Genomic DNA, 440,000 nt, shown 5'->3' with positions numbered 1-440,000 from the left:
AATCGAATAGCCTCAGTCAGACCAGCCTGAAAGGGGGCAGAGCAGGAATATGTTGGGGGGCCATGGTAATTTCATAGTATACACTCGCTGACAGAGAAAACTGCCCTGACTTTGAAGTAATTCAATGAAATCTTTCCCCTAGATAGACACGGCGCTTCCAAAGTAGACGTACAGCCACAGACATGCAAGAGAGGGCCTCCTCTCTGTGCCAGGAAAGGAGATAGCTGTCGTCCTTCCACCTACAAAGGAGAACGGAGAACCCCTGACAAGGCTTTTAAAGCAATGTCTGTAAGACGGGAGTTGTGGCAGCTCCTTGTTCGTGAATAAAATCCATCTAACTTATTCCTCGGTTCTACTTATGAAGGAGCTAGAAAGGGCTTGAGACCTTCCAGGTTACTAAGGTTCATTCTTGCCTCAGGCAGAGCGAGGGAAGGGAGAAGAATTTGCACTGGCAGCAGCTGGAATTATGAGTGAATTCCTCCAGCTATTTTCTGCCATTGGTTGGCCAAGGGGGGAAGTAGTAGATCATGAGGAAATCGACGAGCTTGAAATGTGAGTAGCTCCTACTCATTAGCTGAAGTACATATTTGAGAAAAAGAATAAGATGGGGATTGGTAGTGATTGCATCCATGATGAACTGAAATAGGTGTAAAGTAGACCAATTCCCTTTAGAGCTTGCTCCTCCAGGTAGATGGAAGTTACCCAGACTCACCTGAGGCCAGAACTCTGGATTCTTGATTTTAAGTGTTCCACTTCCTACTAAAAAGTGAATTCTATAAAAACTAAAAAAAATAAATAAATAAAAACTGAATTCTAATTTGTATCTACTTATCTTTTTACTGCCAAGTCAGAGCTTTAAGTCCATGGAAAATTAGAGCAATGAATATTAATCACAGTTAACAGCAAAATCAAATATTCTGATTATTCTACTTCTTCAAGAGGATAACTCTATAATATTCTAGATTTCATAAGATAAACCTCCACATTAACATTTCCCAAGCACATTTGCAAAGAATCAAAAGCTGTGAGAGCTTTGGGGTAGGAGTGGAATTTTTTTTTTTGATTGCTCCCTCATCACTTCCACGCCCTCATAGCTGAATTAATTTGGGATTAGGTCAAGGATATGTTAATAAAATGTTAACCCTTGGTGATCACTTTTCAAATTACAAACTTCTATTAGAGTCAGCAGAATGTTTGGCTAGACTGAAAATAGACCCTGTTCCCTGGGGGGGGGATTTAAATAGTTAGGCCTTAAAGAGAGTAAAAAAGTTTTACTCTCTTTAAGGTTTAAGAGTTTTAAGAAGTTTAAGAGTTGGAGAGAATTGAGATGAGAGTCATCTTTGGGGGAAAGAACCCATGACTTTACCACTCGAAAGGAATAGGGAATTTTCTCTCTTCTCTCATGGTGTCATCTCTCTCCTGTCACTGAAACTATTTGATCAGAGGGAGATACCACATGCAGTCACTGGAGGGTCTCACAAGAGAATTTCAAGCCCAGTTGAGGAAGATGTGAGTACAGAAAGAGAGTTACTTAAGGGCCAGAAATAGTTTCACTGAGCATGCTCCCTGATAGGAAAGGCAACTAAGAGAGCTCAATCTGGCAATAGAGAATTGTGTCTTATAAGGACTAAAGTAGGAGGAAAAGGACCTTAGGGCCCTGTAGTACTGGAACTAGGAGTTACTTTGGCCACACACATTCATTTCCATGTGTGCTTCTCTTCCACTATGCCCCACATTTGTACCCATTTTTCCTATAGATGATGTGTGTATGGGACAAGAGTATAGCTTTGCCTTTCCACCTAAGCAAGATTATAATTTTTATCATTTGTATTCAGAGATGTCTAGAAGAGAATGTAGAGATCATCTGGTTCAGTCCTCTGATTTTATAGACAAAGAAACTGAGCCCCCCAACTCTGAATTTAAGCAAGCAACAGTCTATGGTCACATAAGTAGCAAGTAGCAAAGCTGAAACTTAAACCTAGACTGATTCCAAATCCAGCAATCTTTCCAGAATAACAAACTATGAAATTTAAGCCTAGTGGCACCTGTGATGATATCATTTAAAACACACACACACACACACAGAAAGTTTTTTCACCAGCTAAAAGATCAAATATAAATAGAACCCTCTTGTAAAGACTAAGGTACCTAGGTAGCACAGAGAATCAAAAATTCATTTTCCTGAATTCATATCTGGCTTCAGATGTTTACCCTGGGCAAGTCATTCCTTAACCTTGTTTGCCTTATTTTCCTCATTCATAAAATGATCTGGACAAAGAAATGGCAAGTCATTCCAGTATCTTTGCTAAGAAAACTCCAAATGGGGTCACAAAGAATCAGACATGACTGAAAAAGATTGAACGACAAAGATTACACAAATAAAACTATGATTGTTTTAATGTACTGAAAGCAATCCTGAAGAACATATAGATCAGCAGTTCTCAACCGCTCAATTTGTAGCAATGAGAATACATAATGCATATCAGGTATTTACATTCCAAATCATAACTGTAGCAAAATTACAGTTTTGAAGTAGCCACCAAAATAATTTTTTGGTTTGGGGTCACTGCAACATGAGGAACTGTATTGAGGGGTCACAGCGTTAGAAAGGTTGAGAACCATTGATATAGATCATAAAAACACTCCTTAGTAGAACAGAACTCAGAACCAGTAGTTCATGCAATTCCTGAGAGGACTATCATAGCTTCCATTAGAACAAGATGGGGAAGAAGGAACAGGACAAAGAAGGACTTGAACTGAACAAAGAGAAGAGGACTCTGGACACCTAAGAAAAGCCAGGGATTAAATTTAAGAAAGTGAAATTTGGAAAAAAACTGAGAGACCTTGAGGAAAAGTTGAAATAGAATAATTCAAACTGAGAAAAGCTCAATCTAAAGAAGAAAAAAGATTGAGGAGAAGGGTCTATAGATAAGGACTTGAAGAAAAGGGAAAAATGAGAAGTTAGGATGTGTAACAAAAGGTATATAGAACAAACTGATAATTAAAACAAATTGGTAAAATAGATTGGTAAGTAAAACCAACTGATAAAGACAAGCATGAGGTCAGTAAAAAGAAGGGAAAGGAAGTCACGTAGGACTGTCAAATTATTAAGAAAGGATTCCTAAGGTGGCCAGGAGGGGAGCTGTGAAAGACCACAAAGTCTGCAACCAAGTTCAGACTCTCATTTGGAATGAAGAGTAGTTAAAATGTAGGAGTGATATGTTGTACTAAAATGTAGGATATGATGCAAGAAAATGGAGGAGTGAGAAATCCTTGTTTTTCTGCCACAGTCAAGTGACTTGGAACTATATTCAAAAACTGGTCTTTCTCTGAGAAGAGAAAGGTAAGAGCACGCCAGGATTTCATCTCCACACTACAAATTATCTGAGATAATATAGTGCTCTAAAAACAAAACAATAATAACAAATCCCAACAACCTAGAAGTGTAGAAGTGGGGGGAGTAAGAGTAAGAGGATCTGAAATGGTAAAGGGAAGACTGACCTTTTGGGGAGGTTGGAGGAACATCACACAATGGAAAAAGGACAAATGGACTACTATACATTGAAGCTAAAAAGGGGTTGGTTCTTCTGAAAAGGAAGTATTTGCTTATCCTCCAAGTAATGATAAAGTGGACCTACAGGTACTTTGGAATAAGAGATCATCCAATAGAAGTCAGAGGAAGATGAGGACCATACTGATGGTTGGAAAATCCCTGCTCAAAAGTACAGAGGGGATGACAAAGTCAATCAGATAATAACAATAGAGAAGACTGTTATCTTCCCAGGGCATTTTTCCAAGACATAATAGAGAACTTCCCAAGACTTGTCAAAACAGATGACTATTACCCACCTCTGGTGATTGACATGAACACAGATGACACTGCCCAAAGGAACCTAGAAAGCATTGCCAAAGATTATGAACTCCTGGATAAGAAGTTGAAGGTAATGGTGTTTTCATCACTGCTTCTCATCAAAAGCAAAGAATTCAAAAGGGAAAAAAAGTTGATTTGTGAAGAAAACAGCTGGGAGAGAGAGAGGGAGGGAGGGAGGGATGAAGGTAAAGAGGAAGGGAAAGGGAGAGAGTGAGAGTGAGGGAGAGGGAGAAACACATGAACATAGAATTTGTAATTCTGGATCCTACCTTAAAATATAAGAATGACAGTTTTCTGGCCAGGGATAGTATATGACTATCAAAAGTTGCTAAGAAAATATATTCCCTGGGCAGCTATGGTGACTCAGTAGAAAGAGAGCCAGGCCTGGAGAGATGAAGTCCTGCCTTCAAATTTGTCCTGACACTTCCTAGCTGTGTGTCTGTAGGTAAATCACTTAACCCCAGTTGCCTACCTCTTATGACTTTTCTGCCTTAGAACCAATACATAGTAATGATTCTAAGAAGGAAGACAAAGCATTAAAAAACAACAACAAAAAAAAAAAACCCAAAGCAACCAACAACTGATACTAAGACATAAGGTAAGGGTGTTTGTTTGCTTTTTTAAATAAACAAAGAGAGATGTGAGGATAAATACAAGCATGCTACAGTACTTTAAGAGGAGTTTGAGAATTTAGGCTGACCAAACCAAAGAGATGAGATTTTTGTGGCTGCTATTCTTGTTTTTAAGTTACTTTGAGTAAAAGAGGAAGATGTAAAATGGGATAGGAGTGCTATTTGGGATAGATGAGATGATGATAATTTATGATAAAGAGAAGTTCTAACTTCTGTGTTCTAATTTTGATTCTGGCTTCTCTGCCAAGAATGGCCTTTAAAGTAGAAAGGACAGAACAAAAATGCCTAATAAGAAATTGAAACTCAACTTATCGAAAGATAAACCATAGGTCATAATATACATTGAACATTACAGCTTTTCTCTAGGAACCATCTTAAGGCATAAATATTCAAATATATAATTAAAAATAAGTAAAATTGAATTATTATAGTTACACTTTTAAATAGCAAAGAATAGGCAACAAAATAGACGCCAATCCAATGAGGAATGGCTAAAAAGTTGTGGTTCATGAATGTAATGGAATATTACTATGCTAAAAGAAATGATAAATATGATGAATACCAAGAAGCATGGAAAGACATATGAACTGATACAAAATAAAGTAAGCAGAACCAGGAAAACAATGTAAGTAGAAAGAACAGAGGAAAAGTCCAAGGTGAAATGTTTCACTGTCTACTGAACTATCTTCTGATGAGGTTTAATGTCCACTTTCTGGGAGAGTACAACAATGAATATAAATCATTTCTTGAATCTTGTTTCCAGCCTTTCTGTCAGTGCATGCTTGTGAGCTTTTTTCAGGTTGAACATTTTTCTTGTGCATAGGAAATAAATGCCTGTCTCATAATTGATTCATATTGTACACTGAGAACCTTTCTACTTCTCGCTTTTTGGAGAGACTGTAGACCTATTTTGAAATTTAAGCTATAAACAAATGGCCCCTGGGATCACTGGTAGAGAGTATATTGAATAGAAGAATATGAAAAAAGTCACCTATCGGCTCCTATGAGGTTCCCCTCAGAACTGAGCCTATTCCAGAGCACATTATGAGCTCTTTAGAGGTGAAGGAGAGGGAAGCTCCTCTGTACATCAGTTTCCTTCATCCGAGCAATGACTCTTTTGTTAGACTACTCTTGTTTGCTCATGCCAGGTGTATTTTAGTATGAGAGTAAGGAAAGACAAAAAGGTCAGTTTGTATGTACTGTGGAGAGCAAGAAGGGAAATAATGAAGAATAAGTCTGGAAAGATGGGTTGGCATGAGGCTGTGAAGGTCCTTATATGTCAAATAGGGAAGTTTATATTTGAGCCTAGAGACAAAAAGGAAATACTGTAATTCATTAAGTGGGGGACTGACACAGTAAGAACTGCACTTTAGGAAAGTCATTTGGTCAACTATGTAGAAAATAGATTAGATTTAGGATGAAAGTTAAAACAAGGAGAGCCATTAGGAGATTGTTGCCTTAGTCTGAGGGAGAAGTGATAGGATAGTGACTGAGTGAGTGGAATGAAAGGGATAGGATGCAATAAGGAAGAAAGGAAGGGCATAAGCATTTATATAGCACATACTACAAACTAGGAACAGGGCTAAGTGCTCAACCAATATTATCGCACTGATCCTCACAACAACCCTGTAAGGTAGGTGCTTTGTACCTATTTTACAGATGAGGAAACTGAGGTGAACAGAGGTCAAGTGACTCATCTAGAGTTACATAGTTAGTAAATTTATGGGGTCATATTTGAACTTGGGTCTTCCCAACTCTAGGCATAGCTCTCTATCCATTACACCCTCTAAGCCAGCAGTTCTCAACCTCTCAATTTGTAGCAATGAGAATACATAATGCATATCAGGTATTTACATTCCAAATCATAACTGTAGCAAAATTACAGTTTTGAAGTAGCCACCAAAATAATTTTTTGGTTTGGGGTCACTGCAACATGAGGAACTGTATTGCAGGGTCACGGCATTAGAAAGGTTGAGAACCACTGCAGTCTAAGCCTATGTGGGTAAATCTATGACACAAATGCTGGAAAGGGCTGCTCCCCCTCTCCACGCATGCCCAACAACATTTCTCACATCACCTGTGCCTCTGACCAGCAGGCTAATAGGAGCACTCCCTCCCTCCCCTGTCTGGGGTAAGGTAGAGGGGAGCTGGGGTGGCACATGCAGCATGAGGGTTACAGTTTGGGCACTTGGTCTCTAAAAGGTTCACCATCACTGCTCTAAGCTATGTCATAGTGGTTATGGGGATAGAAATAACAGAATTTGGCAACTCCTTGGATATGGGAGGTGAGAATAAGGAGTCCAGGATGACAATTTTGGATATTTGCAATTTTGGATAAATGGCAACATGGTGGTATTCCCACAGAAAGAGGAAAGTTCATAATAGGGGTGAGAAATAGTATAATTCTATCTGTCGCGTAACCTTCCTTGCCTGCTAATCAAATGAAACAATTAAAATGCAAAATGGGGGAAGGAGAGAGCTCCTATTTACTGGCAATAGACCCAGGAGCCCAGAGACATCCATCCTTGACCCCACACAAAATGCACCTGTTATAGCCCTGAAGCAATAAGGGTGAGTAAATATGCTGGGGTGGGTGGGTGTAGTATTTTTCTAATAGCTGTTCCACTCCTATGATCAAGATGAGTTGTTATGACTGCCCTAAGGGGTGGATATTTGGTGGAAAGGGGGATGGTTAGTATAAGAGTGTGGAATGAGGACGGGAAGTAACTATGGTGAAGGGCAGATGTGGTTATATTGGAAAGAAGAACCATGATTGGCTATTTAGGAAAATGGGATGAGACCCATTTTCCCACTTATTAATTGGTTAATAACACACTTCTGGAGGCTATGCCAGCATCCTCAGTTTGAAAACCATGGAGTTAGATGTTAGTATAATTATATGGATTTGTATTTGGTTAAATAGCTACACTCAAGGAACAAACATTAGTGTTGGAAAGAGTTCTCCAGTAGAATGCCCTCAGATCTGAGCTGTTCCAATGTTTATCTATGTTTTGGATAAATACTTAAATGGCATCCTTATAAAATTTGAAAATGACATAAAACTGGGAGAGCTAGCTAACACCACTGACAATAGAATCAGTATCCCAAAAGACCTTGAAAAATTAGAACAGTGGACTGATTCTCATGAGATGGAATGCAATAGGAATAAATGTAAAGTATTACACTTGTATTGAAAAAAAATCAGCTTTACAAGTGTAAGATAAAATAGGCATGGTTAGATAAAAGTTGGTTTGAAAAAATTGTCTATTTTTTTAGTGGGTTGTAAGCTTAATATAAATCAACAGTGTAACATTGTAGCTAAAAAGTTAATATGATGTTGGGCTTCATTAAGAGGCATGTTTTTCCAGGAATAAGGAGATGATATTGGACCTAGATGGTAGATATCCTTTTTGGACATATGTTTGGAATACTTTGTTCAGTCTTAATCATTACATTCTAGAAAGGGCATTGATAAACTAGAGAACATACAACCAGGACGGTGAAGGGCTCTGAATTCATGCCATATGGAGATTGTTTGAAAGAACTTTGGATATTTGCCTAGAGAGAGTAGACTAGGGGAAGGAAACAGTGAATCTTCACAAGTAATTTGAAGGGATGTCATATGGAACAAGAATGAGACTTGCTCTATTTATTTCCAGAAGGCTGAACTAGAAAGGGAATTGCAAAGAGGCAAATGTAATCTTGATGTACAGAATATTTTCCTAACAGAGCTATCTCAAAGTAGAATGGTTTCCCTTGGGAAGTGTTGGGTTCCCACCCACTGGTTATCTTCAAGCCAAGGCTGTTGGCTACTCATCAGATATGTGTATGGGGATTCTTTCTTAGCTATAGATTGGATGAGATAGCCCCTTAAGTTCCTTCCAACTCTAAAATTCTATGCTATGCAAGGTAACTTGAGGATCTGGTCCTACATTAAATAAAAATGCAGTTGATTCATGAACTTATGCAATCCAGGTCTCATAATAATGTAGGGTTGATGTTCAAAAGCCCTGACTTTATTTCATTAAAAACAATACACCTAATCTTGAGATGGGGAAAGAGAAAAAAAAAAGAGTGGATAGTGTTTCAAAGCACATTGTGAGCTTCAATGAATAAAAATAAAAATAAAAATGCATATTTCAAACAGACTGGTTTAATACTTACCAAATATGATTCCCGGAGGATCTTATTTCTTTCCCAATGTTACTTGCTACTGCAACCTTATTTCACAGTGTTTATCTTCATTTGATTCATACTAAGTATTACCAGATTTATAAAAAGTGTCTAACTACTTTGAAATTTCTAAACCATTTTGCCAGAAAATTTTCTGATAGAGTTGAACATAAAAATAATAACAAAAGCTTCCATAATCACATCCTTGAATCTAAATAAGAAATTATCAATCATGGAAAATACCACCTAAAAATTAAAGCTAGAATAGAATATCTATCCTTAGTCCTCTTAAGGAGCTGAGGTCTGGAAATACATGGGTTCCAGTCTTGTATAGTAATAATAAAAGATTTATATAAGTTCTTAGTGTGTGTCAAGCACTTTGTAATTATTATCTCATTGACTCTCACAACTTTGGGAGGTAGGTGTTATTATCTTCATTTTATAGATGAGTAAACCAAGTTATTTGTTTATACATACATCATACATACATACAATAAGTAATTTGTTTAAGGTCATTTAAGTTATGTGATACAGGATTTAAATTTAGTGCCTATTGACTCCAGACTCCTTTCAACTGTGCCATGTAGCTGCCAAAATGTCCCTGAAATTTACTAGGTGTATGATCTTGGACAAAACACAATTTCTCTAAGCCTCAGCTTCATTATCTGCAAAATGGGAATAATAATGTTTTTGGTATCTTTTCCTAAAGATTGTTGCCATAAGTATCAAGTGAGATAAAGTATTTTGTAAACCTTAAAGCTGTATGAGAATCAGCAAGTGCTGATTAATGTTCTTCTGTAACTGAAGTTAATTTTAAAACTAATTCTAGTAATAACCAGAGAGATAAGATGTCTTCAATTATTCAATGTATTCAATTATGTTTTCAATTATAAGATGTTTTCAATTTATTTTGTTGCATGTCATTTTGATTGTGTTACTTTTTACAAAAGAAAGAGGATGATCAAAATTAGTGATCTTAGTCAGAAATCATAGATCATAGATTTAGAAATGGAAGAAATTTTATAATCATCTAGTTCCAATCTCCTTCAAGTTACAGATGAATAAATTAAGATCTGAGAAAGGTTAAGTTACTCACCTAAGGCCTCAGAAATATCTAAATGACTGAGTCTAGATTCAAACCCAGCTCCTCTAACACTAAATCTAGCCCTCTTTATTTCACTTTTATTTCACTAACTACTTAATAGAGTGATTGGGAATGTTAGTTAAGTCACTTTCCACATCAGGAATTTCTCAGTTTAAATAAAGAAGAAGAATTTGCACTTCAATAACTTAGTATCATTATCTGTTGTATTTGAACCCAAGTTTTTCTTGCTTTTTGTTCAGTCCAACTCTTAAGTGTCCCGTGGGCAATTTGTAATCCTCTGCTATTTCCTGAAATCTATCCAAGCTCATGTCACTTCTATGTCACTATCTATCCATCTCCTCCCCTGCCATCCCCTTCTCCTTTTGCCTTCAATCTTTCTCAACATCAGGGTCTTTCCCGATAAGAACTATCTTCTCAGTAGCCAAAGTATTTATGCTTCATCTTCAGTGTTTGACCTTCCAGTGAATCTTTTTAATTGCTTGTTTAGTTTTATCTTAATTTTGCAGATAGAAACTAAGGCTCAGACTGATAGTAACTTACTTAGGGTCATACAATTAATAAGTTCCTTCAAATCTATTACCAATAATGGTCTACTTTCCTCCTGGAACATATAGCACTGCTATGTGACTTTATAATGAGTTTATAAATATTATTAATATTGTATTACATATATCTGTGTCAGCAGCTTATCACTACTAGCGTTTACGTTTCTTTAGTGAAGAGATTTTGTCTTAATTAAAATTTGCATCTTTATACAATGACATATACAGAATAAGTATTTTAATAAATGCTGCTGCTTAATGTTTCTAATATTTTAATTGAAAAACTAACAACATAAATAATTTAAGTTAAAAATGACTGCTGGAATGGAAAAGTTTTAGAACACTCAGATTCATCATATAGCTTTTGTGAATTAAAATTAGTATTCTAAAATTCAATTTAATGAACATTGAAAACATGTATTAATAATGTAAAAACAAGGATTGCTAAGCACTGCTATATTTCTTAAAAACAGATGGTCTTTGGGGTTCAATTAATCAATAAGGATTTGCTAAGCTATGTATTTGTGTGTCTGTGAGAGAGTGTAGGATGTGTTATTCTCAGATCTCTATATCTAGGACTAACCTCTTTTCTGAGGTCTGAATGTATAGGAATGCATGCACACTCACACACACAAACCCCAGGAAACACACATCTCTGATCAATATGTTATCAGGGTTTGGTAACTCATGTGGTCTTAGGCAAACAAGAACTCTGAGATATAAAGAATCTACATGATGGGAACTTTTTTATGACCCTAGATAACCATGAAGCTGCATCAGAGAATCTTGGGCCATCAGGTCCCAGGATCCTAGACTTACCCTATGTTAAGGATGGGATTTGGGGTAGGGGAGGAGATTGATTCAGGGAAGTTGGGTCATCAAGAAGCTGGGGCTGAAGCAAGTTGCATCAGGAAAAATGCTGAGCTCATCACATACCACCTCTTCAGAAAGGGTCCTAAAGTTCTTTTAGAGAACCTTCCTCCATTTAAATGCTTACAAAGCTTATAGTAGATAGTCTTCCTTATGAAAACAATATTTTTTATTCAAAGATATTTTATTTTTCCCATTTTCATGTAATAACAATTTTTAACACAGGTTTTCTGAAATTATAAGGTCCAAATTGTCTCCCTCCCTCCCTTCTCTCCCCACTCTCAGAAATGGTAAGTAATTGATCATTACAAGGGCAATATTGAGAGAGAGAGAGAGAGAGGGAGGGAGGGAAAGAGAGAGAGAGAGAGGGAGAGGGAAGGAAAGAGAGAGAGGGAGAGAGAGAGAGAGAGAGGGAGGGAAAGAGAGAGAGAGAAGGAGAGAGAGAGAGAGAGAGAGAGAAAGGGAGGGAGGGAGGGGGAGAGAGAGAGAGAGAGAGAGAGAGAGAGAGAGAGAGAGAGAGAGAGAGAGAGAGAGAGAGAGAGAGAGAGAGAGAGAGAGAGAGAGAGAGAAGAGAGAAGAAAATAAAAATGAACAAGCAAAACAAATAAATGTAAGGACAATAAAAGAAATCCTGGACCTTTTCTCTCCCTTTGAAAGAACTGATTATTGTCAGACTGATAATGTGGTAGGTGGTGTAATTCACAGTGAGTCTCTTAGGGTCAATTTCTGAACCCTTATCTCTTATTTGGGCTACCATTTGATCTAGGGCCTCAACCACTGTGGCATAATGTAGTCTGGCAAACATGATATCATCCATATCATGGAATTCCCCAGTGCTCTCTAGAAGGGAGGGCTCTTTCAGATGTCTCCCCATCATAAGGTAGCAGTGTAAAGGAGAGTTCAGGTAGCCTTGAGGAAGAATGGTGGAAGTATATTGGATGTCACTGAAAAGCAAACTAGTCCTGATTAGTGTTAGTGGCAGGAATAGAGAAAAAAAGCACTGACAAGGTTGACGGTTTCATGCCATTCCACCTGAGCCTGGGTTACCTGGTCCAAAACACTGATGAGATCAGGAACAGTTTTAGAGATATACGATGATAACTTTGTTTAGCTTCCTGTAGTCCATTATAAGGTTCTAGGTAGCCCTTACTACTCTAACTGATACATAGTATTGATTCTAAGGCAGAAGGTAAGGGTTTTAAAAAAACAAATAAATAAGCTGCTAGGTGACATCTGCCTTCCTCACAAGCAACACAAGATTGTTGTAAGGGAACATGGTCAAAGTATTCCAGCTTATTTCATCTTCACTAGAGAAGAAATATCTTAACTACATGGGATGGTTCCAGTAACTTAATTAAGATTTTCCATGTGACCTTACCCATAGTAAATGCATGCCTAAAAGTCACTGAAAGATCCCCCATAAATACTGAGCACACAATAATCCTTCTCTCCATGTATCACCTTCTGAGGCTTTTCCTAAATGATCCAGAATGTCTAGGGTTTTAGAGGATACCTCAGGCTTGGGTAGGATTGAAGGGCCCTTAGTGCCCCAGAGAGTAATTTCCCCTGCATAGTTTTAGGTTGGTTGTCTCTCGAACCGAGGATGACGATTGTCTTTGTGCGTTTTTGTGCACAAAGACACCTGTGCATGAAGATTTAAGTGGAAAAGTCGATGCACAGAGACAGTTCCACTCTCTCGGCGTTGGAAGCCTGGGTCCAGTGGCACGAAGTCGTTACACCTGGAGACTTCCTCAGCTGCAGGATGGCCGTGTTGTCTTTTGTGCTCCAACACTCCCTAAGCACTCCACAGTGCCTTGCTGCATCGCCATCTCAGCTGTTGAACCTTCTTGTTGGTTTCTTCCACCTGTTCTGCCGAAGCAGTCTTCACATGCTGGGTGAGCAAAGCCCTGGTTCACCAGGGGTCCACAACCCGATGACTACCCTCACGAGGTTTAGCCAGCCTGTTGAAGCCGTTGCCCAGGGTGTGGCCACTGCCGCATGCTAGCAGCTACTGGGAGCCACAAGTGAGAGCTGGGTGTCAGGTGAGGGTCAGAGGCTGGAGAGCTGCCCTAGGAGGGCACGACAAGCCCTATAGGCATTAAAGGGCTGGCCATCAATTACTTTCTTTATCAACCTCTAATTTGCAGTAGCCACACCCAAAGCATCCTGAGGATAATGAATCCTCTCTGCCCACCTAGTGGGATGGCTTTAGGACTACTCCCTCAACTCCTAGGGTGTCTTTTTGCACTGACAGAAATATTAGCCCTACATCTGTCCAGACATCTCATTCAAATTGATCAGCCCACAACTGTATGGTTGTATAGAGAGGGAAAACCACAGCTATAATCTGAAGCCATTTAGGTAGAGTTCCACACAGAATGTGGGATGTAATTGCCTGACATTGGCTGGGCATAGAGGCAATGCCTAAACCCAATCTATCAAATCTATTTCCTTTAGGAACATTATCCTTTCCCTTGCAGGTCTCTGTCTATGAGCTGTCTGCCAGGGGAATTCATCTTTACTAGGCTAGGTATGAGTAACTCCTCTCTTCAGGCACCAAAAAAAGACAAAGAACATATTCTTTCCAGAAGCTCAAATAAATTTAGTTGACCAGAAAAGAAGGTACTCAAAGAATTCCCTGAATTTATAGACAGTCTAAAGGAAAGAGCCACTCCAGGTAGGTTCCATTAGACCACACCCTTAGAAGTCATGGCTCTAGGGACTCCTTTGGCTCCTATTTGAACATCTCCAGCAACCAAGCTGTCCCCTACTGGAGAGGGTCCTACACAGCTTAGGGGGCCCTCAAGGACTAGGAAGTCAATATCCTCCTGCAGAGTTAGTGATTTGAAATGTAAAAAATAGACTTGAACTCTGGACTTCAATCCCCACAAGCCCTTGCTCCACTTCCCCAAAATGCTTTGTAATCTCACGGAATTTTGAAGTGGGCCGAGATCGAGAAGGGATTTAAGCTGATTGCAAAGGCTTTTGTGGTCTCTTTTGGACTTCCGTTTTGGGGCAGATGTGGCTCTTTCCATAATGTAGGTGAGGTCTTGTCTAGGCCTCTCTGGCCTGGGAACGTTTTCCTTATCCTGTATTTTTTTTAATCCTTAATCTTCAATAAACCTCTAAAAATATAATACTCCTTGCAGAGAGAAACTAATTTCTACCTGCCTCAGTCTCCCCTAAATGTTAATCTTTACAATAAGTCAGAGCCATTCTTACCCTGGAAAGGAGTTCCCCAACCTTTGTCTAGTCTGCTCTCCTCTAGTCTCATAGGTCCTATCTTAGCAAAAAATTGAACCTCTGGATCAGAGATCAGAAACCTTTGGGTTGGTTCTTGGCAGGAGTCCTTCACTAGCCCTTGAGAGAGATCAAGAGTAGAGATTTCTTCATTTGTGCAGTTACTAGTTCTTTAAACTGTTTCTTGACTTTGATTGCATGGTCCCTGAAAGCTGAGAGCTGCTCTGTCTTTAGCTAATGAATGGACTGGCCTAGTTCAATTTACTCCATCTAACTGTACCAACAATCCAGCTCATGTGGAGCAGTCATCAACATCCAGAGAATCCTGTCTGTGGCATTTTCTTTATGCTTTCAGCACCAAATGAACTAATACCCCTGCCCACAGAGAGGACTTTTCCATACACAATTAGAAGGGCTCTGTCAACAGAGGGCCAGGCAATGGCCTGCCATCTGATGGTGTGATCCTCCTCCACATTTGCAGGCTCTTCAATGTAGTCCTAATCTGCTAAAAAGTACATCAAATGTTGGAATCACTCCATTAATGGATGCATACTTGTAATTCAGATCAATATTAGGACAAAAGGAAGCATGGACAAGGAAGTCATTAGACAGTTAACAAAAGAATTACTTTGCTCTAACACAGCAAGAAAATGCAGCAATGATAGGGAGTTTTATACCTTTGAAGGATGAGGAAGCTGCATTAGTGAAGGGATGGGGGAGAATCAGGACCCAGAATCAGCTTTGTCTTTCTGGGATCTATCTCATATTGGCTGTAGGAGAAATGGGGAGTGGGGGAAGCTTCATTAGGGAAACTGGGATCACAGGAATTTGCTTCAGGAAAATGATTATCTCATCAACTGTATGGACCTGAGTGTGTATGTATGTGTGTGTGTGTGTGTATGTGAATGTATGCCCATAATATGTTTAAAACCCTCTGCTACTTGGCAAGCACTGTATTTATGCTGGAGATACAAGACCAAATACATACACACACATATACACATATATTTACATATAGTTCTTGCCCTTGAGGAACTTACATTCCATGGGGATGGGAGTAGAGTAGGAAAGCAAGAAGAATGAAGCAATGAATGAACTTGTGTCTCTGGGCACACTCTTCTAACCCTCATTGCCCTGGCAATGAATATTTCCATAGCATAGTTAACACTGAGGACTGAGTGCTTTTCCCTAGTACTGTTGCTTATGAACTTCCATCTGATGTGTTTTCTCCAATATCAATAGCCAGTTAATATCTCCCCAATATCATCAATTAGCTTTTACAAAAGGATATTTATTTACTAAGTATATGGTACAGCCTAAACTTGGGAGTGCATTTTTGGCCATTCCTCCAGTTCCAAACTTAAAGTGTTTGTTAAAGAACATTCCTCCCATTGTTTACTTCTAGGTATGGTCTACTAGATGGACAACTTGCTCCCTAGTTTGAAAGCCATGGTGGTTTGGAGGCCAGGTTGATTAATTCATTCAAAGGTCAAATAGATTGTTCTTCACAGTTGGGTTTTCACTGAGAATAGCTACTGCAGCTGCTAGCAGACTGTAACCAACTCTAGTTCCTGGACTACCGATGATTCTTCTAACCTTTTAAATCTTACAAGGTCATAACTTTGCCCATTCTGTTTCTGATACTCATTCACTTAATGGAAAAGGAAAAAATAAATATGGCCAAGACAGAAGAAACAGTAACATTGTGGACAAGTGGGGGGAGAGGGCCTGAAGCTGCAACCCCGACTAAAAGCCCACTGCAACTCATCTCTCAATGGCCATTTGGGAAGACAATGAAAACTGATCTGTTCCCAAGCTTTCTTCTACATACCTATTTCTAGCTCAGGAGGCAATTAAAAGCCTTTTTAAAAAACCAAACCATGCTTAAGAGGACAGGAAAAAGAAGATTACTGGGACCACCTTGAAGCCGATCAGTTACTCAACTAGCATTTATTAAGCATCTACTATACAAGGGCAGCTAGGTAGCTCAGTGGTTAGAGGCAAAGCTGGAAATGGGAAGTCCTGGGTTCAAATTTCATCTTAGGCGTTTCCTAATTGTGTGATCCTGGGCAAGTCATTTAACCCCTGTTGCCTAGCTGTTACCATTATTCTGCCTTGGTATTGTGAACCTTAAAAATTCTCAGACCCTACTTCATAAGGTTAGGATTGTAAACCTTAAAAAAATTCCCAGACCCTACTTCATAAGGTTGGGTTAAGAGCATTCTCCATTGAGACCATTCCCCATTTGGGCAGTGAAGGTACTTGATCAGGAATGTGAGAACTCTACTTCACCATACTTAAGCATGCCCTAGGGGAAGATAAAGTTGTAAACTCTTTGCTGAACAATGAAAAGTACTTAAACCCATACTTATAGTAAGACAAAAAGTTCTTAAGCTATGCCTATTTTAGGACTAATACAAAAGGGTGCTAAGTACCTATAAAGGTCAGGCAACTTGTGAACTTACAAGGAGCAAAGATGTGAAAACTTACTCAGAGATTCTAGTCTACTCAGGTGTGAATTACTCAAAAGATTAGTCTTCTCAGGTGTGAACTAAGAATGGTCTGTCCTTTGAAATACGTCTACTGTGATTGGTAGATGTAAGAACTTAGGGGAGGTGACATAGGAGAAAATTCCCTTTAAAAGGAGACGAAAAGCTCTCTCTTGACACAGTCAGCTGGGAAAGGCTGAATTGAAGGAGGCAGCTGGCCAAGGCTGCCTTGAAGGGACTCTCTCGGGGACATTCTGAGACATTCAGATTCAGAATTGAGCTGGTGGAGTCAGCTGAGATGAAGCTGGCCTGGTGTCACCATAATCCTTGCTTAAACAGATCTTGTGGTGAGTGATTAAGGACTGACTGATCTTTCTTTTAGGGCTTAGTCCTGGGTTGGCCAGGGCTGCCCTGGGCCGGCCTATCCTTTTCTCATTATTTACTTTTTCTCTCTCTCTCTTTCTTTAATTCCTCATTGTATTATTAATTAAATTCTCTATAAAACCCAGTTGACTTGGGAAGACTGACTGATCCCTCTCTTCCTAGGCTGGCTCATGCCGGCCTAGGCTGGTATAGCCCTTTTCTCATTATTTCTTTTTTCTCTCTTTAATTCCTCATTTGTATTAATTAAAATCTCTATAAAACCCAGCTGACTTGGGTATATTCTAATAACTGGGAATTTTTCCCTGGCGACCACCTTATATATTGATTTAAAAAACAAGGCACTGTAGTGAAAACATATTTTCTGTGGTCACAATTTACTCATCCACTCTTTTGATCTATTACAATTTAAGTCTTCCACTATTTTAATCACTACAGTTTATTACAACCAACTATTTTAATTATTACAGTATGATACTCAGTATCCATTCTAGGAGAAAGTAAGGTTTTGGGTTTTTTTTTTCAAAAAGCATCTACTATGCACTAACTGCTAAGGATATAAAGAAGGATGAAGGACAGTATCACCCTCTAGGAGCTCACAATCTAATGAGAGAGTTAACATATTAACAACTTTACAACTCTATACAAACAAGATACAGAAAAGACATTGGAGATAATCTCAGAAGGAAGGTCCTAAGATTAAAGAGGACTAGAAAAGACTTTTCAAAGATGGCAGGACTTTACCTGAGACCTGAAGGAAGCCAGTCAGGAATGAGAGTTCCAGGTGTGGATGGCAGTCAGTTAAAATAACCTCACTAGGGAGATAGAATGTCTTGTGTGATGGAGGAACAAGGAGGCCACTATCACTTGATCAAAGAATATGTGGGGGGAGCAAGGAGGAAGTTAAAGGAAGACTGGAAAGGTAGGAAGGGGCTTTTGACAAATGGCTTTACTATATGAAAGTATGTCTAACTTTTGCAATTATTGTTTTAAAAAATTAATTGTACTAATGGCTTCAAGCACTGTTATTTGAAAATTGGAGTCACTTTTTTAAAATGAAAAGCTCTTGCTCTTAATAATGAATTTAAAAAACTTTTTTATTGTAGAGATATTGTTTTTACTAATTACATGTAAAAAAGATTTCTATATTTGATCATAGAGATAACAGGGAACCACTGGAATTTATGGAATAGGGAAGTGATATGATCAACCCTGTGCTTTAGGGAGGTCAATTTTACAATTGAGTGGAGAATGGATTGGAGTGAGGAGAGACTTAAAGGAGACTTAGCTAACAGGCTATTTCAACTGTCTGGGCATGAAGTGATAAGTCCCTCCGCCAGTGTTGGATAAGTGTCACAGAAGAGAAAGGGGCTTAAATAAGAAATGCTATGAAAACAACATTGAAAGAACATGGCAACAAATTGGATATGGAAGGAAGGAAGAGCAACAAATTGAGAATGATATCTTGAGTAGAGGACATGAATCTGGGAGATTGGGAGAATGGTAGTCTCCTCAGTAGTAAATAGGAAAGTTGGGAAGAAGAGAGAACTTTGAGGGAAAGGTAATGAGTTTAATTTTGGATGTGTTGTGTTAAGGGCATCCATGACACATTTAACTAGGTACTGGAAATGTGAGTATAGAGGTCAGAAGAAAGATTAGGACTGAATCAGTAGATGTGCAAATCATCTGCTTAGAGATGGAAACTGAATCCATTGGAGCTGATTTGATCTCCCTGTGAGTGAAATAGTATAGAGAAGAGGGTCCAGGATCTAGCCTATGGAGAATTCTACTTTTGGTAGGTGTGACATGCATGAAGACCCAATAAATGAGAGAGAGGAGTGGTTAGCTATGTAGAAGAACCAGAAGAGAGCAGTGTCACAAAAATCTAGAAAGAAAATAGTATTAAGAAGAGTGCTTGACAGTATTAAAGTCTGCAGAGGGATCAAGAAGAATGAGGTTTGAGAAAAGGCTATTAAATCTGGCAATTAAGAAGAGATTCGCTTCTGACTCTGGAGAGGGGGATTTCAGTTGAATGAACTAAAATTATAGCTCACTTGAATGATGAAGTCAGAAACCAGATTACCAAGAGTTAAAAAGAGAGTGAGAGGCACTTATTAGACAGCTTTCCTGAGGAGTTTAGCTACAAAAGGAATAAGAGATAAAGGATAATAGCTGGTGGAAATGGATTGATCAAGTCAGAATGGGAGAGATACATGATCATTGTCATGAGCAGTGAGGAAAAAGGTTTTTTTATCATTCTTTTACTCTCTCCTCATCTTTGCCCCTAACTTCCCTGGCTTTCTTCATTTCCCATCCTGTTTGTACATATTTATTTGCATGTTGTCTCATCATTAAGATTGTAAGATTCTCAAGGGCAAGGACTGCCTTTGGCTTTTCTTTGTACCCCTCAATGCTTGACACAGTAGTTGGTACCTAATGGGCCCTTTAAAATGTTTATTGATTGATTTCCAAAAGCAAGCTCAGTAAGCTTCCATGAAAAGTGACAATAACAAGTATGCTCTAAAGACCAGGTCTTCATTGTACAATCCTCCCATTATATGAGTAAATAGAAAATAAATACAAAGTAAACACAATATCATTTCAGTGCAGTTGGGAGGAATAAGTAAGGGGAAGTACCGGCAACCTTTCTTGCTCCCTACACCTCATCTCCTCCAGCTACTGTAGAATTCCTCATCCGAGAAATAAACTTATTGTTCAAGTCTTGGAATTGGTTTAGTATTGTGTGTAGGGGATGATTCTGGATGTCTAATGTTTCCAATATACTATATTGTTTTAAATCCACCTAGACCTTTGTGATGACTCTATCACCAACACTAGGCTAATCTCAAGAGAAATAATATTGACTAGAGAATTAAAAAAACAAACAAACAAAACTAAAACACTATAATCTCCACCAGCCAGGTTCTCTGTCCCAATTTTCTGTGGCTGTAGAAAAGGCTTCTGTACATATTTTATTCTTGATATTTTTTTTTCCCAAGTGAAGCAAATCATCTCTACTAGGAGGCATAGAACATCTTCTTTCTGTCATTTCAGTGTATGAAATCTAGCAAACTATTATTAAAAATCTAGGGTATGCTTGTCACATTATCCAACAAACAATACAAATAATGTGTCTACTATGGATAAAAAGTTATCAGAGGATCTGAATAAGCCATGATGGGCAGACAAAGATGTGTTGTGATCTGCAACACTCCAAGAAATATCTAAAATAGCAAGACATTGTACTAGACAAGAGGGATGCAAGAGAGAGAGAGACTGTCCCTGTCCTTAACTCATTTATTGGTAAATGCAACATATGAGTGGATACATGTGCTATACTGTGAGATCACTAACATATGGGGATAGGTGTTGGTTAGAAAAAAAATTCTCCTAAAATGTGGCACCTAAGCTGAGTTTTGAAGTTTTGCATTCTAAGGCAGCTAGGAGACGGAGAGGATAGAACACTGGAACTGAAGTCAGGAAGATATGAGTTCAAATCCAGATTCAGATACTCACTAGCTGTGTAACTCTGGACAAATCATTTAACCTCTGCCTTAATTTTCTGGAGAAGAAAATGGCAGAATCACTCTCCTAGCTTTGCCAAGAAAACCTCATTCCAGGTGACAAAGATTTGGACAGGTCCGAACAACAAGGATTCAGAGGTGAAGGTGAGGTTGGAATACATACTAGGCAAAGGAGATAATTTAAGTAAAGGTTTGGAATTGAGAGATGGAATATCAAGTCTGAAAACACCTATCAGGCTACTTTGGGTGGAATGTAAAATGCACAAAGCTGGTAATGTGACATCTGGAAAGGTAAACTGGAGATAGACTGTGAAAGCTTTTAAAGGTAAAACTGAGGAGTTTCTATTTCATTTTAGAGGTGAGAGAGACATTGAGGATGAAGAGTGACCTCTTTAGAACTGAGCTTTAGGGGTGGAGTCAAGATGGCGGCTTAGCAAGCAGCAAAAATTCAAACCTCGTGGAAGACCCTTCCTTACCGATACAGACTGAATGCTCCTAGGGCACCGAAATTCAAGCTGAACAATAGGACAGAAGCGGGGAACTCTCCTTCTAGACTCAAATCAAAAGTTACGCTCCCCAAAAGCCGGAATCCGAGAATACTCAGGGCTAAGGGGAAGGCAGAGAGAAGGTCCCAGGACCCCTCCCCCACAACCCAGAGGGCTGAGCCCCCTGCAGCAGCGGGAACCTCTGAGCAGGCAAAGGTGCTGATTTGCAGGGTCTACCTTGTGATCAGCGGGGCGCCGGGCTCAGAGCATCCAGCTTGGACAGCGGGGAGGAAGCCAGAGAGAGACGGGGCAGTGGCTGGGTCCCTCGATCTGGCTCCAGTCTCACTGTTGCCTTGGGGCACATCCAGACCAATCCAGTTGAACCTAATTCCATCAGAACTCCTCAGAGTTTAGGGAGGCGGGCAAAGGCACTTTCAGACAGTGGAGAAGCAGCTGGAGAGAATTGGAGAGAGCCTGGGCGGCCCAGCCTTCCAGGAGTCTTCAGAGCCTCAGAGCTTCATACCACATACAGCCTGACCCAGTTGAACTCAATCCAATCAAAAGCCCCTAGAGGACAGGGAAGCTAACATTCCTCCCCTAGAGACTGTACCAAGAGATCTGACAAAGCTCCAAGAGGGGAGACCGACAGCCCCAAAACCAAAACAAAATGAGAGGAGCAAGAGCACAGCCAAATATGGGGAGCAAAGAAGGGATAAACTCGAGCAAACAACAGAAAAAGAAGAAAGAAATTACAATAGACAGCTTCTGCACAGGTAATGAGTAAAGAGTGAATGAAACAGAGGGGGAGGGATCAGCAAAGGAAAAATCAGAAATCCCAGCGAATTGGATACAGGCTTTGGAAGAACTCAAAATGCAATTCAAAACACAATTAAGAGAGGCTGAAGATAATTGGGAAAATAACTTAAAAACTAAGATAAGTCATCTGGAAACAGAAAATAGTGTCTTGAAAGCCAAAATCAAGCAGCTGAAAAATGAGGCAAAGGAGATGAAAGATGAGGCAAAGCAGATGAAAGATGAGGTGAAGAAGATGAAAGATGACCTCCAAAGAAAATCTGACCAAAAGGAAAAGGACGACCAAACAACCAAGGATGAAATCCAGTCTTTAAGAACCAGAATACAATTAACTAGAATCGTGTGACCTCACAAGGCAGCAGGACACTATAAAACAAAACCAAAAGAATGAAAAAATTGAGGAAAATATGAAGCATCTCATTCACAAAACAGAGGATTTAGAAAATCGTTCAAGGAGAGACAATTTAAGAATTATTGGCCTACCAGAAGACCATGACAAAAGAAAAAGCCTGGACATTATATTACAGGAATTTATTAAAGAAAACTGCCCCGAAATCCTTGAACAAGAGGGAAAAGTGGAGATTGATAGAATCCACAGATCACCTCCTGTACTTAATCCCCAACTGACAACACCCAGGAATGTTATAGCCAAATTCAAGAACTATCAGACCAAAGAAAAGATATTACAAGCTGCCAAGAAGAAGTCATTCAGATACCAAGGAACCACAGTGAGGATAACTCAGGATCTGGCTGCATCCACACTGAAAAAAAGAAAGGCATGGAATACAATATTCCGGAAAGCAAGGGAACTAGCTCTACAACCAAGAATCAAATACCCAGCAAAATTGACTATATTCTTTCAGGGGAAAGTATGGTCATTCAACAAAATAGAAGAATTTCAAGAATTCGTAAAGAAAAGATCAGACCTGAACAGAAAATTTGATGTACAAGCACAGAACTCAAGAGAATCATCAAAAGGTAATTAAAAAAGAGGGGAAAAAAGAAAAAAAAATTTTAAGAGACTCAATAAGTTAAAATGATATGTATCCCTATAAGAAAAGAGGTCATTGGTAACTCTTAAAAACTGTTGTTATTACCTGGGCAGCAAAAAGAAGTATACTTACAGGGAATAGCAACAAACTGTATAGGATGAAAGGACAAGACATAAATAGGTATATAGATATATGCATGCAAAAATACATACGCATGAGTATGCATATATATATATATACATATATAACTAGAGCTTAAAATAGGTTAATATTAAAAGAAATGGGAAAAGAAACAAATGGGGGTAAACTTATATGTCATAATAAAGCTCATGGTGGGAGGGGGGAGAGCATCAATACACTGGAAGGGTAAAGAGGTCGGAGACAGGAAATACTCAACTTTTACGTGCTTTGAAAGTGACTCAAAGAGGGAAAAACAATCCAATCCATTGGGGGCAGAGAATAGATTTGCACCCTATAGGGGAATAGAAGGGTAACAAATGGTCTGGTGGGGAGGGAAGCAATACAAGAGAGGGAGGGAGCGGTGGGGGGGGGTTAACTTTAGAAAGACTACAGGGAAAATAAGGGGGGACAAATAGGGGGGGTTGAAAGGGAAGTAAAATAAGGGTGGGAACAAGGGGGACTGTTCAAAAGCAAACATTGGTGTAGAAGGAAATAGTGAAAGAAGAAAAGGCAGGAAAAGAAGCAGAAATCAAAATGCTTGGAAATACACAGCTAGTAATAATAACTCTGAATGTGAATGGAATAAACTCACCCATAAAACATGTCAGACCTTTGGGAAAGGAAAGATTTTAAAACCAAGCAAGACTTAGAAAGAGTCACAAAATGTAAAATAAATTATTTTGACTACATCAAATTAAAAAGTTTTTGTACAAACAAAACCAATGTAACTAAAATCAGAAGGGTAGCAACAAATGGGGAAACAATCTTCATAAAAACCTCTGACAAAGGTTTAATTACTCAAATTTTCAAAGAGGTAAATCAATTGTACAAAAAATCAAGCCATTTTCCAATTGATAAATGGGCAAGAGACATGAACAGGCAGTTCTCAGCCAAAGAAATCAAAACTATTAATAAGCTCATGAAAAAGTGTTCTAAATCTCTTATAATCAGAGAGATGCAAATCAAAACAACTCTGAGGTATCACCTCACACCTAGCAGATTGTCTAACATAACAGCTATGGAAAGTAATGAATGCTGGAGGGGATATGGCAAAGTTGGGACATTAATGCCTTGCTGGTGGAGTTGTGAATTGATCCAACCATTCTGGAGGGCAATTTGGAACTATGCCCAAAGGGCGATAAAAGACTGTCTGCCCTTTGATCCAGCCATAGCACTGCTGGGCTTATACCCCCCAAAGAGATAATAAGGAAAAAGACTTGTACAAGAATATTCATAGCTGCACTCTTTGTGGTGGCCAAAAATTGGAAAATGAGGGGATGCCCATCAATTGGGGAATGGCTGAACAAATTGTGGTATATGTTGGTGATGGAATACTACTGTGCTAAAAGGAATAATAAAGTGGAGGAATTCCATGGAGACTTGAACACCCTCCAGGAAGTGGTGCAGAGCGAGAGGAGCAGAACCAGGAAAACATTGTACACAGAGACTGATACATTGTGGTACAATCGAAGGTGATGGACTTCTCCATTAGTGGTAATGCAATGTCCCTGAACAATCTGCAGGGATCTAAAAAACACTATCCACAAGCAGAAGATAAACTGTGGTAGTAAAAACACCTATGAAAAGCAACTGCTTGACTACATGGGTGGAGGGGTTATGACTGAAGAGAGACTCTGAATGAACACTCTAATGCAAATACCAACAACATAGAAATGGGTTTGAATCAAGAACACATGTGATACCCAGGGGAATGGCTTGTGGGCTATGGGAGAGGTGGTGGGAGGGTGGGGAGGGAAGAAAAGAAAATGATCTTTGTTTCCAATGAATAACGTTTGGAAATGACCAAATAAAAATAAAAAAAAAAGAACTGAGCTTTAGAAAAGACTTTAGAAAGTGCAATAGATGGATTACAGAGGAGTACCTGAGATAAGGAAACCAATTAGGAAATTGGTGCAATAATCTTAAAGAGAATGGATGAGGGCCTGAACTACAGTGGTGATTTTGACTGGAGAAATCAGTTATATACACTTATAGGGTACTCTAAGATGGGTACTGCAAGTATTATTATTCCCCATTTACAAAGGAAAGGCATCAAGGAATAGTAGATGGAGTTGGCCTCAGATACTGGAAAGCAAGGGTTTGAGGGTTGCTTCTGACACTTTGGGTGGCAATCACTTACCCTTCCAATTTTCTTGGGGCAGTTATATGGTGCAGGAGATAAAGAGTTCTGGGTCTGGAGTCAGGAAGGCCAAGATCAAAACCAGTCTATGATTTGTTTTTTGTTTTAAAAACTTATTTTCTGAAAAGAAAGGGTTTAGGCAATGGGGGTTAAGTGACTTGCCCTGAATCATACAGCTAGGACAGGACATATGAGGCCACATTTGAATCCAGGTTCTCTTATCTATAACAGGCTGGCTCAGTATTCCTCGAGTCACTAACTTTGATATGCATTATCTGAGATTCTGGGCAATTTGAATTTGTTTATCCATAAAATGAGGATAAAACCAGTATCTTCTTCCCAGGGTTGTAGTGAGGAACAAATGAGATAATTAAGTGCTTAGCATAGTGCCAAGCACATGGTAAGCATTTTATGAATATTAGCTATTAGTATTAAGAATATCAGAAGAGATTGCAAGAGAAAATTTCATCATTCCCTGGTTCAATCTTTATCTTTAATTCACAGATACTGAAACTCAGATTCAGAAAGGGGCCCATGAAGAGCAAATGTGACGCTGGAAAACACTTCCCAAAACCTTATTAGCGTTCAATAAACGTGAAGAGCTCTTACTCGGCAATTTTAACGCTTTTTCTGGAAAGCCCCCACTCCTCCACAACAATTTTCTTCGCAGAATCTAAAATTAATGGAAAAAACGAGGCTGCTTTATTAGTTGGTAGGGAAATCGGAAGGTTGCTTCATATCTTAAAAAAAGAGTATTTCATGGGCAAGTGAGCACATTTAGAAGGAAGTGGGGCGCTGCTTCAAGGACAAATAAAAAGCGTTGGGCGCAGCTTCCCATATCAGTTTAAAAGAAGCGAGCACCGGGAGCCTTACGGACACTAAGTGCGCGGCCCCGCCCAGCCTCGCCCCACGCTATGGGGGCGCCGGCTTCCCTCCGCGTGGATGCACCATCCCGAGGTCTCGCGGCGGGGTGCCAACACCACGGGCTTTCCAGGGGAATTCTTCTTAGGGACATGAGGAGGAAGGTGGGAAACCTCCTCGTGGGGGAACCCGGCGGTCGGTCCCGAGCCTGTGGGTGGGAGGCCTTGTCACTGCCAACCTCGCCTTCGCTACCGCAGGCACGCGCGCTCACCCGCCCCAGCGTTCCCGCGCCCGGCCCCCTGCCCCGCCCCTAGCTTGGCTCCTGGGAAGGGAGGGAGGAGAAGGGGAGGAGCGAGGATGCCGGGGCCCGGAGAGGCGAGCACCGGGTTGGGAGTGGAGGGAGGAGGAAAGGAAGCGGAGGGCGGGGGAGAGGGGAAGGGGGCTCTCGCGCGATTGGGCGAGGTTTCCGGTGTTGTGACTGAAGCCCGTCAATATGGCGGCGAGTGTCCGCGGCCGCTCACTGAAGCACCTCAGGATACGAGGTAACCCTCCTCTAGCCCTCTCCCCACTCTGCTCCACGTGCTCCACCCTCTCGGGGTCGTCTCTTCTCCTCCCATTCCCCGGGGCTGTAGGGCGGGCTTGGGGACGGGGCCCAGGGCTCCGGCTGTGGCCGAATCGGTCGCCGGCCTGCCAGTCCTAACTGGGTCTGTCTGTGTTTCGCGCAGGGCGGAATGACAGCGGCGAGGAGAATGTCCCGCTGGATCTCACCCGAGGTAACTAACGGCGTCGGAGGCCGGACGCGGGCGGGGGCGCGTGGTCCAAGGGCTGGAGCCCTGCCCGGGGGTAGGGGCGGGGGCTGGGTTCAACCGGCCGGCAGGCGGCCTGCAGGGGCTCGGGCCCTGGAACTGTCCTGCGGGACCCATCCCCCTTCTCTTGGTCTGCTCTCCCCTAGCCGCTCTTGCCCCGGCTCTTACCCTTACCCCTATTAGTCCTTTTTCCCTTCCCAACCAGGCTCCACACAGGCCCAGGTGGCCGAGAGTGAGCGGGGGACACGAAGTCCAGTTTGTTTGGTTAATGAGGACTTAGGGGGGAAAGGATGTATTTTGTCCGGGTGCCTTGTGCACTTCTATGTGTGTGTGTGTGTATATGTGTGTTATTTAGGGTGCAAGAGGATGTCTGGGGAAGAGCGACCACATCCTGCCCTCCACCTCCCCAGCCCTTCTTGCAGAATGCGTGATTTGTTTCTATTATTCACCACTTCGGATCGATATATTTTTCTGTGGCGAGTCTAAGAACCGGCTGGTTATTGCGAGGTGTCTGGTACAGCTGGATCCCCCTCCCACACACACACCCCCCTCCTCCCCCTTTCCCGGTCCGCCGGGAGAGTGTAGTTGGCGGAGACCGCCCCCTCACCCTGCTGCAGGTTCATTGTTTACCATCGGCTGCAGCTATGAAGGTTTGTTTACACCGTCTGAACTGGTAAAAAACCTCAGCTGTATTTTTAAAAGACCTACCCTTGCCCAACATTCCTTCCATCCGTGGCCATGTTGGAATGTGTTCACCACATTCTGCTTTAAGATTTATTAATTGTAGAAACGATTTTGGAAGGGGTGGGGTGCAGTAATAGTGATTTGGTCTGCTGGTTCAGGCAAGGACCAGTTTCACTTAGACTTATACTGTAATGATCATCGAGGCCCAGAAAAAACTTTGAAGCTTAAACCTATAGAACTATATAAAGGATACAACTTTAATCTGTTTTGCTGGTTTGCTATTTAGAAGTCTAAAATAGATTCTATACTATAGTTTATTGTCTGATGCCCATTGAGGCTATTTTTGACTTTAAAGGGCAGTAAGCATAAGTCTTTAATATTTTTATATTCCTTTCAGATCTTGACAGCTGTTAATGACAGGAAGGCTGAGCTGTCATGTACCTATCTAGCTACAATAGAACTATCTTTCAGTTAATGGTTTATTTTTTGAGTCTAAGGATTTGGATTCAAAAGAATTATGTTTTAAGTAGAAGCATTTTTCAAGTAAAACGATTTAGTATTTTAAGTGTTTGAAGTGAATTAGTTCACTACCTAAATGGAAAAAATTACACTTTTTATAAAATTTTGGGCATCAAAATAGATATAAAACTTTTTTGGCTTTTGAACATAATGAAAATATACAAGACCTTGAGTTGCAATAAATGGGAGATATAATGAAATTTAAAAAGTGTTATTTTAAAACTTGAAATGCTAGTCCTTTTGTAGTTTATTAGTAATTTAATTTATCTCTGAGCAGATTTTTTTAGAGATAAAATTAGGTAAACTTCAAATGGAATTTGTACCTTAAAATCGGTTTAGTAGTTAGTTAATATGTAAAGTTGATTATAGTGGGTTAACTGAGATATTGTGTACATGGTTGATGACTGAATCTTTGGTGTATGGCTAGTTTACAATGACCTGCAAATTGAATGTTCTAGTTTGAATTCAGTTTGACTTGATTTACCAAGATTTGTCTTTGTATGTATTAGACCTGGGTTTTTAAGCATCATATATGTTTTTTTCCTGGCAAGCATTTGTTGAATGCCTCTTGTCATGTCAACCTAATAAGCATTTAAGTACTTAATATGTGCCTGGACATGCTAAGAGCTTGAAATATAAATATAATAAGCTTATATTCCTCAAGAAGCTTACATTGTAATGGAGGGAAGACTGTATAAAAGGAAGCTGAAAAGTGGGGAGGGGAGGTAGATGGGGGAGGTTTGTAGGAAGAAGGAAGGGAAATTTGAAGATGTGATAAGGGTCCAAGTAAATAGTGAAGAAGTAAGCATCCTGGGGTATACAAGTATTTATGAAGAGTATTGTTTTATTTTGGGGATAAGACAAAATAAGTAGAAGATGTCCATCTCCTAAAGGACTTTAGTTAGAATAAAATGTACACATAAGAATACATGGAAAATAATTTTTAAAATGTAATTGAACATACTCTATTACAAAGGAGCTTGGCTTAAACAGTTTGATAAGATTTATTGGCACTTTTGGGGTGAAAATATTTTTAAAATTGTAAGTCAAAGAATCATTGGGGTAGAACTGTGATAGATTGGGTAAAGAAGATTTGTGGACCCAATGTTAAGAAAGTAAGTTAGGAATGATATTTTTGTAGTGACCTCAATCTTTCCTTTCTGAGTCAAAAGAATAGTACAACGGTCTAGTTAGCTGCATCAACTGAATATGAAATGGATTGCATTGTGTGAAAGCATCAAGTTGGGGCTCCAACATTTTAAATGTTATTGCAATTTCGCTGTAATTTCATTTATTTGTGTATATTTTACCTGAAGTAATTTGCCTCCATGAAATGGAGATTAATGTGATTTTATTACATATATATTTTAGTAATTTTTAGTAAAAATTTTAGTAATATAATTTAGTAATTTTAGTTATATAAAACTATAATTGTGTAAACTGCATTTAAGAAAGAGAAAGGGAAGGACTTGGATTATTATGTGCCTAATACTAAGAAATTATGTTACTGAGATTGAATTTCTTTTTTAACCAGCTAGATATAACTGACAGGTGTAGTGTTCTTTACAGTTTCTAAAGTGATGTACATACTTTACATTATTTGAATCCTGCAAGAGTGGTGCTATTTTTACTATTCCCATTTTATAGATGAGGAAACTGAGATTTAGAGAGGATAAGTGACTTGACTAAGGTCACAAAGGTAGGAAGTATCTAAATTGGGATTTGAACTCAGATATTTTTTATTTTGAGTTCAGCACAATTTCCACTAGGTGGTGGTGGTTTTTAGTCATTTTCAGTTGGGTGTCCAACTCTTCACAGTCCTATTTGGGGTTTTCTTGGCAAAGATAGTGGAGTAGTTTGCCATTTACTTCTCCAGCTCATTTACAGATGAGGAACTGGGGCAAACTGGGTTAAATGGCTTGCCCAAGATCACAAAACTAGTAATTTTTCTGAGGTTATTTTTGAATTCAGGAAAATGAATCTTGATTCAGACTTGGGATTCTATCCATTGTAACACCTAGCTGCTCTTTCACAAAGTACACTGCTTCACTTGTCGTCTAAAATATATTACTCCATAAATATAATGAGTGGACAAGTAACTCATGTATACTAAAGGTACATGTGAAAAAGAACAAATGGTACTTGGAGGAAAATGTGATATTTTGTTTACAGTTCATTAAATTATTGCCTTGATCATTTAAGAGGGCAGGAAACATGTCTTTTACTTTGTCTATCATCCTACTTTTACCAGTATCTGGTATAATGCTTCTCAACATATTGGGTAAATACCTTAGAGGCATGTTGGCGAACCTATACAATGTGTGCCAGAGTGAGCTGCTCCCTTCCCCCTCTTCATGTGGGAATGAGCTTATTTCTCACATCACCTGCCCCTCTGCCCAGCAGCTCAACGGGAGCACTTCCTCCCTCCTCTGTCTTGAGTAAGGGGGCAGTTTACATGAGGTGTGAGGGTTGCTGTTTGGACACTCATTCTCTCAAAGGTTCACCATCACTGCCTTGGAACATTGACTAAGTGTCTGTTGATTGATTCAATAGAGGTGAGTTGAAATTGTAATAGACATCATTATAATTATTGTAATAGAAAATATTTCTGTTATCTGAGAGCCAGTTTGCATAGTGGATAAAGCTGGCTATGTTCAAATCCTGACGCATATTAGCTGTTGGATGCATGAAAGTTCACTTAGTCTCTCAGTGCCTTAAGCCACTTTCCAAGATGGTAGGAGCCTTTTCTTTGGGAGTTCTCTATTCTATTGAAATCATGCTGTAGCTTCTATCCTTTCCCTATCCTTAAATCTTTTTCCTTTTTTTAACCTTTACTTTCTGTTTTTGTAACAACTTTAGGATGAAAGGATTAGGACTGGGCAAGTGATGTTAAAGTGACTTGCCCAGGGTCACACAACTAGTATGTATCTGAATCCAGATTGGAATCTAGGTCGTCCTGATTCCAGAGCTGGGGCTTTATCCACTGTGGCACCTAACTGCCCCCAAATGTTAAATCTTGCCATTCTACTTAATTATTTAATTGTTGACTTCCCAGGCTCTTACTATGAATGGCATTAAATTTATTTAATTATAGCTTTGTTCATGCATTCAAACCCAGGTAACCTAACTACCATTTCTATTTCAGGTATCTTTTCAGAGGACAAATTTTAGGTCAGGGGTTCATGAACTATTTAAAGAAAAAGATTGATGGGGTCCATAAAATAAAAAAAAATTTTGATAACTATTTCAATATTAGCATCTTTTGTAATCCTAAATTTTTCATGCATTTAAAAGATTTATTATAAGATGAAAGATTTCACTGATTGCCAAAAGGGATCCAAAAAATGTACCTCTGCTTTAATGTTGGTTTGAGTGTCTAGTCTGACATATGATGGAAGGTGAATAGAATGGGAAGACTAAACTATTCAGTTCCTTTTGATTCAAATGTTACTGTATAACAGTATTACTTTGTTTGCAATGAATGCCTGGAATCTCTAATTGTTAAATACAAACTAGATTCCAAAACAAAATATATTTTTTTGAATCACATATTCTTTATTTTTTTTTTAACCCTTACCATCTGTCTTGGAGTCAATACTCTATTGGTTCCAAGGCAGAAGAACAGTAAGGGCTAGGCAATGGGGGTTAAGTGACTTGCCCAGGGACACACGGCAAGGAAGTGTCTGAGGCCAAATTTGACCCCAGGACCTCCCTGTCTCTTGGTCTGGCTTTCTATCCACTGAGCCACCTGCTTTCTTCCTCACATATTCTTTTATTATCCAGCCAGCTCCTTTTCTTGCTGTAGGAATAACTTGAGTTGACTATTTGCTTGATAAACATTTAGAAAGGGCCTAAATCTTAATAGTAGAGGCCTAAACTGTAAAAAGAATACATTTTATAACTTCTCTGACAAGTGAAACTTTTCAGTGATAGGGAACTAACTCTGTGTTCTCTAGAGATAACCCATTTTACTTTCAGATAGCTCAGATTTTTAGGAAGTTTTTCCTTTTATCTATCTAATTGGTCTGCCTTAGCAACTTTGACCTGTTGCACTTGCAAGGTTCTACTTTGTGGGACAAAATAAAACAACTAATTTTCCTTCCATGTGGTAAACTTTCACGTTAGACAGTTATCATTGTTCACCCACATCTCTACTAGACTCAGTCTTCCTATCTTTTTAAACTTGTATGTCATAAATTCAAGCCTTATGATTTAGTTGTTTCTACTGGGGCAGGGTGTTATTTTCAGTCTCCTTTCAACATGTGACAGAGTAGATGCTGAAATGTAGGAGAAATGCGTTTTCAATTGGCAGTCTCAAGTTAGAATGCTGTCCCTACTACTTCCTGCTTGTGAGACCTTGATGAAGTCATTTTTGCCCTCTGGGCCTTGGCTTCCTCTTCTGTAAAATAAGAGAGTCAAAGCAGATCATTTCTTTGATCCCTTTCATCTCTAAATCTTATGATCTTATGACAACTGTTTGCTTTTCCTGTTTTCTTTTAGTTGTATGTGTGGCTTCATTATTTAACTTGTATGTTAGTTCCTCTGTGAAATGACTATATTTAGCACACCCCCATAATGTGTAAGAATAGGAAACTAGAATAAGAGAAGAATAATAAGATGTAGGGAGGCCATCCAAGAAGTTATTGAAACAAGCAAAATAGGAACTGATGGAATGGCTGAAGGTGGTGGCTATGGAAATGAATAAGTGAACAAGTATTGAAACTAAGAGGCAATGCAGATGGAGAACTGGTGAGATTGGACATGGAAAGATGGCAGTGGCTTATGGGAAGTAATGTAGAGAAAGCAAAAAAGCAAAGATAGTTACAAATTTGGAAGCCTGAGGCAAACATGAAATTATGGTGACACCACCTATGAAGAAAAAAATTGAGGTTATATTTTTGAGAGGAAAAATAGTAGGATCATTGATGCAGAACTAGAAGGGTCTCTAAAGTTGCTATAGAGGTTATTTAGTCCAACACACACTCATTTCCATTTTGCCAGTGAGGCTTGGAGAGTAGGTGAACTGCTTGGGGTTTCAGAGGTGTAGTAAATAGCTGAGTTGGGTTTTTAGTTTAGATACTTCTTTACAAATCCAGTACCTTTTCCAGTATACTATACTGCCTCTGATAATAGATTCAGATTTTGTGGATTTTTGTATATAGCTGAAAGCTAGGTTTAAATTTTGCCTTTGGCACTTACTAGCTATTTGACCATGGACAGATCACTTAATTTCAGTGATCTTCAGTTTCTTTGACTGAAAAATGGGGCTATTTCCCTGGTTTTTTTAGATGATATATGTGTATGTTTGTATGTATGTGTATGTACACATGCACATATATATGAATGAAATGCTTTGTCAACTTTTAGGAACTATAGAAAATTCTTTTTCTTGCTCAGTCATTTGATTTGAATTTATTTAAATAATTCCCATAATAGGGAAAACTTGGAGTATAACATGAATTTTGTGTTTGCCTATGTGAGATTTTGTTTGAAAAAATAAGAGAAAGAAAACTGCACTGCTTCACAATTATTTACAATTTTCAACCCTGCCATCCACCATCCACCAATATACAAAAGGTCTTTTTCAAGGTAAAGTACCACATTTATCGTATATCTTTGGGTGCAATAGGAGCTGTGGGCTGATGAGGTAATTTTTAATCCCCTCCCCCACCTAACACCATATTTGAGTTGTACCCCTTCGGTCATTCAGATTTGCTAGCTCCTGCCCTGTGGGAGTATACTGAGCAGTAGTAGGAGACCACAACTATTTAGTATTGGATTTATGAATTTCTTAACCATTTAACATGTATAACATGTTATTTTTATTAGATACCTATGGTTTTTTTCCCCAGTGTGTTATTGATGAAGTTTTTGAGTGTTTTTTTTTCCTTTTTTTTTTTTGAGTGTTCTAACGCCATTTTCCTCATAAGTTTTGTGGTTTTTTTATTGCTTGATTTTGCAAAATTGTGATTTTGGGGGATAAACGTGTTGCATTATAGAAAAACCAACTGTATGTAAATATCAACTATTATAATGTTAAATTTTAGGTGAATGAACATCCATGTTGCAATTAGTGCTCAGCCAGCTGGAGATAGAAAGCACTCAACCATTTTGGACAAATCAGTGTAGTGGTGTGCTTTGAAGAAGTGAATGAAGGAAAATCATGGTTAACATTGGAGTACACTGTTAAAGACAAGAAGAAGAAAACTTAATCAAAAGAGAAGGAAAAAGTAGTCAAGAATAGGAAGAACAGAACAATATAGTGTCACAGAAGATGGAGAACATTTAAAGGAGGAAGTAAGAGACAGGTGTGTAAGGGAAAGGATGCTGGACTTAGTAGGCAGGTGAGATTTAGCTCCATTCCCAATTTTTTGAAAAGTAGTGATTTGACCCTCAACAAATTAATTTACTTCAATGGACTTTATCTTGTTTATTTGTCAAATGAATATGCTATACTATGATCACCAAACTCTCAGCTTTATCACTTTTGTGATTATACTACTTTTTAAGGAACCATAGGCAAGTTAAGAAAAAGTTTTCATAATTCTGTTAAATTCTTTTAAACTAGTCTTTATAATTAATTTTGTGTGTGGTCGCATAAACGACAGTACTTTTAAGTTATAGTTAATTCATGCACAGCAAATTGATGAAGATGAAAAAAATGACAATGCTCATTGTTTGGTGGGGTTGTAGAATCATAGGCACACTAATACATTGTTGGTTGAGCTGTAAAATGGTATGACTATTTTGGAAAGTATGCTGTAATTATGTAAATAAAGTGACAAAAATGTCTATACTCTTTGAACGAGAGACTCCATTACTTGGCATATACTCCAAGGAAGCCTTCAATAAGAAAGTTCTTATACAAATGTAATGTGATACTACTGTGCTGTAAGAAATTATAATGTTTGGTGAATAGAGAAACATGGAAAGAGGTATATGAACTAATGCAGAATGAAGTAAACAGAACCAAGAAAAAAATATACAACTACAACAATGTATATATACACCAGAAAATAAAAAGTGAATGTAACAAAATATAAAGAGTAGGTATGATTTGAGTAAAGAGATATGAGGACACTCCACCCATCCTTTTGTGGAAGTGGGACATCAAATGTACATTTCACTTGTTTTTGGACTTTTTCAATGTATTACTCTGTTAAGCTGATTTTTTTCCCCTTTTAAAAAAAATATTTATTTGGAATAACTCTGGGAGGGGGAGAAAAAAAATTGAGAATAACTGATGATGTAAGAAACAAAGCATCAATAAAAACTTTCAAAAATAAAACTAAAGAGAATATTGTCAAATGTGTTTTTTCCCCTGTATTTAAAAATGGAAAAATATATTTAATATTTTGCTTTTTACTTCCCATCTTTTATTACTTTTGTTCCAGTGATTTAGAATGTCCTTATCTTTACAAGCTACTCCTTCAAGATCACTTCTGATAACTACCAAATGTTAGTACTTAATAAATGTCATGTTCTAGTTACTCTGTTTCAACTGTGTCAACCTAATTTTTCCAACTAGAAGGCTACAAACTAGAGTTTTGAAGTAAGAAAATTTGGTAGAGTCTTGGTTCTGCTACTTGCCTGTTAGCTGGAGCACTTTACTTCTTTGGCTCTCAGATTTCATCAACTCTACAATGGGAGGTAGAGAGAGACTAGAATACACTTACTCTCCAAGATCCTTTTCACACTCTAATTCTATGATCCTACATGTTATATTTTTTATGAAACTATCATGATATCTAATTCAGTACTCAGTTCCTAACAGGCACTCAAATATTTGCTGATTATTTTTAACCACCTAACTACTAATAGAAATTCTCCAACATCATGGTGAAGTGAGTAATGGCAATAGAATGATGGTATCACTTCTTCATAAGTCTAAGATTTTAGTACCTTTCATTTGGAGAATTATAAACTCTTGATATTCTGAAGTCTTCACTAAGTTGTTAACTATAAATTTGACTCATGAAATGTTTGGAGTTTAGGCCCAGACTTATTTTTTTATTTTTATTTTTAAAATCCTTATCTTCTCCCTTGGAACAAATATTGTATTCTTAAAGTAGAAGAGTGATAAGTCTAGTCTATGGGGGTTAAGTGACTTGCCCATGACTACACAGCTAGAAGAGTCTGAGGTCAGATTTTAACCTAGAACCTCCTGTCTCTAGGCCTGGCTCTCAATCCACTGAACCATCCAGCTGCCTCTCCTTATTTTTTAAAATACATGTTGTTCAGAATACCAAGTAGCATATCAAAATCATAATACATTTAGGTAGTAATTTTTCAATATGAAGCAACTCTAACTTGGTGGTATCTGTTATAAAAAAGGAATTGAAAACCCACCAAGCTTCACAGCCTCACTTGACTTCCAGTATTCTCAGTATTGCTTTTAGCACAGACTTCCTGTATATGCTCAACACAGTAATTGGCACAATAAGACCTTAATAAATGCTTGATATCTTTTGGATTTTTCACTTTCATATTGTCTGAGTTACTTCCCTGTTATGGTTGGGTAGAAGCTGATTCAGGTCAAGTCAACAAGCATTTTTATTTTTAAAACAGGATTGTTTTGATTTACATTTATCCATATTAGTGATTTTGGAGCATTCTTCTCAATTTCTTTGACAGTTGTTTGTTCATATCCTTTAATTACTTAACTATTGGAGTATTTTAGCCTTAATCAGAATAAACAAATAGAACCAGGGCATATAGATAGCTCAGTGGACACAGAGCCAAGCCTGAAGATGGGAGGTCCTGCTTTCTAATGTGGCCTCAGACACTTTCTATCTGGGTGACCCTGGGCAAGTCATTTAACTCTTACTGCCTAGCCTTTACTGCTCTTCTTCCTTAGAACCAACATAGTATTGATTCTAAGACAGTAAGGATTTAAAAAAATAAAAATAAACTTTAAAAATTCTACAGATAATTGTAATTGAGGGAAAAATACAATAAAATGTTACTGGGAAACTCTTCAAATAATTATAATAGCTATCATTCATACAGCACTTTTAAGATTTGTAAAGCACTTTAAAAGTATTATTTAAATTTATTTTTACAACAACCCTAGCAGGTAACATGCTGTTCTTATTCCCTTTGCAAATGGGCATTTGGTCTGTACCTGAGCTTCCATTAATGTAAAGAATTTATAATGAGCTTATCCTGATACTAATGCAAATCTGCAAGTTTTCTACAACTGATTACCTTAAAGCAGGAATACCCCAACTTTTTACACAGGCGGCCAGTTCACTGTCCCTCAGACTGTTGGAGGGTTGGACTATTAAAAAAAAACAAACTAACTATGAACAAATCTATGTACTGCTGTCTGGGATAGCAGAGGCTGCAGTACTGGCTGTGATGGGCCTGTCACACCTTGCACAGGCCCATCACCGCCACCACAACCATTGTGCAGCCACATAATCCTTTGCACTGTGACTCATTCTCATTCAGTTACTCTCAGAACAAGGCGCCATGCAAAGGATTATGTCACCGGAAGTAGTACTCCAGGTGAGTGATGGTAGTGCTCCTCTCACTGCCCACCAATGAAAGAGGTGCCCCTTCCAGAAGTCCGGTGGGGGCCAGATAAATGGCCTCAGGGAGCCTCATGTGGCCAGTGGGCTGTAGTTGGGGGACCCCTGCCTTAAAGATCTGGGATCTCTAGGAAGGGCAGCTAGGTAGCACAGTGGATAGAGAGCTGGGTCTGGAGTCCCAAGGACCTAAGGTAAAATTTGGCCTCAGACGCTTCCTAGCTATGTGCCTCTGGACAAATCATTTAACTCCAATTGCCTAGCCCTTGCCACACTTCTGCTTGGAAATAATATTTAGTATCCATTCTAAGACAGAAGATAAGAGTTTAAAAAAAGAACCTATTTTCTTTTAATGCAAAAATTTGTGATTAAATAATCAGTATTTGAATGTAACAATGAGACTGAATTGGTCTTGAATACATAACTTTGTGAATTAACCATACCAACCTGGGGTCCTTTGGTTTGTAGAATTAGGAAGGTGGTATAGTTATTGTACTGTAGGATGTTAGAGAAGGAGAGTATATGAGTGAAAGAGTAACTGAGTATCTGACCACTTTCTTAAACCAGAAAAAATAGTTTGGGGGTTTTCCTTTTTGAAAATTATATTTGCATTCATTTTCATTGATATGAATAATTGAGAGTTAACTGCTTTTTGACCATTGTAATTGCTTTTACCATTTCCTGTAATTTGGGGAATAAGGACTCTTGACATGAAGGCACCAAATCTCTACTTGTCTAAATTCTGATAATTCATCTTCTCTCTTTTCAATGACTGCACTGTTACTTGGCAGAAATGGTGGCAGTGGAAGTGTTAGTGCAATAGATTTGGCTAAGAGTTTTTTGGCTTACCATTTCATAGTAATCCTGTAGGGTGCAGGTACTTTAATTTTTTTGTTAACTAATATAGTGCCACGGACATAATAAATACAACATGGCATTTATATATTTCTTATTAGTCATAGGGTCATAGAATTTAGATCTGGAAGAGACGTTAGGTATCATCTTGTGAGTGAAGCTGGCAGAGTAGAAGGAAACAATGAAGTTGAGTTCTCATTTACAACTTTATCAAATAGGTCTATAAACTGCATCAGACCAAATCCTGATAAAATCACAGTGAATCTTTTGTCTGGGCCAGGTTGGCATAGATTGAGAGGTCTGCAGATACTAGGGACAATGTCAGGGCAAGAGTACTTGGCATATGAACTCTGGGACCTAGGAAGAGACTGCACACCAGCAAAAAAGGAGGACCTAGACTCATACTGGGTCCCTCCTTAAACCCATGCCAGGGTCCTGCAATGGGGACACATGTCAATTGGCAGCTTCGTCAACCACTACCTAGTCCCCAGTTGACTATGATATACCTTGAACTGAGAGACATGGAAATTCAGAAAGGCTGTACCAGTGGTGTGATTTAGACCCCAGGCACAAAGCAGGGTCTCGTTCCCAGCATCTAGCCCAATCTTCAAAGGAATAACCAACACAAGAAAGTCACACTAAATGGGAATCTAGAATTTTGTTACTTTGAATCAACAAACATTTTCAGCTGACTAATAGGGGTAAAGTCCAGCAGCAACCTTTTCTTAATATAGATCCAAACACAGGTCAGTAAATTACAGAGGTCACATTTAAGTCAGGATAATGATCAGATTTTGCCCTGGATCAGACCCCTTTGAGAGCGCTGAAAGCTTACAGATTCTATTTCTGAGAGCCTCAATATTCCCAAGAAAACAACAATAGGACAAGCCCAGACCTTTTCTCCAGAAGTGTGGCAGAGTCCAGTCCAAATAGTAAGTGTAGGGTCAGGAAGTAGGCTGGAAGAATGAGCAAACCAAAAAAGAATCCCACCATAATGAGTTATTATGGTGGCAAGAATGCTCAAGACACAAATGCTGAAGAAGAGAATGACTCCAAAACTAACCTCAAGCAGTGCTTTACACACAGTTTGGGCATAGACTAAACTAGAATTAAAGGAAAGATGAAGCAAGAATTAAGAGCTTTACAAATCTTTTTTAAATGGAATGAGTGTACTTTGAAAAAAATTGGAAAAAAATGAGAACTATCGAAGAAAGAATTGGAAAAGGAATTAACAGCTTGATACAAGATACAAAACTTTGTTCACACAACCTCCCTGAAAATTAAAATGGAACAAATAGAAGCCAATGACTTCATAAGATGATTAGAATTAATAAAGTAAAAAAAAAACGGAAAATAAAAGAAAACGTGAAGTATTTCATAGCAAAAACAACCAACCTGGAAAATAGACTAATGAGAAAAAATTTAAGAATCATTGAACATAGTAATCCAAAGAACTTGGACATCATAGTTCAAGGACTCTTAAGAGAAAATTAGAACCAGAAGGCAAAGTGGAAATAGAAATCATTAGTCACCTTCTGAAAGAAACCACAAAATGGAAACTCCCAGGAACATCATTGCCAAGATCCAGAGCTTCTGAGCCAAAGAAAAAATACTGCAAGCAGTCAGAAAGTATTCAGGTCCTGAGATGCAATATAGTCAGGATCACTCATGATTTATTTTCTTTCTAGTAACAATTCTATTACAGAAGGTCAAGAGCTAAGTAATCAGGATCATATGCCCCTTGCCCAGAGTCATATAGCTAGGAAGTGCCTGAGTCTAGATTTGAACTCCTGGCTCCAGGCCAAGTGTTCTATTCTGTGTACTAGCTGGCCACCCATTTGTTATGTCTGTCTTGATATTAGGAAAAGAATGAAAAGGGAGAAGAGAAATAAAGGGTGGAAGGTTGGGCAGGGAAAGAAAAGTTAGGGGAAATTATCTCAATCAGACTGCAAGTAGGTGGTGAAGGAAGGGTCTTCACTTAACTGGTTAAAAGAAGGAGGAATACACAGAGTTGGGTGTACAAAAACTCATTTTACTCTACAGGTAAATTCAAGGGAAAAGGCAGGAGAGGCAAGGAGAAAAACTAGGAGGAGGGTAGGTTGAGTGATAGATTAGTCCAATCCTAAGCACAAAACCTCGTAAAGATGTGCAAAAATATTTTTATTCTTTGTGCTGGCAAAGTATGGGAATCTGAGGTAGTACTATAAGGGGCAGAAATGTCATGGGTTGGACTAGATTATTTAAGAGTATGGTTGCCATGAATTTAATCAATTCCAAGTGATTTTTTAGCAATTTATTTATAGAAGGAAAAAGAATGAAAGTAAGAAAATCCGTGGGAGGAAAGGGTGAGTTTTCTAACCTAACACAATAAGTATTTTGCTCCAACTCCTGGCTCAATCCCGGCAGGGCTAATTAGTCCTCATCCTGAGGGGCCTCAGCCTTGAAGCCCCAGGGGATAAATAAAGTGAGGGCTTCACTCAATGTAGCCTCTCTCCACTGGGGAGGCCTCTCCTGAGGCTAATCCCTTCAGAAAATTCCAGAAAGGAGTCAGTCTTTTTCACTCATTCATGTGGTAGGGAGAGATTTAAGAATAGTCTCACCAAGTCCAAGGTCTCAGGTCCAGTAAGCAGATTCTTCACCAGCCTCCAGCTCGAACTCAGAACTCCGAAGAACTCCCTCAAAGGAAGTTGTAATTCCTTTTAAAAACACTTCTTTGTGTCAGTTCATATGCCTTTCTCAACTTTTATGTGGACAAATTACAGTCTATATAAGAGCGAATGAGATGATTGGTAGTACTTGATAACCTAAGTTTTTTTTTTTTCATTTGCAGTTTCATCTTCCCCTCTCCCCCTAACCCAATTTAGTATCCTTCCTGTTAGGTCTCTTCTATTGTTTCTTGATTGTCACTCTTCAAAGTTCTCAATTTTTTTTGTCAGGCATGGTCCTTTGATTCTCTTTCTCCGATCTTGATGCCTTCAGTATAGTGCCATTTTTATTTCCTTACCCAAGACCATTACTCATATGGTATGTCAGCAAATGATCTGTAGAGAGTATGCAGATGAACTAATTTTACTGTCATAAACACATATGCTTTTACATTCACTGATGAAAAGTAATTTTGTTAAAAGAATCATGATAGATTTTTTTCCATTTTTTATATCATGTACTCTTAGTTTTCTCTTTAGATGGCTTTTGGGATCATCTGGCTTAAAAAGTTTTTTTGCAAGCTCATTCTTCCCTGCTCTGCTTTTCACTGTTTTATAAAGTAGTATTGTTCAGAGTCTTGCACCAACTTCTGTAAGGTTTTACGTGCTAAAGAGTTGATAAGCTAAATTAGTGCATCCTTTGGCTGTCCTCTCTTGGCAAGGATAACAAGCATTCGATAGCTCAGTTTCTCAGCTTTGTTGGGTGTTCTACGTTGTGGTGATTGCTTTACATTGATTAAACATTAGTAGAAAATGATTATAGTGTTTGTTTTCTCCTGTATCCATTTTCCATGTTTTGTCATCCGTGATTCTTTTCAAAGTTACTAACAGTTTCTGCCAAATCTAATGTCCTTTTCTCAAAATTCATCCTTGACTTCTTTGCCTTTGACACTGTCAGTCAACCTTTTCTCCTTGCTCTACCTATATGACCTGGCTCTCAATTCACTACACATACTTGTGAATTAAAGGAAAGATGAAGCAAGAATTAAAAAGATACTGAACTACCCAGCTGCCCCCTCTATCATCTTTAGACAGGTAAAATCCTCTCTTTTTCAAAGCCTGGTAACCTGGCCTCCTTCCACTCCCACCTTTCTAATCTTCTTATACATTATATTCCATACTCCATGATCCAGTGACACTGACTCTTTGTTCTTCAAACAAGGTAACTACATTTCCCGGCTTTTATTTTCACTGACTTTTTTCTCTGTGTCTGGAATTCTTTCCCTACTCTGCTTCCTGATTTCCTTCAAACCTCAGCTAGAATTTCTTTTTCTATAGGAAGCCTTTCCCATTCCTCTTAATTCCATTACCTTCTCTTCTGATTGTCTTCAATTTATTATATATCTTGTTTGTACATAGTTGTTAGCATCTTGTCTTTTGAGATTGGGGACTATCTTACTTTTCTTTGTATACTTGGTGTTTAACAATGTTTGGCAATAGTGGGTGCTTAATACATGTTTATTGACTTAATAAATGTTTGATAGGCCAGTGGTCTTAATTGTGACAAGTCTCATTCATGTAATTTGGTGATGATTTTGGTCTGAACTGTTAAAAGTTAATAGTCCAATTTTACATAGACATCTAAATTCAGAAATGATTTTCATATCAGTAACCAATCATTTCCTCTCTGATTACATAGTTCAATGGAAGACTATATTTTCTTTCCCTCTCTCTTTTTTCTCATTCAATGATGGCATGTAGGAGGTATAAATTTTCTTTATAGCTTTTGGATTCTTTTTTGACCCTGAGACTTTTCTGACAGTTTTTGCCATCTATCCCTGTGCCAACTTTGCATTGAAACTATCTAATGTTAATGCATAACATCAATTTAATTTGGAGTATCTTAATCAAGTTGTTAGTAGGAAAGAAATAAATATTTATTAAGTACTTTACAAATATCTCATTTGTTCATCTAAACAATCTTGGATGGTAGGTACTATTATTAATCCCATTTTACAGTTGAGGAAAATGAGGCAGCTATATGACCCTGGTCACAGGAGTAGTAAGTACTTGAGTTTGGATTTGAATTTATGTCTTCCTGATCCCAGGCCCATTGCTCAATTCTCTGTGACACTTAGATACTTAAAGTAGAATTTCTTTATCTTGTAACCAAATGATAGAATAGACAGTATCTATAAAGATTAATGGAAGAACCAAATTAGAATGGAGTTGGATATCTGTTTTAAAGGAATTGTAGCAATTAATATAGAATTTTTGGAAAAAAGGAAATTATTAAAAGCTTTAGGTTAAAGTCTTAAGAAGTAGGAATTGTATAATTATTTTAATAATTATTGCTCCTTATTACAGTTTTTCTTAAAAAATGTTGAACTTAGTGAATCTTTTAAAAGACTTTGGCATACATTTAGCCTACTCTATTACAACCTATTATTTTCAACTTACTATTTTTAGATCTTAGATGCCTCAAAAAAAATTTTTTTAAACATAAGTATGTTTTAAACAAGTATTCTCTTAATTGTTGAATTGTCTAGGCTACTTGAGTCAATGTCTTTTGGTATCCATGTTGTTTCCTTCAGTGATGCTTTATTGTTGTCCCTCAGGCCTATCTCCTAATCAAGATGAACATAAGCAAGATTGATTTTCCTATGCACCATTAGTCAGAAATTGTTGCACCTGTCTCAACAATATCGGGACAACAAATATTTGTTCTAAGAGTTGTGGTAGATAATGCACATTACAGAAGAAAATGGCAGGCCTATGTTGGCAAAATTATGGCATGACTTGCCAGAGCAGGCTGTTCCCTTCCCCCTCTCCATGCATTTGAGGAGATTTCTCCCTTGACCCAACCCTCTGCCCAGCAACTCAATGGGAGTGCTTCCTCCCTCCCCGGTCTGGGGTAAGGTGGGGGTGGAGGAGATCACATGCCCTGTGAGAGTTCCACTGTCATTGATATAGACTCTGGCTCTAGGCACTTATAATTTAATTTGGGAGACAAGACACCTACCCATGGAATATTTACAGAATTAACAAATGTTTTACTCTGTGGTCTTCAGTATTTGGTGGAATGAGTTGTTCTGAATAATGCTTTTTGCCAGGAAGATGTTGAAATTTTATCCTTACAAGAACCAAACTTTTTAAAAAATCTTAAGAATTAAGGATAGAAATCTTTCAAGGAGGGAGACTTGTGTAGTAGAGAATTGGTAGAATTTATTCTAGTCTCAACTTTATACAGTCTACCTTTATGGCTGAGCAAGTCATTCTACCTCTTTAAGACCTCATATTCTTACTATAAAAGGAATGGGTCCTTTCCAACTTGATATCTATATAGTATCTACTTTTATTATATGACTTTCCTTTTAAAAAAACAAAATATGCAATATGTAATTTGGGTTTTTCTTGATAACTCAATCATAATTATAAACATGTTTATTGTCTTTCATTGTAATGATGACATCCTCTACTCTTTCTTGTTTGTTAATTTTTTCAATAGTGTCCAACTCTGTTTAAGACCACATGCATGGCCAGGCCCTTCTATCCTCTGCTGTCTGTCCAAGCTGATGTTTATTGCTTCCATGACACTTATCTATCCATCTCAGTTTTTGCTGTCTCCTCTTTTTGTCTTCAGTCTTTCCAGCATTAGGGTCTTTTCCAGTGAGTCCTGGCTTTTCATTATGTCACCAAAGTATTTAAGCTTTAGTATTTGTCCTTCCATTGAATAGTCTGAATTAATTTCTTTTAAGTATTGACTTGATTGCCTTGATGTCCAAAGGACTCTCAGTAGTCAAATGTCTTCTCCAGAAACAGTTTGAAAGCCTTGATTCTATGGTGCTCACCCTCCTTATAGTTCAACCCTTGCAGATATATATTACTACTGGAAAAACCATACCTTTGACTATACCAGACCATTATCAGCAAGGGGACATTTTATGCTTTTTAGTATGCAACCCAGATTTGTCATAGTTTTTCTTTCTAAGGAGCAAGTGTCTTTTAAGTTCATGGCTATAGCTTCTGTCTACAGTGATTTTTTTTGAGTTCCAAAACATAAAATTTGATACTGCTTTAATTTCTTCTTCCTCTCTGTTTTCTAGGAAATGATGAGACTAGTTTCTGTTGATCTTAGTTTTTATAATGTTACATTTCAAGCCAACTTTTACATCTCTTTTCATTCTCATTAAAAGGTTTAGTTATGGGGGCAGCTAGGAGGCTCAGTGGATTGAGAGCCAGGCTCAGAGACAGGAGGTCCTAGGTTCAAATCTGGTATTAGACATTTCCTAGCTGTGTGATCCTGGGCAAGTCACTTGACCCTCATTGCCTAGCCCTTACCAATCTTCTGCCTTAGAATCAATACACAGTATTGATTCTAAGGCAGAAGGTAAGGTTTTTTTTAAAAGGCTTAGTTCTTATTCACTTTTCGTCAGTTTGATTTGTATATCTGAGGTGGTTATCATTTCTCCAAACAACCTTAATTCTAGTTTTTGATTGTGCTTTATCAGTGTTTTATACCTTATGGTAAAGAGTCTTAGATTCATGATCTTTATATATATATATATTTTTTTGACATAATTTCTCCTTTTTATCAGTGTCTGCTTGTCTCCTTACTTTTCATTTGCGTTTTCTAATCTATTATCAACTTGAAAACCTGTTAGCCAAGTTTACTAAAGATGTATTTAGAATAGGAGTAAAATAGATTTTCATAGTATAGTCCCTTTAGGTTCTTACTCAAAAAGTGGAGGAATTTTGGTACATGCAATTTACAGCAGCTCTTTTTACTTCCTAGCATTTTTTGGATCCATGTATTTGGATATTTTCTGGATAGGGAGGTTGCTAAATTGAATTGAGTATTGGTGATGTGTAACCATCAAGACAATTGAGTAACCACAATTGGATTGTGAGCTCCTCTATTGGATTGTGGTTTCCCTAAGGACAGTGACTGTCTTTTGCCTCTTTTTTGTATCTTCAGTGCTTAGCACAACACCTGACACTTTGTAGCTGCTTAGTAAATGTTTATTGATTTTAATATAAGATATGCTTCTTAAGATAGTCTGGCAATCTCAAACCTTGAAGGTCTAGTAGATGAATATTAATTGGGTTATATTCCAGCCCACATAGAACTTTGGGTTGTTACTTACAGCTGTAGCTGTCTGTTATCATTATACAATAATCTATTTCTTTTCTCTGCCTTTGCACACGTTATCTATAATGCACTCACTTCCTCATCTCTACCTCAGAAAATGTCTTCCTTCAGAGTTCAACTCAAGTGCTACACTCTTCAGGAAGCTTAGGCTGGAATCTCCAGCTGCTCTTGTTTTCGACTTATTAGTTATTTTCTAAATATCTCATTTATTTTCCATGTTGTTTTCCTTCAATAGAATGAAATCTTGAGGACAGAGATTAGTTATTTTCTAAATATCTCATTTATTTTCCATGTTGTTTTCCTTCAATAGAATGAAATCTTGAGGACAGAGACCATTTTATCTTTTGTTCTCAGTGCTTGTCACAAAGTAGTGCCTTAATAAATGCTTGCTGAATTGAATTTTGAAGAAAATGAGCTTTCTCATTTGTAAAATAAGAGGTTTTTATTTTAACTAATTGATCTTGAAGATCTATTTTTTGAAAAAACAACTAGACACATAAGTCATTGAAAAAAATATCCTAATAGTGGTTTAACAACATCAAATTTTTTCTTTTTATTATATAGTTAATGTCAAATACTAACATTTCAATACACAAAGAACATAAAAAGTGTATATATGAAACTATGAACTTCTTTTACATACTTTTTTAATTAATAGAATTTGTTTACAACTCTCAGCCCCTTTATTCCTTCCCTGCATCATAGAAGGCATTATCCAGAAAACACACACATACACATACACACCCGCTATGTCTTTTCATGTTTCCATTTTTCAATTCATTTTTTATAGGTGACATTCACGAGTTATTCTTCGAGTATTAAGTCTGTTACTGTATGTAATTATTCTCTTGGCTCTACACATTTCACTATCATCTTATATAATTCTTTCAAGTTTTCATAAAAGTTTTTATAAAATTAAGCTTGCTTATTGTTATGGTACAGTAATATTCCATCACAATCACATACCACAATTTGTTCAGCTATTCCCCAACTGATGGGCATTTCCTTAATTTCCAGTTCTTTGTCACCACAAAAAGAGCTGCTATAAATAATTTGGAACATATAGGTTCTTTTCCTTTTTCCTTAATGTTCTTGGGAAACACACAGCAGCATTTGGTATTACTTGTTCTAAAGATATATACACAGTTTTATAACTTTCTGGGTATAATTTCAAAGTGCTTTTCAAAATGCATCATTTCACAATTCCATCAACAGAGTATTAGTGTTCCTGTTTTTCCACATCCCCTCCAGCATTTGTCATTTTGCCTGGATGTTATTTTAGCTAATCTGTTGGTGGGCGGGATGATCTCTCAGAATTGTTTTGATTTGCATTTTTCTGATCAGTAGTGATTTAGAGCCTTTTTTCCACATACCTATGTATAGTTTTGATATCTTCATCTAAAAATTGTTCATATCTTTTGCCTATTTATCAGTTGGGGGATGACTCTTTTAAATTTGACAAGTTTTCTATATATTGTAGATATGACATCTGAATTCTAGAGATCACCTAGAAAATGTTTTCCTAATTTTCTGCTTTCTTCCTAATCTTTGCAACATTGTTTTATACATACAATTAAAAAATATTTATTACATTTAACAGGGTAGAACAAAACTGCCCATATCACATCTTTTGAAATTCCATTTGTTCTCTTCTCTGTGTTTTTTAATATTGGTCTTTTTTCTTTCTTTTCTTTCCTCTTTGCACCATCACTACTTACCAACTCCTTTTCTCCCTCTTCCAAATAGAAACTCTCCTTTAGAGAGGAGTAGATAATTGTAGTTGAACAAAATAAATCAACACATTGGCTGTTTGGAAATGAATGTCTCATTCTTCTTCTAGTTGTTATGGTGGTTTTAGGAAAGGGGAAAGGGTTTATATACAAGGGAAAAATCACATTTAGATAACTTGAGTTTTATTAACCGAGAAGGGGTAGATCTTGGGAAAGGAATAAGGGAAAGGATAGCCTCTGACTTTTTACTCACTGTATTTGATTATCTAAGCTTACACTGTCTAATTATCTTAACTAAGGACTATTAAGAATAAATCCCACAGTAAACCCAGAATCTCACACACAGAGTCAGTGGTTGGGCAGATATCAGGAATTCAAGTTGTGGTGTCCTCAGATGGTCCAGCAAGGTAGAGGTCTTTCCCCCAGTCAATCTGTCCACCAGGAAGACTGGTGATTTTCCTTTCACCCTCAGCCAGTTGATCCTCAAAGGCCAGTTGCTTGATAGGTGGTTTGTTCAGGGAGTCTCAGCTACACATCTTCCTTCTTCACTTTCAGCTCCAGACTAAGTCAGTTGGAAAACTGCCCCTTTGGAACTCTGACCCAACCAGCTCATATAAGATTCTAAGTCTCAAGACCTGCCAATCATTCTTGCAGCTTCTACCTTCCCTTGCTACATCACTTCTCTACTTAAGCTTATGCTTCATCATCAGTTTTCTGAAGTCATGATTAGTCATTGCATTGAAAAACCTTACAAAATTGCTATTGCTTACATCATTATATTAAATTCTCCTAGTTCTTCTCATGTCACTATTAAAAACTTGGTACAGGTATTTTCAAGTTTCTCTGAAACTATCATTTTTCATGGAATTCTGGTACACCTATATACACACATGTATATATATGTTATATATGTATACATATATAATTCATTTGGACATGTCCCAATGGAAAGGCATTTAATTTGTGTCTAGTTCTTTATTACAATAAAAGGCAACATGTCAGTACTTTGGAGTTTTTTCCTTCTCTCTTTTTTTTTTCTCTTTGTGTTATGCATTATTAGTGGCTTTGCCAGATGCCTATTGGTGACTTTTTGGATATGATTCTAAATTGTTATCCAGAATAGTTGGATCAAGTCACAACTCACTAACAGTGCATTAGTGTGGCAATGCTCTTATAGTCACTTCAACAGTTGCATTTTCAACTTTGATATGTTTGTTAATGTGATGGGTTCAAGGTGGAACTTCAAAGTTATTTTAATTTTAAATTTTCAGTGATTTTTGGATTATTTTTTCCCATATGATTGTTGGCAACTTTTGATTCTTATTGAGAATCATGTGTTAATATTCTTTAACCATTTATTTATGGGGGAATTGCTCTTATTTACATCAATTCTCTGTATATCTTGGATATCAGCTCTTTATCAGATAAATTTGCTGCAAAGATTTCCCCTCACTTGACCATTTTTTTCCTAAGTCAAATTACATTGATTGTGAAAAAGCTTTTCAGTTTTATGTAATTAAACTTATTTGTTTTTTCTTCTGTGATACTGTGGTCCTTGTTTTGTTAAAAATCCTCCCTCATCTGGGGAAACTAGGTAGCTCAGTGAATTGGGAGCCAGGAAGGCCTGGATTCTACTCAGGTCTTGGACACTTTCTGGCTGTGTGATCCTGACCAAGTTAGTTAACCCCCATTTACTAGCCCATACCACTCTTCTGCCTTGGAATCAATGCACAGTATTGATTCTAAGATTGATGGAAGATAAGAGTTTAAAGAAAAACTAAAAGAAAAAAATATTCTCCCTTACCTAACACCTATCATATTGGTTATTATGACAGAAAAGGAAAATGAAAAATGTTGGAGGGTGCAGGAAAATTGGGACACTAATGCACTATTGGAGGAGTTGTGATCTGATTGAACCATTCTGGAGAGCAATTTGAAACTATGCCCATAGGGTTCTAAAACTCTGTCCACCCAACAATACCACTACTAGGTCTGTATCCTAAAGGAATTTAATAAAAAAGAAAAAGAATACATTTGTACAAAAATATTTATTATAGCTCTTTTTGTGATAGCATTGAATTAGAAATTAAGGGATTTCATTTAATTGGGGAATGGCTGAACAATTGTGGTATATGGTAATGGAATACTATTGTCATTAGAAATGACAAAGGATGAATTCAGAAAAACCTTGGACTTACATAAACTGATGCATAGAAATGAACAGAACCAGAAGAACAAACACTGTACACAGTAACAGCATTATTTTTTTGGTGAACAATCATGAATGACCTATTCTCAGCATTATAGTGATCAAAATAACCCCAGAGACTCATGTTGAAAAATGCCACTTACCTCCAGAGAAAGAACTGATGGAGTTTGAATGCAGACCAAAATATACTATATTTTAAAGAAAAAACATTTTCTTTTTTTCTTAATATTTCTTCCACAAAGTAATTCATATGCAAAAATGTTTTATATGATTACACACATAAAATCTATGAGATTGCAAATTATCTTAAGGAGAGGGATTGGAAGGAAGATGGGAAAGAGGGAGAGGATTTGGAACTCAAAAGTCTAAAAAACAATGCTAAAAACTTTTTACATGTAGATGGGGAAAATATTATTAAGAATAATTTTTAAAAAGTTTATTGAAAAAAATTCTCCCTCATCTCAAGTTGGGGAAAGTATCTCCCTGTCTTGTAAGGGGAAATTTTAGGGTTGTGACTTAATCTAAATTTAATTGGTCGCCAGGGAAGGAGTCGCAAATAAAATACCCAAGTCAGTTTGGAAATTTTATGGTGGTTTAATTAATATAGAGGGAAGAAATTAATGAAAAGAGAGAAGGAAAGGGTATAGGATTTCTCCCACCTGGTCTGTGCCAGGGGGAGTTCAAAGACCTCTGCCACGAGGTATTTTCAGAAGATTAGAGGCTTTCCTAAGAGGATAGGGTTTTGGAAGGTAAAGGAGAAAAGAATCAGCCTAAACTCCGAGAGAGCTCAGAGAAGACGATTCACCTGAACTAAGTTACTAAGCTTCCCCAGTAGTGTATCAAGGACTCTCACCCCCAAACCAATAGTCAATAGTTACTGCCACACCAAAATGCCAATATGCTCAGCACACTGCCGCCAGAGCTACCTCTCCGTGAAAAGAACCCGGAGAGAGGGAGTGACGCCAAATATATAGACCATTTTTACATCATTTTCCTGTGTCTCACATGTACCAATGGTGGCTTAAGCTTGACTTAGGACAGCCCAGGGGTCTGTCAGTTGTTTCTGATTTGTCATTTGCTAGCACATGTCTGTCATAGTCCATCCTTCTCAATACTTAATCCTTAAGTAGGGATGTAGACATTCCTGTTTTGTTAGACTAAGCAGGATGGAGTAAATCTAAAATTCACATTCTCTAATTCATTTATGATATGACATGTAATATCTCCATATATTTGAAGCTTAGTATGAATGATTTGAGATGTTAGGGTAAATCTACTTTGTCATATTTCTTTGGCAGTATGATGCAAGAGAAAGAACATTGAGATGAGCATTAGGAAACTTGGGTTTAAGTTTTCCCTTTTTCCTTTGCGCATATGAAAGGACTATATCAGATGGTCTTTGTGTATGCCACACATTATGATTTTATAGGTTAGGAATTGATACTGAGAGGTTGTGACTTACTTAAAAGTTACCCATTAAGTAGCAGCATCCAGGTATTCCATTTCATTGCATGTACTATTTTCACTCTACTAGGTTGCTTCATTACTTCTTTCCTATTTTAAATAATAACATTACAGATGAATTAATTTATAATTTTTTATAATTCTTAAGTTATAATTATTTTGTATCTGTGTAGTAGTAATTAATAGCCAGAAAGGACCTTAGAAGCTTTTTAATCCCCACTCTCTTTTTAGGGATGAGGAAATTGAGGCTCAGAGTGTTAAATTTCTTGCCAGAGATCACTTCTAGTAATGATTGGAGCATATTCAATTGATGTTTGAATAAATAAATATAGCCAATGTAATGATTGATTTAGTTTTGTTTTTATATGCTTTTTTTGTTTTATTGTATGTAGGATTATTGGAAGCAATATTTTCTAGTCCTTGGTTATTATAGTATTTAGCATTCCTTACTCTTTTTTTTTAGAGCTTTTCTTCCTGAATAATCAGTAAGTATTTATTAAGTCCTTAATTTTTACCAGGTACTTGGCAGATACAAATCACAGACTATCTACTTTCAATGAGCTTACATTCTAATGGAGATCACAAATACATATCCAATGTCTTTACAAAGCATGGGTACTAAATTAATAAATGCTAAATGGTTAAAATAAGATAGTTTGGGTTAGGGAAGTGGAAAATTCTTTGTATAGAAGATGGTGCTTGAACTGCATCTAAAAGGAAGAAAAATAATTTTTTTTAAACATTATTTTATTTGGACATTTTCAAACATTATTCATTGGAAACAAAGATCATTTTCTTTTCCTCCCCCCGCACCCCCACTCTCCCATAGCCGACGGATGATTCCACTGGGTATCACATGTGTTCTTGATTCGAATCCATTTCTGTGTTGTTGGTATTTGCATTAGAATGTTCATTTAGAGTCTCTCCTCAGTCATATCCCCTCCACCCATGTAGTCAAGCAGTTGCTTTTCCTCAGTGTTTTTACTCCCACAGTTTATCCTCTGCTTGTGGATAGTGTTTTTTTAGATCCCTGCAGATTGTTCAGGGACATTGCATTAACCTTAATGGAGAAGTCCATTACCTTCGATTGTACCACAGTGTATCAGTCTCTGTGTATAATGATTTCCTGGTTCTGCTCCTTTCTCTCTGCATCACTTCCTGGAGGTTGTTCCAGACTCCATGGAATTCCTCCACATTCCTTTTAGCACAATAATATTCCAACACCAACAGATACCACAATTTGTTCAGCCATTCCCCAATTGAAGGGCATCCCCATATTTTCCAATTTTTGGCCACGACAAAGAGTGCAGCTATGAATATTCTTGTACAAGTCTTTTTGCTTATTATCTCTTTGGGGTACAAACCCAGCAGTGCTATGGCTGGATCAAAGGGCAGACATTATTTTATCGCCCTTTGGGCATAGTTCCAGATTGCCCTCCAGAATGGTTGGATCAATTCACAACTCCACCAGCAATGAATTAAGTATCCCTACTTTTCCGCATCCCCTCCAGCATTCATTACTTTCCATAGCTGTCATGTTAGCCAATCTGTTAGGTGTGAGGTGATACCTCAGAGTTGTTTTGATTTGTATCTCTCTGATTATAAGAGATGTAGAGCACTTTTTCATGTGCTTATTAATAGTTTTGATTTCTTTGGCTGAGAACTGCCTATCCATGTCCCTTGCCCATTTATCAATTGGAGAATGGCTTGATTTTTTGTACAATTGATTTAGCCCTTTGTAAATTTGAGTAATTAAACCTTTGTCAGAGGATTTTATGAAGATTGCTTCCCAATTTGTTGCTTTCCTTCTGAATTTAGTTACATTGGTTTTGTTTGTACAAAAGCTTTTTAAATTGATGTAATCGAAATTATTTATTTTACATTTTGTGACTCTTTCTATGTCTTGCTTGGTTTTAAAGTCTTTTCCTTCCCAAAGGTCTGACAAGTATACTATTCTGTGTTCGCCTAATTTTCTTATAGTTTCCTTCTTTATGTTCAAGTCATTCACCCATTTTGAATTTATCTTGGTGTAGGGTGTGAGGTGTTGATCTAAGCCTAATCTTTCCCACACTGTCCTCCAATTTTCCCAGCAGTTTTTATGAAATAGTGGATTTTTGTCCCCAAAGCTGGGTTCTCTGGGTTTGTCGTATACTGTCCTGCTGAGGTCACTTACCCCGAGTCTATTCCACTGATCTTCCTTTCTGTCTCTTAGCCAGTACCAAATTGTTTTGATGACCGCTGCTTTATAATATAGTCTGAGATCTGGGACTGCAAGGCCCCCTTCCTTTGTATTTTTTTCATTATTTCCCTGGATATCCTTGATCCTTTGTTCTTCCAAATGAACTTTGTTATGTTTTTTTCTAAATCAGTAAGAAAAAAATTTTTTGGAAGTTCAATGGGTATGGCACTAAATAGATAAATGAGTTTGGGTAGGGTGGTCATTTTTATTATATTGGCTCGTCCTACCCATGAGCAGTTAATATTTTTCCAATTGTTCAGGTCTAGTTTTAGTTGTGTGGAGAGTGTTTTGTAGTTGTGTTCATATAGTTCTTGTGTTTGTCTCGGGAGATAGATTCCTAGGCATTTTATTTTGTCTAAGGTGATTCTGAATGGGATTTCTCTTTCTAGTTTTTGCTGCTGAGCTGTGTTGGAAATATATAGAAAAGCTGATGACTTATATGGATTTATTTTGTATCCTGCAACTTTGCTAAAGTTGTTGATTATTTTAATTAGCTTTTTGGTTGAATCTCTAGGATTCTTTAAATCCTCCTTGCCTCCTTGCCTATTTTAATGCCTTCAATTACTTTTTCTTCTCTAATTGCTACTGCTAGTGTTTCTAGTACAATGTCAAATAATAGAGGTGATAATGGGCATCCTTGTTTCACTCCTGATCTTATTGAGAATGGATTTAGTTTATCTCCATTGCAGATGATATTAGTTGATGGTTTTAGATATATACTGTTTATTATTTTTAGGCACGACCCTTCTATTCCTATGCTTTCTAGTGTTTTTAGTAGGAATGGCTGTTGGATTTTGTCAAAGGCTTTTTCTTGTTGGTTTGCTTGTTGATGTGGTCAATTATGTGAATGGTTTTCCTAATATTGAACCAGCCCTGCATCCCTGGTATAAATCCTACTCGATCATGATGGATGACTCTTCTGATCATTTGCTGGAGTCTTTTTGCTAGTATCCTATTTAAGATTTTTGCATCTATATTCATTAGGGAGATTGGTCTATAATTTTCTTTCTCTGTTTTTGGCCTGTCTGGCTTTGGAATCAGTACCATGTTTGTGTCATAAAAGGAGTTTGGTAGAACTCCCTCTTTGCTTATTATGTCAAATAGTTTGTATAGTATTGGGGTTAGCTGTTCTTTGAATGTTTGATAGAATTCACTGGTGAATCCATCAGGCCCTGGGGATTTTTTCTTAGGAAGTTCTTTGATGGCCTGTTGGATTTCTTTTTCTGATATGGGATTATTTAAGAAATCTATTTCTTCTTCTGTTAGTCTAGGCAATTTATATTTTTGTAAATATTCATCCATATCGCCTAGGTTGGTATATTTATTGCCACATAGTTGGGCAAAGTAGTTTTTAATGATTGCCTTAATTTCCTCTTCATTGGAGGTGAGGTCCCCCTTTTCATCCTTGATGCTGTTAATTTGCCTTTCTTCTTTCCTTTTTTTTTAATTAGATTGACCTGTACTTTGCCTATTTTGTCTGTTTTTTCAAAGTACCAGGTTTTAGTCTTGTTTATTAGTTTAATAGTTCTATCACTTTCGATTTTATTAATTTCGCCTTTAATTTTTAGGATCTGTAGTTTTGTTTTCTTCTGGGGGTTTTTAATTTGATTGCTTTTGAGTTTTTTTATTTGCATTTCTAATTCATTGATCTCTGCTCTCCCTAATTTGTTAATATATGCACTCATGGATATGAATTTTCCTCTAAGTACTGCTTTGGCTGCATCCCAAAGGTTTGAAAGGATGTCTCACCATTGTCATTTTCCTCAATAAAATTATTAATTGTTTCTATGATTTCTTCTCTAACTAACTGATTTTGGAGTATCATATTATTTAATTTCCAATTAATTTTTGATTTGGCTCTCCATGTATCCTTACTGATCAATATTTTTATTGCTTTATGATCTGAACAGGTTGCATTTATTATTTCTGCTTTTCTGCATTTGAGTGCCATGTTTCTGTGAGCTAGTGTATGATCTATTTTTGTGAATGTGCCATGTGGTGCTGAGAAGAAGGTGTATTCCTTTTTGTTGCTATTTATTTATTTTTCTCCATATGTCTATTAACTCTAATTTTTTAAAGATTTCATTCACCTCTTTTACCTCTTTCTTATTTATTTTTTGGTTTGATTTATCCAAATTTGATAGTGGTTGGTTCAAGTCTCCCACTAATATGGTTTTACTATCTATTTCCTCCTTCAATTCTCCTAGTTTTCTCCATTAGAAATTTGGATGCAGTGCCATTTGGTGCATACATGTTGATTAGTAATATTTTCTCATTGCCTATACTCCCTTTTAACAGAATATATTTACCTTCCCTATCCCTTTTGATCAGGTCTATTTTTGCTTTGGCTTTGTCAGATAGCATGATTGCAACTCCTGCCTTCCTTCTATCAGTTGAGGCCCCAAAGGTCTTACTCCATCCTTTAATTCTAACCTTGTGAGTATCAACCCGCCTCATATGTGTTTCTTGAAGACAGCATATAGTAGGGTTTTGGGTTCTAATCCAATATGCTATTTGTCTACGTTTTATGGGTGAGTTCATCCCATTCACGTTCAAAGTTATGATTGTCACTTGTGGATTCCCTTGTATTTTGATATCTTCCCCTAGTTCTGACCTTTCTTCTTTAGCTATATCCTTTTGAACCAGTGATTTACTTTAGGTCAGTCCCCCTAGTCCCCTCCCTTGATATGCTTCCCTTTCTAGCCCCTCCATTTTTATGCTCCCTTCCCCTCCCCCCTCTCCTTCCCTCCCTTTTTATACTCCTTTCCCCCTCCCCCTCCTTAACTTTCCTTTCTTTTTTACCCTGTTGGATAAGATAGAATTCAGGATCCTACTGGATCTAGATGTTCTTCCCTCTCAGAGTTGATTTCACTGAGAGTAAGGTTTAGGTAATACCACTTCACACTCTCTTCCTCTCCTTCTCATATGAGAGTTCTTCCCCTCCCCTTCCCATGTGTGTCTTTGTATGGGAAAGTTTATTCTATTTAGTCCCCCCCTCCCCCCGTTTCTTAGTGTTATCGACGGTTCCCCCCCTCCTTTTTTCTTACTTTGCCCCTTCTTTCACCAAATCTTCTTAATGCCCCAATCTTTCCCTATGCATGATTCTTCTAACTACTCTTATGATGCATACAATTTTTGAGAGTTACACAATGCATTTTCCCCACATATTAAGATATATAATTTGATGTAAATGTAGTCCTTATAGAAGAGAGTTTGACTTAAAGAACAAGATAAGATTTATCTCCTTTTCCCTTTCATATTTACCTTTTCATGTTTCTTTTGCTTGCTGTGATTGGATATCAAATTTTCCACTAAGTTCTGGTCTTTCCTTAGCAAATGCTTGGAAATCTTCTATTTTGTTGAATGCCCATACTTTCCCCTGGAAGTGTATAGTCAGTTTTGCTGGGTAGTTGATTCTTGATTTGAGATCCAGCTCTCTTGCTTTTCTAAATATTGTGTTCCATGCTTTGCGGTCTCTTAGTGTGTTAGCCACTAAATCATGTGTGATCCTTATGGGAGCCCCCCCTATATCTGAAGCTCCTCTTCTTGGCTTCTTGTAGGATTTTCTCCTTTTCTTGGAAGCTCTTGAATTTGGCAATTACATTCCTGGGGGTTGTCTTTTGGGTATTTAGTATAGAGGGTGTTCTTATGAACCCTTTCTATTTCTATTTTGCCCCCGTGCTCCAGAACATGTGGGCAATTTTCTTTTATAATCTCCTGTAGTATAGCATCAAGGTTTTTGTTTATCTCTGGTTTTTCGGGCAGACCAATAATTCTCACATTGTCTCTTCTTCCTCTGTTTTCCTGGTCTGTGACCTTTTCAGTGAGATGTTTTATGTTTTCTTCTAATTCATTAATTTTTTGGCTTTGCTTTATTAATTTATGCTGTTTTGCAAGCTCACTGTCTTCCAGTTACTTAATTTTGGTCGTTAGGGACTGGTTTTGCTTTTCAGCATTTGTCTGCCCTTCTATTAGATGCTTCCAGCTCTTTCTCCAATTGTGAAGTCTTGTCTATCAGACTGCTGATCTCTTTCTCCCATTTTTCTTTCCAGAAGGTTTCTATGTTTTGGATAAGCTCCAATTTGAGTTCTTCCAGAGCTTGTGGATAGTTTCCATTTTGGGAGGCATGTTTTGATTTTTTTTGGATTTTATCCTCTTTCTCTTCTTTTCCTTGGGTACCCCTGCCATAAAAGTTTATAATAGTCAATTTTTCAAATAGTTTTTCCCTTTCTTCTTGGAGGCTTGATTTTGGGCTGTGTGAGCCATTCCTTTGGTGATTTTATTCCCCTTTCCTTTTTGGTCTGGGGTCTGGGTGATATGGGTGGGTTTTCTGTGAATTTAGGTTGCCTCAGACTAGTTCTTCCCAGCCTCTGAGGTTTCTTAGAGCGCCGGTCCCTGTGCTCTGTGCGGCCACCCTCTGTCCTCAGCGTGGCTGCCCTTGTGATCAGCGCAACCGCCCCAGTGTTCAGTGCGGCTGCCCTTGTGCTCAGTGCAGGATTCTCCCGTGAAACCGCCCTGAGAGGTCCTTTCCTAGCAGTCTTTAGATACCAAGGACCCTGGTGTGCCCCCCCCCCTTCCCCCCCAAGACAGAGACGTTCCTCACTCACTTGCTGTCCCAGTGAGCGCTCTGATACCTTACTCTGGTTTGGTGGGGGAGGTGGGGGGAAGGGCGGCTCAGTTCATATTTTTTTGCAAGCTTTTCCTCCTTCTTATAGTGTGGAAATGTTCAAACCCTAGGTACCTTCGTTTCTGTGGGGTAGTGGAGAGTCCCTCTGTTCTTCCAAAGATGATTTTTATGCTCTTTTGAGGTGTAGTCTATTTTGTTCTTTGCCGGGGAGAGGAAGCGATTTGCATCTAGATTGCAGCCATGTTTACCTGGAAGTGCATTCCTTACTCTTAACTGGTGTTTTTACCTTTCCTAGATATTGCTGACTACTCATGTTTGTTACTTTTGAATTTGTGTCTTCATTTAATTAAAAATAATTTGCACATACTTACACTTTTTATTTACATAGTGCTTTATATTTTTCAAAACAATTGCACATATATTTTATTAATTTATCCTCAATGATATTCTGAAGGATGTGGAAGGTTCTCTTAACCCAGCACAAAATTGACACCTGCCGACAACTGAATGCTTTTCATCTCATTACAACTGACAGTTGGTGTTAAGAAATTAAGTTAGATTCCTCTCACATATTAGTTAATTGATATTTTCCTTATAACTTGTTGCTTAATAGTTTCAAGTATTCACTGTAAATCTTGACAAGATATCTTTAAAATCTTTACTATGTAATTCTCTTGGTTCTTTAATGCACCAAATATTAAGGGAGGTGGGTGGGAAAGAGTTTACTTCCTGAGTAGTAAATTTATAATTGTATGTATAAATCTAAATTTATTTTTTAAAGAGGAATACCATCTTTTGTAAATTAGGATTACTTAAGTGGTTAAAAAGAGACTAATGAGTTCATTTAAGTAGGATGGTAGTGACTTGATTTGTTATCTTTTTTTTTTTCTAAAGGTAAAGATGCTATTGTCTTCCCTCATAAGGAATATGATCTGAATTCTAGGAAATTTCCAATTAAAACTGACAGAATTAACAAGTTCTTGTTGTAGTAAATTTTGCCTGTTGATACTCTAGAAATTATTACTTGTTTCTGGGCATACTTTTTATTTTTTAACACTTTGTTATCACTCTCCTCTAACTCTCTGTGTTAAAAAGGTGTGTGTGTGTGTGTGTGTGTGTGTGTGAATAATGTTATTTTGTTTTGATTGTACAAACAAAAAAGTAGTCATAACTGATACCATTCAAATAAAGGCGTAAGGTTTGGAATTCCCATGTTATGATGGTTAGAGAAGTCCTAAAGTGAACGATGGTTATGTGGGCCAAATATTCCAAAAGAGAACCTTCAGAGACCAGTATTTGTGCTGTTTCTTCATGTTTGTGGATTCTTAGAGCCAGTGTAACTTTGTAACAGGAATGTGGCTAAGGCTGACAGAAAGATCCTAACAAACTATTCTATAGCTTAATATGACTTTTTTTAAATTTGCTCCAAATTTGTGTTTCTGTTTAAAGTTGCTAAAGCCCTAGAATGCAGCTGATAAAGCAGACAGCAGTACTTCCTTCAGCTTTGGTTTTTGTAAGGGAGATTACTTTCCAAGTTATTTGTTTGAATACCTGCATCCTTTCTGCAGAATTTCTTTTCCTGTATTAAATTTTTTTTTTCATAAACTCATACCTTCTGTTTTATAATCAATACTGTGGTTCTAAAGCAGAAGAATGGTAAGGGCTAGGCAATGGGGGTCAAGTGACTTTCCCAGGGTCACATAGCTAGGCAGTATTTGAGGTTATATTTGAACCCAGGACCTCCTGTCTCTAGGCCTGGATCTCAATCCACTGAGCCACTCAGCTGCCTCCTCATGTATTAAATCTTAGTTACAGCTTCACTGGATCTAGATTATAGTCTTGGCACACCAGTCCATTAAATAGACTTCTCCTCCCTCCAGTTACACAGCAATCATAGACAAAATAAGGAACACCTGGTACGGTGGTTGACCTCATAGGAGGGAGAGAGCATACAAAAAAAAATACATTTGAGTGTAATCACTTCTTTGAGGGAAAGACTACTTCATTTGTGTCTTTATCCTCAGGATACATGACCCTTAAATATAGTAGGTACCTAATGTTCATTGAATGGAAATTTTGACACTTCCTCCCCAGTTAGTTCACTGTCTCTACAAAAAGTTTGCAATTAAATACCCAGCTCCTATTAGATAGGTAGTATGTATATTCATAATGTCTATTCTCCTTCTAAGATTCATCCTTTTAAAAATTTTTTTTAATTTAGAATATTTTTCCATGATTAATGTTTCTCCTTCCCCCCTCCCAAAGCTGACAAGCAGTTCCACTGGGTTATACAGGTATCATTGTTCAAAGCCTATTTTCATGTTATTCATATTTTCAATAGAGTGATCTCTTACCTTAAAACCCTAATCATATCCCTATGTTTTTCTTCTACATTTCTGTTTCCACTGTTCTTTCTCTGGATGTGGATAGCATTCCTTCTCACACGTTCCTCTGGATTGTCCTGGGTCATTGCATTGATGCTAGTAGAAAAGTCCATTATGTTCGATTGTGCCATAATGTATCCATCTGTGTACAATGTTTTCCTAGTTCTCCTTTCACTGTATATCAATTCCTGGAGGTCTTTCCAGTTCACATGGAATTCCTCTAGTTCATTATTCCTTTGAGCATAATAATATTCTATCATCATCAGATAACACAATTTGTACAGCCATTCCCCAATTGGAGGGCATCCCCTCATTTTCCAATTTTTTTGCCACCACAAAAAGTGAGGCTATAAATATTTTTGTACAAGTCTTTTTTAAGGCTCGTCCTTTTCACTGAACCTGGGAAAAGGTAGATACGATCTACATGTACATGGGGGAATTTCAAGATTGTGGGCATATAGTATTTGTTCAGTTGTCTGACTCTTCATTACCCCATTTGGGTTTTTTTTTTTGGCAAAGAAAACTGGAATGGTTTGCCATTTCCTTCTCCAGCTCATTTTACAGGATGAGGAACCAAGGTAAACAAGGTGAGGTTCCTTGCTCAGGGTCACACAGCATTTGTCTGAGGTCAGAATTGAACTCAGGAAGATGAGTCTTCCTAACTCCAGGCCTTGCACTTTTATCCGTGAGCACCTAGCTAGCCCACATAGAGTATAGTTGTCTCCATATCTACTACTCAATAGTGTTGGTCTTTGATCTTTTCTATTATTTGCTCATTATCTAAAGCCACATATCTTGATGTTCCCTTCTCTGGTACTCTTTGCACCCTCTTCCTACAGTTTGAATTTTTTACCTTCTCCTTAAAGACTACTTTATAGTAATTGATGCTTTGTTTACTTCTGCCTCCATTAAACCTCTTATTATTTTTTTTTTGGAGGCACATTATCTTTTAAAATATCAAGGAAATAACTCATAGGTTATTGGAACTCTTCCAGAAGGGATAAACTACTCAACTCCTCTATCTCACTTTATTGAGACCTCTTTAACATTTCTATTTGCTGGACACTTTGCTAAGAAAGTGGTTTACAAATTGTCTCATTGGTTATGATATCTTGTCTTCACTTGGATGTAGAGGCTTAAATTTAAGTCTTAACCACCAGGAGCTTCTCACCCTTTTACCTTTGCAATGAGGAGGATGTTAGTAAGCCCTTTTGAATTGCCTGACTCAAGATTTTAGCTGTTAGAGTGATGTTAAGACTCATTAATTACCTGTGTTTGGAAGTTCAGGGTACAAACAATAAGATCAGCTTGAGGGAAAGGGTCACTTCACAGTTTCCATCAGTACTTCTCTTTAAAAGTAACAGTTCCCGGATAATGAGATTTATTTATATAAAGTTCTTGGCCAGAGGACTCCATGAGACTTGCACTACCCTTTCAGGACATAATTGCATTTCAAAACTTGAGTTTTATAGGCAAATAAGGAAAGTATTCAACAAATGGTCTGGGTGCTCTTTACATTGGTAGGGTGAACTATGGCAGTGAAGCATCTACTAAGAAAGATATCAGTTGCTTTACAAACTTATGAGACTCATTTTTTTCCCTCTTATATCACTAAGAATGTGTTATTGCTAATTCAAAAGTGAAAATGAAGTTATTAATAAAATCATAGAGTTGCTTGAAGTCATGAAAATTAGATACATAAAAAAGTTCAGGATTAACAGTATATTTTGTTTGTACATAGTTGTTTGCCAGTTTTCTCCCCCATTAAATCGTGAGCTCCTTGAGTCCCCACATTGTTTTTGCCTTTCTTTGTATCTGTTCCTTAGCACAATGCCAGACGCATAACAGGCACTTAATAAATGTTGACTTGATAGCTGTCTTTAAGTATTTGAAGGTCTGTCACAAGAAAGTGGTATTAGACTTAATTCCAAGTCTCTTAGACTTCAGAGGGTAGAACTAAGAATAACTTGCAGGAAAAAACAGAAGACAAATTTAGGTTTACTGTCAGGAAAAAAACTTCCTAACAATTATATCTATCCTTAAGTAGAATGAACTGTCTCAAGTAATTGTGGGTTTCCCCTTATTTGGTGGTCTTTCAAGCAGAGGTTTGATAACCACTTGTCATGTGCACTGTAATGGGGATTCCTTTTTTGGGGGCATAAGTTGTTTTGGCCTTTGAAGTCTCTTTCAACTCCCCATATTCTGTGATTCTGTTAAAAATATAAAATCACATATAAAACCTTCTAATGGAGGATGGTGGAAGATTATGATCAGCATTGCTTTATAAAATAAGAAGAAATGTTGGAGGGAATGAGATTATGGGAAGATTGATGTGAGACCCTATTAAACTACATTATCCTGAGTAAAAATGAAATTGAAAGGAGGATATATGTAGAAAAGATCTGTCAAGATTTCTATAATTATTTCCTCTCTCACTGATAATGGAACTATCACTTCTATACTCTTAACTTCATATTCCCTGATATAATAGTGCATATGGAAATAGAAATGGCACTAAAGAAAAAAAATTGGGAAAAACAGACTGAACCAGACCAGAGGAGGGCCTGTGAATAATTTTTTGTGCATTAATATTAGAGGGATAAACTCTCACAATATCCTGAAGATCAACCATTATTGCTGTTTTTTGGGGAAGGTGACAAAACTGCTTTCTTATTTCTGTGAAATCTTTATAGCAATAACCTATAGTATGTTATTATTAGTCTTATTATGCTAAAATACCATATAGCTGATGATATCCATAAAAGTTAAAAATTAATTGGCAAAATCAGAGAACACAGGTTCCCACTGTATTTTTTGTTTGACTATTAAAAGTTAACCCAGTGGAGCAAAATGTAGCCTCAAAGCTACATCTCTTGTACATATGGCTAAGCTCATATGAAATGTCTTGAGAGATAGAGTTAGCTTTATTCCAACAGTCTTCTGCTTGCTAATAATCAATTGCTGCATAAAACAGTAAGATGTATGTATGTTTGCCAAAAATGTTTTCCATTATCATGGAAGATATTTACAGCAGAGTCCAAATTGAAGAGGGATGCCCTATGTGTAGGGATGTCCTGTAGATACTGTTTTCCAAATCACAGTCATTCAAAATTAAGTGAAACTTAACTGCTCACACAGAGAAAACCAAATAAATGAAGAATATTGTCATCCAGACTCCAGTAGCAGTTGGATGTTCATCACATAAAGTGGACCATTAGAGTGTATATTTTGGATAGACCTTGCAGATGGACATTGAATTAATTTGGAGGAACAGGCTAGATAGATAGTATTTTTGAAATTTAGTAAAGCTTTCAATTACTCCCATGATCCTCCTTAAAATTAAATCCCGTTTTTAACACTAGTACTTTTGTAGTGATGCTATATGACTGCAAATCATGGAATATCAGTATCTAAGGAATAAAAATCTTGGGTTATTGGTTGGATAACAGGAACACGCAAGGCAGAATGGAGTGATACATAGTGGATATAGATAGACCAAAGCTTATTGCAAACAAATTGTGTGCAAAAAGAGTATAAGACATATCAATAAAAAGATGTTTAATGGGAAAAAGGAGGCAGTCCCGTCTTTTCTTTCTTTTTATTTGTTCTGACCACACATAGAAAGCACTAATTTTTACCATTTTTAAAAAACATAATCTTCAAGGTCTACTTCTTTCTGTCACTTTACATACCCAAGTTGTAATAGTTTTTTTAATCACCTGCTACTGTTTGTTAGGTTCCCCTCTCCCCACCCCCTTGTCTATTTTATACAAAATGGAGGAAGATGCTGAGTATTTCCTCATAAACACTAGGAAGCAGAGGAGGAAAAATAAAGTTTAAAGAAAGCTTGGCAAACTAATTAAATAAAATCATACTGGACGAAGTTAAGAATGAAAATGGAAGGACAGTTAAAAAAATGAAAAGCTCTCTAAAGAGCTTAATAAAGTCTTTGTATTATCACTTTCTGTGAACCCATCAGTTAGATTAACAGTATAATCTTGGATGTGCTTCTCCAAGAAGTAGAAATGACTTTAAAGAAAATAAAGATGGGGAAAGCAGCTTGCTTAATTCAAGAATACACAAAAGTCAATATTTAAGGTGACAACATTTTGAGGGAATTGAGGAATTGGGTCTCAGATGCTCCAAAAGAGAAGAGTATACCAAATGTTCTGAAAAATATTGGACCTTGTTACCAAAAATATAATAATGATGACTGAAGGTTTTTCTAAATAACTATGAACTTAAAGGTAGCCTGTTCCATTTCTTCAAAGTTTTTATGAAAGTAATACATATATTAAGGGATGGTATGAGATTAGATGAAAGTATGAGAAAGAAACAGGTAGGTAGCCCTTTGTAAATGACATTTTTTAACAGGCCACATCTTGACAGTCACACAACAAACAGATGTAGAAGATACAAGTCTTTGCCGTGCTTATTTATAGAAAAGTATGTTATTTGATAGAACAAAATGCTTCCTTATTAGGACTTTTTCTGCCAAGTGAGGCTTCTTCCAAACATAAACTAAAATTAAACAAGATTCTTTGAAAGATATAACAGAGATGTTTGTTTACCTTTCTGATCATGAATATCAAACTAGGCATATACCAAAGAGATATGTATACCTAAGGTTTCAATCATGGAATATTTGTACAATCAAATCCAAATGGAAGTGGGATTTGCTCTCAGTGATGAGGTCCTCTGTCTTCTTTGTGGATGACATATTGATTTAATTGAACTCAGAATATTTTAGTTGAGAATGAATTTTTCTTATATGCCTTCTTTATTTAAGACCAGATGTTTCATAAACGCATGGAGAAGCACTCAGAAAATTTTGGTCTACATATCTTCACAAGAAAATTAATTAGGAAGTGTCAATGTCTAGATTTGAACCCACGTCCTCCCCTCTCTCCACTATGCCACCTAAGCTCCCCTTTTGCAGTTCATTTTTTAAAATTGTGTTCAAACTGCTTTATTATAATGATTTTAAAGCATTGGCAAGTTCCCAATAACGAACCCTATAATCTTTTCTGAGCCGTATGATTTTATGTCTCTGGCCAGACCTATCATTTCATTGGCAAACTATACTCTTAAAAAGGAAAGTAGGAAGTAGATGAACAGGTACTTATTACTTAGTGTTGGTGAATTCCTGGGCACTGAAAGGTTAAGTAATTTGCTCTGGAGATTGAGGGGATTGGGTGGTCGTATAGACAGTAGATGTCAGAAACAGGACAGGAACCTAAATCTTCCTGATTCTAAAGTCTTATGAACGTATGTAGAATAGATAATTTAAACTTTTTTGTCAGTATGCATAATACTCCTGATTTCCCTCATTTATTATTTTTTAATAGATCTTTCCATATTTCTGCATATAACTTGTATTTGTCATTCTTTTTGGTTAATGGTGTGTATATTCTATTACATTGATAAATCACCTTTCTGGCTCTTTTCAGACTATTGAGCACTTATGTTGGTTCAAAGTTTCTTTCTGTAATTTCTGTTTCTAATAGTAGAATTATTGGGATAAAGTTCTCTAGTTGTTCATTTCTAGATTTCTTTCTAAAAGATTGTATGCATTTTATTTGCCAGCAATAGAATATACATTTATTTGGCTTGAGCCCTGTCAATATTGGATTTTGTTGTTTTTACTTAATATTTATCAGTATACTGAATAAGTGATATCTAATAGTTTTAGATTACATTAAAATACATCTTAAAAGTTATCAGTTGTACATTTTATTGTTTCCTTATTTATATTTTTTCTCCCTTATGAGTTGACTGTTAGATTTAATCATTTCCTTCTATATCCTGAACTCATCAGGCTATCATTAAATTCATTACTGATTCTTTTCTTCAATCTTAACTCTTAATTTTTGAAAGTAACCATAAGGTTTTGTAGAGCTGTGGCACATGAGAACTCTAGTTCAGCTTATTTTAGAAATGAGGAAACTGAGATCCAGAGGGAATTAATGATTTCCCTGAATTTAAACAGCTAATTATGGCATAAACTGAATAGAAATTGAGGTCTCCTGCCTCCCAGATTGGTGTTCTTCCATTGTATTAAATATTTTCCCAGATTAGTTTTTCTATGACCTATAGGGAACTGTCCCTTTCTTCTTGTTCAAGTCCATCCACAAATGTAACAACAACAACATAAAAATCTTAGTCTTCTGGGTGATAATCTGGACTGTCTCTTAAAAGTTGGCTTCAGTTTTCTCATGTAAAATTAGAACAATAATAGTTCTTATGTCCCAGGATTATTTTGTGAGGCTTGAGTGAGGTAACATGCAAAGTGCTTAGCATTCCTTAAAGTCCTATGTATGTGATAGCTATTATTATTTTTCTTAATTTTATTTTTTCAGTTCCAAAGCATTTCTGCAGTAGCCACCCCCCCCCCCCTTTCCCCAAAGCAAGAAAAGTAAAGAAATTTTAAAAAATGCTTCATTCTACATTCCAAGACTCATCAATCCTCTGGAGGTAGATAGCATTTTACATCATGTTGGAGCCTTTGAAGTTGTCATCTTGATAACAGTAACAATCTATCTTATTATTGTTGATAAGAATATCTTGAACTTTGAAATTTCTCTTTTTACAACTTTCTAACTTTCCATGTGTCCAATTCTCAACAAACTTGCTCTCTACCTTCATTAAATCTTCTTACCCCGTAATCCCTTTCCGTTTGTCTCTTTCAACTCTGGCTTCATGAGGGTTCATGCCCCATTCTTTGCCCTTTCACACTACTATAGTGAGTCAGTAATCATTGTACTAAAATTTTTTTCTCCTTGATTTCCCTTTGTTCTCAGACTATTATTCTGACCCTGATTTGTCTACTCCCCTCCATACTGTTTCACTATTCCCTTTGAAACTACTGAGTCACTAAAGAAAGTAACAAAATCAAGCTTTTTTTAATCCAATCATTTACCCATAATTTAATGATGCCTTACATAGGTTGGACCTTTGTTGTTGACAACCCATCAACTTTTTATGCTTGAGAATTTCAGAAATCTCTCCAGATGAATCTTACTCTCTCCACCTCCCAAATATTCCAAGCTATAATAGATGACTTACCATCATACTTACTGAGTGGATGGGAAGCCTTCTTCATAGGATCAAATATTTAGAAACACATCTGAGACTACCTAGGTGAATTCCATAATTTTATAGATTTGGAAACAGACTTAGGGGAGGTAAAATGACTTATCCAAGGTCACACAAGTAGTTGACTCCATAGGTAGAATTTGAACCTAGACCTGGCTCTGCTTCCAGACTTAGTGCTGTTTCTATTGTCTCCCTAATCTGATTGAGAGCATTTCCCTTAGCACCATGCCACCAATTTCCCCTTTTCTAATCATAGTAAAATAAGTTATTGTCACTAACCATTACCCATGTCTTTAAACTCATTTCCCTATCTCTTCCCCTCAGTATCTATACACGTAGCTTTATCTCTTTTGGTTTCTACCTGCCTACAAACATTATCAGGCCTTTGTAATCATATAAAACTTTTGCTTGAATCTTTTCCTTTTATTACTTTTTTCCCCCTTTATTTTTACTCCTTTGTTGGATCATTATGATGTTCTGATGAAGCCTAACTCTGAATGTTCCTTAGATTCAGTGCTGGGTCCTTTTTCTTTAAAACAAAGGTTTAAAATTTGAAAACCATGTGTACCACTTCCTGATCTTTGAAAACCGAGTTCCTTTTCTGTTACTTCCTACTGTAGGTGTGAATCTTTAACATAGGGAATTTCAAAGTGTGGTTCAGGACTTTTGGGGGCCCTGAGATCCTTTTAGTGGGTCCCAATGTTAAAACTTTTCATAATTATACTAAAACTTTTAATTTCTAATGCAATAGCTATAACATATAAATAAGGACTCAGTATTTTTTAGTATTATAAAGGGATGATGAGAACAAAATGTTTGAGAACTTCAGCTTTAACACATAATTTGACTTATCTATAGACATTACTACTTGTCATTCATTGGTCATAGTTTTTCTTGTTGTACTCTCATACCTTTTATATCCTAGGTGGTTGCCTTCTTTGTCTATTCCTCTCCATTTCAACTTAGAATAAATTAATAATGGATTTTGACTCATATATTAGGCTTCTCATATTGTTTGAAAAAATATCCCATTACCTCTACTGCTTTCCATTAAGTAAGATCAAAGGATTAGATTCAGGAGGGGCTATAGAAACCGTTAGTCCCACTTCTTCATTTTACAGATGAGGATACTGAGACATAAGGAAGTTGAGTGACTTGCTCAGGGTCATATAGCTGATAGGTCAGATTTCAAAATAAGGTATTACTGATTTCTAGTCCTATCCACTATTCCTTTGCTGAAGAGTATCTTAAAATATTATTAGATTTATTCCAGTTTGCTAAAGTTGGGGGAAAGTCATTAGTAATACTGGGCTTAAATTTACATACAAATGTAAAGTTGGAATTGTTTTACATTTATAAGGATGAATGTAATACAAATCATTCAGATTGGAATTAGGAAGTGTTGAAAGCAAGAAATGTATGCCATTAAGTTAAAAACCACCTATGGAATTGTAGAAACATCTTTAATAAGAGGTTGTGAGAAGCTCTCAGAATTTTGGTATATCTGGGTATCAGAAAACAACACTTCTGAAATAAACACATCTTACTTGTTTGCTCTAGTCACAGTAGGATGATGCTAAATGCTATGAAGTGATGTACAAAGAAGTAGAAGATCCTCCTTTTCTCTTTTAGGAACTTAATGTATCTATAATTGGGGAGATGAAGTACCAAATGAATGTTGCATTCATTAAATACTTGTACAATTTAGTATAAAGGAGAAATCATTCTTGGTTGGGAAAACTTCATGAAGGAGGTAGACTTTGAAGGATTTGGTTAGGTAAAAGCAGGAAAGAGCATTTTGGACAAAAGAACTGTTGTCATATAATAACATAATATGGCACCTTAACATTTGTAAATGTTTTACAAATATGTCATGTTATCCTCAATAGCTCTACCAGGTATTTACTATTATTATCCCCATTTTATAGATGAGGGAACTGAGCTTTCCTTAGTTTAAGAGCTTAAATGATTTGTCCAGGGTCACCCATCAAGAAAGTATCTGATGCTGGATTTGAATTCTGGTCCTCTTGATTCCAGATACTGGGCTCTATCCACTGTATCATCCAGTTGTCTGTGATTAAATATGTAAAAGAATATAGGTTATAGATATCTTGTTGTATTGGAGGGTTTGGGTCATGGAATAGTGGTAGATAAAGTTGGAATGTTAGATTTGGACATACTTTTGAAATCCCTTGAATGACAAGTTGAATTTAGACTTTTATTTTTTTTTTTCTTGTGTATTTTTTTGAACTTTTGTCAGTGAACAAGCATTTGTTTACACCATATTCATTCCCTTTCCCAGTTAAAAAAAAAAGTAACAAATGCACAGTCAAGAAAAACAATAGGCATAAGAACAACAATTGAGGTAGAGTCAGTATGACTTGGTGTCAGATTTGGGGCAAACAAAATCAGTGCAACTTGAATAAGAAAAAACAATTAGGTGATTAAAAAGGTCTTTGCATTATGTATTTCTGATAGAAGTTTGATATTTTATAGAGAATTGACACATTTATGTACTTTCCCCTCAGTAACTCCTCTTTTTTGAGCTAAAATGTATTATCTTTGTCTTCTATTAAGCTAGACATTAAAGAGATTTATGTAAAACAGTATCATTTTTCTCACTATATTTTTCTTTTTTTTGAAAATATAATTTTTGATGAAATTATGTTAACTTAGATTTATTTTAAGTGAGGAGTGATCTGAAAACTGTTGGGTTCTGAGCTATGTGATGGCCTTTCACATGACTGCCTGGTGGGACTTTGGGAAAAAAGGGATCCTTATCACCTCCTTCATGAAAGATAAAGGACTGAGCATTCTTCTACTCCCCCCATTACTCCCCTTTTGCCCCCCAAAAGCTAAGAAGGCTGGGCCAGGCCCATTTTGGAGGACTGAGTAGAACTGTGCAGAGGGCACAGGGAATGCATTCCCTGCCATATCCCACAGATTCACTCACCTCAGAAACTGTTGGAAAAAGTATAAAATTCAACGCCCTTCTCCCTCCTAAAAAAAGCCCCGCGTATGATTATATAAAATGAATGTACTTCATGGCATTTATTGAGGGTTTATGTTAAATTTCATTCATTGATCTTTTGTTACTTCCATAAGAATTGGAAAAATCCCTTTAGAATAGAATAGAGTGTACTATGTAATGTTTTCTAACTTTTAGGTTTGGGGCCATCCTATTTTTATTATTTGTGGGGCTGTGGGAGATAATTAATGCATAGAAAACTAGTCTCATAATCCAGAAGATCTAATTCAGGTTTTACTTTTGACAGACTGGCTATCAGTTTAATCTCTTAGTGACTCCTGACAAATTCCTCAGAATATAAATCAGAGAGCAGTTGTAGATATTCATTACTAAAGGAAAATTTTTCACTATACCCATAGGTGAGAAAGAGGGAGGGAGGGACACGTATTTATGGAGTTAAAGTAACAAAGATTGCCTATACCTTTGCTATGGTTATACATTTTAAGTTTGCCTTTAGGGTGGGGTATCAAATGCCTGCAACTAAGCATGACTTTAGTTAGTGTTTACATCAATGTTTGAGTCTCTTTGAACCGATGATTTAAAACAAATTGTAGTCATAGATCTTTTTATTTTTTCTTTAAAATTTTTTTACAGTGGTTTTTGTTGTTTACATCAGTAATTTCCAATACACCCATACCTTAAAAAAAAAATTTTTTTTTTTTAAAACCCTTACCTTCTGTCGGCAGAAGAGTGGTAAGGGTAGGCAATGGGAGTCAAGTGACTTGCCCAGGGTCACACAGCTGGGAAGTGTCTGAGGCCAGATTTGAACCCAGGACCTCCCATCTCCAGACCTGACTCTCAATCCACTGAGCCACCTAGCTTCCCCCCCCCCCCCCCCCCTTTTTAAACAACTGGGCAGTCATGAAATCTCAGGTATACAGTTAGGGGTTGATAGTGCATTCAATATTCATTTTAGGTAATGTATTTGACATATAGTACCTGTAGCCCCAAATCTTTCTGCTGGAAAGGGTGTAATATTTTCCTAGCATTTCACACAACTGTTTGGAGTTGGAGGTTACCCTAAAGATCATTTAGTAAAACCATTTCAATTCCCTCCTCATCTTACATACCTATCTCTTCCCTTCATCTGTCTTACATAATGAGGTGGCCCCATTACCAAAGGAAGCTCCACTACAGATAAGGAAACCAAAGGCTCCCATATAGATTAAATAAGTGACTAGTACAAGATTAATAACTAGGTATTGACAGAGCTAGGACTGGAACCCAGTTCTTCTTGCTCAATGTTCTTTCCACATTATGTTACTGCCTCTCTATGAGGTCTCAACTGATCATTAGATTTTGAGCAACAACAGATTTTTGGAAAATAGCCATGAACACGGAAAAGAAAAAAAGTCTTTGAGGAAAAGTGGTGGTGACAGAGCTCCACTGCAAAAGATGATATAACAGTGAGCTTCTTTTGCAGTTAAAAGAATTACTTTTAAGTTGCAGATGAATAAGAATTTAGAATTCTTAAAAGGACTATAGGCACAAACTCTTTTTTTAAAAATTCATGTGCATGTACATATCATTGTACCTGAAGACATCATTTTATTGCAGTTGGAACAAAAAAATTTAATGCTCCTAATAATGACCTTAAGAAATAATCAGATACCTTTGTCATATCCAGTGTTTAAGAGTACATAAAAAGGTGTATTATATTGGTAGTCAGCACATCATACTCCTCATGAACTCTATTTGGGGTTTCCTTTGCATAGATACTGAAGTGGTTTGCCATTTCCTTTGTTAGCTCATTTTACATATGAGGGAACTGAGGCCAGCAGGACTTAGTGACTTGCCCAGGGTTATGTAGCTGATAAGTATCTGAGGCCAGATTTGAATTCAGGAAGATGACTTTTTTACTCTAGGCCCCCCACTATATCCACTTTGTCACTTAGCTACCTGTGTACTGGTAAAATAGATAATGTTAAATTTACTTGTGTTTGGACTTTGAATATTTATATATGTGGTTGCCAGGGATTTAATTTCTAAATCCCAAAATGAATTACTAAAGTAAATGGAATTTATGGTAGTTTATTTATAATAGAGGGAAGATATTAAGGAATGAGAGAAAGAGAGAGAGAAGATAGATAGATAGATAGAGAGAGAGAGAGAGAGACAGAGAGACAGAGAGAGACAGAGAGAGACAGAGAGAGAGAGAGAGAGAGGCTTCACACCTCCAGAAATGCGGGGTCACTAAGTCAGCCTTTCACTCACCAGCAATGACCAATGACTGTCTAAATGAAAAGAAGTCTGGGTGTCTCTTCTTGTTGCTCCTCAAGGGTCTGTCTTCCAGTCAGTCCTCTGAGTCAGAGCCCCCTCCAACTCAAAACTCTAATATCTCTCTTCTTCTGGCCTCTCATCCTCTTTTTAAAGGATCTTTTTCTCTTGTGTCACCTCCTCTAAGTTTCACATCTGCCAATCACAGCAGAGACTTTTCTCCAGGACTGGCCCACTCTGAGTTCTCACTTTCTTTGGTTAGATTATATCTTCCTAGGTTACTTAAAACCTTTTTTTTGGTAAATTCACCTTTTGTAGTTACTTAACACCTTTTTGTGGTTAAAATGGGTAGATGTACTTAAGATACTGAGTTATCACCTTTTTGTAGATTAAAATCTAAAAATAGATTGTGGATTACAATTCTAGCTTCACTATAAAGGAAGAGCTAAATACCTTCATTGTTACAGTCAGGAGATTACAATTTTATTTTTAACAATAAAGGAAGAGCTAAGTATCTTCATTGTTACAATCAGGAGATAGCTAAATCCAATATTCACAATAATCAGTAAGCATTTATTAAGTATCTTCTATGTGTCAGGTACTCTACTAGCCTCTGGGGATACAAAAAGAGGTAAAAGAATCTGTCCTAAAAGAGCTTAAATTCCATGTGAAATTTCCATTAAAAATTTAAAGTTAAAATTCTTGCCTAAAAAAACCTTAGAAACTGAATTGTCCTCTTGTTTCTCTTGGCACTAGGTTTATTTGCCCTTCCCTTCTATCATTCTTTATTGTGAAATATCTAACATTTTAATGATGTGATGTAAATGGAGTGTTATTTTAAATTAATTTTGGTATTTCAGGTGAGTAGTTTTCCTGTTTAAAGGAAAAATAATTTTTTAGCATCATTCTTGAAATGCTTCCTTATCTTGTCATGTTTACATTTTTAATATAGAAAATAAATCAACTATTTTTTAAATAAAAGATAAAACTAATTTTAAACTTTCAAAAAAAGATGTAGTATATTGTAGAGTACTTGAATTTTTTAACCTATCATAAGGATACATTTTAAAAAATGTTTAGATTGAAATGCCACAGGTTCAGTTATCTATCTAATAATACATTTTAAAAATAACCTGTTTTCTTGCCACAAAATTAGGACTTTCAATACTGTCATGATTATGAAAACTATGTTCAGTATTACAAATAGCTAATTGATAACACCTTGTCCTTTGAGGCCTCTAATTGGCTATTTTCCCTTTGTTTCCCTGAAGTATACTGATTTAAGTATTAGTTGTTTTTCAAGAATGTAAAAATTAGGCCCAGAGATGGGAAGTCCTGGGTTCAATTCTGGCCTCAAACACTTCCTAGCTGTGTGACCCTGGGCAAGTCATTTTTGCCTAGCCCTTACCACTCTTCTGTCTTACAACCAATACCCAGTATTGATTCTAAGATGGAAAGTAAGGGTTTTTAAATAAAAATAAAAAAAGAATGTAAAAAATATTTCAAAAATAGTATCTAATCTTTGTAGCATTTTTGTTGTAAAACTTTATTCTCTATTGATACCTCTACTATAGTTGAGTAACAATTCAATTTGGTCTTCTATAATTTCTAATATACATTCTTGACCTCGCTGCTTTTTTGCCTACAAATATGTCCATGCCTTTTCCTATTTTCAAAAAACACTCATTTGGTATGTTTATCCCTATCATCAAACTCTTTATCTTTTTCTTCTGCTTTTGTGGCAAAATCCCATGATAAGGTCTCCAATTCATCCCTTCACATGTCCAGGATCATTGCATTACTGCTAGTAGAGAAGTACCTTATGTTCTATTGTGCCACAGTGTATCAGTCTCTGTGTATAATGTTCTCCTGGTTCTGCTCCTTTCACTCTGCATCAATTCCTGGAGGTCGTTCTAGTTCACATGGAATTCCTCCAGTTCATCATTCCTTTGAGCATAATGGTATTCCATCACCATCAGGTACCACAATTTGTTCAGCCATTCCTCAATTGAAGAACCCCCTCATTTTCCAATTTTTTGCCACCACAAAGAGTGCGACTATAAATATTTTTGAACAAGTGTTTATCTCTTTGGGGTATAAACCCAGCAGTGGTATGACTGGATCCTCATCAATCAATTTAACATGTTCTCTTGTTAAATTTATTTTAGTTGGACTGAAATATTTAATAGGTGGTTGCTAGGGATTTAATTTCTAAATCCCAAAATGAACTACTAATGTAAATGGAATTTATGATAGTTTATTTATTTTTTTATTTTTTTAATTTTATAGTATTTTATTTGATCATTTCCATGCATTATTCATTAAAGACAAAGATCATTTTCTTTTCCTCCCCCCCACCCCCGTAGCTGACGCGTGATTTCACTGGGTATCACATGTGTTCTTGATTCGAACCCATTTCCATGTTGTTAATATTTGCATTAGAGTTTCGTTTAGAGTCTCTCCTCTTTCATGTCCCCTCAACCGCTATAGTCAGTCAGTTGCTTTTCCTCGGTGTTTCTACTCCCACAGTTTGTCCTCTGCTTATGGATAGTGTTTTTTCTCCTAGATCCCTGCAGATTGTTCAGGGACATTACACCACCACTAATGGAGAAGTCCATTACGTTCGATTATACCACAGTGTATTAGTCTCTGTGTACAATGTTCTCCTGGTTCTGCTCCTTTCGCTCTGCATCACTTCCTGGACGTTGTTCCAGTCTCCATGGAATTCTTCCACTTTATTATTCCTTTTAGCAAAATAGTATTCCATCACCAACATATACCACAATTTGTTCAGCCATTCCCCAATTGATGGGCATCCCCTCGTTTTCCAATTTTTGGCCACCACAAAGAGCGCAGCTATGAATATTTTTGTACAAGTCTTTTTGTCCATTATCTCTTTGGGGATGATAGTTTATTTTTACAATAGAGGGAAGATATTAAGGAAGAGATAAAAGGGGAGAGTGAGCTCTGGCTTCCTCAGAGCCAGGTAGAAATTGTAAGCCCCAGCTAGGGGAAAGGAGTCTCAAGACAATGGGCCTTTCTGGGAGGTTTACACTTCCAGAAAGGACAAGGAAACTAAGTCAGCCTTTCACTCATCATGGTGACCGACTAAAAGGAAAGCAGTCTGAGGTTTCCTGCACGAGCTCCTCCAGGGGTTCAGTTCCACAGCCAAGTGTCTTCACTCCAAGTCCTCTGAATGTCTGTCTTCCAGTCTCTCCTCCGAGTGACTCTTTTTCATTCTTGATTGATTTCTTCCAGTCCATCTCTGAGTGACTGAATCTTGATCCATCCTTGTGTGCCTCTGTTTCCTCTATTTAAAGACCTTTTTCTCTTGTGTCACCTCCCCTAAATTTTTATGTCTACCAATCACAGCAGACACTCCTCTCCAGGACTGCCTACTCAATGTTTGAAATGGGTGTTCACACAGTTTATATTTATTTAATACCTTTTGTGGTTAGTTAACACCATTTTTGTAGTTAAAATGGGTAGATCTACTTTAAATACTGAGTTAATACTTTGGAGATTAAAATCTAAAAATAGACAGGGGATTACGATTTCACAATAAAGGAAGAGCTAAGTACCTTCATTGTTACAATCAGGGGATAGCCAAATCCAATCTTCACATCTCCAAAGTTACTAGTGATTTCTTAATTGCTAATCTTCATTGCCTTTTCTCAATACTCATCCTTCTTGACCTTTTAGCAGCTTTTGGTACTGTCAATCACCTTCTTGTTCATTGATACTTATTTATCTCTAGGTTTTTAAGAAAATGCACTCTCCTAGTTCTAGAAATTCCTATTGCTGTTATCTTTTACTGTGGGTGTCCCTGAAGACTTGGACTTTAGGCCTTGGACTTTAGGTTCTTCTTGATATGTCGATTTTTGTTTGTTTTGTTTTTTTAAGTGATCTAATATAAACTCTCATGGATTGGATTATCATCTCTACACAGATGATTATCAGATAGAGATACAACTAACCCTAATCTTCACTATCCTACCTTCAACTGTCAACTCAAAATGGGGAGTCCTATTGACATCTTAAGCTCAACATGTCTAAAATAGAACTTAACATCTTCCCCTGCCTTACCCTGATGAAACTTGTTTCTTCCTAAATTCCTTGTTACTGTTGAGAGTACCACCATTGTACCAGTAATCTATACTCAAAACTTAGGTGTCACCCTTAATTCCTCACTATCTCGCATACCCCATCCCCATTGTCTCTCCATATCCAGTCTGTGCCAGGCATTTTGCTAAATACTGGTAGAGAAAGAATTAAAGTCCAAAGAGAGTTCATACTGTCAAGGAGCTCATGATCTAATGAGAGAGACAGCATGCAAATAACTATATATAAACAAGCTATATACGAAAGAAGTTGTAAATAATCAACATTTTCTTTCAGTAGCAAGGAGACCATTAGGTCTGCATTGAAGAATAAATGTGAGGATGGGATGTTATTGTAAGGTATAAGAAAATCTGAAGGGGGGCAGTTATGAATGGCTTTGAATGTTAAACAGAATTTGTGTATTTTATTTCTTGACATAATTAGGAGCTATTAGATTTTTTTTTTTAAGTTAGGAGGTGACAATGGCTAGACCGGAGTTTTTGGAAGATCATTTTGGCAGTTGAGTGGTGGACAGGAGCAGAAAAAGGCTTGTGGCAGGGAAACCAAGCAAGAGGCTATCATAATAGTCCAAGGTAGTGACTGCATCAGAGAAGAGAAGTAGGTATATGAGAGATATTAGGAACATAAAATCCATAGTCCTTGGCAAAAAAGAAAAAATATGTTTGCATATGAAGGATGAGAGAAGGCAGTGACAACTAGATTTTAAGCCCAGGTGACTAGGAGATGTTTGTGTTCTCAGTAGTAATGAGGAAGTTCAGAAAAGGAGTGTTTTTGTGAAAGACATGATCAGTTTTGTGCACTTTAAATTTAAGATCTTTAGAAGACATCCACTTTTGAGATGTCTAATAGGCAACTGGAAATGTGAGTCTGGAGGTTCAAAGAGAGGTTTGGAATAGATGAGTAGGTTTGAGGATCATCAGAATAGAATTGATAATTGAAGCCAAAGGAGCTTGATGAGATCACCAATTGAAATAATGTAGAGCAATGATGGTGAACCTATGACACAGGTGCCAATGTGCAATATGCAGCGTGTTGTCTGTGGACACACAGCCACTACCACTTCCATTCCCCTTCCCGCCTCCCCCAATTTGTTACTAGAAACTAGGACTCAGGTGGAGCTGCTCCCTTCCCCCTCTTCACTGTGACTATTGACATTTTTTTCACATCTCTACCCTCTGCCCAGCATCTTAATGGGGAACGTTCTTCTTCCCTTTGTGGGGTAAAGAATAGGGCCGGATGCACCCAGCACTCAGTGCAGGGGAGGGGCACAGCATGAGGTCTGGGGGCGGATGGGTAGGAGGGACCTGGCACTCTGTCTCTTAAAGGTTAACCATCACTGGTATAGAGGGATAAGAGGATCTAGAACAGAGCTGAATCTGGCTGATGAAGATCCAGCAAAGGAGGCTAAGAAGAAGCTTGTCCTTTCAAGAAGCTTGTCCTTTCTTTTTTCCCTCTCTCCCTTCCTCCCTTCCTCCCTTCCTCTTTCTCTTTCCTTTCCCTTCCTCATGTTCTGATAGAGAGCTCCCCCAGCATCTCAGTAATGTTAATCATCAACCCAAGTAGTTGGGGTCCCCTATTATTCATTTCCACAGCATATCCAGAATCTCTATCCTAGGATCATAGTTGGATACAAGACTCCAAGAAAGCCCTTGGCCATGAAACTTGCCCAGAAGAAGAGGGGTTGAGTTTTCATACATTTAAAACACACTGGTACCAGAACTGCCCGGTCTCCAAGACATAGCCCATCCTGCTAAGGAACTTCTAGACCTCCCTCTGTCTGTTTGCCCTCACCCCTGACCCTGACCCCATTTGTTTTTTGGAGGGGAGACTTTTAAAGATAGTGTAGTTTGGTCCCAAGGTGGTTTATATATACCATCCTTTCTCTATTCTTTGTAACATACATGCACCTACAGTATGAACCCAACACATGTTTATAGTTCATTCTGTCTGTATACTAAGCTTTACCATAGTTTCCAGGATAAGAGGAAAAGGAGAACCAGGAGAGAATAATCTTCTGAAAACCTAGAAGGAAGCTTAAGGGGAAAAGAATATTTGATTGTGACTGCAGATGATTGAAAAAAGATGATGATTGAAAAAAAATAATATTAAAATTGGCAATTTAAAGATCATTAATGATTTTGGCAAGAGCAATTTTGATTGACTTGATAAACTCAAAAGCTAGGTAATAGAGGATGAAGACAGTGAGAGGAGTAGAAGTGGAAGCACTTAACAGTTGATGGCATTCTCAAGGTGTTTAGTCTTTTTTAAGTCAAGTGAGCTATGGGACAGTAGTATTGGGGATTGATTAGTGATACAGAGAAAGGCAAAAAGGAATGCACACTATAGTTAGGGGGAGACATATATGTAACTATGTGTAAGCATATAAGTACAGGATAAAATAAGAGCAGAAGGAAGACATTAACATTAAACTAGTATTGATATAATCAGTTTGAGTTTTATGTTATTCACTTATTTGTATATCTAAGAAATCTATCAAAAGCAAGTAGCAAAAGTTTGATTTAAAATTTGTTTGCCCTAGTGTAATGATGGCGAACTTTTTAGAGACCAAGTGCCAAAACTGCAACCCTCATACTGCATGTGAGCCCCCTGCCTTATCCCAGATAGGGGAGGGAGGAACCACTCCCATTGGGCTTCTGGGCAGAGGGGCTGGTCATGTGAGAAATGTCCTCAGGCTCACTTGGAGAGGGGGAGGGTAGCAGCCCCTTAAGGCACAAGTGCCATAGATTCACCAACATGACCCTAGTGCTGGGGTCCCCAAACTTTTTTTTTTAATAATATTTTATTTGATCATTTCCAAGCATTATTCATTAAAGACAAAGATCATTTTCTTCCCCCCCACCCCCCATAGCCGACGTGTGATTCCACTAGGTATCACATGTGTTCTTGATTTGAACCCATTGCCATGTTGTTAGTATTTGCATTAGAGTGTTCGTATAGAGTCTCTCCTCTGTCATGTCCCCTCAACCGCTGTAGTCAGGCAGTTGTTTTTCCTCGGTGTTTCTACTCCCACAGTTTGTCCTCTGCTTATGGATAGTGTTTTCCCCCTAGATCCCTGCAGATTGTTCAGGGACATTACACCGCCACTAATGGAGAAGTCCATTCTGTTCGATTATACCACAGTGTATTAGTCTCTGTGTACAATGTTCTCCTGGTTCTGTTTCTCTCTCTCTGCATCACTTCCTGGAGGTCGTTCCAGTCTCCATGGAATTCCTCCACTTTATTATTCCTTTTAGCACAATAGCCATTCCCCAATTGATGGACATCCCCTCATCCAATTTTTGGCCACCACAGAGAGCTCAGCTATGAATATTCTTGTACAAGTCTTTCCCCCCATTATCTCTTTGGGTTACAAACCCAGCAGTGCTATGGCTGGATCAAAGGGTAGACTTTCTTTTATCGCCCTTTGGGCATAGTTCCAAATTGCCTTCCAGAATGGTTGGATCAATTCACAACTCCACCAGCAATGAATTAATGCCCCTACTTTGCCATATTCTCTCCAGCATTCACTGCTTTCCTCTGCCAATCTGCTAGGTATGAGGTGATACCTCAGAGTTGTTTTGATTTGCATCTCTCTGTTTATAAGAGATTTAGAACACTTCTTCATGTGCTTATTAATAGTTTTGATTTCTTTATCTGAAAACTGCCTATCCATGTCCCTTGCCCATTTATCAATTGGAGAATGGCTTGATTTTTTGTGCAATTGATTTAGTTCTTTATAAATTTGAGTAATTAAACCTTTGTCAGAGGTTTCTATGAAGATTTTTCCCAACTTGTTGTTTCCCTTCTGATTTTAGTTACGTTGGTTTTGTTTGTACAAAAGCTTTTTAAAATGATGTAGTCGAAATTATTTATTTTACATTTTGTGATTCTTTCTATGTCTTGCTTGGTTTTAAAGTCTTTCCCCTCCCAAAGGTCTGACATATATACTATTCTGTGTTTACCCGATTTACTTATGGTTTCCTTCTTTATGTTTAAGTCTTTCACCCATTTTGAATTTATCTTGTAGGTTGTGAGGTGTTGATCAATTCCTAATCTCTCCCACACTGTCTTCCAATTTTCCCAGCAGTTTTTATCGAATAGTGGATTTTTGTCCCCAAAGCTGGGATCTCTGGGTTTATTGTATACTGTCTTGCTGAGGTTGCTTGCCCCCAGTCTATTCCACTGATCCTCCTTTCTGTCTCCTAGCCAGTACCAAATTGTTTTGATGACTGCTGTTTTGTAATATAGTTTGAGGTCTGGGACTGCAAGGCCCCCATCATTTGTGATTTTTTTCATTATTTCCCTGGGTATCCTTGATCCTTTGTTATTCCAAATGAACTTTGTTATGGTTTTTTCTAAATCAGTAAAGAAATTTTTTGGAAGTTCAATGGGTATGGCACTAAATAGATAAATAAGTTTGGGTAGGAGGGTCATTTTTACTATATTGGCTCGTCCTACCCATGAGCAGTTAACGTTTTTCCAATTGCTCAAGTCTAGTTTTAGTTGTGTGGAGAGTGTTTTGTAGTTGTGTTCATATAGTTCTTGTGTTTGTCTTGGGAGATCGATACCTAGGTATTTTATTTTGTCTAAGGTGATTTTTTAAAAAAAATAATTTTCATTTGATCATTTCCAAGCATTATTCATTAGAAACAAAGATCATTTTCTCCCCCCCCCCCCCCCCAGCTGACGCGTGATTCCATTGGGTTTCACATGTGTTCTTGATTCAAACCCATTTCCATGTTGTTGGTATTTGCACTAGATTATTCATTTAGAGTCTCTCCTCAGTCATTTCCCCTCAGCCCCTGTAGTCAAGCAGTTGCTTTTCCTCGGTGTTTTTACTCCCACAGTTTATCCTCTGCTTGTGGATAGTGTTTTTTAGATCCCTGCAAGTTGTTTTAGGACATTGCATTGACCCTAATGGAGAAGTCTATTACCTTCGATTGTACCACAGTGTATCAGTCTCTGTGTACAATGTTCTACTAGTTCTGCTCCTTTCACTCAGCATCACTTCCTGGAGGTCGTCCCAGTCTCCGTGGAATTCCTCCACTTTATTATTCCTTTTAGCACAATAATATTCCATCACCAACAGATACCACAATTTGTTCAGCCATTCCCCAATTGAAGGGCATCCCCTCATTTTCCAATTTTTGGCCATGACAAAGAGTGCAGCTATGAATATTCTTGTACAAGTCTTTTTGCTTATTATCTCTTTGGGGTACAAACCCAGCAGTGCTATGGCTGGATCAAAGGGCAGACATTATTTTATCGCCCTTTGGGCATAGTTCCAGATTGCCCTCCAGAATGGTTGGATCAATTCACAACTCCACCAGCAATGAATTAAGTGTCCCTACTTTTCCGCATCCCCTCCAGCATTCATTACTTTCCATAGCTGTCATGTTAGCCAATCTGTTAGGTGTGAGGTGATACCTCAGAGTTGTTTTGATTTGTATCTCTCTGATTATAAGAGATGTAGAGCACTTTTTCATGTGCTTATTAATAGTTTTGATTTCTTTGGCTGAGAACTGCCTGTTCATGTCCCTTGCCCATTTATCAATTGGAGAATGGTTTGAATTTTGTACAATTGATTTAGTTCTTTGTAAATTTGAGTAATTAAACTTTTGTCAGAGGTTTTTATGAAGATTGCTTCCCAATTTGTTGCTTTCCTTCTGAATTTAGTTACATTGGTTTTGTTTGTACAAAAGCTTTTTAAATTGATGTAATCGAAGTTATTTATTTTACATTTTGTGACTCTTTCTATATCTTGCTTGGTTTTAAAGTCTTTTCCTTCCCAAAGGTCTGACAAATATACTATTCTGTGTTTGCCTAATTTTCTTATAGTTTCCTTCTTTATGTTCAAGTCATTCACCCATTTTGAATTTATCTTGGTGTAGGGTGTGAGGTGTTGATCAATTCCTAATCTCTCCCACATTGTCTTCCAATTTTCCCAGCAGTTTTTATCGAATAGTGGATTTTTGTCCCCAAAGCTGGGGTCTTTGGGTTTATCGTATACTGTGTTGCTGAGGTTTCTTGCCCCCAGTCTATTCCACTGATCCTCCTTTCTGTCTTTTAGCCAGTACCAAATTGTTTTGATGACTGCTGCTTTGTAATATAGTTTGAGAACTGGCACTACAAGGCCCCCTTCCTTTGTATTTTTTTTCATTATTTCCCTGGGTATCCTTGATCCTTTGTTATTCCAAATGAACTTTGTTATGGTTTTTTCTAAATCAGTAAAGAAATTTTTTGGAAGTTCCATGGGTATGGCACTAAATAGATAGATAAGTTTGGGTAGGAGGGTCATTTTTACTATATTGGCTCGTCCTACCCATGAGCAGTTAATGTTTTTCCAATTGCTCAAGTCTAGTTTTAGTTGTGTGGAGAGTATTTTGTAGTTGTGTTCATATAGTTCTTGTGTTTGTCTTGGGAGATAGATTCCTAGGTATTTTATTTTGTCTAAGGTGATTTTGAGTTTTTGCTGCTGAGCTGTGTTGGAGATGTATAGAAATGCTGATGACTTATACGGGTTTATTTTGTATCCTGCAACTTTGCTAAAGTTGTTGATTATTTCAATTAGCTTTTTGGTTGAATCTCTAGGATTCTTGAAGTAGATCATCATGTCATCTGCAAAGAGCGATAACTTGGTCTCCTCCTTGCCTATTTTGATGCCTTCAATTTCTTTTTCTCTAATTGCTACTGCTAGTGTTTCTAGTACAATGTCAAATAGTAGAGGTGATAATGGGCATCCTTGTTTCACTCCTGATCTTATTGGGAATGCATCTAGTTTATCCCCATTGCAGATGATATTAGCTGATGCTTTTAGATATATACTGTTTATTATTTTTAGGAACGATCCTTCTATTCCAATGCTTTCTAGTGTTTTTAATAGGAATGGATGTTGTATTTTATCAAAGGCTTTTTCTGTGTCTATTGAGATAATCATGTGGTTCTTGTTGATGTGGTCAATTATGTGAATGGTTTTCCTAATATTGAACCAGCCCTGAATCCCTGGTATAAATCCTACTTGATCATGGTGGATGACCCTTCTGATCACTTGCTGGAGTCTTTTTGCTAGTATCCTATTTAAGATTTTTGCATCTATATTCATTAGGGAGATTGGTCTATAATTTTCTTTCTCTGTTTTTGGCCTGTCTGGCTTTGGAATCAGTACCATGTTTGTGTCATAAAAGGAGTTTGGTAGAACTCCCTCTTTGCTTATTATGTCAAATAGTTTGTATAGTATTGGGATTAACTGTTCTCTGAATGTTTGATAGAATTCACTTGTGAATCAGTCGGGCCCTGGGGATTTTTTCTCTGGGAGTTCTTTGATGGCCTGTTGGATTTCATTTTCTAATATGGGATTATTTAAGAATTCTATTTCTTCTTCTGTTAGTCTAGGCAGTTTGTATTTTTGTATATATTCATCCATATCACCTAAATTGGTGTATTTATTGCCATATAATTGGGCAAAGTAATTTTTAATGGTTGCCTTAATTTCCTCTTCATCGGAGGTGATGTCCCCCTTTTCATCTTTTTTTTTTAGCTTTTAACAATTTAATTTTAATATAAATATGGTCTAAGAAAGAAATGAGGAGGGAAGGAAATAGAAAAATATTTCCTAGCCTATCACCCTAATCTTTTTTTTAAAATATATTTTATTTGATCATTTCCAAGCATTAGTCGTTAAAGACATAGATCATTTTCTTTTCCTCCCCCTCACCTCCCCTCCCCCCACCATAGCCGACGCGTAAATCCACTGGGCATTAGATGTTTTCTTGATTTGAACCCATTGCTTTGTTGATAATATTTGCATTAGAGTGTTCATTTAGAGTCTCTCCTCTGTCATGTCCCCTCAACCGCTGTATTCAGGCAGTTGCTTTTCCTCGGTGTTTCCACTCCCATAGTTTATCCTTTGCTTATGAATAGTGTTTTTTTCTCCTGGATCCCTGCAAATTGTTCAGGGCAGGGACATTACACCGCCATTAATGGAGACGTCCATTACGTTCGATTATACCACAGTGTATTAGTCTCTGTGTACAATGTTCTCCTGGTTCTGCTCCTCTCGCTCTGCATCACTTCCTGGAGGTCGTTCCATTCTCCATGGAACTCCTCCACTTTATTATTCCTTTTAGCACAATAGTATTCCATCACCAACATATACCACAATTTGCTCAGCCATTCCCCAATTGATGGGCTTCCCCTCGTTTTCCAGTTTTTGGCCACCACACCCCTTTTCATCTTTGATGCTGTTAATTTGCTTTTCTTCTTTACTTTTTTTAATTAGATTGACCAGTAATTTGTTTATTTTGTTTGTTTTTTCAAAGTACCAGTTTCTTGTCTTATTTATCAAATCAATGGTTCTATCACTTTCGATTTTATTAATTTCTCCCTTAATTTTCAGGATTTCTAGTGTGGTTTTCTTCTGGGGGTTTTTAATTTGATTGCTTTTGAATTTTTTTATTTGCATTTCCAATTGATTGATCTCTGCTCTCCCTAGTTTGTTAATATATGCACTCAGGGATATGAATTTACCTCTGATTACTGTTTTGGCTGCATCCCAAAGGTTTGAAAGGATATCTCGCCGTTGTCATTTTCCTCGATGAAATTATTGTTTCTATGATTTCTTCTCTAACTAAACTATTTTGGAATATCATATTTGTAAATCTTGAAATTTCTCAGACTTGTGAATGTTAAAAATTTCCACATTGGGGAATTCTCCATTGGAACAATTCCTTACTGGGACCAGTCCCCATCTAAAATGTGAGAACTCTACTTGGATCAGAAATGAGAGGACCTCTACTCCACCTGTACTTAAGACTGCTTTAGGGGAGAAAACTCCTTGCTAAACAATGAGGGTACTTGGGCCCATACTTATAGTGAGGCAAATAGTTCTTTAAGCCATGCCTTTTTAGAAGTAATACAACGGGGTGCTAAGTACCTATTAAAGTCCAGGCAACTTGTAAACTTGCCAGGAGGAAAGAGGTGAAAACTTATTCAGAAGTTTTTTCTGGTTCAAACTTACTAAAGGGATTAGTCGACCCAGCAGTGTTTTTTCTGGTACAAACTTACTAAAGGGATTAATCGACTCAGCAGTGTTTTTAGAATGGGTTGTCCTTTGGAAAACGTCTACTGTGATTGGTAGATGTAAGGACTTAGGGGAGGTGACATAGGAGAAAAACCCCCTATATGAGAAAAAGCAGAAGCTCCTATAAAAATCCTTTTGAGGAAGATCTCTTATGAGGAATCCTTTTGGAGGATCTCTTGAGAAAGGCTCTGGGGAAGGGAAGCTCTTGGAGGACAATCTCTAAGGAGGTCTCGCTGGAGCTCCTCTGAGGGGACTCTCTCCCTCTGGAGGCTCTTGAGAGAGGCCCTTTGAAACAGTCTCTGGCTGGAAGGCTCTTAGAGGAGGACTCTGGCTGGACCTCTCTCTGAGGAGACTCTGTCACTAGAATACTTGCTTAGACAGACCTCTTGGTGAGTGATAAAGGACTGACTGACTGATATCTCTCTTAAGACTCAGGTCTAGGCCATGTTGGCTTAAGGCCCTTCAGACTTATTTCCTTTTTCTCTCTTTTCTTTAATTCCTCAATTGTATTATTAATTAAATTCTCTATAAAACCCAGTTGACTTGGGTATATTCATAATTGGGAATATTTCCCTGGCGACCACCTTATATTTGATTTAAAACCAAGACACTGTAGTGAAACATATTTTCTGCCGTCACAAATTTACTCATCCACTCTTATATCCATCTTCCACTATTTTACTCACTACAGTTTATACCCTTAACTGTTTTAACTGCCACAGTTTATGGCAGACAACTATTTCAAATATAACAGTTTATGGCTTCAACTATTTTAAATGTTACATATTGTTTAATTTCCAATTAGTTTTTGATTTGGTTTTCTACGTCCCAAACTTTTTACACAGGGTGCCAGTTCACCTTTCCTCAGACCGTTGGAGGGCCGGACTATAAAAACAAGTATAAACAAATATGTATACCGCTATCTGGGATAGTGGAGGCTGTAGCGCTGACTGTAATGGGCCTGTCACACCTTGCACAGGCCCATCACCGCTACCACTATACTGGGCAGCAGTATACACAGTGTGGAATCCCCTACCCCAGATCTCCGCTCACCAAACTGACATCTTCCATTGTGAGGCCACATAATCCTTTGCGCAGTGCCTGGTTCTCATTCAGTTACTCTCAGAACAAGGCGTCATGCAAAGGATTATGTCACTGGAAGTAGTACTGTATGTGAGTGACGCCACCACATACAGGGCTCCTCTCACTGATCACCAATGAAAGAAGTGCCCCTTCTGGAAGTGCGGTGGGGACTGCATGTGGCCTAGTGCCTTGAAGTTTTATAAAGCTTGCATTTGAGCCTTAAACTACCATATTAGATAGGCACTACAGAAACAATTAGCTCTTCTTTATGTTAAGAAAATCTGCTAATCATTTGCTCTTATTAAGCTGTTCTGTTTCTTTTAAGGCCTTTAATACCACTGGTAAATATGATTACATTTTCCATCTATATTGCATTTCAGTCAATCAGTGTGTGTGCCAGGCACATGTGCTGAGCTCTAGATATACAAAGACAAGTTAGTACATCAACGCCTGCCTTTTAAGGAGCTTATATTGGTTAGAGCGACTCTTCAAATGCGCATTGCGCCTCGCCATCGAAAACACGCCCAGGCAGCTCGCACATTTTACAACGTGAGTCGTCTTAGAGATCCATCTTATTTGCAAACATTCCAGTCCTGCCTGGAGGACAAGCTGTCTGCCAAGGGACCACTCACTGGAAGCTGAACCGAGAAATGGAACCAGTTCAGAGACGCAGTGAAGGAAACATCAAAGGCAGTCCTAGGCCCCAAATAACTCAACCACCAGGACTGGTTCGACGAGAACAACACTGCTATTGAAGACCTATTGAGCAAAAAGAACAAAGCCTTTATGAAGTGGCAAAATAACCCAAACTCTGTTCCTAAAAAGGACAGATTCAAGTCTCTCCAAGCCATGGCGCAGTGTGAGATCAGGAAGATGCAAGACCGATGGTGGGAAAAAAAGGCAGAAGAAATCCAGCGTTTTGCTGATACGAAAAACTACAAACAATTTTTCAGTGCGCTCAAGACTGTCTATGGGCCATTAAAACCCACCACCACTCCCTTGCTATCCTCTGATGGTGACACTCTCATAAAAGATAAAAAAAGGCATCAGCAACAGGTGGAAAGAAGACTTCAGTCAGCTTCTCAACCGACCCTCTTCAGTTGACTAAAGCGCCCTTGACCAGATCCCCCAAAACCGCACCATTGAACAACTTGACGTCCCTCCTTCAATAGAGGAAGTTCAAAAAGCCATTCAACAAATGAGTGTAGTCAAGGCACCCGGTAAAGACGGGATCCCAACCGAGGTGTACAAGGGCTTAAATGGAAAGGCACTCCAGGCATTCCACATAGTGCTGACCAGCATATGGGAAGAGGAAGACATGCCCCCAGAATTCAGAGATGCCTCCATTGTAGCCCTATATAAGAACAAAGGCTCACAAGCAGCCTGTGATAACTACAGAGGCATCTCACTACTCTCCATTGCTGGAAAGATCCTTGCCTGTGTTATACTCAACAGACTCCTGTCATCTGTTTCAGAGCAGAACCTGCCTGAATCACAATGTGGCTTCTGACCAGATCGCAGCACCATTGACATGGTTTTCTCGGTGAGGCAAATGCAGGAAAAATGCCTTGAGCAGAACCTGAGTCTCTACATTGTCTTCATAGACCTGACAAAGGTGTTCGACACAGTGAACAGGGACGCATTGTGGGTGGTCCTGAGCAGGCTCGGTTGCTTAGCAAAATTCGTCAAACTGATCCAGCTCTTTCATGAAGATATGGACAGGGGAAGTCCTATCTGGTGGAGAGACTTCAGATCGCTTCAACATCTCCAATGGCGTGAAACAAGGTTGTGTCCTTGCTCCGGTGCTATTTAACCTATTTTTCACCCAAGTATTACGACGTGCTGTGATGGATCTAAATCTGGGCATCTACGTCAAATACCGACTGGATGGCTCACTATTTGACCTTCGCCGCCTGACTGCAAAAACAAAGACAACAGAGAGACTCATCCTGGAAGCTCTCTTTGCAGATGACTGTGCTCTCATGGCCCACAAAGAAAATCATCTTCAAACCATTGTCGACAGGTTCTCCACCGTAACAAAACTGTTTGATCTGACTATCAGCCTCAGCAAAACAGAGGTGCTGTTCCAACCTGCACCAGGGAGGCCAACGAACCAGCCGTGCATTCCAATCGAAGGCACGCAGCTTTCTAACGTCAACACTTTCAAGGACCTGGGCAGCACCATCGCCAACGACGGGTCCCTAGACCACGAGATTAATGCCAGGATCCAAAAGGCCAGCCAGGCACTTGGGCGGCTGCGCTTCAAAGTCCTCCAACCCAGCGGTGTAAGCACTGCGACGAAGCTCAAAGTGTATAATGCAGTGGTCCTCAGCTCGCTCCTGTACGGTTGCGAGACATGGACACTGTACCAGAAGCACATGAAACAGCTGGAGCAATTCCACCAACGCTCCCTCCGGTCAATCATGAGGACCCGATGGCAGGACCGAATCACCAACCAGGAAGTCCTTGACAGAGCCAACTCCACCAGCATCGAAGTCCTGGTCCTCAAAACCCAGCTACGATGGTCTGGACACGTCATCCGCATGGACCCCCAGCGAATACCAAGACAGGTATTCTATGGTGAACTGTCAGCTGGACTCAGGAAACAAGGCCGACCAAAGAGAAGATTCAAGGATCAGCTAAAGTCCAACTTGCAGTGGGCTGGCATGACACCAAAGCAACTAGAACTCGCTGCCTCTGACAGAAGCTGCTGGCGAACCCACATTCACTATGCTGCCACCACCTTTGAAGATGAGCGACATCGACGTCTTGCTGCTGTGCGTGAACGCCGACACCACGCCACAACCGCACCTCCCATAACAACTGGCGCCTCATGCCCCATGTTCCACACACTGTGCGCCTCAGCCTTTGGACTCCAAAGCCACATGAGGGTACATCAATAGATGATAATGCACAAAGACAATAGTCATTCTTGGTCACAGAGAGACTACCACTATACTATTCTAATATGCACTTATAAAAATACATTAAATAGGCATACAGACATGTGAGATGTTCAGGGAGGAATGACACTTCTGGTGTAAGGGCTTGCTGAGCCCTTTTCTCACTTGGGATTCCAAGAAGTTATAACATGCACAGTGGTTACACCCTGGTAAAACTGTTTAGGCAAACAGGCAGGTAACAAACTTCAAAAACATGGGTGAATTAGGGGATGTCTACCCCAAGCATGTGAAAACTTCCCCCAGCAGAATGGGTAGATGAGAACAATTTATTTCAATAGACATGAAAATAACTGAAGCAGGTGCTGTGGAGTTCTTAGAGCTTGGTCAAACATGGAAGATACCAAGGCATTCATGACCATCACCAGTCATCCTGACTTGTCTTGCTACTGGCCTTTGATGACTCTGGAAGAGAGAAAGGCTAATAACTTTGAGCAACTCTGCCTCACTTAAATCCAATTCTTTCACATCAGGGTATAATTCGGTGATGTCACTGGTCCTCTTCAAAATGAAAGACCAACAACAATATAGGCACACATCTGATAAATACAAGTTTTATGAGGTGATGCTCTTATCAGATGGAGAGAAATCAGCAAAGGCCTTGTGAAGAGGGTTTCATTTGAAGTGAGTCTTGAAATTAAGAATTCTCAAGAGGCAAAAATGAGGAGGGTTATGTATTCTGGTGACCTGGCTAGCCATTTTGCAAAGATAGTGAGAGAAGTTTGAACATGATGTGTATGGAACAAGTACACTAGTATGACTGGATTGTAGAATTTTGGCAGAGGATTAAGAATCCTGGAAGAGTAATAGAAAGGAACCATTTGATTTAAGAGATTTTCAGAAACAGATTTGTATTGTTATCTCGTGTTTTTATGTTACCTATACTTCCCCTCGAATGTCTCCTGCCAGAGAGCCATCTGTTATTAACAATTATTTTTTTAAAAAGAAATAAGAAAAAACATTTAGCAAAACCAATTAATGCACCAAAAATAAAAACTAATTTGACATGCAATATTCCACACCTATGACTCTACAAAGGAACAAAAGTCGTATCAAAATTCACATTTTTTTTAAACACTTACTTTCTGTGTATTGGTTCCCAGGAAGAAGATCAGTAAGAGTTAGGCAATGGGAATTAGGTGACTTGCCCAAGGTCACAAAGCTAGGGAAGTGTTTGAGTCCGGATTTGAACTCCACCTTTAGGCTTGGCTCTCAAACCATAGAGCTACTTAGTGACTTCCCCCATCCACTTATCTTCGCAGCATAACTGTTTTTAGTTATTTTGTATTCATTCTTTCAATCTATATTGTCACCAATATCACATATATCGTTTTCCTCTGATTATTTTATATCAGTTCTTTTAAGTCTTTCCATCCTTTTCTGTTTTGTCATATTTATTCTTTCAGAAAACATGGTAATACTTCATTATATTCACATGCTACCATTTATTTAGCTATTTCCCAGTTGATGGGCATTCACTGTTTCCATTATTTTTGGCACAACAAATTTGCTATATACAATAAAATGCTATAAATATTTTGATATATATGGAGTCTTTTTTATCTTTGCCAACAGTCTCCTTGAGGTATATGGCTAGACTAGTTATTTTCTCAGCGTAACTTCAAATAGCTTTCCAGAATGGTTATAGCAATCATTGCTCTACCAACAATGCCTTAGCTTGTGAACATGTTTTTCCAAAATTCATTCCACATTGACCACTCTAGTCTTTTGGTCAGTTGGATATGAAGTGGAATTTCAAGGTAATTTTGATATACATTTTTCATAGTAATTTGGAGTAATTTCATTTAGTTGTTAATGGTTTGTAGTTTTTTTTTCCTTGAACTGTTTGTTCTTTGACCATTATCTGTTGGAGAATTTGAAAAGATTAAATGCCAGCTTTGAGTTTATATTTAATTCTAGAGGTATTAGTGAGCCACTGGAGCTTATTTACTATGTAGAGGGAGGAGGTACAGATAAACATTCAGACCTGTCCTTTAGAAAAATTACTTGAGTGGCTGTACTTGAAGATGAATTGAGGAGCAGAGAACAAATAGGAGGATATTGCAGGTGAGGAGTAAAGAAGGCCAGAATTTGAGAATTTATTCTTTAGTAACCTCAAAGCGGGACTGACTGCCTCAGGGTGTTTAGATAGAGCCACAGTTGGGGGGACTTGGGTTTAAATTTGTCTTCAGACAAATTTGCCTGTGTGACCCCAGGCAAGTCATAACTTCTATTGCCTAGGCCTTACCACTCTTCTGCGTTAGAATTTTAAGACAGAAGGCAAGGGTTTAAAAAACAAACAGAACTGGACAGTTTCCAGCATACTTTGTGTAGTCTGATCTAGCTGCTTTTCCCATCTCATTTACCATTCCATTTTACTTTTGAAATTCAGATTCAGGGGGCAGCTGGGTGGCTCAGTGGATTGAGAATCAGGCTCAGAGATGGGAAATCCTGGGTTCAAATTTGGCTTCAGACACTTCCTAGCTTCTGCCTTCGAACCAATACACAGTATTGATTCTAAGATAGAAGGTAAGGGTTTACACACACACACACACACACACACACACACACACACACAAATGCAAATTCAAACTATATTTGATTTTACTCATTTCCAAAATTAAGGCTTAAGATCCTTGTTAAACTTAAATGATTCTGTTTCATAATAGGAATGTAAATAGAACCTCATTCATGAATTTGTTGGTCTTCTCTGCTTCTGTGTTAGATCAGTGTTTTATCCTATCTTGGCCATGATACTTATGTTCAAGTACTTCTACAACATTAGAGTGAATGCAGAGTACAATGCAATGAGCTAAGGGGAAATGTAAAGATAAATAAGACAGATCAATGGCAAGGGTTCCCCATACCTACAAACAGAGGCAGATTAGCTAGAGTGTAACAGGTAGGCAGGAAGATTTGGATTCAAATACCACTGCCAACACTTAGTAGTGCTATGCTTATCTCCAAGGTCAGTTTCCTTGTTAAAATTAATCTTGGAGACTTATTTTTAATTATAATTATTTTTTGTTAAAAGAGAGACAGAAAATTATTACCAGATCTTTCTAACAACCAAAATCTCCCAGCTGTACTGTGCTTCATTAGTTCCCAGATTCCCAACTGGCCCTGTTCCATTTACAAGCAGGACAAGGGGGTCCAGCAAGCCAAATGGTCAGGCCAGTTAAATTAAGTTCAGAAAGGTCAGCCAAAGAGAGAGTTTGCATTCAGGAAGGGACTCTAGCCAAAAAGAGATCTTGCTCCCCATTCAGCCTGTCACTTATAATATGGCCAGTGACTTTACTCTTCTTTGCTTTTTAATGGAGGCAGTCTGGGTCATGAGTCCTGACCTCTAGGAACATAATCCTGCTAGGCAGTGGCTTTTTCCAGCCCATTCAGGAAGTCAGGGCTTCAGTTGGCTTTGTGGTCTTTCCCCTCACATGACTTGGCAGTCTTTCTTAATGTGTATGCAACAGATAAGGGGTTATATTTTTTGTTAATTTAACACATCCTCTTTGCTAAATATAATCAATAACATTAGTAAAACCTTCCTTGCATGGTTGTTACGAGTCTTAACTAGGATATGTGATGTGTGTGTAAGTAAAGGACTTTGCAAACCTTAGAGTATATAAATATTTACTATCATCATCATTTGTCCAGAGAATTCTATGTGATAAAAATTTCTATATAAATAATACAAAAAACTCTTAAATAGCTAGTAGTATCAATATACACCAGAACTAACAGCCTAAATCTTCCAAAGCACAGCTGTTCTATTCTTTTGCAGGGTTCCTTTCAAAGACTAACAACTTTTTCCATTTGTAGTAATAGACTCTTAATTGGGAAACTGTAGAAACTTAATGGTTATGCAAGTGTAATTGTAAAATATAATAGATTAAGACAAGGAAATTGTAGTACAACTAGTGATTGTAAGCTCTGTAAGTAGTAGTTTCTAATAGTTATTTCATGATCTTCTAAAAATGTACATTGGCGTCAGTGCTGTATTTCTAATATTGTTTGACTACAGGAAAATCCTGTTAAGTTAAGTGCCATTATAAAGGAATGGTCTGTGATAAAAACTATTTTCTATGACTTGATGGATGCCCCACAATAAGAACAATTTGTGAATTTGTGCCCAATTCTTTACATAAACTAATCTCTTGTATAAAAGTTCTTTTTTGAGTCCATATCCACTATTAATATTGGCTTAAATGGGATTAATTGTACAGAAGAAATACATTATTTGAACTAGCAGTACATTTTAATTTTTTGTTTCTGTCAAATAGCATTAGTTTTCAACTTACCTAATCCCTTTCCATCACATTTATCATGCCTACCATAAAATTTGAGCTCCCAAACTACCACATCAAAGCAATTTACAAAAAGATTCAAGGATTTGGAGGAAAGGTTAGATAAAAGGCCATGAAATTGAGATTCTACTGTTTCTGCAGTTATAGTCGAGAATGGTAATGTGATTCCTTACCTTGTAGTAGGATGTATGTAAAAAGTTGTTTCCTATTCAGTTAATATTCAGAATGTACATAGATAATGATATATATATATATATATAATGATATTGGAACTGATTTTCTCATGTATTTTTCCACCCCTCTGCTCTTTTTTCTCCAAATTTTGTCATCTAAGAAAACGAAGAGAGAAAATAAAAGTGTCTTCTCTAACAACAGAATTTTCTTTTTTAGTTTTTCATTTATTCCTTTTTGATATTTGAAAGTGAGATTATTTCTTAAATCTGCCAGAAATACTAAGTCATTTTATGGGCAGCTTAGGTGGTACAGTGTATAGCGTTATTGGGCATTGTTATTACAAGGAGTTTTATTTAGTTTTATTTAGTTTATTAGTTTATTTAGTTTATTATTGGGGTTAGTTTATTCAGTTTATTTAGTTTATTTTATTAATGATAATATGTAATAAAGTTTATTAATGCAGTTTATTTAGTTTATTAATGAAGTTTTAGAAATAAACATCTCCTTTATTTAGTTTATTATTTAGAAATATCATGTCTCCTTTAAGAAACCAGAGGAGATAAGCTCTTGCCCCCTTCACTTTAAGAGGCCTAGGATAAAGGAGAGATTCAGTTGGAGTTTTGGGTCCAGTCTCTCTGACTTCCTTGGAAGCAGATTTCTGGGTCAGTCCCTCAGAGAAAGATCTATTAGTGACTTTTTAGACTGATTACTTTGAGAATTTGAGATAAACAATAATACTAAGCTTAGGAAGAGTGTGCTTTACTGAGAGCTTTTCTCCACAGAACCAGAGTGGGAGCTAGAGAATTGTTTGTGTCAACTGAGATGGGCAGTTAGTTGGATTTGAGTTGAGGGAGAGGAAGCAGTCAGAGGTCTTCTCTGACCTTGGAGAGAGAGAAGCTGCATCAGTTTCTCTGTATTTTATATAATACTTTATATATTTTTATTTTAGGTAATTTTATATAATATTTTTATATTTTTTATAATTTTATTTTATAGATTTTATATAATACTTTAGGAGTTCATAGCATAGTTTTAGTTAGATAGAACTATTATTATAGATAGCTTAGAGAATTTTAAGGAATCTACTCTATAGACTAGAAGACCCTGCAGATAAAGCAGTTAGTTTTGGGGGTTTTTATTTAGAAATATTAGAATAAGGTTTAAGAAATTCCTGCTCTATTCCTAACTCCTAGTTTCCTACTTCCTATATTCCTCTCCTTACCTCTACTAGAGATAAATAAGAGTTGTATTAAGTTGATTCCGGCTTTCCATCCACTGCCTGCAAATAGTTTAACCCCTGACAGCTTTAGTTTATTATAACAGCTGGGCATTACCAATTGGCCATCAATATTCGATACCAACGTTAGACCAGTTATATTTATAACAGCTTGGGTTTCAACTACCAGCTATTATTTTACTATAACAGCATGGACTCCAGAAAAACTGAGTTTAAATTCAGCAGCTGTGTTACCTTGGACCAGTCATGTTACCTCTCTGCTTCAGTTTCCTCACCTTTAAAATGGGATAATAACAGCCTACCTTATAAGGTTGTTGTCAGGATTCAATGAGGTAATATTTATAAAATGCTTAGTACAGTGCCTTCTATATAAGTATTTATATAGTTTACTACTATATAAATGTTTATTTCCTTCCCCATTCCTCAAGGCATCTTAATTATTAAACCCACAAGCAACCTAAACTATATACACATTTTATAGATTCCAAGGACATACAGTTTAACCCTTTGATTTTATAGATGAGGAAATTAAGGCTAATTGATTTGCCCAGAGTTAACTCTGGTAGTGGAATGTTAGAGATGGGATTAGAATCCATATTCTTTTAACTCCAGAGCCAAGTCTTTGCTATGTGCCATGATGCTCCTTAATCTTATACTGCTTTTTTCTGTATACCATATATAGAATTCTGTAGTTATGGTTGCTATTGGTAAACTTAAAGCAGACATTCCATTTTTAAATAAAATTTTTTAGTATTTCTGACCAGAAGAATTTGTTCAAAGCTACATATTTAACATTCAGAGTTCTTACTGTATAGAGATTTTTTTGGTCATAGGTGTCACATGGTTCAGAGTGGTTTGATATAATGTCTATATTTTACAGACTATAGAATAATTAATATTAAAAATTGTAAAATACATTGAAATTTTTATAAATTTAAGATGCTGGTACCTATAAGAAGTGCATAAACATTATAACATTTGGCAATATGAACAGATAAAAAATTGTTTTTAAATTTAAATTCTATGTGTAAGTGCTTACTGTGTAATTGTTCATACTCTTATATTAATAGATTTTGCTTTTTGTCACCTATGGCAATCTGAATAGTTCCACATAAACCAACAATTTTGAGACTTTCCCACACAATTAAGCTTCCACGAAAAAAATGCCACAGTCTCTGTGAAGAAAAAAAGTTGAAGCAAAAGACAAGCACACATTTCAACCTTTTTACTTTGCAATATGTCAGTCATGTACTGACTTGTATAAATCAGCCATTATGAGAACTATTAACAATTGGTACAATTTTTTATAGGTCAAAAAAATTTGCAGCATAATCTTTCTTCAGTGACTTACATACTGCCTCCAGTTATATCCTCCCCATCTCAGTTTTCTGAGCCCTTACCTATCATTGTTCAAACCACATTCTTCATTCTGCACTCCCACTCCCACTGCCCAATCCCTCATTCCCATTTCCCTCAGCTCAGCTTCCCAACTCGCCCACTCTAAAGCTACCCATCTCTCTGGAATGCCTTGCCATAATTTCCTTTCCCACTCCTTCCATCCTCTTACCAAGACTGGGTTCCCTCCAGCACTGACCACACCACACCTTCATTCATTTCCTCCTGGCAAGTGATTCAGTAGTTGAGATATGTTAGTCTACTCCTTGCTTCCCATTGCTACTTTCAAGTTCCCTCTTTATCACTGTCACTTAGTAACTTCTTTTTCTCCTTTGAGATTTACTCAGTCTCTATCATCTAGTCAAATTCCTGGTAGCTTTCCTTCTCAGTTCTATCTTTGTATTTGGAGACTCCTTTATATATATTGAGACTACTTACCTTTCAGCAAATAAATACATTACTAATTTCCCAAAACCTATTCATACAGCCCAGATAAAGCAACAAAGATTGTCCTACCTTTGAGCTTGCCACCACACATAAATACACAAGTTCTTTGTGTGAATATATTCTGAAATTCCTTTATCTAGTCACAGTATATTGTCATTCCACCTCTGCCTGCAATCTCAAGCACCATTTTTCTGACCTCTGGAACTCCTCAGTTCTCTCCTAATGCTAATGCATGTGTATGTGTGTATATACATACACATGTATATATACACAAAGAGAGAGAGAAAGAACTTTTGCAAAATGTACCTCTTGATCCTCACCCCCAATCTCATCTTGCTGCTTATCCTCATTTTACAGATAAGGTAGGAAACAGGGGCAAACCAAAGTTAAGTGACTTGCCTAGGATCCCACAGCTGTTAAATATCTGAAGCACAATTTGAACTCAATTCTTCATTATTCCAAGTTCAGCACTATCCATTGTGCCATGTAGCTGTCTCAATAATAATTGCTTATAACAGGTCACACCTGTAAAATAAACGATCTTTGGAAAAAAATCTTGAACATTAAAAGAAATAAGTATATAAAATTTTATTATATTAGAAGTTATGTCTATATATTAATTTTTTTGTTCATTTTCGTATAGTTCTTTAAATTTAGTTAAGGTTCTGTTAATTTTTATCACCATTGCCTTCTTTGTCACTTGTTTCCTCAATCTTCCTACAACATGTAGGAAGTATGTACCATTGTTTCCTTCCTGCTTCTCTATTGTTTGTAGTTTCAGCAGTTCCAAGCTGCTGTTTTAAAATTCAAGATATTTCAACTACTGATAGATTTTTGCCACCAAATGCTCTCTTATATCTTTATAATCTAAAAAACACATGTAACCTCTGGACTTGTCTCACAATGAATAACTAATGCTGGCTGTCAAGATGAGCAGTTAATCCTTTTAGAAAAACTACTGAAGTATATGCTTCCATTCTTCCTGTTTCCTGAGGTTTATTGTTAAATCACAGCTTTGCTGTCAGTTGAACTAAGATTTTGATTATAGGCTTGGCTGTAATATGTCTCATTTTGTACCAGCCAAATATTTTTTTTGGGGAGACATTGTGGGTGGATGAAATTGAATCAGTAAATAGGAAGGAGTAAATGCAGCATAGTTCATTTGAGGAAGAAAAATCGCCAAGTACAAAGTGAAAAACTGATATTAAATCACCTGCAAGTTAAACATAAATAAAATAGTTTTTTAGGTTGTGTTTTTGTTTTAAGTAATGCATGATACTTTGTTATTAATAGAAGAGTTTGTAGAAACATGATGTAATCACTATACTTAGGATCAGTATGAACTCTATCAGATTACACATCTTAAAATTTTGATGCTACACAACAGATGAATTATGGAACAATTAGTTATGTTTTAAAGGAAGTATGCCATGAATCCATTTGTAAATTCAAAAGTAACTGCCTCTAATGCCTTTAAAGTATGATTAACTTATAGCTTTTTAGTAATTTAACTGATGTAAACATCAGCAATATCAGACTTGAGTTTCTACATTTTGAGCAGAAATCCAAAGGGCTCAAAAGTTTACAGAAGAGAGAAAACGCATAAATACCTTAGATCCGCATTCTTTGATATACCCAAAGAAGTACCTTCTATGTATACCCAAATAAAGTGTTTTCTTTTGCCTCAACTTTTCATACATCAGTGGTATTATTTTTACTTGTAATTTCTAGCTCCTAGCACATAATAGTAGCTTCTTAACTGTTTATTTAATAAATAGCACTGTGCTCCAATGATTCAAGTGGTCAGAAGATATGAACAAACAGTTTCTAAAAGAATTGCAAACTATTAACAACAATATGGCTCTAAATCAATTATAAAAGACAGATATGACAAAAGAGAAACAAACAGTCCTGCAGAAAGACATGCAGGTAATAAAATGATGGATTGAGGAGTTGGTCTAGCTATTCAGGAAAACAATTTGGAATTATAAATCACCCACAAAGTCAGTGAAAGAAAGGTTAAAGTATTGGTGACAGCAGTTTTTGTGATCACCAAAACTGAATAAAAAGAAGGAACCCATGTACTGAGGAATGGTTAGACGAATTGTGGTATATGAATACAGTGAATACAAGCATTAAGCACCTAAGCTATTCTAGACATTGGGGATATAAACACAAAAAAATGAAATAGTCTTTATTCTCATGGTCCTTACATTTCAACTGGGGAGACAAAAATATGGATATTTTAATATATTGTAGCATAACATTATAATAATAAATATAATATAAAAATTTAATGAAAGTATATTAAAATAGATAAAATGCAAATAATTAAAAGGTCGTTCATTATAAACAGGGAAAGTAGGATTGTAGTAGTTGGATACTTTGAGATAGAGAAGAATTATATGAGGTAGAGGTAGAGGTGAGAAGGTAGTGCATTTCAGTGTAAAAGGCACAGAGGCTAGAAATGGAAGACTGTGAGAGAGAGAGACCAGTTTGACTGAATTGCAGTGTTGGGGTGCGCTTAATGTATGATGGGCTAGAAAGGTTATTTTAGGGTCAAATTGTGAAGAATTTTAAAAGCTCAGTAGGGGAGTTTCATCCTAGAGACAAAATTGCCATTTGAGTTGATAAGGGAAGGGGTAGCTTAGTCACTGCTGTACTTAAGGAAAATCATTTAGACACTTTGTAGAGCTGAGGTACTGGCCATATGTCCCAGTCCCGCCCAAACTAGATTAAAATGATTGGGAAATATTTCACTGAATACATAAAAATTAAAAAAAAATAGTGACTTGAAGGTATACTTTAGTGGTTCCCTTTTCCATTTGAGTTTGATACCACTGATATAGTGTGGAAAATAAGGGGAGACTTAAAAAATTTTTTGATGGTCATATAAAACACACTTCCATATTGGTCATTGTTGTAAGAGCACACTCATACATAACTAAAACCCCAAAATAAAACCAAAAATACACTGATGTGAAAGACAACTCCAATAGTTCTTTCTCTGGAGATGGATAGCATTCCTTGTCATAAGTCTTTCAGGATTGTCCCAGATTATTGCAGTGCTGAGTGTAGCCAAGAGGGGAGACTTAAGGCAGGGAAATTAATTATTAAACTACTGCAATAATCTAGGATCTCTCCAAAAAAAAAATGAAGAATTTAGAGTAATATAGGAAGACTATGAATTGGCATAGAGTGTGAACAAAATTAGAAAAATAATGTGTACAGTGTTAATAATAGGGTAAACAAAAAGCATAATAAGATGAATCTGAATGCTATGTAATTATAATGATCAGTCTTGGCTCTGAAGAAGAGATAAATGTTCGTCTGTCCTTTGGAGTGGTAGAGTAGGTAATAGGGAGATACACAGTCAGATTTGGTTAGTCTATCAATTGGGTCTGATGAATTTTTTTTTTTTTTAAATAAAGGGCTCACAGTATTGCAGTGGGTGGTACAATCTGGAAAACATCAATACAACTTCTAAAAACATAGATTGTCCTGTGGGTAGCTAGATGACTCAGTAAATTGAGAATCTGGCCTGGAGTCTGGAGGTCCTGGGTTCAAATTTGGCCTCAGACACCTCTTAGCTGTGTGACTTTGGGCAAGTTATTTATTAACCTAGCTCTTATCACCCTTCTGCTTTGGAATCAATACACTGTATTGATTCTAAGAATGGTAGGTAAGGGTTTGATTGTAAAGGTAATAGTTTTTTAAAAACACAAACATAGATTATCCTGAATGATTGAAAAACAGGTCTCAGAATAAATGTAAAAAAAAAAAGCAGGCTCTCAGTTGAATATATGCTGACTTAATGACAATAGAGAAATCTGAGGGAATGTAAATAAGAGAATTAAAATTAACAAAGTCAAATTTTGTACATGGTAGTAAGCAGCTACTACGTTGCTCTCTTTCTCTTTCCCTGCACCCCCACCCCCCAGAAGAGGTAAAATAGTGAATAAAATAGTCTTTAGGGACATCAGCAGGAATTTCCAGTTAAAATAAATGTTGATGTGATCATAGACAACTTTGATATTATAGGCTATAATTTAAAATTAGCAGATAACTTGAAGTTATTTATTTACCAATCCTTCAAATGTGCTTTTATTGTGCCCATTTTAGAGATTGGTAAACAAGACTTATAAAAGTTGAGTGACTATACTCAGAGACTTCACTATTATCTGTGTCAAGATGTGAATCTGATGCTCATAATTCTAAGGTCAATACACTCTCCATTGTGCTTCTTTTGGCTCTTTTCTGTCTTCTCTCCTCCCCTCCCATCTTAGAATCAATACTGTATTGATTCTAAGGCAGAAAAGGGTGGCAACGAGAATATCTAGGATCAAACATTTCAGAAATGTCTGTGGTCAGATTTGAAGGCTTCATTCTCTGTCCACTGAGCCACCTAGCTTCCCCTCCCCTCTCCCATCTCTTTATTTTTTATAGATGAGGAAATAACTAGCCCAAGGTCAGTAATATGTAACACATTCGGGGATTTGAAACTGTGCAAATACAAATTGAAACCAAATATAACATTCTTTCTAACTAAAACACGAAAGTATAGGGAGCAATTTGGAATCCTAAATTGGGGAAATATTAATAATAAAAATAGAATTCAGAAGATCAAAAATGTCCCTTAGACTTTTATTCTTGTGGGAAATCTGGAGTGGGATTCAATTCACTTTTTAAGTACCTACTTTGTACTAGGCACTATACTTCCTGCTTTCTAGCAACCTAAAATCTAATGGGAATGATAACACCACAAGGGAAAAATGGAAAGCAAGTAGAGGGTGTGTGTGTGTGTGTGTGTGTGTGTGTGTGTGTGTGTGTGTGTGTGTGTGAGAGAGAGAGAGAGAGAGAGAGAGAGAGAGAGAGAGAGAGAGAGAGAGAGAGGTTGTGGGGGGAGGAGACAGAAATCAAAGTAGAAAGCAGGTGGGGTGTTTGTGTGCATATGTGGCACTAGGGGTTACTTATCCTGAGGCATCTTATTCCTTAGATTTCAGACCAAGCAGAACTATAGATGGAAATGTGTAGTACACGCAAAAGTGGTCATTTTCTCCCTAATAGATGTTCTGTTCACTGTTCATTTTACCAGTTTGTCAACATGGCATTTTAAGTGTTTGATTTAAAGGATATTGTTTCTGTAAAACTGTTTTGGAAATTTTAGATCTGCCTCTAAACAGTTATCCTGGAGTTTTTTAGGTGAGGTAGAAACTTACCTAGCTAGGTTAATATCCAGGTAGCTTGGTTGGTTGGTGCATTGGATAGAAGCTGGACCTGGAGTTAAGAAAGATCTGAGTTCAAATTTGGCCTATGTGACCCTGGGCAAGACACTTTAATATCTTGCTTGCTTCAGTTTCCTCACTGTAAAATGATTATAATAATGTCAGCAGCTACCCCACAGGGTTATTGTGAGGATCAAATGATATTTGTAATATTTGTTAAAGTACTTAATATAGTGCCTGGCACATGATAGGTGCTATATAAATTCATATTATAGCTCATCCTTTCTTCCCCCTTTAGTTCCTTCGAGTTCCAACAGTCTTCAAAGTAACCATTTAAATTTTTTACTTGTAGTTTATTATTTAGTGAATGTAGGATCTTATTAATGTGTTGAACTACTACATTGGCATATTGTAACTCAATTGGTAGTCCTTGTGCAGTTTTTGTCCACATCTTTACATGGGGAGATCTAACCAGTGTGTTGGAGACCTTTACTTGTCTTTACATTTTATGGGTCCTAGTTTAGACTCAAACTGTCATTCTTTTCTGTTCTTTACTAGCTCAATTATACCTTCTCTATTACTGTTGACAGTGTCAACATGATTCCAGTAACCTAGGCTTATAACATTTAATTCCAGATTCCTCCTCACTTTCTCTCATATCCCTACCTCACAGTATCCAGTTGCTAAATTCTGTTGATTTTACTTGCATTTCTTGTATATGCCCTGTTCTCTTAAACTACATTGCTACCACCCTGCTATAAGCCCTCATCATCTCTCTTCTAGATTATTACTGTAGCCTGCAAATTGATCACCCTGTAAATAAGTACAGAATAACCAAACTTACCAAGAAATTATGTGGTTTCTTAAATACCTTTTGGCATATGATAGATTCTTTTTCTGCCTCTAAGGAGAACCTGTTCAGTGTAATGGCAACTGCCTTTCATCTTTGGATTTCATTTACATACAGTCAAAATTAAGGGTGTAATAGAAGCAGAACTTGTGATTTCATTTGTTTAGAGACCTCCTAGATGAGTATTTTCTACCAGTTCAAGTCTGAATTAGGGAATGGAGTGGTTGAATGACATGCTCAAGGGTCACAGTTAGTATTTTGGCAGAGAAGTCCTTTAAAGCCAAATCTTCTCTTTCTAGTCACATTGCCTCTCATAATTTTGACTGTATTATGATAGAAATATCATAATAGCATAATTATGGTTATAGGGCACTTCCCCATTTAAATCCTATAACTCTTCTTCATATGTTAAGATGTGTATTATGTAGTTTCCCCTCCACCCCTACCCTTTTCTTAGACCTTGAAAAATAATGTTTCTAAATTGGTTTATTATGTAGATTCTCTGTTTTGTGACTAGGAAAATTATTTTTAATTTTCTCTTCTTTTGTGTAGAGCCTTATGATAACTTGAGGGAGATTCTCCAAAATGTGGCGAAATTGCAAGGAGTATCAAATATGAGAAAGCTGGGTCATCTGAACAACTTTACTAAGGTAAGACACTTGGGATTTTCTCCAGTCTGATTTGTTGGTGGTACGAATTGTAAGGGCAGGTTACAAAGGGAAAGATGGAACATTGAAAGAAGAGATGATTGACAGCAAAGACTGTTGGGTAGCAGAGGATGCTGAGAAAGAAGAATGGACTTAGGGGAGCTCCAAGAAGAATTCAGGACTTTTTGAGTGGGGATCTTCAAGTGTCAGGAAGCATTTTCCTTGCTCGAGATCTTGTCAAGAGCCAATCGAGGATTTACCTTGTGACTAACCCTAGGACTACAAAGTATTTCAGCAACATTGTACTTCTGAGAACATCTAACCAGTGTGTCAAGTCTCTTCAGACTTGAGAAGGTCTTGGACTCTTAGCCCCAGAGCCTAACTTCCTCCCCTTAACCTTTTGCACCTGCTCTGATTATTCCTTGGCCCTAATAGTATTATATTAGGAGTGAAAAATAGTGGGAAGGGGAGGAGAAACTCTGGTTTTGCTTGACAGCTGCCAGAGCCATGAACCTCTGGGATTAGGAATTAGAGACTCTGATTTCCACAACCCAACTCCCCATCTTTCCTTATATTTCTTGTCTATTAAATAATATAAATCGAAGTCAGATATATTTCAAGTGGCTTATTCAAAGAGCTAAGGGAAAGCATATCGTTATGGCTATAGATCATCCATAACTGAGTGCAGAACAAGTCTCCTCCTCTGCTGAATTAGAGGACTCAGGGGAGGCTTATCTTTTGACCATCTCATGCAAGGGAATTTGGGGATCCCCCTTAAATCACCTGATAGGGGAGACTTTTCTTCATCTTCCCATCACCCTTTCATAGCAGGGGAACCCTAATTACCTGAGTTGCATCCTTTGGCAGTGCTACCCAAGAGGAGTGAGTGAGAGATTAGGAGCCACTCCATTCTACCATTTAGCACCTCACTTTCTCCACAACAAGCTCCTCTAGACCATCATTTACCATCCTCAAAGTAACACCAGTGTCTGTTCTTAATTAATCCTTACAGTTTTGGCTGAGCCAGCTAAGATTTCAACCTAATGAATCTTGAGGCAACTGCTAGACTGTAGAGGAGTGGGGAAGTAATCAAATTGACTACGGTGGTCCTAACTGGTCAAGAAGTCAGAGAAGCTCACTCTAAAGGGGGAGGGTTTGCTCTTAAAGTGGTAGACTGGTTAGAGGCTTTTTTTCCTTCAGACAACATAATGGATATAAAGTTACTGTTACACAGAGTCATATTAAATAATCCTTTCAACATTAAACATTTTTTAACCTTTTTTTGTATAAGAATTTATTGATGTAGTTGCTTAATCAACTTAGTGTCATTTTAAAAAGAGTATAAGTACTGATCTTGGAATTTGGTCATCTCAGAAGGTTGGGTAGTAAAGTAGTGCTTTGACCAAAGTTAGTTTCATTTAACAATGTTAATTTCCTTAAAACTACAGGCTCTTAATTCGATTAGATTCTGACAGCGAAATAGTTTATTAGTTACATGTACCTATTGCTCTATAGCCCTTAGTCTTTTGACTCAAGTCCTGCAATTCAGGATAATTTTTACTTTACACTAGGAGAGTCTAAAGCCAGGTGCAAGAAGATTTAGTGCAACATGTGGGAAAAGTGAAAACATTTAGCTAGAGCTTGAAGAGTTCAAAATCTATATGTTCCTGTTTCCCCTACCTCCACTTCCTTTCTTCTATCCCAACTATATAATTAAGAGGAATGAAGGATTTTGAAATTGTAGAAGTCAGAGTAAAAATGATTATTTTTTTTAGCTTGAGATTTTTTTTTCTTGGTTTTTTTTTTTTGCTTTGTTATTTTAAGAAAGAACCAGGTGAAACAATTGGCTCGATGCATCTTCCTTGGGAATAGGGCTGCCACTGTTTATGCCTTGCTTCTTATAAATGAACTATTTAAAGTACTTAAGTATCTCTGATATTTAGCAATACATTTGAGAAACATTTAAATTAGCTATTAGCTAGTTTGGTCTTTGGGTTGATTAGCTATAATATTATTGGAAGGCTCTCTGACACAAATGTTTATTTAATGTATATTCAGTGATTAAGTCAGCTCATGTTTAACAATCATTTGAGCACACAAAAAGCTTTGGATTCAATGCATATTAAAAAAAGGATGGCTTATCTTAAGACATACATTTGGACAGATTTGAAAGGTATTTAAAGAGATTTAAAGTGATTTTACAATGCCAATATATCTTTGAGAGGAATATTTGCTATGACTTCTCCCCTAAATTGTTTTTTTAAATAATCAGTTGTAATGGAGGGGGAGATAATGAAGCATAAGATCTGATCCCTTGATTTTTTTTAAAGCATCTACATTCAGCTTTTCTTTGTATTAAAATTTTGATACTTTGTACCAGAAACATTTTAAATAATTCTAATACATAATTATTACCAAGCTTGGTCACCAAAGCTACTATAGATGGTTAATGTTTTGTGAATGTGTTTAGTTTGGAATGTATGCTTCCAAATTCAATAGTTTCCTATTAAGTTTGCAAATTTAAGGTGGGGGGAAAATCATGTCAATTATCTATGTATGGCACATGGTGCTCTAGAGATGCATAGACTTTTTTTAGTTTATTTCTAGATTTTGACGATTTTTTTAAGCACTATAAAAGATTGAAATCTTCCTTATTATCAATCATGCAGTATTAAAATAGTTTTAAAACCTAGCATTTTTATTCATGTGAAGGGGGTAAGAGATTGGAGAAGCATAGTACTTCAGTTATTGTAGACAGCTCCTTAGCCTGATTTTCATCTTTAGTTTATGAGATAACAGAATGACATTAAGCTGTAGTTTATATGGTGTGAATAACTGTAGTTACTATAGCGTAAATAATGATAAAAATATATGAACAGAAAATTTTAACTTGGTCCAATGCAAGGAAAATTGATCATATTTACCACCCTGTGGTTCTGAATTATTGAAGATTAAAATCCACCTGAATATATTTGATGTTATTTGTGATTTATTATGTTCTTAGTCTTTGAAAACTAGTCATATAATTTCTAGTTAGCCAGGATCTTTCACATTCTATAAAGGTTTTAAAAAAGGTGGGGGGCAGTTTATTTACTTATTCATTACTATTAACTGATGTAACTGCATTATGGTTCCCCAGATATAATTTCACCCTTTTTTGGGTGGGGAGTGTTGCTTGATCTCTACATCTTACCTATAAAGATAGAGAATAATTGTAAAGGTTTGTTATGATGAAAATGTGATTTCAAGAGGTCTTCTCTGATGTAGGGTAACATGTCTTGTCATAACTATCAGTTCAGCTGAATTTTTATGTCAAGAAAAACTCCCATCACCCCCTACCAAGTTAGCATTGTTTGAATTTTTATTTATTTATTTGTTCAGATAGCACAAGCAGTATTGTATTTTATAACATTATATTTGATTCTTCATTATCATGAAGGGACCAGGACTTTTCTACTCTGAACCCAGTACTCCCCAAATAATAGGTCTTCAAATCCGTGTTAGTAAGTTTGTAAATCTCTATAGCTTTGTTAATGACAATTAATGATTCAACCATTTTCTGTTTTCTATAGGTTGTTGTAGTCATGCCCTTTATTGAATTATCTATTATTAATGCTATTCATGAACTCATGGAGAAATAATTGAGTTGACCAGATTATGGTGTATAATGCCTTATTGAATGTATTTAATGTCAATTGAAAGAATGAATTTTTCATTCTTAAATCGTTACATTAAGATACTAGAAATAGTTCAAGAAATTTCTGTGCTCACATAAGATAATCATTATTAAAATGTAAGTTCTTTGAAGGCAGAGACTTTTGTGTCTTTTCTTTATCAGTGTCTTATATGTAGTAGGTGTGTAACATTTTTATTTAATAGAACTCTAAAAGTCAGTTAAAATTTTAAAACTTAGATTTTCCCCACCAGAATGTTGTTACAGTTATGGGAACATTAGGGTTCCTTTGTAAAGTCAATATTTCCCCAAAATTTTATAAAGGAAAAATGACAGTTAAAATATATTGCTTCTCTAAACTATTAAGATGGAACTCATTCAAAAGCTAAAAGTTTTAAAGTATTTAAACTAAATAACATTTACCATGTTTTATTTATTTATCCTGAATATAGAGAGATAACACTTATTTTTATTTTGTATGTTTTGGTGGTGGTGGTGGTAGTGGTGGGAAGTGGTGGTATGTAGTGTGTAATGTAATGTGTGTAGTGTAGTGTATTCAGACAGAGGTGAAAGACCAACAGAATTATAGTCAGAAGACCTGGGTTCAAATAGCTCTGCTACAAATAGTTGTATGTATCTTACAAAGTGACTTAATTTCCCTGAGCCTCAACTTAATCATCTTTGAAATGGAGATGTTTATGCTATGTATCCTACTGGGTTGTTTAGAGGAAAATATAGTGTAAAAATTAAAATAATACATAAATGTGACCTACTCTTTAATGGATTTTTTTTTCTTGGCAGCTTCTTTGTAATATTGGCCACAGTGAAGAAAAGCTAGGTTTTAATTATGAACATATTATAATATGGTAAGTTTGAAGTCTTTCTAGAATTATAAATAGGCATTTAAAATTATGCATTTTAAAAAGTACTGGTAATATAATAATTAATTAGAAATAGTTGTAAAAATTAATCTTATTTTGTATATTATGATGTATAAAAATATAGTAATATTTTGTGGTTATATATAAAAGCCAGTATCTAATATTTATAACATACTTGGGCTTTTGAGATTAGATATTTTTAATTTATTTTAAGAAATTTGAAGGCTCTTACTTATTCTTACTTGAAATATGATTATTATACTTGGCATGGCTAGCTGAAGTAGGTTTAAGGTTATACAACTTCAGTATGAAAATTTCTTTTCTAGATGATTAGAAATAAAAGTTAATTCAGAATATCACTAAATTATCAGTGCTTTCTCACTTAGATCTGAGGATTTAAAGGTATTAATCTTTTCAATATTTCTATGATATATTAAATATTCTGAATATAGATTAAAATGTTAATTTTTGTGTATGTGTATATTTTCATCAGTTTGCGATTAGCTTTATTGAATGAAGCAAAAGAAGTACGAGCAGCAGGATTACGAGCCCTTCGGTATCTCATCCGAGACTCAAGTATTCTACAGAAGGTGCTAAAGTTGAAAGTGGATTATTTAATAGCTAGGTAATTTTTCTAGATTTGCTTTTTTAAATTTATACTCTCTTTAATAATAGAAATTGTACATAAAGAAACTTTTTAAAATGTAGCATATATTTTTAGAGGAAATTATATCTTGGTTCTAAGAGTTCATGTATTGCTCATTTTAAATGATAGAAAGCTATACATGTATGCTCATGCATTTGAAATATACTTGTAGCCTATCATGTAAGAATGTTAATATGTGTAGTTTTATAATATTTAAATTTTTTAGTCTTCACATGAATTAAAATCATTTTCTTTCAAATAAAAAGCTTTAAAACGTGTAAAAATGGTTTAGGTGAAATTGGGATTAGCAGACAGTTTTTTAAAGTAAGATTTTCCAAATTATATTAAGATAAATATAACAAATTAAAACTACCATTTGCCTCATATAGGACTTGGCATTTGTAATGACCAGAATTTATGCACTCCTTTCTATTAACTTAGTTCACACTAATATTCCAAAGTAAACGGCTTCAGAGATAGGAACATTTTTTGTTGTTGTTGTTGTTCTATAGAATATCTGAGAGGTGGTATTCAGTTGACTGAAAGTTGAGCCAGGATAGAGAAGTTTTTAACACATAGCCGATTTCATTGGACAGTAATTTCAGTTTACATGCCTATGATTCGTTGGTTCTATGAATTATAGACAATAATGCTTGTCTTTAATTCTTTAGAAGAAAATAGAGATTGCAATATAAGTATCATGTATTTCAATAGAAGTATTTTTCACTAGAGATAAATATGAGCTCAAACATTTTCAAAATATTCCTTAGATTTCTAAAGCTCTTTAATGAAAAATATCTTTTTCTTTTTTAGTAAATACCATATTGACATTGTATTTGATAATGATCAGTTATCTTATTGTAGAACTATCTTGTATATAAAAAGAAAATGTTATAGCACAGGAATTTTACTTATTAATTATTATCTTGCATTAGGTGCATTGACATACAACAGAGCAACGAGGTAGAGAGGACGCAAGCACTTCGATTAGTCAGAAAGGTATGCTAACTTTTGTTGCATTTTTAGTTCCTGACACTTCATTGAAACAGTTTTCTCTGGTACTAGAATTTGATGGAGTTTCCTCACTAATACCTTCGTACATTGATGGGATTACAGTGCTCTTACCTCCCCCCCCCCCCCCCCTTCCCTACCCTCTCTTCGAATTCTGACCAAATCATTATATATTTATGATAGCATAAAAATTGTATTTGCTGCTTTGGAAAAGTGAATAAGAAGCAGTAGGAAACTATTGAAAATTTTGGAACTAAATAAAATATAATCAGATTTGTGCCTAAGGAAGATTATGTTTGCAGCTCTGTTTAGAATGCATTGAAGAGAGGAGAGTCTGAAAGCAGAGAGGTCGGTTATAAGGCTGTAACAGGAGATGAATTTGTGGTTGTTAAGATAGAAGGAAAAATCAAGGATGATACTAAGGTTACAGCCATGGATAAAGTGTCCTTGACACTAAGAGAAAGTTTTGGAAGGAAGGGATAGATGAATTTAGGCGGGGAAAGATATGATTTCCATTTTGAACATGTTGAGTTTGGGATACCTTTGTTTACACAAGCAAGAGCAGATAATGTAGATGGTGGCGGTGAGCCAAGGTTGAGAATTTTTGATCAAGAAGACTAATTAGATGGGGAGCAAAGATCTTAGGGTAAAGGGCACTTGCATTTGAATTAATCTATAGTAGGTTCAGGATTATAGAGAGCAGAGAGACAATACTGAGAGTGAGATATCTAGAGAACAGGCGATCCTGTCCAAAAGCAATTGATTGATATGGGCTAGAATTGAAAAGAGATACAAGGGCCTAGAGCTATCTATATTGGCACATATGAGATCATTAAAGGAGAGAATATGTAGAGAAAAGTGAAAGAGTTCATGTGAGAGTTTTGAAGGAGCAGCAAAAAGAACTGCATTTTCAGACAGGTAGCATAAGAGTATTGTTCTAAAAGCCTGGGGAAGAGAGAGTATCTAAGAGTAAGAGAAAGTCAACATGTCAAATCACCTGAAGAAGTGTTACTGGATTTAGCATTTAGGAGGTCTTACCTTGTAGAGAAGAGTTTCAACAGAGTAGCATGATATGGTTGGAAGTCTGAGGACCTCGAGGCAGTAAAAGTGGAATTGAGTCACTTGAACAAGGGGATTAGAACATAGGGTTTAACGTTGGTAAGGAGTAAGGTCACTGTATCATGTGAAATTAGTGTAGGAAAGAATAGCAGAAGGTATATGAGTGAAAGGAGAGGAAGAAGAGGGAGTTCATGGCAAACAGGGGAAAAAAACCCTGTAAAATATGAGACAAAAGACTCTCAACTTAGAAAAGGTATGTGTGTTGTGGGCTGGGGGAGGGGTGGGGTAATAAGAACTTTAAGAAGGGATAAAAAGATTTGGAAAAGCCACTGTGGAGAGTGGGTTACTAAGTTAATAAGGGAGTTATAGTAGGATTACCTGGCAGTAGTGAGGGCTCAGTTGATAACATAAATTTCTAGTGTACCATGTCATATTTTTCTCCATGTTCATTCAGAAGCATGTGTAGAGGTTAGAAATGTTGGTAATGATCCAAAGCTGAGACTTGTTTGGCTGCAATTGACAATATGTTAAGGGGGCTAAGGATTTAAGAGAGGTCAATGTGGAAGAATTGTTTCACCAAGAAATCAAGATGGGGGAAGAGGAGATAGTTGACTTATGCTGGAGAGGTGGCATGAGAAAGATAATTAAGAGGTTATGGGTTTAGAGGTCACAGTGTGGATGAAGAGTAGTGTTATTATGTAAGGGAAGGCAGAGGGAGAGGTGAAAAGACACTATGTTATGGTCCACAAGGGAATTTCAGAATTCCTAACCCTGGAAATAGTGTATTTGTGGGTGATAGCAAGAGGGAGGATATAACTGTCATGATGAGTAGGTTAAGGAACTGAGTGGGATTAAGGTATTTGAGAGAGAGAGACAGTATGTTGAAGACCTCTGGTATGAGAATAGGAGTCATGAAGGAGAGAATAATTTTAAGTAAGTTATCAAACTCATTGAGGAAAGGGAATTACATTGGGGTCTGTGAATAACATTCAGGATTTTGATTGGGAGGTAGATAACATGAATAGCATGAACCTCAAAGGAAGAGAAGTGGTGAAAGAGAAAACTAGATTTAAAAATTTGGGAAAAAAGTTTGGGAACAAATTGAAGGGTCAGCTAAAGTTTTTTGTAAGGATCATAGGCATGTTAATAACAATCAGGCAAGGAATCAGCAGTGAGTTGGTCAGATAGACCTTCCCTTGTGCCAGGTACTGTGCTAAATGGAGATTAAAAATAAGAAAAAAGAAAAGACAGCCCTTGCCCTCAAGGAGCTTACAATCTAATGGAGAAACGCAAAATGAAAAGAAAGCTGAACAATAGATGGGGGGGGAAGGAATCAGAAAAGGTCCCCACTATGGGGGCATGGTGAAAAATTCTCAAGATAGTTTTGAGCTGTGGAATATGGAACAGCCATGATTGTTAAGAAGAGTTGTTCATGAATGGTGGGCCCAGTTGAGATTATATGACATAAATTTGTAGTGGATCTAGGCAGAAACAGTGTGACTTTCTCCAGCTTCCTTTAATTTGTGAAAAGATGCAAAGGCTGAACATGATGGGAGTATTTAAAGGTTGGAACTTGTTAGGGCAAGATTAGCAATGGGGGTTAAGGAGACAGGGTCAAGGGTAAAGGGGACTCTTAGAAAATGTTATAGTTGAACTGGTTGGCCAAGGTATGAAGCTAGAGAAAGGAGGAGAGTATAGCAAGTTTAGGGATGAAGACCTGGAAAAGAACTGTGAGAGTAGAAGGATTGGAATTACTGGCAAAGATAAAGAGGAAGATTAGGGGTCTAAGATAGAGGGAAACATAGAATGATACCCAGAAATACTGAGCATAATTCTACAGGGGAAAATTGGACATTCAGCAAAATAGAGGACTTTCAAATGTCGTTGGATGAAAAGACCAGAGCTGAATGAAAAATTTGACATCTAAATACAAGACTCATGAAAGTATAAAAAGGTAAACAGGAAAGAGAAATCAAAAGACATTCAATAAAGTAACTGTTCACATCCCTACATGGGAAGATGATTCTTATTACTCCCAAGAACTTTTTCATTATTCAGGCATTTAGAAGGAATATACATGGACAGAGAGAATAAGGGTGTGAGTTGAAAATGATGGTATGTTATTTAAAAAAAAAATAGAATTAAGTGGTGAGAACGAGGAATCCATTGGAAGAGGGGGGAAGGGAGAAATAGAATAGGGTCAATTGTCTTATATAAAAGAGGTATCAAAGAACTTTTATAGTGGGGGGGGAAGATGGAGGAGGGGAGCAAGGGAAACTTACTTTCATCAGAATTGCCTCAATTAGATTGAGGGAAGAACATACATAATCAGTTGAAAGAAAGCTCTCTTATCCTATAGGAAGGTAGGAGGGGAAAGGGGAGAAGATAAGATTGGGGGAGGCTTATATAAAAAAGGCAAATTGGGAGATGTGGTAGTCAAGTGAAACATTTTTGAGGATGGAAAGAATGAATGAAAGAGAAAAGGATAAATGAGGGTCAGGATATTTTATGGAGAATAATGCATAGTAATCATAATAGGAAAAATGTATAAGTGTTTCTAATATATAGACTTCATTTTTCAAATACATAGAGAAATGAGTCAGATGTATATAAGAATACAAGTCATTCCCCAATTGATAAATGACCAAAGGATGTGAACAGGCAGCTCTCAAATTAAGTAATTAGAAAGGTTAAGTGAAAAAATACTCTAAATCCCTCTTAGAGAAATGCAAATTAAAACACCTCCGAGGTGCTACCCCACAACTATCAGATTGGCTATTATGACAGAAAAGGAAAATGACAAAACTTAGAGGGGTTGGAGGGAAATCGAGACACTAATGCACTGTTGGAAGAGGTGTGAATTGATTCAGCCATTCTGGAGAGCAATTTGGATCTGTGCCCAGAGTTATAAAATAGTACAATTGCCCTTTGACCCAGTGATACCATTACTAGATTTGTATCCCAAAGAGATAAAAAACAAAAATGAAAAGAACCTATTTTTACAAAATATTTAAAGTAGCTCTTTTTGTTGTGACAAAGAATTGGAAAATGAGGGGGATACTCACAAATTTGCGAATGACTGAGTAAGCAATATTATTGTAATGGAATACTCTTGTGCTATAAGAAATAATATGCTGTATTGTAAGATGAACAACTGGGAATAAGTTAGCTATTCTCAGTAATGCAATGGTTCTAAAACAATACCCAAAGGTCTTGTGTTAAAAAAAAAATACCATCTCCTTCTATAGAAAGAAGTGATAGAGTCTGAATGCAGACCAAAGCAAACTTTTTTCACTTTATTAATTTTTTTTTTTTGAGTTTCCTACCACAAAAAGTTTCCTGTAGTGGGAAAAGATCATGTAATAAAGTAGTATAAGAATTCATGAACACAGAAAAGGAATACTTGTAGGTAATGACAAGATCAAGGGTGTGACTCTCTCTATATAGTTGAATTGCAGTGGAGGGAAAGGTCATGGGAAATGTGTAAGTTGGGAAAATGGGAGGACAGGGTATGACATCCCCTAGCAAGAATGGGGAGGCGGGAGCAGCTGGGTGTCTCAGTTGTTTGAGAGCCAGGCTCAGAGATGGGAGGCCCTGGGTTCAAATATGACTTCAGATACTTCCTAGCTGTGTGATCATGGGAAAATCACTTAACCCCCGTTGCCTAGCCCTTTCTGCTCTTTTGCCTTAGAACCAATATTGGTTCTAAGGCATGAGGTAAGGGTTAAAAAAAAAAAAAGAGTGGAGGACAGCCAGACTAAAATCCAGACCTTAAAATTCATTTAGAAAGGAAGGAGAGTATCCTGAAGTTCTATAAATAACATCTCAATCTTTTTTTTTTTAATTTTATTTAATTGATTAATTTAGAGTATTTTTCCAGGATTACAAAAATCATGTTCTTTTCCTCCCCTCCCCCTAGCCCCCTCCCATAGCTGACACACAATTCTACTGGGTTTTACATTTGTCATTGATCAAGACCTATTTCCATATTATAACTCCAATCATATCCCCAGTGACCCATGTGATCAAGCAGTTGTTTTTCTTTTGTGTTTCTACTCCCACAGATCTTCCTCTGAATGTAGATAGTGTTCTGTCTCACAAGTCCTTCAGAATTGTCCTGGATCATTCATTGCTATTCATAGAGAAGTCCATTATGTTTGATTGTACCACAGTGTATCAGTCTCTGTGTACAACATTCTCCTGGTTCTGCTCCTTTCACTCTGCATCAATTCCTGGAGGTTGTTCCAGTTCACATGGAATCCCTCCAGTTCATTATTCCTTTGAGCACAATAGTATTCTATCACCATCAGATACAAGTTGTTCAGCCATTCTCCAATTAGTGGACACCTCCTCCAACTTAATGTAATGCTAGGCCAGGAAATTCCTGTTGATACAAAGAAACAGGATTTGAAATGAAGAATTTAAACAGTTTCTGTAAGGAAAAAATTTTGTTCAGTTTTACATTGTTAAAACATTTACTGGTTTATTGTTTTTTGTCCTTTTAAAAGTCCATGTTTGAGACAGACCAGCACAGAAGTATATTCTTAACATGCATCTTTGAAGTATTGTACTATGAATGGAAGATGTTATTATTTAAATCTTAAAATATATTAATAATGAAGGAATCAGCTCCATTTCTGACTTTTTTCTCTCTCCTCCATTGTTACAGATGATCACTGTGAATGCTTCCCTGTTCCCCAGCTCTGTTGCCAACTCATTGATAGCTGTTGGAAATGATGGCCTTCAGGAAAGAGATCGAATGGTTCGGGCATGTATTGCCATTATCTGTGAACTAGGTAAGAATGATCTATCAAAAAAAAGTAATGCTTTTATAAATGTTTTATATTTCTTAGTCACTTAAAAAAGCATTAGTCATGTCATTGTAATAAAAGAGTACACACACACACACACACACACACACACACACACAATAGAGTAGTCATTCTTCACCAAATCAAATACTCTTCCTGAAATGTATCTAAATTCTGTATGTAGTTTCAATATTAAATACATTCTGTTTACTTGTAGTCTGATGCTAGAAACCTCATTGGCCCCTAAGTTAAAAGAATAAACTTATAATGCTTAATATACCTGTAAATTGGTAAAATAGAAAACAGAAAATAATGATTCTTACAAAAGTAAGATTGAAAGAAATGGGAAAAATTGCTAGTGCTTTGCATTGCTTTATGAAGAGTGATCATAAAGTAATGAGGATGGTTTATGATATTACTAGTGGAAGCAAAAAAGGAATTATCATTGAAAGTACTTAGTTTGATCTTGAAGTAGTACTTGAAAACTCCATTGGTTTTGAGCTACCAAGTGGTGGTCAACATAAAAATGAGTGACAATTATTTAGAACAAAGAGTTGATGTAAAATTTCTGTGTGAAATTAAAACTAAGCCATTTGATATTTTTAAAAAAAAGCTAACTGGAGGGGGCAGCTGTGTAGCTCAGTGGATTGAGAGCCAGGTCTAGAGAAGGGAATTCCTAGGTTCAAATCTGGCCTCAGACACTTCCCAGCTGTGTGACCCTAGGCAAGTCACTTACCCCCATTGCCTAGCCCTTACCACTCTTCTGCCTTGGAACCAATACACAGCATTGATTCCAAGACGGAAGATAAGGGTTTAAAAAAAAAAGCTAACTGGAATAAATAAGAAAATGATCAAGAGTTCTCCACTCATCCAAACTGTTCAAAGTCGATAGTTAAGATATTGCTAATAATGCCTATTTTGGTCCTCGATTAATTCATAGAACTAATGGGAGGGAGGAGGAAAGCCCAAGAAAAGGCTCATTCATACCAAGGATTAAACTGTGAAAATGATAGCTAAAGAGTTAAATTTCAGTAGAAAAACAGATCCATACATCAGGAAACAAGGAAATTTTCTGTGATAATTGTTCCATTCAGTTTGGAAGATAGCAGACTGCAAGATTTGACAAACTTTTATCTTTTAAGGAAAGCTGAACAAAACTCATTTTAGTAATTCCTGATCAAATATCTTTCTAGTATGACTCAGAAAATCTACTGTGGAAATTGCCATTTTTTTCTGTGATCCAAGACTATCAACATACTATAGATAACAAGTGAAGGCTTTAGTTTTTTACACTTACTTATTCCCATAAGTATAGCCTTTCCATATGGTGTCCTATGCTGCTAAATCATAGAATCATATATATTATATGAAAATACTTATTCTACTCACTTTCAAGAGTAGATGAACATGCGTTCTTAGGCTCATATATGAAAATATTTGCCCTATTATTTGTATTTCAGTAACAAGTGATCTCCTATAAAACCTTAGCTGCATTTTTTGGGGGGGGTATCTTTTTTTTTTTTAAGCAAATCACTTGTTACTCTTAATATTTCAAGAAAGAAGGGGTTGATAATATGCATGACCTTTTCTAATCAATATAAGGAAAGTTTGATGCTCAACCCATAGAAACAGTTTTCAGAAATAAAATTCAAAATATTCCTTTGCAAAATAGCAAAACTTCCTTTGCTTAAGAAATTGATCATTTCTTAAGAGGCAGTATGGTCTCGGACAAAAGACCAAGGTACCTAGATTTTAGGTTGGGTTACTTTATTAAACTATCTTGTATTATCTTGGGCAAGTTATAACCTCTCAGACCAAATTTCTTCATCCTTTAAAATGGCAAATTATACTGTCCTACCTTCAGTATAGAGTTCTTGTATGGATAAAATGAGGTAAAGCATGTGAAATTGCTTTGAAAGCTACAATGTAAAATACAAATGCTAAATGATATTATTTAGTATTTACTTATATGATATCCCTTCTGGTGAATGCCTTAGGAAGCTATGAAGTATAATAGAAAGAACACTGGTTCAGGAGCTAAGTTCAAACCTTCTTGGGTCTCAATTTCCCCAACTATAAAAAGAGGGTATTGGGCAGACTCAGTGGTCTCTCCAAGCCCTTAGATCCGTTGTCCTATGATCCTTTGTCAGTTGAATCTTTTATAATATTCCTTTAGGTCCAGTTTAATGCTCTTCTTGTACATCAGTTTTTTTTTCCTTTATCTGTTAAAAAATCATATTGATAACTAAGGATTGCTGAAGCTTGCTCACTTAAGATAAGTTTTTAGAACTAGAGGCAAGTAAACTTTCTCCTTTTTGAGAGCTCTTTCCTGACCTATATATATCCTAATACAAGAAGACGAAAGAGCTAATACAATGTAGGCTAGCACAAACATAACAACATATTGGAAAGTTCTTGGGACAGGTGTTATAAAGCATTGTTTATATAGAATGTATTCCAGAAAATTATTCATTAAAAGTTTCATTTAGAGATGCTGAAAGTTTTCAGAAATTCTTTGTAATATACAAGGAGTAACTATATATATGACTTAAAGTGAGTTTTCTGTGGGGGAAAAATGTGCCCTGTATTTCCACCCCCAACATACTCAGCTTAACCTTATTTACTAGACTTGGTTCCAAGTGACTCTTGGCTGTTTTCAAAAATCAAATCCACCTTAAAAGGATGAAATTTTGTCACCAATGAAAATATATAAAAGAATGTGACAAAGGCTCTGAAGACATTTCCAAAAGAGGAGTTAAAAATGCTTTGAGCAGTGGCCTCCAGCATTGGGATAAATGTGTAGCCTTCCAAGGTAATTACTTTGAAGGGGACAAAACTCTTTGATTTATGAGATCTATGGTATGTTAAATTAATAGCATTACTTTATAGTCATACCGCATATATAATGATTTATTAAACCTTAGATCATGTATAGAAAGAAAATACTTGTTATTTTTATCTAAAAGTATTGGCTCTATCATATGAATATAAATTTTAATATTGATGAGAATCAAATTTTAATTTTAAAAGTTTCACATATCTTTAAATTTGAGTGTCATCTTTAGAAGGTCTTTTGTTTTTAAATTAGCCATTTTGCCACACACTCAGTATAATTATAATTCTTTTTGTTAATTTTCATATTTAGAAAGGTTTTTCCTAGGGCAATTTTTTCTTTTACTTAAAGGTTTTATTTCTTTGTCTTCAGCACTTCAGAATCCAGAGGTGGTGGCTCTTCGAGGTGGATTAAGTACCATCTTAAAAAATGTGATTGATTGCCAATTAAGCCGAATAAATGAGGCCCTTATTACTACAGTTTTGCACCTCCTAAATCATCCAAAGACCCGACAGTATGTGCGAGCCGATGTAGAATTAGAGGTAGACATTTTTTCTTTTTTCAGTTTTATATATTTAAGTTCTTAATTTAAAAATTCTCATAGCACAATATAAATTATATGTAAGTTAACAATATTTTTTATTGTACAGTTAAACTTTATTTATTTGCTCTTCACTTATTAAGAATTTATGATCATTTAACTTGTGTTGTTCTGAAGATTGCCATCGCTCTATTTTTGAAGGACTAACTAATCTCATTCATACATTCAGTAGGGCAAACTAAGAAGATATTCAGCTAAATCAATATATTTTTTAATCTGTAATTCATGTTTTACATTATTACCTTTAACAGTGAGGTTAATTATGTTGAGAACTGACTCAGGGTTCAGGTCCCATCTGGGGTGCCAATTATAACCTGCCGGCCTGCGGCTGTTATAAAAAAAAATTTTCCTTTGTGGGTTGGGGCTCAAGAAGGAGCAAGGAGTCTGAGAAGATGGGTGAAGAATGAAGGAACACAGACAAGTCCTATATTTGATAGGGCAGGCGTGAATCCCTATGACATTTTCCTTGGAAGAAGAATTAAAGGAAAATGTGAGAACTTTGCAGACACATGGAAGTAAGGATTCTGAGATAGGAAACACGTGGCCAAGAGAGGCCTTAGGAAAGATAAAGAGAAAGACAGTAGTGAGAACTTCTAGGTTGCAGGAACAAGAAGAGGAGGAATCACGCCTTCACCCCAGGCTTTATTGAGGATTGCCAGGATCAATGAATACGTAACAAAACATAGTTGATTCTCATTGGTAGCATAGATAATGACAAGATCAGAGTAGGTGGGGATACACCTGACATGCTCTCTTCAGAGGAATGAGGTTTGACAAGGTATAAGGGCAAAGCTTTTGTGGCTTAGGCCCAGGAATTCTCTTGCCCTTAGTACTGCCTATACATTGATCATTAACTGCTCTGATCAAGTATTTAATATATCAACCATACTTCCATGTCTGGTATGCTACACTCAGAATCCTAAGGAGAGATAAGTTCAGGGGTCTAAAATTAAAGCAAAGGTGAGAAAAAATAAGCTTATGATAGTAATTTGTGTATATACACATTTTTGTCATTTACTATATCCTAAATTCTTTTCTTTAAATTGGAGGTACAATTAAAGAGTGATTTATGGAGGGTGATAAAATAGCAATGTCAGTAATTTTTCTAATAACCATTGATGATCCCTGTCTCCAAGATTTATGTATGAGAATATTCTTGATTTAACCTGATACTCTGTTATTGAATGTCTTTGAGTATTTTGATCTTTGAGTTTATGAAATTGAAATTAACCTATATTATGAATTAATAAGATCATAAGATCATGGATTTAGATCTGGAAAGAACATTGTTGGTCATATTATTTACCCTCTTTATTTTGCAAATAGAGAAACAGAGACCTTGCCCAGTATCTCCCTGTGTAGGAAGTAGCAGAGCCAATATTTTGAGCCCAAGCCCACCTACTCCAACCCATTACTTGACCCACTGAATTATAGCATTCTCAAGAGTAAATTTCATTGTTTGAGGGAATCCTATGGGTATAAAGTAAAATCTGTGTTTTATGGGTGAATATTTTTCCTAATCTTATTTGGAAAAAGTGTTGATTTTGAAATTGGAGAGGTAATAAGCTCTTTAATTGCACACAGTCAGGTCACAAGTTACTATTGCCAAGTTCACTGAGTTTGACCTCTGTGGACATATGTGCCTATACCCTGGGGGTGGGGGGTAGGGGTTTGGGGGTGGAGTCTTTAATGAGATCCATTGAATCTGAAGTAGACAAGAATTGTAATTGTGAGAGAAGTAGTAAATTCATTGCCCCTCAGAGTGGGAGGGTTGTGGGGGGGAGGTGGGGGGGGTGGAAATAAAAATCAGTTGATAGGAGTTCCTATTTCCTATCCTTGCTAAAGTCAGAATTATTTACTCCAATACATAGATGACACCTAGCATTTAAAAAACTCAACTCTTTCCTTATATTATCAGTGTGCTAAGTAGAAAGAGTACTGTTATCTAAATGAGAGAGAACCTAGGTTCAAAACCTGGCTCTGCTATTTTTATTCATCTATATGACCTGGGTTGAGTCACTTTATTGGACCTCAGTTTTCCTGTCTGCAAAATAAAGTCATTGGACTAGATGACCCTGAATGTCTCTTCTAGCTCTAAATCAATAGACTTATAATCCTAATAAATCAGTTACTGGCACATTCAACCTTTTATCCAAAAAATTTATCTCTTTTTCTTTCTGTAGAAGCTATATTTTCAATCCTTAGAGGCAAAAGCTCAATTGACATTTATATTCATTTTTTTTAGGGTTTTCTTTGTTCAGCCTATTTTGAATTTTTCTCTCTTTATGTTTTTGCTTGATTAAAAAAATCCTTTTTTAAAAAACATTAAAAAATCCTTTTTTAAAAAACATTAAAAAAAAGAAATGTTTTCTCACAGAATTACTCTTTGTTTAGCAGTGGTGTTTTTACTTAATTCTCTAGCTTTAGTATTTAAACATTATTGGAACGAAATTTGAAGTGAAAATAAATTCTGTTTATTGTAAAGAGAATGTAGTAATAACAAGGAATATTCTTTATTTTTAGAGAATCTTAGCACCGTATACAGATTTTCACTACAGGCATAATCCAGACACAGCAGAAGGACAGCTTAAGTAAGTGCTAGATGTTTCCTAATAGTTGAAGATTTATAGTATGTTACATTTTTGTTTTAATTTTCAAAGTTCATAGTCTCAACATTCATCTGGATTCTTCTGAAAAAGGAGAGATAAGAAAGAGTCTATGTGCATAATTTTGCTTGATTGAAAAACAATTTTTAAATAAAAATCTTAACATGAACTTTTTATTAAGATTTAATTCAAATAAGCTTTAGGAATTATATGTTTTAAGTTTCTATAAGTTTCAGTTTTTTATTGATGAATGTGCAGAGTAGGATGGGGATGACCTTAAAATATTTGATTTTTTATTACTCATCCTAAAAATTAAAGGATTGGTGGTAAATGAAAAAGAAATGCCAGGGTTGGAAAAGCAAATAGAGATTGCTCTAAGAGAATAAATGCTTAAGTTAAGAGCAAATTTGAAAAACTGCAAGTACTAACTTAAAGAATTTATGTGAAGAAATTAGTGCCAATTGAAGTTGACTTTCAGAAAATGATAGAAAGGGATTAGTGATCTCTTTCTGTATAAATTCAAACTGAACATAGATAGCATATATAGCTATCTAGGTTTGTAGTTAGAGATGCATTATGAGATAGTAAGTCATCAACCCTCATCTAGGATTCTGTAGCTTCCTAATATACAGTCTCTCCCTACTTGTTCCACCCTGATGCTAGAATGCTTTTTCATCTCACTTGAAGGTTCACTCCAAGGCTCAATTAAGTGGTACTTGTTAAAAAAGAAATCACCTTATTTTACCAATTGTCTGTGAATTCCTATCCTTGTCATTGTTTATTTTGTATATATTATGCATTTATTTGTGAACATGTTGCCTATTCCAAGTCAGGAAAACTTGAGTTGTAAGTACTTTCCTTAATCAGCAGGCACTTATCACTCACCTGTCATGTGCATTGAAATACAAAGACAAAATTAAATAGCCCTTGCCTTCAGGAGCTTACATTCTGTCAAGGGAGACAACATGCACGTATATCGGGATGTACAAAAACAATACAAAGCATATGTGAAGTCACCTTGTAGAAAAGGGGCAAGGGACCAACAAAGGCCTTATGCAGAAAGTGACAGTCACCCAGTGACTTGTGTGACCGTGGTAAGTCTCGTAACCTTTCAGTGTCCTGGGCAACTCTTCAAAGATGAGAGCTGTTGAGCAGGTGCATGAAACAGACATACAAAAGTGAAATTGTTGCCACCATCAGGGCATTTGCATATTACTAGGGAGATACAATACAGCCACAAATTAAATGCAGAATATATACAAAATAAGCACTGACGGGGGTGGAGATGCATTGACAACGAGGGAAATAAATTTTTTGGAGCAAGTAGCACTTGAGTTGATCCTTGAATGGAGTCATTGGGTTCAAATGGGAGAAGGGAGGTGAAAGCATTCTAGAATAAGGATGGAATGGGGAAAATCTGTATATTGAAAGACTTATTACTAAGAAGCTACTGAATTTTAGATGAGGGGTAAGGGAAGTTGAGGAACAAGGATGGTTGTGTGGGGAAAGAAAAACTACATGCAAGAGATGTTGAGAAAGTAGTATCAACACAACTTGCCAGTGGATTAGATAAAAAGGAGTGAAATTGGAAAATTTTGAGGATATCCCCTAAGTAAAGAACCTGGGTGACCAGAAGAATTGTAGTACCCTCAATAGGAATAGGGAAATGAAGAGGAAGGGATGAGTTTGTATTTGTTGAGTTAGAGATGCCTATGAGACAAGCAGGCAGTTGGTGTTGTGTAAATGAGGCTCAGGAAAGAGATGTGAAAGTTTGACTTGTAGATTTTGGCATCAGATGATAGTTTGTATATTGATATCTGATTCATAATGGAAGCTAATAAGATCATTTATAGAAAAAGAAGAGAGGAGACCCCTAAAGTCCTGAGTACTATACATATAGGAAGTACAACATGGAAAATGAACCTGCAAAGGAGACCAATTAAATCACATCTGGATCACCACCAAAATATATTCTTTGTCTATTATTCCAAAGACTTAAACTTTATCATTTTCATTAATTTGATGCCTTAATATTCTGTTTCTTAATAGAGAAGACCGAGAAGCACGGTTTCTAGCTAGTAAAATGGGAATAGTAGCAACATTCCGATCCTGGGCAGGTAAGTTCCTTTATTTTTCTTCATACAGTTGACATGAAGGTTCCTTATCATATTTCCAAATCTTCTTCTTGCATATAACTTCCCTCGAAAATTGCTAGTTGTACTCATGAAGTTATTCTTTACTAGTAAGTTTCCCTTCTTTTAAAGAGAGGTGCTAAGCTTAATTTTCTTAATTCAAGTTTCAGATAGCATTAATACTAAGTAGTCTTGGGCTGTCAAAAGGAGACAAGTGACATTTAGTCTAAAAGAGAAGTGATTGTATAGTGGGAAATATTTTTGTATCAGATTTTCTGATGGGGGTTGGCATCAAGATAATATAAATAATTAATACACACAAAAACACATATAACAAATTCCATAGAGATAAATGATCAAAGGATATGAACAAAAAACAGTTTTTAAAAGAAGAAATGCAAAGAATTCACAACTACACTGTTTTACATTCATAATAATGAGAGAAATGGATATCAAAACCATCTTGAAATTTTACCATAAATACTACAAATTTTAGAAAATGACAGTAATCAATGTTAGAAGAGTTGTGAAAAGATAGGCACACTAATGCATTATTGGAAGAGCTATGAAATGATATAGCCATTTTGGAAAGCAATTTGGAATTTTTGCAAGTAAACTGACTAACATTAAAATATCCATACTCTTTGAAACAGAGACTCCATATCTTTCCTTATACCATTAGGAAGCCATTGAAAAGGAAAAAGTCCCCATATATGCCAAAAAATTTATAGCAGCACTTTTTATGATAGCTAAGAATTGGAAACAAAATAGATGCCTATCAATTAGGGAATGACTAAGTAGATTATAGTAATAAACAATGTAATACAATTTTACTGTGCTGTACAAAATGATATGTGATGAATACAGAATCATGGGAAGATCTACTTGAATAGATGTACAGTGAAGTAAACAGAAGTGGAAAGAACTATGACATGCCAATAAATAAAGAGTAAATGTAAGAAAATCACAAAGATCAAGTGAAACTTCAATGAAGAGAGAGAGAGAGTACACGTGGAACCTATCCACTTGGGGAGGTGGGAGGTAGGAAGTCCACAGGTATTATATATTGTGAGTTTTCAGACTTAATCAATGAATCAGTTGGTTGTGCTGACTTTTTCCTTCTCTAAAAAATATTATTTGTCATGGGATGTCTGGCTTTCTGGGAGGATTAAGGGGAGGAATATATGGGAAAAGTGGTAAAAGAAACAGACAATATCAATAAAAGATTTAATTTTAAAACTTTTAAAAAATGTAATTGGGAAATGCTAGCAAAATAAATAAAAATACACTTAAAAAGAAAAAAAAGAGTCTCACTTTTGTTCCCTTGGATTTTTTCCTTAAAAAATAATTTAGCAATAGTTCCAGTGATTTCTGTTTAACATGTTTATTTGAGTTTGAAAATAGAATAAGCAAATTAAAATAATTTAGCTTTATTCAATAGAGACTATATAATCATTGAAAAATGTTGGTCATGATTAGAAGGTATATTGTTTATATAATTTACATTAGAATAATGTGTAAAATTTTAAATTCTTAACTATAGCCAAATTGTTCCAGATGATACTTGTTCATTGATGTATTTGTAGTGAGTTTTAATTTTTCTGCCTTTTTTTTTTAAGGCATAATTAGTTTATGTAAGCCTGGCAACTCTGGGATCCAGTCTCTAATTGGGGTACTTTGTATTCCAAATATGGAAATACGGGTAGGTAAAATATTTTTAGTGGTTATTTATTTCTTGACTTTTCAGACACATCTCTTTTCTTGGCAAAGATCTATAGATAATATCATAGTATCATTGATTTTTAATTGGTAAGGAATGTTTAAAGGTTATCAAATATAATTGCCTCTTCTGAATGAGAAAACAGGAGTCCAAAAAAGACTTGCTAAAAGTTGACCTGGTAGTAAGAGACAGTTAGTATACAAGCTCTGGTCTTATGATTCTAAATCTAATATACTATGCCATGTTACTGCCACTATATATTGTTACTATTGTACACTATATATTAAAACATTTGTTGTTTAGTCATTTTTCAGTTGTGTCCAACTCTTCATGACCCTTTTGGAGGTTTTCTTAGAAAAGATACTGGAATGGTTTGCTATTTCCTCTTCTAGCTCATTTTACATATGAGGAAATTGAGGCAAACAGCATTAGTGACTTCTTTAGGGTCACATAGCTAGTAAGTGAGTTCAGATTTGAGCTTGAATCTTTCTGACTCTAGGTCCAATAGCTCTCTACTATTGCATCTAATTTTCTTTATTTTTCTCTTAGGGAATAACATGCTGTGTTATTTTTTGCTATGCAAAACAGCATGTCAATCTGAACTGTTATTATTCCTAATTTTAAAAAAATTATAGGTTAGTAAAAATAGACTTATTTACAACTCACAATTTTAAACTGGAGAGGCATTTAGGAACACTCAAATTGATGTTTTTGCCTCTGATTCATTCTAACTCTGTAAGACAAAGAACAGTCATCTAATGTGTTAGAACCCACAGATAGCTCTCTCAAACAGTAAGTCTGCATTGATGAAAAGAGTTTTCACAATGGGAGATCTTTATATCAATGAAGGGATAGGTTTAGACTTAAAGTGCCCTTTCCCCTCTCAAATTTTTTATTTACAGATATTTTCTCTTATTCTTTGGTCAAGGCAAGAAAGGAAGGCAAAGCATGTTGGGTTGAAGATTGAAGAAGTTGGAAATATTAGCTAGGTATGGAATAATAAAAAGAACAAAAAGACTTAAAGAGCAGAGGATATGCATATAGAAAGGAAGAGGGAAGAAGCAGGATTGCATAATAATAAGTTGCACACCATCTGCTTCACAAAATTTTTGTGATAAAATGAAAAACTTTATAAATATGACCTGTTTTTAAATGTGACTTCATATTTATAGCGGGGTCTGCTTGAAGTTCTTTATGATATATTTCGTCTGCCTCTACCTGTTGTGACTGAAGAGTTCATTGAAGCACTGCTCAGTGTAGGTGGGTATTGAAAACAAGATGTAGTCATTGATTGATTGACTCATACAGGATCTTTTTTCCTGCCAGAATTGTTATTGTGTCATTATAGTTTAAAATTTCTTTAAAAAAAACAAGATTAATCTTTTTTGCAAAAAACTTGCTATTATAGCTCATTCTGCAATTTTGATTACTCCAAATCTCAGATAAGCAAATTAAATTCTTTAAAAAAATTTACTTAAATATATCTAGAAATCAGAAATTGTATGTTTTTCAAAATTTATATAACAATATAAAGATTATAATTGCTTTATAATGGACTTATAATTAACATTAAGTTATAGAAATCAATTTATACAAAGCAGGGTTAGGGAAAATGTGACTTAGAGGAAAAATTCATATTAAAAGAAAAGACTAAGGAAGTAATTTAAAATTATATCCAAAAAAACTGTTAAATTGTGCATGTCCTTTGACCCACTGATATTGGACAGGTTCTACATTCTAAAGAGATCAGAGAAAGGAGAATGAGACATATATTTATAAGATATTTATAACAGCTCTTTTTGTGATAGCACCAAATTGGAAATAGGGCATGCCCATCAATTGTATAATGGCTAAAAACTTAAGCTATATGAATATGATGGAATACTGTTGTGCTGAATTGATGGAGGGTATGATTTCAGGAAAACATAGAAAAATTTATATGAACCAATGCAAAGTAAAGTCTACAGAACTAAGAGAATTTAAATAACAATATTATAAAAATAATCAATTTTGAAAGACTGATACTAATTGGTTCAATGACCAATCACAATTCCAAAGGATTCGAGAAGACACACACCATCTATCTCTAGACATAGAGCTGCAAAGACTAGATTAGACAGACTTGGTGATGACTTAAACATTTTCTTTTTTTCTTTCTGTTTTATTTGGACAGGATGGGATGGGATGTGACTAAAGAGGAGCATGATTATACATATTTGTAATATGTTTGGTTTTTTAGTTTTAATCTTTATTTTAGTCAATTTAGTACATTATTCCTTGGTTATAAGAATCATATTCTTTTCCTCCCCCCCCCCCCCCCCCCACCCTTCCCACTGGGTATTACATGTGTCCTTGATCAGAACCTATTTTCATGTTGTTGGTGTTTGCATTAGGATGTTCATTTAGAGTCTACATCCTCAACCAAATCCCCTCAACCCATGTATTCAAGCAGTTGTTTTTCTTCTGTGTTTCTAATTCCACAGTTTTTCTTCTGAATGTGGATAGTGATTTTTCTCATAGATCCCTGCAGGCTGTTCAGGATCACTGCATTGCCACTAATGGAGAAGTCCATTACGTTCAATTGTTCCACAGTGTGTCAGTCTCTGTGTACAATGTTTTCCTGGTTCTGCTCCTTTCGCTCTGCATCACTTGCTGGAATTCCTTGACTTTATTATTCTTTTGAGCACAATAGTATTCCATCACCAACATATACCACAATTTGTTTAGCCATTCCTCAATTGAAGGACATCCCCTCATTTTCCAATTTTTTGCCACCACAAAGCACAGCTATGATTATTCTTGTACAAGTCTTTTTCCTTATGATCTCTTTGGGGTACAAACCCAGCAGTGGTATGGCTGGATCAAAGGGCAGACAGTCTTTTATTGCCCTTTGGGCATAGTTCCAAATTGCCCTCCAGAATGGTTGGATCAATTCACAACACCACCAGCAATGCATTAATGTCTCAGTTTTGCCACATCTCGTCCAGCATTCATTACTTTCCATAGCTGTCATGTTAACCAATCTGCTAGGTGTGAGGTGATACCTCAGAGATGTTTTGAACTGCATCTTTCTGATTATAAGAGATTTAGAACACTTTTTCATGTGCTTATTGATAGTTTTGATTTCTTTAACTGAAAATTACCTATTCATGTCCCTTGCCCATTTATCAGTTGGAGAATGGATTGATTTTTTTATACAATTGATTTAGCTCTTTATGAATTTGAGTAATTAGACCTTTGTCAGAGGTTTTTGTTATGAAGATTGTTTCCCATTTTGTTGCTTCCCTTCTAATTGTTTGGTTTCTTTTTGGCCTTTTCATTAATGGATTGAGGAGAAAGTTTAGAATTGAAAATAAAATAAAAATTTTTTAAAAAGATGAATTTATACACAAAAAAGATCTTAGGGACCTTAGTTGACTGCAATCTCAATATTGGGAAATGGTACAATTTAGCTATTAGTAAAGTTAATTTAGTCTTGTATACACTGTACTAGTATTACTAGACAGCACACAACTGGAATTTTGTTTTCCATTTCTGAATGCTGCCACATTTACTAGAGAATCTGGCTTTTGCCAAATTTTTTCCCAGCTTTCTTGATTCTCTCTCCAGAGAGGAAAACTTGAAACGGTAGCATGAGGATAAAGTTGTGTCATATATTTGAAGGAACTGTGGCTATTTAGCTTATAGAGAACTTAGAATGGAATTATTTTTCAGTGAACATTTATTAAGTGCTTCCAATATATCTGGTTTTGTGCTAAGCTTTGAAGATCCAGAGAGATATAAAAGATAGCTCTGCTCTCTCCTTAAGCTTACAATCTAATGGAAAAGGCAACATGCAAAAAACCAGGTACAGATAAGCTGTGTGTGTGTGTGAGAGAGAGAGAGGAGGTGGGGTGGGGTGAGGGTGGGGGTGGGGAGATGAACAGAGGAATAGCACTAGTATTAGGGGGATCAAGAAACTTTGAATAAGGTGAGATTTAGTGTGTATCCGAAAGGAAGCTGGGGAACCAGGGAGGAAAAGGGGAGTCAGTTAAGCATTACAAAATTTTTTTAAATAGGAAAAGATATTTGGCTTGTTTTATATAACTCCAGAGGGCAAAATATGGTTTGTTAGACATAAATTACATAAATTACAGAGAGGTAGATTTAAGCTTAATATAAAGAAGAACTTCCTAACCATTAAGACCATCCCCAAAAGCTACAGCCTGCTTTATAAGGCATTTATGGTATTCAGGTAGATAAGGAGAAACTGATGAATTTTGTTTTCAAGATTAGGAGTTGAACTTGGTAAGGTAACTTCCAGTGATAAAATCTATGATTCAAGGTCTAACTACTTAATTCACAAACTGTATTATTTAACCCTGAATAATTAATGTTTATCTAAATCCAAATGTCCATTGTAAATACTGTTTTAAGTATTTAACAAATGTCCTTTTTAAATAATGATATATTTTTTTTTAGGTTTTTTTTTCTTTGAGTATATTTTATCTAATGATCTTTCAGAGTTTTTCTGGTAAAACAGTGTTACCCAAAATAAGGATATGATTTTTAAAGAAAGCTCTGATAGGCATGTTTTTAATTTTAATGGTTGCATTTTTGTTGTTTTTAGATCCAAGTAGATTCCAGGATTGTTGGAGACTTTCAGATGGCTTTGTAGCTGCCGAAGCTAAAACTATTCTTCCCCATCGAGCCAGATCCAGGTAGAATTTAGTGATAGGAGATGATTATATTTTTATGAAAATGACTATTTTTTCCTAAAACTTGTAACATAATGAAATATCATTAATTTTTTTGTATTAATATGTTTCTAGACCAGACCTCATGGATAATTATTTGGCACTGGTACTTTCTGCTTTTATTACTAATGGACTTTTAGAGGTAAGTCAAATTATTGTTAATAACATTTAAGATTTTATTTCATCCATGTATAATTAGAGCCAATGTTAGAACACTGGCTGAGGAGTGAAAAGACCTGTTTTCCTTATCTAGAAAGTAAGATTTAATAAATAATTCCTTTCTAGTGATCATAAAGTTGTTATAAGGTAGCATCAAATGAGAGATTTCACATTAAAGTACTCTATAAACTACATTAAGATGTAATTCATTTTAAGACATTAAATATTAATTTTGTGCAGAGCACTGTGCTAGACATTGGTAAAATACAATATGTAGATAAGATCCAATGATACCTGCCTTGAAAGATCTTATATTCTGATAGGGTTCTGCAACACACAAATGACTATCTTTGGGAGCCGTCCAGCGGTCTCTCTGAGGGTGAGGGTTCGCTCCGTCTCTAAGTGTGACGATCCGATCGAGTAATGGAGATGAGAGGCACTGTGTGCCCACATGCTTAGGCATCACACAGTCTTCTGCCGTAGCACAGAGGTTCGTTTTTTATATAGGCTGGTGATTACATACTTCTTTGGCACACAATCAGATTTTCTACATATATGTTCCCATGGAACTTAACAACAAGATGTGTAGCTTAAGGAGATAGTCAACAAAACATTGTTGCTATAGATGAATGACATAAACAGGGTGATCTAGAGGTTAGTTCTCCCTGACCTAGGAGAGTCATTGTTACTTTTGGTCAACTTTCACAATCAATCACAATTACTTAGGCGATGGATAACAAAACATTTTGTAGCTAGGTACAAGGTTAGAGGGCAATTTAATGACAGATCATATTTGAGATTTTCCTCAATTTACAAGTTCTATTTTTCTTGTGTTACTTTGAAGTGCCTAGCAATGTTGCCTGGTTTCTGTCCATCAACAAATTCATTGGAGTGTGTCTTTAAGGTGATTTATGTTCTTGGCTTGCCTGGCTTGTAATGAGAGTGAATGTAACTCTGTGGAGAAGGAAAGGAGGGGGGAAATGGGTAGTGATCTTTGGGCTTTAATTCTGTAAATGCAATCTTTTGGGGGTAGTAACCTAGGGGGATTAAAGTGGAATATATATATATATATCCTATAAGTGTTCATTCTCATATTATTTCTCCTGTATTGGGGAGAGAATAATAATCATGACAAATCCATTAGTTAGGAAAGTTGGACAGAGAGAGGTCACAGAAGGTGGTCAGTGGTGGGGGAGGGGGCTGCCTTCAAGTTCCCGACTCCCAAACTGTGTCCTTGTCAACCAGTGGGGGGTCTGTTGGCTCCCTGTATCTAGGGAGCAGGAACTCTTCTTCTCTCTATTACCAAGAGATTCTTAGCAGTCATCTGTCCTAGATTTAGAGAAGTCTAAATTGTCTAATGTTCTTTCTTGCCCAAGACCCAGAAAGGATATTGACCTACACAAGGGAAGATGCCTCACTTTTTCAGCACCTATTTTGAGATATGAGAGGTGAGGAAAAGGAAAGAGTTGGCATTAAGATTGTTATGGGGAAAACTGACCTAGTAATATAGATGTCAATAGTTATTTATAGGCTATTGCTTATAGGGAGATTCTGTTGATGGCAATTGAGGAAATGGTTGGATTAGTCATGAGGAATTCAACTGGAGTCTGGTTATAAAAAATCCTATTTATTGTAACTACTAAAAGGAAAACAGGGACAGGAAAAGGAAAATAGTGATATTGAATTTGGAGATATAATCCCTAACAAACAACTCCAATCCCAATCTGTCTCTTGTGAGACGTGTTTCTTCCCTGATAATCAGGGCTAACATGACTTCCTATCTGTCTAATAAATATAACGTCTAAATTTACTAACCTACGTTATTTATAAATTGTCTTAAATATAGAACTCGGCCAGCTGCTTCTCTATTCAGCTAAAGATAAATTCCAGCCTGTCAGGTAGTAACAAACAGCTTTGTTCTCTGCTGCCCTCCAGTGGAGTACTAGAGAACTGTACCACCACTCTTCTCTCTGATTAGTCACTTCCAACTTTCTTAGGTAGCAAGATATTGTGTTCTTAGATATCCAAGCTAACTATCACCAAAATTTTCGAAATGCTCAGAGACAGTTCTCCAGACACTCTTCCTCAACAAGGAAGACCCAAGAGAGTGAGATCTGTTGACCAACTGTTTTCCTAAGGGTCTCTGGGACTTTTCCACCTCTGATCTGCTCAGAAGTCTTTATTTTCTTTCTTTTTTTTCTTCATTTTAATCATTTTACTTGGTCAATTTCAAACATTATTCATTGAATATAAAAATCATTTTCTTTTCCTCCCTCCCCTCCCACCACCCCTGCCCTAGCCGATGATAGCTGACATGCAATTCCACTGGGGTCCTTGTTCTGAACCCATTTCCATGTTGTTGGTATTTGCGCTAGGATGTTCATTTAGAGTTTCTATCCCCAGTTATGTCTCCTCGGCCCCTGTATTCAAGCAGTTGCCTTTCTTTGGTGTTTTTGTTCCCACAGTTTGTCCTCTGCTTGTGGATAGTGATTTTTCTTGCAGATCCCTGCAGGCTGTTCAGGATCACTGCATTGCCACTAATGGAGAAGTCCATTACATTCGATTGTTCCACAGTGTATCAGTCTCTGTGTACAATGTTTTCTTGGTTCTGCTCCTTTCACTCTGCATCACTTGCTGGAGGTTTTTCCAGTCTCCATGGAATTCCTCGACTTTATTATTCTTTTGAGCACAATAGTATTCCATCACCAACATATACCACAATTTGTTTAGCCATTCCCCAATTGGAGGGCATCCCCATATTTTCCAGTTTTTTGCCACCACAAAGCACAGCTATGAATATTCTTGTATATGTCTTTTTCCTTATGATCTCTTTGGGGTACAATCCCAGCAATACTATGGCTGGGTCAGAGGGCAGACAGTCTTTTATCGCCCTTTGGGCATAGTTCCAAATTGCCCTCCAGAATGGTTGGATCAATTCACAATTCCACCAGCAATGAATTAATGTCCCTACTTTGCCACATCCCCTCCAACATTCATTACTTTCCATAGCTGTCATGTTGGCCAATTTGTTAGGTGTGAGGTGGTACCTCAGAGTTGTTTTGATTTTTATCTTTCTGATTATAAGAGATTTAGAACCCCTTTTCATGTGTTTATTAATAGTTTTAATTTCTTTAGGTGAAAACTGCCTATTCATGTCCCTTGCCCATTTGTCAATTGGACAATGGCTTGATTTTTTGTACAATTGATTTAGCTCTTTGCAAATTTGAGTAATTAAACCTTTGTCAGAGGTTTTTGTTATGAAGATTGTTTCCTAATTTGTTGCTTCCCTTCTGATTTTAGTTACATTGGTTTTGTTTGTACAAAAACTTTTTAATTTGATATAGTTAAAATTATTTATTTTACATTTTGTGGCTCTTTCTAAGTCTTGCTTGGTTTTAAAATCTTTCCCTTCCCAAACGTTTGACATGTATACTATTCTGTGTTCACATAATTTACTTATTATTTCTTTCTTTACGTTCAAATCATTCACCCATTCTGAGTTTATCTTGGTGTAGGGTGTGAGGTGTTGATCCAAACCTAATCTCTCCCACATTGTCTTCCAGTTTTCCCAGCAGTTTTAATTAAATAGTGCATTTTTTTTTTTGAAGCTCTTGACATCATATGACTTTATTTCCAGTCAACATAAACTACATTCTTGGCTAAAGGTATCTAAATAGCAGGTACAGATCCAGTTTCCCAGCCATACTGGTTCAAACAAGGCAAAACAATATTCTCCCAGTTCCCACAACTGAATAAACTTTTCTGACAAGATAGAATTTGGAACAGCTCCATAATTAAATAAAAATTTACTTGGCCCTAGAATTGAGTCACAAAAAGGAATCAGTGTAGTTCAGTCAATTTCAATAATTAATCACTTGCTGTCCTAATCCCCCAATTCCTTTAATTTGCTCAAACATTGGATAAGTAATATAACTTCTTTTTTTTTTAACATTATTTTATTTGGTCATTTCCAAACATTATTCACTGGAAACAAAGATAATTTTCTTTTCCTCTCCCCCCCCCTCCCCCCTTCCCTCTCCCATAGCCGACGCACAATTCCACTGGTTATCACATGTGTTCCTGTTTTTAACCCATTTCCATGTTGTTGGTATTTGCATTAGAGTGTTCATTTAGAGTCTCTCCTCAGTCCTATCACCTCCACCCCTGTAGTCAGGCAGTTGCTTTTCCTCGTTGCTTTTACTCCCACAGTTTATCCTCTGCTTGTGAATAGTATTTTTTAGATCCCTGCAGATTGTTCAGAGACATTGCATTGTCCCTAGTGGAGGAGTCCATTACCTTCGATTGTATCAGTCTCTGTGTATAATGATTTCCTGGTTCTGCTCCTTTCGCTCTGCATCACTTCTTGGAGGTTGTTCCAGTCTCCATGGAATTCCTCTACTTTATTATTCCTTTTAGCACAGTAAATAGTGGATTTTTGTCCCCCAAACTGGGGTCTTTTGGCTTGTCATAGACTGTCTTGCTGAGTTCACTTAACCCAAGTCTATTTCACTGATTCTCCTTTTTGTCTCTTAGCCAGTACCAAATTGTTTTGATGACCACTGCTTTATAATATAGTTTGAGATCTGGGACTGAGAGGCCACCTTCCTTTGTATTTTTTTTCATTAATTCCCTAGATATCCTTGATCTTTTGTTCTTCCAAATGAACTTTGTTATGTTTTTTTATAGTTCAGTAAAAAAGTTTTTTGGAAGTTCAGTGGGTATGGCACTAAATAGGTAGATAAGTTTGGGTAGGATGGTCATTTTGATTATATTGGCTCGTCCTACCCATGAGCAGTTAATGTTTTTCCAATTGCTCAAATCTAGTTTTAGTTGTATGGAGAGTGTTTTGTAGTTGTGTTCATATAGTTCCTGTGTTTGTCTCGGCAAATAGATTTGTAAGTATTTTATATTGTCTAAGGTGATTTTGAATGGAATTTCTCTTAATTCCTGCTGCTGAGATGTGTTAAGAGATATATAGAAATGCTGATGACTTGTGTGGGTTTATTTTGTATCCTGCAACTTTACTAAAATTGTTGATTATTTCAACTAGCTTTTTAGTTGATTCTCTAGGATTCTTTAAGTACACCATCATATCATCTTGCAAAGAGTGATAACTTGGTCTCCTCATTGCCAATTTTAATATCTTCAATTTCTTTATCTTCTCTAATTGCTACTGTTAGTGTTTTTAGTACAATGTTAAATAATAGGGGTGATAATGGGCATCCTTGCTTCACTCCTGATCTTATTGGGAATGTATCTAGTTTATCCCCATTGCAGATGATGCTGGCTGATGGTTTTAGATAGATACTGTTTATTATTTTTAGGAAGGATTCTTCTATTCCTATACTTTTTAGTGTTTTCAATAGTGAATTCTTTATTTTCTTAAAGGATCCCAGGCAACTTAACAACTTCATCTTTAAACTGAAACCTCACTTCTAGAAGAAGTCTAGAATAACTATTTACTTATTAATTAACTAATTACCCTCTACAAGATGGCACATGTAGATATTTATAGTAGCTCTTTTTGGGGTTGCAAAGAATTAAAGACTGAGGTGATGCCCATCAATTGGGGAATGGCTGAACAAGGTGATGTTAAGTTGTCACGGAAGCTCCTTTGCTGTAAGAAATGATCAGCAAGATGCTTTCAGAAGAATCTGATAACTTATATGAACTGATACAAAGTGAAGTGAGCAGAACCAGAAGTATATAGTAACACAAGAGTAACAGCAGTAATGTACAGTGATTAACTCTGAATGATCTAGGTCCTCCCAGCAATACAATGATTCAAGACATCTCTGAGGGACTCAGGATGAAAAATGCCATCCACCTCTAAAGAAAGAATTGATGGAATCTTAATGCAGATAGACGCAGACCATTTTTTAGTTTATTTTCTTCAGGAGTGTTTTTCTTATATCTGTTATGTCTTTTTACACGGCATGAAAAATATGGAAATATTTATTACATGCTAGAACATGGATAACTTTTGTCAAATTGCTTATTGCTTCAAAGAATCCAAAAGAAGGGAATGAGGGAGAGAATTTGGATTCTATGTAAAAAAAAAAAAAACAAATTTTAAGGGACCAGCTGGGTAGAGAGCCAGGTCTAGAGAAGGGAGGTTGTCCTAGGTTCAAATGTGGCCTCAGACACTTCCCAGCTATGTGACCTTGGGCAAGTCACTTAACCCCCATTGCCTAGCCCTTACTGTTCTTCTGCCTCGGAACCAATATATTGTATTGATTCCAAGACGGAAGGTAAGGGCAAAAAAAAAATGTTAAAATTCTGTTATTGTGAAAAACACAGTAAAATGTTACTGGGTGGGGGGGGGGGGGGAAGATGGCAAATGTGGGAAATTGGGTGAATGAGCATAGCTTCTGACAGATAATAAGGTCAGAGGGAGAAACAAATTTCTGAGGAAAAATTAAGCAGATTGAGACTGGAAAAATTAGAAAATGAGAGAGAAAATGTATGTAGGGTACAGGGTGAGCCAAGTATATCCAGACCTACTCTAATGTATCCAAAAGAATATAGTATTGTCTCATTTTTAAGTTTGAATTTTTATTAGGAAATTGTCATCCATCTTTAAAGATTGGTTAAATTTTAATTCTTTAGTTTGGCAAATAAAAGGAATTACTTTATAACTGAATACTCAGCAAGTTTGCCTTAAAAAAACTTTCCCTAAATATACAGTAAAATTAAATGTACTGCACATTACTATAAATGAGGGTCAATAAGAATATATGGAAAAGATTTCTCAAGTGATCAAAAGGCTCCACCTAAGGTTTGTATCATCAGTTTATAGTAGGTAAAATCACTCTGAGACATTATGTATTAATATTATGAAATATTAGAGCATATTTTTCTTTTTTTCCCCCCCTCAAAGGGTTTGGTTGAAGTAATAACAAGCAGTGATGACCATGTCTCAATTAGAGCTACAATCCTATTAGGGGAACTTTTACATATGGTAAGTCTACTATTTTATGAATGAAACACTGATTTTATTAAGTTTTATGAAAAATTATATTTAAACTGAATTAACTTTTCAAATAATTATGGATGGAAAATCTTTCACATCTCTTCACACTTTATATCTGTCTATAATGATCTGTTAACCTGTTAACTCAAGCCTTTTAAAAATTCCATCTTTTGGCATAGAGGGGTACCCCTGGGTTTTCAAGCACTGCCAGCAGAACTTAAACTCTGGCAGAGCTATCCAGCAGGGGGTGGGGTGGAGTGGGGTGGGGAAATTATAAGAATGGGCTTTGGGCCAGATGAGATGTGTTTGCCTTCAGAGGACCTGATTATATAACTATAGAGGATTTTATTGGAGGGTGTTGAATTTTTTAGCCTTAGTAGACATTCTTTGAAGTCACAGAGTTGTGCTTTGCATTGATGGCCTGCACTGATAACCGGTTATTCTAGTTCATATTTTTTAGATTAACAATTGAATATAAAGCTATACTCACTAAATAGATTAATATTCCATAGCCTTACAAATTTTAAACTCTAGCTTCTCAACCCCAAAGCCAATAAACCACATGTAGCAGTTACCCAACTGGCTATATAGCAGATGTAGAGAATGTTAACATTCAAACTACTACTGTGTGTAAAGAGGTTCAAACAATATTGTCTCCTTTAATAGAAGTTTACATGTTTTTATGTTTGGAGGAATTTTTATTTTGCTTTTCTTGCTAAGTCAACAATATCTATAACTGGGGGATTGTTTTATGTAATTTCAAACCCCCCACCCCAAAAGACTGATTCCCTCTGCAATTATCAGACTATAAATGTAGCTCAACATACTGTCATTTAAATCTAACAACAGTTTATTCAACATATACTATGTAAATATTGTGTTAAGTGCTCAGAATATAAAGGTGAAGAAACTTATATTCTAGTAAATCATAAATTAGAGCCAAGATAATAGGAGGAAAAGGGTGAAAATGAACTTAGTATACCAGGAAGGGGTGGGGAAAGGCCAAAACAAAATCTTATTTTAAGTATGTAAAGATAAAATAGGCCAGCCCAACCTCATTGTAATATATTGACAAGTAAAAAAATGCTTTGACAGATGGATAAAAAACATTATCTGCTATCCCCTTTTCCCTCTTAGCTTCTAGACCTTTTAAAAATTGCATTTTGTAGTTTATTGCTTTAAAGTGGATTTTTTTTATTAACATAGAGAAAAATGAGTTGATTTGAATAGTAATTACAAATTAGTGGTCAATTAAAAGAGCACATTATTTTCACTTCCTTTACTTCCTGTAATATAAAGCAAATAGTTTTGCTCCATCAGTGAGGAGCTGCAGGCTTTGAAGTCTGACTTTGGATTTAAGGCTAAACTAGGGCACCCTTACAGTAAGAATACACATTTCAAGCTTATATCATTTTGTCTTATTTCCCTAATGTGTAAATGTATCAGTATTGACTTCCATAAAGAAAAGTGAAACCAAAGTCTTAATATGTTCAAGTTTCTATTCAAAGTATGAGAATTTTTTTTCATACTTTTATTTAGAGGATGTGATTTAGGATAAATTAGGCCCAGTCATATCAGATTCACACTTATGCAGGTAAGAAGTTTTTCAAAAAGATAACCAGTTTGAGTTCAGTTGAAAGCTATTTTAAAAATTACAAATTATAGGGCTTATATTTTGTGTTTTGCATGATTTATTTAATGTAATGTGAGTAAAAATCTTCTATATGTATATATTTGTATATATCAATCCTCCACTGAAATCCTGCTTGGATACCTCATCCTAGCTTGGGTGACCTTGGGTTCTTGAGTGGTCTTGTTTATGACTCTTCATGGTGTCCTCCCAAGCTGGACAGGTTTCAGGTACAAGTGCTTCTTGCCTGACTATGTCTATTGCCTGAAGACTAGTTTCAGTGGGTTCCTCCTAGAGCCTGGCTATAATGTTATTTTACTTTTTCCAGTCACAACAACTAATAAAGACCATCTTTTAAGATGTGGAAGGATTGCAGTCTGCATTGTTAGAAGGAATTACCCACATTAATGAAATCAGACTCTTTAAATAATAAAATCAGCATTAAGGAATTTAAGGATTTATGGTATATTCATGTGGTATTTGCTTTTAGGCAAACACAATCCTTCCTCATTCACATAGCCACCATTTGCACTGTTTACCAACGCTAATGAATATGGCAGCATCTTTTGACATCCCTAAAGAAAAAAGACTGTAAGTATGAGCTGTATTGCATCTTTAAAGATACTTAGCACATGAAAGTTTTATAGTGACATGGCAATTTTTAGTGCAGATAAAGAAAAAACAATCTGGAAAAAATAAATAGCATTTTTCTTGTCAATTATGTGGTTCACATGACAGTTGGATTCTTCATTACTCTCTTGCCACAAACTGTTTGGGGCCATTTGTGTAGACCATTTACAACTATATATATATATATATTTTTTTTTTTTTTTAAGAAAAGAAATAGTGAAAAATTTGATTTTTTTAGGCAGTGAAAACAAAATGTTGTTGCAGATGCAGACAGTTCTGTAGATTGTTGGTACTGAAATAGGTAAAGACATAGTTTGCAAAACTGGAAAACAAGAAATTTTCAATATGACTGGAATTGTAGTGCTTAACACTTGGACTAGGAGGAGATGGAGGAAGCTAAGATATAAAGGGTTGGTGGACCCCTTTCTTGGGTTAGTAGAGGTTTATTATAGGGAATTGGAGAGTCATATTATCTAGGTCCATTTGTCCTTTTCTCACCCAGATTTTAAAACATTTTAAATGACTATGCAGGTATGCAGTACTGCACTTTATATTTGTTTTCTAGTTTAGTTTCCACATTTATCAATTCTCTTTCAATCAACAATAATCATACCTTAAGTACTGCCATTGCAGTGCAAAGCTCTTTCAAGAAGTTTTATACATTTTTAGAGCTTAAAAGTATGTCAGAATCAAGATAGTTAATAAATTCAGTACTCTAGTTGCACCAGTTGTTTTGCAAAGTTTGTAAAAGTTAGCATTGATGATTTTTTATATAAATCTAAAGTAAAATGTGATCCTATAACTTTAAAAATTAACTATCTCTTGCATTAGACTTCTATAGGCTGTGGTATAAGTTAGCATAGCAGCATCTATAAAGGAATCTATACTTTGCCAAAATAATTACTGTATTTTTTTTCCTTATTAGGCGAGCCAGTGCAGCTTTGAACTGCTTAAAACGCTTTCATGAAATGAAGAAACGAGGGCCTAAACCTTATAGTCTTCATTTAGATCACATTGTTCAGAAGGCTATGGCAACACACCAAAAAAGGGATCAATACCTACGAGTTCAGAAAGATATTTTTGTTTTGAAGGTATTTATGTGAAGCCTAAATTTAACTTTTTTATTTGTAGTTTTTGATTTGTGACATTTCTTAATTCAAACTTTGGATGTGATTTTATTTCAAAATCTGATTTTTGTAATTTCCATTTTCTTTCTGTGGAAAACATTAAGAGTTAATATTTTTATTATTAATAATTTTTAGATGCCATTTCAATATTTATGATTGAGTTATAACCTTAAACTTTTTGGGATGAAGGAGCATTGCAAATCTGATTTTTATATTTTGTTTTTATCTATTTGCTGCAAAATAATTTTCCTTCCCACTTTCTAATCAAATGATTCAGGATACAGAGGAAGCTCTCATGACCAATCTTCGAGACAGCCAAGTTCTTCATCATAAGGAGAATCTTGAATGGAACTGGAATCTCATAGGCACTATTCTTAAGGTAGGACAGAATATTTTATGATTGTTGAAATGGGTATATACTTCTTGTTGCTTCAGATCCTGTTTTTGATTATTGGTTTTTAATGCCTCCATAAATATTTAGGAATTGATGGTTTAAAAGACAGTTTCTACATAATCCATTATCTTTTTTCTAGTGGCCAAATATAAATCTAAGAAACTATAAGGATGAACAATTACACAGGTATGTAAGAACTACATAAATTCACTACTTAGGGAATATTATAACAGTCATTAAAATTAGTCATTTGGTATAATAATATACAATATTACACTTCATTTCTTTTATACTTGGAAGTATATAGGCCTATATAGTCATGGATAAGTCATTAATGTGTTCCAGGAAAATCTCAAACTATAAGTCACAGAGAACCCCCTTTTTTGTGGCCTTAGTGTGGTGAAATTAATTCCCCACAATGATGAAGCCATAGATTCAGATTCTAATAGATAAATTCACTAATTTGGTCACAGTGGTTGTGTTTGTGTGTGCACATGCAGGCGCCCCCGCGCGCCCCCCCCCCCTTTGCATATTTTGTGCAAACTTTTTTTTTAATTTAAAAGTTCAGAAAATTTATTATTTTTTTAAAAGTATGGTTTTGATTTCAGTTTTGATACAGGTTAACCACACAATCTGAATTTCTGAAACTGGGGGGCAATCAGGGTATTATAGATTAGTATATCATAGTAATGATAATAGGCACTCATTAAGAGTTCATTAATTTTGATAATGATATGCTAGATTGTTTCCAGCCTGACTATTTTTAATCAACCTCTGGAGCTCTATCTTGTTGATTATCCCCACCACCACCCCCAACTTCTAAGACTAAAACTCCTTTCCTGAAAGAACCTGGTAATTGTAGCAAGTCTAAGGTGATCATGGCAGAGTTTAGGAGCCCTTAACCTAAATCATTCTGAAGATAGTGCACAAAACTTTTCTTATTGGAAATGCTGATGTTCAATTAATATAAGCCTTTCTGGGAATTTTAATATTACTTTAAAATTTTCTTCAGTATAAAAACCACATTTTTAATAATTTAGACTTTTCCCCAAGCTTTAGTTATTATAAGGACATATGAAGAAGCCCATGCCACTGTATTTTGGGGGTACATTAAATAAAATAGTAAAAATAATACATAACATTTACATGGTACTTGAAAATTTACAAAGCTTTATATATATATTCTCATTTGATTCTCAAGATACCCTAGGATGTAGGTGCCAGTAGTTTTTCTATTTTGCAAGAAAGGGCTTAAGAGAGATGACTTTCCCAGGATAACATGACTGGAATGTGGGAGGTAGGATCTGAGCTTGAGTCAGGGTGACTCCGACTCTAATTCTTTATCCATTACCCCATTTAGTAAATACTCCCTGCAATAGTGATGATATTTAGATTTGAGAAACATGTATAAACAACATTGTACTGGAGGTACACAGTGCTTTTTTAAAATAGTCTTTTTAATATCCCAGCAATTTTCCAATATGCTCTTAATATGTAGAACTTTCCCTTTTAACTAAGATACAGTCTAGGCAAGCCAGCTTACCTGTCTTGTGTAACAGAAAAAGTGACATTTGATTTTTCTGGGCGAGAATAGATGTAGAAGAACAATGCTTTTTGGCATTGGTAAGCATCTATGATTTTTGTGTAGGGAATTCTCAATATTGAAACTCTATCAAAGCATCTCACAACCCCTATGACCTAGATAATATCTAGGAAGTTATTGAAGGGAAAGTGACTTGCCTGGGGTCATACAGCTAATAAGTATCAGAAATAGGTTATGAACCTGGTCTTTCTGACTCTCTGAGTTGCTAATTATATCTTTATATATTATGTATTTTATATATAATTATATATTGTTATAGTTTATTTTTTAAGAGATTCAATATAAGCATAATAGTTTATATTGAATCTCTTAAAAATAAACTATAACAATATATAATTATATATAAGCATATATATATAACAATATAAGCAATATAAGCACAATAGCTTATATTGAATCTCTTAAAAGTAAACTATAACAATATATATTTATTTTACTTTTATTTTTTGCTAATTTATTAACCATGGAAACTGAGAAATAATAGAATTTCAAAACTTGCTTACTGTTATGTAGTATGACACAGTTTTTTAGAATCATAGAAAAAACATCTCATGGACTAAATTAAAAATATTGACATCTAAGAGCCCAAATAACTTTCTCCCACCTCTATCTGGCTTCTACCTATTTTCCGCATTCATGGCTTCATAATGATTCTTTTTTTCCTAGCCAAGTAATTTTTAGCTTTGTAGTTTCTCTTATGTGTTTTGTCATAAAATTCTTAAGTATCATTTAGAGTGAGCTTTGCTACTTAGCATTTTTGTCAGTAACTTGAATAAATAAATGATATATCCATCAAGCTTAAGGCTGGACAAATCTAACAGGAATAATTGACACTGGATAACAGCCAGAAGCAAACAAGATCTTGATACAAGACTTCAGAATATTGGGCTAAATTTTATCAGATGAAACAGGAATAAATGTAAAGCCTTAACATTTGGGTTCAGAAAACCATTTTCACAGATACAAAATGAGAAGGACTTTGCTAACACTAAAACAAAGATCTCTTATTGGCATAGGGGATAGAGGTACTGGGTGGTGGAATAGGGTACTGGAAACTCAGCATGATTGAGCAGTATAATTTGGTACTTCTCAAAGATTGCATTAAAAGAATCCTGATGTCCCAATTAGACTGTTTCTAGAGTATTTGTTCAATTTTGGGTGCTATAATTTAGGAAAGATACTGATTGATAAGCTAGGAATTGTCCCTAATAGGGTAATCAAGAAGCACCTATCAAACTGTTAAAGTTCATTTGAAGGGACTGAGTCTTAGCCTGTAAAAAAGATTTGAGGACCAGATGATGACTTTCCTGAAAGAGGGTTTTCAATTCGTTCTACATAGCCCCAGATGGCAGAATTAGAAACAGTGGTTAGAAGTTGTGGGGAAGCTACTTTAGGCTTGATGTAAGGAAAAACATTCTAATAATTATTCAAAAGTAGAATTGACTGCTTTGGCAGGTTTCTCCTTTTTCAGGTCTTGATGTAAAGGCTAGTAATTGCTTCTGATGTCCCTATTTTTATAAACTACTTTGTATATCTTTGTAGCCAAAGATACCTTAATGGCAAAAAAAGTATTGGTGCTGTATATTCCCTTCTCATCCTTTTATTTATAATGGTTTACTGTAGGAACTTAAAATTTTAGTTGAAAAGAATTTTAGAGCTAGGTGGTATATATTGTATGCCACAGGACTTAAAATTGGTTTTTTACCATTTCTAAGTAAAGTTTGTTGTATTTACAATGTAAAAGCCCTTCTTTGTTCATGGCCATACAAAATAGGTATCAGGCTAGATTTGACCTTTAGGCTGTAATTTGGAGATCCCTGGTCAAGTCCAGTTCTCATAGTGGAAGGACAGACTGAGAGAACTCAAATAATTTTCCCTAGTAGTAAACAAAAGACCTAGGATTCGGACTCATGTCTGCTATCAGCATGGCTCTTTTTATTAAAATTTGTTTTAGATTTAGACTAATTATTACATTGTGAGAAAATATTAACTTTCTAACCTTAATCCTAGGTTTGTGCGACGACTACTCTATTTTTACAAGCCCAGCAGCAAATTATATGCCAATTTGGATCTGGATTTTGCCAAGTCCAAGCAACTTACAGTTGTGGGTTGCCAGTTTACAGAATTTCTTCTTGAGTCTGAAGAGGTGAGAAATACTTTTTACCTGAATATTTACCAGATCAAGTGATTATGCTTTGCCACGGTAAGGAAAACACTAGTTTTAATGCAGTTGTTCAGAGTCAAGTTTAGGGGAGACTATAATCACAAAACCCATAAGAATTTTTGCAGTCTAAAGTCAAATCCAAAGATTCTTGGAAGATTTTGTACAAAGGCTAGATTACTATGACTGTAACATTCAACTCAACAAATTTAACTTGTGTTGAAATTTTTGAGCATACCACTTGTAGAAGCTACTATTTGTTGAAGAATCTTGTGGCAGTTCCCATAAACTCGTCTTCCACTTTCTCATTTGATACCTTTGTTAACTTTCATTCCCATTTGTCTTTCCACATAATGAGAAGCCAGGGAAACAATTTGAAAGTAGAGAAACAAAATTTTGTTTGTAACTATACATGTTGACAGGGATAGTATAGATCCCCTGGTCTCATTGAAAAAATAATTGCCTATTGGATTCACTTCTGGAACTCTGATTCTTTCTCTTTTGCATACTACTACATAACCCTGTAGTTATATATCTTACATAATAAATATTCTCCTCATTCCTGGTTAGAAACATTATTAGAAATGAAAATGTCTTTTCTACTTCTCCCCAATAGAATTCTAACTCCTTAATTAAGCAGGGACTATTTTTTAGAATTGAAAAATTTTATTTAATTAATTGATTTAGAATATTTTCCCATGGTTGCATGATTCATGCTCTTCTCCACCTCTCTTCCCCCCCACCCCACCCCCCCACCCCCAATTGCCAATGAGTAATTCCACTGGGTTTTACATATGTCATTGATCAAGGCCTATTTCCATGTTATTAATATTTGCATTAGGGTGATCTCTTAGAGTCTTCATCCCCAATCATGTCCCCATTGACCCATGTGATCAAGCAGTTGTTTTTCTTCTGTGGTTATGCTCCCACAGTTCTTTCTCTGGATGTGAATAGCATTCTTTCTCACAAGTCCCTCAGAATTGTCCTGAATTATTGCATTGCTGCTAGTAGAGAAGTCCGTTACATTTGATTGTGCCACAGTGTATCAGTCTCTGTGTACATTGTTCTGGTTCTGCCCCTTTCACTCTGCATCAATTCCTGGGGGTCGTTCCAGTTCACGTGGAGTTCTTCCACTTCATTATTCCTTATAGCATAATAGTATTCCATCACCAACAGATACCACAAAAGTTTTGGAATATTTAACCTGCACTTAAATCTTCCTGGAAAGGAGATGAGTGCCAGCCTAGGAGGAGAGCTTCCAATGTCTTAGCTTTCCTGAGCCAATAATTCCATTGTGATTCCTCTCAGCATCCTCTGTAGCCTTCTGTACTTTTCTCTGCACCATATTAATAAGTTGTACCTCATCTCTGTCATTTCTCAAATCCCATTTTCTGGCTCTTTCTGAAGCTTTCCATCTCTTCCACTTTGCTTTCTGGAATGCCTGCTTCATAGATATCAAACTTGTTTTTATCTTTGAATTTTTCCTTTTTCTTTCTTTCCATCTTCTTGCACTGAGATTGAGCCACTTATTCCAACACTGGTTATATATTTTCAGCTCTTCTTTTCCAAAGCCAATTTACTGGTATAGCTGGAAGAGTTAGAATATTCCTTTATAACCTTTGTCTTTCTATTTTTCCTATATACTACACCTTATTTCCCCTACTGTATGTTCTTCAGTCCATTGACATTGGTACCTTTATTGTTCCACGCTCAGGACACTCTATTTCCTGATTCTAGGCATTTTAACTGACTGTTCTCACCCAAGTCTAGAATGTTTTCCCTCTTCCTACAAGTTCCAACAAAAAAAATCTCACCTTGTGCAGGGAGCCTTTCTTGAACCTTCTTAGTGGTAGTGACTTTTCTCTGTTGATTAGTTTTAATTTACCTGTTTAAATATACTTGTTTATGTATTGTTTTCTCTCATTAGACTGTGAGCTCTTTGAGAACACAGAATATTTTTTTGCTTATCTTTTCACTCAGCACTTAGTAAAAATAAGTGACCTATAATAGGTACTTAATATATACTTGTTGACTTGGAATGTAGCAAAGCAAATGGGTAACAGTGTCAAAATAATAATATATGTCAGATAACATGAAACAAGGTTTCATAAAATCTAATTAGTACAGTCTTTTTTTTTTTTTAAATATCAAACCTGCTTGGCATTGTTGATAGAATTTGATTCAAGATTACTTTCCAATAGTATTTTTTGTGGAAAGCACTCAGCCAAATTCCATGGGACACAAGATATGTTAAAAGTTATTTGTAATAATGAAAACACTAACTAAAATATGCTTAATATTTATTGATTTTTAGAGGAATTTTGGGTCAGCTAGTTACACAGTGGATAGAGCACTAGGCCTTAAGTCAGGAGGACCTGGGTTCAAATTTGTCCTGAGACACTTCCTACATATGTGACCCTGAGAAAATAATTTAACCCTAATTTCCTAGTCCTTGCCGCTCTTCTAGTGTTGATACTGTTGAATTGATATTAAGACAGAAGGTAAGGATTTTAAAAAATTAGTTAATTAATATAGCAAAGAAAACTTAAATGAACTGAGAACAAAGTTATTCAGAGTCCTTGAATGAGAAAATTAGTTATATTTTGATCAACATAAGACTTGTATTTATCAATGAAGTAAGAAAATGTAGTTTTATCACATATTTCTTTAAACCATATATGCATATTGTTTCTGATTCATAATGAGGAAAGTGTTATCATGTATCAGTTATATTAATATTGTCTCTTGGGCTATTCCAGTAAATAATAGCATTTATAGTTAATGAAACTGATAGGAAAATTATATATATCACTGTAAAACAGGGTTTCTGAGACAAGTTTTACAATATCAGTGATTAATGTTTCCCTTATTAACTCAGGAATCAGTGATATACATGATCAAAAACTAATTTGATATTGGAAGTAGGTTTCTAGTTTTTTTCCTTTAAGTTTTTCCATGCATATTTCATTTAGGAATATTTACTGTAAGTTCAGGGTAAATATAGCCTAAAACTCTGAGTCAGTTGCTTTGGTTGTTAGTATAATTGTTCCCACCTGACGATAACAAGATACTAAATAGTATAGATAGCTGGTGGCACTGTGGTTAGACCCCTGTATTTGGAGTCAAGAAAACTTGAGTTCGTGTCCAACCTCTCACACTTAGCAGTTTGTTATCCTAGAAAAATCACTTAACTTCAATTTGACTTAGTTTCCTCAACTATAAATGGGAATAATAATAGTATGCCACAATGATAGGGAGACTAGGATACACTCAACTACCTCTCAGTGTTGTGAGGATCCAATGAGATAATTTTTGTAAAAAGCCCTAAGAATTGTGTTTATTAACACATCTCGATGCTATAGAAATGCTTTTTCTCTTCCTACTTCCTCTTGCTAATATCCAGGGGTTTTTTCTCAGTTAGACTTTCTTTTTAAATTTGTTTTGGTCCTAACACTTCCTTTCTCTCTCTTATTCTCTTTCATTCTTCTACCTTTCCTCAATTTTCTTTTAATTTTTAAATTTATTTGTACTTAATTTGATTTTTCTGCTATAGAACATTACTTGTTTTTCTAATGGTTAACCTTTTCTTATTTTATTATTTCTCTCTTTTTAGGATGGGCAAGGATACTTAGAAGAACTAGTAAAAGATATTGTTCAGTGGCTTAGTTCCTCATCTGGAATGAAACCTGAAAGAAGCCTTCAGAATAATGGTTTACTGAGTACTCTTAGTCAACACTACTTTTTATTTATTGGAACACTTTCCTGTCATCCTCATGGAGTTAAAATGCTCGAAAAATGCAATGTATTTCAGTGGTGAGTATCCTACAGTTTATTTTTAGTATGTGATGAAGCTTATTTTTTATTCCTAGCTTTTAAAAGCAAAACCCAAACACTTGCATTTGGTTAAAATATACATTGTCACCGAAACATTTTTAAAATACAATGCATAAGTGGAAATGATGATTCTTTGATATTTCAGTTTAATGTTTGATTCATATTACTCTTTCATATACAAACTGGATTCTAACATCTTTATTTTTTATTTTTCATTAGTCTCCTTAATCTTTGTTCCTTGAAGAACCAAGATCACTTATTGAAACTGACAGTTTCAAGTTTGGACTATAGTAGAGATGGATTGGCCAGAGTTATCCTTTCCAAAATCCTAACTGCAGCTACTGATGTGAGTGTAACATAGTAAAGAAAAGTATAATTTATATAACTTAAACTTGTGAGATTTAAATTAATATCAATAATTCTAAGTATTATATTTTATAAAATGTATTAGTAATTAGTTGAAGTAGAAGAAATAAAAAGAACAAAAGTGTAAAACCATGTGAATAAACTTTCCTGCCTGGCTCTCATATAACCTCCACAACCACAGTCCCACGAACTGAGAGAGGGAGGAGTTACACAAAACTTATATCATCCCTATGTTAGTACATAACATGAGAAAGAAAATGGGAAGCTGGGAAAGAGAGTTCTAGGGAGAAAATTCTAATTACACAAACTCAATTACAAATATTGGAAATAGGGGTTAATGATTGTGGTCACCTTGTCAGTTCCTTCTTCCTCCATCTGGAGCAATATCAGTTTTGCAATTCCTAACATGCAGGTAGGTATTCTATCTCCTGTCTCCTTTTCTTTGCAGTGGGTGATCTCCATGTCTATAATGCATTCATTCCTTTCTTCTACCTCTAAAAATATCTAACTTCCTTTAGCATTCAGCCCATACACTTGCTTCTACAAAAAGCATTTCCTGGTTACTCTCTATTCCTAATGCTTTTCCTCTCCAAATTATCTCATATTTATTTTGTGTACCACACATGTTGTTTCTTTGGATAAAATATAAACTCCTCAAGTGCTCACACTTTCTTTTTCTGACTTGAATCTTCCACCATTTAGCAGTGTGCCTGGCACATAGTATCTTTTTTTTTAATTTTTTTTTTTTTTTTTATATAAACCCCTACCTTCCGTCTTGGAGTCAATACTGTGTATTGGCTCCAAGGCAGAAGAGTGATAAGGGCTAGGCAATGGGGGTCAAGTGACTTGCCCAGGGTCACACAGCTGGGAAGTGTCTGAGGCTAGATTTGAACCTAGGACCTCCCGTCTCTAGGGCTAGCTCTCAATTCACTGAGCTACCCAGCTGCCCCCGCACATAGTATCTTTTTAATCAATACAGGTTGATTGTGATGAAACATTAATAAGACCAGTATATACAAAGTTTTCATATACTTCATTTACCACATGACATGATAAATAAAATATCTTCTTAGGAGAAGAGAGAAGAGGAAAGGGACAATCTACTAAAACTTTTTAGTGTAGTATAGTAACACAATGATGAGATACTTCTCATTAAACTGATATAAGAAGTCCATTTCTTGATTTAACAGATGAAAAACACATGTTGTTGTTTGATCATTTATTCTGCTTTTTCATAAATTATTTTCCTTTTTCAGGGATGCAGATTGTATGCAACAAAACATTTAAGAGTATTATTAAGGGCCAATGTAGAGTTCTTCAGTAACTGGGGAATTGAGTTGCTAGTGACCCAGCTACATGATAAAAATAAAACTATTTCCTCAGAAGCTCTTGATATTTTAGATGAAGCATGTGAAGACAAGGTGAATATTTCCATTTTGTTCTTAAATACTGAAATGTGTATGAGAAAAATTCTTGACTTTTAAAATGATGTTATTTTATGATTAAATTTATTTTTCAAGTTGAGTACATGATTAAGTGAATTCTGAGGATTCAGATTTTTTGTCCAATTGATAATTTGTTTTTTTTTTTCCTTAAGGCCAACCTTCATGCTCTCATCCAAATGAAACCAGCTTTATCTCATCTTGGAGACAAAGGTCTGCTTCTCCTTCTTAGGTAAATATTAAGCAGGCATTTTCTTGTTTTGGGGAGAGGTTGTTGTTGTTTTTTTTTTTACTTACATCACTGGTATTGATTTTTATAGCACATTCATAATAAAATTGTATCTAAATAAGAAAATTCTGGAGAACAAAAAATATGACATTTCTTCAATAAGTAGTCCTCTGTATTTTGCAATAGGATGTGTTTCAAGATTTTAGATACCATGCAGGCTAAAAACACTTATTTGTCTTCATTTACCCACTTTGTTATTTTTTCTTTTCACTGTTCTCTTCTTTACCATATAATCTCATACATAATCAGAGAGAGGCTCAGTGATTTGTATTGAATAGAATCCTATGTAGGAAATCTGATTTTATGACCATTAGCTGTGTGACTTTAGAAAACTTATTTAACCCTCAATTTTTCATCTGGAAAATGAGAGGGTTAGGTTAATTAATTGCCAAGATCAATTCCAGCTCTTAAATGGTAGAACTATGATCTCGTATATCTTTTTGCAAAGAATTTTTCAAAGTATCTTAGGATTAAAGGTGATGTATAAATAGAAGAATCCTCAGTTTCTTAGTTATGGAGGCTAAAGCCCTTTAAACTTTAGCCCTTTGAAGCATTCTAGGTATTGAATAATTTAATTTCTCTATTACTTTTATAGGTTTCTATCTATTCCAAAGGGATTTTCCTATCTTAATGAGAGGGGATATGTAACAAAGCAAATGGAAAAATGGCATAAGGTAATGTTTAATTCAATCAGGATATAGAAGTTTTAAACTTTGGGATGTAAGGAAGATATAAAATATAGTTGTGTGTGTGTGTGTGTGTGTGTGTGTGTGTGTGTGTGTGTGTGTGTGAAGTTTTAATTTAGATAGAGAAGGCTTTCAAACAATCTTTCTCATGTTTTCCTATAATTTATTAGCATTGGGTTTCTTTTGCTGCAACAAATTAGATGCCTACCTACATATGAAACTGATACTAAACCTCAATAATTGTACAGATTTCTAAATTAGCTGCAAAAATACATGATCTTAAAGAGATAGTTTTTCCTTGTTCTTTATAGGTATTAGTAGAGTCACAAACATTCTTCATAAAAACTTGGTAATATTGTTACTGATATAATCATTATACTCTAAAGTTGTCCTTTTGATGGTTTTTGGTCCTCTTGCATTCTGTTGCCGAATAGTGGTCATTTTTTGGCAAAATGCATAGATGCCATTCCTAAACTAAGGATGTGAGAAACTTAATAAAGCTAATGCAGCAATCTTGACATTCACTTTTGGCCAGTAATTTGCATAAGTATGGTAAAGACATTCCCTGTTTGGCATGAAAAGTAGGCCTAACAGTCCTTAATTCAGGAGGTTTGAGAAGTTAAAAATTTTCAGCTTATTTTGACATCTTTTAGGGCCAATTTCCTTACTTTTTTCCTATTCTCTTTAGAATAGAATTTAACTAATGAGCACCATATGGAAATATATAGGGACTTAAAAATAACAAATGAAAGGAAAATTTACATACTAGTATGATTTTTTTCAAGGGCTTTAGGTATTGCTTTATAATAATTTCTGTTGACATATGTAGTACTAATGCTGTGTTACATTTTAGGAATACAATTCAAAATATGTTGAATTAATTGAGGAACAACTTAATGAAGCACTTACAACCTATCGTAAACCTGTAGATGGTGATAACTATGTTCGTCGGAGTAACCAAAGGTATCATCATCCTTAACAGAAATAATACATGCATCAATATCTAATTTAATTTACAATGAGCTGGTTTCTTTTTTTAATTATCTTTCTATTCATCCTACCATGTTGATTATGTATTAATGTAGAAATCATTAGGCAAACTGTCTAATTTTCTTTTATAGTGTCAGTAATATTTTAAATCAACATACTTGGAATGGATCAAATAAGTTTTTTATCAAATCATTTTTGTTACACTAGATTACAGCGACCACATGTCTATCTTCCCATACACCTTTATGGACAATTGGTACACCACAAAACAGGCTGTCATTTGTTGGAGGTACAGGTAAAGATGCAATTTCATTGTAGATTTGCTTATGGTGCATGACTGACTTTTTAAAATGTGAAATTGTGACAACTTGTTTTTTGAAAAGGATCATATAATAGCAGCAGACTGAGTGATTGAATTAGGTGCTCCACAACTGATCAAAAACTTTGAAATTATTTGTCATAATTCTATCTCAGTCTTAGTGTAGCTACAGATAAAAACTAGTTCTGAGTTTTCAGCAGATTATTGAGAGTCTCTTGAGTAAAGAGACTCCCTCTACCAAATACAGAGCATTTTCTCTATAGTATATGGTTTGGTGACTTTCCTGAGAACATTTAGTAATTAAGCTACTTGCCTAGGATTACGTAGTCTGTGTCTGAAAGTGGGACAGATCTTGGAGACAGACATACAGAAAGACACAAACACCCTGTATATGTGTAAGTGTATTATGTATTGCATGTGTGTAAACACACACTCATAATACAATTGCTATTGTCCTTAAAAAGGAAAATATCTAAATTTAATAACAAAAAGGAAGAACATAAATGTATATCGTGCAGATGTATGACTTGGGGTTAGACACCTGTGAGTGATTTTTGTGCATCTTCATTGTAATTGTGTGCTGCTAGTGTGTCTGTATTTGACTTCTTGCATGGCCAGGCCATGATGAAAATAGGAATTTATCAGGAAGTAGTTGTGACTAAATAAACAAAAAATTCCTTAAGAAACTAGCTGCTATTTGAATTTGAAAAACATTTTTTATTAGAATATTTTATGTAACCTAGCATACCATTAATGAAGTAACTTGTAATTGGGAATTAATAGCAAAAAAGGAAACCTACTGTATCATTATTAACAATAATATTTTTTCCCTACCTCCCTATCCAGAGTGTTGTTCCAGATCTCAGTTACACAATTCGTTCACCGATGTTGGATAAGTGGGAAGGAGTTAAGCAGCTGAAGGCAGCCCTTTGGGCCTTGGTTAGTACTTAATAAATATGTGGCAAATATGTGATAGCTTTGCCATTTCCTGGAGTCTGTATTTTTTTCCTTTAGTGGTATATTATCTTACATAGATTTCTTTGGAATTTCTATTATTACTATTACTTTTTCAAGACTAAAATCATCTACACTAATCTGTTTTGTATTCATTCTGAAAAGCAAATCCTTCCACAGTAATCTTTTTGAAGAGTTTGGTTTTCCCTGGGAAAATCTTTTTGTTTGTTTTAATTCTTCCATCATGGGGGGTTGGAGGGGGAGGTTGTTGCATTTGTTTTATAGAGAGGGATACTTTTTATATCTTTTCATTTTTCCAAGTTTCTTGAAAAGTCTCTTTGTTTTATAACCCTATCTAAAAGCAGAGGAATTTTTTTTTTCTTATTCCAGGGTAATATTGGATCATCAAATTGGGGTCTTAACTTGCTTCAAGAGGAGAATGTGATTCCAGATATAATGGCATTAGCACAGCATTGTGAGGTTCTCTCTATTAGAGGGTATGTTTTTGTTTTTAATGTTTTTTTCAATAGGAATTCAAAACATTTTTCTTTAGCATTGAGTACACTATATTAGACAATAAACCTCATCTGTTTGATCCATAATTTTGTAAGGGTTATAACTAGAAATATTGACTGTGAAGGAGCTCTTAGTCTTATAGATCTTTGTGATAATAAGACCACAGTTCAGAGTAACTTCCATGTTTATAGATCAGGAAACTTAAGGCCTAGAGAAGTGAAATGATTTTCTCCAGGTCTCACCAGGAATAGAACTTGTTTGGGATCAATACTTCTGAATTATTACTGTAAATATCAGCAAATTGGTTTCAGATGATTAAATAAACTTGCTGAATAGAAATTACAAATTTGATTCTAAGTGGTCTCTTCTCAGCCCAATTCATTCTTCACACAGCTGCAAAAAATAATCTTTCTGAGCTACAGGTTTGACCATATTTCTGTTGAGTGTTTCTAGTCCTTTTAGTTACCTTTGTTTTCATTCTAATATTTTCCTTCTCTTCTTTCTTCTCCATATTTCATACCACTTAACTTGCTGAGGCTTGTCAATTCTATATATAGTAATTCTATTTAATTAATTTCATTCTTTCCATTGCAACAAACACCATCTTGTTTCAGATTCTCATTATTTTTCACCTCTATTATTTCAATAGTTTTCTAATAGCTCTCTCTGTTTCATATCTCTTTTCTCATATTTATCATTCATTATTTTCTTTTACCTGCTCTTTGGTTTATTCATCTTTAGTCTCCATGCTTTTGTATAAATTTTACTCATGAATAGAATGTGCTCTTTTTTTCCACCTCTTGGAATATTTCTTTTCCAGAGTTTATCCCTATTCCCTCAGTTACTATGATAACAACTCCCTCTAGTGCCCCCCTCCCCTCGTCCATGATTTTAGACTTATTCTCTGTGTGTCTCTTGTATTCATTTATCTTCATATATGTTATATGCTGACTCATTCTCCACCCCTCACCGTGTGTATTTCTTAAGAATAGTGACTGTTTTGTATCTCTACATATAATAGATGCTTAATACATGCTTATTGGATCAATAAAAGGAATGAATGTCATTGCCAGGCTTAGTAATGATTTGGAGAAAACTTGCTGTTAATGCTTCAAGGATAAAATTAAAACTTATCTGCTTGATATTTTATACCTTCTATAATGTGGTCCTAGGCCACCTTTCCAGCCTTATTCCACGTTATTTCATACATTTCATCCCAAAAGAGGGATATTAGTTGTTCCCCAAACCAGTGATGATCTCCAAAGTAGGAGTGTATGTAAGAGGATTATTGGGCTATGGGAAGAAATAAAATAAAATTTTATTTTAAAAATATTATTTATCTCATCCTTTGAAATTTTCTTTTGTGTTTATTTTATATGCATAGTAATACATGTGTATAATTTATAAATAAATTTTCATATATTGTGGGTGCTTGTGTGGATGAATTTTCTTTAAAACTAATACCAGTGCACAATCAAAAATGTTTGGAGATCATTACTCCAAACTTTACATGCTATCTCCTACATTTACTCACCTTACTCATTTCTTGAATGTATTCTTGCTGCATCTCTGCTTTTGAAGATTTTTCTCTAATAATCCCTACTTCCTCAAATTTTCCTGGAACCTTTTGTTTGAATTTCTACCCTGCCCTCATCGTACTCGTCCTTGTGTCATACTTTATATATAACAAAATAAGAGACTGCCATCTTTTGTTGTTATATCTTTAATACATATCAGTGCCTTCTATATTTTAGTCAATTAATGTTTGTTGAATTAAATTGACTTAGACCTGTTATTCTCCCCACAAAAATCTTGTCTTTAGCCATCCATTGTATCCTTAGTCCCAAGCCAGGAATAGTAATGACCAGATGAGAATTTTCATTAGCTCACTGTAAACTTTCATCACTATTTAAATAATTAAGTGCAAGGCCTAATCATTGAGCATTATTTATACCATCTTTGAAAAGAAATCACTTATTACATTATAAATAACTAGCTTCAGATACAGACTTGAGTAACTTTGAATTCTAACCTATCAGATTTTTCTGTATTTTAAGAAAACAAGTTATATAGCATTTTAAGTTTGTTGTAAATGCAGCTATGCTTAAGAAAAATTTTCAATTTTATGAGTGTGATCCTATAGTTATTTAAATACATGTATAGTGGGTATATTTAAAATGAATATTTTTGTAAGAAATCTTTCTTAATTGTTTTGAAGATACTGACTTTTGTCCTTTATTTTTCATCTCAATCATTTTCAGTAGATACATTTAAAAAAAATAAAATACATCTACTTATTGATATAAGTAGTTTCAGAATAAATTTTCATGAGTTTTTTTTATGAAATTACATTTCCAATATGCTTGCAGTAAAAGAATTATATAATCATTGATAATAGGCAGGTAGAAGGAATTCTTATACTTCTGAAAGGCATATTTGAGCCCTTGTTATCTTATGAATGATGGTGGGAATAAGCATGTTAAGAGGTATTGGAGTGGTTGTTGTTGATTCTTTTTTCTAGAAGGAGTGCTGGGACAGAGTATATTGGGAGGATGACAGATGAGAGCAATTAATTAAGCAAGAGACTAAAAATATAGAGAAATGTGTCTTTCATTCTCTTAGTGCATAGGCCTGCTCTTATCCAAGGTTCAAGGTGAGAGTAGCTTTAGATAGTACTAACCATTTATATCAGTCATTTAATTTTTGAGTGGTTTGATTTCTTATCAATTGGATACCTGTTAACTGCTTCTTTTGATCATCTGCAGCTGTTTGAAACTTTTAGGGTTATAGCATAAGTATACATATATACATATGCATACATATATCAAGATACAGTGTTTCATGAAGCTGCTTCTTGTGATCAAACAGAAGAAATACAGGAAATCTAGGGTTGGTCCCCACATCTAATAGAATGGTCAAAGGTTTCAAGGAGCTTTGAAATGTAACTGACTTTTATGTACAATGGCTTTTTAAGGAAATATAAAAAATAGTAGGGTAATAATTTATTTATAGAAAATTACTTTTTCATTTAAATTGTTGGTTCCAAAAAATTCCATGTTTTATGTAACAATTTATGCAGAACCTGTGTCTACGTGCTTGGTCTGATAGCCAAAACTAAACAAGGATGTGATATCCTAAAATTTCACAATTGGGATGCTGTGAGACACAGTCGCAAACAACCATGGCCAGTGGTTCCAGATGACATGGAGCAGCTCTGCAATGAACTTTCTTCTGTCCCAAGCACTCTGAGTCTAAACTCTGAATCTACCAGCTCTAGACACAATAGTGAAAGTGAATCTGCACCATCAAGTAAGCTTTATTACAGTTCAGTTAAATAGGGTGAAAATTCTTGTTTGTATGTGAAATTTCAAGATATGTTGAGTTGGTTCTTTATCATGAAAGCATTTTTTTTTTCTTTTACGGTGATTGGGAGACTCTCTTTAAGACATGTAATCTGTCATTTAGCAATAACACCCAATTAAAGATTTACATCCCCTTAATGCAGAACAGGAATATTTTTAACCTACAGTCTGTGAACTTAAAAATAAATTTAAAATAAATATATTTCAATATAATTAGTTTCCTTTGTAATGCTATGTATTTTATGCCTTTAAAAACATTATTCTGAAAAAAGCTCTTACTTTTAACGTGTAATTTACCTAGATTGCTAAAGGAGTTTATGACACAAAGAATGTTAAGTACCTCTATTCTAGATAGTTCAGACATTCTAACCAGGTATTCTCCCATTGCTTTGAGAATAGTTCCTTCGGACATAGAAATTCCTTGAGAATTTTGAAATAAAATGCTTCCCAGTTCAGTGAAGCATATACTCCTATCTACTTTCCCCCTCTAAAAAAAACAAAACAAAACTTTTATCTTCTGTCTTAGAATTGATCCTCTGTATTAGTTAAAAGCAGAAGAGTAGTAAGGGCTAGGCAATGGGGGTGAAATGACTTGCTCAGGGTGACACAGCTGGGAAGTGTCTGAGGCCAGATTTGAACTAGGGTCCACTGGGTCATCTAGCTTTCCCCTGTCCATCTTAAATCCCAATCAACTCTGCCTTTAACTTGTTTGTCATTCAGAGTTGAGAACTTAGACATAAAAAATGACAGCAACTACCTTCTTTAGATTGCTTGAATGGCAACACTTTAGTTGAGCATGAGGAAGTGGGATTCTGGAATTCATTCCATGTGAAAATCTCTATTTGCTCCACACTATTATAGCACAAAGAGAAAACTACAGCATCTTGATTATCAGAGGGGTAAGGCTCTTGGAGGACTCTGCCTATACACTTTGGGAATTGAACATCAATTTTTGGTTTCACTTTCCTCTCATAACTTTTCCTTCTTTATTTATAAGGTTCCTGTTGGTATTACTTTGAATTTAATGTGTGAAACTTTGTAGGATGTAATGTGGAGCTGCCTTAATTCCTTGCCAGCCTTTACTTTTATCATGTTGTTTTATTGTTGTTTTTTCCTCTTTATTCCTGATTTCTTATTTTTCTTACAAAATAATCAGGCTATATGTATTATGACAGTTGCTGTAGCTCTGAGAGTAGAAAATAGTTAAGAAGAAATAAAGCTTAAGCACTATAATTTAGCTACAGATCTCTGATTGGAACTATTAAATTTGTGAATGTACTTATAAATCTGCTGAAGTTCATCCACAGTACAAGTCTTTCAATCATCATTCTTCTCAGGGATAACTAGGTGGCTCAGTGGATTGAGAGCCAGGCCTAGAGACAGGAGGGTGGATTTGGGGGAGGGGGGAAGAGGGGAGGGGATGCCCTAAGTTCAAATTTGGCCTCTGACACTTCCTAGCTATGTGACCCTGGGCAAGTCACTTGACCCCCATTGCCTAGCCCTTGCCACCTTTCTACCTTGGAACCAATACACAGTATTAATTCAAAGATGGAAGGGAAGGGTTTTAAAAAAATCATCAATCTTCTCTTCTGTTCATGATTTGTGTGTTCTCTGAGCACGGGATCAAAAAATATGACTCCAATTCTAGCTTCTTGTTTGTGAAATGTTGTGTATCGTATTAATATGCCCCTTCCCTGATATCATTTTGGCTCTTTGAGATGTTACTGATCTGCTAAAGCATCACCTTCTGTTGTGAGTTACACCAGCCTAGGACTGCGCCTCTTCCCCCCATCCCCCCACCTCCCTCATCACTAGAAGTGCTAGGAGGAAAGACCTCATTATGAAATAGTCTTTACATAGCAATGACATATTATCCATTCTGGGCAGAATGGAGAGGGTTCTGGATATAGAGGTAAGAGACATCTGGCTTTCAATCTGACTTCTGGCAATTACTAAATCAGTTAGCATACACAAGTTAAGTAATATTTTCATTTTCATTTTGCTCATCTACCCACCTTGTGACTTGATGCTTGTTCAAATAAGACAGTGCATATAAAGCCTCTTGTGAACCTCACGGTACTATATAAATTTTGGCTATTCCTCAGGTATTACTTTTTCAAGGATAGCTTTCTGATGAGATTCAGTATATCTAATAGTTTGATGACCTATATGAACATTAATTTACAACACCTACCTAAGTTTTAAGATCAAATGGTCACTAAAATTTAGAGTGAATATTTGTAATTTTAATGCATTTAATAATGTGGCACCTTTATTTTAGGTATGTTTATAATGGAGGATGACCGGTTTGGCAGCAGCTCTACTAGTACGTTTTTCCTTGATATCAATGAGGATGCAGAGCAAACAATTTATGATCGAACTGGACCTATAAAGGATAAAAATCCATTCCCCTTTTTTGCCTCTAGTAGACTTGTGAAGAATCGTATCTTAAATTCCCTTACTCTGCCTAATAAAAAACATCGTAGTAGCAGTGATCCAAAAGGGGGCAAGTTGACATCTGAAAATAAATCTGGCATTAGGCGAAACCGAACAGTTACAGAACCATCCAGTATTGACTTTAATCATAGTGATGATTTCACATCCCTTTCCAAAGTTCAGAAAACATTAAGATTAGAAACTTCTTTTGTTGGAAACAAGCAAATTGAAGACACTGGTAGCACACCTAGTATTGGAGAAAATGATCTAAAATTTACAAAGAGTCTTGGTACAGAAAATCACAGGGAAAACACAAGCAGAGAAAGATTAGTTGTCGACAACTCTACAAGTTCACATATGAAGATACGTAGCCAAAGTTTCAATACAGATACTACAACGAGTGGTATAAGCTCTATGAGCTCAAGTCCTTCAAGAGAGACAGTAGGCGTGGACCCTACAACAATGGACACAGACTGTGGAAGTTTGAGTACAGTGGTAAGTACTAAAACTGTTAAAACAAGCCACTGTTCAACATCACAGTCTAACCACCTGCCTCTTTCAAAATCAAACTCTGTGTCCCTGGTGCCACCAGGTTCTTCTCATACACTTCCTCGTAGAGCACAGTCCCTTAAAGCCCCCTCTGTTGCTACAGTTAAAAGTCTAGCAGATTATAACTTTAGCTATACAAGTTCTAGAGATGCCTTTGGTTATGCTACATTGAAAAGATTGCAACAACAAAGAATGCATCCATCTTTATCTCATTCTGAAGCTTTGGCGTCACCAGCAAAAGATGTTCTTTTTACTGACACCATTACCATGAAGGCTGGTAGCCTTGACTCAAGGTTAACACCAAGCAGGTAAGCAAACATTTTTAAGTTAATTATAATTCAGGTTAAGAGATTTAACCTATAATTTAACCTATAACTTAAAATATTTTAGAAATGTTTTATGTCTATTTAGGCATTATAAATGACAGTTATTAATTGTTTACTATGGTAGGTTATAAGCTCCCGATTGTCTGATATGATTTGAAATTGATTCTTGCAGTTGCAAGGGGGGTAGAGAAACTCCTTGTAGACCCTGAAAATAAACATACATACTTTGCTAGGACACATAAGTCACAAGCTTTTTTTTTTATTTATTTCTCGCTTCTGCAAGGATCGATTTTAAAAAGAAGCATGTCGGGGGAATCAGGAGCTTAAGACCTACAATAACAAACAACCTTTTCAGGTAGGTCAATTTTAAGGCCCAAAAAGTTGACCTCTTTTTAAAAAAGAAATAATTTCAGTAACAAATTCAGTGATAATTTCCATTTCCATTTGTTTTAAGCAGCTATTTAGTAGAGACAATACAGATAGAAGAAATTGCCCCCTCTCTTTGTATTATATTTTTCTTAAGAATAAATTTAGAGTATTGATAATACTTGGAGATTACATTGTTAGTTAAATGAACTGAAGTTGTCTGGATTAGAATTTAATTTTATGTGTACGTGTGTAGATATGCATGCACATATACATATGCATATATATGTGTATATATATATATATACACACACACATATATATACATATTAGCTCAGAATTTCAAATTACTTATCTTTCTTCAAAGTATCACCTCAGGTGTCACTTTTTCTTTGAAACCTTTCCTGATTCCCCCCTGCTAATATTTTCTTTGCCTCTTAAATATTTTTAGGGCATTTTTATATTAACTCTCTTTTGTACTCTTCAATTCCTACTGTGTGTGTGTGTGTGTGTGTGTGAGAGAGAGAGAGAAAGAGAGAGAGAGAGAGAGAGAGAGAGAGAGAGAGAGAGAGAGAGAGAGAGAGAGAGAGAGAGAGAGAGAGAGAGAGAGAGAGAACAAGATTATATAACATATTCCTGCCAGTGGGCTTTCAGGTTCTTGAGGGCAGAGATTATAATATTTGCTTTTGTATCTTTACAACTCAGCACTGTGACTTGCACATGGTAAATGCTTAGCAGATATTGCATTGAATTTTACATATCTTCGACTGTGGCTGTAATTTCTACTTTTTTTCTTGGTGAACCAAATGTTTTTAGTCATAAATCCTTTTCTGTGGTTTTATATTTATTACTAAAATACATTTGATATTTTGATATTCCCATTAACATTTTTAAAAGTAACTTTCCTCTTTTAATAACTATGGAAAGAAAAATCCTACAATTCCTTACAGTAAGCAGTTCTCTTTCAATAAGGTCTACCCCCTAACTGGAATGTATTTCTAGACAATGTCACAGAGTGAAAACATAACATTACAGAATTAAAAGAACATTTTGTTTCTTAGCTAACTGTGATTATTGGAAGTTATTATTTAGCCTATGTTTATCTATCTATAAAACTTCTCTTCATGCTGGGAGTTAAATAAGTCTTTAAGGAACTAAAATAATTGTCACAAAACCCATTCACCAAATACTTTTGCAAACATAATAGCATTTTGCTTTAGATCTTGCTCTTGCCTCATTTATTATATGGTTTTGGGATGGTGGACATTTTGCATTCTTATAATAAATAGAAATAAGTGGTACCTGAGTGTGGTGGCATACTCCTCTAATTGGATACTACCTTGGATCATTACGTAAAGACAAAAACAGATTAAGTGTTTGCACTAAGGCCTGTACCAATGTGTGAACCCAGTGCAGAGTGCCACTGGGCAGCCTAAAGAGGGGCAACCTGACCCAAACTGGAAATGGGACAAGTCATTGCTCCCATGCCAATCAGGATTAGGCCCATGAGTGGCTGCTGTACTTTAGCCTGGGTAAGATGGAGAGACTTAATATTCCTCCAATTTGTTTCACCCCCTCTTCTCCCCCCACCCCCAAGAAAGGAGTAGTATCAGTAAAAGAAAATTACAAGGAAAACAAATATTAGTAAACAATGGTTAAATTAATGAAGTCAGAAAAATAATGACAATATTTAAAAGATGATAATGATACTATTTTTAAAAAATCTGTGATATATAGCTAAAGGATTCCTTAGAGCCAGATTCATATACTGAATGTCTACAGAAATAGAAGGAAAGGAAAATCTAAATGAATTAAGCTTATGTTGTGCCTGAAGATGCTAGAAAAGGAGAGATAGATATCTGGCTTAGATAATTTCAAAATGAATTCTTCAGGACTTCCGAAGAAGAAATAATTCTTGCATTGTATAGATTATCATAAATGTAGAGGAGGCACAGTGAATATAATGCTAGGCCTGCAGTCAAGATTTGAGTTCAAATATATCCTAAACATTTACTCACTATGTAACCTTGGGCAAATCCCAACCTCTACTTCCATTTTCTCAACTATAAAATGAGGGTCATAATGTTATAATATAGTAGCAGTACCTTTTATGAGTGTGTGAGAGAGAGAGAGAGAGAGAGAGAGAGAGAGAGAGAGAGAGAGAGAGAGAGAGAGAGAGAGAGAGAGAGAGAGAGTGTGTAAGAGAGAGAGTGTGTGTGTGTAAGATCTGGACTTTTGATTTTATTACTTTGGGAACTTCTGCTGTGTATTCCTTAGACCTAGATCTTCATTGACCTCTAATTTAGGATTTTAAAGAGTTGCTTAAGGTACTGAGAAGTTAAGAAAATTCTCCATTACTTAATCAGCCATTTTTGTCATATGTAGGATTTGAACCTTGGTTTACTGACTTGAAAGCTAACCTTTTATCTATTATGTGATTTCTCATAAATACATAGTGTTAATTTTAAACTTGGCAAAAGTAACATTCAAGAAATTATGGCTTAATTTCCTTGATTTATAAGTGTATACATACACACATAAACATGTACATATTTGTATATTTTAAAAATTATTACTCCAACTAGTTTAATTTTTAATTAACCAAACCAAATATGCTTTGTATCAGGTTTGGAACATTGTTTTAACATTAGGAAATCAATATATTGCAACATATAAACGAAAGAAAATAAACCAAAATTTTTACCAATATGTTTAAGGAAGTGGAAAATTTTTCCAGCATTAATTTGTGCCAGAAACTCTAAAAGGAATAGGAATGGAAAGATTTTACCTCAGTCCATTGAAAATCATCTTTCTTAAAGCTAATAACTAATATGGTATACAGTGGAAAACCATTAAAAATATTTGTAGTAAAAATGAGTACAAAACAAATATTCACCATTTCTCTTTGACATGGTATTGAAAATACTATCAACCAGAATAAAACAAGAAAAAGACATTAGATAAATTATAGAAATTAAAAAGGAGGTCAAATTGTTATTTGCAGATTACTTAGTAGTATATCTGGAAAATCCAAATGGAGAGCAGAAAGAGTTACAGACATGCAGGTCAATGTTGGTACAGTCATGTTAAATGTAATCTCAATTCATTGAAAATTAATTGTAAATTGAAAAGAGTAGATGAATTCAGAAATTTCTAAGATAAAAGATTAACCAACAAAAATTATGTTGATTTTTATATACTGGAAATAATGATATAATAAACTAATAAAAGAAATACTATTTATATTAGCAACACAAATCATCAAATACTTTGTAATTAACCTACTTTGAAATCCATATGGTATGTATAAGTACATTGTAAAGCAATAAAGACTAAAATGAAGATGAATAATTGCAAAGACAAAATATTTGGATAGGTTGGATTAAATGACCATGCTTCTTAATTTAGATATTTAAGGGACATGCATATACTGTAAGAGAAAAAAAATTAATGAATCACCAAAAAAAGATATATTTAAAATATGAATGCTGTAAAATTACCAAGGAAAGGGTTGGTTTTTTTCTTAAAACAAATCTTCTATATGGTAGAAAATGGATTTAGACATATATCATAATTCCTTAGCTCACTGATTTTCTGCTAAATGAAACTATATTAAAAGTGGAAGAAAATGGTATAGTGTATACCTTAATTTTGGAGGGGAAATGACTTCTGTTAAATAGAAATTATTAGGGATGAAATATACTTATTTAGTTAATTAAAAAAAAACCCAACACTTACCCACTTGTACCCACTTGTCTTGGAATCAATACTGTGTATTAGTTCCGGCAGAAGAGAAATAAGGGCTAGGCAATGGGGGTTAAGTGACCTGCCCTGGTTAACATAGCTCGGAAGTGTCTGAGACCAGATTTGAACCGAGGACCTCCCATCTTTAGGCCTGACTCTCAATCCACTGAGCCACCCAGCTGCCCCCTAAAAAAAAATATTTCTAATGAGTATGATAGATAGGTATTGACATCTAAAGTATATAAAAAAGCTTTTTGAAATTTACTGAGGCATCTTTTAGTCCCTAATAGGTAATTGGGCAAAAGGTATTGAAAGTACAGTTTACTCAAAATGAAACACAAATTGTTAATTATGTCAGGTAGGTGGCACAGGGCATGATGTGCTGGACCTGAAATCAGGAAGACTAAAGTTCAAATCCACCCTCCAAAACTAGCCCTATTTGGCTGCCTCAGTTTCCTCTCTGTAAAATGGGAATAACATCACCTTTCTTGTTGTGAAGGTCAAATGAGCTAAAGCATGCTGCAAACCTTTAAAGCACTATATAAGTGCCAAATTGTTATTTGAAAAAAAATGTTTAGCCCCTAATACTGAGAGATACAAATTAAAACAACTTTTCTCATATTGGAACAGATAATTAAAAACAACAGAACAATATTGGTAGTACTGTGGTGGAATTAGAAATTAATATAGCTTTTTGGGTAAAGAAATTTGGCTCAGTATACTATGAAAGTAATCCCCCCCCAAATAATTTTTGGAAATATACCTTGAAATGTTAATAAGAGGAAATAAAACTCTCTTTAAAGAATTTCATTGCAGTGTCATTTGTAATTGCACAAAACTAGACCCAACTTTTATATTAAACATTAGGAAAATGGTTAAATTCTAGCAAACTGATGTAATGGAATTTAGATTTTCAAGTGTAATGAAAGAACTCTGGAAAGAAATTTCTAAAAAAGGCAGAATGAAAAAAGTAAAATTAAAAGAACAATATATATTCTACAATAGTATCAAAGGAAAAATAAATGAGAATAAATAAATTTTCCAGGTGCTTAGATATATAGTAACTGAAAAATAATGGCCTTTTAATCATTGAAATTCATGTATTTAAAATGTAAATGGGAACAGAAAAAGTTTAATTTGCTGTTGTAATGTTTAATAAGTATGATAAATATAAAAAAACTAAAGAAACCTTGGAGTCTAATCAAGGAAGAAATGTGTACACAAATAACTATATTACATATTTGAATATGATTACACAGGAGAAATTAAACAGAATAGTTTAAGAAACTTTTAAGAGGGAGTTACTGCTTTTAGTTAGGGAAACTGAGTAGGTCTTCATGGAAAAATAAAATGGCATCTGAACTCATTCTTTTAAAAAAAAAAAAACTCTTACCTTCCATCTTAGAATCAATGCTGTGTATTGGTTTCAAGACAGAAGGGTGGGTAGTAAGGTCTAGGTGATGGAGATTAAGTGACTTGCCCAGGGTCACACAGCTAAGAAGTATCTGAGACCAGATTTGAACCTAGATCCTTCCATCTCTGGGTCTTGCTCTCCTTCCACTGAGACATCCTACTGCCCCTCGAACTCATTCTTGAAGTGAAACATCTTACTGGCATATGGAGGTCAACATGGTTAGAGGTGGAACACCTAAAAGTACAAAAGTTAGGGGAAGGTGTGCATGGACTCATAATATCAAGAGTTTGAGGGATTTCAGAGACAATTTGGTTTAACCTGTGCTGAACAAGAGTCCCTTCTACCATGTAGCAAACAAATGGTCCAGTATTATTAGCATTTCTTTCCCTACTCTGCTTAATAAGCCTCTCAAAAAAGACATGAGGTAAGTCTAGCAAGAACTATTTTTGATAAATCCTTGCCAACTCTTCGTTATCTTCCCACCCTTTTCTACATGTTCACTAACCTATTACATCTAAGAAAAAAGTCCTTAATGTCACATTGAAGTCCTTTATTATCTAGTTCTTCCTGCCTACTTTTCCAACCTTATTTTTATATATCCCTTATCCATTCTGCATTCTAGCCAAACTATTCTTCTAATTCTTCTAGAATTTAGCTACTGATATAAATTCTTGTAAGCCATGTCCCTATACCTTGAATATGCCATATCTTCCTCTTTGGCCTTCAGTTTTATCATCTCTGGAAGCTCACCTTATATGCCAGCTCCTCCTTGTAGCCACTCCTGATTCACCCAGCTAAAAGTATATACTTCCCTAGAACACCTTGTTAGGACTTTTCCTTTGCCTCTGTTGCTTTTTCATAAGGCATTGAAGGGATTTTAGTCTGCATTGATAGAAGACATTACCCACAATGATAAAATCATAAATGCCTGCAATAGTAAAAAATTTAAAAATTGTGTGATGCCTTACTTCAGTGCTTCATTATGATGAAGTGATGCTGAATTCTTGAAGACCTAGATTTAAGATCTAGTCCTGCTAGTCCTAATGATTAGTGATAGATTTTACATGGGCCGTGTTAACCTCTCTCAGCCTTTATTTCTACATCACAGAGTTGTTAGAAACATCTGATGGTTTGTGCTTTCAACGGTGTAAAGTATTGTATAAATATGAGGTATAATGCAATTTTTATTTTTTTCCATTTGAATAAGTTTATTTAGTAAATTTAGAACATTATTCCTTGGTTATAATAATCACATTATTTCCCTCCCTCCCCTCCACCCACTCTTCCCACAGCCAACGTGCAATTTCATTGGGTATATAATGCAATTTTAAATAAACAAAGTATTAGGGTTTTGAGCCTCTTGGTAAAGCACAAAAAATTTAAGCATTGCTTTGATTTTGCTTTTTATCCACTGGTTGATTACAGTCAGGACCATTTATTGGTCTCATGTGGTCAAGAAGATAGTTGTTTGGACATATATTGAATTAAATCAATGAGCTTCAAGGTCAGAAGTCTTTTCCATCTCATGAGGCTGTGGCTACTTTCACTTATACTTGTCTTTGCAGACATCATTTACATTAGGATGTAAGCTTTTTGAGGGTAAGGACTATTTATGAAATTTGTCCATTTGTCCCTCGTACCTGGTACAAATGCCTTTCATGTAGTTGGTTCTTAATGTATATTTATCGAATTGGATTTTTAATTTTTCATTCGTGGACTAAATCATATAAAACATGAATGATTTTGGTTGACTTCTGCTACCCTGGACATTTTGTGAGAAAATATTTATAAAGATATTGAGGCAACTAGGTAATGCTGCAGTGTACAGAGCAGTGGGCTTGGAGTCAGAAAGACCTGAGAAATCCAAACTTCACTCACTTAGTAGCTGTATGAACCTGGGAAAGTCACTCAACCTCTGTTTCACTTACCTTGTCTGTGATAACACTACTTACTTCCCATGATTTTGTGAAGATAGAATGAGATAATATTTGTAAAACTTTGTAACTTTAAAGTGCTATATAAATGCTAGCCATTATAAAGAAATTGTTTTTGTTGTTCACAAATATTGTGCTTTTTACAGTTTTGGTATAGATGTCCATAGAACTAGGAACTCTAACCAACCTCCTACATTGCCTTGTTTTATGTACTAGTGATGTGTGGCACCAGATTACAATTCTGCTTTTGAGATGATTCAGGAACTAGAGATCTCAAGGTAGTGTTTGACAACTGGGGATTGTTTAGTTTTCTCTGCAGGTGTTAACAACTTTTCCAGGAAGTCTGGCCATCTGCTATTAAGGCTATTTTATATAGCTTATTGGGATCTTTAATAAATATTAATAGCAATATAAATAAGACTATTATAATTAAATGTTTAAAATACTCAAATGATCCTAAATGACAGTGTTGCTTATCTATCTTAAGTGTTCTAATAGGTAGATTTTGACTTTTATAAATCTGTATGTTAATTAAGATGACAAATTAAACTAATTCGATGGTTTTTTATTCTTTGTGGTATTTTAGGTTCATGAAAGCTCTAAGTTATGCTTCATTAGATAAAGAAGATCTATTAAGTCCTATTAATCAAAATACACTGCAACGCTCCTCCTCAGTTAGGTCCATGGTATCCAATGCTACATATGGTAGCTCAGATGATTACATTGGACTTGCCCTTCCTGTGGATATCAATGAAATATTTCAGGTACTTTTATGTGTATTTTTTCTTAAGAATTAGCACTGGAATGAGTGTTGATTTTTGCAAATGTGATTTTAAGCTATATCTTGACAGGGATTTTCAGGTAGAAGCTGTCTTACTATATAATAATTTATTTCCATTGTCCTCTAGGATATCATTCTCCCTCCTCTCATACTTTTAACCCCTACCATATTCCTTGTCTTCAACAGCATGTTTCCTCTGCTCTATACTTTAATTCCTCTTGCATTTTATTCAGGTACTGTGTTTTTGGTAGCATCTATCCAGAAGTTTCTGCTGCCTCTTTGGGTTTGGAGCTCAGGCTCCAGATCTGGAAAGTGAGCAATTCAACTTGATTTTCTGAAATACTTTGCAACTCTCTAACATTATGGTCTTATTCATTAGATCAATTCCAGTCAGGAATAGTCCATTTTGGGAATTGTCTTGATGGCCACTTTTCATGTATATGTTATAGAAGGGACTAGTTGGATTAGATGACTTTAGAGGGCCCTTCCAACTTTGATGTTGTAATAGATGCTCCTCACTAGGATATTTAAGGTATCAGAGAAGTGCTGGAGCAATGACACCAGGAAATAGTTTAGAGGGAAAGCTAGGATTCTCACTCCCCTCTGCCCCCCTCCTGTCTCTCTCTGTTGGTCCTGTCTCTCTCTCTTGGTCCTAACAGCTCTTCTCAATGTGATGAGTTATCAGAAATTTCAAAAAGACTACTCTCACACTATGGCTCTTTCTGAAAGGAATTTATTCATAAAGAAAAGAAGTTCGAGAAGTGGGAGAAGGAAAGAGGAAATTTAGGGTCTCCGTAATCTTCGATGAGATTCAGTACAGGGAAGTAAAGTTACCTTGTCTCTGAGGGGATATTGTTGATAACAGAAAAGGTTCTTCAGAGCTATACTCCAATCTTTTCAATGTTAAGTCACTAGCCAGGAATCCAGAGCAGTTTGTCTGCTGGCTCCTTCTCCAGAGTCCAAGAGAAGAAGTAGTGTCCAGTTTCAGATGCTAGCTTTTCTTAACTGCCTCCCTGACCAGATTCGTCTTTGGAATCTTCCTTCCTTCTCTCCTTGATTGACAACAGTTCCTTCAAGCTTCCATTTCCTTGCATTTGTTTGCCAATCTGACTGGTGTTATAATCTCTTCCTCACAATGTGCTTCATTTATGAATAATGTCCTTTAAATTTTTTACATTGTACATTTAAGTACCACTAACAACTTTTTAAAAATGACATTTGTTTTCATTTGATTGGAGAAATGTTACTTATTTTCTTTCTGGAGATAGTTCCCATGATCTTATTTCAAAATTTTAGGTAAAGGATATTCCTTATTTTCAGAAGAAAACTGTACCTCCATGTGATGATCGTGTTGTGAGAGTACTACCTGATTCAGGAGGTAATAACTATTATTCTATTAAAAAGTTCTTGGTTAAATATCATGTTAAAGTTACTTGCTTTAAGAAATGTGTTCTGTTAAAGGAAGAAAAGAAATGTGTTCTGTAGTAGACTTTGTTGAAAGGGTAAGGCTTTAAAAATTTGGGGAATATGCCTTTTTGTCATTTTACTTTCACAATATACCACTTCCAGAATTTTGTAAGCTTGCATTCTACCTGTTGAGGCAAATAGGTTGGTTTCATTCTTAACAGAGTAATACTTGAAATGACTGAAATATAAATAGCAAATACTCCCAAAGTGGGAAAACTTGAATGTCTAATTATTCTAGTGAATGAGTTTATCTAGTTATATTCCTTTATCTATATTATCATGGTTTTTAAAAAAAAAAACTTAACTTTTTTCTGTAAAAAAATACTGTTCCTTAAGACCCTTTCTTCTTATGAATGATGACAATGATTATAGATATCTCTTATGTTATTATATCACATTTTCCTTTTTCACTTGTACCCAAAATTTGAGCCACAAAACATGAGTGCTATCGTTAGACTAAATTAGAGCTTTTTACATTTTTAGAGCAAAATGTTAGCATTTTATCTAATTCCCCATGACCCTCATTAAAATTGTAATTGTATAGTGATAGAGTTTTGTGGGTGGTTTTTTTTTTCCTACTCAAAAAATTGACCCTGTCATAAGATTCTTGGAAAGATGATTTTGATCATACTAAGTTCTTTTAAAAATTCTCCTATCATTATTTCATTGTGTTTTATTTTTGCCTCTGAATAGGTCTTCCTTCTGGTACTGGAGATCTTATAAAAAGTCCATTTCAAATGCTCCGACAGCAGATTAGTCTCACTGAAATAATGAATACAAGTCATTCAGATGCTTCTCAGTTTTTAGAAAATACAGAAGACACTGGGCTTCAGGAGCACACAGATGATAACTGTCTTTATTGTGTCTGTATCCAGATACTGGGTTATCAGCATAATAACCAAGTGGACTCAACCTATACTCACACAGGTTGGTATTTCTATGTAGGTTGGAAATATAATTTTTTTTCTAAGACATAGTAGGTTCAAATTTTAAAATTGTTGTTTTTTTCTTGTGATAAATGACTTCTCTTTTAAATGAGTATGATATAGATCTTAAAACTCTCAAAAAAGTATTACTATAATCTCACAAACTCAAGTTAGTCTTGTCAACCACAACAAAATTAAAGAAGACTGGACAGAAACATTTCACAAAGGATACAAGGAAGACTTAATAAAAATTCAGTAAGATGAATTCAGTATTCATAAGGAAAATGGGAACTCTGCTTTTAGAAGAAAATAACATCCTATGTGATCATAGATTTGGGACTTGAATGGTCCCCAAAGCCATATAGTCCAACTTCATCCTTTCATTGATTGGGAAGTTGGCGACCAGATAGCTTTAAATGATTTATCTGAGGGCAACTGCTTAGGAAAAGATTTATTTCATAACCCTCTAAAAAGAAATGCATGTTATATTTCAAAGGAATGAAATAGCATAACATATAATTAATATTTTTAAAAAATAATTCTTCTTACCTGTCATTTAACAAAATTGGAGAACAATATTGAATGTATAGAACTTTTTTCCCCCAAGATGTTTCATGTGTGTGTGTGTGTGTGTGTGTGTGTGTGTGTGTGTGTGTACGCACGCAAACAGCTTAGTTTCTAGACAGCTAGAAGATTAAAAGTGAAATAATTATGTTAGTGATGCTACTTTCAACCATCATTCAGATATTACTTAGTACTTTTTTAGGCAATATATGTCAACTGAAAAATATACCAATATGTTTTTATAAAATTATTTGGTTTAATATCTCTAGGCTTTCTAATATGAACAATGAGGTGATTTGGAAAGATTTTTAGATTCAAGGAACTTAATGCTTGTGCTTCTCATGTACATGTGTTTATACATATGTGTGCACACTTACATGTATACACAAACACACATGTTCTGTTGTTTAATTTTGTTCCTGTGTATGAATGAGTAAATTTATGTGGCAATGTAATACCTGCATGCTAGAGGTATTTCTAGCAAGTAAGGCAAAGCTTAAAGTGTTTGTTGCTGCCATGTAGTGAAAAATAGAGATGACATAATTTATCATAGAGCGTCTTAATATAAATCAATGGTGAAAAGACTTAATTTTCAAAAATTGGATTTATTCACAATTTTTCAGGTTCATGTCTACTGCATAGAGTGAAGTGTTATAGTTATATAACTTGTGTTACCATGTCTTTGGTAATGATACTGAGACCTGAACAGTATAAGTGACTTGCTAAAGGTCATTCCTTAGCTATTTTCTTTGCTTAAGTTATCCAGACAAAAAGTTAATGACTTTAGAATGCCTTTGAGATCAGACCCATTTTTGTCTAGTTTCCATTCTTTCTATACTGTATTTTTTACCCTTTCAGCAACCTTAGATTGACTAAAATATTAAAAAACAAACAAACAAAAAAACTTCCTAAGGACTAGTCAGAAATAGGATGGGTTCCTGGAAGGATCACTTAGGAAAGAAGACAGCCAGGAGAATACAATGAAAGAAAAGAGGGGTCCAAATATTTCATTTCTTTTTGACTGCTAAAAAATAATTTATCATAGCCTTACCTTTAAACAGTAACAAAACCAATTAAATTTTCTTCAGTGTTGTGTAAAAACAGCTTAATTTCTACCTAGCTAAAAAAATGAAAAATAATAGTTAACTCACAGTGATGGAACTTTCAACCATCATTCAGTCCTTAGATAATCATTATGTAGTTAGTCAATATGAATCCATAGAAAAGCATATGATAGGTTTTTTTCATGAATGTGTAGTTAAATAAATTAAACTTAAAAAAAACTTTAAATATTCAAACATAACATTCAGAATTTAAAAAAATATATAGAATGCCTTTTGTGTCTTGTCTTTCCATATAATTGCAGGTTCAGCTTGATACTGCGGCTAGAGTAGGTGTTAATTTTTTTTTACTACTTCTAGTGTTTTTGGTGTATTTTCTTATTTTTGCAGTGTTTTGAACTTCAGAATTTAAGGTGTACTTGTGGTACTGTTTTAAAATGCCCTTAAAGAATGTAGCTAGGTGGCTTAGTGGATAGAGAATCAGACCTAAAGATGGAAGGTCCTGGGTTCAAATTTTGCCCCAGACACCTCCTAGCTGTGTGACTCTGGGTAAATAACTTAACCCCATTTGCTCTTCTGCCTTGGAACCAATACTTAGTATTGATTTTTAAGACAGAAGGTAAGGGTTTTTTTTAAATGCCTTTATAGGCCTATTATTTCTTTAATGTTAAGCTACTTTAAATTTTTAACACAATTTCTATGAGGTATTCTCTTTTTGTAATGAGAAATTTGAAAAAGAAAAAGTTTTCTCAGAGCCAAAGACATTTTTCTTCTACATTCTATATTCCTTCTAAAAATCAATATGAAAAAGATTTGGGGTGATACTTTTTAAAAGAAGGCTAAAGAAAGATGGACAAGTGGAGTGAAGCAGAAGTAGAATATTAAAAAATTCATAATTAAACATCAAGAAATTAATATTGATATCCAGGAACCAGACACTTCAGTTCACTTAGCTCATATTTATACCAATAGTAAATGTAATTATCATGAAATTGAGTTTGTAACCTACTATACATCTTAAGTCTGAGCAATATGTTTCACTAAATAATTTATATCACATAAATTTGCTCTTCAGTACAGAATGTAGTTGTTAAAACTGAAAAAGAATTAAAAACAAGGCAAACACTTGTGAGTAAGCTTAGTAGAAAGTTAAATTTCCTGTGTAAATTAGTCATGAAGGATTACTTCCTCTAATTAAATTAGTAATTATTTTCTTCAGACTTCCCAGACATTCCATATTCTGATTGGTGTGGGCAGACCATCCATAATCACCTAGATGTTGTTTCTTCAAAGTTTTCTGGGATTTCAGGATGCAGCGATGCAGTATCCCAGGGTTCAGCCAGTAGCACTAAGAGCACGGAACTGGTACTAGGTAAGTTTGCAGAACTTTAAGAAAAAAAATTAATAAAATCTTATCTTTTAGTAAATGTCATACACAGCATTGTATGAGTACTATGTAAAATTTTTAGTCAGTTTTAATTTAATTTTACAAGATAAAATTTAAGTTACTTTAAGCCTATTCCTTTAAGACAGTTCTTTTTTTCCCACATATGATTAGTTGATATGTTCAGTTGATTGTATCCTTGCATCTGTTTCCTTCTGAGAGCACTCTGGTTCAGGCCTTTGTGATAGCTTACCTTTACTTATAAAAAACTCAGTGCTCTTAATGCCTTTAGTCTTTCTCTACTTTAATCCATTCTTTATAGACCTGCCAAAATAATCATCCTAAAGTAGAAAACTTAACATATCACTCTCCAGCTCAAAAAATGCCATTACCTTGTAGCATATGACATTCTCCTTAATCTATCATTTAAGGCTCTTGACAGTCTGCTCCATTCTCTCTTTATGCATTCTTCTCTTTACTTATCGCACCCATAAACTTTAAGATTTTATCAGTAAAAAAAAAATACCCCCACCACCTAGCACAATGGTTTTCATCTGACACACTTAATAAATGTTTAAGTTGAATTGTTTACTAAATTTTTGCAAGCATTTTCATATATTGCTTCATTTATTTTTTTATCTAAACTGATTATAGAGATTTTTGTTCCAGGTTATCATTAGGTTTTGTAGAGTTTACTAAATGTTAACAATCTCTTTGAAATAATCAAATGATTCTGCATACAGCTGTGCCTTACTTACTATACTGAGAAATACAGTGAACTTTATCCTGAGTTTTTTTGTTTGTTTGTTTGTTTTTTCAGGAGTCAAGTCAATTCCAGATGATACACCAGTATGCCGTATACTCCTTCGAAAAGAAGTGTTAAGATTAGTTATTAATTTGAGTAGTTCAGTAGGAACTAAAGGTCATGAAACGGGACTTTTGACGTGAGTAAATAATTGTACAAATTACATTCATCTGTAACATTTGTTCTTATTTTTCTGGCTTCAAGAGGAAACAGGCTACCTTAATAAAAATTTAAAGACTGTTTTACATAATAAATTGTATATAGTTATTTCGTACAGATTACATTTAACTGCTTTAATTTCTTCTTTTTCTTAATAAAACTTAGAAAAATTTTAGAGAAGTTTATTAGGTCACATGCAATTTCAACAGTAGGAAATTCAAAGTTGGTGCATCAACATCCTTGACTTTTAGAATGTTGAATAATATTTAGAAAGATAACTAAAGTGGCTGAAGAGTAATCCTAACTTTGGAATATAACTTTTTTCCCTGATAAAAGAAATAACCTAACAGATCTCTTTTTCCTGTTAAAGATGATTCTTTTTGCTCATTAGTGTTAAAAATTAATTACTTGAAAAAAATTAATCATTCAGGGCAGTTAGGTGACACAGTAGACAGAATGCCTGAAGTTGGGAGGACTTGAATTCATATTTGGCCTTGCATACACTTTCTAGCTATGTGACCCTAGGCAAGTCATATAATGTTACTAGGACAAATAAAAAAGTTTCTTTTTTTTAAGTGAATCATTGACATTACAGAATGTTTCATGAGTGACTCAGTTATGTATTTGAAAAATGTTTTGTAATTAGGAACTTATTTTAAAAGCAAGTGTCAAATGATTGACATTTTCTCATTTAAATCTTTTCTTCCATTTTAGAATTAAGGAGAAGTTTCCTCAAGCATTTGATGACATATGTCTCTATTCTGAGGTTTCCTATTTGTTATCACACTGTACTTTTCGACTGCCATCTCGCAGATTCATACAGGAGTTATTTCAAGATGTACAGTTTTTACAAGTAAGGAGAAATACAAGTTGTGCTTCAACAATGCTAATGATAAACAGAAGTTCTTATTGTTCAATTAAATAAACAGTGGGTATTCATTAAGCACCTGTCATAAAGTACTTTACTAATAAAACACTGGGCGAAGATGAAAAAAAAGTTCTCAGGGAACTGATATTTGGGAGGAGGGATACAACATGTTCATAGGTAAGTAAATACAAAGTAATTTGTGGAAATACTGACATTGGGGATTTTTTCTCTTTCTGTCTAGATGCAAATTTGGGAACTGGTAGTCCAGTATTAGATATCAAGGAATAGAAACAGATCCTTGTATCACAACAGTCTTTGTATCAAACCGTAAGGTTTATTGATAATAATACAGTTTATTAATAGTATGCACAAAAGGTACATCTATTAATCAGTTTCCCCATCTGCACAGTTTCTTTGCTTTTGGTTCTGGTCCCTTAAAAGGCAAAGTATCATGCATGATAGGTAGTTTAAGAAAAACTTCTCTGTCCAGAGAGCTACAGGTTTACTCTAAAGAGGACAAAGGGAAGAGCCTCTTTCAAGTGCACCATTTCAAGGTAAGAAGACCTAGGCACCTTTTGCATGCATCAATCATGATAAAGATGCACACAGTGGTTGTTAGAATTTTTTTTTACTTTAGATACTAAGCACATGTAGTCTTATCCCAGTCATTACATTGACCCTTCACTCCCCGCAGCTGCCTTATGGGGTAAAAATACCATATCTGGAAGGACTGAATCAAGAATTATTAATGGTTCATCACTTTGTTCCTAGATGCACGAAGAAGCAGAGGCTGTCTTATCGACCTCACCAAAGCAACCTATAATTGATACATCAGCCGAATCCTGACCTCATCTTTATATAGCATATCTATTTGGACTTCCTGAAATCCTCAGAAAAACCTCACTGACTGGGTGGCAAAGACAGGAGCGTCTTCTATAGCTAGTTCCAGCAGTTCCTGGTACATGAACAGTTTGAACTGCAGATTCTTTTTCCCCAGCAGAAACTTTCCTCCCCTTTGGGGATTTCATCCATTACCAGTTTTATGAATTATATTTACCAAAATGTATGCAAGAGCCAAGCACTGAACACCTACACAGATTTTTCTTTTCTTTAATTTTAAAAACACAGTGACAGTTGAACAATAATAAGACAATATGAAGAAACAACCTTTTACAAGGCTGATTCTGAAATTTTTTTAGGGTAAATAGAAAGATGCCTTGTTTGTTAACTAACTCATATATACCAGGAATCCATATTTCTAAAGGCTACATCTTCCATGCTGGGATGTGCTTTAACAACTGGTATTTGGGGGTTAACTTTGGACCTTCCACGTTTTTCTTAATGTTTGTAACACTACTTGAGAGGTTTTAACCTCAGACTGAAAGAAGAGCCTCAGCAACCTGGGACTTTTAACTTATTTTAATGTTACTATAATTGCAAATGGTTATTTTGTTTTTCAGTCTCTCAGATTTTGTTGCAATGTATTACAGGTTGTATGAACCTATTAAGGTTTTTCACTACAGTTAGTTCCCAATTAAGTCCAAAAATAATTTTAATTAAACTGAAATACAGTTTTTTTCCCTGAACATTTTTTTATTCAGTGGGATTTTTGTTCATTTTCATATTCTTAAAGCATGCCATTTCTCTCAGTGGGAAATTGATAAAGTATTATTTATTGACATTTGGCCTAAATGTAAAAACGTAAGAACATTATTTCTGGATCTTATGAAGAGACTGGGTTTGTAGATAATTTCCACATTCCATGGGAATAGAAGAGCCATATTTCCTTAAATGTTGCTTTAATTAATGAGACTGATTATTATGACAAAAATTGTAGTGAAAAGCCTTAAGTACCAAATTTTGGAGCAGCAGTACTTTAATTTTTATACCAGTATTCTTTCTGAAATTTTTTTGCACAAATTAAATGCAGTGATGAATGAGTTAAGAATACAGTTATTGCCTTTATTACATTATTAGTGTTGTTGCTAAATTGATGAGGGCAGGGTTTTTTTTTTCCTTAAAAAAAAAAAACTTTTTATGTATCTAAAGATACCTGGAAATCTTTACAGGAATTAACTACATATATGCAAATTTGTATATAAAATAGCACGGAAATCTTCATTAGAATGTTTGTGATTGAAAGGAAGTATCATTTTTGCTATATATACATCCAGCTGGGCTGAATTAGGACACTTTTTAAAAATACCATTCAGTTTTACCATTTTTATAATTACTGTCAGCTTTGACAGTTATGACATTGACTCATTATGGCCCCATGTTGTAATTTCTGATCTTAATTGATTTGTTCTTTGAGACATCTGTAAATAACCCTTTGAACTAGAAAGTACAACCTACTTATTATTTACCAGTGAGACAACTATTTTATTTACTGGCACTGAAAGTTTTGTTGGGATGGAACCATTCATCTCACTATTTAGTGATATAACAAAGAAGTGTTATTTAACACTTCTTTGACTGCACTTCAGTGAATTGTTTTTATGTGCACTGTGTATAGCAACTTAAATTAGAACAAAAAAGTTGCAGGGTTCTAACCTGCTTCTGCTAGAATTTGGCTCTTGAATTTCTTTTCATAAAATCGAAAGAAGAAAAAATGGAAATAATTCACTTCACCTTTTCATTTATCATCAGCCCCAAGAGTTTCTATTCCATATTGACAGTACTTATAAAACTTGCCTGTTGACTTGGTCTTTGGGCTTGAGATTAAATTACTTCTCCAAAGAACCAACTGTCAGAAATATTAGACCAAATAGTGGTTTTAAAAACTCCAAAGGAAATAATGTAGTGATCCTCCCCAAAATGGGATTCATATGCTTTAGACAGTAGTTTCAAACTACCTCAGTTAGAATAGACTATAAAATCTGTGGTTTAAGCCCTTATAAATGAAACCATTAACTCATGTTGGTTTTTTCTTCCCAGAAGTTAAGGCATAAATAGTGGCCCGAACAGTTTTTGACCAGTATTCTACAAGAAACTTAAACTTTGTCCTTTTTACCTATAGCATTTAATTTAGAGAAAAAAGAATGTAGTTCTCTGGTTATCATTGAGGTTCTAAGGAGATAAAATGTCTGTACTTAGAAAATCATTGTGCTTTTTGATTAATTCTTGGATTCACTGGCAGACTTACTATTCTTCGAGTTCTTGTGTCAAAGGTCCTTTTATGATGGAAAATGCTTATGCCAAGTGCTTAATTTAGATGTTTTTAAAAAAAAATCATAGTTGAAAAGTTTAGGAGTGGTGTCAGTGGTAATAAAAAATATTTGAGAAAATCATATATCAGTAGCTATTACCAGAACATAGATTACAAGAATAATGTCAGTACTATAGTTTTTCAAGATATGGAATTTTTAGAATTAATTTTAGTCCAGATGAAATTATATTATTCACTAATAGAAAGAATAATTGAAAAAAATTGGAGGAACTTTGACAGTTGTACTGGTTATAAACTGTGAATTTCTAATATTGTAGAATGACTTGTCATTTCCAATTGCAAAAATTTGTTTCAAGAGCAATTAATCAACTTCATGTAACTAGATTCTATTTAGATACTATTGATATAAATAAGGAAATCAGATATAGAGCTTTCACAATAATACTTTCTGAAAGTTCTTACACTTACACATTTTTGTTTTCTATTCATGGTTAGGTGAATATGAGAGTCAGACAGGCCCCAATCCCCAAAGTTCTTCTAAAGATTGTTTGTGCAGTGGAATTCTCTAAGATAAATATATGCTTTAAAAATAGGTTTATAGGCCATGTATGCACTGTTAAATAAGAAGCCTGCAGAAAGGAAAATGTGTATACAAAACAAATGCAACAATTCTTGACCAGCAAAGGCTTTAGTAATTTTCATCTTTTTAACCAGAGCTTGACTAATTTTTCAGGGCACGGTAACAATGGCAAAGTATTCTACTATGACATGGAAGCTTATGTAGACTTACCTACTGCTACTAAATATAGCATTTTGTTCAGTAACATTCAGAAGATACATTTTGCATACCTTAAAGCACATATCATTAAGCAATAAATACCAGTCTGATATTTTATGGGTTTTCTTTTTATCTAGCAAATCTGCAATTGTTTTGCATGTTGAGTAGAATGCTAATTTATGTAAGAGAAGCTTTGTAAATTAGCCTGCTATAAGAGCAGCCTTAGGAAACTTCCTTTTAAAAGGTTTTTCCTGAGAGAGAATGTGAAGTGTTGAATGCTTCCAGTTCTGTTTTCAATGCACAATCCATTATGATATGAACATGGAAAAAGTGAATTTCTTAAATTGTGTGAGAGAAATTTTAATGAGAATTAGCCTTTCAGAAAGATAATATTTGTCATTGAAAAGATCTTCTGTGATGTAAGTTAGGTCTCCATTCATATGAGAGATTCATCTTTCCATACACAAAATGCATTGTTAATTAAACACTTTGGTTTCACTACAGTGAGGTTTTCCTTATCAGCATATACCAGAGAAATAAAATAGTTATTCTTAAGAAAAAAAATATTGGAACACTTAAACATTGCCACAAATGATTTTCTTTTTTCCTAAGTTCCTTGTTTCCAGGGGGTTCTGTTCATTCAAAATACATTTGTATGCAGGATGTGGACTTTTTTACTTTGGACTATTTTTATAAGGTAGATAGATGGATAGCTATGCCACAGCATGCATAAATTGCACATTTTGCTTGACTTCCTTTGTAAAATACCTATTTAATTTGAGAAATGTAATTTATGCCAAAAAAGCTTAACTTGCAATTTTGCCACTGAATAGGTTGATTTAGCACAAAATGCAAAGTCTTTGGGGGGGTGGGGGGGAGGAAAACATTTCATTGATGTAATCGAAAAAATGTTGCAATACTGGTCTGTCAGTAACCCTAAAGCTGCATTGTAAGAGATTGATGTAAATTAATTGTTTTCAAGAGTGGGAAGGGATTGTGAAAATCTCAGACTTATTCTCCTTCCCCATGCAATTTCTTTCTTTTCTTTTTTTTTTAATTTAGTAATACGCTGCTACATATTTGGAGGTTCTAGTGTTTGTAGGTCACTGAACAGACATTGAAATCTGATTTATATTGTATACCTGTAACATAGAAAGAAAAAGTATTTATATATTTTCTGTAAGAATATTTCATTGAGCTGTGTATAATTTAAACAAAGAGGTTTGTTCCCAAATGGTTTTGCCCACCTTGATTTTTTTTTTGGTGGTTTTTGTATAGTGTGTACAGTTTATGTCTCTGGGCATTAAAAGCCTCCTGAAGCGTAATCTTATCAAAGGGATATGTTGTTAATAAAATGTACTTAAAATTCTTAAAGTGGTACTGTTTTCTTGAAATTTAATCAACTGAAGTTTTAGTAATATTTTTGCAAAACAACTCAGTCCTTCCCAAATAGCTGTGATCATAGATCATGCAACCCCTACATATTCCACCTTTTAGATAAAGCAACACTCTTAAGTAGAAATTATATTAAATATGCCCCATATTTAATTATATTAAAGAGCAAGCGATATGCCTAGTTTCTTGTGGGAAATGGTGTTATTTTCCTTGCATTCTTAGGTGACTCTTGGTAAAAATATTACTGCAAGAAAAGCTACCTGGAATTCAACTCATTTTGGACATTGAAATATCACGTTACCTGTTAAGATTAGTTGTAATAATTTTATGGTATAAATTCTGTTGCAATTTTATGGCATTAAGTTCATACCAATCAGTTTGAAATAGAAGAATTTGCTTTATGATTACATATAAATAAGTTGGTTGAACACAATGAATTTGGGAAAAGGGAGGGCAGGTGATTTTAAATTTCATAAATATGTATTAGTACTGGCTTGTTGGTTGCCTTAGAATGAATGTGAGAAAAGTTCTATAAAAAATTTCTATAGATCGTCATTTTTATATTGAATTCCAGCAAGTTGGAAGTGTGTTGCAATTAAGATTTTTCTTGGCTCCAATTTAAATGTAAAAAACACTTGAAAATGTAGCTAGCCTCTTGAAAATTACGCAGTAGAAGGTTAGCTTTTAAGAGGAAATAGTGTAGTGATGTCATATTACTATGAGACAAATCCTTTAGGCTCTGAAAAATTGAAGTTGATCATTTGAAAGGGCAATCATATACTGCGTGTGAGCAGGCTACTACACAAAACAAGAAATTTAGGCAAGAAGAGAAGAAAATGAATTCACATAAAAGCAAGGCATGATGAACAAACAGCCCATGTCCTTCACTGCTCTGCTCTACGTGTAAAGAGATCACAAGCAAGGCTCCTATCATGAGAGTTGGATTTCCCCCACCCTCGACCATCATGAATTTATGGGCGAACATGGATAAGTCTCAAGGTAGATAGGTATGAATAGATTACTATATATAGGGAATACCCACCTGGACATCCAAGAGTGGTATTGCTAGCAAAATAGTGAGATATATTCCAGCCCTCCTGGCTGTGTATCAACCCAATTGTTTCTATGTTGAGAAAATAACAGAACCTGCCTGGGCTTTGGTTTCCTCATCAATAAAATGGTAAGAATGAGCCAAATGTCCTGTGAATCGATAAATAATACTCAAAATATATGATGCAGTATTTGGTACACTGAAAACAAAAATATTGAAATGTACAATAATATATTTTTTTTTAATGTTTATTTTCCTTAGAGGTTTAGGGCAGGAAGAGATGTCCCATTTGGCCTACCCCTTTAAATTTGGGTTGTCTTTAATCTTAAAATATAGCCTTATTACTTTGCTTCATTTTAAAAGCAATAGGTATTTCTTTCTCTTCCCATTTTCCTTTCTGTTACTCTCTCCCTTTGCCTCTATCACTTTCTTCTCATCTTTTCCTTTACCTCTATCACTTTCTTCTCATCTTTTCATATTTTTTCTCTTTTCCTCATTCTAATTTTCCTTTAAAGGTCTTATCTCCACATTTTATTCTACTATCCTTTATTAAACTCACAGGAAATCATGGAAAACAGACTTTTGTAGCTGCTGCAGAACAAAAAGAATTGTGAAACACTGACATATACTCTTTTGTTAGCCTTTGAGTATGAAACTTGTGGGACATTATTAGGAGATGAAATTGCACTGTGGGGAAAATCTGGAAAACTTTTACTCTGTAATGATGGGAACGTTATCCCATGCAGTGTTAAGGTGAAACATTTTGCTACAGTTTTATTACCAGTATAAGACCTGAAGAAGCTTTTTGTTACATTTGAAATATAAGCTCGTGTTAAGAAGTGATAAATATCCACAAATCAGTCATTGCTACTGAGCATAATGTATTTGATTGATGATTAAATAATTCACAAGATGACACATTCCATTCTAATAGAGAAACATAAATACCAGGAGATGCACTGATTTGACAGACCCAAAAGACTTTTTGGGAATGATAGGTTACTTTAAATAGTTTCTATTGTACCTTTATGTTCCATGCTGGCTAGGCCTAACCCTCCTCTCCCTGCAGAAAGCCTTGTCTGGGGAAGGAGCAGACGAGTCTGAGCAGGTCACTTTTTTTATTGTGTGTGTCTGAAGTGCTATATTGGGCAGAAGAGAGATCTGACGGGTACTGTAAAGTTTTGAGAGCGCCCTGAGTAAAATAGTGCAGCCTAACAGTCTGTACTTATGGAGGGACATACATAACTCCATGAAAAGCACTGTTACTAGCCTTGGCTGTTTTCTCCCTTGACATTTTACGAGAGGCAGGAAGGCTTAGGCATCTTTTAGAATGTGTGGGAGTCCAAAACTTGGGAAGCTCAAAAGAGTCAAACATTCAAACATTTATTAAAATAATGTGTGCAAGGTTCTACAGAGATTTAAAAATAAATTTGCTCGCAAGGAGTGATTTCAATACCTACATGTAAGAAAATACAAGCTAGTCTAAAGAAAGGAGGAACCTAAAGAAAGATATCTAAAAAGGCAACAGTACCAGTCATGTGGCTCAGACAAAAAGCACAAAGCCAGATCTCACCTGTAGTGTCTAGCCCAGGCTGCAGTGAATAACAAGGGCAGAAATCCCAGGCCAAGGGAAGCGTACAATTCTGCTGCATCGAGCCAACAAAGCTTTCCAGCTGTCTAATGAGCAGAATATATCAATTTACTTTTTAAAAAAACAACAGGTCTATTCTTTTTTGTTTGTTTTTTTAATTACACGTAGAAACACTTTTCAATATTTGTTTTCTGACATTTTGTGATCCAAATTCCCTACCTCTTTCCCTTCTCCCCTCCCCAAGATGGTAAATATTCGTTATGACAGTGCTATCATGCAATACATATTTCTATATTTCCTATGTCATGAAAGAAGATATGCCACATATAACAAGGGGAAAAAATCATGAAGGAAATAAGGAAAAACTGCTTCGATCTGCATTTAGACTCCAGTTTCTTCTATACTGTGAATAGCATTTTTCATCATGTGTCCCTTGGAGTTGCTGACAGTTTAAGTTCTTCATAGTTGATCATCATACAGTATTTCTGCTACTGTATACATTGCTGTTTTGATTTTACCCATTTTACCGCATAATTATTTCCAGATTTTTCTGAAATCCTGTTCATTTCTTATGGCATAATCTATTACAAACATATGCCACAACTTGTTTATCCATTCCTCTATTGATGGACAACCCCTTGGTTTTTATAAGGACCCCAACCCAGGTTAAAACTTGCAGAACTCAGATCTAATATGTTGGTGATCAAACTTTGCCTGAAATCAGACCACTTGAGGAGCACTGAAACTTTGCAGATCACTAACCTGTTTCTAAAATCTTGGAATAACACATCAGTCAGTATTCCCAAGAAAGCAACAGAACCAGCCTCCCTTTAGAAGTGTGGCCAAGTCCAACTCTAACATCGTCTGAAATCAGAAAGTAGGCTAAAGGAATAAAAAAAAAAAAAGAACCCTACCTATATGAGATGTTTTGGTAACAGGGACATTAAAGACATAAAGAAAAGAATGACTCCCAAACACTCTTAAGCAATCAATGCTTCACAGAAAAATACACCTTGGACACAGATTCAACTAGAATTAATGGGAAAGAAAGGATTATGAAAAACAATCCTTTTATAGATGCAATGAGTATGCTTAAAGAAAAAAAATTAGGAAAAAATGAGAACTATGGAAGTAAAAATCAGAAAGAGAATTGACAGTTCAGCAGGAGTTACAGAACCTTTCCCAAACAACAAACTCCATAAAAATTCAAATGGAACAAACAGAAGCCAATGACTTAATGAGGAAACAAGAAATAGTAAAACAAAGCCAAAAGTTCCCCAAAATAGAAGAAAATTTAAGTCATTAAAAAAAATGTCCTGGAAAACATCAATGGGAAAAAAAATTAAGAATCACTGGAATATGAATGTCCTGACCAAAGAGCTTAGATGTCCTACTTCAAGAAATCTTAACAGAAAACTGCCTACATCTCGTAGAACCCGAAGGCAAAGTAGAAGTAGGAAGAATCCACCTGTCTTCTCCTGAAGGAAACCTCAAAATTAAAACACCCAGGACCATCATAGCCAATATTCAGAACTTCTAGGTTAAAGGAAAAAAATAATGCAAGAAACCAGAAAATATATTTTCAATGAAATAAAGGACTTCCAAGCATTCCTGATGAGAAACATAAAAATGTAAACATGAATGTACAATGATAAAAGACTAGTAAGGATAAACTACATACATTTGGATATGAGGAATCATCCATGATGATCCTCTGTGAACTCTAAAGAAAATCCAATTAGACAAGGTCTGGGAATGGTTCTGTTAAGTCTTGATCTTATGAATAAAAAGAGAAAAGGAGAGGAATAAACTCGGGGAGAGAGGGAAGGAAGGAAAGAGCAAATTATCTCACATACCAAGAAAGGAGAGGTGTGGAAGGATGTGGGAAGCAGCTGTCACTTGAATACTCTGAACTAGCCAAAAGAAGGAAGAATATACAGATATTTTGACACATGCATTTCATTTCACTCAATGAGGCAATCGAAGGGAAAGAAAAGCAGAGTGTGAGAATTTGAGGGAGAACAGACTGAGTGATTAGTCCTAAGCAAAACAAATTCTAAGGATATATAGAAATCATTATAGCCCTTTATAAGGTGGCAAAGAATAGGAATCTGAGCAGTCCATAATCTGGGGGAATGGATGAAACAAGTTATGATCTTAAAAGAGACAGTTCTATCGTGCTGAATTTTTATCAACAAAATGACCAACCAGTATTTCATTCAATTAATGATGGAACATACTATGTACCTCCTGATACAAAGGCATACGATTCAGAATGAAGAATAAGAAATATTTTTTGACATGGCCAATGTAGAAATTTATGATTGACTATATATGTCTGTATTGGATTTTTGTGGGTTTATTGTATTCTTAATGTGGGGACAGGAATTGCACAGATCTTGGCTGATTATATAAATATACCTACATGTGTATGTATGCATGTATGTATATATATGTGTGTGTATGGAGAAATCTTGTGACCTCTGATCACAATGGCCAACCACAATTCCTGAGGATCCATGATGAAACATGTTGCCCACCTCCAGATAGAAAGCTGATGGACTCAGGGTGCAGCCATTCTTTTTTAGACATGGACAGAGAGAAATTTTGTTTTGCTTGACAACCCATTTTTGTTATAGAAGTTTTGTTTTTCTTGTTTTTTCAGAGTGGAGAAGAGGTGAGGGGAGTGGGAGGCAGAGAAAGCTGATCTTTGAAAATAAAATTTTAATTTAATTTAAAAATAAACTAAAGTAGAAGTGAGGAGGGTATACATTCCTCGAAGTGGGAAGCAGCCTTTACAAATATATGGAGGCAAGTGGATTTTAGCTTGGAACAGAGACTGGGAAGGTGATCGATGTGAAATATCTGACAACATAAACTGGAATCCACTTGGAAAGTGCTTTAAGTAGTAAACCCGAGTTTATAGTTTCTCCTAGAGACAATTAGGGAGCCACTGAAGATTTTTTGAGGAAGAGAATGACATGTTCAGACCTTGACCATGCAAATATTATTTTGGTGACAAAAAGGAGGGATTTAGGAGAAGAAAGATTAGAAGCAAATAAACCAATTAGCAGATTATACCAATTGTCTAGATAAGATAGGAGGGCCTGAAACAGGAACCAGTTAATGGCCTCATAGATAGAAGTAAAGGGGATGAATAGGAGAGATGATGTGGAAATAGAATATAATGGGCTGAGCACTAACTCAGCCCATTAAAAATACCTCTACTGTTATATATCATTTTTACAGTGCATGTTTTTAATATTCTTAAACTTAATACTTAAAATTTGTTTCATTAAACCTGGTATTTTAGGTTCCTTTCTTAGGGTACTAAAATCAATCAGTGTTGTTTTTTTGCCTTTGGCATTCTTTTTAAGGACAGCTTTTGTTCAGGCTAAACAGAGGAATTTGCAAAATGTTCTCCACCATAAATAAAATAAGAGAGATTATCAGAGATGATAATTTTTTTTGAAAAAATTTAGAATATTTTTCCATGGTTCCATGATTCATGATTTTCCCATCCCTTCCTCTTCCCTCCTGCCTCCAAGAGCTGACAAGCAATTCCCTGGGTTATACATGTATCATTGTCCAAAGCCTATTTCCATGCTATTGATATTTGCAATAGAGCAATCTTTCAACATCAAAACCCCAGTCATATCCCCAACAAACCATGTGATTGATCATGTTTTTCTTCTGGGTTTCTGCTCCCACAGTTCTTTCTCTGGATGTGGAGAGCGTTCTTTCTCATAAGTCCCTCAGAGGTGATATTCTTGATGGAAAAAGAATAGCTATTGCTGGTGAATGGGATTTTTAAAGAAAGGAGAAAAAACCTCAGAGTAGAAAAAAATTAAAACCAAGTCACTGAAAGAAAGTGCAAGGGCTTTTAGTCATAAAAAGTGTTCGTTCATGGTTTTGCTGCTTGTTACAGTCACTTTAGTTTTCACTCTGAGGTTTAGGTGCACACGAAGTCACTTCACCATCTTCAGATCTCCAATACATGTTCCAACATGTCAGTCCCCCTCAGGACCTGTTCCCATAGTACCTCGATAGAATAAATGCTCAAGAACAAGCTATATTTGCTGAAAAGTACTACCTTGGGATTCAACTGCTAAAATGAGCATCCAAGTATAATTCTTTTCTCTCTAAAGTACTAAATGAACTGTTAAATCCAGAACCACCTCCGCCTTAAGTTTCTAATGACCGCTTGTGCCCAATCTGTGGAAGTGCCTTCTGAACTCATATTGAAACCGATCAGCCACAGCCAAATACCACACTCTGATCCCTACATTGTCTTCTTGGAATATGAAGGACAAACAACAACAAAATGAAGTGTAGAAGCAGGACTCAGTGGAAACAATTTCTCTCAGACACAGAATTGGAAGGTCCCAAGCTATCTAAAAAAAAATTGAGAGAAATATAAAGTGCCTATCAGAAAACGAGTTTCATCATGAAGGGGCAGCATAGTAAATGAGTTCCCTTGGCCAGTGTTTCTAAGGCCAGGTTTTTTTCTCCCCAATGTTGACAGCAGAATGGGCAAAATGTCCTCTGGCCACGAAACTCCAAAGGACTTCCAAGGTCTTGTGGGATTCCTTAGACATGAAGTCCCAAGTCTCTTGTGCCTGACTGAGGGATGATACCAGATGTGTTACAAACAACGCACCTTCAGACCAGAAGCACTAAGGATATGGAACCCTAAGTGTCATGGAGCATGAAGGTATGAGACTTGTGTACTGATTAGTACATGCTTTCAAGTCAATCTAAAGAAGCATCTGAGATGGGTCTTTCACCTTCTAGGGGAAGGGATAGAGTCAAGTCTGTAGAGATCACCATTTGCATTTTATACTCTGAGCAGTGTGTTGCCTCAGGAAGATTAGGTGAAGAATAGCCTTTGTCTCCAGACATGGTTGGGGCCAGCTGGGCTACATAATTCAAACTGGCATCTTCTTCAGCAGGGATGTTGCCCAGTGATCCCATGTAGTCCTTTTCTACTTTTAGCAAATGCTCAGGGGGCTCCACAGACCTTATTGGGTCTGTGGGTATCATCTGAATGTGACTACCTATGTCAGATGCTGCCTGACAGTATGTGAAGTTCTCAAAACAGATGCAGGATTGAGGGTCCAAAGCATCTTTTCCTGTTGGAAGGAGGTAAAGATAGGCAGGCTTGCTGATCTCATTCCCTACAAGAGTACTCGATCCCTGTGTTTTACTTATTTCTGGTCTGTTTATGACCTCGATGGCATCCGGAATACAGTCATTGGTATTCAGTATGGCCTGATGAATACTGCCCTAGAAAACAATCAACAGAATAGTTGCAAAATCAGGCAAATGTTCAAAGTTTAGAAAATTAACCTGAAACAATTCTCATTCTAATTACTGACTGGGATGATGCTTCAGAGTTTTTTTATTCAAAGATATTTTATTTTCCCAATTACATGTAATAATTTCCAACATACATTTTCTGAAATTATAAGATCTAAATTGTCTCTTTCCCTCCTCTCAGAGATGGTAGGCAATTTGATCTGAGTTATACATGTATTATTATGTAAAACATGCTATCATACTGGTCGTGGTTATAAGAGCTTTGGAGTTTTTATCCTGATCACAGCAGCTAACTTCAGCTGATGGTTTATAAATAAAGGAACCAAACTATTTTTAACCTTTTTATTTTCTTCTTTGGGAATAAAACTAGACAGTCCCTTTCCATTCTCCTCTTCATATTTGTCCCCCTCATAAACATATTTTTTCCTACTTTTCTCCACAATTCTAAGGAAGGCACTGTCATCACAGACCTGATCCAGTAGTATTGAATTTGGGGTCCCTTATGGCTATAAATCTAGATCCTATATATTATATAATATTCTTTGATTAAATTTTTCCCACGAAAATCTGCCTTTTCCCCCCTTCTGTCCTTTGAAAAGCAAGAAAAACAAAACCCTAATTATAACCATGTAGTAGTAAAGTAAAACAAATTCTTGCATATCAAACGTATATATATATATATATATATATATACAAATACATGTATAAATATCAGAGTGCATGTATATACATGCATATATATATGTATGTAGAAATAAATGTATGTGTATGCCAAACCATTACCTCTCAATCAGGAGGGGGTAGTTGTTTCATTGTAAGTCCTCTGAAAGAGTTGTTAGTCATGTTGATCAGTTATTACATTTTTTCAAAGTCGTTTTTACCACATTGTTCTTGTTTATCTGTATGTTATTTTTCTGGTTCTCCTTACTTGATTCTGCATCAGTTCATAAAAGTCTTCCCAATTTTTCTGAAACCATCTACTTTACAATTTCTTATAGCAAAAAAGTAGTACATCATGTTTATATAAATATTATTTGTTCAGCCATTCCCCAACTGATCGGTAATCCTCTTAGTTTCCAGATCTATGCCACCACCATAAAAGCTGCTATAAACATTTAGGTTCATATAGAGTTTGATTCTTTTTGCTTTGATATTTTTGGGATATAGACCAAATACTAGTATTACTGGGTCAGAATGTATGCACAGTTTAATAGCTTTGGGGACATGATTATAAATTCTTTCTAGAATGGCTGGTCTCTTCCACAGAGATACTAATTAAGGTGCCCATTTTCCCCTACCCCCTTTAAGATTCATCATTTTCACAGTTTTTTTTCAACTGCTAATTTGATAAGGTGAGCTAGACCCTCAGAGTTTTTTTAATGTGAATTTCCCCAATTATTTGTGATTTATAGTGTTTCCCTCCATCTCCCATATAATTGTAGATAGCTTCTATTTCTTCCTCTGAACCTGCCTATTTATATTCTTTGACCACTTAGTAGTTGGGGAATCATTCTTATTCTTATAAATTTGAATCAGTTCCTTTTAGATCTTCCTATATCCGTAAATGACCTGCAGTTAATTTACTGCTCTCTAAATTTTCCATAATGCTTTCCTTTATGGCTAAATTGGGTCCCCACTTAGAGCTTATCCTGATACACAGTATGAATGACATGCTTCATATTTTCCTCAATTTTTTTCATTCTTTTGGTTTTGTTTTATAGTGTCCTGCTGCCTTGTGAGGTCACTTAATTCTAGTTGTTGTATTCTGGTTCTTAAAGACTGGATTTCATCTCTGGCTTTTTGGTCATACTTCTGCTTCTGGTCTGATTTTCTTTGGAGGTCATCTTTCATCCTCTTTGCCTCATCTTTCATCCTCTTTGCCTCATCTTTCATTTCCTTTGCCTCATTTTTAAGCTGGTTGATTTTGGCTTTCAAGACACTATTTTCTGTTTCCAGATGACTTATCTTAGTTTTTGAATTCTTTTCCCAATTGTCTTCAGCCTCTCTTAATTGTGTTTTGAATTGCATTTTGAATTCTTCCAAAGCCTGTATCCAATTCGCTGGGATTTCTATTTTATTGCTCGCCTCCTCCTCTGTTCCATTTGCCCTTTGTTTGTTGCCTATTCAGAAGCTATCGATTATAATTTCTTTCTTCTTTTTCTGTTGTTTGCTCATATTTACCCCCTTCTTTACTCCCCATATTTGTCTGTGCTCTTTCTCCTCTTGGTTTTGGGGCTTTCTGTCAGTCTCCCCTCTTAGAACTTTGTCAGATCTCTCAGTGCAGTCTGTGGGGGAGGGGTGTTGGAGTTTGAGCTTCCCTGTCCTCTGGAGGGTTTTGATTGGTTTAAAGTCTAGCAGTCTGTGAGGGGAGGGGTGTTGGAGCTTGGGTTTCCCTGACCTCTGAAGACTTTTGATGGGATTAAGTTCAGCTGGGTTGGGCTGGGTATACTCTGAGGCCAAAACCTCCTGGAAGGCTGGGGCAATATGGAGGGCCTCCGCCACTCTGACCAGGCTGCCTACTCTGCGCTCCCTCTCCAGCTCCTTCCCCACCGCCTGTGCTCAATGATCTGAGCCTGGCACAGCCCTGCCCACAAGGTACACTCTCTAGATCAGCGCCTTTGCCCGCCCAGAGGTTCCCGTTGCTGTTGGAGGCTTAGTGCTCTAGGTGGGGGGAGGGAGGGGTCCCGGGACCTTCCTTCTGTCTTCCTGTTAAACTCAAGTGTTCTCGGATTCTGGCTTTTGGGAGGGCGTACCTTTTGGATTGAGTCCAGTGGGAGGGGTCCTTGGCTCTGTCTTCTTGTTAGGTTTGATTTTCAGTCCCCTAGGAGCATTCAGTTTGTGATTGGTAAGAAGGGTTTTCAGAGGTCTGAACTTTTGCTGCTTCTACACTGCTATCTTGACCCCGCCTCCAAAATTTTTGCTATCTTGAGTGAGTCTATGGGCTTCAGTTTCTTCACTTGGTTGCTAAGGGCTCTCCCAGTTTTGACTTCATGATCCCTTTGAAAATAGTAGATCCAAGTGAGGCTTCTCTTCTTGGTCCTGGCCCCTACTGTAGCCTGCCTGGCTCTTTTGCTGTCTAGGGGGCTGGAGCCTGATACAAAGTATGAGATGCCAATTCATCTGTAGTTTCTGCCAATCTGCTTCACAGTTTCCTCCAAAGTTTTTGTTAAAAAGAAAGTTCTTACTCCAATAGCTAATCTTTAGTTTTATTAACTGCTAGTCTGTTATGCTCATTTGCTTCTTTATATCATGTATCTAATCTGTTCCATTGATCCCCTTCTCTCTTTCTTGATCTTTATCAAACTGTTTTGAGGACCAGTGTTTTGTCCTGTAGTTTGATATCTGGTACAGCAGCTAAGTGCCCTTTCCCCAAACTCACCTTGAATTTCAACAGTGAGAGGACACTACTCTTATAAGGGTCTGGAATATCAGGGAAGCACTTTTCCTTCACCCTGGGACAATAGTGAAAGTGACATTAAATGATCAATATGTGAAAATATTGCTATATGAAATAATTTTAAACAAAAGTTATATTTTCTCCTCATTTACACACACTAAAAATAATACTAAAGACTTTATTAAGTAATGATCTGTCTATGTTTTCTTTCCCCCTTTCGTCTTTTGTTTTTTCTTTATAGAAAACCACTGATTTTCTTTCTTTTAAGGAAACTAATTTGTCGGTTGATTACATCAAAATTGCTAGGTATCTCCCTCCCCATATTAGAGGAGGCGTTGCTTGACCAAAAAAAAGTACATATAAATTATGCCTTTTGTCATTTTAGTTATCTGTTTTTTCTCTTGATTCTACTCATTTCACTTTCACATAGGTCTTTTCATTTAAAAAATTAATTAAGCCAGTCATCATTGCTTATGGCACAATAAGTAGTATTCCATCACACTCATATACCACAACTTGTTCAGACATTCTCCACAAATTGATGGGCATTCCTTTGATTTTCAGTTCTTGATATCACAAAAAGAATTGCTACAAATATCTTAGAACATATATAGTTTCTTTTCCTTTTTCTGTTATCACTTGGGATACAGACCCAATAGTGAGTGGAACAGCTGAGTCTAAGGGTATACACAATTGTATACGTCTCTGGATATAATTCCAGATAGTTCTCAAAATGATTGATTTAGTTCACAGTTCCACCAACAGTGTATTAGTGTCCCAATTTTTCCACATCCCCTCCAATATTTCTCATTTTTTCTTTTTATCATTTTAGCCAGAGATATTTCAGAATTGTTTTGACTTGCATTTCTCTAATGTGTAATGATTTAGAGCATTTTTATGTGACTATATAGTCAGTGATTTTTTCAAATAAATTCCAACTCATTCCTTCTAGTTTCAATAAAGCATACCTCTGTCTCACTTAATAGGAAGACTTTATAACACTTACCAATGGATTTTCATGTTTAACCCAATGATGAGCAGCAGAGAAATGAAGGCCAATGGAAACAGTATAGTCATCAGTAAATTGGCTGAAAAAAGAAGAATAATTTTTCATTGAAGAGCTTTCTTGTCTGCTATAAGCTTAATGTTAAAGTAAGTTTGCATGTGGACAATAAAATTTATCAATCCTTATATTTTACCCAGCAGAAATTTAGTTTTTTCCCTTTCCAATATTTACTTCATCAATATTGATGCTCTTTTATGTATTATCTTTTTTAAAAAATGGTTTACCTTCTGTCTTAGAACCAATACTATAAATTGGTTTCAAGGCAGAAGAGTGGTAAGGGCTAGGCAATGGGGTTAAGTGAATTGCCCAGAGTCACACAGCAAAAAAATTCCTACATTTGAACCCAGGACCTCTTATCTCTAGGCCTGGCTCTCTATACACCCAGCTGTCTTCTATGTCCACTGTACTTAAAAAAAACAAACTTCAACCTCCAGGAAGTAATGCAGAGCAAGAGGAGCAGAACCAGGAAAATATTGTACACAGAGACTGATACATTGTGGTACAATCGAAGGAGATGGACTTCTCCATTAGGGTCAATGCAATGTCCCTGAACAATCTGCAGGGATCTAAAAAACACTATCCACAAGCAGAGGACAAACTGTGGGAGTAAAAACACCGATGAAAAGCAACTGCTTGACTGCAGGGGTTGAGGGGATATGACTGAGGAGAGACTCTAAATAAACACTCTAATGCAAATTCCAACAACAGGGAAATGGGTTCGAGTCAAGAACACATGTGATACCCAGGGGAATCATGTGCCGACTATGGGAGAGGTGGTGGGAGGGGCGGGGGGAGAAAAAGAAAATGATCTTTGTTTCCAATGAATAATGTTTGGAAATGACCAAATAAAATAATGTTAAAAAAAAAAACTTATCCAATAGATAAGTAGTAAAAAGATACAAACAGTTTCAAAATTGAAATATAAACAATTTTAAATTGCTAATATTAAGAGAACTACAAATTAAATAACCCTTTAATTTAGAAAAGATGGGAATAATCAATATTGGAACGACTATAGAAAGATCAGCACATTAATAACCTTAATAAAATTTGGTCCATTTTTTTCCTAGAAAATAATTTGGTATGATTCTAGAAAAGTTACTGGCCTATTCATACCCTTTGACCTAATTACTGGACTAGTGGTCAGATACCTCAAGGAAATCAATGAAATCCCCTTCTTCTACCCATTTTCTGATTTGATTTGTCAGATGAGGCAAATATGGTTTTTTTCTGCCTTAGCAACTTGCATGAAGAGTTTAAAAAAATGCATTTCTATATTTATTTTACCCTCTCCTAATTCTCTCTGCATGTTCTGTCCCCATATCCTATATCTGGAAAAGATTGCCCCATTCATCCATCCCTGTCTCCACAGGACCTTTGCCCTCCCAGATAACCACATCTTCCCTTGCTGAAATCCTCTTCTTCACGAAGCTGTCCATGATCTGCTCTTCTCTTTTTTGCTCTTGCATCACTCCGACTAGCCTCACACCCTACCTCGGATTACTTTTGCATGTAAGTTATAAATCCTTTAAGGAAGAGGATTGCATATTGTTCATCTTTGTATTTCCAGTGCCTTGGACATAGTGTCAAAAATGTTTGCTGAACACATGGCTAAATGTCAAACAATTCAGAACATTTAAGCTCCCACCCCAGTTCAAGATACTGTCTCTGTTCAGGGCTGGGGATACAAGATAACAAAACCCACATCCTAGTTTCTGCTCTGAAGGAGTTTATGAGCAGCCAGTGGTATAGTAGATAGTGTGCTGGGTCTGGAGTCAGGAAAGCTCATCTTCCTGAATTAAAATCTGGCCTCAGAGACTTCCTAGCTGTGTGACTCTGGGCAAGTCACTTAATCCTGTTGGCCTTAGTTTCTTCATTTGTAAAATAAGCTAGAGAAGGAAATGGCCAACCACTCCAGGATCTTTGCCAAGAAAATCCTCAATGGGGTCATGAAGAATCAGAAAGTGACTGAATTGGAATCAAAATATCTACAATGGGGAGAGGGCAGAAGGTGGGAGTGGGGAAGACGAGGGGCTGAATAAGAGGAGGAAAGAACACAGCCCCAAACAAATATGATTCCAGGTCCAGGGATTGCTGGAGGCAAAGGAGAGACCCACAGCAAGTCCTGATGAGTACCTTCTGATTGGGTTTTTGAATTTTCCAACTCACTGTTTTCAACGGCTACTGTTGAGACCCTTAAAATGTGGCCAAGGCTGTCTCCACCACCCGTGAATGCTTTGACTTCAAAGGTATATGTTGAATTTGGCTGCAGTTTCATCACATTGAAAGTCTTCTGTTCTGTATTTGTTACTGTGTATTTACAGACCTCTAAATTATCTGGGGAAAAAAAATGATCAGTTCAATAAAAGCATAGGAGAAAACAGAAGGCATTAATAAAAATTAATTTTAAAAATGTACAGGCAATGCACCTTGTACATTATTTCTTATGATTTGAAATAGATGGGGCACTTTACAATCTTGCAAATACCTCAGAACTTTTTCTGTACCAAACAAATCAAATATACATTCTAAAATTCTATTTTTTACCTCAGTCTTTACTTCTTTTTAAAACTTTTTCCTTCCATCTTAGAACCAATACTAAGTATTAGTTCCAAGGCAGAAGACTGGTAAGGGCTAGGCAATGGGGTTAAGTGACTTGTCCAGGGTCACAAAGCTAGGAAGTGACTGAGGCCAGATTTGAATCCAGAACCTCTCCTCTCTAGGCCTGGCTCTCAATCTACTAGCCTCTAGCTGCCCCAAGCTTTCCCCTAAAAGTCAGTCTTCTAATTACCTAACTTCCTCCTACCTCCCTACCCCAGCACAGATTTTTAGTATTTCAGGCAAGGAGTATATCACACACACACATACACACACACACACACACACACACACACACACACACACAGACATCCATAATGGAAGGGTAATGAATAAGCATTTATATACCCTCTACTATGTGCCAGGCACTTTGCTAAGTGTTTTTAAAAATATTTCATTTGATCCTCACAAAGACCCTCCCAGTTCGGGGCTATTATTATCCCCCCAAAAAGAAAATGAGCTTCGAAACCTCTAGGGCTAGGCTGGTACCCAGTGTGATTCTGGGGTGGGAAGGAGCCTGAAGAGCAAAAGTGGTATTTGCCTCCGATGTATGCTTTTATCATAGGATTCCGTGATGTTTCCACACGAGGCAGCACTAGGAATTTGTCTATTTTTTCTCTTTACTTGCCCATTAATTAGGGCAGCACCATTCCTGGCTTGATTGGCTTTAGGGAGTAGATGAGGTTCATTTCATATAGACACGGTATCCTTTAAAGAAGCCATTCTGGAGCTCATTGAGGCAATTATCCTACTAAGTCAAAGTCAGTGAAGTAGAAGCCAAATTGTTAACAATTCCTAAACTCTGTGTGCATGTGAGGGTAATGCACAAGTGGTTCTAAAGGCAGTAATGAGTTTTTTTCTTAAATGAACACCCCAATGCAATTTTGATTACATTATAATTTGTGTAGCACGTTATTTTCTTCCTTAATCCTTTGTACCTTTTTTCAATTAACAAGTACTGCCTCCCCATCCAAATTAAAAGGGGGAAAAACCCTTTGTAACAAATATGCCCAGTCAAAAAAATGTATGTTTCATTCTGCGTCTTGAATCGATCACATCTGTCATTAAATCCTTTGAAATCATGATTGTAGCAGCTTTGTGTGTGTGTCTGTGTGATAGCAAAAAGCTGGAAATTAAGTTAGTTGGGTTGTAGCTAAACAAAATATGGTATATAAATATATGGATTATTAGCAATATGTATTTTGTTTCACAACATGAAGAACAAGGAAATAAGTTTATAATATATGTACAAACTATAGCATCTTACCTGCTTTTGGGGAAGGGTGAGAAAGAGGGAGAAAAAAAGAATGAGAGAGATTTTTGGACATAACTAATGTGAGAATATGTTTCTCTTGGATAACCATATTTATTATAATTTATTACATATTCATAACAAAACATACATATTATATAATTATGTTGTACATTGTTATGTAATATTATATATAAAATTTTCAGAATGGTAACCAAAAAATGATAAAAGGTTTGCTTTCAGAGAAACCTGGGAAGACTTGTGCAAACTGATGCAGAATGAAATGAGCAGAACCAGAACACCCTAATACTATAACGACACTGTAATGATAAACACCTTTGATAAATTTAAAAATGTTAACAAGTTATTTTCTAACAACTGGTACAAAGACAAACTTCTGCCAAGGCTAAATAGTCATATTCTAAATTGAAAAAAATATATTGTTCTTTGGTTTAAAAAATGAGGAGATAGCCTTTCCACGTCTAAATAAATATTACCTGAAAAAACTTCTTTTTCTGCATCTAGGTCACAGGACCCTGCTTCAGGTTTCATATAAATGTGGTACCCTTTAAAGAAGCCATACTGGGGCTCATTAGCGCAATTATCCGTCCACATCAAGGTCAATGAAGTAGAAGCCAAGTTGTTCACAGCCACCACTGGTTTGCAATCAAGTGCTAGGAAAAGAAGTTGATAGGGAAAAAAGTTTCTTTTTTAAAAGATTTTCAGAATTTTTATTCCACTTATCTTACATGAACAAACTTACTGAAATTTTAAACAAAATGAAATTAAAATAGGTCACACCAGCATGGAAAGCTTTCATTTTTGCCAGGTCTGGAGTTCAAATCTGGCCAGTCACTTTCTAGCAGTGTGACCCTTGACAAGTCCTGTAATCTCGTTTGCCTCAATCTCTTGATCCATCAAATGAGCTAGAGAAAATGGCAAAACACCCCAGTACCTTTCCTAAGAAAACCCCAAATGGTGTCATGAAGAGTCAGACAAGACTGAAATGACTCTACCACAACAACCAAACACCAGCATAATGAAGTCACTGTCCCAGGTCACACAGCAAGTTAGTGAACTCAAAGTCTAGAGTTATAGTATATTATATTGTATACAGTCTACTATATCATGTTGCTTTGTGGAGGTGCTCTGGCTGACATGGGAGATCCCTTGAAGGAAAAGCCAATGGGAAAGAGTCTTCTGAGTAGTAGCAGTGCCAATTGGCCGGCAGATGTGGAAGCAACCAGGACCCTTTCAATTTGGAGGATGTACTATCACACAAATATATCTTTGGCTTTCTCTTAAGAGCTAGAATAGAATTAAAAAATGTCTATCAGGACTATATACCTTGTCCAGTTCCATTATTTTACCAAGTCCCAGAGAAGGAAAACAAAGTGCTATAGAGACCAAAAAGCTGGCTTTGTAGGTGAGGACCTGAGTTTGAATTGTGCTTTTGATTTTTTCTACCCATGTGACTTTGGACAAGTGACTTAACCTTTCAGGACCTCAGGTTCTTCAAGGTTGGACTAGATGACCTGTCAGATTCTTTCCAACCCTAGATTTGTGATTCTATAAAATTAATGTAGCAAGTTAGCTTTGGTGTGATTACCAGTTGTAAAATATGGACCCAGGACAGTCAGGGTCTTACTATATATGGACTGGCAACATTTAGGAAAAAAATAGTCTTGGGGAAATCAGGTGGCTCAGCAGATAGAAAGCCAAATCTGGAGATAGGAGATCCTGATTTCAAATCAGGCCTCAGATATTTCCTAGCTATGTGACCTTGGGCAAGTCACTTAACCCTAAATTATCACTGTTGTTCTGTCCTGGAACTAATACTTAGTATTGATTCTAAGACAGAAGGTAAGGACTTAAAACACACACACACACACACACACACACACAATCTGATTGGGATTTGGGGGAAAGGAGAGAGGAAGTGGTGTGGGAGTTTTTTATTTCCAGAAGATCCATTCTGAATATGTTAGTCACACAAGAACTATTAAATGCTGATTGCTTACCCAACTCCCGAGTATATCCTGTTTTTTTCTCTAGTAAATAAGCTTCATGATTTGCAGACAATCCATAAATTCTGAAGTTATATCTCACTCCAGGCTGAAAAGCAGCTGGGGATGCACAGGGAGACTCATTAATGACAGCAACAGCATTTCCATTAGAATCACTCCCTAATTTATTATTTTTTTTCCTGCCTCTGCCTTTGCTTGAGCTGTTCCCTTTGCCTGGAATTCACTTACTACTTCCTATTAGATCCTAACCCATCTTTCAAAGCCTGCCTCAAATGCATCTCTTCCATGAATTCTTCTTTGATCCCTTGGTGGTGATTATCTCACTTCCCAACCTCATATGGCATTTTGTTCTTGAAACTCGAATGTGCTTATGAGGTAATACTGTGCATTATAGCTGTCTGTGTTGGTGCCAAGTCTTCTATAGGAAGGAAGAAGGGAAGGAGGAAAGAAAGAAAGAAAGAAAGAAAGAAAGAAAGAAAGAAAGAAAGAAAGAAAGAAAGAAAGAAAGAAAGAAAGAAAGAAAGAAAGAAAGAAAGAAAGAAAGAAAGAAAGAAAGAAAGAAAGAAAGAAAGAAAGAAAGAAAGAAGGAAGGAAGGAAGGAAGGAAGGAAGGAAGGAAGGAAGGAAGAAAGGAAGAAAGGAAGAAAGGAAGAAAGAAAGAAAGAAAGAAAGAAAGAAAGAAAGAAAGAAAGGAAGAAAGGAAGAAAGAAAGGAAGAAAGGAAGAAAGGAAGAAAGGAAGGAAGGAAGGAAGGAAGGAAGAGAGGGATGGAGGGAGGGAAGGAACAAAGGAAGAGAGGGATGGAGGGAGGGAAGGAAGGAAGGAAGAGAGGGATGGAGAGAGGGAAGGAAGGAAGGAAGAAAGGAAGGAAGGAAGATAAAAAGAAAGAAAAGAAAGACAGAAAGAAGAAAAGAAAGATAAAAGAAAAAAAGAAAGAATGAAAGCTAGAAAAGAAAGGAAAGGAGAAAGGGAGGAAGGAATTTATAGTTGATATAGGACAATTTTTCAGTACCAGACTACAGATACTTATATATATTAAACAAGATGTACTGAGTTAAAGAATTTACAGTCTGATATGATTCCCATTCCAATGAGGCAACTCAAGATGTTCTGTGTAAAGAAGAGCAGCAGCATCAGTGCCTACCTCATATCTAAATGTGTGAGCATCACATCATTCTAAAAGAATTCAGTACATTTAAGATAGTTTGCACGTATACTATGTTCTACCTAAAGAATCTAAGAACTAGCCTTATAGGGCTCTGGGAAAACAAAGCCCAAGTTTCAGCCCAGGCGTTCCCAATGAACAGATGTCAGCTTTCTGGGAAATGAAAGTACATGCATTTCCCCTGAAATGGGACATAGGGAACATCAAACTCTCACTACGCACATTACCTGGGTAGTTTTCACCAAACCGAGGTGCCTGAGAGGCAGCTCAGACATTCTAGTCTAATGGGCTAAGAATGCGGGAGACATCAATGGAAGGAACTTCATCTAGTCAGGCATTAGCACGGAGAAGGTTGCTCTTACCAGATTTGATGACTGCATTGGTGGTATTGGGACTGAATTTCTTCCACTGGAAGCCACCGATTGAATCATGGGGAGGGTTACGCCAATCCACAACATAGCCTTCAACTCCTCTTGGGTCAGGTTTCCAGGATAGATCTATTCCATCCACTGTGCCATTAACTCTATCTTCTTTTATGCTTCCTTGAGGAAAACATGCCCTCATTTTAAATTCACTGCACATTTTAAACCCCCAGAAGATTGAAGGTCTAAAGTACAGTTTCAAAAAGAAGTACAAATATTCAATTTGATAAACTTTTATTTAGTTTTTACTATGTTCAAGGCATTAAGTTAAGGGAGACACAGATGAAAAATGACAAGTCATTGCCTTCAGCCTTATAAATATAGGAAAATACATATATCATGTACACAAATAAGTGTGATATAAGATAAAATGTGACAAGGAAAGTGAAGAGGGAAGAAGACGAAGCAATGAGGCCCAGACAAGTAAAGCAACTTGCCTAATGGACTCTAGAAACATTTAAGGAGGGAGAGGTGTCTCTAACATAGATTTAGTATATTGGGATTATTTGGGGACTATTGCATTGCATGGCGGGGAAAGATATCAAGAGGCTTATTAATGAGTCCCATTACTTTCAGGTGCTTTTCTGAATAATATGTGGCTTGCTTATAAAGATGCAGAAGAGGCTTTCAGATACTCCTTATCTATTCCACTAACTGAAAATGGAAATTCGAAGAAAAGAGAATTTTGGAAATGAATTGCTGGCTTAGAAGGTACAGTGAAAGGAGTATTCGTTTTGGAATTAGAAGATCCAAGTTGAATTCCAGTTCTGTCCTTCCTATGTGAGAAAAGTGAGGAAGATCATGGTGGATAGAGCTCTGGAGCTGGAATCAGGAAAAACCACATTATAATTAAGTCTTAAAATTAGTTTTGTTACCCTGTGGAAGTCACTTAAACTCTTGGCCTCATTTTCCTGATCTGTAAAATGGAGATAACAATATAACTTATATCTCAAGGTCATGGTGAAGGTAAAATGAAACTTTTTTTTCAAACTTTAAATTGCTATATAAATGCTAGCCATATATGATGACCTTGGGAAAAGATTTTCATCTCTTCTTACTGACTTCCCTGGATTCCTTTAAGTTTCACTGAAATCACATCTTCTAGGAAGGCTTTCCCAACTCTTCTTAATCCTAGTGTCTTCCCTCTCTTAATCAGTTCCTGTTTATCGTGTATTTAGCTTGTTTCCATACCATCCTTTGCTTGATGTCTCCCTCATTAGATTGTGAGTTGCTTCAAGGCAGGGACTATTTTTAATCTTCTGTTGTATTTTGTTGTAAGGTGCTTAGAAAATGTTGATTGACTAACAGAAAAACACTAGAGCTCTCTGGACCTCATCTGTAAAATGAAGGGGTTGGACAAGGTAACTTCTAAAGGATCCTTCCAGCCCTAAATCTAAATTGTTATCCTAGGGCGCAATAGAGGATAGGATATGGCTTTCTGGACCATGGCTTAAAATACAAGAATATAGACTTGGAGGCTGAGAACATGGAGACTTTCTGACTTAATTGGGAGGGGGTTTAAACTGAAAGAGGAGGGAGGGAAGTGCATAGCCCCATACCAGATCAGGCACTAGAGAAAGGTAAGGGTATGGCATGGAAAGAAGAAAAGCAAGAGAGATAGCTGGTAATTCACAAAAAGACAATTAGAAAGAAGGGTAGAATTGAATTATGGCATCTGATATCTAAGTACAATCTTGTAGATTAACATAAGGGTAATAAAGTGAATCAGAGATGTGTTATTTGTATTTTGTAGCTATTTGTATATAGCTATGTATATATGTGCAGATATGTTTATCTGTCTGCCTGTCTAGATGGATGGATGAATGGATTGGCAGACAGACACAGACAGACAGACAGACAGATAGATAGATAGATAGATAGATAGATAGATAGACTCAAGTGGGATGTGACCCACTCCAGTACTCTCAGAGGGAATGATTGAAATGCAGCAATGAAAGACTATTATCCCCTGTTCAAGAGGAATATAATGATAAAGGATATTATTTGATTCTATGTGCTTATCTGAAGAGCACTAGATCTCTGCCAAATCATGTGAGAAAAGGGGAGAGAGAGAGAGAGAGAGAGAGAGAGAGAGAGAGAGAGAGAGAGAGAGAGAGAGAGAGAGAGAGAGAGATTCAAGAAAAACTCTCTCTTGAGTCATTGGAATGGTGGAATGGAAGAAAGATTAGATTTGTTGTGCTTGGCCCTAAAAACAAAATCAGAAAATGAAAATGTGGTCATTAACCATATGATGAAGTCTTCTGCATAGAAAACCCAGTTGATGAACTAAGAAGTTAGAAAAGGAATGACACCAGACTTTAGAGCTGAATAAAAGATTCTCTCTCTCTCTCTCTCTCTCTCTCTCTCTCTCTCTCTCTCTCCTCTCTCTCTCTCTCTCTCTCTCTCTCTCTCTCTCTCTCCTGGCCTGTAAAGTGACCTCCAGTATCTTTGCCATGAAAATCCTAAATAGGGTCATGAAGAGTTGGACACAACAACTGAACAACAACAGTACCCCATTGGGGACTCAAGAGCTATAATGTTTGTAGGTATAGTAACCCGCAAGAATTCTGAGGGTGGTGATTTGTGGCTGCCCTCCTTCCCATCCCAGTCTTGATCCACATGCTAGGAGGTAGGGTGAGAGGGAAAAAAGTTACGTAGTTTAGTGATGGGCTGGCACTCTGAGAAGTGATACATATATTTATTACTTTATTTATGTGTCTCAACTCCTTTCTAAAATGAAAGTTCTTTGAAGGCAAGGACTTTATGATATTCCATCTGAGCACTCTCAGTGCCTTACAAAGTGCTCTCTCTCTCTCTCTCTCTCTCTCTCTCTCTCTCTCTCTCTCTCTCTCTCTCTCGGTACATACATTCCCAAATGAACTAAAATTATAATTTGCTACCCATGAAAAAATTCTCGCTGATATGAGAAGTAACTAGCAACTTTCTTTACTTCTTCATTTGGAGAGAACATTTTATGTCAAATTTAAAGGCTATAGATGATATCATCATAATTTCCTATGAGGATTTTTAAAAAGGATATACTCACTGTTTTCAGTATCTCCAGACACCACAATGACTGAAGGGGTAGAAGACCCAGCACTATTGATGGCTTTAATGCTGATCTTATAGGGTTGTTGGTCAATTATTTTTTCTGTGCTGGGTGACTCAGAAAAGGAGATATCCACCTTAGGCACTTTCCCCAATGCTTCCATAACTATGCTATAATTTAAGATTTTTCCATTAGCTTGAAATGTTGGTAGCGGCTGAAAAGAAATATTAAGAACCATTTCAAAATGGTCTTCACTCTACAGGCCATTCCATTTATTTTTTTTTTCCTCCCTAGAGATTTCAACTATTTACAGAACATCATATGAATATTTACACATTTGTACGTTTATGATTTTCATTGATACTTTTGTTTTTACTTTTGATTCATTTCTGAAAATATCCTTTCTTATCCACTCAGTAAGCAATGCCTTATAAACAAAGATTTTTTTTAAATAGGAGAAAAAGACAGTACAGAAAACTAACCAGTACATTCACCGAGTTTGGCAGTATACGTGATATTCCATATCCATTGTTCCCCACCTCTGCAATGAAGGAAGGGAGATACAATTTCCCACTTCTTTTCCATGGCCAAGGTCAGGTATAATAAATGCACCATGTTTAATTTTGCTTTTGTTCTTGTTCTTTCTGTTTACCTTGTTTTAGTTATTGTGTATATTCAAAGCAGTTTTCTAAACCATCTCATAAGTCACTCATTCTAATCTGAGGATTCTCAGTCAAGTAAAAAACTGTGATATTGGGGAGAGGAAGGGGTAAGAGCATAGGACTTAGAACCAAAGCATTGTGTTTATACCCTGGCTTTCCCACTATGAACTTAGAAAGTAATTTCACTTTTTTTGGAACTTTAATTTGTAAAAAGAAAAAAGTGATACATGTGAAGCAAAATAAAATGAAATACAATAAAATGTTGCATGCCTGTATAGGGAGAGGTCAGAGGGATGAGCAAAAAGAAAATAGGCTTGGGACTCCACAAGGCATGACCTGATTATAGTAGAGTTACTCTCTTTTTCCAGTTTTTCCTCTTGGCCTTCTCTTAATCCAAGTATTTTTTCACCGTTTGGCTTTTTTTTCCCACTTACTTATTTCTCCAAACTTGAGCTCTAGATTATGTCTTTATGCTTGGGTCAGATGCTGCTCCCCATGGTAGTCTTAGGTGCTAAGGATAGATCTTGCTTGTTTTTTTGTATAGTATAGTGAAAATCAAATCCTGTCCTCTGTCCTCCTGGATTTTAGATCAGTTTTCTGATTATTTGGTTAATATTTTTGGTCATAACCCTTTCTAGATCTTTTCTTCTTTTCTTCTTTTCTTCTTTTCTCTTAGTTGGTGCCAAAATGTGTTTCAAAAGGAAGTTAAAAAAATAATACCAAATTATTGCTAACTAGTCTTGCAATGTTGAAGGAGTACAAGTGTAGCCACTGCCGTCTGCCTTCTAAACCTTAGGATCACAGAAAAAACTCTAGTTAATTCAACCTAATTATTGGCTTCAAACAAGCCAAAGTCTAGTCCTAAACACAGAAGATCTGGTCCTTGTGGTGAGATGAGACATGTTCTTTTTTTTATAAGTGACCTAGGATTTTTTATCCTATTGGCATTTTTGGACTCATGCCCTGCCTCCCTGCTCCCCAAAAACACACACCAAAAAACTCCCTTGTCCCAAGAACTAACCTCAGGCTATGTAACTTTTTGTCTTCATGGTACCCTACCTATATGAGGGAAAGACATTTCATTATCTTGTCTTCACTATCATTATTGGTTTTTCATTTACTCAGATATTAGCTTCTTTTGTGAACTTTTCATTTTCACTATTGAATATTTTTTTCTTCTGGTCCTGCTTATTTCACTTTACATTAGTCTACAGATATATCTTCCCATGTTTCTCTGAATTCTATATAGAGGCCTTTTTTTTTACTGCCCACAATTACTTATTACATTCATATTCCATAGCTGATCAGACATTCCCTAGTTGATGGGCATCCACCTTGTTTCTAATTCTTTGCTGCAATAGAAAACACTGACGAGTTATTTTGGTATGCTATTAGGATTTTCTTTCTTTGATAGAAACTTACACTCCTCAGAAGATCTGATTCTTAAGGTTTGCACTAGGCTTCAGTGAAAGGGAACTCACTGAACTTTCCACAGTCGCCTATTCTACTTCAAGATAATTCTGATTGCTAGGAAATGTTTTCTTACGTTAAGCCTAATTGATTATAGTTTCTACTGTACCCTAGCTACATATGAAAATGAATCAAGAAATAATGAGTGTGGTATAAATGAAAATGAGTTGAGGGTAAATAAAATTGAGTGCAATGAAAATAAGGTAGATGGTGATACAAATGAATTAATTAATTCAAAAGATAATTTAATTAGTGTAAATAATTATACAGAGAAAGAACATTGTAGTATAAATTGAATAGGAAATTCTAATGAATGTAAAATAAGAAATTACTGAAGAATATAAACTGAATAATAATAATGAAATTGTAAATGAGAACAATGATACTAAGATGGGTAATATAAGAACCAATGAGAGTAATATAAAAGTTGATGATACAAAATCCTGGGAAAGTCATGTAATTCAAGCAGATGTAAGCTTGGATGGACAGGAAATGACTGAGCTTTGTACTGATGTTAACTATGCTTGCACCAGTTCTTGAAACCTTCCAACCTCCAAATAGCACTGAACCCTATGTTTCTATAACTATAGGGGATCAAATATATGATCTTTTGGTGGATACTGGAGTGGTATCTTTAAAGCAAGCATGTCTTCTGGCTGATGGTAAAAGTGCAAATGTTTATAAAGACTCCCATTATGCTTTTTCCATTTGTCATGCTACAGGAAAGATCTGGAAACAATGAGGTTTTATTACTGTATTGGGAAAAACCAATTGCTTATGCAGAAATAATAACTGAGTTGGATGCTATCACAGCTAGTGGTAATTCATTGTAGAAGTCATACTTATGGCAGGGATTCAGTCTCTAAAGGAAATCATAGAGCTGATGTAACTGCGAAATTTGCTGCCAGGAATGCTCCAGTGTTTTTCATGAACTTATCAAGAATAGATCTGATGATATAGAAAAAAGCTTATGTAGACCCAGAAATACAAAAAATGGAAGGAGAAGTTTGGAGCAAGAAAAGAACATGGTATATGGGTAGCAGATACTGGAAAACCACTGTTACCACAAGACCTATATACGTATTTGTGTCAAGCCATCCACACAAAAGGTCATTTTGGTACTCAAGCTGTAATTGACACTGTAAAGAGACAATGGGTAGCTCCTGGCATAAGTACTGTAGCAAATAAAATCTGCTCAAGCTGTTCTGTTTGCCAAAAATTCAATCAAGGGGCATTCAGGCAGAAAGGTTTAGATGGTAGACCTTTAGCATATTGTCCATTTGAGACTCTGCAAATTGATTACATCAGCATGCCAAAAGCTGGAAAATATAAGTTTTGTTTGGTAATTGTTGACAGATTGACCAAATGTCCTGAAGCTTTTCAATCATATACAAATACAGCTAGTTTTGTGGTGAAATTATTGACAAAGGAAATTATACCTAGATTTGGAGTACCACTAACCATAGACTCTGATAAGGGATCACATTTTACCCAAGACATCCTGAAGAGAGTCTATGAGAATCTAGGAATAACACCAAAATATCATGTTCTTTATCACCCACAAAGTTCAGGTCAGGTGGAGCACGTAAATTGGGAACTAAAGACTATGGTGGGGAAGATCTATGCTGAAACTCATTTCAAATGGCCAGAGATTCTTCCCATAGCTTCATAAGAGACCAATAGCAGATTTACAAATATCATCCTATGAAATGCTCTTTGGACATGCTCCACTACAGGCAAAACCTTGTAGGACAGTCTATACATCTCTCTTAGGTGGAGATTGTCAACGTGCTTCTTACTTAAGTGCTTTACAATGAAGACTAAAAGAATTGCATGATATGGGAGTATTAATTCAAACTGGATTATTCAAATTTTGGATTATTCTCTCCATAATTACAAACCAGGAGATACGGTGTATGTGAAAAATTAAAATCAAGTTTACTAGTCTATAATGTAACTATTCCACTCTTTTTTAAATAACAACAATGAACAAACCTTTTTTCATTCTTGTGGCAACTCTCCCCTTCTCTATGACTTTTCAAAGATTACCCATTATAATTTAGCTCTCATGTCCACCAGTGGGAGCTGTCCAGAAAGCATTTGGAAACCTGAGTCCAAGATAACTTACCCTCCAGAATAGTTTCACATTATATCCTTCTAAAACTGGTTGTACATTTCTCCAGATGTCGAGAGACCCTGAGGGGGCTAAAATAAACCAAAGAAATGTTTTCAGGCCATGCAAGATTCTCAAAGTAAAACATTCAGGCTATCTGCTGTTCAAATAAGGAAAATTTGCCCAATTTTCTACCATCCAGTTTCTATGCTCATTTATGTGTCCTGCTGAATAATGAAGGAGGAAGGAGAAAAAATTCTAACATTTGCATTTATGATATATGAATACAACCAATATTTGACTGTTGAAAGCCACCCACCAATCTCCTCCCTCTCCCCATATCTTAGCAGTGAATCATACCAAATATTTCACTGAAAAAAAGCAAAGCAATTTTGAGTGCCTTCTTCATCCCAACTCTCCCTTCCAAATAAAATCTATACGGTTCCCCACTCTCTCTTCCCTTGCTTTGGTCTCAGAGAAGATATCACTACCAATACATTATAAATACTTTTGAGTTTCTAGGAGTTAATTGCTCTTACAGTTATCATCCTAATTCCCAACTAATAACATAGTTTTCAAGAATCAAAGGAATGGGACAGAGGAGTTTTCTTTTTTCAATTTTAAAATGAGATTCTTAGACTAAAGGACCTCTAAGATCCCTTTCAGAACTTGGGTTTCAAAGCTTCCATGACAATTGGAATAAACTTTAATAATTGGTGCTTCTAAAGGGTGTAAACTGTTGTCAAAGACACAAAATTCCAACATATATGAAAGTTCTCATGCCAGTTCTTTTTGTCATAGCAAAATATTGGAAACAAGCAAGTATCCATCTGAACAATGTAGAGAAAATGAATGTAATGAAATATTAATGTGTAGTAAGAAATGACCAATGTACAGAATTCAGAGAAATGGAAAGATTTTTTTGAATCAAGAAAGTAAAATAAACAGAATTGGGAGAACAATAGATATGACTACAACAATGAAAATGAAAAAAATCACCAGAAAGCTAAGAACTCTTGAATAAATAGAAAACCAAGAATGGTCCTAAATAGATAATGAAACATTTCCCTTTCCTTGAAAAACTAGGAAGATAAGAGGGCAGAATGTTGCATCAATTGTCAGACATAATGGATTTTTTAAATTAAAAAAACCCTTATCTTCTGTCATAGAATCAATTCTGTGCATTGGTTCCAAGGCAGAAGAGTGGTAAGGGAGTAAGGGCTGGGCAATTGGGGTAATGCAATTTGCCCAGGATTACACAGCTAGAAAGTGTCTGAGATCAGACATGAATCTAGGACTTCCTGTGACTAGGCCTAGCTCTCAATCCAATGAATATCTTAGCTGGCCCCTAGATATATTTTTTTTTATTATAAGAAAGGCCTCAATTTGGGAATGGGGAAGTGGAGAGAAGTAATGTGATAAGAGAGCGTGTACATATGGAAATGACAGTGGGGTTAAAACAAAAGATGTCTGTAAGCTTTTTTTTCTTCAGAAGAAAGAATATAAACTCCATAATTTTGGCAAGGGATTGCTTTTTCTTTTTTTTTTTGCCTTTGTATTCCTAGAGCCTCCTTGAATGCCTTAGTCACAGTCAATTCTTAATAAATGTTTATAGAATGAAATTGAATATGTTGAATAGAATAGTCACTATAGAAAGTGAGCCAAGCAAATTCCATGGTTCTACATTCTCCCAGGGTGCTGAGTCATTATTGTTCTTTTGCCTGATTTCCAACAGTACAAAAGGTATAGTGTTGGCCTCAATGGTTCTACATAGATGCTTGAATGAGGGCCAGCAGAGGTCAAGGCTGAAAAGCTTTCCTCTCTGGTTATTTCCATTCTTGTTGAAATCATAGACTCTTCCAAGTTAAATTGGAATTAAAAAAACTAAAACTAAAACTTCTTCATCTGTGGATGATCACTTAATCAAGAGACATCCATTCTTTTAGCTTCAAACAACACCTGCACTTGGGGTTTCATTTTTGGAAGTTACAAACCTCAGAGTACACATCTGTAAAGTGACTAGTTAACAAAAATGAAAACTATGTCCACTTGAGGAAAAAAATTCAATGGGGAAACAAATTCAATTCTAAGTTCTTTGCTTGATTTAGTTGTTTATAAATGGCTTGAGAATCTTTTTTTGAAAATGATCTCCAAGGACAGAAAATTTAAAAAAAATCAGTCTGAAAAACTAAGTTCTCTTTCTTCTGACAGTGTTTTCTAATACAGTAGGAGGAAGAAGTCCCAGGATTTGCTTCCCCTTTAGGCATAAACTACTGCATGACCTTGGGCAAATCACTTAGTAGTAGGAGTCACATCTCTAAAATGAACATGTACTACTTCACCTGAGAGACCAGAACAAATCAAGCTCTAAGATCTTTGATTCTATGACTGTTTTTTACTATTAGTCATCATCCTGGGGAAAGATATTTAGCTGTCATTGGGGTTGATTACTAAGATTTTGATAGTAACAGGAGAGGTTCTGAATATTCACACCCTAAAGTGGAGCTATCAGGAATGAATAATGTGGTTCATATTTTTCTGCTTCCATTACTCCTATTATTTACCTAGTAAATAAATATCTTCTTGTTCCAAAAACACTCAGGGCAATAAAAGGAACCAAAGAAGGCTTGAGAACCCAACCCAGGGCAAAAAAGAAAAGAAAAACCACTGATACTACAACTTAATCTTAAACTACACCTTCCTCATGCTCAGAGTCAAGTGCGATGTGGCAGAAGAGCACTGGAGTAGAAATCTAGAAGTCAGTAGTTTAAGTCCTTCCTCTCACTCTTCCGGGCTGCATGACTCTGGACAAGTCCCAAGCTTCTGGGCTTCTGATTCCCTAGTGAGCATTCCCCTAACCACCATTCCTCACAGCCACACTCATGGTGCTACTTTCTGTCAATGTAGCCAGCCTCTTTCCCCTCTCTAGCCCTTGGAACAGTAATCACATTCATATGCCTATTTCTTGAAAATACATGCTAATCAGGGGCAGCTAGGTTGGGTTTAAATTTGGCCTCAGACACTTCCTAGCTGTGTGACCCTGGGCAAGTCACTTAACCTGTTTGCTTCAGTTTCCTCATCTGGAAAAACAACTGAAGAAGGAAATGGCAAACGACTCCTGTATCTTTGCCAAGAAAACTCAAATTGAGTCACAAAGAGTCAGACATAAATGAACAACAAAAAGCATTTGATATACATGTCTTTTTATTTAACTAATTAAGCTGTCTGTGCTAGATTTTTATCAGTAAAAAGGGAATGACAAAACTTTTATACTGATTTTTTTGTATGAGGAAAATATTTTGTAAATCTTAACCTTTTATATAAAGATGAATTAGTATTCATTTTGCAAAATGCCTAATGAGCCATTCATAGAACCATAAAGACCCATGTTCAGATCCTGCCCCTGACACATACTGACTCTGATTTTGAGAGTATGCATCATTCAGCTTCTTACTGGCTCAGGAAGCTCTCTGCAACAGGAACTGGTAAAGCAGCTATAGATCTGAATTAATTGAAGAAGTTTCCTCACTAGAGGATTCCCTTCACCAATGAAATCACAGTTCCACATACTAACCTCCACTCCTTTAAAAAAAACAAACAACAAACCCAAACCCTTACTTTCCATCTTAGAATCAATACTATTAAGTATTGGTTCCAAGGCAGAAGAGCAGTAAGGGCTAGGAAACTGTCAAGCCCAAGGTTACTCAGGAAGTATTGCAGTCCAGATTTGAACCCAAGACCTCCCATCTCTGGGCCTGACTCTTCATCCACTAAGTCACCTAACTGCTCCCCTGCCTCCCCTTTTAAAATTACATGCTTGATACAGGAACTGTTTTTGGAAATAAGTCAATTAGACCACAAAACCCTAATGTTTTTAAGTTTTAGGTAGAACCATGAACAGGGCAAGTCACAAGCAACAATGTCTTAGAGTTGCATTGAATGGACCAAACATACCAGCTTCCTTGGTGGTGAAGTTTTTGCTGCTCCATTCACTCCATTTCCAAAAGTGGTTGGCTGTGCAGCAGCGTACTTGAGTTGAATATCCCATATAAGGCTGTAATTCTCTCAAAGTGAATTCAGAGTTGGAAGTATTGTACTGATAAATAAAGAGGAAATGATAAACAGAGCTTTTGTTAGTATGTGTTATCCTAAAGCTAAAGCCACATGAAAGTCAGGATAACTGGGGTCTTGTCCAAGTTTACAGAATTTTGAGGATCCTGATAGCATTCATCGTCCTTTAGCAGCACTGAAGCTATAGAACTTAGTACCTGTTTAGCAATTATATCTATTAAAATTGGAAGACTGGCAAATGTTATCCTGGGGTGAGCTCCTACCTCATCTTGTGCTCACCATCCCCCAAAGTGCCTTCCTATCTAGGATCTCAGTCTTCCCTTCTCACTTGCAAAGAAATGAGGTGCCTTTTATTCCCTTTGTCCCATGGACATTTTCTGGTCCAGACACAAAAACTCTTAGTTACAACCCTGACTAGATCTATCATTATTTGGAGTGAAATCTCTCAACTATGAGAAATCAATTGCACAGACTTTTTCAGTGGACATCCAGCCACACCATATGTCCTTTAATGCCAGAAGTCAAGAAGAAAAGCCTAAATAACTTTCAACAGTTAAACTCCACGAGCCAAGAACTACTTCTTACCTGTATTACTTTTCCATCATGATAGACTTCAATCTGACACAAAAAGCTAATCTTTTTTTGAACAGGAATCATTTGCCATGTCAATGTTGCCTCTGTGGCACTTATATTTTCAACAGATATTTTGCGTGCATGCTTTGGTTGAACTGTCAAAAAAGTAAAAAAAAAAAAGTGAACACAGATCCAAAATGTGTTCTTCAAGTCAGAACCCAAATTCCTATTATTCCTAGTATTATAAAGATGAATTAATATTCAGTTGACAGAATGCCTAGAAAGTTATCTTAACAAAAATGGGAAGGATAGGGGTCTAGCAACACCAGTTCTCAAATTATACGACAAATCTGTAATCATCAAAATAATTTGGCACCAGTTAAAAAATAGAGGGGTTGATTATGGAACAGATTAGGCAGACAATTTTTCAGCAGCAAATGATCAAAGAAAGGTAGTGTTTGATAAATACAAAGAGTTCAGCTACTGGGCCAAGAATTCTCTATACAAATTTTGATTACACTGAATTTAAAAGCTGTTGTAGAAACAAAATAAATGTAACCAAGATTAGAAGGGAAATAATGAACTAGGAAAAAAATTTTAATAAAATTTTCTGATAATTTATCTAATTTACCTAATTTATCAAATCTATAGAGAATTAAATTAAATTTATAAGAAACAAACCATTCCCCAATTGACAAATGGTCAAAGGATATGAATAAGCAGTATTCAGATAAAGAAATCAAAGCTATCAATCATAAAAAAAATATTCTAAATCACTCTTGATGGGTGAAATGCAAATTAAAACAATACTGAGGTAGTAACTCATGCCTATCAGATTGGCCAATATGACAGTAAAGTAATAAATGTTGGATAAGATATGACAAAATGGGGATACTAATGCATTATTGGTGGAATTGTGAATGGATCTAGCCATTCTGGAGGGAAATTTGGAACTATGCCCAAAGAATTATAAAACTCTGCACATCCTTTGATCCAGTAATACCACAACTGGGTCTATATTCCAAAGAGATCATAAAAAAGGGGAAAGGACCTACTTATTAAAAAATATTGGCAGCAGCTCTTTTAGGAATGGCAAAGAATTGGAAATTGAGGGAATGTCTATCATTAGGGAATGACTGAACAAATTGTGGTACATGTTGATTATTGAATACTATTGTGCTAAAAGAAATGATAAGCAAGGTGATTTTAGAAAAAGGTGGAAAGTTCTACATGAACTGATGCAGAGCAAAATAAGCAGAACCAGGAGAACACAGTAAATGTTCAATACAATAACAGCAATATTGGATGATGATCAACTGTAAAAACTCAATTACTATCAGTAGTGCAATGATCTGGGAGAATTCTGAAGGGCTTATGACAAAGTCCTATCCACCTCTAGAGAAAGAACTGTTGGAGTTGAATGAATGTGGATCAAAGCATGCAATCCTTCACATCAGCGTATTTATGGTTTTATTTTGGGGTTTGGTTTTGGATAATAAGGAAGTAGGTTTTGCATGATAGTTCAAATATGGTCCAGATCAAATTGTTTACCATCTCTGAGTGGGAGGAGGGAAGGGAGGAAGGGGCACAATTTGGATCTTATAATTTCAGAAAATGTATGTTGAAAATTTTTATTACATATAATAGGGAAAATAAAATGTCTTTGGGAAGTTAAAAAAAAGAATTCTCTATTCAATAAAAACTGTTGAGAAAATTGGAAACTAGTATTATAGAAATTAGATAGAGATCAACATCTCACATGGGATATCAAGATAAGCTTAAAATTGGTACATAACTTGGACATAACGAATGAAATCATAAACTAATTAGAAGAACAAAGAAGAAAGTACTGAATTCATCAGAAAAAAACCCCATCCTCAGAGTCAGGATAATCTGGGTCCAAGTCCTGCCTTAAGACACCATGATCCTGGATGTCTGCCTATACCCTGTCCTACAGCTGCACACTAAGAAAGCATTAGAATGAGGCTCTCAAGGGAAATAATGAAAAAAAGAATGTGAAGGCAAGAGGCCTCATATACAGATCTCAAATTATATTATAAGGCAATATTCATTAAAACAATCTGGTACTGTCTAAGAAATAGAGTAGTGGATCAATGGAAATCAATACACAGTAATTAACAATGAAAGTAGCATGATGTTCAATAAACCCAGAAATCAAAGCTTTTGGGGTATGAAGCCACTATTTGGCAGAAAGTGCTGGGAAAACTGGCAAAAACGAGGCATAGACCAACATCTCACACTGTACACCAAGATAAAGTCAAAACAGATACTTGATCTAGAAATAAACTGTGACATCACTAACAAATTAGGGGAACGTGGAAAAATCCACCCGTCAGACTTATGGAGAAGGAAAGAATTTATGACCAAACAAGACAGAGAACATTACAAAAAAAAAAAAAAGAAATGGATAATCTGGATTACATGAAATAAAAAAGTTTATACACAAACAAAACCAATACAACCAAGATAAGAAGAGAAACAACAAACTGAAAAAAAAAACTTTTTAGAGTAAGTATCTCTGACAAAAGCCTCATTTCTCAAATTTATAGAGAATTGAATCAAATTTTTAAGAATACAAAGCATTTCCCCAGTTGAAAAAAGGATATGAATAGGCAATTCTAAGAGGAAGAAATTAAAACTATCCACATGCCAGGTGAAAAAAAATGCTCCAAATCACTATTGATTAGAGAAACACAAATTAAAGCAGTTTTGAGGTACCACGTCATGCCTATCAAATTGGCTAATATGACCAAAAAAAATGGTGGAGGGGATGTGGGAAAATTGGGACACTAATACACTGTTGGTGGAACTGTGATCTGACACAACCATTTCAGAGAGCAATATGAACCATGCCCAAAGGGCCATAAATCTATACAAATCCGTTGATCCACTACTGGGTCTGTATCCAAATGAGATCAGAGAAAAGGGAAAAGGATCTATCTGTACCAAAATATTTGTAGCAATTTTTTAAGTAGTGGCAAAGAATTATAAACTGAGAGGATGTTCTTCAGTGGGGAAATGGATGAACAAAACTTGTAATAGAATACTATAGCACTATAAGAAATGATGAACAGGATGAGTTCAGAAAAACCTGGAAAGACTTATGTGAAATGATTCAAAGTGAAATGAGCAGAACCAGGAGAATACTGTATAAAGTAGCAGAAATATTGTATGATAACTATCAAGGACTAAATTTATTATTAGCAAAGCAAGTTCCCAAGAGATCTACAAGGGACCCATGATGAAAAAATACTATCCACAGCCAAAGAAGGAACTGTTGGCATCTGATTGCAGACCAAAGCATGCCATCTTCCACTTTATTTCCTTCATAAGCTTTTTATTGTCTGTGTGATATGTGTCTTTTGTCACAACATGGGGAATATGGAAATATGCATTATAGGAAAGCACTGGTTTAACCTTTATCAGACTATTTACCATTTGGGTCGGGGAGAGGGAGAGAATCTGAATCATAAAATTTCAGAAAACAATTGTTAAAAATTTTTTTTCTACATGTAATTAAAAAATACAATTTGATTTTAAAAATAGAAAATCTTAAATGGGGTCATGACGAGTCAGACATGACCGAAATAAATGAACAACAACAAGGACTCTGGAGACAATGTCTAGCACATAATAAATATTGAGCAAATTCTTGCAGACAACTTAACTTCTGGTATCTCAGCAATAAAAGCCACAAAAGATGCCACAGTTGCGCCAGGTTTTGTGTTGGTCAATGTGGGATGCGTCAATAAAGGTGAAGGTTTGGAAAGAACCAAGAAGAGAACAGAGGAGGCAGGTGAGGGGGAAAAGAGGAAAGAGACTGGCAGGCTAGGCACCACGTGGTCAGGTTACTTATAGGAACGTTTGTCTACCCTTCCAATAACTTTATAAAATATGTATCTGGGTAGAAATATTGTTCTCAATTCTTACACTAGTCACATAAGGAAATGATAATAGGTGTGTAAACTATCTTCTTTTTAGAAAACATCCTCCCTCCTCCTCTCCTTCCTAAAAAAAAGAAAAGGATTTCCATAGCAACTATGGCATGATTAAAGCATAATGCATATGGGATAATTGTTTGGCAAATCAAAATAACATGCAATAACTAAGCAAGAAGAAAAGATTGTGGGTAGGGGAGGGATCCTTGCTTATATCTCTCTAGTGAAAGGAAAAAGGTTATTAAGAAATGGAGAGGAGGCAGTTAAATGGCTCAGTGGATTGAGAGCCAGACCCAGAGCTGGGAGGTCCTGGGTTCAAATTTGACCTCAGACACTTCCTAGCTGTGTGACCCTGGGCAAGTCACTTAACCCCAGCTGCCTAGCCCTTACCACTCTTCTGCTTTAAAAACAATACACAGTATTAATTCCAAGGTAGAAGGTAAAGGTTTTTTTTTTTTTTTAATGGAGAACCATTAATGTTCAAATTTGACTTAAGAGAAACCTGATTAAAGGGTCATCTATAGCACTAGAGCTGAAAAACATCCCATAGCCCTAGTGCTACCCCACTCTTCATTTTACAGAAGAGGAAATGAGCAGTTAAGTGACTTGTCCAAGATCACATGAGCAGTAAGTATAATAGTGCAGATTGAAACATAGGTCCTCTGATGCTCTGGCATCATGCCTTTTTCACTGCACCTTGTGGCAGGCAGAAATGAATAGATTTCCATTTATACATTTATTACACGTTGGGTAAATTTTGGAGAGAGATAGTATAGTTTACTTTGCCCTTCAAGTTTTCACCTTGCTGGGTCACATTAAAAGAAATGCTCGTTCTTCTCTTTCTTAGTTTATTTTCAGCCATCAGTGTGAAGTTATACTTTTCTTGCACTTCTGGAGCTAGTTGCCAAATACACCAGTTTCTGTGATTGCAGACAATCTTTTTCTTGGAATACCTTTAAAACAAACAAAGAAATAATGACAGTAATGTAATTTTTGTCAAAGAAGGCCTGCTTCTACCTTGGAACATATCTAGAGGTTTCCGTACTATATTGCTGAGAACAAGGCATATGACCAGTTGTTTTCCCACTGAAAACTATGGATGATGAAGAATTGCATTTCAAACAATTTGTTTTTTTCAAATTTTTCACAGAGGCAATGAGGTTGTACTCTGGACCTGGCGTCAGGAGGATCTAAATTTAAATCTTACACAGGACACTTACTGGCTTGTGACCCTGTCCCTTAACCTCTGCATACCTCAGTTTCCTCATCTGTAAAATAAGGATAATAATAGAAGTGGGTTCAAATGAGACCTTGGGCAAGTCACTTAACCCCCATTGCCTAGTCCTTACCTCTTTTCTGCCATGGAAGGTAAGGGCTTAAAAAAAAAAGAAATGCAGGATCCAGTGAGATAACTATAAAGCACTTAAATCCTGCTCATTTAATAAGATGTTTCCTATTTTTTTCATGTGGATTGTTAGGACTTTCCTTAATTTCTATTGGCCAAAGAACTTTGTTACTTCCACAAAGGTAATCAGACATGGAGTAAGATGACATGGATTTGAGCCCCAGTTCTGACAGTTGTGACCCTGGGAAAATCATTTGGTCTTTCTGATCTTTGTCATTAGCAAAATGGAGATGCCTGTGGTTTTTAATATGATTTCATAGATAGGATCTATGTGGGTGCCATTTTGGAAACTCATCTCTCAAGTTGGGCTCTTCTTACCACAGTCATTTTCAGGTCTTGCTCTGCTTCTAAAGGAAACTATTTATCTCAGTCAAAAAAAAATCTTGTTAGAATATACTTAAAAGTACAGAGAAAGAATCTCTTGGGAATCAAATGAGACAATAGATACAAAGTACACCGTAGACCTTACTTAGAGAGCTCTATAATTAAAACATTATGTCACTAAGAGGAAAGTAGGAAATTAGGCAACCCTAAATCATCAGATTGCTTGGATTTGTATCTTTTCTTTCTGTTGTTAGATTTAGCAAAATTTTGGCCAGTTCTGGGACAAACCAGACCCTTTAGATCAGGGGTCCCCAAACTTTTTACACCGGGGGCCAGTTCACTGTCCCTCAGACCATTGGGGGGCCGGACTATAAAAAACCTATGAACAAATCCCTATGCACACTGCACATATGTTATTTTAAAATAAAAAAAAAACCAAAACAGGAACAAATACAATATTTAAAATAAAGAACAAGTAAATTTAAATCGAACTGACAACATAATGGCCCCTATAATAGGGGCCATAGTTGTGCATCTAGGGGAGTATGCGAGCCATTGTACTACCATGTTTCCCCGAAAATAAGACACCGTCTTATATTAATTTGACCCCCCCCCCAAAAAACCAGGGGGTGTCTTATAAAACACCCAGTGGCAGCGGTGGCTTTTCACAGTAGAGGCCCACTGCTGATGTCACAGGCCAGATCACTGCTATCTGATGCCTGTATACATACAGTACTGGAGGCGGTGCTGGGCCTGTGGCACCGTATACTGCTGTCTGGGATAGCGGAGGCTGCAGCGCTGGCTGGGATGGACCTGTCACACCTTGCACAGGCTCATCACTGCCACCACTATACCGGGCAGCAGTATACACAGTGCGGAATCCCCTCCCCCAGATCACCACTCACCATGCTGACGTCTTCCATTGTGCAGCCCCATAATCCTTTGCACAGTGCCTTGTTCTCATTCAGTTACTCTCAGAACAAGGTGCCACGCAAAGGATTATGTCATCGGAAGTAGTGCTGTAGGTGAGCGATGCCACGCTTTGCCACACCACCACATACAGGGCTCCTCTCATTGCCCACCAATGAAAGAGGTGCCCCTTCTGGAAGTGCGGTGGGGGCCAGATAAATGGCCTCAGGGGGCCACATGTGGCCCGCCGGCCGTAGTTTGGGGACCCCTGCTTTAGAGGCTGGCAATTGGCTTATTGGTTTCAACTTTCTGTTAACACATCAAAGAAACTTTCAATAAGATCATCAAAACCATTCTGCACAGGAAGGGTTGAAACACTATCAAGCTTAAACCAGAAGGCATGACTTGCCATTCAAATAAAGTGTAATTGTTTGGAAGACGTTCCGGCAATAATGTGTCTCTTCCTGGATCCCAAGTACAGTTCAAAGTCTGTAAATCCCGAGTTTCACAAGAAAAATTCTTGGGCTCCTCAAGGACTCCTGTGAGCACAAAGAGAAAGCTGTTGGTAAAACAAAGGCAAAATCTTTAAATCCTGGAACATGAATGTCCCGTTAGGAGTGATATTTAAGGCGGACAAACCTAGACACTAAGTTTCCCTAAAGTTGAATAAGAAGAGATTAGCTTCCTGGAAAGCCGGGTGATCCTGTCAGTCATCAATTCATTCCTGATCCCAGTTAGTGATCACCTTGACCAGTAGCAGCATAATTACCCTGCAAGGGTCCAAGACCTGAAATCATGAGACCTGCCCAGAGTCCTAGCCATGTGCCCCCCTCATTGCATGACTTTGGGCATATCATTTAACCTCACTAGCTCTCACATTCCTCATCTGTAAACTGGGATGGTAAGCGTGAACTACTATCTGGCTCTATGTTTCCTTCCATCTATTCTTTGCCATGGCTGAACAAGGCATCCCCAAGTGGCCAGCCCTCTGGTGACAGTTCTCTCCTCATTTAGCTAGACCAGTCCTCAGAAAGCAGGCATGGTTTGTGGCCAGAACCATCCCTCAAGTCTTTCTGGTGTGGCCAAACTGACTTAACCTTGGTGAACCACCAGGACAATTCATGACTGTGAGGCTTTGGAGGAAGACGTCATTATTCTTTAGTAACTTAATAATGTCCAAATATACGGAAATGTAAATTTAGGTGTTCTGTCTCTGTTGGCCTAGAGCTACATTTTCTAATCAGGTTACATTTAGATTTTGTTAAGAGGCTGAGGGGCCAACTAGGTGGTGCGGTGGATAGAGTACCAGGTCTGGAGTCAGGAAGACTAATGTTCATGAGTTCAAATTTGGCCATAGAAACTTCTTACTTATAGGACCATGGGCAAGTCATTTAACCATGCTTGCCTCAGTTTCCTCTTTTGTAAAATGAGCTGGAAGAGGAAATTACAAACCATTCTAGTATCTTTGTTAAGGAATGGGGAGTGGGTAGGTAGCATAGTGGATATAGCACCAAGCCTAAAGTTAAGAGGACCTGGGTTTGAGTGTCCAGGGTCACTTAGCCCTGATTGCCTTGTATTTACCTCTCCTGCCTTAGAATGGATACTTAGTATTGCGTCTAAGACAGAAGGTAAGGCTTAAAAAAAAGTAAAGAAAACCCCAAATGGGTTCATGAAGAGTTGGACATGCCTGAAAATGACTGAACAAAAAGAAATATATATAGAAGTATACAACTAGGTGTTTGTCTCTGTTTGCTTAGAACTATGTTTTCTAACCAAGTTGCATTTAGATTTCGTTAAGAAGATAGGTGATGCCAGTGAGAAACTGAGGAAAAAGGGCAAGTTTGGACTTCACATCATCTTAGGTCTCCAGGGAGACTAGGTATTTTCTTTCATGATTTTATGGCAGGAAATACACAGCCCTACAGTTAATAAAAGCCCTTTGGCAGGTGAGGAAGTGAGAAGGGTTACAAATATCCAATTTTGCCCAGCAACCCCAGTTAACAAACCACATTTGGCTCCTAGGAGACATAGACCTTCTAAGTGAAGAACAGTAGAGTGAAGGGACAGGGGAATAATGGGACAGATGAGTGTGGCTTTGAGCAACAAATGTTAATGATGGTTGGCAATGGTATGTAAAGCCAAGTAAGCCCAGAATTTGTTAATGTGTCTATTAGAAGAGCAAACATGAGCTTCAAAGGTAAAACTGACCAAAATATCATCAGATAGCTCATTTGCCCCAGTGTTGTAAAATAAGAATATTGGGGTGGGGAGTGGGATGGGACTAGGAAGCAGGTGCTGGGAGGAAGGAGGGGAAGGCAGAAGGATTAGAGCCACAGGAGTAGAAGAAGCAACAGAACAGCAGAGCATGTCAGCCTGAGGCTCCAAAAAACCTGAGGTCCCTTGAGGTTACCAACCCTATCTATTCGACAGACATTAACCAATCCTGTTACTCTCTAGTGCCTTTTCTACTTCACCAGGGCAATGGCCAGGGAATTCCATTTTTTCTCTTGGCAATGCTTTTGGCCCTGGGCAGTAGCGAGGGTACATACTCATGTTAACTATTTCTTGGCTCTGGTGTACTTTTCTGTGAATCCCTTTACTCCAGGGGTGGTGGGGCCAGGTAGGGTGAGGGATAAGAAGCTGAGAAAGTAGATGAAGAAGGCTCAGAGGAAAATGTACAAGCAGCACAAGTATAGCAAGCATTCTTTCCCTCCATCTCCTCCAGCAATGAATGACTGAATTTTCAGTCCTTCTCCAAGTCATACCAGCCCAGCCCGATCTTATATAGTGCTGGGGGGAGAGAGCCTTTATCCAAATAGGCTAGTGAAGGTGAAGAAAGGATCTCTATTGGTCTGAAGAAGTCCATTTCTCCTCTTCTTAAACTGAATCATTTTGTGTATGTGTGTGTATTTCTGAAGCTATAGAAATCCTTTGAGCCAATGCTAAAGAATCTAGAAAATGTGATTTTTAAAAATTCCTTTTCGATTTCTGTGGAAGAAAGGATAAAAGAAGGGCATGAGTTACTACCACAGAAGACGGTTTGGATACGATAGCCTTAAGCTAATGGGTGCTTTCAAGGAGTATGAGAATTATATTTGCTGGCAGATTTTATAGTCTGCTCTCTGCTAAGAAAGAGTTCTCCTTTGAATAGGACAAAGTGGATACCATTTTGGAAACTCATCTCTTATTTGGCTATTCTTGCCCCAGGCATTTTCAGGTCTTCCTCTATTCCTAAATAAAACTGGTAATCTCAGTAAAAAATGCTTTTTAATTTTTAAAACTTGACAATTGCAAATCTGTTTTTATGTAGGTTCCTATCGGCTCTCATGACAGCCCTGCGAGATGAGGTGGTACCACTGTTAACACTCCCGTTTTGTTAATGAACAAACTGAGGCTCAGAGAAATAAAATCGTTTGCTCAGTCACACAGATAGTGACAACAGGAGAGACTCAAATCCAAGTCTTCTCCCTCCCAGCTTCAGCAAGGACTTTCTCCTGCCTGTAATGGTTGTAGAGAGTAAGGAGATGATGCCACAGAAAGTGTAGTAGGCATGAAGAAGCTGAGGGGGTGCAGAAAATGAAACCAAGACAGTGCAAAGCTGCTGGCCCATACTGTGCTCACACATGACACCACCTAACTTGCATGAAATATTGTGAGCAGTCTGACATCTGCAAGCACGAGGGCCCTGGAAATGATGTCTGGTGTATCTAGTGGCTTATGGATGACTATCACATATAGTCATATAGATGACTGACTGAGCTAGGGGGCAAAGGGGCTTGCATGAAATGAAATGAAGATCAATGAAAGGAACTGAGGATATCTAGGCTAGAGAAGAGATGACTTAGAGGAAGACCTAATGACTGGCTTCAGGTGGCTTATAGAAGAGGGATTGTTGTTGAATTGTGTTCGACTCTTCCTGACTCCACCTGGGGTTTTCTTGGCAGATACTGGAGTGGTTTGTGATTTCCTTTTCCAGTTCATTTTGTAAATGAGGAAACTAAGGTAGATCGGGTTAAATGACTTGTCCAGGGTCACACAGCAAGAAGTGTCTGAAGTCAGATCTGAACTCAGGAGATGAGTCTTTCAGACTCCACACATGGCACACAGTCCACTGAGTCACCTAGATTACTCAGAAAGGAGATTAGACTTGTTTTTCTTGACCCAGAGAATAGAACTCATATCAGTGGGTGGGGTGGGATTTGCAAAGAGGCAGACTTAGGGGCAATGAAAGGGGAAATATCCAAATAATCAAAAAGAAAAATGTGCTACCATGGAAGGTAGTAGATTTGTTGTCTCTATTTTTAAAATCCTTACCTTCCATCTTAGAATCAATTCTGGGTATTAGTTCCAAGGCAGACGAGTGGTAAGAGATAGGCAAGGAGGTTAAGTGGCTTTCTCAAGGTCACACAGATAGGAAGTGTCTGAGACCAGATTTGAACCTAGGACTTCTCTACACATGGCTTTCAATCACCGAGCCATCCAGTTGCCCCCTAGATTCATTATTACTAGAAGTCTTCAAGCAAAGCCAATATACTCTCCTTTGGAGAATGATTGTAGAGAAGAATTTTGTTCAGATATAGTTTGAACTAGAGACCTCTGAGGTCCCTCCCTAACTCTGAGTTTATGGATTATCAGGGAGTACAGGGTAAACATGAGCAACCCCAGGTTGGGGTTATGCAAGCTTGATTTGACTAAATGTTTCTTAAGGCCATATTCATTTAATACATTTTCTACCAGCTTTGTATAAGTGTGTTAACATGTCTGTTAGTGGGAGAGTCATTTAGCATTGGAATGTTGCACCTCTGGACTCTATAACATTCTGATCTTGCTTTTGGGAGTTGGGAAGGGATGGGCATGCTGGCCTGCCCATCCATGAGTTATTTCTTCTCAAGGATGGTAAATATCTCAATTACTGGAGAATTCAAAGATACTCTCCATCCTCTCTTAACATGTCTCTCTTAAGCCACCTTTTTGAAACTTGACTCTACTTCTGAGTGAGTAGAAGAAAACGAGAATTACTATGAGAATCAGGCAGAATTAACCCATAGCAGTACCTGCGGTTTTTCTTTTTTAATAGCACTGGTTTTTAAAGCATCAAAATGACTTTTTTGTTGAAGATTTAAGAGGGGGTAACTTTGATGTATTACTCTAAGAAATCTTAAAAAAAATCCTTCTAAATGCTCATCTCTTAGTGAGGAATATTATAGCACATCAAGGCTATCCAGGACTATCTTTTTTTTCCCTTTTGGGAAAAAATGGAACACAATTAAAGTCCAAGTCCTTACCTCCTATATATAGGACAGTACCCACAAAATCACCGGAAGGGTTCAGCTCACAAACAGCATTTGATCCTGTTGTCCTAATAAAAGGAATATTATTTACTTCAAACATTGTCACACGGGGGCTTAATTTTATTCCTTGCATAATTTTGCCTTCAAAATAAATTGTCATATTGTCATTATCTGTCCTGGAAATGCAGCAAAAGGTGACATTGGAATCTTCTTCAGCATATATAATAGAAGAAGGGAAAATGAGAAGTTGGCCCGAAGAGTCCTGTCCTACAAGACACAACAAAAACCAACAATTCAGAGTGGTAACGATAATAGCTCACACTTCTTTCTCAATACTTTAAAACTTGCATCATAAATGCGCTTCCCACAACCACCCAGGGGTGAGGAAGTACAAATTATTACCTCTCTTTTCTTTTTTTTTAATTATCTATTTTCCCATGCTGACACATGTTGACACAATTTTAATAACCATTTCCTGACATTTTGCAATCCAGATTTCCTCCTTCCCTCCCTCCCATCCCTTCCCACTCCCTGAGACACAATCAGTTTCTTCTAGATTTTTTGTCATGAGTCTCTTGGAGTCTCTTGGATCTTTGCATTGCTGATAATAGTTGTCATTCAGAGTTGACCATCACCCATCACTGTCGTTATTACCTCTATTTTCAGTATGAGGCAACTGAGGTTAATAACTTGCTCAGTGTCACCACTAGTAAAATGTCAGAAACCAGGATTCGAACCTAGTTCCTCTGAGACTGCAAGTCTGGTATTCTATGCTTTACTACATCTCAGGGAAACTGAAGGGCAGCAGTACCAACCATTCGATCATCATGTCCACTGGATATATGCCAGGATCCTTGAAGGGATCTGGATGAGTAGATATTTGTCCCATTTAAAGGCATATCACAGAGGCAAGAAAAATTGGGCAGAGATAACATGAAGCTGTAGCTACAGAGACTTCTTACTGAAATCAGTAGAGCATTTTAAGGCCAAATGCTTCCTCCCTTCCCCCAGGCCCTCCCCAATCTTTTCTTGGTAAGCAAAGCTGTTAATGCTTCTGTGACTGGGCTTAACAAACCTTATTTCTAGAACCCAATGATCACTTGTTGAACTGTTTCCTTTTTAATTGAGCAGAATAATTGCTTTATAAATTAAACCCCTACCCCTATGGTGGGCAATCTGTCAAGCTTGAAAAGTCCACCAGCACTATTCTTCCATATAATAATAAAAATATTACCAAAGCTTTTATTAAGGGGCAGATAAGTGGTGTAGTGGATAGAGCATTAGTTCTGGAGTCAGGAAGATCTGAGTTCAAATTTGACCTCTGATACTCACCACCAAAGGTAGGTGCCAATTAAGGCTGAGAGAGGTCAAGGGACTTGTCCAGAATTCTCACACAGGTAGTAAGGACTTGAGTCAGGATTTGAACTCAGATCTTCCTGACTTCATGTCCAACACTCTATCCACTCAGCTAGGAAGCTACTTGCAAGTATACTTGTCCCCAAAGTCACACATACATCATTTGCAATAGTTGTTAGCAGTGGTCCAACACTTAACTGCTATAACAGGAGCTTGGAAAATGATGTGTATTGATTGATCCAATGACTTGTGATGACCTGATTGACTTCAGGTGTGATCGAGAAGATGGGGTCAGCACAAGCAGACTAAATCCATCGGATGGTGCTATGCCAACTTTCTTTGACAACTCATTCAACACAGGGCTTAACCTGGCCCAAAGAAAGGGCTTAATAAATACCAGTTGGCTGACTGACTGAGAAGCATTTCCTAGGGACATGAGTAATATTGAAGAGCAGTGAGTTCTTGGTGGTTATCCTTCATCCCGAAGAAGATCATAAAGACATCACTATGTAGGGGTCAATGGACAGTGAGAGATTGTGGCTGATCAGACCAACAGGAGCTCACAAGTTGGGCACAAATTGCCAGTATAAACATTTGGGATGAAGAGGTCTAAATTTTCGTTGCTTTTGTTTCTTTTGAGCTGCTACAAGTCTGCGTTTGCTCACAGAACAAAGAATTCTTTGATGTGGGCTTGTCATGCAGAGTGAGCTTGTGCCAGTGTCTCCCACCTCTCACAACTGATGTTAAAATTCTTCAGAAAGACCTTTAGGGCATCCTCGAATCACTTCTGACCACCACGTGAGCCCTTGCCCTATGTGAATCCTCTGTAAAATAGTCTTATAGGCAAACATATATTTGGCATTTAAACAACTTGGCTAGCCAATTAGAGTTTCACTCTGTGCAGTGGAGTCTGAATGGTGGGCAGTTCAGCTTGAGAAAGGACCTCCAAGGCCAGTACCTTATCTTGTCAGGTGACCTTTGGCATCTTCCTAAGATAATTCAAATGGAAGTGATTCCATTTCCTGGCATGTCACTGGCATACTGTCCAGGTTTCACAGGCATGGTTGGGCTGACCTTCAGTTTGGTGGCCAGCCCAATACCTCTTCTCTACCACCCTTTATTTTGGAGCCTCCCAAACACTGAGCTAGCTTTGGAAATGTGGGTATTAACTTCATCACCTATATTTACATCCCTGCAAAGTATAGGGCGAAGGAAAATGAACTTATCGACGGCTTTTAAAATTCCTCCATTCACCATAACAGGTGATTGGAGACCTTTTGTTTTCTTGGTGTTAATTGTCAGGTCAAAATTAGCACAAGTGGCAGAGAACTGATCCATGCTTTGTGACATCTCAGTCTTAGAGGTTGCATGTAAACAAAAAGGTGTGCTCCAACTCTCCTTCCACTTTAGTCTTAGCTTGTAGTCTTTTCAAGTTAAAGAATTTTCTGTCAGTGCAGTAGCTGCCCTTGGTGCTGTTTTCACTCTCTCTGAAGGCAACCACTATGGTTGCTGAAAACATCAAGTTAACAAGTGTGGGAGCAATCCACAGTTTTACTTCACTCCACTGATGATTAGGAAAGTGCAACAACATTGTCCATTATCTAGAACCCATGCAAGCATGCTATCCTGGAGCTGGGGTACAATACTGATGAACTCCTGGCAACCACATTTTGCCATGATCTTCTACAAGCCTTCACAACTGACAGTGTCAAAGGCCTTGGTCAGATAAACAAATGTGTATGTATCTTTGTTTTGCTCCTGGCACTTCTCCTAGAGTTGTTGAGCAGTAAGTACCATGTTGACAGTTCATTGGCTTTTTCTGAAGTCATATTGGCTCTTGGGTTGGTGACCACTTTCCAAATGAAGATTCAGCCTGTTAAGGAGGACTTCAGCAAGAATCTTGCCAGCAATGACTAAAACAGAAACTTCTACATCCTGTTGTAGTCAAAAGACAACCTATTTTCTTTTCCTTCATCAAAGGGGACAATGAAGGCATCCTTGATTTCCTGGGTCCTCCTCTTGCTATATAACCTTGAAGATTTTGGTCAGCTTTTTTTCCCCCTCAAAGCCCTTGACTTTAAAAAGTTTTAGAAATATAAATGCTCCAAATGTACATAATTGTAATAAATTGGGTAATGGCTGAACAAGTTGTGGTATATGGTTATAATGGAATACTATTGTTTCATAAGAAATGACAAACAAGATAATCGCAAAAAACCTAGAAAGACTTGTATGAAGTGATGCTAAGTGAAGTGAGCAGAACCAGGAGAACCTCATAACAGCAATAAAAATGATTGATTGTAAATTATTATTTTATATATTATATATATATTATAATAATAAATTATTATCAGCAATGCTAGGATCCAGGACAACTTCTAGGGACTCATGAGAAAAAAAGGTTATCCAGCACCACAGAAGGAACTAATAATCTGAATGAAGATTGAAGCTTATCATTCTTCATTTTATTTCCTCCATGAATTTTTCTCTTCTGTAAGAGGCATATGTCTTCTTTCACAACATGACAAATGGAAATATGTATTTCATGACAACATATGTACAACTTATATCACATTACCAGCTATCTTGGAGAAGGGAAGAGGTGGGAAGGAGGGACAGTAAATGGGGTTGAAAAATGTCAGAAAATGGTTACTAGAAATTATATTGACATGTAAAAAAAGAAAGCTCAATCATTTCAATTTCTTATACACTTATTTAGTGTTGTGAATTTCAAATGCTAAATTTTAGATTTTTATACATTGAGTTTGTGACATCTTATTTTCTAAAAAATTTAATATTTTATTTTTCCCAATTACACATAAAAATAATTTTTAACACTTGTTTTCCAAAATTTTGAATTCTTAATTCTTGTTTCCTCCCTGAGACAGTAAACAACTGCTATAGGTTATATATGTGTGATCATGCAAAACATAACAACATTGGTCATGCTGTGGAAGAAGACTAATACAAAACAAAACAAATTCAAAACCACAAAGAAAATAATATGAAAAACAGTATGCTACAAAGATTTCGATCGGCTTTTGTATATTTAGTGGATCCCCTGCCTTTTAAACCTCTGTTGGAATGGAATCAGCACTAGGTTCTTTGCCACAGGAGAGGAGTCAAATGGCATTCCCTTTAATCTTCAGTTAGTTTTTGGACTCTTTTTCTGCTGCTGACAAACAAGCCCAAGTTTGCATAAATTATTCTTAATAAACCCTCAGTAAATCTTACTGTCTGCCAGATTTCATCCTGTTTCCCTTTGCCTTCTCAACAAAATTCTTTTTTAAAAAGTCTTCCACTAGTGCCTCTACTTCCTTTCTGCTCCCCCTCTTCAAAATTCTCTGCCATTTTGTTTCTGATCACATCATTCAACCAAAATTGCCTTTCCAAAGTTATCATGAGTGCTTCATTGTTAAATCTAATAGCCTCTTCTTGATCATCATCCCTCTTTACCCCTATGCTGCATACGACATTGTTGACCACATCCTACTTTTGGATACTCTTTCCCCTCTGGATTTTTGTGACTTCTTTTGGTTCTCTTATCTGACCACTCTTCATCTATGTCACACACACTACTAGTGAGTATCCTCCAGGATTCTTTCTTCTATTCTTTTGTCTTCCTATATCCTCTTATTCAGTGATCTCATTTGCTCCCATGGGTTTAATTATCATCTCTATGTGGGTGATTCCTAGAAGTATAGATGCAGCTTTAAATTTCTCTCCTGAGCTTCAGTCCTAAGCCATTAATTGCCTATTGGACATTTCTGAACCGGATGTTCCATAGACATATGAAACTCAACCTGTCCCAAACATTCTTTCCCGCCCATACTCTCTTCTTTTGAACTTCCCTACCACCATCTTTCCAGTCACTGAGGTTCTAAATAGCAATGTCATCCTCAAATCTGATAAGAAGAAAGAGAGGAGGGAAAGGACATGAATCACGTAACTATGGAAAAAATTCTAAATCAATTAATTAAAAATATAATACTTTTAAAAGAAGTCCCAAGATCACATAGATTTAAATGATCAGTTTTTCTGTGTCATAGAAACTCAATAGAACATAATAGCTTTTAATTGTTATCTTCTATTTTTTTCATCACCTAGATTTCTGTCTTTATCCCACCCCCTTCTCCCTGCCAAAGAACTACACCTTATAATAAAGGATTTTGGCAGGGAGAAAATAAGTAAAATTATTATTGCATATATAAAAGTATGGCATAGGTAGAGTTCTAGTGTCATGAACATCACAACTCTGCAAATGAATGGGAATTTGGAGGCAGGGAGGGGAACAAATGGAAACCATAATTTTCTTGAAAGGATTTGAAACTATAGATTCACTCCTCTCATTAACCAAATACATGAAATTCCTTAGAGGATGACATAGCAACCCTGAACCTATTATTTCCTGTCTTGGCTGGCTGTTTCCTGTTTATAAGAGGGAGATTATTCTTTAGAGGAAAGAATGTTGTTTATTCAAACTATTAGGGAGAAAAAAAAAACTCTGGAAAACAAGAGTAGGATGAATGTACCGAAGCTTTGAAAGTTATCATATATTTGGATAGATTATATTAGTGCATTCACGAGCCAGTAAAATGGCCCCAAATCTCAGGTTTCTATTCAGGCTACAGATAACCAGCTGCCCAGGGCTGGCCTCTGGGAAAGTGTGAAGTAGGCTAAGATGCCTCTGGCTCTGAAGTAACCAGCAATTGGTATCTCCATGCTGCTCATGCCCTCCCTGCTGTCTGCTCCCCACTAGCTGAATTTCCTGTGTTTCTCAGACAACCACCCCACGTACTAGACTTTTTCCCAAAAGCTCTCACAACATTGAGCCATTGATATTGCAAATAGCTGGACTTCTGTTTCTTCAAGGTCCTTCTTTCTGAAATGAGTTCATTTGATAAACTGATCCTGGTGGAATGTTAATGGGTTCATGCTTGGCTCTTCCCAGATAACACATTTTAGTTCCCCTAAAGACAAATTGCCATAACCTAAAGAAATGGTTTTAATGGGTGGGTGAAAAATTCGGGCTTAGGTAGAACTTTAGAGGCCTTCTTAATAAAGACACAAAAGAAATGAAATGAAAAAGACAATAGCAGCAATTAAAATAAAAATGTCAAAGCTAATAATTCACATTTATGTGGGGCTTCGCAAACTAGAAATTGTTTTCCTAACAACTTTATGAGCTAATTTAAGGGATGAAGTGACTTCAGGACAGTGACTAAGGGTTCAACTTCCATTTTTGATGTTTCCTACACTTGGACAAATCACTTAATTTCCTTGGTCTTCAGTTTCTTCGACTGTAAAATGAGGGGGCCAGACAAGAGAGCTTCTGAAGCCCCTTCCAACTTTGGACTTATAACCCATCAAAATCTCCACTGTTATCAGTTTGAATACTCATCTGGCTGTGAATGTTTTAAAAACTTTTTTCTTCTTACCCTGTGATTCTTCCCATTTGCTCCAGGAGCTCCAATTCCTAGATTCTGGGAATCTTTCATCATCTATCATACTTCTGATTCTTACAGAATGAGAGATACATTGTAAAGGGAGCATTGAATGCCAACACCACTGCAGAGTTTCATTAGGCTTCAAAGTTGTGGTATAATTTTTCTGAAAAGTAAAGAAATAGAGAATGGATATCAAAATCATTAGACCTGGACCAAAGCTGGACTAGAATAACAAAGCTCTATACTGAATAATAAAATGTTTTAATTGCCACAAAATTTCCCTAGATCAAAAAAGAAAAATTAAAGCTGCTACTCATCATTTTAGCAAACAAATGGATTGACAGGCTCCCCTTCTGATGGTGAAGATGAAAAATACTACGCTGAGAGGAAAAAAGGTCCAAGACTGGCCTGACAAGGCTGTTGGCCAATCCATAACAGGTTTTAAAAACAATTTAGAATAATTACAAATCCATTCTAATCTATGGCTGCTGATAGAGTTTCTCTTGTAGGGATCCCTCAGAGTCTAAGGAAATGGTCAGAAGACATTATCCAGAATGCAGGTGTCTGCTGAATTTGTGAGAGTTACCATCTCCCAGGTCTTGGGAGTAACTACCCAATGGGTAGGACCTTTAACAGTTTACAGAACAGATCAAGGCACAAGTAATTCCCATAGGATACCTGACACAGCCACCCACCTTGGCCAGGTTCTCTGGTCCAGCTCTGCTCTGTTCTCCTAAGAGAAACCCTCATCTGGCTCTCTTGCTCTTCTTTTTATAAGTTCCTCAGCTGTACAGCCATAGTATAAAGATCAATCGAAGAAGAGCAACCCATAGGAAATAATTTGGAACCATTTCCCTCAAATCACTAAACTGTGTATGTCCTTCGACACAACAAAACCTCTGCTGGGCTCCCCATCATTTTCAGGATCAAAATATAATTTTTTGTTTGACATTCAAAGCCCTTCATCACCTACTCCCTACTACACACTGTTCAAGTCTTCCTACATCTTCTAACCTCACCCTTACTGCCCGCCTCCATGCATTCTATGATCCAGGGTCATTGCGTTCTTTTGCTGTTCCACAAATGAGACACTCCATCTCCAGACTTTGGGCATTTTTCTGTCTGTCTCCCATAACTGGAATCTTCTCCTTCCTCATCTTCACCTCCTAGTTTCCCTGGCTCCCTTCAAGCTAAAATCTAGCTAAATTTCCACTTTATACACATACACACAGCCTCCACATATGTTTATTTACACTGTTGTTTGCGTGTTGTCTCCCTCATCAGGTTATGAACTAAAAAAAAAGAGTTTTGCTTTTCTTTGTATTCTCAAGACTTAGCAGTGCCTAGAACATAGTTGATACTATTAAACTATACAATATACACAAAATACAATATACAATACAGGGTACAATATAGCCTTTGATCTAGTAATAATGTATACCATAGAAAGAGGAGAAAGAACCTAATGTATTAAAATATTTATAGTAGTTTTTGTAGTGGTAAAAACTATAAACAAAAGTGTTATCTATCAGTGGGAGACTGGTTGAATAAATGATGGTAGTACAGTATAGTATTTAGATTACTATGGGGCTACAACAAATGACAAAAGGAATGACTTCAGAGATACTTGAGAAATGTGAAAAGATAAAAATTAACATTACCTCCAATTTCTACTTGTAATGTAATTGATTTTGTACAGTATTGATTTTTATAATCATTTGTATCTGTCTGAACTCACCTCACTCAGAAATGTGGTCTTTCTTAGTTCAATTAGTTTAAAGGCATGATTGGAAAGAGAATTTTGTTATCATTCATGCATTTAGCCCTAGAATGTCTGATTGTTGTTTAATGAACACCAACTGGCTTAACCTGGTGTCACCTTTCCCCTTACCCCCAAAGTCTGTCTTTGCCTGTCCTTGGGCAATCAGAGATCAAAGCTGGTAGTTATGGTCTCCTAACAAAGAATACAAGAGGCAAATGAGTACTATAAAGCAATTAATATTCCCCAATTGTCAGAGAGGGGTCACACTTAAATGCCAACCACTTTTCCCAATGTAGCTAATTATAATATTCCAACTACCTAGACCCACCTCCCACTCCTACTCAAGTCAGTAAAGAATATTCTCCCCTCCTTCGCACGGGGGTCACTGGCCTTACTGAAGTGGCCAGTGTGACCTGCATTGTTAATAGCTATGTGTGAGTGACTTAATAAACTGATCTTGCTTAAAGTATGTACCTCAATTTACCTTTATGATATTTGCTTGCCACAAAAAATTTGTAGGAACTGATGCAGAATGAATTCATTATGCTATGAATGCAGACCCTGAACTGTTGAGTATTTTCTGGAATTGAGAATTCAGTACTAATACAAGATTGCATCACTATTTCTTTCTGAAATTTATTTTCCATGAGAAGTTGTCATGAATTCTAATTTTCAAAAACACATATTTTCAAACTATATACCCTGCTCCTGATTGGTGCAGAACTGGCCTCAATTTGGGAAAATCCAGGTTAAAGTCATAGCCCCATGAGACATCTCTAACATGGTCCTTTTGGGGTAACATTCCTAATTCAAACTATTAATTGAATTTTTTTGGAAGTTAGTCAAGAATTATTTAGAAAATCACAATTTCAAAGAAAAGGTTTTGGAGTTTAAAAAAAGAAATCTAATGAAATAATGATAGGCTTCTTTTTTTTCCACTCCTATTATTTCTTATACATTAGCTGATTCAACTGTACAACAATATTTTAAATTGTATTAAATTCTTCTTTTATTTGCTCACTTAAAATTTTTGATATGTTTTTATCTGTGTCTAGGTGTGTATGAAAATATTGTTTTTGAAAATTAGAATTCATGATAAAAAAAATAAACTTCAAGAAGATACAATAATGGGATCTTGTATTAGACCTGAATTCTCGATTCCAAAAAACACTCAATAGTTCAGGGCCTGTAGTCATAGCATAATGAAGGAGCCTATAATTTAGGAACAAAATTGAAAGGCCAAAGAGCATGTGGGGAAGGGCAATTGGATTGTGAAGGGGCTTGAATCTATTTCATATGAAGATGGGCGAGAAGGAACTTGGGACATTTGGCTTGGAGAGCAGAAGATTAAGGGTAGGGGGCATGATAGCCATGTTTAAGTGTTTGAAAGGTTGTGCTGTGGAAAAGAGGATTTAGATTTGTTATGGCTGGTCACTAGAGAAGCAGAAATAAGGAACAGAAGTTGCACAGGGGAATAGTTAGATAGGATACATGGAAAAGTTTTTTTTAACAGTTAATCTTGTGCAAAATTCAAGAGCGAAACCTCGGAAGGTAGTGGGTTCCACTTCATTAGAGGTCTCCAAGCTGAGCCCATATAGCCACGTAGTAGAAATGCTGTAGTAGAGATTCTCTTTTAGGATTTGGATTATTTTAAATGACCACTAAAGTTCTTTCCAACTCTAAAATCCTGTGATTATCTGAAAGTAATAAGTGGGAGTGCAAGTATGGAGAGTTAGTTCTGAAAGCTGAATATTTCTAGCATCACAACATTATATAACTTAGGGAAAATGCTGGAGGATAGTTTGAATGACCTGAATTAATAAAATAGATAATCCTCATTTTCTGAATAATTATTTCTATTTATTTCAAAAAATAAGATTTAAAAAAAAATCTCCTTAAAATCAGTGAGGATAATTTATCTACTTATTTTTTGAAATTTTTATTTAGTCAATTTAGAATGTTTTCCCTAGGTTTCAAGAATAATATTCTTTCCCTCCCCTCCCCCACCCCTTCGCGCAGCCAATGTGCAATTTCACTGGGTATTACATGTGTCCTTGATCAGAACTTATTTCCATGTTGTTGGTGTTTGCATTAGGATGTTCATTTAGAGTCTACATCCCCAGCCATATTCCCTCGATCAATGTAATCAAGCAGTTGTTTTTCTTCAGTGTTTCTATTCCCACAGTTTTTCCTCTGAATGTGGATAGTGTTCTTTCTTATAAATCCCTCAGAAATGTCCTGGATCACTGCATTGCCACTAATGGAGAAGTCACATTACATTCGATTGTACCACAGTGTATCAGTCTCTGTGTACAATGTTTTCCTGGTTCTGCTTCTCTCACTCTGCATCACTTCCTGGAGGTTCTTCCAGTTCCCATGGAATTCCTCCACTTTATTATTCCTTTCAGCACAATAGTATTCCATCACCAACATATACCACAATTTGTTCAGCCATTCCCCAATTGACGGGCATCCCCTCATTTTCCAATTTTTTGCCACCACAAAGAGCACAGCTATGAATATTCTTGTACAAGTCTTTTCCCTTATTATCTCTTTGGGGTACAAACCCAGCAGTGCTATGGCTGGATCAAAGGGCAGGCAGTCTTTTGGTACCCTTTGAGCACAGTTCCAAATTGCCCAATGAGGATTATTTAGTGTAGGTAAACATCTAGAAATAGACAATGAGCTGAGCCCAGAATTGGATAGCAAGAGAAATTGGGCTGGATAATATGTGGGAAACTGCACAGTACTTTAAAAAATCTCAAACCACTCTCTACCATAAAATCCATTTCTTTAATGTCAGTGTGTTCCAAGGAATAAATTCACAAAGTAAACAAATAAGTGCTTTATCATTTCATCTAGTAATTTGAAAAAATAATTTCTTTCTAGGAGTTGATTATTGTCTTTTGTTTTTAAACCCTTATCTTCTGACTTAGAATCAATACTAAGTATTGGTTTCAAGGTAGAAAGGCAGTAAGAGTGAGGCAATGGGGATTATGAAGCTTGTCCAGGGTCACATAGCTAGGAAATGTCCAATGCCACATTTGAACCCAGGACTGCCAGTCTCCAGACCTGGCTCCCTATCTACTTAACTGTCCCAAATCAATTCACTGCTATTCACTAGTAATAAAATTAGAAGTGAGAAAAGAGCTTTCAATTTCTGGGAAATTAAATTTGCCCAAGTTGCATTAAAAATACTGACTGCACTGGGACTATCAAGTTAGGATCAAAAGCCCAAGTGTAATTCACTTTGAAGCAAATAATAAATAAATAAGGATTTCCAAGACAGGTAAATTAAAGGAATTCATCATAGCATTTCTTTAAATGCAAAGTTCCTTCATGTACCTAAATGGCTACATTTTAAAAAAATTTGGTTTCCACAAAAACTTTCAGAAACATTTCTGCTGGGAGGTTTTTGATAGTTCAACATGTTGCTGGGCATGCTTCTTTTCTATATTATCCAATTCCATCTTAGGTATACCCATGTTAGTGGGTGGAGAACTGAATAAGAGCATATCCAAAGAAGGGCTACCAGAGTGGTGAGAGGATAGGGGATTATGCCTAGGAGGATTGAATGAAGAAGTGGAATTGTAGCTGGGAGAAGACTTCTTGGCAGTGGTGGAAGAAGGGGAGGTCATGCACGGTGAATTCCACCTCATTGGATGTCTTTAGGTAGAGGCTAGATGACCCTTTGCCACCAATGTGGTATAATCCTTTCATGTATTAATGGTTGGACTAGCTGGCCTTGGAGAGTCTTTAACGAGGCAAGATGCTACAGAGTAGATTGTTGCATATTACCAATTGACTTCTGTGAAAGAAAAAGGATAAAAGATATCAAGGACCTATACAACTAGAAAGACCATTCATATGCCAAGAGATAACATATTAATGGCCTGAATGGGGCTGCATGAGTGTCTAAAAAAATTACGGGGGCAAGAAAAGGGGCTTCAGCATATTGGAAAGATCTTTTTTGCAAAATTAAAAGAAAGATATGAACAGGAATCATACTGAATGAGAAAGGATGGATGAAGTGGTTTCTTCATTGCTGAAGGAAATAGTTCTAGTGATGGGATTGTAGATTCATGAAATTATCTAAGTTGGGTTTAAGAAGAGAATTGGGTTGTGAATGGAAAGAGGATTTTCTAGTCTTTGTGCCCATGAGTGATCATTCTTAGCCCTTCTAAAAATCAGTAGCCATGCGTTTATTAAGTGCCTGGCCCTAATTACACAAAGTGAAGTGGTCCTTGCCCTCAAGGAGCTTAAATTTTAACATAAAGATTATATGTACATATACAAATATGTCTTAAAAAATACAGAATACACACAAGGTGGTTTACTGGGTAGAGATGCTAGATTCTGGAAAAAGTACGAAAGAATTCACATAGACGATGGTACTTGAGCAGAATTTTGAAAGAAATGAGAAGTTTGAGGAGATGAAGACAAGGAATCACAGTTGGAGACAGGTAATAAATAGCACAGAAGCTAAAAATGGAATATTATGAGTAAAGAACAGCAAGAAGGCTATTGGAGGCCTATGGATTTCAAAACTCAAAGGTGGGAACTGTACTTACTGGTCAGGAGACACATTTTCAGCCTTACAGATAAGTTCCCTTTTATGGTCATCCTCCACCATCCTGACTCAAAAACCAGGTGTCATCCTCTATTCCTCACCCCCCATATCCAATCAATTGTCGATTGCTGTTAATTTGGACTTTGCATCTCTCTCAGACATGCTCCTTTCTTTCCTCTGATGTGACCATTTGCTATGGTGCCAGCCCTCATCACCTCAAACCTGGATTATTTCAACAGCCTTCCAGATGGTCTCCCTGTCTCAAATCTCTCCCCACTCCAACCCATCCTTCATTCAGCTACCAAAGTCATCTTCCTATAGTGAAGGTCTGTCTGACCATGTCACCCCTACTCAATAATTCCCAATGGTTCCCTATTTCCTACAGAATCAAATCTAAAAATGTGCTGCTTGGCATTTAAAGCCCTTCATAATCTTACCTCTTCCTACCTTTCTAGCATTCTCACTCTTTGCTCCCCATCCGCAGTCTACAATCCAATAGCACTTCACCTCTTTGCTGTTTCTCACACCTGACACTCCACCTCCCATCTCTTTGGTCTTTTACTTGGGGAACAAACTGGCTATTCCCCATTCTGGGGATGTTCGTTTTTCTCTTCTGCTTCAGAACTTCCTTCAAATCTCAGCTAAAATCTCACTTTCTCAAAGAAGCCATTCCTGGTTCACCTCAATGCTCTTGCCTTCATTCTGAGATTACTTCCAACTTCCCCTGTATTTTGTATGTTGGCCTGGCCTGAAGAACCTTTTTAAAGTTCTTTATGAAATTTCTCTATGTCGTCATTGTTTATAATAGATGTTTATGCTAAAATTGTAATTCTCTTCTTGTTAGTTTCTTTTTCTTTTCAAAAATAGCCTTTATCTTCTGTCTTAGAATCAATGCTAAGAAAGAAGAGCAACAAGCGCTAGACAAGCTAGGACGTCTTTACAGCTTGGTCTTCCTGACTCCAGGTCTTGCCATCATGCCACCTTACTGCCCCTAATTTTTTGGTTTTAATTTAATGAACACTGGCCATGGTTTAATTTAGAGTGAAAATGAATGTGACATGAATGTGATTTGTACAAATCATACCAGAATGCCTCCCCCTGCCCTGCCCTGATTAAAAAATCTCCAACATTTAAAAATACTTACATCCTCAACAGGGTCGGAGTTTGCAGATCGTCTGATGTCTATTTGGAAAGTCATTTTTAAATTCAACATATACGCAGGTAGGGGAACAGCCCATTCTATATGCAAGCACTGTTCATTAGAGTGTATTGAAACATTAACAGATTCAGGAGGATATTGTAAATACTCAGATAATCCTGAAAAACAGAAGTGAGTTAGTTAAGCATGTGTACTAGTCACACCAATTAAACTGACTATTTCTGCTCCGGTGAGATCAATTATCCACCTCATTTATTCTTTAATAAAAAATAACCACTCATTTCTTAAAACTGAAAAATAGTGAAATGGCACAAAAGGACCTATTGAAAGGCAAATTTCAGTTTATTTGGTAATATGGAGAAAGACTAATAACTGGGAAACTGCAATTGTTAAGACTATTTTATACATTTGGAAGGAGAAAATCAGAATGCATTTTTTTGTTTGAAGTTTGTACTTTATGGGTTTTAAGGAGATATGAAATGAGAACACCTACTAGGACAGTGTGGTTTAGGGGAAAAAACATGAGATTTTCCATCAAAGTTGCTGGATTTGAATCCCCAGAAGAGCTACTTACTAACTTCTTTGGACACTGCTTCTTCCACTTCCTAGAACCTCAGTTTGCTTATCTATAAACGGAAGGGATTAGACTTGCTAATTTATAAGTCTTCTTCCATTTGTAATAGTTCAAACAGCATCTAGATGTCAATACATAGATCACTGCACCAGACTTAACAACTCTACCAGTAGGATAGAGGTTCTAATCATCTATGTATCCAACACTAACCTAGGCATTGTGGGAGATCTAAAATAAGGAGAGCTGGGGAAATGAAACAAACACATACAAAACCACTAGAGAACCACCACATACCTGAAGATTAAATAGTATGGTACAAATTATAAAATTTTTAGGCAATCATAAGACCTAGTTGGAATAGATCTTAAAGATCATCTCATCCAAATTCCTTATTTTATATTTGAAGAAAGTGATACCCAGAAAGCTAAGTAAGTTACTTAAAGTCATTCAGGGAGTAAATGTGTAAAATAAGACTGGAGTTGGGTCCTTTAGACTCTAATCCATTTAATGGGCTGGAAGAATGGGAGTCAGACACTGGAAAATAACCTGGAGTCTTTCCCATGCTGACTCCAGATCCAGCACTCTGTCTATTATGCCATATTTTAGAGATATAATTGACAAAAATGGGGCATGGGATGCAGCTATGTGTCTCAGTAGATAGGTAGGACTAGAGATGGGGGTCCTGGGTTCAAATCTGACATCAGACATTTTCAAACATGGACAAGTCACTTAATCCCCATTGCCTAGTCCTTAGTGCTCTTCTGCCTGGAAGCCAATACACAATATAGATTCCAAGACAGAAGGTAAGAGTTTTGTTTTGCTTTTTTAAACAGGAGAGGTGAGGGAGAAAGAAGAAGCAAGGGTGACTCTGAGGTTAAAACTAGGAAAATGGTGTTGTCCTCAACATGAGAAAATTTTGGAGGACAGGCAGGATCAGAGACAGAAAGACTGATTCAGAAATGTTGGATTTCAAATGCTGAGGGAACACTTGGGTAAAAAAAAAATCAGTAGGCATTTGGTGCAATGAAATTGGAATTCTGGCCAGAAATTAGAGATAAAGGGATTTGAGATTCACATACATAGAGATGAGATCATAAGAAAAGAACCTTAGTGAAAACCCAAACAAAAAGGGTAAGAGATGGATGATGATCCAATAAAGGAGATTGAGGTCAGATGAGTAGGAAAAGAATCAGGAGAGAACAGTATCAGAGAAACCAAGAAAGGAGATTTCAAGAGTTAAGGACTAACCAACAATGGAGGCATTACAGTCACTCACATTCATAATTTTTTTTTTTTTACAAAAAATGGCAAGCATTTATTTGGGGCTCCCATATGAGGATGAACACCATGTTAAAACTGATATAATATACTTTATAGAAAAATGATATGTTTTTTCAATCAGCTTAATCACTATGTAAGACTACATTTACTTTTCACACCTAATTATGCTAATTCAAAAACTTTTTTCATTGCAAGGTCACTGTTTTAAGCTCATAGTATATGAGTTACATAGGTGTGAGCCTATTGTTATGCAGTAGGTTACTAAATGTACATTCATAATTTTTGTAAATGAGACTTCTAGACTGTTTCCTTACTTCTATGTCAATAAACAATTAGTTCTTCCATTCTCCATAATATTTCGCACACCTTCCATCCTGGATTGTCTCTTGTATGTTGGACTATCAAAAGGGAAATATGGAGGTTTTTCCATCCATCCATTCATGCCAATCTCATCAATCACCTATAGCATCACAGGATTTTAGACCTAGAAGAGAACTCAGTGCTCATAGAGTCTAACTGTAGCTATATAGAAATCTCTTACAAAATTACCAATGAGTGGGTATCCAGCTTTTTTCTGAAGATATAGGGTGAAGTAGAGCTCACTATCCTTCAAGGCAGGTCATTTTTGGATAACTGGTCCATTTGTTTTCCTTATATTAAATATCAAAGTCACTTCATTACAACGATCATCTTTTGTTCATGGATCTTTGCTCTTGTGTCAAGCAGATCAAAGCCTAATCCTCTTTCCCCAAGATAAATCTTCATATATCTGAAGTCTATGAATCCCAAACCTAGTGGCCTTTTCACCATACTTTCATTAGTAATCTTTATCAGACTATATATCCCAGTTTTTAGTTCAGAAGTATAGTCACTGCATTTATATTGGATTAGAAGAGCAACAGAACGGGGACTCATTCAATAGGTTGACTACAGATGAATCAGTCAATAAACATTTATTAAACAACTTCTATGTCTAAACTCTGTTGTGAGTGCTGGAAATATGGGGGGGGGGGAGACAGTCCTTGTTCTCAGGGGGCTTAAAATTTAATGGAGGAAGACAACCACAAAAGGAAGTTGAAAAAGGGAGGGAATCGTGTTTGATAGTATAATAAACTCAAAGCCTTCTTAGAGTATGCTGTGTTAAATCCCACTATTGAATGTGGTTTAAACTATTTTAACTCACTGATTTTCTTTTTTATAAATTTAGTTCACTATACTTGCAGTTTAAGGCTACCAAGGAAAGGATGCACTAAAACTCTCAAAACAAGGAATAAAACAGATTTATTTCAAAGCATGGGTCCAGCACCGAAGGATGCAAAATTAAAACCTTGAAGAGCAGTTTTTTCTTTTAAAATAACATGCTGTACTATAGCTATATATTACCCTGAAGGAAAGGTTTTCTTTTTCTAAAGAAAACTTAACAACGGATGGCCCAGGGTCTGAATAAAAATGATCTGTCCAAAATTCAATAATCTGATGATAAATAATAACCTAGTGTTTTTCAGTCTAGTATTTTTATCCTATAAACCACTCCATCATCAGCTGTGAATCTCAGTCTTGTGTCTGGTACTAAAAGGGGTTGGTTAGTACAAAGGAGGGCTCTCACTGGGATGGAAGTCTTTCTAATTCTTTGGCTAAGCCCAAACTTCACCACTCTTACTCTCACAAAGCCCAGGCTTCATGCCATCTAAGCTTGTCTAACAAAATTGTAATTAAAATTCAACCAGAGATGTCCCCAAGAAGTGGAGAAACACTTCCTATTGCAGAGTAGGAGAACACTTTTTTTTTGTTAGTATCACCAGAGAAAACAGGGGACAGGATATAATAATACTTAGGTTTCTCCTAAAGCTATTCAGAGCCTAACAGACAAGTATCTGCAAGTCTACAGAAGAGATTCTAATGTCCTGGCAAGCATGGGACTGAGTCCTCATTTCTAGCAGTTCCTGGAACATCCACATAGCGTCTTTCATTCAGCAAACATAAATTAAGAAGGGTATGTTAAGCAAGAAAGTATCCTTGGATAAGCACATTGCATCACTTGGTCCTGAAAAAATGTCCATTTTAGGTACTTAAGGGAGAAAGATACAATGAAGACAAGAAGATTATGGGAATAGGTGGAGTCTCTAGCAGGAGCATGAGATTGGCTTCCCCCTCTGATCCCAGAACTAGGAGGCTACAATTATTACTAAGGTTCGAAGTTTCCAGTAAGGGGAGGCAAAGAAGGGGTGGTGTTGCTAGAAAACAGGCAGATGGGAAGAGGTGTGTCTAGAGCAGACAGCTGGTCTAGAGAAAGAACACCATTCTTTTTTTGTATTCCCTACCATTTTTATCTGATTAATTTGCACATGTCAATCAGAAGTTAAAGTATAAAAACCCAAGTATCATTTACTAAGGAAAAAATGTGAAATAGTTGGTGAGAGCTAGAGAAAGGAGATATTCCTCTCACCAATTCCACCCTTCATGCATGGAATACTTGTTCTCTCCACCAATAAGAACATTCTTAAGCAGATACCCAGGTTTGACCCTGGTTTAGATTCCTGTGTTCACAGTGGGTTGTGGTGTATATATCCAGAACAGTGCTGTATATGGATGTTATTGGCTGATAATTAGCAGTTAGCATTTGTCCAGCATTTGATTTTCTGAGGCGTTCTAGATCTCAAAAACCTGGTAAGATATTTCCTATGCAGACTTCTCAGCCACATCTAGGAATGGGAAACTGGATGTAGTAACTCTGATAAAGGTATAGATGATCACGATTGTGGTTTGAGTGTTGTCCAAGACCTCCCAAAAATGGTTTTCTAGACCCAGCCTTCCTTTTGACAAGCTGTCTTTGTTCTACTCACCCCCTAAATTTCACCTGTCTGTCCTTCCTCCTTCCTAAACTTCCCTTCCTCTTGTTCAGAATCTTCCACATTGGAAACTTCTAGGCTTGATGATAATTGGTTCCCCCAAGCCAATATATTATATTCAGAGGTGGAAAACTGATTGGAATCTTCTGCTAAAGACCCCATCTATTCCCAGACCTTCTCCCTCAGTGTCCATTTTTCATATGCTTGTACAATTCTGTTGTGTGGATGAATTCAGGTGTATCTTCACAAAAGCAGGAGGTAGGACAAAAGTCTGGCACAACCTTGGCACTGTATCAGGATAGTTGTCAGCCTAAATCACCCATCCTGTTCTTCTGCCTATTGGGGCCTGAGGAACTTTACTTGAAGCCTAGACCCCTCCTCCTCACCCCAACTTGTAACTCAGCCACACCTCTGGTTGAGTTACAGGTGTATCTTGCTTTTCTGGAGAACTGATTGTATCCTTATCTCTTTGATGGCTGTGATCCAGATGTAGCCTTGGCTGCTCAGTCTTCCCTTTATTTCACAAACCTTCCCTCCCATGAGTTAAAACACACCAAATAAAGGCTTATTGCTTTTAGCATCACTGGTCAGTTTGCTCCTGCTGAAGAAAGATCTATGTCCTTAAAAAGTAGCTACACTAATAGACAAGGAAAGTATATTTTAAGTGTTAGGGGCAAGGGATGTTCATAATGCAAGTTAGAAATCCAAAAGCTGCTAGCACCAAGAAGCCATGAAAAGTCATATTCTTATCCCAGGATGTGTAAGAAATCTATCTATTAAAAATAGGTGGGGTATTAAGATGGTGTTTTAATCAAATATATTGCTTTCAATTAATTTTGCATAGACTTCTGGGAGGAAATACTGTGCCATCTTTTCCCCAAAATACTTATTTATGTTTCCTTGATTTAATCATCTCAGAAACAATAGACAAGAATGCACACAGAAAGAAGATCTGGAACCAGCAAGGCTGAGAATAATTTAACTTGATAGACTAATAAAAATTATCAAGGCCCCCAAAACTGTCCAAGGCCAATTAAAGAACTAGTCTTATTTTATATAGCATTTGGGTATGGCTATTTTTTTTTTATCCATTTGCGAGGCTTTCAAAGAAAGCCACAACTAGAGAGGCACAGGGGAAGAGGCAAATACTTCCATCTATTATTGTTTTCAGTAGCTTAAACTGAAGTAGTAGAAAGCTGAACTAGTATAATTTGCAGTAGAAAATACACCCATAGCTGCTCTAATACACAGCCTCCCTTCACCTAGAAAAATGGATAATGCTAGTGATGCTCTCTGGGAGGTAATATGGCATAGTAGAATGAGCTCTGTGTTTTGGAATCAAAAGACTTGAGTTGGAGTCATGTTTCTATGTCTTTCAAGCTAGATGGGTGAATCATTTCACTTTTCCCATTCTTAGTTTAGTCATCCATAAAATGGGTATGAGAATTGGTACAGTAGAAAGAATGTAACACTGGACAAATTACTACATACCCCATAGGATCTAGTTTTGTCCTCTAAAATTATACTATAAGAAATGATTAAATAGATTATTTCAAAAGGACATGTAAAGACTCATATGAATGGATGCAAAGTGAAGAGAGCCAGGATAAAATTTATAATGCCTATATTATAAAAATGAGCAATTCTGAAGGTTTTAAATTAATGAATGAGCATGAAATAAGTAGTTTTAGATCAATTTATATAACAACACAGTGAAAAATATCTTTGAAAGCTCTAAGAACTTCTTGCAATTCATGATTCCAGAATTCATGATTCCAGAGGATGAGTAATAAAACACACCATTCAGGATATAAAGGTGTTGTGTCTGGGGTGAAGAATGAGGCATATACCTTTGTGTGTAGCCATTGAGGGAATTTGCTTTGCTTGACTGTGCATATTTGTCATGATTTTTTTTCTTTTCTTCTTCTTCAGTGGCGTAGGAGATGAGAGAAGGAGAAAATAGATTTCTGTTCGTTTTTTAAATGGGGGGAATACTACAGATTTGAAATGTTACAGGCAGCTCCAGGTGAAATGATTATTATTAGGGTTACTTATCAGTTTGCTTTATTATAAGAGAACTCTCATAAAGTATGTAAAGTAAAAGTTATAGAAAAACAAAATACACCAACAAAACTAAAATCATAAAAAAGGAAAATGAAGAGGTTGGAAAAATGAAAGAGAAGGAACTGGACTATATGAACTCTAAGTTCTCTCCCAGATCTAAAGCTAGTTTATTTTGATGCTATTTGCACCACTTACCTTGCCTCCCGGGGCAGTGAGGATCAAATAAGATGATATCTAAGACAACTCTCTGAAAAATACAAAGCTATATTTATATTTCAACTAATGATGGCAATATTACAATTGCCAGAATGAGTGAGTTGCAGATACGAAAGAAGTTATGCCTCAGAATTAAATTATGGAAAAGAAAAAGGCACAAAGCTCATGGATTCAAGCTGAAGGAAGCTCTATGGTAGTATCTGCCCATCAACTCGAGGGAATTTCCAAAATGAGCCATAACGAACTAAACGTATTGGAAAGCCAGCAAAAATAATGTGACAGAAATGAAAAAAATTAACAATAAACAACTTGAATAAGGTACCAAATTTCCTGAATTTGCCTTTTTTTCAGTGTATCTTTTTTATTCTTTTAAGTTAAATCTTCATTTCATTTCCTTACCTTCACTTCTGCATGTGCTAAGATGTATAAGCACCAATAGAAATAATGTCTGAAGAGTCAGGAAGAAAGCCATTGGTTATGTTTCTATCTGAAAAAGACAAATTTTGAAAAAAAGGGAAAACTTTCATTTTAGTATTAAACATATAAGTAGAAGCATATTTATAGGATCTTATATCTAGAAGAGACCTCAGAAATCATTTGGTCTAGTCCCCTTATTTCCCAGATGGGAAAATTGGAGGGAAGGGATGTTGTGATCTGCCCCAAATAACAAAGGTACTAAGTAGGGGCGAAGGGATTTGAAGCCACGGTGTCTGATTCTAGAGCCAATATAGTCTTTCCACCTACCTTTCTGCCTCCCATCAACTTTTTAAAAGAGCAAAAGCGGGTGAAGAAAAGTAATTTAAAAAGAGGCAAAAGAAACATTTGAGTATTTGAAACTCCAATGACTTGCTAGCACTCCCAGGGTCAAGTTTAGCATTCCAAGTTCTTCATAACCTAGTTCCTTCCTAACTTTAAAGATTTGTCTTAAATTTTATTTTAGTTTGTTTTCAGTTCCAAATTCTCTCCCATCCAAAGCCCATTATAAATAAATATATATTACATAAATAATTATTTAAAACAAATTCCTGTATGGGGGGAGATGGTGAGGGAGAGAGACAGAAAGAGAGTGAAATAGAAAAGGAAAAAGAGAAAGAAAAAGGGAGGAAGGAATGAAGGAAGAAGGGAAGAAAGAAAGAGAAGAAGGAAGAGAGAAAGGAAGAAAGAAAAGTGAAAGAAAGAAAAAAGAAAGAAGGAAAAAGAGATGGAGACAGACAGTAAAAGAGACAGGAGAGAAGAGGTTTATAAATCAGTATTCTTTTTTTTTTAAACCCTTCCCTTCCATCTTGGAATCAATGCTATGTATTGGTTCCAAGGCAGAAGAGTGGTAAGGGCTAGGCAATGGGGGTTAAGTGACTTGCCCAGGGTCACGCAGCTGGGAAGCATCTGAGGCCAGATTTGAACCTAGGACCTCCTGTCTCTAGGTCTGACTCTTAATACATTGAGCTAACCAGCTGCCTCCATTGAGATCATCACTTCTTTATCTGAAGGTAGATAGCATCATAAGAAATTTAGAATTACAGTTGGTTGTTTTGCTGATTAAAGTTCCAAAATATTTCAGTTAATTGGCTTTATGATATTATTGTTATTGAATAAATTATCCCCTTGGTTTTGCCCACTTCACTTTGCTTCATTTCATACAAGTCTTTTCCAGTTTTTTTGAAACTTTTACCTTCACAGCAAATAGTCTTCTATCTCACTCATACACCATAACTTTTTCAACCATTGCCCTATTAATAGGCATCCTCAGTTCCCAGTTCTTGACTATGACAGAGATCTTTGAAGTCTTCTTCCACTTAATTCTCCCCTGCACCCTCCACCACCACCACCACCACCACCACCACCACCACCACCACCACTATTACCACCACCACCACCACCATTACCACATCCTCTGCAATCCAGTGACATTGACCTCTTTGCTGTTCCTCAAATAAGACATTTCATCTCTTAAGAGATTTTCACTAGCCTCTGCTTCCTGGATTCCCTAACTTCCTTCCAGTCCCAACTAAAGTCTTACATCATAAAATAAGCCTTTTTTAATCCCCTTTAATACTTATTTAATTTCTTGCACTAACTTTTCACTGTTTCTTATCTTTTCCCTAAGTTTAACAGCAGTCTCTTTTTCACTATTTCGTCTATCTCCATGTACCAAACTACATACATTATTATCCTGGCTTCATAATTCTCTCCTAACCATTCTGAATATTTGGATTTCACTCCTGATTTTATAGCATCTTTCATTCCTTGCAAATCTGTTGCATGTTGTGTGGATTTCAGCATACAATGAGCACAGCACGTAGGATTTTGCTTATTGTATTTTACTTTTGTGCTTTTGTTGTTACTAACTTCATATTTCTTTTTTAGAGAACAGTCTTTGATCAGATGTCCTGTCTTATGGCAGAAAAAACATTGCCTAGTCTCTCTCTTGGCTTATAAACAGGTTTTGTGTATGTCCTAACAGTATTCAACTTTTTGATTTTCTTAGATTTCCTGTTCTCTTAAATTTTCTATGATTCCTCTAATTTTTCCTTTAAATCTTGCACCTGTTTACTTTGATCTGTATGATTTGTCATGAGTGTAAGTTGCCGTATCCCATAATTCAATTAAACTCACTGTGTCATATTTTGGAAAATAATGTCTGAAAAAGTTTTTTAATTGTGGTGGGCATCCTTTCAAAAATTGTCTCAACATGGGAAACAGATACCTTGGTATCCCTGTCTACACCCATTATAGCTTCTGCTGTCTCTGAAAGGTGATCAATAAAGGAAACTGGATGTTCTTTATTTTGCACCAATCTGTCAAATTTTCCCCATGCATTTGGTTTTGAGCAACACATCTTAACGGCTTGGCGCACATTATTCCTACATTTCCTCTGGTAAGCCATGCTAATGGGATTAGAGAAATCAAAGTCTTCCATTTGCTTGTCAGGTTGTTTTCTGACCTAGTCCAACCAATGAATTGGTGATGCTCATGGGGGCTAAAAAGTTCTACCAAAGGAAATTCCACATCCTGGAAACTGGGTTCAAAAATTTCGAAAGCACTTTTAAGCTCCTTCTGAGTTTTATAAGGCTAGTTGATAAATTTTGGGAACCTTTTCTTTAGGGAATCTAACTCCTGGGTAGTAAATTGTCTATGAACCTTTGCATGTAACACACCAACTGTACTTGATTTCTTGGTAACATCTTTGAGTGGAAAAATTTTCTCAGTTTCACTATTTGTCTTAGTGTCCTTGTCACTGTCATTGTCCTGTGCACTAGACTTTGCTTTCTTGACCTTTCTGTCTTTCTCCTTGGGTGCACTATCTGCCTGACCATTTCCCTTATCCTTAATCTAATGTAGTCCCGTTGCCTTCAGGAATTCTTCAAACATGCTTTTAACAAGAGTCTCTAGGTTTGTATCCACTACCATGATCTGTGTTGTCTTTCTAGGAATCACAAATCTGTAAGTGTTCTTTTTTTTCCGAATTTTTTTTAAACCCTTACCTTCCATCTTGGAGTCAATACTGTGTATTGGCTCCAAGGCAGAAGAGTGGTAAGGGCTAGGCAAAGGGGGGTCAGTCACACAGCTGGGAAGTGTCTGAGATCAGATTTGAACCTAGCCTGGCTCTCAATCCACGGAGCCACCCAGCTGCCCCCTGTAAGTGTTCTTAAGGTAGGTCAGTGTCTGTATTGCAGCTATGGAAATGATGTAGATCTATGTCAGAATTTGCCAGAGATTGGTTTCTTTCTGAAATGGCAACTGGAGTATGAATTGGAGTATGCTAATGTGTTCCACTGAATCTACTATCATGTTAGTCATTTGGCTATATAAGATGCTATAGATTTAATAGACTGTAACAGTTGCCAAAATAACTACTCCACAGATCACTTGCTTGAACATCTTTGCTGTTGTTTTAGGGATTGTGAAGTTCAGTCAGTCTGGGAGCCAAATTGTAATAAATAATAAAAAGGGACGATATTGATTGTAATTGATAACTTACAGATCAGGCAGGCATCTTTCTTCTGTCTACCCTCCCTTCCTCCCGTTTCCTCCCTCTCTTCAGCCCCCCTTTCTTCTTCTTTCTAAATCACTCAGGGTGAGTTTATGAGGTTTCACATGAAATACTCTTTCTCTTCTTTATCTTAAGTAAGGGGTTTATTTGGGGAAGACAGGAAAGGATAGAGAATGGAGGTAAGAGGGTTGGGGATTTCCCTAATGCTACAGTGAGTCTTAGATTGGAGGAAGTTGGAATATAGTTCAAATTGAGAGACATGGCTGATAGGTCTGGAAGTTCAGTCACTATCATCAACAGAACAAGTCAGGGAGATGTCTGGACTATTGTCCTTCTTTCTTCTGCCTCCAGAGTCATCAGGCTACCTCCAGCTTGAGTATCCAAAGTCCAAGAGAGAAAAACTCCTTCCTTCCCTGATACAAGGCAACAAGGTAACCAGGGTCCAATCAGCAGTTGGATTTGCCTCCAACTGGTTCTCCCCATAACATTCCAAATAGAACCTCTCGTTTGACTGACAGGTCATCACTCAGCCACTGCTTCTGCCTCTTTGCATGCTTCCCAATTCCTCTCTTCCACAGTGTCATCCTGTTGTTCAGTCATGCCCAACTCATCATAATCCCATGGGCCATAGTATACCACGCCCTTGTTTCCTCCACTCTCTCCTGAAGTCTATCCAATTTCATGTTCATTGTTGACACCATCTATTCATCCCATCCTCTGCCTTTCCCTTCTTCTTTTGCATTCAATCTTTCCGAATATTAGGGCATTTTCCAATGGATCTATCTTCCATTTTATCCTATATATGCCTTATTTGTACATAGATTTTTGCTTCTTTTCTGGCTCATTAGAATATGAGCTCCTTGAGGGCAGGGACTATCTTTTACCTTTCATTGTATTCTAACCCTCCGTGCAGGGTCTAGCATATAGTAGAAGCTTACTACGAGTTTGACTGACTGATGAAAATGGGAGGAAATAGCCTCGAAAAAGTTAAATGTAAAGTAATTGTTTTCAAGAGGCTAGTTTTCATCATCTTGCCCCCTCTATGCCTCAGAATATTGTTTAACAAATGACCTTTGTTTACTGAAAAATAAGGCTTTCCATTCTTTAAAACCACTTTCTATATTTTAGACAGATTACAGACTCAGCATGTCAAATTTAACCTGTCCATTCTAGAGAAAAGAAACTAGAGTCCTGAGAGGTAAAGAGCTAGTAAGTGGTATTCAATCCCAGATCTCTTGACTATAAATTCTCTGCTATTTCTACCACATTGGCTTATTCTTGGTTTCTTGTCTTTTAAGGTGTGTGTGTGTGTGTGTGTGTGTGTGTGTGTGTGTGTGTGTGTGTGTGTAAGTATTTTATAGCCAATAATTTCCAGAAAGGATTGACTGAGTCATCAAATGACACTCACCTCTGACCTCTAAGAAGCAAGAGTGTACAGTGAGTCAAGTTCAACTCACTGGTTTCAATTTGTTCCTTTGTCTTGCAATATGTTTCCGGTCATCAGATGTTTACACTTTCATCTGGGAAGAGAATCAGAATTTGTTTCATGGGGATTTTCAGTCATTAATCGTTAAGATCTTTGTACATCCTTTTAAAAAAACAAGAAGTTTGTGAGGATTTGGACTCTTTCAAAATAAAATTCGTCATTAAAAACAACTTTAAATGGCTTAGCTGGTTTTTCAGAATTTTCCTATGTCAAATACTGTAAGTGCAATTGAGACTGAGGACTGCATGTGCATGACTGTCCTTTTTCTGCCTTTTTTTGAACCCTTAGCAACTCTCTTAGAATACTTAGAGTAAGTATTGCTTCTAAGGCAGAAGAGCAGTAAGGGCTAGGCAATGGCCACGTAGTTAAGAGAGTCTGAGGACAGATTTGAACCCAAGATCTCTTGTCTCCAGGTTTGGATCTTTATTCACTGAGCCATCTAGTTGCCCCCAGGACCACCCTTCTTGAGTTACGCTTGTGAACTTGCTAGTTTAATGCTTGGGCGCAGTCAATCCCAGCTACTTCTGGTCCTTTGTGACTTAGCTGAAGGTTTTAATTTTGAGATGGTTTTCTCTTCTCTTTCCTTTTTCAAAAGCAACCTGCCCCTTCTCCCTCCCTTGCTGCTAGGTGCTTATGAGCACATGGCAAATAAATTATATATTTTGCCTGAATGAACTTGATCCTTAGTTTCAGCCTCCCTATTTTTAATTAATGATCATAGTGGAGTATGCATCAATTCCGAGATGGTCATACTCAGGAATGAGGCCACCTTGAGAGTTAAAGAGGTTCAGAGGTCCTGGATCTTTTGTTTGGATCCAAGTGGAGGCAGTATAGTAAGGAAATTAGTAATATATTGATAAGTTCTGATAAAGTGAAGAATTTTGTAAGGGTTGTCCCAGAGACTGCAGAGTGGATGAGGAAGAAAGCGTGCTGTCCATGAGCTTGGAACTCTGAAGGAGTAGAGCAGGCAGAGGAGAGGAATGCTATTCAATTGTTTCAGTCATGTCCAACTCTTTGTGACCCCATCTGGGGTTTTTTGGCAAAGATACTGGAGTGGTTTGTCATTTCCTTCTCCAACTCATTTTACAGATGAGGAAATTGAGGCAAGCAGGGTTATGTGACTTGCCCAGGGTCACACAGCTAGTAAGTGTCTGAGGCCAGATTTGAATTCAGAAAGGAGTCATCCTGACTGAACCACCTCACTACGGAGGAAGAGGAATCCTTATCAGCTCTTCCAGAGCTTCTTGAACACAGTGACCATTGGCAGAAGGCTGAATCCAATCCCTGACCAACTGGAAGATATCTGCAATAAAGGGGACTGCGTAGAGCTAAAGTGAAATGCAAAATGTCTATATGGCAGTCTTAAAAATGGTTTCATGATCTCTTGTTTGATTCCACCTCCCACCAGAGTGGAATCGTTACAGGATACCAATTGCCCAATTCTTATCAATGAACATTGAGTCTTTGGTGTCTCTTGTATGTAGGAAAAAAATACCTGTCCTTGATCCATATTATTTATTGAATATTTTTCTAAATCCAGGCTATAAATAATAATTTTTGCTTGGGTAAAAGGATAAGGGTAAATTAAAGAGTGAGAGAAAATGGAGCCTAAAACCTCTCATTAGAGGGTAAGCTCTCCCAAGGCCATTTCTAGTCTAGATCATGTAATGAGTCCAGAGATGAGAGTGTCTCCTCTCCCTTGAGGAATAGCTAAATTGCTTAGGACCAGAAGTGGTTCTTAATGTTAGATATGAAGGCTCCTCTAGGACAGTGAAGCAACCCCTTTTAAGGGTCACTGAGTTATCAGCAATTCCTGCTCAGTGGCCAAGAAAGCTGTTATATCGTTTCGACGCTTATGTCTTTCATCACAGTGACACAAAACCAGAAGCAGTCAGGGGCTTGTCATCAGCAAAATGTCGTGGAACTTACAAGATGGGTCAGAATAAGCAAAAGTAGTTTTGTGTGGGTCTTGTTCAATTTTAGGTCATCTATGTATCCACACAATTTCATTTCTTTTTAAAACTCAGGTTTAGGGAAGAAGAAACCTAAAACCTTAAAAAAAAAAGAAAGAAAAAGAAAAAGAAAAAACCTAAAAGAAGAAAAAAGAAAACCTAACAAAAACTAAAATGGTTGGAGCCAAAATGGTAGAGATCAATGGAATGAAAAGTAAAGAATACTAGGTTTGAAGTCAGAGGACTTAAATTTAAATCTTTGTTTTATATATGTATATATGCATAAATATACATATGTAAATGTATATAATAGACATTTGCATGGTCTTTATTGATCATATTATGCACAAGTTTATGTGCATACACATTATATACTTATGTATTTTAAATATACATAACATACGACCATACGTAAAATATTTATTTTAAATAGTTACAGAGCCCTTATGTATGACATATATAAAACTTATGTAAGAGAAAGATCATGTATATATGTGTTTCTATATACACACATATCTATACATATGTAGATATTGATATACATTCAGAGGTAGGATTTGAATCCATGTCTTTGTGTGCATGTGTGTATACATGATATATACATACATGCTTTCACGCATTTTAAAATGGTCATGGAACCTTTAATTTGCGGAAGACCTCCAGTAAAGGAGAAGCCACTTCTTATACATTTTTAAAGAGTATGCACACTTTTATAGCCCTATGGGCATAGTTCCAGATTATTCTCCAGAATGGTTGGATTAGTTCATAACTCGACCAGCATTAGTGTCCCAGTTTTCCCACATCTCCTTCAATATTTGTTATTTCCCTTTTCTGTCATATTAGCCAATATGATAGGTGTAAGATATGTTATCTTTTTTGAACCTGCATTTCTCTAATCAATAGTGATTTAGGATATTTTTTCATATTACTATAGATAGTTTTGACTTCTTTATTTGAAAATTATTTTATATCCAGTGACATTTATCATTTGAGGAATGACTTGTATTTTTATAAACTTGACTCAGTTCTCTAGATATTTTAGAAATGAGGCCTTTATTAAAGACCCTTGCTATAAACCCCAGCCCCTTCTCTGCTTTCCTTCTAATCTTGACTGAATTAGTTTTGTTTGTGCAAATCCTTTTTAATTTAATGTAATCAAAATTATACATTTTAGTTCCTGTAATCCACTCATCTCTTTTTTGGTTATGAATTCTTCCCATTTTCATAAACCTTCCAGATAAACTATTTCATGCTCCCCTGCTTAGGATACTGCTCCTTACATCTAAATCATTTTGATCTTTATGGTGTGAGATGTTGGTCTATACTCAGTTTTTGCCAAACTATTTTCCAATTTTCCCAGCAGTTTTTGTCAAATAGTGATTTCTTGTCCCAAAAGCTTTTATCTTTGAGATTATCAAACAATAGATTATTATGATCATTTACTTCTACATAATGTGTACTTAATATATTTCATTGATCCAACACTGTAATTCTTAATCAGCACCAGATTGTTTTGATGATGACTGCTTTGCAATAAAGTTTGAGATCTGGCATAGAGTGGCCACCTTCTTCCCATTTTTTCATTGATTCCTTGATATTCCTGACCTTTTATCCTTTCAGATGAATTTTATTATTTTTATAGCTCTATGAAACAATATTTTGGTAATTTGGTATGGCACTGAAAAAATTAATTTAGTTAGAATTATCATTTTTATTATATCGACTCAGCCTAATAATGAGCAATTAATTTTTTCCCAATTGTTCAGATCTCTCTATATTGTGTGAAAAGTATTTTGTAATTGTTTTTATGTGGTTCCTGGGTTTGTCTTGGCAACCAGACTGCTAAGTATTTTAAACTGTCCATAATTATTTTAAAATGAATTTTTCTTTCCAACTCTCTTGCTGTTAGTTTTTGTTGGCAATATATAAAAGTACTGGTGATTTTATATGGGTTTATATCCTATCCTGAAACTTTCCTAAAGTGGTTAACTATTTGAACTAGTTTTTTAGTTTATTCTATGAGATTCCTTAAGTATATTATCATATAACCTGCAAAGAGTAATAGCTTTATTTCCTCCTTGCTTATTTTAATTCCATCAATTTCTTCATTTTTTCTCCTCTCATTTCTATAGCTACCATTTCTAGTTCAATATTAAATAACAGTGGTGATAATGACCATCATTGTTCCACCCTTGATCTTACTGAGAAGGCTTCTGCCTTATCCCCATTACAGATAATGCTTGCTGATGGTTTTAGATAGATAATACTTATCATTTTAAGGAAAGATCCATTTATTTCTATGTTTTCTAATGGTTTCAACAGGAATGTTTATGGTGTTTTGTCAAAAAGCTTTTTTGTATCTATTGAGATTATCATGTGATTTCTGTTGTTTTATTATCGACATGGTTAATTAAACTGATTTTTTTCCTAATATTGGACCAGCTTTGCATTCTTGGAATAAATTCCACCTGGTCATAGTGGTATATTTCTCTAATCTCCTTTTTAGTACTTTATTTAAAATTTTTACATCAATACGAATTAGGGAAATTGGCCTATAATTTTCTTTCTCTACTTTTGCTTTTCCTGGTGTAGGTATCAGCATCATATTTGTATCATAAAAATTGGCATGAATATGTTAGGACTTCTTTGCTTATTTATTCCAAAATAGTTTAGAAAGTATTGGAATTAATGGTTCTTTAAATGTTTGGTAGAAATCACTTGTGAATCCATCTGGCCCTGGGAATTTTTTCCTTCAGAAGCTCATTAATGGCATATTCAAATTTTTTTAAAGACAGAGTTATTATATATTATGAAGCATTCTTCAGTTCATCTGTGAAATTTCTATTATTGTAAATATTCATCCACTTCATTCCATTGTTAGATTTATTTGTATGTACTTGATCAAAATAGCTACTAATCATTGCTTTATTTTCTTCTTCATTGGTGGTTAATTTACATTTTTCATTTTTGATACTAATAATTTGATTTCCTTCTTTCTCTTAAAAATAAAATTAGCCAATGGTTTATCTGTTGATGATTTTTCATAACCAACTCCTAATTTTTTTTATTAGCTAAATGATTTTTTTACTTTCAATTTTATTTATTTCTCCTTTGATTTTTAGGATTTCTACTTTAGTGTTTAACTGGAGATTGAAATTTCTCCTTTTTCTGGCTTTTTTTAGTTGCATGACCAATTCATTGATCTATTCTTTTTTCAGTTTATTGATGTGAACATTTAGAGATATAAAATTTTCCTTGAGTACTTTTGGCAGCATCCCATAAATTCTGGTATGTTATCTCCTTGTTATCATTCTATTTAATGAAATTATTGATTGTTTCCTTCTGTAGAAGTGGGGGTGAATATTAATTAAATAAATTTATTGCCTTACCCCACAAAATAACTATCAGGAACAGGTGTGAACACTTCTACTGAATCAATAAAGGACATTAAAACTCTATGTGAGAAGACATTGAAAGTCATTGGATGAAACTAGAGTGATTCTGTCCAAGAGTACACCTCTGCTAATAACTATGTTAATAACTCATCCACACACTGTGGTGTTTTTTGTTTTGTTTTTTATAAAAAAGAAAGTCAATATTGAACCTGAGTTTCCAAGGTCTGGACAATAAGTGGTAGAAGCAGTGCCAGCCACGTTCCTGAAAGGGAATCACTTGGATTTAGAGTAGAGCACCTCTTTCTCCTCTCCCCTTTGGCCAGAGGATCACCTGGTGAATTCTAGAAGATCAGACTTTTGGACTTTCCATGAGAAGTAGTATACTTGAGATAGTAACAATTGGTAGCACTGTCTACATTAGGAACTAAGGACAATGAGACACATCAAAGAAAGACAGCTTCAAGACTCAAGGAGAAGGGCATAACATATCCAAGGGAAACCTCATGAGTAGTCCCCAAAATGTGAAAAAAGTACTTTTAGTAAACCCATGACCTATTAGCTTGAGTTCACTTTACTTTAGACTCTATATAAACTGATGGGAGAATGCATCATAGACTTTTGGGGGAATGCTTTATTAGAACTAATAACAGGAAACCACACTCCCACTCCTCAGGGCTATACCTAGAACCTTGAGGGGAGATGTGGTAGTTGCATTCTGGAGACCTAACTTAACCTGTAAAAGTGGAAGTTGGGATAGTACTCCCAGAATTTGTTCTACACTTTTTTGGAGATCTTAAAGAGAGAAGAGGAAGTCTTTTGATTAGATCACACTAGAGAAAGAAGAAACATGGTATAGTAGAAAGAGCACTGGATTTGGAATCAGAGAATCTGGGTTCAATTTCTGACTCTCCTATTTCCCTGCATAATCTTGGTAAAGTCACTTTACTTCTCTGGGATCTCAGAATTCTTCATCTATTAAAAAAAAGGGTAAGTTTATACTAGATGACCCCTAAGGTCCCTTCCAAACTGCAGATGACATCCTGCAGTCCCTCTGTCTTTGACCCTGCATCAAGTATTTATTTATCCCAGAAGTTAGTGATGGGCTTTTTAGCCCTGATTAAGTATAGTGGGGTTAAGCAATGCCCCTGGCTCCCACTGTAGTTCACCGAGAATCCTGAGGCATGGAGAGGGAAGAAAAAAAAAACCCATGAAGCAGAAAAAGAAATTCAAGAAAGTCATATTAGATGATCACTGAATTTACTGTGATCCTTCAATGCTGTAATCTTTTGAAGGAGGAAGAGAGAGGAAGAGGGAAGGAGCAGAGCACCTCCAACACATCTTTTGGGCCATTTAGTGGCAATGATGTCACATATGGGTTACTCTGAATTAGATGTATTCTGTTTTATTCATTTAACTCTAGTAAGACCTTGAAAGAAATCTCTACATATAAAATGGCGATCTTGCTTATTTTTTATAGCAATGAGAACCTTGGGCGCTTATTCGAAGTCTAGAGTAGCTACATAAGAAACCTTTTACCTTACAGTTTTAACAGTCATGTACACAGTGGACTCAGAATTATAACACAACTTGAACATCCTTGGCCTTCCTGAATGATCAGGTTCCTAGCTCAGCCTTTAAGAGTTCTCTAGTCTGTACATTTGTGTACTTTTGATTTTTAGTGAGGGAAAGTGTACTAGGGCAAAGATGTCAGCTTCTGCTTATCTGTTGCCAGAGAAGCAAGATCAGCTGTACAAGTGGGTGAGTTAAGTAGGCCAAGTAGAGACAATTATTTAAGAGACACAAGGATGACCCTCCCACCAAAATTTAGTATCTGACCAGCTCTTTCTCTCCCTCACCATCCTATTAGTGCTTCCAATATCCACCACCGGAGACTTACTCCTTTGAAAGAAGTCATTGTACTCATGTAAAATGAGAATGTTAATAAAATGAGATGTTATCAGGTGTTAAGATAATGTATCAGGTTCTGGCTTTTGAACAGTCTTCATGTGTATTATCTTATCTGAACCTCACAATGACCCTATATGGTAGATACTACCAAATATTATCTTCATATTACAAAATAGGATAATGGGATCATCTAGAGTTGGAAGGGGCTTTAAAGGTCATCAACTCCAAACTCCTCTAGTTACGGATGAGTAATCTTAGTCCCCAAAAGATTAAGGGACTTTCCTAAGAAAATACAGCCAGTACATGTTTGAAGTAAAATGCAAGTCTAGGACTTCCTACTCTCTCTCACTGGGTGAGGGTCATCTCTCCCTCTAAGGACCCTTAGCTTTCTTCAAGATTCAGCTCAAGTGCCACCCCTACAAGAGTCCTTTCCTAATTTTCCTAGTTGTTAATTCTCCACCCCAAATCACTTTGTATTTATTTGGTATAGACCTTGTTAGTGCAAGGATGGTTGATGAAGGGAGCCCCTGATTAGTTTGATGCTTGATGACTTTTCTTGATAAGATTATACGTCATGGATCTTTATTAGATTGGCATCTTGTTGAGAGAATTCCCTGACAAATTCCATGGAAGGATGTTCTGGCAAATGTTTAACAACTAGCTCTCCAAAAACATGTATGCCTGACACACTTTTAAGTTTAATCTGTACAATTAAGATGATCTCCATCACTTTCTTAAGTCTAGACAATAAATCAAGCTTTGTAGAGTTTGCCAAGTTCCAAAATACAAATGTTGGTACTAAAGATTGAATAATCATGTCTTGTGAGCTGGTTCTAAATAGCGCTAAGACATCCCTGGTTCCATGTGATGGACTGAGAGATAAATGACAACTGAGATTCAGAGAGTACTAACATATTAAAAGAGCCATCCTTTTCTCATGGCTTATAAAAGAAATTTAATGCCTTCTTCACATATTCTCTCTCCCTTGGGTTTTTAGATGGGAGCAAAAAAGGGTGAAACAAGGGAGATTTCTTCCCAACCCAGGAGCATTTACCAGAGATTTACAGGAAAAGCACATGGTGAGGCTAAGAGAGGGGGTCCTTCACCTCTAGTTACTGGTTGCACATTGTCTTGTTTTTAATCTCTCCATTTCAGAACACAGATCAGGAACTAGAAATCTTGATGCTTTTGTGTCTTCATTTGCATGGCTTTGTATAATCAAAGCCTCAATAAATAGTCTGTAAGAAGGGAAGGGTTACCTTTCACAATTATAAATAGGAGAAGTCTTAACTAAACAAGGGATAAAAGTGATTATACATTAAATGGATCATTCCAATTCCATAAAATTTTGAAATGCTGTTTCACAAGCAAAATCAATGCAATTAGGAGAAGCTGAGAAGAATGATCTCTGCAGCAAATACCTCTGCTGAAAGTCTAATATTCAAAGTATGTAAGGAATTGTCACAAATATATAGGAACAAGACCCATCCCAATAGGTAAATTGTCAAAGGATATGAATAGTTTTCAATTGAAGATGTGATGAGTCTACTTCCATGAATTTGTAAAGGATAGTCTCCTCCCCCCCCCCCCCAAACTTCAGAGCTTGAGGTGGAGGAAAGTCTTTCAACTGGGTGCTCAGACAGAACTTATTGTGTGTACAAAAGATTCAAGGTGATATCTTATTTTCTTCCCCAATATGGAGAATTGTTGGAAAGTGCCATGTGAGGGAAGTGTCTTATCCCCTATCTGGCTATCATGTGTCCCAAGAACATGATGCCCATTTCTTTCACTTGTTTGTTTTTTTTTTATCTTAGGTGAATGAACATCCAGAAATGGAACAGCACAAGTTATGGTTTTGTGAGCTTTGGACGATTGGAAGAGTCGTCAGAGGTCCCCTGGGCAGCCAGAGTCCCTAGCAGGGGCCAGAAGGGCAAGGAGGAGCAATAGCGAAGTCTGGTAAGGAGCCAGTCTTGAGCTCCAGCCCAGCCCAGTACTGACACAGTGTCCAAATTCTGCAAGGAGTTAACCCAGCCAAGGAAAGATGCATTCACTGGCTGTATCTTGCATGAGAATGAATTTGGGGAGGACTTTTAAAAGGGAGAAAAGAGGTGTAGGGGTGTGTGTGTGTGTGTGTGTGTGTGTGTGTGTGTGTGTGTGTGTGTGTTTTGGGGGAAGTGTGATGTGTGCAGGACAGAGAATGAATCACAGACTGAGCTAAGAATGTTTTATATCACTCCAGGTTTGAGCCCACTTTCCACAGGGCAGAGTGAGACTCCCCCTCCTCTCGTTTGGGAGGATGATTTTATATTGCTGCTCTTGCTATATCTTCTTAATGTCTCTCTGTACAAGTTAATTATTGTTAACAATAATATATTGGGTGGAGGGGAGCACCCATTATGGATGGCTATGAGAGACAGTCTTTGGACTATATGATGAAAGAACCCTGATGAAAGAGGGGAGAAGTAGTCAACCATACTAGAAGGTCTTGAGGTTACCACTCACAGTAGGAGTTTAGATTGTGTGTCCACAAAATGAACACTTTCCACTATTTGAAAGAATCCTCCAAATAACTAATAATACCAAAAAACAAAAAAATAAAATTAAAGCAATTCTAAGTTTCTAACTCATATCCACCAGTCTGGCAGATACAAACATAGCAAGCACTGGAAGGACAGGTAAACTAATGCATGGTTGATGGACTCTGAAATGGTGCAAACATTTGGAAAACAGTTTGGAACTATTCTCAATGTCACTAAATTGTATATATGCTCTGAATCATTTATATCACTACACAGCATATACTCCAAAGAAGTCCTAGATCAGTGATGGCGAGCCTTTTAGAGACCATGTGCCATGTCCTCATGCCATGTTCTGCCTCCTACCCCACCAAATGCTGAGTGTGCCCCCCTTTACCCCACAAAGCACTACCGTTGGGCTGCTAGTCCGATGGGTGGATGATGTCAAAAAATGTTGTCAGTCACAGTGGAGGGTGGGAGAGAGCAGCTCCACTTGAGTCCCTCTGCCTTTCTAGTAACAAACTCTGGGGTAGGGGGATGGAGGGCAGCACATATTCCTACAGAGAGTGCTTTGTATGCCATCTTTTGCACCCATGCCATAGGTTCACTATCACTGTCCTAGAGAGAGGGAAAGGACACTCTAATCCATGAAGTGTAGTGACCAATCATGGCACCAGAACACAGAGGATGAATCATGTTTCCCACTTCCTGAAAGAAGTGATGGACTAAACGTACTGAATGAGACCTTAATTTTCAAACACAACCAATGTGTGGGTTTATTTTGCTTGATTATATTTGTTTCTTATACTTGGGAGCTCTGGGGAGGAGAAAGAAAAGTGGAAAGTTGAGTAATGATAAAAGAAACCCTCCAAAAATCAAAAGTCAATAAAGACAAAGAACTATGTAGAAGAAACAAAACAAAAATCCAGAAGGGGCTATAAATGGCAATTTTAAGACTAACTCATTTAATTTAATAAACTTTAAAAATGCTAGACAAGTAAATAAAAAGACTTCATGGTTTTTTATGCAATCCTCATCTTTGATTTTTTCTTAATATTGAAGTTTTTCTTTGTAAATTATTTTTATGTTCAAAAGAAAAATAAAATGGAGGACAGGAATAGATTATCTCTAAGTTCTCTTCTAACTTTAAATGCTAAAACTCTGAAAACCAACTACCACAACCACAAAGAGACTCTATGATTAGTCTATAGAGCAAATACAATGAAGTAATACAATTTTAAATTCTTTTTGCCTTTTTCTAAATTCCCATTACTTCCCTTTCACCAGTTCTGATAGATTTTTTATTTCCCAATTTTCCCTACTCATTCTCATTAGGAAAACAGAGATGATAATCATTTACTTCCAAAGAACTGGGTGTGGTGTGAAGTTATTTAAAACCAGTTGGATTACCCAGCACTGATACACAAGATCATGCTACCTAAAGAGAAAGGGCTGTTCTCTAAAGACATATGTTTTTGTCTGATCTTTCTATCATTTTTTAAAACCTGCTTTCTGTCTTAGAAACTAATTCTAAGGCAGAAGACTACCATGGGCTAAGTAATTGTTATTAAGTGACTTGCCCAGGGTCACACAGCTCAGAACTATCTGAACCTCTTGTTTCCTAGCCTGACTCTCTCCACTGAGCCATGAAGCTCCCCTCTGGCCTTTCTTTTTAGAAGTAATCTCTGATTAATGTATTCATCTTGAAACCTCAATCTCCGTCTCTCCCTCATTCTCTTTTCTCCTCTCTACCATTCCCTTTCCTCTCTCTCCCCCTTCTTCCTTCCCTATTCCCCTTCCCTATCTCATCTTTTCCTCTAAATCTACTTGACTTCTAATTTCCCTATTCACCAGTCTGCTGTTCAGCTAGGTTTGTAAACTACAAATTTGATACTCCTCAAATAGATCTAATCAGGTCATTCATTCTCAAGAAGTTTTGTGGCTCTCTGTTCCCTCTAAAATAAAATACAAACTCTTCTGGCATTTCACAACCTGTCTTATTTCGATTTATTTCTATTCACTTTTATCTCATAGAATACCAAATTCCTCCAAAATACAGGTCAGGTGCCTGGAGAAGCCCTTTCCAGATCCTCTTACAGTACCTGTTTCATTTTTTATTCCCATTGCCTAATACAGTATTAGTCACAGAAGAAATTCAATGAATACCTACTGAATTTAACTAAATTTGATTTGAGGGTTCTAGGCTCATCCTCATCACAACCATCCATATTATTTGCCAAATCCTGTCAATTCTACTTCAATATCTCTTGATTTTTTCCTTTTCTCCATCACACACCAAAACCACCGCAGATCATGCTTTTGTCAACAAGTCATCTGGACTACACCAGCAGTCTCCTAATTGATCTCCCTGCATCTTCCAGGGATACTTCTAGTCCAGCCTAAACAGCTATCATGGAGGGGAAAATCTTTGTGGAAGAGGGGTCCACATTCTTCATCATCACCAGCAATGACTGCTACCTACTGCCAACAACAGGGAGATAGGAAAAGAAGCCTGGGAGTGTCAGCACCCCTGCCCTGGACCACCAGTCCTGCTTCCACCAGCCCTGCTTCATAGCCATCATCAAGAAGGTAACTCCTATGGAATAGGGGCCAACTGTCCCCCCCCCCAACTAACACTTATGGGGAGGCCAAAATGGTTCAGGTGAAGTAGCATTCAGCACAGGAGATATGAGCCAGATCATCTAAACCATGACCACTTTGTGATCTAATCAAGAGATCTAAAAGATAATTTCTCTCATGTTCTACCAATTTGCTAATGGTGTCACCCTTTATTTCTAAATCATGTATTCTCTTTGAGCTTGGTATGCACTTTTTGTCTACACATACATTCTGCCAAACTATTTTCCAGTTTTCCCAACAGTTTCTGTCAATTATTGACTTATTGACCCAATAACTGGGATCTTAGGGTTTATCAACGGAAATTATGGTGCTCATTTGCTTTTGAAAAATTGGTGCCTAATCTGTTCCACTGATCAACCTCTCTTTCTTAACCAGGAGTAAGTTGTTTTGATGATTACAGCTTCACAGTATAATTTGAGATCTTGAACTGCTAGTGCCCTTTCTTCCTTCCTCCCTCCCTTCCTTTTTCTTTTTAAGTGATTCCCTTGATACTTGACCTTTTTTTCTCCAGATGTATTTTGTTATAATTTTTCCAGCTCTATAAAATAATTCTTTGGTAATTTGATTGGTATGACAATGAATAAATAAATTATTGTTGGCAATATTATGCTTTTTTAAACCAATCAAAACAACTAACAACTTCATTGAAGTTGCAGGATATAAAATAAATCAACACAAATCATCACTGGCATTTCTCCATATGAATTCCCTACAAAACACAGCAGGAAGAGAAAGAGAAATTCCATTTAAAATAGACAGTAGAAAACATTTGTGAGGGTTTATTTTATTTCCTGCAACTTCACTAAAGTTGTTCATTGTTTTGATTGTTTTTTTAGTTGACTTTGTAGGATTCTGTAAATAAACCATCATACCATCTTCAAAGAGCAATAATTTTGTATCCTATCCTTATTTTAAAAATATTTGTCTGAGGGCAGCTGGGTAGCTCAGTGGATTGAGAGCCAGGCTTAGAGACAGGAGGTCCTAGGTTCAAATCTGACCTCAGACACTTCCCAGTTGTGTGACCCTGGGCAAGTCACTTAACCTCCATTGCCTAGCCCTTACCACTCTTCTGCCTTGGAGCCAATACATAGTATTGACTCCAAGATGGAAGGTAAGGGTTTAAAAAAAACTTTTTTCTTATCTTATTGCTACAGCTAGCATTTCTAGTACAATATTGAATGTCAAAGAAATTTTCCTAAAACTCAGCTCTGTTCAGGTCACTCCCCTACTCATAAGGCTTTAGTGGCTCCCTATTACTTCTGGGTTAGAATATTAACTCTTCTGTCATTTAAAATTCATCACAATCTGACACTAAGATGTCTTTCCAGGATCATTGCAAATTACTCATGCATTCTATTCACATATTGTACATTCTACCCCAAAAGCTCTTGTATATAAGTAATATTCCACCTCTCACTCTATACAAGTGGAAAGTGTCCATAGGAAGATAGTCAACGGATATTTAATTTAGGTGACCTGATGAGTATTTGAGGGAAATAGAGATATTTAGCTGGGGAAGAGATTATTTTGGGAACAAAACAGCTCTCTTCAACTATTTATGAGAATGACAGAGAATTAGTCATATTTGGTCCCAGGGAGCAGAAGCAGGGACAATATGTGGAAGTTACAAAGAGCCATATATCAGTTTGATGACAGGGAGAACTTCCTAACAAAATAATGAGGTGGCATAGTGAGTAGAGCTCTGGGCTTTGGGTCAGAAAGACCTGAATTTGTATCCTGCCTCAGACCCAACCTCTATGATCCTGGATATATCACTTAGCTTCTCCCAATCTCAGATTTTATATCTGTAAAATGGGAATAATAGTAACACATATCTCCCAGGGTTGTTGTAAAGGTCAAATGAGATATTCATAAAGTGTTTTCCAAACCTTAAAGTTGCAAATAAATGACAAAGTTTACAAAAAATAAAATTCTAGCTTTTATTATTATTATTATTAATGATATTATTATGGTTTTCTGGATGGGGAATGAGCTGCCTCCAAGTAGCGAGTTCTCTCTTCTTGGATGTTCTAGATTTCATAAAGCAGAGCCTGGATGATTATTTAATTGCCATGGTATAGTGGAGTTTACTTTTCAGATGGCCATTAAGGCTCCTTTTGCCTCTACCATCCTGTGATTTCATGATATGCCTGGACTGTTGTCCCCTGGCATCTCTCCTAGTAGTTTTATTAGACCTTCACTTTTCTTCCCTAACTTTTGATTAATAATAATATTTGCATAGTGCTTTGCAGTTTGCAACTGTTCTATATGTAAGATGTTCAATGCAATACCAACTCTTTCCTGACACCACTGATGGGATTGTTTAGTCACTGAGTTGCTTCCAACTCTATGTGACCCCATAGTCTTCACCCCTGAAGTTTTCTTGGCAAAGATACTAGAGTGGATTTCCATTTTATTCTCTACAGTGCCCCAATTTTATAGATAAGGAACTGAAGCAAATAGAGGTTAAATGACTTGCCCAGGGTCATAAAACTAGTAAGTGTCAGAGGTTAAATGTGAATTCAGATCTTCCTGACTCATGGACTGGTATTCTATTCATTGAACTACCTAGCTATCATAGGATTAATTTCAGATAGGTAACAACACCGATATTTTCTGGATCTATCCTTGATTTGGAGAAATTAGTGTCTAGATGGTATCCTCTGCTTTTGCTTGCTTCTACATTTTGGTGTGCTTTTTTTTTATAGCAGCTGATTATCAAAATATTCACATTCTAAGTCTCAACTTGCTTCCAATGTGGATTGGATCTTGAACAAATTGGAATTGGTCCCAGATAAATCTATTACAACAAAGATGTTCTCTGGTTCAGGATACAGTAATGCTGAAGTATCTGTTTCTTTCTCAATAGCAACTACTCCATTAGTGAACTTCAGATACATTTTTAAAAACACTTGCCTTCTGTCTTAGAATTGACACTAGGTACTGGTTCCAAGGCAGCTGAAGAGTGAGGAGCTGGCCAATGGACATAAAGCTACTTGCCCACGGTCACACAGCTAGGAAGTGTCTGAGACCAGATTTGATCCCAGGACCTCCTGTCTCCAGTCCTAGCTCTTTCTCCACTTGAATCATCTAGCTGCCTCCAGACTCATATTTTATGAAGCCTAAGCAGGAACTGTCTTTCTCATTGAATCTATAAAATCTGAACTATTTCATAGGGTGTAATGGAGTTTCCCTCACATACTATTTGGAAACGAACTGGGACACAATGGTGACTTGAAAGCCACTTTTCTAAGATAGTGATACCCTTTATCTTTCTAGTTGTCACTCTCACTTTGGTGTGGAGTCCTGTTAGTCCAAGTGGAATGGACCCACATGCCATGGGTGCTGATATTAAGCTGATAATCCTGGAGGCTTATTCTAATTTACATCCTTGGTCCCTTCTATATTTTCTGGTGCTAGTTTCTTGATTTATCCTCTAACTCACCAATATGGTATTCATATTTTCTTTGCCACACATTACTCCTATGTCTATTCAAGCCATAGTTTAAAAAAAAAGAGAGATACCTCTGCTACTTTTTCATTTATAGAAGGTTGGTGGAAACCTTCTGACCGAGGTTCTAGATCTTGGGTCCTTTGCTCCTTTATTACTTCCCACTAATTGGTTCTATTGTTTGATCTCTCATCAAGATATTGACATATGTACATACTCTAGGATTTAAGCAATCAGGGTCTCCTGGTTGGATTCTATAATCCACATATGGTTGGATGTGGTGAAGTTGGATTGATTTGAAATTTTCCAAGTGAATTTACTATTTGTGGCTAAGAAATAACATTCAAAATGCTTTGAATTTTCATCAAGACTGACCAAATATTCCTTTAGCTCTTGGGAGTATACTACACCTAACATACTTGCTCCAGTCAAATTACATGTTCCCTTATGTTTACTGTTTTTCCCAGGATCTGTCTTTCAATATGACTCTACTCAAGTCATGAACTTCAAGAATCCCTTCCCCTTTATGGGAAAGTTATGAATAAAATTGGCATATGTTTAATGACAATATTATTAATAGTTGGCATTTAAATATCATTTTAATGTCTATAAAATACTTCATACATACACACACACATATAATTTCATTTGATCCTTAAAATAACCCTATAAGGTATATGCTATTATTATCCCCATTTTATAAGTGAGTAAACAAAAGTTTAGAGAGGTCAAGTGACTTGCCCAGGATTGTACAACCAAGAGGCATCTAAGGAAGGATTTGAATTCAAGGCTTTCCTGACTCTAAATCTAATCCTAATCAATATACCACCTAACTTCTCATTGAAGTGTTCTGTTAAAACCAACATTGTTGTCAACATGACCTTTCTTGACAGGTAACTTAAGGTTTTTCAGATTTTATTCTTTGGATGATTCTAAATTCTGTGCTTTCTAAAAAATCTTGTTCTTTTCTCCACCTAAGGTATTTGCCACTATTGTAAGGCTTCATTGCATTTTCTTTTTTTTTTTAATTTTAAACATTATTTTATTTGGTCATTTCCAAACATTATTCACTGGAAACAAAGATCATTTTCTTTTCCTCTCCGCCCCCCCCCCTCCCACCACCTTTCTCTCTCCCATAGCCGACGCATGATTCCACTTTCATTGCATTTTCTAACCTAAACGTCTCACATTTCTCCCCCAAGAAAAGACAGGAGCTTTCCTGAGAAAAATTTTAACTTGGAATTGTGGTTCCACCGTCTTGTAATATTATACTCTAAAGTTCAGGGAAACCTATTAACATTTGTTTCTTGTATCTCATGGCTTTTTCTCCCAAGTTAATGCTAATAATTCATCTGCAAATAGCCTCTTTTTAATTATCCTCATTTCAACTCTATTAAATATCCCCTCATTCCCTGTAAGAGGTTTGGCGATCAGACTTCAATTACTTTTCCCAACCTACAAGGAATTTTTGAAGGGCTTATATCCTTAGGCAAATTATCGAATAGAAGTTGGATTTTAACTTCCTTCTTATGGCAGTAATAATTAGGATATTCATTCTGAATAATAAAAATATGCATAATATATGTCTTTATCTAGCTGATAATAATTAAGATTCCACCAGATCAAGATGGTTTTTACATGTCAGTTCATGTTCTAATGAATTACTGAGAATAGGCTAGGGTGACCCCTACAAGGAATGCAGAAGGATATCCCAAGCTGAAGAGAGTGAGCTGATTGGTGAAGGAGGGAAGGGATGGTAGAGAACCAAAAGGAAAAGGACCAAGTGCCAAAATGGATAAAGACACCACTTCTCCTGAGATCATGAACGTAAATGGCGGAGTTCAGTCTAAACCCGAGAAAGAACAGTGAAAACGATACTGATGCTAATTTGAAAGCAAATAAAAGCTATCATTTATATAACATTTTAAGGTTTGCAAACACTTTACATATATTATCTTGTGTGATCCTCACAACAACTCTGAGAAGAAAGTGCAATTACCATCCTTTTTGCTGTTCTTGTTGAGTAGCTTCATTTGTGTTCTTCCTGACCCAGTGGTTTTTTTTTTTTTTTTGGCAAAGATACGAGAATGGTTTGCCTTTTCTTTCTCCAATCCCTATTTTACATATGAGGAAACTGAGATAGACAGAAGTTAAGTGACTTGCCTAGGGTCATACATCCTCTGTCTGAGTTCAGATTTAAACTCACAACTTCTTCCTGCCTGCAGGTTCTGTGTTCTATCCATGGTACTGCCCAGTCACCTAACTGGAGTCACCTGGAAAAAAAATCACTTAAGACTTCATGCCTATATTACATTCACAGTACCTTGAAACTTTCTTGACCTAAGTTTCATTTGCACTCCAAATTTCTCTCTCCCTATGGTTCTGTCCAATAATTGTGCATGCTGAGCTGAAGAATATAATGCATGCTCTGTGACTGTTATGTAACTTGTCTGAACCCCTACTTGCACTGGTGAGATTGGGTGCAGCCCAGAGCAAGGCTGCAACATCCCCCCAGGATTCTAAGGATGATTCTGAAGGGTTGGTGGTGTCTTGTCTCATGATATTGGCTTGAACATTCATCCCAGAATGTTTTCCATCAAAATTATGGGTGGATTAACACTTAATCTTCCAGACTCAATTAGTTTTTAGAGGAGGGAATGAATTAACAAGGTATCATAATAGTTAATATAAAAGCTCCTCCCAAATATCTATGATCCACTCTTCCACAAGCACAAACCCAATCCAGGGTAAAAGAAAGCTCAAAATTAGAGAGGACATATGGTACAAAAGTGGCTCACAGCTCTTAGTTTTAGGAAGTGCTTTTCTCCCTTTCTTGGGGGTGACCAAGAAATTCCCCTTAGTCCTGGCATAGGTCCTGGAGCTATGGATCTGCATGTCATCCATCCTTGGTGCCTGTAATAGACACTGCTATCAGCCATCGCAGGAATCTACTAAGACAATGAGGGGAAAACAAAAAGTCTGAACCCTCTGGATCCTTTGAAGTTCGCGAGATTTTCCTCTAACTCAAGCTGCGTGAACAAGGAAAGAGACCTACACCAAGGTCAAAGCCAAAGCTCTTTTCTCTTCCTTCCCCAAAGTAGTATCTCTTTAGAGGCTTTTTTTGGATTGGCCCATTCACTCAAATCTCTCAAATAATTTTGGTTATCAGCTAACTTTCCATCTCACAGTGATATGTCAAACTTAAATAGAAAGCAATCCTGGCAGACTGCATATTGCAAGATAATTTTAGCTTTGTGACTTGAAATCTAATTAATTGGTCGCCAGGGAAAATTCCCAAATAATAAAATACCCATGTCAGTTGGGAATTATGATGATTTTAATTAATGTAGAGAGAAGGAATTAAGGAAAGGAGAGAGAGAGAGGGGGGGGGGGGAAGAGAGAGAGAGAGAGAGAAAGAATTAATTTAAACTGTTCTGACTCACATTAAAAAACTACAACTTATCATTACCTAGGTTGTGTTATATTTTTATTTTGTTAAGCATTTTCTAATTACATTTTATTCTGTGAGTTTATCTCTGTAGAAGACCCCTATGACATGAATCAGTTTCCTCAAACTACTTCAATAGGATCCCTAAGTAATAACACTCCAATTCCAGATTTTTCCCCCACTTAAGTCTAGAGCCTATTACTGATTAGTCGATTAAAACTAAATCAACAATGATTGGGATTGTCTAAGGTAACAAGGCATCTTGTCACTTTACAAGGGATGGAATGATTAATTGACTTACTCTTATCAATCCCACTATTAAAAGTTGAAATGCAATGGAAATGGGAATATGGAAATACATATTGCATGAAAACACTCTTATAACCTACATCAGACTATTTACCACTTTGAGGAGAGGGGAGGAAGGGGAGAAATGGTGGAAGAAAGAGAATCTGAATTGGAAAATATCAGAAAACAATTGTCAAAAATCATTTCTCCATGTAATTGAAAAAAAATTAATTAAAAAAAGAAAGGCTGTGATATGAGCCACTCCCTGAGAAGATAACAAGTTGAAAAGAAATCATATTCTCTCCTCTTTATTTCCAGGTTGTGACAATGGAACATTTAGCTAAGGATCGACAAAGAAACATCACTGGGAGGAACTTGTTCCTATGGAATGACTTGGAGCAGGTTTCCAATTTCAAGGAACATTTCCCCCCATGAAAAAGGATTTTAATACTAAGAAGGGCTGCCTCCCACTGGGACAAGGCAAGCCCAGGCTTACAGTTCCTATAAATGAGGGAGTAGGCAAGAACCTGGACTTCCTTCTCTTGGGCTAACACTGCCCCAACCCTGTTCTCATAGGGAAATATCTCATGCTCTTTCTCTTTGCCAAAGCAAAGGGTCACTGATTTCCCTCATAAAACAATCATGATCTTTCTTCATTTTCTCCTTTCTCCATGGAAAGAGAGTCACTGAAAAACACATATGCTTGGAGACACATGCATGCTCTGAGATAGCTATCTAAACTATCTGATTCATCACTTGCACTGTTGAGACTGGGTACCCATAGCAAGGCTATAGTATCCCCTCAGGACTCTGTGGATGATTCTGAAGGGTTTGTGGTATCTTGTTAGTGGTGTCTTGCCTATGCTTTTTTGGCTTGAACCTCCAATCTCATATGTTTCCCACAAAGATTATGAGATTATGGGTAGATTATTAATTAATCTTGCAGACCTGATTAATTTTCTTAGTCTTTATTTTCCATCTTAGAACCAATATCGCATATTGGTTCCAAGGCAGAAGAGTGGTAAGGGCTAGACAATGGGGGTTATTAGGGGTAGACAATGGGGGTTAAGTGACTTGTCCAGGGTCACACAGTTAGGAAGGGTCTGAGGTCAGATTTGAACCCAGAGTCTCCCATATCTAGGCCTGACTCTCAGTCCATTAAGCCACCTAACTGCTCCCAAACTCAATTAGTTTTTAGAGGAGAGGAATTAGCTAACACACGCATCATGACAGTTAATATACAACATCTCCTCAGAAGTTAATGACCCACTCTCCCATAAATGCATAGAGTCCAAGAAAAAAGCAAGCTCAAAATTAGAAGACATATGACACAGAAGTAACTTGAAGCCTCTAGCTGAGGGAAGTTCTTGTCTCCCTTTCTTGGGGGAAAAGAAAAACATTTGACATTTAAATAGTGCTTTAAATTTTACAATGTGTTTTTACATATGTTGCAAGATGGGTAGTCTAGACCCCCATTTTACATTTTATAGAAAAGAAAACTAAGGGACAGACAGATTAAGTGAATTGTCCATGTTCACTCCCTAGCTGGCAGAAGTCCTAGGAGGAATTCAGATACCTCTAGTTGTTTCTTATTTGTCCAGAGATTAATTCTGCTGAAAAGAAAACCTATAGACTTAGCAGGAAACCTTAGAGATGCACTCATTTTCAAACTGTAGCCCTGGAATCATGTTAACTCCCTTGCTCTTCTACTGCCTTACTGGCAGTGCCTCTGCCACTGGCATTTTAAAAGCAGTATGGAGCATGGTCATGTCTGGAGGGGAGACAGAGAGATTCAGCCCAACCCTGGGACAGAGAAAAAGTGAAGAGAATAAGTTCATGAAGTAGATCCTTATCATCAGGGATTATGTGGTCAGAGTCATAGGTTTATTGTGGGAAAGACCCTTAAAAATCATTGAATCTACAGAGACCCAGAAGGGTCAAGTGATTTGTCCCATGGCTACTTAAAAAAGATTCTAATCCAGTGGGCTCTACACTCATCACAGAATTCTTAAAGATAGAAGGAAGATTTAGAGATAATTGAAGTCTAATTCCCTAACTTACACCATAAAATGACAGACCTAAAGTTTCAAGGAACCTTAGAGGCCATTTAATCCTGCATTCCATCAAGGAATCCTCTTTATCATCATCCTGACAGTCTAGAGTTGTCATCCAACCTCTGCATGAGCACTCCTAAAGATGGGGAACTCACTGCTCTGTGAGGTTGTAGGTTTCATTGATGGATGGCTCTGATTTTTACAAAATGCATGTTTAGTAGAAAATACACTAATTCCAACAGTATAGGATAAGGACTTCAAATGGATTTCTCTTGAATAGATGTCTTACAGAGGCAGTTGGGCTGGATCTTCACAAAAATTATCTAAAGCATAACTGACTAAACACAAGAAAAGAATTCTTTCAAATGTACTGTGCAGCATTTCGTGTTTATCAATTCCATGTAAACATTGAAGAAACTGACTAATTCTCAGGAAGTTTGGCATACTACTAGAGAGGAATTCTAGATTTTTTGTACATTAATCTTCCACCATGGACTTAGAATTGGAAAGACTCCTAGAGGTCATATAATGTAGGCAGGGTCATGCTAATAAACACTCAATAACAAGCTCTCAAAAAAAAAAAAACCCACGCATGACATACTTTGAAATTTAAACTGCAATATTAATGTTTTATCATTCACTTTAAGTCTAAGACAATTAAATCTAGACAATCTAATTTGAAATGTTTGCCATTTTCTGAAATATAAATGGCCATGCTCAAAATTTAGTAAATGGCTCTCTCAGGATGGCACAAGCTGACTCCAGTGCACCACCAAATATGACTCCCTTCATTCTACTAATGTGAAAACTAAGGCCCAGAGAAATTCAGTGACTTGCTTGAGGTCTCACAGTTAATTTAGTGGAAGGACCACAATTTGAACTCACAATCTTCAATTCCAAATCCAATAAACTTTCCACTATACCACAATATCCCTCCCCAAAATGGTTGCCATTGTGTTCAAATGGATAACTATTTTGAGCAGGTAAAGAAACAAACTTGGAAAAGTAAAGTGAGTCATATGGGTATTTGGTAATAGGGTGGTGCGGAGAGGTTAGAGCCCAATTATTAATTCTGCTGTTTTTGATTTGTACTGTAATCAAAAGCATTTAATTCCATTTTTTGTTGTTGTTGAGTCATTTCAGTCATATCTGACTCTTCATGATCTCATTTGGGATTTTTTTGGCAAAGATACTGGGGTAGTTTGCCATTTCCTTCTCCAGCTCATTTTACAGATGATGAAATTGAGGCCAACAGGGTTATATGACTTGCCCAGGGTCATACAGCTCGTAAGTGTTTGAACCCAGATTTAAATTCAGGGCTTCCAGGCCTGGCACTCTTTCCACTGTGCCATCTAACTGCTCCATTTAATTCCATACTCTATGCCTTCTAACACACACCCATAGCTTTACACAATCTACCTTCTGACAGATGGGGATGGAGAATTAAACTAACTCTACAGAGTGCTTTAAACTAATTAAAAGAAAAGCAATCTTCTGATTGATCTGTTGCAAATAGTAACTCAATGTCCTAGGACTTTTGCCTAGCACATTTCTAACACTGGCGTGTGTGTTGAAAAAAAAAAGTAAGTCAATATGTGCATGAATGATTGTGTCTTAGGCACACATTTGCAAATTTGTTCTCATAAGTCATCCAAGCTCTTCAGTTCTTACTGAACAGTGTGACAGAGAATAACAGAATGACATCCTCAAGTCCTCAGAATAATTCCATTGGCCTGGTGGCAAAGGTCCTAAGATCAGATGGGAAGAGTAATAAAAGAGAAAGCTTTATTCAATGACCAACCCTGGAAGCTCAGGGAGTGCTTGAGGCAGTGGCAAAAATTGATTTTCCAGGGCCTGAAGCAAAATCTGAAAAGAGGAGTTCCTTCCAGTCTACCAATCCCCAGAAATGCTTTCACTTTATACCCCCCAACTTCCAAGCATGAAAGAAGCTGCTTGAAAGAAAGGCATGCTTTTTCGAAGTAATAGATCCCTTGTGACCTTTCTCATGTTCCCATACCCTTTCGGAATATCTGTTCTAGAAATGGAAGGTCATCTAGTCCAGCCCCCTCATTTAATATGTGGAAACTGAAGATAAAGAATCTAAGCGACCTGTCTAAATTAAGGGGGGAACTAAAATAAAAAAAAGTCAAAAATTGTTTTTACATGTAACTGAGAATTTTTTTTTTTACTTTAAAGGGAATTAATTATGTCGTAGAGCCAAACCCTGAACTCTGGTCCTCCAATTCCAGATCTGATATTCTTTCACAGCTTGTTCAGGAGAGAAAAAGATTAGGGGATTTTATAGGTGGAGTCTTTCAAAGACAGGGAAGTAAAAGAGACTAATTACCTAGACTAGAGGGTTCTAGGTCATCATTTCCCTAACTAATATAGCCACATAATACCTCTGGGGTTAGAAAGGTAATTATGGAGACACCTAGGCAGCACAGTGATAGAAAGTCAAGCTAGGTGTTGGAAGCTCAGATACTTTTTAGCTGTGTGACCCTGGGCAAGTCATTTATCTTCTCCCTTCTTAGTCAGACACTAAGGTTTAAAAAAAAAAAGAAAAAATGTAATAATGGATCCACTAAAGACCACTATGGGGGTTTGGAAATTTGGAGTACAATGGGGAGAGTGGTGAGAGAGGGTTTGAGAAATTTGAGGGCAAAATTGAGGAATCAGCCCATTTTTCATGTGAAATATTGCTATGTAAATTTGAATACAGTACACATAATTTATATGTAATGATTTAGCGGGGGAAATATAGCTACCATCGCTAGCCTTTATATGATGTTCAAGCAAGGGGATGGGGGAGTGCTCCTCAGAACAGACAAGGTAGAGATTGCTCTCGGGATAAACAGCGAAGCATTCAGCATGAATAAAGTAAAAACTAATACGCATCTTACTGTGTGCAATACAGTAACATTTACTTGGTAATTTCCTCATTCTCTTCCAATGATCTAGGATTCTATTTGCAAATTTCCGGTCCTTCCCAGAGGACAAGAAGAAGGATCCTTGGCGGAATGAATAGATGGAAAGTTGGGGCTGTAGTTTCAGATAGTTGAACTTTTGGGAGGTTATATCTTTCTGACAACTCCCCCTCCAAACGTCACCTACAGTCCCACAGGGCAAAGGAGCAAGCAGAAGATACAGGGGAAAGGCTGTCCAATTCGGAGTTAGGTCTCAGCTCTCTTTATGCCCTGTGTAGCGCCTAGCCAACCACAGAACCTTTGCAAACCTCAGCTTTCTCACCTGCACCCAATGAGAAGGTTGACCCTAGAAGAGGTCCCTCCTGGCTCTAAAACCAATGGTAACTGCGTAAAACTGGCAACGATGAGATCGGACAAGGCTCGAAAATGAAAACAGAAGTTGAGATAAATTCCTAAAATTCTCATTCAGTTGATGCACAACCAGACCCCGAGGTTCAGGTCGTTTTACTCAAGTATGAACCTAACCGCTGAGGTCTCTTCCAATTCCGAGAGGACCTGGTGCTAAAACAGGTTGTAACCTGAGACTCCTCAGCTCTGAAAGAGAAAAAAGGCACCAGAGACAAAAGCACTTGGAAGGGTTGGACAGGTAACTGCTCAAACTCCAAGTGTAAAGTGGATTCAAAGTTTCTCATCTACTTACCAACGGTAGCGTTCGATCCCGGGTTCTCCGGGCGTCTCGGACCCCGACATAGGAAGAGAAGCAAACTTGCGGACAAGAGAGGCTGGGATTCCCTATTAAGTTTAAGTGAAGGGAAGAGTGGAGGAGGAGGAGGAGGAGAAGGAGGAAGAAGACTTGCTTTCTCAGGACCAGGAAGCAATACCATTTGTAGAGCACTTACGTTTGGGTCCTGGAACTCGGTTGCTAACAGGGGCCGAGCCGTCGCGAGGCTGGTTCCACGAGAGGAAGCCAGAGGAGCTGATGGTGGAAGAGGCCGAGACAGCGTGGCCAGAGGCTCGCTCTGGGAAGCTGGCCTGGCCCCCACCGGGCGTGAGTCCTGGGCTATGAATCAGCCTCAGGCTTAGAGCCTGGGCGGGGGCTGGAGTTACTGGAAAAGTCAAGGAGGTGAGGGGGGGAAGGAGGGGACTAGGAAGAGGAGGGAGGCCGGAGGACTTTTGCAATTTCCCGTCTCGCGCCGGACACTTGGTACTCCTGGAGACCCAAAGGAATTCGGCCACTTTTACTCTTCGAGGGAACAGCTGGGAGAATGGCCCTGACGCTTAAGGAGGTGCATTTAAACCTCTTGGGCTTTTCAGTCGGGCGGGGGATGCGGTGATGGTGGGAAAAAAGTTGGCAAAGAGAGAGAGAGGGAGGGGCATGGAGAAAGAGGGTGGCGTGCGGGTTCGGGCTCAGGGGAGGAGAAAGAAAAAAAAATTAATTTCTAGGCCTTTTCTGAGAAAATGCTGTTAGTTTCCTCCCTCTCTGTGGGTCCAGTAACTGGGTCCTTCCGTCTCACCTCTGCCTGCTCCAGTTCCTTCCCCATAACTCCAAGGGCCATAGCTCTCCTAAAAAAGAAAAAGAAAAAGAAACTCCTAGATGTCCTCTGGCTGTCCCGATGCAAGGTGCCTACTCCCCAGAATTTGGGAACTAAAACCCAAACCTGAGAAATCCCTAATCAGAATCCAAAGAGAAAATTTAATATAGGGAAAAGACACACACACACACACACACACACACACACACACACACACACACACAGACAGAGACAGAGAGACAGAGACAGACAGACAGACAGACAGAGAAAGAGACAGAGACAGAGAGACAGAGACAGAGACAGACAGACAGAGAAAGAGACGGAGAGACACACACAGAGTAACAGAGACATAGAGACTTAGGATTCTCAGCCAATATCCCATTCACCAGGGAAGTCCACTTACAAGGACTTCTGGCTCTGAGTTAGGATTGTAAAAATGTTTGAAGAAATTCCTAGAAATAGCCCAAATGCACATAACTTAACTGTCCCATACCAATAGGGACTGATTTGCTCAGCTACATGGACTTTCGAGAACAATAATGCCCAATTTCCTTCCAGTCCTAAAATGGTATTTTTAGGGATATTCCTCTAAATGGCTCAATAATGTGAAATATGTTAATAGAATTCATCTAGTGCAACTCTCTCAAGTTATTTATTAGGAAACTGAGACTCAGAGTAGTGAAATGGCATGCTAAGGCAAGTTAAAAGCAAGTGGGAGATCTGGGGCATAGGCCTAGGTTCCTACAGCCTCTAGGTGGCACTATAGAGTTCTGGGACCAGCGTCAGAAAGGATCATCTTCCTGGGTTCAAATCTGACCTGGGACACTTATTAGCTGGTGTGACTATGGGCTAGCCACTTAACCCTGTTTGCCTTAGTTTTCTCTAAGCTGGAGAAAGAAATGTCAAGCCCCTCCAGTATCTTTGCCAAGAAAACTCTAAGTGAGATCATAACTCAACAATAACCTATACCTCATGGGGGTTAGATTGTTCTGCCAATCATACCAGGCTGGATTCTCACATGACTTAATTAACTTTGTTGATAGTGTAAGGGGGGTAAGAATGGCTTGGATCTGTTAGGACTGCTGGAATTTGGAGTTTTCTCTCTGATGTATATTCTTTCTTCCCTCGGTTCTCTTCAGGAAGAAACCATATACATTCTCTTCTCAATGTGTTCTCTACTTTATTGGGATCTCTTTTAGTCCCACTCTCCCACACACCTCCAGCCCCCAACCATACCATATTTCTGTGTCTCTGGGGATAAACAAAAACTCTAAATCCTAGCAATCAACAAGGGGGAGGCCTTAGATAGTACCAGACTTAAAGGTCTTAAAAAAAAAATTAAAGCAGGAAGAATATCTCCAAATCCATTGCTACCTATGAAAATAATACAATGGTGTTTGAAGATGTATTAAACACTTCTCACAACAATCCCAGAATGAAAGGTCAAATTAAGGTGTGTAACCTTTGTATGTTCACTTTACTGTCATTTCAGATATCATCTTAGAGGACCTCTTTAAGGTACAGCACTTTACAAGTTCTCCATAAATATTTAATAATAGTAACATATTCTATCTAAATAAAACCTCGCTAAATATTATATTTAAAGTGTTTGAAGCTCCTTCAGAACAAGCATCCTCCTTTTTCTATGCCTCACACTTTTTTTTTTAATTTGAGCTCGGGTCTCTTTTTATTTATTTATTTTTTCATTGTAAGTTATTTATTTAGTCAATTTAGAACATTATTCCTTGGTTATAAGAATCATATTCTTTCCCACCCTTCTTTCACCCTACCCTTCCTGTAGCTGACACACAATTCCACTGGGTATTACATGTGTCCTTGATCAAAACCCATTTCCATGTTGTTGGTGTTTGCATTAGGATGTTCATTTAGAGTCTGCATCCCCAACCATATCCCCTCAACCCATGTAATCAAGCAGTTGTTTTTCTTCGGTGTTTTTCCCTACTTCAGTGTTTTATTCCCACAGCGTTTCCTCTGAATGTGGATAGTGTTCTTTCTCATAGACCCTTCCAAGTTGTTGAGGATCACTGCATTGCTACTAATGGAGAAGTCCATTATATTCGATTGTACCACAGTGTATCAGTCTCTGTGTACAATGTTCTCCTGTTTCTGCTCCTCTCACTCTGCATCAATTCCTGGAGGTCGTTCCAGTTCACATGGAATTCCTTCAGTTCATTATTCCTTTGAGCCCAATAGTATTCCATCACCAACAGATACCACAATTTGTTCAGCCATTCCCCAATTGAAGGACATCTCATTTTCCAATTTTTTGCCACCACAAAGAGCACAGCTATGAATATTCTTGTACAAGTCTTTTTCCTTATGATCTCTTTGGGGTACAAACCCAACAGTGCTTTGGCTGTATCAAAGGGCAGACAATCTTTTAGCGCCTTTTGGGCATAGTTCCAAATTGCCCTCCAGAATGGCTGGATCAATTCACAACTCCACCAGCAATGAATTAATGTCTCCACTTTGCCACATCCTCTCCAGCATTCATTGCTTTCCTTTGCTGTCATGTTAGCTAATCTGCTAGGTGTGAGGAGTTGTTTTGATTTGCATCTCTCTGATTATAAGAGATTTAGAACACTTTTTCATGTGCTTATTAATAGTTTTGATTTCTTTAACTGAAAATTGCCTATTTATGGCTTGATTTTTTTTGTGTACAATTGATTTAGCTCTTTGTAAATTTGAGCAATTACACCTTTGTCAGAGGTTTTTGTTATGAAGATTTTGTTTCCCAATTTGTTGCTTCCCTTCTAATTTTGGTTGCATTGATTTTGTTTGTATAAAACCTTTTTAATTTGATGTAATCAAAATTATTGATTTTACATTTTATGATTTTTTTTCTAGATCTTGCTTGGTTTTAAAATCTTTCCTTTCCCAAAGATCTGACATGTATACTATTCTGTGTTCATCTAATTTACTTATAGTTTCCTTCTTTATATTCAAGTCATTCACCCATTCTGAGTTTATCTTGGAGTAGGGTGTGAGATGTTGATCCAAACCTAATCTCTCTCATACTGTCTTCCAATTTTCCCAGCAGTTTTTATCAAATAGTGGATTTTGGTCCTGAAAGCTGGGATCTTTGGGCTTATCATAGACTGTCTTGCTGAGGTCACTTACCCCAAGTCTATTCCACTGATCCTCCTTTCTGTCTCTTAGCCAGTACCAAATTGTTTTGATGACCATTGCTTTATAATATAGTTTGAGATCTGGGACTACAAGGCCTCCTTCCTTCACATTTTTTTCATGATTTCCCTGGATAGCCTTGATCTTTTGTTCTTCCAAATGAACTTTGTTATGGTTTTTTCTAATTCAGTAAAAAAGTTTTTTGGTAGTTCAATGGGTATGGCACTAAATAAACAAATTAATTTGGGTAGGATTGTCATTTTTATTATGTTAGCTCATCCTAGCCATGTGCAATCGATGTTTTCCCAATTGTTTAGATCTAGTTTTAATTGTGTGGAGAGTGTTTTGTAGTTGTGTTCATATAGTTCCTGTGTTTGTCTCAGCAGATAGATTCCTAAGTATTTTATATTGTCTGGGATGGTTTTAAACAGAATTTCTCTTTCTAATTCTTGCTGCTGAAATGGGTTAGAGATATATAGAAATGCTGATGACTTATGTGGGTTTATTTTGTATCCTGCAACTTTGCTAAAGTTGTTGATTATTTCAACTAGCTTTTTAGTTGATTCTCTAGGATTCTTTAAGTACACCATCATATCATCTGCAAAGAGCGATAGCTTGGTCTCCTCATTGTCTATTTTAATACCTTCAATTTCTTTTTCTTCTCTAATTGTTACAGCTAATGTTTCTAGTACAATGTTAAATAATAGGGGTGATAAGGGGCATCCTTGTTTCACTGCTGATCTTATTGGGAAGGCTTCTAGTTTATCCCCATTGCAGATGTTGTTTGTTAATGGTTTTACATATACACTGTTTATTATTTTTAGGAAAGGCCCTTCTATTCCTATACTTTCTAGTGTTTTCAGTAGGAATGGGTGTTGTATTTTGTCAAAGGTTTTTTATGCATCTATTGAGATAATCATGTGATTTTTGTCTGTTTGCTTGTTAATATGATCAATTATGCAGATAGTTTTCCTAATATTGAACCATCCTTGCAGTCCTGGTATAAATCCTACCTGGTCATAGTGAATAATCCTTGTGATGACTTGCTGGAGTCTTTTTGCTAGTATCCTATTTAAATTTTTGCATCTATGTTCATTTAGGAGATTGGTCTATAGTTTTCTTTCTCTGTTTTTGACCTACCTGGCTTTGGAATCAGTACCATATTTGTGTTGTAAAAGGAATTTTTCAGAACTCCTTCTTGGCTTATTCTGTCAAATAGTTTGTATAATATTGGGATTAGTTTCTCTTTGAATGTTTGATAGAATTTATTTGTGAATCCATCTGGACCTGGGGATTTTTTTCTTAGCAAGCCATCAAAGAACTCCCTAAGAAAAAATCTCCAGGTCCAGATGGATTCACAAATGCCTCACACATTTCACAGAATCTCAGAACCTGATTTGGAAGGATCTCCAGAACCTCACCAGTATCTGATTAGAAATCTCCTCTCAAGCAAAGGTTGAATGATCCTGGGGGCATATTGTCAAGGAGATCCTTGTTGTTATAAATTTGTAAGGTTAATTTCTACTCTGAAATTCTATGATCTATAAAAAGACCTGGCCTTTACAGACCTTTCCTCATCTCCCATAGGTGGTACAGTACAGGTATCCCTTCTACATTGTGGGGTAGGGGTGTGGTACCACCATGATCTGGAAAATCTGTAAAAAATTTTTGGTCCTCTCTTTATATACCAGAGAAGAAGCGTAAGTTTTTTCTTTTTCTTTTATGAGATATTTACAGTACCTTACTGTAAAGATTGGACTAAGTATTTAATCATAGGCTATATGTAGATCAATGTTGACATTTCTAGTCTGTGGGTATCATCTGCTGACTTTTGCATTCTTTTTACAAACTTTAATTTTTTACTTATTTTAACTTTAAAAAAGAAATTTTGTATACTTATGGTATTGAAAAATAAAATATGTTGATATTATACAACTCCAAACATATATTTAATACATTTCTGAATTTCTAAACTTTTTTTGTGTCATCTGCTGGTCGTCATGTGTCGTCTGAAGCTTCTGCAAAACTTCGCTCAAATTCCAATTTAATTTCTTATGCCAACCCACGATATATCAAAATCTCAGTGAGGAAAGTTGTAATGTGGAAGGGAAACCTGTAGATAGAATGTTAGAACTAGAGTTAGGAAATGCGAATTCAAATCCTACAAATCCTACTTACTAGCTGTGTAACCCTACTGGAGTCACTTTAGCACTGTCTTCCTCAGTTTCCTTATCCTTCAAATAAGGATAATAGTGGTACTCATCTCCCAGGTCTGTTGTAAGGATCAAATGAGATAATATTTGTAAAATACTTAGCAAGGCTGGATTTGAACTCAGGTCTTTCTGACTATAGACCCAAAACTTTATCTATTGCCCCTCCTAGTTGTCCCTAAACTAAATACAGCACTCCAGAAATGGTTTGTTCAAAGTAGAGTACAGAAGAATTATGACTGCCCAAGTCCTGGACACTCTTCCTCTCTTAAACACACTCTTTTTTGGCTGCTGTATCACATTGTTAATTCATAATGAGCTTTGAAGTTGATCAAAACTCCCTAGTCTTTTTTTGCATGAACTGGCATGTAGCCCAATCTCCTCTATCCTGTTATTTAAACAGTTGATTGTTTGAACCTAAGTGCAGGTATCCACATTAAGGGTGAGATCTAAGCTGTCTTTTCCTCTTTCTGCATTGTCTCCCTTCATAATCACCTCCAACCCACTGCCTCCCCTTCCTCCATCTCTTCACTTGAGTCCCAAATCTAACTCTCCAGACCCAGCCCTGCAGCTGATCTCCAGTCTTACACTTCCAACTGTCTATCTAAATATCTCTACCTTAAATTTAACATGTCTAAAACCAGACTCAACATTTCCCTATGGAATTTGATGTTCCTTACCTCCAAATTTCTGTTAATGGTACGACCATCCTCAGTTACTCATACCTAAAAACAAGAGCCATCTTTGGCCCCTCTCTTTCCTTTATTCCCATCTCCACATCCAGTCAATTGCAATTTCTGGTGATCAGTCCTCCATTCCCTTTGCCTTCCCCTTAGCTTACATTCCCATTGCCTCTCACCCACTCTGTTGCAAAAGTTCCTTAAGCAATCACCCCACCTTCAGTTTCTTACTTCTCCAGTACATCTCAGACTTTGCTGGCAGATTAATTTTCCTCTGATTATGTCACTACTTGCTTAGAAACCTCCCTCATTCCCTTTGTTCTTTCTGAATAAAGTCCAAATACTTGACTGGCATTCAAGTGTCCCCAAATTTCCACCAGCCTATCAACCTTGTCTCATCCTGCTCCTTCCTTACCCTTACTCTGTGCTCCAATCAAATTGTACTACTCTCTATCCCTCACCATAATTTGCCCTCTTCATCCCTTTGTTCATGCTGTCTTTCTCTTACATGCAACTGCTCTTCAATTTGTAATGTTAGGGAATTGCCTGAGGAGTTGCACTAAGAGATCATCACCTGTTCTCAGGTTTTTGGTAGAGGCAGTCTTCCTGACTCTGAGTCCAAATATCTAGCCAGTAGTCTGGGCTCCTTTCTTGAAGAGAAACACTCCAAAATATTTCACAGTTGTGAAAATTTCTAATTCCTGTTTTCCTGGATAATCTCTGTTAAAAATTAGAGATGCATTGTACTAGGGGGGAAATGAATGCATTTTTTTTGGTATTTTTTTGCCAATATTGTAATTATTATTTATTTTAAGTCATTTCCTCTCAATGGCATCTGTACAGATAACAACAGTGTCCTTGTCAGGAGGAGAAGCGATTGTAGAAAGCTAAAACTCCCAAAGCCCAATTTTTATAAGCAGTGAAAGAAGGCTGTTGTGAAATTGTCTCTTGGGACATGTCTGGCACCTTTGTGATATCTGACAATAACCAGCAATCTAAAGAATGCTCTGGTGTTGCTCATTCTTTCCCCAGCTTAGTCATTCAATAACAACATAATCCTTAGGATCTACCAGTACCATGAAGCTGTATTGGCCTCTAAACAAAAATAAGACTTTTGGAGGGCAGGAACAGTAACTCTACTTACTTGGGTTAAAACTCTTGTAGATGTTTGATAAATACTTGCTGGTGGGTTGTCAAACCTGGCACCAGGGAGTGTTCCTGATAATAGCAGAAATAAAGCAGTCAGAATAAGATGGCAATATGGCTCCCCCAAATTCTATAAATCAATCTCTATAGTGATTTCATTTATGACTTGCTGATATTTGGAAATTTCTTAAATAATACAATTTGATGTGTCTGTGATGTCAACAATGCATGTACTCTCTCCCATGTGATCTTTGCCTAGAACACAACCCATGGATGCTTTCTTATCTGGGGCAATTCTTGATTCTGTCCTATTTGTAGTATACTTTAAAGACAAACTGCCCAATGTGCTGGGATTCTCCTTTTAGGTCAAGGATTGTTTAATCTCTTTTGTATCTAGGATCTCCTTGGCAATCTGGTGAAATTTAAAGACCCATTAATAGAAGAATGTTAATTGAAAAACATGCTAAAATCTCCAAGTTCATGGACCACATGTTAAGAGACTCTGCTGGGATGGTTTAAAAAAAAACAAAAAACATTTTGTGGTGCCTGGGGTTAAAATATTGTTGTCCATTTGTTATTCTTAGTGCTCACTATATAAATAGACCATCTCTTTTCCATATATACAGATCCTTAATGACATCTTTCATACCACTTGTCATCATTGGTAACATGCTACAGTTTACTTGTCTCCTTCATGCTCTTTGGGTCTCCTTCAGCTTCGAGTCTTCTGTGATTGTGATGTTCTTTGACTCATAGTTATACAAAAACACTAGAGAATATTGGTGTTGAAAAGATGAGCTTTCTTATCAGAGAACATTGATAGTGATGCATCATTTTCCAAATGAGACCCACATGACCTCCCCCTGTTCAATTCTGACCCTCAAATTATTATACATCCCCAGTGCTTGCCCAGAATTAATAACTGATATGTCATAATTTGGAGGACTGCATTTTTTATCTATTTGATTTTTCCAATGTAGATTGCTTAGGGCGATCACTTAAAATTTTTATTTTAATTTATTTTATTATATATTTCCCAATTATATGTAATTTTTTAAAAATAATCACTGAAAATTTGAAGTTTCTAATTCTCTCCCTCTATCCACCTCTAACCCCTCTCCTTGAGAAGGCAAGCATGTGATATACGTGTGAGGTCTATATATTTTAAAATATATATTTAAATATATTTTTATATTAGCCATGTAGCAGAAGAAAATAAAACAATAAAAAATGAAGAAAGTTTTAAAAAAGTATGCCTCAATCTGTATTCAGAGTTCATCAGTTCTCTCTCTGGAAGTGGATAGCATTCTTCATCACAGGTCCTTAAGAATTGTCTTCAATCATTGTTTTAGGGTAGCTAAGTCTTACACAATTGATCATATTTATTATATTGCTGTTATTGTGCACTATTTTCTCCTACTTCTGCTCACTTCACTTTGTATCAGTTCATATAAGTCTTCCTAGGTTTTTCTGAAAACCTCTTGTTCAACATTTCTTATAGCACAATAGTATTCCATCGCTATTATATACCACAATTTGTTTAGCCACTCCCCAATAGGTGGACACTCTCTTGATTTTCCAATTCTTTGCTACCACAAAAAGAGCTGTTATAAATATTTTGGAACAAATAAGTCATTTTCCCTTTTCTTTGACCTCTTTTGGACACAGACCTAGTAGTAGTATTGCTGGATCAAAGAATTTGACAGTTTGATAGACCTTTGGGAAGAATGGTTGTACTGTTCACACCTCCACCAACACTACATTAGTGTCCCAATCTTCCCACATCTCCAGTCTTTATCATTTTCATTTTCTGTCATATTAGCCAAAATGATAGGTATAAAGTGAAACCTCAAAGTTGTTTTAATTTATATTCTCTAATCAGTAGTGATTCAGAACATCTTTTCATATGACTATAAGTATTCTGGATTTCTCCTTCTGAAAACGTTCTGTTCATGTTCTGAGTCTATTTATTAATTGAGGAATGATTTATGTTCTTACACATTTGATTTGGTTCTTATGTATTTTAGAAATTAATTTAAGGAAGAATGTCTAGCAATACCAGATTTCAAACTTTATTATAAATTAGTAAATATCAAAACTATCTGGTACTAAGAAATAGAAAAGGAGATCATTGGCACAGAGCAGGCATGCAATAAACAGTTGTAAAAGATGATAGTAACCTTGTGCTTGACAAAAGCAAAGATCCAAGTTTTGGAGTAAGAATTCAGTATTTTGTAAAAATTGTTAGGAATATTGGAAAGCAGTTTAGCATAAACTAGATCTAGACCAACATTTTATACCATTTATCAAGATAAGATCAAAATGAATACGTGACCTAGGTATAAAGGGAGATATTGAAAATAAGTGAGAACAAGGAACCTATTATTTAATAAATTTATGGATAGAAACATGGATGATTTTGAATAGATTAAATTGAAAAATTTTTTGTACAAAACTAATGTAGCCAAGATTGGAAGGAAAGCAATAAGTTGGGATTTTTTTTCAACAGTTTCCAAAACATTGTCAAATATATGAGAATATGAGTCATTCCCCAGTTGATAAATGGTCAAAAGATATGAACAATTTTTGGAAGAAGAATCAAAGGTATATATAACCATATGAAAAATGCTCTAAATAATTATTGATTGAGGAATTGCAAATCAAAACAAATCTGAATATCATCTCATACCTATTAGATCGTCTAAAACAATAAAAGGGCAAAATAAGAAATGCTGGAGGGGAGGTGGAAAATAGAGGCACTAATACATTGTTGGTGGAACTAGACTGCCATTTTGGAGAGTAATCTGAGATTATACTCAGAGTAAGAAAATTTTGTATGCCTTTTGACCCAGTAGTACCACTGTTAGGAAGAAAACTATATGTTCTAAAATATTTAAAACCATTCTTTTTAAAGAACTAAAAATGGAAGGGGTGTCCATCAATTGGGGAATGGCTGAACAAGATGTGGTATGTGATTGTAATGGAATACTATTGTGGCATAAGAGATGACAAACTAGATGATCACAAAAAACCCCTCTAAAAACTCATATGAAGTGATGACATAAAATGGAGTGAACAGATGCAAGAGAATATTGTACATAGCAACAGCAATAATTCATTATGATCAACTTTGAATGACATAATTATTATCCACAAGGAAAGGATCCAGGGCAACTTCAAGGGATTCAGGATGAAAAAAGAATATCCATTGCCATAGAAGGAAATGACTGAGTCTAAATAAAAATTGAAATATATCATTTTTTACTTTACTTCCTCCATGAATTTTCTCTAAATATAAGCAATATATGTTTTGTTTCACAACATGGTGAACAGGAAAGTATTTATTATAGGATAATATATACACAAACTATATCATATTACCTGCCTTCTTGGAGAGTGGGGAGGGATGGGAGAAAAAGGGAAAAAAAGAATGAGAAAAATTTTTAGATATAGCTACTGTAAGAATTTGTTTCTCTTGGAAAAGCATATTTATTGTAATTTATTTCATATTTATAACTAATCATATTGTATTATTATGTACTATATTTTTGTTATTTTTGATATATACATATATATTAAAAGGCAATTTAAAATCTTTTAAAAAGAAAGAAATGAAGCCTTAGAGAAACTTCTTGCCAAATTTTCCGTCTCTTACTTTTCCTTTTTAAAAAGTTACTTTTTGTTTTATTTTTTTCCACATTATATGTAGATACACTTTTGATAATTATTTCATGACATTTTACAAGCCATATTTTCCTACTCCCTCATTGTGCATGTGTTTTCATACAATACATATGTCCATGTTTGTTGTGAAAAAGGACACATATCACTAATACCAGAGAAAAATTCATGAAGTAAACAAAGTGAAGAATAGTATCTTTAATTTGTGTTCAGACTTCATAAATGCCTTCTGTGGTGGTGGATAGCCTTTTTGTTATGAATTCCTTAGAGCTTTCTTTGATCCCTGAATTGCTAATAATAGGTCATTCACAGTTGATCATTATACATTCTTGCTGTTCTTTTGTACAATGTTTTCCTGGTTCTGCTTACATCACTTTACCTTGTATCATCTAAGTCTTTCCATGTTTTCCTGTGATCATCTTGTTCATCATTTCTTATGGCACAATATCCTTCTTTCCTTCTAATCTTGGCTGCATTGCTTTTGTTTGTGCAGAAACTTTTTTAATTTAATGTAATCAGAACAATCCCTTTCACCTCCCATAATACTCTATATCTCTTGTTTGGTCATAAATTCTTCCCTTATCCATAAATCTGATATGCTTCCCTAATTTGCTTACAATATCAACCTTTATGTCTAAATCATTTTGACATTTTGACATTATCTTGGGTATGGTATGAGGTGTTGGTCTACATCTAGCTTCTGTCAAATTACTTTCCCATTTTTCCAAGTAGTTTTTGTTAAATAGTGAGTTCTTGTCACAACACCTTGGAGAGTGCAGACTTGGAGAGTACAAAAGAATAGTGACCACCCCTCTCCCCAGATCATATCACTTAGGAAGCTCTGAAAACCTCCAAACCACCAGAACTAGTGCTGAAAACAGTAGTGCAAAAAACGTTCTCTGACCTTGAACTATGACCCAGAAGTAGGCAATGGAGTTGCCAAATAGCATCCGGTTCTGCCTCCAGTGCTAGCACAGGAATATCCTATAATTTTTTTCAAACTAGTTGCCAGGTCCCCTTACTGTTTCTGTTTTATATCAGCTTCCTCCCCTATGCCACAGATCTCTCTTTCTGACCTCCAAAAATTGTTTTGGGCTAGAAGAATGTCTTCTTGTGCCACTCCAGAATTTGATTTGTTTTTTAAAGTTTTTTGGAGGAGAATGTTGGGAAACTTTAGATGAGAATTTTCTCTATTCCATCATCTTGGCTCCACCCTTAGAACTGCAGGGCACTCACTTTTGAGAGGCTGTGGGTACGCTGTGATGTTTTAGAGCTGCAAATCAATGTAAAAGTGGTAAAACATTATGAGGAGAATGAAGGAACTTTATGATGAACTCTCAAACTAATAATCAGTGGAGGGAGTGATGGTGAACTTGTCAGAGACCAAGTGCCCAAATTGCAACCCTCACACCACATTCCCCCAGCCCCCCTTACTTCATACAGGAGAGGAAGGAAGTGCTCCCATTGGGTTGCTGAGAAGAGGGACAGGTGATGGGAGAAATGTCCTCATTTGGAGAGGGGAGAGGGGAAAGGGAGTAGCCCCTTCCAGCACACTCTGGCATGCGTGCCATAGGTTCTCAAACATGGCTATAGAAGCTTTAATGTGAGATCCATTAAGCCAGATCATCTTGAAAGCATTTACAAATGAAATTGGGAGAACTACAAATATATATAACATTGAGCTGGTTTGTTAATGTTTCTATGTGCTAGTCTTATAATTTATAATGGAGGAACTATATTTGTAAAATTGTTAAATACATGTGAAGTGTATGCATATCATATAAGATGTATATGTGTAGAGGTTGTCTGAATATATAGACAGGTAATATGAAGAGAGACATTGAGGAATATCTTTGGAATCTTACTCTTCTCCAAAAGAGACTGTAGTTAGTTCCTGCCTTGAGGGAAAAAGAGAGGGAACAGCAAAGCTGTTCTGTTTTCTAAGAAAGGGATACTGGATTAGGGCCATATTTATTCCCTCCAAAATATTGCAGTTTTAGAGGCATAGTTTTTAGGTTGAAACAATGCTTCTAGCTTCCTTGGTCTCTATCCCTTAAAAGAGATGATAACCTTTAGATTACACTTGCCAATTTTTATACCTTCCCACCAAATATTAGTTAAACAAAAGACTGTCACCTTGTGAATAGTGAGTAAATTGATTTATTCAAGCAGATACCATATAGAAATTAGAGTTTTATAGATTAGAATATGCCAGAAAACATACAAGAGAATAAGATTTATTTAATTTAATTTAGATGGAGCAAGATAAATTTTGATCAGTTAAGAGGGAGTTCCTAATCTCACTTAAGACAATGTTCTCTAGACTCATTATGGATATAAGCTAGAAATCAGAGACATATTGAGGAGTCAGCTTTTCCTATTTCTTCTCCATCTACTTCCAAAGTCAGTCTCTCCTTGATTTGTTTTTTGCTCTCTCCTCAACTCTTCTCCTCTTTCCTCTCCTTCCTTTTCCTCCTGTCCCCTTGTGCCAAGTGTAGTGGGGGACTGACCAATGAGCCTAGGTCTTACCAGCATTTGGAGTGCTCAGGAAATACAAAAGTCATGTGGACTTTGGATCATGTGCAGACACTCTTTTATTGATCCAGGTCTGCTAACTATGTGATGAATAGAAGCCTTTTAGACTGGTTATGGCAGTGCTGAGTATCCAAAACAAGTGGGCATCCAAAAACCATTGTTTGACCTCATCCTCACTACTGGTTTGAATTCTTCCTGTATACTCCAGTCAGAGAATCCTATAATAAAATCTGTGCCCCAACCCAACTGAGGCTGACCTGCAGGCTGTGAAAATTTGCCTCAGTTCTTCCCTTGGCATTTGTTTTTCCATTTTAGCCAAAGGATGTTAGAGATAATTATGACCTTGCGAGCCTTGAAATGGACTTCCCAGTTAAAGATCCCAAATATGGAGTAAAACAAATCATTCTATCAAAAAAAAAAACAATGAAAGATATCCAAAAGATCAGTTAATTATAACAAAAACAATTAACCAGGATACATTCAGAATAATTCAGGATAATAAACCAGGATAAAAATTAAGTAATCTCTAATTGGAGGAAGGTTTAGGGACTTTCCAAATTGGGAGAGGGAAGGAATAGGTTTCATCCCAGTTAAGAGGACAAGTAAGTTTCAGAGTCTTCTAGTCTTAAAATGAAAAGATGTTGAATATTTATAACTATCTGTACATATGGAGTAATATATGATTTATGTAATCTAGTTTTCCATGGATGAATAACAGAAAAACAACAAAATGAAGGAGAGTATGCATGGCAGCACACAATGGAATCTGTGCTCACTAGTTAAAATCTAATGGCTACTTCTGATTTGCATACTAAACTAACTATATTTTATACATGATCTTTATTTTCTCTCTCTCTTAAAAAACCCTTGACTTCCACCATGGAATTAATACCATGTCACTGAGTGGTAAGGGCTAGGCAATGGAGGTTAAGTGACTTGCCCAGAGTCACATAAGTAGGAAGTATTTGACTTGAATCCAGGATTTCCCCCTGGATCTCAATTCACTGAGCCACCTAGGTTCCCCCTATTTTTTTTTGTCTTAATAGAACTTTGAAGAGGAGTGTGATAAACTTGTTCAGGGGTTCATTAACTAAATAACTGGGAAAATAATAAATGTTGGAGGGAATATGGCAAAATTGGGATGCTAATGCATTGCTGGTGGAGTTGTGAATTGATTTAACCATTCTGGAAAGCAATTTAGAACTATACCCAAAGGGCTGACTGCCTACCCTTTGATCCAGCCACAACACTGCTGGGTTTGCACCCCAAAGAGATAATAATGAGAAATGTTTGTACAAAATTATTTATAGCTGTGCTTTTTATAGTGGCAAAAAATTGGAAAATGAAGGGGAATCCCTCATTTGGGGAATGGCTGAACAAATTGTGATATATGACGTGATGGGATATTATTGTGTTGTAAGGAATGATGATCTGGAGGATTTCTATATGAACTGGAAAGACCTTCAGCAGAGTGAAAAGAGCAGAATCAAGAGAACATTATACACAAAAACTGAAATATTGTGGGATGATTAAATGTAATAAACTCTGTTACTAACAGAAATGCAATGATCTAGGACAATCCTGAGGGGATTTAGAAGAAAGAACGCTCTCCACATCCAGCGAAAGAACTGTGGGAGTAGAAATGCAGAAGAAAAACATATGATTGAACATGTGATTAGATGGGGATATGAATGGGGTTTTGCCTTTAAATGATCTCTCTATTACAAATATGAATAACATGGGAATAGGTATTGAACAGTGATGCAAGTATAACACAGTAGAATTGCTTTTCAGCTCTGGGAGGGGGGAAGAAAAGAGGAGAGGAAAAGAACATGAATCACATAACCATGGGAAAATATTCTAAATAAATGATTAAATTATTAAAAAGGAAAAGAAAGTAAGAAAAAATAACTGCCACCAATCAGTGAAATAAATGATTTCTCGACAGATATCTGCCTATTTTATCTACACTCATGTGGATGAAAAGTCAGAGAGCTCCTGGCATTGGCATTGGCAATCTTATATGGTACATGAATATGAACATAGCAGAGAGATGGAATTTTATAGAAATCAGGAGTATGAAAATAGTCTGCATATGTGAGTATATGTATATCCGTAAATATATATCTGTGAATATATCTGAAGGGAGAGCCTAAGACTCCTGCTAGCTGGTGAGAACCAGAGCTGCGGCTCGTTTGCACAGTTAATATGACAAAGACAGTGTCCTCTTCTTATCATAGTGGGGGCAAGAACTCTGAGTCAGAATTTCTTTTCTCTCATAGTCTTTCTCTTATCAAAGTCTCTGATTTTGGCCCCAGATGACTAATTATTAATCTTTAAAGACATTTTAATAGTGGTGGTTATCTTTGTTGCACCATGTAAAATTGTCACGCCTGCATTGCCTCAGAAATTCAGTGTAAAACTTGCATTATCCTTTCCCAAATCAAGTTTACATTATCAGAAACAGCATCTTCCATAATGTATAAAGAACAAGGTAAATTTTGTCTACCATGTTGTTTATATGGAAGACAGTGATCTCTACATCTCTAATAGTGTACATAGTTATTGTGGATGGTATTTTTCATAATTTTTTTCATGCAGTGACATCTTTGAAGCCTGAAGATCATTGTTATCTAACACGTATTTTCAGCGTCTTTTAATTCTCTTCTCTTCCTCTTTTTAGTTTCATATGTATACCTTGTAGTGAACATTGTCTAGGAAATAATCAGTCTGATAAATTAAAACTATTTTTTGAGTTTTTGTGAGTCCTCCTTCCAATTTAAAATGGATGTTTTCCTTTTTTTCCTTTTTTTCTAGTTTCACTAGAATGCCTTTATTTATACAATTTCCAGTGTACAAAGTACTGTAGAAGGTGCTGGAGAGAAGGCAAAGATGAAATAAGAGAATGTCCCCATTTTTGTGGAACTCTACTATTATGGTGAAGAAGGTGATCTAGTGAGTGTTTAACAACTGGCTCTCTGGAAAAATGCACATTTTAAAGTTTAATCTTTATTATTAACAGTTTCCCCAACCCTTTCTTAAGTCTAAACAGTGGACAAAAGAATAAATCAAGTCAAGTGCCAATTTCTCCAGGCATAAATGCTCACACTGAAAATTTAACAGTTTGCTTTTGTGAGTTGATATGAACTGGCTGCAGGAAGCTATTGGCTATATGACATATACATAAATAGCTTTGGTACAAAATAATTCTTGATAAAAGCTTAAGAGGGATGTGGATCACTTGCTATTCAAGGCCTGGGGATGAGAAAAAGAATTGTTTTCTTGTGGGGAAAGGGAAAAGGAACCACAGAAAGCTTCCTGGAGATAGCAGCATTTGAGTTTTATGGAGTAGTGGTTGTTTATTAAATACAGCACTTTCCCTCACATGGTTCTGCATTTAATGACACCTTAATGAAAAAGCCACTATTTCCCTGAATTTAAAAAGCGGCAAAGGCATATTTTTTCTCTTCCTATGATGCATGGGTTTCATTCACGAGTAGTGTATACCCACAAGCTATACCCATATTCTTTTAATGATTGATCTTTCTCATTTCACATGTGGTGATGAGTGTTTTTCTTACACTTTCTGTAGTTTCTTTAGGTTTTCTATTAAACTAATATGTCAGGGCTTACTCTTAACATATGCAAGGAATGAATGTGCTTACTTTCCACTTAGATGCATTTCTTGATGAACTGGTCCTAAACAAAGTTAGGACTCAGAGCAGACTTGTGTTTTGTTTCCAGGGTTTTGGTTCTTTTCAGCTGGAAGCAAGGAGAAATGGGGGAGGATTATTCTAGCCTTTGGCTCCTCTGAGGTCATCCAAAAAATCACCACACATTCAGACAACGGCAGGTCCATTAGGATGTGTCTTCTAGTGAAACTATAGATTCAGGAACTTGAATTCCTGCTTGTCTCAGAATTCTTATGCAATCTAATCTTAACCTCACCAATGATCTTGGGAAAATAATTCAGTGTTTAATTATAACCTTGTATGTGACAGAGGCAACAGACCCCTTGCTTCTGAATATCCATAGCTAAGATCACTGTCTTTAACATGACATGAGAACCAAGAGCATGCATATATGTCCTAGTAGCCCACAGATTTTGTAAGAAGTAATTCTTTCTTTTGGTTCAAATCATTCTTGATGAATTGGCACAAGATGCCTATCTCTTGGTATTTCCCATAATGGACAGAATAGTGGTTTTGCTGCTGATAAGGTTTTTCTGTGCTACAAACATGGCCCATCAATTTTGTACTCATGATTCCTTGTTTTTGTTGTTGAGTGACTTCCCCCCCTCCTTACTACTTGCATACATCTCACTGCATGCTGATTTCATCAAAGTTTATCTACTAAAACTTTCAGCAGGTCAAAAATTATTGTGTTACAGTTGTGATTGCACTACTCAGCTGTGCTTTTGGTACATAAATTATTGCTGTTATTAGTCACTCACTGGTATGTGAAATTTTGTATTGATTTCTTTTACTTCATTAAATAAAATGCTTCCAAACATTTTTGTGACCTCTTAAGGGACCGGTGGATTTTTCTCCTCTGGATTATGTTGAGACCACATGAGCCATGATCCCACGACTCATCTGATCCTTCAAAACATTGCAAGGGCAAATCTTATATGAGACACAGTGAGACCAAGTGCTGAGGTACCCATACATGATTCTGAATGGTCATGTTGTAGGAGAGCATGAAGATGTGTCAAGGTGTCACTGGGTATCCATCTGGCTCTTGCCCTACACCATCTGAAAAGCATAAGGCACCCAAAGGACAAGTTTAAAAGGGGGTAGCTATGGAGGAAAATGAGGAAAGGCAAGGTTAGGAATGCAATCAACTCAGGGTTGGGGGAAGAGGTAATGGTGGGAGGGCAGCTGCTCTGGCTCCAGCATCAACAAGAGCTTGATACAGCATCTCTTTCCCTTTGATGAACAAAAAATAGATACAAGAAATGGCAAATAACAAATGACAAAGAATCAAGGCTTCAGAAAAACAAAGTTCATAAGCAATTCTCTGGTCCCTGGAGGTTAGGAAAGTGGGTTTCCAAAGCTGTTCTGTAGCATGATAAATTCCAAACCCAGTCAGTGTCAACATTAGCAAAGGAGCCTTCGGTCAAGTCAAACCTCTAACATGTAAAAATTAAATTATATTTCTAATAATAAAAATATTATATTTTATGAGGTTTATCAAGGATTATTAGAAATCAAGGAATAAAGAGGATACAAAATAAAAACCATGTGCCCATGGCTAATTAGCCCATTTAAAATCCCTGCACTTACCTTACCACTATACTTGCTGCATCATTTGCAAAGGAAGAGAGCGTGGGAGGGGTTCCTGCCAGTTAAATACCAATTGTGATCTCACCAATGTGGAGACTCAGGAGAGATTATAGGGAATTCTGGGAAATACCAAGGACTTCTGGTGATTGAAGTCTAGGGTTCAAAAATCTCCATTTATACAAACAAGAGCCTCTTGGGCACTAATTGAAGGTTGGAAGGGCAATGCCTCTGTTTCTTCAGTCAGAAACCACAACATATCCAATCTTTTGGTATCCATCAATAATTCTAGAGCCATTCTCACAGAGACTATAATGGGGATTATCCAGGCAGATGTCAGAAGTCTAACAGTCTCAGCTTGGAGGATAACTTGTTTATAGTCATGTTGGTCCCAGGGTTTCACCATCCAAGGATAGGAGTGTCTCTGGGTTGAGAGAATTAGAGCATTTAATCTAAATATTTTCAGGTAAAATTAAAGCAAGTTCATAGCATATAACCACTTAATTAGAAAAATGTTGGCTATTTTTCTGAAACAATAAAGCACTTACTGTATATGAAACCTTTTACTGAGTTTATTTCCTAAGTTTAAATTCTGAGCCTTTTCAACTAATAAGGCAGTTTCAGGATCCAACTAGACTGAATAGTAGTCAAGAGAATGGAGGGAAACCCAAAGTGCTGAAGTGGGGCTCCTGAGGCCCCCCCACCTTTGTATTCATAAACTAATAGTACAAAACCTTTATGACAGTCCTGCAGACAAAGGGGAGGAGAATCAGGAACCTTTTTTTTTTTTTTAAATCTTTACCTTCTACTTAGGATCGATTCTAAGATAGAAGAAGAATAGCATAGGTTATTAGAGTTAGATGACTTATCTAGAATCACATAGTTTGGAAGTGTCTGAGGCCAGATTTGAACCTAGGTCCTCCCAACTTGAGGCTTAGTGCTCTATCCACTATGATACCTCATTGCCCCCTATATTAGGTTCTTTGAAAGGAATATCTGTTAGCCAGAAAATAATCCAAAGGGTTGTCTCTTAGAGAGTTAGGCTAAATAAATCCCACAACAGGAGTAAATTTAGTCAGGAATAATTAAGCTCCATAATTTATAGGCAATTGCTAAAAACTAGAATTATCAGTATTAAACCAAAATTATCAAAAACTTGAAGGATCTCATACCAAAAACTGACTACTTAAGCCAAAATTAAATTTTTTGTCAGATTTATATCATTAGTGATAGGGATCCTTTCTTATCACTTGAGAATTTGTCGGGCCAAACCATTACTAAATAGGGAGTATATCCAAGACAGTCAGTACAATGACTCACAGATGTCAGTTAATTTTTCATGCCCATAAATCTCCCTACAGAAAATCTATCTTGTGTAGTCTAGAGGGTCACTGAGCTAGAAAATTAATTCTGAACCGACTCTGTTGGTCCCCTCTGGCAGTGTCAATAATTGTGACTAAGCTCATTCAAGACATCATTGATTAGGTACTGATGCCAATCACTAATTCAGTGATGCACTGAAAATAATCTGCAGATTTTATGCATTCTCAGAGCAAAGTCTGAAAAGTCAAAGATCTTCAAACATCAGTGACCTCAGAGTATGTGAATATGTAAGCAGCATAGAGAAATGGAATTCAACAGAAATCAGGAGGTAAAGATAAGGGAACACATGTCTGAAGGCAGAAGATAAGAGCCCATGGCAGCTAGACAAAGCTAGAACTGTGGTTTTCTTCTTCTTTTTTAACTTCTGTTTTAGAATTGATACTAAGTATTTATTCTAAGGCAGAAGAGCAGAAAGGGCTAAGTAATTGGGGTTAAGTGACTTGCCCAGGGTCACACAGGCAGGAAGTGTCTGAGGCCACATTTGGACCCAGGATCTCCTATGACTAGACCTGGTGCTTTATCCACTACGCCACCAAGCTGCTCAGTTTGTTTTTCAATATCAGTTGCATAGCTGATCTGACAGAGGTAATGTACTCTTCAGATCATAATAGTGTCAGAAGAACTTGAAGTCAAAGCTGCTTTCCACCAGAATACCTATCTCTTTTAAGGAGATAGAACTGTGGTACTGAACTCAGTTAAAAGACAATGACCAATTTTGGGTTTAAAGAACAGAAGATAAGACATCTTTATCTCCTTTTAGATTATTGTTCGTCCTTCATTTTTGAAGAGGACCAATGATATCAAGGGGTGTTGGCTTGCCTTGAGCCTGAAATTGAACTTAAGTGAGGCAGAATTGCATAGAGTCATTAGCTTTACTCTCTCTTCCAGAGTCATCAAAGTCTGGTGACAAGACAAAAGCCGAGATGAGTGGTGATGCCTTGGGATGCAGGATTAAATGGCGCAACAGGATTGCACAGCTAGTAAGTGCCTGAGGTCAGATTTGAACTTGGAACAATGAGACTTCCTGACTCCACACCCTACACTTTATCCACTATGCCACCTAGCTGCCCTAGAAATTGTTCTTAGCTTTGTCTTTTCCTTCAGTGATCTTAACCAGTAATTAAAGGTATAGATGATAAAGTTATTAACTGTGTGAATAACATGAAGCTGAGATGTGTTGACATCCTCTTAATTTACAAAATCAGAAAGATCTTGACATATTTGAACAGTGGTCTAATGATAACGAGATGAACTTTTAATAGTTGTAAATGTAAAGTTCTGTTCTAGGATCAAAATAATAAATTGCATATGTATAGGATGGAGAAAACTGTGACTAGAAAGCCCTTATGGGCTTTAGTGAGCTGCAGATTCAGTGTGAATTCTCAATGTGAATTGGTAATCTAGAGTTTGTTTAGACTTGCTTAGTAGAAGTCCAGTGTCCTGAGTGAAAGACTCCATCAGGATGGAGCAGGGATTTAAGCCTATGCCATAAAAAAATCCACAAAAGGAATAGGAAATATTTTGATTCCATAGGTGAAGCCTTGGGGAAATATGTAAAAGTCTCCACTCTCCTTAGGCAATTGTCTGCTGAGCCATCTTAGAGATGCAAGATATTATAATGTAAAGCTCTGGACAAAAATCCCTGTTCACTGCACCTATGCCATACTTTGGAGTCTGGTGACTGGCTCAGAAGAATAAGAGTTAAATCAGAGATTTGGGTCATGATCCAGATTTGTCACCTTTGTTCTTTGGGTGAGCCCATGATCATCATATGGAAAAGAATTTTTCAGAAGTCCAGTCAAGGTCATGAAGAGTTTTCTCCTTCCTTGATGGAGATAGAGCCAAAGTCAACCCCAGGGATAATTCAGGTGACCAGGTGGACAGAGTGCTAGTCCTGGAGTCAAGAAGATCTGAATTTCTGAATACTAGAGTCGTTATCAATATATTTCCCACCTCAAGCCTTGTCTTGTAATACTGTAACTAAGAAAAACATTCAACCAAACATAACAACTCTGACTTGACCCTCGATGATATAACCTGCTCTCATAGCTGCCCCCCTCTTTCTGACTCTCTTCCTTTCTCTTTCCTTACCACCCCCACTCCCTCCACCCCTACACAAACCCCATGAAGGCTTCCCTTGACAGAATAGGCAGAGGAGAACAATTTTCCCCAATAGCTATGAAGGTATCTGCAGCAGGCACTGTGGAGCACCTGGAGCTTGGTCAGACATCAAAGACATCAAGGTGTTTGCATCCTGCATCAACGCCAGTCATGCTACTGGGCTTTGATGACTTGGGCAGAGGGAGAGGAGAGTGAGGTCAGTGACTCTGTGAAATTATGCCTCACTTAAATCGATTCACAGGTAAGTTAAGCTATTACCCTCTGAAGGACTAATGACAACCCTATTTTATCATCTGTTCTCTGGACCACGAATTAGTCATTGTTTCTTTTTTTCTAAGACCCTTACCTTAGTTTGCTACCATAAAAAAGTGTTGCTATGATTATTTTGGAATAATTGAAGCATTTCTTTTTCTCTTTGCCCTCCTTGGGATGCATGACCAGGAGGATTGCTGAGTCAAAAGATATAGACTGCATGCTCCTTTGTATATACCTTCAAAATTGATTTCTCAATGCCCTTGCAGTTATGCTGCCTCCAGCACAGACCTCCTTTGTGTGGACTTGGTTGAGTCCAGCTGTGTTTTTACTATCATTGGTGTCTGTGTCATTTTCACTTTCTTCATCGGCATATCCAGGACTGTAAAGACATAGCCCTCATGTTGTGCCTTCACTGTTCTTGATGGTGAAAGAAGTTTATCATAAAAATGCTTCCATTTTCATCCATAGTTCTTCCAGTTTTATTCTAAAAAATCTCTTGGGATGATTTGCTTAGTTGGGTCTCTTGTTGAGTTTGTTAAAACAGTATTTTCATCGCATTTGTTAAGTTTTTCTTAATTTCTCCTTTTTATATTTAAGAGGAAAGAGAGCAAAAAGATTTCTGAGTAGGAGCCCCCCTAGTCAGTTTCAGCTGGTAGTTGCAAAAGCCTTTTTGTCTCTGGGTCCCCTGGGGAGAGGAGTGTGTGGCTTGCTCTCTCTGGGACTGTGAGGAGACTGAGAAACAGATGTAAGGCCCTAACAGGCTTATTGATTATTGATTATCTTGGGTAGATAGATAGATAGATAATGGGTAAATTATTAGATAGCCAGAGTAGAAAAGTTAGGCTGGAGCCTGGCTCTGGCAGAAGGCACTGACCTCGAAGGCAGATAGATTCAGGGTTTTCTAGAAAAATTTTAGTTAGGATTGAGATCTTAGGTATGGTTATAAGCTATTATAAGATTACTCTCACTTTCCTCTTTTCTATTTCATATCTGTATTTTCCTAATAATAAACTAACTATTTTTTGTTTAAGAAGTTGCTCTCCTGATTTTTGTTCAAACTCTTATCCCAAAATTTAACCCTTTACACTCTCCACTCTTTTATGCAGTAATACTCATAATCTTTCATCATCTGGAATGATCCACACAAAATACTTGCAGAAAATTTAAGATGGAAGAGACAACTTTCAACTGAGAGATCATGCAAGGTTTGTGGAAGAAAAGGCACTTCTGCTGATCCTTGAAGGAAGAAGAAAGATTTCATAAAGTACCATTTTCCAGTCATAAGGCATGGGCTGGGCTAATGTATAGAAATGGTCCTAAATGATTCCATTTTAGTTCAGAGTGAGATCAGGGAATAGCTAACAGTTCATTTTGAATGGAATATAAAGTTGCAAAGGTAATTAGTGGGGCATCAATCTGGAAAAACAAGTTGGGGACAGATTTTAGAGAACTTCATAATTGTAGAGATCCTCAAATGTCAGATTAGGGAATATGTACTTTATCCCACAACTAGGGATGTTCCAGTAGATGTTTAATAATCCACTCTCCAGAAAAATAAAAAAGGGGAAAGGGATGCATATATATCACATTACATTTAATTTGCATTATTAACATTTTCTCCATCACTCTCTTAAGCCCAGTCAATCAATGAAATAATAAATCAAGCTATGATCTATAGTGGGTTTTTTTTTCAAATTTTGTGTGGGGTCAGTTAAATGCTCACACTGAAAATTTAACAATTGGCTCTTGGGAACCACAGGCTGGTTCAAGATTTCTCTACCACATTCCTAGTTATAGGTTATAGATACAATGGAAAGTTCTGGAGCAGTGAAGTTATGATTGACCTGAATCATATTAGGACAACTATTTTGGAAGATGTAGAAGTGATGATTTGAGGAGAGAGAAGATTGGATGCAGAGTTTCCAGTTAAGAAGCTATTAAATATACTTTCAAAAAGATTAATAATATAAAGAAATATACTGGGTGCCCCAAATAGACATTGGATTTTTAAAATATTAAAGCTCAGTACTAATTGAATTAATATAGTTTTATTAACTCTTAAAAGGCATTTTTGGAGCACCCTGTTTAGGTGCTAAATTTTAACAGTATAGAATTTTAGAAGAGGTAGAAGTTATAGAATCATTGATTTCAAACTCGAAGGAACTTTAAAAGTCATCTAGTGCAATTCACTCCTTTTGTAGATGAGAACATTGGGACCTAGAAAAATAATAGGTTTCATCTAAAGTTGCTTCTAGTGAGTGACAAAGCCAGGATTCAAAACAAGATTTAATATCATCAAATCCAGCTCTCTTACCACTGTGCTATGCTAATCACTCCCCTTGTCTTGAAAGAGCAGAAAGAGATCTTGGAAAAAAGGATTCAGGTAAATTTGAAACATTAAATGAAGGGGGAAGAATATGGGGCTATTGCCCCCCCATTCAGAATTACTAAGGCCTTCTTAATCATCATACTCAATGTCCTTGTCTATCTTTGCTTCCTCAGCTTCTCTGTAGTCTCTGACATTTTTGAGCATTACCTGTTTCTTAAAACTCTCTTTCCTTGGTTTCTCTAGAAATGCATCATTTTGGTTCTCCCACCTCTAAGATTCCTCTTTCTTTGTCTCATTTTCTGGTTCTTTTCCCTCTGTCTATTCCTAAAAGAGGGAATTCTTCAAAAAGTTTCTCTCCAGAGTCTTTGACTGTTCTCATTTGTTTCTAGGTACAATCTCCCTTCAGGATCTTGTAAGTTATGTAGCTTTAATTTTCCCTTTTATGTGAATTACTCATAAATCTACATTCAAGTCCTGACCTCTTTCCTAACCTCTATATCCACATTTCCAACTTGCTGCTAGACAGTTCCATCCAGAATTCTCTTAACATCTCAAACTCAAGTTGTCCATATCCAAATCCCACAGTTCCTTTTTGAAATCAGCTCCTATTCTGACTCTGTCTGTTCATAGCCTCAGTTCTTTATTTTAAAACTATTAGTTTGTTTTTTACTTTAAAGTTCCAAGGTATCTCCTTTCCTCCCTCCTCTCCTACACTAGAGAAGGCAGTATTTGACACAAAGATATATGTATATATAAAACTTGCTTATTTCTATTTATCATTTCTTTTTCTAGAGGTGGACCAAGGACTAGCTCAAATCTACCTTCAACATACATTCTTTTTCTCTGATGCTCTGAATTGAGAGATGAATTCTCCTTCACCATACTTCATATATTTTTTATGGTACTTACCACTTCCCCCTCGCATTATAGGTGTGTATGTTGCCATTTTAGTACAGATCTTACCCCTTCTTTCGACTACATTATAAGCTTTTTGAGAGGCAATATCATGTCTTGCTTGTCTTTTTATATGGCAAGGACTTAGTCTAGTGCCCAGCATATTGTTGGCATTTTTAAACTGTTCAATTGAATTGCGATGAGCAGAATTCTAGAGTTAATTCACACGTAGAGAAGTTAAGTAGTTACTAGATAGAGAAGACTTTTATTTTTTAAAATAAATTCCGATTGATGGCTTTTATTTTAAGATCCCCTATATTTCCCAAAATATCTCTCCTCTTCTAAGCTAAAAATCTTTTTTTTCCTGAGTTTTCAGAGTTTTTAACTCAGAATTTTTTTCCAAATTTCAGTTTTTAACTCTGAAATTTTTACCAGTGTAATAAGTATAATCAGAGGCACCCCACCTGTTTCCCTCTCTGATTCTTGGTAAAGTATACTCCATGGTTGAAGGCTAGAATTGGACCCCTTGTTTTATCATGATAAAGAATAAAAAAAAGAGGAGAAAAAAGATTCCACAAAGCTAACAAAAACATTAAAAGAGTTTGTTACTCTATGTAGTGTTTCATACCCACAGTCCTCCAGTTCTGGAAAAGTGTCAGGATGGGTGAGAGAGATGCCTGGAAGACCTAATTTCACAGCCAAAGGTACCTTTGTCTCATTTTCTGATGGTATGTCAGGTGGGATAGAACCGGTGGTGTGTTGCCAACTTCAAAGTGAAGAGCTTGCTGATTTTTCTCTCCCTCCTCCTTTTTCCTTCCTCTGAACCAGCAAGAAATAGTAAGGAACCAGGTGACCCAAAGGGGGAAAAAAGATCCCTGCAAAAGGATTCAGAGATTGCATCCAGAACAAAATTTTTCTCACATAGAATGTGGAACCATATAGCACAGTTTAGTTTGGTCAGAGAGGGTATGAATGTAATTGTAGGGATAACTTAAGAAGGTATTCTCAAATCCAAAATCAAGGATAACTTTTCTAAAGAGGAAAAAATTTAGGTACCTGAGGAGAGTCTAAGAGGAGAGGCTTGTTGACATTGCAGGAATCATAGCATTAGATCAGGAGTTTTAACTTTTTTTTGTCATAGACCTCTTAGGCAGACTAGTGAAGCCCACGTATGCCTTCTCAGAACAACGCTTTTAAGTTGTTAGTGGAAATGTTAAATTTCAGTTAGAGGCTACCAAAAAATGAAGTCTTTTGGACCCCATGAAATCTATCCCAGACTTTAGGTTAAGAAGCTCCATATTAGGTAAGTTTTGCAGCAAATGCATTACTCAATCCTGTTGCTCATATGTTTTTTGAGTACAGAGTTTTTGATTCTGAGTTTTAACCTCTATAATAGGAACAATCAGAGGATGCCTCTCTCCTTTCCCATTCTGGGTCTAGTGCACCCTCTGGTTGTAGGCTAGAACTGTACCAATTCCAGTTCCATATGTGTTAGGCTGTTCTTGAATCTGGACACTTTCTAGTAACACCCAGTGTCATATATGCTGTCCTTGGAGCTTGGCCCCTTTTACTGAACATATTTGCCCAGATCTTGTCCTACAAGCCATGTGGGTCCAATGTAGGAGAAGTCCTGAGATCTGGAGTTGCCAAGAGTGGCTATCTAGGGATCATCAGGGTACCTCACTCAGTGCAGGCTACACTGTAGGAGATAACGACTACTACAGCATTTCTCAGAGAAGATGACCACCTAAAACTGAATAAGTCCATCCTGTGGACTGGTTTGCCAAAGGACATTGGCTTTAAGAGATTGACATTGAAAGAGATGACAGTGACATGCCTATTCAACAAGATATCCTAAGGGCTTCGTGTCTTTAATATTTTGTTTCAGTTCCATTGGAAAGCATAAAAGGCATTATCCATCAGTGTATAATTCTTTGTTTTCTTCAATGAACACTTACAAGGCTTTTTGTTTTAAGTATCTCTCTGTCTGTCTGTCTGTCTGTCTGTCTGTCTCTCTCTCTCTTTCTCTCTCATACTTCTACTGTCCTTTTGGGAATCCTAGAAGTGAGCCAAACATTAGCTTTTAAATGATTCTTTCTAGTATTTTGGGGTGGGGCATGAAGAACCAGAGAGTTTGAGAAATAGAGCCTAATCTTTCACCTTAGGGGTCACGCTTCTCCCAGACTGAACTTGACCTGAGTGAGGATTGAGAACTAAGGGGCACTTTATAGTGAGAGAAATAGTGCTCCTGCACCCCTGGGTGTAGCGGTGATTCTGTAGGTTACACCAGAATAATCAAATATATTTCTTCCTTAATCTCTGAGTCCAAGTGAACTCTGTATGGATTCGATCTGGAAAGTTGCATTCAGATTTCTCCTTTTCTAAAATAGTTCTAAAATAGTGTGTCTGCTTATTGTTTAGTTGTAACTTAAGTTTTCATGGTGACCTGACTTGACATTTAAGGAATGTTGGCACTGTAAGTAAAGCCACTTTTAAAACATTTCCTGAAAAAGAAGAAAAGAAATATGGATAGGCCAGTTACAGGAAAAATTTATGAACTATGGGGTGGGAGGGCAGAGGGCAGGCAGAGTATGAAATGTGGAATCAGTCAGAAATAATTTTGAGTCCAAAACTGAATAAAACCATCACCCATTAGGGTCTTTAGAGCTTCAGCATAGTGTCTTGTCAGGCACCACTGGGCTATGGCCACAAAGGGGACACTTTTGTCATTTTCTGCCCTTCTAGTTTTCCCTGTGGCCACTGTGCTGGGCTTGCCTGTCTTCTTAACTGATGAACGAGGCTCCCCCAGCCTCTGATTCCTGACCCCCACACCTTAGATTCTTGCAGAACAGTTGTATTTGAGGTTCTAGTCTAAGAGATCTCCTTTAGCTGTGGAAGGTGACGTAAGAGATTCTCAGAGGATAAACATAAAAAAAGATAGAAAACAAGTAGTCTGTAATCCAACCCAGAAAAGGCAATGCTAAGCAATGAACTCTCAGAGAATGATTTCACTGTCAAGAGACTGGGATTCAAGCCTCACTAATACATTTACAAGACTACTCATTAGCAATTTTATATTTATACATACTCTATAATTATATATATATGTATATATATATATATATATATATATATATATATATATATATATATATATATATATATATACTCTATTGAGTACAAACTCATCAATGCCAAGTGGATCCTTCTTTCCCAAATTTTCCTTCTTTCTGGGGGACTCTTTCCCTTTCTTCCAGGCTGCTTTTCTCACTGTTTCTCCAAACTTCTTAGCCCTTCAGTCAATACCTTGCTGAATAGATCCCAGGAATGGGAAGATGACAGCTGCCTTTAGAGATCTCACAAGTTTTGTGTACCAAAAAAAAAAAAAAAGGAAGCACAAGCATGAGGTGGTCTCATCCAGGACAGAGGTTCGCCTCAGAGGCCATAAGTTCATGGCTGATGGTCTAGCGATGGCAATGGGAGAGGGCCAGCATCTTCCTACCACCTGCTGGAGCTCAGAGAATCACCTTTACATTTAAGGCCAGTAGAAAGAAGAGCTCTGAAGGGCAAAGATCACCAATTTTTTACTGTATGAATGGAGTGACGGATCAGTGTCAATTATGTGACTGACAAGCAGTCGGAGAATATCTGTACTTATTCTGAAGAACCATCTTCCCGAGTTCAAATCTGTCCTCAGACCCTTACTAACTTTGTGATCCTAGGCAAGTCTCTTAACTGTTTGCTGCAATTTCTTCATCTGAAAAATGAGTTGAAGAAAGAAATGACAAACCACTCCAGTATCTTTGACTGTTTATTGTTGTTGCTTAGCCTTTTTCAGTCATGTCTGACTCTTTGTGACTTCATTTGGGGGTTTCTTGGCAAAGATTCTGGAATGGTTTGCCATTTCCTTCTCCAGCACATTTTATAGATGAGGAAACAGAGAAAAAAGCCCAAATAGGGTCATGAAGAGTCAGATAGGAATTAAATGACTGAAAAACAAGTTAGCCCCCAAATCACTCAATTTTCTCAGTGATTTAGGTAGCTGATTAAGTAGTCTTCTCTTCTCTGTATCCTTCTTTGCTCAGAAATTTCAATAGTCATGTTTACATGAATCAGACTTGTCAGTTTCTCATATATATCAACTCCCATGGCTTCTCCCTCACCCCCATCTCACAAACTAAATTTTTGCCATATGCCAACTTGGTTCCACCTTAAATAACTACTTCATTGAATTGCCTCACCTCTAAGTATTGGAACTTGGAAATTAAATTTTCCCATTACAATCTACTGCCTTTTTACTTTTCCCATTTTCAGATTCATTTCTGTTGTCCCAATCCATCTCAACCACTCTGATTTCACTTATTTCCATTCCCAGGGTTGATTTCATGGTCAATCACTTTAATGTATCCCCACCCAACACTCTTCAAATAGCACTTTAAATATTTCATCTCATTTGATTTTCGGAGACTAGGATATAACCCATTATATAATAACCCTGGGATATGATTGTCATTATTCTCTGCATTTTACAGATGAAGAGACTGAATTTGAAAAAGCTTCAGTGACTTGCTCAGGTCACACGGACAGAAGTCACACCATTCTATCATCAATGTCATCTCCCCATTTCACTTATGACTGCATTTATGCCAATGTTTTTTCCTGCCATATTATCTTTAACCTGATCCCTATTCACCACACTTATATAGTTATCTAGCCTCCTAATTTACTAAGCAAACTGAGACCATCTTACCTGAGCTCCTTCAGTACCTCTCCTCTAATCCTCACAAAATTTTAGCATCATTACCTGCTCTGTCCTTCTTTCCTCTTATCCCAGAAGAGACATTCCTTCTCCTCACTGTCTACTCTCTCTACTTGCCATCTTACTCCAATTTCTTCCTGAATTTTCTAAAACCTTGGTCCAGTAGGTATCTCTTTTTTCCCATGCATTTATAGCCTCCTTCTTTGTCTACTACTGCTTATGATCAGATCTCTAGCCCTTAAAAAAGCCTTTCCTTAGTTCTTTTCTATTCTATCTATCACCATCTCTTTCTTTCCCTTCTCTTTAACTTCCCTTCTGTGAAACTTCTTTTAAAACTTCATTCCTCATTACCCATTATTTTCTCAGCCCTTTGCAGTTTGTCTATTATCCCTTTGGGTATACTGAAATTGCTTTCCCATAGGTGACCAGCGACCTCTCCTATCCTGTCCTCCCCTTTCCTTCCTTCCTCTTGTCTTCCTTTCCCATTTTATTCCCAAGTATATGATGGCCAGAGATTTTTCTGGTGAATGTTTTATGAGTTTGCTGAAAAAAATGCACACATGACAGGCTTTCAAATTCAACCTTTATTATTAACATTTTCTCCCCAAACTTTTTAAAGTCTAGGCAATAAACAAAATAATAATCAAGCCTTGCATTATAATTTTTTGCCACTTTCTGTGGTGTAAATTGACATTTTAACAATCAACTCCAGGTTTGAATTGGTTTCAGCATGCTCCTGACAACAACATCAGGAACCTGAGAGACTGAAAGGGGAATGGTCCCTTCTACTGAAAGAATAACATATGGAAGAGCAGTTGATTTGGGGGTGATGGTGGTAGTGAAGATAATAAGTTTAGTTTTGGATATGTTGAGTTTGAGACGTTTCCAGAACATCCAGATGAAATAGCTTATCAGCATTTAGTGGTACAAGATTGAAGTTCAGGGGAGAGCCTGAAACTTTATGTACAGAACTGGGCAACATTGGAATGGAAATAATAAATTAGATCTATGGGAGCTGATGAGATTACAAAGGAGAGATTGTAGAGAGAGGACCTAGGACAGGGTATTGGGGAGCACCCATAATTAAAGTGCATGATCTGGATGATGAGCCAGCAAAGGAGAGTGAGAAGGAATGAACAGAAATAAATGTAGGAGGAGAATGAGGGGAGGGTAGTGTGAAGTCTCAGAGAGGTGAGAGTATTCAGGAGGAGAGGGTGGTTAGGAAGGACGAGGGCTGAAATTAAGAGATCATCGACAACCTAGAAACAGTGGCTTAAAGCTGCAAAGAGGAAGATTTTTGTTCAGTGTAAGGAAAAATCACTAGAACCCTCTATTAGTGTAATGAGCTACATTAGGAAGCAGTGGATTCTGGATTCCTGGAGAGCTTCGAATAAAGGCTTGTTCTAGGGAATCCTGTTCACATATAGATTGAACTAGCAGCGTGCAGAAGTCCCTACTAGCTCTAAGATTCTGAGTCTACCATATCAAACTCCCGACATCTATTCTGTACTTAAAAACACTATCTGCACCGTCAAATTAACATGTTCAAAAAAAGAAAGCTTATTTTCTTTCACTCTAAACCTCATCTTATTGTCTTCATTCTTTCTGTCTGTGGAGTGACCATTTCACCATTTGCTCCATATTTATAGCCTTGGAGTTATGTGAGTTTCCCCTCTCTCTCACTTCTCAAATCTAATCAAGTACCACATCCCATCATTTCCATTTTCACAATATCTCTTGATTTCACACATCTTTTTTTGTTCTCAATTAAACCTCCAGAATACAGACTTTCAGCACCCACCTGGACCATTACAATATCCTTCTTGGAGGTCTTTCCACATTTATTTGCTCCCTTGTTAAATCTGTCCTTTATCATATCACCCCATGTTAGAAAAAAAAAGTCAGTTTCCCTACAGAGAAACTGAGGAACCTTCACTTTTGCTTATATAAAAGGAGCCCTTCAATGGATCATGCACTAACTGCATCTCCGGGTCAACAAAATGTTTTAATTTTTGCAACTAAACTCTTCTCAGATGCTATTATTTAAAGTAAAAGGTCTTAACCTGGAGTTTATGGGTCCAGTAGAGATATATGGATAAATTTCAAGGGATTCATGAAATTAAATGGGAAAATATTAATTTTTTATAATATTTAAAAAATTTCAACACAATTGGTTTCCTTTGAAGTCCCATGTATTTTATTTTATGCACGTAAGAGCACAATTCTGAGAAGTCCATAGGCTTGAAAATATTGCCCATGATACAAAAAAGTTACGAAATTGCTTAATTGTAAATGTGGATAAAATATTTATGGCAAGTTTCTCTGATAAAGGCCTTATTTTTCAACTATATAGAGAACTAACTCAAATTTATAGGAGTGTAGGTTATTCCCCAACTGATAGATGATCAAAGGATATAAACAGGCAATTTTCAGAAGAAGAAATCAAAGCTCTCTCTAATCATTTGAAAAAAATGCTCTAAATAATTATTGATTAGAAAAATACAATCTAAAATAGTCCTGAGGTACCATTCCACATCCACAAGTTTGGCTAATATGAGAGAAAAGGAAAATGACAAATGTTAGAGGGGATGTGGGAAAATGGAGACACTAATGCACTGTTGGTGGAAATGTGAACCGATCCAACTATTGCAGAGAACAGTTTGGAACTTTGCCCAAAGGGCTATAAAACTGTACATACACTTAGATCCAGCAATATCACTATTAGGTCTGTATTCCAAAGAGAGAAAAAAACAACAAGGAAAAAGCCCTATATGTGCAAAAATATGTAGAGCAGCTCTTTTTGTGGTAGCAAAGAAATGGCGATTGAGGGAATTCCCATCATTAGAGGAATGGCTGACCAAGTTACAAAATTATTGTTATGGAGTACTATTGTGCTATAAGAAATGATTAGCAAGATGATTTCAGAAAACCTGTCAAGACTGATATAAACTGATGCAAAATGAAGAGAGCTTGTACACAGTAACAGTAACATTGCATGATGATCAATTGTGAATGGCTTGGCTATTCTCAGCAATAGAATGATCCAAGCCAATTCTGAAAGACATGATGAAAAATGCTATCCATTTCCAGAAAAAGAACCGATGGAGTTCGAATACAGAGAGAAGCTTACTTTTTAAAAATGTCATTTTTCTTGTATTTTGGCGTGTGTGTGTTTTGTTTTGCAACATGACTAAAGTGGAAATGTGTTTTGCATGAACACACATGTATAATCTATAGAAAATTGCTTGATTTCTCAAGGATGGGGAGAGAATTTGGAGCTCAAAAATTTAAAAAAATGTTCAAAATCATTTTTTCAAGTAATTGGGAAAAATATCAAAATAAAGAAAGTCCTGATTTAAAGGTTATTCTTTTAATAGCCACCAGGAATTCTTGATATTTGGAGTCATAAGTTTGTAAATGTGATCTTGAAGGGACCTCAGAAGTCAGCTCCATTTTTTCAGTTATAAAACTCTTTAATTCTTCCATGCAACTGAGTTTTGGGAAGGGAGAGAAAGGCTCTGGGAAAAACAAAACAAAAAAAGATTCAGTCCAGTCTTTCCCCTGCCTGACTGCATTCCTAGCCTTTCACATGTGTACGTAGCAAATATTTCCAAGGCTTGTGCTGGTCCTATACTGTGATTCTAAGCTAAGAATTTATTTTTATTATAACCCTTACATCCTGTCTAGGAACCAATACTAAATGTTGGTTCTAAGGCAGGAGGATAGTAAGAGATAGGCAATTGAAGTTAAGTGACTTCTCTAGAGTCACATAACTAGGAAGGGTCTGTGGCTACATTTGCGTCTAGATTCTCTGGACTCCAGGTCAGGTGCTCTGTCCATTGTGCTACCTAGCTGCTCCTGTTCTAAGAATCTTGAAGGCATAAAAGCTGCCATCTCTTCCCTTAGATGTCGCATAGCTATTTATCTTCGAATCACTTGCTGTTAGCAAATGGGTCCTTTCTTTATCTACTCTAAGTCCCTCATTTTCCAGGAAGAGAAAATGAGGCTCAAAGAGAAATCATTTGCCCAAGTGCATGTAGCTTGTTAGAGGGACATGTCAAACTTGAACCCAGATCTCCTGCATCCAGCTTTTTGTGATGTGCCCATCGCCTAGCAATGATGGTATCATACCTATTTTAACTCATAACACATTTCATCCCAGTTTTCAGTGCAATTCTGTGAAGGTAACAGGAATTGGTTTGGGATAATTTCTGAATATTTCTTGTGACAACATAGTGTCAACCACTGTAGTTCAGGTCCTTGCTCTTTTTTTGCTTGCATCATTGTAGTAGGTACCCAAATGATAAATCACTTCATGTAATTTCTTGTTCCCAATGTAGAATATTTTAAACATCTAAATAGCAACCCAAATAGAGGGCAGCCAGGTGGCTCAGCAGTTTGAGAACTAGGTTCAGAGATGGGAGGTTCTTGGTTCAATTCTGACCTCAGACACTTCCTACTTGTGTGACCCTGGGTAAGTCACTTAATTCCCATTCTCTATTACTGCCTTGGGACCAATCGATACACAGTACTGATTCTAAGACAGAAGGTAAGGGTTTAAAAAATATTAATTCATGACAGTTGCTGGGCCTGTCCACTATAAAATGATTTGGAACAGGGATATGAAAAACAAGGGACATTTTTACTTTGTTGCCAAAATTGTGAATTGTTGCAGTCTCTTTGGAAAACAATACGGCATTATCTAATAAGGGCTATAAAACTCTTCCTACTTTTTGACCCAGTAATCCCAATGGATGTTATTAACAGGAATAAAATTGTACAAAGATATTCCTAGAAACATTACTTATAATAACAAAAATATTGGGGGAAATCTCATAGATTCAAGTAATTGGGAAATAGTTGAATAAATTATGGCACATTTGTGCAATAGAATATCATTGAATCATAAAAATATCATCAGTAGGGAGAAGACAAAGTACAGGAATATACATAGTAAAGTAAGTAGAATAAAAGAGTAATTTCCATCTGTCAATAACATTAAACAATAAAAAAAGCTGGGGAAATAAATGGTAAAAGAGGGAAGTTCAGAAGAGAACATGAAAATGTATAAGATGACTTTTTAAAGACTTTATTAAAGTCAATTTATGCATTTTAAAAACAAAAGTTTATATGTAATCATTTTTGTTCTTTTTGTAATATTTGTGATTTTTTTAACTAAAAGACTGGAATTTAAGAATATGTATTTTTTACCCCTAAGATAAAGAAAATATGATAAAATGAAATGTTTATTGCAAAATTGAATTATAATATATGCATGTAATTATTTAAAAACTTTTTTTGCACCAATAGGAAAAGCAATGTTATAGTAAAATTATAAAAAATTGTGTTCATTGATGCGATTGCCATGAGTGATGAGATAAATTAAAAAAATAAAAGTTTATCACATTTTTTAGAATCCAATATGAATTCTCTACATCCTTAATTCATCATTTTTTCTAGCAAAAGGTCTCAGGTGTGATGTATAATTAGTATGTTAGAAGCAAGGTTGGCAATTACCTTTAATTTAAAGTCTGATTTTTGTATTTTCATTACTTTTATTAGTCCATTGTGTCAGAAGTTTATCAGTATAAATGAACAAACTAAAACAGTGTAACCTCAGTGGGTCTTTTAAGCACGTATCGTTTGCCTAGTTTGGAATCTTCTGTGTGCCCTACCACCTGGGATGGAGGCAGCACCCTTGACTGTCAACCTGTGTCTTTCTGACATCTTTTTGGCCATACCTTTTCAGTGACTCCTATTTCCTATCAGCTGTGTCTAGTGTGGATCCCCTGAACTGAACTAGTAAAAGAGGAAGAACATGTCTTCCTCTGCTTACCTCTCTTTTACCAAGATGCACCTGGGGGTGTTTGTTTCTGTTCTGTGCAGTTTGTCCTCAGCTTAAGGTATGGGAAGTGATCTTCAAGTACTGAGAGTTCTAGCCATGGTGACCTTGGTGCCAGGGCCAGGCATGGAAAGATTTGTGAGTTTTCTATATCTTTGGAATCAAATTTTCCCCAGTAGCTCTGCTGGGTCACAACAGCAATTTACATGAAAATCCATTTGAATTTTTTCAAATGATCACTATGTTTGCTGTAGATCCCACATAGGAAGTCATTTGAAGTCCATCCTCGCTAGAGAACAGCTTTCGACTTGAATGCTCATTTTTTTCTCCTAGCAGGAATGGTCACTAAATTCAAATCTTTTTATCACTAAATCTGAGGATCCCAGCATAGCATTTCATAGACTCATGAAATCTAGAGCTAGAAAAAGCCTTCTAGTCTGACCTTTCATTTATTGAGTCCTTTGGGGGAGAAGAGTTCATATGTGTTTATTTTTAGATAGACTAAAATACGGTACCAGCCAGTTTTCTTCGATTGTAGGAGTTGGGTCAGGGGAGAGAGTAATTACTGAGAACAGGAAGAACAGCAGTGATGGTTGTATTTCAGTTTGGGGCTGAATTAAACAAATGGAAAAAGGTGGACCTTGACCTTAAGAAGATTGTAATTGAAGATAGTTGCAAACAGCCAATCAAAACAAAGACATATAACAAGTAAAGTGTGTGCTGATTTTGTGTAGAAGAGAGTTGAGTAGATTATGGGAGTTGGAAATTCAAAGTAGGAAAGATTTGAGGAAAACATTAATCATAATAATTCACATTTATATGCCTCTTTAAGGTTTACAAAGCACTTTCCTCTCAACAAAATGGGAGGAACAGTGGTGCAATGATCATTATGCCTACTTTATAGCTTATAAAACTGAGAACAAATGACTTACCTATGGTCACACAACTTATATAGTTAGGACGTGACCCCAGCTCTCTTAACTGTAGAATCAGAATCTTTCCAATTACATCAAAATATTCTCTTTTAAAATTCAAGAAAGTATTTAAAAAGTTATTATGGAGTGGAAGGAGTTAATCTCTGATTAATTGATTTTTTTGCCCTGCCCTCCTAATCAATGATGAAATTATAGAACAGAAGGGGGTAGGTAACAGAAGAAGAGTCCAAAAATAAAACTATGCTCTTTATGAAATATAAAAATATTTCCTGATAGAATTGGAAAACAAGGGGCAGATGCCCTGAGATTGGCTATACTATGGATAGCCTTCAAAAGGTCAAACTTGCCAGGTCAGGAAGAAGTCAAGGTAGAGTGGAGGCAGGAAGCAGATTTTGTGAAGTAGTGGAGCACTATGTAAATAGTAGCTATTGTTGTCACATTTGGTATATGTGTTGATGTAGTAACTAGTAGCTAGGTGGCACAGTGGATAGAGCCTGAAGTTAGGAAGATTCATCTTCAAGAGTTCAAATCTAGCCTCAGACTCTTAATACCTGTGTAACCATGGGCAAGTCACTTAAACCTTTTTGCTTCATTTTCCTCATCTATATGAGTTAGAACAGGAAATGGCAGACCACTCTAGTATCTTTTCCAAGAAAACCTCAAATGGGATCAGGAAGAGTCAGATACAATGGGAAAATGATTGAACAAAGAGATCCCTGAACCTTTACCACAGGGCAGCCAAGGAATTGGGATTTTATAAACCCACATGCTGGCCATGGCATTCAGCAACAGATTACTTCTCCATTAAGAGACACCAAATCTATAAGAACACAGAGAAAAACACAAACACAAAGTTCCAGGGGAAGATGTTTCAAGGATCAGGAGGACTTCTGGAACCTGAAAAGAAACCAATTATGATTCAAAAGGGAACTAGTTTGAGAAGTCTGGAGGAGTAGTCTCAGGGAGTCCATTCGATTGCTCATTCCAGAAAAGATGGTAGACCTGGGGCAGAGGGGAGCATTGTGAGGCTCAAGACATCAGGATTCAAAAGTCCTGGGTGTGAATTGCCCTGGCCATTCATCTGACTATTTTGCTTCACCACAAGAGTACACTAAGTACTCTATTTGTATCCACTCTTCCCATGGATTCTATGTGTAGTTGTGGAAGGCAAAGCCCCAGTTTTATTGGGAGGTGAGGTGGGATGGGAAGGAGATATTTTTGTAGCTAACATTATTGCTTTGCTCTCTTAATAAACAACTTTGCTTTGAATTAATTTTTGACAACTGACTGACTATTAAAGAATTTCACTGGTTTGGACTCATAAGTTATATTTTCAGAGAATACTTTTGAACCTGGGGATGATGGTCCCTTTTTGAGAACCCAATCTGCAATTCTTATGAGTACTTAGTTAAGAGAGATAAAATAGTTATTATCCATTATCTAGATTTGGCAACTAGGGCCAAGAAAGATTAAATGACTTGCTCAAATTCACACAGATATTTAGCTGCAGAACTGTGCTTTAAATCCAGACATCTTAATTATAAAAATTAATGCTCTTTATTTTATATCAAATCATGTCTCTTATCTGGGGAAAAGATTAAAGTTGTAGAAGAAATGTGATTTTGTTTCTCTACTGGTTTATAGATATAAACTAAACAATGTCACGGGCAAGGTCCACCCTCACTCGTGACTCCAGGGGTTCCCAACAGGTGGCAAATGATCAGTCAAAAAAGTAACAAACGGAAGACAGCTTAATCATTATGGCCATGGGATTGCTTTGCATCTGATAGCTGCTCCACCATCCCCAGGCCTGGTGTTCATTTTTATATGCATTTTCTTGGCACACAGGTACATTACCCAACACACATGTTCAAAGAGAGATAATTGGAAAAGTGATACATTAACTTTTAACAAATCACTTGATTACCATTCTATATTCTTATATTGTGATTACAGATAGCACAAAAGATAAATGATTTCATCACAGGTGGCTTAATTTTCTCATTATCCTGTGAGAAGTTTTGAGCTTACAAACAATCAAAAAAATTACTTATTGCTTTTAATAAAATGAAATAATTAACCAGAAGTTCTTAAAAGACAATTCAACAATCGTACCATTGAAGTTGAGGGGTACTGGGAACATAATTCAAATTTAGTATTAGACTGGTCATTTCTCAGGGTTCAATAGGGAGTTTCTGAGTTACTGATTTGTGTAATTGAGTCACTGAGGCATATTGAAGCTTAATGTACTTGCATGTTTTGTATGGGCCTCTATGATTGATTTGTGTGCTGGCTTCATGAGAATAGGTTTCTGTGAGTGGGAAAGTTTTGGACTTGGCCTGTAGCTGCGATTTTACTGGGGATTATGTACTTAAGCAAAAGTTAACCCATGATAGTCTTTTGGCGTTGGATTTGAGGGTCTGATCTTTTGGTGATATTTTGGGGAATTAGGGTTCAGGTATTTTGCTCTTGCATTATTTCTTTTGAGAGTAGGGGGAATATTAATCATGTCAATTCCATGGGTAAGGGGTATTGATGAGAGAGGTCATGTAAGGGGAACAGAGTGGGCAATCACATCTTGCCAAGGGCCACTCTGTGGCCTCCCCAGCTACCATGCGTGACTCTGTCAAGGCATCATGGCTTGATGCCTCCAAGCAAAATAACAGTAGAAGAATGCTAACAGCAAAATAACTATATAATCTTTGTTTTAAAACAATACAAAGGGGCATGCAGGATCCTCGGTATATAGAAAGCCAGGCCTGGAGACAGAAGGTGCTGGATTCAAATGTGACCTCAGATACTTCCTAGCTGGGTGACCCTAGGCAAGTCATTTAGTCCTCGTTGCCTAGCACTTTTCATTCTTCTGCCTTGGAACCAATACTTAGTATCAATTCTAAGCCAGAAGGTAATAGTTTAAAAAAATACAAAATGACAAATGGAAAAAGTTAATAGTAGATTGGCAAGAAAGGCACACAAATATTCCATTGGTGTTATGTTCATCTGTTCTGATGGTGTAATGAATCAAGAAAAGTCAATAAACATTTCATGCTTTTGACCTCGAAATGTTATTACTGGGCATGTATCCTAAAGAGGATAAAAACAGAAAGAAAGGTCCCAATTAAACTGAAACATTAAAAGTTGCACCTTTTGTCATAGTGTAAAACTGGAAACAAAATGGGTGTTTATTGACTTGGGAATTATAATGGAATATCATTGCACCATAAGAAATAGCAAATGAGAAGAATTCTGAGAAATATGAAATGAGAAATCCCCCGTAAGGACTGACACAAGCTGAACAAGGTAGAGGCAGAAGAATAATGTGCATAATGACTATAGTTGTTGAAATGAAAATAGCACAAAACAAAAATCAGAATTCAGATGAAAAATTGATCATTCTTGGATCCAGAGCACTAATGAAATAATATAATTTCCTCCTCTGAGTAGAGAGGTGATGAACTATGGATGTAAAGTGTAATGTATGTGGTTACATGAATTCATGATAAAGGCTTGATCCTGGAAAGATGGGCTGAACACTTCCATGGTGTTCTCAACAGACCATCATTAATCAATGGTGCCGCCACTGACCATATTCCTTAGGTTGAAATCAATCCTACTCTGTTCAAACTTCCAACTGAAGAAGTTTTAAACGCCATTAGGCTTCTCTCCTGTGGCTAAGTGTTTGGTCCTGATTCCATTCCAACAGAAACTCACAGTGCAAGGGGTTCACTGCTCATATAAAACCTGACCAGCCATCAAACTATTTGGATTTGTTGTTGCCAGTTGGTCAGGCTTACCTGTTTTTCTTTTATTTCCCCGAAGGGATACAGTAATAGTTACTGGGAAATGAGCATATTTTAAAAACAAACACACGCAAAATTTAAAGAGAGCATCAATAAAGCCCAAAGTATTAAAAATTATTGTGGTTTTTCATTTGTTTTTAAAGCAGGGTGGGTGAAAGCAGGACTTGGAGCAACTCTGGTAATTCATGGATGCTGAACATAAGTGCATTTTCTTTTTTCAAAATGAATAATTTTATTGCAACTCCTTACAGATTCTGCTCATCTTTTGGAAAGAAAAAACAATTGCCAGAGCAGCCCATTTTCAAATTTACCCTTCCAGCTCCAGAATTCCACAGTCGCTTAGGTAGTAGAGTCCTAGGATCATAGAGTCATAGATTTAGAATTGCTAAGGATATGTAGTCAAGCTGCATCATTTTATAGTTAAGGAAACTAAGATGTCACGTAATCCTTCCTCTGGCTATGTTCAAGAGCTGAAACACAGTTACTTAAGTATATATTCAATTAAAATGGTCCCTGCTTTAGGAGTTCAAGGCTAAGAGACATTTCCTTAATTAAAGCTTTAAGGTGTTGAGTTGGTATAGTCGTACCCAGCTGACCTGGATTTGAGTTTGAAAATGCCACTTAAATAAATTATAACCTTGATTATTTTGATTTATCTAATCATGAGCTGGATGAGAACATAGAGATCATTTGATCCACCCCCTTTATTTTACCCATAAATGAAGAATATTGTGGAGATAGACACTAGGGGTCTCGTGAGAATAACCGAAACCCTTGGCATCAAGAGGTACTGGAGAAGGAAGGAGTGACTTTGGATATTTAACTAATAGGGAGGTGTGATACAAAGTTTTGATACTGTCTCTGCCTTAGTGGGATTCTGGGAGGAGGAATGGACATAGATGAATAGCTATACTATAAAACAATACAAGGTAAGGGTATAGCAAAAGAGCTTTGTGAATCTTAGAGGGAATCACCTAATGAGGAGTCAGGGAATTTTAGTTAGTGTTGAAAGCACAACAAGAGAAGAGGAGGGAGCATATTCTGGATGTAAAAAAGAGTATGAGCAATAGCGTGGCAATATGGGAAAACAGGGTTGCTATGAAGGAATAAAAATTAGGCCAGCTAGGATACAAAGCAGGGACTCTTAACCTGATGTCCATGAAGTTGGTTTTATATGTATGTATATAGAATATGTGCAACAGCAATTATAAATGTCAAATTTATGTATTATACTTATTGCTATATAACATAACATAGTATATTTATTTAATACATTTGTATTAGATATAAATATAAAATCTATATATCAATTTATCTATTAGACAGCAGGTTAAAAGTACATAACTACATATAGAGACACAAAATATATATACACATACATATACTCAAGTCTAAAGTTCTTAACTTTATCCATATATGTTAAATAATACTATGCATTTGTTATCAATCTGTATTTGTGTTATTTATCCATCTAACCCATCCATCCATCCATTCATCCATCCATTTATCTATCAATCTGACAGTCTGTCTGTCTTTGTCCAGCTTCAACATTCCAAGGTGTGTGTGTCTGACACATAAAAGCTTAAGAACCTCAAATTTAAGAGAGGGTGGAAGGCAGAATGAGATTATATAAGAATGGCAGAGTGGTTCTAGGTTAAGGAATTAGAGTTTTATTGGTAGACAACTAAGAACCATTGAAAGTTTTTGAGTAGGTCAATGCAAAAGGACTTTTTTTCACTGTAAATTATTTATTTAATCAATTTAGAACATTATTCCTTGGTTATAAGAATCATATTCTTTCCCTCCTTTCCCTTCCCCCTCCCTTCCCGTAGCTGATGTGCAATTCCTCTGGGTATTACATGTGTCCTTGATCAAAACCTATTTCCATGTTGTTGATATTTGCATTAGGATGTTCATTTAGAGTCTGCATCCCCAATCATATCCCCCTCGACCCATGTAATCAAGAAGTTGTTTTTGTTTTTTTTTATATTTCCACTCCCACAGTTTTTCCTCTGAATGTGGACAGTGTTCTTTCTTGTATATTCCTCCAAGTTGTTCAGGATCACTGCATTGCCACTAATGGAGAAGTCCATTACATTCGATTGTACCACAGTGTAACAGTCTCTGTGTACAATATTCTCCTGGTTCTGCTCCTTTCACTCTGCATCAATTCCTGCAGGTCATTCCAGTTCCCATGGAATTCCTCTACTTTATCATTCCTTTTAGCACAATAGTATTCCATCACCAACATATACCACAATTTGTTCAGTGATTCCCCAAATGAAGGACATCCCCTCATTTTCCATTTTTTTTTTGCCACCACAATGAGCATAGCTATGAATATTCTTGTACAAGTCTTTTTCCTTATGATCTCTTTGGGGGTACAAACCCAGTGGTGCTATGGCTGGATAAAAGAGCAGATAGTCTTTAGTGCCCTTTCGGCATAGTTCCAAATTGCCCTCCAAAATGGTTGGATCAATTCACAACTCCACCAGCAATGCGTTAATGTCCCAACTTTGCCACATTCCCTCCAGAATTCATTCCTTTCCTTTCCTATCATGTTAGCCAATTTGGAAGGTGTGAGGTGATACCTCAGAGTTGTTTTGATTTGTATCTCTCTGATTATTAGAGATTTAGAACATTTTTTCATTTACTTATTAATAGTTTGATTTCTTTAACTGAAAATTACCTATTCATGTCCCTTGCCCATTTATCAATTGGAGAATGGCTTGATTTTTTGGACCATTGATTTAGCTCTTTATAAATTTGAGCAATTAGACATTTGTCAGAGTTTTTTATTATGAACATTGTTTCCCAATTTGTTGCTTCCCTTCTAATTTTGGTTGCATTGGTTCTATTTGTTCAAAACCTTTTTAATTTGAGGTAATAAAAATTATTTATTTTACATTTTGTGATTCTTTCTAGCTCTTGCTTGGTTTTAAAATCTTTCCTTTCCCAAAGATATGACATGTATGCTATTCTGTGTTCACCTAATTTACTTATAGTTTCGTTCTTTATATTCAAGTCATTCACCCATTCTGAGTTTATCTTGGTGTAGGGTGTGAGATGTTGATCCAAACCAAATTTCCCTCATACTGTCTTTCAATTTTCCCAGCACTTTTCTTTTTAATCAAATAGTGGATTGTGGTCCCAAAAGCTGGGATCTTTAGATTTATCATAGACTGTCTTGCTGAGGTCACTTACCCCTAGTCTATTCCACTGATCTAGATTTAGTTTAGATGTAGTTTTAATTGTATGGAAACTGTTTTGTAGTTGTGTTCATATAGTTCCTATGTTTGTCTCGGCAGATAGATTCCCAAGTATTTTATATTGTCTAGGGTGATTTTAAGTGGAATTTCTCTTTCTAATTCTTGGTGCTGAGATGTGTTAGAGATATGTAGAAATGTTGATAACTTATGTGGGTTTATTTTGTATCCTGCGACTTTGCAAAAGATGTTGATTATTTCCACTAGCTTTTTGGTTGATTCTCTGGAGTTCTATAAGTAGACCATCATATCATCTGCAAAGAGTGATAGCTTGGTCTCCTCATTGCCTATTTTAATGCCTTCAATTTCTTTTCCTTCTCTAATTGCTACTGCTAATGTTTCTAGTACAATGTTAAATATTAGAGGTGATAATGGGCATCCTTGTTTCACTCTTGATCTTATTGGGAAGGCTTCTAGTTTGTCCCCATTGCAGATGATGTTTGCTGATGATTTTAGATTTATGCTGTTTATTATTTTTTAGGAAAGGCCCTTCTATTCCTATGCTTGCTCCTGTTTATAATAGGAATGAGTTTTGTATTTTGTCAAAGGCTTTTTCTGCATCTATTGAGATAATCATGTGATTTTTGTTGGTTTGCTTGTTAATATGGCCAATTATATGGATGGTTTTCCTAATATTGAACCATCCTTGCATTCCTGGTATGAATCCTACGTGGTAATAGTGAATAACCCTCATGATGACTTGCTGGAGTCTTTTTGCTAGTATCCTATTTTAAGACTTTTGCATCTATATTCATGAAGGAGATTGGTCTATAGTTTTCTTTCTCTGTTTTTGACCTGCCTGGCTTTGGAATCAGTACCATATTTTTGTCATAAAAGGAATTTGGTAGAACTCCTTCTTTGCTTATCCTGTCAAATGGTTTGTATAATATTGGGATTAGTTGTTCTTTGAGTGTTTGATAGAATTCATTTGTGAATTCATCTGGACCTGGGGATTTTTTTCTTAGGGAGTTCTTTGATGGCTTGTTCAATTTCTTTTTCTGATATGGGGTTGTTTAGGTAGTCTATTTCTTCCTCTGTTAGTCTAGGCAATTTATATTTTTGTAACTATTCATCCATATCACCTAGATTGCCATATTTCTTGCCATATAATTGGGCATGATAGTTTTTAATGATTGCCTTAATTTAGTCTTCATTAGAGGTGAGGTCTCCCTTTTCATCTATGATACTATCAATTTGGTTTTCTTCTTTTCTTTTTTAAATTAGATTGACCAGCACTTTGTATATGTTATTTGTTTTTTCAAAGTACCAGCTACTAGTCTTATTTATTAAATCAATAGTTCTTTGAGTTTCAATTTTATTAATTTCTCCTTTGATTTTTTAGGATCTCTAATTTAGTCTTCATCTGAGGGTTTTTCATTTGTTCACTTTCTAGTTTTTTTAATTTGTATGCCCAATTCATTGACCTCTGCCCTTCCTAATTTAATATATGAACTCAAGGATATAAATTTCCCCCTGAGTACTGCTTTGTCTGCATCCCATAGCTTTTGAAAGGATGTCTCATCATTGTCATTTTCTTCAATGAAATTATTGTTGCTATGATTGGTTCTTTAACTAACCAATTTTGGAGAATCATATTATTTAATTTTCAATTAATTTTTGATTTGCCTCTCCATGTACCCTAACTAATGATTATTTTCATTGCACTGTGATCTGAGAAGGTTGCATTTATCATTTCTGCTCTTTTGCACTTGTTTGCAATGTTTTTATGCCCTAGTACATGGTCAATTTTTGTGAATGTACCATGTGCTGCTGAAAAGAAGGTGTATTCCTTTTTTTTCCTATTTATTTTCTCCACATATCTACTAACTCTAATTTTTCTAACATCCCATTAACTTCTCTTACCTCTTTCTTATTTATTTTTTGGATTGATTCATCTAGTTCTGATAGAGGAAGGTTCAGGTCTCCCACTAGTATGGTTTTTCTATCTATTTCATCCTTGAGCTCCACTAGTTTCTCCTTTAGAAATTTGGATGCTATGCCATTTGGTTCATACTGTTAAGGGTAAAATTAGGGTTGTTGACTGAATATATTATTTTAGTGGCTGCCAGGGATTTAAATTCAATCCCAATAAAATACTCAAGTCAGTTTGAGATTTTTATGGTGGTTTAATTACAATAGTAGGAAGAAATTAAGAAGAAGAAGAGAGAAAAGGGTATAAGATTTTTCTGGCCTACTCTAAGCCAAGGGAAGTTCATAGTCCTCAGCCATGAGGTCTCCTCAGAAAATTAAATCTAGCTCATCTTCCAGCCACCAGGTCTGCTCTGAGATGAGGGGCCTCCTAGAGGATAGTGCTTTAGAAAGTAAAAGAAAGGAGGAATCAGCCTAACCACTCACCAAGACTGGCCCAGGGAAGAAGCCTCACCTAAACCATGCTACAAAGCTTCTCCCAGTAACCTCACTGCCAAGCCACAAACACCAAACTGCTTCCAGGAGCTTCTAACCCTGCCGAGCTGCGAGAGCCCAACATTGCTGAGTGAGCCCAATGTCTCTGAGAGTGAGAGCAAGCAGAGAGGAAGTGACACGAAATATATAGACAGTTCTTTACATCACTTCCTGCGTCTCACATGTACCAATGGTAGCTTAAGCTTGGCTTAGGACAGCCCAGGGGGTCAGTCAGTCATTTCTGATTTGTCACTTGTTAGCACATGTCAGTCATAGGCCATCCTCCTTACAGTTAATCCTTAAGTGGGGGTGATACATTCCTGATTGCTAGAATTCTAAAGACTAAGCAGGGTGGAGTAAATCTAAAATTCACAATACATGTTGAATACTGATATTTCCTCATTGTCTAATGCAGAGACTCAAATAAAGACAGAATCCATGGTGTTGGCCTGGCCATCAAGACCAGTTTGCTCAAACAGCTGCCAGACTTGCCTGTGGGCATCAGCGACAGGCTCATGAAGATCCATTTGCCTCTCAGCAAAGACTGGTATGCCACAATTATCAGCGCATATGCCCTAACACTGACCAGCACAGAGGAGACCATTGAGCAGTTCTACTCTGACCTGAGTGCTGTCCTGCACTCAGTGCCCACAAATGACAAGCTGATACTACTGGGAGACTTCAATGCCCGCGTTGGACAGGACCATGAAAGATGGAAAGGAGTACTTGGCAAACACGGCATGGGCAAAATGAACAACAATGGCCTACTGCTACTCAGCAAATGCTCAGAGTTCAAACTCACCATTACGAACACTGTGTTTAGAATGGCGAACAAATATAAAACAATGTGGATGCACCCAAGATCAAAACAGTGGCATCTCATTGACTACATCATTGTACGCCGGCAAGACATCCAGGATGTAAAGATCACCAGAGCCATGAGAGGAGCTGAATGCTGGACAGACCACCGATTGGTTAGAGCGACTCTTCAAATGCACATTTTACAACGTGAGTCGTCTTAGAGATCCATCTTATTTGCAAACATTCCAGTCCTGCCTAGACGACAAGCTGTCTGCCAAGGGACCACTCACTGGAAGCTCAACCAAGAAATGGAACCAGTTCAGAGACGCAGTGAAGGAAACATCAAAGGCAGTCCTAGGCCCAAAACAACACAACCACCAGGACTGGTTCGACGAGAACAACACTGCTATTGAAGACCTATTGAGCAAAAAGAACAAAGCCTTTATGGAGTGGCAAAATAACCCAAACTCTGCTCCTAAAAAGGACAGATTCAAGTCTCTCCAAGCCACGGCACAGGGTGAGATCAGGAAGATGCAAGACCTATGTGGGGAAAAAAAGGCAGAAGAAATCCAGTGGTTTGCTGATACGAAAAACTACAAACAATTTTTCAGTGCCCTCAAGACTGTCTATGGGCCATTAAAACCCACCACCACTCCCTTGCTATCCTCTGACGGTGACACTCTCATAAAAGATAAAAAAGGCATCAGCAACAGGTGGAAAGAACACTTTAGTCAGCTTCTCAACCGACCCTCTTCAGTCGACCAAAGCGCCCTTGACCAGATCCCCCAAAACCGCACCATTGAACAACTTGGTGTCCCGCCTTCAATAGAGGAAGTCCAAAAAGCCATTAAACAAATGAGTGCAGGCATGGCACCCGGTAAAGACGGGATCCCAACCGAGGTGTACAAGGGCTTAAATGGAAAGGCTCTCCAGGCATTCCACATAGTGCTGACCAGCATATGGGAAGAGGAAGACATGCCCCCAGAACTCAGAGATGCCTCCATTGTAGCCCTATACAAGAACAAAGGCTCACGAGCAGCCTGTGACAACTACAGAGGCATCTCACTACTCTCCACTGCCGGAAAGATCCTCACCCGTGTTATACTCAACAGATTCCTGTCATCTGTTTCAGAGCAGAACCTGCCTGAATCACAATGTGGCTTCCGACCAGCTCGCAGCACCATCGACATGGTCTTCACAGTGAGGCAAATGCAGGAAAAATGCCTTGAGCAGAACCTGAGTCTCTACATTGGCTTCATAGACCTGCAAAGGCGTTCGACACAGTGAACAGGGACGCATTGTGGGTGATCCTCAGCAAGCTCGGTTGCCCAGCAAAATTCGTCAAACTGATCCAGTTCTTTCATGTCGACTTGACAGGGGAAGTCCTATCTGGTGGAGAGACTTCCAATCGCTTCAACATCTCCAATGGTGTGAAACAAGGCTGTGTCCTCGCTCCGGTACTATTCAACCTGTTTTTTCACCCAAATATTACGACATGCTGTGATGGATCTAGACTTGGGCATCTACATCAAATACTGACTGGATGGCTCACTATTTGACCTTCGCCACCTGACTGCAAAAACAAAGACAACAGAGAGACTCATCCTGGAAGCTCTCTTTGCAGATGACTGTGCTCTCATGGCCCACCAAGAAAATCATCTCCAAACCATTGCGGACAGGTTCTCCACCGCAACAAAACTGTTTGGCCTGACTATCAGCCTCAGCAAAACAGAGGTGCTGTTCCAACCTGCACCAGGGAGGCCAACGAACCAGCCGTGCGTAACTATCGACGGCTCACAGCTTTCTAACGTCAACACTTTCAAGTACCTGGGCAGCACCATCGCCAACGACGGGTCCCTAGACCACGAGATTAATGCCAGGATCCAAAAGGCCAGCCAGACACTTGGGTGGCTGCGCTCCAAAGTCCTCCAACACAGAGGTGTAAGCACTGCGACGAAGCTCAGTGTATAATGCAGTGGTCCTCAGCTCGCTCCTGTACGGTGTGAGACATGGACACTGTACCGGAAGCACATGAAACAGCTGGAGCAATTCCACCAACGCTCTCTCCGGTCAATCATGAGGATCCGATGGCAGGACCGAATCACCAACCAGGAAGTCCTCGACAGAGCCAACTCCACCAGCATCGAAGTCCTGGTCCTCAAAACCCAGCTACGATGGTCTGGACACGTCATCCGCATGGACCCCCAGCGAATACCAAGACAGGTATTCTATGGTGAACTGTCAGCTGGACTCAGGAAACAAGGCCGACCAAAGAAGATTCAAGGAGCAGCTCAAGTCCAACTTGAAGTGGGCTGGCATGACACCAAAGCAACTAGAACTCGCTGCCTCTGACAGAAGCAGCTGGCAAACCCACATTAACCATGCCGCCGCCACCTTTGAAGATGAGCGACGTCGATGTCTTGCCGCTGCACGTGAATGCCGACACCAGGCTACAGCCACACCTCCCGTAACAACTGGTGTCCCATGCCCCATGTGCCACAAACTGTGCGCCTCAGCCTTTGGACTTCAAAGCCACATGAGGGTACATCAATAGATGAAGCTGCACAAAGTCAATTGTCATTCTCGATCACCGAGAGACTACCACTATACTATACTGTAATTACCTTCCCTATCTCTTTTGACTAGATCTATTTTTACTTTGGCTTTGTCAGATATGATTGCGACTCCTGCCTTCTTTTTATCAATTGATGCTCAATAGATTTGGCTCTATCCTCTTACTTTTACCCTATGCGTGTCTACCTTCCTTATGTGGTATGGTTTTGGTTTCAAATCCACTCTGTTATTTGCTTGCATTTTATGCGTGAGTTCCCTCACATTCAGAGTTATGATTACCAGCTGTATATTTCCCAACATTTTGATTTCAACTCCTAGTCCTGCCTTTTCTTCTTTCACTATTTCCTTCTACACCAATGTTTTGTTTTTAATCAGTCTCCCTAATTTCCACCCTTATTTAAGTTCCCTTTCTATCCCCCCTCCCTTCTTATTTTCTCTTATTTTCTTTACAGTCTTTTTAAACTACTCCCCCCACCCTCTCCCTCCCTTGTGCTGCTTCCCTCCCCACCAGTCCATTTGTTATCCTTCTACTTCCCTATAGGGCACAAATCAATTCTCTGCCCCAGTGTATTTGGTTGTTCTTCCCTCTTTGAGTCAATTTCAATGCACGTGAGAATTGAGTATTTACTATCTCTAACCTCTTTACCCTTCTGGTGTATTGATGTTCTCCCCCCTCCTGTCATGTCCTTCTTTGTGACATATAAATTCACCCCATTTTGTTTCTTTTCCCATTTCTTTTAGTATTAACCTCTTTTTAGTTCTAGTTGTATATATATATATATATATATTTATACAGACACACATATATCTATGTATTTATGCACAGATGTATCTATATACATATTTATGTCTTGGCATTTTATCCTATACAGTTTGTCACTGTTCCCTCTAAGTATAATTCTTCTAGCTATCCAGGTACTAATAACAATTTTTAAGAGTTACCAATGACCTATTTTCTTATAGGGAAAATATCATTTTAACTTATTGGGTTTCTTTAAAAAAAGATTTTTTTTCTTTTTTCCCCTCTTTCTTAATTACCCTTTGATGATTCTCTTGAGTTCTGTGCCCAGGCATCAGATTTTATGTTCAGGTCTGGTCTTTTCTTTACAAATGCTTGGAATTCTTCTATTTTGTTAAATGACCATACTTTCCCCTGTAAGAATATAGTCAGTTTTGCTGGGTAGTTGATTCTTGGTTATAGACCTAGTTCCCTTGCTTTTCGGAATATCATATTCCATGCCATTTGGTCCTTCAGTGTAGATGTAGCCTGTGTTATCCTCATTGTAGTTCCATGGTATCTCAATGACTTGTTCTTAGCAGCTTGTAATATTTTTATCTTGGTCTGATAGTTCTTGAATTTGGCTATAACTTTCCTGGGTTGTCAGTTGGGGATTAAGTACAGGAGGTGATCTGTGAATTCTTTCAATTTCCACTTTTTCCTCTTGTTCTAGAATATCAGGACAATTTTCTTGGATAATTTCCTGTAGGATGATATCCAGGCTTTTTTCTTTTGTTATGGTCTTCCTGTAGATCAATGATTCTTAAGTTGCCTCTCCTGGAACAATTTTCTAAATCTTCTGTCTTGTGAATAAGCTGCTTCATATTTTCCTCAATTTTTTCATTCTTTTGATTTTGTTTTATAGTGTCCTACTGCCTTGTGAAGTCACTTGCTTCTAATTGTTGTATTCTGGTTTTTAAAAAATGGATTTCATCCCTGGCTTTTTGGCCATCCTCCTTCTGATCTTTCATCTCCTTTGCCCAATTTTCAAGCTGATTAATTTTGGCTTTCAAGACACTGTTTTCTGTCTCCAGATGATTTATTTTGCTTTTTAAGTTCTTTTCCCAGTTGTATTCAGCCTCTCTTAATTGTGTTTTGAATTGTATTTTGAGTTCTTCCAAAGCCTGTATCCAATGCGCTGGAGTTTCTGTTTTTTTGCTTGGTGTTCCTTCATCCTTCTCTGTTCCGTTTGCTCTTTGTTCATTGCTTGGATAGAACTGTTGATTGTAATTTATTTTTTCTTTTTCTTTTATTGGCTCATATTTACCCCTTCTTTACTCCCTGTAGTTGCCTGTTCTTTTGGACCTCTCATTTTGTGTTGGATCTTTGGTTTTGGGCTTTTCTGTCAGCCTTCACCCTTGGAGCTTAGTCAGCAAATCTCTCAGCATAGTGGGGGTGAGGGTGGGGAGGGGTGTTGCAGCTTGAGCTTCCTGGCCCTCTGAAGGCTTTGATGAGATTAAGCCCCGCTGAGTTGCAGAGTTGGATGTGCCCTGAGGCCAAAACCTCAGGAAGTGGGGGCAATATGGAGTGTCTCCACTGCTGCAGCTAGGTTGCCAGCTCTGAGCTTCTTCTCTAACTGCTTCCCCACCACCTGTGTTCGACACTGAGTCTGGCACAGCTTTGCCTACAAGTCATTCCTTCCAGACTAGCACCCTTGCCTGCCCATAGATTCCAGCTACTGCTGGAGGCTCAGTGCTCTAGGTGGGGGAGGGGTCCTGGGCCCTTCCTTTTTCCTTCCCCTTAAACATGAGTGTTCTCAAATTCAGGCTTTTGGGGAGGGTACCTTTTAAGTTGAGTCCAAGAGTCCTTGGCTCTGTCCTGTTGTTAGGTTTGATTTTCAGTCCCTTAGGAGCATTTAGTTTGTAATCCGTAAGGAAGAGTTTTCAGAAGTATGAACTTTTGCTGCCTCTATGCCGCCATCTTGACTCTGCCTCCCAAAAGGACTCTTCCTTAGGCATTAGTGACAATTCCTGGAGTCCTGCCATTTAACCAACTCAGAATCCCTATAACTGGATTATTGGAGTCTCACCCAGATTACTCCACTGAGTGCCAGAGAATATTAGGAGAGAATTTGCCAAAGGCATTTCTAAAATTTAAGTAAACAGTGTGCACAGCACTTCTCTCATCTCTCATAATTAGTGACTGTCAAAAAGGGAAATGAGATTCGTTGAGCATAATTTATACTTTATGAAATCATACTTTTTGTGATTAGTACATCTTTTCCTAGCTAAGGAATCTGTGAGATTATAAGTTGTTTGAGGGTAGGGGCTACTTTTTGCCTCTGTTTGTACCTCCAATCTTTAGGCCAAAGCCTGGAACATAGTAGTCACTTAATAAATCTTTGCTGACTAACTGGAAGACACAATGGATAGAGCTTAGGTCTTGTGAATACTCCCTCAGACACTCACTAGCTATGTAGTTCTGGATTAGTCATTTCTTTTGGCTTTAGTTTCCCCATCTGCAAAACAGGGAAAATAGCAGCTACCTCACTGGGTTGTTGTGAGGATCAAAGTAGATACCATATTTAAAGTGGTTTCCAAACTTTAAAGTACAATGCAAATGCTGGCCATGGATAATAATAACAATAATAAAATTAAGATAGTAGAAATTAAAGTATAGGTTTTATAGGTAGCATCAAATAAACTGAGTGCTAAAATCTAAAGAATTCCAAAATCAGGACAAAGTGATTTTTCTCTTGGATAAATACTAATTTATCCAAATTTCATTGCATAATACAAAGCCTGCTTCATACCAAACCACTTGGGACCTTTTATATAGGAAGAAGAGAAATATGCTTTTCCTAAAATTTGTTATTGCACACTTCACTGTCATTGTCACTTTATAATGCAGGAAACATGTCCCTTTTAATGCTCTTTAGTCTAAAATTTAAGAGATTATTCCATTTTTTGGTTATTGATCTGAGAGGCCAAGACCATTTGGCATATTTCCAAATTTCCTTTCTGGAAATATAAAGTATCTCCTTTGTCTTTTTTTTTTTTTTTGAAAGACCATCAGAACAACTTTGGCCAATTAGAAGTCATTTAACCAGAGCAGGAGGATGTTCTTGTAGACACAAATGGAAGGGGAAAAAAAACAAAACAAAACAGCAACTCATGATGATAGAAAATAGGAGAATTCAGCAGAGTATCAGGAAAGCAAGAAAACTTGTAAAGTCAAAGGAGACCAGAAATACTGTTGTTTTTCAAAATTATAGAAATATTACACATAAGAGCCAAAAAAAATTCCTCTTTTAGAGCAAGTCAAGACTTTACTACAATAAGTCATCCAGTTTGTGGTAGAGTGAGGGGGAACAAATGGAATCAACCATAACACACCACAATTAGAGGTTTAGGAACTGGAGCCTATTGGAAACCTGTGGTTATTTTCTTCACTTCCCACTGATGGTCTCTCTCATTCTTCTCCACCAGACTTGATACCTATTTTTTCTCTCTTTACTTCTCCTATTCTCAGAATCACAAACTAGTAGAGCTCATCTAGTTCCTCCATATGACAGATGGAGAGAGGAAAAGTCAACACAACTCATTAGTGGAAGAACAAATCTATAGTGCTCTATAGAGGGTAGTTCTCCTGAGGCTACTTGGCCTAGCCTTGGTTCCATATCCATTCAATATCCCATCTCCTTTCTCTGCTGCCTGCCTCACCTTCTTCTATACCTTTCCAGACATTTTTCTCCACCCTTTCAATTATCTACTCATGGCAGAGAGAAAGTCTAGTAATCTAGACTAGGCTAGATTTTCCTTAAAAGGAAATAAGTCTATCCTTAAGATCTCATTGGTCCAAAGTACTAAGATCAGCTCTCTAGTAATCTGAATTCCTTAGGCTTGAAGACCCTTCTGGGGTGAGAATCAACACACTCTCCTGATTAGACATCTCTAAGAGAGCTCTGAACCAATGCTGGGTCCTTGCTGAATATACTTTCTGGGAGTATTGTTAAATAAAATTCCTTTCATTAAACAGTAGATAGTATACATGGGTTTCATTTTGTTTTAATTCCCAGTCTGAACCATCTGGCTTGAGTCAGGCCTGGCCCAGAACACAAATCTTTCTACTTATCCCATCCTCTGTATCACTTCTTTCCCAATAGGACTTGGCAGTGGTGACTGTGGCATTGACAGGAATTAAAGCAGCTTCCTGCTACTGAAAGTTAGACTGTGGTCAACAGCATGAAAATTGGAAAGCAGAAGGGAGCTCAAATAAAACTTAAGGGATGGATGTAGGGATGGTCTGGCAGAAGCCAAGGTTGGAGTCCCAAAGTGGGAGAAGACTCATTAGGTTGGTTGGAGAATATAATGCTAATCTCCTTGGTGGGGGTGCCTAGAGAAAGAGCTCTGATGCTTCTTATGGACATCTCTGACAACTTTTTTAACCTCCCTGGGCTGAAAAAGATATAGGTCTCCTGGACAAATGAAGTCTTGGGAATGGATTTATTTTCTTTGAAAGGAAAATAGCCCAGTCTTCATGCAAGGAGCTTACTAGATGTTTCCCATGCTCCAAGTAGGTAGTTGAAAGGATGTAGCAAATATGTGGGAAGGTATAGAACTTCAGAGGAACAATAAGGAAACATACTACCCAACCCTTAACTAAGGGATGATAATAGCATAAAGGTACAAAGACATACATTTTCAGTTACAAGAAATGTGTGGATTTGTTTTGCTTCATTGCTTATTTGCTAGAAGGATTGCTTTTTTCTGTAATAAAGGGTTCTAGGAGAGGAGGTGGTAGTCATGTCGCAAAGGCAAAAAAATGAGAGGAGAGAAGAGGAGAGAGGAGAAGAAGAAGAAGAAGAAGAAGAAGAAGAAGAAGAAGAAGAAGAAGAAGAAGAAGAAGAAGAAGAAGAAGAAGAAGAAGAAGAGAGGAGGGGAGAGGAGAGAAAAGAGGGGAAAAACAAAAGGAAGAAAAGAAGGTCCTGGAAATATTTGTTTTAATGCACAAAAGAGGATATAAGGACAGGTTAGGAAGTAAGATGGTGAATTTATAAGTATATATATATATTTAAAACAAGTTGTTAAAATTTTTTGGTTTAATATAGAATACTTTTTTGTATATAGAAATGTTCTCTTTTGGGTGTTTTGGAAAATAAGAATAAAAATTAGAGGTCCTGTTAAGTTCAAAATCTATTGAAATGATCTTACATTGTAAGTTCTAGGAAGGCAGTCACTGCTTTCTCTCCTCCAGAGCCTAACATGTAGTCCATTGAACATACAGTGGCTAAATTAGTGTTTGAATTGCTCTGAGTGGGTAGCACTCACTAAATAACCAATTCTGTCAGTTTCCCCTCAGGATAGAAAAAATAGGAAGGCATCGTCAGGGCATCAGAACCTAGCCAGAGGGAAGTTCTTTACTGGACAAAAGGCCCTCTGGTACACTTTTTGTATCATGGACCCTTTGGACAGTCTGGTGAAGCCTCAGAACCATTTTTCAGAATTGTTTTAAATGCCAAAAATAAAATACAAAGAATTACCAAGAAAACGAGTACACTGGTTTATATTGAAATACAGTTAACAAAATGTATATTTAAAAGTTAGTCGTCCCCAAGCGATCAATCCCATGGTCTATAGCAATGTTTCCCAGCTGGAGGGTTTTATTTTGTTCTTTAATAAACCTTACTTTCTGTCTTAGAATGGATACCAAGTATTGGTTCCAAAGCAGAAGAGCGGTATGGGCTAGGCAATGGGGTTAAGACATTTATCCAGGGTCACTCTGCTAGGAAGTACCTGAGACCACATTTGGAACCCAGGACCTCCCATTTTCAGACCTGGCTCTCTATCCTTTGAGCCACCTAACTGCCTCTCAGCTGTAGAGTTTTATCTCTAAACTAGTAGATTTGTTATAATCAAGAGACCAACAAACTAGTTCTACCCTGTCATTCCTCACTCTTAGAGAGAAAGTGCTTCCCCTATCAGGTCACCTTTTGTCTACTCTGTACATACATTTGTTGTAAGTACCTGATTATTTTCATATTGTTTTTCCCATTATACAATGAGCTCTTTGAGGTCAGAGCCCATATTTTTTTTGCCTTTTTTTGTATCCCTAGCACTTAGCACTGTGCCTAGCACATAATAAATACTTGACTTGAAAAAAAAAAGAAAAATAGCTTTAGAGTTAGATCTCTTCCTGAAAACGGGAAGCAAAACCTGTTTGAGTCCTGACATTTACTACCAGGAGAAGCCAGTGAATGTCAACCATGCCGCCATTAAAAAAGGAATAAAACCCAACACAATGGCTTTTATGATAACATCACCAGGCTCTAAAACAGTTTGTCTCTGGAGGACAAATATTTAATGGAGAGTTATCTAATTTTGAATAGATTACCCTCTTGGGGGGAGGATAGGCAACAAGACCAAGCTAGGTCTCCTTTCTAGCAGCTTAGATATAGGACTTTTTCTGTTTTTATAGACATTAGATAGGCACTACAAGTGAAAACTTGAAACGCATGTAGAAAAAGCAGGTTTCCAAAAGATAAAACACATACATAGTCTTAGTTAAATAATCTCACATTGATATTTTTTTCCTTTCACATTGACCTTAGCAGTATCACTTTACTTTCCTCATAGTTATCACATTATTATAGTTGGCAGAGACATTGCTCCACTCCCAGATTACCTGGAATGTCCTCCTGGAAGGCATCTGGCTCTGAGAGGTGAAAATCCTGAGATTCCTAGACAAATTCTGTCTAGAATGGAATGGCTATCAGTGGGTGAAAAGGAAAAACCAGCTGTGGTGCACTGGAAAGAGTCCTGGGTTAGGAATCAAAGAACTTGGGTTCAAATCTGACTTCTCTTGCTTACTACCTTTGTGGCACAGAGCAGATCACTTTACCACACTGGGCCTCAGTTTCCTTATATGTAAAATGAAGGGACTGGACTAACTGACCTCTGAGATCCTTTCCAGCTCCGAGTCTCTGATCCTATGGGGTCTAGTCCAAGTATCTTAAAATATTGGACATTTAACATGTGCCAGGTAAGGGAACCCTTAACCATGACTTCTTCATCCTTTTAAGGGAAGCAATTTATTTTAAAAACCTGAAAAAATAAGGCTCAGGTAAGGTCATGGCATAAAGATAATTTTATCTAATCCATCCGACAGAACCTGAAAGTCTCATTTTTGTCAATTCTTATCTCAGAGGGTCCTGTTTTAAACCAAGCATAACTTCTATCTCTTCCTCGGTATTTTTAATAGAAATGATTTCCAGGTATCTCAGTCTCTTACCCTCCTCCCCACATCATAGAAGGAGGCATCACCTAGTACATAGATATGTATATCTAGATTATCTCTTTTGAGTTTCCACTTTTCAGTTCATTCTCTGGAGGTAAACACTCACAAGATATTCTTCAAATATGAAATCTGTAACTGTAAATAACATTCTCTTGGTTCTATTTGTTTCAGTTTCATTTTATCTTGTAGTTCTTGTAGTTCTTTCCAAGTTTTAAAAAAAATTAATCTGTTCTTCTCCCTAATTGTTAAAGAGAAAACTCGAATGTCTTAGTATTTGCTGCAAATTGGTCCCTTTGAGTATCAAGAAAACTTAAAAAATACACACTAACTCCACCCTGGGTTGTTGATATTGGGGTATCAGTTCACTTTAATTGAAATCATTTGTTCCTCATTATTTTAAATCAATTCAGCACAGAGAGTGTTCCCAGATCTACTGAACTGTCAGCACATTCACTTCTCTGTGTTTTTTCTTTCCATATTTGTTTTCCTACAAGAGGTAGCATTGTGGAGTAAGGAAAAGGTGGGCTCAGAGACCTGCCCGGATGCCTACAGTAGCTGTGGCACAGTTGACTTCTCTAAGGATCAAATGCCTCACCTGTAAAATGGAGACAACATTATTTGCCCTACCTATAGCCAAAGGCTGGCATGGGGATCAAATTACATGATGTATAGAAAGTCCTTTCTTAAATTAATTGTAAAATGCTTTGTAAAGTTCAGTTGGTCCTGACATGTGATTACAGTGGCAAGGGAGACTTCCAGTATGGTGACTCCCTCTACTAGCTGATTGCTAAATCATTTGTGCTTTATAGTAGGTGAGAGTGGCACTACCAAACTTGGAACATGTCTTTCTGGAACCTTGGAAGTTCCACTATTAATTATGTCAGTGTTCTACAAAGATTGATTTTTATTAATACTATTTAAAATAAATTCACCCAGGAGCCTCCTTAGCTTCCAGAATGTCACAGGAATCTCTTCCCCTATCTTTAGTAGTTAGTATTTAAAGTTTTTCTAAAAATCCATTTTTTTGTTATTCTGAATTTGACAAATACCTTCAAATCTAATATTTCTATATATAAAGAAGAGCCCAGAAAAAGGATTGTATTTGAAAACAAGAACATCTATTAAGTACAGCTTGTTTTATTTTGTTTTCTATTGTACCATTTGTAGTAGAGTAGAGAGAGACCAAAACTTGTAGACACAAAGACCCAAGTCCAAATACTTGCTCAGTCATTTACCTCTGGGCAAATCACTTAACCTCTCAGTCTCATTTCAAAATTATGGGTAGGTGTGGGGGAATGTTTGACTCAAAGGTTTCTATGGTTTCTAGCTTTAAATCGATGATCTGAATGCATTTAGCACATTAGTTCCAATCTCATTCTTCTTTTCAATGTTTCCCTTTGAACTTCCTTCTGGTCTGAGCACTTTAAAAAAGGATTGATTGGTATTCTTATTCTTTATTTTGCTATTTTGTAATCTACTGGAATTACCCTTTCCATTCCTTCTTCCTAATTAAAGCAAAACAGCTGGGGACAGCTAGGTGATTGAATAGTCTGAGAGCCAAACCTAGAGATGGAAGGTGCTGGGTTCAAATTTGCCATCAGACACTTCCTAGCTGTGTGACCCTGGGCAAGTCACTTAACCCCCATTGCCGAGCCCTTACCACTCTTCTGCCTTTATTGATCCTAAGATGGAAGGTAAAGGTTTTCATTAAAAAAAAAAAGCAAAACACCATCACCACTTTCCCTTGTAACCATTAAGTACAACTAAGCAAAACAAATCCCCACTCTGGCTATGTCTAAAAGTGCTTGCGTTTACTGCTAGTGTATCACTTCTTGGTGAAAAGGTTGAAAGTATATTTCATCATCAAATCTCTGGAGGCATAGTTGGCCACTTGGTCGTCTTTCAAAGTGAGTACTTCTAAGGATTGCTAACACACGTACACACGTGGTAGCACAGCGCCTTGAACATCGTAGACAAATGATGAATGTTGGTTGAAATTGCTGACACTCTCCCTTCCCTGGCAGAGTTGATCTGGTCTAGATCCCATTCCTCTAGACACTGGCTGGCCACTTGCTGAATTTTTATATGAATATGAATATTTATATGAATATGAATAATTCGAATATGATGTCAACTGGAGTATTGTACAGCAAAAAGGCATAGGACATATGGCTAGCATGTCTGTGACTGTATCCTACCTCTGTTCCCTCAGCAAACATTTAAGTCTCTCCTGTATGCCAGGCACTGTTCTAAGCGCCGGGGATGGCTGTTTAGGGGGCTGCTGCAGAGATGCAAAGCGTTCCAGGCTGGGAGTGTGTATAGTGGTTCTATGGATTTTGACCTCTGATTTATTTCTAGCATCATGGCTACCGCGAGAAGGACCTCAATGCCTCAAAGCACCAAGAAAGTTTTGGCACTTATTGGCTACTTGGTTCTTGTAGGAATCTGAGCCTTCAATGATAGAGTTATAGCTCAAAGGGACTCCTCAGAGGCCGCCTGGTCCATCTCTCCATTTTACAGGCTGAAGAAACCGAGGCTCGGAGAGGTGAGTGACTTTCCAAGGTCATTCAGGTGGCAGGTATCAGAGCTATTGTTCGAACCAGAGTCCTCTGGCTTCCGATTCAGCGTCCTCTTCTCGGTTTCCCACTGCTTTCTAAACAAAACACAAATGAGCAATGGCATGAGCAGGAATGGCTTTGTAGCTGGTGGCACGCGCTGCCAGGAATTTCACTGGAAGATGCAAACATTCCATCTAGACTGGTGAAAGAACCCGGCGTCTGCATCTAAAGTCCGATCCGAGGGGACGAGCCGCAGCTCTGGAATCAGGGAAGCGGAGGGAGTTTCAAAAGGATTCCACACTGTCCTCTGCTGTTGACTGTTATATATTACACAAACTAGAACTGGGTGATGATGGGGATGGACCAAGAAAACACTTAGCTGAGTTCTGAAAAGGTTGTCAAGCCACTGGATGCCCAGTGATGAGTTATTTTTCCTGCCACAACTCGAGAAGACCCACCTACTGGATATGAAGTCAGTGCCATGGTGACAAGTACTGTGGCCCGAGAGAAAAGATATTTAGTTTCTAATCAAAGCCTAATTCGATTTAGGATGAATAATTTTACCTAGCATCTTAGACACACAGAAGCAGAAGATGAAGGAACCTTAGAGGCCCTCAAGTACAACCCCCTCATTTTACAGATGCAGAAACTCAGCCTAATCAAGGCAAAGACTGGATTCCACAACCAATATTTTTCACAGGATTAGAACTCGGAGGTTTTCTTGACTCCAAGCCCAGTTCTCCATCCCTAGTACCACCGAGCTGCTGTTTAACCTCAGCTTCCTCTCCTGTAAAATGAAGGATTTGGACTGGATGATCTCTAAGGTCCCGTTCAGTTCTCACACTCTGGGATTCTGTTCCTTCTTTGGTTGTTTCATTCCTCCTCCTCTCTCCCCGAGGAGATCTCATTTATTTCAAAGTGTAAGTAGATTCTGCATGCTGCCCAGGACATGTTTCCCCATCATCAGATGAGCGGAATTCTGACTGCTGTCACTACAAGGGAAAGTAAATGTGATGGAGTAAGGATACTGCCTGCAAAAACAACAGGGAGAACTGTCACCTGGAGTATCCCCCACTACCTCCACTCTATCAAGCTGAAGGAGACCTGAGTTTGCCATGAAAGGCTATATTCCTGCAGTCAGGGAAATGAATGGAAGTCGCAGGAAGACAGATGTAAGCTTAATGGAGGTAAAATTTGCTCACAGTGAGAACCAGGGATATTCTGGTAAATATTAGCAAAGTCTGTTTGAGCACTTGAACAAAGCATTCTTATTCAGGTGTGAGATGGACTGAGGTCTCTGAGGTTCTCTGAACCTTCTTGCAGAGTCAGAAGAGACTCTCCTCCAGGGCTGGGCTGGAGCCAGCTTTAATCAGTGTACGTGAGAGCTGATTGTTAAATTTGTAGTGTGAGCATTTACACCTTAGAAATCAGTAATCGCCATAAACTGGGGCTCGATTGGTTTTGTTGATTGTCTAGCCTTCAGAAAGTGTTGATGACACAGATTAAACTTAAAGGTGTGTACATATAGCTAAGTGATCACACTAATGCAACTATTAATAATATGGAAATAGGTCTTGATCAATGACATGTAAAACCCAGTGGAATTGCTCATTGGCTGTGGGAAGGGTTGGGAGGAGAGGAGGGAAAGAACATGAATCATGGAACCATGGAAAAATATTCTAAATTAATTAATTCAATAAAAATTTTCAATTAAAAAAACCTTAAAGGTGTATACATATACTCTTTTTTTGGTGGAGGGAGATCCCAGTTATAAAATCATGACCAGCACAACCCTGTGTTGCTCTATGAACTTCAACTTAGTAGGAGTGCAAGAGAGGACTTTGGTGTGTGTGTGTGTGTGTGTGTGTGTGTGTGTGTGTGTGTGTGTGTGTACCCAGATAAGTGGCTCAGTGGATTGAGAGCCAGGCCTAGAGATGAGAGGTCCTAGGTTCAAATGTGGCCTCAGATACTTTCTAGCTATGTGACCCTGGGCGAGTCACTTAACTCCCAATTGACTAGCCCTTACCACTCTTCTGTCTTGGAATCAATACAAAGTATTAAGACATAAGGTAAGGGTTTAAAAAAAATAGAGGACTTTGGGAATGAAATCATTACCAGGCAGGAGACCTGGGGACTGTAGATTAATAATAATCATAATAATAATTCAATAAACATATATTAATTGCCTACTGCATGCCAAGCACTATGATAAGCCCTGAGAACACAAGTAAGAAAGACAGTCCTTGCCCTCAAGGAGATTCCAATCTGGTGGGAGAAGACAAGATACAAAAAGAAACTTTAAAAAGATGTTCCACCCAAAGAGAACTAGGTGCTGAGGCATGATGTTCCCTGGGGTCAAAATCAAGTAAAGCTGCTGTTGGAAAATCAAGTTACCTGGAAAATTCTCAATCCTCTCTAAAGGAGGATATGGAGAGATGTATTTCTCTATCCTCCAGGCCTCCTCTCAGAGGAGAGGCAGTAGAGGGGGTGCTGAGGAGGTGTGGTTGAGTATCAAAAGCTGAGGCAAATCTGTAAGGTGATGAGATTCAGAGGATCAGACTATGCTGGGGGAAGAATGTTGTTTTGTGGAATTTAAACCAAGCAGAGCCACTGATGGATAACGATGATGATTGACATTTTAGATAGTACTTTAAGGTTCACGAAGCTCTTTACACCCATTATTTCACGTTGGCCCCAAAGTATTATTCTGAGAAGGGCTCCATAGACTTCAGCAGGCTGATGAATAAGGAGTCTATGACTCAGTTATACAACTAGTGTTTTTCACAAGATTGGAACTCAGAAGATCTAAGCTCAGCACTCTCTCCATGGTACCACCCAGCTTCGGTCTAATTTGGTTTCCTTTTCTCTAAAATGAAAGGTTTGGATCTCTCAGGACCCTTACAGTTTTCTAACCCTTCTTGGGCTGTCTCATTCCTCCTCCTTACTCCCTGAGGAGAGTACCGCCATTTTAGGCTAAGGTTAAGAACCCAAGGACTAGATGATTTCTAAGGTCTCTACCAAATCCAGTATCCTATGATTTTTAAATCCTGAAATGAGCCAGCTCCAGGCTAGAAATACTTGCTGGGGAAATGATGCTCAGATTTGGGAAAGTTTTCCTTCTGCAGCATACTCTATCTGTTTCTTAGGCTACGCCAGCAGACACCAAATCTCCCCAGCTTGCTTCATGGTCCCCAGGCTGTTCCTCACTTGTGCTTTCCTCTAGCAGAAACTGCTCTCCCTCAGTTTGCCTCCAGCAGAAACTGCTCTCCCTCAGTTTGCCTCCCTACAGAGTCACTTGTCTATTTACTTCTAAAAGGGTGTTCAAATCAACAAGACCATCGATTTCCATGAGGGAATTTTGGATGATGAGGGCAGCCAAAGTACCATCAAATGAGTCTCTGCATCTCTGAGCTCAGGCACCACTTGAAGAAACCAAGCTCAGATTTCAAGAGCTACCATATTTGAGGCAGAATTTCTGGCACAAAAAGGTGAGCCACATGCCTCATCTTTGGGTATTTGGAAAGCAAAATGTGAAGGAGAATGGGTGTCCAATTATGTGTCAGGTGGGGAAGACAGCAGGGGGAAGCTTCTCCTTAAATCCCTTTTCCTTCCATCTTCTCCACCTTTAAGACCCAAATGTAGCTCTTAAACCTCTTAAAACCACCAGGAGGCAAAGCACAATTCTCCATAATCTCTTATATATTCATGAACTAGAAATAAAAAGTCTTGAACTTTCTCCAGGAGGGAAATGGGAAGCCAGGGCAGGGCAAGCTATGAATGGGTGTGATCTTTCATTTCCTGGCTCATTTTAAAGGCCTGGGTTTATTTATTAAAGAAACGAGAGCGTCCTTGTTATTGAATATTTCTAGTGATAAAATGGAGCTGCAAATACGGGTAAAGTCAGGGAAACTGATGATCTGACCTGGAAAAACATGTGCTTTATTAGCATTTCAATCCTGAGATATATACATATTATACATATCTAACCGTTATTAGTAAAAATTTAGAGATATGAACTTTACTATAATTGTGCATAGAAATATAATGTTATAGATAACATTGCCCTCTGGTTGGTGCTCATCTTTAGTTGCCCAGAGAATGTAGTATCCCAGAATTTGAGGTCATCTGCCAATTGTTGTTACTGTTGTTCAGTTGTCATGTTTGACTCGTTCTGACTCCATTTGGAGTCTGAGGTCAGATTTGAACTCAAGTCTTCCTGAATCCATACCCCACTCTCTATCCACCAAACCACCTAGCTATTCTCATCCACCAATACCAGTAGAATATTAGCAATGAAAAGATACTCCTTTATTTTTGGGAGAAGTTTGAGGTTATTAAAGGAGTTCTGTAATTTGCTAAAGTTCATCCAAGCACAGTCTCATACTCCTATTCATTTCTGGGGAAGTTCATGGTGGGCGTGAGCAGGATATGATTAAGTGACAAAGAAGATGACCTGGTTACTTATGTAGTGGAAGTGAGGGATAACAGGCAGACAGATGTGCAGTACACTGGCATCTTCATAATGTCAGAAAGAAGCCAGGAAGGTCCCCAGGACATTGGGTGAACCTTCTGAGCCAAATGGACGAGTCTCAAGGGATGAGGCATGAATAGATGGGTTGAGATCTGAATCATAGGAGGGAATATTCACAATTCTGATGTCACAGGACCACCATGGAAGTTAGGGAATTTAGTATCATTGCATTTATATGATTGGGAGCTCTTTATATTCTGTGGACAGGCTGATCCTGTCCTTGACATTTACCTACTAAAAATGTTCGGAGGCTACAAACCTATTTCTTCCTAGGAATAGCATGGGTTCTGGTTCTTCCTCTTCTATCTTCCTCTTCCCAAATCCAGAAGAAAACGCCTTGATTCTATCTCTGCAAAATCTCTTGACTGTCTTCTCCTATTCATTTCTATTAAGTAGGTCAGACTGCCTCAACTTACTTCTTTTCTTTATAATCTTCTTGTCTTCCTCACTCCAATATATCCTATATAAACTCCCAGATTAATCTTCCAACAATGCTATCCTGTCCAAAGTCCTTCAGCGATTTCCCCATGGCTTACTGAACAATGACCAAACTTCTGGTTTTAAAGTTCTCTGTAATATAGCCCTCAAGTTACCTCTGCAGGATCTTCTTTCACTCTCTCTTTTTTAAGCTTTTATCTTCTGTCTTAGGATCAATACTATCAACTAATTCCAAGGGAGAAGAGCAGTAAGGGCTAGCAATGGGGTTAAGTGACTTGCCCAGGGTCACACAGCTAGGAAATGTCTGAGGCCAGATTTGAACCCAGGAACTGTTTCTAGGCTTGATTCTCTATTCACCGAGCCACCTTGTTACCCCAGGACCTTTTCTTAATACTCTAACATTTGTCCAACACTACAGCCATACTGGATTGTTTATGGCATCTCAAACTTCCCTTTCTTCACCTTTGCTCATTCTGTTCTCTCCAAAAAGAATACCACCCCACCCCTTCTAACTTTGCTATCAGAATCTTCACCATTTTAAAGATATTTTATTTTACCAATTACATGTAATAACACTTTCCCACATAAGTTCTCTGAACTTATATGATCCAATCTGTATCCCTCCCTCCCTTCCTTCTTTCCCTTTTCCAGAGATGATAAGCAATTTGATTTGGGTTATACATGCATTATCATGCAAAAGCTATCTCCTTATTATTCATTGTTATAAAAGAATACTCACATAAAACCATATTTCTTACTCATTTCAAAGCAATTAAAATACCACTCTCAGGAAGAGTGCTGGATTTGGAGTCAGAAGTATTCAGATCAAATCCTGGCACAGTCACTTGCTACCTGCGTAACCTTGGATAAGCTCATTTTTCTTTCTAGTTCTCAGTTTCCATATCTGAAAAATGAGGCTTTTGGATTTGATAGTCTCCAAGGTCCTTGTTGGTAGCTAGGTGGTGTGATGGATGGGGTACTGGGCTTAGAAGCAGGAAGACTGTCTTCCTGAAATTGAATTTGGCCTCAGACCCTTCTTAGTGGTGTGACCTTGGGCAAGTCATTGAATCCATTTTGTCCCAGGTTCCTCATCTGTAAAATGAGCCAGAGAAGGATCACATCAGCATCTTTGCCAAGAAAACCCCAAATGGGGTCATGAAGAGCTGAAACACAACTGAAAAACAACTGAACAACAACAAAACAAAACATCACTACCAGCTCTAAGTTTCTGGATCATATGCCTCTACTAGTAAAAAATATCAAGCAGTTCCCAATAAGGATATTTGGTCACATTTACATTTTATCTGTGTATTATTAGACTAACATGCTATGTGCATTTAAAACACACAAAATAGAAGTTAAAATGGTATGTGGCAAATGTCAAAACTTAGAGAAATGTGACCACTGCTGAAGATCAGCTAGGTGATACAATGGATAGAGAACTGGGCTTCGAGTCAAGAAGATCTGAGTTCAAATTTTACTTCAGACTCAACAGCTATGGAATTATGGGAAAATCACATAAATTTTGTCTGTCTCAGTTTCCTCATCTGTAAAAAAAGGATTATAGCACTTACCTAAGATAAGCTAAATATGAAATTAGTTAATTAGATTAAAGAAGTAAATAATAGGTAAAATTCAAAAACATTTTTATTAATTAATGATTTTTAAATCTTTTGATTTTGATAGTAATACAGATAATTATACTGTATTACTTTATAAAATACCTATGCATGTCCTGGGAGTTAGGGAAGACTTGTAAATAATAATTATTTAGTAGTAATTAATTATTCAATTAAATTGGGGAGAATAAAAATGATAAGTCATGAATGGCACTAAAAGATTTTGAACCTGGACAACTAGAAGGAGAGTGGTGCCATTGGCAAAAATAGGGGTGGGTTTAATGGAAAGAAAGCATAATAGAATTGACAATGTAAATTGAAACCCATCCCTTCCTGCTCATCATGAGCTTCTCATTGTGTCCTTTCAAAAAAAGGAAAGGGACAAGGGTCTCCCTCACGTCATTGTCCCAGAGCCTAGAGCCTGCTTTTTAACGGTCAAGGGCAAGTTATAATTGTCCCCAAAGATAAAAGTCTTAGAAAAGGAAATATGTTTTGCAGGATAATACATGTACAACCTAGATCAAATTGTTAATCATCTCTGAGAGTGGAGAGAGAAGGGAAAGGGGGAGGGAGACAAATTGGATCTTATAATTTCAGAAACATATGTTGAAAATTATTATTATGTATAGCTGGAAAAATAAAATATCCTTTGAAAACTAAAAAGAAAAACTGTCCTGAAAGGCTGACCCCCAGGGCAGAAAATAGTGTTTGTGTGTAAATTTGAGAGCCAGGAGCAGAGACAGTATTTTCTGTATTCAAATCTGGCCTCAGACACTTTCTAGATGTGTGCCTCTGGACAAGGCACTAACCCCCATTTCCCAGCTCTTACCACTCTTCTCCCTTGGAACCAATGCATAGTATTGATCCTAAGGCAGATGTAAGAGGTTTTTTTTTTGTTTGTTTTTTGTTTTAATTAAAAATAAATACCTGGTTCAAATCTTGCTTCAGATACTTCCTAGCTGTGTGACCCTGGGCAAGTCACTCAACTCTCATTTCCCAGCCCTTACCACTCTTCTACCTTGGAACCAACACACAGTATTGGTTCTAAGACAGAAGGTAAGGGTTAGAAAACAAACAAACAGAAGACATGCATAGGCAGTATTGGATGGTAATGGGGTCTGTGCTAGACACGATACCTGGAGTGGTTTTAGTGGGAAGAGTGGGATGTGATCCATCTTCCCCTCTCTTAGCCAGTACACAATTTGGGATGATGCCATGGTGCCCCTGGATCTTCGAGGGGCTCAGAGCCTCTACTTAGAGACCCCAGCTCTAAATCTAGGCTTCTTTCCTGGGCTTATTCCTTCATTGCTCGCCTCTTGGCAACTCCCTCAACTTGAAGCTCTGATCCTTTGCATAACTTTCAAAGGCTTCATCTGCTCATGCAATTTTATCCCGCCTCTTCTACAGAAAATGACTCTGCCTCTCTGAGGCATTACTCACTCACTGTCTTCCAAAGGATTCTGGTAAGTTCTTACTGACACCCACTCTGCAGGAACAGGCACTGAGCAGCCACTCCCTGAAAATCAGGTTGTTTGTACTATTGCAGCTTGAGTTCCTGATGGAAACTGACTCAAGGCAATAATGGGCTGGATTCAGCGGTGAGGTCCAGAGGTCTAGCCATAACACCGGCATTCCTCAAAACTGGGGACCTGTTTGTACTAGTTAACAGCACCCAGCTCAGCTCTCGTGTGTTATGCTTGGCAACAGGATCTTGATACCATTGATATCATTCACAATAGACTCTGCATAGCTATTGGTGTGCACAAAGGCAGGTCAGTGACACACCAACAATGTAGTCAATGATTCTAACATAGTAACTTCTCATTGCTTGAGAGGAGGTAGTGCAGGATAGACATGATCCGAATTCTCAAGGTGCTTGCAATCAAATAAGAGAAATCAGCTAAACAAGCATGAAATCTAGGGCTAGATGTAATTACATTCATTTCAAAAATTCATTGAGGGGAAAGAGTGAGTCAGAGGTTGTGCTGACAGACTCTACAATGTTTATGGTAGAAACTGGAAGAAAAGAAACAATTTTTTTGGTAGACATAGGAAGGTATATGGCACAGTGAAAAGAATGCTGCATTTGCAGTCCAAAGACCTGGGTTTGAATCCTGATTCTGTCACTTACTATTTGTTTCCAATCCAATTCTACAAATGTGTATCGAGTGCTGACTATGTGTCAGGCACCATGCTAAATTCTGGGGATTAAAAAAAAAACAGTTCCTGTCCTCAAGTAGATTACAATCTAATCAGGAAGACAACACAGAAAAGGAAGCAGAAAAGTGGGAAGGAGAGATCAAGGGGGTTCTGTGGAATTGAAACCAGACAGGTCAGCAGATGCAAATTGGAGAAACTGAGAGTCCAGTTGCTGCCCTCTATAAAGGAAGGCATTGAGAAGAGTTTGGTATTCTACCCTCTACTCTTCTAATCAGACAGGAAAGGAATCTGAGGTAGGTAGCATCAATCAAGGTTTGAGTGAGCAGCATGGTGGTGAGTTTAGAAATGGTGACTTTATGTGGGAACAGAAAAGCAGAAGAAAAGCATATGATCATTCAGGTAATTCAATAGGGATCTGATTGGGGATTTAATGTTCAAAGATCTCTCTACTGCAAGTATGAATACCATGGGAATAGATTTTGAATAACTCAGTGGAACTGCTTGTTGGCTTTGAGATGGGGGAGGAAAGAAGAAAGGAAGAGGGAATCATGAATCATGTAACCATAGGAAAATATTCTAAATTTTAAAAAAAGCAATGGTGAGTTTATCTTAGGAAGGACATCTTATAATTGAACCATGCAGAGTAGATCTCAGACCCCTCCATCCCCAAGACTTCCGTTTCTTCTCTAAAATTAAAGGGTTAGAATAGATGACCTCTAAAGTTCCTTTCACTTTAACTCTTTGATATATGATCATAAGTCAGTCAACAACATTTATTGGGATAACTGCATTAAGTTCAAAGGAAATTTTTTCTTGGTATCTTGTTTTTAATATAATCTATATTTGGCAGTGTATCCACCCTCCTATCTCCTACCAAAAAGTAATTTCATAACAAAGAGCAAAAAGAAAAATAAAACAGTTCATCCAAACTACTTAATATGTCGACATAGGGGACATTCTCTTCTGTGTTCCTCACTTCTTAAAAGAAAAGAAAGAGATACCTTCTTGCGTCTCTTTTGGGAGGCAATAAAAGGTTTCAAAAGAACTGATGAAATTGATCAATACCATCATCTTTATATATAAAGAATAGAATGTTTAAAAGTAGTAGAATGTAGTTTTATTTAGAAATCTAATAGGAAAGATGAAACAAGAACAAATAAGTACCTGTAATCTGGAAGGAAAGACATAAAACTATGCAACAAACTAGTTGCATAGATTCCCAAGTGATTATAGTGATTGAAGACAGGAGAACTGAGTCTGGGATGTTTTTATGAAGGAGCAGATTGAGAGAAACATGGTGTCGTTGTTTGAACTTCATTTTTGAAGAGGACCAATGGTATCATAAGCATTAATGTCTTGACTTGCTCACAGAATGGATTTAAATGAAGCACAGAGTTACATAGAGTCGTCAGCCTCCCTCTCTCTTCCAGAGTCATCCAAGTCCAGTGCAAGACAAAAGTCAGGATGATTGCAGTGGCTCAGGATGTGGAGGATGACCTTGGCATCTTCAATATCTAGCGAGACTCTAAGCATTCCATAGCACCTGCTTTGGCTTCCTTTAAGACCCCTGGAACAAATTGTTTTTCATACACCCGTCTTCACATGCCTTAAACATCCCCTTGAATCATTGACAAGTTTGAGACCTGTTGTTTACCTTCAAACTGGTTTAGGTCAACTTCCAAGATGGGTTTACCAAGGTGTGGCATGTGATATAGCTTCTTGGAGCCACAGGTGAGAGTTGGACAGCAAAGGTGGGTGAGCAGACCTGGAAAGGTCTCAGCAAGCCTTCATACCCCTTCCCAAACACTCCATTCACCCACACAGCTCATGAGCTCCTCTAAAGGGTCCTGACTGTTCCAAACTTGAAAACCTCCATTTATGGGCAATTCACTATTTTCTTAGGCAGGCAGGCAGGCAACAAACATTTATTAAGCAGTTATGTACCAGGCATGGTGGAATGGAAATACAAGTACAAAAAAAGGCATTCCCTGCCCTCAAGAAGCTTACATTCAAATAGGGGAAGGCAGCAGACAAAAGGGAGCTAAAAAAGCTGAGGGGTGGAGAACAGAAAATGAGACTGGCCAGGAGGGATGGTGGTGAAGTTTGAAGATAGAAGTACAGCTGTGAGCTACTACTAAGTGTGAAGCCCTGGATAAATCACGACCTCTCAGCCTCAGTTTAAAATGGGCTGTTAGGAGGATAAAATGAAGCAATATTTGTAATATACTTTTCAAACCTTAAAGTGCTATATATATAAAGTGTATCTCTTCCACATTGCTACTTCCCTAACTGCTTTTTTTTTTGCTATAACCCTGGTCGACATAAGAAATAGGAATTTGAGAGGCGTTCTGCAGAAGCCCCAGATGACATGCAAAGGCCAGCAGATGGCACAGAAAATGTTTATAAACTCAGAAATGTATAATATATATATGGTATTGCAAAATTTGAGAATAGTTTATCTTTTAACACCACAAATATACACAATTTCCTTTTTAAAATTGAAATAGTAAAAAAGCTCACATTTGTGAAAAGAAGCTAGCAGATGATACCCCAAAGCCAGAGATGTTAACATTGACCTACATATATCCTGTGACCAAATACTTAATCCCAATTAAAAAAAAACACCTTACTTTCTGTCTTAGAATCAATACTGGGTATTGGTTCCAAGGCAGAAGAACGGTAAGGGCTAGACAATAGGGGTTAAGTGACTTGCCCAGTGTCACACAGCTGGGAAGTATCTGAGGCCAGATTTGAACCCAGAACCTCCCATGTCTAGGCCTGCCTCTCAATCCACTGAGCCACCCAGCTGCCCTTTAACCCAAAATTTACAATAAAGTACTGTAAATATCCCATGAAATAAAAAGAAAAAATTTAGGCTTCTTCTTTGGTATGAAGAAAAGGCCAAAAAATGTTTACAGGGTTTTCTAGATGGCAAGAATGCTATACCCCTCATCTTTGAGATGTAATTGGGAGTTATTTCTTGCATTCATTGCCGTCTTTTCCACCCATACTGCTGCCACTCTTGCTCAGGTCTGATCTTCTCTGGCCAAGGTCATAGGTTATTAACTGGCCTCTGCCTTGAGTCTTTTTCCTCTAGAATTCATCCCGGTGCCAAATACTTTTTTCTAGTGTGCATGCCTGACTCCACTGGAAACCCGGGCATTAAGAAGAGTGCTTACTATCTTGGTAAAAACCCGTTAGTGATTTCCCCTTTATCTTGAGTATAAAATGGTATGTCCTTAGCCTGGTGTCAAAATTCTTCTGCAATCAGGCTCCAATTTGCTTTTTTTTTTTTTTAAAGCCTTTACCATCTATCTTAGAATTAGTACTAAGTATTGGTGATTCTAAGACAGAAGAGCTAGTTAAGTGACTTGCCCAGGGTCATATAGCTAGAAAATATCTGAGCCCAAATTTGAATCCAAGTCCTCTCAATCTTCAAGTCTGGTACTCTATGAAGTGAGACAGCCAGCTACTAACTTGCTTTTAAAGCCTCATTTAACATTACCTCATTCATGCATTTTTCAGCAGAACCAAATTGGATTTAGGAGTTTTCCTCTCAATTATCCTGAAGCTTCTTGCCTCTGTGCTTTTGTGCAGTCCATCTCTGCAATACCCTGATGATTTCTGACTGGTAACATCCAACCACTTTTTCAGATGCCACCTCCTCAGGGAAGCCCTTCTTGATCATCGAGATGGAAATGTTCTTGTTTTTCTGTTTCCTTAAAGGACCTGATCTGGATTTCCACTTGACCTTTGGTATTTTCTGTGAGATGACACACATTATTGTATGTCTTGCACTTCTCCCTAGTAACTCTCTGGAGGCAGGGGCTTGTTTTTCAAAGGGGTTGTTAATTTGAAATGTATGGATAGACTTCAGGGATTCTGTGAATTTGGATGAGGAAAAAATACATTTTAATTTTCACTTTGGTTTCTTTCACAATTCTGTGTATTTAATTTTATGCATTTAAAATATGATACTGAGAAGGGTCTATAGGCTTTACCAGAGGGGCCCAGGACATTAAGAAGAGTTAAGAGTCTCTGGAGTGATGCCTAGCACAGTACCTCATATGTAGGAAGTAATGATTGCTTATAATGAATGAAGAAGTTGGGTTAGATGATTTCTAAGGTTTATTCTAGAGCCTGTGCTAGCTTATCGTGACCACAGTTTCTTTTTCAAAGAGCTTACAAACCATTCATTTATTAATGTATGCTGGCATTATAAAAGAATTGAAGACAAACTCATTCATCGTTAGTCTGAAGAATCCCCTTTCCCCCCCCTTTACAACGTAGAGACAACAATGGTCTGGCTGGTGACTTCTGGTGTCTCCCTCACCCTCCATGATTTTTAAAAGATTGCTGACAATGTGTGATTTAACAAGCACATTCACAAATTGGGGATGTAATAAGTCTGGGCTAGACATTTTAAATTCCCTAAGGATGGCCAGTTGTTTTCTTGCCATCTTATCACTTGTCTTGGCATTTAAATGGTCTCAACTATTTTTCTGTTTTATTCTTCTTAATCCTTACTTCATCCTCCTTGCTAGAGAAACAAGAAGCAAAATAGGATTTGAGTAATTCTTCCTTCTTTACATTGCTTAATATCACAATCCCAGTGCTTTTAAGCTTGGGGCTAGGGTCTTCTCATATATTTCTTCCTGTTGCTTTCTCATAGATTTTATTATAAAAAGATCCTTTTTATTGTTAGTTTTAGCATCTGCCTACAGGAGCAGAGAAACGTGGTTTGGCATGGACCTGCAGTAAGAAAATATGAGGTTTGGACAAGAGTTCATATTTGGTCTGGCAGGATATGATGGTTGTTATATTTCTCCAACAATATACAATGGACAATTCTGAATCATCTCTTGAGGCTCTTGAAGGCAATTACTGGAGAAAGACCACCTGCGTACTCTAGACTCACCACAGATTGAAGTTGAAATCCTTTACCTCCAGTGAACTTTCATAGACTCATTGGCCAGGCACTTCTTGGTAAGTCAAAGAGAAGGAGGGAAGGAAAAGCCTGGTTAAGAAACCATGCATCTGGCTGGTGCATTATGATCACCATCCAATACTTTAAGGAAACAATTCGCATTTTTTCCCTTAGGGATCTCCACCTGCAAACAACCTTGGCAAAAACATAGAACACAGTCATAGCTAAGCAGGACGACCAGGGTTTTGCCTCAGGATGCTGAAATTTAGAGGGCTCTGATAGCACTTATACTTAAACAGCAGCAGAGAAACAATGAGCATGGCTCTGAATTAGCAAGAATAATTTGTTAAAAATTGGAAGCTACTAGGTGGTAGCACATCCTGGACAATCTCTTAAGGCAGAGTAGTCTTTCCATGTCCCAGAAATTCTACTCTTATTGTCTCCAACTTAATTGGCCTGCCATGTTGATTTTTCACGTAGCTGGTTACCTTCATATTTTCCAAAGTTTGACTAAAGGCAAAAAAAGGCTTGGAGCAGAAAATCCTGCTCATAAACCAAGATAAAATCTTTCTCTGAGTATCTTTTGAAATAATAGAATTGGTGTACAAATGATTAATTAATATTCTGGAAATAAGTAATGACTGGATAGGCACTGTGGAATACTAGCCTTTGGAAGAGCAAAATCTAGATAAGAATCCCAGCTTTGACACATATCATTCATGTGACCCTGGACAACTCTGAGATTGTATGTTGTAGACCATCTGCCAGCCTGTATTCATTTCCTCCCTGGGAGTCCCCTCATGAATGAAATCACAGGTCTGGATCTCACACACACACACACACACACACACACACACACACACACACACACAGATAGAGTAGCAAAGGCTAGAGTGAAGGTGTTCAGGAGGGACTTGCACCCTTTTCAGGGCTGCTCATTCACATTTAATGTCCACCTTTCACCCAGCTCTCATCTGTGGCTCCAAGAAGCTGTATCGCATATGGTGGCCATATCTGGTAAAACCATCTTGGCAAATGGACTAAACCAGGTTGAGGGTAACCAACAGTTCTCAAACCTGTCAGTAAATTAAAGGGGTGTCTACCCCAAGCATGTGAAGACTTCTCCCAGCAGAATGGGCAGATGGGAGCAATGTGTTCCAAAGGCCATAAAGACAGCTGAAGAGGGCACCATGGAGCACTTGGAGCTTGGTCAGACATCGAACAGGCCAAGGTGATCCACTGCATCCCAGGTCATCACTCTGAAACAGGGTGAGGCTGATGACTGTACACCTGCCTCACTAAAATCCAAGTCATGTGCAAGTCAAGGTATCATTGCATGATTTCATTGGCCCTCTTTGAAAGGAAGAAGGACCAAAAAGGTTCTGAGGTGTGTTCACAGAACTATACACAGAAAGTAATTGTGATTAATATTTATTTCCCAGGGCTTCTAGGACAAAGATTAGTGAATTTCCTCTCCTAGGTCTACCTTTCAGGATCCTTGAGCGTTGTTAAGTTAGTTTACTGAGTAAAGGAGAAAGGAAGGGGAAAAGGGAGATTTTGATGTATTATTCTATGGTTCATTCTGTAAATTTATTGGACTTGTTGGCAGAAAGATCGGGGCCCATTCTCTTGGACTAGGGTGGGCATTTAATGGCATCTTTCTCAGAGTCCACAGACCTATTCTCTCTCTCTCTCTCTCTCTCTCTCTCTCTCTCTCTCTCTCTCTCTCTCTCTCTATATATATATATATATATATATATATATATATATATATATATATATATATGTATGTATGTATCTGAGGTCAGATTTGAACCCCAGACTCCCCATCTCCAGGCCTGCCTTTCTATTCACCAAGCTACCTACCTGCCCCTAACTTAACTCTTAATGGTCTTAAACCAATCTCCTGGCTTTAAAACATGCTGGAAGCACAATAAATAGGTCAATATTTACTCAGGACTTTGGATCAATGCTTTATATTTGGGGTATATTAATTTGTTGAAATGAGCAAGTGGGAAAATTCTTATGTGGGTATGCATTAATACATTTTCTAAAAACTCTTGCTTGTGCCTGATAAGATAATTAAGGCAGATGGAAGAATGGAACCTTGTTTTCATCTTCAATTACTTCATTTCTAGGAAAAGTTTACAAAATTCTAGTGGAAATAGAACCTCGATGTTCCCTCCACCCCCACCCCAAAGGTGAAGGCCATCTTTACTTCCTGCTCTCTGAAAATAGAAAGACCTTCCTTCCTCGCTCTCATAGGGAGCTCTAGACCACTGCTTAGGCTGAATAAATTCCCTGTGAAAGGGGACTCTGTAGCTTTGAAGTGAGGAATGCCCTCTTTGAGTACAATGGGAGGCAGGCTTTTCCCTTTAGCTTCCTATGAGCCTGATATATTCCAGTCTAGGAAATCCCATCCTCTTCTCTTGGTTACATAGGGAGGAGCTGTCACTAAGGTTAGACAGTTAGGGCTTTGTCTCAGGCCACTGAGATTTAGAGAAGCACTTGAAGCCACTTAGCAGATTGAAACTCCTGAGTTTAAGCATCTGGTTTCCAAAAAGAATGATTTAAAATGGAGTTACCAAGCAGAAGAAGAGGGAGCTACTCCTTCATAGCAGAATGGCCAATGGCTACATACCAGGTGAACTCTTCCTTAGCCTGGCATCTCCTCAGTCCAACCCCCCAACCCTTTGCCCCACTGAAGCCTCCATCCAAGTGGCTGAAAGCGCACTTGGTGTGATTTACTGTAAACCATTTTGTGCTACTTGCTCAGGCATAAAATGATTCTAATGGGAATCATTAAAGCACTGACAAACCCTTTAATGAACTGGTCTGCCCTTGCTTAATATAGTATTTAAAGGTTTACAAATTGTTTTGTTAGCTGATTACCTCATTTGCTCCTCACAACTGCTCTTGTGAGGCAGGAATTATAACTATCTCCCTTGATTTAAAGATGAAGAGAATAAGGGGTAAAGGGATTTTCCCCTGTGATAAAGTGTGGTATCAGAGGCAGAATTCAAAATCAGATCTTTCTCACTCTATCTTTTGGGCAACCTGGTGGCCCCTCACACTTGGTTTCCTATTATTAGATGCAGGATCCTGGCCATTGGGGAGCTTCAGATTCCTTCTTTACTCAACCAGAGGATTCCCTTGGCATGTTAGAGATTTTAGGAGAACAAGTAGCCAAGGTAAATGAATAAGAAAGAAGGGAGAGGGAGAGGAGGAGGAGGAGGAGGAGGAGGAGGAGGAGGAGGAGGAGGAGGAGGAGGAGGAGGAGGAGGAGGAGGAGGAGGAGAAGAAGAAGGAGAAGAAGAAGAAGAAGGAGAAGAAGAAGGAGAAGAAGAAGAAGAAGAAGAAGAAGAAGAAGAAGAAGAAGAAGAAGAAGAAGAAGAAGAAGAAGAAGAAGAAGAAGAAGAAGAAGAAGAAGAAGAAGAAGAAGAAGAAGAAGAAGAAGAAGAAGAAGAAGAAGAAGAAGAAGAAGGAGAAGAAGGAGAAGAAGGAGAAGAAGGAGAAGAAGGAGAAGAAGGAGAAGAAGGAGAAGAAGGAGAAGAAGGAGAAGAAGAAGAAGAAGAAGAAGAAGAAGAAGAAGAAGAAGAAGAAGAAGAAGAAGAAGAAGAAGAAGAAGAAGAAGAAGAAGAAGAAGAAGAAGAAGAAGAAGAAGAAGAAGAAGAAGAAGAAGAAGAAGAAAGAGACAGACAGAGACAGAGACAGAGACAGAGCGAGAGACAGGGAGAGAGAAAAAGAGAGACAGAGAGAGAGACAGAGAGAGACACAGAGAGAGAGAGAGTTACAAGGGAAGGAAAGGATGTTATTCAGTCCTTTGAATACTTCATCGTAATCCCGAGTCAGAAGTATGATCTTCCCACGTGAGTTTCCAAACTGCTCTTACTAGAAAGACCAAAGGCTTTTTCTTACTAGAAAGACCTTCAGGCTTCTGATAAAGCTGACCTGGGGCCAAATTCTTCTCTCAGAAGTGGGCTTGAAGCTCTCCTCGACTAGAATAACTGTTTCCAGGTTTTGAGCCAGATTCCCTTTCCCAGAACTTTGTGAATGAAATGGAAACCCCTTCCTAGTTACGCGAGATGCAGAAGGATGGAAGGCAATGCCTGTCTAGTTGTGCTAGGTGGCGCTGTAGGCTCACGCATCAGCCGGTCCCATTGATTTCCTCCTTCGAGCTCACTCTTCACCTCCGTTGGATAAATGATTCCAAAGGATCAGAAGCAGCAAATTCAAAAATGTGCTTTGGCAGGTCTATCCTTAGAGATTTGCACAGGCCGATTGGAGCAACTGGCAGTAGCCGAGATCTATGGGGTGAAAGACCTAGTTTCTTTCATTTTGGAAACGGAAATACTTGAAGGTATTGGGTAGCATGATTCCATCAGCGATAGTCTCAGAGCTGGGACTAAAGGTAAAGGTTGCTCCCTTTGGCTGTCGGTTCTCTCTCTCCTCAAGGGTTACTCTGGGTGGGTTACAGGCATTTAGTCCAAAGCGCAGGACTTCTTTATGACTATGGCTTGAGGAGGCTTCCCTCTTCAGAATGAGTCTGGTTTGGGGCCATCCCTTCAGCTTGCCCAGCCCTGAGGGGTACCCAGGATAAGCAGCCAGTTTTGCATTTCATAGAAGAGTAGTGAATTAATAATAACAACAACACATATTTCTATAGTATCTAGAGGTTTGGAAAGCAATTTCCTCTGCAGTGACCTTGCGGGGATAGGTAAAGGGAATCTCATCCCCATTTTAAAGATGAGAAAATTGCCGCCAGAGCTTCTGATTTGAATCCCAGTTCTGTAAAGTGAGGGAATAGGATCTACAATTTATTAATGAAGAGCCACCAAAGGCTGCCCTGACTATAACCATATTTATATCCCCAAGTGAGATTTTTCCAGATTTTTTGTTCCTTAAGGAAAAGGAATTGGTGATTTTTGTTAAAGATTGATTTTCATAGATTGTCAGAACTGAAAGGGAACCTCATTTTACAGAGAAACAGATGGCCACAGAGAAGTGTCACACATTGGTAAGTGACAGAGCTAGGATTTGAACTTGGGTCTTTTAAAATTGAGCGCTCTTTCCCTGTAAATATTACCTGAGAAACAGATATGAGACTGAACAGAAAGCTCTTGATGGAGGAAGAAGCCTGAGAAAAGCAAGGTCCAGGATACAGAGGGGGCCCAGGGAAGCAAGGGAAAAAAGCATGAGGGCACTGAATATCAGAGAAGAAGGGAATATTGACCAAAAGTTGAGGAGGAAGACAGGAAGGGGACCAGAGACAAACCTCATGCACTTGATGGTTTTTTGTAAGATGGGTGTCTATGGCATCTATAGCTTCCTCATTTCCCATCAATCCCACTATTTTTAACCATGAACCAGACACAGGATTATCTCTCTGTCTCAAACAACAAAACTTCACCATCATGTAATTGTGTAAACCTGGCAAGTCATTTAGCATTTCTGAGCCTCATCTAAAAAATGGAATTTATACCACCTGTCTTTCCTCTGTATGAAGGTAAGCTTTTGAGATCAGAGATTGTCTTGTTTGCTTGTGTCCATATTCCTAGAGTGCTTGGCATATAGTGCTTAATGAGTGAATACTTTATCAGTCACTATCACTTACTCATAATGTTACTGTAAGGATCAAATGAGATAATGCAAATTTAAATCCTCCTTAAATATCAATGGTTATTATTTTTATTAGTAGTATTATTCTTATTATTTTTAAGCACCCAGGGATCTAGGGATCTAGGTAGAGAGAGTATAGTGTACCTGAAAGGGTGCTAGACCAAAGATGAATTCACATTAGTTGAAATCATGAATGCCCTAAGGCAGTGATGGCTAAACTTTTAGAGATCAAGTGCCCAAATGGCAACCCTCATGGTGCATATAAGTCCTGACCTTACTCCAGACAGGGGAGGGAGGAAGTGCTCCTATTGGGCTGCTGGGTAGTGGGGCAGGTGATGTGCAGCCCCCTCTGGCACACATGCCATAGGTTTGCCAACATGGTCCTAAGGTGTGCCGTTATTTTCACTGCATATTTCCATTGGCTTAGAACCAATGACCATATTTTATATACTTATAACTTCAAATAGTGCAGTTCAAATACATGCAGCTACTATACAGGACTTATTATTCACACTAATTAGAACCTCTAAGACTTGATTTTCTTATCCAGAGAATGTCGGCTATTTCTATTAAGGAGGGACATACAACTTGACTTTTTTTGAGTGGTGAGAGCAGATATTCTTAGAACAAGTCAGGGTAGGGGAATTCTCTGGTTCTCTTGATCATCTTAAGTAGTAGTTAGTAAGTTGTAATCCTATTTCCAGCTGTTGGCACTTGATTGACAAGACTGAAGGCATTTCAATGAATGGGTCTAACCCCAAGATGAATTCATTGGTTTGGATTCTCTTTTGGGTACCTCTTAGATGATGGATTTCAATGATAAGTGGTATACTGAGAAGGACTGGTTAGATTCTTGAGAGGTTAAACTCTTATAGGAGGAGTCACCCTTTTATACCAACTTGTGCAGAGCAGTAGACATACCTCTGGCAGCCTTTTTCCTCTCCACCTTTCTTTTGGAGAGAGCTTGGGAACACAGTAGAGCTATGAATAACACTCTCAAATCTCATTCCTCAACCAACGAAATTTGCAATAGTGGTGATTCTGGAAAGACTCATGGCAGAAGTAGCCATGTGTTAAACCCGCATGGCCTTCAAGGAGAGAGCCTGGGTAATGTCAAACTTCAATCGTCCTTCTACTTTGCAGGAATAGAGACAGAGTAGAGATGGGTTTCCTAGGCAGTGTGAACCTAGACTCTGGTTTTCCAGCTAAGCGAAGGGGAATTTCCTGGATAGCACGGTGAGGTTTAGGGGTGGCTCTAAATGTAATCCTCAAGTTTTAGAATTGGAGGATCTGGCCAGAAAATGGGAATTTCCTGAGGAATGTGCCTCAAGAAATGGGAAGAAAACTATTCACACAACTCCTGTCCCTGGGCAGAGGAACAGCAAGGTCAGAAGTCATAACATGAAGGAGCAAGGGACACGTACTCTACATTTTGTTATTTATTACAGTCAGTTAGTTGGATGGTACAAATTCAGTGGAAGGGAAATTAATTGTCTGGCCAGCAGGCAAATATATTTCCCTTCCAGGTGAATTGAAGGCTTCAGAGTCAATGTGGAGTAAGAAAGGAACTCACCAAATCTTAGGGTGTTGTTTGTTTAGCAACCCCAAAGTATGTTTCCTTTCTGGAGGGAATCCAAACTACAGAGCTTGTGAGAAGGGATGCCTTCCTGGCAACCATAAGTTCAGGTTTAAGAAAGCCAAATGTTAAATTTTCAATGTGAGCGTTTATACCGTGGACATTGACAAATTCTACAAATCAGGTCTTGATTTATTACTTGTTGATTGTCTGGACTTAAGAAAGTGTAATAATGCAATTAAAGTTTAAAAGCATGTTGAGAAGTATATCTTATCAAACATTTACCAGAATGCACTTGGACTCACTGAGAAGGGAAGACAATTATGCCGTCTTTTATACTTTAAGTCTTTCATGTGTTTTCTTTTTTGGTTGTTTTTAATTTTCCCCTCAGAATACACGTTGGTACAATTTTCAATAATCATTTTCTATCATTTTGATCCATGTTCCTCACTCCTTCCCACCCCTTCCCATAAATGGCAGATCATATGATAAAGGTTGTACATATATTATCATATAATACATATTTCTCTGTTCATCATGTTGTGAAAGAAGACACATATTGCTTTACCCCAGAGGAAAATTCACAGAGGAAATAAAGCAAAGAATGGCATGCTTCAATCTGTATTCACATTTCATCAGTTCCTTCTGTAGCAGTGGATAGTCTTTTTCATCATAAATCCTTTGGAGTTGTCCTTAATCCTTGTATTACTGAAAATAGATGCCATTCGCAGTTGATCATTGTGCATTATTGCTGTTACTGTGTACAGTGTTCTCCTGGTTCTGCTCACCTCACTTTGGATCGTCTCATATAAATCTTTCTAGATTTTTTGTGATCATCTTGTTTGTCATTTCTTATGGCACAAGAGTATTCCATCACAATCAGTCTGCGATCATGATTGCTACCCCTGCTTTTTTACCTTTGGCTGAAGCAGAGTCGCTTTTGTTCCAACCCTTTCCCTTTATTCTGTGTGTCTCCCTACCTTAAATGTGTTTCTTGTAGACTATATATTGTGGTTCTGGCTTTTAATAGACTCTGCTATCCTACTGTTTTATGAGTAAATTCACTGTTCACATTCACAGTCATGATTACTGTGTGTTTCTTCATTCTTTTATGTAGCTGTTTTTGTTTCTGACTTCATGACCTCTCTTCTTCTTTAAAAAAAACAAACAAACAAAACAACCCTTACCTTCTTGTCTTGGAGTCAATTCTATGTACTGCTTCCAAGGCAGAAGAGTGGTAAGGGGTAGGCAATGGGGGTTAAGTGACTTGCCCAGGGTCACACAGCTGGGAAGTATCTGAGGTCAGATTTGAACCCAGGACCTCCCATCTCTAAGCCTGGCTTGCAGTCCACTGAGCTGCCCCCATCTCTCTTCTTGACAAAGATACTGGAATGGTTTGCCATTTCCTTCTCTGTTGGATTAAGGAGAATTGAGGTAAATTGATTTGCTCAGAATCACATAGCTAATGAGCTTCCTTCCTTCCTTCCTTCCTTCCTTCCTTCCTTCCTTCCTTCCTTCCTTCCTTCCTTCCTTCCTTCCTTCCTTCCTTCCTTCCTTCCTCAAAACTAGATGGATAAATGTGTTTTTGTTCATTCATTCATATCTTTTATTTTCCCATCATCTTGATTTTTTAATATATTCTACTTCCCACCTCTCTAGTAAGGCAGCTATTATAAGAAAGAGGGAAAAAGCCATCTAGCAAAACCAGACAAAAATGTCAGCCATATCTGGCAGCCTATTTCACCCCTATGTTTCCTCACCTCTATAAAGCAGGGTTCTTGGTTTTTTGTTTTTCCCCTTTCAGCACTTCATCCCTGTCAAGCTTGGCTGTTGGTGTTCAGTTACATTAAAAAAAAATCTTTCCACTGACATTATTATAGTCATGGTGTATATTGTTTTTCTGGTTCTGCTCGCTTCGGTTATTGTAAGTCTACCATGCTACTCTGACTTCTTCATATTTGTTATTTCTTACAGGAAAGAATGGGGGAGCATTTATTAAGCACCTATTGTGCGCCAGGCACTGCACACAGAAATACTGAATTGCATTTATGTTCCACAGTTTAGTTATCTGGCAATAGATGGGCATGTACGTTCCCTGCTCCTGACTTCATTTGCACAAAGTATTGTTAGGAGTATTTGGTGTGGCTTGGAACTTTGCTTTTTCTCTCTGACCTTGTGGATATAAGCCTTACAGTGGGAATTTCTGTCAATTCTAGTTACTTTTTCAGAGTAATCCCAAATGGACTTCTAAATTTACAGTGCCACCTACCGTGTATTTGTATATCTAGCTTTCTGTTGAATACTTTGATTTGTTTTTATATTTTATTTATTTGCTTTTATTTTTTATTTATTTTATTTATTTGTATTTATTTGTTTATATATATCCTCTTTGCCAAATTGTTTGGAGGAGGTGAAAGTCCAGAGTGGTTTTATTCATCAAGTGAGATGGTTTACTTAAAATACTTTATAAACTTTATTATAGGAGTAATGGCTTAAATTATTATTATTAATCTGTTATCTCTCTCTATATGTACTTATGTATATAGTTGTATTTCTTCAGTCATTTTAAGGAGCAAAAAAGCTATGCCCAAATATTAAGTAGGAGACAGAGGAAGGAGCCTCCTAGGTTAAGTAAAGGACAGCTAAATGTTAGGGGAAATGATTTAAACTTGGGAAGCTGGAACTGATTTCCCCCCAATGCAGGAGGATAAACAAATGGCTTGTAGACAGGAGAGCTGAAAAGCTGAGTGAAGGGAGCAGGAGCAAAAGAGGACAGTTTAACTAATAAAATGGATCAGGAGCACGAGGATAAGGGAAATGTCATGCTTTCATCGGATGCAAAGCAAGGACAGATATGGCCAAAGATTCTGTTTGCCTGGTTTTTGCTGATGTGCTTAGAAATTGCTTCCCCATCACTGCCCCGAAGGCATTCATCTTAACAATTACGGGAAATCTTTAAATGCACATGTTAATTTCTATACCTATTCCAATCTCCCAGATGCCCCTAGAGGAATTTACCACTGTCATTGAGATGATGCATCTTTTGGCAGTAAACATGAGTAAACTTAAGTGCCATGAGTCATATTTTCAATTTTTAATTAAATTATGACCTATCCAGAGCTTGATTTATTAGGACTCGAATTCATTTCAGACCCTGGTTTGAAATTTACATGACTGATTTATAGAGAGAGACTGAGTCTAGCATAGCTTTGGGAAAGGTGGGGGGAGGGGGGATTTATTTATTTAATTTTATATAATATTTATATAACTCTGTGCCAGGCACTATGATAAGTGTTTTACAAATATTATATCACTGGTCCTCACAACTACTCTGTGAGAGAGGTGCTGTTGTTATTATGAGGCAGAGATTAAGTGACTTGCCTAGGACCACACCACTAGGAAGTGTCTGAGGCTGGATTTGAAATCAGGGCTTCCCAACTCCAGGCTCAGCTTTGTAGCTTTCAGGCTATTTTGCTCCTCCCTCTGACTCCTAAACTTAAAAAAATCCAGAGCGAGCACAATGTCTAAGACAAAGTCTTGGTCCTATTTCCTAAAGCCAGTACTATAAAAACCCCTTTACTGCCATCTTGAAAATTAATTTTGATGATAATGATATGATTGGGGTTTTGATTTTAAAGGATCACTGTACTGTGGATAGGAATAGCACAGAAATAGGTTTTGAACAATGATACACATATACCCCCCCCCCCCAAAGAAAATTAATTATGAGAGGACAACTTTTTTTTTAACCCTTACCTTCTTTCTTGGGGTTAAATGACTTGCCCAGGGTCACACAGCTAGAAAGTGTCTGAAGCCACATTTTAATCTGGGTCCTCCTATCTATGGGCTAACCTAGCTTTTCCAATAAAATTTACTTTAAAAATAGAAAAACAATTTGACCCTATATTTAACCAGTGGGACACTATAATGGCAAATTCAGAAGAATCTCAAGGACATTTTTAATATGACTATCAAGCCCTTCACTCCCCATCTCCCCGCTTTCTTCCTCTCATATCCTCACTGTTCCCCATGTGAGCCACTTAGAATCTGGTCAAACCACAAAGTGGGCTTGGAGGTCCAGTTCACCGCTCCCTGGGGCATCGACTGCAGGCTGTTGGCTCCCAGATTGTTAGGGCATCTCTTGACCGATGGCTTTATTGTTTCAGACCATCATGTTATTATTGGTTCTCCACCCTTTCTTCCTGTCTCCTTCCCTGTCTTTTTTTCCCCTTCCTGTGAATGGGAACCCTATCTTAGGAACATTAATGAGCTTTTCTGTTGTTTTATCAGAATTCTAGGGAGAAGAATGAATGACCGTGAGACAGTGCAGCGGAGTGTTTACTATATTTGAGTGGGTAGATAGGGCCCCTTTGCATGTTTGTTGTTCTGTCTCTTCTGGAGTGTGGATTTGCTACCATCTGTGACCATTCCGAAAAAAGAAACATCTGCTCCATTTGTTCCCAAGATCTCATCAAAACAGCAAAATTCATTGAGGGAAGGCATGTGTGCCTCTGTGGGTATTAGTGTGGTAGGGGTGGAGAAGCTGGTCATGGGCTTTCATCGATGTGGGATAATTCTCCGTGTGGAAGTTCCCTCCATGGATAGAAATTGGCAGCTGATTTGTGATTTATGACCTTAAAAATGCCTTCGGGCGCTGATCCATATGTGCAATGAAATATATACAAAGCTGTTCTTGGGTTCAATCTGGCTTCAGACTCTTCCTCGCTGTGTGACCCTGGGCAAGTCATTTAACACCAATTGGCTAGCTCGTGCTGCTCTTTTAGTTTAGAATTGATACTAGGACAGAAGATGAGAGGCTGTTTTTTTTAAAATATAGATTTTATTGATGTCTTTTGCCTATATGTCGAGTAATTAGCAAGCATTTTTTTAAGCATCTATGCCAGGTACTGTGCTAGGAACAGAGGATACAAAGACAAAGAGTGATAGTCTGCACTTTAAGTCACAGTCATTGCCTGTCCCCCTCCAGATCACCCTCCTGTGTCACCAAGAACAATGAACAAAATATCCAGATGTGTGTACACTGTTCTGTTTTACCCGTACCTCATCTGCTCTACTCGTACCCCAGCTATGTTTCATGATCTCTTCTCAAGGACCTTCATTGCTTTTTCTATCACGCAAAGTTCAACTCCTTTTTTGTGATCTTTTCACATATGATAACAAGAGCTAGCATTTCTATAGCACTTGAGGGTTTGAAGGGTGCTTGACACATGATCTCATTTTTCTTCCCAATAACCCTGGGAGGTGAGGGCTATTATTGTAGCCCTTGGGAGAAACTAACTCCAAGTCCAATCTTCTCACTCCTGTATGTAGCCGCCATGTTTATGTTGACAATCCTTATGATGTTTCTCTTTTGTGAACAATGCTAGCTCTTGGTTTAAAAAAAAAAAATATATATATATATATATATATATATATACACATATGTGCTTTTGATCACATTAAAGAAGGACCTGAGATACTTTTTAGGGTTGATAACATAAATGATTGTTGTATTTTGCCAAAGACTTCCCCCCCAACTCTTCCATCATCTACTGAAATTACCTTGTGGTTTTTAAAATTCTTTTTATTGTTTAGATGATTATTTATGCTAATTGTTTTCCATTAGTGAATGGTTCTTGATTTAAGGTAGTCATACTAACTTGATCTTAGTGAATTATTTGGGGAAATATGTTTCTATGGTTTGCTTGAATAACTTTTATTTACAATTGCTTAATTTCAATATTCATTACTGAGTTTCATCTATAGTTTTAGAGTACTTTTCAAAGCATTATAAATTTAGAGATGGATGGGACTTTAGAGATCCTCTAGTTTTTACAGCTGAAAAAACTGAGTCCCAGAGAGGCTAAGTGATTTCCAAAGTTACATAATTAGTGATGAGGAAAAATTGGGATACAAACTCAGTCCCAGCACTCTTTCTACTGTCTCTTGGGGTTTCGCTCATCATGTTGCCACTCAGCTTTAGACATAATCAAATGAACTATAATTGGCAAAACAGTATTTGTGACTATGTTGCCTTTGCTAGCCTTTTGGCCATGTTCAGACAGAAGAAGATGGAATAAAATTTACATGGCAGGGAAAGGTAGGAAACAGCATTGTCCCAATGGATGTAACTCAGGATCTTGTAACCACATATCTAAGGACTAGGATTGGGCAGAAGTCAATCACTGTACCTGCTTACAATTTCCTGGGCTGTGCTCTCCAGCAAGGAAAGTCATCTTGAAGACTTCACTATTTTCAGCAATATGATGAGACACGACAATTCCAAAAGACTCAGGATGAAAAATGCAGTTCACCGTCAGAGAAAGAATTGATGGAGTGTAAATACAGATCGAAGCATACTGTTTTCCATTTTCTTTGCTTATTTGTGTGTCTTTTTTTTTGGTCTGTATTTTCTTTCACAACCTCCTTAGCATGGACATGTTTTGTCTAATTACACATGTATGACCTATGTCAAATTTCTTACAGCCTCAGAAAGGGAGGAAGAAGGTGGGGAGGAGAGAATTTGGAACTAAAACATTTTTAAATGAATGCTAAAAATTATTTTTGCATGTAACTAGAAAAAATAAGATTTTTTTAAAAAAGAAAGTGGTCATGGTTAGCATATTAACCATATTGTAAGGGTTGGCAATTTTAAAAAAAGTAGTGTGTCCTTGTTTCTGATCCCTTTTCTACTGTTTGCATAGGGAATGAAAGAGTAGTGACAGATACTTGATTTTTCTTTAGATTGAAGATAAGGAGTGGAGATTGTGACCACACTGGTTGCCAGAATTTATTGAATGGGTGGTTGTTTAGTAACTTGGGATAGATGGGGGGGTAACGTTATAGCAAGTGGCCCATGGGACACCAAAAAATCAGCATTCTCTTTATGATAGTAAACCCCTTGAGAGAAGGACCATTTCTTGCTCATCTTTGTGTCCCCTTCAGTACATAGCTCAGTGTTAAAACATGGTAGGCATGCAATAAATATTTGTTAAATGAGGAAGATCTCTCATTTTGTCCATGTATTCTTTTGGGGTTGTGTTGAGCATAAAGGTCATACACAATTCACCCACAGCACAAATATCAGGAACTGGACATGGCCAGGTGGATGCCTCTTTCTTTTTCCCCTACGACTTGGAGGAATTAACCTAGTGTTTATGTCTCTTCTCAGTTTCCAGGTGCATTTGGCTACTCTCACCAGACTGGGGAGCTCAAGTCACCATGACCAGGGAGCCAGGATTCCACTCTGAATTTGTATCCAGTGAACCCAGCAAGGAAACCCTGAGAAGTCAGAGCACCTGAGAATGGAACCCAAGAAAGGACTTGGACTTGGAACCTGGGTCTGTGCTATATGAGAACTATGCTGGGTTAAGGACACTAATTATTTTTAGGTGACCCTGGGAAAATTATTTAATCAATGCTGGCCTCAGTTTCCTCAACTGTAAAATAGAGAAAATAATAGCATCTACCATCCAGGGTTGAATTGTATTAGATAATAACTTTAAAAGTCTCTCTGAACTACTTTGGCATGTTGTGAGACATGCAGGACTGTCCAACAGGGCTGCATGCCCACATCAAAAAAGGTGCCATGTTCAATGAGCAAGGCAGAATTTCAGTAGCTCAAAAGAAATGTGAGATGCCCAAACTTAGAGACATCTCCATGGCAAATGTTCAGGCTCTTTGTGCCTGACTTGTACTTCTGATGAGCCACAGTCAGTCTGATGGGCACTGTGCATTGACTTCAACGTAATAATGTTGCTTTGGTTCCCTTTGGGTCTGAAGAGCAACAACCAACCAACCAATTGTAAAGTGCCTAGCACAGTGCCTATATATATGCACACATACATACATACATACATACATAATTATCAAATTATCAGATATCCTTCCCCAAGGTGGCATGGGAGGAGGAGGATGCCTCCTATGTGTTGTGGAGCATATCTGTATATCATTATTATGTCTTTGTAGCTAAATGAACCTTAGGTGTAGGGGATTGCCTTTTACACTTGGAGGAACACCATTGGTGGGGACTGGAATCATTGGCAAAGAGCCTAGACATCCTAAACCCCATTGAGGATACTGGAGACCCCTGGGGGATGGCTGGCTAACATGCAACATCTCAGACATTTAGGCAGTGGGGAGGAGGACCAGGGGATAATGTATTACATGTATATGAATATGTGGTGATTGATGTCTTATGAAAGTGGCAGGTTACACAATGGAAACAATGAGACGAGAAGTCTTGGATTAGGTTTTTATTTGTCAGAGATGAAGAATAGATGACAGGTTATTTGATTAGGAATCAAGGAAAGTAGTTCTAACCCTGGCTCTGCTTCTGACCATGCTGTGTGACCTCAGGTAGGTCACTTCCTATCTTTGAGCCACAGTGTATTTGTAAAATGAAATGTTAGACTGTATTGTCTGTAAGGCTCCATTCAGAGCAATGATTCTACTTTTTTGCTGTTTTTATGGGGTTTCGGATATTTTCCAATAGTCAGAAAGAAGGCATCACTCCTCACTATTTATCTCTTATCTTTTAAATAGGATAGAATTAAAAAAAAACAAAATTCTTACAGAAAACAATCAAAGTTTATCTTTTGGGAAATTTCTTTCTTAGTGCCTTTGGACTGACCTTGTTTCTGATTGATTCCACAAAAACAGGTTTTTGCCATGTTTGCTGAATGATCACAGGGAGCATAGCTTTGAATTTGGCACTAGGGATTAGCCACAACAGAACAGCCACTATCCTTGACCTCAAGTTGCTGGCCATCTAACAGGAAAGACAAGACACAGTCAGCACATAGCTCTTTGCCCAGAGCTGTGCCTGCTTCCAGCCTTATCTCCAAATATTTCCCTCTGCATACTCTAGGCTCTGGCCAATTATTCTCCATTCTTCATGCTGTTCACTGTGGCTAGTCATGTCCTCCCTCAGCCCAACAAAGGTCCTAAACAAACATATATGGGCACTATATACCTGGCACTGTGCTAAAAATTGGAGATACAAATACAAGCAAAAAAGAAAGACGGTTCCGGCCCTCAAGGAGCTTACATTCTATATGGAAGTCAAAAAAGCTGAAAAGTATTAGGTGGGTGTAGAGAGAAGGGAGGTCACTTTCTCTTTAGCAGATAGCAAAATACACATGAAAAAAGATGTCTATCCTGGGTCTTTCTCCAAAATGGAAGCTCTGGGAAGAACTTATGCTTAGAACATCTTTATCTTCTGCTTTGGAACTCAGACAGCAAAAAGAATAAGCCATCTTGTTAATGCATTTTGTAAGTACTCTCAGTACAGGGGCTGAAGCTAAATGGAAGATTCCTTTTCTCTACCATGCAGCATATAGACAGGAAATAGGCAAAGGACAGTTGTGCACATTCTGAAGTCTACAAAGGGGACTAGAGAAGGCAGAGCCCACCAAGCATGTTTAAAGGGCAAGGGTTTCATTGCCCAGTCCTCTTTGCAAACTTATATGAATGCCAATTATTCTTATTCTTATTCTTAGCATGTGAGTCATATCCCCCCAAACTGGGGAAAGGTATTGAATCTCATTTAAGTCTTTCATGACTCTCAGTTCTGATCCTAAGGCTTGGTATTCAGTAGAATGGATGAAAAGGCATTTTATTAAGGACTATTGTGCAAAGTGAGGCATGAGAGATACTAACAGAAAATTAGAAACAATCTCATACTCTCAAGAAGTTCCCATGTTAATGGGGGAGACCACCCATGTAGGAAATCTATGTCCCCGAGTCAGATGAAAAAGTATTATGATCCTTAGGGTGCAGTAGCAGGGCAGATGGTAATGCTTCTTTTAAAATGCCATTTCCACTGATAAAATCATATCCATTTCTAGATTTGAACCATTTGATAATGCAAAAGGACTTTGGTAAAAAACTTTCTTTCTGGATTTTTGGTCACAATGACTGCCAAGGTGGCAGGTTCTGAAGGATCTCAAGTGCACTTACCATGTTGCATTGTTAGAGATTGCCTCTCTGGATGATGACAGAGAGGCTACACCTATTCATGATGGCTGGCAGTACTTCTATTACTAGAGCTTAATCAATATTTGTCGAATTGAATTGAGTAAATGGATGGATGCCATAAATATAAATGGGCTGTTCTATAAAATAATTCCAAGCCTATATTGAAAAGGAGGGGGGTGGGACAGGTAAATGACTCAGTGGATACAGCACTGTCCCTGGAAATGGGAGGTCCTGGGTTCAAATCTGACTTCAGACACTTCCTAACTGTGTGACCCTTGGTAAGTCACTTAATCCCAACTACCTAGCCCTTCCTGCTCTTCTGCATTGGAACTGGTACTCAGTATCAATTTTAAAGCAAAAGGTAAGGTTTAAAAAAAATAAAAGGAAGGCAAAGAATGTAGGATAGAGTATGAGCACAGTTAACTGAAGATCACTTAGTGAGTACTCCATGGGTGGTACAGAAGATACAGTATTAGACCGGGAGTCAGGAAAATTTATCTTCCTGAGGCCAAATTTGACCTTAGACATTTATCAGTTGTGTTATCCTGGGCAAGTTACTTAACCCCCCTTTACCTCAGTTCTTTGTCTATAAAATGAGTTAGAGAAGGAAATGGCAAACGACTCTAATATCTTTGCCAGAAAACCCCAAATGAGACATGGGAAATTTGGACACAACTATAAAACAACTCAACACAAAAACAATTCTTGTGAGTTCAGCTAGACTGTAAAGCCCTCTGGGCAATGTGAGATACTGTTTTTTTAAATCCCCTCAAGCTGCTAACAGTAAGGTGATATACAAGGTAGGTACTCAATCATTGGTTTTTTGTAAGGGTTGATAGATGCCTCCTGGCAGGGAGGAGGTGGGCAATGCGTCTGGCTTATTGCCCCCTCTAAAGGTGGCATGTTAGATTGGTCAGCAGAAAACTGAGATCTTATTTGGAGAAGAAATACCCTGTGAAACAGGAAGAGTGCATCCATTGGCAAAAAGGCGTAAGAAACCAGGTAAAGAAGCATCTGGCTGCATAGAATTAGAAGAGTTCAAACCCTAGCCACTTCTCAACAGATGTTCCTGGACTCCCACACATGTTCTAAAGTTAGCTGTGCCTCAAGGGCTGCGTGGACAGGCAGTACAAAAACTGATGAAAGGGGCCAGGGCCAGGTTCAGGATCGTTATTAGTTTGTTTCTAAATTTTTGAAATTGTTTAATATTCGTAGAGTTGTCCGAGGAACTGCTTGGGTGGGCATACAGGAAGAGCAGGGACTTTAGGAGCTAGAATTAGGAGAACTTTGGTATTTTGATAAGCCTTAAGTTAGGCATGCAAAACAGTGTGTCATTCCCAGAAGACCTACAAAATTCATCGAAGACCAGGCAATTTATGGTACTGTGAGCCAACCATATATTTGTTGTTGTTCGCTTGTTTCAGTGTGTCTTACTTACTCTTTGTGGCCTCTTTGCAGCTTTCTTGGAAAAGAGTCTGGAGTGGTTTAGCATTTCCGTCTCCAGCTCATTTTACTGATGAGCAAACTGAGGTAAATAGGATTAAGTCACTTGCCCAGGGCTGCACAGCTGAGGCCAGATTTCAAATCATGAAGACCAGCGATTTATGCACTGTGTCACCTGACTGCCCTTTCAGCAGATGCCTTGATATGTTTTCTAGAACCCAGGAAGTCCCTCTTCCTTCTCCCATTCAAAACATACTTCTACACCATCCCTCTCCTCTCCTCTCCTCTCCTCTCCTCTCCTCTCCTCTCCTCTCCTCTCCTCTCCTCTCCTCTCCTCTCCTCTCCTCTCCTCTCCTCTCCTCTCCTCTCCTCTCCTCTCCTCTCCTTTCCTCTCCTCTCCTCTCCTCTCCTCTCCTCTCCTCTCCTCTCCTCTCCTCTCCTCTCCTCTCCTCTCCTCTCCTCTCCTCTCCTCTCCTCTCCTTTCCTCTCCTCTCCTCTCTAAATTATTTCTGCTGATGCTTGAAACTGGTTTAATGAGGATAAAACTTTCTATTATTAGAAATTCTATATGTTATTTTATAGATTTTATAATTCGAAGCATGGAATTTTGGAGTTAGATGGCTCCTTAGAGATCTCATTGGCCAATGATCTTCTCAGGAGACTGAGATATAGAGTATTTACATGATTTGCCTAAAATCAGAGCTAGTTTATAGCACCACTAACACTTGACCCTGTGTTTCCTCACTCCTCCAGTTTTGTTTTTCTGAGATAATGAATTATCTCTGGGAGATAATAATCTTATTTTTCCATTTCCATTTCCATTTTCCATTCTTTTAATGTTTACTGTTCTATAGCCTTTTCATCCTCACTTCACAGAGGAGAAACCTGAGCCTCAGAAAGCCACTTACCCATGGCCACACATCTAGTAATCATCAGAGCTAAGATAGAAGCCCCTGAACCCTGATGCTAAGTCCAATGGTCTTTCCACCTCAGAGTTTAGAATGAAGATATCCATAGGAGAGGGAACTCAAACTTTTTTTTAAAATTCAAATTAAATGGAATTTTAAAGGGTAAATAATGGCACAAGAATCCTTTCCTGAGAGTAAGTTTTCGGAAAGGGCATGATGAGAGCCAAGCTTGGTATGTAACGTTGATGGGGGCTGGTGTTAGTGATAAAAAGGAACAGGAGAGTGAGGAAAGTGTAATGGCATAAACATGTCAAAGAAAGGGGAGCTGGAAGGTCAAAGACTATTTTTGCCTACTTTACACTTGTGCCTAGGGATGGCCCTGGGTACCTTCTTGGTTTGTGTAGTCTTCCAGAGGGACTCCACAAGCTTCAACCAATCAACAAAACATTTATTAAGCACCCATTACATGCCAAGCTCTATATTAGGTGCTGGGAATTTTGTTGACTAGTTATTTCAGTCAATCCCACTCTTCATGAACCCATTTGAATTTCTTGGTAAAGATAGTGGGGTAGTTTGCTATTTCCTTCTCCAGTTCATTTGCAGATAAGGAAACTGAGGCAAACAGGGTCAAGTGACTTGCCCTGTGTCACTCAGCTAGTGTCTCAGGCCATATTTGACCTCATGAAGATGAATCTTCCTGACTCCAGGCACTCTATCCACTATGCCTCCTAGATCCCCTTGGTGCTAGGAATACAAATATAAAAGTGAATTATTCCCAGCCCTTCAGAAGCTTATATCCTATTGGATGAAATGAAAAGACTCTATGTTGAATCTATTCACAAAAGAATTCATTTTGAAGAAATCTAAGCCCCAATTTAAGTGAGATAACTATCGCCACTGTAGCCTCTTCCCAACTGAATCCATTCTGTTATTCAGATTCACTTGCATCATAAATATTCCTCCTTGCTCCAAAACATCTTCAATTGCTTGAGAGTCAACAGAAAATTAATCAGCAAGTGGAAAGTTGGAAGAAAATTAGTGTCTAAAAGCATCGGTCATTATAATAAAAGCAGATCTGGGTGAGTGGCTGGGGTTTCCCCCCTCATTGAGTTTATGAGCTGATTATTCTAGGACTAAAATCCTGTGGAACAAAGGCTCCTTGGAAGAAGGAGGACACTTTGTCCTTGGACCCTACCCCCTCTTGGCTTGCCACTCACCGTTTAGATGGCTCTTCCATTTTTCCCAGTCCAAAACCCCCTTTAAAACCCAGTAAATAATTCAATGAGATGATCTTTTGAAAACTTCCTGACTCATCCCAACATTCATCTCAGGTTTGTATTGTTTTATCGAATCTTTCCCAGGAAGCTCCAGAGGAAGAAGAGCTCTGTTCCTTGTTTTGGACCGCTTTTATTTATTATTATAAGCCAGGGCGGAGGACTTTACTTCCTTGCTAATGGTACAGCCAATGAAGAAATGCAAAATAGTAATAATATCTGGATGGGGCAGTCAGATTACAACATTTGCTTGGCTACTTGTGGTATGGGGTGAGTATCTTTTTTTTTTTGACTTTTTAAACATTATTTTATTTGGTTATTTACAAACATTATTCATTGGAAACAATGATCATTATCTTTTCCTCCCCCCGCCCCCCTCCCACCACTTCTCCCATAGCCGGTGCACAATTCCACTGGGTTTCACATGTGTTCTTGGTTTGAACCCATTTCCATGTTGTTGGTATTTGCACTAGAGTGTTCATTTAGAGTCTCTCCTCAGTCATTTCCTCTCAGCCCCTGTAGTCAAGCAGTTGCTTTTCCTCGGTGTTTTTACTCCCACAGTTTATCCTCTGCTTGTGGATAGTGTTTTTTAGATCCCTGCAGATTGTTCAGAGACATTGCATTGTCCCTAGTGGAGGAGTCCATTACCTTAGATTGTACCACAGTGTATCAGTCGCTGTTTACAATGTTTTCCTGGTTCTGCTCCTTTCACTCTGTATTACTTCCTGGAGGTTGTTCCAGATCACATGGAATTCCTCCACTTTATTATTCCTTTCAGCACAATAGTATTCCATCACCAACATATACCACAATTTGTTCAGCCATTCCCCAATTGAAGGGCATCCCCTCGTTTTCCAATTTTTTGCCACCACAAAGAGTGCAGCTATGAATATTCTTGTACAAGTCTTTTTCCTTATTATCTCTTTGGGGTACAGACCCAGCAGTGCTATGGCTGGATCAAAGGGCAGACAGTTTTTTATCGCCCTTTGGGCATAGTTCCAAATTGCCCTCCAGAATGGTTGGATCAATTCACAACTCCACCAGCAATGCATTCATGTTCTGACTTTGCCACATCCCCTCCAGCATTCATTACTTTCCATAGCTGTCATGTTAGCCAATCTGCTAGGTGTGAGGTGATACCTCAGAGTTGTTTTGATTTGCATCTCTCTGATTATAAGAGATGTAGAGCACTTTTTCATGTGCTTATTAATAGTTTTGATTTCTTTATCTGAGAACTGCCTGTTCATGTCCTTTGCCCATTTATCAATTGGAGAATGGCTTGATTTTTTGTACAATTGATTTAGCTCTTTGTAAATTTGAGCAATTAAACCTTTGTCAGAGGTTTTTATGAAGATTGCTTCCCAATTTGTTGCTTTCCTTCTGATTTTAGTTATATTGGTTTTGTTTGTACAAAAGCTTTTTAATTTGATGTAGTCAAAATTATTTATTTTACATTTTGTGACTCTTTCTATGTCTTGCTTGGTTTTAAAGTCTTTCCCTTCCCAAAGGTCTGATATGTATACTATTCTGTGTTTACCTAATTTACTTATAGTTTCCTTCTTTATGTTCATGTCAGTCACCCATTTTGAATTTATCTTGGTGTAGGGTGTGGGGTGTTGATCTAATCCTAATCTCTCCCACACTGTCTTCCAGTTTTCCCAGCAGTTTTTATCGAATACTGGATTTTTGACCCAAAAGCTGCGATCTTTGGGTTTATCATATATTGTCTTGCTGAGGTCACTTGCCCCAAGTCTATTTCACTGATCCTCCTTTCTGTCTCTTAGCGAGTACCAAATTGTTTTGATGACAGCTGCTTTGTAATATAGTTTGAGATCTGGGACTGCAAGGCCCCCTTCCTTTGTATTTTTTTTCATTATTTCCCTGGGTATCCTTGATCCTTTGTTTTTCCAAATGAACTTTGTTATGTTTTTTTCTAAATCAGTAAAGAAATTTTTTGGAAGTTCCATGGGTATGGCACTAAATAGATAGATAAGTTTGGGTAGGATGGTCATTTTTACTATATTGGCTCGTCCTACCCATGAGCAGTTAATGTTTTTCCAATTGCTCAAGTCTAGTTTTAGTTGTGTGGCGAGTGTTTTGTAGTTGTGTTCATATAGTTCCTGTGTTTGTCTCGGGAGATAGATTCCTAGGTATTTTATTTTGTCTAAGGTGATTTTGAATGGGATTTCTCTTTCTAGTTTTTGCTGCTGTGCTGTGTTGGAGATGTATAGAAATGCTGATGACTTATGCGGGTTTATTTTGTATCCTGCAACTTTGCTAAAGTTGTTGATTATTTCAATTAGCTTTTTGGTTGAATCTCTAGGATTCTTTAAGTAGACCATCATGTCATCTGCAAAAAGCGATAGCTTAGTCTCCTCCTTGCCTATTTTGATGCCTTCAATTTCTTTTTCTTCTCTAGTTGCTACTGCTAGTGTTTCTAGTACAATGTCAAATAGTAGAGGTGATAATGGGCATCTTTGTTTCACTCCTGATCTTATTGGGAATGCATTTAGTTTATCCCCATTGCAGATGATATTGGCTGATGGTTTTAGATATACACTGTTTATTATTTTTAGGAACAACCCTCCTATTCCTATGCTTTCTAGTGTTTTCAATAGGAATGGATGTTGTATTTTATCAAAGGCTTTTTCTGCATCTATTGATATAATCATGTGATTTTTGTTGGTTTGCTTGTTGATATGGTCAATTATGTGGATGGTTTTCCTAATATTGAACCAGCCCTGCATCCCTGGTATAAATCCTACTTGATCATGGTGGATGACCCTTCTGATCACTTGCTGGAGTCTTTTTGCTAGTATCCTATTTAAGATTTTTGCGTCTATATTCATTAGGGAGATTGGTCTATAATTTTCTTTTTCTGTTTTTGATCTGCCTGGTTTTGGAATCAGTACCATGTTTGTGTCATAAAAGCAGTTTGGTAGAACTCCCTCTTTGCTTATTATGTCAAATAGTTTGTATAGTATTGGGATTAACTGTTCTCTGAATGTTTGATAGAATTCACTTGTGAATCCGTCGGGCCCTGGGGATTTTTTCTTAGGGTGTTCTTTGATGGCCTGTTGGATTTCATTTTCTGATATGGGATTATTTAAGAATTCTATTTCTTCTTCTGTTACTCTAGGCAGTTTGTATTTTTGTATATATTCATCCATATCACCTATATTGCTGTATTTATTGCCATATAATTGGTCAAAGTAATTTTTAATGATTGCCTTGATTTCCTCTTCATTGGAGGTGATAGCCCCCTTTTCATCTTTAATGCTGTTAATTTGCTTTTCTTCCTTCCTTTTTTAAATTAGATTGACCAGTACTTTGTCTATTTTGTTTGTTTTTTCAAAGTACCAGCTTCTAGTCTTATTTATTAAATGAATAGTTCTATAACTTTCAATTTCATTAATTTCTCCCTTAATTTTTAGGATTTCTAGTTTGGTTTTCTGCTGGGGGGTTTTAATTTGATTACTTTTGAGTTTTTTTATTTGCATTTCCAATTGATTGATTTCTGCTCTCCCTAGTTTGTTAATATATGCACTCATGGATATGGATTTATCTCTGATTACTGCTTTGGCTGCATCCCAAAAGGTTTGAAAGGATGTCTCGCCATTGTCATTTTCCTCCATGAAATTATTAATTGTTTCTATGATTTCTTCTCTAACTAAATGATTTTGGAGTATCATATTGTTTAATTTCCAATTAATTTTTGATTTGGTTTTCCATGTACCATTATTGATCATTATTTTTATTGCCTTGTGATCTGAAAAGGCTGCATTTATTATTTCTGCTTTTCTGCATTTGTATGCCATGTTTCTGTGACCTAGTGTATGGTCAATCTTTGTGAATGTGCCATGTGCCACCTCTTTCTTATTTATTTTTTGATTTGATTTATCTAAATTTGATAATGGTTGGTTCAAATCTCCCACTAATATTGTTTTACTGTCTATTTCTTCCTTCAATTCTCCTAGTTTCTCCATTAGAAATTTGGGTGCTGTATTATTTAGTGCATACATGTTGATTAGTGATATTTCCTCATTATCTAAAGTCCCTTTTAACAAAATATAATTACCTTCCCTATCCCTTTTAATCTGGTCTATTTTTGCTTTGGCTTCATCAGATATCAAGATTGCAACTCATGCCTTCTTTCTATCAGTTGAGGCCCAGAAGGTCTTACTCCATCCTTTAATTCTGACCTTGTGGGTGTCTACCCGCCTCATGTGTGTTTCTTGAAGACAACATATGGTACGATTTTGGATTCTAACCCATTCTGCGATTCGTCTACATTTTATGGGTGAGTTCATCCCATTCACATTCAAAGTTATGATTGTGACTTGTGAATTCTCTGGCATTTTGATATTCTTCCCTAATTCTAACCTATCTTCTTTAGCTCTAACCTTTTATTCTAGTGATTTACTTTAAATCAGTCCCCGTTGTCCCCTCCCTTGATATGTTTCCCTTTCTAGTCCCTCCCTTTTCGTTCCCTCCCCCTCCCCCTCCCCCTTCTCCTTCCATCCCCTTTTGTTTTCCCTCCCTCCCTCCCCCCTTGATTTTCCCTTCTCCCTACCCTTGTTGGGTAAGATAGAATTCAAGATCCCAATGGATCTGGATGTTTTTCCCTCTCATAGTTGATTTCCCTGAGATTAAGGTTTAAGTAAAAATGCTCTTCCTCTCCTTCTTATAGGAGTTTTCTTCCCCTCCCCTTCCCACGTGAATCTTTGTGTGAGAAAGATTATTCTATTTGATTTTTCTTTTCCCCCTATTTACACATTATATTTTCCATATATTAATATATATATATATATTGATATAAATGTAGTCCTTATAGAAGAGAGTTTGAATAAATGAAAAGATAACAATTTTCTCCTTTTCCCTTTCCATCATATTTACCTTTTCAGGTATTCCATGCTCTTTGTTTTTCGATATTGAACTTTCCACAGAGCTCTGGTCTTTTCTTTGCAAAAACTTGGAAATCTTCTATTGTGTTGAATGCTCATACTTTCCCTTGGAAGTATAGTGTCAGTTTTGCTGGATAGCTGATTTTTGGTTGAAGACCCAGCTCTCTTGCCTTTCTCAAAATCATGTTCCATGCCTTACAGTCATTCAGAGTGGAACTTACAAGGTCTTGCGTGACCCTGATTGGCATTCCTTTATATCTAAATTGTCTTTTTCTGGCTTCTTGTAGGATTTTTTCTTTTGCTTGAAAGCTTTGGAATTTGGCAATTACATTCCTGGGAGTTGTCCTTTGGGGATTTAGTGTAGAGAGTGTTCTGTGAACTCTTTCAGTGGCTGTATTGTCCCCTCATTCTAGAATCTCTGGGCAATTTTCTTTGATTATATCTTGTATTACGATGTCAAGTTTGCTGTTTATTTCTGGATTTTCTGGTAGTCTAATTATTCTCAAATTATCTCTTCTTCCTTTATTTTCCAAGTCTGTCACCTTGTCAGTGAGATATTTTATGTTCTCTTCTAGTTTCTTGATCTTTTGGCTTTGCTGTATTGATTCTTGCTCTTTTACCTGCTCGTTGTCTTCCAGTTGCCTAATTCTGACCTTTAAAGCCTGGTTTTCCTTTTCAGTTTGGTCAAACCAGTTTTGTAGTTGCGTGAAAGTCTTTTGCATTAATTCCCACTTTTCCTGCCAGAAGGCTTCCATCTTTTTGATCATTTTCGATTCAAATTCTTCAAAAGTTTGTGGAGAGTTTTCATTTCCTTTGGAAGGATTTGGCGCATTTGCTTGTGTTTCCTCTTCTATCTCCTCTGTATTTTGTATTTTTGCTCCATAAAATGTGTCCAAAGTTGCTCCCTTCTTGTTTTTCCTGTTGTTTTGAGGCTTTTTTGCTTCTGTGCTGTTTGCCATCTCTATCTGAGAGAGGGGGGCTGGCTCTTCTGTTATCTGTCTGGTGTTCAGTGGCTTTAGCTCCAGACAAATTGTCTGTCTTCCCCAGGAAGCCCGGAATTGCTGGTGTTTCGATGTTTCGGTGTTACTACCCTCCTCAGTTACCTCCTGATGCTTCTCTGTTGCCTTACTTCTATGCTCTGCACCTGGCTTGACACTCTCAGGTGTATTTCAATGTCTTTGCTGGCCAGAGGAGCCTGCACTCTGAGGGGGAGGGGCCATGGCTTCCAGGAGCTCCAAGGGCTGGTGATAGGATTAACCTCAGACTGAGTATGCCCTGAGGCAGGGACCTTCGGTGAGACTCAGATGGAAGGATCTGGTCAGGGGGCTACAGGCTCCCCCTGTCTCTCTCTGTTTCCCTGCTGTCTGGGTGCCCCCTCGACTGGGTCAGGTTAGTTTCAGGATGCAGCCTTCAGCTCCGAGGCCCTTTTGCCAGCCCTGAGGGTTACTGATGTTTCAAATGACCCTGCACTCTGAGGAGGAGGACCCCTGGCTTCCAGGAGCTCTGAGGGCTGGTGATAGGATTAACCTCAGACTGAGTATGCCCTGAGGCAGAGACCTTTGGTGAGACTCAGATGGAAGGATATGGTCAGGGGGCTACAGGCTCCCCTGTCTCTCTCTGTTTCCCTGCTGTCTGGGTGCCCCTGCGACTGGCTCAGGTTGTTTTCAGGGTGTGGCCTTCAGAATAGCTGGCACCCGAGGCCCTTTTGCCTGCCCTGAGGTTCCTGCTGCTGCCTCAGATTCAGTGCTCTGGGTTGGGGGGGATGGGTCCTGGGACCTTCCTTTTGCCTACCCCTTAGATCCTAGTGATCTCGGGCTCCGAGTCTTGAGGGGCCGTACCTTTTGATCCAGGTCCAGGAGGAGTGTTCTGGGGGTCTATTCTGTTGTTTGTTTTGAATTTTGGGGCCCTAGGAGCATTCAGTTTGAGATCAGTAAGGAAGGGTTTCTGGAGCTCTGAGCTTTAGCTTTCTCTAAGCTGCCATCTTGACTAGAAGTCCCCATGAGTATCTTTCTTTATCTTCTTTACTGAGGGAATTTGAAGCCAAAGTCCCAGAGACGGAGCTCATTTGGTCACATTCAAATCCCCTTCTATAGGACTTGGGATATTGCTGTTTGATTTCAGAAATTCTCTTGCCACAAGAAGGTTAAGTAAAAGGGAAGAAATTCTTTGAAATCTTCCTGATACTTGACTGCCATAGTCAGTCACAGCCAGATTGTGAGAATTCTCTCTGTGACTTTCCACCCAGCACTTTTTAAAAGTCAATAGGTAAAGTCAGATCAGAAGAGGCTTTCACCCTTTTGAAAAGGAAATGGAATTTTTAGTCTGGAAGTCTGGTTGCAATATGGGCTTTTTCATTGGCTTTGAATAAATCACTTCGCTTTCTAGAGACTCCATTTTTCCATCGATAAGACAGAAATATTAAATATAGATTCAGAGCTATAAAGACCCTCAGAGGTCAATTGGTCCAATCCTTTCATTTCACAGATATACAGGCCAATGCCTGGAGATAGTCCATGACTTGCGACCTCACAAGGAGAGTGTGAGAATTAATTTTCAAATTTTATCCATAGAGAAAAGATTTGTTAAAAATCAGTGTACTCAGGGCAGCTGGATGGTTCAGTGGATAGAAAGCCAGATCTGGAAATGGCAGGTCTTGGGTTCAAATGTGACCTCAGACACTTTCTAGCTGGTGACCCTAGGCAAATTACTTAACTCCCATTATCTAGCCCTTACCTTCTTTCCTTCCTTTCTTCCTTTTTATAACCCTTCCTTTACATCTTAGAATCAATACTATGTATTCCAAGGGAGAAGAGTGGTAAGGGCTAGGCAATCAGGGTTAAGTGACTTGCTCACAGTCACACAACTAGGAAGTGTCTGAGGCCACATTCAAACCCAGGACCTGTCACCTAGCTGTCCCCCCACCCCTGCTGTATCAGGCTTCCTTAATCCTCATTGCTGATTGGATCTTCTCACAACCTTCTCCTTTGAAACACACCCTCTGTAGAAAGCAGGTGGTGCTAAGCTAGCAAGTGATACCAAAATGACATTATTGTCAATATGAGGTGTTTTTTTTAAAAACTCTTTCAGAGGTTTGTCAGACTGGTGTCCCATAATCATGAACCCCAGGGTGGACTCTAGCTCTTCCCCTTTCCCCCAAACTCCTTAACTTTTATCCATTTTTTCCTTTAAATATAGAATAAGAATAAGAAATAAGAAGGCAAGGTCATCAGGATTCTGGTTCCAACCTCTGAGGAATCAGTACATCTTGGATCTCCATTTCTCCATGTTTAAAATGGTGATATTATTATTGTCTCTGCTCCTAGGGTCCTTGGGAGGATTCCAAGAGACGGTAGGCAGGAAAATGCCTTGAAAAGCACAAAATAGCTTATAAACTAATAAAGCATCGTTATGTCCCTCCTGGTCCCTGAAAGTGTTTTATATACTGCCGGGAAGCACTGAAACCTTGTGGAGGTCAACAGCCTTGGGTTCTTCATCTCCTCATTTCTCTCAGTGCTTAGCTCAGGGCTTTGCACATGGTAGACATTTAATAAATGTTTGTCCAACTGAATTGAATTAAGCTGAACTGCCCTGAATGAGAAAGAGAAGACTGAAGAGGGGCAAGGTTAGTTGGGATATTAGGTGTCTTCAATTATTTGAAATTCTGCCATGAGAAATAGGGATTAGATTTGTTCTGCTTGGTCCCAGAGGACAGAACTAGGAAGGGCAGAGAAGCTTCATTCTGGAAACCACTTCCTAACAAAAGTAGACTGGGTAGCCTTGGGAGGCAGGGGCTTCTTCCTCACTGAAGGTCTTCAAGCAGAGTCTGGATGACCGTTTGCTGGGTATATAGTAAAGGGATTTCTTTTTTGGGTAAGGATTGGCTTAGATGGATTGTGAAGTCCCTACCAGCTCTGAGATTCTATTAATATATCCATTTGCTGAGGAAGCTAGGTGGTGCAATACTTACAGTGCCAGCCTTGGAATCAGGAGGACCTGAGTTCAAATTTCCCCCCAAATACTTACTGTGTGATCCTAAGCAAGTCACTTAACCCTATTTGCCTCAGTTTCCTCAGATGTAAAATGAGCTGCAGAAGGAAATGGTGGACCACTCCAATATTTTTGCCAAGAAAACTCCAAATGGGATCACAAAGGGTCAGATATGAATAATTGACTTAATAACAACAAACCCTTTTGCTGGTACATTGTAGAGGGATTCCTTAGTTACATGGGGAGTAGCTGTGATGGCGTCTGAGGTCCCTGCCAACTCTGAGATTCCATCAATCTATAAGCGTAAGACTCTGGTTGGGCCATTTTTCATACCTTTGGAAATTGTCTTCATCATGGTTTGTTTTTGGCTTCATAACACTAGGATAGTCATCTGTACATCTACATAAATGCTTCTTAGGTTTTTGTAGCTCCCTGGTTCTTACATCACAGGCTGGGGAGGAGGGACAAGAGGGGTATGATGCTAAACTAATATTTTCTATGGGGTTTAGGATCTATGAGAATATAGGGGCATCTACTGGGTAGTGCAAAGGATAGAGTGCAGGGTCTGTGGTAAGGAAGACCTTGGTTCAAATATGATCTCCGATACTTATTAGCTGTGTGACTCTGGCCATGTCACTAAGCCTCAGTGTGCCTCAGTTTCCTCATGTGCAAAATTACGATAATAATAGCATCTGTCCTGCAAGGTTGTTGCTCCCTGAAGAGATCTTGGAGATCATTTAATCCAACCCCTTCAATTATAAAGCACTTTGGGGCTCAGGAAGTGTTTTGTTCAGTCTCCAGGGAAGGTCTTGCTCAGGGCCCTCATGAATATTCCCATTTTACAAGAAGGAAGAGAGGTGATAGAACTCACCCAGATTCCCATAACTAGTGCATGTATGCAAATCTGGGTCAACTGATGAAACTGGGCCAAGTCCAGAGCTAAGTCTCGGTAGGAAGAGCCTTGCCTTGGAAGCCAGGGCTCTGGGTCCGAATCCTGGATTCTGCTCCTTTGGACAGATGACCTCTCCTCTGTGGCCCCTGATAACCTCACGTACAAACTAGAGTGTTAGACTAGAGATTGATCTGGGGGTGGGGTCAGAAAAGAGGGGTCTATGGATGGATTTCTGGGGTCCTGTTTTCACTGTAATCGATTCTCTTTGCAATCCTGTTTTTTATTTAATGCATTTAAAAAACATCATTCCTTCAGCTTTATCAAAGGGCTCTGGGACCCACACACTAAAAGGTAAGAACGCTGGCCTAGATGGAGTCCCAGGCCTAATGTAGGGTCCCATGATTCCCTGCAGCAATGCACTGTTAATGGAAACACGAAAGCTCTGCATTGCTTTCGAAGAGGAAAAACACTAGTGGTCCTGTAGCCTCTCTGAACCAAATCGTCTTGTGGGTCAGAGGAAATGGAGAAGAGGGAAACGACACGTTGTAGCTGGTGGGATTGTTTTTTCTCTGGGAGTCTCACAGGGGATGGTGTAAAAGTGAAGGAGACAAATGGCCCAGGGGACAAGGAAGGGGATGCCTTTTGGCCTGCTGCTGGATGTATGGCGTTCACTCCCACACCAGAAAGAAGTTGGCCGCTTCTGTAGCTTCCAGCCTTACTAAGGAAGGTTTCATGTTTATCTTTGTAAGGACAATTAAGTGGCAGGAATGTGTAATCGAGGGCCTGGCTGCCAAAACAAATAGCTTTCTCAAAATGTAATGTAGAAATGGCCATTGTTGCTGTGGCTTCTGCAGGCTTCACAAACCACTCTTTAATGACTTAATCCCATTTCTCTGCAGACAGGCCTATCCTATAGCAGAAAGGAGACCATGTGGTCTGATGGTTAGAGAGAAGGCCTGGAAACCAGCATGAACCCAACTTTTTACAACATAGCTGAGCCACTGACTCACTCTGTAACCTGGGGTAAATCACGTAACCTCTGGGGGCTCTTGTCAAGCCAGCTGGAAAATTTGGTGAGATGGAGGATTGGGCTGAAGACCACATGTCAGATAATCGAGCTGCTTTTCCATGGGGAGAAGGGACAAAGGAAAGGGTCTGAGAGGAAACCCAATCCATCCCGTTGGCCTATTTATAAAGGTGAGCCTTGGGAAACAACAGGTTGGCTAGAATTTCTAAATAGAGGAAGAATCCTCTTTATTGGAATTCAGGGTGAGTGTTTCTCTCCTGCATTGCTGGGCAGTCTTCTTGGATTGGATGGCTGTCAAGTGGCCTCTTTTCCCTTTAAACCAGGGAACTTGGTTTGGCCCAAGAGCCCTACATCAGCAGTCTGTGTTGGGACTGCATTTATGGTGTTCCTGAGGGCTGCCTGGCTTCAGGGACCCTCCAAGGCCTTTGAGAGGTCTCTAAAGGTGCAGTCATTCTCTGATTTAGAATTGGAAGAAGTTTTCTGGATCACCTGATGCAGTTATTGCGGACCTTTTTTGTATCATGGATGTCTGGTGAAGCCTGTGGACCACTTCTCAGAATTATATTTCTAAATGCTTAAAGCAAATATGGAGTATTTCAAAGGAAGCCAATGATATGAAAATATGAAAAAGAAGCCTAGCAGGTTCACAGAACACAGGACATGACCTTCTGATCTCATCCAGCTTCCTCATTTTACAAATGAGGAAACAGAGACCTGAGGGTTTGCCCAAGGTCACACCGGCAGTATTCTACATGGCCAAGATTCAGAACCAGCTTCTGGGATTATTTGCTAAAAAAAAAATGCAAAATAGTTCTTTGAACTCAAAATATATTGCTCTCCCCACCGTACTTCCCAAAGCTTCAGGAAAGCCCGAATGGAAGTGTGGTTGGTTCTGGCAAAGAGAGCTCGACACCTCATTCATTCTTCCTTGCTTGGCTTCAATTTCTCCTGTTTGATGGCTCCTAACCCATGGCATAGCAAAGATCCTCACTCTCCCTTATTCTTTTTTTTAAACCTTTACCTTCTGTCTTAGAATCAATACTATGTATCAACTCCAAGGCAGAAGAGCTCTGGTAAGAGCTAGGCAATTGGGATTAAGTGACTAGCCTAGGGTCACACAGCTAAGAAGTGTCTGAGGCTGAATTTGAACCAAGGCCTGGCTCTCTATCCACTTTGCTATCTAACTGCCCCTTCTTCCTCATCCTTATAAACAAACTCTGGCATCCCTAGATGCTATAGGAGGGAAGATTTTCAAGGAAATCTACTGGTGTGATGTAAGCACAATGGTTTTAAGTACAATTAATAAGGTGGAAGTCAGAAATCAGGAAATTTAATTCTAAAACTCTTTGCTGTCCTGAGTGGTGGGTACTTCAGGGAGCCCACCATAACTCCACTAGCTCCAGCGATACTTCTCTTTCCTTCTCCACTATGTTATTGCCACTATATCCCTGTGAATATACCTCCTACTACTCCATTTCCAGTAATGGAACCACACTTAAATCAATACTTCCATTGCTAGTAGAAAGGACATGGCAGGCTGCTCTCTTAGGGCTCTACCCAGTGACTTTCTAAATCAAATGTGTCACTCCTGTTTGTGTTGCCTTCTCTTCCTGAGGGCACAGATTCTCTTTGGTTTTGTGTTTGTATCTCCAGCACTTTACCTGATAGTGAGGGTTTAATAAACGCCTTTCCCTCATTCTTTTATTTCTTAATTCAGAGAATGCAAGTTTTCTGTTCCAGGGAGAGAAAAATCTAGCAATGGTGTGGTCCTAGCATTCAGATTTTTCTTGCTTGTATAGAGACTGAGTGTGGACACTAAGGGTTGATTCTTGTAGCCTCCAAAGTGTGTTGTTGATATATGTTTGCAATTGATGTTGCTTTTAAATGCCTTATTTTTAATGTCCTCAACCATTAATGAGGGTAAGGATTTTTCAATTAAATGAACAAAACTCAGTTGGGAGCAGAAGTAGCAACATAGGCGATATCTATTACCCAAGATTTTCTACCAGCTGCTCTGCTTGGTTTCCATTCCATGGTCATCATGCATCTGTGCCAAGCATCATGATCCCAATTACTGGATGCTCTCTGGCACTCCTTCTCCTGCCCCCAACTTTTCAGTATCCTTTTGAGTATTGTCTTCCCCCATTAATTTGCAAGTGCTTGGAGGGAAAGGACTGTCTTTCCTTTTCTTATTTGCATCCAGTGTCTGGCATATAGGAAGTGCTTGATAAATATTTATTGACTTTTGAACCAAATATATGCTGCCTGTGAATATAGACAGTGCCTCTTAAATGCAGTATCTTTAAAGGAATGTAACTATCATATCTATCTTTTGTACCTACCATCTATCCATCTATGTTTGTATCTATCAGTCTATGTATCTATGTATCATCTATCTATCTATCTGTCTATCTATCTATCTATTTTCTATCTCTCTCTCTCTATATATATCCATCTATCATCTATATATCCATCTATCATCTATACATCCATCTATGCATCTATCCATGCAACCATCTCCCTCTATCTCTCTATCCCTTCCTTTCTTCCCTCCTTTCTTCCCTCCTTCCTTCCTTTCTTCCTTCCTTCCTTCCTTCCTTCCTTCCTTCCTTCCTTCCTTCCTTCCTTCCTTCCTTCCTTCCTTCCTTCCTTCCTTCCTTCCTTCCTTCCTTTCTTTCTTTTTCTTTCTTCCTTCCTTCCTTCCTTTTTCTCTCTCTTCTTTCTTTCTCTTCTTTCTTTCTCTCTCTCTCTTTCTTTCTTTCTTTCTTTTCTTTCTTTCTCTTTTCCTCTTTATTTATCTGTCTTTCTATCTGTCTATATCTATCTACATTACATACACTGACAAACTGTGTTAATTTGTAAGAAAGAAGGAACTTCTAGAAAGGAAATGGTAGAGAAGGAACTCCTAAGTGAGGAAATTCCCTCCAGCAGTGTAGACTGACACCTTCAATCTGCAACTTATAGTTTCAGTTGATTAGAGCAGTGAGATGTCAAGTGAATCGACCAAAGTCACACAGGTGGTATGTGACAGGACTTGAATGCATGCTGCTTCATGCACTGAAAAATATTTATAGGAAAGTATCATATTTTATAGCTCAATCCCTGGTCTCCTGAGTGCTTGTTAGTTCATTTTCTACTGTATTACATTGTAAGTAAGTCCTGCCTTGTAGAAGTTGGGGTCTGCCCCACCCCCACCAAGTTGGATTGAAAGAAGCCCCTCAAAATTATGTTTTGCTCCTGGTAACTAACGAATCAGTAACCCAGATGTACTGTGAAACAACAAAGTAGGAATTCTATGAATTTTTCTCTTTGTATAGCTCTCCAGAATTTTGAATGATGAAGAGACTAATGAAAACTTCTTTATCACATGTGGATTTGTTCTTTCATGTTTTGCTACTGTCTCAGGCTTGGGGCTTGTTCCAATGAAAGAAGCCATAGAGCTTACAGCTCATTGTAGTGATTGCGGCTCAGTGGGGAAGCTGGAGAATCAGTAGTTGATGGGGATTTTCTGGAGAACATGGGTAGTCATTCTCTAGGCAGTCACTGGTCAGGTCAAGGAAAAGTGCTCTAAGAGTTTTCAGGGGATCTAGCTTTACTTTAGGTGGAGTGAGAGGGATTTGCAGACCTAGATGAAGACTCCTTGCTGGAACTAAGGAAAGCCCAACAATTCTTTTTCTATTTTTCTAAATATATAATCATAAGTCAGGTAACCTTTTGTCATTGTTTGACTGCTTTGAAGGCAGATTAGGAGGCCAGATTAGAAGACTGCAGAGGCCACAATCTGGAGATTTCTTCTATCTTTGTTTTAAGGCTACATTAAAAAAACAAAACAAAACTGAACTCTGGTATTTATTTCTTAACCTATGTCAACTAGGTGATTGGGAAGAAGTTGAGGAAGAGAAATTCTAGCTGTGGTTTTGACATGTCACACAAGTGTCTGAGGAAGTATTTTCACTCAGTCCTTCCAGCCTCCAGGCTCAGCACTCTAGCCACTATGCCAATTAAGCTACCTAGGTAGAATGTAAGCTCCTTGAGGGCAGGGACTATTTTGACTTTGTATCCTCAGCACTTAGCACAGTTCCTGGCATATAGTTGACACATAAAAAAAGGCTTGCGTTTGATTAATTGATTGTGTCACTGATCTGATTGGGTTACAATAGTCTTTGTGTTCTCTCAGCTCTGTAGTCGCCCAAACTCAATTTTATCATTTCACCTAGGGGTGATGAGACTCTGGAGACTTGATTCACACTAAACTATACTCACAGAAAATGGATTTAATAGCCATAATTCCAATTTATTAATTTACAATGAGAAATATAACTGCCAAATGGATCCAATATTCACTTTGGCCAGCCTGTACATTCTCTGCTCCTTAGGGAGACCCACTTAAGAAACAATGAAAATCAAAAGGTTACATGTTAAGTATGGAAACAGAGAAAAGGTTGTCAAATAGTCTTCAGAAATATTTTCTTCTTGTTTTGAAAGCTTACTGAGCTACCCTTCTCTACTGTTCTATTGACTAGATATTCAGGCTATCTGGTTGGTTCTGGGGGAACAGCGGCAAAATTTTATTCTCAAGTTCTACATTTTCCAGTCTCCTGTCCTTATCCTTATAGAATCATAGAATCTCTGAGTTGTCTGGGACCCTGGTAGTCATCTTGTCCCAATTGTAGCTAATAGAGGAATCTTTCTACAGCATCTTCGACCAATGACATTCTGTGATGGACCTGACTTGGGCCAGTCCCCTGATAATTTATTTTCTATGTCAGAATAAAATGAGACACTTGTATATATCATTCAACAATCAACAAAAAGAGATCAGCTTGGCCATAGCTAAAGGAAATTCCCCAAAGATAGGCACTGAGGACACTTTAAAGTTGATTTACCGAAGCTCCACTGACTGAGTTCACCATCATAGCCAAGAATCTAAAAACTCAAATACCCTTTACTCAGTGGTATCTTGGAAAATGTTTAACAACTATCTCTCTTAACTCCTCCTCTCCCATCTTTTAAGTCTAATTTGCATTATTAACATTTTCTCCATCACTATATTAAGTCGACAGCCAATAAAACCGTAAATCAAATTCTGATTTGGGCATTTGCTGATTTCCGAGGTGTAAAGACTTTAGCTGAAAATTTAACAACTGGCTCTTCCAAGCTGGCTATACCATATCCTTGCCTCTACAGACTCCCAATGCTTCATAAATTCTCTAACATTCTCCAAAATATTTGACCAGATCAGAGAGCACCCAGAGCTCCTCAGGAATGGGAGGTCCTGGGTTCAAATATGGCATCATATACTTCTACCCTGTGAAGGTACCCCCCATTGCCTAGTCCTTATTCCTCTTCTGCCTTGGAACCATAGTATTGATTCTAAGATGGAAGATATGGGTTTAAAAGAAAAGAATTTATATACTAAGCATTAGTTCCAAGGCAGGAGTGGCAAGGGTAAGCTTTGGGTGTTAAGTGACTTTCACAGGGTTGTACAGCTTGGAAGTGTCTGAGGCCAGATTTGAAGCCAGGGCCTTTCATGTCTGGGCCTGGTTCTCAATCCACTGAGCCACCTGGCTGCCCCCCCAATTTCAATGACTTTTAAGGAAAATTTAGCTAACTTCTATGAGAGCAGTGGTTAGGCTACTGTTTCCACAACAAATGGCCATCTAGTCTTTGCTTACAGATACAAAAGCAAGAGAAACCAATTAATTTGTTATACTACCCTTTTTCATTTAAATAGCTGTAACCACTTTTATTTTTGGCGAAGAGAGGTAGAGAAGAGTTCCCATACCCATGTGATCACAAGCTTGAAGAGACTAAATATGAACCCACTAATTTGGGAATGTATCCTATTGATACAATATCACTGCCCAAGGTGCTGACAGCTAGTCAGTTTTGGAATGGAAAAATGCCCAGCCTTGGCTTTACTAGCACCCAGAGCTAACCAGTTGAGTTAACAGAACACTTCAAGTAACCTCCAAATGATCATCTTTTCTTTATATTTCCAAGGAAGATGCCCTGTTAACTGGACCTTTCCCTTTTGTTATATCAGTAGACAAACTGGAGGACATCCAAAGAAGAGCAATAAAGATGATTAAAGGAATAGAAGAAATGATATATGAAGAAAGATGAAAGGAGTGTATCTATCTACTTCTTTGTATCTGTACATAATCTGCCTATATGACAGTGAAGGATAGTCCCCAGTAACAGATTCGGAGCATCCAGGTTGTCTTTAGGGAAACAGGAAGCATCAGTGGCTAACAGAATCCAAGACCTGGCAAAATGGTGTAGTTCAGAGACTCTTGCCTTGAGACTAAAGTCACTCTTGAAGATGCTTGTCCTAAAATGAACTTAGAAACTCAGATTCCCTCCATAGACCTCCAAGGGCTTCACTAAATCTCCAGTTTTCTCCAATGGTTCTGCATTTTCTCCATCCAAAGGGATTGACCTAGGAAGGGAGAGCTCGCTATTCAGAAATGCAGCATCCTTTGCACCCTGGTTGCACTGAACCTTGTGATTTGTTAATTGAATGATCTGCTACAGTCATAATTACATTGTTAGTGAGTCAGCAAACATGTATTCAGTATTTATTGTGTACCAGGCATTGCCCTAAGTCCTGAAAATATAATGAAAGGCAGAAACATGGTCCTTGCCCTCATGGAACTGTTATTCTAACAGAGGAGAAAGCATGCAAACAGCTGTGTGCATACAAGATTAGAGTAAATAGAAAGTCATCTCAGAAGGAGAGTGGGAAGTAAATGGGAACTGGGAACGTGAGATGCCATTCTTGAATCATTCCAAATCCCACTGTGAAAGGGAAAAATTCAGACCTTAGTGTACAGGATATCTTCCTGCCTGTTGTGACCCCATCAGGAAACAGGTGGGCATTCCTCCCACTCCATTCCATTGCTCACTTCAACTGTGGGAGAAAGGAAATAAGTGTTTATGTGTCAGGCACTTTAGTAAGTGCTTTTACCAAATTTTATCTCATTTTGCCCTTATAGAAACCCTGGGAATTAGGCACAATTATTATCCTCTTTTTACAGTTGAGGAGACTGAGGCAAAAAGAAGTGAAGCGACTTGCCCAGGAGCACACAGCTAGATAACTTCAGAAAACTGAAGCTGGAAGTGAGAAGGGATCTCAGAGGCCATCTAGTCCAGCCCCTTCATTTGATGAGGACGTTGGGACCTGGAGAAATGAAGTGACTTTTGTCAGTGATGATGAACCTATGGCATAGGTGCCAAAGATGGCACACAGAGCACTCTCTCTGGGCATCCCCCTTCCCCCTCCAAGTTTGTTACTTGAAAGGCAGAGTGACTCAGGCAGAGCTGCTCCCCTTCCCCTCTCCACCTCACCTGATGACATTTTTTCACATCCCCCACTCCTCTGCCCAGCAGTCCAATGGGAGTGCACAAGGAGTAAGGGTGGCAGCTCACAGGTGACAGAGCTGGAGGGGAACAGAGCACTCAGGTCACTGCCTTCCTCCTCTCTATACTTGCTGAGGACATTCCCCCCTTCGTATGCCCCTCTCCCAGTAGCCCAAATGAGAGCCCTTTCTCCCTGCCCTATGTGGGGTGACAGGCACTTGGCACTTGGCAGTGGGAAGGGACATGGCACATGGTTTCTGGGGGGGGCAGCACAGCACTTGGTCTGGGCTATGAGGTGGAGGAGGGACCTGGCACTCCTTCTCTAAAAGGTTCACCATTACTGCTTTAGGTCATTGAGATAGTAATTAGCAGAGTTAGAATTCAAATTCAGGGCCTCTGATTCTAAAATCTAGTATTATTTTTTAATATCCTATACAATTTCACAAAGTTACAGCCTCTATCTACATATCGTCCCTGTTTTCAGTATGCTTCACTCCTCTTGTCAGTCTCAGTTCTGCCAGAGACTGAGGAAATATGCAAGTTATTTTGTGTATTCCCTCTTTTGGTTTTCTTGTTTTCTTCACCAATGTGGTATTATAAACAGACCCCCTGGTGGGAAGGCAAGACCTGGAAAGAAAGCATATTGCTTGCTCTGAAGTCACCCAGGGAGGGAAAGAAGGCACTGAGCCGAGAATGCCAGAATCCTGACTCACTGGCCACAGTTCTATCTATCTAACCCTTAGCAGGGAGGAAGGGAGGAGGTAGGGAAGGAAGGAAGGAAGGAAGGAAGGAAGGAAGGAAGGAAGGAAGGAAGGAAGGAAGGAAGGAGGGAGGGAGGGAGGGAGGGAGGAAAGAAGAAAGGAAAGAAGGAGGAGATAAAAGGAAAGAAGGGAGGGAGAAGAGAAGGAAGAATGGGAGAAAGTAAAGAGGGAATGAAAGAAGAAAGGAAGGAAGGAAGGAGGTGAAGGTAAGAAGGAAAGAAGCAAGGGAGGGATGAAATCAAATAGGAAGAAAGGAGGGAGGAAAGAGAGGCAAGGAAAGAAGAAAACGACAGAAAGGAAGGAGAGAATGAAAGCAAAAAGGAAGGAGAAAAGAAGAAAGGAAAGAAGGAAGAAAAAGGAAGGAGGGAGGAAAGAGAGGGAAGAAAGTAAGGAGGGAGAAAAGAAGGGAGGAAGGAAGGAAGAAAGAAAGGAGGGAGGGAAAGAAGGAAGGAAGGAGAGAGGGACAAAGGGAAAGAAGTTCCAAGGAGAAGAGAAAGGAAAGTAAGAAAGAAGAGAAGGAAGAAAGAAAAAAAGGAAGGAAGGAAGGATTTGTTAAGTGGCTACTATATTTCGGGTGTTGTGTAAGTGCTTTACAAATATTATCTCGTTTGATCCTCACAGCAATCCTGGGAGATAGGTTTTTTAAAAGTTATTGCCATTTTACAGTTGAAGAAAATGAAGCAAACAGAGGTTAAGTGATTTGTCCAGTATCACACAGTAAGTGTCTGAGGTTGGATTTGAACTCAAGCCTTCCTGATTCCAGGCCCAGAGCTCTAGGAAGTCATCTCCCTCCTCTAGGTCATACTCCTTTCAGAGTCTTTAACTGTGCAGACTGTAAAACAAACAAACAAAAAACAAAAACCACTTTAAAAATCAAAGAAGAAAACTTTTCTATTTACAATTTCAACAGTGATTTTGAATGAAGGACAAAAACAATCATGCCATGTGAGTACCAACACTAGCACAAGACTCATTCCCATGCTTCCTCAAAAGGAATACTACCCCAGGCAGAATTTGAGCATCTTCCCAAGCCCTTCCCCTTAACATGAATCATTGCTGTCTTCCTAGGAAAGGTATCTCCACTGATAAATAATGGTTTCTATAATGAAAACGTGGATGATTTATTTATCTTCCCAAGGTTACCCAAATAGAAGAAACTTAATTGGCCTTGTCTAAACACTGTCTGTCACCCATGCCCCTTCAGACAGTAGTCATTCTGCATTAGGAACATAACTAAAATTAATGACATAGTAAAGATGCCTAAACTTTGGTCCCTGGTAGTTGCAAGGGAGGGAATAGTGAAAAATTGCAGGGTAGATTTACTGTTTGGACAGCCATGTTAGTCATCAAGAATCTTTTGCCTCCTCCTTGACTTTAGAGTGTTTAATCAATATTCACAGGATTGGCTCAGAGCTTTTTTTTTCTCTCTTCCTCCTCTAGTTGGGGATACAAGCTAGGGAGAACCAACCTATAAAAAACTCACCAATAAAAAAAAAAGAAAAATTCTGGGAGCCCAGGCATGGTAGGAATCATGGCATAATTCTGGCATGATGTGGACAAGAGTGGGGAGTGATTGGAGGGGACTGGACTTTCTATGCTATGGTAAGGAAAGGTTACTTATGTAATACTATTGGAGACAGGGGAGGGAGGAAGGGTTTGCTCCTATAATTTCATTGGTATAGGGCTTCCCTGTTTTCCTCCATGCAGATTAATGACATATGCTAATATGTTTTCGTGTGTATGTGTTTTCTCCTCCTATATAGAATGCCAGCTTCTTGAGGGCAGGGAGTTTTCTATTTTTGTCTTTGTTTCCCCAGCACTGAACCCAGTGTCTGCCACCTAGCAAGCATAACAAATTCTCATGGATTAACTGATTGATGCCCACTGTAGTCTTGGAGAGTTTCCAGGGGCACTGAGAGGTCAAGTAATTTGACTTGCCCCCAACTAATATGTGGCAGTTACAACATGAATGTGGATCTTTCTGTTGTGCTCTATCTGCTTGATAAATGATCATGACAGTTTGGAGAATGACTGGTCAGTTGGTTGGTTCGTTGGTTGGTTGTTATCCTTTGTACTCGGAGAGGACCAAAATGACATCATGGATGAGATCTTTTGACTCAAGCACAAATTGGATTTAAGTGAGGTAGAGTTGCACAAAGTCGTCAGCCTCAGTCTCTCTTCCAGTCATCATATGGCAGGACAAAAGTCAAGATGACTGGCGATGGCCTGGGATACAGCAGATACCCTTGGCTTCTTCAGTATCTAACCAAACTCTATGTGATTCACAGCTTTTACTTCCTCCACCTTCATGGCCATTTGTTCATTGGAACAAATGATTTTCATTTGCCCCTTCACCAGGGAGGAAGTCTTCACATGCTTGGGGTAAACACCCCCCTGACTCACTGATGGGTCTGAAGCTTGTTGGTTTCCCTCCCATAATCTGGTTTAGCCTGTCTGTGGAGACAGTTTTACCAGGGTGTGACTGCTGAATGTGCTACAGTCTCTTGGAGCCACAGGTGAGAGTTAGGTGGCAGGTGGACACTAAAGGAAGATGAGTTGCCCTAAAAAGCCTTGGCAATCTCTCCCACCAGAGGTGCTAGTCCTCTCTGAATGTCCCATTCACCCCAAGAATGATGCCAGTAATGCCAGTAAATATAACTGTCATTTATATAGTGCTTTAAGATTTGCATAGCTCTTTACATACTTAATCATAGGGCTGTAAATCTCTGTGATTCATTCTGACCCTCCATCTCTCTGAATCTTTGCCATAGTGAGTGCTTTGTCACAGGGATTTACTGTCATTTCAGTGGCGGTGGACTGGAGTCACAGCTAGATCATAAAGCTCAGTACTATATTCCAGGCTGTTGCTTTTTGGCTCTCCAAGGCAGCAGCTGAGCACCCTTGATTTCAGAGGGTTGTGAGAAAGAGGAGCAGGCACTCCATGCCTCCCTTAAAACTGGAATTCCTCCATCCTGCCTCAGAAATTTTATGGCCATGATTCCTTTTCATGGTTCTTTTGAGTCTCTGCTACTCTGAAACTTCAATCCATCTTTGGTCCCCATTTGAGAAACCTTTAATAGCTGCTTTCTCCCTAATCTCAACCTTTAACCAGATGTGGCTTTAGTGCATTTAAAAGAACACTGGGTAAAGGGCCAGGGTTCTGTGTCTGATTCTGGACTTAGTGGTCATTCACTTGACCCTTCTAAGTCTCACCAGATACTCTCAAAAACCTTAGGAGGTACTATTTTTATCCTCAATTTTAAAGCTGAAGAAACTAAAGCAAACAGGTTAAAAGACTTGCCCAAGGTCATACAGCTAGTAAATATCAAAGGCTGGATTTGAAAACTCAGGTTTTCCTGACCCCTTATTTAGCACTCTCTCTACTACACCACCTAGCTGCCTCATATCTATCTGTCTGTCTAAATATCTATCTATATATACCTATTTACATCTATTGATCTATCTTTATCTCTCTCTATTTATATCTCTATATATCTCCATCTCTCTATGCATTTGTTTGCATATATGTATTTATATACACACATATATACATATATATGGAGAGAGAGATTGAGAGAGATTGAGAGAGAGAGAGAGAGATTCTTTACCCCAACTTGCAAACTCTGGCTTACAGTCTGTCTGATGCTTTTGCTCAGAGATCCAGCTTCTACATAGGCCAAATACATTGGATTTGACCCCAATTTCAAAACCCAGCTTGGCCAGTTACTATCTATAGGCACATTGGTAATTTATTGACTTTCCCAGACCTCAGTTTCCTTTTCTGTAAAATAATGGAACTGAATTAGATGGCCTCTAATAAGGTTCCTTCTAGCTGTAAATCTATAATTTTCTGATCTATGATCTTGGGTGCCTGATTCCAATCCAGGCTGGAAAGTTTTCTTGTGACCAAGACTCATATAGCTCTCAGGATGTTCATCTTACAAGGGAATATCAGAGCAGTACCCATAGTATTCAGCCATTTGTCTGCTGAGGTTAACAGTATCACTCTTTGTAATGTTTGATTACTCTTTGTAATCTTTTTGTAACAATTTTTATATTTTTAATAATAATTAATAAAATAATAAATTTTAAATAATTTTCATAAAAATAATAATTTTCAATAATTTAATAATAAAATAAAAATTTAAGATTTGTTGTTATATTACTCACTCTTTATAATCTTTCTTCCTTCCTTTCTTCCTTCCTTTCTTCTTTCCTCTTTCTCTCTTTCTTCTTCTCCTCCTCCTCCTCCTCCTTCTTTTTCTTCTTCTTCTTCCCCTCTCTCTCTCTCTCTCTCTCTCTCTCTCTCTCTCTCTCTCTCTCTCTCTCTCTCTCTCTCTCTCTCTCTCTCTCTCTCTCTCTCTTTCTCTCTCTCCCTCTCTTATTCTTTGTTTCTTTCTATTCTGACATGCAGTACATTCTCTTCATCAGTTAAAGGCCTCACCCAGAGCATATCAACTGTCTATATACCTCATCCTTGGTTCCCCCCCCCACCCCAAACTAGCTTGTTAGCCCTCAAGGCAATTAGGTGGTACTACATTGGGAGGGCTGAACTGAAAATTCAGAAAACCTGAGTTCAAATAACTTCTTTAGAGGCATCTTAACTGTATGACCTTGGCAAGTAACTTAATCTCTAGTTCAGTTTTTTCACCTTCAATAAAGGGATAATAATAGCACTGAGGTCCTAGGACTTTTGTAAGGATGAAATGAAATGTTTGGAAAGTGCTTTGCAAACCTTAAAGCTAGCTAATATTGTAATGAATAATAATAATAACCACCAGGGTGACTAGAAAGGTCATGGGGATGGGAGTGGAGGGAGATGAGAATTGCATTCTAGGCTGGAGATACATCCTCTGATGAACATGATTCCCACTTCTCACTAGGAAAATGTATATCAGCATACTCCTAAGCAAATATGTCCCTGCCTCCCCCAAACAGGGCTGGGTAAAGAACTTTCATCTTGGAACCTTCGAACTAAAGTGGCTTGAATCATTAATGGCAGAGAATGATCAGTTGTTAAAACTAAGGGCACATTCAAGGAAATGTCTTCTGAGGAAAGAGAGATCTTCACAGCATTTAATACTTAAGCTTGAGGGAATCAAAGTTTATAGCATCATAAACTATTTAGACCTTCTAGCATAGCACGTATTCAGGAAAATGGTAAATTTTAAATATTTAGAGTTGATAAGGATGATCCAAGATACGGCACTTAACGCATAGCTACTTGCAAAGAAAACAAAATTGAATGCAGGAAGTTTAAATTCATCTCCTGTCCTGGAGTTAAAATGAGGCCAGAGCTATATGTCCCATCAGCCTAACTCTTGGCAGGCCAATTGCCAGAAAACCGTCTGGATCACTGTGTAATCCAATTCACTCTTTAAGGCAGCCAGAATGATAACAACAGAATCAGATTGATGCCTGACAAGCTAACCTTTGCATCACAATCAATCATTCTGACAACCTTCTGTCCATGATGGAATCGATTGTAGCTTAGTTGGTTTAGGGAAGTTTCATGGCATGGCTTATGAGGAGTGGACCCTTTGACTATTTAGACTGAGAATCTCATAGAGTAAATTATATATAAATGGATTTGTTTAATTGATGAACATGCATTCATCCCTTTGAGAGGATCATAGAATCAGAAGTTTAAGCTGGAAGGGATGTTTGAGAGCTCTGATTCCAAACCTCCTTGTTTTATGGAGGAGGAAACTGAGGCCAAGAGAGATGAAATGACTTGAGTAGCACAGCGGCTCCATTGTTGTTTTTGTTTGTTTTCTCAGATGGTTAATTAGTTGGCATTTTGAAAAGGAACAGCTGGAGGTGAAATACAGTGGCTGGCCAATGTGTACATTGTGTGCTGTTATGTAGCAGAAATTAAAGTGGATATGTGCCCGCTATCCGGTTTTCATTATTTTAGACAGGCAAACCAGATAACTGGAGTCAAGAAGTAGCTGTTACTCTTTATTTCTTACTACCAAGTAACTGTCTGCTTTGCCCTCTCCTCTCTGTCTCTCTTCCCTGTTTCTTTGTGCATTTCTGTCTCTGTGACTGTGTCTTCTTTCTCTTTCCTTCTAATCCCATTTGTCTTTCTCATACCGGTTCTGTTTGATTTTATCTGCTAGACTCTCTCTCTCTCTCTCTCTCTCTCTCTCTCTCTCTCTCTCTCTCTCTCTCTCTCTCTCTCTCTCTCTCTCTCTCTCTCTCTCTCTCTCTGTCTTTGTCTCTGTCTCTCTGTCTCTGTCTGTCTGTCTGTCTGTCTGTCTATCTGTCTCTCTTCCTCCCTCCCCTCCCTCCTCTGTCTCGGTCAGTTTTCTGGCTTTCTGTGTCTGTTTCTCTTTTTCTGACTCTGTCTCTGCCTCTCTCCCTCCCTCTCTCTCCATCTCTCTGTCAGTCTTGCTCTCTCCTCCACTCCCCCTCCCCCATCTTCTTCCCTCACCCCCCTCCCCCCTCTCTCTTTCCTCTCCATCCCTCTGGCTCTGCATTCCTCTCTCCCCTTGGTATAAGGGCACACCTCCTCTCCTTTGATCTTCATCTGTTGTTCCCCTCTGATCATGATCCTGGTCTTCCCCTAAGGTGTGTCTCCTGTGCCTGCCAACTCTCTGTATGTTCAGATCTACAGGGAAAGGAATAAATGTTTAAAGTAAAACTGATAAGACTAATGACATATATGCTGCTAGTCAACACTTGACGGCTTTGAAAAGAGCTCTCCCAAAGAGAAAGCAATTAAGGCTTGGGAACCCCAAGGGAAATGTGAAATTCCAAGCAAACAGCGAGAGTCTCAGGACCTACTCGAAAAGCATAAAAGGAGAAGCCAGATTTAAACTTAGCAAAGTAAAAACACAAAATTGGATCAGGGCAGAGTTGATGATAGCCAAACTGAGAATTAGAAAGTGGGTTCAAAACTTCCTGTGGGAGCCCAGGCTTGGCTTGTGTTTGTGCTGCACAGACTGGCTGCCAGCAAATACATCTTCTTTTCATTTGTCAGCATTCTGTTTCTGGTTAGAGCCTGGGATTCCGGGCAGAGGGAGAGACCAGCACTGCCTGCTGCAGACCCTGTCAGTTTCCATTACAATATCTGTTCTGGGCTGCTGGTATGGGAGGGTTTTAGGCCTGGAAGAGATGAGACCCTTTCGTTTTACAAATGAGGAAACTGGAGCCTTAGGAGGTGAATTTTCTTGTCCAAAGGTGCACAATATTAAGTGGCAAAAGAGGGGCTTGAATCCAGGGCTCCCAGCTCCCCCACTCTGCTGTGGTGACAGCCTGGGAGCAAAAAGGTAGCTTGATAAAAGATGGGGTCAACTAAGCTACAGTTCCTCAAGCTAAGGCAGTTCAGGAAACTCATGGTTTTGATGGCACTAGACCTTGTGTGGTCCCTGGGTGTGTGATACTCACAGACAGAGTTATTCCTAATGGTTTATGGATGAAGATTGTTGGTAGGTGCCTTCCAAGTCCTCTTTTGATCTTTCATTTGTATTATGGATGCCTATTCAAATTCTGTTATTGCCATCCAGTATTTCACTTGCTAGAACCTCCCACATGATGCCCTACACAAACCTGGTTTTTTTCTCACCCTTCCCCATTCCCATTCTCAGAATCTTTGAGGTTTTCCACCTCTTGATCAAAACTTTCCTGGCCTGGATCCTTTTCTTCAAGGTCTTGCTAGTTAACTTCTCTAATAAACTCAAAAGAAGAGACTGGACTAGATAAAATCAAAACCATTTAAAACAAATATGCATAGTGAAATAAAACAAATTCCCATATTGACCAAAAAGATGTTTCTTTCACACTCTGAATGTATCAACTCTCTGTCAGGATCTGTGTACCATTCTTCATGATGGGTCCTCTGGAATCCATTAATCATTTCATGATCAGCATACTTAAGCCTCTCAGAGTTATCTCTTTTATCATGTAGGTGCTGTAGAATAGATTGTTCTCCTGATTCTGCTTACTTCAATTTGTATCAGTTCATACTAGTCTTCTAAAGTGTCTCCAAAATTGTAATTTCTCAAGGTACAATAGAATTCCATTACGTTCCTATACCATGATTTCTCTAGTTATTCCCTAATTGATATATAGACACCCTTTTAGTTTCCAGGGTTTTTTGTTTTTTGTTTTTTGCCACTACAAAACAAACCTCCATAAATATTTTTGTGCACATAGAAACTTTTTCTTTTTGTTGTTGTTGGGGTTTTTTTTGGACTATAGATCTATTCGTGGTAGTATTGGGGCAAAGGATATGTACAATATAGTAACTTCTAAAGGGTATTGTTCCAAACTGATTTCCAGAATAATTGGGCCAATTCACAATTCCATTAACAATGCATCAATGAGACTATTTTCCCACAGCTTTGTCAACATTTGCCATTTTTTCCCACAGCTGTGTCAGTCTAATAGGTATGAGGTAGAATCTCAGAATTTCTTTTATTTTTTTTAACCCTAACCTTCATCTTAGAAAAAGTAATATATATATATTGGTTCCAAGGCAGAAGAGCTATAAGCGGTAGGCAATTGGAATTAAATGCCTTGCCTGGGGATCACTAAGTGAGGAAGTATCTGCGGCCAGATTTAAACCCAAGACCTTCTATCTCCAGCCCTATCTCCCTATTCACTGAGTCTTCTAGCTGCCCCAAGAATCTCAGACTTTCAAGCACCATCTTCTGCAGGAAATCTTTCCTGACTGCCTCAACTGCTAGAGACCTTCCTATCAAATTACTTTGTATTTAACTACTTTAATATACAAATATATTTCTCTCTTTTTCACTTTATATTTATGCTGTAGATAAGTATATGGGTACCTATCCCACTCAATAGGCTTCTTATGAGTTGAGACTGCTTTGTTCTTTGAACTTAGAACCTGAGTGCCTAGCACAGAGTCTGGCACATATTAGGTCCTTAAATGCTTGCTGAATGATTGATGAGTCATGATATCTAAATAAGCTCTCACAAAACTTAAATGATTATTTTGGTAACTTTTGGCAAGTCATTTAGCCTTTATGAGCTTCTCAATTCCTCATTTATAAAATGAGAGGTTTGTATTGTTCTTGATCTTTGATTAAAATATGTGTCTAGTTCAAATCCCATCTCTGATTCTTACTATCTATGATCTTGGGCAAGTTATTTAACCTCCATAGGCCTCAGTTTCCTCATCATTATAATAAAGTAGCTGGAAAAAAATGAGATAGCCAGGTTTGATGGTCACTGAGGAACCTTTCACCGCTATGACTATGCTTCTAAAAGGAACAGGAAAAAACCTTTGATTTCCTTAAACATAAAATGGTGATAATAATATTTCTTTCACATAGTAGTATAATATTTAGAGTTCCAAAAGACTTTGAAGAAGTTTAAAGTAACTTAACAGAGATGAAGGGGCCCTCCTGGGGCAGAACTAGGAGTAATGAGTAGAAATTACATAAAGACAGATTTATAATTGATGTAGGGGCCAATCAGAGAGGTCCTAAAGTGGAAAGGTTTGGGTCTAGGGAATTGTACAGGTTCTCCCTCACAGGAGACCTTCAAATAGTGATGGGATGATCAACTAGGTGATCGATCGATGAGCATTTAGTAAACATCTGCCCAGATCTCAGCCTGAAGCTGGATTATTTCCAGTTCTGAAATCCTCTGATTCCATTTGCAAAGTCAAATTCATTTCAACAAAGGTATCATAAGACTCTAGCAATTAGGTCTTGAGTTGTACTTTGGAAGGTACTAAGGGTTCTAAAAGGCAGAGGCCAAGAAAGAGTGCCATCCAGGCATGGAGGACAGCCTGTGCAAAGGCAGGACTCAAAATGGAGACCTTAACTGGAGTGTCATAAATGAGGAGCAGCAAGAAGGTCAATCCAGCTGGTAATTGTACAGGATAGTATAATATAGTATAGTATAGTACAGTATAGCATAGTATATAGCACATTATGAGATAACATAGTACATTACAGTATAGTACAGTATAATACATTATAGTACAGTGATCCCTCACCTATCCGGGAGTTATTTTCCAGAGACCCTCGCAGAGGTGAAAATCTGCCATTATATTTATTTTATTTTATGAAAGTAGCGCCATTATATTTATTTTATTATTTTTATATGTTTTAAGGCTTTATAAACCCTTCTCACTCTCCTATTAGCCTTTACCATAGGCTTATTAACCTACAGTCACTGAGCCAATCAGCGCCCAGGATATAGAACACAGTGTTGTGGTTGGTCACCTTTCATTTCATCAGCCAATAGTGTGCCACGATAAATATAACTCCACTATACAGGATTAGATCTCTATATATTCTTTAAAAAACCATGATACAGTGAAGTGGGATAACTGAATCCTGATATACCAAGGGAGGACTGTATAGTATAGTATGCTACAGTATACTATGATATAGTACATTACAGTATTGTATAGTTTAATATGGTACAGTATAGTTTAGCACAGTATAGCATAGTACAGTATAGAATTATTCAGTATAGTATGTGTGGTATGGCAAGGCACAGCATAGTCTAGTATAACATAGCATAGCACTGGGTAAAAGTATAATTCATTACAGTATGGTAGAGCATAGGGTAGAATAGTGTAGTATAATACCGCATACATAGTACAGGACACCGGGTCTAATAAGACCTGGAAGGTAGGGTGAAGCCATTTTTGAAGGGCTTTATAAGCTCTTAAGCACCCAAAGCTCGGCATGGTGGGAATCAGACACCTAACACAGACCAGATGGAGGACTGTGTCATGACCCAAAGCAACATTTTTATGAATTCATGGAGAATTGAAACTCCTAATTTGTGTGCTCTCTCGCACACACCAACCCTAAGAAATAAAGCTAATTAGCTCACACTCCGAAGAAGGAAATTGGAGTTTCCAGAACCGTGCCTCTTTGTAGTGGTGCTGCCATCATACCCTACGTCTTGATTGAGCCTCGTGGTGAGCACAGCACTATTGATGCTGGGCAGAGTAGAGCAGACCCAGTGCCTGACCTCTGGAATCCACCTTGGAGCTCAATTTCATATTTTAAAAACCTAGAAATGCTATTTAAAAAGTTTTATTGATGGCTTTGGTTTTTACAACTCAGTCATTTCCGATAAATCCTTCCCTTCCCCCTCCACCTCCTCAGTGAACTTGGCTGTGCTACAAAGAAGAAAAAAACCCCCAACAGGTGAGTAAAACCAAGTGACTCAGCCCCAGAGATGGCTAAGGACTGGACCCTATCCTTTCCCAAGAAAAGAGGAGATATGGTGAAGGTCTGGGTTTTTTGGTAAGATTTTTTTGCCTTACTTTCACCAACCCAGACTTTAGCCTTCGTCTGTGTAGATTAATGCACAGATATGTTCAAGGGATGGCTCAAATCAGGAATCACTTGGAGATCTGGGCTTTGGAGCTCTATAATACTCCAGTGGCAATGTCCAGTGAGGCGGCCAGGTTAAAGGAGGTGGTAAAAAGAATCCAACGTTGACACACAGGTATGACTGGTGTAATTCATGGAAACCATCATCATTATTTTCTCAACACACTTTTTTATAGTCACTATACTAGGAGGTGGCTGGCTGGCTCCTCTCTGCTTTTCCATGCATATTCTTGTGGCTGTAAGAATCTCAGGGTTTATTTCATATCATCCATCTCCACCTACTCTATATCCCTATTAATTTGCCCTTGTTAATGTTCTCTAAACTCAACATTGCAAAGGAAAAAAGCAAAGAAGGAAAGAAGGAAGCATTTGTTAAAGTATTTACATGTACCAGACACTGGGAAGTAGGTGCTATTATGATCCCCATTTTAGAGTTGAGGATACTGAGGCTGATAGAAGTCAAGTGACTTGCTCAGGGTCACACACCTAGTAAGTTAAGTAGTAGGATTTGAACTCAGATCTTCCTGAGTCTCCTAAGTCCAGGGCTCTATTCTCTGCACTACAATGTGCTTTGTGCCCTCAATATACTTGCTTCTCTCCTCTGCCCATTTAAAATCTCCAAGCTTCTTTCCAGACTCAGGCCATAGTTAGTTGTTATCTCCTTCTTGTTGTTAGTGTTCTCTCTTCAAGCTGTCATAGATTTACTTGTTTATGAATTAACATTGTTACCATGAGAAGGTAAACTCCTGGAGAGCCGGGACTATTTCATTTTTTCTTTTGCATTTCATATGTGCCAGTAACATAAAAAGCATCCTTGTTGAATTGAAAGTATTTCTGCCCATTTATTTTCTCCTTTTAAAAATTTATTGATATTCTTGATGTTCATTTTTCTTTGATTTCCCCCACACACTTATAGTCTATTAAGACAAGGCAAAATTAGCACCCAGCTTTCACTTTTATAGCTCTACAAAGTTCACAAAACTTTTTCTCAACTACCCTTTTGAGGCAGGTAGGGATATCTTTTTTTTCCATTTTGTAAGTGAGGAAACTGAATTCTAATGAAGGGACTGACCCGTATAGTGGTCAATATCTGAACCCATGTACAACTATCCGACTTTCATATCCAGTGCTCCTGGATATGAACTACACCACTCTACCTCCCAATGCTTTGGAGAAAGGTACACAGGACGAGCCATTTGTACCTTGAATCACCTTAAGGATGGTCTGGAGAGTAGTGAATTAGATGAAAAAATATATATTGGGAATTCTAAATCCAGCTCAGACGCGAATGATAGGGGTGGCAACAAGATTGGGAATGGGTAGAAATCAGGGACAGCTAGGTGGTACAATGGATAGAGCACTGAACTTGACATCAGGGAGACTCATCTTTGTGAATTCAAATCCAGCTCCAGACACTTATTAGCTACGTGACTTAATGAGCAAGCCACTTAGTCCTGTTGGCCTCAGTTTCCTCATCTGTAATATGAGTGAGAGAAGGAAATGGCAAGCCACCCCAGTGTCTGCCAAGAAAAACCCAAATAGGGTCACAAAGAGTCTGACATGACTAAAAATGACTAAACAACAACAAAAGGAATCTTATTGGGTATCTGAGAAACACTCACTTATTAGGGATCTGAGAAGATAGAGAATGACTGTAGTTTAGCAACATTTTGGAGTGCTAAATTGCCCACCTTCAGATTCTGTTTAGCTGCCACACCAAAATGCCCTCAGACAATGTGTGTCTGCTGGGACTTCCTAAACTGTGATCATGAGCCCCTGGTTCCTCTTCCACCTTTCAGGGTCTTCTTTGGGGGTAAAGAAGCCCCTTTGTCCACTCACTTTATGCAGTGATCCCAGTGGATTCCAGCTGAGATTGCAGTGCGCTCCACAGACTGGCTGTGGCACTTCCATATTTTTAGACTGTTTATATCCATGGCAATAGAGCATAGAGGAAATCAACTTCAAAGTCAGATTCTATATGGGAAGGTTGGTTTCCATTTTCATTAGGAACGTCTGCAGAGCATTGGCGAGCTATCACATAGATGTGGCTTCAGGGATGCTTGACTTCAGAGAAGAAGAAAGATGAACCACTACTTTCCCTGATGCTTTGTCAGCTTCCCCTATTCCCTGGCCCAGAGTGACTATAGTGGGCTGTGGATTATAGATCTCTTTGGCCAAACCATCCTCTACTTTGATGTGCATTTTACCCAAAAGCCTCCTTGTGCTTTGGTCCAGTGAAGAGGGACCCATAATTGAATTACTGAAGTCCAGTAGCTGGAGATGACAGCCTTCTCCCTGTCTACCATTTCCAGTGATATATCATTGGATCTAGACGTTGAAGGCAGATGGAAAACCTCCCCACATTTTACAGATAGGGAAACAGAGGCAGGGAGCACTTCTACATGACTCAGTAAAGATTTTGCAGGAAGTCATTGTTTTTACTCTCACTTAAAGTTCATAAACTGTTTTAACAGTTGGTCTTTTAGAAAATATTTTCTAAAGGTCAAATTCAAAGAAAAGGTAACATTGTATTCTTATATTTAATTAAGAGTGAAGAAAGTTGTATAAAAGAAAGATTGGGAAGTAAGGCAGGAGACTTGGATTCTAGTTCTGTTTCTGAGATTATGTAATCCTAGGAAAGTCCCTTAATGATTATTGTCTCAGTTTCCCTATCTCTAGACATATAGTTGGTACAGTGGATTGGGCACCAAGTTGGAGTCAGGAAGACTCATCTTCCTGAGTACAAATTTTGCCGGAGACTACTACTACAACATACTAGTGGTATGTTGGGCAAGTCACCTAACCTTTTTTGCCTCAGTTTCATCATCTGTAAAATCAGCTGGAAAAGGAAATTATGGTAAACCACTCCATTTTCTCTGCCAAGAAAACTCCACTTGAGGTCACAAAGAATTGGATATGACTGAAAGTGACTGAACAACAATTTCTTATCTCTAAAGTTGGAGAAATAATGCCGGAATAAGTTTACCTTCTAGTATTGGCCTAATAGGGATGCCGTATGTGAAAACACTTTTTAAAGGATGAAGTACCATAGATATTCAAAATGTCACTGATATTATCTACAGGTTAAAAAATTTAATGGAATAAAATTTATATATTTATAAAAGTAATAATTGTATTATCACCTAATGTAGGGGTTCTTAACCTTTTGTTTTTTGTCATAGACTCCTTTGGCAATATGTTGAAGTCTATTAATCCCTTATCAGAAAAAAAAGTTTTCAAATGCATCAAAATATATAGAATTACAGAATATATAATTTATATTGAAATAGTCATTAAAATGTTTAAAAAAGAAATCAAGCTTATTGACCCCAGATTAAGACTCCCTAACCTAAAGGTATAAGGATGACATACTTTTTTAATTAAGGGGAAGGTTATATAAGCTAATATTTCTATAAACCCAGTCGTATTTGTTACCCACTTCCTCTAGTCTGAGACTTCCTCGATGTGTTTCTATGTTGTTAGAGGGAGGGTAGGATAGGGAACATGCCCCACCCAACTCTCATGCACATGCACTCTTGCAGGGACCCGCGTTCATCTGCAAACCCAGATAGGTAACAATGGAAAGGGCCATGGCCAACAAACCAAGCATGTGGAAGTCATTGCTTTCTCTAATGCCAAGCCCTACCAGGACAGATTACACAGCTTCCAAGCAAAATCCAGGTCCTCTCAACTCAGAACAAAGCAATTTGAGCTTAGTCCAGAAGGAGAGAAGAGGGAGGAAGGAGTTTTGTCTGCTGCGTGTCCTGGAGGTCACCTTGTCTGAACTTTGCCAAAGAGAGAAAGGAAAGGCAGATTTACTAAGGTCTCCTGGGTATAGTGCTGAGCTGGGCTGGGTTGCATTTGGCACTTGCTGAAATCATTGGCCTCAGATGGCAAATTTGTGACTAAATGAGAAATATTCGGTCTGGGAATGGAAGACAGTGTTCTGTTCCCATTAAAAATCATGTCATTATCAGTGTTCGGTAGTATCGTTTTATGGCCCCAGTGACTCACATAGACTTTTTAAAGAAAAAAGGGAAATCAAAAGATTTTTTTTTTAATTCTGGGAATTAGTTTGAATTTTTATATTTACTTAGTGCCATCCAGTATTAGACTAGGCACTTGCATGGGATAAAGTGGACCCTAGGAACTAACATCACAACAATATCATTATAAAGGAATTTATTTATTGATAAATGACTTGCAAATTGGTGGAACTAAGAATTCCAAGAATTGAACTCCTGTGCCCTTTTTTTTCATATGAATGGCACCTCTCATTTACCTAAGATAAAAGATATCTCTTCTAATTTATACATAGTCTGAAAACACCCACTAGAAGGAAAAAAAAAAAACTTGGCAAAGGCAGAAAGAACTCTGGATTTAGATTTTTTCTTCCAATCTCTGTTCAACCACTTATTATTTTTGTGACCTTGGGTAAATCAATTGACCTTTTTTTGTCCTTGTTTTCCTCATCTGTAAAAGAAGGCAGTTGACCTTGATGGCTTTAGATCCAAGAGACCAATACCATGGCTAATTCAATGCAATTTGACAATCATTGAATAAATGCCTACTGCTTGCCTTCTAGGAGCCAGGAATCCCAAAGATGAAATAAAATACCACTTTTTTTAATCTAATAAGGGGAAATGAGATGTGCACACATATGTGATATAAATTGAAATAAGATAAGTGCAAAGGAAAAGTCTAAGGTGCTGTGAAGATTCACAAAAGGAAAAATACTTCCTTCATGGGATATGGAGAGCAGATGAATTAGAGTAGGTGACACCCAGCCTGGCTGGTAGGAAGGGAAGAATTTCAAAAGATGGCATCAAAAAGTTGAGGGGACATCATGACCAAAAGCATGGAGATGAATAGGGCAGAAAAGGTTTGGGGAAAGATGAAATCACCAATTTGATTGGAGTATAGGCCATTAAGAGGAAAGAAAGGGAGATAACAGTAGAATGGGACACCTTGTATACAGAATATGGAGAATTTGGAATCTTCACTTTTTTTTAGTGTTTTAGGACAAGTTTAATGTTAAATTATAAACCCAACCAAATTGAAAAAAAAAAAAACTATCATAAAATTTAACACTTAAGTTAATTTTCTCCAGGACCTATAGTTAGTGAATTCTGTTCTTTTTTGGTCACTATTATCCTCTAATTCTAATTCCTCTAATGCTTAATAATAATAATAATCTGGTTTATGTTCCTCAAAAAATATAACATCTTCATTTGGATGATAAATAATGACGGACAACATTTGTCAAGGAGATATTCTTGTGGGGGTGATATCATCCATGGGACACTTTGCCTTCTTCATTTTCCTCTTCACTTGCTTCAGCATAGCTAGTGAGGATTCTGCAAGTGTAATCCTACACTTTATTCAATAGGCAAAAGAGCTCTAGATCATTAATGATTAGAGAAATGCAGATCAAAACAACCGAGTATGATCTCACACCCATCAGATTGGTTAAAACGATAAAACGGTCAAATGATAAATGTTGGATGAGATGTGGAAAAAAGAGGTCACTAATATATTGTTGGTGGAACTATGAATTGATCTGACTGTTCTGGAGAGCAACCTAGAATTATGCTCAAAAAGGTACAGAACCATGAATACTTCTTGACTCAGAAATACCACTATTAGGTTTATTTCCTAGACTGAAGAGGAAAAGAGGGGAAAAACCTATATATTCTAAAATAGTTTTGCCAGTTCTTTTTGTTGGCAAAGAACGAGAAACTGAGGGGATGCCATCAGTTAGGGAATGACTAAAAACTTGGGGTGTGTGATTGTGATGGAAAACTATTGCACCATGAGAAATGACAAGCAGGTTAATTTGAGAAGATGGAAAGACCTACATGAAATTATGAAGAGTAAAACAAACAGAATCAAGAAAATATTATACACAGTGACAGAAATATTGTTTGAAGAATGACATCTATGTGCACTTCCAGAGAAAAAACTGATAAATGGAAACAAGCTAGACATAGTTTTATATATACATATATCTGTGTCAAATGATACCTTCTCTTGTCTAGAGAGGGGAGGGAAGGAAGAAGGGAAATACCTGGGAATTTTAATGAAACAAATAAGTAAACAAAAACATTTAAGAATAGGTAATAGGGACCTACTAGAAATTTTTGAGCAAGGGGTGAGTTTAAATAGGGTGATACATTGGGAAGTTATTTTGGCAGCATATTTTGCAGAAGATTATGAGAAGGCATTTGAGGTCATAGGATCATAAATTGCCATCCAGGAGTTCATCTAGTTCTCTCTGCAAGAGAGACTGCTTTTAAATCAACCCCAAGATCTGAGCAAGTATCCTACTTAAAAAAAATTTTTTTTTTTTTACAAATAACCATGGAAAAAGATTTTTATATGTGGTTTCATGAGCAACATGACTTAGTACAAATTTTGGTTAGAAATGTCCTGATACCCTAAGTAGAGGTTTAGGACTGCAAGGGTTCTTGGAGGCCATTAGTCTAATCCTCCTATTTTACAGATGAGAAACTGAGTTTCAGTGAGGTTAAGGGACTTGTCCAGGGTATTACAGTAGTAAGTGATTTATTTGATAGTCAGTAAGAGCCAATACACTCTCCAGGGTATTCAGCCTGAGTTGTAGAAATGCTTGCATTATTTCAAGAATTGTGGGATGTTCTGCCTTGACACTGATAGCTGGGGCATTGATGGATGTCTGGATTTCGCTTCAAGCAAGAAAGCGACTAGATATAAAGATGTCTTCTTCTCCCACCTAGAACTGGAGCTGAAGAGCTACATAGATGAGCATAAAACCAAACACTGGGAATTCAGAAGCATTATTGGTTTGTTTCCCTTCTCACAGGCACTGGTATTTGTAGGCTATTGTCTTCTTCAGCTGGTCTCAAAATGCCCAAGTGTCCTTTACTCCTAGCAGGACCACGGACTTTAGTATCTTCCAGAGAACAGAGGGAACCCAGCCCTCAGCCAATTGAGTGCTTCATAAGCATTTACCTATGGACTAAAGGATTTAGATGCCTCCTCCAATATCCTTTTCCCTCCCAGTCTCCATACACCCAGCTAAGTAATTCTACTCCAGAACAATTGCAGACAGAAAGAGATCTCTTAATTCTTTAAGATCCATAGAGAAAAAAGTTTCAGTATTGAAGACACTTAGCCCTGCAGACAAAAGCTTATTCTTCCCTTCTGAATTGAATCTTGGTTGTTGAAATCGAAGGTCCAAATATTACTTACTCTTCCATGTACTGGGGAAGTGTTGGTCAAACAGGTTTATAATAAGAGTATCAGCATTAGGCTGATCTGGCAAGCTAGGTAACATAGTAGGTAGAATGTTGGACCTGGAGTCAAGAAGACTCATCCTTGAGAGTTCAAATCTAGTCTCTGACACTTCCTAATTATGTGTGACTCTGGGGAAGTCACTTAACCTTGTGTGCCTCCATTCTTTCATCTATAAAATAAGTGGAAGAAGGAAATGGTGAACCACTCCAGTATCTTTGCTAAGAAAACCCCAAATGGGGTTATAAAGATTAGAAAATTATTGAAATGACTGAACAACAATATACTAGTGTAGGGAATAGTTCTATGATGGGCATTTCCCATCCCTGGGCAGGCTGGCTTGAGTAGAGTTGTGATATAGAACTTGGGAGTTGCATACAAAGTAGGAGGGAGGAGGAGAAATGGTACCTTGGGTCATCATCCCCTTATAGTTTGTTGGCACAAGATGTGTGGCTGTTAGGGAGTCCTTCCTGGGGTTAATTAACCTTTGGAGTATTTGAGCAGAGACGCTGCTCTGGGATGGAGATGCAGAAACAGATACAGAGCTTAAAGGGAGAGGAACTGGGCCATCTGGAGATCTGGGAGGAGGGCTTTCTGGGCTATTCCTCAGCTCCTCTGGAGCAGAAAGTTATGGCTCCTGATACTGCCTAGCTGTGTGTTCTTGGCTAAATCACTTATAATCTCTGCCTGCCTCAGGTTCCTCAATTACAAAACAGTACCAAAATCCTTGAGTTGTTGTGAGGATCAAATGAGATAATATTTAGAAAAAGTGCTTACCACAGTTCCTGCCCCATTGTAGGCACTATGGAATGCTTATTCCTCTTCTCTTACCCTTTCTCTTACCCAATAATCTTCACAAACAAACAACCATTAAAAAACTTTACTCCAGTGCCTATGTGGCCTTTCACTGAAGGAAGAGCATGGAATTTAGGGTCAGAGGCTCTGGAACCAGATTCTGACCCTGCTCATTTGTACTACTTATCCACGTAATTTCTCCTCTATTGGCCTCAGTTTTACTATTTGTAAACTGGGTGACCTGGACCAGATAATTTTCTCAAGTCCTTTTCAGTTTTAGATCCTTTTACAGATGAAGTAATTTGCTAATATTTCAATGTATCCTTGACAAGAATGAGTGGATTCTCACCTTTTTGAACTTAAGAGCCAGGAAGATGACTTTAAATCCCATTTCAGGTACTTCAAGTTCTGTGACCCTGGGCAAGTTATTTGACCTCTCTAAGCCTCAGTTTCCTCATCTATAAAATGAGGATAATAATACTTCACAGCATTATTGTGAAGATCAAATAAGAGTATTTGTAAAGTACTTAGCAGAGTGCCTGGCACATAGTAGGTGCTATATAATTGCTAGCTATTATCATTAGTAGTAGTAGTAGAAGTGGTAATGGCAGTAGTAATAGTAGTGCTATTGGTAGTTGTAATAATAGTGTTAGTAATAGTGGTGGTGATGGTAGTAAAATAGTAATCATGGTAAAAATAATAGTAGTATTAGTAGTAATGGTATTACTAGTAATAGTATTGGTAATGGTAGTAGTAGTGGTAATATTGGTAGTGATAGCAGTAGTGGTGGTAGTAGTAGAGTGATAGTGAGGATGGTAGAAGTAATAGTAGTGGTATTAGTAGTAGTAGAGTAATAGTAGTACCAGTAGTGGTAAAAGTAGTAATATTTGTATTAGTAACAATAGAAGTGATAATAGTAGTGTTAGTGGTAATAGTAGTAGTAGTGATAATGGTGGTGGTAGTAATAGTGATAATAGTAGTAATAATAGTGGTAGTAGTACTACTGGTACTGATTGTTGTAGTAATAGGAGTGTTAATGGTAGTAGTAGTGTTGGTGGTGATGGTAGTAGGTGGTGATGGTGGTTGTAGTAGTGGGAGGAAGAGGAGAAAGAAGTGTTATCTTGTTCTTGTTTTATCAGATGGGACCCAGAGAGGAACAGTATTGGGACAAGTCCCCAACCTGCTATAGTTTGTCAGGTAGACAAACTAGCTGCTTTTTGCAGTCAATGACAAGAGTAGGATAGAAGCTCATCCTCCATGGGCTTAATGAAAGGTTCAACTCCAGTAGCAGACAAGGCAATGGGGATGAAAGGGACGTACGCCATCTTGTTTCCTCATGAATCTGACCTCCTTGTTCAGCTCTCTACACTCTGATACTTTTTGTTACTGTAGATTTTCATGTTGCTGTTGATTTAGGGACAGCTAAGTAGAACAGTGAAGAGAATGATGGCTTTGGGGTTAGAAAGACAAACGTTCAAATCCTACCTCAAATACTTATTAGCTGTGCTGCTTTCTCAATTTTAGAGATGAGAAAAATCATCTCTAAAATATAAGGTTTGGACTCAGTGGAACTCTGGGCCCTGAATAAATGATAGAATGAGAGGAAAGAGTTGTATAGTGCCCTAGAGTCAAGAGAGCTGGAATCACTGAGGCTTGGGTTCAAATTCTACTACTGATACATGTAATCTGAATGATCCTGGGCAAGTCTTTTATTCTTCTGCTCCAGGTTACTCCTTAAGATGTAAATGAGGACCAGAACTACAGAAGCAAAATTTGCATTTGTAAAGGGAGTTAAACACCTGGAGGTTTCTACTCCAAAGAATCCATAGGTCTAGCCAAAAAATAAGCAAACACATAATTAGGGAGGATTCTTAAATAGTGTGGAGCCCCAAATGGGTCTAATAACCTCTAGCAACTTTTAAAAATAGAACTTGGGAGAAAGGAGGCATTTCTCCCATGGAGGGTGGGAAGGTGATGAAGGCCATGAGCTTGGGATCCTTGTGTTCTCTTTTAATACCCTTTGGGCGACTGCCAAAGTCTTAGTAGTGGAAAGTCCCAGAGTATTCCTCTGGCTGCCAACACTGGTTTGATTTTTATTTTTTTTCCCTTTCGGAACTTAGAATTGAAGATTGTCAAAATTAGAAAGGCTCTTGGAGGTCACTCCTTCATTTTACAGATGAAGGACATTGAGGCCCGTTGAGTTTAGGTCACTTACCCAAGGCCAGGCAGATACTGAGGCACACTACACTGGTGAGAACCCAATTCAGTTCTCTCAATCTCATGCCCTTCCCACTAAACCAGGATAGGGTGGGGACTGGATTCATCTTTAACATTGGCAACACATGGTAAACAAAAGAGTAATGATGCAGCTTATCTCCGTGTAGTTTCATTTGCAGTACCTTGGATAGAATGCTGATCCTGGAGTCAAGAAAGACCTGGGTTCAAATACTCTGACATTTACTTGCTATGTGATTCTGTACAAATCTCAGCCTCATTTTCCTCATTTGTAAAACAGAGGTAACACTAATTCCCTATATAAAAAATATTCTTACTTTCTGTCTTACTCATAACTGAAGACAAAAGGCAAACATGGTAAAGTGACTTTTCCAAGGTCACACAATTGAGATCACATTGGAACCCAGTTCCTCTCAACTCCAGCCCTGAGCACTCTATCTACTCTAGCACCTAGCTGCCCCTTCTTGGGGTTTTTGTGAAGTTCAAGTGATATAATGTACCTGAAGGATTTTGCAAATTTTAAAGTACTTTACAAGTTCTTGCCAAACTTTTGGTGACCCCATTTGGGGTTTTCTAGGCAAAAATACTGGACTGGTTTGCCATTTCCTTCTCCTGTTCATTTTACAGATGAGGAAACTGAGGTCAACAGGGTTAAATGATTTGCCCAGGGTCACACTGCTGGTAAGTATCTGAGGTCAAACTTAAACTCAGATCTTCCTGACTTCAGGCAGTGCGCTATACATAAACACATATAAACAGTATAACAACAACAATAATATTTAATATTTCTGGAGTACTTAAAATTTTTCCAAGCACTTTATTTTGATTAAATCATTTGATCTTCACAACTCTGTGAGACTAGTGCTATTATTGTCCCCACTTTACACAGGAGGAAATTGAGGCACAGAATGTTTTAAGTGAATTACCCAGGATCACACATATGCACATATTTATACATACAAATGTATATGTCAGATTATAATTATTCACACACATATCTTAGCTAAGAGATTTACTGACTGCAATCCTGGGGAAGTGATTTACCTTTGTAAGACGGGAAAAAGAATTTCCGTATATATTTATATATGTATATACACACATTTATAGTGCAATACATATATTTTTACACACTTATGGAATGCATGACATATTTACACATAGACATATTTATACAGGTATTGTGTGTATGTATGCACATATTTTTAAAGTCAGAGAATTCTGGTCTCATGCCCTATAGATTTTAATTTTGTAGTAAGCCAAAGCAAAACAGTTTTGTTTTTTTTTTGCATTAAATCAAAGTAAAAAAATTTCCAGTTAGGAAGGAATCCATCTTGACAAGGGCACAACGCATGCCTTGCCCAGGTTCTGTAGGTCACCAATCAAAACCATCAGTTTGATCATAGGATCCTAAATTTCAGGACAGGAGGACATCTTTAGAGGATATCTGTTTCAATCCCCTAATTTTACAGAGGAGGAAACTGAGGCTCAGAGAGATCAAATAAAGTTACACAACTGCTAAGGAACAGAGTCAGGTCTTCGGGCTTCCAATCCAGTCTCTTTCTTCTCTGCCATATTTGATTACCCCACAGAGACATTTCCTTGACCATCTTGATCCCTCCTCTCCCATTCGAAATCCTTGCATTATTATTTTCTATGTAAGGTAATTCTGAAGCCAAATTAGGTAAAAAAAAAAATCCTAAATTCAGCCTTGGTTTTTATTATGTTGTGATGGAAAAAGTAAAGACTATTCAAACTTTCAAGATTTCAGAGCGGTTTTAGACGGAGATTTCTGTAAATTTCTTTAAGATTTATTTATGGCCCCGACAATGGAAAGAAAGAACATCAGAACTTCAGAACTCTGGTTGGTACAGTGAATGATCTTTATTTCACAGAACCACCAGGAAAGCCTCTCTCCTGCCTCTCAGTGGTGGCCTCTGGGTACAAAAAGATATTTATTTTTATGCTCATGTGTAGATTTATTTTCCTTCATTGTACTGTTGTCACAAGGGGGGATTGAGAAGTGACTGTGATATGTTAAAAAGAGAAGAGCCCTCCCTTTTAGGTGTCATCTATTTCTTTTTTAAAACCCTTACCTTCTGTCTTGGAATCAATAGGTTCCAAGGCAGTGGCAAGGGCAAAGCAATGGGGGGTTAAGTGACTTGGCCAGGGTCACACAGTTAGGAAGTGCCTGAGGCCAGATTTGAACACAGGACCTCCCATATCTGAGCCTAGCTCTCAGTCCACTGAGCAACCTAGCTGCCCCCCCCCCCCCGCCATGACATATATTTCAAAGGAAATTGCATTAGGTTAATAAAACAAAAATTCAGACTTGTTAAGTTGTTTATTTATTTTTAAATTTTTTTTAACTAAAATTGGGCTTTTGGATAAAGATATTTAGTTGTTTCAGTCATGTCTGACTCTTTGTGAACCCATTTAAGGTTTTCTTGGTAAAGATACTAGAGAGGTTTGCCATTTTCTTCTCCAGTTCATTTTACAAATGAAGAAATTAAGGCAAGCAGTGTTAAGTGACTTGCCTAGGGTCACACAGCTTGGAAGTACCCAAGACTAAATTTGAACTCAGTTCTTCCTGACTTATGGCTGTTCTCTCCCCTTCTCCACCTAGTTGCCCTCTAAAAACTTATTAGAGCAATCACAAGAACTTATGTGCAGAAAGTGAAGGCACTTTAAGGATCTCCTCTCCTCTTTCAGATAAGGAAACCGACTTACCCATCCAAAATAAATGTAAACAGCACCGTATGTCCTCTGAATCAAAATCCAACACTTTCTCCAAGGAAACGAGTTTGTTTTCACCTGTGCTTGGCCAAGCTAACTCGAAATGATCTCAGGCTACAAGAATGTGGGTTGTCCAAGGATATGGGAGGTAAATGCAAGATTAGGTGCCAGTGAAGGTGAGAGAAACCATAACTTTTCTGGGAAATGAACAACCCACAGAGAAGCAATTAGAAGATGCTCATTTGCATAGGCTACGGGATTGGTTCACACCGATCCCCCCTGGAGGTCACTGATGAGAACTTAGTGACTAATGGCCATTCTGATTCATAAATGAAGCAGCATTTCTTTTTATGATGTTATAAAAACCCAGTGAAATGCTGTTGGTCCAGACTCTATGAATTAGCAATTTGTGATGATTTCAACAAAGATGAGACTAAAGCTTCTCTCTCCATAATAAGAAAAATGACTTAGTTTGGGCAAAGAAGTTCTCAGGAAAAATGTCCAAACTCCTTAAGGAAGCCAACTCTGCAAGCAGGAGGAGAGGTGCCATTTGTACAAATATAAGTAATACTCTAGATGGGAAACATCTTTCTCTCTTCATTGATGTTGGTTTCTTAGGATGCCTTCAAAGTAGAACTGTGTTAGTGGAGTTTGAGTGACTGTATTTAAAAGCCATAAAAGCATATTTTAGGCAATATAATCCAGAAAATTTACATGTGGAAAATAACCTTAGCGAGGAAGCTGAGTCCAACTCCTTTCTTTTATATATGAGGAAACCAAGTCAGAGAGAACTTAAGTGACTTGCCCAAGGTCACAAAGTATGCTAATGGCAGAACCAGGACTAGAATGCCATCTCTTAATTTCTAGCCAGACCATGTTCTCCCACTGGACCATAATCTAATCCATTAAGTACTTGCTTGCAATTTGAGAGGCAGCATGGAGGAGTCTGGAGATAGGCTTCAGAGTGAGGAAGACCTGAGTTCAAGTCCCACCTCTGACATAGGCTGGTGATGTGACCTTAAGTCAGGTTATTTAACTGCTCTTTGCCTTGGTTTCTTTAAGTGTAAAATGGGGATAGTAATAGTAAGAGGGTGATGAGGATCGAATGACCTGATATTTGTGAAACTCAGCACAAGCTTAGCCCCTAATAAATACTCTATAAATATTGGTGATGGTGATAATAATGACAATGCTGATGATATCAACCCTCAATCCCCCCAAAGGCAACTCTCTAAGACTGTGAGTTTCAGAACAACCTCCAGTGAAGAGATGGATAGATCTGGAGTGAGGGAGGTCTGAGGCCAAATCCTCTCTTAGGGCTTGCCTCTCTCCCATTCCATCTCCTCATCTGTAAAAAAATCTGTAAAAAAAAAAAATAGCCCCTCCTGGGGGCAGCTGGGTAGCTCAGTGGATTTGAGAGCCATGTCTAGAGACGGGAGGTCCTAGGTTCAAATTTGACCTCAGCCACTTCCCAGCTGTGTGACCCTGGGCAAGTCACTTGACCCCCATTGCCTTGCCCTTACCACTCTTCTGCTTTGGAGCCAATACACAGTATTGACTCTAAGACGGAAGGTAAGGGTTTAAATAAAAAAAATAGCCCCCCCTTCCCAGAGTTGTTGCAAAGAGACACACGAGATAATCTGTGCAAAGTGTTTTCCCTTAAAGTAATATGCAAAATTTTGCATCACGATGATGATTATTCACTGTCATTTTTATTATATACTCCCGGGAGTGCCTAATGTCAATGACATTATAGATCTGGGCAAACAAAACAAAACAACCAATTGCTAATAGTTTATCATGAAAGCAGATAGAAAACAGTTACAAGCTTTTGATTTTAGCACCAGTTCAGGGATAGATTGATACTTTGCAGTTTGAGTCTTCTGCAGTGACATTTCACATTACTTAGACGAATGGCTAATGGAATAATTAAATATAAGAGCTATTCCAGGACGGTGCCTACAGTGTATCAATGGGTTGCAGGGACAGGATAGAGCAGGGTGTCCGGTGGTGGGATATACTGGCTCAGGAGCAAAGCAAGCGTGACCTCCAGAGAGGTCTTAGCTAACCACTCTTGGCAGAGCTCCTGCTAAATTTCAGCCCGAACAGAATAGAAGGTAAACAGTTTGGGCCCCAGGAAAAAGTAGGGAGTTGTGGGAGTTTATTTGGGGTCCTACCTCGCTCTCCCCATCGCTCCCTTGGCGGTAGCCCCTGAGGCGCAGAACCTACACTGAAGTCTTCCTGACTCCAAGCCCAGCACTCTATCCTCTGAGCTCCCTAACTGCCTCCTGAGCTGCAGAGTGACTTGCCCAGGGTCATACAGCTAGAAAGGGTCCGAGGCTGGATTTGAACTCAGCTTTTAACGACTGACCTGCAGCTGCCACTTCTTTCATTGATGGTTTGTTTCTAATAAGCGTATGTATATATGCAGATCCATGCAAATGTAAGTGTGTATGTGGATTTACAGTCCATGTATATAGGCAGGGAGAGCAGCTCTCTTACTACATTGCTAAATCATATATGGATATTTTATATTTATATATATTATATATTGTGTGCATTTTCCATTTAGGCAGCTTAGGTGTATTTTATTATTGATATTGATGTATATTTTAGCCTTTAAGCGTATTATATGCTATAGAGTTTATATCTATGTGGATATGTATATTTTATAATTATATATATTACACATCATGTGCGTATTTAATATTTATCAATTATATTTGTATATTTTTATTTAGCCATATTGCGTATTTTATATATGGTTTGTATTTATGTGCATTCTAATTTATATTTGTGGAATTTATATTTATGTATATTATGTTATAGGTGTACATTTTATATTTATGCCTACCATAGGTGTATATTTAGTAGTATATTATATGTACATTTATATTTATGTATATTATGTTATTTTTTATATTTATGTACACTGTGTTGTATGCTTTATATTTGTGTGTGTTCTATGTTCTATGTAAGTTTTATCTTTGTGTATATTATGTTATATATTTGCATATATGTGTGATACATGGATCATATACAAACAGACACTATATATTATATAGACACAAATATGCTCACATGTACATACATATACATATGTATAATTGAGCAAGATAGTAAGAAAGCTGGTCTATGTAGGCCCCCGTCTCTACCTTTTGGTTTTGGGGGTGTATATCCATTACAAACCCCTAGCCGTCCTCTTTCCCACCCTAAGAAATTCCCTTGTAACAAATATGTGGAGTGTGCAAAAGCAGAACATTTTACACGATGGAAACGCTAACTCTGTTCAGGTAAACAGACCTTGAAAGGCCTCCCACTTCTCCCACTTTTCTAGGTGTAGCTCGGGTCTGGGAGCCCACTCCAAGGTCAGTCACTGGCCTCTCCCCAAGCCTCTTCCCCTCTCTATCCTGCCACATACATTAGGCCACATCATCGCTGCCTTTTACTTCTAGATGCCCAGATGCCAGGCCTTCCAATTCCATTCCAGGGGAGCCCTCTTCTTTCTCCCTCTCCCCCCCAGTATAGATCATGATTCCACTCACTGGGCAAGTCATCTAGCCTTGTAGTCAATAGTTTCAGTTGCCTGGAGTGCTCTAGTATCCATATACTGTGGGACCGGGTGGGTAAGGAGAGAGACAGAAGGGGAGGGGAGACTAGAACTGAAAGAGTGGTTGGGGGCAGCTGAGTGGCTCAATGGATTGAAAGCCAGATATAGAGTCAGGAGGTCCTAGGTTCAAAACTGAACTCTCATATAATTCCTAGCTGTATGACCCTGGCCAAGTCACTTAACTCCCATTGCCTCACCCTTGCCACTCTTCTGCCTTAGAATCAATACACAATACTGATTCTAAGTAGGAAGATATGGGTTTTAGAAAGAAAGAAAGAAAAAAGGAAAGAAAGGAAGGAAGGAAGAAAGAAAAGAAAAAAGAAAGGAAGGAAGAAAGAAAGAAAGAAAGAAAGAAAGAAAGAAAGAAAGAAAGAAAGAAAGAAAGAAAGAAAGAAAGAAAGGAAGGAAGGAAGGAAGGAAGGAAGGAAGGAAGGAAGGAAGGAAGGAAGGAAGAAAGAAAGAAAGAAAGAAAGAAAGAAAGAAAGAAAGAAAGAAAGAAAGAAAGAAAGAAAGAAAGAAAGAAAGAAAGAAAGAAAGGAAGGAAGCAAGGAAGGAAGCAAGGAAGGAAGCAAGGAAGGAAGGAATGGTACCCAAGGACCAAGTAGGATGGCCTCAGGTTAGCTTTGCCTACTCAAGAATCATGCCTAGGTGACAGTGCATGAATAACCCAGATAGAATTGCTTGTCAGCTCCAGGAGGGGGAAGAGAAGGGAGGAAGGGAGACGATTTGAATCATGTAACTTCAGAAAACTTGTGTGGAAATTTTTTATTACATGGAATTGGTAAAAATAAATACATAAATAAATTATAGAAAAAAGAATTATGTCTAGGGCCCTTGTGGCAGCAAGTGTTTCTTTGCCAATGAATATGCTCTTGGTGCTCCTTTTGCTATGCTTGGCATCCCTTTAAAAGGTAACCCAGTCACAGCAATTGGGCATTGGTACTACATTATTAGCTAACATGGACTCAGATTCTGAGCCTAAAGACCGTTGGACTGTTATATACTTTGCAGTCTGGTAAGGGGTCACACCACTACAAAAGAAATAAGTGGTGGGGGCAGAATGCAGCAAAGGGGTGGCTAATTAGCTTCCTCTGGATATTAAAATCAGGAGAAAGCTGCAACTTAAAGTAAAAGATGGCATGTTAAAAGGCACATTAAAATTATGTACAGCATATAGATTATGACATTATCATCCATTGTCTCCGATGACTCGGAAATCAAGTGATTATAGAACTTACCGTTATCCTCTCGTCAAGCCCCCAGTTATCTATTAGCCTCTAAATCACTCTTTTGGTGGTGAGTGACTCCCCTGGCCATACATCATCAATTTCCATGATCTCATCCTAAGCTATCAGTGTACTTGCATCTTCGCCTCCTATCCCTCTCCTCCCTTGGCCTTTTCCTAGCATCACAGGCTCAGGAAGCTGAGCTCCAGCAAACCCTGCTCCTCCTGAAGGTGTGGAGGTGCTGTGGGTTTTAAAGAAATCCGTGGCCCAGCGGAGGTCAGTGATCCCACTGTTCTACCAAAGAATTTATATGGTGAGCCTGGTCCCAACAAGGCCTGTCTGTGTGTGAGCTGGTTTACACAGGAGCTGCGCTGGCAGAGAGAAAGCCGATGTCAGGGATGATTTAGGGCCTGCCTAGATGCTCCGCTTGTACCAGAGTGAAAGAGACTGGAGAAGAGTATATAGGCAGCCCTGACACTGTGGTTTCTCTGCATTTCTGTCTAGAAGGTCATACCATCATGGGAAAAAGAACGATGGCATAGTTTCAGTTGGGAGGGTAAAATAGTCCTCTTGGTCTGCCCACTCAGGGAATGAAATCTGAATGGATTATCTGAGATAGATCAGGCAAAATAGATCGCATACTAGGTTTGTAGTCAGAAAGACAGGTTCCATTCTGGTCCCAGACCCTATGTGGCTCTGGGCAAATCAGTTTATATTTCTCAGTTTCTTTATCCAGGAATGGGCATAATGATAGTCGCTATGATGAGAATCAAATGAGCTAGCACGTGTAATTTTTTTTACTCCAACTACATGTAAAAACAATTTTTAATATTCATCTTAAAATGTTTTGATGATATAGCATATGTAAAGGGCTATACAAATGGTGCACAGTGGATTAGAGTGCTGAGTTTGGAGTCACAGAGACTTGTCTTCCTGAGTTAGAATCTGGCCCCAAGCACTAGCTGTGTGACCATAGGCAAGTAATTTAGTCTTGTTTGCCTCAGTTTCCTCATCTGTAAAATGAGCTGGAGAAAGAAATGGTAAACTACTCTAGTAGCTTTTCAAGACAACCTCAAGTGGGGTCACAAAGAGTCAGACAGGACTGAAAAATGACCCAACAACAACAAAAATATACATACATGGCTGCTATGATTTGGAGAATTTTGAAATGTATTCGTTGAGAGCTTTAGAGAATGTATGGTAAATAATAGCAGGGTCACATTGAAGATCAGACATACTACCCAGTTAGCAAACTATCCTCTCCCATTCCTCTAAGGATGAAAGATGCCAGTTTACTTCCCTCTCCTCCCTGTGTTAGTTTATCAACTTAAAAGTGTAAGAGAGAAAAGGAATGAATAGTGGATGAATCCATCCACCTCTCTGAGCTTATTTCCATATGATTAAAACACAAATTTAGATTCGATGTCAGAGAAAATAAAAACAATGTGAACTGCCTCAAAATAAAATGGACTGCCCCAAAGGGTACTGGTTACCCTGTCATTGGGGATCTTTTAGCATAGACCTGATGACTACTTGCCTAATGTGTTAGTGCACATCACCTTTTTGGAAGGGGTTGGACTGGGTGGCCAGTGAGCAACTTCCCAACTCCAAAATTCTGAGTTTCTGTAATCTGGGGAACAGTAAAGGTTTGTTGAAGACTCACTCCTCACATGGATGTTGTAAATCCAGTTCCTGGGTGATACTGAGTCTCACTCAGCATGGGATCTTTGGAACACAGCTGAGACTTTTTTTGTTTCTTCTCGGAGTTCCACGAGACCAAGAATCTTTTCTGTAGACTCAGTTGAAGGGGAATGCCTCCCCCTACACTGGCATCAGCCAAGATGCAGCTGAGGGGAATTGCCTCAGGCCATCCACTCTTGCCTGTACTGGGCTCAGCTCCCTGGCTTTTTCTTCCTCCAGCTTTTTCAGAATTCATCTGCAGCCTCCTCACAGGAGTTCATGATTTCTTTTCACAACTTTTACATGCTTCAGAGGTGTCCTGGAGAGACCCCGTAGAGGCAACAGCAGGGCTCAACGCGGGAGGCAACCCAGTGAAGAACCTAGAAGAGCCTGGATCATTGAAGCATTAGGTAATCAATCACTGAATGATTCAAAAATTGTTGAACAAAAATCAGTATTTAATTTCCCTGACTTCCTGTTCCTTCAAAATGGCCCAGCACATTATAAAACTTGGCCCTGAGGATGGAGCTGACTTTAATCATAGGAATTCTTTCTTGGTTTTCTGTTCCATTGTCAAGGCCAGCAGATAAACCATTCTGTGAAAGAGTATGTGTTGGGTACCTGCTCTGTATGTTCCAGCCAGCCCCATTCTTGATCTTGTAGGTGTGAAGATCCAGAGCACCACCCTTGCTCACAGACCCAGGAAGGCTCTAGAGCTACCATGGCTATGGGTAGTGGGACCTACTCTCAGATCCTCTCAGCTATTGACACATTCTATTTCAAACCCACCTAATGAGAGTTTCCTGGCTGCCTTATCAGTCTACCTGACATCCTTGGGCAGTTACTGTTGGGTTACAGACTTGGAGGAATCCATGTCTAAACAACCAGTACAGATGTGATTAGTCATAGCTGCCAATTTCAAGTGCCCTCTTCAGTTGTTTGTCCTTTGACTCTTGGGAACCCTTCCCGAATCTGTGTCTTTCTTGACCCTGACAATGTTTCTCTTCTTTTGCACTTCTAATCAGAACTGTGTACCTCTTACTGAGACCTGCTTCCAGTTGGCTGTCACTAGGAAGGAGCTGATCCACTCATTCACAATGAAGTTCAAGAATTAGTGTTATCCTTTGCAGAGGCACTTGATTTTAAAAAAGAACATTGCTTGAACCCAGACAGAATTTTAGAGACTGTTGAATGGCTGGCTACTATTTGTGGGGATGAGGGGAAAAGGCAGAGTAGTGGGGTGGGACTTCCTCAGTCCCTCTTCTATCATAATATATCATATTTCTATAGTACCTCAAATTCTCACCACAACTTATGATCATTATCCCCCATTTTACATGTAAAGGTAGGGGACTTCTTGTTTGTATCAATCACCCTATCCCAATTAATGTGATGAACAAGATGCTATAGTCCTGATACCTTTATCAGATAAGAAAACCTTTAGAGAACCAATGCCTCAAGTCCTTAGTTTGGAAGGAAGGAAAGTCATTGATCAAATGAAATGATGGTATGTAGGAAGTGTATTGGGATTGCCTACAGAGACTTGATCAGATCTTTTAGTACTTGAATAAAATAGCCATTTCAGAATCTAGAATTCCAGCCAGTGGGCATAGCTTTAGCCTAGTAAGAGAGTAGGAAATTGCTCGAATGCAAAGAGAGAATATCCATCTCTTCTGCCTTCTTCTCCATTAATGAGAGGAAGATCTAGTGAATTTTGAAAGTTTGGAAGTTTTGCTATTGATGTCCTAGTTGTGTCCCGCCAACACTGGTCAATGGCAGCATTTCCATCACTCAAAGGCTGAGTTCAAATCGACTCTATAAGAAACCCAACAGAAAGTAATATGTACCTCAGTGGAATACTATGAGAATTCCACAAAGGGAGAACGGGACTTCCATCTAATCGAGAACTGTGAATTACCTGTAAGCGTAAGTCCACTCTCCCTAGGACTTTTTATGTGCTGGTAGGAGATTGTGCCTTATATTGATGTGATATTTCAAACCAACTGGTTTTGACTATGCAACCTTAATAAATATTCATTCCTAAGAGCTAAATAAGTCAGGCTGGAGCATTGATGTCAACTGACAATTAATGGGAAAACCCACCTGTGAGGACTCATGAGCTACAGTAACTAGAACAAGCTCTAATTCGGATTGAGAGAGTATTGTTTCTGTGTGAACATTTAATCCTCAAAAGTCAGCAAATGCTATGAAACAGGGCTCAATTTATTGTTTTGTTGATTATATAGACTTAAGAAAATGATGGGGACATTTTGTTAAGAATGTGGATTAAACTTTGAGATGTGTGCATTTTTTCAGAAAGCCAGTTGTTTAACATTTACCAATACACAGCTGCCCAAACTCCTCAGATTTACCCGCAGAATGTCAGGGAGCTAAGCAAGCAGCTGTCCTTTCTGTGTGCACCAATCTGCCAAGGCAAAGAGAAAATAGGAGTATTATTATTATTATTATTATTATTATTATTATTATTATTATCCAGTGCCTGCACTAAATCCATATAAAGAAAAATCAGATTTGGAGAATTAAGTGATTATAGTCAAAATATGAATCCAACTCTCCTAAATCCATATCTCGTACTCTGAAATGAATAGCCATAGAGAGAGTACTGCAGATACTCTCTAGAAAGACTGACTATATTCCTTGAGACATATTCTTCAAACTGAGACATCTACAGATGTCTATCAAAAACACCTGAACTTGGGTACCAAAAGGAGTACTGGAGAAAGGGGGAAGTGGATGTGGAGTAATTCTCTACTGCCTCTAAGAAAGACATGTGTAGAGTAGTGCAGTGAATAGAGCTTTATGTCCAGAGTCAAGAAAACCTGGCTTCTCGAATCTAGAATACGAGAATTCTAGAATTTACTAGCTATGTGACATTTAAATTTAAATTTATTAAATTAAACAAAAGTCATTTAAATTTCGTCTGCCCCAGTTTCCTCATCTAAAAAGTGGCCATAATAATAACCTCACTGGGTTGTCAGAGGATAGAATGAAATGTTGATAAATTTGTAAAATGAGCTTATAGTAGATGCTTCATAGATGTTTATTTCCTTCCTTCCCTTCCCCTCTTCCTTGGGTTAGAGATATCCTACACCCAATTTCTGATCCTCTTTCCCCTTTCTTCTGTTGCTGCCACTGTGTCTTGGTGCTCATTTGAACATTCTTGCCTTTTTTTTCAATATCTTCTTGTTATTAGACCACTTCTGTGCTTGTTCTAGCATTTATTCCCAAGAAAAAAAAGAATACCGAGCAGATAATACTTTAGGGCAGAGATTATACCATTTTTTTGGTCAAAATGTTCTCAGCACAAAGCACAGTGTGTGGTTGATAACGGATGTTAAATAAATATCTGATGAATCAATAAATAGTCAATAATGAGGGCATATTCATAAAGTGCCTGCTATGCACTGTGGTAAGCTCTGGGCATACAAAAAAGGGCAAGAAAAAGTTCTTACTTTGAGAATAGCAGGCAGAATCAGAGATGGTGGAGTGAAAGCTAGAGTTTTCACCTGGCTTTCCCAGTACACTTTCTGTAACTGCTCAGAGAACTTGCCAAACCAAATTTTGGGGGGAGAGGGAGTCAAGGGAAAAAAGGCACAAAGAATCATTTTTGCAGCCCAGGGCAGTTTCTGGAAAGAGAGGTCTCTGAGTACTGGGGTGAAGGCTAGTCAGGAGCACAGGGCATCAATAGCAGCATGGAAGTAGTCAGCAAAAGCAGTGGTAGTGGCAGGCTGCAGCACAGCTCCCAGGGATAATAAGGGACTGAATCCCTGGCAGAAAGAGATCCCCTGTACTTACACTGAGAACGGGAATGGGTGCCATATAGCAGCTCTGTCACCCATTTCCCAGTTCTGGGTGATGGCTATAGGGCAGAGAGAAGTGATCCTAATTGAAGGCTTTAGAGCTCTCAGTCCTTTCTGAACAAATTCCAGAAATATGTCTGTGTAGCATTAGGTCCAAGAACAAAGTGGAGGCTCATTTCTAGCCTTTAATCCCCCAGGCAAACCTACAGTGGAATAAACCAGGCAGAAGAGTTAAACCAAAGCGGGAGCCAGTAGTTCAGTTGTTCAGAACCTGCAGAAGCTCCCAGCAACTTAACTGCAACTGAGTCCAACAGCAGGCTATGGAAATTTGACCACAAAGAAGCCAACAGACCCAAACTGGGTCAGGAATTTAAAGAGTAAACCAAGAGGGCAGTGAATAGACTTCTTTTAGATCACAACACTTTGGAAGTAATGAAAATGTATAGGTCCTGAGAATGAGCTATGAAAACACCAGAAGAGCATCAATGACAAAAGCTCAAGACAGTCATCACCCCACTAAAGAAGCAGAGCCCAATGTAACATAAAGTCCAAAGTTAGGAAATTGGTTAGAAAACGAATAAATAATTTTTAAAACCTGACCATTAAAAAACTAAAATAATGACAAGGAAGTTCAAGACTCACAGAAGAAAAGAATGATTTGAAACATCTATAAGCAAAACTTCAAATAAAAATACAGATTGGACACCAGCCCAATAAGAATCCCTAGACAAGTTAAAGGAAGAAATGATCAAAAGAGAAAAATCTTAGTTTAAGAAGTAAGAGAAGTAGAAAATAAATTGGGATAAGTTAGAAATATATAAGAAAATTATGAAAAGAGACTTAGTAGCTTGGTAAAAAAGGTACAAAGATAAAATGAATCCTTTTTTTTTTAGAAGGACATCTCTCTTTTTTTAAAAAAATAATATTTTATTTTATCATTTCCAAGCATTATTCATTAAAGACAAAAATAATTTTCTTTTCCTCCCCCCCACCCCCCATAGCTGACACGTGATTCCACTGGGTATCACATGTGTTCTTGATTCGAACCCATTGCCATGTTGTTAGTATTTGCATTAGAGTGTTCGTTTAGAGTCTTTCCTCTGTCATGTCCCCTCAACCACTGTAGTCAGGCAGTTGCTTTTCCTTGGTGTTTCTACTCCCACAGTTTGTCCTCTGCTTATGGATAGTGTTTTTTCTCCTAGATCCCTGCAGATTGTTCAGGGACATTACACTGCCACTAATGGAGAAGTCCATTACGTTCGATTATACCACAGTGTATTAGTCTCTGTGTACAATGTTCTCCTGGTTCTGCTCCTCTCGCTCTGCATCACTTCCTGGAGGTTGTTCCAGGCTCCATGGAATTCCTCCACTTTATTATTCCTTTTAGCACAATAGTATTCCATCACCAACATATACCACAATTTGTTCAGCCATTCCCCAATTGAAGGGCATCCCCTCGTTTTCCAGTTTTTGGCCACCACAAAGAACGCAGCTATGAATATTTTTGTACAAGTCTTTTTCCTTATTATCTCTTTGGGGTACAGACCCTGCAGTGCTATTGCTGGATCAAAGGGTAGACATTCTTTTATCGCCCTTTGGGCATAGTTCCAAATTGCCCTCCAGAATGGTTGGATCAGTTCACAACTCCACCAGCAATGAATTAATGTCCCTAATTTGCCACATCCCCTCCAGCATTCATTACTTTCCTTTGCTGTTATGTTAGCCAATCTGCTAGGTGTGAGGTGATACCTCAGAGTTGTTTTGATTTGCATCTCTCTGATTATAAGAGATGTAGAGCACTTTTTCATGTGCTTATTAATAGTTTTGATTTCTTTATCTGAGAACTGCCTGTTCATGTCCCTTGCCCATTTATCAATTGGAGAATGGCTTGATTTTTTGTACAATTGATTTAGCTCTTTATAAATTTGAGTAATTAAACCTTTGTCAGAGGTTTCTATGAAGATTTTTTCCCCAATTTGTTGTTTCCCTTCTGATTTTAGTTACATTGGTTTTGTTTGTACAAAAGCTTTTTAATTTGATGTAGACAAAATTATTTATTTTATATTTTGTGATTCTTTCTATGTCTTGCTTGGTCTTAAACTCTTTCCCCTCCCAAAGGTCTGACATGTATACTATTCTGTGTTTACCCAATTTACTTATGGTTTCCTTCTTTATGTTTAAGTCATTCACCCATTTTGAATTTATCTTGGTGTAGGTTGTGAGGTGTTGATCAATTCCTAATCTCTCCCACACTGTCTTCCAGTTTTCCCAGCAGTTTTTATCGAATACTGGATTTTTGTCCCAGAAGCTGGGATCTTTGGGTTTATCATATACTGTCTTGCTGAGGTCGTTTGCCCCCAGTCTATTCCACTGATCCTCCTTTCTGTCTCTTAGCCAGTACCAAATTGTTTTGATGACTGCTGCTTTGTAATATAGTTTGAGATTTTTTTTGACAATAATTTCCCACATTTGTGTTTTTTTTTCATTATTTCCCTGGATATCCTTGATCCTTTGTTATTCCAAATGAACTTTGTTATGGTTTTTTCTAAATCAGTAAAGAAAATTTTTGGGAGTTCAATGGGTATGGCACTAAATAGATAAATAAGTTTGGGTAGGGTGTTCATTTTTATTATATTGGCTCGTCCTATCCATGAGCAGTTAATGTTTTTCCAGTTGCTCAAGTCTAGTTTTAGTTGTGTGGAGAGTGTTTTGTAGTTGTGTTCATATAGTTCCTGTGTTTGTCTCGGGAGATAGATTCCTAGGTATTTTATTTTGTCTAAGGTGATTTTGAATGGGATTTCTCTTTCTAGTGTTTGCTGCTGAGCTGTGTTGGAGATGTATAGAAATGCTGATGACTTATGCGGGTTTATTTTGTATCCTGCAACTTTGCTAAAGTTGTTGATTATTTCAATTAGCTTTTTGGTTGAATCTCTAGGATTCTTTAAGTAGACCATCATGTCATCTGCAAAGAGTGATAACTTGGTCTCCTCCTTGCCTATTTTGATGCCTTCAATTTCTTTTTCTTCTCTAATTGTACTGCTAGTGTTTCTAGTACAATGTCAAATAGTAGAGGTGATAATGGGCATCCTTGTTTCACTCCTGATGTTATTGGGAATGCATCTAGTTTATCCCCATTGCAGATGATATTAGCTGATGGTTTTAGATATATACTGTTTATTATTTGATAAAATAAATTCTTAAAAAATTTGGCCAAATGTTAAAAAAGTATAAACTCACCAAAGAAAATGACTCATTAAAAAGAATTGGCCAAATGGAAGCTAATGATTCTGTGTGGCTTCAGGAGGTGATGACTCAAAGTTTAAAAATTTGAAAAAAAAAAGAAAGAAAAGAAAATGTGAAATACCTTATAGGGGGGAAAAACTGACCCATGAAATAAATTTAGAAGAAATAAGAATTATTCAACTATCTGAGAGCCATAAACTTTAAAAAAGAGTCTACACACACAATATTTAAAAATATTATTAAGGAGCATTGCTGAGTTATTTTAGATCTAGAAGGCAAAGTAGAAATCAAAAGAATTCACTAGTCACTTCCTGAAAAAAATCTCCAAATGAAAATTCCTGGGCATATTATAGTCAAAGTCTAGAACTGCCAGATGAAAGAGAAAATACTGAAAGTAGGCAGAAAGGAAGAATTCAAATTCCATGGAGCCACAGTTATGATAATATAAAATTTATCAGTTACTGTCATTCTGGAAAGCAATTTGGAACTATGCCTCCAAAACCATTAAACTGCATTCCTTTGACCCACCAATATTGCTACTAAAGAAATAAAAGAAAAAGGAAAATGACTTATATACACAAAAATACTCATAATAGTTGTTGTTTTTTTTATGGCGACAAAGAAACTGAGAAGATGCCCTTAGTTGGAGAATGGTTGAGCAAATTATGGTATATGAATGTGATGGAATGCCATTATGCTATAAGAAATGATGCAGAGGATGATTTCAGAAAGACCTGGGAAGACTTGAACTGATGAATTGATACAAAATGAAAAGAGAAAAACCAGGTGAGCAATCTAAATAGTGATAGTTTTATTGCAAACATAATCAACTGTGAAAGACTTACTAACTCTGATTAACCAGATGACCCATCAGGATTCCAAAGGACTCCTGAGGATGAAGAATTCCATCCACCTCCAGACAGAGAACTGATACACCCAGAGTGCAGATTGAAGCATAATTTTTTATCTCTTTTTCTTTTCTTTCCCTCCCCTCCCCCCAGAATATGCCTAATGGGGAATTAATTCCTATTATAAGTATCAGGTTACATATATATATATATATATATATATATACACATATACCTATATATGTATATATATTTGCTTTCTTAATGGGTAGGCATTGGGAAAAGGACAGAATCTAGAACTGAAAATAGAATTAAATTTAATTTATTTAAAAAGAATAAGGTTACCAAGAAATGAAAGTGAAAATAAAAGTACCTGGTGAAGGCTGAGGGATAATTGAATTTGTTCCGCTATTCTCAGATCTATCTCAACTTTTATAATTAAATAGATCTGGAACTTCTATGCTAGTGTGCTTACCTAAGAAAACCATGATGTTGCCTCAGAACACCTTGAAGCTTATTTAGAATTTGCCTAGTGGATTATTTGCAAGCTCACGGTTGGCCAGCTGCAAAGAATTTTTATTTTCCATCACCTTTAACCATTGGACCTACATCCTTCATAACTAATTGGTGATCTATCTCTCTTGGACCTTGTGCTTTAAAATGAGAGGGTCAGAGAAGCTCTGAAGGATAGAATTATAGTGGTGTCCATCAGTTCATAAACAGCATGACCAAGGAAATTGCTAACGATTACCCAACTAGACTGTGTGTCTCCCTGTATGCTAAGTCAAATACCAAAAGCACAGCTGCATTCAGAGCATCTGGGAGCATCTGGGAAGGCTAATGTTCTCAGTCTGCCCTGAGATTAAGGAGAGAACTCAGACCCCAGTGGAAGTAGAGGGGGCCACTTTTTTTGTTTTATGCAAAATGTAACTTGATAACCTCAGGCTACAGCCCTCTAGAGAACAGCAGGAACTTCACTTTTGAATTTTAAGAACTTTTAAATCTGCTCCTGTCAAAGAGCTGACTCTTAGCAGGACTGATGAATAATTCAAGGCACTGGAGTCCTCTAGCTAGGTTTGGGTCCAGTTTGGACAAGGGAAAGTCTGGTGGGTTGCCATAGCAGCTGGTGTCTCCGTGGAAAAGTTCTCTGCTCTTCTGTCCCCTGCCATCCCTCCTGGCATGGGCTCCACGTGGCTGATGCATGAGGGAAGGGGCTGTGTCACTCTTTAGCCAATGGGACGCTGGAAATCTCAGCCAAAGTGTAGCTGGAGGAAATTCTGAGCCAAGGAAAGAAGAAAAATGACTATAGACAATTGACTCTCTGTGGTATTTGCATCTAAGGGGGAGGTGGGGTGGGGACAAGGGGGGATTATTGCCAAAGGAAAAGGGACTGGGACAGCTGGTTATGCTGGCCTGGGATCCCTTAGGCTAACTCCTTTGTGTTCAGAAATGACTGGGTAGAAAGAGAAAATTGCCTTCTACCAACCTGATGGCAGTGGCACCTGGTTTCTTAATAGAATTTTCAAATACACATCCTCTTCCCTAGAGGCAAAATAGTCTAATTTTCTGTTTCCAAGTGTCCTGCTCCTTTGGAATACTCTGGAATATTGATTGATGCCATCAGATTTATTTAGTTCAGTTCAACTCAGAACAACACCATGTCCCTGATTCTAAAGAGTTTATATTCCACTCAAGAGACTCAAACTTCACAGAAGCAAATAAGTGCAAAGGATATATAATGTAATTTGAAGAGGAAGAGAATAAGAAAAGATCCTGTGTAGGAAGTAGCACCTGAACTGGACTTTGAAGAGAGTTAGCCATCCTCTGAGGCAGATGTGGGTGGGAGGGTATTCCCTAAGCAGGAGGGAAAAGGTGTGCCAAAGGAGCCAGATGAGAGAGCTGTCTTGAGTAGAGAGCAATAGCTATCAGGCTTCTTTGACTTAAATAGAGAGGGTGAACAGGAAAGGGTAGCTAGGTGGCTCAGCACATCTAGAGAAGTCAGAAAGACTCATCTTTCTGAGTTCAAATTCAACTTCAGACACTTATTAGTTGTGGGACCTTGGGCAAATCACTTAATCCTGTTTGTCCCCAGTTTCCTTATCTTTGAAATGAGTTGGAGAAGAAGGCAAATCACTTCAGTATTTTTGCCAAGAAAACCCCAAAGGCAATGACAAAGAGTAAGATACCATTGAATACCATCACACGAAAGGCAGTGATATCATCTAGGTCAGTGATGGTGAACCTATGGCATATATGCCAAAAAAGGCACACAGAGCCCTCCCTATGAGGATGCCTGCAGTTACCCAATAGAGTTCATTATTAGAAAGCCAGAGAGACTTAGGGCAGAATGTTACCATCTCCATGCACCTAAGGACATTCTTCACTTCACCCACTCCTCTGCCCAGTAGCCCAATGGGAGCACTTCCTCCCTTCACTGTCTAGGGTAAGGTGGGGCTGAAGGGGCAAGGTGGGAGGGAGGTGGGATGCAGCTCTCAGTCTATGGTGGGGGGCAGCACAGAATTTGGACTGGGGGGTGGGGGCAGGGCTGGCACTCTGCCTCTAAAAGGTTCACCATCGCTGATTTAGATTATAATTCAGTACCATTTGAAACCATCAGATCAGATCCTTTAATTATAGCTAAATGACTACTTTTGCATTTCAGTTTATTTAGAAAAGATGTTCATTGAATACCATTCAGATTTTGGTGTCCAGTTTCAGTTCCTATTTGTGTCAATGGAGCATATCACACATCAATAAATAGTTGTTAGAGGGACAGCTAGTAGTTAGATGATAGATAGATGGATGGATAGATAGGTAGGTAAATATAGATAGATAGATAGATAGATAGATAGATAGATAGATAGAGGGGTTCAGTGGATAGAGAGTAAGACCTGGAGACAGGAGGTCCTAGTTTCAAATCTGGCCCCAGACTATTCCTAGCTGTGTGACCCTGGGTAAATCACTTAATCCCAATTTCCCAGTCTTTATGGCTCTTTACCCTTAGGACCCATTCTTAGTATTAATTCTAAGGCAGAAGGTAGGATCATTCCCTTAAGGGCCTTTTATTTCACAAAAGCTCTCAAAATATAAAAAGGTCAATTGGAGGAGTTATTTTCTTATCCTGAATCTCAGTTTCCTCAGCCACAAAATGAAGGAATTGGATTAGATGTCTTCTAAGGCCTCTTTCAGAGCTAAACTGGGAAGCTCTAAACCTTTATATGGTAGTTTCTGCACTACACTCACTTAAACGAATGCTTATAGTGTCTACTATTGTGTTGGGCACTATGCAAGTTTCTTTCCCCAATTTCTTCCCTATGGAAAAGTTCTCCTAACTAGTGAAACATAGAAAAGGGTAAGAAGGGGGTGTGGAAGAGGCAAATAAAATTGAACTTTAATGGAAATTCCAGAGAACATTTCATTTCTTCATGAGAAACCAAGCCAACAGCATTATAGAACTTAGCCCAAGCTTTCTCACACAAGGAAGAGAGGCAGCCAAATCTGGATTTGCTCAAGATGAGGGAGTGGGCGTTGATCTCAATATATCCTTTACTAATCCCCAGCAACATTCCCCCAAATTCAAGGCAGGCCAACAGCTGTGGATGTGTAAATCCCACTAAATGAGCCAACCCTTCCCAAGTGTTTTAGACTCATTCTCTGGGAGTGAGGGGCAATAACTTCCTGGCCACCAAGAAATCATGGAGGGCATATTCAGAAACAAATAAGGGCTCTCCAAACTGTCCTGGGGCAGGGCAGCAGAAATTTCCCAAAGCCTTGATACACAGTGATCCATGAGGGATAGGGTATATACTATTAAGGAAGCATCTGGGCTAAGGGACAGGGTGACTGTCTGAAGGGAGATTTGGGAAAGGGAGGGTTCCATTAATCTCCAGTTACAACTCACTCTCCATCTGAAATGCCATGAAATCCTTCATTGATTCATTTAATAAATATATTTAAATATTTGCCATATTTAATGCTATATGGTAAGGTAGTAGAGGGGCATGGAAAGGTGACAAGGCATGGACTATAAGAGCTGTGTCAGAGGGCACCTGGGTGGTTCAGTAGATTGAGAGCCAGGTCTAGAGACAGGAGATTTTAGGTTCAAATCTGGCCTCAGACACTTTCTATCTGTGTGGCCCTGGGCAAGTCATTTAACCCCCATTGCCTAACACTTACTGTCTTCTGTCTTGGAACCAATATACAATATTGATTCTACCGTGGAAAGTAAGGGTTTAAGAAAAAAAGAACTAATTCATTTCAATTAAATCCAAGACATATATATCATATAAATATATTCAAACATTGTAAATAAAACGATAAAAAAGTGATAGTTCTTTTCCTCAAATAGCTTATAATTTAGTGGGGAAAGATAGAACACCAAGTCTGTTACTATGTAGAATGGAATAAACCCAAGGGAGTGGTTTATATTAAGTGTTATAAGAAATATGTAGAGGGACAGCTCACTTTCAGCTGCAGTAATCAAGGAAGACTTCATTAAGGAGGTGTATACAAGCTGATTAAGTGTGCAAATTACTTGAAACAATCAATATTTATTTTATTTACCCCCAATTATATATAGAGTTTTCAAAAATTTTCAAAGAATATTGAGTCTTGAATTCTCTCCTTCCCTCCCCCATCTCCCCAACTCCCTTTGAAATGATAAGCATATATAGATTTTACATGGGCAATCACATAAAACATTTTCTCCTTGTAATCCTTTTGTGGAAGGAAACTCAGAAAAAAAGTATTTTTTTAAGTGAAAAAAGTTTGCATTGGTCTGGGATGCAGACACAGTTCTTTTTCTCTGGAAGTAGATAGCATTTTTTATAGTGAGTCTTTTGGGATAATTCTGGATCATTGTACTTCTGAAAATAGCTCTTATTCACAGTTATTTATTATAAAGTATTCCTGTCATTTCATAATGTTTTCCTGGTTCTGCTTATTGCATTCTGCTTCAGTTCATGTAAGTCTTTGTAGGTTTTTCTGAGCTCTTCCTGTTTCTCATTTCTTAAAGCATAATAGCATTTCATTACAGTCATATACTGTAACTTAGCCATGCCCCATTTGATGGGTATCCCCTCATTTTCCAAATCTTTGCTCCCTGTAAAAGGGCTGCTTTAATTATTTTTGTACATATGGGTCTTTAATATTTTTGGATACAAACCTGGTAATGGTATAAAGGTACGTACAGTTTTATAGCCCTCAGGCACTGGCCCAAATTGCTTTCTTAAATGCCTGAATCAGTTCATAACAACTTCAATAATCCATTCATGTCCCAAATTTCCTACATCCCCTCCAAGTTTTGTCATTTTCCTTTTCTGTCATAATAGTCAATCTGATAAGTGTGGGGTGGTACTTCAGAGTTGTTTTAATTTGCATGTCTCTAATTAATAGTAATTTAGAGCATTTTTTTTTGCATGACTGTAAAGAGCTTTATTTACTTTGCTTGAGAACTGGTTTTTCATATCATTTGGCCATTTACCACCTGGGGAATAACTTTTATTCTTATGTATTTAACTCATTTCTCTGTGTATTTGAGAAATGAGGCCTTTGTATGGAGAGACTTGTAAAAAAAGTTTGCACTATAATAATTGCTGTGTATTACTTTCTATCCATTACTTCCCTATTTAGTTTCTGATCTCCACCTCCCCCAGTTTGGTCTCTTTTCTGTCAACCTCACCCTCCTTCTCCAGTACTTTCATGTAAAGTAAGGGTATAGCATTCTATGCCCAATTGATTGTATTCTTCCCTCATGGAGACAATACTGATGAATGTAAGACTCACATGTTCTCCTCCCCACCTCCCCCTTCTTTCTCTCCAGTTGTGAGCTCTTTCAAGCCTTTTTATGTGCAATAATTCATCCCATTTTATTGTTCCTCCCCCCTCCTCCCATTGCATTACTCTTTCTCATGCCTTAATTTTATTTTATCTTTTATATCATCTCATTTCACCTCTGTCTATGTATATTCCTTCTAATTACCCTACTAATAACACAATTCTTTGGTGTTACAAGAATCATTTCCCCATGTAGGGCTATATATAGTTTAATCTTATTGAATGCTTTTTGATTTCTCTTTCCTATTTACCTTTTCATGATTCTCTTGAATCTTGTATTTGAGAGTCAAAACTTCCTTTCAGCTCTAATCTTATAATCAAGAATATTTGAAAGTCCTGTTATTTTTGATGATCTCATCACCACCAAAACTTGATAGCTTTGACTCTTTTTTTTCTCCTTTTCTAATCTTTCATCAAAACCCATGGATTTTCCCTTTGCAATATTTTTTTGAGGATTTATTTCTTTCTTTCCCTTTCCTACTACTACTACCTTTGTCCTGGACATCATGCCTATATCACTAATTTCCCAATTAATTTCCCCGAATTTAGTTCTTTTTTTTGCCTTTCTTTTATATATATCTTTAATTTGTTGTTCAGATTTTTCATTAGTGTCCAATTCTTTGTGACCTCATTTCAGGTTTTCTACAGTGGCTTGTCATTTCCATATCTTATTTTTGTTGAGGAACTGAAGTAAATAGGGTTAAATGATTTGTTCAAAGTCACACTGTTAGTAAGTGGCTAAGGCTGGATTTGAACTCACAAAGATGAATCTTCCTGACTCCAGGACCAGCACTTATCTATTGGAGCACCTAATTGCCAACACATATGCTATCTACCACTATCAGATTATCTTCTTAAATCACCATGTCATACAACCTAAAGAATCTATAAGATCTCCCTATTGTTTATTGTATCAAGTCCAAACTCTTCCGCCTGCCAAATTTAATATTTTTCTCTCTCAATTCCCTCAAACCTATTCAAACTTAATGATGACTATTTCCCAGTGCTCAGAGTTGGACTTAGTCTTGCAGCTGTCCAAAAAGATTCTTAACATTTCTCTAAACAAACCTTTGCTCATTCTGTCATCCTATCTGAAATGCCCTCTCCCCTTTCTTTTTAATCAATTTAAATCACATCATTTCTTCAAGACCTTTCTCAAGATTCACTTTCCAAGATTTTCTGTCTCCAAAAGTAGGGAAAATGGGTCAGATGATCTCTTGAGGTCTCTTGAAACATGAATATCTCTCCTTCCATAAAAGTTCTCCCTTCTTAAACCCTATCCATAAATAATTGTTCCCTATTTGAATTACACTCAAATTCAGAAATGTGCAGTTTATCACTTTATCATATCAATACAAAATGATGAGGATGATCTTAATAACTTACATTTGCATAATCCTTGACAGTCACAAAGAGTTTTCTCATACATTATTTTATTTGATCTTTAAAATAAGACTTGGAAGTGGATAGGGCAATTATTATTAACCCTGTCTTA

The 440,000-nt window shown here is 37.4% G+C and overlaps 2 protein-coding genes and 3 long non-coding RNA genes across 13 annotated transcripts; 3 read left to right on the top strand and 2 right to left on the bottom strand.

Moving 5' to 3' along the window:
• Positions 1 to 25,908: 25,908 nt before the first annotated feature.
• Positions 25,909 to 27,233, bottom strand: LOC103102935 (uncharacterized). Its single transcript, XR_464659.2, has 2 exons — positions 27,067 to 27,233; positions 25,909 to 26,110 (listed from the first exon to the last, which is right to left on the bottom strand). It is a non-coding gene; the product is annotated as an uncharacterized LOC103102935 (long non-coding RNA).
• Positions 26,621 to 183,254, top strand: RICTOR (RPTOR independent companion of MTOR complex 2). 4 transcript variants are annotated; one of them, XM_056824563.1, is made up of 39 exons: positions 26,621 to 26,840; positions 27,024 to 27,071; positions 104,911 to 105,008; positions 109,480 to 109,544; positions 110,053 to 110,184; positions 111,141 to 111,204; positions 116,945 to 117,071; positions 120,292 to 120,461; positions 123,044 to 123,111; positions 125,176 to 125,243; positions 126,878 to 126,960; positions 128,151 to 128,238; positions 131,588 to 131,678; positions 131,790 to 131,856; positions 138,754 to 138,834; positions 140,967 to 141,067; positions 142,032 to 142,197; positions 142,511 to 142,612; positions 142,767 to 142,813; positions 146,241 to 146,376; positions 150,005 to 150,204; positions 150,445 to 150,571; positions 151,848 to 152,012; positions 152,189 to 152,265; positions 152,918 to 152,996; positions 153,862 to 153,971; positions 154,206 to 154,293; positions 155,164 to 155,256; positions 155,662 to 155,768; positions 158,867 to 159,096; positions 161,431 to 162,442; positions 162,744 to 162,815; positions 170,505 to 170,682; positions 172,020 to 172,077; positions 172,860 to 173,093; positions 175,937 to 176,089; positions 176,922 to 177,045; positions 177,780 to 177,918; positions 178,705 to 183,254. In XM_056824563.1, exons 1-39 carry the CDS (start codon positions 26,792 to 26,794, stop codon positions 178,777 to 178,779), a joined length of 5,172 nt encoding a protein of 1,723 aa, XP_056680541.1. In that variant the 5' UTR covers positions 26,621 to 26,791; the 3' UTR covers positions 178,780 to 183,254. The 4 variants fall into 4 exon arrangements, with proteins under 4 accessions (XP_056680541.1, XP_007487490.2, XP_056680542.1 ...); XM_007487428.3 differs by having other exon boundaries at positions 171,996 to 172,077; XM_056824564.1 differs by lacking the exon at positions 162,744 to 162,815.
• Positions 183,255 to 185,693: 2,439 nt separating this feature from the next.
• On the bottom strand, positions 185,694 to 279,359 carry OSMR (oncostatin M receptor). 5 transcript variants are annotated; one of them, XM_056824565.1, is made up of 20 exons: positions 279,221 to 279,359; positions 253,665 to 253,776; positions 248,665 to 248,752; positions 241,267 to 241,439; positions 233,782 to 233,953; positions 226,982 to 227,254; positions 222,106 to 222,235; positions 219,860 to 220,011; positions 215,112 to 215,254; positions 214,410 to 214,551; positions 210,471 to 210,547; positions 206,208 to 206,424; positions 203,102 to 203,281; positions 201,571 to 201,675; positions 200,047 to 200,223; positions 197,869 to 198,036; positions 195,640 to 195,721; positions 194,616 to 194,688; positions 193,990 to 194,057; positions 191,071 to 191,203 (listed from the first exon to the last, which is right to left on the bottom strand). In XM_056824565.1, exons 3-19 carry the CDS (start codon positions 248,735 to 248,737, stop codon positions 194,037 to 194,039), a joined length of 2,358 nt encoding a protein of 785 aa, XP_056680543.1. In that variant the 5' UTR covers positions 248,738 to 248,752; positions 253,665 to 253,776; positions 279,221 to 279,359; the 3' UTR covers positions 191,071 to 191,203; positions 193,990 to 194,036. The 5 variants fall into 5 exon arrangements, with proteins under 5 accessions (XP_007487492.2, XP_007487493.2, XP_007487494.2 ...); XM_007487430.3 differs by lacking the exon at positions 193,990 to 194,057 and having other exon boundaries at positions 185,694 to 191,203; XM_007487431.2 differs by lacking the exons at positions 193,990 to 194,057; positions 279,221 to 279,359 and adding an exon at positions 279,022 to 279,152 and having other exon boundaries at positions 185,694 to 191,203.
• A 149-nt stretch (positions 279,360 to 279,508) lies between these two features.
• On the top strand, positions 279,509 to 308,608 carry LOC130458502 (uncharacterized). Of its 2 annotated transcripts, XR_008917863.1 has the most exons (4): positions 279,520 to 279,607; positions 281,346 to 281,371; positions 300,806 to 300,897; positions 303,400 to 308,608. It is a non-coding gene; the product is annotated as an uncharacterized LOC130458502 (long non-coding RNA). The 2 variants fall into 2 exon arrangements; XR_008917864.1 differs by lacking the exon at positions 281,346 to 281,371 and having other exon boundaries at positions 279,509 to 279,607.
• A 109,377-nt stretch (positions 308,609 to 417,985) lies between these two features.
• Positions 417,986 to 427,057, top strand: LOC130458501 (uncharacterized). Its single transcript, XR_008917862.1, has 3 exons — positions 417,986 to 418,785; positions 425,071 to 425,168; positions 425,784 to 427,057. It is a non-coding gene; the product is annotated as an uncharacterized LOC130458501 (long non-coding RNA).
• The last annotated feature ends 12,943 nt before the right edge of the window (positions 427,058 to 440,000 follow it).

Source organism: Monodelphis domestica, chromosome 3, assembly GCF_027887165.1.
Source record: "Monodelphis domestica isolate mMonDom1 chromosome 3, mMonDom1.pri, whole genome shotgun sequence".
NCBI lineage: Eukaryota > Metazoa > Chordata > Mammalia > Didelphimorphia > Didelphidae > Monodelphis > Monodelphis domestica.
Note: the sequence above shows the minus strand (reverse complement) of the source record. Positions and strands in the feature narration are given on the sequence as shown.

Bases quoted from the DNA above. Each gene is read 5' to 3' on its own strand.
- RICTOR (XM_007487428.3), top strand. From the start codon at position 26,792: ATGGCGGCGAGTGTCCGCGGCCGCTCACTGAAGCACCTCAGGATACGA. The intron at 142,613-142,766 runs GTAGGACAGAAT...TCTTTTTTCTAG, and splicing joins TCATAGGCACTATTCTTAAG to TGGCCAAATATAAATCTAAG. The intron at 154,294-155,163 runs GTAAAGATGCAA...CTCCCTATCCAG, and splicing joins GTCATTTGTTGGAGGTACAG to AGTGTTGTTCCAGATCTCAG.
- OSMR (XM_007487430.3), bottom strand. From the start codon at position 248,737: ATGGCTTTCTTCCTGACTCTTCAGACATTATTTCTATTGGTGCTTATA. The intron at 233,954-241,266 runs GTAAGTATTTTT...TTTACTTTTCAG, and splicing joins ACTCCGACCCTGTTGAGGAT to AAAAATTATACCACAACTTT. The intron at 215,255-219,859 runs GTGAAAACTTGA...CTTTTTTGACAG, and splicing joins TTTTAATGTGACCCAGCAAG to TTCAACCAAAGCATGCACGC.